This window comes from Tachyglossus aculeatus, chromosome X1, assembly GCF_015852505.1.
Source record: "Tachyglossus aculeatus isolate mTacAcu1 chromosome X1, mTacAcu1.pri, whole genome shotgun sequence".
NCBI lineage: Eukaryota > Metazoa > Chordata > Mammalia > Monotremata > Tachyglossidae > Tachyglossus > Tachyglossus aculeatus.
In genome coordinates, this window is record NC_052101.1 from 65711868 (window position 1) to 66288583 (window position 576716).

The following is a 576716-nucleotide window of genomic DNA, read 5'->3' on the forward strand; positions in this document are numbered from 1 at the left end:
ATGTGCTTTACCCATTTGTTTCTCAAGAGGCAATCTGCCACCTGCTATCAAAATCTAACTCTTCTACCTATGCTGTAACCCTTTCATTCATTCATTCAATTGTATTTACTGAGCACTTACTGTGTGCAGAGCACTGTACTAAGCACTTGGGAGAGTACAATACAACAATAAGCAGAAACATTCCCTGCCCATCTCAGAGTCCTGGAAGGGTAGGAAAGTAGTGGGTCAGCCCTTAGCTGGGCTGGGTTCTGACGGAGAACAGCAAGGAGCCCTTAAATCAGGCTGGGCCATGCAACAGGATACATGGAATGGGCAGACCCTGGGAATGGAAAGAGGAGGGGAACAGGTTCGGTTCTGCCTGGAATGTGGGGTAAGCAGACCAGACCCGAGAGGTGGGATGAATCTGCTTGGCTTGAGCTGCAGAGGCTGTTTGGTTCTGGCAGGCAGAGTGAAGTAGTATGGCACTGGTTTGGCATCTAGTTTGGCTCTGGTTTTATGGTGTGTAAGGGCCTAATTGTCTGTCTACCCCATTAGGGCAGGGACTTTGTATTTTGCTTCTGTATACTCCCCAAGATCCTAGCACAATACTCTATATTCAGGCACTCAATAAATACCATTGATTGATCATTTAATTTCTAAAATTGTGCCTCATTTTACTTTCACTGGATCCAGAGATTCTCTCTCAAGGACACTCACACTCACCGATACAACTCACTGTCAGCAATGTCATCTTTGAACCAAAGAACAACCCTTCCATCTCTGTATTCCACTCCTTCTCAACTACCAATGAATTTGTATATCAGTTCTGTGAGTCTCAGCCCCAAATAGTTCACCCATTTTTCATTCCTCTCACTCAAAATTAAAAGCTGGCCCTTGTGAAGGTTCTCCATCAAGTCTAATAAACTGCCTGGGTTATGATTTAGGATTTGATTCATGTCATTTGGCAGGCACAAAATCTACTGGATGTGAGTACTTGGTCTTCAGCCATAACTTTGTGGCCCAACTTTGACCTGACTTCAATTCTTAATGCTAATTTAATTGTATTACTTTTTATTTTAAGACATCTATATTTTCAATTACACTCTAGGCTATTCACATCTAATTTACCCTAAATTGCCATTTAATTTTCTGGGAGAGAGAACAGTACCTAGCACTGAGAGTTATGTTTGCATTATCTACCAAAGGGCCCTGTCAACTTAAATTGGTTTAGAACATGGGATCATTTTCCTTTTATTGGCACCATTGTACCATAGAGTTCAATATTTGTAAATCCAAATCTAGATTTAATACATGCTCCTAATATGCATTTCACAATGACAGTCTTTTTTTTTTTTTTGCATTTGATCCAAGACAAAGAAACAACAAAAAACAGAAAGGCCAGGAAGTACAGAGTGAAATAAAAAACAATTTCATTTCCGTTAGGTCAAAAGTATCCTTAGTTCAGGTTGATTGGAGTGTTTCCTTCTGTATTAGGCTTCTCTAGTTGGTCCCTAATGCTTTTTTCTCTTCCACTTACACAGTTTCATGTAAGAGAATGAGAATACAAGGATTCTGCTAAGAGTCTCCCAAAACCTTAATGTTCTGCATTTTATCTTTCCCTTCATATTCCTGTTCATGCTGACAGTCTTCACTAACATTGCCAAAATCACAGAAACAAAGAAAAAAAATGATAAAATCCCTTGTAGCATAAAAGATTTATCAGCGAATTCCTTTTGAAGCCACCCTGACTTCCCCTCAGATTGTAACAATTGCCTCCCTTTTAGTTGTTGCTAGGAAGGAAAAAAAAGACAACTTGAAAAATGCTTTTGGTATTCTGCAGATTGCTTTTCTAGAAAAAAGCCCATTTTTAAGAAAATGCTATAATGCAAGTTAACATGCACCTGTCTGACAATGTGGTGTGGGTGACTATGGGGTACCAGAGCATTGCCAAAGCACTGTGATTTAACTGTTCACTCTGGGAAAATAGTTTCCCCTGTAGCACACCAACGTACTGTGACGTGCACCAAATTATGGGGTCTCAGAGCAAATTCGTAAATTTGACCCTAACAAGCTTACTGAGCCTCATGTTTGCTAAAGTTCACCGTTTCTCTTTGGAAGAAGAATTGTATTGTTTCATGGGCTTGGGAAATCTTATTTTCTTTTTCATTTCAAATTCTCCGTTTCAGCAGAATTGACGCTAAACAGGTTACACCCATGCACTGGGAACAGTAAATCAATGCTATAAGGCAGTGTTTCTCAACTGCACCTCCAGAGGATTTCTGTGCAGTCCGGTAGAGAGAAATTGATAGAGCCCAGGGAGAGGAGGGTCACAGACTGAGAGAAACTTGGAAACACAAAGAAAGGGAAAGAGAGAGAGCGGGAGTGAGAAGGCATGTATGTTTTCAAATAAAGGTCTCAGTTATTACTAGTCTAATTGTCCAACTATGCAGCCACTGACATGTTGTGGTGACCATATATGTACGCAAGTGCCCCAAAATGTTGCTTAAGAACCAGTGCTATAGACGTATTAGGCAGCTGGGAAGTTTCCTTTTTCATTTTCCAACAGGTCTTTGGGAAATGGGACAACCTTAAGGAGTCTCTCCAACCCTCTTATTTTATAATGTAGAGAGTAACCTGAGACTATGTCTATATAGGGTAAATTTTCTCTAACTGCAGAGCTGGCTCACTGATGTGTGGGGCCTGGGATAAGAATTTGACGTTCATTTTCTGTGATGTCTCAAGGTCAGGTTTGCACAAATGTGCGACGTCCTGCATGCTCCAAAACATCACTGTTGCAACTGCTGTCTCCAGAGGCCCAGGTGCTGCTCTGGGGTAGGCTGAGAAATGGAAGAGACAGCAGTCATGCACATGATGGCATCTCCTGTCAGGAATGGGTAAGTCTCAGTCTTTAGACTACAGGACCGAGAACCTGAATGAAGGAATTGATTTTGGTGCTAGCTGCTTGTGTGGCATCATCATCATCATAATAATAATGATGATAGTACTTGTTAAGTACTTACTATGTGCCAAGCACTGTTCTAAGCGCTGGGGGGGATACAAGGTAATCAGGTTGTCCCACATGGGGCTCACAGTCTTAATCCCCATTTTACAGATGAGGTAACTGAGGCACAGAGAAGTTAAATGACTTGGCCAAAGTCACACAGCTGACAAGTGGCAGAGCCAGGATTAGAAACCATGACCTTCTGACTCCCAAGCCCGGGCTCTTTCCACTGAGCCACGCTGCTTCAACCAATCAGTTCCCACAAGGGCACAGGTTGCAGTGAGCCAGCAGGCAGGAAAGGGTACATCACATTATGAAGTATGTGCCTGGTCTTTGCCCACTTTTGCTAGCTTCGAGAAGAACCAGGGCCAGAACTCAGGTGTCCCAATTCCCAGAGCAGTGCTCTTTCCACTGGACCTACAGCAGGGCTTCGTGGTACAGAACCTATAAGCAACTCAGGCTACCAGTTTCACGTGACTCTCACTGCCCCACATGTGTTTCTGGTCTGGGATAAGTTTTCCACCACTGCTGGCTTGATTCTTGAACAGAGCAAGTTTCTAAATGCCTGTCCTTCCTCCTGCAGGGAAGCGTCATTCTACTAGGCATGGGAATCCTGGTGGGAAGGAGCAGGGCAGAACCCCAGTGCTGGGCTTTATCTGGTTATCTTGGGGGCACAGCTGTATTCGTTGGATGCAGGGGGACAGGAGATGGTCAAATGGCAAAGAGAAATATGGAAGAGAAGGAGGAGGGAGAAAAAAAGAAAAGAGAAAATGGACAGGAAGAAGTGGAAGAGAAAGTGGAGGAAAAAGGAGAAATGGAGAGATAGGTTTAGGTTCTTTCCAGTGGCTTCTTCCACACTGCTTTGAAACATGCTAATGTCTCCCCTATCCTGAAAAAAACCCCTCCTTTGACCCCACAGCTTCCTCTGGTTATTGCCCCATTTCTCTCCTACCATTCTTCTCTCCAAAGTCTGTGAGTGAGTTATCTAATATGGCTTCTGCCCCATTCACCCCATGGAAACTGCTCTCTGTTGGGTCACCAGTGACCTCCTTCTTGCCAAATCCAGTGGTCTGTACTCCATGCTAATCCTTTTTGATATCTCAGATGCCTTTAACCCCATCGACCACCCCCTTCTCCTGGAAACATTATCCAACCTTGGATTCACTAACACTCTCCTCTCCTGGTTCTCCTCCCATCTCTCTGGCCTCTCCTCAATCTCTTTTTCCAGGCCCCTCCTCTGCCTCCCACCCCCTATGGGAGTCCCTCAGGGCCTCATTCTGGGTCCCTTTCTAGTCTCCATCTACACCCATTCCCTTGGAGAACTCATACACTCCCAGGTCTTCAACTACCACCTCTATGCAGGTGATTCCCAGATCTATATCTACAGCCCTGATCTCTCTGCAGTTTTGCATATCCTCCTGCCTTCAGGACATCTCTACTTGGATGTCCCACCAGCATCTCAAACTCAACATGTCCAAAGCATAACTCCTCATCTTCCCACCCAAACCCTGTCCTCCCCTGTCTTTCTCATCTTTGTAGACAACAGCACTCTCCTCCCTGTCTCACAAGCCCATAACCTTGGCATTATCCTCGACCTATCTCTCTCATTCAACCCACATATTCGATTTGTCACCAAATCCTGTCAGTTTTATCTTCACAACATTGCTAAAATCCACCCTTTCTTCTCCACCCAAATTGCTACTATGATTATACAAGCACTTATATCCTACCTTGAATACTGCATTAGCCTCCTTGCTGACCTCCCTGACTTCTGTCTCTCCCCACTCCAGTCCTTACTGCCCTCTGTTGTCCAGATCATTTTTCTAAAAAACATTCAGACCATGTCTTCCCACTCCTCAAGAACATCCAATGGTTGCCTATCTACCTCCACATCAATCAGAAGCACCTTACCATTGACTTTAAAGCACTCAATCTGCTCTCCCCATCTTACCCCTCTGAATTCCTAATAATACTACAAATAATAATGATGGTATTTGTTAAGTGCTTACTATGTGCCAAGCACTGTTCTAAGCACTGGCGTAGATACAAGGTATTCAGGTTGTCCCACATGGGGCTCAAAGTCTTAATTCCCATTTTACAGATGAGGTAACTCAGGCACAGAGAAATTAAGTGGCTTGTCCAAAGTCACACAGCTGACAAGTAGTGGAGTGTGGCTTGGTGGAAAGATCAGGGGCTTTGGAGTCAGGGGTCATGGGTTTGAATCCCAGCTCTGCCAATTGTCAGCTGTGTGACTTTGGGCAAGTCACTTAACTTCTCTGTGCCTCAGTTCCCTCATCTGTAAAATGGGGATTAAGACTGTGAGCCCCCCGTGGGACAACCTGATCTCCTTGTAACCTCCCCAGTGCTTAGAACAGTGCTTTGCACATAGTAAGTGCTTAATAAATGCCATCATTATTATTATTATTCACTCCTCAAATGCCACCTTACAGTCCCTCTCTATCTCGCTGTTGACCCCTTGCCTATGTCAGAACACCCCCTCCCCACCTTCAAAGCCTTATTAAATCACATCTCCTCCAAGAGGCCTTCCCCAACCAAACCATCATTTCCTCTAGTCCCTCTCCCTTTTGTGTCGCCCTTGAAATTTGATTTTTTTATGGTATTTGTAAAGTGTTTACTGTGTGTCAAACATTGTTCTAAGCACTGGGGTAGATACAGGTTCATCAGGTAAGAAGCAGTCCTTATACTACATGGGGCTCACAGTCTGAATTAGAGGGAGAAGGATTTAATCTTCATTTTACAGATGAGGTAACTGAGGCACAGGGAAGTTAAGTGACTTGCCCAAGGTCACACAGCAAACAATTGGCAGAGCTGGGAGTAGAACTCATATCTTTTAATTCCTAGGCATATGCTCTTTTCCCTAGGCCATACTGCTTCTCTGTCCCCTTTAAGCACTTGATATTCATCCCACCCTCAGACCCAAACACTTATGTACATATCTGTAATTTATATTAATGTCTGTCTCAGTGTTGTGTATTGAGTGCTTACTAGGTGCAGAGCACTGTACTAAGCACTTGGGAGAGTACAACAGAGTTGGTAGATGTTTCCTGCTGACAACAAGCTTACAGTGTAGAGTCTTCCCCTCATCATTCAATCAATGGTATTTTTGAGCTCTTACTGTATGCAGAACACTGTATTAAGTGCTTGGGAGAGTACCATATGATACAGGGCTCTGCATATAGTAAGCACTCAAGAATTACTATTGATTGATTGAGCCAGTGGAAGAGACTGAGGAGGAGCAGACAGACAGATAGCAGGTGAACCAGAAAAGGACAGGACAGAAGAGGACACATATTTTCCTTCTCCTAAAAAGGGGTGCTGTGAATGCAATTTGATAGAGGCCTGAAAACTCAGGAGCTTCAGCAAACTATTTCATTCATTCATTCATTCATTCAATCAATTGTATTTATTGAGCACTTACTGTGTGCAGAGCACTGTACTAAGCACTTGGGAAGTACAAGTCGGCAACATATAGAGATGGTCCCTACCCAACAATGGGCTCACAGTCTAGAAGGGGGAGACAGACAACAAAACAAAACATGTAGACAGGTATTTGGTTTTACCCCTCCAGTGAGACCCAATCACTGCCCTTTGGACCTACCTTGCTTGAGCACCAGATTATAATCCAGCACTATGAAAGTTTGAAAATTGTTTAAAGTATCTCTTCTCAATTTCTGAACTTCAGTGTCTGGAGAAATGCAACAGGTTAAAGTTGGCACTGAAGTATGCCTAGTTCCTTTCCCCAAACCAACCACCCAACAAATTGCTCCAGCAGTTGCTGATACTCTGACAGCTGGCTGTTTTATGGCCATCTCTCTTTGTTGCTTTATTTTCACCCCCAACAAAAATAGTTAAAATTTATGGTGAGGAGAAATAACTGATTACTGTTGGCACGTTAACTGAAGGGATCAATTGTTCCATATGGCAAGAGTCAAAGAATTTGGGCTTTATTCACAAAAAAGACTGATGTGCTAAAGGGCAAGGAAATGCCACTTTCATTGTGTGGTAAAGAGATTTCACATTTGGTTCCAAATTCCTCAAGACAGCCTGGTATGCAAGAGACCTAGCTACGAGGACAGCATGTGAAGGCCAAAAGTATATGTGTCACACACCATCCAGGGAAATAATCCTAAGCACAAAAGTACTGTGTTCATGTTTGTTTGCCTGTTTTGGGAACCAGTCAAGGTCTTATGCAAACTCTGAATTATGAACAAAATTCCCAATGTTCTTAGCAGCACTGAATGAGATTTGAAGCCTTCTGCCTTGGGAATACCATCCATGTAGTGTAGTAATGCCCTGGCATTATCAGTGTTACTTCATTTCTTTGATATTAATACTCTCTCTTATCCACTCTTCCTTTTACCTTCTCATCTGCCATTTGGCATGGTCTCTGTGTTTGAGTCACTGGAGAGGGAAAAATGCATTTTGAAAAGGATAAAACCCCCTCAAACTGGAGAATTGAACTAAATTCAAATCCTTTGGGCTTCTGGTTGTTTACTCGTAACTAAATGGGACTTTCTGTTTCTAAGAAAAGAGGCTTAAAATTACTATAAAAAGAGCTCAAAAGGCTTCTTGAACATCAAAGAGCTTCTATGAAACAACGTTTTGATGAGTTAAGTGTAAATGAATCAGAAACATATGGATTAAATTTCACTTAAAATAAACAGGGGTTTAAAAATTAAAAGACAAAGTACTTAGGAAAATACATTTTGTTGGATCCACAGAGCCTGGAAAAAAAAGTCTGAGTTGTTTGACAAATCAGTGAAAGCCCAATATTGTATTCCCTGCCATAGTCCTTGCCATATTCCCTTTTAAATTCTCACAGGATATAAATACACAGTAGGGCCCTCACTACCTAAAAGGATTGAGATGACTCTGATGTAAGCAATCTTTTGTATTACAAAATTTGTTTACTGCATTAGTACAAAATGATTGGCTTCCTTAACCCGAGTTCCCAAAACATGTCCCTGGGGGACATGTAACTATTGGGCAGAAGGGGAACTGCTCCAGGGTTTCTGCCCTGGGGTTATGGGGAGGGTCATCAGAGCTGTCTATTCTTTCCTCTACAGGAACACCCAGGGACATTGGAGACCATTATACCTATAGAATTTGGACCATGGAGGTCAAGCCACTATGGTGCTGGCCCTCTGCTCCCTGTCAAATGGGGGTTGGAAGAAGCTACTGCTGAGAGTGGCTCCATGTCTTGGTTCTCTCTCACCTGCTGTGTGACCTTGGGCAAGTTACTTCACTTCTCTGTGCCTCAGTAACCTCATCTGTAAAGTGGGGATTGAAAATGGCAGCCCTACGTGGGACAGGGACTGTGTCTAATCAGATTTGCTTGTATTCACCCCAGTGCTTAGTACAGTGCCTGGTACAAAGTAAGCGCTTAACAAATACCACAGTTATTTATTATCCCCGGTTTCAGTGGGCCCCCTGCCAAGCTTGACGGCTTTACTTGAGTGTCTCTCAACCCTGTGTGTGTCTATATTTGCCCCTTCCAAGTCTGTGTGTAAGGATCTGGTGGCTATCTCCTGTAACCCAAGAGGGCATGTGTGTGTGAGTCTGTGCGCACGTGCACACGCACACCTGTCCACCTTCCTGGCCCTGGGTGCATGTGTTTGCATGTATGTTTTTGTGTGCCTACCTGCCTCCCTTTCTCCAAGGGTGTCCATGTGCCAGACTGAATGTCCATCTCCCTAGCCCTATGGGTATGTGTGTGTGTGTCTAAATGTCCATCACCCTGATTCCCCATGCCCACCTTCCGGTCCTGAATGTGTCTCTCCCTCTCATTTCCCTCCTAGAAGCTCTCTCCCCTCACCCCAACCTGATCAGGAGCCTCACTCCAAGTTTGCCTCAGCACTTGAAATGAAATTTTGGCATTAATACCTCTGTTGTGCTTTGGAAGCATGCGTAGCTTTTCACTTTATCAAAATTGCATTTCAAATAATGTGAAATTATCGGATTATTTTGTGTATTTTCAGCCAGATGGATAGTTGTTCTGTATAGCTAATCATTGGTACCAGATTACCCAGGAGAATAAAGGAATTCTTTTTTGCTCACCATAAACCTGGGTTTGAATTTAACTTTCACTTTCATGCAAGACACCTCTTGGACTACTCTGTAGTCCAATTATATTGCCCAATGCTGGGTCAGTTTGTCTCCAAGCCAGGTATTATTTTAAGGTCTTCAACGGTAGAACACTTCTTTTTCAGAATCCTAGTTCAAAATGTCAGAGAGCAGGTCTTCCTGCAAGCTATAGTGTTCAGCCAGTAACCCTAGTTGACAAAGTTTACAAATAGGGCTGGATCTTTTTTTTTTTCTGGGGGGGTGGGGAGGCAGAGGAAATCAGGTAGAATTTTCTCTTAATTGTATTTTGAACATCTCAACTTGTCACACTTCTCAAATGTCCCTCACACCCCAAAGTAAATACTCCTCACCCCCTCACCCCCCACCCCCCTTAGGACTGTGACTTAACTTTGGAGTCTTTTGTGTTTTTTCCCCCTTCACTAATGTGCTGTGGGTTCTGGAACAATGTGAAAATTAGCAAATCAGAAAACAAATTTCTAGCCATTGTTCCTAACACAGGACTGGAGGGTATCTAATAGTTATAATGTGTTGATAGTTTTAATCAGGAGCTGGGACCTGGGCATCAGAGGACCTGGGTTTTAATCCCAGCTCCTCCACTTGTCTGCTGTATGACCTTGGGCAAGTCACTCTACTTCTCTGTGCCTCAGTTACCTCATCTGTAAAATGGGGGTTTAGACTTTGAGTACTATGTGGGACAGGAACTCTGTCCAACCCAATTATTTTGTATCTGCCCCGGCACTTAGTACAGTGCCTGGCACATCATAGGTGCTTAACAAATACCATTGAAGAAAAAAAATATCATTTTGCTTTAGATGAGCCAAAGGTTAGGGTGTTTAATTGTGCTGCTTTATCAAGCTTTGTTTAAATATAAGTTTAACAGGATTTTATTTGAAAGGTTAATGTCTGAGTAGCAACTTTATATTTAAAATGTTGGGATACCAAGAAAAACCCAAACTGAGATGCATATTTACAGCTGGTGAAAGTTAAATTCAGATGCAGGTTTATGGAGCGCAAAAATGAATTCCTCTAATCTCATATGTAATCCGGTACCAATGATTAGCTCTACCAGAACAACTCTCCATCTGGGAAATGTACTGGCTGAGTTTACTTTCATGTGCAGTAGAGATAGTGCCTTGGAAAGCTGACAGCACAGATGTACTGCAGCTCTGTGTGACTAATTTTAACAAGCTGCTTGCAGAGGTTACAAAAGACAGATATGCTGGCATTTTACTTTCAACCACCTGGTTTGGACAAACATTCTGTGCAAATAGCACATGTGTCACAGGGTGGATTGAGGAGACGGGAGGGGAAGGAAGGGGAATGAAAATCTGAGTAGTTCAGTGCTACTGCCACGTTAGCCAGGAGGAAAGTTGGGGGCTGTGAGAAGAAGTTTGAAGCCATTGAAGATGGCCCAGAGCCTAGCAAGTAGCTCAGAAACCCTTGATATGCTGATAGCTGCTTTGTGGGCATCATAGTATATATAGTCTTTATTAACGGGGTCAGGGGGCACGGGAAAGGAAAGGAGAGGGAAGGGAGACAAACATTCTAATCTTTTAAAGGGTTGGGCAATCCTGCCGTAAAATCTCTGTCCCCAGGATCAGAAACAAAGTGTGAATAATGCACACGTTGGCACATCCAAATCCTCCTTCAATGGTAATGGAGTTTTCTTTATTTTATTTGACTTCACTGTAGTACAGTAAATGGAAACAATGTGTCAAGGGCGTTTTATTTTGATAGGGGTAAGGATATGGAGGTGACCAAGAAACAAAAAAACCCTGAATCATAAAATAGTAGGGCTAGAAGGGACTTAAAGCAGTCAAAGAAAAACAATATTTTCCTTTGGAGAACTTCACAATATCCAGTCCTTTATATTCAACCATTCTTTATCCATTTAAAGATTTTAAATTCATCATTTCATATATTCTATACTTAACACAAGTAACTACTAAACTCTTATAGAAGCTGCCTTGAACTATTCACCAGCAATTCCAACCAAAGAATAACTAACCTCAGCCTTTTTACTATTATTAAAAATAATAATAATGGTATTTGTTATGGGCTTCCTATGTGCTAAGCACTGTCCTAAGTGCTGGGGTAGCTACGAGGTAATCAGGTTGCCCCACATGGGGCTCACATTCTTAATCTCCATTTTATAGATGAGGGAACTGAGGCACAGAGAAGTTAAGTGGTTTGCCCCAGGTCACATAGCAGACACGTGGCGTAGCTAGGATTAGAACCCATGTCCTCTGACTCCCAAGTCCATGCTCTTTCCACTAAACCACACTGCTTTAAACTCCAGAGTGATAAAAATGTTTGCCAGACATGCCTACACTAAACCTGCCTACTATAAAAAGCTCTGGAAATCAAGTTACTCTTCAGGGGTGTTTCAGCAAGGCAGAGAGTCCTGGTGAATGGATCTAACCTCCCCACTACAACATCCCCAACTCAACCTCCTGGGGGTACTCCATTGTGACCCCAAATCCCAGCATTGGATCTTCCCAGGTTCAGAAGGCCCCCGAAAAGGGTGGTTCAGTTTCTGGTTAGCCCAAGGTTTCAGGTCCTGGGAATCAAGACACCTGGGTTGTAGGCCCAACTCTCCAAATAGGGGAATGTTTTCTGGAGCTATGACATTGTTGCTGAAGGTTTCTGACTGAAAAGCCATCTGGGCAGTCTGTGTGATGGTCAAGTCTGGCAGCAGTCCTGAAAGATATCTGGCTCATGTGAGCAGTGAAGTTTGCATGGATGATCAAGGCAAAAGCCTACTGGATCATGGCACTATGACAGAGCACTGTCAATCAGTCCATCAATCATATTTATTGAGCACTCACTGTTTGCAGAGCACTGTACTAAGTGCTTGGGAGAGAGCAATATTACAATATAACAGACACATTCCCTGCCCACAATGAGCTTACAGTCTAGAGACGAGCTTACAATCTAGAGCATCAGGACTGGGTTTCACAGATCACTTGGGCCGGAAATAGTTCCCACAGATAGAAAAACTTCACCAATGTGTGCCAGTCCTACCCACCTATTCCCTATTGCCCTTTGTGCCGGAAGCACATCTGGCAGGAATTAGAGTGTGAGTGGTGCTGAGCAAACTGCTCTGCCCATGATCAGTTACTCTGTGCACTTTCTCAGTTCCGAACTGAAGCTCATCCCTCATTCTCAACAGGAGAAGATTCCATCATCAATCAATCTATCAGAGGTATTTATTGAGCACTTACTATGTGCAGATCACTGTACTAACCACTTGGGAGAGTACAATATAACAATTGGTAGACACTTCCCTGGCCACAGCTTGCGATCTAGAGGCAGCTTACATCAGACAGCGTGACTACCAACTCTGTATACTGTACTTACCAAGCAGTACAGTGCTCTGCACACAGTCAGCACTCAATAAATACAATTGATTGACTGATTCATCGTCATAATGATCACACTGTAAACAGATTTGTCAGGGGATGGAAGTGGTGAAGCATTTTTCACTCAGGTATTCCTCCTGTTACTTTCGGTAAGCTTTTAGCTGACAACTATTCAGAAACTTCCAAAACTACAGTTTCTCTGCCTCCCTACTACACATGACCCATCTGAGACAGGTGGCCATCTAGCTAAATTCTTTCAGTCTACCGGGAAGGAGATCCTATAACCTTCCTTTAATTCTTTTTCTACATGGAATAGTCTTTTTCAAAATCAGCAGTAGTTGTCGATTGTCCATAAAGGTGTGTTTTCCCATATACACTGATTTCATGCCTGTGGCCTTACAAAACCTTGATGCTCAGAAAAACATTTAAAAATGCATTCAATTGAATAGGTTAATGTAAGTGAAATACTATTAGCTTCTCAAAATGTGCAATGTAAGTACAAAGTACTGCCTAATGTTTACCCTCAGACCATCCTTTTCCCAGCTGTGACTAGCAGGTATTATTTATCCTAAGAGCTAAGCAAATTACCAACTGAAATTGCCATCACTGTATGGTGAAAGACAAACAAATGAACACCCGCCATTAGTAGATTTTGTCACCTTTGAAAATTGATTGTTTTTTATGAACAAATAGTTAACACAATGGAAGTCCAAAGATATGACTTAAATCTGCAAATTAACAAACTCCATCATGAGTCCTCTCCCTTTAAGATTGTAGACCAAGGACTTTCTGAGTCAATGCCCATAAATTCCCAATGTAGTACTTTGCATACGGTAAGATCTTAATAAATGTGATGGGCCAACTATCCATTATAATGCCATTAAACAATTCAATTAAATGTTTACTGATACATGACAGTACTTTTGCCTTCATAATAATAATAATAATGCTGGCATTTGTTAAGCACTCACTATGTGCCAAGCACCGTTCTAAGGACTGGGGTAGATACAAGGTAATCAGGTTGTCCCACATGGGGCTCACAGTCTTAATATCCATTTTACAGTTGAGGTAACTCAGGCACAGAGAAGTTAAGTGATTTGCCCAAGGTCACACAGCAGACACATGGCAGAGCCAGGGATTAGAACCCACATCCTCTGACTCCCAACCCTGTGCTCTAAAGTATATGTAGAAAATTTCCAAAATGACAACATACAATTTCACAAAATTCATAGGGTCGGAAGGAAATTTAAGAAGTCATCTAGTCCATTCTTCAGCCTGCAGGAGCAACAAAACTTAACTATCCTATTAAGTGAGACTCTATCCTGTTTTTCATTCATTCATTCGTTCATTCAATCATATTTATTGAGCACTTAACTGTGTGCAGAGCACTGTATTAAGCACTTGGAAAGTATAATTCATCAATAGAGACAATCCCTGCCTACAACAGGCTTACAGTCTAGAAGGGGGGAGACAGACATCAAAACAAGTAAACAGGCATAAATAGCATCAATATAAATAAATAGAATTATAGTTATATACACATCAAAACAAGTAAACAGGCATTAATATAAATAAATAGAATTATAAATATGTACATATATACAAAAATGCTCTGGAACGGGAAAGGGGGCTAGAGCAAAGGGAGCGAGTTGGGGGGATGAGGAGGGCAGGGGGGCTTAGTCCGGGAAGGCCTCTTGGAGGAGGTGAGCCTTCAGTAGGTCTTTGAAAGGGGGATGTGTGATTGGCAGATTTGAGGAGGGAGGGCATTCCAGGCCAGAGGTAGGACTTGGTCCAGGGGTCGACAGTGGAACAGACAAGAATGAGGCACAGTGAGAAGGTTAGCACCAGAGGAGTGGAGTGTGTGGGCTGGAATGTAGAAGGAGAGAAGGGAGGTGAGGCAAGAAGGGGCAAGGTGGTGGAGAGCTTTGAAGGCAATAGTGAGGAGTTTTTGCTTGATACAGAGGTTGATAGGCAACCACTAGAGATTTTTGAGGAGGGGGGTGACATGCCCAGAATCTTTGTGTAGAAAGATAATCCAGGCAGCAGAGTGAAGTATAGACTGAAGCCGGGAGAGACAGGAGGATGGGAGATCAGAAAGGTTACTGATGCAGTAATCCAGTCGGGATAGAATGAGTGATTGCATTAATGTGGTAGTGGTTTGGATGAAGGCGATGTTGTGAAGGTGAGACTGGCAGATTTTGGTGATGGATTGGATATGGGGGGTGAATAATAAGGCTTCTAAGAAGCCTCCTCCAGACCTGCTCTTTCTCCAGTGGAAAGAGCACCGCTCTGGGACTCAGGAGACCTAGGTTCTATTTCCAGTTCTGCCTGTAACTGGCTGCTTTGCACACAGTAAGCATTCAGTAAATACAATTGAATGAATGACATGGTCGAAAACTGTACATGCCCTTTTCCAGGTGCTGTATACCTGCCTGCCCCCTCACTCATGCCTCAGACTGGCATGACTAATGGGAACAAGAAAGGGTGAGTTGTGCTGCATAAGCCATTAGCACTTTTTTTTTGTACTTGTTAAGCACGTATAGCACTATTTTTTTTTGTATTTGTTTAATGCTTACTACATGCCAGGCACTGTACTAAGCACTGGAGTAGATACAAGCTAATCAGGTTGTACAAAGTCCACATCCCATATGGGGCTCACAGTCTTAATCCCCATTTTACAGATGAGGGAACTGAGGCCCAGAGAAGTGAAGTGACTTGCTCAACATCACAAAGCAAACAAGAGGTGGGGCTTGGATTAGAACCCAGGTCCTCAGACTCCCAGGTCTGTACTTTATCCACTAGGCCATGCTGCTTCTTATTTGTCATTCCTGATGGGCGACTCCATCACCATAAGTAGCTTTAAAAAGTGACTCCCTTAATTTTCTTTAAAATTATATCATCTTTTATTGATTTTAGTCAATCTAAGTGGACCTCGAAGCACCCATTCTTTTCAGTGAAATTGAGATTCATTGATTTTATTATTTGTAATATTTTATCACTACAGGTTTCCCTCCATCACCATATAGTTCAATAGAAAAACATCTTTAATTCATTCATGTACTTATTGAGTGCTTACCATGCAAAGCACTGTACTTGGCACTTGAGAGCCTACAATAAGAATATGACACGGTTCCTATCTTAGAAGAATTTACAGTTTAATGGAGGAGACAAGCAGACATTGATAGTATATGCAGATAGAGAAAGAAGAAAAAGATACTCCATGTATTTGCATCGATGTCTCCATTATTGTCCCCTGCCAGTTTGTCAGGAGGAAATACATGACTATTTTTTTGTACCAGGTAAAGGTAAGTAGTGTTAGCCATATACTGAGGGAGGCGGAGGAGTGGAAGAGTGAGAACAGGACAGGAAAGCAGGTTGGGGCAGTTAATTCACTGAGTACCTATTGTGTGCAACATTTGTGAGAGTGCAATGGAAAAAGGCAATCCCAAATACCCTTTTAATTTCCTCTTCCTTTTTCTCTTAATTCTCCTTCTCCCTTTATTGTAGGACTTAATTCCTGTATCACCTGCATACGAACCCCACCCCTGTTTTAAAAGTTATCAAAATTATGCAAGAAAACACAGTTGATGACCAAAAAAAGCAAAATATGAACAAACACATGAACAAAAAGAATAAATAAAATGTTATGAGTGTAACTGCTAAGGAATGGCAGGACCAGGAGAGGTGGGGATTGATTAGTCAGAATATTCCTCCAAAAGGAGTTAGCATTTTAGGAAGGTTTTAAAAGTGGCTTCAATATCCAATGCTATTGAGTAAGAGAATGGACCCCTTGTCAACTACTTATTTGCGAAAGATAAGCAATGGATCAGAGATGGTAGAATAGAGAGTGAAGCATAACTACAAGATGTGCTTGGCAAGATATTATAAATTATGTATTTACATTTATGTCTGTCTCTCCCTTTGGACTCTAAGCTCATGGTGGGCAGGGAATGTGTCTACCAACACTGTTGTACTCTCCCAAGTGCTTAGCACAGTGCTCTGAACACAGGTAAATGCTCAATAAATACCATTGATGATGGAAGATCAAACAGTATGGGGTTAAGAGGACAGAAAGGTATGCAGGAGACTAAGCCATTATTTCCCCTATCTGTCCCCCTATTCTGCTTCACCTGTGCACTTGGCTATGAATCCCTTCAGCACTTTGACACTCACCTCAGTCCCATAGTGCTACCATTTCTCCTATCTGTAATTTTTCTTAATGCCTGTCCCTACTGTAGACTGTAATTTCCTCATAGACAGGGCTACTGTCTACCAGCTCTATTACATTGTACTTTCCCAAGTGCTTAGTAAAGTGCTCTGCACCCAGTAAGCACTCAATAAATACCATTGATTGATTGAGAAAACTGGTGGAAGGCTTTGAAACCAGTGATCAGGAGTTTCTTTTTAATATAAAGAGAGGAAGGAGGGTGATGCAGTAATCCAATCAGGAGAAGATGAGAGCTTGAATCAGTGTGGCATCTTTAAGGATAAAGGGGATGTGGCAGATCAGGGAAATATTGTGTAGGAAAAAACAGCAGGATTTAGAGAGAGGGTGAATGTGGGTCATGACAGACAGAGAAGAGTCAAAGATAACACCAAAGTTGTAAGTTCCTGGGATGGAGAGGATAGTGGTTTGTGGATCATGACAAGATGGTTCAAGGCAGGCGTACATTTAAGAGGCAGGTTTTAAGTTTAAAGAGTGGGCAGGTGATGTATGTGGAGATGTCCTATAGGCAGGAGGAAATGTTAAGAAATGTAAGTCAGGTGAGAGGGCAGAGCTGGTGAGATAGATTTGGGAATCATCCTTACGTAGTAGTTGAAGCCATTGTTAAAGGGTGATGGAAGAAAGAAGAACCAGCAAAGGATACTGAGAAGGGGCAGTCAGAGAAGTATAAAGAGAACCAGGAGACTATAGTGTTTGGAACACCAATGTTGGAGAGAATTTCTAGGAGAAAGGACTAGTTAATAGGGTCCAAGGCAGGCAAGGTATCAAGGAGGATTAGTAATATATTCCATAGACCTGGACAATAGGAGATCATTGGAGACTTTGGTGATCTCAGTATCAGTAATAATAATAATAGTAATGGCATTTGTTAAGTGCTTACTATGTGCAAAGCACTGTTCTAAGTGCTGGGGGGATACAAGGTGATCAGGTTGTCCCACGTGGGGCTCACAGTCTTAATGCCCATTTTACAGATGAGGTAACTGAGGCTCAGAGATGTTAAGTGACTTGCCCAAGGTTACACAGCAGACATGTGGAGGAGCTGGGATTCAAACCCATGACCTCTGACTCCAAAGCCCGTGCTCTTTGCACTGAGCCATGCTGCTTCTCTGTAGAGCCCCATGTGGGACATGGACTGTGTAATAATAGTAATAATGTTGGTATTTGTTAAGCACTTACTCTGTGCCAAACACTGTTCTAAGCTCTGGGGTAGATACAAGGTAATCAGCTTGTCCCTCGTGGGGCTCACAGACTTCATCCCCATTTTACAGATGGGGTAACTGAGGCACAGAGAAGTTAAGTGACTTACCCAAGGTCACACAGCTGACAAGTGGCAGAGCTGGGATTAGAACCCACAATCTGTGACTCCCAAGCCCGGGCTCTTTCCACTAAGCCACGCTGCTTCCAACCTGATTACCTTACCTACTTCGGCACTTAGAACAGTGCCTGGCACATAGTAAGTGCTTAACAAATACCATAAAAAAGTAGAGTGAAGGGGCAAAAACTATATTTCAAAGGGTCGAGGGGAGAGTCGGCACAGAGGAACTGAAAGCAGTGAGTATATGATGCCCATTTTAGGAGTTTGGGCAAGACCAGGAGGATGGAGTTGGAGCAGCAGCTATGATCTGTAATGGAATCAAGAGGGCTTTTTTTAGTGCAAGGGAGACTTTACAATGAGAGTGCTTGAAGGCAGAGTAGAAGGAGCCAGAGGACTGTAGAGGACAGTCATTGTGATACTTAAGGTGAAACAAGTCAAACTCAGACTACCATTTTTTCATATTCAGCAGCATCAACAGTATTTCTTGAGCACCTACTAGGTGTAGAATATTATAGTAGGCACTTGGAGGACAGACAGAAGCAGTCTAAAATGTGATCCCTGTCCTGGAGGAGCTTCCCCTAGTTTTCACAAGTTTAAATAATATTTTTCCATCACAATTTGAATTGTCACTGTACCTTTTCCCCTAGTTTTCACAAGTTTAGATAGTATTTTTCAATCAATTTGAATCATCAGGCTGCCTTTTGCCTGAAAGAACAAATCCTAGTTGGGATTAGTTTTAGAGCATTAAATACCTCAATGGAGATTGGAAGACTGAAGCCTTAGTAATTCTAGAGTTCTAGTTAGAATAGGCACCATTGAATTATGTCAGCCATGTGGCGGGTTATCCCCATGATAGCTTTTATTTGTGTCACTAGTCTGTCTCCATGATCCTGAAGGACTGGACTCTGTACCTGTTTACATGGGTTTCAAAGCCATTACCATTCCAACCATCTGGGAATATTTATATGCGAGAATTCTTTAATTGAGCCACTCTTACTATTGGGTTAGTTGTAAAACGTTCCTTGGCTGCTGCTGTTATTTATTACCCACAGAGACTGAAATAAACATCTTTTAAAACTGCCCGTAAGTTCTCAACTAATCATTTCACTAAACAAAACTCCATTTGGGGAGGTTCTCTCTCCCTCTCTCTCTCTTTCTCCCTCCCTCTCCCCCTTATCCCTCACCCCTTGCACATAAGAATGTGTGTGTGTGTGTATATATATATAAAGAGAGAGAGATTCTAACAAGGCCTCAGGTTCTTTTTTGAGGCTGCAGCTAAGTTCTGTGAGTCCAAATCTACATAATCAAAGGCAAGTTAGAGGTTTGGGCAGTTATCCAGTGAATTGGGTTGTGTAGACAGGTGTTCCAGATAATTCAAAAGATAACCACAAGGAATACTACAGAAATCAACACTAGCAGTTTGACTGCATGGATCTGCTCTTTTGTCCCAGAATGATCAGGATTGCCAATCAACACTACCTCTGCTGCACTTGGTCTGGGCTGGTCAAAATTAGCTTTTCAACCTCAAATTCCCTTATCACTGTCCCCAAATTTATGCACATTTTTCCTGTAGCATCAACCTTGTAGAATCAATTTAAGCATATAAATGCCTCTCCCTCCCCAGCTCTGTATCACCCAGACCACCCCAGTACAGTGCTCAGTACAGTGAACTGTCCAAAGTATGTGCTCAATAAATATTATTGATTGATGGAGACAATTGACTACCCTAATATTATGGATGGAAAAGGTAGATAAGATGTGCCATCAGTTATAGCAGAGTTGAATGTATCTGCATCTTCCATATTTTGGGGTGAGTAGAGTTTTCTGCACATAATAAACATTCAGTAAATGCTGCCACTGCTGAAAACTGAACTGTCAATCAATCAATCAGTTATATTTATTCATTCATTCATTCATTCAATCGTATTGAGCGCTTACTGTGTGCAGAGCACTGTACTAAGCGCTTGGGAAGCACAAGTTTGCAACATATAGAGACGGTCCCTACCCAACAGCGGGCTCACAGTCTGGAAGGGGGAGACAGACAACAAAACAAAACATATAAACCAAATAAAATAAATAGAATAAATATGTACAAGTAAAATAGAGTAATAAATATGTACAAACATATATACATATATACAGGTGCTGTGGGGAGGGGAAAGAGGTAAGGCGGGGGAGATGGGGAGGGGGAGTAGGGGGAGAGGAAGGAGGGGACTCAGTCTGGGAAGGCCTCCTGGAGGAGGTGAGCTCTCAGTAGGGCTTTGATTGGCAAAATGAACTGTTCACAATATTTGTTATCAAGGCTAATGACGCATTTGTAAGGTTAACCTACTTACAAAGGTGGTCTAATTCATGTGAATGAGCAATGGGCAAGCTTTACATGTCCTTATTGAGATCACTGCCCCCAGAAAAACATGCTGATAAGATTGTGTGCCAATGGTATGCTTACATGCACCTTGAAATGCAGACTACGATTCTCAACAATGGAATACCCAGAGGTGACAATCACTTACTGTGTGCAGAGCACTATACAAAGCACTTGGGGGAGTACAATATAACAGAGGTAGTAGACACGTCCCCTGCCCACAGTGAGCTTACAGTCTAAAGGGGAAAACAGATATTAATATAAAGAAATTACAGGTGTGTACATAAATGCTGTGAGGCTGAGGGAGGAGTGAATAAAAGGAGCAAATCCAAGTGCAAGGATGACACGAAGGAGTGGCTTAGTCAAGGAAGGCCTCTTGGAGGAGGTGTGCCTTCAATAAGGCTTTGAAGGTGGGGAGAGTAATTGTCTGTCGGATATGAAGAGGGAGGGTGTTCTAGGCCAGAGGCAAGGCACGGGAAAGAGTTTGGTGGCAAGATAGATGAGATCAAGGTACAGAGAGTAGGTTAACGTTAGAGGAGCGAAATGTGTGGACTGTGTTGTAATAGGAGAGTGGTGAGGTAAGAGGGGACAAGGTGATTGAGTACTTTAAAGCTGATAATAAGGAGTCTATGTTTGATGCAGAGGTAGGTGGGCCACCACTGGAGGTTCTTGAGGAGTGGGGAAATATGGACTGAATGTTTTTATAGAAAAATGATCCGGGCAGCAGAGTGAAGTATGAATTGGATTAGTGAGAGACAGGAGGCAAGGAGTTCAGCAAGCAGGCTGATACAGTAGTCAAGACCAAATAGGATAAATGCTTGGATTAATGTGGTAGCAGTTTGGATGGAGAGGAAAGGGTGGATTTTAGCACAGACTGTAATAGTACTTCAGGTTGGAGAGCCACATTCCACAATGGCCTAGGAAGCAGATGAGAAAGCATCTGCTACTGACAAGAACTCATGGAGATGTTCCATTCCATCACCACAGGCTGAGCCACTAACCCCAGCCAACAGTCATGCAACATGTGCTATTGTCCAGATGGGGGCTGAGCAATAAAGTATGGATGGCTCAGCACACCTATCTCCACTACTGCAGTACAACACAAACATGTGTCCCATTGATGTGAGAAAATCTGAGCCCAAATTCTATGCAAGTTGGTGGCACAGCAGCATTGGTCATTCAAATACCAAAGAGGCAGCAATGTTGTCTGATAGCATCTAGGTCATCTGAGAAGTCTTATTAAGAGATGCACTTTTAATCTCTTAAGGAGAGACTAGAGAATAGCCTAGGTAGCAGACATTGATGAAAGCAGTTAGCTCAATGTTGCTAGTAGAAATGTTTATTTGGGTTCAGGGGTTTTCCTGGTGAAGACTAGTACACACCTGGGTCCTTTTTCAGGCTAATTATCAGTGCTCAGTGCCGTGTAGGCTCTGTGAAACCATTCATGGTCATCACAGTCAGTGTCCACTTGCAAATGTGCCTCTGGAGAACAGTCATCACCATACAGCAACTCCTGGTTGACCTTAATGAGAGGGGGGGGAAAGAATGAAAAACCCTGAAACAAAACCACGAGATTACTGAGACTCTGTAGGATTGGATGATTAATGTAAAAACAAAAAAAAAGCACAAGAAGTGATGGAACCCAGACATGCAGAGAGTTGGGAGGGGCATGGTCAGGATTGATCTGGTCATGCTGTGTTACTACTGATGATGGGAGAATGAACTTCCAGAAGACAGAAATGTAATTGTGGGTAGTATGCTGATGATAAAAATCAGGATTGATGAGTTACACCCAATTGATTTAATCCAAAATGGGCTGGAAAGTTGCAGATACTGACCCCTTAAATAAGTTTTTAATGTTTATTCACAAATATGAGGTTGCCCACATACCCTTGTGGTACATGACCTCTTACAATGCCCATCTGACTTAGAGACAGAAACATTTGTTGCATCTCCCAGCTACATGTCCCTAAATTTTTTTTATCTACAGCATGTTTTGGCAGTTGTTTTTGTATTGCTGCCATATATTTTCAATCCATTATTCAAAGGGAGACATCTGAAAAGTATCAATTTATATCAAAATTTGTTTTCAAAATGCACTGCTGTTGAACTTTTGAATGGAGAAGCTGCATGGCCTAGTGGATAGAGCACAGGCCCAGAAGTTAGAAGGATCTGAGTTCTAATCCTGGCCCTACCATTTATCTGCTTTGTGACCTTGGGCAAGTCACTTCACTTCTCTGGGCCTCAGTTACCTCATCTGTAAAATGGGGATTAGGACTGTGATCCCCATTTGGGACAAGAAATGTGTCCAACCTGATAAGCTAGTATCTACCCCAGCGCTTAGTACAGTGCCTGGCACATAGTAGTTGCTTAACAAATGCCATAATACAAAAATAGAAAATAAAAAAACTTTACTCCAACACACAGACAGAAGAATAAGCCTGTCTCTAAATTGACAAATCATCTATATTAAAGGAATGTTTCTGTTTTTAGCACTTCAGTTTTAAAAACAAAAAAGACCACAGAGCCCTAGTGGTTTCCTCTTACCTTGGCTAATAGCACAATACTGCCTTGAGTCAAATCTCCACCACTTTTTTTATTTGTTTATGTAACTGTTGTCTTGATATTTTCTCAAAACAATGCTGGGCACTCTTAAAAAAACTAAGCAAATAAAGACAGTGTCTGCTCAGCTTTGAAAGGAAAGAGAAATACCATCCAGGTACATTCCACGGATACAGAGAAAGTGGAGATACAGAGGATATAATATGGTTCTCAGAAAAGCTTCCTTTTTATGGTATTGTTAAGTGCTTACTATGTGCCAGGCAATGTACTAAGTTCTGGTATAGATGAAAGTTAATCAGGTTGGACAACAGTCCCTGTGCCACATGGGACTCACAGTATACACCACCCAATTAACTGGATAACTGCCTGAACTGCTCACCAGCCTTTGATAATGTACACCTGTGTTCACAGAGCTTAGCTGCAGCCTCCTTAAGGAAGCTTTTCTCACATCAGCAAGACATCTGTTTGAGTTGTTTCAGTAGTTATGGTAATGATTGTACCAGGCCATAAATTATACATGTAAAAGACATGATCCCAGTCCTCAAGGAGATTACGATGTAGTGGGGGAAACTGGCACAAGGAAAGAAGAAGAGAATGGAAAGAGAGGTAGGTGAATAAGTGCTTAAACAGTAGTGTATGTAAATTGATATACTGTAAAGTACATTAAGTGGCTCTGAGCACATAAGTGCTAAGGTGATGCAAAGGTGCTGAGGTGAGAGTTGGAAGGATTTGACTTGGGGGAGAAGAAAAAGTAATCAGGAAAGTTTTCTGGAAGAGGTGGGCTGTTAGAAGGCTTGGAGTTTTGAGCAGTAGCACAGGGGCTATGACACCAGCCCATGAGACCCAGCTGAAATCAGAATTGGTTTCATATATGCCCATGAGGTAAGCTCACCTTTAGAGTGTAAGCTCACTGTGGGCAGGGAATGTGTCTGTTTATCGTTATAGTGTATTCTCCCAAGCACTTAGTACACTGCTCTGCACACAAGTGCTCAATAAATATGATTGAATGAATGAATGTGGTCTGGCATGGATCCCGATTGATCTCAGAAATTAAGGTCCAGGTCCCTGCTGAGGTCAGGACTGATGAGGACTAGAGTGAGAATGGACAAAACTGTTCAAAGTGGCATAAGGCTCTACCTCCAGGTCTGCACACTCTCTTAGCTCACACTAGAAACTCAAAAGAGACTCAAGGGCAATTTAGGCACCAAGAAGCCATAACTGGAGAAGTGCAGATGCCCTTCCTGTTTCACAAGCCAAATCATCCATAACAAATGAGGAAGTGAATTTCAGTGGTGCTGCTCAGGCAATTACCCTGGTTGCCATTTTTGAGTGTTGTATGTCTATAAAAGCTTACCAAGTTGGTTTAAAGAATAAGAAATAAATGACACTGTTCTATTTCAATTGATTGCTACTCTCCGCTACTCTCCCATCCTTCCCAGCAGTATCTTCAGATAAGATCTCCTCCCTCCTCTCAAGTGCTACTCTATCCACCTGTGCTTCAGACCCCATTCCCTCTCATCTCATGAAATCTCTCGCCCCTTCCCTCCTCCCCTCCTTAACTTCCATCTTCAACTGCTCACTCTCCACTGGTTCCTTCCCCTCTGCCTTCAAACATGCCCACGTCTCCCCCACCCAAAAAAAACCCTCTCTTGACCTCACCTCCCCTTCTAGTTATCACCCTATCTCCCTCCTACCATTCCTTTCCAAACTCCTAGAACGAGTCATCTACACCCGCTGCCTTGAATACCTCAACGCCAACTCTCTCCTCAACCCCCTCCAATCTGGCTTCCGTCCCCTACACTCCACCAAAACTGCCCTCTCAAAGGTCACCAATGACCTCCTTCTTGCCAAATCCAATGGCTCTTACTCTATCCTAATCCTCCTCGACCTCTCAGCTGCCTTCGACACTGTGGACCACCCCCTTCTCCTCAACACGCTATCCAACCTTGGCTTCACAGACTCCGTCCTCCCCTGGTTCTCCTTTTATCTCTCCGGCAGTTCATTCTCAGTCTCCTTTGCGGGCTCCTCCTCCCCCTCCCATCCCCTTACTGTAGGGGTTCCTCAAGGGTCAGTTCTTGGTCCCCTTCTGTTCTCTATCTACACTCACTCCCTTGGTGAACTCATTCGCTCCCATGGCTTCAACTATCATCTCTATGCTGATGGCATCCAAATCTACATCTCTGCCCCTGCTCTCTCTCCCTACCTTCAGGCTCGTGTCTCCTCCTGCCTTCAGGACATCTCCATCTGGATGTCTGCCCGCCATCTAAAACTCAATATGTCCAAGACTGAACTGCTTATCTTCCCTCCCAAACCCTGTCCTCTCCCTGACTTTCCCATCACTGTAGACAGCACTACCATCCTTCCCGTCTCACAAGCCCGCAACCTTGGTGTCATCCTCGACTCCACTCTCTCGTTCACCCCTCACATCCAATCCGTCACCAAAACCTGCCGGTCTCACCTCCATAACATCACCAAGATCCGCCCTTTCCTCTCCATCCAAACCGCGACCTTGAAGGTTCAATCTCTCATCTTACCCCGACTGGATGATTGCATCAGCCTCCTCTCTAATCTCCCATCCTCCTGTCTCTCCCCACTTCAGTCTATACTTCACGCTGCTGCCCAGATTATCTTTGTGCGGAAATGCTCTGGGCATGTTACTCCCCTCCTCAAAAATCTCCAGTGGCTGCCTGTCAACCTACACATCAAGCAAAAACTCCTGACTCTCGGCTTCAAGGCTCTCCATCACCTCACCCCCTCCTACCTCACCTCCCTTCTCTCCTTCTCCAGCCCAGCCCGCACCCTCCACTCCTCTGCCGCTAACCTCCTCACTGTACCTCATTCTCACCTGTCCCACCATCGACCCCTGGCCCACATCCTCCCCCTGGCCTGGAATGCCCTCCCTCCACACATCCGCCAAGCTAGCTCTCTTCCTCCCTTCAAAGCCCTACTGAGAGCTCATCTCCTCCAAGAGCCCTTCCCTGACTGAGCTCCCTTTTTCCTCTCCTCCTCCCCATCCCCCCCACCCTATCAATCAGTCATATTTATTGAGTGCTTACTGTGTGCAGAGCACTGTACTAAGCGCTTGGGAAGTACAAGTTGGCAACATAACCCTACCTCCTTCCCCTCCCCACAGCACCTGTACATATGTTGTACAGATTTATTACTCTATTTTACTTGTACGTATTTACTATTCTGCTTTGTTAATGATGTGCATTTAGCTTTAATTCTATTTGTTCTGATGACTTGACACCTGTCCACATGTTTTGTTGCCTGTCTCCCCCTTCTAGACTGTGAGCCCATTGTTGGGTAGGGACCATCCCTATATGTTGCCAACTTGTACTTCCCAAGCGCTTAGTACAGTGCTCTGCACACAGTAAGCACTCAATAAATATGACTGAATGAATTGTGAGGGTTTAAAGTATAACCAAAAAGCAATAAAAATGCCATTTTTTCTCAAACCACAAACTCCACTTCCTGTTAAAATTCAATCACTGTCTGAGTTTTACAGCTCCAAAACATTAAATCCTGTCTCCCACATATTATTCATTTTTCATAATTTCATGGTAGATGCTTACAGAATGTAAGAATAATCACGATTATTTGTCATTCCCAAGACTTCCTTGTTTAAATTCATATGTGTGAAAATGACCTACCCTGACAATGATGGGGCTTACCACCTCAGTTTCACAAATGTTGCCCTCCAGAGCCATTACTAGCTATGGGAGCTGGTACTTTCAGCTGCCAAAGAAGAGACAAACCTTTCCTTTGTTACTTTAATGCTTCACTGGTTAAAGGTGAATAATAATGCTGCTAAGGCAGAACATAAACATGCTCTTCCCCCACGAAAACCAAGTTGAGGGGTGGTGCGCTCTCTTCTAAGCTTTGTTGAAATAAGCGAACTGTTCACTTTCATAGATCGTGTCTTTGGGAAATCCTGGCTGGTATTATTGTTCAAATCATCTCTTCAGACCTTTCACATAATTGAATCAGTTAGATCATGAAAAGTTTTTAAATTCCAAAGAGTCAAATGTATTATTTATCACTTCATGGGTTAAAAAAATAGACATTAGAAGCCAATATAAGCTTGCTTTTAACTAGCAGGATGTCTTATCTTATTTAGCTTTCAGAGTCAGAAGTTGCCTTGTCATTGAGTGTTGTACCTCATTTCCTTCAAAGGCCTAAGCCAGCAGACGTGACTTATTTTTCCACTTTAGTAATGTAATTTTTCCACTTCTTGTACCACAATATTAACCTTTTCAACTAAACAATACCTCCTGAAATGAAAATGTACTATATTTAAATAAGTGGGCTGCTTTATGTTAACTGCATGGTTTAAACTTTAAACAAAATATTTGTGCTTACATAAATGATTGGAAAAGGTAAAATGTCATAACACTGGGTGTTTGTTATTAAAGTTGGAGCTTGACTTCAGCTTATGACAACTGAATTTTAAACAGAGTGGGTTATGCTGACTCCATTTATGCAAAATTTCAATATTTCAAAATGCCAAAACCTTTTGAGGAATAAACAAATGGTAGGTACTCTAGGGTATGAACTGAACTGTCAAGAGCTTAGATTTAGCTCTTCACTACTCACACCTGTTTGATGGGTTTAGATTCACCCCTTGTCCAAGAGCAGTGGTGAAGCATTCCTTGACATGGATAGGTTTGGGAAGGTGAATAGAATCAGGGGACCTGGGTTCTAATCCTGTCTCCATCACTTGTCTTCTGTGTGATCTTGGGCAAAGATTTAGCTTCTTGCTGCTTCAGTTTCCTCATCTATAAAATGGGGATACAATAAGTGTTCTCCTTTCTCCCTTAATTCTTTCAATTATATTTAATGAGAGCAGCAGTGTGGTTCAGTGGAAAGAGCACGGGCTTTGAAGTCAGAGGTCATGGGTTCAAATCCCAGTTCTGCCACTTATCAGCTGTGTGACTTTGGACAAGTCACTTCACTTCTCTGTGCCTCAGTTCCCTCATCTATACAAGACTGTGAGATGAAGACTGTGAGCCCCCTGTGGGACAACCTGATCACCTTGTAACCTCCCCAGCGCTTAGAACAGTGCTTTGCACATAGTAAGCACTTAATAAATGCCATTATTATTATTATTACTATGTGCAAAGACTGTGAGCCCTGTTTGATACAAGGACTGTGTCCAACCTGATTATCTTGAATCTGTGTCAGCACGTAATACACTGGTTGTCACATAATAAGCATTTAACAAATACCACAGTTTTCATTATTGCTATTATTGTTGTTACTATTATAGAGGGGAATAGGGAAAAATTAAAACATCAACTTTTATAACTGGAAACCCAGAATTGGCAGAGATATGATGGAACTGTCCAGAACTGGTAGAATTTTCAGAAAGGAAACCCTGTTTCAGATATTAAAGATCAAAGTGAAGGGAAAGACCATTTCTTAATTTTTACCATCTTGTTGGGTGTTTGTACTCTTTGTCTTGCCTTCTGCTGTTAAGTCATCTCCAACCCATGGACAATGTCTCTTATACTCTTTGATCAATGACAAAACCAAGGGGGGATAAGATACATCTGCTTGGGCTTCCTAGAACTGCTCACCTAGTTTCCAATTAATACCTAATTAAACTGCACACCTGGGGTGGGTTTAGCCTTAGTTCTCTCCGTGCAGTGTTTAACCCTCTCCTGAACTTGTTCTGCCTAGAGTCAATCAATTAATCAATAGAATTTCTTGCCAGTCAATCACATTTATTGAGCATTTACTGTATGCAGAGCACTATACTAAGTGCTTGGGAGAATACAGTGCAACAACAAACAGACACATTCCCTGCCCACAGTAAGCTAGCAGTCTAGAGGGGGAGACAGACATCAGTACAAAGAAATTACAGATATATACATAAGTGCTGTGGGAAGGGGGATGAATAATGGGAGCGAGTCTTGGTGATGCAGAAAGGAGTGGGAGAAGAGGAAAGGAGGATTTAGTCAGGGAAGTCCTCTTGGAGAAGATGTGCCTTCAATAAGGCATATGGGTGGGGAGAGTAATTGTCTGTCAGTTATGAGGAGAGAGGCTGTTCCAGGCCAGAGGCAGGAGATGGGCAGTGAGATAGACGAGATTGAGGTACAGTGAAAAAGTTAGCATTAGAGGAGTGAAGTGTACAGGCTGGGTTGTAGTAGGGGAGTAGTGAGGTGAAGTAGGAGGAGGAAAGGTGATTGAGTGTTTTAAAGCCAATGCTGAGGAGTTTATGTTGGATGCAGAAGTGGATGGGTAACCACTGGAGGTTCTTGAGGAGAGGGGAAACATGGCCTCATTATTATTGTAGAAAAATGATCCAGGCAGCAGAGTGAAGTATAGACTGGAGTGGGGAGAGACAGGAAGCAGGGATGTCAGCAAGGAGGCTGTAATCAAGGTGGGATAGGAAAAGTAGTAGCAGTTTGTCGACAAAATCAAAGCTATCATTCATTCAGTTGTATTTATTGAGTGCTTACTGTGTGCAGAGCACTGTACTAAGTGCTTGGGAAAGTACAGTACAAACATGAACAGTGACCTTCCCTATCCACTAGTCCATGCTGCTTCTCTAAGCTCACCTCAAGCTGCAGGAAATAGCTCACTGTAGGCCAAGAATGTGTTTTATGTTATATTGTGCTCTCCCAAGTGCTTGGTACAGTGCTTTGCACACAGTAAGCACTCAATAAATATGATTAATAATAATGATATGTATGGAGTGCTTACTGTATGCAGAACACTGTACTGAATGCTTGGGAGAGTACAATATGACAGAATTGGTAGATCCATTCCCTGTCTCCAAGGAACTTAGACTCTAATGGGGGGAATTGGAGGGAATTGGAGGAACTGGGGATTTCAGGAGGGAGCTAAAGAGCACTAAGCACTAAGTGAGAAGCAGCGTGGCTCCGTGGAAAGAGCACGGGCTTGGGAGTCAGAGGTCATGGGTTCTAATCCCGACTCCCCTACATGTTTGCTGTGTGACCTTGGGCAAGTCACTTAACTTCTCTGAGCTTCAGTTACCTCATCTGCAAAATGGGGATTAAGACTGTGCGCCCCATGTGGGACAATGTGATCACCTTGTATCCTCCCCAGCACTTAGAACAGTGCTTTGCACATAATAAGCATTTAACAAATGCCATCATCATTATTATTACAATGCTCTGCACATGGAATGTTCTCAGTAAATATCATTGATTGATATGGAGTGATTACTTGAGAGCCAACAGCTATCACTGATTGATAGGGAATAGTTACTTGAGAGTCAAAGAGTAGTGTTGCTGAGCAGAAGGGCAGAGTTTTAGAAGGAAAGGATGATTTGAAGTGCCCAAAGTTAGCCTGGTCCCTGGATTTCCACCAACAGCACTCGATGGCACCTGTACAGGAATGGAGCAAGCTCGTTGTGGGCAGGGAATGTGTCTGTTTATTGTTGTATTGAACTCTTCCAAGCACTAAGTACAGTGCTCCACACACAATAAGCACTCAGTAAGTATGACTGAATGAAGCACACTGCGGAGGTGAACCCGGGCTGGGAATTGCTGGGGTGAGATCCACAGGGGACCAGCCCACCCAGTGGAAGTCAGGAGATGATTTTTGAAGGATTATTTAGTGTGTGCTTTTCTTAGGCCAATCTAAGAAATGATCATTTACCCAAAAAATCATTGGGGCTGGGGAAAAAGCACCTGCCAATGGAAGGGATAGCTGCTAATCAAGCCATTTACAAAGTGGAAGGAAAGCCCTGCTCTACCCTAGTAATACAGGGAGACAGGTGACATGTCTGAGGGAGACAGCAAAAATGCAGGAAAGAGGGGTTCAGAGAAAGGGTAGGTAACTCTTAGTTTGAATTTGAGAGGTCTCTGGGTGGTCAGATGAGTGGTTCAGTTTATATAGGGACAATCTAAGCACTGACAAAGAGGAGATTTCTTTTGACTAGAAAATATGCTTTCCCTTTTCTATTTTTTTATGATATTTATTAAGCGCTTACTATGTGTCAGGCATTGTTCCAGGTGCTGGGGTAGGTACAAGTTAATCATATTGGACAGAGTCCCCATCCCACATAGGCCTCAGAAGTTTGCCTGGTCTAGGGACTAACGGGATTAGGCTCCAGTCTTCTGTCCTGGATACTCTTAGTCATCTTCAAGGATGCAGGTTTATGACTCATAACTTTTTTCACTGGGATTGCACCTTGCATTTTGCCTAATCCTGGTGCCTTTGAATTCCAAAACATCCTGCCTTTGCATAACAGTCTTTATAGATCCTGATTTCCAATTCATTCAGCCTCCCTGTTTTAGAAATGCAACATTACCTCAAACGTGCTAGCGTAACTTTAGACACCAGAAGAAATAAAGGTTGAGAATGATTATATTAGATCTGAAAACTAATTTTAGCATTTTCCAGATGGTTGTGATTCCCACTTTACTGGATACAACTGACTCACGGACAACAAGGAAAAAAACCCTTAAGGTTCTGGAAAAATACTGTTAGTGTTGCCAGTAGAAGAACCTTTGAATCAAATGGAGTGCCGCCTCATGGGCAAGACAGATATTGAGTCAATGATATGTCAAATATTAGCTCTATTGGTCTGATGTATGCTCAGAATGTCTGATTCTGGCCCCCCAGCAAAAAGAAAAGATAATAATAGTGATAATAATAATTATGGTATTTGTCAAGTGCTTTCTAGGTGCCAGGCACTGCACAAGCAAATCGCGTTGGATACAAGCAAATCAGGTTGCAAGTCCCTGTCCCATGTGGGGCTCACAGTCTCAATCCCCCTTTTACAGATGAGGTAACTGAGGCACAGAGAAGTGAAGTGACTTGCCCAAGGTCAAACAGCAGACACGTGGTGAAGCTAGGATTAGAACCCATGATCTTCAGACTCCCAGGCCCCTCTTCTGTCCACTACTCCATGCTGCTTCTGAAGTCCTGTACTCCTGGTTAAGTCATGGAAACACCATAATGGAAGTCGAATAAAACCTTTTAAGGTTGTCTTGAAATCTCATTTGTGAAATTACAAAATAAATGCCTCAGTTAAGGAAATTTTGACAAGGATGATGCAACACAAAGAATCCAGCTCTCTGAAGCCTCTTACTGATAAAGGGAGATGGGGAGTAAAGAAACCAGCAACAGCAAATTTGGAACCTTAAACTGCCTCCCTCTCCTCCCTCCCACAACAAATGAAAGGTTTGTCCATGCTGCATCAAACCTGGCTGGTCTCAAATCAGACTTTGGTGTGCATGTGCATATTTATAGCTGTCTTTCACGTTTGAAGATGGCACTGTTAGCAGTGTGATTTTGATTTTGTGATTTTAAGCTCCATGTGGGCAGGGATTGCCTCTACCAAATCTGTTGTACTTTCCCAGGCTCTTATTTCAGTGCTTTGCACACAGTAAGTGCTCAGTAAATACCATTGATTGATCAGTGGACTCACAGTGATAAAGATTAGTGTGGATGACAAGACCAATGCCAGAATGGCAAATGTGGGGCAAATGTGTTCTAATGTCTGTGCTTGAGGGCAGCTTTTGGTGCAGGGGGGTTGGATTCTGGAATGATTGGGAATTGTATATTATAAATTATTTATATTAATGCCTTTCTCCCCCTGTAGGCTATAAGCTCAGTGTGGGCAAGGAACATGTTTACCAACTCTGGTGTATTCTAGTCTCCCAAGTGCTTAATTCAGTGTTCAGCAAACAATGAATGCTCAGTAAATACCACTGATGGTGGAGATGATGATGAGCCCTTCCCCAGCCTTAGCCCAGGACTTCTCAACTTCAGCCCCCGCATTAGTCTGGCCTCAGGTTTCCTAGATACATTTTGGTCCATAATTGTGAGTCAGTAGCGGTGTGCTGATCCTTGGGTGTGTGCTTCCAGAGCACAGTCATCATCATAATAGTAGTAATGATTGTATTTGTTAAACTCTTACTATGTGCCAAGCTTACTATGGGTTGGACACAGTCCCTGTCCCACATGGGGCTCATGGTTTTAATCCCCATTTTACAGATGAGGTAACTGAGGCACAGAGAAGTGAAGTGACTTGCCCAAGGTCACACAGCAGACATGTGGCAGAGCTGGGATTAGAACACGTCCTCTGAGGCCCATGCTCTATCCAAAGAGCTCCTGTGTGAGTGAGACAAGAACTAGCAGAGATGTTCTCAAACTGTTGAGTTGGATTTCTCACAGTATCAGAATCATATTCTCACCCCCACTTCCAGATCCAATCAATCAATGGTATTTATTGAGCGCTTACTGTGTGTGGAACACTGTACTGAGTGCTTGGAAAAGTACAATGAGACAGAGATTGTAGATGTGATCCCTGCCCACAAGGAGCTTTCCGGCTATAGATTCCTTGGGTTTTTTTTCCTCCAGCTTGGCTGCGTAGAATAGGTTGACAAGCCTGGACCTAATTCACAGCCATGCTTGATTCTCTTGATGATTGGGAGTGGATCTGACCACACCCCTCCAATTATGATATCATTTTTGACTAAATTTAGGATCTTGATAAACTTCTCAGGGCAGTCCAACTTTTTTTGAGTGGCCAGAGCCCAGATTTACTGATGGTGACAAATCATTTTGTAAATTCTGGATACTCCCTGCCCTTCGTCTCTAGCCATAGAGTGGCCAAGATCATGTCGGCTGTACCCCTCTGTCATTTGAGAGCCTCATTGTGGTTCTGGGAGTGCAAAGTGCATATTTAACTAATTTCTTCAATAATCAATCCAGGAAGACTCTGGCTAGGATCTTGCCAGTCGTGAAATCCCATAATAGTTCCCAGTAGGTTTTTTTTCAACTCTTTTTTTGAAGATGGTGATGATGATAATAATAATAATATAGCAATAATAATGGTATTTGTTAAGTGCTTACTATGTGCCAAGCACTGCACTAAGCACTGAGGTAGGTACAAACTAGTAGGTTGGACACAAGTCCAGGTCCCACAACGGGCTCACAGTCTTAATCCCCATTTTACAGATGAGGGAACTGAGGCCCAGAGAAGTGAAGTGATTTCCCCAAGGTCACACAGCAGACTAGTGGCAGCTATACTGTAGACTGTAGTGGCTCTAGACTGTAAGCTCGTTGTGGGCAGGGAATGTCACTGTTTATTGTTGTATTGTACTTTCCCAAGTACAGTGCTCTGTATACGGTATACAGCATACAGAGAAGCAGCATGGTGTAGTGGCTAGAGTCCGGGCCTGGGAGTCAGAAGGTCATGGGTTCTAATCTCCACTCCACCACATGTCTGCTGTGTGACCTTGGTCAATCAATCAATCAATCGTATTTATTGAGCACTTACTGTGTGCAGAGCACTGTACTAAGCACTTGGGAAGTACAAGTTGGCAACATATAGAGACAGTCCCTACCCAACAGTGGACTCACAGTCTAAAAGGGGGAAACGGAGAACAAAACCAAACATACTAACAAAATAAAATAAATAGAATAGATATGTACAAGTAAGATAAATAAATAAATAAATAAATAGAGTAATAAATATGTACAAACATATACATATATACAGGTGCTGTGGGGAAGGGAAGGAGGTAAGATGGGGGGGATGGAGAGGGGGACGAGGGGGAGAGGAAGGAAGGGGCTCAGTCTGGGAAGGCCTCCTGGAAGAGGTGAGCTCTCAGTAGGGCCTTGAAGGGAGGAAGAGAGCTAGCTTGGCAGATGGGCAGAGGGAGGGCATTCCAGGCCCGGGGGATGATGTGGGCTGGGGATCGATGGCGGGACAGGTGAGAACGAGGTACGGTGAGGAGATTAGTGGCAGAGGAGCGGAGGGTGTGGGGTGGGCTGTAGAAGGAGAGAAGGGAGGTGAGGTAGGAGGGGGCGAGGTGATGGAGAGCCTTGAGCCCAGGGTGAGGAGTTTCTGCCTGATGTGCAGATTGATTGGTAGCCACTGGAGATTTTTGAGGAGGGGAGTAACATGCCCAGAGCGTTTCTGGACAAAGACAATCCGGGCAGCAGCATGAAGTATGGACTGAAGTGGGGAGAGACACGAGGATGGGAGATCAGAGAGAAGGCTGATGCAGTAGTCCAGATGGGATAGGATGAGAGCTTGAACAAGCGGGGTAGCGGTATGGATGAAGAGGAAAGGGCGGATCTTGGCAATGTTGCGGAGCTGAGACCAGCAGGATTTGGTGACGGCTTGGATGTGAGGGGTGAATGAGAGAGTGGAGTTGAGGATGACACCAAGGTTGTGGGCTTGTGAGACGGGAAGGATGGTAGTGCCATCAACAGAGATGGGAAAGTCAGGAGAGGGCAGGATTTGGGAGGGAAGACAAGGAGTTCAGTCTTGGACATGTTGAGTTTTAGGTGGCGGGCAGACATCCAGATGGAGATGTCCTGAAGGCAGGAGGAGATGCGAGCCTGGAGAGAGGGGGAGAGAGCAGGGGCAGAGATGTAGATGTGGGTGTCATCAGCGTAGAGATGATAGTTGAAGCCGTGGGAGCGAATGAGGTCCCCAAGGGAGTGCGTGTAGATCGAGAACAGAAGGGGACCAAGCACTGAACCTTGGGGAACCCCCGCAGTAAGGGGATGGGAGGGGGAGGAGGAGCCTCCTGCAAAAGAGACTGAGAATGAACGACTGGAGAGATAAGAGGAGCACCAGGAGAGGACAGAGTCTGTGAAGCCAAGGTCAGATAGCATGTTGAGGAGAAGGGGGTGGTCCACAGTGTCGAAGGCAGCTGAGAGGTCGAGGAGGATGGAGTATGAGCCGTTGGATTTGGCAAGCAGCAGGTCATTGGTGACCTTTGAGAGGGCAGTTTCCGTGGAATGTAGGGGACGGAAGCCAGACTGGAGGGGGTCGAGGAGAGAGTTGTTGAGGAATTCTAGGCAGCGTGTGTAGACAACTCGTTCAAGGAGTTTGGAAAGGAATGGTAGGAGGGAGATGGGGCGATAACTAGAAGGTGAGGTGGGGTCAAGAGAGGGTTTTTTTAGGATGGGAGAGACATGGGCATGTTTGAAGGCAGAGGGGAAGGAACCAGTGGAGAGTGAGCGATTGAAGATGGAAGTTAAGGAGGGGAGAAGGGATGGAGCGAGAGATTTCATGAGATGAGAGGGAATGGGGTCAGAAGCACAGGTGGCCAGAGTAGCACTTGAGAGGATGGAGGAGAGCTCCTCTGAGGATACTGCTGGGAAGGAAGGGAGAGTAGCAGAGAGTGTTGAGATCCGGGGGGTTGGAGAAGCGGAGGAAGTGACTTTGGGGAGGTCGGACCTGATGGATTTAATTTTGTTAATGAAGTAGGAGGCCAGATCGTTGGGGGTGAGGGAAGGAGGAGGGGGAGGAACCGGGGGCCTGAGAAGGGAGTTGAATGTACGGAAGAGCTGGCGGGGGTGATGGGCATGGGTGTCAATGAGGGAGGAGAAATAGTTTTGTCTGGCAGAGGAGAGGGCTGAGTTAAGGCAGGACAGGCAGGGCAGACATCCAGATGCAGATGTCCTGAAGGCAGGAGGAGATGCGAGCCTAGAGAGAGGGGGAGAGAGCAGGGGCAGAGATGTAGATCTGGGTGTCATCAGCGTAGAGATGATAGTTGAAGCCGTGGGAGCGAATGAGGTCACCAAGGGAGTGAGTGTAGATCGAGAACAGAAGGGGACCAAGCACTTCACTTCTCTGGGACTGTTACCTCATCTGTAAAATGGGGATTAAGAATGTGAGCCCTATGTTGGACAGGGACTGTGTCCAATCCTGACTGACTAACTTGTATCTACCCCAGCGCTTAGAACAGTGCTTGGCACATAGCAAGTGCTTAACAAGTACCATAATTATTATTATTATTACAGTAAGCACTCAATAAATGATTGATTGAATGAAAGTGGCAAAGCCAGAATTAGAACCCAGATCCTTCTGACTCCCAGGCCTCTGCTCTGTCTTGGTGATGATCATCAATCGTATTTATTGAGCGCTTACTGTGTGCAGAGCACTGTACTAGATGATGGCAACTTTGAAATCCTGTGACATTTCTTCAGTATCTCACATGTTGAGGAATAACCTGTGTTAGTAAATGAGCTCAATACCCCCTCCCTGCTTAAAGAGGATGGCAGTTATATTATCAGATCAGAAGTTTTGCCATTCTTCACGGCTTTAACTGCAATTGTGACTTCATTAGGTATTTGAGCATAAGTCGTGTTTTAACATGTTGGGCAAATTAACTACTATTCAGAGTGCTGTAGGGGTTTGTAAGGCTCTAGAAAAATTCTACAGAGATGTCTAGAAGTCCTGGTATGATTTCTCTTAGCAAGGCCACCGCCTCTCGTGCATATTTCTTAGTTTGTACTACATTCCATGATGAAAGTTTTGATAAGCTTCTTTATTTTCAGGGATGTAACCATCTGAAAGATATTCTTAATGCATTGCTTGCTTCTCTGCCAGCAACTCTTTAATTTAAAAGTCATCCTCATCAAACCAGTCAGAACATATAACTATATAAGTGCATATAAAAATATGTAATATATAAATATACCAAAGAGAAAAAATTATTCTTTATTATAGATTATGATGATGTTGACAAACATCTTTGTGAGCACTTAATTGTATTTAGATATGTAGGTTTTTCTTACACATATTAGGCTCATCTTTTTAATTTTCCTTGTGTGTTACTAGAAATAAATTTGAATGGATAAGAAAAGATATCATTGTTACTCAGACCATATCATTTATAGTACACCATACCAGGAGGTTGAGAGGGTTTAATAGAGTTAGTAAATTTGATCCCTGCCCTCAAGGAGCATACAATCTAGTGGGGGAGACAGACACTAAAATTAATTCCAAATAGGGAAAAGTAAGAAAGTGCTTCAAACTTTCCCACCCCCTTCAAAAAAACTGGGGTGGGCATCCAAGTGCTGAAATGGCAGTAGAGAGGGGAAAATAGGGTGGGGTGATGAGCGATTAATCAAGGAAGGCCTCCTGAAGGAGATGTTAGAGTGTTTCAAACAAAAATTAAATGGCCTTAAATATTGTAACTGAATATAATGTATGATTTAATTTTTCCAATTCTTACTATCAGCATGAATCATTTCACCACAAGGAATCAGTGCCTTCTATCTAGAAATTGAGGTTACAAAAACCCTGAATATTCATTAAAGCCTCATCCTTTGTCCTGAGTTCACACCCAAATTCTGTAGATGAATGTATGAGTTCATGATGAGTGAATCAGTATGTTGTGTTAATGCATTAAAATGCCGTCACTTATAACATGGCATAATCATGCAGTGACTTTGAAGTTATTTCGTTCATTCAATCAGTCGTATTTATTGAGTGCTTGCTGTGTGCAGAGCAATGTACTAAGTGCTTGGGAGAGTACAGTACAACAATAAACAGACACATTCCCTGCCCACACTGTTTAATCGTGATCTTAACAAACACAGGTTTGCTTTACCCAATCCTGCATTCCTGACTGTTTTTTAGGTTCAGAAACATACACTTTACAACCATGTTAACAGTTTTACCATTACTAGTGTTTGTTAAATGCTGACAATGGGCTTAGCAAAGCATTATACTAACTTCCATCGTGATGACATAAAACCCAGCTAAGAACCAGTCCCCAGAGCGCAAGAGGCTCAGAATCTAAATAGGGGTACTCAGTTTGAAGAATAGAAATAATAATAATAATACAATCGGAGAGAGAAAAGTACAAATGATCAGCAGTAGAGCTTTGTAAGAGTTAGTAAGGATTTACTGAAAACTGAGAAGGCCCACATGGGGCTCTCTGGCCTGATTAATGTGTATCTACCCCAGCACTCAGTAGAGTGCTTGGCATATAGTAAGTGGCTAACAAATACCACTGTTGTTAATAGTATTATTATTATTATTTTAGTATTATTATTACAGTCTTTCCACCTTGTGCTCTTCTGCGAGACGGGGCTTCTCCTTGAAGGTGGAAACAGGAAGGGGACCTTCTCAGTCTTCAGTAAATCCTCTTTGGGTTGAACAGTTTCAGGTATTGGGTACTTAATCAAGGGCAAAACTGGAGTTGTCATCATGCCCATTGATCTGAGCATCTTTCGGTGCTGATAACCCTTGATGATCTCACTTAAGACCGTTTCTCCCTCCCTCTCCTCCTTTTTTAGAATATGTGATCCAATTCTTGTTCCACAACCGGAGCAGAAAGTTAAGCATTTGGAGAAGGTTCTAAAGAGAGCTTTCATTAGAGTAAAGCCCTCCTAATAATAATAATAATAATAATAATAATAATAATAATAATAATGGCATTACTATATGCAAAGTACTGTTCTAAGCCCTGGGGAGGATACAAGGTGATCAGGTTGTCCCACGTGGGGCTCACAGTCTTAGTCCCCATTTTACAGATGAGATAACTCCGGCACAGAGAAGTTAAGTGACTTGGCCAAAGTCACACAGCTGACAAGTGGCAGAGCCGGGATTAGAACCCATGACCTCTGACTCCCAAGCCCGTGCTCTTTTCACTGAGCCATGCTGCTTCTCTTATAGTATAAGAGCCTATATAGTATAGGCTTCACTATAGTAAAGTTAGCAAAGCAGTGAAAGCTACCTTTGTGGCTTTATTATTATTATCATTATTATTATAATTATATTTGTTAAGCACTTACTATGTGTCAAGCACTGTTTTAAGCTCTGGAGTAGATGCAAATTAATCATATTGGACACAGCCCCTGTCCTACATGGGGCTCACAGTCTATGTAGGAGGGAGAACAGGTATTGAATCCCCATTTTACAGATGAGAAAACTGAGGCACAGAGAAGTGAAGTGACTTGCCCAAGGTCACAGAGAAGATAGATTGTAAGACCTAGACTGTAAACTGCTTGTGGGCAGGGAATGTGTCTGTTTGTGGTTTTATTGTACTCTCCCAAGAGCTTAGTACAGTGCTCTGCACACAGTAAGCATTCAATAAATATGATTGAATGAATGAAGGTAAGTGACAGAGCTGGGATTAGAACCCAAGTCCTCTGACTCCCAGGCCCATGCTTTTTCCACTAGACTACGCTGCTTTGTGTTTCTATGGTTCTTTTTTAAAATCCGAACCTGACTCGGAGTCTGCTTTTCCAGGCCAGTGTTTCTCAAAATGGGGCCCTCAAGAGACCTCTAGGTAATCTGCAGCCACTCTGCTGCCACTACTAGCCTGTTTCCCTCTCCGCCGGTCTCCTTCCTGGTGTGGGTTGCTCTACCATCCCTCTCTGGCCCCAGAGTCCTTCCTCTGCCACCCTGAAAACTAGAACCTTTTGTTCTAGGGCCTACAAGTTTTCTTCTTATCCTACCTGAAGAATCCACTTTTCCCTTCTCTTGAACTCTCTCTGAAAGTTAAGGACTTTCACTGAACACCCCAAGAAGTTGAATATTTTTAAAGGTCTCCAGCAGGAAAGGGATTATAAAAATAACCAAGCCAAAGCCCTATTCTGCCCCAACAGGTTTAGACAGTGTAAAATCCATGGCACAAGTGTGAATTGACTATCATGCCTCATTTTTCTTACAACACTGACTCTGTTGTCAGAATTAATAAAAAGGAGAGAGGCTCTAGGAGATTGGCCATATTTCAATTTATAATGGAAGTTTTTATGGTTTCCTGTTGACCATTTTATCTTGATTCAATCCAGAGATGTAAAGAGTTTTCAAAAGATGTAGAGATAGCTGCTACTGGGAAAAAGCAGGTAATAACTCTAACACTCTCAGAATTAAGAGTTGGTCCCCTTGTGCCCAATCCATTTGTACCATGGGAAGCAGCAATGCCTAGTGGATAGAGCACGGGCCTGGGAGTCAGAAGGACCTGGGTTCTAATCTCAGCTCCACCATTAACTGCTGTGTGACCTTAGGCAAACCACTTCACTTCTCTGGGTCTCAGGTACCTCATCTGTAAAGTGGGGATTAAGACTGTGAGCCCCATGTGTGACAGGGACTGTGTCCCACCTGACTACCTTGTATCTACTCCAGCCCTTAGAACAGTGCTTGACACATAGTAAGCACTTAAAAAATACCATTATGATTATTATTATTATTATTATTACTACCATGGATGTACACTGTTTTTCTCTCCCTGTGTGTTTTTTTTCAATCAATGGTATATATTGAGTATTTACTTTGTGCAGAGTACTGTACTAAGTGCTTGAGAGAGTGTAGTACAAGAGTTGGTAAGCATGTTCGCTGCCCACAAGGAGCTTACAGTCTACAGTTAAGGGTTTTTTTTTTAAGTTGAAGGGTACTAAACCTGCTGCAAAGTATGCCTGAAAAATAAATGTTAAACTATCAGGCCTCGGAAGCCTTGAATTATTTCGTCCCCCTGTTGAGTCCCACTATGGTAGTCTGGTAACCACAAACCACAGTTTCAGCTGTCCTCAAGATGATTTAGGGCAAAATATCTGTTCAGTGGCTCAATAGTTCCCTGTCTCCATCTTCTCAAAAGTCTTCTTCAAGATTACTGAACGTGTTTCTCTTTGCTTCACTGGTTTTTGGTTATTCATTCCACAGGGACGGCTAGTTAAATAGAAACAACCCACGCTCTCCCATTTCTTCCAAGAATCATTAATCAGTACTAGATACATTACTAGTAAGCACTCAATAAACACCATTGATTGAGTGGGAATCACTTTATCAAATACTTGGCAGAGTATAACAGCAGTAAAACTGACTTTCCCACCACTGCAGACAGCACTACCATCCTCCCTGTCTCACAAGCCTTGACATTATCTGCCACTCATCTCTCTCATTCAGTCCACATATTCAGTCTGTCACCTAATCCGGTCAGTTCTGCCTTTACAGAATCGCTAAAATCCACTCATTCCTCTCCATCCAAACTGCTACTATTCAGAACCAAGCACTTATCTTATCATTCATTCATTCATTCATTCAATCGTATTTATTGAGCACTTACTGTGTGCAGAGCACTGTACTAAGTGCTTGGAAAGTACAATTCGGCAACAGAGACAATCCCACCTTGACTACTCCATCAACCTCCTTGCTGCCCTCCCTGCCTCCTGTCTCTCCTTATTTCAGTCCATACTTCACCCTGCTGCCCAGACCATTTTTCTAAAAAGAGTTCAGTTGGTGTTTCCCCATTCCTCAAGAACCTCCAGTGATTTCATCCACCTCTGCATTAAACAGAAACTCCTTACTATTGGCTTTAAAGCACTCAGTCACCTTGCCCCCGCCTATCTTACCTCACCGATTTCCTACTACAATGCAGCACGCACACTTCGCTCCTCTAATGTCAACCTACTCTCTGTACCTTGATCTTGTCTATCTTGCTGCTGACCTCTTGCCCACATTCTGCCTTTGGCCTGAGAGTCTCTCCCCCTTCTTATCCTACAGGCCATCACTCTCCCCACCTTCAAAGCCTTATTAAAATCACATCTCCTCCAAGAGGCCTTCCCTGACGAAGCTCTCAATTCCCCTACTCTCTCTCCCCCTTCTGCATCACCCTTGCACTTGGATCTGCACTCTTTAAGCACCTCACCATCAGCCCCACAGGACTTACATACATGTCTGTAATTTATTTTAATTTCTGTCTCCCCTCTTCAGACTGAAAGCTCGTTGTGAACAGGGAACGTGTCTACCAACTCTGTTATTGTACTCTCCCAAGTGCTTGGTTTTGTGCTCTGCACACAGTGAACCCTCAATAAATATGATTGATTGATTGTTAAGACACATGATTACTGCTCTCCTGGAGGTTATAATTTGATGGGGTGAATAGGTGTAAAAATGATTTACAAAAGGGCAGGAGTGAGAACAAGGATGTAACAGGTAATAGTGCAAATGAGTCATGATGGAATATTTTATAAGTAATTGAATAGCCAAATAAAAATATACATAAGTACTGAGGATAGGAATAAATATACAAGTGTGAGCAGTAAGAATTGGGTGCAGTTTTGGATTTTTATGGCATTTATTAAGAGCTTACTGTGTAATCAGGTTGGAAAAAGTCCACGTTCCACGTGGGACCCATAATCTCAATTCCTATCTTTCTGATGAGGTAACTGAGGCACGGAGAAGTGTAGTGATTTGCCCAAGGTCTCTCAGCAGGCAAGTGGTGGAGTTAGGATTAGAACCCAGGTCCTTCGGACTCCCAGGCCCATACTCTATCCTTAGGCCATGCTGCTTCTCAACTACAGCAGTCCTGCAGTTGACAGAACTGAGGCATTTTGAACTAATCAGGAAAGGCTTCACAGAGGAGGTGGCACAAATTTTAGTTTTTTCACCCCCCACAATATTTCCCACCCCTTCACTCCATTTAAATGACCACCCCCCGTACCACGTGCTCCTAATCTCCCAACTAGTTAGTCTAGCACTCTTCTTCCTGCTTCCAGGTCTTCACTTGTCTGCCCAGATCATATTTCTAAAGCAACTTTCTGTTCCTTACTCTACTCAGAAATCTTCAATAGTTACCCATTTTTCTCCACACGAAACAGAAACTCTTGACTTAAAAGTTCTCCATTAGCTCTCTCCCTTTTACTACGATGTATTTCATTAAGAGCATTTAGTGTTGGTGGGATGGCTTGAACAAATGACAGTGTTTTCTGTCCAAACACTGTCATGTCTTTCTTAAACACATATCAAATTTGATCTACATATAAAACAAAAGCAAAGAAGGAAAGTCTGCTCTGACAGTTTGCTCCAGGAACTAAGGTACTAAATGCAAACACTTTCAAACACATTAGGTGTCTCCATTTTGTGTGAAAAACATAGATTGGATGTTTTATCGAGATTTATGGATATTTTGTATTGATTTTCCCAAAGCCTAAGTTAGAGGAAAAAACTCATTGCTGGCCACCCTGATTGAAACCCCGTTTTTGACTAGCGACAATTCTCACTACTCCCAAATTTCAACTGTGAGCAACTGGCTGGCAGTGTTATATCCCTGTTTCCCAGCAGGGATTATTTCATTATCATATTTACCCCTTCCTGGAGATTAGTCCAATCAGTAGTGCTCATTGAGCACTTACTCTGTGCAGAGCACTGTACTAAACGCTCGGGAGAATAGAAGCAGAGAAGCAGCGTGGCTCAGTGGAAAGAGCACGGGCTTTGGAGTCAAAGGTCATGGGTTGAAACCCCGGCTCCGCCAATTGTCAGCTGTTTGACTTTGGGCAAGTCACTTCACTTCTCTTGGCCTCAGTTACCTCATCTGTAAAATGGGGATTAAGACCGTGAGCCCCCCGAGGGACAACCTGATCACCTTGTAACCTCCCCAGTGCCCAGAACAGTGCTTTGCACGTAGTAAGCGCTTAATAAATGCCATTATTATTGTGCAATAGAGTTAGGAGACACATTCCCTGCCCACAACCAGCTAAGCAGTTTTCTCTCACTAACGCAGCTCTTTGAAAGGCTGCTCATCTTTTCCTCTGCCTTGCTTTCCATGTTTTTGTCATTTTTTGCCCCAATTATTGTTTTCTTTATTTTGATTGTATTTTCCCTTCAGAACACTGCTTCTTTGAACATTCTCATCTTTGGGAGTGCCAGGTACTTACTATTGAAACAGTTTTTAGTAATAAAAATGTACTTTGTCATCACATTTTGGCCCACCCTCTGCCTTTTTCCTCTCTAGATTCCCTTTCACTTACAGATCTAGGGCTATTTTAAGCCTTTAAAATATCTTTGGCAACTCTGTACTATTTGCTCAAGGCTTACTCTATAACGGTTGCACAATGCATTCTGACTAGATAAACTTCTATCCACTTCACATCATGCAGGGAAAGTAGGACTTGGAGCACCAAATGGGAGATAGGTATCCATCTCCTCTAGCCTAAGATACTACCAGTCCCACTAGGACTACCCCATGGGACATTGCAAAGGCCCATTTTGATGAATCGGACTAAATCAATCAATCAATCAATCAGTGGTATTTATTGATCTTACTGTGAGCAAAACAGTGTACTGTGCGCTTGAGAGAAAACATGGCCTACTGGAAAGAGTACAGGCCTGGGATTCAGAGGACCTGAGTTCATTCATTCATTCAATCATATTTATTGAGTGCTTACTGTGTTCAGCACACTGTTCTAAGCGCTTAGCACTGTACTAAGTACTTATGATCCCAGCTCTACCAGTTGCTTGCTATATGACCATAGGCAAGTCATTTAACTTCTGTGCCTCAGTTTCCTCATCTGTAAAATGGGGATTCAGTGCCTGTTCTTCCTCCTACTTGGACTATGAGCCCTTTGTGGGACAGGGAGGGTGTCTGACCTGATTAACTTGTATGGACCACAGTGCTTAACGAATAGTAAGCTCTTAACACTTAATAAGGCTCCCTCCAGTTATCACGCCATCTCCTTCTTACCATTACCTTCTGAACTCCTTGAGAGATTTGTCCACACTTGCTGCCTCCACTTCCTCTACTCCAATTCTCTCCTAGAACCTCTCCAATCTCTTTTGCCCTCTTCACTCAACAGAAACTTCCCCTTCAAATTTCACCATTGACCTCCTTCTTACCAAATTCAATGGCCTCTACTCCATCCTAATCTTCCTCGACCTCTCAGCTGCTTCTCAGGGAGGGCCTCTGACACTGTACAACATGTCCTTCTCCTGAAAACATTATCCAACCTTGGCTTCACTGACACTGTCTTCTTTTGGTTCTCCTCCTACCTCTCTGGCCACTCAGTCTCAATATCTTTCACAGACTCCTCCTCTGCCTCCCACCCCCTAACTGTGGGAATCCCTCGAAGCTCAGTTCTGGATCCCTTTCTATTCTCCATCTACACCCACTCCCTTAGAGAACTCATTCACTCTCATGGCTTCAACTACCAATTCTATAGGGATGATTCCCAAATCTACATCTCCAGCCCTGATCTTTCTCCTTCTCCACAGTCTCACATTTCCTGCTGCCTCTAGGATATCTCTAGTTGGCTGTCCCACTGACATCGCAAACTTAACATGTCCAAAACAGAACTCCTTATCATCCCACCTAAACCGTGTCCTCCCCCTGACTTTCCCATCACTGTAGAAAATATCACTATTTTCCCTGTCTCACAAGCCCATAACCTTGGCATTATCCTCAACACATCTCTCTCATCCAATCCACATATTTAATCTATCACCAAATCATGTTGGTTTAACCTTCACAACACCACTAAAATCCATCCTTTCCTCTCCATCCAAACTACTACCGTGTTTATCCAAGCACTTATCCTAACCTGCCTGGATTACTGCATCAGGCTCCTTGCTGTCCTCCCTGCCTCCTGTCTCTCCCCACTTCAGTCCATATTTCACTCTGCTGCCCGGAACATTTTTCTACAAAAATATTCAGTCCATGTCTCCCTTTTCCTCAAAAACCTCTAGTTGTTGCCCATCCACCACTGTATCAAACAGAAGCTCCTTACCATTGGCTTTAAAGCACTCATTCACCTTGCCCCCTCCTTCTTTACCTCCCCGATTTCCTACTACAACCCAGTCTGCACACTTAGCTCCTCTAATGCCAACCTACTCACTGTATTTCCATCTTGTCTATCTCACTACTGAATTCTCACTCTTGACCTGCCTCTTACCTGGAACACCATCCCCTTTTATAGAGAAGCAGTGTGGCTTAGTGGCAAGAGCACGGGCTTGGAAGTCAGAGGTTGTGGGTTCTAATCCCACTGTGTGACTTTAGGCTAGTCACTTCTCTTTAGTAACTTCATCAGTAAAATGGGGATTAAGATTGTGAGCCCTACCTGGGACAACCTGATTACCTTGTATCTGCCCCAGTACTTAGAACAGTGCTTGGCACATAGTAACCACTTAACAAAATTATTATATCCAACTAACCATCACACTCTCACCATCTTCAAAGCCTTATTAAAATAAGATCTCCAAAAGGCCTTCCCCGCCTAAGCCCTCATTTCCTCTTCTCTCGCCCTTCTGCATTACCCTTGCACTTGGATTTGCACCCTTTATTCACCCCACCCTCAGCTCCACAGCACTTATGCACGTATCAATAATGTCCATCTCCCCCTCTAGACTGTAAGCTCCTAGTGGTCAGGGAACATCTTTACCAACTCTGTTCAATTGTAGTCTCCCAAGCACTTACTATAATGCTCTGTACACAGTAAATATTCAAGAAATACAATTGATTTATTGATTAACAATACTATAAATAAATAAGTATAGCAGCATTGGTAGACATATTCCCTGTTCACAAGGACTTTACAGTTTATAACTGTAATAGTTTACTTGAGCCCATGTAAAACCATCACAGTTGCTGATTCCAGTGCATTCAAATGTGCCTTTGTAGTAGTTAATTGATGACCAAGGAACTTCTGTAGCCCATCCTTATTATTTAAGATGGCACTAGGGTCAAACAGCAACTCATTCCACTCGTGTGCTGTATAAAGGGGGAGCTAATCATTTAACCCTTTCTGCCCTTGGTTTCAAAACCCAACCACTGTAAATTAGAATGCTAAACCAGGTTGTTTTGAGGTAAGCACTAATGAGGGAGAAAGCAAATGTCCTTTGAAAAATATTCCTTCTGAGTGATTATTTGAGGGCTGTCTCTGATCAGTTCCAAAAGGATATATTCCATTCTAAATTTGGATCTCTTGGATATCAAGTTGTTAAAATGATTCCTCTGTTAGAGGTATATGCTCCCATGATTACTTAGCTCTTAGGAAATATCAGTTTACAAAGTTAAAATATCAATTATTTTTCCTTTCCAGACTAGTCTTACACCCAGAATCAAAATCCAGTTAAAATAAAATAGGGTTTTTGGCAACCTCTTTCATCTTAAAGGTTCCTCTAGCTTTTGGTCTATTTCATCTAGATCTCGGATAGAGAGAATTAAAACAAAATATATTTTAAGAGAAGGAAATACCAGAAAATCTTTTGTTTAGTCCTGTTCCAACAGCATAGCTGTGTGTGTGTGTGTGTGTGTGTGTGTGTGTGTGTGTTTAAATCAGATTTAAAAAATTGCAAAACGAATCACCAAAGACTCACTGGGCTTTTAAACAGTATGTCCATGTCAGTCATGCAAATGATTATGGGCCTCCCAGGGTCTAAAAGAAATTAAACAGTAGGCCAGAAACTACACTCTGCCTCATCATTCTATTAATTTTTTTTTACTGTATTTTCATATGATTCTGAGTTTGAGGGTCTCTGACTATATATGCTCCAGGCAAATATATTTTTCTTATCCTAGTGATAAGGGAGAAATAGGAGGCTGTGACTGAGCCTTGGCTAAGGGTAGAAATAACACTGGGCAATGTGGGTGGGGCCAATGCAAATTTGTGGGTTGATGAGCATTTTAGTGGCCCGTAAGAGCTTTTGAATTTAGTCATGTCTATGCTTATCCAGTGTTCTCTTACCTAGAGACTTCCATGTGGTTTCTCTACTTTTCCCTCAGTTCAAATGTTCCAAAAAAATCTTGTTCAGAACATCTGGAGTAGTAATATTAGTATGAAAATTACCTTGCTCCTCTGGCTTCCCACATTTGAAGTGTTTTAATTTGGTGGTTCACAGAGACTTGCTTGATTACAGGCTTATTCTTCGGCATGACTCTCCTGGGGAAAGAAGGGGAGGTATTTCAAATGGGAAATGAAGGTTATCCTTTCTAGAATGAAACTAAATCCTGAAACAATTTCCTGGCCAGATTTGGAAACAATATGTGTTAGCCAGGACCCCATGCCACTCCTCCTCCTTCTCCCCATCAGACAGCGAAACTGGTAGCAAGCAACACCTGTTAGGTGACCAGAGCTGTGTTTATTGCCTGGGTGTCCCTCAGGGCTTTGTTTCCCGGAAGAACTCCCCTCTCTGCCTGAAGGCCCAAAGACCAATAGATCTAAGACCCTGGCATACAAGGGTGAGAGCATGTGCATGAGCACCTGTCTTGCTCTGGGCCTCACATTTTCTCCCTCACAGTTCACATGAGTGCCATCCAGAGGGTGGAGCCTTGTTGGCCACTTCTTTCTTCTCCCACATTGTCCACTGCCCTGGACTTAGTATGCCGTGGCATGTTACATACACTTGGCATGACCATTCAAGTGAGTCGTTCACCACATAAAAATCATCATCTTTATTACAGCACGTCAGGTTCCTATGGCCAGGGGCACAGGTCAGCTCCCGAGTGGTCAATTCCACCTACATTCTGGTGGGTGTCTAGTCATTCATAATGATATTTGTTAGCACTGACTATGTGTCAAGCACAGTTCTAAGCACTGGGGTAGATATGAGCTAATCAGGTTGGACACAGCCCCTGTCCTATATGGGGCTCACAGACTTAATCCCCATTTACAGATGAGGTAACGGAGGCACACAGAAGTGAAGTGACTTGCCCAAAGTCACATAGCAGACAAGTGGTGGAGCAGGGATTAGAACCCAGGCCCGTGCTCTATACACTAAACCACTCTGCTCAATTTTCAAATGGCACCAGCTATTGTTGTTTGGGGGAGTTGGTTCCCCTAGAAATGGGGACCTCCCTCCCAGTAACATCTCAACATTAACCCTTTCCTCCCCCCAACAATATGAAATAAGGATCTTAACTCATCCATATGCACCAAGATAGGTAAGAGGGGTAATCAGATTCTTCAGTAGTGTTGGCCCTGGAAATAAGGAAGTCTGAATAACTTTTGAGGATGAGGTAGCTCTTTAAAAGCATTTTCCCTTCCATTTATTTTTTCCTAATAATGATAATAATAATAATAATAATAATGGCATTTATTAAGCACTTACTATGTGCAAATCACTGTTCTAAGCACTGAGGAGGTTACAAGGTGATCGGGTTGTCCCACATGGGGCTCACAGTCTTTATCCCCATTTTACAGATGAGGGAACTGAGGCACAGAGAAGTTAAGTGACTTGCACAAAGTCACACAGCTGACAATTGGCGGAGCCGGGATTTGAACCCATGAACTCTGACTTCAAAGCCCGTGCTCTTTCCACTGAGCCACACTGCTTCTCAATTAAGTACTTAACAAGTGCTATTATGGTACTTGTTAAGTGCTTACCATGTGCCAATCACTGTTCTAAGCACTGAGGTAGATACAAATTCATCAGGTTGGACACAGTCCCTGTCCCACATGGGGCTCACAGTCTAAGTAGAAGAGAGGAAGATTTAATCCCCATTGTACAGATGAGATAACTGAGGCACACTGAAGTGAGGTGACTTGCCCAAGGTCACAAAGCAGATATGTGGCAGAGCTGGGATTAGAACCCACATCTGCTGACTCCCAGGCCCAGGCTCTTTCTGGTTTGGTGAAACTAGCTCTAAAATGCCAAAAGGTCTCAATGCCTCCACTACTACCTGCTGGTTGCTCCCACTACTTCCACAGGCTTGAGAACCCCCACAGAGGCCCGGAGACTGGCACCACTAGAGCCTACCTATGGTCTGCCTAGATGCCCAACCCAATTATCTTGTATCTACCCCGGGGCTTAGTACAGTGCCTGGCATACAGTAAGCGCTTAGCAAATACCACAGGTGTTATATGAGACCTCCCAGCTCCTCCCTTTGCTGTTGACTAATGAACATCTATTATATGTGAATCATCTCCCCATATTGACAGGGCTTCCTAGGGGAAAATGACTGCAGTGTACTTTTAACATTAAGCTACAAAAAGTCTAATAAGGCTCTGTAATGATAATTACTGAGCCCAAGATGCAATAAAGACACAGGGCTCAAAATTAGCCACATCAACTAAATGAATATCTGTTTAGTGACTCCCTAAAACTGTAAATAAGGTAAAGGAGTCAGCCCAGGAAATCAAAGAGACACTTCTAATTATATTACTAAGGAAAGATCTGTAACATGAGCATGAGGTGCTGAAGAGAGCACAGACCTGCAAGTCAGGAGATGAAGGATCCTATCCATGCCTGAGCTCCAGCAAACCCACTGTGTAATTCCAAGGCTGGGACAATCATTTCCCACCTTTGGGCCTCAATCTCTTCCTTCGTTAAGGAGAATGTACTTTACGGGAATGGGAAGAGACAGTCCGATTCCCAGAAAACATCCCTACCCCTTGGGAAGGAAGTTGCAAGATGATTGGACTACGGACAATGAGAAGCAGTGTGGCCTACTGGAGAGAGCATGGACCTGGGAGTCATAACGACCTGGGTTTCAATTCCGGCTCCACCACATGTCTGCTGTGTTCATTCATTCATTCATTCAATCATATTTATTGAGCGCTTACTGTGTTCAGAGCACTGTACTAAGCGCTTGGGAAGTACAAGTTGGCAACATATAGAGACGGTCCCTATCCAACAGTGGGCTTACAGTCTGTGTGACTTGGGCTAGTCACTTCTCCTCTCTGGGCGTCAGTTCTCTCATCTGGAAAATGGGAATTAAGACTATGAACTCCATGTGGGACATGGCCTGTTTCCAACCTGATTAGCTTATATCTATCCCAGCGCTTATATCTATTCCAGTGCCTGGCACTTAGAAGCGCTTAACAAATACCAAAAAGCAAACAAACAATGATAATCAATGGCATATGCATTATTCATTCATTCATTCATTCAATTTCTTTCAGCCATGGCCTCTTGTCCTGCCCTATCCTACTGCCACCCTTGCCCCTGCTCCTCTCCCTTGCCCACCAACACCATCATTCAGGTGGCAGAAATATGATGGGAAGACACACAAGATCAGTGGAAAGTGTTCCTGAGGGTAATCGAGCAGCCCAAGCAGAGGCAGAAGCTCCACCCAGAAGCCACAGGGGAACCAGCTGCTCAGAGTTGCTATTCCAGAGGTTGCTGGTGGGTTGATTCTTATTTTTTTAATGGTATTTGTTAAGGGCTTACTATGTGCCTGGCACTGTGCTAAGCGCTGAGGTAGATACAAGGTTATCAGTTTGGACACCATCCCTGTCCCGCCTTGGGCTCACAGTCTTAATTCCAATTTTCCAGATGAGTGAAATGAGGCCCAGAGAAGTGAAGTGACTTGCCCCAGGTCACACAGCAGACAAGTGGCAGAGCCAGGATTAGAACCTAGGTCCTTCTGTCTCCCAGGCCTGTGCTCTATTCACTAGGCCACACTGCTTCCCCAGCTTCTTCCTTTCCCCACTGCCTCCGTAAAATGAGTATGGGCAGGAAAACTTGCTGCTGCCAGCTATATTACAGGATGGTAAATACAGAGACCCTATTCTGTTGTCCTTTGAATGGCCTTGATCAGGAGAGTTAGTAGGTCCTAGTCACAGAGAGCCCACATTTCCCTCTGACATGCCACACATCCTGATTTTAATTCACCAATCAGATGGCAAAATTTGATTTCTCACTAATTAAAGACTCTAGCCCCAGGTGACATTAGCAGTTCCCTGGCAATCCTCCAAATCCTTCAGATGCAGAGACCCATGGGGTAGCATCACTTTTCGCAATTTATATGAAACAGTGTGAGGAGATGTAAGTAGAATGCAAACTTTAAATAACAGAACCTAAAAGTCTTGGCTTGAACCTACAAAGCTAGTTGTGGACCCAATATTTCTGTACAGATACACTAGTAAATTGATACCTCGGCTTCATTAAACAGCCGGTACCCACAGGGGCAAAGCAGCAAATCCAGATGAACATTTTTCCTTTAACACATGTTTAAACTGCAGATGGCTCTGTTGCTTACTCTCAAAATGAGAACTGTGAACTTCTGAGCTAACTCAATTCCCAGATTTCATAAAAATGTTGCTTAACCTGACTTGGTTTGTTTGAGGGGCAGTGGCGGGGGGCAGGGGGTTAACGACAGCACACTGACTTCAGTGTTAAAAAGCAGATAACTGGGATAGTCATAACCCAGAGTGAATTCTAGCAAAGTACATGAAGATATTAAATTACATCAAGTGGATGTGGTTTTGTTGGTAAGTGGCAGGCTTCACATCTGCAGCTTTATTTTAAACTGGCCCTTTAACTCTCTTTCAATTAAACTGTAGGCCACTAGGCCTTTGTTCAGGCCCCCATCTTCACTGAGTTTCTGGATTTCATTAGATAAGCTTTTCCTCCACCCTCTTTTCACACCCATTATGCAGCCTATAGAAACCTGGTGATACCTTTTCCATACTTTCTCCCTTTCCTTTTTATTTCCCATTGATAAATGGCTAAAGCAGGTGTGAGGTTTTCTTTGAAGGCTGTGGTGGATGAGCATGATGAATTGATGATGGATTGGAGCAAATGAATCACAAACATGGAAGGGGCTGAGGGGATGGCTTTAAATGGCTTCACATCTTTACATTTTAGAATTGTGTTAAAGGCCAGTGTTTCTTTTAATCTAGTTCCAGTTTCTGTGGTGGCTTTGCATATGTTAAAAAAAAAGAATCTTTAGATATAAACAGGGGATTCCATTTCTCAGTCAGACTATAATGAAGCATTGTCAATTTGTGGAGCCCAAATAGCAGGAAAACCACTTCAAGGCCCTGTGAAATAACTGGGCAGCTTCAGAAAGAAGAACAGTTGGCACACCAAGTGTTAGAACTATAACTGTAAATCGTGCTCATGAGGATGAACTAGCAAAATACAGCTGTTTCTGCCTAGTAACTGGGAGTTTGTTGAGAATTAAAATGTATTTTTAAGCTGATTATCATAACTTGTTTTTTACAGTGAAATGTTAGACAATACCAGATTGGAATGCTGTTTTTATTTGTTTTGACTTAAAAATAGTTTATTTAAATGCATGTTATGCTTTGTGGTCATAAAAGGCAATTCTGGTGATACCATAAGAGAAGGAGTGAGAAATGTTAGGTTCTTTTTTGTGATAATTGATGTTTTAATAGAAAAGAAAGATGAGGCTCTTGTGCAGAATAGAATTAATGTAGTAGTAGAAGTAGTAGTAGAGAGAATGTAGTAGTAATATTAATAGCAGTATTTATTGCATTTGTTTCTTTTCTTCTTCTTGATGGTATTTGTTAAGCACTTACTATGTGCCAAGCACTATAATGAGTGCTGGGGAAAGGCACAAGGTCATTTCATCAATCAGTCAATCAATTGTATTTATTGAGCATTTGCTGTGTACAGAGCAATCAAGAGAGTACTTGGAGAGCATTTGAGAGAGTACAGTATGACAGAGTTGATAGACATGTTCCCTGCCCACAATGAGCTTACAGTCTAGAGGGGATCAGACACATCTCTGGTTTATAAGGGACTCACAGTCTGAAAGTCAAGTGGAAGGGAGGGACAAACTGATGACAGATTCACACGGGCGGTCAGTCCTCCAATTTTGCACTGGACAGTATGGTTTTCAGCTAGCCATTCACCTGTCTAATTCCAGGACAGTACCATAAGCCTTTATATCTGGTATCCTATTTTTGGCTTCCAGACCCTCTCCAACACAGCTCTCACCACCATGTTTTGCACATTAGACCCTGTGCCCAACTTCACACTGATCTGGGAAGGGAAGGCAAAGGCTATGGATCAAGTTGGGGGCTCAGGAGGCTTCTTGGAGGGACACTGGAAGGTCACACAAACATAGTGTAGTTCCACAAAATGATGGCCACGGTGTCAGTGCATTAAGCTGCATGCCCAGAGTGACATATGTGATGTCAAGTTAGTCTCCTCATCAGGTGTACTACACACAGGGAAAGAAATAATGGGGTACATTCAGCAAAAGACACTTCCACAACAACAACAACAGCAACAGCAACCCAAGTGCCAGACCATCACTGAGGGAGGGAATAGTCTTCAAGCTCCATCCCATTCATTCATTCATTCAATCGTACTTATTGAGTGCTTACTGTGTGCAAAGCACTGTACTAAGCACTTGGGAAGTACAAGTCGGCAACATATAGAGACGGTCCCTACCCAACAACAGGCTCAGAATCTAGAAGGGGGAGACGGACAACAAAACATTTAGACAGGTGTCAAAACCATCAGAATAAATAGAGTAGTAAATATATACAAATAAAATAGAGCAAAATATGTACAAATATATACAAGTGCTGTGGGGAGGGGAAGGAGGTAGGGCGGGAGGACAATGGGGAGGGGAGGAGGAGAGGAAGAAGGGGGCTCAGTCTGGGAAGGCCTCCTGGAGGAGATGAGCTCTCAGTAGGGCTTTGAAGGGAGGAAGAGAGCTAGTTTGGCGGATGTGTGGAGGGAGGGCATTCCAGACCAGGGGAAGGATGTGGGCCAGGGGTCGACGGTGGGACAGGCAAGAACGAGACAAAGTGAGGAGGTTAGCGACAGAGGAGCGGAGGGTGCGGGCTGGGCTGTAGAAGGAGAGAAGGGAGTTGAGGTAGGAGGGGGCGAGGTGATGGAGAGTCTTGAAGCCAAGAGTGAGGGGTTTTTGCTTGAAAAAACTCCTCCCATTCTGGGTAAGGCCATCTGGGGTCCAACACGTCCAACCTTCCCCAACGTTCCCTCGGCTTCTGCTGGGGACTCTTACAGGATGGATTTGTACCCTGTGGATGGCTGATGGGGGAGGAAGAGTCCCCAATGGAGGTCTTTGGCATTTTTGGTTTGTCCACCTCAGACTCAAAGATCCATTTCCAACAGTAAAAAATTTCCATAAATTCAGAAGCAGTGTGGAAAGAGCATGGGCCTAAGAGTCAGAGGACCTGTGTTGTAATCCCAGTTCTGTCACGTGCCTGTCTTGTGAAGTTGGACAATTCATTTAACTTCTTTGTGCCTCAGTTCCCTCATCTGCAAAATGGGGATTCGGTAATAATAATAATAATGATGGCATTTATTAAGCGCTTACTATGTGCAAAGCACTGTTCTAAGCGCTGGATACCTGTTCTCCTACTTAGACTTTGAGCCCCATGTGTGATCTGAATATCTTATATCTACCCCAGTGTTTAGTAAGGTGTTTGGCACGTAGTACGCACTTAAAAATACCGCAGTCATTTTTATTAGGATTTGGTTAAAGGATTTGCCCTGCTTGGCAGGGGTGGGGGGTCATCAAAGGAGCCGATCATAATGCCGTTTGCTCATCCCCTCACATGGTGGAAATTTAGTTCTCTATCACCTCTGACTCATTTCCTACCTTGTGAGAATCCCCTGAGGAACAAACGAGAGGAAACAGACTTGAATTGCAACAGGGGAAAGTTAGGTTAAGGCCAACCTAAGTTAAACAAATAAAAGAACATTACTGATGGTGAGATCTGTGGAACACTGGAATAGGATACTGAGGGAAGGGGTGGAATTTCCTTCTCTTGGAGGTCCTTATGGATAGGATAGACCAGCCATGAAAATAAGCACTGGACCACGTGCCCAGGACCTAATGAAAATCAAGCAATGGGCCCAAAATAAATTGAATATGTTCTGTCTCTACTTTCTATTTGCTTTAGATTTGATTTTCATTGGAAGCTGTGGTCATGTCTTCATGAAGACAACATATTTTGGGGAGATAGGTTTTCTGTTGAAAATGTATTTTGGTCACATTTTCTAATGGTAGCAGATCCAGAGTCATGTAGGCAATGCTAGCATTAGGAAGGGGCTATGGACAATTCCCACTTTATAGCCCATCCCAGGAACTTTGATGACACCAAATCATTCATACTAACAATGAGTATTGTGTGCTATTTTATACACATGGTGTCTCTTCCGTACCCCACTGTCAGCCTGAGAGCACTTCAAACAGCCAGTACTGTGCTCCTCCTGTGAGCACTGTACTAGATATTTGAGAGTGAACAATTACAGTATTAGGCAAGGTATTTAATGTTCTTCATTGGCACCTCATGAGGACAAAGCACTGTACTAAACACTTGTACAATAGAGGTAAAATACACATTTCCTACCTGCAAAGAGTTTTCATTATAAGGGGAGTGACAGGCAGACATAAATCTAGACCAAGCAGGTTGATAGCAAAGGAATTAGTGCAGTATTGCACTATAGACAGTACATAGAACACTAGACAGTCGTACAACTTCAGACCCAACTTCTACTTCAGGGGAAATAAAATTGTTGTGTGGTGTGTGTCCCCTTCCCCACCCCCCACCCATTGGCCCCCCAGGTGTCTGTGGCTGGCAACCAGGCAACTCTGCCCACCGGGATGCTCCTCCCCTCCCAAACTGCTTAAATATTCTTTCCGATCACCCCCACCCCTATTCCTCCCATGCCCCAGATCCACCTTCTTCAGCCTCATGGGTCACTTTCTTCCCACCCAACCCTTCACTTCAAACATGATTCATGGGCCTTTTCCCAGCTGCAGCCACCAGGACTGGGCCTACCACAGCTATGGAGACCAGGCTGAGCTAGTTCCAACTGGTGGAGGGGGAGGACAACAGTGACACACCCAATCAGATCCCCTACCCCTCCCTGGCCCATTTGGGGGCCTGAAGCTCATTATGGGCAGGGAATGTGTCTGTTATATTGTTATAGTATACTCTCCCAACTGCTTAGTACTGAGTGCTCTGCACACGGTAAACACTAAATAAATACAATTGACTGACTGACCGGCTGAAGCCATGAAATAGGTAAAAAAATAAGTGCCACTTATGTACATAGCTGTAATAAATTTATATTAATACCTGTCTCCCCTTGTAGACTGTAAGCTTGTTGTGGGCAGGGAACGTGTCTGCCAACTCTGTTACGTTGTACTCACCCAAACACTTACTTCAGTGTTCTACACACAGTAAGAGCTCAATGAATATGATTGACTGATCTGTTTCTTTTTTAATGATATTTGTTAAGCACTTACTGTGTGTCAAACACTGTTTGACACATGGGTTTAATTCTTCAATCAGTCAGCCACCAATTATATTTATTGATACCTGACTGTGTGCTGAGCACTGTACTAAGCACATGGGAAAGTACAATTCAACAGAGTCCCTGCCCAAAGGGAGTGTACAGTACAGGGGAAGACAGACATAAAAATAAATGACAGATAGCTTTACTGATATCAAGGTTCTCAGGATAGACCCAGTGGAGGAAAGAGGTAGATGGGCTTCAAATCTTTGATATTTGTGTACATACCACAGTGAGGCCCTCATTAGAGATAACCTTAGCATGAGAAGCAGCGTGGCTCAATGGAAAGAGCACGGGCTTGGGAGTCAGAGGTCAGAGGTCATGGGTTCTAATCCTGGCTCCACCACTTGTCAGCTGTGACATTGGGCAAGTCACTTCACTTCTCTGTGCCTCAGTTACTTCATCTGTAAAATGGGGATTAAGACTGTGAGCCCCACGTGGGACAACCCGATTACCTTGTATCCCCCCCGCACCCAGCGCTTAGAACAGTGGTTGGCACATAGTAAGCACTTAACAAATACCATCATCATTATTATTATCATTCAGCTTGCTTTTAGCAGATTTGAACAATAAGCACATTTATCTCTCCGAAAGTCTTTCCAAAAAAATACAGTTTCCCATTGCAGACACATCCAGTGATTCCCCTCAAGACTTGATAGCGAAGAAAATGTAATTTAATACAGTGGAGTGACTCACATGTCCATTCATTCCTCCTACTAGATTTACCAAATGATGCCACGGAGACTGTTGATTAGGTGCATGTGACTAGGCGTAGACATTATTTTCTTTATTTCATGCTACAAAAAGCTATTTCAAACCAGCTCATAATAAAATATTTACATTAATTATTTTTTAATTATATTATCCTCTTCTTCCTCCCTCCCTCCACAATACTGATGCTTTTTCCATGATCTCATGCCCACATTGGTGTTTTCACTTGGAAACCTTGCCGTTTTGCCTCCCCATAACAAATTAATCCTCTGTTGCTCTGTATTCTTTACAGAGCAGGGCTTTGTGGTGAAAAGATGATGCTACTGTTAGTTACAACATTTTATAGATGAGAAAACTGAGGCACAGAGAAGTCTAGTCTCTAAGCTCCTTGTGGGCAAAGATTATGTCTACCAACTTTATTGCATTGTATTCCCCCAAGTGCTCTACACACAGTAAGCTCTCATCAAGTTTCTGGCTGATGCGCAGATTGATTGGTAGCCACTGGAGATTTTTGAGGAGGGGAGTAACGTGCCCAGTGCGTTTCTGGACAAAGACAATCCAGGCAGCAGCATGAAGTATGGATTGATTGATTGATTAAGTGACTTACTCAAAACCACATAGCAAGCCAGTGGCAGAACTGGGACTAGGAGGGACACAGAGAAAGACTTCCAATTCCCAGGTTTGCTAGGTCTAATTGTTAGTTCATAGTTTGGTTTATGAACATTTAGAAATTTTAGTGTTGTTTCCTGCTGCTGGGTCTCACTCTGGTCTAAAATCACTGTGCGAAGCCAAGAGCTTGCAGATAATGATATTTTCACTGGGCAGTCCAGATGGACTCTGGAAACTTTTGTGGAATCTAGTATGAAAAATATTCGTCTGCTCAGATACAAAGAACCAAAGAAATGATCGCTTCCCCAGGGGTCAATCAATCAATCAATCAATCAATCATATTTATTGAGTGCTTACTGTGTGCAGAGCATTGTACTAAGCACTTGGGAAGTACAAGTTGGCAACACATAGAGACAGTCCCTACCCAACAGTGGGCTTACAGTCTAGAAGGGGGAGACAGAGAACAAAACCAAACATATTAACAAAATTGAATAAATACAATAGATAAGTACAAGTAAAATAAATAGAGTAATAAATATGTACAAACATATATACATATATGCAGGTGCTGTGGGGAACGGAAGGAGGCAAGACGGGGGGATGGAGAGAGGAACGAGGGGGAGAGGAAGGAGGGGGCTCAGTCTGGGAAGGCCTCCTGGAGGAGGTGAGCTCTCAGTAGGGCCTTGAAGGGAGGAAGAGAGCTAGCTTGGCGGATGGGCAGAGGGAGGGCATTCCAGGACTGGGGGATGACGTGGGCCGGGGGTCGACGGCAGGACAGGTGAGAACGAGGCACGGTGAGGAGATTAGCAGCAGAGGAGCGGAGAGTGCGGGCTGGGATGTAGAAGGAGAGAAGGGAGGTGAGGTGGGAGGGGGCGAGGTGATGGAGAGCCTTGAAGCCGACGGTGAGGAGTTTCTGCCTGACGCGCAGATTGATTGGTAGCCACTGGAGATTTTTGAGGAAGGGAGTAACGTGCCCAGTGCGTTTCTGGACAAAGACAATCCAGGCAGCAGCATGAAGTATGGATTGAAGTGGGGAGAGACACGAGGATGGGAGATCAGAGAGAAGGCTAATGCAGTAGTCCAGACGGGATAGGATGAGAGCTTGAACGAGCAGGGTAGCAGTTTGGATGGAGAGGAAAGGGCGGATCTTGGCAATGTTGTGGAGCTGAGACTGGCAGGTTTTGGTGACGGCTTGGATGTGAGGGGTGAATGAGAGAGCAGAGTCGAGGATGACACCAAGGTTGCGGGCTTGTGAGACGGGAAGGGTGGTAGTGCTATCAACAGTATTGGGAAAGTCAGGGAGCGGGCAGGGTTTGGGAGGGAAGACAAGGAGTTCAGTCTTGGACATGTTGAGTTTTAGGTGGCGGGCAGACATCCAGATGGAGATGTCCTGAAGGCAGGAGGAGATGCGAGCCTGGAGGGAGGGGGAGAGATCTGGGGCAGAGATGTAGATCTGGGTGTCATCAGCGTAGAGATGATAGTTGAAGCCATGGGAGCGAATGAGGTCACCAAGTGAGTGAGTGTAGATAGAGAACAGAAGGGGACCAAGACCTGAACCTTGGGGAACCCCCACAGTAAGGGGATGGGAGGGGGAGGAGGAGCCTGCAAAAGAGACTGCGAATGAATGACCGGAGAGATAAGAGGAGAACCAGGAGAGGACGGAGTCTGTGAAGCCAAGGTTGGATAGCGTGTTGAGGAGAAGGGGGTGGTCCACAGTGTCGAAGGCAGCTGAGAGGTCGAGGAGGATTAGGATAGAGTGTGAGCCATTGGATTTGGCAAGCAGGAGGTCATTGGTGACCTTTGAGAGGGCAGTTTCCGTGCAGTATAGCGGATGGAAGACAGACTGGAGGGGGTCGAGGAGAGAGTTGGTGTTGAGGAATTCGAGGCAGCGCGTGTAGACAACTCGTTCAAGGAGTTTGGAAAGGAATGGTAGGAGGGAGATGGGGCAATAACTAGAAGGTGAGGTGGGGTCAAGAGAGGGTTTTTTTAGGATGAGAGAGACATGGGCATGTTTGAAGGCAAAGGGGAAGGAACCAGTGGAGAGTGAGCGGTTGAAGATGGAAGTTAAGGTGGGGAGAAGGGATGGAGCGAGAGATTTCATGAGATGAGAGGGAATGGGGTCAGAAGCACAGGTGGCCGGAGTAGCACCTGAGAGGAGGGAGGAGAGCTCCTCTGAGGATACTGCTGAGAAGGATGGGAGAGTAGCAGAGAGTGTTGAGAGCCGGGGGGTTGGAGAAGGGGGGGGGGGAGTGACTTTGGGGAGGTCAGACCTGATGGATTTAATTTTATTAATGAAGTAGGAGGCCTGATCGTTGGGTCCTTTTTTGATCGCATTCCATCAGTTGAAAGGATTGTTTGAAGGGCCGCTTGCAGGATGCATCTGCTGATTGGTTCCCAAGGAGAGGATCTGATTGGTGGACACGGCTGCCAGGCTGCCCACTGAGACTTCTTCTGATTGGTTCCCCCAGACAGGATTTGGTTGGCAGCAGCCTCCCTGGGATTCCTGGTCCCTCACGAGGTCCTCAGAGGTGGCGGGACAGGGGCAGCGGTGTCTCCCGCTTGGGGCCGAGTGTCACCGATGAACTCACTTGGGGGTGGGGTGAAAGCTGAGGAACTTTGCAGATGTCGGTTCTCTGTGGGCCAAGTCAGAGTTTCGGAGGTCAGTCTGGGGCTCAGATTGGTCCTGCTGAAGGGCTTTAGGGTTTTCTTCACACTGCCAGAACCCCATGGCCTTTCTCATCTGGAACTCCAGCCCAAGTGTTGAGGGTCAGCCCCCCCTACTAGGTGAGTGCCCCCTAACGATCCTATCCCAGGAACAGCACCCTGCATTCTGTTGTGCACCTTGGCTCAAGCTCGCCCTGGACAAAGCCCTGTGAATTTATTTTCTGGCACGAAGGGCTGACCTCGAGTGATCAGGGCACCTGGTTTACTCCAACTCTTGCCAGGCCCTGGTAGGAGCGGATTCTGGCATCCCCCGATTGGGGCTGAGGATATCCAGCTGGCCCATCCACTGGGGAGGGCTGCCCTTTTCAGGGGCCTTATGCTGGGTCCCAGGTCTCAGGAAGAATAAAGCAGGATGTCATGAGGGAGAATTTTTTTTTGGTGGGGTGGGGTGGGGTGGGGTGGGGGGGCGATGTAGGGAGGGCAGTCCAGTTGGAGAAAGTGTGGCTTACCATTGTTCCAGCTGCCACCACTGTCCTCAGTGGATGTGTGAGTGTGGCAGGGGGTGGTGGTGATATTTTCAGTCGGTGCTTCACAGTTTACATTTGCTGAAGCTTTCTTAAAATCCCATTAAAAGAAGTTAAAAGAGCACAGCACACCTCTAAGTTCCCACCTGGCTCACCGTCCCCCAGCTAACTCCATAAACCACAAGCCCCTACCAAATCCTGCTCCTCACCCCACTACGTAACTCTATAAACCATAAGCTCTTGGTGCCCACATGGCTCATGGCCCATGTCTCCTCGGGAGGGGTGGGAGTAGGGAGGGTGGTTTGAAGCTTGGAGTTCCTTCACCATGGAGAAAGTGCTGCTTGGCTGGATGAGGTCAGCAGAAGCCCAACTCTGTCTTTTTTTAAAAAAAATAGGAATTTGTTTTGTTTTTTTTTAATGGCATTTGTTAAGCACTTATTATGTGCCAGGCAGTGTATTCATTCATTCATTCATTCAGTCGTATTTATTGAGCGCTTACTTTGTGCAGAGCACTGTACTAAGTGCTTGGGAAGTACAAGTTGGCAACATATAGAGACGGTCCCTACCCAACAGTGGGCTCACAGTCTAAAAGGGGGAGACAGACAACAAAACAAAACATATTAACAAAGTAAAATAAATAGAATAAATATGTACAAATAAAATAAATAAATAGAGTAATAAATACATACAAACATATATACAGGTGCTGTGGGGAGGGGAAGGAGGTAAGGTGGGGGGGATGGGGAGGGGGAGGAGGTGAGTGTACTAAATGCTTGGGTAGATACAAGTTTGGACGCAGTCTATGACCCACGTTGGGCTCACCATCTTAATCTCGATTTTACAGATGAGGTAACGATTCACAGAGAAGTTAGATGATTTGCCCAAGGTCACACAGCAGACAAGTGGCAGAACCGGCATTAGAACCTGGGTCCTCTGACTCCCAGGCCCATGCTCTTTCCATTAGGCCATGCTGTTTCCTGGCCACTTTTGCTGCCCCTTCCCTTCCTTCCCCCGACCCCATCCTGCAAAACACTTGTTGACATGATTATAAACATCACATGGAAGGGCCAGGCCATTAAAATCATGTGGCATGTAATCATATTATCTTGGAAGAGGTCACGAAATGCCAGAATCACTGTCCATAAAGATGGTTTTACTTCATGCAGTTGTAGAATCTCATTGCTTTCCATTGCTGGCAAGATCATAGGTGGGCAGTTCTTTCACTTTTCCATTGGAAGATGGTGATCAATCAATCAATTAATCAATCAGAACACTATACTAAGTGCTTAGGAGAGTACAGTGCAGCAGGGTTGGTATTGGTGGTAACATTTTAAAAATGCAGTGGCATTTCCTCAATGTTCCATAGGTTGAGGGAAGAATCTCATTCATTGAGGAAAGAAGTCCTTCCTTCCCTGCTTGAATATCTAGGCAGGAATACTATCAGATCCTGGAGCAAAATCATTCTTTATAGCTTTAACTGTAGTAGTGACTTGATTAACCTTTGGAACTAAGGCCACTTCATCACTTGTTGTCATGCAAACTATTCTTAAACAGGGCCTGAGCTTCAGTGGGGTTGTATTGAATGAGATCACTGTAGAACTGTGGCCATCTGTTCATAATAATAACTGTGGTATTTGTTAAGCACTTGCTATGTGCCAGGCATGGTACTAAGCACTGGGGTGGATATAGCAAAATGGGTTGGACACAGTCCCTGTCCCACATGGGGCTCACAGTCTCAATCTCCATTTTACAGATGAGGTAAATGAGGCACAGAGAAGTAAAGTGACTTGCCCAAGGTCACACAGCCAACAAGTGGTGGAGCCAGGATTAGAACCCTTGACCTTCTGACTCTCAGGCCCATGCTCTAATACCTTCCTTGTCTGGGATGTAGGCCTATCTATGCTCTTCAGTGGTCTTGTGATGACATGCATGGATTCCTTAAAAATTCTCCAAGGGTGAATAGAAGCCCCTGCTTATATTGTTTTCTACCTTGGGTCCCTTCAACCTTGGCATCACACCGCTCGTTGCATGTGATTCTTACTTTGTTCTGTAGGATTTGCTAAGCATTCATGATCTGCAAGTGTTTGAGTAACATCGCAGGAAGACATCCAAACAGGAGCCCAAATAATGGATTGAAGTTGGGGGAGGCTGGAGGCAGGGAAGCCAATGAGGAGGCTGATATAATAGTCTATCTGCAATATGACAAGGCTTGGCGGCAATGCAGATGGTGGAATAAAGTAAAAGACGAATGTAGGTATAATACTGGAATTGAAGAAATAATCAGGTTTATATAATCAGGTTTTAATCTTGTTTATTTAACAGCTTCAAACTGCAGACCATGAGTTTATGAAATGTATATAGCTTATTTATATTTTTTGGTCCTAGGTGGCAATTTATTCCTAGAACAAGATAAACAAGTTGTCTCTTGTAAGCCTTTACGAAATACCTTCCCCATAGAATGGATTGTTGTTTTTAGGTGATAATTTAAGCCAAGGGGAATGGCCTTGGAGTGATAACTAAGATCCCAAAAGCTTACTGATGTTTGGAAATGGTAAGGCACCCCAGACAAAAGACAAGTGATGGACAGATGGCTGCTATAAAACATTCTTACAACATACCAAGCTAGAAAATTGACTGCCCAGGTCGTGGACTGCTACTATTTAGCTTTCCAATTGAATCCAGTCCAATTACTTTTCTCCTCATCTTACCATCACTTCTTACATGCAGGAAGAATCCAGTGAGAATAAATTGTTAAGTCTCAACAGTGTTGTAATGACTGTGTAAAGTCCCTTAACGAATCTTTATTTCTACTGGAATGAGATGTGATGGAAGCATAAAATTATAGCATAATGCTGCCATTTTAGAGAAAGGTGTGAATAAGGGAAGCAGTGTAGCTTAGTGGAAAGAGCACAGGCTTGGGAATCAGAAGCCTGGGTTCTAACCCCTACTCTGCCACTTGTCTACTGTGTGACTTTGGGCAAGTTACTTAGCTTCTCTGTGCCTGTTTCCTCATCTGTAAAATGGGGATTAAATCCTATTCCCACTTAGAGTGTGAGCCTCATGGGGGACAAGGACTGCATCCAACCTGATTACCATGTATCTACCCCATGCTTATTACAGGGCTTAGCACATAATAAGTACCTAAGAAGTACCATAAGTATTGATTAGATACTCGATAATTCTTTGAGCAGGTTTGGAAGTCTTGAAACAAGTGACCCTTTTCATCTATAGCTGAGGCTGTCAGTCTTTGCTCAGAGGGAGAGATCTTTTCCTATGAGCTGTCCATAAATTAGTTATGTTTGGCTCAGGGTTTCAATGGCAGCTTCATTATGTAGCTCTATAACCTGCATTTAGGTGCATGCATTCTCCTCATTAGGTGATTAGTACTATATACTGTCATGAATGCTTCTGAGGCTCCCTGGTGCAGGAGAGTGCTTGTCAAGGAAGGACACCATCAGAATTCCCAGTAGGAGACAGAATACTAAATTGTATAGAGCCTCTGTTGACCCAGGCATAAATAGCATTGCTTATATTCTCAATTGTTCATATTGTTTGGAAAGTTCCTGCTGCTTTGATTTTCGCACTGCTAGGTTGAGACCCTCCAGTCATGGTCTTCTTGTGAGGAAACAGTTTATAAGAACCACTTTTCTAGTCAATCCATGGTATTTATTGAGTGCTTATTTTATGCAGAGCACAGAATACTTACCAATTAAATAATGATAGTAATAATAACTATTGTGGTATTTGTTAGTCACTTATTATGTACTAAATACTGGGATGGATACAGGCAAATTGGGTTGGACACAGTCTCTCACCACATGGGGCTCACAGTCTTAATCCCCATTTTACAGATGAGGTAACTGAGGCCCAGAGAAGTGAAGTGACTTGCCCAAAGTCTCACAACAGACAAGTGGCAGAACCAGGGTTAGAACCCAAGTCCTTCCGACTCCCAGGCCCATGTTCTACCCCCTAGTCCATACTGGTTCCTTTTCCCAGATGAGAGTGAGACTTGCATTCCTAAATAGGACTCTTGCACTGGTAGATTAGTGGATAGCTTAACTCCCTTCCAAACTAGTGACCTGGGTTTGAGTCATGGCTACCACAATGTTCAGTTAACAGAAATGAGCAGTATTCACTAGAAATAGACAAACCCTTCACCAAGTGTGCCACAGCCCATGCCAGAAGGTGTTGCTGTTAGCTCAATTGGCCCCAGGGAATAGGAGCATTCTTCTATCTCCAGGATCAGAAACTCTTGTTCAGAAGAGCCAAATAAAACTATGTTATGCTCAGCATGGCACAACATGATGACATCATTACATCCCACTGTGCCCTGAAGCCGCGGCCACTTTAGAGCAATAGTTATGGCTGCCAGCCTGGCTAGATCTGTCATATCACCCGGCTCCTCCCCACCTCCTGGCCCGAGCCGCAGCCAGAAAGGGGGAGGGGAAGGGCGGTGTGATGGGCGGATATTGACATCTGTGCCGACGTGAACAGCTGCCCCGACCCTACCCGACCTGTCCCTGGCTCCCCTGGTAGGAGCTGGGAAGGGGAGATGGGGCTACGAGTGGGATTGGGGGCAGGGAGGGGAGGTGTCTCACACAGGACGAGATTGCAGGGCCAGCCTGAGGTATTTAGTTCCTGGGAGAAATTTTCCAAGCAACCATCTCCCCCAGTTCTAGCCTGCAGAAACGTCTGAGGGGGTACACTGTCCCCTCCCCCAGTTCCTCTGTGGTGCTCAACGCTCCCAGAATTGCAGCAGAACACAACTTGTGAGGAGGGCTGGGAGCAGATGGGAAGGAAGGAAAAGCAGGGGAAGCAGGAAGAAGAAAGGAGGTGCCCCGCTCAGCGGCGGCCGCTTTTCTGGGAGCAATGTGGCTCTAGTGCCCTTTTCAGTCACAGCCTGAGGAGGCAGGAAGGGTGAGAGGGAAGAGGTCGTAACTTGCCATCGAGTCAGGTGGCAACTTTGTCTTCTGAACTGCAACAGAGTGTTCTTGGAAAAAAGGCAGGGAGAACACGTGCCACTGCTACCAGCTCCTCTGGGCAGCCAGAGGAGGTAAGAGCCAGAGACTTTCCCTGCTTGCTAGCCACTCTCTGGCCAGGCTTGGCCAGGCCACAGATCTGGATAGAGAGCTTGCCATAGGCCTGAGTATGGCCATGCCACATTTGAATTCAAGAAGAACCAGATAGGGATTGTAAAGCATAGTTTACGACCCCTGCTCTATCTCCTTGACTTAAAAAAAAAACACTACAGTACAATACTAATCTTAACACTTGTGTTCCCTCTCCTGTCACTGCAACTCTGAACTTTTACTCTGTCAGTCCTTACTGAATCATTAGCTCTGTCTGCCAGTTTAGTTAGAAAAGGCCTGTGGTTTGGAGGTCAGAGTTGATGATTCTGTAGCCAGTAACACCTGCTTATGGTGAACCAATAACAGGAGAACTGCCTTGATGAATGTATAGTTACAATACATGCTGGAAGTTACAGCAACACTTCATTTTACCCTGCAAAGACACTGTGATGAGAACAAAAATTACTTTCTTTAAGCTCCAAATGATACAGTCAAGGATTTGACAGAATTGATGTTTCCCGTTCTGCAGTGTGAATGAAGATTTCTTTCGAACATGGAAAATATATGCTATCAAACTATCCGTCTTGAATCAACATCAGTGTAAGATATCTACCCATCCTGGCAGTATCACCAAATCACTCTTTATTCATTCAGAAACTCAGAGAACTGTGAAAATCATTGCCAAGCTATTGCTTTTAAATTACTATTTTTAATTACCTGATTTTTCACTTTTGAGTGATAAATGTATTAAAAGCCAAATCCTAATTGGAGGCCAAAAAGACAACTCTGACAAATAAGAATAAACTAAAGTGCTAACCTCAGTGGAATGTGGATTCAAATTAGACCTCACATTGACAAAATGAATCCTTAAAAATCAAATCTTTTATTTTACATTAGAATCTACTTCGATTTAGAGTAGCTGAAGTAAAAACACCATGATTTTACAGCTGTAAATTATAAACCCATGATAGACTGCAGGCATGCATATTGCTCTCTTAATTGTCCACGTGCAAAGTAGTCTGAGAAACAACACTAACTTCTGCCCTCAGAAATGCCTTCTGTTTGGTCTTGAATTACAATGCTTTCGTGTTCAAGAAACAAAACTACAGTCAACTGTGATGTCAAGGTTTGGCATAGTGAGAGACAACTGTTAGTGGATTTTACCTCACATCTTTCAAAAGCCTATGGAGACCTAATGAAACTAAATATAACAATGAAATCTCTTCATCTCTCTAACCTATGAGCCATTGAAGTATTTCATTTTGCAAAATTCTGTAAATAATTTAGTAATGGAAGGGCAGGACTGTAATATTTCTTCAGCCTTTGGGCAGCAAAAAGATTTCATCAACCCTGGGGTTGGCAGAAAATGAAAACGCCACAGTTTAAAAATATGGAGAATTTCCCTATGCAGTTCAAACTCTTATAGCCATTCCAGCCTTGTTGAGTTGACGTTGGAAAAGCAGTCAGAATTTCCACTCTAGGGAAGGAGGAGTTGAATTAAAAATTGAAGTGTAACCAATTTATTCAGGAAAACCAGTCTGAAGATTAGTACTAGGGCAAGAAAAAGGAATAGCCCTTATTAAAGAGCACTCATTTAAAGTAATCTAACAGAGGCATTTCCAAGCACCTTTCAGAAATCACTTCTACATAGAACAGTGAGCTTTTCCTACAAAGATTTCTTTTCTTATTCAAAAGCGTGGTGCGATGGAAGAGCTGCGGTCCTGAAAGCCGGAGGTCCCTGGCTCAAGTCCTGGCTCTTGACACCCGTTCCCTCTGTAGCCTTGGGCAAGCCACTTAACCTCCCCATGCCTCAGTTTCCCCAGCTGTAAATTGGGGATAATAATACCTCAGTGCTTAGTACAGTGCCTGGCACATAGTAAGCACTTTACAAATACCACAATTATTAGTAGTAGTATTACAATCGGGAGCCCATTTCAGTTAACGTATTTACTTTTTCATCCCTTCCTGCAACTTTGCCCCAAAGAACATACTGCTTATGATGAACATTAGTTAAAATGGAACTAAATCCTTCAGTCACCCCTAACAACATGCTCATTGACACTACTTGGCAAACATACAATTAAGTCTCACTGCTTCCCTCTTGTATCCTTCTATCATTTTGCAAAACCAAAATGCTCCCTATTCCTTTCCCTCCATAAACCCTCTAACACATTTTCACTCAGGCCATATTGGGCCATATCTCCTTGTGTCCTTATAGAAACCTCCAGAGGTCTTTATAAACATTTATAACACATAACTGACTATATACTAGGTACTGTGCTAATGTAAGTCACAGCTTAAAAAGCTTTTGTATATAACTAGTATGCCCATAAATGAATGCAGTAGGATTCTAGACTGTGGAATGAATAATTACAGTTCTTCTGGCCAGGGCTTGCCTAAGCCAAAACCGGTCATAGAGTTTACATTTAGCATTCCTTGGTGTCATTCAGAGCACCCCTTCAGCCCTGTCTATCCCCAGACTCAGCATGCAGTTTCCCCAACAGTGAACATTTTGAATGCGCTTTGGCCCAGCTGGGCAGCAGCATGTTTAGATAGTGGCAGCCTCTAACCCCCTTGGCTTCCCTCCTGAGAACACTATTCCAAAAAAACACTAGGGTGGGAAAGCGTGTCCAGAGCTAGAGGTCAAGCGAGTGGGGGGAGAAGGGCCCACTGGGCACTGAATACACACTTCATGACCCCTGGTCAGAGTGGGTGCAGTCTTAATTATGATATTTGCTAATTGCTTATTAATAATTATAATAATAATGATAATGGAATTTGGTAAGCACTTACTATGTGCCAGGTACTGTACTAAGTGCTGGGATGGATACAAGCAAATCAGGTTGGACACAGTCCCTGTCCTGCATGGGGCTCACAGTCTTAATCCCCATTTTACAGATGAGGTAACTGAGGCCCAGAGAAGTGAAGTGACTTGCCCAAGGTCACACAGCAGACAAGTGGCAGAGGAAAGATTAAAACTCATGACCTTCTGACTCCCAAACCCATGCTCTATTCACTACACCATGCTGCTTACTTGAACTAACCTTGGTTCTGCAGACATGAACAAGAGAAGCAGTGTGACCTAGTGAATAGAACATAAGCCAGGGAGTCAAACAGTCCTGGCTCTGCCACATGTGTGCTGTGTGACCTTGAGTAAGTCACATCTCTATGCCTCAGTTACATCATCTGTAAAATGGGGATTAAGACTGAGAGGTCCATGTGGAGCATGGACTGTGTCTAACCTGATTTGCTTGTATCTACCCCAGTGTTTAGTATAATGCCTGGCACACAGTAAGTGCTGAAACAAATACCATAAAAAATAAAAAAAACCAAAAGCCAGGTATGAGCAAGAGCTAAAATTGTAGAGAAAGTGTTTTTTTCTAAACTGCCTTAACACTATCTTCACCCTCTGAAAGCCTAGTTCAGAACATATTAAAAACATAGTGGTAAGTGCATTTATAAAAAGAAAAAACAGCTGTTGGAGCCAGAGATAAACTAGATGGAAAAAAATCAGAAGGATAAAGCCGAAATGCATTCAGAAAAAAGACATCAGGGAAGCCATCTACTCACAAAGATAAAGTTCTTACAGTGTCCCTCAGTGGCAACTTGTATATCCTTCCTGTGGTGACATACTGTATAGCTCACAGATACAGTCCAGCAGCAGGAAAATGGAACGAAAGTTGATGCCGACCCTCAAAAGTATCCAGAGAGCTAGTCTGGGAAACCATTCAAATTATGAAGCAATTTGGGAAAATTCACAGTCTATAGTAATGTGTCATATAGAACCAGATGCACCTATGACACAAAAGCACCTAGGGCTTTGTCATTTCATTGGGGAACAGAAAATCGCCCTGCAGTATAAATACTTGTCCTTAGCCTTATACAGTCCCATCCTGCCAGAAATGAAATAGTAGTGAACTTGACCTTTTCAGTTTGCATTCAAAATATTTATCAACCTACCCCAACTTGCATTATGTTTTTAACAGTTTTTCTAAGGGTGTCTGCACTGCCACAATAAAGGATATTATCCTAAAAAAAAGACCACAATTAGAGCTGCCTTTTCCCGATACCAGACAGGGAAATTGTGGTGAATTTTTTCCCTAATTCTATGTTGTGGTTTTTCCTCACTGATGAAATGTATTATTTGTGTTGCCACAAACTCACCACAAGATATTTGTCTTTCTGTGCGGTGACCACATAGCAGAATAACTCTTTCAACTCTTCTGACCCTTTTGGAGACTTTACTAGTTATGAGGATCACAGTGTGGCTATCTCTATGGGATCAAAACCGATGTAGCTTTGCTTCTACTTTCAACAACATCTGAGAGCACTAATAGCTTGTGGTAGCCCACATCATTTCGAACTATTCAAAATGCTAGTTTAAAAATAACCAGATTCAAAATGTTTCTCCTGGCCACAGTAGAGATGAGCTATCTTTTGTAGACTATCTTAAAATTGTCACCCAAACACAGCCACAAAAATTTTCTCATTGTTTGTGGCCTCAGCATTATCACACAAAGTTGTTCTACAACTGAGTTTGGATCATCTTCTTCTGATGGTCATCAGCTACTGGGACAGAGTGAGATCTAGCACTGAAATGTACTGGAAAAATTAGGGCACTCATTTTGAAGCTCGCTAACTGGAACAGAATAAACCTTGAACTATTGCAGTTCCGTCTGTGGGATGCTTTTGTAGAACTCTCCCATTCATGCTGCCAAATCTTAGAATGCTCTTTGTTGTCCCTGCACTTTCATTCTTACACTTATACTTAAATAATAATAATAAAATTATTGTGGTACTCGTTAAGCACTTACTGTGTGCCAAGCACTGCTCTAAGTGCTGGGGTAGATAAGCGCTTAGTACAGAGCTCTGCACACAGTAAGCGCTCAATAAATACAATTGAATGAATGAATACAAGTTATTCAGGTGGGATCCAGTCCCTGTCCCACATAGGGTTCAGACTCTTAATCCCAATTTTACAAAAAGGAGGTAACTGAGGCCTAGAGGAGTGAAGTCACTTGCCCAAGGCCACACGGCAGACATGTGGCAGAGATGGGATTAGAATCCAGGTCCTTCTGACTCCCAGGCCCGTGTTCTATCCACTAAGCCATGCTGCTTTTTATTGATTGATTGATGGATTGATGCCAGAGTCAGTGGAGAAGGACTTCAATATTTTTATACCTGACTTTGCTCAGGAATTACTAGTGAAGAAGTTCTGTTAGATAATAAGCTCCCTAAAAGTTTACTTCTATTGTGTCCTCAGAGTGCCTGGAGCTAACCCATCAGAGGAGCAAATTTCATTCTTTGAATACCCTCAGAGGTTGTGTATTTGACCCCTTCCCTGTTGAGCTATGTAAAACTTGCCCACTGTTCCTCACTGTTAGGGTCTTTTAGAGTCCATTTGTTTTCAACTCATGGACTACAACACGCTGGTGTACCATGAGTACTGGTCAAGTGTGCCATGAGGTTGATGGAAGCATGAACGCAACCAGGTGCAATACAGCAAAGTAAAAAAATTACTTAATTCTTTTTCCAACCAAAGTCTGGTGTGTTCAATTTTGTTACTGGAAAACATTCAAAAGGGAACTTTTGTGAAAAGTGATTATAGGTACACACATAGACATCCCCCATGCCCCCCCCACCTCCCACCAACACCTCCATATACGCACATACATATATACATACATAAATGGTCAGCTGTTAGAAAAACATGACAGAAAATAATATCCTTGGCTTAAAATGAATAACAGTGTGGCAGATGTTGTTGGAGACTAAACCCCAGGTGGAAGGTGGGCAATTTGGAAGCAGAATTAGGCCTGGAGAGCCACTGATATTGCAGTACACCCAAGTGGTACTCTAGACTAAAGAGTTAATGCACTTTTTAAAAAATGGTATTTATTAAGCACTTACTATGTGCCAGACACTGTACTAAGTTCTGGGGTAGATACAAAGCTAATCAGGTTGGACATGGTCCCTGTCCCACATGGGGCTCACAGTCTTAATCTCCATTATACAGATCAGGAAACTTAGGCCCAGAGAAGTGAAGTAACTAGCCCAAGGTCACACAGCACGAGTGGTGAAGCTGACATTAGAACCCAGTTCAATCATATGTATTGAGTACTTACTATATGCAGAGCACTCTTAAGCACTTGAAGCAGCATGGTATAGTGGATAGAGCACAGACCTGAGAGAAGGTCGTGGGCTCTAATCCCACCTCTACCACTTGTCTGCTGGGTGGCCCTGGGCAAGTCACTTCTCTGGGTGTCAGTTACCTCATATGTCAAATGGGGATTGAGACTGTGAGCCCCACATGGGACAGGGACTGTGTCCAACCTGATTTGCTTATATTCACCCCAGTGCTTAGTAGAGTGCCTGGCACATAGTAAGTGCTTAACAAATACCAGAATTATTATTACTATTACAATATAATAAAATTAGAAGACACATTCCCTGCCCACAATAAGCTTACAGTCTAGAAGGGCCTCTGACTCCCAGGCCTGTGTTCTTTCCACTAGACCACACTGCTTCTCTGCACTTCTAATGGGCTCTTTGGCACCAACCACCACTTTCTGCCCCTACAAAATCTTGGCACTATAAGGCTTATCCAGAGGGCAGCCTCCTCACTTCCAGGTGGAACCCATCACATATGCCACCATAGAGTCGTTCCTTCTCATCTCAGATCCAGCTTCTCTTTTTACTACTCTGCATCTCTGATCAGCATCCAGAACCTAATGGCAACTGACAGATTCCTCGCTATGCAAACCTGCTCAGACATCCGTGAAAAGAAATCAACCAAAGCCTTTTAGCCCTTTAATTCAATACCCCAATATAGCTTTGAAAGGGGTGTACGAAGCATGCACTGTTCACTCATATCTTCCCTGAGGAAATATATAAACTGCCACAGGAATTATTTGTTTCTCTTCTGTGGAGCAAATGGAGATCAAATATGGCATTAGCTTCACCGAGTAGTCCCCATGGAAGTTCAGGATCACCTTCGTCTTTTATTCGGATATGCTGTGTCACACCCTCACGGAAACTAAATACCTTGCTTTATTATGGCCTAAAAACTATCTGAGGATGTAAGCCATCATCATCATCAATGTTATTTATTAAGCGCATAGAGAAGCAGTGTGGCTCAGTGGAAAGAGCCCGGGCTTTGGAGTCAGAGGTCATGGGTTCGAATCCTGGCTCTGCCACTTGTCAGCCATGTGACTTTGGGCAAGTCACTTCACTTCTCTGGACCTCAGTTCCCTCATCTGGAAAATGGGGATTAAGTCTGTGAGCCCCACATAGGACAACTTGATTACCTTGTATCTACCCCAGTGCTTAGAACAGTGCTTTGCACATAGTAAGCGCTTAATAAATGCCATCATTATTATTATTATTACTATGTGCAGAGCTCTGTACTAAGTGCTTGAGAGAGTACAACAGAGTTGGTGGGCACGTTCCCGTCCCTCAATGAGCTTACAGTCTAAAGGGGGTGACAGACATTAATATAAATAAAGAATCTATAATATATAATTTAAAAAGCAAACCCTGTGGTGAAAAAGTTGCCCTTAGAGCCATCTTGGGTGTCTGTTCAAGAAAAAAAAAGGAGGTTACATTTGAGGTACTGAGAACTGAACTGGATTCACTTCAAGAAAAACAGACCACTAGAAAATAGGATGAAAGGTCCCAACATTAAGTAGACTGAAATGGAAATAGAAACCGAGGCTGTCCCTTTTTAAAACCATTGTGCATTTTTTGTATTAGTGTGAGATGGGCCTCTCCTTCGGAGAACCACAAAAACAAATGGAAGAACAAACTTCTGGTGAAATCCTGGTTAACCTTGTTAAGAAGGGGGTCAGATTTGTGAGCATTTCAAAGGATATTTTTAGTTCCAAATCGCTTATTTATAAGGATGATTTAATGCTATTATCTTTATTAAAGGCAATTCAGTCTAAATAATTTGAGCCTCCACAATACCAGTGAAAGGAAGCTCAAAGGACCAGAAAACACTGGATTAAAATCCCATCTATTCTGACTACAAAATCACTACACTGGTACATGCACTCAGGCACTCCATTCAAATAGAGCCACTTCTTTTATTTTCCAATTTTAATCTGGTTTTAGACACCACAAAGAAGAAACACCCATCATCATAAAAGCCTTTAGAGATCTAAAAGTCGAGGTTGCTAAAGAATAGGTGTAATGAAATAAAGAGCTTTATCTTCTGGGATATTATAGTGGGCAACAGATTTTTGGGAAACCTTAGGCACCGCCTGATGAAGAAATTGGCTTTGTCTGGTTTAAATATGTGATCGCTCCTATTGCATTTAGAAACTAAGAAGATTTTTGTTAACTCTGTTAGGGGAAAGATTTCAATTAAAAAAAAACTCTGGCTCTAAGGAGATGTTTGTTCTAGTTATTAATTGCACTCCTGCTTCCAAGTAGACATAAATGATTTTGAATGTCTCATATGGAAAGTCATCCTCAATCTCTTATTATATGCATGACTGAAATGAAAAATGAAAAGCAAATTTAAAAATATAACTCTATTTAGAATTGTTTGTTGGTAACTGAGAGGATCATGTTGACAACATATGTTCTAACCCCACCAGCACAGACTGAAACGCGGCAATCAGTGATTCTTTTGACTTTGCAGTTTTTTCATATAAAGTTAAGCCACAGCAGATGACTATGCTGTGAAAAGATTTTACTTCCGTTCCACCATTCTTCTTAAAAAAATGCTCAAACAGTACAATTTATCAAACCTATCAGGATTGGTCCCGCGTGTTTCTTACCTGTGACATATTGAGCACAGTGGTCTAAGGCCATTGCGTATTCATTCACTCGTATTTATTGAGTGCTTACTATGTGCAGAGCACTGTACTAAGCACTTGGGAAGTACAAGTTGGCAACATATAGAGATGGTCCCTACCCAACAACAGCCTCACAGTCTAGAAGGGGGAGACAGACAACAAAACAAAACATGTGGACAGGAGTCAAGTCACCAGAACAAATAGAATTAAAGCTAGATGCACATCATTAACAAAATAAATAGAATAGTAAATATGTACAAGTAAAATAAATGGAGTAATAAATCTTTACAAACATATATATGGGTGCTGTGGGGAGGGGAAGGAGGTAGGGCAGGGGAGGTGGGGAGGAGGAGAGATAAAAGGGGGTTCAGTCTGGGAAGGCCTCTTGGAGGAGGTGAGCTTGCAGTAGGGTTTTGAAGGGAGGAAGAGAGCTAGCTTGGCGGATGTGTGGAGGGAGGGCATTCCAGGCCAGGGGAAGGACGTGGGCCGGGGTCGATTGCGGGGACAGGTGAGAACGAGGCCCAGTGAGGAGGTTAGCGGCAGAGGAGCAGAGGGTGTGGGCTGGGCTGTAGAAGGAGAGAATGGAGGTGAGGTAGGAGGGGGTGAGGTGATGGAGATCCTTGAAGCTGAGAGTCAGGAGTTTTTGCTTGTTGCATAGGTTGACTGGCAGCCACTGGAGATTTTTGAGGAGGGGAGTAACATGCCCAGGGCGTTTCTGCACAAAGATGATCCGGGCAGCAGAATGAAGTATAGCCTGAAGTGAGGAGAGACAGGAGGATGGGGGACCAGAGAGTAGGCTGATGCAGTAATCCAGTCGGGATAGGATGAGAGATTGAACCAGCAAGGTAGCGGTTTGGATGGAGAGGAAAGGGCGGATCTTGGCGATGTTATGGTGGTGAGACCGGCAGGTTTTGGTGACAGATTGGATGTGAGGGGTGAACGAGAGAGCGGAGTCGAGGATGACACCAAGGTTGCGGGCATGTGAAACAGGAAGGATGGTAGTGCCATCTACAGTGATGGGAAAGTCAGGGAGAGGGCAGGGTTTGGAAGGGAAGATAAAGAGTTCAATCTTGGACATATTGAGTTTTAGATGGCGAGCAGATATCCAGATGGAGATGTCCTGAAGGCAGGAGGAGGCATGAGCCTGAAGGAAGGGAGAGGGAGCAGGGGCAGAGATGTAGATTTGGGTTGGGCCCCACCTCAGTAAAAAATGTTGCTCTTCTTCCCTCAGTCCCCACCAATGTTGGATATCACAAGCATTTTTGTTTTTTTTTGGCTTTTTCATGGTATTTGTTAAGCCCTTACTATATGCCAAGCTCTGTTCTAAGTGCATGGGTAAATACAAGTTAATCAGGTCAAACACCATCCCTGTCCCACATGGAACTCACAATCTAAGTAGGAGGAAGAATAGCTACTGAACCCACATTTTACAGGAAACCCCGTTTTGAGGAAGCTGAGGGACAGAGATTTTAAGTTACTTGCCCAAGGTCATGCAACGGACAGGTGGCAGAGCAGGATTAGAAGCCAGGTCTTCTGCCTCTCAGGCCCATGCTCTCTCCACTAGTCCATGTTGCTTCCCATCTTTGCCATCTTTCTCCTATTTGAAATCTGGAGATGTGTTTCCAAGTGGGGTTGACCAAGAGAGCAGGGGAAAGAAAGGAGGGTAGTTTAACTTTGGGATTCCAAATCAATCAGTCAATAGTAATTACTGAGCATGTACCCTCAAGTAGTTTCCCATCTAATGGGGTAGACAGACAAGCATAAATAAAAAACAAATTCATTTATTCATTCATTCCATCGTATTTATTGAGCGCTTACTGTGTGGCAGAGCACTGTACTAAGCGCTTGTGAAGTACAAGTCGGCAACATATAGAAACAGTCTCTACCCAACAATGGGCTCACAGTCTGGAAGGGGGAGACAGACAACAAAACAAATAACACTGAGAAGCAGCATGGCCTAGTAGAAAGAGCATGGGCCTGGGAGTCAGAGGACCTGGGTTCTGATCCTGGCTCCACCACTTGTATATGCTATGTGACCCTGGGCAAGTAACTTCACTTCTCTGTGCTTCAGTTACCTCATCTGTAAAATGGGGATTAAGACTGTGAGCCCCATGTGGGATATGGACTGTGTCCAACCTGATTTGCTTGTTTCTACCCCAGGGCTTAGTAAAGTGCCTAGCACATTTTAAGCAAGTAGCATTAAAAAAATAACAGAAGCAAGAGAAAAAACAGATATAACTGGTAATAGTGCTTGGCACATAGTAAGTGCATAACAAATACCATAATAATTATAATAATAATTCTCTGGGCCTCAGTTCCCTCATCTGTCAATCGGGGATTGAGACTGTGAGCCCCCCCATGGGACAGGGATTGTATCAGCCTAATTTGCTGTATCCACCCCAATGCTTAGTACAGTGCCTGGCACATAGTAAGCACTTAAAAAATACCACAATTATTATTATTGAACACCTGCATCTCTTCCAATGTCCACTTGTGAATAAACTACTGACTGCAAGAAGAATCGATCTCTCAATCAATAATCAATCATATTGAGCACTTACTGTGTGCAGAGCACTGAACTAAGCACTTGGGAGATTGCAACATAAGAGTTTGTAGACATGTTCCCTGCCCACGAGGAGCTTACAGTTCAGCAGGGGACACAGAGAAGCAGCGTGGCCTAGTGGAAAAAGCCTGGCCTGTTCTACTGTGTGACATTGGACAAAACACTTAACTTCTAGACTGTAAACTCGTTATGGGCAGGGATCATGTCTGCTAATTCTGTTGTAGTGTACTTTCCCAAGCACTTAGTACAGTGCACTGCACATAGTAAGCACTCAATAAATATTATTGATTGATTCTCTGGGCCTCAGTTCCCTCATCTGTAAAATGAAGAGTACATTCTCCTCCCTCTGACTTAGACTGTGAGCCACATGTGGAACAGGGACTGTGTTCAACCTGATTATCTGGCATGTAGCAGAGTGCTTAGTGCCATGCGTGGCACACATAGTAAGCACTTAACAAATGCCATAAAAGTGGTGGGGGCGGGGGCATGGATCAGAGAAGGAAAGAAGACTGTTCTCTTCTCCTGTTCCCCATTTGAGGAGCAGAAGCTTCTAATCTGTCCTCTCCTGGTTCTCCTCTTATCTCTCCGGCCATTCATTCTCAGTCTCTTTTGCGGGCTCCTCCTCCCCCTCCCATCCCCTTACTGTAGGGGTTCCTCAAGGGTCAGTTCTTGGTCCCCTTCTGTTCTCAATCTACACTCACTCACTTGGTGAACTCATTCGTTCCCATGGCTTCAACTCTCATCTCTACGCTGATGACACCCAAATCTACATCTCTGCCCCTGCTCTCTCTCCCTCCCTCCAGGCTCGCATCTCCTCCTGCCTTCAGGACATCTCCATCTGGATGTCTGACCACCATCTAAAACTCAACATGTCCAAGACTGAACTCCTTCTCTTCCCCCCCAAACCCTGCCCTCTCCCTGACTTTCCCATTACTGTTGACGGCACTACCATCCTTCCCGTCTCACAAGCCCGCAAACTTGGTGTCATCCTCGACTCTGCTCTCTCATTCACCCCTCACATCCAATCCGTCACCAAAACCTGCTGGTCTCACCTCCACAACATTGCCAAGATCTGCCCTTTCCTCTCCATCCAAACTGCTACCCTGCTGGTTCAGTCTTTCATCCTATCCCAACCGGATAACTGCATCAGCCTCCTACCTGTTCTCCCATCCTCCTGTCTCTCCCCACTACAATCCATACTTCACGCCACTGCCCGGATCGTCTTTGTGCAGAAACACTCTGGGCATGTTACTACCCTCCTCAAAAATCGCCAGTGGCTACCAATCAGCCTACGCATCAGGCAAAAACTCCTCACCCTCGGCTTCAAGGCTCTCCATCACCTCGCCCCCTCCTGCCTCACCTCCCTTCTCTCCTTCTACAGCCCAGCCCACAACCCCCGCTCCGCTGCCACTAATCTACTCACTGTGCCTCGTTCTCACCTGTCCCGCTGTCAACCCCGGCCCACGTCCTCCCCCTGGCCTGGAATGCCCTCCCTCCACACATCTGCCAAGCTAGCTCTCTTCCTCCCTTCAAAGCCCTCCTGAGAGTTCACCTCCTCAAGGAGGCCTTCCCAGACTAAGCCTCCTCCTTCCTCTCCCCCTCCTCCCCCTCCCCATCCCCCCTGCCTTACCTCCTTCCCCTCCCCACAGCACCTGTACATATGTATATATGTTTGCACATATTTACTACTCTATCTTACTTGTATATATTTATTCTATTTATTTTATTTTGTTAATATGTTTTGTTTTGTTGTCTGTCTCCCCCTTCTAGACTGTGAGCCTGCTGTTGGGTAGGGACTGTCTCTGTATGTTGCCAACTTGTACTTCCCAAGTGCTTAGTACAGTGTTCTGCACACAGTAAGCACTCAATAAATACGATTGAATGAATGAATGAATGAATGAATTTAGAAGCAAGTGTTGCAGACCCAGGCCCTGCAATATTTCTTCTCAGATGGAATGAAGCTAATAAAGCCAGAAGAACTCATTTTAATGATTATGGAGAGGGTTTATTGGGGTTGCTTTGTTCCCTATTTATGTCAGTGTCACCTTAGAGGTCAGAGCTTATTCCAAAGGTCTGAGGATTAAATTCCTGGCACAAAGTAGGCATCGGGCGCCTCTTTTCTTTGACAGAAGGTGGGTCCAGGAACAAAGTTAATGAAGCTAATGGACACCTGTGCCTCTCTGCCTCCCTTCCCACCATTCCAAATATCCACCACAGCTCCAGCATCTCCTCCCTTGCCTACTTCTCTCCAGATTCCCAGGAACAAATGTGAATGGTTTGAATGAAAGAGTTAGATAACATGACAAGAAAATGCCCTCCAGGCTACAATTAAGGCACATCTCTATAATTTCTTTCTTTGGTTGTTTTAAACATCTGGATCCCACACAAAATCCAACAGGCAAGATTGAGCAATAGGTGTAGCATATGAAAAGAGGGATGGGGGACATTTCATTGTTGTTATGATGATAATGATGATGATATTTGTTAAGCGCTTAGTATGTGCCAAGCACTGTTCCAGGCACCGAGGTAGATTCAAGATAGGTCTGACACAGTCCCTGCCCCATGTGGAGCTCACAGTCTTAAGTTGAAGGGAGCATAGGTATTGAATCCCCATTTTACAGATGAGGAAACTGAGGCCCAGGGAATGGAAGTGTCTTGCCCAAGGTCACACAGCAGGCAAATGGTATATCCAGGATTAGAACCCAGTTCCTCTGGCTTCCAGGCCCAGGCTCTTTCATCCAGGCCCCATTGGATGGCAACTCTGAGTAGAGACATCATTAAGAACAGTGCTTTCAGGTGGTCATAAAGACAGGAAGATGTGTCAATCAATCAATCATATTTATTGAGCGCTTACTGTGTGCAGAGCACTGTACTAAGTGCTTGGGAAGTACAAGTTGGCAACATATAGAGACAGTCCCTACCTTACAGTGGGCTCACAGTCTAGAAGGGGGAGACAGAGAACAAAACCAAACATATTAACAAAATAAAATAAATAGAATTGATATGTACAAGTAAAATAAATGAATAAATAGAGTAATAAATATGTACAAACATATATACATATATACAGGTGCTGTGGGGAAGGGAAGGAGGTAAGATGGGGGGATGGAGAGGAGGACGAGGGGAAGAGGAAGGAGGGGGCTCAGTCTGGGAAGGCCTCCTGGAGGAGGTGACATCTCAGTAGGGCCTTGAAGGGAGGAAGAGAGCTAGCTAGGCGGATGTAGGGAGGAAGGGCATTCCAGGACAGGGGGATGATGTGGGCTGGGGGTCGACGGCGGGACAGGCGAGAACGAGGCACGGTGAGGAGATTAGCGGCAGAGGAGCGGAGGGTGCGGGCTAGGCTGTAGAAGGAGAGAAGGGAGGTGAGGTAGGAAGGGGCGATGTGATGGAGAGCCTTGAAGCCCAGGGTGAGGAGTTTCTGCCTGATGCGCAGATTGATTGGTAGCCACGGGAGATTTTTGAGGAGGGGAGTAACATGCCCAGAGCGTTTCTGGACAAAGACAATCCGGGCAGCGGCGTGAAGTTTGGATTGAAATGGGGAGAGACACGAGGATGGGAGATCAGAGAGAAGGCTGATGCAGTAGTCCAGACAGGATAGGATGAGAACTTGAACGAGCAGGGTAGCGGTTTGGATGGAGAGGAAAGGGCGGATCTTGGCAATGTTACGGAGCTGAGACCGGCAGGTTTTAGTGACGGCTTGGATGTGAGGGGTGAATGAGAGAGCGGAGTCGAGGATGACACCAAGGTTGCAGGCTTGTGAGACAGGAAGGATGGTAGTGCCGTCCACAGTGATGGGAAAGTCAGGGAGAGGGCAGGGTTTGGGAAGGAAGACAAGGAGTTCAGTCTTGGACATGTTGAGTTTTAGGTTTATTAAAACCTGTGGTTTATTATTCCTGTTCCTTCAGATTTCATCAGGCAGAAACTCCTCACCCTGGGCTTCAAGGCTCTCCATCACCTAGCCCCCTCCCACCTCACCTCCCTTCTCTCCTTCTACAGCCCAGCCCGCACCCTCCGTTCCTCTGCCGCTAATCTCCTCACCATGCCTCGTTCTCGCCTGCCCCGCCATCGACCCCCAGCCCACATTATCCCCCTGGCCTGGAATGCCCTCCCTCCCAACATCCGCCAAGCTAGCTCTCTTCCTCCCTTCAAGGCCCTAGTGAGAGCTCACCTCCTCCAGGAGGCCTTCCCAGACTGAGCCCCCTCCTTCCTCTCCCCCTCGTCCCCCTCTCCATCCCCCCATCTTACCTCCTTCCCTTCCCCACAGCACCTGTATATATGTATATATGTTTGTACATATTTATTACTCTATTTATTTATTCATTTATTTTACTTGTACATATCTATTCTATTTATTTTATTTTGTTAATATGTTTGGTTTTGTTCTCTGTCTCCCCCTTCTAGACTGTGAGCCCACTGTTGGGTAGGGACCGTCTCTATACATTGCCAACTTGTACTTCCCAAGCGCTTAGTACAGTGCTCTGCACACAGTAAGCGCTCAATAAATACGATTGATTGATTGATGATTTCAACCTGCCTAGGGCCCTAGGGCTGTTCCAAAGTACTGAGAACTTTGGCAGCCCTGTGATCAATCGATAGATCAATCAACTAATTGCTGGTGTTTCTTGAGCTCCTACTGAATGTGAGGCATCCATTGTCTTACATCTTAGAGAGAGTACAACCGAAGCCAAACACAACAGAAACAAGACAGCTCAGTGTCACCTGTGAGCTCTGAGTAGAAAACTCCTCTCCCCTCCCAACTCCACCATACCGTATTTATCGCTCTATATATTAGTATCCCAGGTAGTTTCCCCTCTTGCCCTCAGTTGTTCAACAGAGAGTTGTCCAACAGCTGCTCAGCTTGCTGTTTTTGGCTCTCAGGCAGGAGAGCTTCAGCCTTCTTCCCACACTCAGTGAGTCAGGCGACCCTGAGACATTACCAACCAGACCAGACTCCCGATTTCTAGTGCCAGTGTCCTAGTGTCAGTGGCTTCCTACAGTCAAGGTAGGGATTCTCTTGTGCACCCCGAGATTACCCTGGTAGTATGCTGCCACCAATGGATAGAGCACAGGCCTGGGAATCAGAAGGATCTGGGTTCTAATCCCGGCTTTGCCACTTGCTTGCTATGTGACCTTGGGCAAGTCACTTAACTTCTCTGTGCCTCAGTTCCTTCATCTGTAAAATGGGAATTAAGACTGGGAGCCCCATGTGGGACAGGGACTGTGTCCTATTTACCCCAGCACTTAGAACAGTGCTAGATGCATAGTAAGCACTTAATAAATACTGCAAATACCATCATTATTACCTCTTACATTTGGAAATCCAGAAGGCCCAGGAAGGATCCCCCTTCTAGACTGTGAGCCCATTGTTGGGTAGGGACTGTCTCTATATGTTGCCGACTTGTTCTTCCCAAGCATTTAGTACAGTGCTCTGCACACAGCAAACAATAAATACGATTGATGATGATGATTGAATGAATGAATGAATCCAGGGTTTGTACAGGCTGTCCAGCACCCTGAGACCTGGTGGCTGAGAAGTAGAGAGTCAATCAATGGTATTTATTGAGCACTTTACTATTTGCAGAGTACTATACTAGTAGCTTGGGAGAGTACAATACAACAGAATTAGCAGACATGTTCCCTGCCCATTACAAGCTTACAGTCTAGAGGGAGAATTGTTAAATGCTCAATTCCCCTTGTGATAACAAGTGTTTGATAATGCAGATTACACACACACACACACTCACACACTGCTCAGGTACACTCTTTGGTTATAAACAGATAACCGGTATTTCTTTAGTTAAAGTTTTCAACAGCATCAATAGTTGCACAACAGAATCTTAATAATTATTGTATTTGTTAATTGCTTACTACGTGCCAAGCGCTGTACTAAGTGCTAGGGTAGATACAAGATGATCAGGTCTTACATGGGGCTCACAGTCTAAGTAGGAAGGAGAACAGGTATTGAATCCCCATTTTGCAAATGAGGGAACTGAGGCACAGAGAAGTTAAGTGACTTGCCCAAGGTCACACAGCAGACAAGTGGTGGAGCAGGGATTAGAACCCAGGTCTTAAACAAGATGTAAGGATAACTGCCTATCCCTGATCTAGAACCTGTTCCTAATTGTAAACCAAGGGTTACCACCCTCGTGAATGCACTGCTATACTTATTATTATTATTGTTATTATCACTATTATTATGTTTGTTAAGTGCTTGCTATGTGTCAAGGACTGTTCTAAGCACTGGGATAGATACAAGTTAATCAGGTGAGATACAGTCCTTGTCCCACATGGGGCTCACAGTGTTAAGTTGGGAAGCAGCGTGGCACAGTGGGAAGAGCACAGGCTTTGGAGTCAGAGGTCATGGGTTCAAATCCCTGCTCCGCCACTTGACAGCTGTGTGACTTTGGGCAAGTCACTTAACTTCTCTGGGCCTCAGTTCCCTCATCTGTAAAATGGGGATTAAGACTGTGAGCGCTCCATGGTACAACCTGATCACCTTGTAACCTCCCCAGCACTTAGAACAGTGCTTTGCATGTAGTACGTGCTTAATAAATGCCATAATTATTATTATTATTATTAAGTAGGAGGGAGAATCAGTATTGAATTCCCATTTTACAGATGAGGAAACCGAGGCCCATAGAAGTGAGGTGACTTGCCCAAGGTCACACAGCAGTCATGTGGCATAGGCAGGATTAGAACTCAGGTCCTCTGACTCCCAGGCCCATGCTCTTTCTACTAGGCCACGCTGCTCCCTTAGCAGTTTTTCTGTGAGCATGCTATCTGCTGCTCCTCCCGTGGTAATTTGTCCAGTTGACCTATAGCCTTCCTGGCAAGTACCAGCTCCCATACCCATTCCTTTCAGATATCTAACATGGACTTCCTATGGGTCTCAAGTTTTTTTCCCCACATTCCTACCCTCCTCCTTGCCCAGATCCTCTCCCATAATTGGCATGCTCCTTAGCTGAGTGATAAACAGCTTGTGCAAATGAGTTTTTCCTCTGGAAGGGCCATCAATCAATCAATGGTATTGTTTTCTGTGTGCAAAGCACTGTACTAAGCACTTAGGAGAGTCAACATACTCACTGTGACTGTATCTCCTCTGTCTCACCACTGACCTCTCACCCACAACCTACCTCTGGCCTGGAACTCCCTCCCTCTTCATATCTGACAGAGATTACTCTCCCCACCTTCAAAGCCTTATTAAAAGCACCTCTCCTCCAAGAGGCCTTCATTTCCTCTTCTCCCACCCCTCTGTGTCGTCTTTGCATCTGCACCCTTTATTCACCCCTCCCTCAGCCCCACAGAATTTATGTACTTATCCATAATTTAGTCTGTCTCCCCCTGTAGACTGTAAATGTGTGGGCAAGGAACGTGTCTACCAGTTTTGTTATATTTTACTTTCCCAGGCACTTAGTACAGTGCTCTGCACTCTGTAAGGGCTCAATAAGTACAAGAGATTGATTGATTGATTCAGAAGAGTAAGTAGGCATAATCCCCACTCTCAAGAAGTTTATAATATAGTGGGAAAGACAGACACTAAAATAATTTACAGACAGGAAAATGACAAGAAAAGAGCTCTGTACATGAGTAAGTGCTGAAGTAATGGGGTATGTAAGGTATACACATAAATGCTGTGGGAAGTTGCTACAACTCAAGTGTTTAGGCAGTGTTGAAGTGGCAGTTGTGGCAATATAACTTGGAGAATTAGAGATTAATCTTGGAAGGCCTCTTGGAGGAGATGTGATTTCAGAAGGCCTTTGAAGATGGGGAGAACTGGACCAGATTTGAAGTGGGAGGGAGTTCTAAGTTGGGGAAAAGGTGTGAACAAGATATCCTTGGTGGGAGAGATGAGGAAGAGGCACAGTGCACAGGTCAGCTTGAGAGAAACATATTGTGAGAACTGGGGTGCAGTGGCAGAAGATAGATGGGTAAGAGGGAGAGAACTGATTGTGTTCCTTAGAGCCAATGAACAGGAGTTTCTGCTTAGTGTGGAGAGGAAGGGAATAAGCAGTTTCTCTGCCCTAGAAACTTTGGTGTCTTTCACTCTTATCTATGTTCAGAGCTACCTTGGTGGATCAGTCAATCATATTTATTGAGTGCTTGCTGTGTGTAGAGCACTATATTAAGCACTTGGGAGAGAACAATATAGCAGATACATTCCCTGTCCACAACAAGCTTACATCACAGGCTCACCCTCTACTGAGCACAAGTAGGGTGTTAAACCAAGGGGAGTGTTGGTAGAAATATTCCTTTACCTTAATCAATCAGTCAATCAATTCTATTTCTTGAGCACTTACTATGTGCAGAGCATTGTGCTAAGCTTTTGGTGGGATAGTACAATGTAACATAGTCGGTAGACAAGTTCCCTGCCCACAACGAGTTTCCCGTCTAGAGGGGGAGATGGACATTAATATAAATGAATAAATTATGGATATGTACATAAGTGCTGTGGGGCTGAGGGAGGGGTGAATAAAAGGTGCATATCCAAGTTCAGTGCAAATAACAAAGAGCAGATTTGGAACAACATCAAAAAAAGGGGATGAAAGTTTTGAAAGATCTGATCCATTTTGCTTCAGGTTAGAGGTTTGGAATCAGTAATTTGCAGAAAAAAAGTTGGTCAAAAATAGAGGCTGCAAGAAGGGCAGAGTGAACAGTGGAAGAGGAGGTGAAGGTACCTGGTAAATCCATTTTAACACAAATTGGCCTATCTAAATGATCCAATTTGGCTGTCTACATGGATCAAATTAACCAGATAATTGCCAAACCTCCATTTCACTTTGTGCTTGCATAGGCACATGTTCAGCTTTGGAAATCTTTCCACTGTACCATGTCCATACAAACATCCTTGTTGCCTGGGCAGAGACCCCTCTGCGCCTTCCCTCCCCTCCCCCCACCCCCAACCTGGCATCCCGAGTTGAGCATGCTGTTGTGAGTTTGTATAAATCTGCTCCTGATTTAGTGGTTACTCACAGCAGAAGTATTTATAACTCTGCCTTGCTGAATCATTTTAAAATCCAAGTAGAAGAAAATTAATCAATTCCTGAAGGTGTACTGCCTCCAGTTTTTTTATATACATATTAGTTAAATTAACAGATTTTTCTTTCATTGCTATTGGCCTTTCACTCTGCATTGGGATCTGAAGATCTGCTGTGAGGAACAGTGTCTTGTCTAGCATTGTGTTTTTTTTCTTTTCAAATGTGAAAAACGTGCAGTGGTTTGGGAAATCTTCATTCTCTTCCGTTTTCAGTGTTGAGGGAAAGCTAAGTATATTTGCATAAAGTAGAAAGAAATAGCTCCTTTCACTTGACCACTGACTAATTTTTAATTTGTGCTTTCATAAACAAGAGCCTAAACAAGAGCCTATTAAAAACACCATTTTTCAAATAGTTCTATATTTAGTACCATTTCTCATAGTGTTTTTACTGTTTAATTTTTGTCTTATTAAACACTGGTTACCAAACACGTAAAATGATTGGATGAAAACCATGATCCAAAATGATGGCTCTCAAGACCCAAGTTCATGTCCTTTCTTGCCACATGAAAATTATGCCAATCACGCCACACATATGCATTTTAAATGAAAACTGTACATGTATCTGGACCATTTTTGAAGGTGAATTGATTTTAATCTACAGGGAGTTAAAACTTGAGCCCTGCAATAGGCTAATTCCTCCCTATTGGGGTACAGCTGTTCAGTTATCCCTTAACCATTGGCAGAATCCTATTGTCCTCCCATAGCAGGAGAAGCAGCTTGGTCTAGTGGATAGAGTATGGGACTGGTAGTCAGAGGGACCTGGATTCTACCACATGCACCTCTGACACTTGTCTGCTGAATGACCTTAGGCAAGTCACTTAACTTCTCTGTGCCTCTGTTACCTCATCTGTAAAATGGGAATTAAGACTTTGAGCTCCGTGTGGGACCTGGTCTGTGTCCAATTGTCTCTGTTGCCAGATTGTACTTTCCAAACACTTAGTACAGTGCTCTGCACACAATGAGCACTCAATAAATATGATTGAATTAATGAATCAGCTTGTATTTACCCCATAGCTCAATAGTATTTATTGGGTGCTTGCTGTGTGCAGAGCACTGTACTTAATGCTTGTGAGAATACAATATAACAGAGTTGGTAGACACTTTCCCTGCCCATAAAGAGCTTACAGGCTAGAGAGTTTACTGTCTATCACCATCATGACCAGACACTTAGACATGAACACTCATTCGTGTGATACAGCATGACACAGTCAAGCCCTAATGATCAAACAGTGCTTTGATATCAGCAAGATGACTGACTGCTAATTGTGGTTTTCAGGAAGCAGCCTTCTAAGTGGCTTGGTTTTCTCATACCATTTTAGGTCCAGCATTTCGGCGAGCTGCCTTAGCGTTGCTTCTTGACCGAAATAAGCAAGTGTCAAAAAGGATCGATCCACATTTCTCATTCAAGTAACCTCCCTAACATCCAACAGTTAAAGGTATTTCCCTCTTTAACTTTGCCCTCTAGTCTGTCCTGGTGTCTGCCAATCTACCCTGCTGTTTAATAATCCAACAGCTTTGCTTGATTAGCTCTGGTCCATGACATCTGTATTACTAATGAAAGTTGCAAGTGCCAGTGACCACATTTAAATATTGAACTTTGTCCAACCTCCCCCTTCTCCCCCTCACCCTTTTTTTCCACAAACACATATTTGGGTTGTGATCCCTTCCCCAAGAGAGGGAAATGGGTGCATTAGATGGATCAAGCCAAAGTTTGTGTGCATTTTCTTTTTTTAAAAGGTATTTGATAAGTGCTATATGCCAGGCACTGTACTGAGCTCTGGGATAGGACACAGTCACTGTCCCACAACGGGCTTCATAGTCTTAATCCCCATTTTACAGATGAGGTAACTGAGGCCCAGACAAAAGAAGTAACTTGCCCAAGGTCACACAGCAGGCAAGTGGCGGAGCCAGAATTAAAACCTGGGTCCTTCTGACTCCCAGGCCCGAGCTCATTCTGCTACGCCACGCTGCTTCTCCTGCTTCTCTTTCTTAAAGAAGACAATCCAGCAGCCTCTGCAGCAGTATCTAGAGGGTGCCTGCATGGAAGGGACAGTCAATAAATCACAAACTCGATGAGTCTGTTCCTATCTGGTGTACTCCAGCAGCCATTACTTGTAACCGTGACAATCAATTTAATTGGTTTTGTCTCCCCAAGTGAGGAGAGACTCACAGTTTACTCCATTGTGTAAATGTGTCCAAGACCTGGCACCCATTTATTTACATTCACTCACTAGAGAATGCAAACACGGCCTTTTCTTAAGCCAGCGTTTTAATATTAAAGTGCCAAGTGCCCAAACAGACTGTGGGGGACAAACTTTGGAGGGTACAGTCACAAACGGTTGCAGTCAGCCTGCTTATCCGTTTGAAATACTGTTTACATTTTTAATCCCCTTATTGAAACATCGTAATTATTTGTTCTGCAGCATTATGGTAAACCAGAGAAACCTGGTTCACGTTTTCTGATCTCATCCCTTGGTCTTTAGATCCAAGGACATTAAAATGTTATGAATGTGACTTATGCAAACCTTAAAACCACACTGGGAAGACTGGAACCGCTGTCTGTACTAGTTCTTCACATGAGAAAAAACAAGGCATGACGTACCAGATAACACATTGAGTCAACAACAAAAGAGTCCTGACCTCCATAGTTGAACCTCAGACCGCATTCCCCAGTAAAAATTCCATAACCCTTCAGAGAAGAGGAGAACTGTACCTATATGACCTTGATCAATGTTCCCAGGATACAGCTGAAAACCTAGAGCAACTGAAGGCTTGACTTTTTCCCCTGGGGAAATGGTATATTAGTCACCCTATAAAAGTTTAATTTTATTTCGTTTATTTTATTAGCTGGCCTGCTATCAGATCTGTCTTTTTGTTGCCACAAGTACTACTGTTGAATGTGCCATTCATTCTTTTCATTTTTTTTTACTGTACTTTTACTTCTAATAATTTAGGAAACAAAAAAGAGTTTGAAAAAATAGGTACTGTACTAGCTAGCCAACAGTTCTCCTGAAAAGCAGCTGTGGTGCAGGTGCAAAAAAACATTTTTGAGCTAGATATTTCTGCTTTTTGAAAATGGCATCAGCATCGAGAAGTCATAAAATCTGTAAGCACTTACCGTGTCGGAACCACTGTACTAAACCCTGTGGGAGAGTAAATAGAGATTAGCACAGACCCCATGGCTGGCCCACAGGGGGCTCACAATCAAAGAGGGGTGGGTGGGGAGAGACACTTTGTGAGGGGGAGAGCAGTGTGGGGAGAGACATGTTGTGAGGGGGAGAGCCATGGCAGCCTTAGTTCAACAGTTCTCTAACAGCAGCAGCAAAAAAAAATATTTCATTGCTCAACTCCTCAAGTTCCTCACCTTTTAGATTGTGAGCTCCTGAAGGACAGGTGACCTTATCTAATTCCCACTTGTGTATTCTCTCTCAGTGCCTACTACAATGCTCTGCACACAGTAAACACTTAAAAATAAATACTATTACTACCAACTCCTCACAGGTCCAGTCTGGACCCCCCAGTCCAAACTGCCAAAACTTCTCCCACATCCAAAACGTAACCTTGGTGGTACTTGTCCTGAATGGACATGGGGGGAAGGATAGGATAAGATCCCTTTAAAGAGCATAAAAATATTGTTTACCTAATTGAATTCTTTAAATATAACTTTTACCTGGGTGAACCTGAAAAGGCCCCACAATTTTTTTTTGCCTCCCTTTAAAAATGATCAATTGAAATTGACAAGTTGTCTGGGGAATGTGGTAAATATTGACAGCCAAATCTGAATAATCCCGGCCAAAAGCAGCATGGCCTAGTGGACAGTGCATGGGCCTGGGAGTTAGGGGGCCTGGGTTCTAATCCCAGCTCTGCCACTTGCCTGATTTTTAATCTTGGGCAAATTACTTAACTTCTCTTTGCCTCATTTCCTCATCTGTAAAATGGAGATTAAATCCTCCTCCCTCCTACTTAAACTATGAGCCCCATATAATAATGATGGTATTTGTTAATCGCTTACTATGTGCAAAGCACTGTTCTAAGTGCTGAATATGAGACAGGGACTGTTTCCAACCTGATTATCTTGTATCTACCCCGGCACTTAGAATAGTACTTGGCACATAGTAAGCTCTTAACAAATACCATCATCATCATCATCCAATTCTCCACTGTATTGTATTAATAAAGATCCAGATTGAAACTGAGGTCTATTTTTTGGTGAAGAAATGTAATCAGTCAAGGGTTTTATTGAGCACTTACTATGTATAGAGCACTGTACCAAGTGCTTGGGAGAGTACAGTACAACAGAATTAGTAGACATGTTCCCTGCCAATAACAAGCTCTCTAAGGGGGTGGGAAGGTCCATCTGATCCAGCTTGAGTAACAGCTGTGAAGATCCTGAATGCAAATGTGGTCGATGTTATGGTTCACTTTGTTATTTTGAGAAATTTTGTTTCACTATAGTCAGCCTCCCATCTGTACCTCCACACAACACTCACAAAAGCCAGTGTGTTTGTGGGAGGGTTGGGACCACATTCCCTAAAAACAATCTCTTCTCACCTTACTCACCTTCTGCCTCCCTTCTCACATGCTGACGTTTCTCCCAACCACCATTTCCAGTGGGGGAGACTTGGAGTGAAAGTGCAGAGCAGGTGCAAAGGAAAGATTTGGGTGGGGTATTTTTCTATCTGAGGTTTATAGTTTGGGAATTTAGCTATTCAGTTTTGGATTTTTACTTACTAGAATCATTACCAAATGCTGGAAGGAGAGTGTGCCAAATATAACAGCTTAACCCAAGTCCTCTAATAAATATAATGTGTGGGGAAAATGTTGCAGGGCCAGTTGGAAGGGCTGGCCAATCTGCAGCTGTGTGGGACCTTAAATTAATGTGATCATCTGACCCACGTTGGGTGGGGCAGTCACAATCTCATTCCCTGGTCTTGCTATTTGACAACAGTCCAGAAAAACAGCCAAAGTTCTGCTTGCCTCTGGGGCGGAAATGAGAATTTCAAGGGGCCCAGGCCTGATTAGAGCAACAACAGCTGAGCACGGCTGCTGCCACCTTTGCCAACACAGAGAAGGACTGCCCTTTGGCTCAGCACTAGACAACCAGGGCAAAAGCTCCAAGAATCTCCTGGTGGTAGTGGTGGTGGTGGTGATGATGGTGATAGTAGCTCAGCTTGGCCGCTCCTTCTCATGGTATTTATTGACCACCTATTAAGTGGAAAGCACTATGTACTTGGAAGAGTACAGCAACAGCACAAGACACATTCCCTGCCAACAAGGAGCTCACAATCCAACAGGAGAGAAAGACATTAAAATATTTTCAGATAACTCATCTCTTACTGCTTCTGCCTGGATATGAAGCCATCCCCCGAGCATCTCCTTGAGTGCACTCTGGTTGCAAAAGGTCTTGCCATTTCAAAGTAGCTTGCTCCAACTCCAGAGTTTCTGAAGGGGGAATACTCCCAACTCCCAAAATGTTTGATAAGATCTTCCTACCCCGAATAGAGCTAAACTCCTGAAAGATGCAAGAGCTCAGGGGGCTTCTTCACAAATTAGTCTCACCAACTTGCCCTCCTAAAGCTTCAAATTAACGTTGTAGCATTTTCCTCCATTACTTCTCAATGTTCGTCAAACTTTTTCATGGAGCGTTCTCCTCCATTTTCTCTTCCTTCTCCTCCTCTTCCTCCATCATTTAGTGGGACCACCTAACTAGGATGATTTGAAACCAATGCTTTGGTTTGCAATTCAGAAATGAGAATCCATAGTATTAGATGGAGGTGATGCAAGCAGGGTATTTTTCCTATGAAATAAGAACCTCACATGTGGCTGTCTATTAGCCTGAGAGTCAGCCTACTGCTACTCATCTGCACACCTTGAGAGTAGATACTTGAGAGCAGGGATTGTGTCTTCTACCCTAGTGCCATATTACTGTACACTGCCCTAGTGCTGTTCTGATACTGATGATGATGATGTAAGCTCGTTGTGGGCAGGGAATGTGTTTGTTGTTATATTGTACTACTACTAGCTTAGTACAGTGCTTTGCTCATGGTAAGCACTCAATAAATACAATTGAATGAATGAATGATGATGATGATGATGCACCTCGTACCAGCCAGTACCCCACCATGAGCTTGCCTAGACTTTGCTGCCAGTCTGAGAAATGCAGTTTCCCAACAGAGTCCATCAAGTGGAAGATAATCCTGGAAGGTGAAAAAGCTCAAAAAGCAATGTTAGGTGCCTGTGCTAAAACTAATTATTAATAACTGTGGTATTTGGGAGGCACTTACTATGCACCAAAAACTGGACTGAGCGCTGGGGTAGATATAAAATAATCAGGTCAGACACAGTCCCTGTCCCATATGGGGCTCACAGTCTAAATAGGAGGGAGAACAGCATAGGGGAAAGAGCATGGGCCTGGGAATCAGAGGACCTGGGTTCTAATCCTGGCTCTGCCACTTGTCTGCTGTGTGACCTTGGGCAAGTCATTTCACTTTTCTGTGGCTCAGTTACCTCATCTAGAAATGGGGATTAATAATAATGACGGCATTTATTAAGCGCTTACTATTTGCAAAGCACTGTTCTAACCACCAGGGGGGATACAAAGTGATCAAGTTGTCCCACGTAGGGCTCACAATCTTAATCCCCATTTTACAGATGAGGTAACTGAGGCTCAGAGAAGTTAAGTGACTTGCCCAAAGTCACACAGCTGACAAGAGGCCGAGCCGGGATTAGAACCCATGACCTCTGACTCCCAAGCCCATGTCCTTTCCACCTAGCCATGCTGCTTCCTTAATCTCTTCCACAGATTAAGACTGTGAGCCCTATGTGGGACAGGGACTATGCCCAACCTGTTTATCTTGTATCTGCCCCAGTGCTTACTACAGTGCTTGACACATAGAAAACACTTAATAAATACCATAAATAAACAGGTATTGAATCCTCATTTTATGAATGAGGAAATTTAGGTACAGAGAAGCAAAGTGATTTGCCCAAGGTCACACAGTGGAGAAGCTGGGATTAGGACCCAGGTCTTCTGACACCCAGACCTGTGCTCTTTCCATTAGACAGTGCTGGTAGCAGGTTTCCCAGGACAGGTTGGTGAAGGGACTAATAGGATGTGACTAGAAAAATAGTGGTCCTGTCTGAAGGGCAAAATCCTGTAAACACTAGATTAATAGCTGTACTTGAGTTTGTAGGAGGTAGTTTCACGCAAAAGGGGAATTTCCTTCAAGAAAATTATTTTTTATAAGTGAGCCCATCCCTTTCAGACATGGCTGAGAACAGGAAAAAGGGTGAACAGGGATGACGGAGTGGGTTTAAGAAGTTGTGCCACTACCAGCTCCAAGCAGTATTTCAGTGCTCCCCAGCTGCAGCCTCCAGAACCCGCTTAATAGCTCTCAGGAAATGCCCCAGGCAGATTGGCTTTAGCATGAACATTCTTCATCTCCAACCCCCTTCCTTTTTCTGCAATTCCAGGAACTGAAGCAGCATGGTCTAATGGCTAGAGCCCAGGCCTGGGAGTCAGAGGACCTGGGTTCTAATACCAGCTCTGCCACTTACCTGCTGTGTGATCTTGGGCAGGTGACAACTTCTCTGGGCGTGTTTCCTTACCTGGAAAATGGGGATTCAATATCTGTTCTCCCTCCTACTTCGACTTTGAGCCCCATTCATTCATTCAATCGTATTTATTGAGAACTTACTGTGTGCAGAGCACTGTACTAAGTGCTTGGGAGAGTACAAAACAACAATGAACAGACACATTCCCTGCCCACAATGAGCCCCATGAGGGATAGGAACTGTGTCTGACCTGATTATCTTGTCTCTAATCCAGTACTTAGTTCAGTGCTTGACACAGAGCAAGAGCTTAATAAATATTACTATTATTGTAAGGATTAATCACTTGGTAATATTTATTGAGCACTTACTGTTTGTAGAACTATGTACTAAGCGCTTGGGAGAGTACAGTAGAGTAAGTGGACAGGATCTCTAGCCTGAAGTGACACTTGCAGCCCCTACCCAAAGTACATCAGAGGTGATGAACAACAGGCCTGTTATTCCTATCTAATGTATACACAAATGAAGGGAAACAGGCTCCGTGTAGAACTTTTAAGAAATACAGCCTGAGCATGAGCCTGAGCATGTATTTAGAAAACCATCACTGAGGGAACCTGCTGAAACTGAGTAGCCCAAAAGTGCATACACTTACATGGGAGAAATATGCAACTGTATGCCTCTTAGTAAAAATATAGATCAAACAGGCTGGTGCAAGGGCTTCCATTTAGGCTTTATGCATTCGTTGATCATCTATCAAAGCAGAATTGTTTTCTAAAATGCACATTCTCTGGAGGCATAAAAGACTGCTCAGTATATGCCCAGTAATGATGTCATGGGAACGATTATAAACTTCTGCCAGAGCAAGGAAGCAGTGTAGTTCAGTGGAAAGAGCCTGGGCCTGGGAGTCCAAAGGACCTGAGTTCTAATCCCGGCTCTGGCAGTTGCTTGCTATGTGACCTTGGGCAAGTCACTTAACTTCTCTGGGCCTCAGTTTCCTCAACCATAAAATGGAGATTAAATAATTGTTCTCCCTCCTACTCAGACTGTATCTGACCTAATTAACTCGTACCTACCCCAGCACTTAGGACAGTGTTTGACCCATAGTGAGCGGTTAACAAATATCATAAAAAAACCAAACTCCGCCTGCTTTTTCTCATGTCTTGATTGTTCAGGTGCAGTTTCAGCAACCTCCTCCAAAGCTTGGGATTAATAGAGTAGAAGGGTATTTTTCAAGATGTTCTCTAACAGTAATGTACTGTGCTACCTCCTCAAGGATAATTTGAAAGGTATTAGTTATGTGAACACGCTTGTGTGCCTTCAAAAGAACAATATGAGCTCAGTGGCTATTTGGAAGGGTTTCTGTGTGATCACTGAAGTAATTCTACCAACCTTCTCATTCATTGCCTCATTTACATGAAGCAGTTTTTCAGTCTCTATACTTCACGCTGCTGCCTGGATCATCTTTGTACAGAAACACTCTGGGCATATTACTCCCCTCCTCAAAAATCTCCAGTGGCTACCAATCAACCTATGCATCAGGCAAAAACTCCTCACTCTTGGCTTCAAGGCTCTCCATCATCTTGCCCCCTCCTATCTCACCTCCCTTCTTTCCTTCTACAGCCCAGCCTGCACCCTCCGCTCCTCTGCCGCTAACCTCCTCACTGGGCCTCGTTCTCGCCTGTCCCGCTGTCGACCCCCGGCCTACGTCCTCCCCCTGGCCTGGAATGCCCTCCCTCCGCACATCCGCCAAGCTAGCTCTCTTCCTCCCTTCAAAGCCCTACTGAGAGCTCACCTCCTCCAGGAGGCCTTCCCAGACTGAGCCCCCTTTTTCCTCTCCTCCTCCCCGTCTCCCCGCCCTACCTCCTTCCACTCCCCACAGCACCTGTATATATGTTTGTACATATTTATTACTCTATTTTACTTGTACATATTTACTATTCTATTTATTTTATTTTGTTAATATGTTTTGTTTTGTTGTCTGTCTCCCCCTTCTAGACTGTGAGCCCGCTGTTGGGTAGGGACCGTCTCTATATGTTGCCAACTTGTACTTCCCAAGTGCTTAGTACAGTGCTCTGCACACAGTAAGCGCTCAATAAATATGATTGAATGACTGCATGAATCTCTACAATTAGTAAAGACCCATTCTATCCATTAACTTGTTCCCTTCAGTCCTGAAGAATATGGCCTTAAATGGCCCAAGGTGCCACCCTATGCTATGTAAAATGTTCAAAATGTCCAAAACTGAACTTCTTATCTTCCCTCCCAAACTCTCTCCCCCCGTGATCTTTCCATTCCTGTAGACAACAGCACCACCATCCTTTCTATCTCACAGGCCCACAGCCTTGGCATTATCCTCGACTTATCTCTCTCTTTCAACCCACATACTAAGTTAGCCACTAAAATCTTGTCGATTCTAGCTCCACAACATCTTCAGAATTTACTCCTTCCTCCTCACCCAAACTGCTACCACACGGTTCAACTGCTTGTCATATCCCGTCTCGACTACTACATCAGCCTCCTCTCTGATCGCCGTACCCCAAGCCTCGCCCCTCTCCAGTCCATACTTTACTCTTATTGCCCAGATCATTTTTCTAAAAACTCATTCTGCACACATCTCCCCACTTCTCAAGTGCCTCCAGTGGTTGCCCATCCATCACTGCATCAAGCAGAAACTCCTCATCACTGGATTCAAGGCAACCAACTCTATCTTCCTTACTTATCCTCACTCCTCTCCCACTACAGGTCTGCACACATCGCTCCAGTACCAGCCTACTCATCGTCCCTTGATCTCACTTCACTCGCCATCAAAACCACGCTCAAACCCTCCCTCCTGCCTGGAACTCCTTCCACCTACAAATCTGACAGATCAATCAGTCATATTTATTGAGCACTTACTGGTGCAGAGCCCTGTACTAAACGCTTGGGAGAATACAGAATAACAGAGTTGGTAGACATGTTTCCTGCCCACAACAAATTAATAGTTTAGAGGACAAGTTTACAACGGCACTCTCTCCCAAGTAAGCTTCATTGTGGGCAGGGAATGTGTCTGTTCATTGTTTTATTGTATTCTCCCAAGAACTTAGTGCAGTGCTCTGTACAAAGTAACCTCTCAATAAATACGATTGACTGACTGACTCTCCATCTTCAAAACCTGCCCAAAATTGAGTTTACAGTGTACAGGACAAGCTGTGAGTTTACAGGACAAGCTTACATCAGCACTCTCCATCTGCCATCATCCAGCTTCCATCAGGACTCTCCATCTTCAAAACGCTGCCCCAAAATAGGTTTACAGTTTACAGCACAAGCTATGAGTTTACAGGACAAGTTTACCTAAGCACTCTCTCCATCTTCAAAGCCCTCCTAAAATCACATCTCCTCTGGGAAGCCTTCCCCACTGCTTTCAAATATGCCCATGAACACCCTATCCTAAAATAACCTTTTCTTGACCCCCCGGCACGCTCCAATTATCTCTCTTCCACTATTCCTTTCCAAAATCCTCGAGTAAGTTGCTTACATCTGCTGCCTTGACTCCCTCTCCTCCAGTTCTTTCCTTGACACCCCCACAATCTGGCTCAGCGCCCACCAATCTACAGAAATTGCTCTCTCTGAGGTAACCAATGACCTCCTTCTTGCCAAATCCAACAGCCGCTACTCAGTCCTAATCCTTCTGGAGCCCTAAACTACATTCAACACTACAGACCCTTCTCCCAGAAACACTGTCTAACCTTGGTTTCACTGACACTGTCCTCTCCTGGTTCTCCTCTTGTTTCTCTGTCCATGCCTTCTTGGTCACTTTTGCCAGTTTCTCCTCTGCCTCCCACCTCCTAAATGTGAAAGTCCCTTAAGGCTCAATCAATCAATCAATCAATCAATCAATCGTATTTATTGAGCACTTACTGTGTGCAGAGCACTGCACTAAGCACTTGGGAAGTACAAGTTGGCAACACATAGAGACAGTCCCTACCCAAGAGTGGGCTCACAGTCTAGAAGGGGGAGACAGAGAACAAAACCAAACATATTAACAAAATAAAATAAATAGAATAGATATGTACAAGTAAAATAAATAAATAAATAGAGTAATAAGTATGTACAAACATATATACATATACGCAGGTGCTGTGGGGAAGGGAAGGAGGTAAGATGGGGGAATGGAAAGGGGGACGAGGGGGAGAGGAAGGAGGGGGCTCAGTCTGGGAAGGCCTCCTGGAGGAGGTGAGCTCTCAGTAGGGCCTTGAAGGGAGGAAGAGAGCTAGCTTGGCGGATGTTGGGAGGGAGGGCATTCCAGGACAGGGGGATGACGTGGGCCGGGGGTCGACGGTGGGACAGGTGAGAACGAGGCACGGTGAGGAGATTAGTGGCAGAGGAGCGGAGAGTGCGGGCTGGGCTATAGAAGGAGAGAAGGGAGGTGAGGTAGGAGGGGGCAATGTGATGGAGAACCTTGAAGCCGAGGGTGAGGAGTTTCTGCCTGGTGCGCAGATTGATTGGTAGCCACTGGAGATTTTTGAGGAGGGGAGTAACATGCCCAGAGCATTTCTGGACAAAGACAATCCGGGCAGCAGCATGAAGTATGGATTGAAATGGGGAGAGACACGAGGATGGGAGATCGGAGAGGAGGCTGATGCAGTAGTCCAGACGGGATAGGATGAGAGCTTGAACGAGCAGGGTAGTGGTTTGGATGGAGAGGAAAGGGCAGATCTTGGCAATGTTGCGGAGCTGAGACCGGCTGGTTTTGGTGACGGCTTGGATGTGAGGGGTGAATGAGAGAGCGGAGTCGAGGATGACACCAAGGTTGTGGGCTTGTGAGACGGGAAGGATGGTAGTGCCGTCAACAGTGATGGGAAAGTCAGGGAGAGGGGCAGGGTTTGGGAGGGAAGACAAGGAGTTCAGTCTTGGACATGTTGAGTTTTAGGTTGCGGGCAGACATCCAGATGGAGATGTCCTGAAGGCAGGAGGAGATGCGAGCCTGGAGGGAGGGGGAGAGAGCAGGGGCAGAGATGTAGATTTGGGTGTCATCAGCGTAGAGGTGATAGTTGAAGCCGTGGGAGCGATTGAGGTCACCAAGGGAGTGAGTGCGGATCGAGAACAGAAGGGGACCAAGAACTGAACCTTGGGGAACCCCCACAGTAAGGGGATGGGAGGGGGAGAAGGAGCCTGCAAAAGAGACTGAGAAGGAACGATCGGAGAGATAAGAGGAGAACCAGGAGAGGACGGAGTCTGTGAAGCCAAGGTTGGATAGCGTGTTGAGGAGAAGGGGGTGGTCCACAGTGTCGAAGGCAGCTGAGAGGTCGAGGAGGATTTGGGGGCTCTTCTATTCTCCATCTACACCCACTCCCTTGGAGAACTCATTCACTCCCACAGCTTCAACTATCATCTCTATGCAGCTGATTACCAAATCTACCTCTCCAGGCCTGACCTCTTTACTTCTCCACAGTCTCACGTTTCCTTCTTCCTTCAGGACATCTCTTCTTGGATATGCCGCAGACACTTTAAACTTACATATCCAGAACAGAACTCCTCATCTTCCCACCCAAACTCTGTCCTTCCCCCAACTTTCCCAACACTACTGACAACACCACCATCCTCCCTGTTTCACAAGACTGTAACCTTGGCATTATTTTTAGCTCATCTCTCTTATTTAACCCAGATATTCAGTTTGTCACCAAATCCTGTCAGATTACCTTCACAACATCTCTAGAATCTGCATATTCCTCTCCATCCAAACTGCTCCCATGCTTGTCTAAGCCCTTATCATACATATCCCACCTCAATTACTGCATCAGCCTCCTCACTGACCTCCCTGCCTCCAATCTCTCCTCCATCCAGTCCATACTTTACTCTGCTGATTGGACCATTTTTCTAAAAACCCATTCTGTGCTTGTCTTTTCACTTCTCAAGAACCTCCAGTTATTGCCCATCCAACTCCACATCAAGCAGAAACTCCTTACCAACTGCTTTTAAACACTCATTGGGTAATCCTCTCCTACCTAACATCATGAATCTCCTGTTACAACCCAGCCTGCATATTTCAGTCCTCTAGCACTCACTGAACCTCAGTATTGTCTTTCTCCTCCTTTGAGCACTTGCCCACATCCTCCCTCTGTCCTGAAACCCCCTCCCCTTCATTTCCAACAGACCACCACTCTTCTCATCTTCAAAACCCTTCTAAAATCATATCTTCTCCAAGAGACCTTCCCTGACTAACCTTTCTTTTCTCCACCTAATCCATCCTCCCTTCTGCTTTGCCTATGCATGGGGGTCTGACCCCTTTAAGCACTTTGATACTCACACCCACCCTACAGCACTTATGTACATATCCCTATACTCTGCCACCTCTCCCATTTGTGATTTATTTTAATGTCTGTCTCCTCCACTAGATTGTAAGCTCCTTGAGGGCATGGATCATTTCTCCTTTCTATCATATTTTATACACCCAAGTGCTTAGAACAGTGTTCTGCATGCAGTAAGCACCCAGTAAATACCATTGATTGATTGATTTCCAGAATAATCTTTCATCCTCTTACCATCAGTCATGTTTATTGAATGCTTATTGTGAGCAGAGCACTGTACTAAGCACTTGGGAGAGTACAATATGATAGCGTTGATAGACATGTTCTCTGCCCACAAGGAGCTTACAGCTTGCACTTAGTCCCACTTAGGTATTTCCCCTTATTCATTCATTCATTCAATCATATTTATTAAGCACTTACTGTGTGCAGAACACTGTACTAAGCACTTTTGGGAAAGCACAAAACAACAAACAGTAACATTCCTGCTCACAATGAGCTCAGAGTCTTGACGGGGGGAGACAGACATCAATACAAATACATAAAAGTACAGATATATACATAGGTGGTGTGGGGCTTGGGAGGGAAGAGTAAAGGGAGCAAGTCAGGGCGATGCAGAAGGGAGTGGGAGATGAGAACAAGTGGGGCTTAGTCTGGGAATACCTCTTGGAGGAGATGTGCTTTCAATAAGGCTTTGAAAGTGGGGAGAGTAATTGTCTGTCAGATTTCAGGAGGGAGGGTTCCCAGACCAGAGGTAGGACATGGGCCGGGGGTCGGCGGTGAGACAAGCGAGATTGGGGCACAGTGAGAAGGTTAGCACTAGAAGAGCGAAGTATGCATGCTGGGTTGTAGAAGGAGAGAAGCAAGGTAAGGTAGGAGGGAGTAAGGTGATGGAATGCTTTAAAGCCAATGGTGAGGAGTTTTTGTTTGATACGGAGGTGGATAGGCAACCACTGGAGATTTTTGAGGAGGGGAATGACGTCCTGAATGTTTTTGTGGAAAGATGATCCGGGCAGCGTAGTGAAGTAAGGACTGGAGTGGGGCGAGACAGGAGGTTGGGAGGTTAGCAAGGAGGCTGATGCAGTAATCACTCATTACTCATCATATCCTGACTGGATTACTGCATCAGCATCCTTTCTGATCTCCCAACCTCCTGTCTCTCCCCACTATAGTCTATACTTCACTCTGCTGCCCAGATTATCTTTCTAAAGAAACGCTCTGGGCATATCACCCCCTTCCTCAAAAATCTCCAGCGGTTGCCTATCAACCTTTGAATCAAGCAAAAACTCCTCACTATTGGTTTCATCACCTTGCCCCCTCCTACCTCACCTCCCTTCTCTCCTTCTACAGCCTAGCCCGCACACTCTGCTCCTCTGATGCTAACCTCCTCACTGTGCCTCGTTCTCGCCTGTCCCGCCGTCGACCCCCAGCCCACGTCCTCTCCATGGCTTCGAATGCCCTCCCTCCTCACATCTGCCAAACTAGCACACTTCCCTGCTTCACAGCCCTACTGAAAGCTCATCTCCTCCAGGAGGCCTTCCCAGACTGAGCCCCCCTTTTTCATCTGCTCTTCCTCCCCTCCCCATCGCCCCTACTCCCTCCTTCTGCTTTACCCCCCTGCCCCACAGTGCTTGTGTAAATATGTACATATTTATTATGTCCCGCCGTCGACCCCCAGCCCACGTCCTCCCCATAGCTTGGAATGCCCTCCCTCCTCACATCTGCCAAACTAGCACACTTCCCTGCTTCACAGCCCTACTGAAAGCTCATCTTTCATTTTATTAATGATATGTATATTTCTATAATTCTATTTATTTATACTGATGCTATTGATGCCTGTCCACTTGGTTTGTTTTGTTTTGTTGTCTGTCTCCCCCCTTCTAGACTGTGAGCCCATTGGGTAGGGATTGTCTCTGTTGCTGAATTGTACTTTCCAAGTGCTTAGTACAGTACTCTGCACACAGTAAGTGCTCAATAAATATGATTGGGTGAATGAAGGAATAATCTAGGTGGCATAGGATGAGTGATTGTATTAACATGGTAGAAGTTTGGATGGAGACTAAAAGGCAGATTTTAGTGATGTTGTGAAGGTGGGACTGACAGGATTTAGTGACATATTGAATATGTGGGTTGAATAAGAGAGAAGAGTCAAGGATACCGCCAGGTTTACAAGCTTGGGAGGCAGAAATGATGGTGGTGCCATCTACAGTGATGGGTAAGCCAGGGAGAGGACAGGGTTTGGGTGAGAAGATAAGACTGTGAGCCCATTGTTGGGTAGGGACCGTCTGTATATGTTGCCAACTTGTACTTCCCAAGCCTTAGTACAGTGCTGTGCAGACAGTAAGCGCTCAATAAATACAATTGAATGAATGAATGAATAAGGAGCTCTGTTTTGGACATTTTAAGTTTGAGGTGACAGGAGGACATTCAAGTACAGATGTCTTGAAGGCAGGAGGAGATGCGAGCCTGGAGAGAGGGAGAGAGGTCAGGGAAGGAGATAAAGATTTGTGTATCATCTGCATAGAGATGGTAGCTGAAGCCATGAGAGTGAATGAGTTCTACAAGGAAGTAAGTGTAGATGGAGAATAGAAGGGGACCCAGAATTGCACCTCATTAGCTTCCCTGACCTGCTGTTTATTTTAAGGTCTGTCTCCCGCTTTAGACTGTAAGCTCCTTCAGGGCAGAGATCATGTCTACCAATGCTATTGTACTGAACTCTTCCAAGTGCTTAGTTCAGTGCTCTGCATAAAGTAAGAACTCAGATAATACCATTGATTGATAAAATGAAATGAAAAGTTGACTATTACCCAGTGAACTGGGGCTTTGCAAAATGGCAAAACAAATATTTCAGGTTAAAAAAAATGCCTACTTGACTATTAATATAACCCTTTACCAGTGACTCTGTATTCAGTTTCTCTTTTTGGCACTTGCATGCCAGAAGGCATTTGGGCAGAGAATGTGTCTGCTAATTCTGTTGTACTCTCCCAAATGCTTAGTACAGTGCTCTGCACATAGTAAACGTTCAGGAAATACCATCGATCCATTGACTGATAATTGTGGGATGAAAATGGGCCATATTCACATGAATTAATTTTTTTAATGTCTGTCAGTGCGCTTTGAATTAAACCTGAAGGGAATGCAGAAGGGAATGATTACTGAGACATTCTTTCAGTGTCCAACTATTGGGCCTGTATTTTTTTAATTATACCACCAAGCAGCAAAGTTATCTTAAATGCATCAACCCCCTTTAAGTATGGGAACAAGAGAGCTTTGGAAAAGGTAGTCCTCAGAATAAGAATAGTGCATCGTGACCTCATTCAGAACAGAGTGTTCTCACTGAGAACATGTGTGTGCATGAATATATGTATGCATATTCAAGGTTCTGAGAAAAAGAGTGAAAGGGCACTTCTAAAACATTTTTTTGGTTCTGACCACCACTGAAGTTAAGGGCAAGAAAAAGGACAATATGGGGAGAATTGTTCAAGCTTCTTAACTGTTACAGAATTTAGTTACGCTCATCCTGGACTATTTTTGAGAGCAACAATTGAGTTTTCATGTGCTTATCTCAAAATGTTTGTGTTTGTTGACAGGTGTAAGCAAACAGGTGGTTGTGCTTTGGATCCAATATATTTTTAATGAAAATAATGAACTTTCAAGATTTTCTTACTTTTTATTATACAGTAATTATGGTATTTGTTAAGCACTTACTATATGCCAGGCACTGTACTAAGCTCTGGGGTGGATACAAGCAAATCACGTTGGACACAGTCCCTGTCCCAAGTGGGGCTCACAGTCTCAATCCCCATTTTACAGATGAAGCAATTCATATGCTATTTAATTATTTGAACATTTGTGAAGTGCTTACTTTGTGCAGGGCCCTCTACTAAGTGCTAGGGAAAGGTAGGGAAGCAGCGTGGCTCAGTGGAAAGAGCCCGGGCTTTGGAGTCAGAGGTCATGGGTTCAAATCCCAGCTCCGCCACTTGTCAGCTGTGTGACTTTGGGCAAGTCACTTCACTTCTCTGGGCCTCAGTTACCTCATCTGCCAAATGGGGATAAAGACTGTGAGCCCTCCCGGGACAACCTGATCACCTTGTAACCTCCCCAGTGCCTAGAACAGTGCATTGCACATAGTAAGCGCTTAATAAATGCCATCATTATTATTACAATAATATTGAATCAGAACAGTCCCTAGTCCACTGGGGACTCACTAGGTCAAAGGTGAGGGGAGGACAGACACACTGGCAAAGAGATAATTGGGTCAATTCAGTGAAAAACAGCAACACTACAATCATTAAAAAAAAACAATAAGAGCAGTACATTCCTGATGAGCAGGACTTGTCATTGGGCTCTAATAATGATAAAGAAAATTGTATTTATGGAGTCCCCACTGAGTGCAGCACTCTGTACTAAGCACTTGGGAAAATATAATAGAAGCAAGAGACACATTCCCTGTCCACAAGGAGCTTACACTCTAGTGGAGTAGAGATACACGACAATATTTAACAATAGAGTGATCAAAATAAACTGAACTCATCTTCCCTCCCAAACTCTCTACTCCCCACAACTTTCTCATCACTGTTGACAACACTGTGATCCTCCCTATCTCACAAGCCCGTAACCTTAATATTATCCTCGATTCATCAGTGGTATTTATTGAGCGTTTACTGTGTGCAGAGTAATAATAATAATAATGCTGGCATTTATTAAGCGCTTACTATGTGCAAAGCACTGTTCTAAACGCTGGGGAGGTTACAAGGTGAACAGGTTGTCCCACAGGGGGCTCACAGTCTTAATCCCCATTTTACAGATGAGGAAACTGAGGTGCAGAGAAGTTAAGTGACTTGCCCAAAGTCACACAGCTGACAATTGGCAGAGCCGGGATTTGAACCCATGACCTCTGACTCCAAAGCCCAGGCTCTTTCCACTGAGCCACGCTGCTAATAGCAGAGCTGGTAGACACATTTCCTGCCCAAGAGGAGCTTACAGTCTAGAGGGTGAGACTGACATTTATGTAAATAAAATCAGTTAAGGATTTGTACCTACCTGCTATAATTTCCTACTACAAACCAGCCTGCACAATTTGCTCCTCTAATGCCAACCTACTCACTTTTACCTCGATCTCATCTATCTCACTGCCAACCTCTCACCCTGGTCCCCCCTCTCACCTGGAATACCCTCCCTCTCCATTTCTGAGGGATGGTTACTCTCCCCACCTTCAAAGCCTTATTAAAAGCACATCTCCATGAGGCCTTCCCTAAGCCCTCATTTCCTGTCTCCCACTACCATCTGTGTCATCCTTGCATCTAGATTCACACTCTTTATTCATCCCTCCCTCAATCGCACAGCATTTATGTACATAGCCATAATTTCCTTATTTATATTAGTGTCTGTCTCCGTCACTAGACTGTAAACTCCTTGTGGGCAGGGAACATGTCTACCAACTCCCAAGTACTTAGTAGAGTGCTGTGAGCACAATAAGTGCTCAAAAATAGAATTAATACCATTGATTGAATACATTAAATGATTGAGAGTAATTGATCAAAATACTTACCACTTCCAATGATTCTAAATGTAGAAAAGGTAGACTTCTGTCTGTTCTACTTTAGTGGAACATGTCTTCTCTGATAAAAGCTGGAGGGGAAGGTGAAGCGAAGTGCCACCGTCACAGACCCAGTGACCAACAAATTCATATCTCAATTTCGAAATCAGCCTTAATTTTGTCATCCTGGCCTTAGGTGCGGGGGGGGGGGGGGGAATCCAACTTTTCAAAAACATCAACCAAATTTGACGTCAGGAATTTTATTTTTATTTTGTTAACTTTGCCACCTCAAAATGGCCTTATTGTTCCTGCAGAAAGACAAAAGGTAGGTTAAGTAGCCAAGAGCATATACAACAGAAAGTCTTCACTGTAAAAAAAAGAAAAAGGTTTCTACCAGAGTCTTGCCTCAAAGAAAAATTGAGAGTTAAGTGTAGGATTATAATTTCATTCATTTTCTCTAGGGAGATAGTCTTGTTTCAGATGTCTACTGTTTAAGACTAGAAGCAAGAAACATTTTCTGTTGCTCAAATATTTGCTCATTATATAGCTTTTCCTTCAGCCACATTCATCCCATCAGGTCTTTGTTTTTTTAATTTAACAGGTGCTTGAGAAGAAAGATAATAGGCAGAACCTAGAGTCATTTGACCCCGAGTTTATCTTTTATCTAAATGTAAAAGCAGTTACAAATGAGTGTGCTTTTCTTGCTGGGAAGTGCTATTACAACTAATCAGTATTTCTTAGTGTTTGTATCAGTAGGGTATTAATTCTCACCCTGTTTTAGAGGAAGAAAAGATAACAAACAATTAAGTGGAAGAGCTGCGGAGAGATAAGTAAAAGTAGAGAGTTGGTTGTTTTTCAAGTCAATTAACCGAACACCACCCTATCAAAGCCCTCAGTTTATCTTTTGAGGATTCCACAGCTGCTGCAAATGTGACCATGAACATGAAAAGCAGCGTAGCCTTAGTGGAAAGAGCAAGGGCTTTGAGTCAGAATACCTGGGTTCTAATCCTGGCTCTGCCAATTACCTGCTGTGTGTCCTTGGGCAAATCATTTAACTTCTCTTTGCGTCTATTTCCTCCTCTGTAAAATGGGGATTCAATACCTGCTCTTCCTCCTACCTAGACTGTGAGCTCTGTGTCGTACAGGGACATTGTCCAGCCTAATTAACTTGTGTCTACCCCAGTGCTTAGAATAGTGTTTGACACATAGTAAGTGCTTAACAAATACTATAAGGATTATAATTAATAATAATAATAATGGTATTTGTTAAGTGCTTACTATGTGCCAGTCACTGTACTAAATGCTGGGGTGAATACAAGCAATACAAGTGCTGGGGTGGACACAGTCCTTGTCCCATGTGGGGCTCATAATCTCAATCCCCATTTTACAGATGAGGTGACTGAGGCACAGAGAAGTGAAATGATGTGCCCGAGGTCACACAGCAGACAAGTGGCGGAAGCAGGATTAGAACCCATGACTTTCTGACTCCCAGGCATGTGCTCTATCTGCTACGCCTGCTGCTTCACTTGGTAAGATTATATTATCGTACTACTACCTGAAATACTTATAGACATTTGCACTAATGTGGAAAACTCAAGAACGATTCCTGCTATCTTGTCTTATGCTGTCGAATCATCTCTGACCCATAGTAACTCCATGGACACATCTCTCCCAGAACACCCCACCTTCATGTGCAGTCATTCTGGTAGTGTAACCATACAGTTTTCTTGGTAAAAATATGAAAGTGGTTTACCACTGCCTCCTTCCTTGCAGTAAACTTGGGTCTCTGCCCTCAACTCTCTCCCATGCTGCTGCTGCCCAACACAGGTGAATTTTGACTTGTAGTAGATTGCCTTCCACTCACTAGCCACTGCCCAAGCTAGGAATGGAGTAAGTATGCCTCTGCTTGACTCCCCCTCCCATAGGTGAGGCTGGTAGAGTATTGGAAACTCTCCAGGTGCAATCCTGAGAGGGGTCTTGATATCTAGTTAATGTAAAATGATCATTTCATTGTGTGAAAAAAGGTTTGGTCAGTTTGTTTGCTTCTTTCTTCCAGAAAGTTTAAGTTAGAGAAGCAGCATGGCCTAGTAGATAGAGCCTGGGAGTCAGAAGCATCTGGGTTCTAGTACCAGCTCCACCACTTCTCTGCTGTGTGACCTTGGGCAAATCACTTAACTTCTCTGTGCCTCAGTTCCCTCATCTGTAAAATGGGGATTAAGACCACGAACCCCATGTGGAACAGGAACTGTGTCCAACTTGATTAGATTGTATCTACCCCAGCGTTCAGAACAGTGCTTGGCACATAGTAAGCCCTTAACAAATACCATCATTATTTTTCCATGGGAAAAGCTGGGGGGTTTTCAGAGAGCAGAAGAAATTGGCTTTCTTTCACTTCCCGCAGAGTCAGGAGGATAACAGTGAAATGCCAGAGGCCAGGGACAATCCTAGGTGAATGCTAGAAATTTCTTACTGAGGGAAGGAGGCTCTCTGCATTGGGTAAAGGGGCTGCTTTACCAATGGGACAGGAATGTAGTCATACAGCAACTCATAGCAGAGCCAAGGAAGACACCATACCTGCTACTACCAGATCATATGTAATGTAAAAGTAGGTCTGCAAGATATGTGACTGCAGGACCCTCCTAGACTATTTTGGTATCACTGGAATGAATATCCCTCTAGGGTCCCTCAGCCAGAGAATTTGACCCCGGAAGGAGAGGTGTTGACAGTTGTAACCCTCCGCCTCCCTGCCCCCCTGCCAAATCCTCACTGCCATAACATATCTAGAGTGATTTTTGGCAGCCGGAAGCGTGCTAATGGTAATGGAGACTTGTACTCAAACTATTTCCCTTCCCCCACAACACTGGCCCCCTCACCTGTAATGGGGGTGAGGCCGCTGGGATTTGGTCACCTCACACAAAGTCATCCCTAAGGTAAGTAAGCCCTTTTGGGGCAATTGCCCCAGGCATCCAGCTATGGCAGGGAATGTGGCTACCGCTTCTGTTATATTGTTATAGTGTACTCTTGCAAGTGCTTAGCATAGTAAGTAATCATTCATTAAATACCACTGATTGATTGATTGGTTTCTGGAAAACTCCTGCTGGGGAGGGCTAGCTGGGGGAAGTTGGGAGTGGTTTTGCACCCAAGCGCTCCACAGGGCAACAGCTCTCCAGAATCCCCTCAGGTTCAAGCCCTGTCCTATTGGGCACAAAACAAGGCAAGGGGGTGAGGAGAAGGCAACCCTAGGTACAAGCTCCACATCCAAGGGGTTTCCACCCCTCCCCAGTAGCTGCTGCCACACAAAGCAGCAGGCAGGGAAGGGAACCTGGCTATGTAGTCTGCAATGTGCTAGCTACAATGGCAAATCTCCTTAGGGTCCTGCGGCTGCCCCCTGTCAATGGGAAGGAGAGGGGAAAGAGAAAGTGAAAAGGGAAAACTCACTTCCTCTTCCTCTCCCCCTCTTCCAACTTAATGACCTGAGGGATGCAGATGGCTCAGTGTGAGGTGTGAGAGAGACTTGTAGCATTCTTTTGTTTTGCCACCTTTTTCTGTAGGTGCTTGGGTATATCCAGTTTTTTTTTCCTAATTCAACATTTCAGAAGATCACTACCATCAATCAAGCAAGCATATTTGGAGTCAGAGGTCATGGGTTCAAATCCCAGCTCCACCAATTGTCAGCTGTGTGACTGGGCAAGTCACTTAACTTCTCTGTGCCTCAGTTACCTCATCTGTAAAATGGGGATTAAGATTGTGAGCCTCATGTGGGACAACCTGATCACCTTGTATCCCCCCAGCGCTTAGAACAGTGCTTTGCACATAGTAAGTGCTTAACAAATACCATCATTATTATTATATTTATTGAGCATTTACTGTGTGCAGAACACTGTCCTGAGCACTTGGGGGAATACAATATAACAGAGCTGATAGCTACATTCACACAGTAAGTGCTCATTAAATATGATTGAATGGATGAATTGATTGAATTGATTGATGATAGGAGGCCTTCCCAGACTGAGCCCCCTTTTTCCTCTCCTCCTCCCCATCCCCCCGCCCTACCTCCTTCCCCTCCCCACAGCACCTGTATATATGTTTGTGCAGATTTATTACTCTATTTATTTTACTTGTACATATTTACTATTCTATTTATTTTGTTAATGATGTGCATCTAGCTTTATCTCTATTCTGATGACTTGACACCTGTCCACATGTTTTGTTTTGTTGTCTGTCTCCCCCTTCTAGACTTTGAGCTCATTGTTGGGTAGGGACCGTCTCTATATGTTGCCAACTTGCACTTCCCAAGCGCTTAGTACAGTGCTCTGCACACAGTAAGCGCTCAATAAATACAATTGAATGAATGAATGAATACATCCCCCGACCACAATGAGTTTATAGTCTGTGGGGTTTGGGGGGGGGGGGAAGGCATCAATATAAATAAACAAATTACAGATATGTACATAAGTGCTATGGGGCTGAGGGAGAGGTGAATAAAGGGTGCAAGTGCAAGGGTGATGCAGAAGGGCGTGGGAGAAGAGGAAATGAGGGCTTAGTCAAGGAAGGCCTCTTAGAGAAGAGGTGCCTTCAGTAGGTTTTGAAGATGGGAAGAGTAATTGTCTGTGGGTTGTGAAGAGGGAGGGCTTTCCAGGTCAGAGGCAGGAGGTGGGCAAGGGTTCAATGGTGAGATAGATGAGATCGAGGTACAGTGAGTAGGTTGGCATTAAGGAAGAAAGCAAACATAATGGAGTTCTCCCAGGTCTCCTGTTTCTACTGTGGGAGGCAGAATACTGGATTCAGCACTTAGAACAGTGCTTGGCACATAGTAAACGCTTAAAAAATACCATAATTATTATTTATTATTATTGAACGAACCATTGGTCTGACCAGGCAGTGCCACTGCTTATATTCTCTTCTTTGTCAAAAATAACTGCTGACCAAGAACTTCAAGTTTCTCAAAATGCTGGCATAATTATGCATCTTTATGTGACCCACTGATTGTAGATGAAAATAATTTGAACTGCTATTCTATTTAGGGGTACTTTTGTATGCTTTTCTAGGTGTACTCTGGTGAACTTTCTGGTTTTGTTGGGGAGGGTGGTTAAGGTATTTAAGTGCTTCCTATGTACCAGGCACTGTACTAAGCGCTGGGGTAGATACAAGCTAATCAGGTTGGACACAGTTGGTGTCCCACATGGGCCTTACAGTATTAATCCTCATTTTGCAGATGAGGGAACTGAAGCCCAGAGAAGTGAAGTGACTTGAGCAAGGTCACACAGCAAACAAGTGGCAGAGCTTGGATTAGAACCCAGGTCCTCTGACTCCCGGGTTTGTGCTTTATCCCCTAGGCCATACGGTTCTAAATAACTAATGAAAATTGCCTGGAAACAGGATCTTGGTTTCTTCCGTTTTCATCTGCTCTTGTTTATTCTCTATCCAAAGTCATAATATTTAGTGTCAATCCCACTGGAAAGTTTGGGAATGATTTAAATGACACAAATGGAAGACGAAGGCTTCAGGTTCAGAAAAGCAGCATGAGCCAGTTGGCTCATAAGAAAATAGCAATCCTAGTTTCATACAAGGGTCCAAAGTAACAGACTATAAAGAAGAAAATGACTTAAAAACAGAGCAGTTTCCAAAATCTTCAAGACATGTTGGCAGATCTATAAAGGCTTTCAGAAAATTCCTAGACAGATCAAGACTATGGATTCGGGGTTTGACATTTTATGTAAAATGTTATTGTATCCTGAATTCTTTGGAATGGAGGTGTAAAGGTACAGTCATCTATTAACATAAGACATTTGTCTGCATCAGTCCAATTTGATGGCAGAAGCAGAAAAAAGAAAGAAAAAAAAAGTAATGAATATTACCTGTCTAACAGGTAATTCCCATGTGGATGCCTGTCAACCTACGCATCAAGCAAAAACTCCTAACTCTCGACTTCAAGACTCTCCATCACTTCACCCCCTCCTACCTCACCTCCCTTCTCTCCTTCTACAGCCCAGACCGCACCCTCCGCTCCTCTGCCGCTAACCTCCTCACTGTACCTCATTCTCGCCTGTCCCGCTGTCGATCCCCGGCCCACGTCCTCCCCCTGGCTTGGAATGCCCTCCCTCCACACATCCGCCAAGCTAGCTCTCTTCCTCCCTTCGAAGCCCTACTGAGAGGTCACCTCCTCCAAGAGGCCTTCCCAGACTGAGCCCCCTTTTCCCTCTCCTTCTGCCCATCCCCCCGCCCTACCTCCTTCCCCTCCCCATAGCACTTGTATATATATATTTGTACAGATTTATTACTCTATTTTACTTGTACATATTTACTATTCTATTTATTTTGTTAATGATGTGCATATAGCTTTAATTCTATTTGTTCTGTCAAGTTTGACACCTGTCTACATGTTTCTACATGTTTTGTTGTCTGTCTCCCCCTTCTAGACTGTGAGCCCATTGTTGGGTAGGGACTGTCTCTATATGTTGCTGACTTGTACTTCCCAAGCGCTTAGTACAGTGCTCTGCACACAGTAAGCTCTCAATAAATACGATTGAATGAATGAATGAATGAATGAATGAATGAACGGTGCTGATGTGACCAACCTATGAAAGGGGGCAGCCCTAGTTCTTCTTATGGACAAAATGGGCACTGGTCCAGAGAAATGGTATTTATTATGGGACTACTGAGTGCAATAGACTGTATTGAACACTTGGGGAAATACAACAGAAGCCCAGGACACCTTCTCTATGCAGGAGAGAGGTTACACTCCAGAAGCTCCCTGCAACTAACCGGATGATTGTCCCTCTTGGAGGAGCTCTCTCCTTCCCCTGACTTAATAATAACTGTGGCATTTGTAAATGCTTACTGTGTGCCAGGCAGTGTACTAAGGGCTGGCGTAGATACAGGCAAATCAGGATGAACACAGTCCCTGTCCCTGTCCCAATGGGGCTCGCAGTCTGAATCCCCATTTTACAGATGAAGTAACTGAGGCCCAGGGAAGTGAAGTGATTTATCCAAGGCCACACAGCAGACAAGTCACAGAGCCAGTATTGGAACCCATTGCCTTCTGATCCCCATGCCCATACTCTATCCACTATGCAAGACTTCTTTTCAAATATGTACCCACTTATCTGACCTTGCCTTTGCTTTACTCCCCACCTATATAAAACTGGCTACAAGCAGCATGGCCCAGTGGAACGAGCATAGGCCTGGGAGTCCAAGGACGTGGGTTCTAATCCTGGCTCTGCCATTTGCCTGCTGTGTGACTTTGGGCAAGTCTTTTTGCTTCTTTAGGTCGCAGTTACCTCATCTGTCAAATGGAGATAAAATACCATTCTCCTTCCTTCTTAGACTGTGAGCACTACGTGGGACAGGGATCTTCTTACGTTGCATCAACCACATTGCTTAGTACAGTGCATGGCACATAGCAAGCGCTTAAAAAATACCATAATAATAATATTAACATATGAATATTATTGCGGTATTGTCCTCTACAGTGTAAGCTCCTTGTGGATAGGAAACGTGTCTAGCAACTCGACAAGCAGCAAGGCTTAGAGGAAAGAGCCCAGGTTTGGGAATCAGAGGTCATGGGTTCTGTTGTCCACCCTAGCCGCATACTCCACAGGAGTGGCTTTGACTCCATTTTCCCTATAAGCTTAGCATAACTGACTCCATTTTGTGCAGACTGAGAGCGACTCCACTGTGTGCAAGGCAAGCAACAGATGAAGTGTGCAACATTGTGATAACAGGAACCTTTGGAGACCAATGAAGAATTTGACAACCGCACCCTCACCCTGCCAGATAAGGGCAGGTCTCGGTTGTCGGATCCTCATTGGACCCTTGGGATTCCTCTTGCTGCCCATCGGCTCTCATTGGTTCACCGAAGTTCCCCATTGCTGGCTTCCGCATAGCTGTCCCTCAATGAAGGACACAGTGGAAGGGGAACTAGGGTCTGCTTGTCACTCGTACCTCTCTCGGGAGGTGAACGGCAAGTAGCCACCTTCCTCTTCTACTGCTCTATCTGAACTCATGTCTCCGAGTCATTTTCCTATCTGCATCACCACCTTGGGTTCTTGAACCCTCCGGCCAACATATGCCAGTTAACTTATTTGCACTCTGCTTTTGATAACAGTAACTTCTTTTGGTGACCATGAAGGGACCCGAGTGCTGTGATCTGGATAGGAATGGCCTCCGTAGGTGAGAACGGCTCTAATCCCAGCCCTGCCACTTGTCTGCTGTGTGACCTTGGGCAAGTCACTTAACTTCTCAGTGCCTCAGTTACCTCATTTGTAAAATGGGGATTAAGACTGTGAGCCCCATGTGGAACAACCTGATTACCTTGTATCTACCCCAGCACTTAGAACAGTGCTTGGCACATAGTAAGTGCTTAACAAATACCATCATCATCATCATCATCATCATTACTCTCCCAAGTGCTTAATACAATTCTCTGCATACAGTAATTTATTTTGTTTTGGTTTGTTTGGTATTTGTTAAGCACTTACTATGTGCCAGGTACTCTACTAAGCACTGGGGTAGGTACAAGCTAATCAGGTTGGACACAGTCTCTGTCCCACAGTGCACTCACATTCTTAATTCTCACTTTGCAGATGAAGGAATTGAGGCACTGAGAAATGAAGTGACTTGCCCAAGGTCACAGCAGACAAGTGGAAGATTTAGGATTAGAACCCAGCTCCTTCTGATTCCCAGGCCCATGCTCTAGCCACTAGGCCAGGCTGCCGCTCAATAAAGTAAGTGCTCATTAAGTGTGATTGACTGATTGACTGTCATTATGGGAAAGGAGGAAGGAAACCAGAAGGCAGGAGAATGCTCAGTGGAGAGCAGGGAAAGAGCAAACTTTGGCCTCAGGGGCTCTCTGGTTTCCACCACCTGGGACCCACATAAGGTTAAATGAATATTAGAAAGGGGGTAATATGGTTTAGTGGATAGAGCACGGGTCTGAGAGTCAGAAGGACCTGGGTTCTAATCCCAGCTCTGCCAGTTGTCTCCTGTGTGACCTTGAGAAAGTCACTTCACTTCTCTGTGCCTCAGTTCCCTCATCTGTAAAATGGGGATTAAGACTGTGAGCCCCATGTAGGATAGGGACTGTGTCCAACCTAATTACCTTGTATCCATCCCAGCGCTTAGTACAGAGTCTGGCACATAGCAAATACTTAACAAATACCGCAATTATTATTATTATTATTAGGTCTCCCAGATCTGCTCCCACGGCTTCAACTATCATCTCTACGCTGATGACACCCAGATCTACATCTCTGCCCCTGCTTTCTCCCCCTCCCTCCAGGCTCGCATCTCCTCCTGCCTTCAGGACATCTCCATCTGGATGTCTGCCCGCCACCTAAAACTCAACATGTCCAAGACTGAACTCCTTGTCTTCCCTCCCAAACCCTGCCCGCTCCCTGACTTTCCCATCTCTGTTGACGGCACTACCATCCTTCCCGTCTCACAAGCCCGCAAACTTGGTGTCATCCTAGACTCCGCTCTCTCATTCACCCCTCACATCCAAGCCGTCACCAAAACCTGCCGGTCTCAGCTTCGCAACGTTGCCAAGATCTGCCCTTTCCTCTCCATCCATACCGCTTCCCTGCTCATTCAAGCTCTCATCCTATCCCGTCTGGACTACTGCATCAGCCTTCTCTCTGAACTCCCATCCTCGTGTCTCTCCCCACTTCAATCCATACTTCATGCTGCTGCCCGGATTGTCTTTGTCCAGAAACGCTCTGGGCAAGTTACTCCCCTCCTCAAAAATCTCCAGTGGCTACCAATCAATCTGCACATCAGGCAGAAACTCCTCACCCTGGGCTTCAAGGCTCTCCATCACCTCGCCCCCTCCTACCTCACCTCCCTTCTCTCCTTCTACAGCCCACCCCGCACCCTCCGCTCCTCTGCCGCTAATCGCCTCACCGTACCTCGTTCTCGCCTGTCCCGCCATCGACCCCCGGCCCACGTCATCCCACGGGCCTGGAATGCCGTCCCTCTGCCCATCCGCCAAGCTAGCTCTCTTCCTCCCTTCAAGGCCCTACTGAGAGCTCACCTCCTCCAGGAGGCCTTCCCAGACTGAGCCCCTTCCTTCCTCTCCCCCTCATCCCCCTTTCCATCCCCCCCATCTTACCTCCTTCCCTTCCCCACAGCACCTGTATATATGTATATATGTTTGTACATATTTATTACTCTATTTATTTATTTATTTTACTTGTACATATCTATTCTATTTATTTTATTCTGTTGGTATGTTTGGTTTTGTTCTCTGTCTCCCCCTTTTAGACTGTGAGCCCACTGTTGGGTAGGGACTGTCTTTATGTGTTGCGAACTTGTACTTCCCAAGCACTTAGTACAGTGCTCTGCACAAAGTAAGCGCTCAATAAATACGATTGATTGATTGATTGATCTGCCCCTTCCTCTTTTCCCAAGCAGCTATTCTCCTGGTCCAAGCTCCAGTCATGTTAGGCCTAGACTATTGTATGTGCCTCCTTTCTGGTCTCCCAGTTTACAGCTTCTCCTCTCACTAATTTACACTGCTGTGTGTTTCATCTTATCGGACCACACCCCTCTCCACTCCTCCAAAGCCCCACCCTGCCCCGCCAACCCCCTGCACACACACACAGGCTTCCCACATCCCTCTGAGTCAGAAAGAACCTCGTCACCCTTGGCTTTCAGGCTCTCAACTCACTTGGCCCATCTCATCCATCTGCTCCGTTCACCAGCTACTCCCCAGCTTGTCAGTCAGTAAGTCAATCGTACTTATTGAGCACTTACTGTGTGCAGAGCACTGTACTAAGCCCTTGGGAGAGTACAATATAACAGACATATTCCCTGCCCACAATGAGCTTACAGTCAAGAGGGGGAGACAGACATTAATATAAATGAATAAATTACAGATATGTATTTAAGTGCTTTGGGGCTGGGAGAGGGAATGAATAAAGGGAGCAAGTCAGTGTGATAGGGAGTTGAACTGGAAAAGAGGGCTTAGGTAAGCCCTCTTGGAGGAGATGTACCTTCAATAAGGCTTTGAAGTGGGGGAGAGTGTCTCTCAGATGTAAGGAGAGAAGGCGTTCTGGGCCAGAGGCGGGATGTGGGTGAGAGGTCAGCAGCAAGATAGTTTGAGGTACAGTGAGAATGTTAGCATTAGAGGAGTAAGGTGTGGGGGCTGAGTTGTAGTGGGAGAGTAGCTAGGTGAGGTAGGAAGGGGCAAGGTGAGTGAGTGTTTAAAGCTAATGCTGAGGAGTTTCTTTTTGCTGCAGAAGTGGCTGGACAACCACTGGAGGTTCTTGAAAAGTGGGGAAACATGGCCTGAATATTTTTGTAGAAAAATGAGCTGGGCAGCAGAATGAGGTATGGACTGGAGTGGAGAGAGACAGGAGGCAGGGAGATCATTAAGGAGGCTGATAGAGTAATCAAGGCGGGATAGATTAAGTGATTAGATTAATGTGGTAGCAGTTTGTATGGAGAGGAAAGGGTGGATTTTAGTGGTGTTGTGAAGGTTGAGCTGACAGGATTTAGTGATGGATCGAATATGTGGGTGGAATGAGAGAGAAGTCAAGGATAATGCCAAGGTTATGGGCTTATGAAACAGGAAGGATGGTGGTGCCATCTACAGTGATGTGAAAGTCAGGGGGAGGACAGGGTTTGGATGGGAAGATAAGGAGCTCTGTTTTGAACATGTTACGTTTGAGGTGATTGGAGGACATCCAAGCGGAGGTGTCTTGAAAGCAGGAGGAAATGTGAGACTATAGAAAGGGAGAGAGATCAGGGCTGGAGATGTAGATATGAGTGTCATCCGCAAAGAGGTGGTAGTTGAAGCCATGTGAGTAAATGAATTCTCCGAGTAGGTTTAGATGGAGAATAGAAGGGGACCCAGAACTGAACCTTGAGGGACCCCCACAATTAAGGGGTGGGAAGCAGAGGAGGAGCCTACAAAATAGACTGCTTGCTTTCTCTGATCCTCTTTGAACCTTCTAAATGTACCTCGCTCTCGAGTGCCAACTCATTGTGGTTGATGAATGTCATGGGGTTTCAGTGGTGGGGACAAAGCCATTGTTTCTGCCTCCATAATTTTGATGTGGGCTATGCAATTTGCTCACCTCAGGTCTTCTCCAAGACCCAATAGCTTTGTGAGCTCCTTGTGGGCAGTGCTCAGTCTATCAACACTATTGTAATGTAGACTATCTAGACTGTAAGGTCATTATGGGCAGGAAACATTTCAGCTAATTCTGTTGTATTGTACTCTCCCAACTGCTTGGTACAGTGCTCTGCCCATAGTAAGCAGTCAATTCATTTATTCATTCAATTGTATTTATTCATTCATTCAATCATATTTATTGAGTGCTTACTGTGTGCAGAGCACTGTACTAAGCGCTTGGTAAGTACAAGTTGGCAACATATAGAGATGGTCCCTACTCAACAATGGACTCACAGTCTAGGAGGAACTCAATTAATACCATTGATTGACACTCTCCGAACGCTGAGCACTGTGCTCTGCACACAGTAAGTCCTCAATACATGCCATTGATTGGTTGATTGATTGGTTGATTGATTGATTTATTGAAGCAGGGCAGGAAAGAGCCAAGAGTTTCCAAAAAGAACCCAAAACACTCCACATTGGATCTTTCATACCTGTTAACTTGTTGAAATCTGCTTGATATTCCCAAACACTATTTCACCTGGGTCATCACAATAATCCCTCTCTTTGCCCCCACACTCAAAATGAAAAATTGGCACCTCTCATGAAAGATTCTGTCTAAGAAACACTCCTGCCTCATATGGGCATGTTCAAGGTATGATAGGAGAGCAGTATCGCCCCCCCACCAAAAAAAATACTGTTTTTATTCACAAATTCTTGGCTTTGTTCCTTGTTTCCTTTTCTATAACCTTTGCTTTGACAGCACATGCATTTTGTGTCAGTACACTCAGTTCTGCTATAGCATGTGTTTTCACTACACATTTTGGCTAGATAGATGCATGGGAATTAGGGAACATCCATCCTACAGCATGTTGATGTTTGCATATAGAACTGGTGAGTAGTATAGCATGAGTTTTCTTTAACATGGGTTTTTGCAAGAATTACAGGAGAACTAGGTGCAGATCTAATTGAAATGTTCAGATTCAGATCTATTACTGACACAGCTATTTAGCCTGAAACGAATCTATTGAAATAACTAAAATTTACAGCTATACTAATAGAACACATTATGTTGATCAGATTTCTTGTTATCATTTCAATTATCTTTTGCCTTTGGAAGCCCCTTGAGAATATTTAGGGTGCTGCTTCTCCTTCCCAAAAGTTGCTCTTGAATGGATTCTTTGTACTGCCCAATTAACGTTTGTCATGGTGGATTTTTTTTTCCTTTGGTTTCAAAGTTTACAAGTCTGTTGCCTTCTCCCCTGCTCCTTGGACTTCCTTCTCAACCACAAAAGTCTATATTCAGCTGAAGAGGAAGCTGGCCTGAATCCTCTCTTTCTCTCTCTCACTCTCTCTCACTCTATCTCACACACACACACACCCCACCCCCACACCCCCCACTAGCCAAACAATCAAGCAATTGTTCTTGATAATTCATTGAAATCCTTGGTTGAAATACAAGTGACACAATTTTGTCTCTATTATCCTGACTCTGGCTTTATCTGTGTGAGGTAAAGTAAGGTTGAAAAAAGTTTCATGGAAACAACTTACAACTTAACAGCACTAAGAATTTCTGACTCATTGCTCATTTTATATTAAGGGGGATTTGATATCATTTGTGAAAAACATTAGGTTGTGGTGGTGGGCTAGCCAGGTATTTTTTGTGAGGGGGAAGATTTTCTCCTCATTCATTTTCCTGATTGGGCCAAGACTTTTTGCCTAATGGACAGCTGCTGTTGGGGGGAGGGGGAGGAATCCTGATAGTTCTGTGCTCCCTCACCAACCACCTGGGCAGTGGAGATTTGATTCACTGGATACCCTTCTTGGCAACAGAGAGCAACAGTAATGGAGTCAAGTGCTTAGTACAGTGCTCTGCACACACTAAGTGCTCAATAAATATGATTGAATGAATGAATGAGGCTCAAATATATTAAAAACCCTTAGTAAGGACAATGAGCTTTCAGATGGGGAGTGGGCTCAAAAGTGGTAGTAGCCATTCGTACCTCCAAAACCACTGGTCCTGTGTTTTATAAATAATCCCATTACTGTTAAATTGGGGTGGCCCCATGTAAATGGAGCCCAAAATGAAATTTTCCCCTAATATGATTACCTTCCCAAAGTACAACAGACCAGTGTGGTTTACAGCCAAAAACCCTAGTTGCTGGACTTGTGCAGAGGCAGTGGAAAAGGAGAATGATAACCTGGTGGTTAGAGCATGGGTCTGGTAGTCAGAAGGACCTGGGTTCTAATCCTGCCTCCGCCACTTTTCTGTTGTATGAACTTGGGCGAGTCTCTGGGCCTCAGTTCCTTTCTCTTTAAAATGGAGATTAAGATTTTGAGCCCCAAGTTGGGCAGGGACTGTGTCCAACCTGATTAGCTTGTATCTATCCCAGCGCTTAGTACAGTGCCTGGCACATAGCACTTAACAAATGCCATTAAAAAAACCCACAATAGCAGCTGTTTTGTAACTTCCGCTGACTAATTCTTACTTCTTCCACAAGTGTTCCTTTTCCTTCTGGTTCCACATCCTCTTACCTTCCCTGCAAAGCTATTGTACTCCATGTTATATAAGAGAAGAGGCCCACAGCTCCAGAATAAATTCTAGAAGGTCACCTGCTCTATCTTCACTCCAGAACAGGTCTCATCAAATTAATGGTTTACTATACACGATAAGAATTGTTTTTTATGGCATTTATTGAATGCTTGCCATGCACAGAGCACTGTACTAAGTGCTTGGGAGAGTACAACTGAATTAGTAGATACGTTCCCTGCTCGTAATGAGCTTACAGTCTAGAAGAGGAGATCATTAATTTAATATAAATAAATGTGGGATTGGAGTGAGACCAAGACCACTTATGGGTCAGTTAATGACAGGTTTTATCGATGTGGATGTAGTGTAGATTTTATTTATATGTTTTAACTTAAGACCAGTTTTCAAGGGCCCAATTTTGTCAGAAATTCCGGACTTCTCATGCAACTGACCTGTGGCCACACCAACCTCAGGGAAGCACTCCTCCTTCCAAAAGATCTCTATGTCCTCTGTGTCCAGAAGCAGTGCAACCTAGTGGATAGAGCATAGGCCAAGGAATCAGGAGGACCTCCCAGCCCCACCACTTGTCTGCTTGAGCAAATCATTTCACTTCTCTGTGCCTCAGTTACCTCATCTGTAGAATGGGGATTAAGACTGTGAGCCCCATGTGAACCCCAGTGCTTAGTACAGTACCTGGCTCACAATAAGCACTTGAAAGGACATTTTTTTTTAAATGGTATTTGTTAAGGACTTCAGCAGTGTGTCCTCTCTGGCTGAAGAGACTTTGATTTCCCTGTTTCATCAGGAAGAAGCCAAAAAGGCTAGGGAAAGCAGCTCTTAGGTCCCCAAGCCCCTTCCCTGGACAGGAGTGCCTAATTTTATTCATCAAAGAATATGGTGTTAGGATTTTTTTTTAATTTTTGAGAGAAGGGGAGTGGCTAGTCACAGCATATTGGATAAAACATAGGACTTAAGGTACAGCACCTTGACCTCTCCTTTTACCAGAATAAGGAGAAAAAATCACCATGATTCTTAGAATTCCCCGTGGCCCCACCTGCATAGTGCATGCCTGGAGTGGCCCTGAGAGTTGTGATGGGAAGATGGCAGGGATTCCCAGTGTTCACCATCTTGCTATCTATTGCTTTGCTATTGAAGATCATTTTGTGGGTCAGAAAACAGACACGAAGAAGTGAAGGAGTTTGCCAAAAAAGTCTATGTGAAATCACTCTAGACTATAAGCTCATTATGGGCAGGGAACATGTCTGCTAATTCTGTTGGATTTTACTCTCCCAAGTGCTTAATTCATTGCTCTGCACATAGTAAGCACTCAGTAAATACCATTGACTGATCCATCTTCTGACTCCCGACTTCCATTTTATGAAAATATAAACCTGCTTCAGATATCACCACTCTGATCCTCGGAGACTTCAACATCCACATGGATATCCCTGATGACTCCTCTGCTGCCCGCCTTCTATCTCTCCTTGATGCTGCCAACCTCTTGCTCCACCCCACCTCACCCACTCACCAACTTGGTCATACCCTCGACTTCATCATCTCCTACCGCTGCACTGTGTCCACCCTCACCAACTCTGAAATCCCTCTCTCTGATCATAATCTTCTCACCTGTCTCCTCACTCACACTCCTTTCCCCGTAAATCCATATTACTCCCTCACAGAGATCTCCGCTCTCTTGACCCCATCCACCTTTCTGAGCGCCTCACACCCCACCTCGCCTCCCTCTCCTCTCTACCCAGTCTTGATGATCAGATTACTGCTCTCAACTCTACCCTTTCTACTCAGCTAGACTCACTCGCTCCCCTTTCCCTTCACCGCTCTCGTACCACTAACCCACAGCCCTGGATCACTGCCACTGTCCGCCTCCTTCGCTCTTATGCTCGAGCTGCTGAACGCTGCTGGCGAAAGTCTAAACACCATGCCAACCTCGTTCACTTCAAGTTTATCATTTCCTGCCTTAACTCAGCCCTCTCCTCTGCCAGACAAAACTATTTTTCCTCCCTTATTGACACTCATGCCCATCATCCCCGTCAGCTCTTCCGTACATTCAACTCCCTTCTCAGGTCCCCGGTTCCTCCCACTCCTCCTTCCCTCACCCCCAATGATCTGGCCTCCTACTTCATTAACAAAATTAAATCCATCAGGTCCAACCTCCCCAAAGTCACTCCCCCCCCCATTCTCCAACCCCCCGGCTCTCAACACCCTCTGCTACTCTCCCATCCTTCCCAGCAGTATCCTCAGAGGAGCTCTCCTCCCTCCTCTCAAGTGCTACTCCGGCCACCTGTGCTTCTGACCCCATTCCCTCTCATCTCATGAAATCTCTCGCTCCATCCCTTCTCCCCTCCTTAACTTCCATCTTCAACCGCTCACTCTCCACTGGTTCCTTCCCCTCTGCCTTCAAACATGCCCATGTCTCTCCCATCCTAAAAAAAACCCTCTCTTGACCCCACCTCACCTGCTAGTTATCGCCCCATATCCCTCCTACCATTTCTTTCCAAACTCCTTGAACGAGTTGTCTACACGCGCTGCCTCGAATTCCTCAACACCAACTCTCTCCTCGACCCCCTCCAATCTGGCTTCCGTCCCCTACATTCCACAGAAACTGCCCTCTCAAAGGTCTCCAATGACCTCCTGCTTGCCAAATGCAATGGTTCATACTCTATCCTAATCCTCCTCGACCTCTCAGCTGCCTTCAACACTGTGGACCACCCCCTTCTCCTCAACACGCTATCCAACCTTGGCTTCACAGACTCTGTCCTCTCCTGGTTCTCCTCTTATCTCTCCGGTCATTCATTCTCAGTCTCTTTTGCAGGCTCCTCCTCCCCCTCCCATCCCCTTACTGTGGGGGGGTTCCCCAAGGTTCAGTTCTTGGTCCCCTTCTGTTCTCGATCTACACTCACTCCCTTGGTGACCTCATTCGCTCCCACAGCTTCAACTATCATTCCTACGCTGATGACACCCAGATCTACATCTCTGCCCCTGCTCTCTCCCCCTCCCTCCAGGCTCGCATCTCCTCCTGCCTTCAGGACATCTCCATCTGGATGTCTGCCCGCAACCTAAAACTCAACATGTCCAAGACTGAACTCCTTGTCTTCCCTCCCAAACCCTGCCTTCTCCCTGACGTTCCCATCACTGTTGACGGCACTACCATCCTTCCCGTCTCACAAGACCGCAACCTTGGTGTCATCCTCGACTCTGCTCTCTTGTTCACACCTCACATCCAAGCCGTCACCAAAACCTGCCAGTCTCAGCTCCGCAACATTGCCAAGATCCGCCCTTTCCTCTCCATCCAAGCCGCTACCCTGCTCATTCAAGCTCTCATCCTATCCCATCTGGACTACTGCATCAGCCTTCTCTCTGATCTCCCATCCTCGTGTCTCTCCCCACTTCAATCCATACTTCATGCTGCTGCCTGGATTGTCTTTGTCCAGAAACGATCTGGGCATGTTACTCCCCTCCTCAAAAATCTCCAGTGGCTACCAATCAATCTGCGCATCAGGCAGAAACTCCTCACCCTTGGCTTCAAGGCTCTCCATCACCTCTCCCCCTCCTATCTCACATCCCTTCTCTCCTTCTACAGCCCACCCCGCACCCTCCACTCCTCTGCCACTAATCTCCTCACTGTGCCTCATTCTCGCCTGTCCTGCCGTCGACCCCCAGCCCACGTCATCCCCCTGGCCTGGAATGCCCTCCCTCTGCCCATCCGCCAAGCTAGCTCTCTTCCTCCCTTCAAGGCCCTACTGAGAGCTCACTTCCTCCAGGAGGCCTTCCCAAACTGAGCCCCTTCCTTCCTCTCCCCCTCGTCCTCCCTCCATCCCCCCGTCTTACCTCCTTCCCTTCCCCACAGCACCTGTATATATGTATATATTTTTGTACATATTTATTACTCTATTTTACTTGTACATATCTATTCTATTTTATTTTGTTAATATGTTTGGTTTTGTTGTCTGTCTCCCCCTTCTAGACTGTGAGCCCACTGTTGGGTAGGGACTGTCTCTATATGTTGCCAACTTGTACTTCCCAAGCGCTTAGTACAGTGCTCTGCACACAGTTAGCGCTCAATAAATGCAGTTGATTGATTGATATCAAGTTGGTCTCTGGTCCTTCAAAGCCAGGCATATTTGAGAGATATGTGAAGCAGTAGTATCTTGTTCAACTGTGAACAAGGGTAGTCTTTATAGAAGCAGCATGGCGTAGTGGATAGAGCATGGGGCTGGGAGTCAGAAGGCCATGGGTTCTAATCGCAGCTCTGCCAATTGTCAGCTGTGTGACTTTGGGCAAGTCACTTAACTTCTCTGTGCCTCAGTTACCTCATCTGTAAAATGGGGATTAAGACTGTGAGCCCCCCATGGGACAATCTGATCACCTTGTAACTTCCCCAGCGCTTAGAACAGTGCTTTGCACATAGTAAGCGCTTAATAAATGCCATAAAAATACCATTATTATTATTATTTATCAGGCCAGATTGAGTGAGCTGTCCTTTGTGAAACAAGAGAGGAAATACTATTCTCTAGACTGTAAGCCCATTGTGAGCAGGGAATTGTGTCTACCACTCTGTTATAGTGTACTCTCCCAAGCACTTAGTACAGTGCTCTGCATGCAGTAAGAGCTCAATAAATACCACTGATTGATTAGTTGATATTCTCTTTATAGCAGACACCATAGTAGTAGAACTTATTTTCTGTGTCTACTTACTGTTATATTGTACTCTTCCAATAATACATAATACTGCTTTGCACCCAGTAAGCACTCAATTGCTCATTCTATCCCTACTGGATTACTGCATCAGCCTCCTTTCTGACCAACGAGCTTCCTGTATCCCCCTGCTTCGGACTATACTTCACTCTGCTGCCCAGATTATCTTTCTACAGAAATGCTCTGGGCATGTCACCCCCCTCCTCAAAAATCTCCAGTGGTTACCTGTCAACCTCTGTATCAAACAAAAACTCCTCTCTATTGGCTTCAAACAAAGCTCTCCATCACCTTGCCCCTTCTTACCTCACCCTCCTTCTCTCCTACATCCTGCACACTCCGCTCCTCTTGTGCTAACCTCCTCACTGTGCCCTATTCTCACCTGTCCCACCGTCGACCTCTGACCCATGTCCTACCTCTGGCCTGGTGTACCCTCCCTCCTTAAATCTGCCAATCACACTTCCCCCCCTTCAAAGCCCTACTGAAGGCTCACCTCCTCCTCCAAGAGGCCTTCCCAGACTAAGCCCCCCTTTTCCTCAGCTCCCCCTCCCCTCCGCATCGCCCTGACTTGCTCTCTTTACTCCCCCTCCTTGCCCCACAGCACTTGTGTGTATATATGTACATATCTATAATTCAATTTATTTATATTGATGCCTGTTTACTTGTTTTGATGTCTATCTCCCCCCTTCTAGACTATAAGCCCAGTGTGGGCAAGGATTGTCTCTACTGCTGAATTGTACTTTCCAGGCACTTAGTATAGTGCTCTGCACACAGTAAGTGCTCAATAAAAATGATTGAATGAATGAATGAAAAAGAGACCTTTTTGAGACACTTGGCTGGTAGTTATGTTAGATTTATGTGAGGGATTACTAACAAATGCTGTGTTTTTTAGGAACCAATTTATTCAAGAGAACCATGTTGTAAGTGGAAGATTGGTTCTTGAACCAAGCCCAAATACTCAATTTTTTTAAATCAAAATTGCCCAGAATCATGTATTTAGTCAATTATAGAAGAAAACTGTGGCTCCATTAATGTATTTTGAAGATCCAATAAATTCAGCAAAACAATAGAAACACATTAAAATGATGAAAGCGCCATAAATTCAGTGACATGATCAAATAGTAGTGTAACTCTGTTCGGATAGTAAAAGATTCTAAATTTGATTTTTTTTTTATGCTTGCGGTCAATCGCCCATTAGTGCAGTGAAATTCACTGCCTTCTTGGCCCAGACCTCCTCAGCTCTGGGCCTCTTCCTGCTTCCCCTCTGCCTCCTGTCTTCCCATCCCCACTGTCTCTTCTGTTCTTTTGACCCCAGATCAGGCTGCAGGAAGGCACACAGGTCAGGGTGAGCCACCTCATTGTATTCTTCAACATTCACGCCCTTCCACTGACTTAGCCCAGGCCAAGCGGATGGTTCCCCTGCTTCAAACCTCCTGGTGGATATCTATTTTAATTTTACTTAATCTCTCCCTCACTCTATCTACAGTTGGCACTTTGTACATCAATAGCATCAGTTCCTCTTGGCAACAGTGTGCAAACTGGATGTGGGCAAAAGGAGAGCAAAAAGCAGGGTGAGGTAGTTCCTTTTTCTGTGTTCTGCCATTGGCCTGTTCCCGAAAAGGAGACTTTTGAGGTAGCAGGGTTTCCTGCTCCTGTCTTCTTGACTGTGGTGATGGAGCTTTTGGGCTTTGATCTGTTTTTTTAGCTTTTTATTGTTTTCTACCCCACTTCTTTCACTAGTCACAACTGCCACTTTTATAGCATTACCCTCTTGATCAGGACACTGAGTGACAATAAGAACAGTTTTCACCCAGAAAGATCGGTGTCACTGTAGCATGTGAGGTGGCCATATGTGGAGTCGATACCGCTGCACTGGGTGAGGTTACGAAGGCTTAATGAAATATGGTTCACAGAGGGCTGGATGCACCTTATTTTGGAGAGATTTTTTTGTGGAGCAGCAGTATGGCCTAGTGGAAAGAGCACGGTTCTGGGAATCGGGATCTGGGTTCTAATCCCAGCTCTGCCATGTGTCTGCTGTGTGACCTTGGGCAAGTCACTTCACTTCTCCGGGCCTCAGTTACCTCATCTGTAAAATGGGGATTCAATACCTGTCCTCCCTACTACTTAGAATGTGAGCCCCATATGAGAAGGGAACTATGTTATACCTAATTAACTTGTATCTACCCCAGTGCTTAGAACAGTGTTTCTGAAATACCCAGAATTCTTCTTCTTCTTCTCTATGCCTCACTTTCCTCATCTGTAAAACAGGGATTAAATACCTGCTCTCCCTCCTCCTTTTCATTCATTCATTCATTCATTCAATCATATTTATTAAGCACTTACTGTGTGCAGAGCACTGTACTAAGCGCTTGGGAAGTACAAGTTGGCAACATAATAGAGATGGTCTCTACCCAACAACGGGCTCACGGTCTAGAAGGGGGAGACAGACAACAAAACAAAACATGTGAACACGAGTCAAGTCGCCAGAACAAATAGAATTGAAGCTAGATGCACATCATTAACAAAATAAACAGAATAGTAAATATGTACAAGTAAAATAGAGTAATAAATCTGTACAAACTTATATACAGGTGTTGTGGGGAAGGGAAGAAGGTAGGGCAGGGGGGCTGGGGAGGAGGAGAGGAAAAAGGGGGCTCAGTCTAGGAAGGTCTCTTGGAGGAGGTGAGCTCTCAGTAGGGCTTTGAAGGGAGGAAGAGAGCTAGCTTGGCAGATGTGCGGAGGGAGGGCATTCCAGGCCAGGGGGAGGACGTGGGCCGGGGATCGACGGCGGGACAGGCGAAAATGAGGTACAGTGAGGAGGTTAGCAGCAGAGGAGTGGAGTGTGTAGGCTGGGCTGTAGGAGAGGAGGGAGGAGAGGGAGGAGGGGGCGAGGTGATGGGGAGCCTTGAAGTTGAGAGTGAGGAGTTTTTGCTTGATGCATAGGTTGACTGGCAGCCACTGGAGATTTTTGAGGAGGGGAGTAACATGCCCAGGGCGTTTCTGCACAAAGATGATCCGGGCAGCAGCGTGAAGTATGGACTGAAGTGGGGAGAGACAGGAGGATGGGAGATCAGAGAGGAGGCTGATGCAGTAATCCAGGCGGGATAGGATCAGAGATTGAACCAGCAAGGTAGCAGTTTGGATGGAGAGGAAAGGGCGGATCTTGGCGATGTTATGGTGGTGAGACTGGCAGGTTTTGGTGACAGATTGGATGTGAGGGGTGAACGAGAGAGTGGAGTCGAGGATGACACCAAGGTTGCGGGCTTGTGAAACAGGAAGGATGGTAGTGCCATCTACATTGATGGGAAAGTCAGGGAGAGGGCAGGGTTTGGGAGGGAAGATAAGGAGTTCAGTCTTGGACATATTGAGTTTTAGATGGCGGGCAGACAGCCAGATGGAGATGTCCTGAAGGCAGGAGGAGACATAAGCCTGAAGGGAGGGAGAGAGAGCAGGGGCAGAGATGTAGATTTGGGTGTCATCAGCGTAGAGATGATAGTTGAAGCCGTGGGAGTGAATGAGTTCACCAAGGGAGTGAGTGTAGATAGAGAACAGAAACTGTGAACCCCATATATACAGGGACTGTGTCTGATATGATTTTTATTCTTATGGTATTTGTTAAACATTTACTATTTGCCAAGCACTGCTCTAAGCACTGGGGTAGATAGGAGATAATCAGGTTAGACACCATTCCTGTCTCACATGGGGCCCACATTCTAAGTAAGAGGGAGCAGGATTTGGAAACTGAGGCACAGAGAAATGAAGTGACTTGCCCAAGGTCACACAGCAGACAAGTGGTGGAGCTGGGATTAGAGGCCAGGTCCTCTGACTCCCAAGCCTGTACTCTTTCTACTAAGCCATGCTGCTTCTGATTGTTTCATATCTACCACAGTGCTTGGCACAGCACAATTATTATTACTTGTAAGTTCTGTGTCTGTCAGGGGTGGTTTCACATTCAGATAATTGCAGTGACCAGGGCTTTCAAAATCTGGCCTGTGGTAAAACTGACTTTTTATTTTTTATGGTGGTCTCTAGACTGTAAGCTTGTTATGGACAGGGAATGTGTCTGTTAATTCTGTTGTACTCTCCCAAGTGTTAAGTATGGCATTCTGCACATAATAAGCACTCAATAAATATGACTGATTGATTTGTTAAGCGCTTATTACATTCCAGACACTGTACAAAGTGCTGGGATAGATGCAAGCTAATCAGGTTGGACACATTTCATGTCTCTCATGGGGCTCACAGTCTTATCCCCATTTTACAGGTGAGGTAACTGAGGCCCACAGAAGTGAAGTGACTTGCCCAAGGTCACATAGCAGATGAGTGGCAAAACTGGGATTTGAACCTAGGTCCTTTGACTCCCGGATCCATGCTCTTTCCACTAGGCCACGCTGCTTCTCTGTGTTTATGCTTAGGCTAGTTAGGCTTCATTGTCTTGCCCTACCTATCCTGAGACAACAACCCCTGCCTGAATATGCCCTGCTCTGACCCTCTTGCAACCTTCCAGCTCAGATCTGTCCTAGATGTGCAGGGATAACTCTGTGTTCTGTTGTTGTTGTTGCCACTGACATTGTTCTTTGTTTTGTTTCTCATTTCTTGTTTTTGTACTATGCCACTGTTTGGTCAAGAAAGTGGAAAAGACACACAAACCCACCTCCCATACTAAGCCACTCTGAGTATCCTACCTACTCAGAGAGGACTTACAAATTGGGAGAGGGCACAGTGGTGTCTGCTGCTATTGAGGTTCTGGAGTTGTACCCATTCTTCTTTGCCATGGGTTCTGCTGGGCAAGAGAGTGTGTATGGCTCAGTGCAGACCCTCACCACTATTGCCAAAACAACTCAAGCCCATATAATGCTGGTGATAGGACATACTTTTTCCTTCTTAATCACTGATGTCTAAGTGGTACTCAACCCGGATAGCAAAGGGTGAAAAAAAGTGCACTACTGCATTTTCATGGACACAGTGTGACAACCATGAATACAATCTCACTGTCAGCATCCAAAAGACTATTCTATATAGTTACAGATAGAGAAGCAATGTGTCCTGGTGGATAGAGTACGGGTCTGGGAGTCAGAGGATCTGGGTTCTAATCCTGGCTCCACCACTTGTCTTCTGGGTGATCTTGGGCAAGTCACTTCAGTTCTCTGTTACCTCATCTGTAAAATGGGGGTTAAGACTGTGAGCCCCATGTAGGACCAGGATTATGTAACCTGACAACCTTGTATCTACCCCAGCACTTAGTGCAGTGCCTGGGGCATAGTAAGTGCTTAACAAATACCATAAAAATAATTCATGGCAGATTTGGAGTCCTGATTTGGGTATACTTGTTATGCAGGAGGGAATGTTGTAGGTACTAAGTTACAACATTTATAATCAGTCAGTTATGGGGTATATTGAACCGAATCTATCTAATTGAATTCCAATGAAGCATCTGTGGTTTGTCAAGCTACAGTCCATAAATTAATTTGTTACACTGAAACCCATTTCATATTGATTTCCTTTTCTCTTTAATAGCTTGATTTGCTGAGTCAATCAGGATTAAAATCCATAATAACCAAATAGTTAACTTGCTGGCTATTAAATTGATTCCTGCAGCTTTCTGCTCTAAAGTTAAATATCAAGCTGTATAAATTAAAGTGCTGTATTTAGCTATTTAATTTTCATTTCTAAATGCATTTATCATAATCTTTTCTCATTTGGTTTTTTTCGGCATTATCAAAAAAGCCCCGTCTATGAACTTGTCTTCCTTCTTTCTCCAAAGGGTATTTTCACTTGAGAAGGCCGCATGTCTATTTCTTTCCACAGTAGATCGAAATTGTAAATGCTTCTATCGTGCTTCCATGTGTTTGAATAAGACGCAATTCCTAAATTGCTTTCAAATTTGAAATGGAACTTAAAAATAGAACCATCAAATAATACTTATTAAGTAGTAAAATGTTCCAGGTGCTTTGTAACATGTCATAAAGACGTGATTTATTTTTATGACATATAGTACTGTATAATTACTATAATATGTGAATTGGATGTATTATACTCTGTAAAAATGGGGTTCTTTGTTGGAGGTTTAAGCAGATATTATTTTTCAGTGAACAGCATTTCTACCATCCTGCCTGTGCACTGATTCTCGGGAATTTAATAGCTACATTTAGAGTTTGTCATAAGACCACCCAAAGAAAACTACTCCACACCCCTGTTTCTGGACAAGACTACACATAATCCATCCCAGAAAATAATTGTTCATTCTTTTCCTTTCCATTTTACAATCTCATCCTTTCATTTTGGAAGTTCTTCTTTGCATCTATCTTAAGCATTTTTTGATTCCATTTAAACCTATTTCCTCCTGTCCTATCCTCAGTCAATCAATCAATCAGTGGAATTTATTGAGTGCTTATTCTGTGCAGAGCACTGTACTAAGCACTTGAAGAGAACAATACAGAAGAGTAGGTATTTGGCAAAATTGCAATTGGTCAGACCAGAGGCTTATGGGAAGAAGAGGATTAAAGGATCTGTAGCTTTGGCCAGCAGTGAGTTTGTGTGAGTCAAAAATAAGTATTGTAAGCCTTCACTATATGATAAAAATGTACAGGAATACATTTTACTTGAAAAAAAATTTCACTTGCCTTTATTGTGATTAAGTTCAGTCATTTTGACTGCATTTCTTGAAAACCTCTGCATTATCAAAAATGAGTGTGTTAACCCTTGTTTCAATTGAGAATAATGGGGTTAGGGAGAAGCTGGTTTGAAAATTCCATTGTTCAAAAATCAACAATTTTCTAAACATATCTTGCTAATAATGTTGTGGGTATTATTTTTACAATACCTGTTACCATTTGTTAGAATAACATTAAGTAGGTAAATAATCAAGGAAATAACTGTAGCTAAACAAGTTAGTATTTGTTGACAAGAGGGAAGAGAATAGATGGAGAAGTGAGAGGCTGAGGGCATGGGTGAGTAAATGGTACAGATCCAAGAGCAAGGGTGATGCAGAAAGGGAGGTGGAGTAGGGGAAATAAGGACACATCTCCAAGAGGCCTTCCCTGACTAAGCTCTCATTTCCTCTTCTCCCATTCCCTTCTGTGTTGCCCTTGCACTTGGATTTGCACCCTTTATTTAGCCCTCCCTCAGTCAGCTGTGCGACTTTGGGCAAGTCACTTAACTTCTCTGTGCTTCAGTTACTTCATCTGTAAAATGGGGATTAAGACTGTGAGCCCCACACAGAACAACCTGATAACCTTGAATCTCCCCCAGCACATAGAACAATTCTTGGCACATAGTAAGTGCTTAACAAATACCATCAATATTATTATTATGTACATATCCATAATTTATTTATATTAATGTCTGTATCCCCCTCTTGACTGTAAGCTCATTATGGACAGGGAATGTGTCGACCAACTCTGTTTTATTGTGCTCTACCAAGCACTTAGTACAGTGCTCTGCAAATATGATTGACTTAGTTGGAAAAGGCCTCTTGGAGGAGATGTGATTTAATAAGTCTTGGAGGGGAGAGTGATCATCTGTTGGATATGAAGGGGAGGGAGTTCCAGGCCAAAGGCAGGATGCGGACAAGGGGTAGGGGGTGAGATAGATGAGATTGAGGTACAATGAGTAGGTTGGTGTTAGAGGAGTGAAGTAAATGTGCTGGGTTGTAGTAGGAAATCAGCGAGGTAAGGTAGGAGGCGGCAAGATGATTGAGTGTTTTAAAGCCTATGGGAAGGAGTTTCTGTTTGAGGCGGAGGTGCGTGGGTGATGAGAATCAGTATGATCTAGTGGATAGAGCATGGACCTGTAAGTCAGAAGGACCTGGCTTGTAATCCTGGCTCCACCACCTATTTGCTGGGTGACCTTGGGCAAGTCACTTCACTTCTCTGTGCTTCAGTTGCCTCACCTATAAAATGGGGATTAAAACTGTGAGCCCCACTTGGGTCATGGACTGTGTCCAACCTGATTAGCTTGTACCTACCCCAGAGCTTAGTACAGTGCCTGGCATAGTAAGTGTTTAACAAATGCCATTAAAAACAAAACAAAACACTGGCAGGTCTTGAGGGGTAGGGAAGCAAGGACTGAACTTTTTTTAGAAAAGTGATCTGGGCAGCAAAGTGAGGTAAAGACTGGAGTTGGGAGAGATAGGCGAAGGGGAGGTCGGCAAGGAGATTGATGCAGTAGTCAAAGAGGGATAGGATAAGTGCTTGGATCAACGTGGTAGCAGTTTGGATGGGGAGATAAGGGTGGAGTTTAACAATGTAGTGAAGGTTGAATTGACAGTACTTGGTGACAGATTGATATGTGGCTTGAATGAGAGAGATGTGTCGAGAATAATGCCAAGATTACAGGCTTGTGAGACTGGAAGGATGGTGGTGCTGTCCACTGGGATGGGAAAGTCAGGGGAAGGACATTAATATATGTTCTGTATTTTAATTTTTTAAAAGCAAACCAGGACTCTAAGGTAATTGCTCTTTGCTTCACAGGCACCACTAATACCATTAGCTCCATGCTTCACACTCTTACTACTCTTATTAATTTTATGATAAAGCACTAAAAAAGACTAAATTACCACAAGGCAGGACAAAGACTGAGAGAGTTGAAAATGCACACTTCGCTCTATACAGAGACTTGTGTTTTCCTACATTGTGTCACTTCATTTCCAGACATCATCATTGCACACTTTGTCTGAATTCTGCCAACTGCCTGCCTTCATTTTTCTATCACAGTCTATCCAAATTGTGCACTTAAAAGTCACAGTATGGCAGGATTCACAGAACTTACTGTTATAATGTCATACAAGTTACCCTGCAAAAATGGCAGTAATCTTACTGTTTGAAATTACAGTAACTGTTTAAAGTTTACTGCTGTAGTAGCATGGTCAGTAACTTTAACTTCCACTGTTGCAATAAGCTCACTTGGCTGCTCAGAGGCAATTTCTCCTATATCTGACCTTCAATTCAGATGCTGAGCATTATTGCCATATTTTCTAAGTTATGGTCATACAACATACTTGTCACTTTTGTACTTGTCACTTTTTGCCACTTTTCCACCCACTACATTAACCCTAATGGTGACCTTGCCTAGTGGAAAGTGCTTGGGCCTGGGAGTCAGAGAACCTGTGTTCTAATCCCGGCTCTGCCATTTACCTGCTGTGTGACCTTTGGTAAGTCACTTAACTTCTCTGGGACTGAGTTTCCTCATGTGTAAAATGGGGATTCAATACTTGTTGTCCCTCCTACTTGGACTGTGAGCCCCATGAGATACAGGGACCATGTCCACCCTGATTAAGTTGTAACTATCTTAGTGCTTATAACAGTGCTTGGCACATAAATGCTGAACAAATACAGTAATAATGATTTTGATAATAGTAATAATAATAACAATAGTGTCTTCAAAGTTTTCAGGTACCTCAGATATTCCCAACTACTTTCCAGGGGTAGCCAAAATGGCATCCCAAACATTAAATGTGAATTTTCAAAACCGTGGTTGGGAAAATTGTGCCTGGTTAAGAGAGAAAGAATCAATATACATAATTGGCACGAATGAATCATCAGTAAACAAGAAATGAATGAAAAGAGTATTGAGGTGGCAAGGTGGCTGATGGACTGATAAACACATGATGCACCCCACTGTCCTAGTATGGTCAAGAGCATATCCACACGCTTAGTACAGTGCTCCGCACATCCGCCTCCCTCCGCACATCCGCCTAGCTAACTCTCTTCCTCCCTTCAAGGCTCTACTAAGAGCTCACCTACTCCAGGAGGCCTTCCCAGACCGAGCCCCCTCCTTCCTCTCCCCCTCCTCCCCCTTTCCATCCCCCCCGCCTTACCTCCTTCCCCTCCCCACAACACCTGTATATATCTTTATATGTATTTATTACTCTATTTATTTTATTTGTACATATTTATTCTATTTATTTTATTTTGTTAATATGTTTTGTTTTGTTCTCTGTCTCCCCCTCCTAGACTCTGAGCCCACTTTTGGGTAGGGACTGTCTCTATATGTTGCCAGCTTGTACTTCCCAAACACTTAGTACAGTGCTCTGCACACAGTAAGCGCTCAATAAATACGATTGATTGATTCCCAAGTGCTTAGTACAGTGCTCTGCACACAGTAAGCGCTCAATAAATACAATTGAATGAATGAATGAATGCTCTGCACACAGTAAGTGCTCAATAAATGCCACTAATTGCTTAATTTTAGTTACACTGAGGTTGACCCAGAGCCTCAAAGAGCAAGAAACCTGTAAAGAGCATTTGCAGTTATAAATCAAAGTTATCACTTGAGAATCAGTGTGGAAAAGACTATTAATCAGGCATTATTAGCCTTGTGAACCACTCTCTATAGGGAGAGTGCCATAGTTATGTTTTCATTGCGAATTCAGAGCTGGCTTTCCTGAAGTGTGTATCCTTTAGGAGAAACAGCGTGGCCTAGTGTGAAAGAGCATGGGTCTGGGAGTCAGAGGACCTGGATTTAATCCTGGCTCCCATTTGGCCTGTGACAAATCTCTCTGAAAAACTAATGGTGCAAAGAATTAAGTGTGGCAGGCTGATTCTGGGTCACGGCTGATTCCGGGTCACAGCCAATCAAGGTAGCATGTTGTAATTAGCAGTATATGACGCTATTCTTCATTTTGGAAGGTAATGCTATGGATAGTGAGGTCCTATCCAAGCTGGAGAGTGTGGATGAAAAGACCAGTTAGAGAGTTGACACAGCCTCCTTGGGGCACCAGCTGGTTTGTCCCACATCAGGACCGCTGCTGTTTTCCACTTTGCCCTTTTATATCCTGATCCTTACGAAGCCTTTGCTCCAGGAGAGCAGCCCCCCCTCCCAATTTCTGCCCTTCAGGCTTGTCCATCTAATGCTATGGTCTCCTGATTAATAGTCATTTAAACAGCGAACGCAAAGAATGAATACCATCATTATTTGCCAACATGAAGCACCAGAGGGGTTGTTCTGTGGGCAGCTTTTATGTGTCAACTCTGGCATGACATGGCTTAATGGATCTGGTGCCAAAATTGGAGCCACTGATACTCATACGCTGGCAGTGGCCAGTGGTTCTGGGCTGGGAACTGGCATGGAAACTGGCCTCGAGGGGTTCACATTGCCACAGTGGTTCCCAACCCAACTTCTGCCTCCTCCCCAAAGGATCCCCTGAGCCGCCTGGGTAGACCGGGGATGAGGTGAGTCAGTGACTCACACTCATGGGGCTCTGGGCACAGGGCCAAGAGGAGCCGTTGGCCCAGCCCCCAAGTTCAGTGAAGGCAAGAGAAACTTTGGTAGCGATAGGAACCATAGACTGCCAGCTGGGTGTAGAAGGTGGAGCTGGCATCTTAGTTCCTGCTCTGGTCCCTTTCCAACTCAGAGGCAGAGTAAGCCAGCTACAGCTGCCCACCCTGTTCCAAAAGCCATCAGGTGAAACCGTTAGCTTCTCCTCCTTGTTATCAATCCCATGAGGGCAATGACAACTCCACACTCCCCAGGGAACTGAGACTTCTGCTATCTGGTAAATTCATAGAAAACTAAAACTATTCTGTGCAGCAAATAGTTAAGATAAGGTATTGAGTTTGGGTTCCTCATCAGCATTTCAACAAATGATGTACTGATAAAGAACTGTTATATCAACAAATATTTTTTCAAGCCAATTGGCCATTTCAGGAGCACACAGAAGCATAATTCAAATTGACAAAACTTCAAAATTGGAAGCCAAGGTGGACTCTCCTGCAGGAACAATGGTTGAAGTCTCAGTTCTGAGGGTTTGATTTTAGCGCTAGTGGTTAGTCCAGCACCACTCACATTCTCTCAACCCTGCTCTTGTTCAGTCCTCACATCCAATCCGTCACCAAAAACTGCCAGTCTCACCTCCGCAACATCGCCAAGATCCGCCCTACCTCTCCATCCAAACCACTACCCTGCTCGTTCAATCTCTCACCCTATCCCGACTGGATTACTGCATCAGCCTCCTCTCTGATCTCCCATCCTCCTGTCTCTCCCCACTTCAAACTATACTTCACACTGCTGCCTGGATCATCTTTGTGCAGAAACACTCTGGGCATGTAACTCACCTCCTCAAAAATCTCCAGTGGCTGCCTGTCAACCTACGCATCAGGCAAAAACTCCTCACTCTCGTCTTCAAGGCTCTCCATCACTTCGCCCCCTCCTACCTCTCCTCCCTTCTTTCCTAATACAGCCCAGCCCGCACCCTCCGCTCCTCTGCTGCTAACTTCCTCACTGTGCCTCGTTCTCGCCTGTCCCGCCGTCGACCCCTGGCCCACGTCCTCCCCCTGGCCTGGAATGCCCTCCCTCCACACATCCGCCAAGCTAGCTCTCTTCCTCCCTTCAAAGCCCTACTGAGAGCTCACCTCCTCCAGGAGGCCTTCCCAGACTGAGGCCCCTCCTTCCTCTCCCCCTCCCCATCACCCCTGCCCTACCTCCTTCCCCTCCCCACAGCACCTGTATATATGTTTGTACAGATTTATTACTCTATTTTACTTGTACATATTTACTATTCTATTTATTTTATTTTGTTAATATGTTTTATTTTGTTGTCTGTCTCCCCCTTCTAGACTGTGAGCCCGCTGTTGGGTAGGGACTGTCTCTACATGTTGCCAACTTGTACTTCCCAAGCGCTTAGTACAGTGCTCTGCACACAGTAAGCGCTCAATAAATACAATTGAATGAATGAATGAACAGGCAAACAGGCGGGCAGGGATGCATCCCATTGCAAACTACATATGCAGTATCCACCAGCATTATCAAGGTACAGGCTACAGTCTGTAGTGCTTTCTACAGGCCTTATGGCAGAGCTCAAAACTCTGACATGACAGCCCAAAAGGATGAAATTGGCCTGGTGAACTCAGAGTAATGCTGGTTCGGGTTCAGATCCAAATACCGTGCTTTTAATAGAAATGTTTTGGTCTGGTAGTACATTGCTAGCAAGCTCAGAGCACTTGCCCTGGGTTTCTGGAACTGCCAGGCCTATGGTCAGGACATAACTGCTCCAGCAACCTCTGGGGAAAAGCCCCTGGGAGCTGCCACAAATTACAGCAGCTCTGGAGCAGGACTTCCATCTGTGGAGGCAGAGCAGGGAAAGGGCAGAAGAAGCAGCTGTCTCCTCTTACCAGCTGCCAGTATGGCTGGCTATCTAGAATGGAAGATTGTCTTGTGACTACTCTCTGCATGCATGTGTGTGTGTGGGGGGGGGGGGGGGTGTCTGTTTCTCTGCTATCAGGCCTCTCCTGTATGTGCGTGTCTCTGTCTTCCACTCTATCGCTCTCCAATTCTGGGCGCCTCTATTTCTAATTCTCTGGGTCTCTTTCCGACTCTGCCTCTCTTCCTGACTCTGTCTTTCTGTGTCTGTCTTTCACTGTCTTGAGCTCTCTTCAGTCTCTCTTTCCAGTCTTTTTTATCTCTCTAATCTTGGACCACTTGCCCAGCCCTCCTGGAAGCAGCCCCATTACCCTTGTCCCACTCTGAGCACCTGAAAATACGATCACTTTATCAACTCTGCGTGGAAGTCAGAACTGTCCAAATTAGCAACCACTCCCACCTCTCATACATATCTTTAAGATGTATTTGGTCTATGGCACCTACTTTTGCCCATTGCCTCCTGCTAAGTCAGGGTCTTTGAAATATGGAGTAGCAGACCTTTTATTTTAGGTTATACTATCCCAACCGCTTAGTTCAGTGCTCTGCGCATAGAGTGTAAGCTCACTGTGGGCAGGGAACATGTCTACCGACTCAGTTACACCCTACTCTCTAGCATGGCCTAGAGGCAAGAGCACAGACCTGGGAGTCGGAGGGCATGGAATCTAATCCCAGCTCTGCCACGTGTCTCCTGTGTGACCTTGGGCAAGTCACTTCATTTCTCTCAGCCTCAGTTATCTCATCTGTAACATGGGGATTAAGACTGAGCATCATGAGGGACAGGGACTGTGTCCAACCTGATTAGCTTCTATTTACCCCATCGCTTAGAACAGTGTTTGACACATGGTAAGCACCTAGCAAATACCATCATCATCATTATTATTAAGTGCTTAGTAAAGTGTTCTGCACACAGTAAGTACTCAATAAATACAATTGATTGAATAAATACCATCGATTGATTGATTGAAAGCAGTGGCTGAATTTTATCACTCTATGATGATGACTTCCTTTCACTTTCTAACAATCTTAAGTGACCCACGGGCAGCATCACAGTCAGCAGTGAATACCCTACTTACATCAACAATGATGTGCTAAAATGACAGTTTCTGAAAGAATCACTAACAGTGCTTTCGTTCTCCAGGAGATTCAGAATTGTCTACTTGGTCACAAAACTGATTGGGAATGCTCCACTGCCAGTGACAGTTTAGAAAGAATCAGAACTCTGCTATTTGCAGAAGTAATGGTGGCTGGAGAAATGAACTTTAACATCTGAAATATTTTCACAATATAAGCAAGAATTGGTTCTTTAGGCATTTAATAGGGAAACTGAGATCAACCGAGCTCCTAAGTGTAACTTGATATAAAGCATCCAGATCATGCCTAGCTCAAATAACTCTCCTATCTTTTATTATTCCTTCATTTGAAGCCCCATCCTGCAGTCCTTCCACCGGTTTCGGGAGTAAAATCAGAGTTTGGAATGGAATAAGGAGGAGAGCTTCAGGTTTAGTGCAGGCCCTTGGATTTTCATCATTTTCTAGCACGTTCACATGTTGCCAGGGCGATGTCTCACAAAGACTTTAGTCACATATGTTAATTTGCCTTTAACAAGCAGGAAAACACTGGAAGTTTTATGGTGTTTTTGGAGGCTTTTTGAATTAGGAACTGGATTCCTAGTTCTCCCTTTGAAGTCAACTGGAGTGCAATGCAGCGAGCTCAGAGAGAACAGGGATCTGGTCTAACTGAATTGTTAAGAAAATATATTACAGACTAATGTAAGATTAAGTTACACAGAGAAAATACACCTTGGCCAGAAGGTATTGCAATCCAAAGATGCTGACTAGCTTTTAAGATCATAAGAAGGAAGGAGGCATTTTTTTCCAATTGGTGCACATAATTGCTACAAGAGAAATAAAGGAGCATTGTCCTCTATGCATAACGTATAAATTACCAATTAAATATGCCATTGGCAAATTGCTGTACAATTAAAAACATAGAAATTTTGTTTAAGGCAATTAGAATAATTGTAGTATGTTAATTATAGTTTGATGGATTTTGCATGCTGTCAGTAATTATCTTTAGAGCATGAGTTTTTCTGAACACAATCCAAATCCATAAAGACACTGATATAATAAGAAATGTCTTCCATGCTGGCATGCCTTCTGTCTTTTTAATGCATTTTAAGACATGTAATTAGATTTAATTAGGTTTCCAGAAAAAATGTTCTTCATAATTTTTTTTCACTAGCTCATCATTAAAGACCCTTGAAACCAATATTAAAAAATAAATACAATATTTGTTTCATTGTAAAAAAAACCTTTTTAAAATGGATTTTAGTGGAGTCCCTCCAACTTTCAGTGATAAATACTGTCAGGGTAGAGATTAACAATTCTGAACAACCATTTAAAATACAATCCCTGGGTTTCTTATAGGGGATGGCAGGCCAGTAAAAAATGTTCTGGGCTTACCAATGTAAAGCTGAATTAGAGAGCACGTTTTAATTTCTGTGATAAGCCTATTCGTGCTTGTTCTTGTTGCCTCTCACTTTTTATGTTTCATTCCACTTATTATACCTATACTTTACTCTGTCACAGACAGAAATCTCTACATGAGGAAAATGCTTCTTGGTGCTTTGCAAATGATATTTGGGGCATAAGACAGAGTGTCCACCGTGGAGGTCTGACAAAAAAAAAAAAATCCAAACCCTCCCACAGGGAACTGTGAATTTAGCCTTAGAAGAAGGGAAAGCTTGTGAAAATGAACACTCTCACTTCCTGCAGCCTACTGCTTCCAACTCTTTATATTGCCTATTCGATCACTTTCTAGGAGGTGGGAGGGGGCGAAAACTTGATGGTTAGAGAGAAACCAAAATAGGCCCCAAGGAAAGATGTAAGAAGTCTTCTAAGGACCCAGCTAAGAATCCATCTTTTCTCTCCTTTTCTGACTCATGTTCACTTATTCTTCCACTTCATCTGTTCATTCACTTGAATGTATTGAGTGCCTACTGCTCGGGTTACCTTCTTGAATCGTTTCTCAGAACACAGCTCTCCACTATTCCAAAGCCTCTGTTTCCCACTGCCACAAAAAACCCTTAAAATTGGCTTCAAGGCCATCTCCCTCACCATGTTACATGTGAGCTCTCTTTCCCCGCTACTCCCCAGCTCTCTGTCTTCATTCCTCTCAGGCTAACCTTCCAACTCTACTTCACTCTCACCCCTTCCACTTCTGTCCCCTCACCCAAACTGTTCCTCTAGCCTGGAACTCCTCCCCCACCCCCAAATCTGACAGAACACATTCATTCAGTTGTATTTATTGAGCGTTTACTCTGTGCAGAGCACTGTACTAAGCGCTTGGGAGAGTACAATACAATAAACAGACACATCCCCTGCCCACAATGAGCATACAGTCTAGGGACGAGTTTACAGTCTAGCATTCTCCCTTTGTGCAAATTCCTTTTCAAATTTCACCTCCTCCAACAATTCTTCCCTGATTAATTCCTCTCTCCCATGTCATATCAATCCATCAGCCTCTCTGGCCCTTGCCCTACCTTTGCACTGATATGTGAGTATCTATGTACAATCAATTGCATGGTTAATTGTTTACTCTGATTTCTCTACTTGCAAATATTTGTATTGTCTGCACAAAGTATAAGCTCCTTGTGGACAGGGACCATGACTAATACTTCCTTATGCTTCCTCAAGCACTTAGTTCAACACATTGAACCCAGTGGGCACTGTATAAATACTGCTATGGCTGCCCACTGTGTGCAGAGCATCGTACTAAGCATTTGAGTGTACATTAAGAGTAAAAGTAAAAGACACAGTTCCTGCCCTTGAGGAGCTTATCATTCAAATGAATAAAACAGCCTTCTAGCTAATTATTAAGGTCCCATCTCCTCCAAGAGGCCTTCCCCAATTAAGCCCTCTTTACTCCGGCTCACTCTCCCTTCTGCATCATCTAAGCACTTGGATCTGTGACCTTTGGACATTTGATATTCATCCCACCCACAACCCCACAGTAATTATATACATATCTTTCAATTATATATTATGACATTCATATTAACGTCTGTCTACCCTCCGGACTGTAAGCTTGTTATGGGCAAGGAAGGTCTCTACTAATTCTGCTGTATCGTACTCTCCCAAGTGCTTAGTTCAGTGCTCTGCACCTAGTAAGCACTCAATAAATACCACTGATTGATTGATTAATCATTGACCCAAGTTTTTGTCACTGGATTTGCCCAGGACATTCTCAGTCTTCCATACAGCCATTTTCTGTGTCTTACGGTCCAGAGGACACAGCTGCTGTCACCCTGCATGTTGTATGCCCTGCTCACCTTTGTTTTGATTCGTATCTAACTTGAGTCACTTCTTTGATGCCTGAATGCTTCCCATTATTTCCATGAGGAAGAATGAAAACTTTGCCCCTGTGGCTTTGCACCTGGGTCACTCCACTTCCATTTTCTTTTCCTCATCACATATTTTAGACAGTGGTGGGAGTAACCCCAAATGAATGAGAACAGGCCCCCAACAAGAAAAGGAGAGCTGCATCAGATGTCACTTAGTACAGTGCTCTACACACAGTAAGTGCTCAATAAGTACGATTGAATGAATGAATGAATGAATGAATGAAAGATCCCCAAGGGGAATGAAAAGCACAGGCCCAAGGTGATGGCTGTGAGGAGCCCTGGATAGATCCAGGAAGGGGCTGGGGGAACAGGTGGTGGCAGTAGACTGAGAACCTGAGACAGAGAAGCAGTGTGCCTAGTGGATAGGGCACGGGCCTGGAAGTCAGAAGGAACTGGGTTCTAATCCTGTCTCCACCATTTGTCTGCTGTAGGATCTAGGACGAGCAAATTCATTTCTCTGGCCTTCAGTTACCTCATCTGGAAAATGGGGATTAAGACTGTAAGGCTGTAAAACAATAACCTCATATTACACCATAGTGAAGTGGAGATATTAGTGGGACAATTACTCTCCCCTGCTTCAAAGCCGCATCTCCTTCAAGAGGTCTTCCCTGAATAAGCCCTCTTTTCCTTTTCTTCAACTCCCTTCTGCATTGCCCTGACTTGCTCCCTTTATTCATTCCCACTCCCTGCCCCACAGCACTTAAGTACATATCTGTAATTTATTTATGTTAATGTCCATCTCCCCCTCTAGACTGTAAGCTCGTTGTGGTCAGGGACTTTGTCTGTTGTATTGTCCTCTCCCAAGCATATGTGCTCTGCCCACAGTAAGTGCTCAATAAATACTATTGACTGACTGACTACTAAGCTCGTTATGGGCAGGGAACGTGTCTGCTGGTTCTGTTATGTTGTACTCTCCCAAGCACTTAATACAGTACCCTGCACAAAGTAAGAACTTAAAAAATACAATTAATTGATTGATTGAATGTTCAGAGCACTTTATTAGGAGCCCTGTGGAATTACAATGCACATGCAAACCCAGATTCTTGTCTTCAAGTTGCTTACAATCTAAGGGAGGCACAAAAAATGCAAATACACAAACATATCCAAAAGATATCCAAAAGCATAACTGGAAGCTCTTCCTCTAAACTGTATGCTGGTTATGGGCAAGGAACATGTCTACCAACTCTGTTGTATTGTGCTCTCCCAAACTCTTTGTACAGTGCTCTGCACAAAGTAAGTGATTACTAAGTGCCATGGCTTGATTGAATAAACATAGAAAAAACATGCATTCTTGAATGTCTAATATTAATATATGAACTAAAATATGTGTAAGTAAAAAACTTCCAGTGCCAGTTTGGAGATCATCTGGGAAGCTTTTACAGAGGAAATAGATTTTAGGCAGAGTTTTGAAACAGGAGAGAGCATTGTTCTGCTTTGTGTTTTCCTATCTCCTAATTGTATGTAACAGTTTCAGCTCACAGGGAAGTTTTAAGATCGATTAGGTAATATTTACAAGGGGTGAGGCATTATTTCCGGTTAATATTCCCAAACCTTAAGGCCAGATGTCCATTGACCCATTTGAGATAGGCATGTTACCATGGATATCTTTCTCCAGAATAGGAAGTGGGTGAAATCTGCCCTAATTCGTATCACACTGTTGCTCTCTTAGAGGCATTTGGTTTTTGGTGAGAATGTGATTGCAGTGAACTGTGGCTCAATGCCAACCCTCGATCTTTCCAGTGATCAAACTGCAGGGTGAAATGTCCTCCTTCTATCTTGATGCAAGATGGAATGTCTCTTTCCAGATCACATGACTTAACTGCTCAATCTGAAAAGCACCCATCTCCCCTGGCTGAGTTTGTGGAGAACTGAAGGTTGCTTGAGTACCCACTTACACAGATGCCCTCCTTCTTTTTCTAGAGAAGAAACGCAAATAGTGAGGCTATTTTCCTCTCTGAAATTTCAACAGTCTTACTAGTAATCCTTAGAAATCAATCTATCAATCGCTCAATGGCTTATTGAACCATTCCCTTCTCTCTTCTGCTCACCACTTCTCCAGTAAACTTGCCCTTTTTGACAATTTTTTAAATGATATTTGTTAAGGACTTAACTATATGCCAGGCACTGTACTAAGCACTGGGGTAGAAACAAGTTAATCAGGTTGGACACAGTCCGAATCCCTGTTTTACAGATGAGGTAATAGGCACAGAGATGGGAAGCAGCTTGCCCAAGGTCACACAGCAGACAAGTGGCAGAGCCAGAATTAGAACCCAGGCTGTGCCACTTGTCTGCTGTGTGACCTTAGGCAAGTCACTTCACTTCTCTGTGCCTCAGTTACCTCATCTGTAAGATGGAGATTGAGACTGTGAGCCCCATGTGGGACAGGGACTGTGTCCAACTCGATTTGTTTATATCCACCCCAATGCTGGATACATAGTAAGCACTTAACAAATGCCATCATTATAAGTATCATTATTAGGTCCTTCTGACTCCTAGGCATTTGCTCTATCCACTCGGGGCCTGTGCTCTATCCACTTGGCCAGGCTGCTTCTCACTTCATTCTGTGAATGAAATAAAATTTATAATCTCACCAATCCCAAAAGAAAAAAAAACAGACATTGCAGAATAAATGACCTACTGACATTTGTTAGTTTAGTAGGGTTTTGACCATGAAATGCTATCTAATTATAGGACCTGCTTTTCATTCTTTAATCCATTTTTGCTTCATGTCTGAACTTCTCCAGTTTCTCTACTTTCTTTTTAAAGCTAAGTGACCAAAATTAGACACAATGTTCTAATAAGGGTCTAGCCACTGGATTGTTTCACTTATTCATTCATTCAATTGTATTTATTGACCACTTACTGTGTGCAGAGCACTGTACTAAGCATTTGGAAAGTACAATACAGCGAGAGACAATCCCTGCCCACAACGGGTTTATTGTCTGGTGGGGGGGTGGGGGGGTGGGGGAACAGACATCAAAACAAGTAAACAGGCATCATTATAAATGAATAGAATTATAGATATATACATATATACATAGGTGCAGTGGGGCAGGGAGGGAAGGGAAGAGCAAAGGGAATGAGTTGAGGTGATGCAGAAGGGAGGGGGAGCTGAGGAAAAGGGGCCTAATCTGGGAAGGCCTCTTGGAGGAGGTGAGCCTTCAGTAGGGCTTTGAAGGGGGGAAGAGTGATTGGTGGATTGGAGGAGGGAGGGCGTTCCAGGCCAGAGGTAGGACGTGGACCAGGGGTCGGTGGCGAGACAGGCTAGATCGAGGCACAGTGAGAAGGTTAGCACCAGAGGAGCGGAGTGTGTGGGCTGGAGTTTAGAAGGAAAGAAGGGAGGTGAGGTAAGAAGGGGCAAGGTAATGAAGAGCTTTGAAGCCAATAGTGAGGGTTTTTTGTTTGATACGGAGGTTGACAGGCAACCACTGGAGATTTTTGAGGAGGGGGGTGACATGCCCTGAACATTTCTGTAGAAAGATAATCCAGACAGCGGAGTGAAGTATGGACTGAAGAGGAGAGAAGCAGGAGGTTGGGAGGTCAGAAAGAAGGCTAATGCAGTAATCCAGCTGGGATAGGATGAGTGATTGCCCTAACGTGGTAGTGGTTTGGATGGAGAGGAAAGGGTGGATCTTGGTGATGTTGTGAAGGTGAGACCAGCAGGATTTGGTAATGGATTGGATATGTGGGGTGAATGAGAGAGTGGAGTCAACGATCACACCAAGGTTGCGGGCTTGTGAGACGGGAAAGATGGTAGTGCTGTCCACAGTGACGGGAAATTTTGGGAGAGGACAGGGTTTGGGAAGGAAGATAAGGAGCTCTGTCTTGGTCATGTTGAGTTTGAGGTGGCAGGAGGACATCCAAGTATAGATGTCCTGAAGGCAGGAGGAGATGTGAGCCTGGAGGGAAGAAAGGAGAACAGGGAAGGAGATATAGATTGGGCATCATCCGAGTAGAGGTGATAGTTGAAGCCATAGGAGCAAATGAGTTCTCCAAGGGAGTGAGTGTAGATGGAGAATAGAAGGGGACTGAGAACTGAACCTTGAAGGACCCCTACAGTTAGGGGATGGGAGGGGGAGGAGGAGCCCACAAAAGAGACTGAGAATGAACAGCCAGAGAGATGAGGAGAACCAGGAGAGGATGGAGTCAATGAAGCCAAGGTTGGATAATGTATTGAGGAGAAGGGGATGGTCCACAGTGTCAAAGGCAGCTGAGAAGTTGAGGAGGATTAGGATGGAGTAGGTGTCATTGGATTTGGCAAGAAGGTGATCATTGGTTACCTTTGAGAGGGTGGTTTCAGTGGAGTGAAGGGGGAGGAAGCCAGATTGGAGGGGGTCCAGGAGAGACCTGGAGGAGAGGAATTCGAAGCATGCTTGCAAGTGTAGATGACTCATTCAAGGAGTTTGGAGAGGAAGGGTAAGAGGGAGATGGGGCAATAACTGGAGGGGGCAGTGGGGTCAAGGGAGGGTTTTTTTAGGATGGGGAGATATGGGCATGTTTGAAGGCAGTGGGGAAGAAGCCATTGGACCCTTTTTTAAGGTATTTGGTAAGCGCTTACTATGTGTCAAACAATGTTCTAAGCCCTGGGGTAGGTACAAGTTAATTGGATCAGTCACAGTCCCTGTCCCTCATGGGGCTCACAGTCTAGGTAGGTAGGGAGAACAGATAATGAATCCCCATTTTACAGTTAAGGGAACTGAGGAACAGAGAAACAAAGTGACTTGCCCAAAGTCACACAGCAAGCAATTGGCAAAGCCAGGAATTAGAACCCTTCTGACTCCCAGGCCCTTGCTCTCTGCACTAGGCCATCCTGCTTCTTAGGGTAGGATGAAGTGGAGCAATTGACCTGCACTTTAGAGGGCGTTTTCTCCCCTCAAGTGAGCAGCAGAGCCCCTTGGCTGGCACAAGACCAAATGTGCCCTCAGAATCGATGGTTCAGCAGTTAATCTGAGGGCCCAGTTTAAGAAACTAAATGAAACGACTGCACTGGTAAGTAGTTCTGCTGGGTTTTTTTCTCCCCTCCCCGTGCAAGTCTGATGGTACCAGCTGACTTGCCCCCTGTTCCTCACGACTTTGTTTTCTAGCCCTGCTTGTGGGCAGGGAACCTGTCTGCTAATTCGGTTGTATCATTCTCTCATGTTGTATCTGTTGTACTCTCCCAAGAGCTTAGTACAGTGCTCTGCCTATAGTAAGGGCTCAATAAATACAATTGATTGAATAATTGATTGCATATCATGTTCATGTTGATTCATTCCAGGACCATGCTTGCTTCTTAATGTGGACAGAGCACTGTACTAAGTGCTTCCAAGTTTTTTTCAGTTGTACTTGTACTCTCTCTTTCCATCCTCTAATGATGTTGTGTTTATTTTGCCCCTGAGGGTACTAATCTGCACTTATCCCTATTAAATTTCATTATGGTTTTATAAGACCATCAAAGTCATTTAAATTGTGTTCCTGTCTTCTAAAGCCTTAGCAGTTCTGCCTGATTTCATTATCATCAACATTTATTGAGCACCTACTGTGCCTAGATTCTTGGGAAACATAAAATAGAAGTAAAAGTCCCTGCCTTTGAGGAACTTACTATTAATGGTGGAGACAAGTGGTCAAAAATTCCAAGTATATAATAGTCTTAAGAGTAAGAATATAAGATAATATTTTGAATTTGTATAGATTTTCTTTTACATCGATGACCTCATTTGAGTCTCTCAACATGCCTGTATGGCAGGAAAAGAAGTGTTGTTATCCCTACTCTGCAGTTGAGAAAACTAAATCATAGAGATTAAATGAATACTGAAATAGAGAAGGGACTAGAATCCTGATCTCCTAAATCCGAGAAGCATAATCTTTCCATTAGATCATGTACAACTTTTTCAGGAAATTAGATAAGAAATAAATAAATAAATAAAAATAGTGGATAGTGCACGGACCTAGGAGCCAGAAGGAGCTGGGTTCTAATCCCAGCTCTGCCATATGTCTGCTGTGTGACCTAGAGCAAGTCGCTTCACTTCTCTGTGCTTCAGTTACCCCATCTGTAAAATGAGGATTAAGACTGCGAACTGCGAGCCCTATGCAGGATAGGGACTATGTCCAACCTGATTAACTTGTATCTACCCCAGTGCTTATTACAGTGCCTGGCACATAGTAAGCACTCAACAAATGCCATTCAAAACAACAACAACAACAACAAAAACCTAGGACCAACCCCTCAGGCCAACACAGAGCTATCAATACTGAACTCTAAAACACTGATACCCTAAAATGTGGTCAGAAATTTCCTAGGTAAATGAATGGAGTTGCCTAACATTTCTTCACAGAAGAAAAGTTTCATGGGTGTACTTCACCTAGGAAAATGGTAACAAAACATCAGAAGCAGCATTTATTGACTGTTTACTCTTTTCAGAGCTCTATAGAGTATTGGCACTTGGAAATTTGCAGGGGAACTGAATGGCCCAGTCTCTGATGTCATTGATGAGGGATGCAAACAGATGCAAATTGTGAATATACCTTAAGTAAAAGAGAAAGAGCATAGTTACAAATAAGGAAAACAAAAGTAGCCAATTTAAATAAATGAGAGATATTCATTTGAATGTTAAAGAGCCTAATGGGGGTAGCCAGGGATAACCGGTGCTAACCCGGGATGATAAGAAAGGGAAGTATTAATCAAAAAATGTCTTTTCATTCATTGTCGTATTTATTGAGCACTTACTGTGTGCAGAGCACTGTACTAAGCACTTGGAAAGGCAGGATTTCTGATTCTGACACCCTAAAGCGTTGTCCACACCAAAAGGCACTCCTTAAAGGTGGGGAAGGACACAGTTTAGAAGATTTGTTGGGGAGAGGAAATTCAGGAAGGAGGTAAGTCGTGCAGTGGTTCAGAGATGGAGAGTCATGAGCAAGAAACTGTTAAAAGGTCGACTTGGAGAGGGTGGTAAACTGAGTTGTAGCTCAAGAAGGGAGCATGTAGGTAAGGAGACAAACAGTTGGTGGAGAGCCTTAAATCCTATGGTTAGGAGCTTCTGTTTAATGTGAAGAAAAATGGGGAGGCATTCGAGGTTTCTGAGGAGGTGAGTGAATAAGTACTGCTGGTAGATAGGTTCATTGAGCCTGCAGGTGGAACTCGGAAGTCAGCTGTGTGACTTTGGGCAGGTCGCTTCGCTTCTCTGGGCCTCAGTTCCCTCATCTGGAAAATGGGGATGAAGACTGTGAGCCCCCCGTGGGACAACCTGATTACCCTGCGTCTGCCCCAGCGCTTAGAACAGTGCTTGGCATATAGTAAGCGCTTAATAAATGCTATTATTATTATTATTATTATTACTAAGCACTGGGGGGAGGACGATACAACAATAAACAGCCCCATTCCCTAAACTTCCGCGAGACCCCCTATGCCAAGATGGGGGGCTGGACTTCCCCGGCCCACCACAGCCGGGAGGAGGGCAAGAGCCCGGTGCGGGGGCGATGCCCACACCTCCGGGCCGTATATATGTTTGTACGTATTTATTACTCTATTTATTGATTTATTTTACTTGTACATATCCTATCCTATTTATTTTATTTTGTTAGTATGTTTGGTTTTGTTCTCTGTCTCCCCCTTTTAGACTGTGAGCCCACTGTTGGGTAGGGACTGTCTCTATATGTTGCCAATTTGTACTTCCCAAGCGCTTAGTACAGTGCTCTGCACATAGTAAGCGCTCAATAAATACGATTGATGATGATGATGATGATGATGATTGATTCACTGATGATTGGTATTTGAAGAAGATTATGCAGGCAGATGTATATAGGATAGACATAGAGGGAAGACATATAGACATAGAGATAAACATATTACTAAATACACTTAGGTGCAATGATACACTGAATGTAACTGTGAAAGGTACTGCAGTCTTAACCATTATTTTGGAAACAAATGTTGCATGCTACTGAATTCTCGAATACTTCCTGTTTGTATTTACTGCACCGCAAAGTAAAAGAGAGGGCAACAATTCAAGAGGCTTTTAGAAAACCACATTTCACATCCAGCATATGTTTTAAATGGTTAGGTTCAATAATGGTAGGTTCAATAATTCTCACCACATGCTTGACTTTATTTTTAGAAATTAGAGTTGAGTGAGAAGCAGTATGGCCTAGTGAATGGAGCATGGGCCTGGGAGTAAGAAAGACCTGGGTTCTAATCTCGGCTTTGCCACTTGCCATCTGAGTGACCTTGGGCAAGTTATTTAACTTCTCTGTGCCTCAGTTACCTCATTTATCTATAAAGTGGGGATTAAGTCTGTGAGCCCCATGTAAGACAAGGACTATTTCCAACCTGATTATCTTGTATCTTCCCCAGCGCTTAGTACAGTGCCCAGCACATAGTAAGTGCTTAACAAAACCACAAAAATTAGGAAAATTATAAATAAAAATGCCAATATATTAATTTAAATACTCAGAGTTCATGCAGGATATATCGATCCCATGGAATCAACAAGAATCATCTATGATGAATCCCTTCTAGACTGTGTAAGCTTGTTATTGGCAGGGAATGTGTCTGCTAATTCTGTTGTATTGTATTCTCCCAAGCATTTAGTACATTGCCCTGCACATAGTAAGCGTTCAATAAATACCATTCATTGATTGATGAACATGTGTGGTGCGCATAAGGCATATAAGGTTTGCGAAGAAGGAAAATTTGGTATCAGGGACCTGTCTACCTCCCCGTCATCTAGTACTCTCAAAAACAAAACAAAACAAAATTAAAGGTATTTATCCATCTGTTAAACAAGTAGATCAAAATGTTTTCATTCCTAGTTAGAGATTAGGTTACAGAGGGTCAGGCCCTATGAAAATATCCAGATCTTTACAAAGATTTCTCAGACTGCAGAATTCTGGTTCAGTGATTAAACTTGCTGTGACTTATTGGTTGGCATTCTGTACCCATTAGCCAATATCTACAGGTTTCAGAAATTAAATAGAATATGACTACAAACATGATTTCAAGGTTAAAATGGCTAAAGTACTGGGCCTGAAGATTTGGGAGTAGTTTTTTTGGATTCCCCCTCTGATCCCCTAAATAATTTTAGGGTGTTGAGTGGCTCTCTCTGTGCTCCGATTCCTCTATTTGCCAGCCTGTCTACCTGACAAGCTTGGAGGGATGAGTGAAATGACTATATTGCTTTTATGTTCTTTGGGAGAAAAGTACAGCACAAGCACAGAGTAGAACTGACATAATGTTTCAGGTCAAAAGGAGGGTTTTTTTTTATATAAGTAATTATTAACTAATTGGCAGGCATCCAGAAGTGAACTGTTACAAATTGGAGTATGTACTTTATTGGTGAGTCCAAAAGGGCCCTGAAAGTGTGGGACTACTGGCAGTTCAATCAGTGAAATTGCACAGGACCCTTTTAGAGAGACTGGCTGAAGTTCTTGGGCCTAATGCAACTCAATATTGGATTATAGAGCAGCATGGTCATCCTTCCCGGGTTTGGTTTTAGCTTCCCATTATCCAGGTGGGGGAAACAGTTAAAGTGTTGAAGAGCATATGCCTTCATTACATGCCTGGGATGTGGAGTGAAGGGGGAAAGTGAGATGCTATTCATTGAGTACTCTTCCCCACTTCTCCTTGACCCCCTGCTGAAAATTCAGGGCTTAGACCCTGCACTAATCAATCAATTAACAGTATTTATTTTGTGCCTATTGTGAACGGAGACCACTGTACTGGCATGTGGGAGAGTAGTCTGTAGTCCTCTAGGCTGTAAGCTCTTTGTGGGCAGGGAATGTGTCTATTGTTGTACTCTCCCAAGTGCTTAGTATGGTGCTGTGCACACAGTAAGTGCTCAATAAATACGATTGACTGACTGACTGACTCCAACAGGCTGAATACATCCTCTGCTTCCATTTCCTCTCCTCCAATTCCTTGTTTGCCCCATCTGGATTATGCCCTGTCTGGGATCACCAATTACCTACTCATTGCCAAAACTAATGGACTCGACTGTATCCTAACTCTCCTCGACCTCTCAGCTGCCTTTGACATGTGGACCACCCCCTTCTCCTGGAAACCAGCTATAACCTCGGTTTTACCAACATAGTTCTCTCGTGGCTCTCCTCATCTCTCTGGCTGCCCCTTCTCAGACTCTTTTGCGAGCTCTTTTTCCACCTCTCATTCCTTAAGGCTCCCTTCCAGGCCCCCTTCACCTCTCATTTTAGCTCCCTCAGGGAGCCCATCCACTCTCATGGCTCCAACTACCACCTCTATGCAGATTACACTCAAATTTTTCTTGCAACGTTAAGCTTCTCACCTCTACTACAACCTCACATTTACACTTGCCTCTCAGACATCTCTACTCTGCTGTCTTGTCGAAACCTCAAGCTCAGTATGTCTCAATATGTACTCGCAACCACCTCTAGCACTTTTGTGCATACCCTCTCCTTAAGCACCCACACACTTAAATAGTCACTCTTCTCCCCCTCCTCCTTATCTGCAAATTATTTTAGTGTCCATATTCCCCTATATAGATGATAAGATCCTCAAAGACAGGGATCGTGTCTACTAACCCTGTTGTACTCTCCCAGGTGCTAACTCTGCACACAGTAGATGCTCAATAAATACTATTGATTGAGCAGAGGTAAAAGACACAAGCCCTCAGTCAATCGTATTTATTGAGCACTTACTGTGTGCAGGCACTTTACTAAGCACTTGGGAGAGTACGATATAACAATATAACAGACACCTTCCATTCCCACAAATGAATTTATAGCCTAGTCCCTGAGTTCCTGAAAGTGGATACAATCTATCAGGGAGAGGCAGATGCAAAATAATTTCTAGCTAGAAAGAAGTGTTCAAATAATAATAATAATTGTATTTAAGCACTTACTACTTACTATGTACCAGGCACCATACTAAGCGCTGGGGTACATACAAGGTAATCGGGTTGGACACAGTCCCTGTCCCATGTAGGGCTCACAGTTTTAATCCCCATTTTACAAATGAGGAAACTGAGGCACAGAGAAGTTAGGCAACTTGCCCAAGGTCACACAGCAAACAAGTGGCAGATCAGGGATTAGGATCCAGGCCCTCTGGCTCCCAGGCCCATGCTCTTTCCACTAGGTCACGCTGTTTAAATAATGAAATATGTAATTTGATATATACAGAAATGCCATAGAAGGTTGTAGTGCTGAGGCACTAGTTGGAAGGAGATGGGGAAAAGAAAAATTAATCAGGGACAGCCTCCTGGAGGAGGTAGGATTTCAGAAGTCAATTCACAATGCAAAAGCAGAGTAACCAGGTGAACAGCCCTAAATGCAAGGACAAAGCTGTTAAATGCATGGCGTAGTGGATCGTGCACCAGCCTGGGAGTCAGAAGATTGTGGGTTCTAATCCCAGCTCTGCTACTTCTCTGCTGTGTGACCATGGGCAAGTCACTTCACTTCTCTGGGCCTCAGTTCCCTCATCTTTAAAATGGGGATTGAGACTGTGAGCCCTATATGGGACAGGAACTGTGTCCAACCTAATTTGCTTGTGTTCACCCCAGTACTTAGTATAGTGCCTTGCACACAGTAAGTGCTTAACAAATACCATTATTATTATTATGAATGGTGTTTGGTAAATAATATAGGCCCCAGAAAATATCAATATCAGTGGGTCAAAATAGATTCCTGAATGATGGATTCATGAGGTATAGTTAGAGAAAAAGTTAGGCATATAATGTATTCCTTATCATAAGGATAGATTCCGAAAGTGAGAATCTCAGACTGGGAAGCAGCGTGCCCTAATGAAATGAGCACTGGCCTGGGAGTCAGCTCTGGCACTTGCCTTCTGTGTAACTTTGGGCAAGTCACTTTACTTCTCTGTGCTTCATGTTCCTCAGCTGTAAAATGGCAATTCAATACCTGTTCGCTCCCCTACTTAGACTGTGAGCCTCATGTGGGAGAGGGTCTGTGTCCGACCTGATTAACTCTTACCTATCCCAGTGCTTAGAACAGTGCTTGACACATAATAAGAGCATAACAAATACAAAGGTTATTGTTATCATCATCATTATCATCATCATCATCATTAGTACTGTTTCTTCCAAGCATTCTGTTGAATGGCCTTTGATCTGACATGGTGTGGCATTTCTTATGCTCTATGCCCTCATATCATGCCTCTTTAGGGGACATTTATGAGTGCAATGTAGCAAGTCTCTATCGAAGCACAGATGTGCAAAAGCAAAAAGTGTGAGATTTTCAGGTACAGGTTATCCATTTTCAGGGAGTTGCTATTTGGATCCTATTGAGTTGTGAGTCACCTGAGTTCTAGCCTGTGAGTCACCTCAATTCACCAAGTACTAAACTGATTAAATGTGGGAAAATTCCATCAAAAATTATCTATGTAGGCCCCCGGAATTATTTTAAGGAAATCATCTCTCAAAGATTGCCAAAGTTGGTTTATAATGCAGTCCTGGCTGGAGGTAGAGCGATGGACACCAAGACTTTAGGAAGTCCCTGAAACCTTTATAAGTCTGTGCCATTTTCTTCTCTTTGTCCCTCTGTATTTCTTTGTCTCTTTCTGTACCACTGTACCCTGATGTATTGCTTTATCTTGCTGTATCACCACCTCTCTCATTCTCTCCATTTGGATCACCAGGTTATTCTCTTTGATGTCTTGATCAATCTCTATTGAATCTCTATTATTAGGGGTACTTCAGTCTTTGGACCCACTATCTTCAGAGGGCTCTTCGTAACCACCACTTGCCCCACTACAGCATCCCAAGAGCATCTTGAGAACTAAGGCAACTGCTGAAATAAAAACAGTCACAGGACCATTGAGATTGGAAGCAGGTCCCTGAAGAAAACAGTTATGTGTGGGAAGTTTCGTTTTTGTTTTTTTAATGGTATTTGTTGAGCACTTACTATGTGCCAGGCACTGTACTAAGCGCTGGGATAGATACAAGCCTATCAGGTTGGACACAGACCATGCCCCACATGGTCTTAATCCCCATTTTACAGATGAGGTGACTGAGGCACAGATAAGTTAAGTGATTTGCCCAAGGTCACCCAGCAGACAAGTGGCAGAGCTGGGATTAAAACTCAGGTCCTCAGACTCCCAGGCCCGTGGTCTATGCACTGGGCCACACTGCTTCCGAAGTTGCAAATTTTGGTTAAAGTTAGCAAAATTCCTCCATCGAGGGTCCATCAGAACGTTAATTTGGTCCTTCCTGTAGTGCTATTTTGTCTCTCCCCTCCCTCCTCCAATACCTTGCTGGCTTTAAAGCTTGCACCTTTGTACAGTTCAATCTTCTTGTCTATAATTCTGTTCTGTTAATCTCAACGGTTCCTTCATCTTCCGCCTCTCTACCACTCCCATTCCCTCTTAGTCTTGCTCCTGGGGTTTGCCTTGGGTAGTTATTACCTTTTACAAGATAGAGCCAAGGTTGCTTAGTTCGCTTTCTCTTTTGGTTGGTCTTAGGAGTCTATTATGCATTTCTAATACTCCTCCGGAAAGTCTGACCCCCACTAGGAGGAGCACCTTGGCAATAATGTGAACCCCCCCCCCCCCCCCCCCGCCATTATGCGAGTTGGAAACAGTTCCAAGAATATTCTACTGTGGCACAAAATTAAGAAAGCTTTAATAACAGAAGTATGAAGGATCGGTTCGTTCCCATAAAATGGCCCGTTCCTGATTGGCATCTCAAAGTGACTCGTTGAATCTGGGGTTCATTCCATTCGCTAGTCTGACCACAAGCCTTTATTAAGTGCCGATTTTTGCATGTGATGCCATATCGGATACTGTTGTAAAGGGTGAGTCTCGGCAAATACCTGGTCTTTGGGAACTTGAAATTTAAGGCAGAAAGCCCTGAAGGAGAGAAAATAAATTCGGACAAATCAGCCAACACTAGGCAACTGAAATAGGTCGGCGGCTGCAGAAAGACAATGTAGAAAAGAAAACTGGGAGTTCTAGGAGAGCAATATGCACAGCCCCAGGGAGTTAAACGTTTTTCAACTTTCTTTCGAGAGTGCGGTCTCGCTAACAATTCCTCCTACTCCTCTCTCATTTTCGCTCCCTCCCCTCGCTCCTAAACTCTGCATACAAACTGCAATTCTTCTTTCAGAAGCTTGGGCCGTGCTTCCCCTTTTTCCCTCCCCCTCTGCCTTTCACACCTTGGGTGGGAAAGGAGGGCGGGGGCGCGGAGCTCCCGGAGGCGGGAAGGGGGAGGGAGGAGGAGTGGGCGGGGAGAGAGGCGGGGGGCGGGATCTTCTGGCAGGGGCTCCAATGGGCTGGGGCCCTCGAATCCGGAGGCGTGCGGACTCCGTCCCGGGAACCAATGAGAAGTGAGAGGGGGTGTCGCTCGTGCATGTTGCAATGTATCCAACGTGGGCCCTCAGTCCCGCGGCGTGACGGGGTGGGGGCAAAGAAGAAGGTAAGAGAGAGTTCGGAAAGTGATTGTTCTAGGCGTGGGAGCGGGCAGGCGGTTCTCTAGCTGGACTCGCTGCGCCGGCCCCGGGGACGGCTCGGCGTGAAAGCCTGCGGTAGGACGGGGAGCTGGCCCAAGTGTAGCTGAGTAGTCGGCTGCTCAGCCCCCGCCGGAGGTGGGAGAGCGAAGGGAGGAATCCCCGAGGAAGCCGGCTTGCAGCTGCGGGGATGACTGCGAGGGTCGAGCGACTTCAAGGCTGAACAGTTCCCGAGGACGGAAGCCCGTTTCCATCCCCTCCCCGGCTGCGGGAGCCGAGGAGCCATTTGGCCGAGACGCGACCTCAGAGCCGGGGAGCAGCAGCAGGCGGTGGGGAGCCTCGGGGCTCTTGGTGTTTCCCCGGGCGCGGAGGTTGCAGCCTCAACTGCCAGGGTCGCGGACGGCCTCGGGGCGGCCCTAGCCCGAAGGGGCGCACGGGGGCCGGTGTTCGGTCTGCGCGTCTCCCTCGTGTCCGGACCCGGAGTCCCCGCCGGGCGATGCGATGCCCCCGTGGGACCGTGAGTTCGCCGAGCGCCAGACCTCCGCCCTCCGGCAGCTCTGAAAGGCAGCCCCAGCGGGCATAGTGAACAGCCGGTGGACCAGGAGGAGGAGGACACGGCAAAGACGACGCCCCGCTCGACTCGTCCGTAGAGCGGCGGAGGCCGGTCCTGAACTCGCCCCTTTCCTTCCCCCCCCCCCGGGGCCGGTGGGCCTGGGGCAACCTTGGGCACTCGCCTCCACCTCCCGGAGACCGAACTCACGCCGAGAACTGCGATGCTGCAGCTACGGCCGTTGGGCGCATAGTGTTCAGGGGCCCTCGTTTTTTGGCTTGGCTTCCCCACGCCAGTTTGATTTTTCCCTCGGAGGAGGGGGAAAATCTGAACTTTTCGAAACCGTACTCTTTTCCTTTTTCTTGCACCCCATTACCAGGAGACTTTGTTTATTAACCCAGGATACAAAATGGCGGGGCCGTTATGGGGAGCAATTGGGTCTCCGCTGACTTTTTTGCCTCTTCTCCTGCTGACCCAAGGGCTGCTGCTACTGCTCGGTTCGGCGGCCCCCGGCCCGGTCTGGCCCTGCCCTACCAACTGCAAGTGCACTGAGAAACTGCTGGACTGCAGCAGTCTGAGGCTGGCGGCGCTTCCCGTGGAGCACCCCCCCTGGGGGGCAGTCACTCTGTAAGTGTCCCTGGGTCTCTCCCCAACCCCCCCGCCCCGACCTCTTCTGCCTGTGGTCCTCCTCCTCGTCCTGTTCTTTTTAGAAGGGTTTGGGGATGATGATCGGTGGATGGGCAAAGCGGTTGGGAAAACGCTCCGAAACCCGATCCTGGTGTCTGAACCCTTGCGTTTCGAATGGGTATTGAGTCAAGGTGACCCTCTTCTCTGATCTGCCGTCTACAATCTGTATTATCTTTTGCTCGCCACCTCGCTTTGTCTACCCCCCCGCCAGAGTTCTGTACCTTTCGTCATATTAAGCCCCTGTTGGTGGCTGTTCAGGGGTCCGCTAGACTGTAAACTCGTGGGGCAGGGATCGTGTCCACTAGCCCTGTTCCATTGTGCTGTCCCAAGCTCTTAGTACAGTGCTCTGCACACAGTAAATACCATTGTTTGATTGGTAGCTTTCCTCCCCCAGTTTGAGTGTTGTTGAGGAACCTGCATTAAAATGCATATCCTTCTGAACAAATGGGGTTTTCCTCTAAATTTAGAACATCCCTAACCCTTGGGGCCGCTTCACCATCATGACGTCTGGGTATGTGACTGCGTGGGGCCTATGATGATGGTGATATAATAATAATGGTATTTGTTAAGCGCTTACTGTGTGCTGGGCACTGTTCTAAGCGCTGGGGTAGGTACAAGATAATTGGGTTGGACACAGTCCCTGTCCCTCATAGGGCTCACGGTCTTATCCCCGTTTTATAGATGAGGGAATGGAGGCACAGAGAAGTGAAGTGAATTGCCCAAGGTCACACAGCAGACAAGTGCTGGAATCGAAATTAGAAGCCATGACCTTCTGACTCCCAGACCAGTACTCTATCCACTAGGCCATGCTGCTTCTCAGATAGGTTCAAAATGGGTCTCACAATTAGTATAAATGGTGGTGGGGGCGGGGGGGGGGGGCGTCTGTGCCTCTAGTCAAGTACTTTTGCGGTTTTTCCCACAAAGATAAGTGGTTCTCTATCAAGGTAGTTTCCTGGACTCTTAAGTGGTAAAAAGTTGCTGCCTTAGCAGATACCATATATCAACTTTGACACTGCTGGTATTGGCAGTGTTAAATGTTTCTTTTAAGGGATTTGCCCGTAAATACACTGGTCTTTCTTTAAATGGTTTAGTGGGAATTACAGTTATTTTTAGGCAGGTTTATTTAGATTTTGCAACTCTTTCCATAGGCATCCTGGCTCGCACAGCACCATTTGTACTGAGATTGAATTTTCCAAGTGGTTTATCACCCCCAGAACATCCCTCAAGGATTGAGACGTCTTCATGTCTTGCTGTTATAGCATCTTGCTTAACAGGACTAACTTTGAATGATCTGCTCCCTTTTCTACAAAGTTATTTGGGTTTTACTATAAAAACAAGGACATTGAATCTGATAGTAGCAGAAGTTAAGGGTAAAAGTATAAACTTCGACTCTGAAGTTTGCTTTTAGAAAATAGCAATTAGATGATTTTAACATTAGCCCTCCCTCCCCTTCTTGCCCCCCCTCCGCAATTCCACCTAGATGTCTAGCTGGAGAAATGAAGTCACTACCTGATTGTCTTCGGAGAAAGTGGTCCAAAATAATGGTCTGTTGGACCACCTACTTAGCTCTATTCTTTATAGCTTTGCATTTTCTACCTCGAAATTTTATGGAGGCTCAAAGTTTCACAAGTCTTCATAACAGGTAGAAGGAATGAATGAATACGAGCTCATCAGGTTGGACACGGTCCGTATCCCACATGGGGCTCACGGGCTTATCCCCATTTTACAGATGAGATGACCAGGATGCTGTGAAGTGACAGGCCCATAGTCACAGTAGACGAGTGGCGAAATTGGAATTAGAACCCAGGTCCTTCTGACTCTCTGGCCCTGGGATCTATCTATTATTATTATCATCCTTTCTATCCCTAAGCTACACTGTTTTTCTGTTTTGTATCTACCCCAATCCTTAGAACAGTGTTTGACACTTAGTAAGGGCTTGCTCCAGACTGAGCCCCCTCCTTCCTCTCCCCCTCCTCCTCCTCGCTATCCCCCCCCCCCGCCTTACCTCCTTCCCCTCCCCACAGCACCTGTATATATGTATATGTGTTTGTACATATTTATTACTGTATTTTACTTGTACATATTCTATTTATTTTATTTTGTTAATATGTTTTGTTGTCTGTCTCCCCCTTCTAGACTGTGAGCCCGCTGTTGGGTAGGGACTGCCTCTATATGTTGCCAACTTGTACTTCCCAAGCGCTTAGTGCAGTGCTCCACACACAGTAAGTGCTCAATAAATACGATTGAATGAATGAACAGGAATTATAGGACTATAATTCCTGCTCCCATGACTTCCGATTGATCACAAATAGACATTGAGTAGAAAGCGCTTAGTACAGTGCTGTGCACACAGTAAACGCTCAATAAATAGGATTGAAGTGGTCTGCATATTCTGGCACAGATTTAGACACTGTCTTGACACAGTGTCTATAGAGGCAACTGGAACTTGTCATGAAGAAGAATGATTAGTGTGGTCAGACTGGCAGGATATTCTCTTATTTCTAGTTGAGGATTTTATGAAATCTGCAAAATCAAAATAAATACTAATGTTCCCTGTTGCTAAAGATTGAAGTAGTTTTTCATTTTAAAGAAACTACCCATTGATTCCTGTAGCATAACCTCAGAATATGAAGAGCCTGATTTCATAATCCCTCTATGTAGAAGGTGCCTGCTTTTCTTTGCCCTTCACATGGCCATAGAAGCTGGTACCCAAAGACTCTTTATCTTTAACAAAATTTGCCTGGTTTCATTAACTTTACATTTCCAAGGTCTCATATTTCTTATTAAAGTGAAAATAAAAGCAATGACAAGGTGCTATTTTAAAATAAAACATTTGGAGGAAAGTAGGGCCACAGTGATTTACTATTTGAGTGGTGGTAGATTGAACTGCAAAAAATGGGCATTTAAAAAAGTAATTAGTCACTTTTTCCATAATGCATGTTCTCGCTAGGCATTTTAGCTAGAATGCTGTTGTGGAGTTAGGGAATGTTCTTCCCATAGTGTGGGTGTGTCTGAATACAATGTGATGTGGTGCTGGAGGAAACTTTTGTGCTTGTGTGCAGGGTTGGTCAAAGCACGAGGGCTATAATGCAAATTTTCAGGTGCTACAAGAACTGTATCTGTCCATTTAGAGCATGTTGTCCTCTGGAGTCATAACTTTCTGAAAGTTATTTCTTTACTAATAGTGGAACAATGTTTTACTAAGAAATCTTGAATTTTAAGTATGAATACTTGCCATCTTGTAACTGACCACTATTATTCAGTAAGACACTAATGCAAAAGTAGATCATTTGTAGTTTCAATCAATCATATTTATTGACCGCTTACTGTGTGCAGAGCACTGTACTAAGTGCTTGGGAAGTACAACCAGTTACATTGTATTCTCCCAAATGCTTAGTCCAGTGGTTTGCACACAGTAAGCACTCAATTGATTATAGGCTTCAAAGCTCCTCTGAACTCCAGTTGTAGCAGCTAGTTAAAACAATTGGGTGTGGGGAGTTTGTGATAAGTAGACCTATGACTCTAATACAGCTTTTGACTTTTTTCAGCAACATACCATACTGGGTGGAGGGGGGCAGGGAGCGAGAGTATTGGGATTTTTTATATCAAATGTGAGGAATTAAATTTTTATTGCCAATACATTTGCTTCAAGATTGTTAAAGGAGGAATAAAAATGCTTTTGAAATGAAAACATATGAAAGTACAGCAGGGTTTCAGGGTTCTAATGGAAGGTGTTAAATTGTGTAAACATTTTGAACTTTAGTTTAAATGATGGAGGCTAATTCTATGAATCAACAGAATTTGACATATCTTGGCAATTTGATTCATTAATAGTAGCATAATAATATACCTCTCTCTGTGGCCAATTTTCCCAAAGCAATTTGAGATCCTAAATATTTTTTAATTCTTACTATCTTAAATTTGTTTTACTGAGTATTGTCCATGGCCTCAAATTCATACCAGCAGTTAGCAAAAAAAATGCTCCTTTTGTAAAAATGCAAGGTGCTGATAATGACTCTGAAAGTGCATGGTTTAGAGCAAGCTCCACATTCTATTTTCGATGTAAGGCAAAGATTAGGGACATTATTGCATGTAAGCCTAGTTTGGGAGGAGGTGGCCCTCAGGGTATACTTGATGATTTTATGACTGAACACTGTTATTTGAGGCAAAGTGCTTCAATCCAAGGAAGTTCAGGAAAGGACACTGATTCTGCTGTTGTAGCACTAGGCAGCTGTAGCATGGCATTATTATCAACTCAAATTTATTGATTATTAATCTTGAGGTTTAGTCTGTCATCTGTACATAAATTTGGGGTATAGTTCTCATCCTGTTGATGCAAATGTGTACTTTAATCTCAGGTTAATTATTCTTTATAATGATTCTATATTTAAGGCTTTGCTTAAAAAATATACTTTCTGGATTTATTTCAGTTCTCTGCCCCTCTGCCCACCACACAGTCTTAGCTAAATGAAAACAAGTTTATTAGATCTGCGGGATAGTCTTCATTATTTAGTATTGATGAGGTAGGACATAGTACCTGCCCTCGGGGTGTTTACTACCTAATGGCAGGATAATGAATGGTATTTATTGAGCACTTACTCTGTGCAGAGGACTGTACTAAACATTTGGGAGAGTATGATACAGTAGAGTTGGCAGTTCTCTGCCTGCAACAGATTATAGAGCTTGGTGTTTTCAATAATTTTGTTCCTCGAGGAAATTTCAGATTAAGATTGAGATAGTTCGAGATGAAAAGATGTTTAGCTCTTCTGCAGTAGTTGTCAGGAGCCAATGAAGTTCTCATTCTGGCTAGTAAACTCAGTTCTCCTATAATACAGAAACTGAGTTCTTACAGTATTCCTGCATGAAAGAAAACTTTCTGTAGTGCTTGACGCATTGTGACATTGAGTGTATGCATGCAGATGTCTCTTCCAACATGGTACTATATCCAGGATGGGCTTGCATTTTTTGAAGCAAGTTCATTAATTCTGTTGCCACATTCCAGCCAATAGCACATGATAAAAATGTGTATTCTGCCCGAACGAAGTGTACTAGGAGATATCTTCTGGTTAGCATAATCAGAAAGATCTACTTCAGTGACTGATGAAAAAAAAAACGTGCACACTGCTATCCAATTAACAAGTGCCAAGAATGCATTATAAAATGGCCAAGTAAGTTTTAGGTAAAGAAAAGTCAGCTCCTTTAGGTTAGCAGAAAAAATATTTTTTATCTTATCAGTATATATCGAGCACTTACAGGTTGCAGAGCTGTGCACTAAGTGCTTACTTCCTTATTATTTAAAGTGGGAATTATGACTTTTTTTCCAACAGAAACTTGCACTTGACCAGAGTAGGCAATTCCAAGTTCTGCCAAACATACATATAGCTCCTCCAATCAGAATGCAGTGGTATATCATGGAAGTAGGCCATATTCCCAGCTTTTTGGTCTAAATTCCTTTTCTGGGAATGTGTATGCCCTGTGGACTCTGACAGCAGTCATTATGCATCTGATTGTTAGAATGACTTTTTGTTTTGTTGTTACTCAGAGAATGGGTTCCCTCTGAGGAATGGAGGCTGTGGCTCCCAATTTAGCCCGTTGTTGGCTTGTCAGGTCCTTCCACCAAATGAACTTGGACATAGCAATTGGAATAGGCTGGAATGGGGATCATTTCCATGTCAATTCAACAAGACACTGTGTAGCACCAAATTATGGGTGGATACACTGCATAGCAAATGAAAAGTATCAATGTGTCCTCCCCTAAGGGTGGAGGAGACTGTTAAGAACCTCACAGGTGTACACAGGTTCCTGTTCATAATTTGAGAACACTTTAACTTTTAATCACCTGGGACCTTTCTTCTCCAGAGTGGCAGTTTGAAATGTTTTGTGTGGGTGGTTTGGGGGGAGGGGGAGGGGCGGGGAGGAAGCAGGATCTCTTTCAAAGGGAGAGGGAATTCAGTGAACTGAGTTAATGTTAAGCTCTGTTTACAATGGGTGCAGTTTGAAAGACAGAATGAATGATCTCAGACTTGAGAGGCAAGAGGTGAAGGAAAAATTCCCAGGCAGGGAAGGAGGAAAAAAGATCCAAGCATTTTAAGAAATGAAGATTTTACTTATTTATTTTTGGTTAAAAAAACCTTTAGGTCACCTTTTATTTATTTTTTAAATGGTATTTATGCACTTAGTATGTGCCAGGCACTGTACTAAGCACTGGGGTAGATACAGGCTAATCAGGTTGGACACACTGCATGTCCCACATGGAGCTCATAGTATTAATCCCCCTTTTACCGATGAGGTAACTGAAGCCTAGAGATATTAAGTGATTTGCCCAAGGTCACACAGCAGACAAGTGGCAGAGCTGAGATTAGGACCCAGGCCCCTGCTCTATCACTAGGCCACACTGCTTCTCTGTTATTTCTTAATGTCTTAAACACTTTTTTGGGGTTGTCTAAAATGCCCCATGCCTGTAATTTATTCATTCAATAGTATTTATTGAGCGCTTACTGTGTGTGCCTGTGAAGGTTTCTTTTTGGGTAGGTGTTGCTAGAGTTAAAGTGTGAGTTTCTAGCAGCATGGGGAGCAGCGTGGCTTAGTGGATAAAGCATGGGCCTGGGAGCCAGAGGACCTGAGTTCAAATCCCACCTCCACTGCTTGCCTGCTGTATGACCTTGGGCAAGTGGCTTAACTTCTCTATGCCTCAGTTTTCTCATGTGCAAAATGGGGATTGCATACCTGGTCTTCCCAGTTAGGCTGTGACCCTCTGTGGGACAGGGACTGTATCTGGCCTGATTAACTTGCCAGCCACATGAAAACTAGGTGATAAAATTTTCAAAGCAACCTATTGTGAGTCATGTGCTGTTTTAATTACTGATTTTTTTTTTGTGGGAATCCAGCAGAGGTCACAAATGGCTACCGAATGATTAGAATAGCAGTCAGATCATTGCAGCCACCAGGTGGATATTTACACCTACATTGGTGTCAGATCCTGCTGGCTATTTGAGTGATTCTGCATGTATCTGAAGGAAGAAATTGCCCCTTTAGTGGTCTTATGGGGAGGGAAAAAAATAATCCTGGGGGAAAAATTAAGCCATAATTCCTGGGTGCATACCGAGAAAATGTTCTTAGCACATACCAAGAAAATGCTCTTAGCAGGTGTGTAAAAAATGAGGGGGCAATTGAAGAAAATAATCTGATGAAATCCAAATGGAAACTGTAAATGTGCAGTTTGTTAGGGAAAACATGCTCTTTTCATCTTTTCCTCAGTGCTGTGAGTACATCCTTTTCACCCCCCTTTACCCTCCTTTCCACTTCAGTTGTTTCCTTCCCAGTCAATTTGTTACCCCATCCTTTTATTGCCAAAGTCCATTTCTCCTGTTCTCTTCCTATAATGGCTATTTGGTTTTGTACCGGGACAGTTTGGTTTACAGCTGGTCTGGCCCCCATCTGGTATGAGTATGGCATCGGATGATTTTATATTTGATATTTTTTAAGTGCACAGCCTCCCTCGACCTCAGTTTCTGCTCCTGAATTTCACCGCTCAGAAGGGGCTCCTGTTTTATGGGAACCTGGGAGGGGAACACAGCTACTCTAGAACAATTGGAGAAGGGGAAGGAGAAGACTGAGGAAAGGCCATAGAGGTAGGAGAAGAATTAGGAGAGATGGTGCTTCCAAGACAAGAACTGGCCAAAGACAACTGAAAGGAGAGCTGGTGGAGCGGCTTGAGGCCAGTGGACAGGAATTTTTGTTTGCTGTGGAGAGGAAATAACGAACCAGTAGAGGTTTTGAGGTATGAGAAGAGAGACACTTGGGAAGAAGCAGCGTGGCCTAATGGAAAGAGCATGGGCCTGGTAGAGGACCTGGGTTCTAATCCTGGATCTGCCAGTTGCTTTCTGTGTAACCTTTCTAGACTGTGAGCCCATTGTTGGGTAGAGGTTGTCTCTGTTGCTGAATTGTACTTTCCAAGTGCTTAGCTCTGCACACAGTAGGCGCTCAATAAATATGATTGAGTGAATGAATGAAGTCATTTAACTTCTCTGTGCCTCAGTTTCCTCAGCTGTAAATAGGGGATTAAATACCTGTTCTTCCTCCTACTTAGACTGTGAGCCCCATGCGGGACAGAGATTGTGTCCGCCTTAACTTGTACCTACCCCAGTGCTTAACAGCATTTAACACATAGTAAGTATTTAACAAATACCATTAAAAAAAATGGATTGGGCTTTGATGTGTAGTACAGCCTGAGATGGTTAGAGGGTGGGTGCCAATATGACAGCATACAGACATTAGTTAATACCTCACTAATTTTAGTTGGTTGTGAGAAGAGTAAGAGGATCACACCTACCTTTGGCATAGCCTTCCCCTCTTGGAAGGAAGGGAAATTTTATTTGGGAGGTATTTTCTTTAATGGTATCTGTTAGCATTTACTATGTGTCAAACACTGTTCTAAGTCCTGGGGTAGTTAAAAGTGAATTAGGTTGGACCCAGTCCGTGTCCCACGTGGGGCTCACAGTCTAAGTAGGAGGGAGACCAGAACAGGTTTTCATGTCATGTCTGATATTTAAGTGAGACCTCTTTGAGGCAAATGAGAATGCAAACATACGCAAGGTAGCTGGCTTCAAAAAATGTTCCAGTTGTCAATGTATCCCAGTCAAATTGGCTCTTAACAGAGAAATAGAAAAGAAATAAAATCTTGCTTCAGAGAGGCAAGCTGGTGGATATGACCATTTGGCCCCTCCACTCTTTGTATTGGAGTGAAACAAGCCCTGTCCGTGGTTTCTTGGCCAGGGCAGATGAGCTTGGCAAGAGGTTTGGCTGTCTGGAGTCCTCAGACAAGTGGAACTTCCTCTGTTTTCTACAACCTCTCTTTTAAATCAAGAGTTCAGTTTTCTCTCCAAAATCTGTAAATACAGAAAGTGCTCTCTTTTTCGAAAATATTGAAAGAAGTCAAGTGTACATCTTCAGAGGGGCTGTTTATTGAAAGGCCTTCATCCCCACTCCCCCCCCACCCCGATCATATTGTAATCCCAATTTTTAAAATAGTTGAAAAAGTTCAGGCTTCAGTTTTCACTAGCTCTAATTTTGTCAGCACAGTTCTCCTAAAGTGAGTTACCACAGGATCAGGCCATCAGAAGCAGTGTGGCCTAATGGAAAGAGCATGGGTCTGGGAGTCAGAGGACCTGGGTTCTAATTTTGGCTCTGCCAGTTGTGTGCTGTGTGACCTTGAGCAAGTCACTTCATTTCAGTGCCTGAAACATAGTAAGCACTTAACAAATACAGTAATTATTAATTATGATTCTCTGTGCCTCAGTTTCCTAATCTGTAAAATGGGGATTCAATACCTGTTCTCCCTTCTACTTAGCCTGTGAGCCCCATTAGACAGGGGCCGTGTCTGACCTATTTAACTTGTCTTCCCCAGCACTTTGAACAGTGCTTAACAAATACCATTTAAAAATAAGAAAAAGTGATATGGGTGTACCACCCCGACCCAGATCTACAGATCACTTCCTGACATTTTCCAAGAGTTTTAATTTGCCCTCAATAATTTGGGGAAAGAGGGAGGAGATGATTAAACTGCTTCCTTTGAAATTCTGATGAATAATAATGATGGTTATGTGTTAAGCACTTACTATGTGTCAAGCACTGTTCTAAGCGCTGGAGTACATACACGATAATCAGGTTGGACACAGTCCTTGTCCCACATGGGACTCACAGTCCAAGTAGGAAGGAGAACTGGTATTGAATCCCCATTTTACCGATGAGAAAACTGAGGCCCAGAGAAGTGATCTTGCCCAAGGTCACACAACAGACAAGTGGTGGAGCCAGGATGAGGACCCAGGTCCTGTGACTCCCAGGCTCTGGTTCTTCTCACTAGGTCATGCTGCTTCTCATCTACTGTGGCACTTTTTAGTAGCCATGGTAGGGTCTTCAAGGTAGGGTAGGGTCTACAGTTCATGCCCACTGAATTGTAACATGGCAAAGTCTGGAAATTGTGTTCTGCATTTGACTTTCAGCTACAGGTTAGTGGATTAGTTTGGCACATTTCCTTTCTTGTTTGGCCCATCTTCAATACCATCATGGTTTTGACAAACCAAGGTGAAAACGACATGCAAATGCAGGCTAGCATTGATTTAAGGTATTTTTGGAGTGGAAGAGGGAATAAAGAGACTTTAGGAAGACAAGGTTTATGGCTTGGGTTCTTATTGCTTTTTCCTTCAGAATTTCCATGCAGGCTTGAATCCCTGCCTCACTCTCCCTCCCCTCCTCCTTCCCCATCCAAAGTTTCAGTAAGGAGTTTTGCATTTCATTTGGATTACTGAAGCCAAAGGATAAATTCTGCAAGTGGCTTTTAAGGAGCAAAACAACATAGTTTTTAGTTGTGTTTTCCGAAGGCCACTAAGGCCATTGCTTTCAAAGAAGCTGAACCCAGCCGAAATGCTCATGTACCCTCAGGGCATGCTGTCTAAAGTCAAGGAGGCTATGAACTGTTGTGGTGAATTGTACTTGACTCGCAATTAGTAGAAGTTATTGACAGCGCTTGGAAATGTACTCCAGTTGTACAGTCTCTTTTCCTTGCAGTTCTAGGGGGAGAGGGAATGAGGAGCGGGGATTACTGTTGTTTTGCAAAGTTTCATTGAAACCAATCCATCAGTTGTATTCATTGAGTGCTTACCATGTGGAGAGTACAATACAGCAGAATTGGTAGCTACATCCCCTGTCCACAACGAGCTTACATCAACTTACAGTTTCAGTTGCTGGGTTTTTTTTTTTAATTTCAGGTCATCTTTCTCTTGCCGCAGTTATTAAGTTTATCACTGTAGGTAGCAGGGAAATTCTCCAGGGCGTCGGTATTACTGAGCATAAGGGCCATTCTCCATGTCCACTCTTAAGAAATAATTAGGGCTGGGGATGGGCGTGTTGGGTTCATTCATTCATTCAGTCATTTTATTGAGTGCTTACTGTGTGCAGAGCACTGTATTAAGCTCTTGGAAAGTACAATTCAGCAACAGAGACAATCCCTACCCAACAATGGGCTCACAGTCTAGAAGAGGGGAGACAGACATCTAAACAAGTAAACAGGCATCAATAGCATCAATATAAATAAATAGAATTGTAGATATATTCACATCATTAATAAATAGAATAATAAATATGTGCTTATACACAAGTGCTGTGGGGTGGGGAAGGGGGTAGAGCAGAGGAAAGGAGTTGGGAAGGAGGAGCAGAGGAAAAGGAAGGCTCAGTCTGGGAAGGGCTCCTGGAGGAGGTGGGCTTTCAGTAGGGCTTTGAAGGGGGAAAGTGTGCTGGTTTGGTGGATGTGAGGAGGGAGCAAATGCCCATGGACGATAATTGGAGTAAACACATTTGTAGTGGGTTTGGCAGAATCGGTTTGAAGGTGAGTAGGATGGTTTTGTGAGTGTCTGCCTGAAATATCTATTTGATAGTCACAGTGGGTAATCATGGCTCAGTGTGAATTTTGAACTCTCTTTGCATGTTTGGAAATTGTTCATCTCATCCTGCGAAAGTTCCTTTTAGAAACTGATACTCATCCCTCTTTTTATGTACTTGTAAAGTGCTTGCTATGTGCTGGGCACTGTAATAAGCACTGGGGTAGATACAAGATAATCAGGTTGGACACGGTCTGTCTCACTAAGGCTCACAATCTAAATCAGAGAGAGGAGGATTTACTCCCCATTGGATAGATGAGGTAACTGAGGAATAGAGAAGTTGTGACTTGCCCAAAGTCACACAGATCTACTGTCTACTTATCTAAAGTGGCAGAGCTGGGATTAGAACTCAGGTCCTCTGACTCCCAGACCTGGGCTGTTTCCACTCGGCCATGCTGCTTCCCTTTGTCACAACCCATCTGTCGAAACAAATTACCAGGATTCAAAGCCATTGCATTTGTTTTGGCAAAAGGGGGAGTTGGTTTTAAGAAAACATTTAATATGGTTTTCTATTGATTACTCTTTTAAAGTAGATCATTGTGGTCTTCCTATCTCTACTCCATTACTGTCTCTTTAGGATGTTTTTCTTGCTCATAATTTCAAAATACAGAGAGAAAATGGTTGCAGTAAGTAAATTCATAAAATGTAAACAGAATTAGTTGGACTTTATCATGAGCATTATATTCCCCCACTCTCGAGCCTTTTCCTCTTCCAAAAAAGATTCTCATTTGAATGCTTTTGAAGACAAATATTTTTTTCCTTTAGGGTTTCTTCTGCTCCACTTCTCATATTTATAAAACACTACTCATAAAATGTATCCATTATTCTTGGTTGCAGCATAATTTCCGCACTTTTAAAAATGCCTTGTTGGACCACCAAAGCTTGTTAAACATGGTAAGGAGAATTAGAGACTTTTTCTGAAGTGAGATTACACAACTGCTGTAATTCTAAAGCAGAGATCTATTTCCCCTTGTTTGAAAACAGTATGTTGCAAGCATTAGCCTTTTAGTTTATTCTGCTAACGAGTAATTGGAAAAGCAGTCCTTTTGAGCAGTGAGAAATGCCAAATTAACTTTTGGCTCCTGGATTTTGAATATGACTGTCTGCTTCTCCCTTTTGAGGAAGAGAGTGAAAACTGATTTCCTTCTTAACTGATAAATAACTATGTAGCTGTATAGCTTAAGCAAATTTACACAGACTCTCTGATTGGAAAAAGGTGTTTTTCTAATTACTTTTTACTAGTACCTCCCTGCTAATCAACTAATCATCTATCTCCCCAGTGGGTTAGTACTTGTGTGTTTCTCAGTTATTGAAAGAGCATGGGCCTGGGAGTCAGAGAACGTGGGTTCTAATCCAGACCCTGCCACGTGTCTGCTGTGTTACTTTGGGCAAGTCATTGAGGCACAGTGACCTCATCTGTAAAATGAGAATTAAGGTTGGGAGCCCCATGGGGGGCATGGACTGTGTCCAATCTGATGAGCTTGTGTCTACCCAAAGTTTAGTACAGTGCTTGTTGTATAGTAAGTGGTAACAAATACCACAAAAAAATAAACTTTGGCTCTCTGCTGTTTTCTGCTCTGCTAATTGATGAAAAAAGTTCATTAGTGCACAAATGCAATTATTTATGGATTTTTTTTAAAAAAGAAAACTCTCATGTTGGTGGTTAAAGCAGACACCCTAACTGATGGTTTGTAATAAGTTCTGAGTCTCAATTTAGTTACCATTGTTTACTTCTTTTGGCTCATCCTCCAGCTGTGAATACTTGAGAGTGCTTTAAATAGAGGCACTCTGTGAGAGAATCTGCAAAAGCTAGGGAATAGTTTGCAGGAAGGGACTGCTTTGTAGGAGGTGCAATTAAAATAAAAGACTTAAGTGCAAAGGACAGCACTGTTTTTGGGGGGTGAAAAATACGGAATGTTGCCTGTCCAACAAGTTTCAATTGCTTACTCTGAAATTTCTTGAATGCTCATCAATCACTGGCTTCATCAGATTCAGTCTGCTCTCTTTGTCAGACCTAGCACTTCAAGATAATCTTCAGGCCTTTGGAGGGCTTGTTAACAGTCAAAAGAGATGGTTCCTTTCAGGGAACTGGTTGTAGATTCAGGGGTGTGATTTGCGGAAGCAGCAATCCTAATAGAAAGAAGTCCCACTTTGTCTTTAAGGGAGTGGATTCAAAAAGGGCTCTGAAATATTTTGTAATTTTATGGTCTGCTGCGTTCCAAATTATCTTAAAACCAGTTGGTGGTATTTGCCTAGTGGTGCTTTTCCTTTTTTTTTTTTTAATGGTGTATAAGCACTTAGTATGTTCCAGGCACTGTACTAAGTGCTGGGGTAGGTACAAACTAATCAGATTAGACACAGTCCATGTCCCACATGGGGCTCACAGCCTTAATCCCCATTTTACAGATGAGGGAACTGAGGCACAGAGAAGTGAAGTTACTTGCCCAAGGTCACACCGCAGACAAGAGGTGGAGGCAGGATTAGAACGCAGGTCCTTCTGATTCCCTGGCCCGTGCTGTAGCCACTAGGCCATGCTGCTTCTTGAGACCTGCAAGAAATTCAGAAAAGCTTTTGTTTTGAAGGATGAACTAGGCAAGAAAATTAACGTTGCATACTTGTATCTGCTTTTACAAGGCAGTAGGAAGTAGACTGGTTGGAAAAGTTGTCTAGCTGAGTGCTCTTCTGGCTGCATCAGTGGGATGAATTTGGGAGATTGGAGTCCCTATTTGTCCCTGCCTAACCAGAGCTAATTTTTTTCACCCACTCCCTCCCGCTTACTGGGGTTCAGTTTGGACCTGAGAAAACCTAACTAAGGACTTGGAGAGGTGGGCATCTGGGAAGCAGGTATCTCTGAGGAGGAGTGTGGCCTGCTGGAAAGAGCAGGGTCCTGGGCATCAGAGGACCTAGGTTCTGATTCTAGCCTTGCCACTTGAGTGCTGTATGACCTTAGGCAAGTCACTTCAGTTTCCTCATTTGTTAAATGGAGTTTTGATACCTGTTCTCTTTCCTACTTAGACTCTGAGCCTCATGTGGAACAGGGATTGTGTTTTACCTATCTTTTCTCTCCCCCACCCCATAGTACAGTGCTTGGCACATATTAAGAACTTAATAAATCCTATTGGAGAAGCAGTGTGGCCTAGCAGAAACAGCCTGGGCCTGGGAGTCAGAGGACCTGGGTTTTAATGTGGGCTCTGCCCCATACCTGCTGTGTGACCTTGGGCAAGTCACTTAACTTCTCTGTGCCTCAGTTCCCTCATCTGCAGATTGGGGTTTCAGTACCCATGCTCCCTCCTACTTAGACCATGAGCCCCATGTGGGACCTGATTATCTTGTCTCTACCCTAGCACTTAGTAGAGTGCTTGGAACATAATAAGCACTTAACAAATACCATAATTATTAACTAAGGGAAGCCTAGCTCCACTTGAGCAATTGACTGCACACCCAGCCCATTTGGGCAGGTACAGTTTCCCAGCCGAGTAGCAGCAGCTCACTCACAGAAATTGCACAGGTGAATCGAGAGGAGGTTGGCACTATTGTTCAGGAACCTCAGCACCAATGCTACTACACCATGATCCTCTCCCCACCTGCTGCTCATAAAGCCCTGAAATGGGAGGGGCATGAGAGGGCCACCTCTTCTGAACCTGATTTATTACTTGCTTTTTCCTTCTGATCAATGGGTTGATCAAACAGGGACAGGGCTCTTAAGTAGGTCGTGTGATGGGAAATACAATTGCAAAATGTCTGAATAGGAAGCTTTTTTTTTATTTTTCTGAGTGGTGGGAGGGATAGAGACTGGGTGTCTCTGTCCATGACTCTTATCTAGTGAAGGCTCTAAACCTGCCTAAAATAGCCCTGTTCCAGATTAGTTGGGGAAATATGAATGGGAGAGAGATTGTATATGGAATCAATCATATTGTATGCCTACTGTATGCAAGCAAGCTCCTTGTGGTCAGGGAACACATCTACCAGTAGCGTGGCCTAGTAGAAAGAACACGGGCCTGGGAGTCAGAGGATCTGAGTTCTAAACCCAGCTCTGCCAAATGTTTACTGTGTGACCTTAGGCAAGGCATTTTAACTTCTCTGTGCCTCGGTTCTCTTGTTCTCCCTCCTACTTAGACTGAGTCACATGCGGGACAGGAACTGTGTCCGACCTAATTCACTTGAATCTACCCCAGTACTCAGAACAGTGTTTGACACGTAGTAAGGGCTTAACAAATACCATTAAAAAACCAAGTTCTGTTGTATTTTATTCACTCAAGTGCTTACTTCAGTGTTCTGCACACAGTGCTCAGTAAATACCATTGATTGCAAACAGTGAGTGGGAGAATACAACTAGAGGTAAAAGACCTGCCCTAGAAGAGCCTAGGTTGTAATGCAGGAGAGTTGTAGCCATTAATTATTTATGAATGCTTGGAACCAGAAGAACAAGAGCATATAGGGTATTAAGTGTCTAAAAGATGAATGAGTAGCATCAAAATGCACCATCAATATACACATAAGGGTATCAATATGCAAGTGTTACAGACTCTAGGCAGTGAAAAGGATCATATTGAGGATTTTCTGTGCTTTGTGTCCTAATCGGTAAGCTACCAAATAAGCTTTATTGCTATCAGTCAATCATATTTATTGCATGCTTACTACCTGCAGAGCACTGTACTAAATCTTTAGGAGAGTATAACAGAGTTGGTAGACACATTCCCTGCCCACACTGAGCTTACAACCTAGATGAAACATTATATAGCTATTACTAGGTGAGGGTAGAAGAAAAGTGCTCGAGATAAATAGAACTCAATAAATTCCAAATATAAAATAAAAACCCCCCAAAACTAATAACATGGGTAGTTATCAAAACTAGTCTATGTCCAGTGCATTTTGAGAAAGTGATAAAGGTAAGTTTTAGTTCTTCAGATGCTTATCTCAGTGGGAAATGTCCTCCTTTTTGATGGACATCTCATGGGGAAAACGTGAGGACCCTCTTTTTATGGTATTAAGTGCTTACTAATGTGTAAAGTGCTATTCCAAACACTGGAGTGGATGAAAGGCTGGATAAAGTCCCTGATTGACATGGGGCTCACAGTCTAAGTAGGAAGGAGAATAGGTATTGAATCCCCATTTTGCAGTTGAGGAAACTGAGTCACAGAGAAGTTTCTTGCCAAGGCCACACAGCAGGCAAGTGGCAGAACTGGGATTAGAACCCAGGTCCTCTGGCTCTTGGGTGCTTTATCCATTAGGCCACACTCTTCATTAGCCATTTGTAGATAGTAACATTTTAACGGTAGCCTAAGTCAAGGATGGGGAGGAAAAGTTAAATACACATGTTTATTTGTTTATCTTCCCTCCTCTTGCACTTGATAGTTTGCTCAGCTTTGAAGGGTGCCATGCCCAAAATACCGGGCTTAACACTCACGGTAGCTCTCTGGAAAAGCTACAGTAGCTGTCCAATATACTCATCACATACAATCTACGTATCATTCCTCCCCCTCCCACCCCCTTCCTATTCCATCTAGGTCTCAGTCTGATGTTTCTGCAGCATTAAGGGGAAATACTTGTTTTCTGTCATAAGCATTCCTTCAGAAGATGGGGTTGTTGGCTTATAAAACATTTTTGTAATTCTAATATCTTGAATCTAAAGTCAAATCTAGGCACATTCCCCCATGGCAGAGAGCTTTGGATGTTTGGCAGGTCTGTGACAAAGCATAGAAATAATTGTAGCTATTTGTGAAGATTTTAGGTTTAAAACGTAGCATTTATTTGACCTTTGCGGATGCGAGTGGAGGTGGAGTCTTTTGGAATAAGTTTTACAAACATGGGCCTCAAATTATACCTAGGTCACCGTTGTAGTGAGGAGAGTTTACTCTAGCGATCAATCAATGGTATTTGAGTGCTTACTGTGTGCAAAGCACTGAACAAAGCACTTGGGAGAGTACAGTACAATCAGGTACCAACTTCTTTAAGATAATTGAGTGAATGCAAAAAGATTACCCCAAAAGGATCAAAACTGCATTCCTGATCAAAGAGCAAGAAAAGGGAGGACCCAGCTCTCTTCTCTGTAAATATTTTTATGTCCATCTCCCTTTATGTGCAGGGAACTTATCTCTTGCATCTGTTGTGCCTTTGCCATGTTCTTAGTATGCATGGCACCCAGTGGGCAGTTGATAAATATCATTACTACTTCTACTCTTCTAACACCTCTTGTGCTCCCTCATTCATTCAGCTGTATTAAGTGCATTACTGAGTGCAATGCATTGTACTAAAGGCTGGGGGAGAAATGAATGCTCTCACCCACATCCTGCCTCTGGCCTGGGATGCCCTCCCTCTTCATATCCATCAGACGATCACTCTCCCCACCTTTAAAGTCTTTTTGAAGGCACATAAGCTCCAAGGGGCCTCCCCAACTAGGCCCTCATTTCCTCTTCTCCTACTCCCTTCTGTGTCTCTCTTGCACTTGGATTTGCACCCTTTATTCACCCCTCCCTCAACCCTACAGCACTTATGTCCATATCTGTAATTTCTTTATATTAATGTCTGTTTCCCCCTCTGGACTGTGAGCTTGTTGTCGACAGGGAAAGTGCCTGCCAACTCTGTTATATTGTATGCTCCCAAGAACTTAGTACAGTACTCAATAAATACGATTTACTGACACCATCCATGGCTCGCAAGGAGCTCACAGTCTATGAATAGGGGGCGAGAGGAGGTGGCTGGCAATGGATTCATAAGGGAATAATGAACAATCAGAATAATGAACAATCAGAAAAAAACCCATAAAAATAGAAGTACAACCATAAACCACAGGAAAAATAGGTGCTTTTGCACTTTTTTTTTGTTTTTTGCTTTAAGCTCCTTTGGAGCAAATCTTTCATAATTTCTAGATTGTAAACTCCTTGTAAGCAGGGATTGGTCTACTAACAGTAGTGTATTGGACTCTCCCAAGCACTTAGTACAGTATTCAGCGCACAGTAAGCACTCAAAAAACGACTGATGTATGTTTATAGCCCTTGGCGCTATTTTTGCGTTTGCCTCCTTGCGATTCTTATGAAGCCTCTGCCTGAAAAGAGCTGCTGGTTTTTTTGTTTGTTTTTTGTTTTGGGGTTTTTTTTTTTTTTTTTGGATTGCAGTGTGCCATGCTAGTCCCCGTGGCAGTGGATGCCCGGCTTTGTTAGAACGTAGCCTTGTCTGAGATTTTGTATCCTTCCAATGGTTTCTCTGTATTTTCAGCTTCCCAGTTTCAGCTCATCAGACAGCAGCTATTTGGAAAGCTTACTTTGTCCATGCTCCTCCTGTGTACCATGATGAAGCAGAGTGGCTTAGTGGCAAGAGCCTGGGCTTGGGAGTCAGAGGTTCTAATCTAATTTGTCAGCTGTGTGACTTTGGGCGAGTCACTTAACTTCTCTGTGCCCCAGTTACCTCATCTGTAAAATGGGGATTAAGACTGTGAGCCCCAATGTGGGACAACTTAGTTACCTTGTATCTACCCCAGTGCTTAGAACAGTGCTTGGCACATAGTAAGTGCTTAACAAATACAATCATTATTATTATTTTGAGAAGCAGCATGGCTCAGTGGAAGGAGCGCGGGCTTCGGAGTCAGAGGTCATGGGTTCAAATTCCGACTCCACCAATTGTCAGTTGTGTGACCTTGGGCAAGTCACTTGACTTCTCTGTGCCTCAGTTATCTCATCTGTAAAATGGGGAATTAAGACTGTGAGCCCCCCCCCCCCCCCCCCCCCGTGGGACAACTTGATCACCTTATATCCTCCACAGTGCTTTGCACATAGTAAGCACTTAAATGCCATCATTATTACCATCCAGAACAATTGGGTTGAAGTGAACATAATTTCAGGCTTCTCACTTCCTCTGAAACCTCACATGTCTTCTTGCCTCCAAGTCAACTCCACAAGACTGTCCCACCAGCATCATAAAGTCACCATGTCGGAAATTGAACGCTTTAGCTTCCCTCCCACATCCACTTCTCCACCTAACTTTCCTATCATTGTTGACAAATCCACCACCCTTCCACTAGGTCATGGGCTTCTTGTGGACAGGGAACGTGTCTACCAACTCTATTGCTTTGTACTCTTCCAAGTGCTTAGTACAGTGGTCTGCAGAGTAAACTCTCAGTAAATACCATTGATTGATGAATCAAAGGCCAGGGAGAAATTTTATGTCAGAGGAACCATTCCCATGCCTTGAGACCCTAGGTTACGAGGCTTTCCACAGCATTTAAACTGCAGCTTTAGCCTTGACTACTAGTGGAGGGGAGAGAAATACTGAAGACCTGTTCTAGTTAAGAGTTTTGAGGAGCGTGTCCCCAACTTTCAAATGAGTGTTTTTTTAAGCTGAATTCTGATGGAAGAAAACAAATCCAAAACTTAGTTTACAGGGGAAGTCAGAGTTTAAAACAGAAATTGCTGATGGATTTTTTTCTCTTCGCTTTCCACCCTTCTACTCCCCTACTGCCCCCCACCCCCACCCCTGCTTTTCTTTCTGTTTAGTTGAGAGCCACTTCAAAGTTTTGGGTGTGTTGGTGCCAGACGCCATGTAGTTATTGTTAGAGGAATTTGGAAATAGAATTGAAATCTCTTGCTCTAGTGGGAGAATGGGATTCCAAAATTGTCTTCCATTTGGAGCTGGTGTCTCCACACTTGTCCTGACAGTTGTATCATCTGTGAATTCTTTTACATCTGGTAACTGTTTGCATATCTGGAAATTGCATATTTTTAAATTCAAAAGATATGTGAATACTTGTTACAGGGGATTTAGATTTTTTTAGGAATAAAAAATAGATTGAATTGAAATTGGCAGGATAATTGGAAATGATGCAGAGACTTAAATGGTTTCCTTATTTGGCAGTTGAAGTAGTAATCCTAGTTGAGATTTCTTTTTTTCTTTGCCACAAGGCAAAATAGTTTTATTCCATAAATATCTAATGAGAAGCATCCATTAATGCAAGTATGCCGATTTAGAAGCCTGTATTCATTTAAGCTTTTGTTTTGTTTTCTAATGGCTGGGTCTAAATTCAGATCATAGTCGTGACAGGGAGAGTCATAATTCTTTTGTAATCCCAATTCTAATGGACTGGTTTTAGAGCCGTCTCTCCATTTTCCAGTCAGTAAGTGTAGTGGGTGAAATACAGCAATCAACTAAAGAATTATGCTTTATTTAGAAATGGGGGCAGTGGTAATGTTTAGTGTGCCTGGGATTAAGGGCGTGATAAGTGTTGATACTTCCTAATAACTTCCGATTTGTTATTCTGAATTGAAACACAAAAGTCATGGCCAAGTAAGATATTGTAACAATTGTGTGGGTCAGAATTCCTTTTTGGTTTGCCTGTTCCAGGGTTAGAGGGAATATTAGGCTGTCTTGCTGCCTGTTTTTATTATTTCTGTTACTGTGGTTTGTATTCCCATGATGTTTCTTGGGTTTCTGCAGCAACTGTGTATTATATGTTTCTGGACTTTAAAATATAAACTATTTATAATGCTTGTGTATTCTTGGGCTTTGAAAGTGTTGTTTTTCCCAAATGCATGTCCATTTGGCTGCTCTAATATAATCTCACTGATGTAACATTTAGATGATTTGCAGAATCTAGTACTGTTAGAGGATGGATGACTCCTTGGTGAAGGAGAGCATATAGCTTTGCTGCACACTGAAACATAGTTACTTTGCCTGTTACATGCTATCAATAAATACTGTGGTTATGGTAACAGTGGCCTACAGTGGAGTCCTGTGTGATTGTTTTGCTACTGTGAATTGTTTTCAGAGTTTACGTACATTTATGCAGCTTGTGAAGGGAAGTGTGCAGTACATGTTTGCGTATGTTTGGAAAATGACTGTACAGCAATTTGGCCAACATAATTATAGAAAAGGAAGGTGAGATTTAATAGTGGATTAATAAGTGAGCTGTGTGAATAATTTACGCACCCTGCTTTGGTTTCATGACACTTGCAGTGTGAGGTGTTTACTTCATGTTTGCTATGTGAGGATTAGTGAGTAGATTCCACAAAGAACTAGAATATCCTTGAGGAAAATTTATTTTTATATACATATGTGTATATAGACACGCACACACACATATGTATATGCACACACATATATTCACACATATGTTTTACATTTCATTTGAGACAAATTTTTACTATTTCCCTTATCTGTAATTTGTTTTAATGTCTGCCTCCCCCTGTAGACTGTAAGCACCTTGTGGGCAGGGATAATTTTTACCAACTCAATGTTGTACTTTCCCAAGCTCTTAGAGTGCTCTGCACACAGTAAGTGATCAGTAAATACCATTGCTTAATTGTCAACTTCGTATGGGCAGGATCCCTGTCTTTGGCCTCTGTTGTATGTCCCCAAGTGCCTAGTATAGTGCTCTGCACACTGCTCCTCTTGATAATGATTAGAACTCTGATGTTTTACTTCCAAGAGAGGGAAGCAGCTGTTTAAAAAAAAATGGCCATTTGATACTCTCCTGGGGGAATACATAGGCACTCAATTAATAACATTGATTTTAGAGCTGTCTAAAGTGTGGCTGTTCTGTGATAGTAAAGAATAAGCACAGTCTCTCCTGGGAAAGTACTATGCTTTTTTCCTATTTTTTAATGCGGTTTGATTCTACTAATGTTTCCAATACCTAGTTTTCTGGCATCAAATATTTACTGAACATCTAATAGGCTACCAATTGAGAAGCAGTGTGGCTAAGTGGAAAGAGCACAGGCTTTGGAGTCAGAGGTCACGGGTTCAAATCCTGCCTCCACCAATTGTCAGCTGTGTGACTTTGGGCAAGTCACTTAACTTCTGTGTGCCAGTTATCTCATCTGTAAAATGGGGGTGAAGACTGTGAGCCCCCCCCGTGGGACAACCTGATCACCTTGTAACCTCCCCAGCACTTAGAACAGTGCTTTGCACATAGTAAGTGCTTAATAAATACCATTATTATTATTATTAGTAGTAGGTGGAATATGGAATTTCAGTAAATGCTTTCTTTTTCCCTTCAATGTTAAAAGGACCTAATATTCAGTCTAAATGCCCATATGCATTAGGTATTTTGGGGAACACTATAGGATAGAGAGAAAGAAAAGGTGGTCCTTTTCCTTTGGAGGAGACAAGTAATATTTTATCTATGTATATCAATCTATCGATGGTATTTGAGTGCTTATCATGTGCAGAGCAGTGCACTAAGTGCTTGAAAGAGTGTAATGCAATAGAGTTGGTAGTCATGATCCCTGCCTTCAAGGATCTTACCATTTAGATGCACGCATACTTTTGAATAATGAGCAGGGACTCCACTTGGGTGTGAAGCTGTAGAAGTAGGAGTATAAGCTTGTTATGGGCAGGGGATGTGTCTGATAATCCTGTGTACTCTCCCAAGGCTTAGTACTCTGTCCATAGTAAACACTCAATAAGTACGATTAACTGTCTCAAATCCCTGGGTCTGAGCCAAAAACACTGTCTGACTCATGGATGTACCAAATTGGATTTAATAATAATACTAATTGTATTAAGCATTTAATACATGCCAAGGTCTGGGGTATATCCAAGATAACCAGGTCCCATATTGGGGCTCACAATCTAAGTAGGAGGGAGAACATGTTTGAATCCCCATTTTGCAGATGAAGGAACTGAAGCACAGAAGTGAAGTGACTTGCGCAAGGTCACACAACGGACAAGTGGCAGAGCCCGGATTAGAACCCCTTGCTCTTTCCTCTAGGCCACACTGCTTTCCGTTCTTCAGAAGACTTGTTCATCTTTTGACAATAACAGAAACACAGAAAACAGTTAACTAAAAAAAATGAATCCTCTCCTTGAGGCACCTTCCATACAATCCCTGAGTGAGGGTGTGGAGTACATTCTGATTTTTGTCTTTTTTGCCTTATTTAGTTAATTTCAGAGCCCTAGCCCAATGGTGTGGTATGGGTGTTCTCTTTTTGTCTGTCTGTCTGTCTGTCTGTCTGTCTCTCTCTCTCTCTCTCTCGTGAGCACGCACACACACACACACACACACACACTCCATCAAATGACACAAAAATTCAAATACTGTTCAGTCAGACTACCTACCTCTTACTTTATGGAGGCAGTTGAGTTGGTCCCGTGGCTGGAACTCCTTTTGAAGAACTTCTTTTTACATCCTGGCATCATAGACTAGAGGGAGGAGTTTGCTGCAGCATTGTATTTAGCCGTAACTTTTCTCTGCGTCGAGCAACTGAAGAGACATAAACTCATCTGTTTCTTGGTAAAGTTCTGTTTTGGGGCATTCCTGCTCATCCGAATTGACACTGGGGGAGAGATGAGCATCTTTTGTATTCTAATGCAAGTTGAAACATCCCTCCCTTTATAGTTACTCTTGTCAGAATTATTATGGACCTGTTCCTGACTGAGGTTTCTAGCTGTTTGGAATTACTATTTTTCTTCACTATCCTGGGAAGTCAATTGGCTTTAAAGGGAGATCTATTAGAACTACCCCAAGTTTAAATTTTCTCCTGTCTCCTCCTACTGGCAGGGTGATAGAGTATTTTGTCCTGGCTAATGTGCTGTAGGAAAACTATAGGGAAATTACCATGCCCTTAATTGACTCTGTCTAAGTGAAAACTTAGATTTACAGTGTGTCCCAACATGGAGAATTCTTGGCATCTGAAGGTCTCCAAATCTGTAGTTGCCAATTTGTCCTGCCAACTAAAGTCTTTTCTAATTTGTAATGGAAAGATGACTTTCCTTCCCTCTCCCTCTCCTCCTTCCCTCTCCTCCTTCCCTCTCCCTCTCCTCCTTCCCTCTCCCTCTCCTCCTTCCCTCTCCCTCTCCTCCTTCCCTCTCCTCCTTCCCTCTCCCTCTCCTCCTTCCCTCTCCTCCTTCCCTCTCCTCCCTTGCCTCCTCCCCTCTCCTCCCTCGCCTCCTTCCCTCTCCCCCCTCCTTCCCTCTCCCCCCTCCTTCCCTCTCCCCCCCTCGCCTCATTCCCTCTACCCCCTCGCCTCCTCCCGCCTCCTCCCCTCCCCCTCGCCTCCTTCCCTCGCCTCCTTCCCCCGCCTCCTTCCCACGCCTCCCCCCTCCTCCTTCCCTCGCCTCCCCCCTCCTCCTTCCCTCTCCCCCCTCTCCTTCCCTCTCCTCCTTCAATCAATCGTATTTATTGAGCGCTTACTGTGTGCAGAGCACTGTACTAAGCGCTTGGGAAGTACAAGTTGGCAACATATAGAGACAGTCCTTACCCAACAGTGGGCTCACAGTCTAGAGTCCTTCCCTCTCCTCCTTCCCTCCCCCTTGGCCCCCTGTATTTAGTCACTGAGTCCTATATTCATAGTTCCTTTTAGCAAGCTAAAAGAAATGAGCGGGAAGCAAAAACATTGTATAGTCCTTCCAGAGTGATCAGTTTGGGCTTTCACTTGAAAGTTCTCATTTAGAGACCAACTAAAATCGACCTGGCCAACTGAGTGTCTTTCCAAACAACTCGTGCTTTTTTTCCTGATGTATTTTCAGCAGTGTGCATAGCTGCTTCTATGGTTGCCCAGACGGGCCTCCAAACACAGCCTCTGTGGTACAAGTTCTTTAGGTAGGTCTGTTTTAAAATATTTCTATTTTTAAGCACTTAAATCATGTTTAAAATTAGATAATTAACATGGTTTGTTGTTTGCGAGCTGAGTCTATTTAGAAGGGTGACTTCCCATTTGGGAGTCCCGTGAACTTGGCCCCTGAGCCACTTATTTGTGGAAAAATCATATTCTCATAAAATTGCTTGGCTGAGCTTTGAGAACTTTTAGCTCTGACTTGAATTGCCATGTAACATAAAATTGTTTTTGCTTACATAGGAGCTTGTATTGTACCTCCATATTTGTAGCTCACAATTTTGAGCATTTTGACAGTACAGATTTACAATGACCCTTTAAAAAATGTTTATATGTGTTAAGCCAAAAGACCCCCCCCCCCCCCCCAAAACAAGCTCAGTGTAATTCAGCGAGGTTGAGATTGTGGTGTTTTTTCCCCAGTGCTGTTCTTAAAGAGCCAGAAATCACACCACACTTCACACCGTTTTTTTTTTTTAAACTTGCTTGCCAGTGCCCAGTGTATGTGTGGGTGCCTGATACAAGCAGCTGGTAGGAATCACAACAGATTAGCGTTGGGCAGAGTACTTGAGACACTGCTCCCAGCAAATGGAAATTATTTTAAAACAAATTGATGTGGTTTTCTGTCAAACCCACTTGGAGTATAAACAAGGCTGTACCAGGCTACTTCTCTTCTAAAATCTAGTTGTTTAGAAAATGGCTTCAGAAAATTAAACAAGACCTCTAAGTGATTTATAATTGTGTCTAATTAGAAAGCAAAACTCTTAATCCTGCAAAAGGGAAGGACTTGTTAACTTCTCCTTGCCATAAGTATGGAACTCTTGCCTTTAAAAAAAAATTAAAATAACCCTAAAATAAAATAAGTCCCCCCAGAACAGTTCTTTGAACTTAATTGATTAGCAAAATTAAGTGAATTTTGCCCAGAAGAAGTGAAAGGAAGACTATCAGGCTAAGACAAAATCTGTCATCAGAAAGATAAAAATATTCTTTTTACTGTTAGCTGGATACATAAAAAACTTTCTGGGAAGAACAAGTGTGTGTGTGTGTGTGTGTGTGTGTGTGTGCGCGCGCACGTGCGTGTACAAGTGCACCCACTTCTTAAATACTTATCCCATTTCAAGGTAATTCCCCCCCATACACACAAGCACCCACAAACCTATAGGAACAATTCAGACTTTATTAAAACACACCTTCATAGCTGGGTTATTTGCAAAGAAACACCATTTTTGGTATATTGATTGTACATTAATAAACAGCCAGTTCAAGGAGCAGTTGCCAAAATAGCAGCCAAGTGTGAACTTTGCACTCTGAAAGTGTGAAGTGATGTCTGTGGAAGATGTTCATTGCACAAGTGGGATAACCCAGCATCTCTTTGCTAGATTCCAGCTCTAGTAATGGAGTGAATAGTCAGTTGTGTGATTACAATTTTGTGCTTTCTAGTTGACCAATCAATCAATCATATTTATTTAGTGCTTACTGTGTGCAGAGCACTGTACTAAGCGCTTGGGAAGTACAAGTTGGCAACATATAGAGACAGTCCCTACCCAACAGTGGGCTCACAGTCTGACCACATTTCTGCCTGATAAGGCAAATCCATGGCACAGTCTGAGTGGTACCTAAAGGGGCGTATGAGTATTTTCACAAAGGAGGAAATCCTTAGTTTGCTGGCTGCCATGCAGAGCCATACATAATAACCTGTAAAGTATGAACACTCATCATGTACATCTGTTTTAGATCACCATAAGCAAATTTTATCACAACTATAATGTGCAACTTGGGGCCCCCTTTTTTCCCCTTAGGGGTCTTTCTAGAAATATCAGAGTATATTGAAATTTGCCTGGCAAATTTACAGAGATGGTTTAGCCTAATCCATTATTTAATCTAACTGCTTTTGTTCACTACCCAGTATGGTATCTACCCCCCACTCCCTCCTGGATGCACTTAATTTCTCAATGCTTGGCTAGCACTCCTTTTATATTGTCGTACAAGCATTTGCTTTAAAAGTCTTAATTTCAAAAATCTTAGGGACTAACTATAATTAATTTTGTGAGAGGTTATTCTCCAAGTGTAACTAAACCACACTTGATACAGTTGCAAGCAAAGCAGTAAAGCTTAGCCAAAATTTGGACAATTACTACATAAATTGGGAGTTGAGTAGGGGAATGATTTCCCCTATTTTTCTCTTCTAATGGATGAATTATTTTTAATCAACAATGAAGCACCTGGAAGCAGTTTGTTTTTACAGATTTCTCTTTTATGAAAATTTGGTAATCTACGCTTAGTGTTTAAGCAGTAAACATTTTAAACTTGAAGTTATGCCACCTGCTGAAAGAAAGTGTTCTGTCTTCAGGTATCAGATTATAAAAGTTGGTTTTGTAAGTCACACAACTCTGAATTACTTGTGGGCTTTCTGTGTAACAGGAACAGGCTTTAAGATGCTCTAGCTTTTTGAAAAATATAGCAAACCAGTTTTTGGCCTGTCAAATGAAAAATGCACATCAGGGTAGCAGATAGCATTCATGTTCATGTTACAGCATTAAGGGGTTTTCTAATGGAAAACAAAGTCCTTGGCTTGCTTTGATATATGTATTGTCTTTTTAACATGCATACTATGACCAGCCTTTCAGATAACTTTTTTAAATTTTCCATTGTAAAGTAAGCCAAAGGGGACAAGGAAAGTTTTTCCTTGCTAGTGCTCAATGCTTGTGTTTATGCACTCAGGTCTGGTGTTCTAAGAGCAATTCTTGGCTTTCTCTCTACATCAGGACCTAACTGCTTGTGTTCTAGCTATAAGGCCATAAATTAGACGGACATGCCTTCTTAGGCCTATTTAAACTGAGGCGGAGTAATTGATCTGGACAGGTTTATAGTAGGGAGGTGTGAAGTGCCTGCTGTCTGAGCCCTGTTGAGGCAGCCATTGGGGGAAGGGAACTAGATAGGTTAGACTTGGGGATCTGGAATCTAGGCTGAGAACTAATTGAAAACTGTTGCTTTCCCGTGTGACACAAGAAAGGCAGCAGAGTTGTGAATCAATAGCTTTGGGAATGGCTTTTCTTATTTAATGTAAAATGAGAAAATACAGATAACTTTTCCCCCAAATTTCAGAGAGTTCATGTTTTTGCCCTCATAAATGCATTTGCATGCAAAAGGATTTTTAAAGTCATATTATAAATTACTTGTATTAATGTCTCCCTCTAGACTGCAAGCTCCTTAAGGGCAGGAAATATGAATGCTAATTTTGTTGTATTCTCCTGAACACTTAATACAGCCCACTGTGCCTGGTAAGCATTCAATAAATACCATTGATTGTCAGGAATGAATGTTCCTTCAAGCTCATATCTCCTAAGAAGAAACTTAAAATAACTGTGTTTGTGATGTGGGCATTGGTGGATAGTTGGACATGTAAGCATAATACAGTCTTACAAATGGGTACTTAAAACTGAATGGAAAATGGTGTTCCCCTTGTATTAACTGTTGCATCCTCAGTTTTTTCCTTGGAAACTGAAGTTGGGGGAGGTGGGGGGAATTTCATTAGTTGCCTTTAAAAAGGCAAAAAAAAACCCCTTGGAGTTATGAATTAGCAAAAGTACCTTGGGCAGCAGTTTCTGCCAACTTGTGGGAGTTCTGTTGAACAATCCCTCTAGACCATAAGCTTGTTGCGGTGAAAGGAATATATCTACCAACTCTCCCAAGCGCTTAGTACAGTGCTCAGCACACAGTAAGCACTCAATAAATACCATTGATTGATTGAAAGCAACACCAGAGCTTTGGGGAAAGGCCTTGGTTCATTAGAAAGTAGGTACATGGTGAATGGGAGTTATGCAGTTAAGGAAAGGGTTTATAGGGTCTTTTTTTGTTTTTTCTTTTTTTTTGAGGCATATTGTTAAGAAGTGATAGTCATCCTTGAGGTGCATGGTAGTTAATGTATAACCATTTTAACAGGCACATGTGGGCATTTGCTGTTTTCTCACAGCTATTGAAGCTCATAAACCTATAAAGCTTATCTGTTTATAATCAATTGACAGCTTTTTAGCGGGGAGGTGCAATCCCAACGTTTTTCATTTACAGTTTGGAATAGGGAAAATTTTTCTCAACACCTCCTTTTGCAGGAAGTGGAGAATTTCAAACATGACTTGAGACACTGTTCAAGTTTATCTTCTCAACAGTCCCAAATCTCCTCTTCTTCTCCCTTCTTCCCTCCCCTCTTCCAAAAAAAAGAATGCACCACCACCAGTAGTATGGGAACATGGAGTTGTGCCCTGGTGGCTCAGAGCACCGTTTCCCAGGTTGATCCCTGCTTTGCTGGCAAGGCTGGCCGACTCTGTGGAAACTGCCGTCTTGCTGCGCAGGCAGCATGATGTGATATCACGGGCCAAACCAAAGTCCCTGAAGTGCCTCAGAAATACCAATCCTTAATTCCTTGTGGCAAGGAATTCCAGGGAACAGCTTTGACAGCCCAGTTCCTAAATAAGACCACCTGAAAGTGCATCTTTTTGTTTTATTTGTCCTCCAAAGGTATTGTCAATGGTATTAATTGAGCACTTACTATGTGTAGAACACTGCACTGATCACTTGGGAGAGTACAGTATAACAGAATTAGCAGACACGTTCCCTGCCCATATTGAGTTTACCACCTAGAAGACTTTTACTATTGAGTAAAAGTTCATCAGGATGTAGAGTTTCAGAAGTAAATTTAGAGACCATTGTCTCTTTCTGGTAAATTAGACGGTGATGAATTTCTCTCAAGTTTGAAGGTGCTTATTTTTTTAGTTGTGGTATATATACATAAATATATATTCTTGGTGAAACTCCTCCCCTTTAGACTGTGATCTAGAATTTGAATATCAAAAAACAGGAAATTGGGTTCCAATTTCTTGAAAATACTCTAATCAGTTGAGTTTTGTTGAATATGTGGGGATCACAGTGAAATAGCAGAAACATTCTGGATTCCCTGGTAAATACAGAATCATACATTATGGCTCAATTTTACATTTGATAAATTAAATTTAATGTATATTACTTTATTCTTTGCATTTACATGTCCCCACCCTCTAAACATTTTATGTATTATATATAAAATGTATATTGAAAACACTACTGAACATGCAGAATTTGAAATGGTGCTACAGAGAACTAAATGGAGCCAATATTATTTTTCTAATATTTTCATAAATGATTATGGTGTTTTAAGTGCTTAGTATGTGTCAAGCACTGTTTCAAGGTCTGGGGTAAATGCAAGTTAATCAGGTAGGACTCAGTCCCTGTTCCACATGGGGCTCACAGTCAATTAAAAAAAACCCAACCCAAAGCACACCTATTCTTTTCCCTTTCTCTTCCTAAAATAAAAGCCAAAAGCTTCATTGTTCTAGGTCAGGGAATAGAATTTTCACTCTTGACTTTATAACGTCTAGTTTTTAAAACTCTGTATAAGGAAAAGCTTCATGACCTGGTTTCAACTAAGCATTTCTTGAGCAATCATAGGTAAACTTTAAGATTGGGTAAAATTGACACAATCCAATCTAACACCGATAAAGTAAAACAAAGGAAGCTAGATAATGTGCAGGAGAGTGACCTTTTTAAAATTTGTGTTTTTGTTTTTACGGTCAATTTAGCAGTGGAGATATGTGGCAGGATAGGCTGCCTTTCCTTTCCCCTTCCCCGACTAAGCCCTTATTTCCTCTTCTCCTTTTGCATAGCCCTCGCACTTGGATTTGCACCTTTTATTCACAAATCCCTCAGCCCCACAGCACTTATGTACATATCTGTAATTAGTTATTTATAATGTCTGTCTCCCCCTCTAGACTGTAAGTTTGTTGTGGGCAGATAATCAACTCTTTTCTCTCCCAAGCACTTAGTACAGTGCTCTGGGCACAGGAAGTGCTCAATTAATGCCATTGATTGATTGATTTCACAATATCTTGGATTTCTCTCTGGACCAATTGTGACTTCACTGTGGAATGTGGATTTGCCTTTTTCACAAATCCAGATGTATCAGTCCCAGCTTGGCAACATTCTGTATTGTACTCTCTCAAGCGCTTAGTACAGTGCTCTGCACATCAATCAATCAATCGTATTTATTGAGCGCTTACTATGTGCAGAGCACTGTACTAAGCGCTTGGGAAGTACAAATTGGCATCACACAGAGACAGTCCCTACCCAACAGTGGGCTCACAGTCCAAAAGGGGGAGACAGAGAACAGAACCAAACATACCAACAAAATAAAATAAGTAGGATAGAAATGTACAAGTAAAATAAATAAATAAATAAATAGAGTAATAAATATGTACAACCATATATACATATATACAGGTGCTGTGGGGAAGGGAAGGAGGTAAGACGGGGGGATGGAGAGGGGGACGAGGGGGAGAGGAAAGAAGGGGCTCAGTCTGGGAAGGCCTCCTGGAGGAGGTGAGCTCTCAGCAGGGCCTTGAAGGGAGGGAGAGAGCTAGCTTGGCGGATGGGCAGAGGGAGGGCATTCCAGGCCCGGGGGATGACGTGGGCCGGGGGTCGATGGCGGGACAGGCGAGAGCGAGGTACAGTGAGGAGATTAGTGGTGGAGGAGCGGAGGGTGCGGGCTGGGCAGTAGAAGGAGAGAAGGGAGGTGAAGTAGGAGGGGGCGAGGTGATGGACAGCCTTGAAGCCCAGGGTGAGGAGTTTCTGCTTGATGCGCAGATTGATCGGTAGCCATTGAAGTTTTTTGAGGAGGGGAGTTAGCAAGCGCTCAATAAATTAGCAAGCGCTCAATAAATACCACTAATTCTGGAACTTAAATCACATCTCAGATCAAGTGAATGGGTGTCAGAGGTGGTTCAGCCATATCAGAAATCATATTTAAGACGAACTGGTGTGGTTTCTGTTTTGTATAATGTGACTCCAAGAGAATCCGTCGATGGTATTTATTAGGCACTCATTGTGTGCAGGGCACTGTCCTGAGCACTTGGGAGAGTACAATAGACTGGATAGATGGTATTCTTGCCCTCAAGGAGCTTACAGTGTAGTGGGGGAGAATATGGGTATCCAGGTTATGGGAGGATGACTTGGAAGCTTCCAAGTTGCCCCTTTAGGACGTAGGCTTTAAGAAGTGGGAGATTCTTGTGGGCAGGGATCATGTCTGCCTAGTCTATTATATTCTACCAAGCCTTCAGAACAGTGCTCTGCCCACAGTAAGTGCTCAACAAATACCCTGATTGATCATCAGTAAATGCAAAGAAGGATGCATGAAACTGATTATCCGGAGTGTAAAGAAGATTAAACTACTTTATGATATGGAGTATATGAGTAATGGAAGTTCTCCATATTTTATTCATTCCATCGCATTGAGTGCTTACTGTGTGCAAAGCACTGTAGTAAGCGCTTGGGAGAGTACACTATAACAGACACATTCGCTGCCCACAACAAGCACACGGTCTAGATGCCTCATAAATCTCAATTTATATAGCTCATCCCTGCTTCAGTCTATATTTCACTCTGCTGCCCAGATTATCTTTGTACAGAAACACTCTGGGCATGTCACTCCCCTCCCCCAAAACCTCCAGTGGCTGCCTATCAACCTTCGAATCAAGCAAAAACTCCTCACTCTTGGCTTCAAAGCTCTCCATCACCTCGCCCCTTCCTACTTCACCTCCCTTCTCTCCTTCTACAGCCAAGCCTGCACACTTCGCCCCTCTGCCACTAACCTCCTTACTGTGCCTCGTTCTCGCCTGTCCCGCTGTCGACCCCTGGCCCACGTCCTACCTCTGGCCTGGAATGCCCTCCCTCCACACATCCGCCAAACTAGCTCTCTTCCTCCCTTCAAAGCCCTACTGAGGGCTCACCTCCTCCAGGAGGCCTTCCCAGACTGACCCCCCCCCTTTTCCTCTCCTCCTCCTCCTCTCCTCCCCATTGCCTCCCCATCCTTCTGCCCTACCCCCTTCCCCTCCCCACAGCACTTGTGTATATTTGTACATGACACCCACATATTTATTACTCTATTTTATTAATGATGTGTATATAGCTATAATTCTATTTATTCTGATGGCATTGACACCTGTTTACTTGTTCTGTTGTCTGTCTCCCCCTTCTAGACTGTGAACCCGTTGTTTGGTAGGGACCGTCTCTATATGTTGCCAATTTGTACTTCCCAAATTGCTTAATACAGTACTCTGCGCACAGTAAGCACTCAATAAATACAACTGAATGAATGAATATTAGGGTGCTTTGCTCAGTTAAGTGAACATAGTTCTCTATTGCAGTAGATGTCTGGTAGTCTCTCTTTTATGAAATTATTATTTTGTGTTTAAAGCTGTTCGTTGGGGTTGAAGAAGACACTACTGATGGTAAAGTGATCTATGTGGGGGGGTGGTTGAAACTATTGATGTGTAAGTGACTCTCTCTTTGACCCTGCTCATGTTAAGATCATTTGTTCTGATAGTTGCTATCTCAAGTGCCTGTCCTCCCCTCTTGACCCAAACTTTATGGCTGACTGCTTCATAGCCACTCTAGTCAGGGCTAGTAGGAGAGTAAAGCCCAAGTGTGCTGTCAACTTCTCAGACCCCCAACTTGAAACAGGTCGAGACAAGGGAACAAGTATAGTTTCCTGTCCCAAATTCTATAGTCAGCTACTCACTAGTATCTGAGTGCCTACTGGTGCAGAGCACAACACTGGGAGCTTGGGAGAGTAAAATAGAATTGGCATACATGATCCCAGCCCTCAAGGATCTTGCAGTCTAGTGGGGAAAGCAGGAGGAAAATAAATTGCGGATAGAAAATAAAAATGTAAGTTCTAGGGGGATGTTCAGAGTACTTAAGTGCTTATACTGAAGTGTTGGGGGGAGGCACGGGGGTGGTTGTAGGGAGTTAGACATTAATTGGGGTAAACCTCCTTCTGGAGGAGATGCAATTTCAGTAGGGGTTGGAAGATGGGAGAGAATGGACTTGGCCAAGAAGCTGGTGTTTGCTCAGCTCTCTGAACCCTTATAAATGGTTCATCAAGAAGCATCCAATTTGGACACTATTCAGGAACGGGGAAATGCCAGTTGTTATTCACCTCACTTGTGAATCATATTCCTCATTCTACCCCTGGACCTTGTTCACTGGGATAAAAACACCAAATATACTCATGATAGAATGGAAGAGGAGGTTCACATGTGTCTTTCTGCCCTCATGGCTCCTTTCAAAGGCATTAGCTAAACTAACCCTCCTCCCCCTGCAAAAAAAAAACCCAAACAAAAAACAAAAACTTTCTGGCCTCCTCGACCAGAGACACACTTCTAGTGTCAGTTTCCATTTTTCATCTTTAGGACTAGGTCTGTCTAGAACAAGACCCACACCTGCTGACACACTGACAGGGGTGATACTGCACCCCATCCCTCGAACATCAAATTTGGTTTGAGGGAGGGCAGGCAGGCCTGACCAAGTAGGTAGCATCTTGCTGACTGCAAGAAAATGGAATGGTTCAGTTCCTTCCATTGGTACCTACCCAAGGTTATTGATCCCTTGGAAGTATCCCTTTACACATCTTCCCTAGGTGACTAGCCCACCAAATTGTAAGCTCCTTGAGGGCCAGAATCATATCTGCATACTCTGCTGTAGTCTCCCTAGTGCTTATACAGTGCTGTACACACTGTAAGTGCTGATTGATTGTGTTAAAATGTAGCCATGATCCAAGTCCATGTGTCAGATCTCTCCTCAGATCCTGCGAGAGGCTTCTCCCTAGGTTCAAGAAGGGCTTATTCAAATGCAACTGTCTTCCCACTCCAAACCTTGGGTCTTAGGTTTTACTATGGGAAGTTCCTCTTTCTGGATGGAGTTCACTTTCATTTTTGTCTGCCTGTCTTCCCATTAAATTGTAAGCTCCTTGAGGGCAGGGAGTATGCATCTTGCTTCTGTTGTACCCTCCCAAGTGCTTTGAACAGGGCTTCATACTGAGGTATGCTGTAGATAGCATTGATTGGATTTGGTGCATCCATGAATTTCAGGCTTTGGTAGTTCCTCCTTTCCCAGAATTTTCAAGGGCAAAATCATACATTGCACATGTCAAGGCTTCCTCCCCCTCCAAGGTAGCTTCAGATTTCCACTTACTGGGCTCATTCTTCTCTCCTTCCCCAGTACCCAGGAGAGGCCACTCTCTCCTCTTCAGATATTAGAGGAGCCATCCTATACTACTTAGATGGCTCTGAGGAGTCCAGGATAAAGATGGAGTTTTTGCTAAGTGCACCCCAGTTAACTGGTAGTCAAGTGCATCCCTTTTGATTCAAATGGGGCAGCACTAGCACAGAAGGGATAACTGCCTCAAGTCATTTTAAAAGGTAGGGCAGCCACTGCAGTTTTGTGGAAACTGTCCCTCTAGAAGAAATCTGTAGAGCAGTTACATAGCCTGCTATACTTCTGATCAGTGGTGTGCAGACTGGAGGCTCAATTCAGCAGGGTCTAACCTGCTCTTTGAGAAGCAGCATGGCCTAGTGGATAGAGCATGGGCCTGGGGGTCAGAAGGACGTGGGTTCTAATCCCAGCTCCGCCATGTGTCTGAGATGTGACTTGGGGCAAGTCACTTCACTTCTCTGTGCCTCAGTTCCCTCATCTGTAAGTTGGGGATTGAGACTGTGAGCCCCATGTGGGACGTGGGCAGTGTCCCATCTGATTAGCTTATATCTACCCCAGCGCTCAATACATTGCCTGACACATAGTAAAATGCTTAACAAATATTAGGGGGGGGGGGGGGGAACCTTCAACACCTATTAATAGCCTTTCTTCTGCAGCCAGCTGTGGATCGTACCAGAGTGAACATCTGACTTGTCCACTATACCCACCATTGGAGAAGCTTGGATTTTATGTACTGTAATTATAATTCTCCAAAAGTGTGTGAACACACCACTTGCTCCCTTCTGCCTCTCCTGCCAGGATGGTGCTCTCTTCTACAGTTAACTCTGTGCTTGACAGGAACTTGGCTCCCTGGAAAATTTGGGGTGGGGAAAGGTGGCCCTCCATTCCTGTAAAGGAAGGAGTGGAGCCTGGGACCTGATGCCAGCTTTCCTACTAGGTAGCATTTTCAAGCTTCATGGAGATGAAAATTTTGGAGGGTGAGAGCATACCAGAATGATTAACTGGTGTTTCCCCAAACATTTATGAGGTGCCTCAGGGTTGAAGCTCAGCAAATGGCCATTTCATTGTGAGCTTTGTTGGAATGAGTTTTAGGGTACATTTTATTATAATCAATCAATCAATCAATCGTATTTATTGAGCGCTTACTGTGTGCAGAGCACTGTACTAAGCGCTTGGGAAGTACAAGCTGGCAACATATAGAGACAGTCCCTACCCAACAGTGGGCTCACAGTCTAGAAGGGGGAGACAGAGAACAAAAGCAAACATACTAACAAAATAAAATAGAATAGATAGGTACAAGTAAAATAAATAAATTGAGTAATAAATATGTACAAACATATATACATATATACAGGTGCTATGGGGAAGGGAAGGAGGTAAGATGCGGGGGATGGAGAGGGGGACGAGGGGGAGAGGAAGGAAGGGGCTCAGCCTGGGAAGGCCTCCTGGAGGAGATGAGCTCTCAGTAGGGCCTTGAAGGGAGGAAGAGAGCTAGCTTGGCGGATGGGCAGAGGGAGGGCATTCCAGGCCCGGGGGAGGACGTGGGCCGGGGGTCAGTGGCGGGACAGGAAGGCTGAGTAGGTGCGAATGGGGTTGTCCTTAATGTAACTTGATGATAACAAGGGCCTTTTTCCCGGGGTTGGGGGTGGGGGGGGGGGTGGGGGGGGGGCGGGGGGTCTATGGCGGACCGGACCGGGAAGAGGGGTTGGGGGGCACTATAAGGAAGGTCGCTTAAGTGGGTGGGGGTGGAAGCAGGGGGCGTCTATGGCAGCGCTCGGAGGAGAGGAGCCTTCCGGGAGCAGCGGGGGCCACGTGGTGTGATGGCGGGCGGGACTCTCGGGAACGGAGTCCCGGGAGTCTATGGCGGGCCTCTCTGGCGCTCTGAGGAGACGATCCTTCCGGGAACAGCGGGGTCCATGTGGTGTGATGGCGGACGGGCGGGCCTCTCGGGAACGGAGTCCCGGGCATCTATGGGGGCGCTCTGAGGAGAGGATCATTCCTGGAGCAGCGGGGACCACGCGGTGTGATGGCGGGCGGGCGGGTGGGCCTCTCGGGAACGGAGTCCCGGGCGTCTATGGCGGCGCGCTCTGAGGAGAGGATCCGGGAGTAGCAAGGCCGCGCGGTGTGATGGAGGGCGGACGGGCCTCTCGGGAACGGAGTCTCGGGCGTCTGTAGCGGCGCTCTGAGGAGAGGACCCTTCTGGGAGCAGCGGGGGCCACGTGGTGTGATGGCGGGCGGGCCTCTCGGGAACGGAGTCCCGAACGGAGTCCAGGACGGGCCTCCCTCCTTCCCTTCCTGTGGCGCACTATTATAATAATAGTAATTTCGATATTAAGCATTTACTGTGTGCCACACACTGTACTCAGCACTGGGGTAGATACAAGCAAATTGGGTTGGACCCAGTCCCTATCCCACATGGGGCTCACAATCTTCATCCCCATTTTACAAATGAGGTAACTGATGTGTGCCACAGAGAAGTGGCTTGCCCAAGGTCACACAGCAGACAAGTGGCAGAGCCAGGATTAGAACCCTAATAACCCTAGGCTCTATGCCCTACACTATGCTGCTCCTCTAGCTTCCAGAATGGGATGTGCTGTTGTTTAACCCCCATTTATGGAGTCTCTTTAGCCTCTGCTGCGTGGAGCAAGCGAGATGGGATTTTTATGTTTGAGTAAGATGTCCCTCTCCTCCTATTAGAATGTAGATTCAATTTATTGATGTCTATGGAGAATGTGGCCTGAGAAAGCAGCATGGGATTAATGGTATTTGGCAGTGAGGTGGGGGAAGCAATGTGGTCTAGTGGCCTTGGGTTCTAATTCTGAGTCTTCCAATTGTCTGCTGTGTGGCCTTGGGTAAGTCACGTCACTCCTCAGTGCTTCAAATTTCCTCATCTTTAAAATGGAGATTCAATCCCTGTTCTCCCTTCTACTTAGACTCTGAGCCCCATGTGGGCCTGTGCCCAACCTGAATATCTTGTATCTACCCTGGCGCTTATTACAAGCCTTGGCACATAGTAAGTGCTTAGCAAATACCGTAATTATTATTATTACACATGTTGGGAGAGTGACTATTTAGATGAATAAACTGAATGGGTCCATGTGACTTTATTTCTAATATTTCTGTTTCTGGGATTCCATTAGAATGAACAAATTAAATTTGGTTGAGTGCCTAGTGGAGTTACAATTTTGGGTTACAAATCCATTAAATTGATGCTGCTTGATTCGGAGCAAGTTGGATATGAAAGGCATTTAGATTGCCCAAAAAGCACATGTATAAACCACATGCTTTTGAATTTGCCAAACCAGAAATTTTATTTTCTCCCAAGCTCCAGGATTGTTATTTTTTCTTTACGTTACTACTTGTAAATTCTTCCAAATTGTATGTGGAAATAACTGACGAGAAACTTTTTTTGGAATTCTTGAAATCTAGTTTTAATAATAATGGCACTTAATGGCTTGCTCTGTGCCAAGCACTGGGGTAATGAGGTTGGACACAGCCACTAGCCCACATGGGGCTCAAAGTCCAAGTAGGAGGGAGAACAGGGATTGAATCCCTATTTTACAGATGGGGATACCGAGGCACAGAGCCATTAAGGGACTTGCCCAAGGTCCCACAATCAGTCAGTCTCACAGCAGGCAAGTGGCAGAGCTGGGATTAAAGCCTCCTGACTCTGAGGCCTGCACCCTTTCCACTAGGCCACATTGCTTCTCATTTTATAACCAAATACCCAAATGAGCAAAATTGGGGAAAGTTCAAAAAAATCAGCTGAGCAAAAAGTTAATTCTTGCTTGAACTTATTATTTTGAAAATGAAGAAAATTGGTGGCATGAATATTGGTCTGGGGACCTTATGAGCCCCATGTCTTCTCTTTCTCCTTCTTCCTGTGATTTGAGGGGAGTCACAGTCCTGCCTGTGATTTAGTTGCTAGATGAGGATGGATGATCATCTGCCTACACCAAAGTTGAGAGGATTAAATTCTGAAAAGCATTTTAATAATACATGAATAGCAGTTATTAAAATGTATTAGGCAAATGTGTGTCCCAGCTTTCTGAAACTGAGTACTTGCTTGGGGGATGGTAGGGGTGGAGGGGATGGGGGTGAAGGAGGATACATGAGGCAACTAGAGGGGCATTGATTAAACCTTAACAGTTCTGGCCAACTGTGCTTTCTGGGTGAGTTTGGGATTGTAGAAACTGCTGCTATTTCTCTGTCAACTGCCTCACACCTTTCACCTGACTTGTTTTAATTGCACAAACATTTCTTTGTGCTGCTTCCAAGTCGGTGGGTGGTGGAGGGGGGTTGAGGTGGATTAACCCCTCCTGATTAACTATTAATAGAAAAAATAGAATGACAATCCAAAAAAGAGTAAACATGCTCTTTGGAGGCTTTCTTCCCTCTCAGAGAATTAATGATTGATTGGACCTCTCCTTTCATATGAGAAGATAGAGCACTGAAGGTACAAGGTAAATGGGAAAGAGTTGGATTAAACTAAGATTTAAGCTGGAAAATGTTTTTGTCCCTATGATACATAAAACTGTGAGACACCAACCTCCATTCAGTTACATTTAGTAAGTGGTATGGATGTAATTCCAGTTGGCACAGATTTCTTTTTACTACATATATCGGTATATCTATATATTTCAGATGGAAAAGATTTTTTTTACCATGTATATTTGCCATATATATCTTTGCCAACTTAAATTCCATCTGTGTGTGTGTGTGTGTGTGTGTGTGTGTAATATACTTTTCAAAGCAGTACTAAAATCTGTGGAAGCTCATAATTTGCTCTGAAGTATACTGTTTTGCCAGAACGCATGTTTTCACCATGTGGCCTGGCTTGAATGTGACAGCAGAATTAGGGACCATTTTGACAACATGCATCTGTAGGGATAGAGCATACGTGGTGTTGGAAGAGATGGTTGTGCTCGTGTGTGTGGGATTGGACACGGGGTTCCTACTGTGTGAGTTTTTGTAAACCTGGGGTTCTGGGAAAACTGGTGGTACTGTAGAGTTAACTGGTGCCCTGGATAACATGTTTACTTTCATTTTCTAAGTGGGGAAAAGGGAATTAGAGGTGAGAAGGTTAAAGATAACATAGGGGTCTAAACCTATAATGAAATCACTTCTGTAATGGTTACCATCTCATTTAAGTGCAATTGGACCAAGGTGAGCAAAAATCTGTTTGCCAGATAAGTGGCTTCCATTTTATATGCATTTTTTCCAAGAACATAAATTACATTACTGACTCAGACCAGTGGTCCATTCATCCCATTACTCTGTCTCTGCCCCTGATAACTGGATGCTTGGAGGAATTGTGTGATTAGAGAAGCAGCGTGGTTCAGTGGAAAGAGCGTGGGCTTTGGAGTCAGGTCATGGGTTCAAATCCTGGCTCCGCCAGTTGTCTGCTGTGTGACTTTGGGCTTAATTTAATTTAACTGAGCCTCAGTTACCTCATCTGTAAAATGGAGATTGACTGTGAGCCCCCCGTGGGACAACCTGATCACCTTGTAACCTCCCCAGTGCTTAGAACAGTGCTTTGCACATAGTAAGTGCTTAATAAATGCCATTATTATTATTATTGATCTCCAAGAGGGAAACTTTTATGGCAGTTGATGTACCTTCTAGCTTTTTCACCTAGTAACTTTACCATGGCTCTCTCTTACATTAGTGCATCCCAAACTTTCTTGTGCTTACTGATAGATTTGGCCAGCACTACTTCCTGTGGTTACAAATTCCATATTGCCACCCATTATCTACCATCTTCAGTTTTTGATGGGTGCCTCCTCCTCCTAGTGTGGGCATTGGTGAATTGACAATTCTGTGGTCCATTTTGTCAATTCTGTGTTCCATTTTGTCCATACCTCTCATGACTTCTGAACTTGAATCATGCCTCTCCCCCCTTGATTTTTGTCTTTCCAGACCAAATGGTCCTAATCTTATTAATAATAACTGTAGTATTTGTTAAGCACTTACTCTGTGCTGAGCGCTGGACTAAGTGCTGGGGTGAAGGCCAGTTTTTGAGCAGTTTATCTTGATTTGTTTTGTTTACCTCTCTTTACATCATTGGAATAGATACTGCCAAGTTAACATAGTTCATTGATAGCTTCTAGTTTGTTCTCACTAATAGACATCTTATTGTATATATGTGTGCCATAATTTGCCACAATTCTCATACACTGGTTAAAGTAGTTTTGTCCGACATCATTTTTGAATAATACATATTCTATTCAGTGCACTGTATTGGTCTCTGTAGGTGGCAGCGTGAGCACTAATCCTGGCTCCACCACTTGTCTGATGTGTGACTTTATGCAAGTCACTGAACCTCTCTGTACCTCAGTTACTTCATCTGTAAAATGGAGACTAAGACTGTGAGCCCCACATGGGGCATGGACTGTGTGTCCAACCTGATTAGTTTGAGAAGCAGCGTGGCTCAGTGGAAAGAGCATGGGCTTGGGAGTCAAAGGTCATGGGTTCTAATCCCGGCTCCAACACATGTCTGCTGTGTGACCTTGGGCAAGTCACAACTTCTCTGAGCCTCAGTTACCTCATCTGTAAAATGGGGATTAAGACTGTGAGCCCCACATGGGACAACCTGATCACCTTGTATCCCCCCAGCACTTAGAACAGTGCTTTGCACATAGTAAGTGCTTAACAAATGCCATTATTATTATTATTATTATTATTGTATCCACCCTAGCTTATGTGCTTAGTACAGTGCTTTGCACATAGGAATGAGTACTGCTAAAAACAAGATAAGGTGCATTTTTCTTAGAATTGGATTATTTACTACAATACAGAAGCACACAATGTTTTGCCTTTGTGTTGGTCTTGGTGTGATCTAAATTCCTCAAATGGTGACTGACTTAGAAACATCTCTTCCCACTCTTTCTGTCACCACAGTCTACTCAATCAACAGTACTAGACGTTTGGGAGAATATAAGAGAAGCATTTTTAAGGTTCTATGTTTTTCAAGAGTAATGATGATAGATTTTGCACTCTGCCAATATACCTGTACAACCCAACCCACCTCTTCTGTTTGTATGTGTATTTAAATCCTCCCTCAGCACTTGTACAGTCAGTTTATTCTGATTGCTCCATTTGTGGATATTTTTAAGTCTCTCCTGTGTAAGTTCCTTGTGGCCAGGGAATGTGTTTCATGGTTCTGTTGAACTTTTCCAACTTCTTAGTATGGTGTATTGCATCCAGTGGGTGCTTAATAAATACCTTTCCTCCTCCTCTTCCTCCTCCTCCTATTACTAATCTCAAACCAGAAAGACCTTGAAGAAAATACCTTAAAAGATACACACTATAATCACAGACCATACATAAGAAATGTCTAATATTTCCTGTTGAAAGGATTTAAATTTTGAGTTAAAATTTAAATCCATTGGAAAACTGATCCCCAATAAAAAGAGACAATATGATTGGCTGTAGAAGGCTATTTTTAGGAGGTTAAAGGAACTTGTTAAATAATTTTATAACTAATATTAATAAATGACTTAACTATGTGGAGAATAAAAAAATAGAAATGTTGTGGAAATCATATGCAGAAGAAATATAGCTATTTGTTCACTCACTTCTTAAAGTACTCAGTAATTTCTGCCATTCAATCACTATTTTTTACAGCATCTTCCTTTTCCTAATAAGTGAAGACAGAATATGAACCACTTCTTTCCAGTGTAAAAGTCTCCCCACACCCCCAAATTGAAGTCACACACTATGGTTCTTGGTCACACACTATGGTCACACACTCGTTCTCTCCTGTCCCGCTGTTGACCCCCGGCCCACGTCATCCCCCTGGCCTGGAATGCCCTCCCTCCCCACATCCGCCAAGCTAGCTTACTTCCTCCCTTCAAGCCCCTACTGAGAGCTTACCTCCTCCAGGAGGCCTTCCCAGACTGAGCCCCCTCCTTCCTCTCCCTCTCCTCCTCCTCTCCATCCCCCCCGCCTTACCTCCTTTCCTTCCCCACGGCACCTGTATATATGTATATAGACTGTGAGCCCACTGTTGGGTAGGGAACATCTCTATATGTTGTCAACTTGTACTTCTCAAGCGCTTAGTACAGTGCTCTGACACAGTAAGTGCTCAGTAAATATGATTGATGTATGTATGTTTGTACGTATTTATTACTCTATTTTACTTGTACATATTTATTCTACTTATTTTATTTTGTTAATATGTTTTGTTTTGTTCTCTGTCTCCCCCTTCTAGACTGTGAGCCCACTGTTGGGTAGGGACCGTCTCCATATGTTGCCAGCTTGTACTTCCCAAGCGCTTAGTACAGTGCTCTGCACACAGTAAGTGCTCAATAAATACGATTGAATGAATGAATGGTTAAGTAATCTTTTGGCTGCACCCTTACCTTCTGACAGATTGGTCAGGTGGATTCTATGAGGGGTTTAATTGTTCAGGGATTTACACTCCTTTTGTGCATGAAAATTTGTGTTATGACAGTGGCTGACAGAATGTTTAGTGAAAGCCTCAGTTGGCAGTAACTAAATTCCCAGACATTCTTTTGCCCTTTTTTACTTGTTACTGAAAAGTGCAGAAATGCTTTTGACAGAACCTGCGCTGCTGACAAATTGTTTTGACCGGAGAATCTGAAATGGAAATTAAAACTGAACAAACTTTGGTCTTCCAAAGGTAGAAAGGGGCGGGGGTGGGGGGATGGGGTGTGTGTGTGTGTGTGTGTGTGTGTGTGTGTGTGTGTGTGTGTGTGTGTGTGTGTGTGTGTGTAACTTCAGATGATAAACCTCAAAATATTTTGCATTCACTACACTTTACTGGCTACCTGAAGCAAGAGCCACAATGACTTTGGTGCCATAACCTTTTGATTTTGGGGATGATTAGGGGAGATTTTGATTGCCTTATGCAGATCTATAGTCTACCATGAAGAAATAGATTAACTGTCAGTAACAGAGTAATGGTATGGCCCATAAGGACCATTCACATTACTTATATCAGTCAGTCATTGCTATTTATTGAGCCCACAATGTGTGCAGAGCACTGTACTAAGCACTTGGAGACTTCAGTGAGCTCCCTCAAGGAGCTTAGAATTGAGTTGGGGAGACAAACATTTAAATACATTATAGTAGGGGAGGGAATAGAGTATAAGGTTATGTGCTGAAAGGAGTTAGTGCCAAAGTGTTTAGGGGTATGGAATTGAGTCTGAGGTGACACAGGAAGGAGGGAAAATAGGGTCGGTGTTTAGCGGGGAGGGAGATGAAAGAACAGTCAGGGAAGACTTCCTGAAGGAGATACTTCAGCAATAAGGCAAGATGATGGGGAGAGTGGTGGTCTATCAAGATATGAAGAGGGAGTTCCAGGCCAGAGGGCAGATGCAAGCAAGGGATTGACAGTGTGACAGAGGAGATCGAGGTACAGTGATTGGGTTGGCATTAGAGGAGTGCAGGGTGCAGGCTGGGTTGCAGTGGGAAAGAAGCGAGGATAAGTAGGAGGAGTGAGCTGATTGAGTGCATTAAAGCTTATGGTGAGGAGCTTCTGTGCGGTATGGAGATGGCTAGACAACCATGGGAGGTTTTTGAGCAGTGGGGAAACATGCTTATACACGGTGATATCCTACAGGATGTTGTGTGCATGCAGCACTGTCATGCTGTCAAATGACACTGTATGGGGGTGTGGTTGCCAGTTTTTCTCTCCCCCAGGTAACCAAATGTCTGAAGCTGGTCCTGGAAAAAAAAAAAAAACCTGTGTAAAGTGAGGAAGAAATAACCTCGTGAAAAATGGTTCCTCTATTAGTTACTATAGCTTCAGAATTCTGGATGGTTTTTCTGACATAAGGGACAATTTTACTATAAAACAACTATTTTTCTTCTGAAGTTCATGGATTCTTTTTCCACCTACAAATATCAATCAAGTCTTTTTTAATAGGATGTATTCAAACACAGACAAGCTCAAATTTGACATAACTCTGGTTTAAAAAAAAACACTACCACCTATCTTCATAGTAATATAATCTGTAGACAAATTGCACTTTTACTCTCGTTGTGCTATTAACATGGTTTTGGCTTTTATATGCACCATTGGTTTGAAGTACCATTTGACTTTAATTTAGATAAATGTCTATGAGTTCTTAGTGAAATGGATATCTACTGTAGGCTAGTATTGATTTAAATGTCTCCAGTGTGTGTTTTAAAAGACAGTAGGGACTTGAGAGCCCCACATTATTAATGAGGTAGATGCTTGTATAGTAGGTCCTAAATTCATCATAGAGCTACTGGAAAAGTGCTGTAGGAAGCTGAGAGCAAAGATGGGAAATTTGATGTGTCTCTTTTGAAGTTAAGCACAGTTCATAGAGGGTATAATAGTGGATTTTACCAGACTGTATGCCTCAGGGATTAGGTGCAATTTTCTGAACCTTTTTAGAAAAGGTTATATGGCAGGAGAAAGGTGGGAAAGAAGGGAAAAGAGGAATGTAAAATTGCATGAGGACTAGGAGTTATATATAAATAATAATAATGTATTTAAGTGCTTACTATGTGCCAAGCACTGTTCTAAGCGCTGGGGGGGAATACAAGGTAATCAGGTTGCCCCACGTGGGGCTCACAGTCTTAATCCCCATTTTACAGAGGAGGTAACTGAAGCGCAGAGAAATGAAGTGAGTTGCCCAGTCACTAAGCTGACAAGTGGTGGAGTCAGAATTAGAACCCACAACCTCTGACTCCCAAGCCCGGGCTTTTTCCATTGAGCCATGCTGCTTCTTGATATCACCTACAATAGGAAGGAGAGTCTCCCCCTCTGGATTGTAAGATCGCTGTGGGCAAAGATTGTCTGTTATATTGTTATATTGTGCTCTCCCAAGTGCTTAGTACAGTTCTCTGCACACAGTAAGTGCTCAATAAATAAAATTGATTGAGGTTCATTTGGGCCTTGTGGAATTGACTCATGCAATATGCTCCTCTGGGTCTTATTAGGTAGGTAGAGCTGAAACAGGAACTGTGAAGGAGGTGAATTGGTGGTAGGGGTATTTTATGTTTTGTTCTTAGGTATTTTCAAAGAAAGGTATGTGGTGCATTTGTGTTGGCCCATTTCCCTCCCCTCTTTCCACTCGTTAAACTTTTAAACTTCCTGTGAGATGGCAATATATTTCTTCATCGTCAGCTACAGCATGTGTTGAGGGCCTACTGTGTGCAGAGCACTGTACGAAGTGCTAAGGTGAGTACATTAGAAGTGGACACCATCCCTGCCCATAAGGATCTTCAGTCCCAAGTGGAGGAGACACACTAAAATAATAATAATAATGAGTATGGTATTTGTTAAATTATTGTTGGGGAAGCAATTCAGTATAAGACTCTGTACATAAATTCCGGGGGTTTGGTGAGTAGCTAAGTGGTTAGTGGGCTAATGAGCTCGTTGTGGGCAGGGATTGTCCCTTGCTGTATTGTACTTTCCCAAGCACTCAGTACAGTGCTGTGCACACAGTAAGCATTCAATAAATATGACTGACTGAATGAAAAGTCCATAGGTGATGCAGAAGGGAGGGAGAAGAGAGTGAGGATATGAGATTAGTCAGGCAAGGTTTCTGCAGAGATTTTAATAGGGCTTTGAAGATGGGGAGAGTGGTGGTCTGAGAGTAGTTGGCCTTATTTGAAGAGGGATGGTGGGGAGGTTCAGTGATACTTACTGAGCGCTTACTGTGTGCAGAGCACTGTATTCAACTCTTGGCAGTGTTAAAATGTTGAAGATGGAGAGAGTGGTGGTCTGAGAGTAGTTGGCCTGATTTGAAGAGGGATAGTGGGGACGTTATTCAGTGATACTTATCTAGTGCTTACTGTGTGCAGAGCACTGTATTCAGCTCTTGGCAGTGTTAAAATGTTGACCTGACACCTCACAACCAAGGAGAAACATGCTGATGCAAATGAAACAAAACACCGAGACACTTGGGATGTCTTGTAAAAAGACTCATGGAAGGAATTGGGCTAGGACCCCGTGTCCTGTTTCCTAAGTATTCTAGTCAAATACCACTTTATCCAGCAGTATGTTATGCCTGCAACCACCACAGCAGTTTGGAAATGGCAGCCAAATCTTCCTTGAGAATCACATGTAAATAAAACTATGCATGGTGGCTACACTGGGAATTGATCAACTAGATAATGCCAGCTAGAGGCCAAAATGAGACCATTGCTAAGGGGAATCTGCACTGTCCCAAAAATGGAGTAAAAAGAACTCCCTCCAGGCCCTGAGAAAGGGAGGGCCTCAGTTTATGGATGTGTCGGGGGGGGGGGGGGGGGGGGGGGGGGGGGTGTTGGGGGGGGCAGGGAGGTCAGACCTCTAAGCCCCAGAAATAGCCCCAAGGAAGCAGCGTGGCCCAGTGGAAAGAGCATGGGTTTGGGAGCCAGAGGATCTGGGTTCTGATGATGATGATAATAATAATAATGGTATTTGTTAAGCACTTACTATGTGCCAAGCACTGTTTTAAGCACTGGGGGAGATACAGGGTAATCAGGTTGTCCCCGTGGGGCTCACAGTCTTAACTCCCATTTTACAGATGAGGTCACTGAGGCACAGAGAAGTGAAGTGACTTGCCCAAGGTCACACAGCTGACAAGTGGCAGAGCTGGGATTAGAACCCGCGACCTCTGACATCCAAGCCCAGGCTCTTTCCACTGAGTCACGGTGCTGCTCTGATCCCGGCTCCACCATGTGCCTGCTTTGTGACTTTCAGCAAGTCACTTCACTTCTCTGTGACTCAGTTCCCTCAGCTGCCAAACAGAGATTCAGTACCCATCCTCCCTCTTACTTAAAACTTGAGCTCATTCATTCATTCATTCAATCAATTCAATCAATTCAGTTCATTCATTCAATCAATCGTATTTATTGAGCGCTTACTGTGTGCAGAGCACTGTACTAAGCGCTTGGGAAGTACAAGTTGGCAACATATAGAGTTGAACCCTACCCAACAGCGGGCTCACAGTCTAGAAGGGGGAGACAGACAACAAAACAAAACATATTAACAAAATAGAATAAATATGTACAAATAAAATAAATAGAGTAATAAATACCTACAAACATATATACAGGTGCTGTGGGGAGGGAAGGAGGTAAGGCGGGGGGAGATGGGAAGGAGGGGGAGAGGAAGGAGGGAGGGAGGGACTTGTCTTGTATCTACCCCATTGTTTAGTACAGTTCTTGGCACATAGTAAGCACTTAAATACCTTTATTATTATTCTTATTACCCCATTGCAATTAACATAGTGGTCTTCAGGGCACCTAAGAGCTGCCACCAGGTGGAGCTGCAGCAAGATCGTGGTGGTAAGTCCGTCATTTGGTTCCGTTACTTGGCACATTCATTCATTCAGTTGTATTTATTGGGTTCCGTTACTTGGCACATTCATTCATTCAGTTGTATTTATTGAGCGCTTACTGTGTGCTAAGCGCTTGGGAAGTACAAATCGGCAACATTTAGAGACGGTCTGTACCCAACAATGGGCTCACAGTCTAGAAACAGGGCACGCTGTTGCTACCACCCCCAATCCAGTGTTGATGGCCATGTCCAAGTACTATGCTTGTTACATGTGATCACATGCTTGTTACATGCTTCACTTGAGAAACACTGCTGTAATATAGTAATAATGATATTTTGTTAAGTGCCTACTATGTGCCAGGCTCTGTAGTAAGCACTGGTGTGAACACAAGCAAATCAAGTTGGACACAGTTCTTGTTCCATGTGGGCCTCACAGTCTCAATCACCATTTTACAGATGAAGTAACAGGCCCAGAAAAGTGAAGTGACATGCCCGAGGTCACACAGCAGACAAGTGGCAGGGCTGGGATTAGGACCCATGACCTTCTGGCTCCCAGGCCCATGCTCTAACCACTACACCATGCTGCTTCTGTATGCTGTAATCCTTGGTCTCTGAGGGAGTGAACATCTTTTTGGTTGTGAATGTTGGATGGTAATTACCTGTTTCTCATTTTAATAGAAACCTGAGCTATAATAGGCTGACAGAGATCAATCCTGCCATCTTTGACGACCTGCTAAACCTTGAGGAAATGTGAGTATCCTTCCAAAATCTTTGTGTGCTTTGGGGGGGAGACTTGGAGGAACTCACCAAACTGTAGGAAATCAAATGGCTTTAGGAGTTGCCAGCTTTGTCTAACCAACCTACACTAACAAATGAAACTTGAGAGGAGGGTGGGGTGTGTGTTCACAGAAAGGCTGTATCTTTTCTTTTTCTCCTCCTCCCTACCCACGGAAACCCGACAATTAACACAAATTGGCAGGGAGTTATCGGAAATCATTCCTGAGGCTTTTTCCCTCCCTTTTGCCCCATACAAAGCTTGGTGGGAATTATTCAGGTAGTACACCTGGTCATTTACATTTCCTGGTTGAAAAGACATTACACTCTGAGAAAGCAGAGTGATACTCAGCTGTGACATATGATGCCAGCCCCCAGAAAGCAAAGGTGAAGTGTAGTGCCCAACAGAGCTTAACTCCTGTCTCCTCCCACCTTCAAACAGCAGTTCCAGGGCTTCTGAAATCTGCATGCCTTCTGCAGCTTGTTCAAAGAGCCTTAAACTATAGTGTGAAGTCTTCCCTACCAATGTGGGTTTTACGATTCCTACAATCTTCTATTCTTTAATGTATTCATTTTGCTTTTGGCATACCTGATCAAGAAAGTTTTAGCAATCCATCGATGAACAAATTGTGAAGTTGGAACTCTTTGCTCCCATATTGATTTCTCACTGAGTTCTCAGCATGGGCTCTTTCTAGTTAAAAACAAAACTCTTAGTTGACCAGGCAAATATTTGCTGTTAGGACATTCCATTGTAGATTTTGAAGGCCCAGTGGATAGTTAAAAATATTGAAACATCAGACATGATTCTGGCTGTGGTTTCAAGCTTTTTTGATCATTTGTCTGCCACTGTTGATATCACAGGTTACAGGATGCCAACATGTTTTTTATTAATGCTAATGGGACTGCTATGACTTGCCTGGGGTCAAGACAAAAATAGATGGAGGCAGGCAGGGGCAGAGGGAGTACTCACCAAAGCTGAAGTTCTTGGCATGGAGCAGAGCAAGAGCAGCTCGAACAAGTTAGGAGGAGAAACTACAGTCACTGCTGCCGCCGCCTTGCCATCATAACTACCATAGCCGAAAGCTGGAGCTGGGGCTCTGGCTACTGCCGCAACCTAACCCCCTTACCGTCAGTTTTAATCTGCTCTGCTGTTGTTCTGTGTCTCCCCTCCACACCGCCCCGGGTTCCCCAGGATTCTAACTTCCACCAGGAACCCAACAGGAAGTGGAGCAGTAATGGTCGGAACAGGTAAGAATTGAAACTGTAGCTGTGGCCGATGCTACCACAACCAGGAGCCTTTATCCGTGTCAAGTCCACCACGACACATGCGATTAATCAGTCATATTTATCAAGTGCTTACTGTGTGCAGAGCATTGTACTAAGTGCTTGGGAGAGTACAGGTAGATTCAAGGAGATGCCTCTTTTATCTTGATACAGTCTTATAGTCGCATGAACATCTATTAGTATTTTCTACCTCAGAGGTTGGATGGCTTCCTGAAGATCACAACACTAAAAATGAAATACAGTAGTGTTAAGTGGTGGAATACAGCCTACCCAAGAGCAAATAGAGGATTTCAGCATTCTAGTAAATGAGAAAGGAGAAGAAAGTGGGGGGCAGGGGAGGAAGCTTGCACAGGCTGAATAGCTTGTAGGTAGAATGAGTTTTAATGTTTCCCAGGCTGCTCTCAGTTTTCTTAAACTTTGCAAAACCATCAAATGTTGGGAATGTGTTGGAGGAGAACCACAGGATGACGTATTTGTCGTAATAGTGGCGGTTTTATTTTCAAAAGTGCTGGAAGCCACATAATCTCAGGGACTGATTGGAAGTAGATGGCCTGATGCTTAAAATGGACTTGAAGCACTGACTTTCGGAAAACATTTGGGTGTATCGTGATGGCTCTTGGATCCTTTGCAACTTCATCTACACCACAGATGATTTAAACAGGCCCTAGCTCCTGGAAATGGTTACCTATAGTTTCCATTAGTAAATGATATATGGGTGAATCTTATTATGGTGCTAGGAGAGGAGGAACTCATCTATTAATATGAGATCTATTTATATACATTTTAATATATTAGGGTACTGTTACTGTCACATTCTCCTGTGCGTATTTGATGCGGCCAATGTGCTTTCTGGGGGCGGTGACCTAAGATATTCCCTTATAAAATGAGCAAGCTCTAAATATGCACCACAGTTTGGCATCTATAGCGCACACCCCAAACAACTTAAAAAATTTTTCAGACCAGAGGGATCGTATATCTGACATATAGCTGGTAGAATTTTGCTGAATCATGTGCTTAAAAGAACAGTAGAGAATCACACATAACATGTGTCCCATGAATGCGTTGCCCAAGATAGAGGTCGCACTTGGATTTTTTAGAAATGTACTTCATGAGCATACTGAAGCAAGATGTTGAACCTTGTGGGAACTTTGGTTTGTAGTGTGTCTAGCATTCATTTCTGTTGAGGGAAAATGATGAAAGAGGGTCAATTTAGCCTGGTGTGTTTAAAACAGGGCATATTCAACAACATTTTTGGAAATGGGTTGTATTTACATTTGTTTTAAAACAACCCAAGTTCACAGATCTTCTGTTGAAAGGATACGCCTGCCCCCAGTCCCGTGGTCTCCTGGCAGCCATTTTCTTTCTTTGTCAGAGAGAAGGTAGGGGCCTTCATGCTTGTGCAGGACACAACTCCCTTATTGTGACCATCATTATCTGTTGTACCTGTATTTCTAAAAGCACAATAAATGAAAATGTTAAATGGCCTTGCATATTATTGCAAATTGAAATCTCAATATGAGCACCTAAGACAAGACATAATAAATTCACATGGAAACCTTGGCATTACATTTTCATACACGTAGTTTTTTCTCATTTACAGCTGAACTGTGTATATCACGATGGTAATTTTCATGGTGGCAGTGTGTTTATTCAGCTAGGCCAATGGGTTGGGGAACCCCTGGAAAAAAAATCGATTTATAAGCAGGTTTTGTGGAAGCTAATCTCATCTAAAAATTGCTTCCCCTCCTGCCCAACTATTCTGAATGTTCTTGGAGTCTTACTGCCAGTAGGTAAGAATATGGTGCAGTTTTGAGTAGAAGTGAATCAAGAGGTTTTATATGTCATCTAATTCAGACAAGCATCATCTCTTGTATATGCTCTGAATAGAAAAAAAAAAAAGGTAATTGTTTTTGGACTACCAGTGAGGAATTGGGAAGGGGAGTTAATATCTTGCCACAATTCATTTTTGAGAGACTTTTCATTGCTTAGTGATTTGAACAAAAGTGTAGCGGTCTTGAAATTTCACCTCCAACATTTTACATGTGGCTTCCAAGTGCCTTCCCCTGAAGGCTTTAGAAAGCTGTGCTATTTTTTGATCAGTCTCCATTTCAGCCTGGCAACTGGGCTGTAAATATTTTCTATTGAGTGCCCTTTCCTTTGCCATTCGAGGGCAGCAGAGTTGTTCTTTCAAAGGAATGAAAAAGAAAGTGAAGAATCAAGATAGCTGTCTAGCCAAACCTGCCCTAATCAAACCAAAAATCTTGATGTATGTTCAATTACAGATGAGAACATACAGATCATCCATGCGGTGCAACTGTTCCCTTTTTAAATCAAATAACCCCATTGAGATTAAGGGTGCTATTTTTGACTAAACTAGTTGACTATCAGGCTGTTAATCAAGGCATAAAATGCACACTTAGAACACTTATCACTGCCTGATGTTGCTGGTTCATTGACCTGAACGCTCAGTTTTCAAAAGTTCCAAGTATCTTTGCAGTATTTTGATATTCCTTTTCCTGTGTATGGATTTCATTTGAAACTTGGTGGGGTGGACTCTGGTATAGTGTAACTCTGCTTAGAGTGAAGGGAAATTATTCAATTGTTAAAAGTTCTGCTGGACAGAATGGGGCATACTGTGGTTATTTCATTTGTTACAGTCCCATGTGGAAGAGAGACTGATGATCTTATATCTACCCTAGTGCTTCTTGTAGTGTTTGGGACTTAAGCAATCAATCAATGAAATTTATTGAGCACTTACTGTAGGCAGAGAACTATATTCAGTGCTTTTTTAAAAGGCATTTATTAAGTGCTTACTATGTGCCGGGTACTGTACTAAGCATTGGGGATATATATGAGCTAATCAGGTTGGACACAGTCCATGACCCATGTGCTCACACTCTTAATCCCCATTTTAAAGATGAGGTAACTGAGGCACAGAGAAGCCAAGAGACTTACCCAAGGTTACGCAGCATACAAGTGGTGGATCTGGGGTTAGAACCCATGTCCTCTAACACCCAAGTCCATGCTCTTTCCACTAAGCCATGCTGCTTATCCCCTGCCCACAATGAGCTTACAGTCTAGGGAGTGAGACAGAAATAGAAAATAGAATAGAATAGAAAAAAATAATTGATAGATATGTACATCATCATCATCATCATCAATCATATTTATTGAGCGCTTACTGTGTGCAGAGCACTGTACTGAGTGCTTGGGAAGTACAAGTTGGCAACATATAGAGACAGTCCCTACCCAACAGTGGGCTCACAGTCTAAAAGGGGGAGACAGAGAACAAAACCAACCATACTAGCAAGATAAAATAAATAGAATAGATATGCACAAGTAAAATACATGTACATAAGTGTTGTGGGGCGAATACCACATGACTGAAGGGTACAGATAGTAATAGCAGTTTTCATGATCTTGGTGCCTTCCTTCTGACATTCTTCTTGAACTAGTTTCTGTGTGCATCCACATCTTGCCCTATGCACATTGTTTGTCTCTGTGGTAAGTACTGAAAAGTATCAGTCCATAAAGCAGCTTGGCTCAGTGGAAAGAGCACGGGCTTTGGAGTCAGAGGTCATGGGTTCAAATCCCAGTTCCGCTGCTTGTCAGCTGTGTGACTTTGGGCAAGCCACTTAACTTCTCTGGGCCTCAGTTACCTCATCTGTAAAATGGGAATGAAGACTGTGAGCCTCCCGTGGGACAACCTGATCACCTTGTAACCTCCCCAGCGCTTAGAACAGTGCTTTGCACATAGTAAGTGCTTAACAAATGCCATTATTATTATTATTATTTAGAGTTAGTTGCCAGTTTCTCATTGTAGATGTTTTATATTCTTTTTAGTGGCTCAGGACAAAGTCTTTTACAGAACTTGCCTTTGAACCAGCCATTGTTATGGGAAAATGATTACTAACTGATCCAACTTTCTGACACCCACGTCTGTGTTCTCTGTTGTACAAGGTACCAAGCAAGTTCCCTTCATGTGAGTGCATTTGTTGCTTTGCTGCCTGGATTTAATAATTTACTTCTCTTTGTTACAGGCACCTGAATAACAATGACCTGACTACCATCCCGTTTCTGGGCAATGCCTCCTCCCACATTATCTCGCTCTATCTGTAAGTGACAGTTTCACTAATTTTAGAGTGTGAGATGGCGTGAGTGATTCTGAGCACTAAAAGATCTCAATTCTGTTGTACGTTAAGGGTAAAGTTTCCTGACTGGAGCAGAATACAGGTCAAAGACATTTGAGATTGTTTGGAAGCACCTACCCGTGAAGTGCAGTAGACTGAAAGAATAGGGTGAAAAAGTTCTAAAACTTTTTCTTATAAAATGAGTCCCTTTTTATGGACTTGTGCCCCTATGATTGTTTTGAAATGTGTGCCCCTCTGACACTGTACACAATGAGCTAGGTTTTTCCCAACACATAAATGACTATCTAGGGAAGTGAATTTAGATGCTTTGGAAGCAGTGTTGCATCAAGTACCATATATGCCTGAATTTGCTACCTCAATGTCCTGAAAGTGTTAATGAACTGGCAGTACCTTTGTAAACAGAACTTAACATCTGAAATCAGCTTGAAGATAAAAGATTGAATATCCACAAAAGTTGTTTGTAGTTGTTTTTTTTTAATATTTATGCAATTGGCATCAAACTGGCTAGGCAGTCCTTATGAAAGGAGCTGTGCTCTGAAAATAGAATAAGAATGGAATTATTCAAGATAAAATGAATGAATGTGTTTGTGTGTGTGTGTGTGTGTGTGTGTATAAAGCACAATGCCACAATAACAAGATTTTCATTTTAAAGAATATTCAGGTGAGTATGACTTGCCAAACAGCCAATTTCAGCACATATCAATTTCAGGTTAATAAAACCAAATCTTAAGGTTCATGAGGTTTGTTAAAATGGGTTTATTACATATGATAGACATTAACCTTTGCAGAAGATTGTTCCAAATCATAAGGGATCTTTATGAAAAGCTAAACAGCATGGATTGCCCTTGATTTAGTCATTAATTATTTGCTTACTGCCCAGGTAAATGACTAATGAGCCTGATATTCATAATTGACCTGCTTTGCAGCAAGACGTAGGGGAGTTGGAAGTATCTGATGAATATGAGTCCATCTTGTGTGAGTGTGGATGGGTGTAGGTGATGAGGGATTTATTTCTTTTTCTCCCACCCTCCCACTTCTGTCAAATTTGCTCACCTGTGTGGGCCTCTCATCTTTTCATGAAGCAGCTCAGCGGGCAGTGTAGAAGGCCTTGGCAAGAAAGAACTATTAATAAGAAGATTGGTGTAGCTTGCAGATCTGAGATTTATGCTGGCAGGACACTCTGCGTTCTGAAGGGGCTTATTGTCTTTGCCAAATAACCCCTCTTCCTTCATCCTCTCTTCAAGTTTCTGTTCTTGTTCTCCCTTTTACTTATCCCGTGAGCCCCATGTGGTAGCTGATTGTCTCGTAGCTACCCCAGCACTTTGTACAGTGCTTGGTACATAGTAAGTGCTTAACAAATACCACAATTATTATGATTAATAGTTTGCTGACTGTCATGTGTCACTGAGCCTTATGACAAGAAGATGCATTTGGTGCATGGTTTATAGTTCAGCCCATGGTGCAAAGGTACTGTGGGATACAGACAGGCAACTCCTTTTGGTTTGTGCTGATCCTCTTTGGTTGACATCAGGGGACCTAGAGGATGGGAATCTGATGAGGAAACCTTAAGTGAATTACAGCCAGTTCAGCTGCAACTGTTTCCTAACTGGGGAGGAGGGAGGAGGGTCATGATCTTATGAAATTTAGAAATGAAGAACCTACTTGACTGGTTCAGAACTCTGAAAAAGATATTTGGCTTCTCCTGTTATAACTTCCCTCCTTAAAACACTCCTACTCAAATTGGGCATTTTGCAGGTGATGAGCTTGTGGGCAGGGAATGTGTCTACAAAATCTGTTCTATTGTACTCCCCCAAGTGCTTAGTACAGTACTCTGCATGCAAGCACTCAATAAGTTTGATTAAAATGGAATTAGTAGAAGACCATGTATCCGGGTGAACTGATGTTAGAGCTTGTTTTCTCGTCTTTCCATCCTGACACATTTTGTTCTATTCAGTTGTGATCTTCATTCTGTAGCTTGAATGTTCTTCCCCTAGGAGGAGTAGATGAACCTGACCCACTTGGGCCACAGGCAGTATGAGCTAATCACTTTTCCCTGTAGGGCCTGTGACGCTGTGTAAGAATTAAAACAGCCATGCTTTGCTAACTAAAAATACATTTGTTACTTAAATGAAGGGCAGAGCAGAGTGGACTAGGTTGGCTTTGTTCCTGCTCTTCCGTTAGACGGTGTTAGAAATGTGTTAAACAGAGAAACTCCCTCACTATTTAATTCTTTTGGAAAATGCAGGTTAATGCTGGCAGCTGCCCCTCACCCCCCCTCCCACACACACACACACACACACACACACACACACACACACACACACACACACACTCTCTCTCTCTCACTCTCTCGCGCATGGTCCACTTTGCAGTTCCATTTTTAAATTTTATATGAAGTGGAGTTCATGTAATATTCTGTACTTTACTTTTTTTTGCTGATGCCCTCCTCAGAATTTGATCGTCACTACTGATTATCATTTTGGATTTAACATTTATGGTGTGCCAGGCCAGTTATAGAGCAAGGGGAGTTGAGTGGAGAGTTACTGTTTCTGAAGTTCTGTGGCAAGCCACAAGTTGTCGATCTGGAGGGACCTTGATTTCATTAGAAGTCAATTGAATAGTAAGGGTTTTTTTTTTTCTTCTTTTGCGATTACCAGATAGTCACTCCTTGCTTCATTGGGAGCAGGGTGATCATGTCCTGTTAACCCAGAATTTAAAATAATTTGCACAACCATGTCCTTTTATATTAGAGTTAATTGGGCCAGTTAGTCTGCAGACCAGCATATGCAGTTGACTCTCTTGTAACTCAAGGGTGGTAAGTTTGAACCTACCATTAAGGAGAAATCACATTGTAGTACTCCATGACTACCGCCACATGCATGCACACAACTGTTCCAGATTAATTTGTATCAATCAGTCAATGGCATTTATTGAGCACTTACTATTTGTAGAGTCTTTAGTAAGTGCTTGGGAGAGTATAGTATATCAGAGTTGGTAGAAATGGTCCCTGCCCACAGGTCTAGAGGGGGAGACTGATATTAAAATAAATTACAGATATGGACATAAGTGCTGCAGGGATGAGGGTGGTGTGAATAAAGGGTACAAATCCAAGTGTGAGGGTGATGCAGAAGGGAGTAGAAGAGCAAATGAGGCTCTTATTTTCCCTGTTTGCAACAGATGTTTCCAACAGCTCTCATTTGGTATGAGTGTTGTCTTTTTCATACATCTTATGATATATCAAAGTTGTGTTCTGGAACTCCAGCTATGATTCCATCTATGTTTTATTCATGGGCACCTATTTTTCCATATTTTTTCAGCAGGAATGGGTGATTCCTTTGGGCCTAGTTCGTGTTTGGAGTTGATTAGAGTATGTTGGCATTGGTTTGGGATGGTTTTCTCAAAAGAGAACTCAAGTGTAAATTGAAATATTAATTCAACCATTCTGTGGGTGGGGGAGTGGGTAAACATCCTTTGCCTTGAAAATTTGGCCTCTGATTCCAGGCCTGTTTCCTGCGCACAATGTGTACTCAGTAAATACTCATTGATTCAATTATTGTCCTAAAGCGTACTGACATTAGGATGCTTTGAATCCCTGATAATAATTTTGGTGCTTGTTAAGTGCATATTATGTGCCAAGCACTGTTCTAAGTGCTGGGATAGATACAAATTAATCAGGTTTGTCACAGTTCCTGTCCTACATGGGGCTCACACCCTTAATCCCCATTTCTACAAATGAGGGAACTGAGGCACAGAGATGTTAAATGATTTGCCCAAGGTCACACAGACAAGTGGTGGAGCTGGGAGTCCTTCTGACTCCCAGGCCCATGCTCCACTATTCTCTATTGTAAGCTCTTTGTGAGCAGGGAACATGTCTACCAACTCTGTTGTACTCTCCCAAGTGCTCAGTACAGTGCTCTGCACACAGTAAGCACTCAAGAGCTACCATTGATTTGGTTGATTTTTGTCATGCTTGTAGGTATTTATAGACAAGGGCTCTGTGTTTAGTTCATTGTTCTAAATAATATTCTGGAAAGGCAGTTATAAAGATTTGGTAATTGGAAACTGACCTAGCAATGATATGAACCTGTCCCTTGCTCAGTATGATTGATAAATAGCCCTGTTAAAGGTAAACACTACTTTTAAATTATGCAGTTGTAGAAGAGCTAAAGCCACCTTTTTTCCCCTCACCGTAAGTATTAGGAATTAATAAAGTGTTAGTTAATAGAATGAAGAGGGTGGGGAGATTCCAACACCCTTTTCCAGCTAGTATTAAATGGGAGGGAGGACTACTAGTAGCACACTTTTAAATATGATAGCCAGGGAATTCAAAATTACAGTTGCCACATCAACTGTAATTTTGACTTGTGCAAGTTTGACATTTTTCTCTTAAGATTTTTCCTAATTTCCTGAGCCGTGGCTCTTAAAAGCTCTGCTGTATTAATGACTGTGATGTTCTTTGTACTCAGTTTCCTCATGTTAAAGTAAAGGTATTGAATTTGTCTGTTTAGCTTGATACATTTTTATTTTTGTACAGTCCCAGTTCATTTTGAGGTATTCACTTCTTATTCACTTCATTTCATGTTATTCAGGGTAATTGTACCCAAGACACTTAAATCATGGAAGTATTTAGTTTGAACTAAGTGCATCTCTTTTAGAAAAATTTTGAGGTTGCTCCTAAATGGTGTGAAATCCCATTTGGAAGTACAATGACTGCATTTTACCAGGTCAACCCCTGGCTTCAGCAAACTGAAAAATTGAAAAATGTGTTTCTCGGCATGGGTTGGGGCTTTTTTTTCCTCCTTGGGTGAGCTGAACAACCGGTACAACATTGTGCCTAAGTCAATAAACCACCAAACTGAGGAGCGGTGTTGATGAGGGCTAGGCATTGCAAGCCCTGCAAAGTGCTATGATTCCCATGGAAATGGCCAGAAACCTCTCGGTTCAGGTTCATTCATTCATTGTCGTATTTATTGAGTGCTTACTGTGTGCAGAGCACTGTACTAAGCGCTTGGGAAGTACAAGTTGGCAACATATAGAGACGGTCCCTACCCAACAGTGGGCTTACAGTCTAGAAGGGGGAGACGGAACAAAACCAAACATATTAACAAACTAAATAAATAGAATAAATATGTACAGATAAAATAGAGTAATAAATATGTACAAACATATGTACATATATACAGGTAGTGTGGGGAGGGGAAGGAGGTAAGGCGAGGGGGGGGGGGGTTCAGGTGTGTAACTCTCCATCCCCTTCCTCCTCCACTCCTGCTCACTGTGACCACATTCTCTCCCTTCACACTTAGCCCTGCCGTGGTGAGAAGGCACAGATCATCTGCCCCCCAAATAGTCTGTTCCCTTCTAATTGAGAGGCTACTTTTATTTGGAGAATTTAACTAGAGGCCCTCCCTACTCCACTCTTAGTCTAAGAAGGATCCATCATTTTCAGAATTATTTTGCTAGGCCAAGTGAAAATATCTTAGCTTCCCATAACTCCGCTGTGCTGCTGTTACATTCTTCTGGGTCCTTTTCAGCTCATTAAAAGTTGAGGAGAAATCTCTTTATATTTACCCTTAAATGTAGAGAATAAAAGGGGGAATATGCACCATTCTCAACTATCAGTGGCTAACCTGCAAGTGGTGCTGTACTAGAGGCTTTACAAGGAGAGAACTAGGAATTTACAATCCAAGACAGATTTCACTGATACTCCAGACATGTACAAAGGCTAGTGTGATACCTCTTCTAAACCTGGTTTAGAAAGACACTTTTTCCTCCCTGTCTTCGTGATGGATGAATTGTATGGGCATAGCCCAGATTTCAGCCACCCCGGACTCCACCTGTATTGTTTGATGCATTTGCCCAACTGAGCTGGACCTTCTGGATGAGTGCTACAGTTAAGTAAATCCCTTTCGACCTTCAGCCTGGACTCAGATTAGGCAATCATCAACAAAAAGATCTTGGAGTAAACTCTGCCCTCAGTTCCCATCAGATTTCAAGGTGTGGAAGAGATACCTCCCTCTCTTCCCCCCACCCCAAGGTAGAGGGGGAGGCAACCTAAAAATCACATTTGCGGGACCATAATCCAGTTGTTTAGTGGATATGCCTGGAGTCAAGAGAGACTATAGCTATAGTGTCCCAAAAGAGCAAATATACATAAGGGTTGAAGTGGTCAATGGAATGGTGTGACTGAAGGTGGACGGATTCCCTCAGAAAAGACCCAGCAGGTCTATATAGGGTGCTTACTGTTGAAATCAATAAAACTACTGACAAATGGAGCAGAAAGTTCTTGTGAAAAAAATCAATCCTTTTTAAAGGTCCGTTAATGTAAAGAGCAGTTCCCATTAAACTATAAGTAAATAGTCCTCACAGGGGAAAGAGGAAATAATGTTTTGTCCCCCAGAGGTAACATTTGAGACCGATGGTGATTGAACTCCCGATGGAAAGCACTGACCGGGGGTCAGATGGGAAAATGAACTTGTGACAGTCACTGGCTACCGAGGACAGTTGCTCAAATTTATAATGAACATTCAAACTTGCATTGGAGTTGGAATTTTAGGGACTAAACATAGGTTTCAATTAGTGTTTTTGAAATCCAAGGGAGAGCTAGTTAACCAGTATCAAAAGTCAGCTCTTTGTTCTCCACAATTGGATTATGCGGTTAGCTGGATGTTTTCTCCATCCCTCACCTTCCACCCTGTTTGTAGAATTTTAACCCCAAAGCGATTGTTCATAGTATGCTCTAGCATCAGACTCTTGCAATAATTCTTTATTGACCTAACTTTCAAATAAGCCTAGTATTTTTATTTTTTAAATGGTATTTAAGCACTTACTATGTGCCAAGCACTGGGGTAGATACAAGCTAATCAGGTTGGACACAGTCCATATTCCCCATGGGTCTTGCAGTCTTAATCCCCATTTTACAAATGAGAGAACTGAGGCACAGAGAAGTGAAGTGATTTGCCCAAGGTCACACAGTAGGGGTAATTGGCAGAGCCAGGATTAGAACCCAGCTCCTTTGACTCTTGGACCCCTGCTTTTTACACTAGGCCACGCTGCTTCTTGCAGTACAGATTGTGAGCTTCCATAATTTTGTTAGTATCCCACTGACATGCAGGTGTAGTGACCGTACACAATAGAGGAGAAATGGTAAAATACGTAGCTAGCTGCAACTTCTGAGTGGGCAAAGAAGTTCACCTACATGAAACTAACAGTTTAAACTATGCACTGGGTTGTGCATACTGGTTTAATATGGCTCTAGTCCTGGCATTGGCAACTAGTAAAGTACACAATATGAGGAGGCCTGTCATTCCGTTTGGAGTAGGAGATAGAAATGTAGCCCACTTCTAAGCAATCTCTCCAGAAACAACATGGCAAGGAAAAACGCTAAACAAATCATCATCCAACCTTGACCTACTCATCAGTTCCATAGCCAAATTCTCAGTGTTTTGACAAAAGGCCAGCCTAAGAATATCCATGACCAGATGCTATTAAAGGAAGCAAATGCTAAATCGACTCCAAGTATAGTGAATAGTTAATTTGTCTGTTTGTGTTGTGTTTTAATGTTTTATCACTCCTCATGTTTCTGTTGTCAATCCCTTCTCTCCACTTGAACTTTTAAATAGTGAGTCCCACAAGGGACAGGGACTCACTCAGTCACCTTGCCCCTTCCTCCTCACCACTCTCGTACTACAGCCTATCCGCACACTTCCGTCCTCTAATGCCGACCTTCTCACTGTACCTCTGTCTCACCGATGACCTCTCATCCACTCCGGCCTCTGGCCTGGAATATCCTTCTCCTTCGTATCCGACAGACAGTTACTCTCCCCACCACCTTCAAAGCCTTATGGAAGGCACTTCTCCTCCAAGAGGCTTTCCCTGACTAAGCCGTGCATTCCTCTTCTCCCACTCCCTTCTGCACCTCCATGACTTTCTCCTTTTATTCGTCTCCCTCCCAGCCTTATGTAAATATCTGTAATTTTATATTAATGTCTGCCTCCCCCTCTAGACTGTAAGCTCATTGTGGATGGGGAATGTTCCTGTTATATTGTTAAATTAGACTCTCCCCAGCACTTAGTACAGTACTCTGTACTGTAAGAAGCAGCGTGGCTCAGTGGAAAGCCATACTTCATGCTGCTGCCTCCATACTTCATGCTGCTGCCCGGATTATCTTTGTCCAGAAACGCTCTGGACATATCACTCCCCTCCTCAAAAACCTCCAATGGCTACCGATCAATCTGCGCATCAGGCAGAAACTCCTCACCCTGGGCTTCAAGGCTCTCCATCACCTCGCCCCCTCCTACCTCACCTCCCTTCTCTCCTTCTACTGCCCAGCCCGCACCCTCCGCTCCTCCACCACTAATCTCCTCACTGTACCTCGCTCTCGCCTGTCCCGCCATCGACCCCCGGCCCACGTCATCCCCCGGGCCTGGAATGCCCTCCCTCTGCCCATCCGCCAAGCTAGCTCTCTTCCTCCCTTCAAGGCCCTCCTGAGAGCTCACCTCCTCCAGGAGGCCTTCCCAGATTGAGCCCCTTCTTTCCTCTCCCCCTCGTCCCCCTCTCCATCCCCCCGCCTTACCGCCTTCCCCTCCCCACAGCACCTGTATATATGTATATATGGTTGTACATATTTATTACTCTGTTTATTTATTTATTTATTTATTTTACTTGTACATTTCTATCCTACTTATTTTATTTTGTTGGTATGTTTGGTTCTGTTCTCTGTCTCCCCCTTTTAGACTGTGAGCCCACTATCGGGTAGGGACTGTCTCTATGTGATGCCAATTTGTACTTCCCAAGCGCTTAGTACAGTGCTCTGCACATAGTAAGCGCTCAATAAATACGATTGATTGATTGATTGATTGATTGATTGATTGGAAAGAGCCCGGGCTTTGGAGTCAGAGGACATGGGTTCAAATCCCGGCTCTGCCACTTGTCAGCTGTGTGAATTTGGGCAAGTCACTTCACTTCTCTACGCCTCAGTTCCCTCATCTGGAAAATGGGGATGAAGACTGTGAGCCCCATGAGGGACAACCTGATCACCTTGTAACCTCCCCAGCGCTTAGAACAGTGCTTTGCACATAGTAAGCGCTTAACAAGTGCCATCATCATCATCATCACTCTGCACATAGTAAGTGCTCAATAAATACGATTGACTATCTCATTCCCGCCTGTGTAATCTTTCCTAGCACATACTACAGAAGTCTGCACACAGTAAGTGCTTTAATATATTTCAGTACTACTGTCAACGTGGGCACAGAATGCGTTTACCAACTTTTTTATATCGTACTCTCCCAAGCACTTAGTACAATGCTCTGCCCACAGTAAGTGCTCAATAAATACAATTGATTGATTGCATTTTTCCCAAGCACTTAGTACAGTGCTCTATGCACAGTAAACTCTGAATAAATGCCATTGATTGATTGAAAGAAATTGAGACCTGCCAAATTGTCATGCAAGGTACTCAAACAGGTTTACTAGGCCTCTTTCCTGTGCTATTCCATTGATTATTAGAAGTATTGCACTTTTAGATAATAATGACACTCAGAGGAACTAAGAAACGTAATCACTTGCTCTTCCATTTTTTTTCCCTGGGTGCAAGAACAGTTGGTTTGAACAATGCTTCGAACCTAGTCTCTAAAGTTACGTGCACATACCACTGTAGGGATACCACATTTAACTTCAAGGTCGTGCTTAGGTTTCCCACTTCTGAAAAAAGGAACCAGGTACAGGGCTAAGGGAGTAAGCATTCCAAGCTGTTATCTTAAGGCAGCGTGTGTGAGGGAGCTCTGATTACGGCTGTGCTTCAAATAGAAAGTGCAACTTCCACATGGCAGAGTCATGTTTAGCACTTACTTAGGTTACAAGCTGATTATCAATGTTATCTGATAAATCTTTGCCCTTGGCTGAAGCTTGAATTCGTCCCTTTAAAGCAGCATGGAAATAACACGGGGACTGGAAGTCAGGATATGGTGGGCTTTAATCCCAGCTCTACCACCTTTTTAAAATGGTATTTTAAGTGCTTACTAGGTGAAAGGCACTGTACTCAGTGCTGGGGTAGATACAGCATGATCAGGTTGGATGCAGTTCCTATCCCACATAAGGCCCACAGTCTTAATCCCCATTTTACAGATGAGGTAACTGAGGCACCGAGAAATAAAATGACTTGCCCAAGGTCACACAGCAGACAGGTGGTAGAGCTAGGATTAGAACTCAGGTCTTCTCACTCCCAGGCCTGTGCTCTTTCCACTAGTCATGCCACATGTGTTTTGTGTGACCTTGAGCAAGTCACTTAATTTTTCTGTGCTTAAGTTTTTTTTTGTTTTCTCATCTAAGTGAGGATTAAATCCTACTCCCTGTGAGCCCCATGTAGGACAGGGACTGTGTCCATCCTGATTACCTTGAAATCACTCCAGTTGCTTAGAACAGTGCTGGGCACATTGTAAATGCTTTACAAAAACCACCATTGTCATTGTTATTATAGACAAAGTTTGAATCAAGAGGAACTTATGAAGAAAATAAATATTCATTCCTTCACCATGAACTAAATCTAAAGAGATCTCTATCTCTTTCCTCTCACCCCATAGAATATTTTATTTTTCTCAGTCAGCTCTGGTTTACTCAGGGGGCTGTTTGCTGAGTTGTCCTGTTGCTCCTTTTCCATTCCTCTTCCACTGTTTCTTTAGTATCGATATATGGGATTAAATAAGCAAAGCAAACATGGTAAAGTGCCAGCTTTGATTCTTTTTAGGAACTCTTGTAACAGATTTTGATGAGGAAGGAGATTTAAACTAAAGGATTAAAGTATTTGGATAATCTGGAGATCATAGATTTACTCCTTGTTTCTAATTACAACAGTGCCTAGTTATATGTAGGTATTCTGTTCATAGAGCAGTTGCTCACAAAACTTCAGGAAGAATGACATCAACAGTATTTATGGAGCACTTAATGTTCAGAGCACTGTATTACAGTTGATGTTTGGGCAGAATACAATAAAAATAAAAGAATCGACCCCTGCCCTCCAGAAGTTTACAATCTAGTGGGGTAGGATGTCCTAGGCTACTATTCTGAATGCAGTTGTGAACACAGAAGAGTAATGGAGATTTGAGATTTTTATCATTGCAGCCTCGTTAGTTGTCAAATACCACAATTAATTAAGTAGGCATCAAAAAATGCAAGATGAAGACAACTCATTTTGTCTAACTTTGTACATTTGTGCACTGCAAGCTGGAATTCTCCCTAGGGAAGGCACTTTAATGGCCTCTGTTTGAGCCTTCCAGATATACAGAGAAATAACTTGTACATTTTCTCGGCAGATGACTTGCAGATGTGCTTTGCTTCTCATTTCTGTACTCTTGAAAAAGAAAATGAAGAGAACACCAGCTGGAAAGATGATGAAGTTGAGGAGGAGGGAAACCCAGTGGAATAAAACTGCCCTTAAATCACTACATTTTTTTTTAAGACTAATAACTTAGTCACAGGATGACTCTTGTTCCAAAGCAGCTACTTCTGCTGGTGTTACTTTTCTTTTGTGGCAAACATTCAGACTTTAAATTTAGTAGCCAGACTTAATTGAGAAAATCATTCTGCCCAGACATTGGCACTGTGCTTGATGGGCACAGTCTCTTCATTAAAAACAGTGGATTGGCAATTACGTTTCCTGAAAACATTCCAGTGTAACAGGTAATAAAACAAGGAATTAACTGCTATATTGAACCACCTGTTGTGTAGATTAAAATTGTTGTTTCAGAATCTCATTCTAACATGAGCTGTTGCTTTCCTTTGGTTTTTGTAATTTTTTATAAATAAACAACTTGGGGGTTGGGAGGGCAGGGGAGAGCGGTAGAAAGAGGCAGTTTTTGCTAGGCAGGTTACAATTAAAACTACCCCAAGGTGTACACTCACCTCTTCTTGGCCCTAACATTTGGGTTTGGAATTGGGAATGTTTCTACCAACTCTGTTGTATTGTAGTAATAATAATAATCATAGTTATGGTATTTGTTAATCACTTATTGTGGGCCAAGCACTGTACTAAGCACTGGGGTGGATACAAGCAGTTGGGTTGGACAGAGTCCCTGTTCCACATGGGGCTTTGTCTCAATCCCCATTTTACAGATATGGTAACTGAGGTCCAGAGAAGTGAAGTTACTCACCCAAGATCACACAGCAGACCAGTGGCCAGGATTAGAACCCAGGTCCTTCTGACTCCCAGGTCTTTGCTCCATCCACTAGGCCATGCTCTATCTCATGATTCTGCCTCTCATTCTGCTGCTTCCCCGACTCCCCGACTTCTAGGTGCTTGGAAATGGAAGTGCACTGGTGTTATTGTAGTAAGCCTTTGGAGCCCTCTAGGAGTTTACAGTTTAGTAATGTACAGATAGGAGGAAGGGGAGGTGGATAAGCATATGAGTTTAGTGGCCCCATGAGGCACCTGCAAGCAGAACCTTGGTAACCAGGAAATTCAGGGTACTGAACTAGTTTCAGAGTCCAGGTGCAAGAATCAATTTAGTGTCAAAATCTTGAGCACAGCAAGTAGTGTGAGTGCTTGAGCACAGTAATCTGAGGTTGATTTCAGGAATAAATGATACTTGTTGGGGGGTGGGGGAGGAAGAGTGGCCGATCAAAAAAAAAAAGGTTGAATGTGCTTGGTGCAGGGTGAGGGTGGGTGGGGAAAGCAACCATATCCCCACTCAGGAATCTCCAATCAGTCATATTTTTTGAGGGCTTACTGTATGCAGAGCACTGTCCTTAGTGCTTGGGAGAGTACAATATAACAGAGTTGATAGACATGTTCCCTGCCCAAAACGAGCTTAGAGTCGGATATAGAAAACAGAAATAAATGAATTACGGGTGCATACATAAATTTTCCAGTGGTTGTCCGTCTGACTCCACATAGTAATAATGTGGTATTTGTTAAGCACTTACTATGTACAAATCAATCAATCGTATTGAGCGCTTACTGTGTGCAGAGCACTGTACTAAGTGCTTGGGAAGTACAAGTTGGCAACATATAGAGACAGTCCCTACCCAACAGTGGGCTCACAGTCTAAAAGGGGGAGGCACCAGTACCAGGCACTGTTCTAAGCACTGGGGTAGATCCAAGCTAATTGAATTGGACACAGTCCCTGTCCAACATAGGGTTCACAGTCTTAATCCCGATTTTACAGATGAGGGAACCGAGGCACAGAGTAGTCAAGTGACTTACCCAAGGTCACACAGCAGACAAGTGGTAGAGCCAAGATTATAACCCATGTCCTTTTGACTCCCAGGCTCACTAGGCCTTGCTGCTTCTCTGCATCAAACAAAAACTCCTTACCATTGGCTTTAAAGCATTTAATCGCCCCCCCCCCCCTTATCTCCCTGATGTACTAATAAATGCCAGTATTATTATTACAACCCACCCCACATTTTTGCTCCTCCAATGCCAACATACTCACTGTGCCCCCATTATCAGCTGTCTCACCACTGACCCCTTGCCCATGTCCTCCCTCTGGCCTGGATCTTCCCTCACCTTAATATAGAATAGTATACCACTCTCCCCACCTTCAAAGTTTTACTAAAATCACATCTCCAAGAGGCCTTCCCTGACAGACCTCATTTCCCCTACTCCCCCTCACTTCTGCATCACCTATACACTTGGATCTGTACCCTTTAAGCACTTGATATTCATGCCACCCTCAGCCCCATGGCACTTATTTACATGCCTGTCTCCTGCTCTAGACTCTGAGCTCCTTGTGGGCAGAGAATGTGCCTACAGACTCTATTGTATTCTCCCTAGTGCTTAGTACAGTGCTCTGCACACAGTAAGTGTTCAGTAAGTACCATTGATTGGGGAAAGGAAATAGTGTGTTCCTGTGATACCATATTGTAAATGAGACTGCACTCAGAAGATGGCCCCAACCTCAGGGTAAGAGTGTGTGTGTTTGTGTTCTCATAATGGACAATGTGAAAAGTAACTTTTAACAAATTTTGGTTCAATAAAGGACCAAGCATGCTGTGATATCCTCATTTCCTAGGTAACTTTGATCCCAACTGTTTAATGTGAAGTTATTTTGGAACATTTCATCAGTCCAGGCACTAATATGTGGTTTTCACCATCATTCTTAAAGATTTGTTCTGTGGGGAAAAGAAAATGAGCAAGGTGGCACAGATGCCAATCATGTATTGTACATTCAGTTTTCTTTGGCTGTCAAGAGTTTCAAAAAACATGCCATTCTTGAACTCATTCTCTTATAAAACAGTTATTTGGAATCTACGGAATGTGCTTTTTTCAAACATCGGGTTCCCCCTTGGAGCCCTCATTCGCTCTCATGGTTTCAACTACCATCTCTATGAGGATGAGTCCCAAATCTACATCTCCATCCTTGATCTTTCTCCTTCTGTGCAGTTTCACATTTTCTCCTGCCTTCAGGGACATCTCTGCTTGGATGTCCCGCCGATATCTCAAACTTAACATGTCCAAAACAGAACACCTTATCTTCCATCCAAACCCTGACCATCCCGTGACTTTCCCATCACTGTAAACAGAACCACCATCCTCCCAGTCTGACAAGTCCATAACTTTGACATTGTCCTTGACTTACCTCTCTCATTCAACCCACGTATTTAATCTGTCACCAACTCCTGTCAGCTCAACCTTCCCAACACTGCTAAATTCTGCCCTTTCCTTTCCAGCCAAACTGCTGCCACATTAATCCAAGCACTTATCCTACCCTGCCTTGATTACTGCATCCATGTCACCTGTCTCTCCCCACTCCAGTCTGTAGTTCACTCTGCTGCCTGGATGATTTTTCTGTAAAACTCTTCAGTCCCTATTTCTCCTCTCCTCAAGAACCTTCAGTGGTTGCCCATCTACCTCTGCATCAAACAGAAACTCCTTACCATAGGCTTTAAAACACTCAATCATCTTGGCCCCTCCTACCTTAACTCTCTGATTTCCTACTGCAACCCAACCCACACACTTTGCTTCTCTAATGCCAACCTACTCACTGTACCTCGATTTTGTCTGTCTCGCCACCGACCTCTCACCCACATCCTGCTTCTGGCCTGGAAAGCCCTCCCTCTTCATATCTGACAGACGATCACTCTCCCCACTTTCAAAGCCATATTAAAATCACATCTCCTCCTAGAGGTCTTTTCTAATTAGGCCTTCATTTCCTCTTCTCCCACTCCCTCCTGTGTCACCCTTGCACTTGGATATGCTCCCTTTATTCACTCCTCCATCAGCCCCACAGCACTTATGTACATATCCATAATTTTTTTAGTTCTATCAATTTCTGTCTACCCCTCTAGACTGTGAGCTTGTTATGGGCAAGCCCCCTTTTCCTCAGCTCCCCCTACCTTCCGCGTCACCTCGACTCGCTCCCTTTGCTCTTCTCCCTCCCCATAGCACTTATGTATATATCTGTAATTCTATTTATGTATATTAATGTCTGTTTACTTGTTTTGATGTCTGTCTCCCCCCGTCTAGACTGTAGGCCTACTGTGTCCAGGGATTGTCTGTCTTTATTGCTGTATTGTACTTTCCAAGTGCTTAGTACACTGCTGTGCACACAGTAAGTGCTCAATAAATACGATTGATTGAATGAATGAATGCCTACCAACTCAGTTATATCGTACTCTCCCAAGTTCTTAGTACAGTGCTCTGCACACAGTAAGTGCTCAATAAATATGATTGATTGATTGTGTTATCTACCTTGCAAAAAATATTAGAAGTTAACTTTGACGTTAGCTTTTGTGGAGGATGAAATACAGTCCATTCATTCTCTGCTTGTAGGTGATGCTTTTTGACAAACACCGAATTAAGGAAAACCCATGCAGGATTATGCATGCCTTGGTGGACCATATAATGACGTATCCAGGCTAATGCCTTTTTCAACAAAATGTTCATGAATTCCCCCAACAACATTCTACCCAAAGTGTGTAGTGAAAACATGTTATAGGAGAATTGACAGTACAGTTATCTGCCTTTCAGGCAGTGGCCAGAAGTTGGTGGAGAGAATTTGTATGTTCTCCTTCCCCCATTTTTCCTTAAAAACAGGAGTGTGGCTGTAAGAACCAAGTGGAAACACATGCCTCAGATCTAATTAGAGAGGTGGTAAAGCTTGACACCTTCAAACAGCTTATTGCTGGTGATTGTTTATCCATGGTAATAATGGAGGATAGAATGGAAACTTATGGTATTCCATTTGTAGTTGAAGATGACATTCTAGATATTGTAGTGACAAGGAATCGATATCTTAAACACAATCATAGCCATTAGTTTTAATTTCACAATTTTTTTTTTTTTTACCAGAAATCCTAAGTAACAAAATGAGTGATTTTCACTTCTCTCAACAATGACCAACATGGCAGGAGGGAAGACTTGGGGAACCGAAGGGATAGTCGGGAGTTGAAGGTTTTCATATTTACATATTTTCAACTCTCTCCTCGACCCCCTCCAATCTGGCTTCCTTCCCCTACGTTCCACCGAAACTGCCCTCACAAAGGTCACCAGTGATCTCCTGCTTGCCAAATCCAATGGCTCCTACTCTGTCCTAATCCTCCTCGACCTCTCAGCTGCCTTCGACACTGTGGACCCTCCCCTTCTCCTCAACACGCTATCCAACCTTGGCTTCACAAACTCTGTCCTCTCCTGGTTCTCCTTTTATCTCTCCGGCCATTCATTCTCAGTCTCTTTTGCGGGCTCCTCCTCCCCGTCTCATCCCCTTACTGTAGGGGTTCCTCAAGGGTCAGTTTTTGGTCCCCTTCTGTTCTCTATCTACACTCACTCCCTTGGTGAACTCATTCTCTCCCATGGCTTCAACTATCATCTCTACACAGATGACACCCAAATCTACATCTCTGCCCCTGCTCTCTCTCCCTCCCTTCAGGCTCATGTTCCTGCCATCAAGACATCTCCATCTGGATATCTGCCTGCCATCTAAAACTCAGTATGTCCAAGACTGAACTCCTTATCTTCCCTCCCAAACCCTGCCCTGTCCCTGACTTTCCTATCACCGTTGACGGCACTACCATCTTTCCTGTCTCACAAACCCGCAACCTTGGTGTCATCCTCGACTCTGCTCTCTCGTTCACCCCTCACATCCAATCCATCACCAAAAACTGCCGGTCTCACCTCCGCAACATAACCAAGATCCGTCCTTTCCTCTCCATCCAAACCACTACCCTGCTGGTTCAATCCTATCCTGACTGGATTACTGCATCAGCCTCCTCTCTGATCTCCCATCTTCCTGTCTCTCCCCGTTTCAGTCTATGCTTCACGCTGCTGCCCGGATCATCTTTGTGCAGAAACGCTCTGGGCATGTTACTCCCCTCCTCAAAAATCTCCAGTGGCTACCCGTCAACCTACACATCAGGCAAAAACTCCTCACTCTCGGCTTCAAGGCTCTCCATCACCTCTCCCCCTCCTACCTCACCTCCCTTCTTTCCTTCTACATCCCAGCCCGCATCCTCCGCTCCTCTGCCGCTAACCTCTTCACTGTGCCTCATTCTCGCCTGTCCCACCGTCGACCCCTGGCCCACGTCCTCCCCCTGGCCTGGAATGCCCTCCCTCCGCACATCCACCAAGCTAGCTCTCTTCCTCCCTTCAAAGCCCTACTGAGAGCTCACCTCCTCCAGGAGGCCTTCCCAGACTGAGCCCCCTCCTTCCTCTCCCCCTCCCCATCCCCCCTGCCCTACCTCCTTCCCCTCCCCACAGCACCTGTATATATGTTTGTCCAGATTTACTACTCTGTTTATTTTACTTGTACATATTTACTATTCTATTTATTTTATTTTGTTAATATATTTTGTCTTGTCTGTCTCCCCCTTCTAGACTGTGAGTCCATTGTTGGGTAGGGACCATCTCTATATGTTACCAACCTGTACTTCCCAAGCGCTTAGTACAGTGCTCTGCACGCAGTAAGCGCTCAATAAATACGATTGAATGAATATTTTTCAATTATGAAACAGTTGCCCGAGGAACAGATAGAGGAACGCTTCCTTTCTTTCCTCGCTAGTTAGGGTTAAATAAAATTGTTTGTGCCATGACTGATTACCCTGAGAGCAAATGATTCCAACTTGGTGCTGGACTATACCTCTTCTTATGGCAATCCTGCTGAAACATAAAGGACCATCTGTAAGTGTGTTTGCTCTTGGGACAAATTCAGCAAGCTGCACCGCTATTAAATGGATAGAATAATAATAATAATGGCATTTATTAAGCGCTTACTATGTGCGAAGCACTGTTCTAAGCACTGGGCAGGTTACAAGGTGATCAGGTTGTCCCACAGGGGGCTCACAGTCTTAATCCCCATTTTACAGATGAGGGAACTGAGGCCCAGAGAAGTGAAGTGACTTGCCCAAAGTCACACAGCTGACAATTGGTGGAACCGGGATTTGAACCCCTGACCTCTGACTCCAAAGCCCGTGCTCTTTCCACTGAGCCACGCTGCTTCTCTACCGAATCCTACTGTAGATTTGATACACATGCTGTCTCCGCCCCCCCCCACCCCAATCTTTTTGATGGTGTTTAAGTGCTTACTATGTGCCTAGCACTGTAGTAAGCACTGGGGTAGATACAAGATAATCAGGTTGGATACAGCCTCGGTCCCACATGGGGATCAAGATCACATGACAGGAATATCCACTAAGCACTATCCACTAAACACCCTGCCTCTCCTTGCTTGGGGGGGTGGGGGGGCGGGTGGTGGTGGTATGTGTGTGTGTGTGTGTGTGTTAACTACAACGTTTAGATTTTGTGCAATTGTCTTTAGCTGTTTAAAGGTGGCATTACTGTCTGAAAACAGTGATGTGGAACCAATATTCCCATCCACATTCTGTGCACATGAAGATATGTCCTTTGTTGTGCCTTAACTTTTTGCAGACTGGCTCCATTTTTGACTCTGCTTCTTGGTATCAGGGTCTTAAAACCTTCCTGTTATGGTGCTCTGAGACTGGTTTAAGGAAGGCTGATAATTTTGGGGTACTGTTTCTCACTCCTGTTCCTGCCATTTTAGCACAGCCAGGGCATTACCGAATGGGAATCTGAGCAACCCCAGTGTTTTACAATATTGTCAGCAACCCATTGTTCAAAATGTGAACCGTTTATTATTATGGTATTTGTTAAGCACTTTATGCCAAGCACTGTTCTAAGCACCGGAGTAGATACAAGGTAATCAGCTTGTCCCATGTGGGGCTCAAAGTCTTAATCCCAGTTGTACAGATGAGGTCACTGAGGCACAGAGAAGTGAAGTGACTTGCCCAAGGTCACACAGCAGACAAGTGGTGGAGCTGGGATTAGAACCCATGACCTTTTGACTCCCAGGCCCGGGCTCTATCCACTACGCTATCCTGCTTCTCAGTGTGAGCAGGCCTTTTCATTTGGGGTATCCATCAGTGGAATGTGAGCTTGATTGGTTTTTCCAAAACTGGTTGTCTGTGGGTGGCTCAGAACACTCTTCTCCTTATGCACACTGTAGTATATAGGGGGAATAGGGGAGCTAGTTGGCTGAAATTAGGGATGCAGTCTGTGACCGTGGACACATTACCTCACACTGACATTATGGTCTAGTCACTGTCCAAAAAAGTTGTGCTCCAGGGTACGTGGCTCAGCAGAGGTGATGTGGAAGTAGAAGGAAGCTAGTCACCACCTCTCTCAAATGCTCTTTTTATTACTGATGTTCAAACCACATCTAGCTGTTTCGTTGTGGCGCCTATGTTATCTGAAGGTTCTTTGAGAAGCCCATAGGTGCTGTATCCTTGGCTGATTATGGGTTTGCCTGTGAGTTAAGTACCTAGTCACAATAATGTCATTCCACAAAGTGGCACAAGAGGAGCGAACAACAGCATGGCAAAGTGGAAGGAGTCTGGGACTGGGAGTCAGGGGACCTGGGGTCCAATCCCAACTCTGCCATTTGTCAGCAGTGTGACCTTGGGCAAGTCACTTCAATGAGCTTCAGTTTCCTCATGTTTAAAATGGGGTTTCAATGCCTGTTCTCCCTCCTCCTTAGACTGTGAGCCCCATGTGGGCAGGGACTATGTCTGACCTAACTAATTCTACCCCAGGGCTTGGGACAGTGTTTGACATACAGTAAGCACTTAAGTTCCATAATAATAATAATAATAACAACAACATTAATAAAAGAGGGAAACAGGAAGTTGCTCTCATGATATTGAACTAAATGAGCTGTTAGGGAAAGATTAATGCAAATTACTTAAGCATGCTCATAATGTTGGAGCTGTTTAATTTCTATTTTTTTCTTCATGGAATATAGTTCTGCTCTGAAAGGGAAAACGGTCATAGTTAGGCATTAATAAGACCACCAGGACCATTTTTTCCCCAAGACTGGTTTCCTCCCCCACCTCTCACAATGGCCCTGCTGACAAAGATAAACCTTGTCAACACTGAGGTCAGTGCTTCCTGCGAGAATTGGCCAGGTGGCCTGCTTCTGTCTCCTTTCTGTAACTGTGTTTTTATTCATATTAATGTCTGTCTCCCCCTCTAGCCTTGTAAGCTTGCTTTGGGCAGGGAACGTGTCTGCTAATTCTGTTGTACTCTCCCAAGCGCTTAGTACAGTGCTCTGCACATAGCAAGCATTTGATCAATATGATTGATTAATTGTATTAACAGCCACCTAGATTTGGGGACTGTTTGGTGTGTATTCAGTAGCAGTTCAAAATATAATTCATTTCTTCTCCTTCTTGCTCTTTTTTAAGTAGCCCAGAATCTGGGAGAGTGGATGTGTGCCAGAAAGCAAACCTAAAGGCATAATGTAAACTTGGCAAAATAATACAAATATTGGGTCCCAAAAAGCTTAGAAAGTGAGTGTTGTTATTCTCCTCTGCCAAAATAGAAATGTGATGGAAGTGTGTATTTTATATTTGCTAATAAAAATCTCCTTCTGGGTAATATACCCAACATGGCCCAGAAAGTGAGGTGGGTAGAAGTTTCATCAACATATCATAGCAGATGATGTGAAAAAGCAGCATGGCATAATGGATAGAGCATGGGCCTGGGAGGTAGAAGTCATGGGTTCTAATCCTGGCTCTGCCACTTGTCTGCGGTGTGACCGTGGGCAAGTCATTTCACTTCCCTGGGCCTCAGTTAACTCATCTGTAAAATGGGGATTGAGACTGTGAGCCCCACGTGGGACAAGGACTCTGTCCAGCTGGATCTGCTTGTAGCCACCCCAGTGCTTAGTGCAGTGCCTGGCACATAGTTAAATGCTTAACAAATACCATTATTATTATTATTCTTAAGATGATGAATCAGCTACCAAAAAGACAAAAAAAAAAACACATGCAAAAAAGCCCTCCAGAGCTGAGCTGCCAGAAGCCTGGAACTGCTTAATTTGTGTCTTGAAAAAGGCCCAAGCCAATCAATCAATCAGTTATTGAGTGCCTACTATACTCAGGGCAGATAATGCCAAAGATGTAGGAGTTGGGATCCCTGCCCTCAAAGAGCATCCAGTCAAAAGGAGGGAAACAGCACAGATAAATTTACAGATAGGAGGAAGAAGTGTAGAATACACTGGGATGGGAGCCTTTGAGTGCTGAAATGGTAGATGAGAGGATAGAACCTGGGAGAACAATACATTGGGGAAAGCTTCCTTTCAGAAGAGTTTGAAACTGGGGAAAGCTGTTGCCTGGCAGATTTGAAGCGGGGAAGGGAATTCCACAAGGAGGTGGGAGAGTTGGGAATGAGGCACAGAGAGGTGGTGAGCTTAGGGGGAACAGAGTTTGAATTGGGGTGTGGTAGAAGAAAGAGGCTATGGGGAAATGAGCTGATGGAGCACCCTAGAGTCAACAGTAGGGAGTTTCTGTGTGATGCAGATGAACTGGTAGCCACCACTGAGGGTTTATGAAGGGTGGAGAGGTGTGTGGAACGAAGTTTTAGAACAATTATCAGAGCTGCAGAATGAAGATAGGCTGGAGGAAGGAGACCAGTGGGTTAATGCCCCCCAACCACGGTATTATCCTTGACTCTTCACTCTTTCAATTTCCACGCTGTTTATTGCTCAATCCTGTTGGCTGTTCCTCCACACCTGTCTACATGATTTGTCTTGTTGTCTGTCTCCCCCTTCTAGACTGTGAACCAGTTGTTGGGTAGGGACCATCTCTATATGTTGTCGACTTGTACTTCCCAAGCGCTTAGTACAGTGCTCTCCACACAGTAAGCGCTCAATAAATACGAATGAATGAATGAATGAATTTCCCAGGGTCACGCCTTCCTCTCCATCCAAACAGTCACTGCCACGATCGAGGTGCCTGTCGAACCCCTACTTGAATACCCAATTGACAGTATTTATTGAGTAGACACTCTGTGCAGAGCACTGCACTAAGCTCTTGGAAGAGCACAGCAGAGTTAGTAGACATGATCTTTGCCCTCAAGGAGCATACAGTCTAGTGACGGAGGCGGATGCAAAAGGAAATGACAGGTAGGGTGAAACATCAGAGCCTAAAGACATCTACATTAAGTGCTTTTGGGGGGCCGAGGGGTGTGAGGACCCAAGTGCTTAGTTAATGCAGAAGTGCTGATGTGGCAGTTGCTGGGGGGTGGATAGGATAGGGAGATGAATGGTTAATCAGGGAAGGCTTCCTGGAGGAGAGTGATTTCAGAAAGCCTTTAAAGATAGGGGAAGCGCAGTGGTTGCCAGATATGACAAGGGAGAACATTCCAGGCATAAGGGAGGATGTGAGTAAGAAGCTGGCAGTGAGAGATACAAGAACAGGGGCCAGTGAATAAGTTAGTTGGCTGGAGAGAAGCGAAGTATACAAGCTGGGGTGTAGTGGGAGAGGTGGGATCTGTTTGAGAAGCAACGTGGCTCAGTGGATAAGAGCCTGGGCTTTGGAGTCAGAGGTCATGGGTTCAAATTCCGGCTCCGCCACTTGTCTGCTGTGTGACTTTGGGCAAGTCACTTAACTTCTCTGTGCCTCAGTTCCCTCACCTGTAAAATGGGGATGAAGACTGTGAGCCCCCCCGTGGGACAACCTGATCACCTAGTAACCTCCCCAGTGCTTAGAACAGTGCTTTGCACATAGTAAGCACTTAATAAATGCCATCATCATTATTATTATTATTATTATCTGCTAAGCTAGAATAGCATCCTTCCCTGGTGGATCATACTTTCACCACTTGATGAATTCCCTTGCCTTCCTGGCCATCCAAGCTTCCTGGGGGAGAGGGGTGGAGCTGAGGGCAAGCAGCACTTAAACAATTGAACAGATCAATATTAATTATTCTAGTTATTCTGTATCAATGTCTGTCTATGCCCATTTGATTGCATGGACAGAATTGCATCTTTGATTTCTTGTAGGCATCTATTCTCTTCAGGAAGTCTGCTTGAAATTATACTTTAGGATATATATATTTTCAGGAAGCCACTGTGCTGACATATGGTGTCATTTCCAAGTTCTCTTTTTCAAAATGTGAAAGGCAGAGTGATCACTCTGTGGTGATTTTCTAAGGGACATCACATGAGGCTGAATGAAATTTCAAAGTGGTTTGGAAAAACTGGCCTCCAAACGTGGTACGGAACCAAAACCTGTAGAGTAATCACATGCTGTAAAGCCTGAAATGATCAGGTCTGTTCTTTTCATACTATTGCTTAAGAGAATAAGTAGATTTCAGTAAGGCAATAAGATACTTAGGAGCTATCATCTAGGTCTAAGATGTGTAAAAGGACAAAGTGGCTTTTATAATGGTATTTAAGTGCTTCATATGTGGTAAGCACTGTTCTAAGTGCTGGGGTAGATATGCGTTAATCAGGTCAGAGATGGTCCCTGTCCCAGGTGGGGCTCACACTCCAAGTAGGAAGGAGAAAGAGTTTTGAATCCCCATTTTGCATTTGAGGAAACCAAGGCCCAGAGAAGTTAAAAGTGACACGCCCAAGGTAACACCACAGGCAAGTGGCTGTAATTATTTCCCCAGCTGGAAGGCAGAGAGGGCAGCAGACTCTGCCTCTACTGTCTTTGGCCCTGTTCCCATAATATCTGATTTCTCCCTTGCTTAGAAATCATCAGACTTGAAGACTCCTATGAATTGATATCCTGTTTTGCAATACCTTTTCTCTTCCAGGGATCACCAAGTGTCCTGCTATTTATTATAAGGTGAAAGCCAAATTATTTAAAAGCTTACCCAGACTCACCTGGTTTTGGGCCAGTCACTTAGGCTACTAGCTTCCAATTCATAAATTGGAATCCTTTGTAACTTCAGGTTTCCACTTAGGGTGGAAGGAAAACTGATAGGACTCTTCAGATTGTCCTTGCAAGCAAATTTATGCCATAAATAAATGCTGTAAACCTTGACACATAACTTCAGCCCATAATTTTCCAGTTGTCAGTTGTTGTTTGTCGAGTGGCGACCCACTGCACTCACTGATTTGGAAGTGAGGGAGGGAAGAAAAGGGGGAAGGTCTAATTTGATTTAGCCCCCGAGCCAGGCAGCTTAATTTGCTTTGATAAAACTGGTTTTGTAATCTTCTGGGTAGATAAGACAGGCTCTGTTAAGGGACTAACTCCTTAATTCTGTCTATCCACGTGCTTAATTCTCTTTTAATAAGAACAATACTATATCCTCTGTGGGCTTAGGAAACTGCACATCCTACAAGGACATTAGATGTCATATGATGGCTTGATCAAAAAGGTGGGGGCAGGTAGTACCTACGGGTTTTATTTTTAAAGGTAAGTTAGTGCTAGGTTTGTTCCGAGGGCAAGATTTTGCCTTGAAAGATATGGCAAATGGTAAGACTCCGTGAATCTTCTGTGGTGAGGAGGTGGCCTCTGCCTCTTGAAAAGTAACAGTAAGAAAACCTGCCCAAGGACAGGTAGTGTAATTTGGCCATTAGCTCCCCTGGTTTTCCTAAATTGCACATCATATTCAGTAGTGTGGGAAACAACTTCAGTGTAAAAACCAAGCCTGTCGAGATCACTCCTGTGGAGGTCCCATGTCTCTGGGGAATTCAATTCAGCAGGCTAGAATCATCTTCAGAAGGTGATTGAGTGCTTTAAAGCTGATGGTATGGAGTTTCTGTGTGATACGGAAGTGGATGGGCAACCACTGGAGGTTCTGGAGGAATGGAGAAACATGGACTGAACTTTTTTTTAGAAAAATGATCTGGGCAGCAGAGTGAAGTATGGACTGAAATGGGGAGAGACAGGAGGGAGGGAGGTTAAGCGAGGAGGCTTATGAGGTAGTCAGGAGGAGTAAGATAAATACTTGGATCATTTACTCTCCTCTCTTTAGAACTCTTAAAAAAAATAATATTTTACCACTTTTCTGGTCCAGCCATTCCCTAGGCTCTATTGATTCAGTTCTCTGTTTAGATTGCCGTATGATTTAAATCAACTCTCCTACTGTATACTACCTATTGTCCATAGTCTGTCTGCCTTTCCCATTAGAGCAGAAATTCCTCAAGAATAGGGATGCCATTTCATACTACTAGTATTTTTTTTACGGTATTTAAGGGCTTACGGTGTGCCAGGCACTGTACTAAGCGGTGGGGTAGTTTCAAACTGATCAGGTTGGACAAAATCTCTGTCCCAAATGGGGCTCACAGTCTTAATCCCCATCTTCAGATGAGGTAATTGAGGCACAGAGAAGTGAAGTGACTTGCTCCAGGTCACAAACCAGGCAAGTGGCGGAACTGGTATTAGAACCCAGGTCCTTCTGACTCCCGGGCTCATGCCCTTTCCACTAGGCCATGCTCCTTCCCAAATGCCTAGTGCTGTGCTTTGTCCACAGTAGGCACTCAGTAAACACTGTTGCTGACAATATGTAATTTCCTCCTTTGGAAAAGTATGAAGTGAGTTCCCTGCTCTAAAATTGTTGGTGGGAGAGAAGAAAATCTTCTAGACTGCGAGCCCGCTGTTGGGTAGGGACCCTCTCTATATGTTGCCAACTTGTACTTCCCAAGCACTTAGTACAGTGCTCTGCACACAGTAAGCACTCAATATCAATCGTATTTATTGAGTGCTTATTTATTCAATCAATAAATACGATTGAATGAATGAATGAAAATCTAATACTCTCCTGCAGTTACATAGTATTTTTAAGCATCGTGTAGCAAACAACTCTAAAGAAGCATGTAGTCAACTCCCAGGGCTCTGCTTCAAAAATCTTTTGAAGCTGTTCACCATCTGAAGTAGAGGTTCCTCTGCAGCTGAAACCATGATTATGTGTTTTGAAGTAGAGATATTAGAATCATCATCATTTTATGCCAATGTTGGGATTAATTAGGGTTCTGTTTGTGATGAGTTATAAGGCTATAATGTGGTAGATTTTCTTTTTTTCTTGGTGCTGTGTGGGGATTTAGCATCTGACCTCCGATTAACATTCATAGGAGTTGTTTAGCTATTCCCTTCGTGTAGTGCTAATACCACAGGGCTCCTTGCTTCTGAAAAGCTGCTCTAAGGATGTCTTTTTTTGTTGTCGTTTTCTAGCTCCAAAATCTACCCTTTAAAGCTCAATGATTTCTTTAGTCATGTTGTCATCCATTCTGAGAACAGGGGATTACTGAGGTGGCCACTCTAGGAGGTGGGATTGGTAATTTGGAGCCTGTTAATTTTTTTTTTAATGTATTTGTTAAGTGCTTTCTATGTGTCAGGCACTGTACTAAGCACTGGGGTAGATACAAGCTAACCAGGTTGGACACAGTCTCTGTCAATCAATCAATCAATCTTATTTATTGAGCACTTACTGTGTGCAGAGCACTGTACTAAGCGCTTGGGAAGTACAAGTTGGCAACATATAGAGACAGTCCCTACCCAACAGTGGGCTCACAGTCTAAAAGGGGGAGACAGAGAACAAAACCAAACATACTAACAAAATAAAATAAATAGAATAGATAAGTACAAGTAAAATAAATAAATAAATAGAGTAATAAATATGTACAAACATATATACATATATACAGGTGCTGTGGGGAAGGGAAGGAGGTAAGATGGGGGGGTGGAGAGGGGGACGAGGGGGAGAGGAAGGAAGGGGCTCAGTCTGGGAAGGCCTCCTGGAGGAGGTGAGCTCTCAGTAGGGCCTTGAAGGGAGGAAGAGAGCTAGCTTGGCAGATGGGCAGAGGGAGGGCATTCCGGGGGATGACGAGGGCCGGGGGTCGATGGCGGGACAGGTGAGAACGAGGCACGGTGAGGAGATTAGCGGCAGAGGAGCGGAGGGTGCGGGGTGGGCTGTAGAAGGAGAGAAGGGAGTTGAGGTAGGAGGGGGCGAGGTGATGGAGAGCCTTGAAGCCGAGGGTGAGGAGTTTCTGCCTGATGCGCAGATTGATTGGTAGCCACTGGAGATTTTTGAGGAGGGGAGTAACATGCCCAGAGCGTTTCTGGACAGAGACAATCCGGGCAGCAGCATGAAGTATGGATTGAAGTGGGGAGAGACATGAGGATGGGAGATCAGAGAGAAGGCTGATGCAGTAGTCCAGACGGGATAGGATGAGAGCTTGAACGAGCAGGGTAGCGGTTTGGATGGAGAGGAAAGGGCGGATCTTGGCAATGTTGCGGAGCTGAGACCGGCAGGTTTTGGTGACGGCTTGGCTGTGGGGGTGAATGAGAGAGCGGAGTCGAGAATGACACCAAGGTTGCGGTCTTGTGAGACGGGAAGGATGGTGGTGCCGTCAACAGAGATAGGAAAGTCAGGGAGAGGGCAGGGTTTGGGAGGGAAGACAAGGAGTTCAGTCTTGGACATGTTGAGTCCCACATGGGGCTCACAGTCTTGGTGAATCCCCATTTTCCAGATGAGGTAACTGAGGCACAGGGAACTTAAGTGACTTTTCCAAGGTCACACAGCAGACATGTGGCAGTCAGAATTAGAACCCAGGTCTTTCTGACTCCTAGGCCTGTACTGTGTCCTCTAGAGTAAATTGTGTAGAGACTTCAGAAGTGGAAATTCTGAATAAAGATGACTTGTGTTTTCTCTCCAGTTTAGTTCACCTGGGTAACCACAAAATTATTTAAATCATGGGGTGTGCATTTACTTTTGATAGCTTGGAGTGACCTCCTTGATTTTTCAGGAGGAAACTTTTGATGTATTCAAGCCTATTTTCCAGCCACAAATGTCCTGATAGACTCTGCAAAGGGTTACCTTGAACCCACATCATCTTCTCTGCACCTGGTGCGTGTTTATCTCTGGGCCCCAGAGAGCAGTCTTGCCATGGCAGCATGGTGTGTTCATTTTCTAACTAGCTATTAAAATGTAGTATTTCCTTTCCTTGGCCTCTTGGGAAAGTACATACACACAAATCATTCGCTCGAAGAGGGATTTTAATTAAGATTAAATTTAGACTCCTGCACTGCAGTTTGCTATGTTTACTGGTGGAAATTGTGTAACCCCCTGCCTCTTCCATCCGAGACCCCTGAGAGTTCCATCAATAGCTGTGGTTGGGAGGTGATGCAACCTGAAAATACTCATTTTACTCACACCTGAACACACACACAATATTTGATGGAGTAGTAATAATATTTTTTTTAAATTGTGATATTTGTTAAGCACTTACTATGTGCCAAGCACTGTACTAAGCACTGGGATAGATACAAGATAATCAGATCCCACATGGGGCTCATAGTCTAAGTAGGAGGGAGAACAGGTATTGAATCCCCCTTTTGCCGATGAGGAACAGAGAAGTGAAGTGATTTGCTCAAAGTTCCACAGCAGGTAAATGGCAGAACTAGGGTTAGTGAAACGGTCACTTAGTCATCGGGAATGGGAATTGGTGGAAATGCTCTAGGTGAGGAAACACTTTTGGTACTCTTGGGCATCTAGGTGGCAGGCAGCTTTATCAATTTGGGAGGAAGAGGCTTTAACATTTCCACTTTTGAAACCAGAGCAATGCACCATGTGAATGTGCTCTAAAGCAGCCCACAGCCGTGAAGCCCGAAGCTGCTCTCCCCTCAGGGCATCTGATGGGACTGTCTCATCCCATCAGACTATCCCATGGAACTATCCCATCTGATAGTCCTGCCCTTATGGCACTGCAGAAGCTGAGAGCAGTATTGCTCTGCTCACAGGAGATCCTCAGTAAATATCATTGATTGATTGATCATTTTGAATACAGTCCATGCCCAACCAGGGGGCTCACAGTCTAAGAGGGAAAGAGAACAGATATTTAATTCTCATTTTACAAATAAGGAAACTGAGGCCCAGAGAAGTCAAGTGACTTGCCCAAGGTCACCAGCAGACAAGTGGCAGAACCAGGATTAAAACCAGGTCCTCTGATTCCAGTAGGCAATGCTGCTTCTCTTAGGACTAGCATAATAGTCATCTAAAGATCTTTAATTTAGCAATGATTTTAGACTTCAACAGTGGGTAAATTTGATAGTCAAAGTCTCCCCAGTTGTGGTTTTTTTCCCCTCCAGTAAATGCTTAAAAAGCAGTCTACCTTCTCATTTTACAATATTTTTGTGCCTATCCCTCCTCAAATGTTACCAGCTCTGATGATTACTCCATCAGTTGAACTGGGGCATTTACAAGCATTAAGGGCAGGTACAAATATTTTCCAGGCATAGTACAGCACTGTCTCCAACAGGGTGATGGAGCAGGGCATTGTTGGGGGGTAAATGTAATAGGCAGCCAGACCTGCTGTGCCACAAGAAGAAGAGATGGGGATGGCTGTCCTTGAACAGAGGACCAAGAGAGAGATTTGAAGAAAGGAACAGTTGGAGGTGTCAAGCACAGCAGGGCAGCAAAGGAGAAGCAGTGTGACCTAGTGGGAAGAGCACAGGCCTGGGAGCCAGAGAACCTGGGTTCTAATCCTGGCTCCACCACTTGCAAGTCACTTAATGTCTCTGTGCTTCAGTCCCCTCATCTGTAAAATGGGGATGAAAACTGTGAACCTCATGTCGGACGTGGACCGTGTCCAACCTGATTAGCTTGTATCAACCCCAGTGGGAGGGAGGAAGGGCATCGTCAAGTGTTTTGATAAGGGCCAAGTGAGGATTGGGCAAATCACCTAACTTCTCTATGCCTCAGTTTTGTCACGTGTGAAATGGGGGATTAACTACTTGCTCTCCCTCCCCTTTAGACTGAATCCCAACTCGGACAGGGACTGCCTAATCCAATTATATTGTATGTACCCCAGTGCTTAGCACCATACTTGGCACATAGCATTTAATAAATGCTGATATCATTAGTAGTTGTAATAAATAAATGATCAAAAAGCAATGTAAATGTGTAGCAGTAATGAAACAGTTTGAATTGGAATGCTTTGAGTACGTATATAAAAGCAGAATTTATTTGTACAGGATTCAGTGAAAATGTCCCTTCTGCAGAACAGGAGATACCAGCCATTCTCTAGGCTAAGTGGATGCCATTTATACTAAACTGAAATAGATTTTAGTAACTATCCTCCATCAAAGTGTACTTCAGAGAGAGGGGAAAGGAAGCACAGAAGCTAAAGTTTACCTTTGCAGGTGAGCCGTTGGCTGTGCTGTACTAGGTATTCAAGGAAGAAATAGTCCCTGCTTCTCCTCCTCTTACCCTCACCTCCAGCATCCTAAAATAATAAAAAATTGTGGTGTTTAAGTGCTTACTTTATTGCAGCCTTCATTCACTCCACCCCGAACCTCACAGCACTGATGTACATATCTATAATTTATTTATTTCTATTCATGTCTCTGGTGCTAACCTTCTCACTGTGCCTCGAACTCGCCTGTCTCACTGCCAACCCCTGGCCCACGTCCTACCTCGACTGGAATGCCCTCCCTCCTCAAATCTGCCAAACAATCACTCTTCCCCCCTTCAAAGCCTTACTGAAGGTGCACCTCCTCCAAGAGGCCTTCCCAGACTAAGCCCCCTTTCCTCAGCTCCCCCTCCCTTCTGGATCACCTTGACTTGCTCCTTTTGCTCTTCCCACCCTCTCTCCGCCAAACAGCATTTGTTCAGTCATATTTATTGAGTGCTTACTGTGTGCAGAGCACTGTACTAAGCACTTGGGAAGTACAAATCAACAACATACAGAGACAGTCCCTACCCAACAACGGGCTCACAGTCAAGAATTTATGTACAGATGTATATGTCTAATTCTTTTTATTTATATTGATGCCTGTTTACTTGTTTTGATGTCTGTCCCCCTTCCCCCCAGGACTGTAACCCTGTTGTGAGCAGGGATTGTCTCTGTTGCTGTATTGTACTCTCCAAGCGCTTAGTACAGTGCTCTGCACACAGTAAGTGCTCAATAAATACGATTGAATGAATGAATGCATGAATGTCTGTCTCCCTCTTTAGACTGTAAGCTTGTTGTAGGCAGGGAACATTTCTACCAACTCTGTTATATTGTATTCTCCCAAATGCTTAGTACAGGGCTCTGCACACAGTATGCGCTCAGTAAATATGATTGATTGATTAATTGTTTACTATATGCCAAGTGCTGTACTAAGTTCTGGGATAGATTCAAGATAATTAGGTCCCACATGGGGCTCACAGTCTAAGTAGGAAGGCGAACAGGTATCGAATTCCCATTTTTGCAGGTGCAGGAACTGAGGCACACAGAGAAGTGAAATGACTTGCCCCTAGTCACACAGCGGCTAAGTGGCAGAGCCGGGATTAGAACCTTGGGCTTCTGACTCCCAGGCCTGTGTGCTTTCCACTCGTCCACACTGCTTCCCCATCAAATGGGGAAATCAAGCACACATCAGTTGTTGAATTTATAGTATTTAAGGGAATACCAAAATAGTGAAAAAAATAATAGGCATCAGCAGGCAATTAACAGGTAAGTTGATAAGTATTGGGATAGGATGCCAGTGGTGGTTTTGAACCACACCCACCATCATGGCTAGGATTTAAGTTATCTCTCATCCCTCCCAATCCATATTTACCCTCTCCACTGTGTCACCTATGTATTCGAGTCCCTCTCCACTTTGGTACTTCCCCCAACTCTCCATCTCCACAACATTATGTACATATCCGTATATTACACTCTGTCTCTTCTCCCATCTGTAATCAATTTCCCAGCTGGACTGTAAGATCCTCGAGGGCAGCGATTGTTTTTGCTTACTCTGGTGTACTCTCCCAAGTCCTTTAGAATGGTGCTCCACACACAGTAACCGCCTAGTAATTGGTAGCTGTGTAGTCTTTTGATATGAAACGTTGTGGAATAGCTTTTTGGATAGTGAAATATTGGTATAGGGCTTTAAGAAGATAGAGCAGAACAAAATTGTCCATAAACCATGAGTTTGCAGAAATATAGAATGGTTAAGCTAGAAGGAATCTCTAGGTCAACTGCTCTGACCTCATGCCCCCAGGGTGCTTAATGATTTAATGAATAGGCAACCTTTGGGCCTAGATGGTTTAAAATTTCCAGTTTAGATGTATTAACTTCTCAGTCTAGATAGACAATCTATTCCCCTCAAAAGTGCCAGTGTCTAGATTAGACCTCTACTAATCAGGGCACTTATTTATGAACTTTTATTTACTGTTTATATTGACTATTGAAGGTCACCTGACTACTGTAGTTAGAGCTTTGGAAATTCTAACTGATAAATCAAACTGAAAGTCCTGAGCTTAGTTGTAGTTTATGAGTACCTAGGGTGTGTGCAGGGCATTGTATGAGGAATTTGGGAATATACAATAAAAATAGTAAAAAGATGTAGTTGCTGCCCTGGAGGAGCTGACAATTCAATGTGAGGGGCAGATAGGAGACTAAAAATGGATACATATTGAGTAGGGAAGAGTGAGAGAATCGATATAAACCCTATGCCCAATTAGATACAGATGAAATAGATGAAGCAGGATGGCTTAATGGAAAGAGCACGGGCTGGGAATCAGAGGACCTGGGTTCTAATCCTGGCTGTTCCATTTACTTGCTGTGTGACATTGGGCAAGTCACTTAACTTCTCTGTATCTCAGTTCCCTCATCTGCAAAATGGGGATTCAATACCTGTTCTCCATCCTGCTTAGCGAGCCCCAAGTGGGACCTGATTATCTTGTACCTATCCTGGCACTTAGTACAGTGCTTTGCATATTGTGAGCACTTAACAAAATACAACAGTTGTACAGACATTTAGGCCAAGGCAGTTGATGAGGTGATTAGGAAGATGAAGGGAAATCACTTCTCCTAAAATGAAGGGAGGGAATGGGCCACGTCTGTTGTGGATACAAAAGAAATGAACTAGTTGAGAAGGCTAGTTGACATAACTTAGTGCAGGCTTTAGGGTAGCTGATCCAGGCTTGCTGTGACTGTTTATTCTGCCACGGGTCCGCTCTTGTTTTGTATCAGATCCCCACCTGAATAAACAGAACTGGAACTTCATCTGCAGCCGTCCTGAGAATCAGCCCCAATTCCCCAGGGAACCAGGGATTCTGCAGCAAGAGGGAGAAAGATCTGTTTATACAGATAATCACTTCCTGCCCAACAAATAACTCGGGGAATTCCTTTCTTAGAGGAAAGAGGCACAGTTTCCTTCAGGCAAAGAGAACTCTGAGATGCTTGCTGTTTCCCGTACAAAGTGGAGATTGCAGAAATTTAGCATAAAATAATAATGAGAATGATGATGACGATGGTATTTGTTAAGCGGTTACTACGTGCCAAGCACTATATTAAGCTGTGAGGTAGATACAGGTTTGTCAGGTTGGACACAGTTCCTGTTCCACATGGGGTTCACAGTTGAAGGAGGAGGTAGAATGGGGATTGACCCCCCCATTTTACATAGGGAATAGTATTTGAAGCTGATTTTAGAGTGTTAGAATCCAAGGGTTGAGCTGGACCAACAGCTTACAGAATAATTCACGGGACAGCTTTATCAATAACCCTTTCAGCACAGATAAGAATAATAGAGATTTATGATATTTTCTGGCAAAAAAAAAAACCCAGAGATTTCATTTCAGCCTTGCTTGTCTGTCTTGGGCCCAAGTCTGAAAGGCAGGTCACAGTGTTATTGAAATAACACCGTGGTGTATCTAGCCCTTTTCTTCGAAAGAACTCAAATCCTATTCCTACCCCTAGGAGGTAGGAAGGTCAGATACTAATATCCTCATTTTGCCAATGGAGGATAAGGAGCTTGGTTACAGGGCAGATGGTAATTGGGCCAAGCAAGGAACTGGACCCTGGTTTCCTGAGTCTGGTGCATTTTCTTATTGGTAGAGGCTGTAGTCGCATAGTTTCAGTTCGGGTCATGGAGCCACTCTTACTCCGCCATTGTTACTTTTAAGATTGCCTTTGATCCAGCCATCAGCTGACATAGATCTTCGATGCCTCTGAAGGCCTCTTTCACTCTACTGGAAACTCACTGAGGAAGGAAGTTTGAACTGTTGGTTTCAAATCCCTCCATCTGTTTTACTCTCTAATATTGGTTCTGAAAATCCAGGAGAAGCTGGCCTCCTTGGCTACATCCTCTCAGTCTTTGAAGCATGATTTTATTTTTGATGCATACAACAGGTGATAATTTACTAGAGTTTTACTGTATTAAGGTTGTTTTTTTTTTCAAAGTGCCCAGCCAACATTGTAAATTGAAACTATGGATGAAATTTCATCATATGACATTGCACTTTACCCTTCTTCTTCCTCTTCCTCGTCCCCAGCTTCTATACTGCAGAGCAATAAAATCATAGAGATTTGATAGAAGAAGAAGGCAGAAATGTATACGTGATTAGAGTCAGTAAGAGAAATGCACTGGCCTTTCTTTCACTGATACTTATTTCTTTAGAGTTAATAATTCTTAAGTGCTTAATGAGCACTCTCAAGATTAAGAAAGTCTTTTCCCTCAAATATTGCTTTGGGTTTGTCTGAGTTCAAACTTCCTTGACCCCTTTTTTCCTAATCAAGACTACATCCAAATAACAAATTTTTTTTTGGGGGGGGGGGGGGAAGAGAGAGAGAGAGAGAGAGAGAGAGAAAGAAAGAACACACACAGCAGTAAGAGAATGTGGTCAAAATGTGTCACCAACAATTTGCTCCTGCTAAGCAGTCATGCCCAACAATGGTTGGGAGACTTAGCCTGTACTCATCTGAATAAACTGGCGCCAAGTGGGGGAACAAGTAAGGCAGCCAATGTCCAGGTCTAAGGGCAGTAGGAATGTCTTTGGGGTAAAGTTGGTACTTTTACAAAATTACTTTCAAGACTCAATTAGAACCCAGAAAGACGACATGTTGCTATAGAATGTAGGAGTTCTTTTCACCTCTTAAATGTGGTTTGACTAGCCACATACAAAATGGAAGCAACAGATTCCAGTTTCATTCTTTTCCAAAAGCAGGTGAGTCCCAAAAGCTTTACCAGAGTCTGTCCTTCCCAAAATGCATGCTAAATAGAGGGAAATCTAAGAGAAAAGGCCCTCAAAACAAGAGGAATTGTTTTGGGTTTTTTTTTATAGTATTTGTCAAGCACTTTCTATGTGTCAGGCACTGTACTGGGGTAGATGTTGGGGTAGATGCAAGCTAATTAGTTTGGACCCAGTCCCTGTCCCACATGGGGCTCACAGTCTTAATCCCCATTTTACAGATGAGGTCACTGAGGCCCAGAGAAGTAAATTGACTTGCTCAAGGTCACACAGCAGAGAAATAGCAGAGACAGAATTAGAACCCAGGTCCTTCTGACTCCCAGGCTTGTGCATAATCCGCTAGGTCACACGCAGGTTAAAGGTTGAAGCAGGTTTTTAATTGGGTCTCCACCCTTAACAAAAGCCCCTTGAAGAAGTTTGGAATAAATGCATTCACACATCACTCTATATAAAAGGCAGTCAGTCAAGTTTTGTTTGAAGCTTGATTTGGAGGTGGCAGAGTGAGCAGTGAATGGTTTTGATATTCCACACCTAGAACTGGCTGAGTTGGGATTGGCCCATATTGGAGAGAGTTGGGTACCTCGGTGCACTAATAGACCAGCCCAAAATGTCAGCAAGAGTAAGCTTGTGGTGGGCAAGGAACATGCCTACAAAGAAGCAGCATGGCTTAGTAGAAAAGCAGCATGGCTTAGTGGAAAGAGTCATGGCTTGGGAGTCAGGGGACGTGGGTTCTAATCCCGGCTTGGCCACTTGTCTGCTGTGTGACCTTGGGCAAGACACTTAACTTCTCTGGGCCTCAGTTACTCATCTGTAAAATGGGGATTAAGACTGTGAGCCCCAGGTGGGACAACATGATTACTTTGTATCTACCCCAGTGCTTAGAATAGTGCTAGGCACATAGTAAGCACTTAACAAATACCATAATAATAATGATAATGACAACTCCTTTCATTCATTCAATCATATTTATTGAGTGCTTACTGTGTGCAGAGCACTGTACTAAGTGCTTGGGAAGTACAAGTCGGCAACATATAGAGATGGTCCCTACCCAACAACGGGTTCACAGTCTAGAAGGGGGTGACAGACAACAAAACAAAACATGTAGACAGGTGTCAAAATCATCAGAACAAGTAGAATTAAAGCTATATGCACATCATTAACAAAATAAATAGAATAGTAAATATGTACAAGTAAAATAGAGTAATAAATCTGTACAAATATATACAAGTGCTGTGGGGAAGGGAAGGAGGTAGGGCGGGGGGATGGGGAGGAGGAGAGGAAAAAGGGGGCTCAGTCTGGGAAGGCCTCCTGGATTACTGGATTACTGCATCAGCCTTCTCTCTGATCTCCCATCCTCGTGTCTCTCCCCACTTCAATCCATACTTCATGGTGCTGCCCAGATTGTCTTTGTCCAGAAACGCTCTGGGCATGTTACTCCCCTCCTCAAAAATTTCCAGTGGCTACCAATCAATCTGCGCATCAGGCAGAAACTCCTCACCCTGGGCTTCAAGGCTCTCCATCATCTCGCCCCCTCCTGCCACACCTCCCTTCTCTCCTTCTACAGTCCAGTCCGCACCCTCTGCTTCTCTGCCGCTAATCTCCTCACCGTGCCTCGTTTTCACCTGTCCCGCCGTCGACCCCCGGCCCACGTCGTCCCCCGGGCCTGGAATGCCCTCCTTCCCCACATCCGCCAAGCTAGCTCTCTTCCTCCCTTCAAGGCCCTACTGAGAGCTCACCTCCTCCAGGAGGCCTTCGCAGACTGGGCCCTTCCTTCCTCTCCCCCTCGTCCCCCTCTCCATCCCCCATCTTACCTCCTTCCCTTCCCCACATCACCTATATATACGTATATATGTTTGTACATATTTATTACTGTATTTATTAATTTTACTTGTACATATCTATTCTATTTATTTTATTTTGTTAGTATGTTTGGTTTTGTTCTCTGTCTCCCCCTTTTGGACTGTGAGCCCACTGTTGGGTAGGGACTGTCTCTATATGTTGCCAACTTGTACTTCCCAAGCGCTTAGTACAGTGCTCTGCACACAGTAAGCACTCAATAAATATGATTGATTGATTGAGGGGTTTCCAGGCCAGGGGAAGGACTTGGGCCAGGGGTCAACGGCGGGACAGTCGAGAATGAGGTATAGTGAGAAGGTTAGCGGCAGAAGAACGGAGGGTGCGGGCTGGGCTGTAGAAGGAGAGAAGGGAGGAGAGGTAGGAGGGGGCAAGGTGATGGAGATCCTTGAAGCTGAGAGTGAGGAGTTTTTGCTTGATTTGTAGGTTGACAGGCAGCCACTGGAGATTTTTGAGGAGGGGAGTGACATGCCCAGAGCGTTTCTGTACAAAGATAATCTGGGCAGCAGAGTGAAGTATAGACTGAAGTGGGGAGAGACAGGAGGATGGGAGATCAGAGAGGAGGCTGATGCAGTAATCCAGTCAGAATAGGATGAGAGATTGAACCAGTAGGGTAGCGGATTGGATGGAGAGGAAAGGGCGGATCTTGGTGACGTTGTGGAGGTGAGACCGGCAGGTTTTGGTGACAGATTGGATGTGTGGGGTGAACGAGAGAGCGGAGTCGAGGATGACACCAAGGTTCTGGGCTTGTGAGATGGGAAGGATGGTAGTGCTGTCTGCAGTGATGGGAAAGTCAGGGAGAGGACAGGGTTTGGGAAGGAAGATAAGGAGTTCAGTCTTGGACATATTGAGTTTTAGATGGTGGGCAGACATCATCCAGATGGAGATGTCCTGAAGGCAGGAGGAGATACAAGCCTGGAGGGAGGGAGAGAGAGCAGGGGCAGAGATGTAGATTTGGGTGTCATCGGCGTAGAGATGATAGTTGAAGCCGTGGGAGCGAATGAGTTCACCAAGGGAGTGAGTGTAGCCCAAGCGCACATAGTTAAGTGCTAAATAAATACTATTGATTGATTGAGTGATTGAGCTACATTCAGAGAAATCAGCGGGTTGTAGAGACCAAAACACCCAAACCACCGGTACCCTGCTTGTCCCTGGTGAGGCAAAAGAAATGTAGAGCCCACGTTGAATCCCCAAAGCAGTTTTAAGAGCAACCAACAACAAACAGTACCGTCTGGCTGTGCTTCTTGTTTCTTTGAATGCCCCAAAACAATTTCAGAAAAGAAATAAGTATTGATTTACAATCTGGAAGGTATTGTTTACATACCCTTGCTATTTTTTTTTTTTTTTTTAGCACTCAGTACCCCACATAAGTCCTATTGTAAGCTCCTTGAGGGCAGGGACCGTATCTTTTATTTTGTACAGATTGGATATGAAGTAGTAATAACACTAGTAATAGTAATTGTGGAATTTAAGTGCCTGCTGTAGTGCAAAGCACTAAAGAGGGAGCGTGGCTCAGTGGAAAGAGCACGGGCTTTGGAGTCTGAGGTCGTGGGTTCAAATCCCGGCTCCGCACTTGCCAGCTGTGTGACTTTGGGCAAGTCACTTAACTTCTCTGTGCCTCAGTTACCTCATCTGTAAAACTGGGGATTAAGTCTGTGAGCCCCACGTGGGACAACTTGATTACCTTGTATCTACCCCAGCGCTTAGAACAGTGCTTTGCACATAGTAAGTGCTTAATAAATGCCATTATTATTATTATTATTATTACTAAGCACTGGGGTAGATACAAGATAATTAGGTTGGACACAGTCCCTGTCCCACACAGAGCTCACGGTCTAAGTAGGAGGGGGACCAGGAATTGAATCCTTATTTTATAGATGAGGAACCTGAGGCACATAGAAGTGAAGTGACTTGCCTGGCAAAGTGGCAGAGCCAGGATTTAGAACCCAGGTCCTCTAATTCCCAGGCCTCTTTCGAATAGGCTACACTGCCTCTCAATAAATACTGGACTCTGTGCCATCCACCTTCTCGTTTGGGTCGGGGGTGCCACCATTGGATCCACCATTGCCACCATTATTATACTCTAGTGCTAAAATGTCCCTTGGACTTGAGTATAGTTCTTTTCCCTCTTTATTTTACAATTTCCTAAGAACCCTTCATCATTTCAGAGGTTTATTAAAGAGTCTAAAAGAAAGTGGTGTTTTGGGTGATAAGGAAAACTGGTCCATCTCTTCCGGTCTGTTGATCGAGCTTGAATGTTTGCAAGGAGCTTGGTTTCAGTGACCTGGGAGAATGTGAAGAGATGGGAGAGGAAGAAACTCTAACTTTCTCAGGAGGAAAGCCTTGTGTATGAATTTGTTTAAAGGAGATGCCATGGACCCAGTGATTCTATTTTGTGGTCAAGAATGCTATGATCGGCTTCTGACTTTTTACTTTGTTGACTCATAGCCTATTCTCAAGGTTAGGAAACAGTCTTTTCCCTCAAATATAGCTTTGAGACGCCCTGTGGCCTAGTGGAAAGATCACGGGCCTGGAAGTCAGGGGACCTGGGTTGTAATCCCGGCTCTGCCACTTGCCTGCTGTGCTTGCTTGTCTTGAGCAAGTCACTTAACTGTTACCTCATCTGTAAAATGGATATTAAGACTGTGAGCCCCATGTGGGACAGGGACTGTATCCAACCTGATTATCTTGAATCTTCCCCAGCGCCTAGGGCAGTGCCTGACATATACTAAGCACTTAACAAATACCATTTTTTTAAAATAAAACTAGCTGAAGGGCTTACTTGAACTCCCCAATCTCCTGTTGTTCAGCTCATTCTCATGTTGGTTAATTTTGCTCAGAAATTTGCTGGTTCATGATTAGTCAGTTTATACCAGCAAAGGGACAATCTAGTCTTGTCTTTCTGAGAGCAGGAAGCAATATCGTGCTCTTTTGGAGTTGTTTCAATCAATTAATGGTATTTATTGAGCACCATACTGGGCACGTGAGAGAGTATAACGTAATTAGTAGGTAGGCTCCCAGCCCTCTTGGAGTTTACAATCTAGCGGGACAGACAGATCATAAGTGCCTCCATTAGGTTTTTTGAATTCCTTGTGGGCAGTGATTGTGCCTACCAGCTTTTGTAGTGTACTCTCCCGAGTGTTTAGTACAGTGCTGTGTACAGAGTAAGTGCTCAATAAAATGCCACCCATCGATTATTGGAGTAAGAAGGAAAAGGAGATATGTACATGAGCTAGTGGAGAATCAAACAAGCCAAGAGACATTTAGGGAAAAATGAATTTCCAGAGGGGTAAAACTTTAAATCCACTGTGTTATTTGAAAATTGAAAGGGTAGAAATTTTGGTGAGTGACGAGTGACTTTGCAGTGTCTGTATTTGGGAAAATAACTGATTGCCTTTCAAGTTTGTTGATGAATATAACCTAACCTCTGCTTTTTGTTGTTGTTGTTGTTGAAGAGTTCTTGAAATACGGAGTTTGATGGTCAAGTGCTTGAGACAAGTATTACAAAGCAATGGTGGCTTGTCTCAGGAGTACTGGGGTAGGCAGGAGAGGAACTCAGTGATATTGAGGAACAGCCAGCAGGAGAAAAGCAAGAGTTAATGAGCAATTCACAAGTGGTATGTTACTTCCAAACTGCAGGATGGGCTACCTTGACTATAGAGAAGAATAAAGTCACACTCCATCTTCCCTTAGATTTCAGTTGTGTGGCAACTGCTACAGTATTGTAGTTAATTACATTTCTAATACACCCAGTTTTTTTTTAATGGCATGTGTTAAGTACTTATTATGTGCCAGCCACTATACTAAGCACTGGGGTAGATACAAGCTAATCAGGTTGGGCACAGTCCAGGTCCCACATGGGAATCATAGTCTTAAACCCCATTTTACATATGAAGTACTTGAGGACCAAAGAAGTGAAATGACTTGCCCAAGGTCACATGGCAGATAAGTGGCAGAGCTGGGATTAGAACCCAGGTCCTTCTGACTCCCAGGCCTGTGCTCTTTCCACTAGGCCACGCTGCTTCTTGTTAGTGGCCTCTAATGCGAGGGTTGTGTTCAGGCAGATATCTGTGTTAAGGACAATGTATGCTATAGGATTAATGGTGTTGACGAGACCCATGCTCACAAGCTGTCCATATTTAGACTAACGTTATTGGACGAGCCAAAAATCGTAATGAAAACACGCGTTCTGGCACAACTGGGCATATCTTGAATTTTTTTTTTCTGGCTGTATTCTTCTCTGCTTTTGTATTCTAGACAGGGACAAACTGGAAATCTGGTTAGTTTGTAACTTCATATTGTGTTCCTTGAAAAATGGAGATTGTGTGTACATGTGTAATGAGTTTGAGAGAGCCAAGGAACTAGGAAACAGCTGCCTGAATATAGTCATCAGGGAAACAACAGCATCAAATTCTGTATGGTTTACTTCTCTCTTGTTATTTTAAAGCACATTTACTATTCACCTCTTGTCTTTGTTTTAGGCAACACAATAAGATCCGCAGTGTCGAGGGAAGTCTACTGAAGCTGTACATTTCCTTGGAAGTGTTGGACCTGAGTTCTAATAATATTATGGAAATAAGAAGCACTTGCTTTCCACATGGACTTGTCCTAAAGGAGCTGTAAGTTTTTTGTTTGAGTAGAGCTTCCAGAAGCGCTCCTTGGTAATAAAGTGGCAGTTTTCAATGAGCCCTATCCCTTTAGCCTTCATGATAGACCTGGATGTTAAGCCTGAACTCTGGGCCTAACCTAACCCTGCCCTGGCTTGTGCTTGGCCTGTTCCGAAAGAGCACTGTACCATGGAATCTGAGGCTAGCCAGACTGGAAATAACAATAATAATAATAATAATAATAATGATAGCATTTGTTAAGTGCTTACTATGTGCAAAGCACTGTTCTAGTGCTGGGGAGGATACAAGGTGATGAGGTTGTCCCATGTGGGGCTCACAGTCTTAATCCCCATTTTACAGATGAGGGAACTGAGGTGCAGAGAAGTGAAGTGACTTGCCCAAAGTCACACAGCTGACAATTGGTGGAGCTGGGATTAGAACCCATGACCTCTGACTCCCAAACCCGGGCTCTTTCCACTGAGCCACGAAGCAGCCCAGGGACTCGCTTTTGGTGGGGGGTGGGGGGAGGGTGTAATGCAATAGTGCTTAATTACCCTAAGGGATGTTCAGAGTTCTACTCCTAGCAGCCTGGGGCTGGATAGTAGATGAGCCACTGTGCCATGGATTCCCTGACCAGGAATTTGTAAAGTGGGAGGAGGAGAAGCTGGGTGGGAGTATCTGAACCCAGAACTTGGGACTCATGGGCTGAGCCCAGTCTTTGCAAGGCCATTTTGTGGTGAGTCTAGAAAATAAGCTGTTTCTTTCACTTCATTTTTGGGTATAAATTCTGTTTTTCCAAGTGCATTAGAAATCGGGCACTTCCATTCATTCATTCAATCTTATTTATTGAGCACTTACTGGGTGCGGAGCAGTGTACTAAGCGCTTGGGAGAGTACAATACAACAATAAACAGGCCATTCCCTGTCAACAATGAGCTTACAGAGAAGCAGCGTGGCTCAGTGGAAAGAGCATGGTCTTGGGAGTCAGAGGTCATGGGTTCTAATCCCAGCTCCGCCACTTGTCAGCCGTGTGACTTTGGGCAAGTCACTTAACTTCTCTGTGCCTCAGTTCCCTCATCTGTAAAATGGGGATTAAGACTGTGAGCCCCACGTGAGACAACCTGATTTATCTTGTATCCTTCCCAGTGCTTAGAACAGTGCTAGGCACATAGTAAGATCTTAACAAATACCATCATTACTATTATTATTATTATTATTATTATTATTATTATTACAGTCTAGAGGGGGAGACAGACATTAATCGAAATAAATTACAGATATGTACATAAGTGTCATGGGGTTGGGAGGGGGGATGAATAAAGGGAGCAAGTCGGGGCAACAGAGAAGGGAGTGGGAGAAGAGGAAAGGAGGGCTTAATCAGGGAGGGCTTCTTGGAGAAGCTATGCCTTCAGTAAGGCTTCAATAAGATCACTCTGGTCATAGTCACACAATCCTATCTGGGTGGTCATGGTATCCAGTGATAGGATGCGAGATAAGAATCTTCAACGACCAATCTGTGTTAGAGGCTGCCACCACACATGGTTAAAACAGATTGCCAAGAACTTCCTGCTGCCTGAACTTTTCCTCTCTGCCGGTCCCCAGCACATGGTTCCATCTCCTCTTCATCCTTGGGTTTCTAACCCAAGCCGAGAGTAGGAGGGGGCTAGCCCACCAGCAACATCTGGATGTCAAGAAGCAGATTGAGCCAAACTCCCTCAGGTCTCCTCGAAGCAGACTTTTTTCTCTTGCCTCTGCATGCCAGAGCCGGGTCACTGCAGGGGTAGTCCTCTGCACGGACAAATGGGAAGCTCCCCCGGCTTGGTCTCCTGGGTCCCTAGGAAATTTGGATTAAAAGCCTGGCTCAGCAGCGGACCTCACCGAAATCCTTCCAAGTTGGGTAATCCGGCCCAGGATGAGGAGCCCCACAGAAACCTCTCTACTCCCACAGTGACTGGCTTGTAGCAGTCCGGGAGATCTCCACCGTCTCCTGTGGTCATTTACTCCTTGCACTTACATCGCTAGTCTTTTATCCCTTTCCTAATCAGACAGACTCCTTCCATTATCCCCCATGTTTTCTTCGGCTCTGCTGCTTTTCTCTTCTGCCCTTCTGCTTCTCTTCTCCTCCGAAGTCCATCTTATCCTCTTTGAGCCTTTCTGGTTTGCTCTCCATATCCCAAGTCATTTCCTTCCACCTTTCAGATCAACTGGCTCTTTCTCCTCTCCCTTTACCGCCCCTCTTCTCTCAAAATTTCCCACCACATCCCACTCATTCTACACATCCCCTGGTTTTGGACAAGACGTGGGCATTGAGGTTTCATGGGGCATCTGGAGCCTGTAGCTGAGTCCAGGGATGGGCTGATTTTTTTTTTTTAAGGCAATCTCCCACCTTGGTAGCAAGACTGTGGATACTACGTTCCTTCACACTTTTACAGCCCCAGTCTCTGGGTGGGTGTAGGGAAGCTCCTCTCACTTCAGTTGTCACAGCAAAGACCCCAAGGATGAAAGAGGTTAGCTCCCCAATCCCTGATAGTGAGGGGTTAGTGGCTCTCTCTGGCCCAGATTATCCTCCTCCGTGCTGCCCAGATGCGTGCAGGAAAGGGGGCAATGGTTAGGTTAATGGTATCCTTGTAGAGAATTCAGTGGTGGTATAGGGCCTTGTTTTCACAAGTACTGCTGCTGATAACGGTAAGTGCCCGGCACTTGGGGGCCAAAAATTTATGCAGGTGAATTGAGTGTAGTGCTAGTGTGCAAGCCACACAGCACCCAGTAGCTCTGTCCTATAATCTGCCAAGCCATCCTCCCACTGGGGTACAGAGTGCAACGTGCAAGGAGACAGGCAGGGTTGTAGCACATTGCATGGGATGGGTGCAGTCTTGGCCCATTTTAGCCAGCTTCAGTCAGAACTGGGACTAGAATCCAGATCTCCTAATTCCCAGTGTAGTGCTCTTTCCATCAGTCCAACCACAGTGGAAACGGGAAGAGGGAGAAATTGTGCATATTTCTGAAGATCTCAGATTTTTCCCTGATGTTGATTTTTGCACAGAAGGAGACTAACAGAGATAAAATGCTTAACAACATAGAGTCGGTGACAAAACCAGGACTGCATAACTCAGACCTGTGATTTTTTTGTTTTATTTTTCCCCCTCGAGTACCTTAGAAAGGTGTACAAGTGGTCATATGAACCCTTCCCATTTGTGTTCAAATTATGTACAACTATGACAACACACTGTAAGCTCGGTAAATGTTTCATTTTTTTCTTGAAATGAGAAAGCAGGCAGTACTGGTATTAGAGAGATAATGATGGCATTTGTTAAGCGCTTACCATGTGCCTTTTATTCTGAAAAAATTGCAGAGAATATATTCCTTTTTAATATAAAGTGAGGAACCCTAATTGGGCAGTCCTTCGCAATTAGGAAAAAGATGTAAGTTGTTTTTTTCAGATGGTTCTTCCATAACAAGATGGGTTTTTACTATGCTTTTTAAATATAGAATTCAGTGTGGGAAATAGGGACTGCTCTTCCAACAATGGCAATTTGTCTGGATAGACCACGATGTGACATTGGGAAGAAATAATTGTCAAAACACTCATACTATAGTATCAGTCAAATTGGTGACATACATCTGTTGTCAGTCAAAATGCGCATATTACTGTATAATAATAATAATGGCATTTATTAAGTGCTTACTATGTGCAAAGCACTGTTCTATGAGAAGCAGAGTGGCTTAATGCAAAGGGCATGAGCCTGGGAGTCAGGAGGCTTGGGTTCGAATCCCCCTTCAGCCCCCTCCCCTCACTGGCATGCTGTGTGACCGTAAACAAGTCACTTAACCTTGCTAGGTCTCAGTTTCTTCATATATGAAAATAAGAATGAGATACCTGTCCTCTCTCCCTCAGACCCTGTGTTCCATATGGGTTTTTTGTTTGTTTGTTTTTTAATGAATGTCTGTCTCCCCTGCCCCAGCAAAAGTGTAAGTTCTTTGTGGGCAGGGAATGTCTGTTTATTGTTGTATTGTACTCTCCCAAGGGCTTAGCAGAGTGCTCTGCATGCAGTAAGTGTTCAATAAATACAATTGAATGAATGAATGTGGGACAGGGACTATGCCCTGTCTGCTCCAGTGCTTAGTACAATACTCGACACATAGTGAGCACTTAACAAATCCCGCAGTTATCTTAGTATGAGTTTTCCTTAACATGGGGTTTTTTGGGAAAATAACCACCATACTAGAGGAAGACTGAGAGTTTAGAAAATTCTCTCAGGCATTCTCTTCTCTCTCTTGCCAGAGAGGAGGTGCTTGCCTCTGAAAGAGATAAGAAAAGTAGCCATCATGACCACTACAGCTGTCTTTCAAACACACTACAAAGTCCCAAGAAACAACTAGATTCTAGGGAAAATAAGATGAAAATGAGCAGACTTGATCCCTCCCTGCAAGGAGTGCAAAATAAGAAAATGGGTGGAGAGGGTACTCAGTGGTGGTCAGAGACTCTTTTGGGCAAAAGTCTAACTCCAAAAACTGACAGAGTCCACAATGACAATGACATAGAAGATCCTTCAGACTGTTAGCAGTCTGTTTTTAACCTCCCCGCCATTCAGTCCCTATTGCAAGGCTGATTCTTCATTGAGAGACTCGCCCTCTAGACCTGGATCCATGACCTTTGGACACTTGATATTCGCCCCCACCCCCAACCCCACAACACTTAGGTACAGATCTTGCAATTATTCATAGGCAACTTTTCCTGAATGATTGAATCCTTTATATTACTTGTTTGCTCTCAATTCACATCTTCCAGTGCAGTGAGATGCTGTCTTGAGAGTTTGGTTTGCCATCAGTCTGTTAGTGTCTGTCTTCAGGTTTTGTGTGGAAAGGTATCCTACTGAAAAAGTACCAGGCAGAGGGTTTTATTACACAAAAGGCCATGCAAGCCATATTCTACAAATGCACCAGAAGCTCTAAACTTTAAATCACTCTTTCCACTCTGACCTTTTCTTAGGCAAAAAAATAAATTCTGCTGTTTTTCCCATGTGCTCACAAGTATAAAGCCTCTCTTTCTCTCTCTCTGTCTCAGGTGGGCATTGAGAAACCTCCCCTGAAACAGAGGCTTCCCCAAGTTTACCCTGTCTACCCATGTGTTCCAGAGGCCCATCTTGGGCTGGGTATGAGAGATGGCAAGACACAAACTGTGTAAACCAGTGTTCAAATTTAGCAGGGGCGGGAAGAAACTTCACCAAAATTCTGTCAGCAAGCTAGGTTTTGTATAGTCTAGGGATGATATGTATATTTATTGGAACTTGTGCATTTCGGGGTTACTTGCCATAATTTCCAAAGGCATCTTGGAGGCTAAGTAAATGTCTGTGATTGAACAACGAAGACTCTGATGGAGCCATTAAATCTTCTGTGATGAATTATTGCAGCTACCTGGGGAGCAACCGAATCAGCACCTTGGAGCCCGGTGCTTTTGATAGTCTGTCACGGTCCCTGCGAACGCTTCATCTGAGTAAAAACAGGATCACCCATCTTCCTGTGAAAGCATTCAAGCTACCCAGGCTAACACAACTGTGAGTAGAAAACCTGCACTTTAATTAAGGGTTGCCTAACTTTATAGAGACAAAATTTCCCCGAGGACATGTGCTCCAAAAGCAACCCTCCCTTACCCTGCATCTGTAAAACTTTGCATAAGCTATTATTAATGGTCCTGTCATGGCACCTCATAAAAACAAATTAGGAGTTTTGTCCTTGTACCTGTGAGTCGTCTTAAATGGCGAAAGGAATGATCAGCCCAATATGGGAACTAGGAGGCTCTTCTGAATTTGAGTAATTAAAGCCGCGTGTGTAAGTGGCTGATTGCCTGCTGGAGACAGGCGATGTTTTTGTCCATTTGGTTTCCTCTGCAAGGAGATAGATCTAGACATCTGATTTCTTTTGTTTATTTTCCTTCAATGCCTTCTGGGCCACACAGGTATCTTTTTATGCGTCAGTAAAGCACAGTCAGGGAGGGTTGCTTGGGAAAGAAATTCAGTGCTTGCACATGTTGGAACAGTTGGAATTAGGGGTAGGTATATTCACTTGAAGGTGTTTTTTGTTTGGTTCATTTTCGTTCACTGGAAGGGTGCATGCTTGTTGGCACGGAAGGGTGGAAGAATCTGCATGTCTTAAATCTTGTACATGATACTTGGTTTCAAAATCAGGTCTCAACCTTTGGGTCATGTTTTTCCCGAAGCTGGCATGGGCTCTCCTTACAGAGGAGAAACTGCTCTTTAGCAGAAGCTGTGGCTCCACACTGTCTCTGTTGTGTTAAAGTTTTTTCAAATCAGCTTTACAGAGATAACTAGAAGAGAAGTGGAGAAATGGCCACTGTACTGTGTTCCTAATTATTACTTTATCCCCACTGGAAAGCACACACCCTGTGTGGAGTTTTGTTTTCATTGCCACATTTACAGAGACTTGAAAATAAAGCCTTTCAGTAGAAGTCCTAACCATTTCTTCACTGCAGTGTCAGAAATTGTATACCTGCAATATAGTCAGTGGAACTTGAGATGATGTTTCATGGAAAAGTGTCTGCTGTATGATTTTGGGCAAGTCACTTTCCTCTGCCTCTGTTACCTCATCTGTAAAATGGGGCTTAAGACTGTGAGCCCCATGTGGGACATAGATTGTGTCCAACCTGATTATCTTGATATTGTACTTACCCCAGCACTTGGTACAGTCCCTGCCACATTGTAGTGCTTAACACATACCATTAAAAAACAAAAACAAAAAAAGAGAAGACAATTTCAATGCAGGGTTAGTGACTCATTGCAAGGGGGAAATCTCTGCATTCCTATTATTTAATTCAGGTTTAATGATCATCTCCAGTATTTCCCTCAGAGAAGAGGTGATGGTGTATGAGTGGAGGCTGTGTGTGTGTGTGTGTGTGTTATAGAAGGAGGGTTTGGGGGAAAGTCTGTGTGTGTGTGCGTGAGAGAGAGAGCGCGCAAGCGTATGCAAAAGCAGAGCTCCCCCAGCTTCTGCTAGGATTTGTTACCCAGAAGGGAAGACTCTTAACTTACTCCATTGGCCCTTGTAGGGAGCTGAACCGGAATCGAATTCGCCAAATTGAGGGCCTGACTTTTCAGGGACTGGACAGCTTGGATGTTTTGAAACTGCAGCGCAACCGTATCAGCAGGCTGACAGATGGAGCATTCTGGGGTCTGGCCAAGATGCAAGTCCTGTAAGTGGAGGGAAATGGACACTGCCCTTTCAATCAGGTTAGGAGAGTGAGCAGAGTCTCAAGCTGGATGAGCGCACCATAGGGGCAGCTGCTTTGGGCTGCAGCAATCTTGACTTCTGAGAGGTCTTTGCTGTACATTCCCCTATCTGAGTACTATCCGCAGAAGGTTTTGATGGACATTATGCCAAAAACCTCCCCGTTTCATCCTCCAGGTTGCTTGGTGCTCATATCTACTGAGAGATGAGCACTTCACTGAGTAGAAAAAGGGACATGCCACGATCCAACTTCTCCCAGACCTGGCTCAGGGAGATAGTAGCTTGAGAGATAGTAGCTACTAAGGTTGCCCAAATAGGTAACTTGCCCCAACTAGAGTTTCCTTGAATCCATCCCTGAGTGAGTAGGCCTGGGACCATATGACTGAGCAGGTTGCATCACAGAGCGATGAAACCTGCAGACCCCAAACTGTTGGCTTGCCAGTTCCTTCCCAGTGATTGGAGCTGATTTGATTCTGGCTATCCCTCTTGGGTTTGGAGCTCCCCCAGAGAGTCTGGGTTTTATAAACCCGGTCTTTGATGGTGGGCCAGAAGCCATCCCATCCTGCTTAGGAGATGGTTTGAATCCCTGGGCATAGCATGTAGGTTTATGCTTTGCTCTGGGGAACTCTTAGAAAGTGGTCTGCCAAAGGCAGTAAAAGGGACATGCCAGATGATCCCTTTGACATTAGCTCCCTATCTCAGAGAAGTTGTCCATTAACATGGCAGGCAGCTTGTTTCAGGGAATTTAAACTTCTCCCCCTTCCAGGGTTCTGGGTTGGGCATTTCCTTGCTCTTGTTGTTTTCTTCCCAGGACGCGGGGGTAGGTTACGGTAAGTCACACTTACTCCCAACATGAACTCCTTGTGTTCAAGAGGGACCAAAGGATGAAGAGATGCAAAATGTTAGCGCCTGTCCCCCCCGATTTCTGGCGTCATACACTACAAGTGCTTGCTTTTGAACCTGCCTCTTCTCCAACTTGAAGGTTGTCACCACATGTCACCCTCTACTTCCTCTATGCCACCAATATTAGGTCCTGTGCATCTCCATTGATGCTAGGATCAGGTTGAGCATTCTGTGGAAATTTCTAAGAATTTGTTGCATCTGTTTCTGAGCCTTGAAGCTTTTTTTCAAAATAATAAAGGATCTAGGAGGTCTTTAATAGGAGCAATTATGTGGATGAATGTGTCTGTTACCTCATCTGTAAAATGGGAATTGAGACTGTGAGCCTAATATGGGACAAGGACTGCCAACCCGATTATCTTGTACCTACCTCAGTGTTCAATATAGTGCTTGGCACATAGTATGTGCTTATCAAATACCATCCTAAAATAAAGTCATGCACAAATCTAGAAACTTGGTTTCCATGACGTGAATCCTATTTTTTTAAATCCATTTGTTCCCTAGAAATACCTATTATTTTCCTCCAAACCAACTCATTTGATTCTGGAAAATTGCACTTGGTGCATATTTGTGTGAATTGGGGGGTGAGAACTTCCTTGGGACATGGAATGTATAGTTTGTCTTTCAGGTTTATTTACCTTTTATGAGGGTGTGGGAAAGTCTTCAGCCTGTGCTTATATTTTGTTTTCATCAAGAGAGTCTTAACCTATACCAGATATGTGTTCTAGTACAGTGGTCAAAAAAAAATACCAGCAGGTTTCCACTTCAAGCTCCCAAGTCTGTAGATGATGAATATTAAAATTTAAATGAAGATACTTGGTGAGTGAAATACAGTTAGATGGCTCTGGAATCTCTGTAAAAAGGACGTTAACCATATCATTTGGAAAATGTGTTGTGCAAGTTTCAGCAGTGACTGGCTAAGATCATTTATTTTTCTTAGTAATTACTAAAACTGGAGAATTTGCTGTAGTTAGCGGAAGTAAACAAACCAGAAAAAAGAAGCAGCATGGCCTAGCGGATAGAGCATGGGCCTGGGAGTCAGAAGACATGGGTTCTAATTCTGACTCCTCCACTTGTCTGCTGTGTGACCTCGGGCAAGTCACCCAACATATCTGTGCCTCAGTTACCACACCTGTAAAATGGGGATTAAGACTGTGAGCCCCTTGTGGGACATGAACTGTGTCCAACTTGATTAGCTTATATCTACCCTAGCACTTAGTACAGTGCCTGGTACGTAGTAAGCGCTTAACAAATACAATTTTTAAAAAACAAACAAACCCTAAAAAACCCAGTCACATCCAAAGTGAGTGAACTTTAGCTCGAACCTTTGGGGGCTGGTAAGAATCATGCCACCACACACATCAGCTCATTCCACACCCTGCCCAAGGCCAGAGACTTGGTGTGCTACCCTCTAATATACATGCCAAGGATCAAGACCTGTATTTGATCATACTGTGGGTGCTTAATATCCTTGTGTTTATGTTCTCTGTTTCATCTCCTGTTCGGCCTTTTGTTGTAGGCATCTGGAATACAACAGTTTGACGGAGGTGAACAGCGGCTCACTCTATGGCCTCACCGCTCTCCACCAACTTAACCTCAGTAACAACTCAATTTCCCGCATTAGCCGAGATGGTTGGAGTTTCTGTCAGAAGCTGCATGAGCTGTAAGTGGCTTCCAAATTGGGTCATTGCGTTGTGAAATGATTAGTCTGTTCTTCAGCGGGTAGTGTATCTGGTCATTTCATTTAAACACTAAAAAAAAAATGCCATAGGAAATGTGATTTTCTTGAAGGGAGGAAGAAACACACTCTTCTAAAACAATTTAGTCCACTGTAGTCTCTTGGGCATAATAACCAGTGCACTTATCAAGATGCCCTTAAAAAACAAACTCAGTTCAGTAGAAGACAGGATTAGCTTCCCCCTTCATCAAACTGATTTTCAATTTTTATGGGATCACGTACATATTTGTTGACACATTATGAAGCATTTCTCCAACTGCCATGAAGAACACTTCAGTGGACTGGCTTTTACTTCCCCTAGCATTATGTGATTTGATGGCAGCGAACCTGTCATTTTCCGTGGTGTATACACCCCTAGAATTTCTCCATTTATTCCAGACACTTTAAGAATGAAGTTCACACATTTCAAGAGAGGGCTCACCTCAGTTTAACAGGTGTAGAATCTTACTCAGCTTTCTGGGTCAAAGTTTGAATAATTTAGAGTGAGAGGGTCAGTTTGCACCCACATCACATAAGGCAGGTTAAAGTGCCAAGGACCCTGAGACCCACTTTATTGTGAGGAAAAACTTTTTTTTACCCAGTAAAGCTCTTTACTCAGTAAAGCTCTGAGAGGTGTTGGGGTATTGGCTCAGACTCAACTCGAATGAGGGATTGAAATGGCTGATGTGATCCTTTGTCTTTCCCTTTCCTCCAAATGTTGAATGTGAGTATAATTGCAGTTCTTAATGCACACAGGCAATTCTGCATCTTCCTGGGGAAGGTCATCCTCTGTATTTTCCAGTTAACCCTTTAGATTTCTTTCTGTATCACTTCAAGCCTAAGTAGATGACATTTTTCTCATCTGCACTTGATCAGTGAGCGAAAGCAGGAGCTGTGTTGGACTCCATCAACCTGGCTAATATAAACTATGTTGGAGGGGAAATGTTGCTATTTTATAACCTGTCAGTTTTGCTTGCGGATCCTGAGTTGGAGAGCACCAAAGAAAGCAGTTCCATTGTATGAAACTTTCCAGCTGGTTGCAACTCTGATGATAGATAGTCTAAAGCCTGCTCAAGGCTAAAGGGAGCATGCCTTTACCAGTCATGGAGAGACTTCACGGCTTGATAGCAAAGTAAACTTCCAGCCAGGTTTAGGATTACTGTTTAGCATGATTTTTTTTAAGCAAAATTCTTTAATTGCAGGTGAGGACATTATTTTGATCACCTGCCAGATCTTCATAACTGATGCTACAACTTCTCTTTGGAATGAAAAAATGTTACTCCGTTCTTCCTATGAAACATTAATCTTGTCTGTATTTCTTTGTCCAATTTCCCATTTTTAAGAGACAGGTGACTGATATGCCAAGGAAATAACACTTGCAATGGCCTTACTGAATAAGGGTGCTGTTCTGATCTAGATTTTCTTTTAAGCTTGAGTGTATGTGTGGGAGCATGTGAGCCCACTGTTGGGTAGGGGCTGTCTCTATATGTTGCTAACTTGTACTTCCCAAGCGCTTAGTACAGTGCTCTGCACACAGTAAGTGCTCGATAAATACGACTGAAGGAAGGAGCATGTGTGTTTTCTTTTTTAAAAAAAAAATTTAAATCCTCCAAGATAAAATCAAGTGGTTCAGGCTAAGGGGTAGGGTTAATGCCACCGTGGGAGCGATTCAGAGGCTAAGGAGCAGGAAAGTTTATACCCCAAGTTGATCTGTTGACCAAGCGTGCTTCAGCGGTGGGTGTTCTATGAGAGTTGGTGATGATGACTTGGCACAGACACCTGTGTGTTGCTCTCTGTTAGTTGACTCAGAATACCTTGCTCCCAATAATGTTGTCACTTACCTGCACAGCCCAGAAACTAGTGTCTGGCCTCCTTAATGATCCCTGCTAAAACCAAAGGAGGACACAAAGAGAGTAAATCTGGAGCACAGGATCTGGAGTGCCATTTGTGAATGTGTGGTTTTCTGATGCATTAACGTAGGTCTGATTGTATGGTAGATGGATTCTCATCCTAAGAATGCCCAGGCATCAGTTATTTTGGTAAACCAGGATCTGAACCTTCAGAAGGGAGATTAAAAACCTGTTTTTGAACAAACTCTGGGTCCTTTAGTGAGATTCCAGTGGCTTGTTTGAGATTAGGTTGTGATTGGCTTGGTCATCTGTTTTCTGGCTGCCCTGCTTTTGTGTGGAGAGGTTATGAACTGACAGTATATCCTGTGCACAAGGTGCAGGTGTGTAGCTGTTGGGGAGAGTTAAAAAAAAAAAAAAGACAGCTGAGCCCTCTGATTACTTACTCAGTTTCCTTTCATTTTTTCCCCTCTCTATTCAGGATATTATCCTTCAACAATCTAACCAGACTTGATGAAGAAAGCTTGGCAGACTTGAGTAGCTTGCATATCCTGCGTCTCAGCCATAATTCTATTAGTCACATCGCAGAAGGCGCCTTCAAGGGACTCAGAAACCTGCGGGTCTTGTAAGTGTTTCTTATCTGCTTGGGGAGAAGGGGCCAACGGGCTCAGACTGGATTGGACTGTTTTGTTGCGGTCAGTTTTTTCTTGCTCACAAGAAAGGTACAATTAAAATTGGAACTGAATTTTTTTTATAAGGCTCCTATTTTGCAAGAGCCACTGTAAACTAATCTGTTGAGAGCAAACAGTAACTTTCCACCTACTTGAGGTTATGCCAGTGGAGTGCTGGTGGATGATGAAGATTGGGGGTCACCAAACAGTAATTCCCAAAACGTTCTTTTTGTTTATTTTAATGGTAGTTGTCAAGCACTTACTATGTGCTGGGCACTGTAGTAAGTGCTGGGGTAGATACAAGCTAATCAGGTTGGACACAGTCCCTGGCCCACATGGGGCTCACAGTCTTAATCCCCATTTTACAGAGGAGGGAACTGAGGCCCAGAGAATTGAAGTGATTTGCCCAAGGTCACACAGACAAGTGGTGGATTAGCCAAGATTAGAACCCAGGTCCTCTGAATCCCAGGCCAGTGATGGAGTAAACCCATCCTGCTCTTGCTTCCTGTGGTGCCAAAGACTTTCAAATACCTCAGGCTGAATGGATACAGGGGACCACATTGAAGGGTGCATTGGATTTTATTAATGAGAATTTACTATTGTCCCTCTCTTTCTAAGGCTCCAGACGTTCTCTTTCAGTGCCAGGGATATTTGGGTTCACTTGTCTTCCCCCCGCTTAATTGTGGTGGGGATCCTAGGAAAAGCCAGTATTGGGGGGTGGGGGGAAAGAAAGCATTTAGCCTTTGAGGGCTCCCCCACCCCCGGAGTTGATTAAGGGTGGGAATGACCTCTCCTGAAGCTGTGTGATTATTTGTTCCCTTAATTGAATTTCACTGAAGGAAGTTACTGAAAAATGCTTTTCTGGGCTTTTCCCAAAGCCTTTCAATTGTTGGCATAGAAAAAGGGCATCTCCAAGGCAGCTGTCAATAGGAGGACTAAAGGCTCCAAAGAAAAGTGGGCAGTAAAGTTTGCAGCTCCCTCTTCTTTGCCGATAGTGCTGTGCCCCCGTTGCGCACAATTCGGGGAGGGAACAAGTAACGAAGAAAGAGCAGGAGCAAGTGGATTCTAATTTAATAGAGAGGAAGGCTGATTGGGTCCTGCACCTGGTGAAAGGGACCCGAGCATTCTTTAATTATGGCCCATTGTTGGTGAGCCTGTGGTGAGTGTGGAACTGCTGAAATGTGGAGCTATTCAAATAGAGGTCAGGGTGGGGGACCTCCCAGCACCGTGATTAACAAAGCAGTAAGCATTCAAGCTCAGCCAGCCAGAAAGAATAGGAAATTGGCAGCAGGAGCTGGAAGCGGTTGAGAGAGAGGACAAAGAGAGGCAGCCATACCCATTTTTCGGGTGGAGGCTGGGGAGGATAGGAAGGGATCCAAGAAGGGAATCCATTGAAGGCATAATTTCCTTTCCAGTCTCAAACTTTCAGCTTCCTTTAGAAGAACAACAAACACAACAAAGTGCATTTTAGTTTTTAGACACTTTAGACCAAATGAAGAGGGACAGCCTGTTCTTTCCTACTGGAAGGAGACCAGAGGGCAGGGGGTTCTATGGGCAGAAGAAAAGATGGAGAGAAAAAAGAAAACAAAAGAAGAATGGACAAGAGCCTCATCAAAAGTTGGAAGATCTTGAGGAGTAGCAGAAGGATCAACTAGTTGGATGAATGCTTTCCCAGGCAGGAAGAAATGAAGTGTTACTGAATAAGCAAGGAAGACAGGCTAATCAGTCAATTCTGATTTGCATCAGAATGAATCTTTGGATGTTTGTACAGGCATGAACTGAGTAAGAGAGAAAGAGAGATACATACATTTATACCACTTCGTTTTACAGTGTTCCCCCTGTTTGTAAGTTTTTATTTGTTTAACTCTATCAGATGGTAGACTCCTAAGGGAAGTGATTGTGTGTTTTTACTTCTCTTATATTCTCCCAAGAGCTTAGTATGCAAATGTGAGCAAGTGGGTGCCCAAGCCAAACAGTGAGCAAAAAGGAGTCAGAGCAAAAGTGAGAGAAGACGATTTGAGTTCAGATTCTGCTTCCAATAGTTGTCTACTGTGTGACCTTGGACAAGTCACTTCCTTTCTCTCTGTCTCTGTTTCTTCATCTGTAAAATGGGTATTCAATGCCTGTTCTCCCTCCTACTTAGACTGTGAGCCCCATGTGGGACAAGAACCGAGTTAAACCTAATTGTCTTGTATCTGTCCCAGTGCTTAGTATTGTGCTTGGCATATAGCAGCATGGTGTAGTGGATAGAACACGGGCTTGGGAGTCAGAAGGTCATGGATTCTGCCACTTGTCTGCTGTGTGGCCTTGGGAAGGTCACTTAGCTTCTATTTGCCTCAGTTACCTCATCTGTAAAATGAGGATTGAGACTGTGAGCCCCACGTGGGACTGGGACTATGTCCAACCTGATTACCTTGTATCTACCCCAGTAATTAATGCAGTGCCTGGCACACAATAAGAGCTTAACAAATTCCATACTTTTTATTATTATTATTAGAAAATATCACAATTATTAGAAATAGAGAGCATAGCAACATGCAAAAGGGAGCAGTTGATAGAGCAAGTAGGAGAATGAGTGAGATCAAGAAAGCAAATAAATGAATGAGCAAGCGAGAGAGACATGGAGAGCTAGGTGTGCACGCGCACACACACACACGAACGAAGAATATGTTCTTGTTTTAGAATTCACTCATCACTCAAGTTTCCTCCCCTTGTTCAGAGCATATTGCTGCTTGCTTGACTTTGTCATCCAGGTTTTCTCTCTGGACTACTCCCAGCCTACTCTCGGCCATGAGAGCATTAATCATGCCTGTCACCTACTGAGTGTCTGCAATGCCTTTGCTGCGTACCATGCCCTGCTCATGCTGAAATATGGGACTGGCCCTGAATCCTGATCCCACCTCAAATCAGTGTTTCTCTAAAGTCACCTTATTTTCCGCACTTCACTTGTGCAGCCCTTCCCTTTTCCCCCTTCCCCATCATCTTGAGTGTGGGCCAGCATGTTGCCAAGAAGGTTGAAAAGCCAGGGACCAAAGGAAAAATTCCAGCACCTTTCCTGGCTGGATCAGGAGGGCCATGTGTTTAATCAGTCAGATGTTTATAAAGACTGAGACTGGTGGTAGAATGTTACTGCACCTTCTGTTTTTCCTCTTCATCTACATCCGGTGCTCCCTGACCACTAGGGATTTTTTTCTACAACATAAAGCAAAACAAGGCTAGAAGTTCCTTTCCTGGAAGGTGGCTTGCAGAAGGATGGTTTGGGTTTTGTTGTTGTTGTTTTATTGTGGAAGAAGTTCCTCTGCTCCTGAAACATCTTTGAAGCTTTCAATGGGTTGTGATTTGAAAAAGCATTGTGTGATAGCTTGTTGTGCGGAATTATGCAGTGTGGGTTGAAAATGTCAAACTGCGAGCCAGAGAGTGCTTCTTTTGCCCAGCGCTTAGAACAGTGCTTTGCACATAGTAAGCGCTTAATAAATGCTATCATTATTATTATTATTATTTTGCCTAAAATGTCTAACTGCTCTGTTTGGGAGGGGAAAAAAAGAAAAGCAAACCCTCAGTCACAAAGGGGAGGATTAATCAATCATATTTATTGGGCGCTTACTGTGTGCAGAGCACTGAACTAAGCACTTGGGAGAGTACAATAAACCTTTCCCAAACCTTTTCCCTTCATTCTGAAATGGTGAGTAGAGGACTGAGAAATTGATTGAGCATTCTTTTGTCTTCTCCCCAGGGATCTGGACCATAATGAGATCTCGGGCACAATAGAAGACACCAATGGGGCTTTTACAGGCCTAGACAGCCTGAACAAGCTGTGAGTATTGCTGTGTTTGAAGTCTTGTTTGGTCACTTAAGAGGAGAAGTTTCCCCCTCTCCCCTCTGGGTTGCCTTTGTTCTCATGCTCTGCCTGAAAATGTTCTGTTTCTACATATATCTTCTTTTGTAGGAGGGGGTGGTGGGTGGAGAGAAAGGTGGGGTGAATCTCAAAAAGAAAGTGTGAGACTGATCTCTTGTAACATGAACAATGGCCTTATTAGTAACCCCATCTTTATTTGAAAGGGCCCAAAATCCTATGCCATTATAGCTGCTCTTCTCTATGGCATAATTTCTGCATGCTTCAAGACAGTCTGTGAGTCTATTTTCTGTGGGGGCCGCTATACTTTTTCTGCTTTATAGGATTTCTTTAGGTTTTCTAATCAGTAGCTCTGAGGTTTAGAGGTGCCTGAGATGGAAACTTGGATAATGTGAGGTTTTGGGATTGTTCATGGATTTAAATGATGCACGCTAGCCAGATTCCTCATGAGCATAAGTAATGAGGAGTTGGTGACTGTGCATCTCCCAAATTCCATTCCTTCCCTCTTTCCCTCACTGCAGACCTGTTCAGCGGACCCATTATTTCCCTACCACAGCTCCTTCAGTCCCCGATGTTTGCCCCTTCCTTACAGATAGCGCCTTCTCATCCAGTGCACATTTGCATGAACTTGCAGATGTTGGTATTGAGAAGCAGCATGCCCTAATGGATAGAGCACAGACCTGGGTTTTAATCCCGCTCTGCCACCTTTGTTGTGTGACCTGGGGCAAGTCACTTCACTTTCTGTTCTTCAGTTACGTCATCTGTAAAAGTGGAGATTATGACTGTGTGCCCCTTGTGGGACATGTACTGTATCCAAACTGATTACTTTGTATCTACCCCAGCACTTAGAACAGTGCCTGGCTCATAGTAAACACTTAACAGGTACCATTAAAAAAAAATTTCCGCAGGCTTAATGCTGTTTACAGCTGCTCTTTTAGGTAAAATGTAGTACTTTGCTCCTACTTGGTTATGATCAAAGGTATTGAGTTGTTGAGCTGGAAAACCATGTAGAAAAGTGTTCTTTTAGCGATACTGAACAGGTGATAGTCCAGCAACTAAATCCAAACTGTGTTGTGGAATATTGCTTGACAGGGTACCATGTACTGACTTGGTTTGCTTCGTCTGAGGTCTCTTCAGTCCTCTGACTTTTTAATGACTGTTGGTTGCCCTGTGCCCAAGTGGGAGCAGGGTTCCAGGGTGTATGGGTTTCTAGGAGGATTTTTCTCTAAAGCAAGCAAAGAAGAATGTCTTTAAAAAAAAAATGGTATCTGTTAAGCGCTTACTATGTGCCAGGCACTGTACTAATAGCTGGAGTAGATTCAAGCTAGGCTGGATGCAGTCCATGACCCACATGGGTCTCACAGTTTTAATCTCCATTTTATGGATGAGGAACCTGAGGCCCAGAGAAGTGAAGTGACTTGCTCAAGGTCACCCTGCACACAGGTGGTGGAACCAGGATTAGAACCCAGGTCCTCTGACTCCCAGGGCCATGCTTTTTCCAGCAGGCTGCATTGCTTCTCAGTGGTGAAGTAAATCCCCTCCTGCGTATGAGCCTGGATTTGAGAAGCTTCCAGGCATTTGTGGTTCAGTGTAAATCTGGCTTTCATTATTAGATAGAAAAGAGGGACTGAGCAGTGAGCAGCTAGCTATCCCCTTTCTCAGAACTTTCTTTTTCCTCAGTTCTTTCAGCAAAGCCTTCTACTTCTTAGGGATTTTTGTCCACTTCTTTGGCTCTGATTGATTTTGTAAAAGTGGATCCCTACCGTGATTGGGAGAGAGAGCCCACCAGTGTCGCCACTTCCTTGCAGTTCCCGGAGATCTTTGGGCCCGTAGGCTTCAAGTGGGACCCTACTTTCAAGTTCATATTGAACTAACCAAGCACTTAGTACAGTCCTCTGCACACAGTAAGCGCTCAATAAATACGATTGAATGAATGAATGAACTAACGTTATGGTTGGGTTATTCTTTTTCTCAGCAAGACAAAATGCTAGAGGTGTTATTGCCACTTCGGACCTTTCAGTTGTTATTCTCTGTCGTGTACTGGACCTAAAATGTTTCCCGGGAATATAAACATCCCCCCATTCCATTTAGAAAGGCAATTTTACCAAAACGCCATTTGTCTAAGCTTCTGGGTTTTGTGGTGCCAACCCTACTGATAATGCATCAGGGCAGTTAAGCCCATCAACATTCAAAACAGAGGACAACTTTTGATGAAATAATAATCAGCACAGCCTTGTGGAGATTTGCTTGAAAGCCACTCTCCTTTGATCTGGCAATGATTTAGCAGTGAGTGGTGTTTAATGTAACGAAGGTGTGTTAAACTGCAAGAGGGAGCTCCATCTCTTTAGCCTTTGCTGAATTATAGATGCACTTCTAAACCTCAGTACTACAGAGAGGGCCAGGCCTCTAAATTAAAATGTTTACTCAAGGACAAGTATTAGACAAAGCCCTAATGAAGGCCTTGGGGACCCTGCCACCCCCCTACAGCCCATAATTAATCTAAACATCACCTTTTCTGGATTGATCATTTGGCTGAAATCCCAGCGCAGAGCCGAAAGAGGAGACTGTAACTTTCTGCCGTGTGGAATATTCATTTGTTTAGCCATCCCCGACATTTACCAACAAACAGAGTGACTACCAGATCACGCATTTAGAAACTAGGTAATGAGGGAACCACACCCCGCCCCCCGGTAAAAGATTGCAAGCCCATGCCACTGTGTTCCATTTCACCTACTCAGACTTTATTGAGGAAGGATATAGAGTTGTAAAGGGAGTTGTGCATGATAATGTACCATCTAATCACTGTGGTCTTGGTTAAGCTCTTACTGTGTGTGAAGCACTGTACTAAGCACTGGGGTAAATGCCAAACGCGCAGGTTGGCCACAGTCCTTAGCCCACATGGGGTTCATAGTCCAAGTGGGGAGGGGGCCGGGTATTTAATCCCCAGTTAGTCGATGGTATCTGTCGAACACTGTACTAAGCATTTGGGGAAGTAGCGTGGCTCAGTGGAAAGAGCCCGGGCTTTGGAGTCAAGAGGTCATGGGTTCAAATCCCGGCTCCACCACTTGTCTTCTGTGTGACTTTGGGCAAGTCACTTAACTTCTCTGGGCCTCAGTTACCTCATCTGTAAAATGGGGATGAAGACTGTGAGCCCCACGTGGGACAACCTGATTACCTTGTATCTACCCCAGCGCTTAGAACAGTGCTTTGCACATAGTAAGCACTTAACAAATACCAACATTATTATTGTTATTAAGTACAGTACAATTGAGTTGGTAGACACGATCCCACCCCCACCCCCCCAAGCATCTTACGGTCTTCAGGTGAGGAAACTGACTCAGAGAGGTTAAATGACTTGCCCAAGGTCACACAGCAGGCAAATGGAAGAGCTGGGGATTTGAACCTGGTCTACAGTCTACAGGATCTTTCCAGTAGGCTGTGCTGCTTCCTTCTGTATAGAATCTGACTTACAAAGAGGTTTGAATAGATTTTTTTAAACAGAACTGCAAATCACTTCACTTCTCTGTGCCTCACTTACCTCATCTGTAACATAGGGGATTAAGACTGCGAGCCCCACGTGGGACGTGGACTGCGTCCAACCGGATTAGCTTCAGTCTACCCCAGCGCCTAGTACAGTACCTGGCACATAGTGAGTGCTTAACAAAAACCATAAAAAAAAGACTCATCCACTTCTGACACCTTGTGCTCACAGGCCCAACAGTTCCTTCGTACTTGCTGTCAAGCTGTGTCCAGACAAGCTGGTATTGCCAGAAAAATGCTATCTAACCCCCTCACAATGTTGTAGCCAAAACATATAGTGAAAAGCTGAGTTCTGGCAGAACTGAGTGTTCCCTTTATACTCGCAAAGTTGGAAGTAGTCCTCCTGATTCAATTGAACTCGCTACACTATAAATGAATCCTGCATTCACCCGATGATTTGCACGGTTGCCCAGAGAACATGGCTGATGGAAATCCAGAAACCTTCATTGTAGACAGTAATTTCAGCCTCTTCCCCACCCTGAGTCTTTTCCAACAGCTGCTAAAAAGAAGCAGAGATGATTGGCTGAGGTTTACCACCTTTAAGTTCTGCTGCCCAAGCTCCAGGGGAGATGCTGGATGAAATGGCCAGGACCTAAGGAAAGAAGCAGTAAGGGGCAGGGGGCGGGGGCGGGGAGCCTGGATCATCCACAAACAGGATAAACTTCTTCTGAGTGACCACGGGCTGGCTGGTGGTAGTAGTCCTCTCACCTGGTGTGAAGAAGATAAATGTGACTAATACATTTTAATGAGTGAGTGAATATCCAGAATATTCCTGGCTCTGCTCATAAAACAGTTTCACTTATACTGTTCATCATGGCATTACCAAAACCAGGAAGAGTGACTTTGCTGACGGTGACTCGAGATGTAAAATGGTGTTTCAGCACCACATGTTAACCCAATTGGCCAGTTAGGTGGTGGGAGAAGAGTGTCAACAGTAGCTGAATGCTTCTCTGCAGAATTTCAGAACGAGGGGCGATAGACTTTATTAGTTGCAGAAATTCTCCACAGATGAACATGTGGTTTTATGCTGAGATAATTTGGAAACAGCTAGAGTCTTCCCTGCTAGAAAGTTGGGAATAACATTGCCTGAAACCTAAGGGTTTGTTGACACTCTATTAATCGTTTAGTTCATTCATTCATTCATTCAATTGTATTTATTGAGCGCTTACTGTGTGCAGAGCACTGAACTAAACGCTTGGGAAGTACAAGTTAGCAACATATAGAGAAGGTCCCTACCCAACAACGGGCTCACATTCAGGTTTTGAATGGACTGATTGCGTTCCAGATTGTTACTATTAATCAGTCAATAAGCAGTATTTGTTGAGTGCTTACTTTTGTTCATTCCGTCATATTTATTAAGCACTTACTATGTGCAGAGCACTGTACTAAGCGCTTACTGTGTGCACAGCATTATGCTAGGCATTTGAGAGTGCAATCCAGCAGAGTTGGTAGACACATTCCATGCCCACAAGGAGCTTACAGTCCAGAGGAAGAGCTATCACGCAGCTGACTCATCGTTAGTCAGCAAGTTGTGTTTATTGAGCGCTTACTGTATGCAGAGCACTATACTAAGCTCTTGGGAGAGTACAAGCACTCTAGACTATAAGCTCATTATGGGGAGGTAATGTGTCTGTTTATTATTGTATTGTACTCTCCCAAGCTCTTAGTACAGTGCTCTGCATATAGTAAGTGCTCAATAAATACTATTGAATGAATGAATGCACCATAATAATAAACAGACCCATTCCCTACCCTCAGCGAGCTTGCAGTCTAGAGGGGGAGATGGGTAGCTTTGGCCCTGCTCCCCAGGTTGAGATGGGATTCCTCTGTTGTGGTTGGTGGGCTTGATTGGAGCCTTTGGTGTACGGGGGAGTGATGGTAATTGGGAGGAGGATGGGCTTTAAGGGGCAAAAATCAATTGAAAATCACCATTTTGGGTCATTCTAGCCCCGACTGAAACTTTTCAATTCTTGTCTGAGATGTAAGATGAGCAAATTTGGAAGTCCAATTCAAAAAGCAGTTCGGGGGTGGGTGGGGTGGGGGCAGGAGGAGGCGTCAACATCACCCTTCTCACCCCACCTGTGGATTGGGCACCTATGTTGATTCTGATTGTGTTTGGTGGGGCAGAGTGTTTTAAGGAAACATCAAAAGGTGGTCTTTTCCAGGGGTTGTCTTAAAGACTCCTTTTGGTGTCATTCTAGATGCTTTGCCACAGTGAGAAGGCCTTCTCATTTCTATTCCTCAGGCATAGCTTGCCTACTTTCTTCGTCTCTTTGGGTCCCCTTCTTTTCCTTCCCACTTTCAAAAACCTGCCAGCCCTTGCTACTTCCCTTTTGAAAATTTCCTTCTACCCTTGGTGTCTCCTTGAACCCAGAAGCATCTTTTGGCATTAGTTTTCTACAAGAACCACTTTGGGAGTCTGGCTTGGATTGATTCTCTCCCCACCCTCGGTTTACTCTGAGCTTAAAAATCCATTACAATAACTTCTCAATAAATACCATTAATTAGTTGTGTCAGAAAAGAAGGAAGTGATAAATGAAATAACAGAATCTCCTAGGACATTACTCACCCAGCTCTCAGATATTGGGGCGTGCGTATGTGTGATTGTAAGGATTGTCCCTTCTGCTGAAACATTTATTTTTGATTAGTGCATCTTGTTGAGTTTGAGGGACAAGGCAGCGGTTGCGGAGGTACTTAGTGGGTGCTTTGCTCCATGAGGACAAGGAATGTGTCTACCAACTGTTTTATCATACTCTCCCCAGTGCTTAGTCCAGGGCTGTGCACACAGTAAGCCCTCAGTAAATATGATTGATTGATAACTCTGCAGGCTCTTAAAATGCCCTGTGTGTATCTTAATTACTGAGTCCTCTTAATTACTGAGTCCTGCTGCTTAGAGAAGCAGCGTGGCTCAGTGGAAAGAGCCCGGGCTTGGGAGTCAGAGGTGATGGGTTCAAATCCTGTCTCTGCTAATTGTCAGCTGTGTGACTTTGGTCAAGTCACTTAACTTCTCTGTGTCTCAGTTACCTCTTCTGTAAAATGGGGATTAAGACTGTGAGCCCTCTGTGGGACAACCTGATCACCTTGTATCCTCCCCAGCACTTAGAACAGTGCTTTGCAAATAGTAAGCGCTTAATAAATGCCGTCATTATTATTATTATTGAGGCGGAGTTCATGTCTGCATCAAGAGAGGCAGCGTGGCTTAGTGGAAAGAGTTTGGGCTTGGGAGTCAGAGGCCATGGGTTCTAATCCCAGCTCCACCACCTGTCTGCTTTGTGACCTTGGGAAAGCCACTTCACTTCTCTGTGCCTCAGTTACCTCATCTGGAAAATGGGGATGAAGACTGTGAGCCCCATGTGGGACAACCTGGTGACCTTGTATCTACCCCAGCACTTAGAACATTGTTTGGCACATAGTAAGCACTTACCAAATACCATTATTATTATTTAGAGAAGCAGCATGGCTCAGTGGAAAGAGCCTGGGCTTGGGAGTCAGAGGTCGTGGATTCTAATCCCGGCTCCGCCACTTTTCAGCTCTGTGACTTTGGGCAAGTCACTTAACTTCTCTGTGCCTCAGTTACCTCATCTGTCGAATGGGGATTAAGACTGTGAGCCCCATGTGGGACAACCTGATCACCTTGTATTCCCCCCCAGCGCTTAGAACAGTGCTTCGCACATAGTAAGTGCTTAACAAATACCATCATCATCATCATGTCAAATTCTTATACTAGAGCACTGCAAAAACTCCCAAATCAGAGGGCAGGTGTCCAGGTTTGGGGGTTCACACTACCCCATGATCCATCTCTCTCTGAGCCAGAGATATCCTGATTTCTTGGGGGAGGTGGAGGGAGGGCTTCTGTGTTTCATAAGCATGCAGTGATAACCTCACATACCCTCAGTAGTTCACATCACTGGGAACTTATAGTAGCCTGCATATTGGAAGAACATGAGACCTGTGCAAGATTACTGTTTGGCATGTGTAAGTCCCTGGAACAGTCTGAGTGCCTAAAACAGGAGGGGCCTGAGTCCACTACCTGGGTCAAATGGCAAAACTGTGCAGGAATGGCCATGTCCATATGTGCTCTGTGCGGAGAGAATGAGGTGGGGGCTGGGTTGTGTGGGGTGGTGATCAGATCTGGAAGTTTAGTGTGAATCACTCTTAAAAATGTCTTGTCGTGAATAAATACTAAAGCACTTACTACATGCTATTACTACTACTACAAAAGACAATGTTCATAAGTCTCGAATTAGCAATGGTTGGTTTAGTTGGACGTTTTCGGTTGTGAAAATTCCATTTTTTATGAGTCTCTCTAATGGCATTTCCATTACTTCTCTTTCTAGCTCAGTAGAGGAAGTTATTTTTCTTCCTCTCAATCTCTCGGCTTCAGAATGACCAGTTCCATCCTAAAACTTTGGCTGTAAAGCTACTCTAGGGCACATGACATCCTTTTGGTTTATATGCTTTTTTCCTAGCGGGAGGGAGGTCAGAAGTGAGAAGTGCTTCAGTGAGAGTCCCAATCTCTTCTTAATTTGTCAGTGCATTTGATTCCAGTCTATGACTGCTCCCCCAACGTATGTTAGGGGTTTTGCAAGACTCTTGGTGCTTACCACTGCACACTGGCCTTTGTAGATGATAGTGTATGCAATTCCAGCCTGTCATCACTACTAAATTCTAGTGAAGATAAAAGTATTTTATTTCAGAAGGGGAAGACCTGCATTCTTCAGTCCCTTAATCTCAGTGCAGGTCAGATTTCCACCTGTTTCGTGCTGGACACTGTTATTAGATAGCCACTCTAATTGGTATGTGTGTGTGTGTGTGTGTGTGTTTTTTCCCCTCCCCCCCAACTCTCCCCATTTATCTCTGCTCTCCCCCTCTTCTCCCCCTACCGCAATTCCCTCCTTTCTATTTATCTGGCATTGGATATGTGAAAACTGCAGAACTCTGTTTGGAAACAAGATCAAGTCCGTGGCCAAGAGAGCATTCTCAGGGCTAGAGGGCCTGGAACACCTGTGAGTATCCCATCATGCTTTGCCGGGTGAAAGGGAAGGCCAAGTGTGGCTGCTTGAGAAGTCTGCTAGCAATTTAATAGTGTCTTTGTAAACTGAGAAGCCAGTCCATTTAGGAAGGCCAGCTGCTTCCTTCTCATTAGAAGTCAGCTTCAACTTTGGCCTTTATTTTGTGTGCGCCAGAAACAGAGTTAGAGAACATATGGCAAATTTGCACACTCTCAATTAATTTGATATTTGATGGTAGTATCGCCCTTTCCCCCTTTTTTCCTTGTCCCCTTCCACTCCCATCTCCTCAAACGTGTGAGGCTCCTCCAGGGCCTCTGGCTTCATTTCCAGCTTTCCCAGGGCTCTCTATACCTTGCCCAAATCTGAGCTGCCCCATGCAGCACCTTGATGCTCTTCCCTCTAGACTGTAAGCTCTTTGTGGACAAGGAATGTGTCTACCAATGCTGTTCACGCTGTTCTATTTTATTCTCCCAAGTGCTTAGTACAGCACTCTGCAACCAGTAAGCACTCAATACAATTGATTCATTCATTGTCATATTTATTGAGCATTTACTGTGTGCAGAGCACTGTACTAAACACTTGGAAAGTACAATTGAAAGCGTAGAGTGCATAAAGTAGAAGTTCCGTTTTTCTCCTGGGCTGACTGCCTCCTGAGCTGCTAGGAGGAAATGGACTAGATCAAAGCACCTGGGACAGAGACCTTATAGTGCATTTGTTCCCATTTGGAACCAACCCTGGCCCCAGGGATATTGTGAAGGCTTTTGGCTACTGCCAAGATTAGTCTTTAGATTTGGAGGGTAACCAAGGATTCTGAGACCATAGGGCTCAATAGGTGGGCTGATCTAAAATGTGTGGCATGCCGATCCGTTTCTCTACATAAGGCAGCTTTGAAGTGCCAAAAGGCGTAATCGCTAGCAGGGCATGCGGCCTTGCAGGCTCTGTACAGCGCGGGCTTTATCGAATGGCTGTGATGTTTTCTGTCCTCTCCTTCAGGAACCTTGGAGAAAATGCAATACGGTCAGTTCAGTTTGACGCCTTTGCCAAAATGAAGAATCTGAAAGAACTGTAAGTAGTGGAATGCAGCCTCTATGCTCTCTTCAGGTCATGAAAAAGATATAATAATAATCAGCTAGAAGATCACTATTTTGAAGTAACTCAGTCGACCCCTTGGGGCTGCATTTTGGTATTTGTGGATAAAATAAATAAGACTTCTTCATGTTCCGTCAAATATTTGGGAAGTAAAGGTTATCAGTTGGGGTGGGGGTGCGGGGGGCGGGTTTAATCTAACTGAAGAGTAGTCAGAATTGAATCCAGGCTACTTGAGAAGTTGCCCAGTTGAGAATTTGGGGGGTGTTTTTATGGATTACTGTGGCATAGCATACTCAACCTTCAGTTGTATCTGTTTCCTGTGGTGTGGAATGCCAGAGCCTGCTTCTCCCCCAGCCTCATTTTTCCCTTCAGGCTACTTTTATGGCCAGGTGATATCTTTGGCTACAGCTAACTTCAAATTGGGAGTAAAATTACATCATCATAGCAGCTTGTTTCAGTGGGGTGTACTAGGGGCAGTATCAGCTTGAAATGTGTAAGTCCAGACCTAAGACAGCTTGGTTTTCCTTGCCTTTCTGGTATTTGTTCTTCTGATCCCAGCAGTTCTAATGTTTGTCTTCCTTAAGCCCGGTTGCTGCCTTCGTTTTGTGGGGATCATTTTTCAGTTGTTCCAATTCTGAAAACTGTGTTCAATTAGTTGCTTAATTTTTTTAAAGGTATTTGTTAAGTGCTTACTATGTGCCAGGCACTGTACTAAGCACTGGGGTAAAAACAGGCTAATCAGGTTGGACACAGAGTCCATGTCCCATGTGGGGCACACAGTCTTAATCCCCATTTTACAGATGAGGTAACTGAGGCACAGAGAAGTGACTTGCCCAAGGTGACAAAACAGACAAGTGACGGAGCTGGGATTAGAACCCAGGTCCTGCTGACTCCCAGGCCCGTGCTCTTTCCACTAGGCCAAACTGCTTCCATCTCTCCCTCTTTGCTTTCCCCCAACCTTCCCCCACCCCCTCAACTATTCCTCAGCCCAAACCAGGCAGGGCCGCCCTGAGAACCCCCTGTTGGAACTTCTCTTCTTGAATGGGAAATGGTTGGAGAGAGAGTCTGGTATGCTCTTCTCTGGCACATGTGCCAGAGGTTGCTGACTCTCAGCTAGGGCTGGCATACAATTGCTGTAATATGAAGCCTTTTCTTTATAAGAGACTTAAATGAACTGATTTGGCAAAGGAGGTATCTGGTTTTCGGTTAGTGACAGAATGGTTTTTCTCATATCAACTTTGGAGTGTTGACTTCAGTGGGAATGATTGGACTTCGCAAAGAGTAGTAAGAGCCCGTTGGTGGGTAGGGATTGTCTCTGTTGCCGAATTGTACTTTCCAAGCGCTTAGTACAGTGCTCTGCACACAATAAGCGCTCAAAAAATACAATTGAATGAATGAACCCCTTTAACCAGGTAGAGGAGGTCGGGCCTCGGCCCTTATCGGGTTCAAATGAGCCCCTGACTTTCAGCCATCCTTCTCCAATCCTAGTGCTGGGTTATTTGTCTTTTCTTTAACGGGATTTGTTAAGCGCTTACTTTGTGCCAGGTACTGTACTAAAAGCTGGGGTAGATAAAGTTAATCAGGTTGGACACAGTCCGTGCCCCACATAGGAGTCACAGTTTTAATCCCCATTTTACAGATGAAGTAACTGAGGCACAGAGAAGTGAAGTGACTTGCCCAAGGTCAAGCAACAGACAAATGGTGGAGTTGAGATTAGAATCGAGGTCCTTCTGACTCCCAGGCCCATGCTTTATCCAGTCGCTTCTCAATGGGAGGAGAAGCAACAGAAGATCTTGCTGGGAGGAACCCAAATCTCAGTTCAGTCCACTTGGTGATTTGTCTTGGGATCTAGGCAATCTCTGGGTAAATTTCCCTAAAGGATGAATGAAAGCACACTTTCATTTGCAATCAAGAAAATGTAGCAATGAGGCCAGTCCCATCATCAGATCAGCAGGAGGGAGATAATTCATGTCAGCCTCCATGGCCTAGTGGATAGAGCACGGGCATGGGAGCCAGAAGGATGTGGGTTCTAATCCTGGCTCCTCTACTTGTCTGCTGTGTGACCTTGGGCAAGTCACTTAACTTCTCTGTGCCTCAGTTACCTCATCTGGAAAATGGGGGTTTAGTGTATGAGCCCCATGTGGGACAGGAATTGTGTCCAACCTGATTAGCTTGTATCTACCCCAGTGCTTTGAACAATTGCTTTGACACAAAGTAAGCGCTTAGCAAATGCCATCATTCTTATTAGCTCGAAAAGTAGTGGGTAGGCAGGCAGTTTTTCCATTCAGGTGACAGAAGAAAAGGAGAGAAGCAGGGTATGGAATCCTATCTTGGGTGTGGAGGCCCACGAATGACAGCCATTCTGATGTGAACTTGGGGAGTCTTCCCTCTATTTTTGAGCTAGACCCCTCTTGGGTTTCAGTACTGATCTGACTTTCCTCCACATTGGTTCACACTATGGAACGCTTTGTCCTTGCTTTGTAGTTGTGTTGTCTGCCTGTCCCTTTATTTTTATCCCAAATGAATCCCTGGCATGCACAGAGCCATCTCACTAGTTCTGTTCCCAGAGGTTTCAGTCTTTTTCCTATAGTAGTGATTGCTCAGTGAAAATCCACTGCCGAGGTAATTCACAGAGGACCTGGGGCATTAAAGTCATTGAGCATTTAGCACTGTGGATGGTCAAAAAAAGAGTTTGCTTCACCTATTTTCAGATTGAGTGCCCATTTATGCTTGTTACTGACATTTCCCCAGTCGGTGAGAAGGTTCAAATGGTTTAGATCATGAAATAATGAAGTCTGGGTACAGACAAGTGCTGTTGAAATTTAGCAGTATTTAACTTTGGATTTTCATTTTTTGCTGCTTTCTTTTTGTTAAACCAAACTCTTTTGTAAAGGGTATCTTGAAGACATTCAGTTCTCCTCACGTCCATTGCTTCCTGAAGAGGAGGGTTTTTGGTTTAGATATCAGTCAAAATTATTGAGCACTTACTATGTGCAGAGCACTGTACTAAGCGCTTGGGAGAGTACAACACAACAGAATTAGCATACATATTCCCTGCCCATAATGAGCTTACTGCCTAGTGGGAGAGACAGGCATTAATGTGAATAACTAAGTAATTTATAATATATAATTTGAATTGTAAGATATGTACATATCTGAGTTGGGAGATACAGTCCCTGCCCATACCCATGATTATCTGTGGTATAGGAAACAGGAAGAGCAAGATCTGAACATAACATAAAGATTTGGCTCTTTTCAAATACAAAGTTCCTTTGCTTGTTCTACTACTGTTTCCTTATTCATTTATTAGAAATTAGCCTGGAGCTTTGAGGGACTTAGGCAGGCAACATGGTTTTTTTTCTTTTAAGCGCTTAGGAAGTGCAAGTAACTGTGCTAAACGCTGGGTTAGAAACAAGCTAATCAGGTTGGACATGGTCCATGTCCTATGTGGGGCTCTCAGTCTCACAGTCATCATTTTACAGATGAGGTCACCGAGGCCCAGAGAAGTGAAGTGATTCACCCAAGGTCACACAGCAGACAAGTGGTAGAGTGGGGATTAGAACTCAGGTCCTTTGTGGTCAGAGAACATGTCTACCAACTCTGTCATGTTGTACTCTCCCGAACGCTTAGTAGAGTGCTCGGCCCACAGTAAGAGCTCAATAAATATGACTGACTGATTTACCCAGGATTAGAACCCCGGTCCTTCTGACTCCCAGGCCCAAGCTCTATCAATTAGGCCATACTGCTTCATGCTGCTTACATGGTAATTCTGATTTCTTTTGTAAAATCGCCTAAGAAACAAAAGTGAAGAAGGAAATGCCCTTTGTTTTTATTGAATTCAGAAAAAACTGGTGGGTGTACGCTCTCTGGCTTACTATGCACCAGCAATGAACGAACAGCCACTTTTTTTACAGAGCTGAGTGGAATCCTGCTGACCTCCCGGATAGTGGTGGTAGACAGATATCCAAGCAAAAAGGAAGCAATTGGCTTGTGACATTTGGAAATGGGAAAGCATTCTTCTTTGCCAAATCAAAAAATAACAGCAGTAATCCAAAACACCACACCAGCTCATTGTCACACTTGGAGCCTCACTGATCCGTCCTGTGGTTTTGTTCCCATACTGGGATCCAGCTTCAGTTACATCTTGTCAAAGCAGCTATAGTTTCTGCCCATTTTACCACTGAGGCCCAGGGTTGGTTTGTTTTTTTAAAAAAAATTGGTATTTGCTAAGCACTTACTATGTGCCAGGCACTGTACCTAAGCACTCGGTTAGCTACAAGTTTGGTCACAGTCTATGTCCCACATGTGGCTCACAGTCTTAATCCCAATTTTACAATGAAATAACCGAGGCACAGGGAAGTTAAGTGACTTGCCTGAGGCCACCCAGGAGACCAGTGGTGGAGCTGGGATTAGGGTTAAATGACATGCCCGAGGGACTCCCTTGTGAGGAAAGTTCTCCATGCTGGGATGGGGAGGAAAGAGAAGGGTTTATAAAAGTGGTCTGAACTCATCGGGCTTCCCTTCCTCAGGGTCACTGCCTTCTAACTCTGGATTTTTCTCTAGCCACATCAACAGTGACAGCTTCCTGTGTGACTGCCAGCTGAAGTGGCTTCCCCAGTGGTTAACGGGGCGGACTCTGCAAGCTTTTGTGGTAGCGACCTGCGCTCATCCCGAGTCGTTAAAAAGCCAGAGCATTTTCTCGGTGCCGCCAGAGAGTTTTGTATGTGGTAAGGCCAGTTGTGTACTTTCTGTCGTAAAATTTCCCAGAGTACAGGAACGTCATGCCAAATGCCCTTCCGAGTTAGCGTCTCTTTATGGGCGTGATTTATGCAATCAAAGAAACCCAAGCCTACAGTTAAAAAATTTGTTGCTGGTTGCAATTTATTTCCCGCTAAGCCACATGTAATATGTACCGTATACAGAGAGCTCAGAGCAAATTTGGAGAGTACATGCATTTGATCTGAAGGGACTAGAAGCCGATTCAGTGCCACAGGGGAGTACTCTGTTATGGAATGATGAGTCCACAATTCTGAGAGGTCGGCAGTGCCAGGGTTTGGGCCGGGAGCACGTTGCCTGGGTAATTCTGCGGCAGGTTTTTGGTTATTGTGCACTTGCGCCCAGCCCCCAAAAGCCAAGATTAAATGTGGAAAGATGAAGCCTCAGGGCTGGGGTTGGAGAGGTGTTGGGGGGAGAGCCGGATGTCTAAATTAACGGGTTTTGCCAGCGGCCTGGGCTCTGCCCAGACAGTCTTGGCTTGCCAAATTTGCATTTGAAACTTGCCATTTTTTGGGTCCTTGTGACTCATGGAATGCAGCTTTTGCTCTCCTCTTGTCCAAGGGCTGCTGCATCTGCGGGTAGTGGCAAACGAGCATAGAGAATGCTGAACAGCTGAGCACACACAGGGCCCGTTTTCCAAGTGGAACAATTAAGCCCTTTGCTCAGAAAGATGTGGTCAGAGAGCAAGCTGAATGTTCAAATTGCTGGAGGTTTCTTTCTTGTTGAGCTAAATGGGGTGTGGCCTCCGGTCCTTTCTGGACTTGACAGTGTCAACCGAGGGGGGATTTCAGCAGCTCCACTGTTTAGGCTTTGGAGGGAGACCGTGGTTCCCTGATGCAGTCACTGGGGAGAAAGGAGAGGATTGCATTGGGCCGGAGAGATCCTGGCTCTCTGGGATTCCCAGAGTCCCCAGGGATTTCCTCAACACACAAGCAGAGCCTGTCTTTCAACCTCGTCCAGAAGGCGAGGCTCATAGGCTAGGCTTCATGCCCTCTGGTGTGGGAAAGGGAGGGGCACCTTGCATTTGTTTTCTTTGGTAAGGTCAAGGTGCTCAGAATCGCCAAGGCAGTCTTGGAGGGCGCCGTGTTGCCCGTTGGCCTCAAGGGGATGATTAAGCCTCTCCCGCCTAGCCAACCTTAAAGGCCTTTTGGGGTTCACATGAGTAAAGTTGCACCCTAAAGGCCACTGAGCTGCCAAGTTGTCCGCCTCCCAGCTCCTCGGGTTCCAGTCAAATAGCTGTTTTAATTAAAGGCTAATCAAATATTAAATTACTCTGTGTATATAGACAGTTTCTCAACAGAGCTGCCTGGAGCAGAGCTAAAGCCCACAGGCTCCCCAGGGCACAGAGGAGCTCTAAAGGCCTCCAAGCTGGATGGATGACAAGAAAATACAGCTGTTGGGCTCAGGAATCCTGTGCCCCTTTCTGTCTGTTTGTGTGCTCTCGACTTTTGGGATATTAATGAATTGCAGCAGTTTGTTTCACACATTCTCTCTGTCTCTCTCTCCTTCTCTCTCTGTCTCTCTGTCTCTCTGTCTCTCTCTCTCTCTCTCTCCCTCCCCCTCTCTCTCCTCCACCCCCCCCCCCCCCCCCCAAGTCCCCTGCCCTTCCCGGTCTCCTGAAGGAACAGCATTGGCTTGTGGTGGGAATTGTCTATAGGGGGACATCATAGCCCAAGCTCATGTTTCAAGGAGCCCATCGGGGGGGTGAGGGGGGATTTCAGGCTTATTTTTAGGTTATGAGCTATCACGCTAAAAACCTGCTGCCTGAAAAAAGAGAGAACCATGCGAAGGGGCCCGAGGAAGGGTAGAGCAGTGTCAAAGCATGCAGGTGAAGCTGAGCCTTACTATTCATTCATTCAGTAGTATTTATTGAGCACTTACTGTGTGCAGAGCACTGTTCTAAGTGTTTGGGAGAGTGCAACATGACACTAAACAGACAGATTCCCTGTCCACAATGAAGTTACATTCATCAGATAAGTGTGACGTTATAGTAAGAGGGCCCAACTCCTCTTCTGGGAGTCTTATTTTCACCTCTAGTCTGCTTTCTCTTAAGGTCGCGTTATACCTAACCTGTCTTTTGGTTTCCTCCCTTGTGACCGAGAGCAATGTCTCCCATTTGCTGAACAGTCCCTGGGGGGTGGCGGGGGCTCTTGTTTTGGCAGATGACTTCCCAAAGCCTCAGATCATCACCCAGCCAGAGACCACCATGGCCGTGGTGGGCAAAGACATCCGCTTCACCTGCTCAGCCGCCAGCAGCAGCAGTTCACCCATGACCTTCACCTGGAAAAAGGACAACGAAGTCCTCCCCAATGCCGACATTGAGAACTTTGCCCACGTGCGGGCCCAGGCGAGTGAAGTAATGGAGTACACCACCATCCTGCATCTCCGCCGGGTCACCTTTGGTCACGAAGGACGCTACCAGTGTGTCATCACCAACCACTTTGGCTCTACTTACTCGCACAAGGCCAGGCTCACGGTGAATGGTGAGGCGAAGCAGCCTTTATGTTGTTTTTTGTTTTTTTTTTTCCTCTGCCATGTCACTGTCCCTTAATCTAGCCTAGCCGAAAACTGCCAGCCCCCCCACAAATTTAAAAAAAAAATCTTGCAGAGCAGAGTAAAGAGTGCTGATTTCCTTCTCATCCAACTCCTATTATCTTTAGTGGTTGGGGCCAGGATACCTGGGGTGATTGAAATATTTTACTGCTAGCAAACACCATTGGCCGGTTTGGGTTCCCCCTCCTTTTCCTGGCCCTGGGGAGGAAGCTGTCAATTAGCCAGAAGGATTGCAACTCTGAGGAGTAGGAAGGGAGACAAAGAACCTGGGCAATTAGCCCTTGAATCATCATACTCATCTGCATGTTATTACCTGTGTCCCTGTGGGAAGGGTGGGCTGCAGAAGTTTTTAGCCTTATTTGCACTTTCTCTAAGGATCCCACTGAGGTAGGTAAGGGCAAGCATGTTACTATTTCCAGTTTCTAGGTGGGCGAGACAGGCACAGAGAAAGAGAGGAAAGTTTCCGTAAGTCAGAGAGCAAGTCTCTACCAGCTCCGGGAGAAAGGACCCGGGTCTTTTGATGCCCTGCTCTCAGGGCTTTTACTCTATAGTCCTTGACCCTAAGCGCCTATGGTCATTGGGACTCTTACCAAAAATGACCGGATTCTCTCCCGTCCAAAGCAGAACCTTTCCTTCCCCACTTCAGACCACGGGGCTTTCCCTGTTACTCGCTTTGCTTCTCCCTCCTTTCCTCTCCTGCCCCCCCCAAGGTGGCAGCATTGCTGCTCTGACCTTCTGCTGTTCTCCTCAATCCTACAACAGCCCAGGAAAAATCACTTCTATTTGAAGTGATTTTTACACTCGGCTTTCTGCATTTGTGGAGTGGACAGGTAAGTAAGCCCCTGCCGCCACCCCCACCCCCCCACTTGCAACCTGGGTCTCATCAAAGCCGTTGTAACAGGATTGGATTGGGGTGGCTGGGAGAGGGCTGGCAAAGTGGTCCTCTCCTAGGACTCCTCCCCCACTCCCTTCCCCAGCTTGCCCACGAGTTGGGTATTTACACCCATGTAGCCACAAAGGTAAAAATTGAAGAAAGTTGAAAAAAAGCCAGGCTGGTTATATGCTGACCAGGCCAGGAGGGTAGGAGATTGGGAGGGGAAGCTGGCAAGAAGGGCAGCGTGCTTACCATAATAGGAAAGCATGTTGTGGGGAGTGTGCTTTACCTGCCAGCTCTGTGAAAGGCAGGTGATGTTCTCCTTTCTTTCCAACCTAGGGTAGCACCACAGTTGAGCAGCAGCAAGTCAAAATAGTGTCCCTGCCCCTATAGAATGCTGTGGGCTGTATTTCCAGTGGTAGACTATAGCCCTCTATGGCCAGCACTTGCCTCCCCTTGCCTGCCCACTCTAGAAGATCAGTCAATCATATTTAATTGAGGACTTACTGTGTGCAGAGCACTGTACCAAGCACTTGGGAGAGTATAGTAATAATGTTTGTGGTACTTGTTAAACTCTTACTGTCTGCCAGGTGCTATACTAAGTGTTGGGATGGATGCAAGCAAGTCAGATTGGGCACTGCCCCTGACCCACATGGGGCTCACGGTGTTAATCCCCATTTTACAGATGAGGTAACTGAGGCACAGAGAAGTGAAGTGACTTGCCTAAGGTCACACAGCAGACAAGTGGCGGAACTGGGATTAGAACCCAGGTCCTTCTAATTCCCAGGCCAGGGCTCTATCCACTAGGCCATGCTGCTTCTCTAACATATATAACAGATTTCAGCGCTTCAGCGCTTAGAACAGTGCTCAGCGCTTAGAACAGTGCTTTGCACATAGTAAGCGCTTAACAAATGCCATCATTATTATTATTATTATTATTTGGTAGACATGTTCCTTGCCTACATCGAGCGTACAATCTAAGGGAGAGAAATTGGTCCTGGAGGACCCTGCTGGAACTGCCATGACTGTTGTGTCACCTGATCTGGTCATCCTCCCAACTTCTCTGTCTTTCCTGGGTGGGTCTATATGGGAGGAAAGTAGAGGGGCCCCTTACTTGGGCTTCAATCCCACCAGCAGCAGTTTTCACTCCCCACTTTGTGTGTTTTTGATGCTGCCAGACCAGAGCTCTGACCTGTCACATCTTGGTGGGAGGTGGGTCAATACTACAGGTGGAAACAGGATTGATGGAGCACCGCCCTCGTCCCCTTCTCCCCCAAGCAGATTACAGAGTCAGGAGCCTGCTATAGTGCACTCACCTGTAAACAAAACAGCCTTTTGAGAATCCTCCCTGTGGCCGAGCACAGGGGAGAGACTCTTCCTCACTGCGTGCTGTATGTGCTGGGATAGCCGTGGTCTACCAATCCTATTTCTACCAAGTGGAAGCGGCTTCCCCAATCAGGTGCCAAGGCTCTGGTCTGGGCAGGCCCACGTTTTGGGATAGCCATGGAGACATGGGGATCGGTGGGGCTGTCGGTCTGAAGATGGGACTCTCCCATCGGCTGCATGGTGTCTATTCACCTTACTCTCACCATCCTCCCCAGGTAGCAGTTGGGGCATGGAATTGACAATATTTTTTTAAGACAGAACGATACAGGCTATCCTGACTTCTTACCTCGGGGAGTACGTGACGGTCCCGGGAGGCGTGTTGACGGACAACTTCCAGAATGCTGAGAATAATTAGGTTTTAGGCTTTGTTCTTCTTACAGCTCCAGAGGAAAGCCATTTACTCCAGTGTCTTGAAGACTGGTAGGCTGACTGGTGGTCCAGAAGAGGAGTTTTGTGGCCTGACTGTTGAATAGTTAGTAACATTACTAAACATTAGTAATGAATGAATGAATGAATGGTCATTTTTTGTGGGTTATATTGTTGGGTTGTTGGAGCATTTTTGTGGAAAAGATGAGTCTCAATTTCATTTAATGTAAAATGTGGGCTTAGGTTTTTTGTTTTTCGTTTTTCTTTTCCAAATTCCGTGTCTCACATCCATCAGTGATATTTATTGAGCACTTACTGTGTGCGGAGCACTGTACCAAGCGTTTGGGACAGTGCACTATGCCAGAGTTGGTAGACACATTCCCTGCCCACAAGCTTACAGCCTAGAGTTTGTTTACCTGTGAGCGAGCTCCCACTTTGACGGGACTGAATTTGCAGACCAAACCTTAGGTGTACTCCACTGGCTTTCAAAATGGAGTGGAAATCCAGAAGCTCTGCCTTTAATTCCTAATCACTCTGTGTGGGTCTCCCTGTCTGGAATTGGAGCACCCAGAGCATCCAGACAGGGGTGTTTGGGACTCCTGTTTCCTTAGCAAAATCAAGGCAGTCCTTGGTGGGTGGCCCCAGGTTTGTGGATTCTCAGGTATGCGAACAAACACAATCGAGCCCTGGGTCTCGGTAGACGAAATGTCCGGGTGTGTTTGTTTTCATAAGGGTCATTTGCGAGACCGACTCCCAGGCCTTCCATTGGCTCGCTAGCTATGGAATTTGTACAAAGAGCTCCTTCTTTTCGTTGTTAACAGTGGGGGTGGGAGAGAGGCATTCTTTTGTAAAAAATCAAAACCCGAATCTTTTTGATTGGCTTTTTCAGCCCAAATGGTGAATTTTGGGCGGCTAGTTACTGGGAGTTGGGAGGGAGCCAGTTCTCCCATCCCTTTTATGACACTCCCTTCTCTGTCCCAAATCTGACAGATTTCCCAGCTCATTGAGGAGTATAGGAAGCCAGACCACTTGATGGATGGATTTGGGGTGGAGGCTCAGCACTGAGGAAAAAATTGTTCCTCAGAAATGAAATTTTCAGGCTGTCCACCTCTGTCAAAGGGTCATGTGAATGACTTGGGACTCCTCAAATTTTTCAGAGCACTAGGGACATGTCAGAATGCTTTGGGCTGTAGTTCAGGGTGTGCCATTTGAGCCTCCTCCCTCAGGGAACTTTCCTTTCTCTGGGTGACTTGAGAATGTGTGAAGAATTCAGCCGGTGTGCATGGGGCAGAAACCTCAGCAGAACCTAGGGTGGCAGTAGCATGTCTACCCCCCAACCTCCACCCCATCCCGTGGCTCAGATTTGGGTCAAGCCTCTGCCCTCTCCGTTTAGGTGGGGCAGGAGAGTACATCAATGTCCCAAGAAGGGTTAGAGTCATTTATGGCCCAGTGGACAGTTGAGGGCATTTAAAATGGGGGTTCTTGATCCCGTGAGTTGGTCGTCTACGGGCTATAGCATGAGAACACGCGAAATGCCATGCTGGGTCAGATCGCTAGTCCAGCCGCTGTCTCCAGCAATGGCAACACGATTCTCCAATGACCCATCTATAAAGGTTACCCTTCTTGACAACCTGATGATTAAGGATGGATCATGCAACATCCCTAACGTTTACTTCCAGTAACCCACTAAGGACCATTTGTCCATCCATTCATTCATTCATTCATATTGTCCAAAGCCACCTGGAACCCCGGGGATATTTTCTGTCTGCATCACTTCCGGTGGAAACAACTTTCTGTGTTGGCCACCCTTCTGTGAAGAAGAGTTGTCTTAGAATTGCGTCGGACCTACCACCTGCACGACGTGAGGAATGTCATTGCCTCATCGACCGATGGCCCATCCAGGCCCGTGTTCTGTCTTCAACAGTGGCAGTGGCTGCTCGGAGGAACTGTGTGAGCGGCGGTTGCCCGTCTTGGCATTGATCCTAATGTGCCCTCAGACTTTTCCCTCTACAGCCCTGAGTTTCCCTGTAGTCACCCAAAATGTACCTCTCTCCATGGATCACAACCCCTTCTTGAATCTGCTGCTATTTTCTGGCTGCACGACCTCTTGAGGTAACACATTTCATGTATTTCCTGCCCCAGTGGGTGAAGAAATGCCTCCTTTCATTCATTTGGACCTGTCACTTTCCATCTACATGGGGCCTCTGCCCTCTTGCTGACTGGTGTTGTGAGATTTGGGGGACAACAATTTCATATTGGTCCCGGGCACACCCTTCAGGATTCTGTAAACTACCATCGTGCATCACACCCTTTCTCCCCCAGCCTTCCATTTTGCCTCTGCCACCCCAGGCTGAAAAGTCCAAATCTTATCAATTTGTCCTCTTTCCTAAGATGCTCCGTGTCTCTTAGCATCTTTATTGCCCTTTCCTGTACCTTTTCCACCTCCGCTCTGTCCTTCCTAAGATGCAGATGCCAGACCTGCACAGAATGTTCTGGTGCAGGCACACCGTGGCATGATATAGTGGCCTGCCCTTTGGTTGTTGGCCTTTCTAGCTGCTCTCACCCCCTGGGCTGCTGAGCGGAAGGAACGGCCGATAGTTACGCGCTATTTTTTCCTGTGTGCATTACCTTTGCACTTGCTCATGTGGAAGCTCATCTCGACTTGACGGAGACTGACAGACTATGTCCCGCACACATGCATTCACCCCTATGAATTCCCCTTGAGGAGCCAAAGTAGGCGGGGAGAGAGAGATAACAGGGAGAGGGGGAGGAGGCTTTCTGCCACTAGTGCAGAGCACACTAGCTTCCAGCCCCAGGCTGACTGGCCCACAGAGGTAGGGGCCACTTTGGTGGCCGCCTGCTCCCACTTCACTCCTGTGGCCAGATGTCCCGTGGACTACCCTGAGTGCCACTGGGGTCCATGTGGGATCTGTGGATCATGTGTTTGACCTGCCTGCTGTTTAGAAGCTCAAGCCCACATATACCATATCCCACACCCCACTTTTCTTTTTTTATGGTACTTATTAAGCACTTGCTCTGTCTGTGCCAGGCACTGTACCAAGCTCTAGTGTAGATACAAGCCAATCAGGTTGGACATAGTCTTTGTCCCACATGGGGGGCTCACAGTCAATCCCCATTTTCCAGATGAGGTAACTGAGGCCAAGAGAAGTGAAGCAACTTGCCTAGTCACCCAGCAGACAAGTGGCAGAACTGGGATTAGAACCCAGATCCTTCCGACTCCCAGGCCTGTGGTCTGTACACTAGGCCATGCTGTTTCTCACACTAATATCTCTCCCCCTCCCCACCACCCCAGTTAAACTGCCCAGATGCCAAGCAACCCATTTTGTTTTTTCACTTATGCCCTGCACAGCTTGTGCGGGATTTGAGGGGTGAGCTTTCATTGTCCATTTTTGGGAGAGTTGTTCTCTGGTTTTTCTCTGCTTTGGGGCCAAGGTAGCTCCTCCCTGGGAGCCACCATTCAGCCTAGGCGGGAGCTGGCAGTGGGTAGATGTGGATCCGATTGCAGGGGTAGGCAGGTTGGGAGGCTGGAGTTGGCCATTTGTTGGTAGTGCCAACCCAAGGCTCTTGTGTGTGTTTTGCAGTGCTGCCCTCGTTCACCAAGATGCCTCATGACATCGCCATCCGGACCGGCACCACAGCACGTTTGGAATGCGCCGCCACCGGCCACCCGAACCCCCAGATTGCCTGGCAGAAGGATGGTGGCACCGACTTCCCCGCCGCCCGAGAGCGCCGGATGCACGTCATGCCCGATGACGACGTCTTTTTTATCATGAATGTGAAGGTAGACGACATGGGTGTGTACAGCTGCACGGCCCAGAACTCGGCAGGGTCCGTGTCAGCCAATGCCACCCTGACAGTCCTAGGTAAGGAACTCCTCACCCCAGTTTGGTCCCTGTTAGGGGGTGGATGTATATGAGGCAGGGACATGCTGGGAGAGGAAGAGATTATAAGGTAATGAAATGGCACAGTCCACTTCAACCCCGATTCGACTGGGTTACTCTATCAGTAGTATTTACTGAGCAAATACTGTGTGCAGAGCATTGTACCTAGGGCTTGGGCAAGTACAGTAGAACAGATAGCCAAGATCCCTGCCCTCAAGGATCGAACTTAGCGAGCCAGCCGTTCTTTTTTCCTTGCTCTGCTCTCCCGAGAGGCACTTCCAGGGGGTTTCGAGAGCAGAAGAAAACACAAAAAGCACCCTGTGGTTTCTGGGTCCTAGATTTCTTTCCTCCCTGAAAGTAAGAGGTGTTCTTGTCAGCAGGGAAAATGTAAAGCCTTTTTCAGCATTTCCTTAAGCTCCTTATGGGCAGGGATTGGGTCTGTGTATGCCTGTTGGGTGTTCCCAAACTTTTAGCACAGTGTTGTGCTCACTTAATGCTGGTGATAAGGGTTGGCACGGGCACCTTGCGGAGCTTACAGCCAAGAGGCAGGTGATTCTTCCCCCACAGAAGAGAGGTGTTAGAAGCCCACCTGAAATTCTGGTGTTTGATACTCTATTTCTCGTAATAATAATCAGGCTACTTGTTAAGTGCTTACTATGTACCACATACTGCTCTAAGCACTGGGATAGATACACGATAATCAGGTTGGACATAGTCCCTGTCCCATACAGGGCTCGCATTCTAAGGAGGGAGTTGGTTTGAATCCCCAATTTACAGAAGAGTTAACTGAGGCACGGCAAAGTGAAGTGACTTGGCCAAGGCCACCCAGCAGCTAAGGGGCAGAGCCAGGATTAGAGCCCAGGCCCTTTGACTCCCAGGCTCGTGCTTTTTCTACTAGGCCATGCTGTGAGAGAACAGTGTCTCATTTCCCTCAACCTGACATCAACCAGAGTGTCTCTTGGCCCAATTCAATTATGCCCAGATCCTTCTAGGGGGCAGAGATTAACCTGCACCTCTCGGTTATTTCAGAGACTCCATCCTTGGTCATTCCCCTTGAAGACCGTATGGTGGTGGTAGGGGACACTGTGGCCCTCCAGTGCAAAACCACCGGCAGCCCACCTCCCCGCATCACCTGGCTGAAGGGAGACCATCCCCTGAGGGTCACTGAACGGCATCATTTCACCCCCGGCAATCAGCTGCTCATCGTGCGGAATGTGGTGCTGGAGGACGCGGGCACGTACACCTGTGAGATGTCCAATGCCCTGGGTACAGAGCGGGCACATAGCCAGCTGAGCATCCTACCCAGCCCCAACTGCAGGAAGGACGGCACCACCATGGGCATTTTCATCATAGCCGTGGTGTGCAGCATCGTGCTGACCTCTCTGGTTTGGGTGTGCATCATCTATCAAACGAGGAAAAAGAGAGAGGAGTACAGTGTTACCCACACGGGTAAGTCGGCTGCTTACTCGGAGGGGAACGGTTGTTTTCCAAGACCGTGTTTTGGCAAGAAGTGCGGGACTTGTAGCCTCTGCTTGTAGTCCTAGTATTAATAGTCACGGTCCTCGGTTTAAGTGCTTACCCTGGGCCAAGCATGGTATGAAGCGCTGGGGGAGATGTGAGGTCATCGGTCCGGAATAGTGGGAGGTGCTGATATGAGTTTGGGTTAGCGGTTTTGGGGAGCAGTGCAATTGGGAATGCCTCTTCAATCTAACTTGTTTCCTTTATTCATTCCCCCCCCCCCAGCCCCACAACACTTATGTATCTGTAATTTATTTATATTAATGTCTGTCCCCCCCTGTAGACCGTAAGCTCACTGTGGGCTGGGAATGTGTCTGTTTAGTACTGTATTATCCTCTCCCAAGCTATTTGTACAGTGCTCTGCACATGGTAAGTGCTCAGTAAATAGGATTGAAAGACTGACTGTCCTGTTCCTCTTGACCCTGCAGATGAAACCATCATGCCACCCGATGTTCCTAGCTATCTCTCCTCCCAGGGTACCCTCTCTGACCGCCAAGAAGCGGGGGTCAGGGCTGAAGGTGGACCCCAGGCAACCAGGCAAATAGAGAGCAATGGTATGGATTTACGTCCTCCTTTGAGGAGGTTGGGCTGAGGGCTGCTAGCCAATTCCCTCTCTTCCCCTCACTTCTGAAGATGGGCATTACAATGAGGTGGATTTTGCTCTCCAGGCCAAAGTACAAGCTTTTTTATTGTTTTCTCAATAAGATCCCTTGGGCAGGTGTTCTTACAGAACAGAGGAAGGAGCCTGGTTTGCTTAATACAGTGTCAGGAAGGCACAGACCCCTCGATGTCTGACAGGCCTATGGGTCAGGGTAGAAAAAGTCACTGCCTGCTTCTGCAAGCTCCCATGCTCCTTCTAACAAGGGATACGGGCTTGTGTGCCTTTTTCAGGCTGGAAGGTTTTGTTTTTGTTTTATATCAAGACTCCCTTTCCTCACTTCTTTCTCTTGAGCCCAAAACCCGAGTCAGTGGCTCAAAAATGATTTTTCTCCAACTGAAGCCCTTCCTGCTGCCTATTGGAAAACTGTAAGATAACGGGGGCTTCTGATTGGGGTTTGGGGGGGTTTAAGTCTCATGGCACTTGACTCTTTTGTTGCAGGGGCCTGTCAGAGAGATGGTGGAGGCTGCCCAGATGTTCAAGCTTACGGCCGTACTTGTAAGCAGCCCAAACTCTGTGTAGGCTATAATAAAGAAACTTGGAAAATGGCTGAAAGAATACCTAGTCCAGACCAAACAGGTACTGATACTTTAAAAGAAAAAAAAAAACAAAAAATGACCAGTTCATAGTTGTCCGGATCAATGAGGGCTTGAGCTGCGGGAGGTGCAGAGAGCAGCCCGGAGCCCTAGGCCTCCTCACATTCTTTCATTTCCCCCCTCCCCACAGCATATGACATGCAAGTTGTAGTAAGCAGCGACGGCAGCGATGATACCACCACCGGCACCAGTTATGCCAGGAACAAAGACTGCTACCCTCAGCCCTTGAAGCCTCCGGAGAGTATGCACCCCCAACCACTCAGCAGCCCCGAACCAACTCCGAGTGACAGAGGACGGCCCAGTGCGGGGACGGTCAGGGTCCAGCACCCAAGTGGCTCTCTCTACCCCAGTAACCACGATAGAATGACGGTGTTGTACACAAAGACGCCACCCCTAGATGGCCAAGGTACCCGTTTCACTTTTGTCTAGATTGTAAGCTCATTGTAGGCAGGGAACGTGTCTGTTTACTGTTGTACTCTCCCAAGTGCCTAGTACAGTGCTCTGCACACAGTAAGCACTCCATAAATACAATTGAATAAATGAATTAGGCCCAGGCTGGCCTCTTCTCCCCCACCCCATCGTTTTGTTGTTCTCCTGGAACCCACTCTCATTCCTGGCCCACAGGTGGTCTGACACACTGTTTTATCACTTAGGTGGTTCTTCCCAGCCGTCGGCGAGGCCCTCCGAGTTCAACTGTGATCTGCAGCCCCTGGCAGGCTCCCGGGCGGAGTTCAGTGAGACTCCTGCCCCTTCACCTGGCTTTCAGGAACTTCCCGGCGAGGCTCAAGCGAAGCACTGTCTTCTTTCTAATGGACACTTACCCCACTCTGGTGCACCTGGCCATGAGCCCACACCACTGAGAGGAAACTGCCCCAGGCAAAGCAGCATGCTGTTGCTCTTTGCACCCAATGTCTAGGCTGTATCTACCTCAACTCTGGAATTGTCAGCCTCACCCCAGAGCCCAGTGAGGTATGAGTGAGGCAAGGAGCTGAAGTGGGGCGGAAGCTTGTGTTCAAGCATCACTGATTTTTGTATATAGTTTTAAACTTCCATGTGAAGTATCACTAGTTCAGAAGTGGACCTGCATTGGGGGCACACAAGGAAGCAAAAGTATTTGATACCATTGTATATAAGAGTTTTCATATATTATATCTATCTATATCTTTTACAGAGGCTATTTTAATCTTTAGTGCATGGTTAGTGGAGTGGACTCTTACACCTTGGGCCATATTATTTCTATATCAGGTTGCTGTTCTTTTTTTTTTTTTTGGAGGAAATTATTCTGGTGCCTTAACGCATGAATGGAACCTGCAAAAAGAAAACCACATTTATTTAATTGTGAGGTTGGTCCTGTTTTTCAGTGAAAAGCCTTCTAAGAGTTGAGTTGGTTGTTTAAGCACAAATCTCCCTTCACTTGTATTGCACTTAAAATAGGATCAGTCAGCCTAAACTTCCAAGGCCTGCTCAAGAGGGCAAGTGCTGAGTGAGAGAAGAGAGCAGTCCCACTGAGCCTGGAAGAATTTAAACTTCATCACTGCTCAGAGTGCTTTTGAGGGGTAGAGGCGATTTGGGGGTCTAGGTTTTGGAATAGCACTAGTGACAGTTCTTTGGAGTCTACTGTGTACACAAGCCAACAACTACTTCAAGAAAAATGGACATAGCATTGAAAGGGCAGACCACTGACCCACTCTCTGGTATTGTACTCTCCCAAGCGCTCAGTACAGTGCTCCACATGCACTAGGCACTCAATAGAGACCAGTGATTGACCTGCTGCAAAAGCAGAGGCAATGCCATCTGGATTTTACCAGTGACATGTTGAGCCTGGTCCTCTTTCTACAGCAGAACATTTTCAGAGGCCATCTGTGGTGGGTGGGGGGAGGAGAAACAATTTCAGATCCCACTGATTAAGCAAAACCAGCTTACAAGCCCGACTCTCTCAAGGGATTGGCCTGAATCAATAAGCTCCTCGTTTTTCCTGGTCTTTAAGCTCAGCTGTGGGTCAAAACAAAGATGGTTAGTGGCATTTGCAATTTCATGATAAAGCTTTTTATTTATATAAAGGCTGCTTCTGGTGGTATTTGGTACCTGTGGATTAATTAATATGTTAATTTTAGTTCTGCTACTTACACCACTGTTGAAAATGACCATCTACTATTGGCCTGGGAAAAGAGGGGTTTTTTTTTTTGGTTGTTATTGTTTATCTTTCTTACATAGTGCTAGAAGTCAGCCTGATTCTCATGGGGTAGTGCAGAGGAGAGACAGGCAGCTCACTTCCTGTGTGCCATGTGGCCGTATGGGCATACATACAATGCCTAATGTATTCCTTGTGGGCCAGATTTAATTTTGCCAGCTTACCTGTCTTTCTGACTCTAGGCATATTTGCACTTTGCGACAGGTGGCTACATAACTGAGTGCCAATATTGAATTTAACAAAACAATATGCGGAAAGCAAAATCCCCCTCCCCCCAGGAAGCCAAAAGAAAGTGTCCTATTGGAAACGAATGGTGCAACGATTTGTAGCAGGACATCTAGCCAAAAAGGTGTTAGCATTAAATTGAAAATGTAAGCACATTGGTCAACAAATGATATTCTCAATTTGTTAAACTGTTTCATGTTACTTCCACAAAATATGTGAATTTGCTGCTTCTGAGAGGCAATGTGAAAGAGGAAGTATTACTTGTGTACAAAGTTATTTATTTATAGAAATTTGGTACAATGTTGTACATTGAAAAACGTAAAATATTGACGTCTAACAAATGGCACTGAAGTGTCTTTATTAAAGGTTCATTTATAAATTATTTTCACCGTGTGGGCACATATCTGATTATTCTTGCCAATGAAGCCGTGTTGGGGGAAAACGTTTCCTAGAACTTACATTGCTACCCTTTCTCCTTAGCCTTAACTGCCCTCCCACCACACCTGAACCAGTCTTCTGTCCCTCTCTATTTGACCCAGGGTGGAGGGGTGGGGGTTTAGCCCTAAAAAACTTCCACATCATGCTCACTGTTCCAACTGAATAGGATATAGGGTTCTGTAGGGCACTCCTTCAACAAGCACCCAGACAGAAAAACCAAGAAACTTCATCCAAGAAATCCAACACCCTGCAGCTTAACTCGACCGCTCTTTTTGTTGTTCTTGCTGCAGCCAGGAAAAGTACATTGCAAGAACCAGAGCAGGCCCGGGGGGGGCAGACAACAGTTTGGGATGTTTCATTTCCCAGGAAGGGGTGATGATGCCCTTCTCAAGAAAGCAGCTGAAAGCCATCCTTCCCACTCCCAGCTGTGCCATGGCACAGGGCAATTCATGGCTGGGGGCTGCAAAAGGAAAAAGGCTGTGGTCCTTCATAGGCCAGCAGGGTTGGTTGGTCAGACACTAGACTGTTAAAAAAAAAAAATATATGTACACACACACACACACACACACACACACACACACACACACACAATGGTTTATTTTTATAGGAGAAAGCTGAGTACAATTAAGACACCAGCCTGGTTATGGAGGAAGGATGCCTGCTAGGCACTTGCTGGTTTAAAGTAAACTATAAACATTCTTACTTGGGGAAGATTCAAATGGGGATGCCTTTTCATACAGCTCCCTCCCCACCCCTGAACCAAACACTTCCATTTTAACAAAACACTACTGCCATCCTTCCCCCCTGACTAGGGCAGAAGGCAGGAAATGAAAGGTCTGTTCCAGCTGAGACTTCGGCAACCTTCCTCATTAAGGGGTCTGAGAAGACTGCTCAAACAAAGCACTATTACGACATAATTAGCTTTCCTCTTTCACTGTTCTTGGCCCAATGCTCAAAATGACATCACTCAACACGGCTTGCTCATTGAACTCCACGTAGGGGAACATTTTATTGCAACAAAACTGGATTTCCAAAGTGAAATAGATCTGGTCATGCAGATCAACCAGCTGCTCACCAAAGAAGAGGAGAAGAGTAGTGTCTTCCAACTGTAGTCTTTTTCGAAAAACAGGAGGTGTTTGGCTCTTGGATCTGATTCACGGGGTACTCTCAGTTATAACAGCAAGCTGCGTGTTTGGTCATAAGTGCCAAGAAAGATGAAACCTCCCAGGCTGATCGCTGCCATTCGAGGAAAAACACCTGCAAATAATCTAAAAAAGCAACAGGGAGAGAAAACACACAACCTGCATTTTTGGCCATAAATGAAGACAACATCCAAATGTCACAGCTTAAAAACATCGCACTCCGGACTCAGTGAGCCCACACCTCAGTTTTGGCATGGTAGGGCAAATATATACATGGTTTTTGAACTCACACATTATTTGCCCCCCCCCCCCCCGGCTTCCCCTCCCCCAACACCTAAGGCTGTACCCCACTATTTGACTCGCTGTGTGGTGCTGTTATAGTTCCCTAGTAGGGGCGATAATACCCTCATTTCTAGCAGCCAGATGGAAGGGATTTAAAATTTTTTTTTTTTGGATTCACGCAGCTCTGACAGCACTGGCCCAAACTACATTCTTCAACTCTATTAAAGTTGGGCCTAGGAGGTTTGAGCCCAGCTGCTTGCTGGCTGACATTAAATACCAAAATCCCCTTACTCTTGAAATAATCACAATTAGACCCAGTAATGACTCTATCCTTAAACTGCCTCTTTTTTCAAACCTTGAACACATTTTTCCAACTAGTCCTGTGATCCATTATCCTCACTTAAAGGACGATGAAGCAGACCCAAAAAGGAGTAAAGTGACTTACCCACAGGGACCTCTAGAGGCTCTCATCATCATCAGCCTCCTCAGTGGTACCTACCGATCGCTTGCGAGGGTACAACAGAGCAGGTCATCATCACAGATCAGGTCTCTATCTCAGTTTAAAAAGCCAGGCAGCCCTACTTCCTCCTAGTCCCTTCCTCAAACGTTGATCTTAGGGCACTGGGGTGCCACAGGGTTACGGTCATAAGGGCCGTACTTCCCTCCATTGATTAGAAAAGGCAACCAAAGAGCCTTCCAACTGTCCTTTTCACCTGGCCACCAGTGTAGCAGCTGCTGTCAGTCCCTGACCTGCCGCTCTAAAGAGGTAGAGAAAGAAGGTGAGCAGTCAAAAGGAGGGATGAGCAGCATTTGTGAGTGGGAGTAAGGCAGGGGAAGGAAAGAAAACTATGATGTTAGAAGTGGTAATCTGCATGAAACTCAGAAAATGTACATCACCATACGCACGCACACAAACACGGCTGGCATTCACACCACAGAGAGTGCTCGTCCAGACTGTCCTACACTGATCCATTTGCCAATTGGCAGCCCTTGGTATCCCACCCCTTCCCAAGCCTCTGCTCATGTAGAGAAAGCCCTGGCTGTGCCCCGTTCAACTTGCCAGCTGGCACCGCTAGCCATCATCCAATGGTGTTGCGCTGCCATTTCCGCCTTGATCACAACCTGCCTCAATCCAGTTGGCTGCAGAGTGGCTGTGGGGTGTCCCGTTGCAATCCATCATGCACTTGTGGCCAGCCCAGGGAGGCTGAGTTACCATGAGCATTGCTTCAATGCTGGTGAGTGAACCATTCGGGGACTCTGCTGTGGAGAATCCTGTTTTGCCTGAAGATGACGAGGTGGTAGATGATGCTTAAGAATCTCCTTGAGGAGCTAGAGAGTGGAGCCAGAGTGGACTCCTCCCCAACTATGTAATTTCGATGAAGATGCTTATTCCAACAGGCACATTGTCCCTCGAGTTGGCTTTCGGTTGGAGGGTTTTTCGGGTTTTTTTGGGTCTTGCATTGGCAACTAGTGTACCTTCCAGGTGGCAGATTTTTTTTTTTTAATGGCATTTGTAAAGTGCTTACTATGTGCCAGGCACTTTTCTAAGTACTGGGTTTGATACAAAGTAATCAGGTTGGACACAGTCCCCTCAATTCCCATTTTACAGATGAAGGAACTGAAGCACAGAGAAGTGAAGTGACTTTCCCAAGGTCACACAACAAATACATGGCAGAGCAGGAATTAGAACCCAGGTCTTTCTGACTTCCAGACCTGTGCTCTATTCACTAGGCGACACTGCTTCTAATTCGGTAATAACATTATTTCTGAACAGCCCATACAAATATTTTGTGGTGAATTGATTTTCCAAGGTGCAGGGTGAAAGAGAACTTGTCCATGTAGAGTGTTGTGCTGACTGCAAAGCAGTTCACAAGTGTTTGTATGCCTTCTTAGGAATGTGCATGCAGAGCCCTTCAGCCCGACTCTCATTCCAAGATGACTGCCTCTGACAAAAGATGATGCTCACATTCTGCTATGTTGGAAATTCTCCCCCTCTACACTGTCCGCTCCTTGTGGGCAGGGCACATGTCTACTGACTCTGTGGTACTGTACTCTCCCAAGTGAGTAGTGCAGTACCCTGCACACAGTAAATGCTTGATAAATACCATTGATTGGAAGAGTTTCCTGGTTGACTGGAAGCAAAATTCTGAAACTAGTTTCCAGGTCCCTTATTGTATTTTCATGCACAGTAGCTAGAATAAGTTAAAAATATCAAGACCAAACACACAGTCCTGCTATACCCTGATAACGATGAGAGAAAGTTGAAAGAAGGACATCTTCAGCTAAATCGACTGGCCCAACTGTTGTATGGTTTGGGGATCTTGGTGACTATTTGGGATCTGAGGTGGGGAAAAAACCAGAAGGAGTTGGTTAAAAAACCCAAGGCCTATGTAAAATAGGAGTCACACAATAAGAAAAACAAACATATGAAACACTGGCAGAGTAAAACAGGTCACTGGAGGGCAAAAGACATACTTCAATGAAGGGAAAATTTTCTTGAGAACAGAAAATCTCATAAAGAGAGGCAAGTCAAAGGAATTAGATGGGCCAAAAAGTAGTAAGAAGAGTGTCTTGCAAGGGATGCAAAGCTAATAAATATTGTTTAAATATATTAAAAGCTGGCAGCTTGCTGGGGAATCAGCATGGCCACTTGATGGCTAAGAGACTCAATGAGTTCAATCTTTACCAAGATAGATTTTTTCACACCCAAATGCTTTTTTCAACAGGACAAAAGAATTAGTTTAAATTGTGGTGACCACATGAGATGCAGTGCACCATTCAGTACAGCTGAATTATACATTAATCACCTGGGCCAATGACATTCACTCAAATATTTCAAAGAAATTGTTGGAGAAGTCTTAGCAAGAAGGTGCAACCTATTTTTACGAATGGCCACTGGGCCAGAAAACTGGTGGATAACTAAATGCAACTCCCACTTAGAAGAAGAAAGGTTCCAGAGATGATCTGGGAATTCCCATTTCTATACCTGGCAAATCGGTCAAATCTACAACCAGTTTGAAGATCAACACCAAAGTCTATAAAAGAAAAAAAATTACAGACAAATTGGGTGTGTGTGGGTGGGAGGGGGGCTGGGGGGCTGTGGGGAGAAGAGTGCTGTAATGGATTGAAAACTGCTCAAAGATAGGAAACACAAAGGAAGGGACAAATGCCTACTCAAGGATGGGAGAAACATAAACAGGATCAATGTTAAGATCAGGATTGTCCCATTCGTAAATAACCTGGAAAAGGGAATGTGTAGTAAGATGCGTAAATTGGCAGATGCCAATAAACTCTTCCACACAGTGAAATGCCTCCTAGAAGGAGAAGAATGACAGAAGGAGCATTCAAGAAGATCATTAGAGTGTGGTTGCCATCTACTCAGGATTGCCTGTGAAGAGGATGAAGCTGCCTGCATTCTTCAGCAGCTCTATGTATGAGGCCATCTTGCTCCCATAGTGATGAACAAAAGTCCTTGGCACCCCTTGCTTTGAACTGCATGCCACATGACAACTCTCTTTCAGTTTCCCACTTGCTCTCCGTGATGCACTGCAAAATATCAATGTGATTGCTTGCTTTGCTGCAAGGGTTTTTCAATCGAGGGCATTCACATCAAACCCATCTTGGCATTGTCACTTGGCCACCCCCACAAGGTTTGAGCAAGACCTGGCAGGTGGTGTCAGAGAAGTAGCCACTAGCTTCTCATGATCAATCAATGGTATTTATTGTGCGCTTACTGTGAGCACAGCACTGTTCTAAGTACTTGGGAGAGTACAATCCAACAGAATTAGCAGACGTGTTCCCTGCCCATAATGAGCTTACAGTCTAGAGGGAGTAACAAAGCCCTCTTTTCCTGTTCTTCCACTCTCTTCTGTGTCACCCTGACTCACTCCCTTTATTCGACCCCCCAACCCCAGCCTCACAGCACTTATGCACATATCCACAATTTATTTCTATTAATATCTGTCTCCCCCTCTAGACTGTAAGCTGAATGTAGTCAGGGAAAGTGTCTGATATATTGTGCTCTCCCAAGTGCTTAGTACAGTGCTCTGCACACAGTAAGTGCTCAATAAATACAATTGATTGACTGACTGAACATAGATGGGATTCCTTGTTCCGAGAGGGCTGTTTTAATGTGGTCACAGAGATTCTCCAAGTGCCTGATGGATGGGATGCAGGTTTTTGATCCATTTTTGAATGCTCATACAAGACTCAGCATATCATATATGCCTGCTAATGACCCAAGCAAAGGCACCCGTTATAATACTCTCCCAAGCACTCAGTACAGTGCTCTGGAGTACATAGTAAGTGCTCAAAAAATACCAATGATTGATTGGTTGTGCCAAGATGCCATAATTTGTTTCTTCTCTTTGTCCATTTTCTATTGGTTCCCACATTACAGGGTCACCAGATCCAGCTCTCTGGTCAGCCTGCTTGGAGTGAGTGAGGCAGAACAAATTTTAGAGCACTTCTGTAGTTCATTTGGGGCAAGAAGGGTATTCTGAAAAATGGAGGCTCAGACTCCCAACATGTCACATAATACTGCTCCTGTCTCTTTGGTGATCAAAGGACAACATCCTGAAACACCAACTTGCAGGATCCTTTGTTTAGGACAGGGCAGAGGTTCTCCCATCATCAGTAGCACACACACTTTTTTGTTGTTGTTGTTTTTGCAGTGGTGGTAGTGGGGTGCTTCTCTCATTCCGATCCCAGAGGCCAACAATATGCTCTGTGAGCAAGCTACCTGAGGTTCACAGTGTTCTTGATAGCAGCAGATCCTGGTATGCTCCTCACACACTTCCGCCACATTTCATGTGGAAAGGGCTAAAGCATGTCTACTGCTGGGTGAAGTAAAACATACATAGGGCAACAGACCTTCTAGCAGAGCTTCCCTCAGAGAAAAAGCCCAGATCTTGCCTGATATGCCAAGGGCTCAAGGTTTCCATCTGCCACTGCCAAAATAAGGAGATCCCATTAAGAAAAAATCCCATTCTCTACATCTTTTTCTTTTTGTATTTCATACATCTCGGTCAGCAATCCACAGCTGCCTTTATAGCAACTAAAAATGGACCAGGCAGCCTCCAGCTCACATTCTATTCTGCCTCCAAATTGGGCCATGATGCCTCAAAGCCAGGGAGATTCAGATACGGGCAGGAAGCAGAGCCCAATGCAATAGTGAGCCATCAGCGACTTTAACCACCATCGCTAACCAGATGCTACTTCGGGTAAACCTCGGATTGCCCTGGTTTGGGTCTTTGTGGTAATGATCCACTGCTCCAGGAGGGCAGACAGATGGAAGCATTTATGGCTTCAATAGACAACAATTGGGTCTATTACCATAATTAGAGCTTTAAAGTGCAGTAATTTGTACAAGGCAGGTCCTGACAAAACTCTCAGAGGCAAAGACTTAGAGTGGAACATTGTTGCCATATTCAGGGGCAGATTAAGAAAGTGTGATTAGTTGAGCATTACAATCACTCATTCACCAGCCCTGGAAGGCAGCATTTACTTGAGCTTATCAAGTGGTTCCAGAAGACTGAAAGTGTATCAACATAATAAAACAAAGCAAAGGTTAAAATAGGAGTTGGGTCCCTTGAACTGCCAATAATAAAGAAGTTTGATCTAGAGTTGCAAGAGTGCGCTCCCCTGCACCCCATCGGCATGATGTCGGAGAATAACCCTCGAATGACCCCATATAGGTGAAGCCCAAATAAGAGCAAACAGTACCGGTGACCTCCACTAATACAAGCAAGAAAGGGCCCAGATGCTCAAGAGCAGGCAACAGTGAAATTCTTGCTTCAGAGTGCCGAGTGTAGTTAACAGCTTAATCAGTGCCTTTGTGAAGAATGCTAATAATTGAGCTAACCTAAACTGTGAATTTGGGCTCTTTTTACCTACAGATGAACCAAGACCTCTGCCCACAGACCTGACTTTCAGAATTGGGTGCTCCCGTCTGCCTGATGCCAGAGAGATGGGCAGTAGAAGCCACTAAATACCTTAGTTATCACCCCCAAATCCCCTCACCATTTAATGGGTCAGATCAAACTATTTATAACTGGCCTTCCCCATCACCCTCCTTCACAGCTACCAGTTCACCAGTCTCATTTTCTCGAGTCATGACATTTTGCAGTAGCCAGATTCTTCCCATCTTTATTCATTTTAGATGAGGAAGAGTTTTGCAACCAAGATTTCTACGATTCAAAGGTAATTTGGATGGCATAATACAACAGGAAGACAGAGAACCCAGCTCAACTTGTGCACGGCAGTTCTATTTTGCACATGCTCCCTATGGAGATACTCAATGCCACCAGACATGTAACCAAAACCTTAGTGTCAGCTGCTGAAATATATTATATCACCTCTCAGATACGGAAACAGCAGAATCTCATGTTGACATTAACAGTATGCGCTCAATAAGTATGATTGATTGATTAAAGGTTGAAGATGGTATGAGTTGAATGAAACAAAAACAAAAGGAGCCAAATTTTCAAAGTGGAATGAAACTCAGTCAAAAACATTCTTGGGTGGGTTTTTGTAATATGTTATTCGTTAAATGCTTACTATGTGCCAGGCACTGTACTAAGTGCTGGGGTGGGTACATGATAATCAAGTTGGACACAGTCCCTGTACCACCCTGAGCTCAGTCTTAATCTCATTTTACAGATGAGGTAACTGAGGCATAGAGAAATGAAGTGACTTGCCTAAGGTCACACAGCAGACAAGTGGCAGAGCCAGTATTAGAACCCAGGCCCTTCAGACTACCAGGCCTGTGCTCTATCCACATCAATTGGGCACCACTTGACTCCATGAAGGAATATCATCTGGCAGAACGTTCATTCAGTTTTAGTTTTCAATTCAGCGAAGCCTAGGAACTACCCTTTCCATAGGTTATTCTGTGGCTCCAAATTTTAGTGTCTCTCGTAACACTTATTTCCCAGGTCTTGGCACAGGTTCACGGCTGATCCTCAACAATTTCTGAACGCAACATTTTTCTCCAAAAGCCAAAATCCAGACAATTTTCTATTCTTCCGATAACAATTAAATGAGAATTCCACATTCTTTGTGCCACCAATGGGTAACGGGATCGATAGTGGCAGCTTGTGGAAAACAATCCATTAGCAATCTCACTCCAGGGAACTGAACCTAGACACGCCCAGCCTGCTCCCTGTACCCCTTTCCTTGTATTATTTGGACACCTGAAAAACAAAGCAAAAAAGCAACATCCCCCAAACCAAGCTTTACCAAGCACAGTATACTTCTGCATGTTGGAAGCAGGAATACAATTCAGAGAGATTGTATTTTAAGTTTGATTACTATTTCAAAATTCATGCCTGACACTTTGTATGTGATGCTAGGTCCCTCCTTGATGAATAGTAGCCTATTTAGTACAAGAGGTTGCCATTCACCTACCTACCTCACAAGTATGCTAATATACTCTCATTGTGACAATATACTACTCAAGGGAACCCTCTTATTCAGAATCCCTCCCTGTGTTTGAACAGGGCTGAAATCAATTAAAGCCAAAAAACAGACTTAAGGCTCTAGCATTTGAACACAAGTTTTAGTGTAAAATATAGTGACAGTGCTGATTATACTCAAGATACGGATTTGGGGAGTTTAAAGAGATATAAGTTGGGGATAAATATCAAATTGTACTATACATTTTAAAATTCTGCTAAACTAGATCTAAGCTTCAAATGTTTTGGCTTTTATTTTTGTGATTCACATACAACAATCTCTGCCTGGCAAGTGTTTTTTGCTGCAATTACTCCTTTCTGATATTTGCAAATGACACAAGAGGCTGACAAATGCTTTCCCCAATGCATGAGAAGCACCGTGGCCTAAAGGAAAGAGCACGGGCCAGGGAGTCAGAGGACCTGGGTTCTAATCCTGGCTTTCCCACCTCCCACTTGCCTGCTGTGTGACCTAGGGCAAATTATTTAATGTCCCTAAGTCTCATTTCCTCATCTGTAAAGTGGGGATTTAAGCTTGTAAAATGGGTATTTAAACTTTGTTCTCCCTCCTACTTAGACTTTGAGCTCTGAATCTGACCTGATGATCTTGTCTCTACCCTAGTGTTCAGCACACTCCGGGGCCCACAGCAAGTAGTTAAATACCACAATTATTATTTTAAATTATTATTATTGTTACTATATATCAGTTATCAAGCGGAATACAAAGCAACGTTCAAGCAACCTTACATAATCTGGGGTTTTGGATTCCAGTGTCAATCCAAAGAGATCTATGTTGAGGGAGAAGAATGATGTCATTTATATAGGTGAAAAGCAAAAAACTGATCTCGGGTGACAGTTATACAAATATACTCCAGAATCTTTAGAATGAGAAGGGAAATCCTCCAAGAAAAAAAAAAATCATGACCTATTTAAAAATGACCAAATCAAATATCACATTCCAAAATGCATGTCAATTATATTGACAACAATGAAGATACTGACTATTCATTAAACAAATTCACTAAATTGACAACTTTAGGCAGGGTAGGATGGGATCATACATCAACATGGCAAGTCACAAAAAACATAGGAAAATTTAAAATAATTAAGTTTGCTATTTTTTTTGAGGGGGTAAACAGTCATTTATCAAAATGATTTGGAGGGGAGATATCAGTTAAAACCCTAAAGACCCATACCCTAAATGTGCTTAACCATATCATATACAAACTTGTTATTTCACAGGTACACAGCTCATCCACATGTCCCTAAATCTTGCACCACATGTCCCTAAATCTTGCACAAAACAGACTGACCCTGTTTGTACTGAAAGGGAGCACAATTTGAATTCATGTAGACATGTTGAACAAGAAGGGGTAGAGAAGAATATATTTGTGTAGTAATTATGAAGGTAGACATCCAAAACACATTTTATGATCACAGTTGAGAAATCCTCAGAATTTATTCTTACCCGGGAACTCCTTGCTTCCTCCAGATCTCATACAGGGCAGGTAACACTTTCCCAGTTGCAGTTTTCGATCCGGCCTCAATGAAAAAAATAAAAAGATACATCACCACAGGGTCAAATCCTTTTAAAAACCTTGCCCAATCAATTCTAATCCAACATATGAATGATCACGACAAAACACAAAATTACAGAAACATACCCTAAGCATTTTACCAAGAAACCATTCATACTCTGCCTGATTGAGCACTGATGCCTACGACTAAAGCATCCTCTCACTGCTCCAGTGCATGTAGGATTCATTCACTCATTCAATCATAGTTATTGAGTGCTGTGTGCAGAGCACTGTACTTAGTGCTTGGGAAGTGCAAATTGGCAACATATAGAGATGGTCCCTACCCAACAACGGGCTCACAGTCTAGAAGGGAGACACAGACAACAAAACAAGTAGACAGGTGTCAATACCATCAGAATAAATAGAATTATAGCTACATACACATCATGAATAAAATAAATAGAATAATAAATATGTACAAATAAAATAGAGTAATAAATATGTACAAATATATACAAATGCTGTGGGGCGGGGAAGGGGGTAGGGCAGAGGGAGGGAGTGGGGGCAATGGGGAATGGAGGAGGAGAGGAAAAAGGGGGGCTCATTCTGGGAAGGCCTCCTGGAGGAGGTAAGCTCTCAGTAGAATTTTGAAAGGAGGAAGAGAGCTAGTTTGGCGGATGTGTGGAGGGAGGGCAATACAGGCCAGAGGTAGGACATGGGCCAGGGGTCGACGGCGGGACAGGAGAGAACGAGGCACAGTGAGGAGGTTGGCAGCAGAGGAGCGGAGGGTGAGGGCTGGGCTGTAGAAGGAGAGAAGGGAGGTGAGGTAGGAGGGGGTAAGGTGATGGAGAGCGTTGAAGGCGAGTGTGAGTTTTTGTTTGATTCAAAGGTTGATAGGCAGCCACTAGAGATTTTTGAGGAGGAAAGTGACATGTCCAGAGCATTTCTGTACAAAGATAATCCGGGCAGCAGAGTGAAGTATAGACTGAAGCGGGGAGAGACAGGAGGATGGAAGATCAGAGAGGAGGCTGATGCAGTAATCCAGTAGGGACAGGATGAGAGATTGAGCCAGCAAGGTAGCAGTTTGGATGGAGTGGAAAGGGCGGATCTTGGTGATGTTGTGGAGGTGAGACCAGCAGGTTTTGGTGACGGATTGGATGTGTGGGTGTGAATGAGAGAGTGGAGTCAAGGATGACACCAAGGTCGCGGGCTTGTGAGATGGGAAGGATGGTAGTGCCGTCCACAGTGATGGGAAAATCAGGGAGAGAACAGGGTTTAGGAGAGAAGATAAGGAGCTCAGTTTTGGACATGTTGAGTTTTAGATGGCAGGCAGACATCCAGATGGAGATGTCCTGAAGGCAGGAGGAGATACGAGCCTGGAGGGAGGGACAGAGAACAGGGGTGGAGATGTAGATTTCGGTGTCATCAGCGTAGAGATGACAGTTGAAGCCGTGTGAGCGAATGAGTTCACCAAGGGAGTTAGTATAGATGGAGAACAGAAGGGGACCAAGAAATGACCCTTGAGGAACCCCTAGAGTAAGGGGATGGGAGGGGGAGGAGGAGCCCGTGAAGGAGACTGAGAATGAATGGCCAGAGAGATAAGAGGAGAACCAGGAGAGGACGGAGTCAGTGAAGCCAAGGTTGGATAGCGTGTTGAGGAGAAGGGTGTGGTCCACAGTGTCGAAGGCAGCTGAGAGGTCGAGGAGGATTAGGATACAGTAGGAGCCATTGGATTTGGCAATCAGGAGGTCACTGGTGACCTTTGAGAGGGCAGTTTCGGTGGAGTGCAGGGGACGGAAGCCAGATTGGAGGAGGTCTAGGAAAGAGTTGGAGTTGAGGCATGAGGATGGCATGACTCCTCACAGAAACCCATTCATGCCCAAATTAGGCACCTCTGGGTCTGGAAGATGCTTTGCCAAAAGGGTTTGTCCTGTTTTGAAAAGTAGGAGAGGGACAGAGGGAGGCAGACGGAGGGGCGGGGGAAGAAAACTGGGAGAGGGAAATCCCACTAGAGTGTAAGCTTCTTGAGGAGAGGGGAGAGATCATGTATAACTACTCTATGGTACTCTCCCAAGTGCTTAGTACAGCACTAAGTACACAGTAAATGGCTCAATAAATGCCACTGATTGACTGAAATTCCAAGAAATCTCATGAGGGAACGTTTAATGCGAACAACCTTTGACAGGAATGCATGTAACAAATAAATAAAAAGGTACGGGGGAAAAAATGCAAAGGGCATAAAACAGAACTCCTGGGTAAAATGCAGAAAATGATTACATTACTATTTTTAATATAAACATCATATCTCAAGACCCCTGTAAATTCTATCATGAAAATATAATTTGCAGATTTAATCCAAAATCACCAAAGTGGCAACAAGGAAGGTCCATTTTTGGAAAAACATTAGTTTATGGTCTTTTCAAAAAAATGTTTCCCTACTGAGGGAGGGAAAATTACGATAGAAAATGCTTTGCAGTGCCATGAGCTGACACTGATAACGGTCCCAAACATCCAAACACATTGCAGACGAAACAGGGATTGGGAGAAATCTGAGTAAGAAAGGGGGGAAAAAAAACCTACACCTAACCATGTATTTGGTTCTATCAGAGGCAACTATTAAGTGTTTACTGTGTGCTAAGCACTTGGGAAAATACAAAACAACAGAGTTGGCAGACAAGGTCCCTGCTCACAAGGAGCTTATGGTCTACAGGAGGAGTTACTCTATACAGTTAGCAGCCATGTCGCAGTGTCGTCATTGAGCTCCAGGCTGCTGCCAAGTGCATAGTACAGTGCTCTGCACACAGTAAGCGCTCAATAAATATGATTGAATGAATGAATGAATGCTACTCTTGTACTGGTGTTTTTCACTGGAGCTGAAGTCACGTCAGAGCAGTGGGAACAAGCCACTCCAAACAAGGGAAAACGATGCGACAGAGAGCTTGAATTTAAACAGTTAACGTTTCATGAGCCTGGACCTTAGAAGAAAAAGTCATTGGCAATTAGAACGGAGGCAGTTTCATTTGGGTCACAGTACAAAAGCATTCTGGCAGCAAGAGAATGTGCACCTGCCTTATCTACACCATTCTTCCAGCTCTTACCTTTGCCAACATAATTCTTGTTTTTGCTACATCCAGAGGTGTGGTAACAGCAGCTGCAAATCCTCCTGAGCATATACAAGTAGCAACATACAAGTGAGACATTGTTGATCAAAAATATATGGGCACTCAGAAGCATATGTCACTTGATTAATAACACCCATAAACTCCTGCCAAACTCACTTCATTAATGCTTCTATGCTACCTTGATTCAAAATTGGGGTGCATTTCTGAAAGTCCCAGGCTAATTATTTTGTGATTATATGGTACAATCTTCTTCAAATAAGGCCCACATACTCTCAGGTGAGAAAGAATTAAAAAATGGCCTGCGCTTTCACATAATAGCACAGTTACTTAATTGAGTGTGTGGTGTGCTAAAACTTTCCAAGACCCACATTCTTGACAGGATGCATGGGGAATTGAATACATGCTGTCCTTAATGATCACAAAATCCATATGTTCAAAGCCTCTCCCCCACACATTGCCATGACGTTGGCAGGTGGGGGTGGGAGGGACTAGCTAGAAGTAGAGGAACGTCTGCTGGGACTATGTCTAGGGCACAATGCATGGTGGGGTGGCTCAGCAGGCACTTTGAAAATAGCTAATGCATCTTACATACCCATTTCTCCTCACCCACAACTCTTCAGCTCACTCTCTTAGCTCCTTCCAAGCTAACCTTGTAACGGTCCCTTGCACTCAACTGTTCCTCTTCTGCCACCCCTTGCTCAAGCTGCTCCCCCACCTTCAATTATGATTCCCCCTTTTTACCTCCCCTCTCTCGATTCCCAGGCCAAATTGGACATATAATAATCGTAATGATAATTGTAGTGTTTAGGCACTTTCTATGTGCTAAGCACTGAACTAAGATACAAGATAGATACAAGATAATCAGGTCGGACATTATCCCCGTCCCTCGTAGGGCTCTGAATCTAAGTAGGAGGGAAACAGGTCTTGAATCCCCAATGTAAAGATAGGGAAACTGAGGCCCAGAGAAGTAGAGTTACTTACCCAACATCACACAGCAGGCAAATGTAAGCTCTAGACTGTAAGCTCATTGTGGGCATGGAATGTGTGTGTTACACTGCTATATTATATTCTCCCAAGTACTTAGTACAGTGCTCTGCACACAGTAAATGCTCAATAAATTCGATTGATTGCTTGAGTTGGGATTAGAATCCATGTCCTCTGACTCCCAAGACTATGTTCTTTCTACTAGGCCACACTGCTTCTGTCCACATTCAAAGCCCTCCTAAAACTCACCTCCTACAACAAGCCTTTCCTGATTTACTCAACATCACGAGTGACAAAAATTTACCAGCCACCTCTAGGACTTTCATATTCATTTACAGTCATCCTTGGCGTGTGTGCATGTGTGTGTATATAAAAATATCAACAGTACAGTCAATTATTCATTACACTTAATCTATCTGTAAATATTCATTCATTCAATCGTACTTATTGAGCGCTTCTTGTGTGCACAGTACTGTACTAAGTGCTTGGGAAGTACAAGTTGGCAACATATAGAGACGGTCCCAACCCAACAACAGGCTCACAGTCTAGAAATTTCTATGTCTATCACCCCTTAAATTCCCTGAAGGCAGGGAACATGTTTTTATGCTTCTGTTGTACTTTCCCAAACAATTAATAAAGTGCACTCAAGGGTGCCAGCCACCCATTATATTGCCCGCAACTGTGCAGCTGCCATCGAAACTGGGGAAATTCATGGACAATTTGTAAAAATGTACGAGTCTAGCACCTGCTAGACAGTGAGCTCCTTGATGGCAGAGGTCACGCCTACTAACTGCACTGTATTCTCCCAAGTGCTTAGCATAGTGCTCTGCACAGAGTAACTGCTGAATAAGTACTATTGACTGACTAAAATTGACCAAGCCCATAAAGCCTGTAAAAAAATGTTTTCCTACTCTTAAACACATTCGCAGAAGTGGGTTTCAATGTGCCACTGCTCTAATGCTTCAAGAGGTAGTGGTGGCAACTAGAGCTATGTGACTTTATGGGTGGATGGCCATCTGAGTGCACTGCACCGGTAGGTGTTCAATGAATATCATTACTACTGTTGAGGCCACCACTCAGAACCACTCTGGCAACCTTTTGCCATGTTATGGCCACGGTGCCAATGCTAAATTGGTTTTAAATGTTAAACTCCTGCACATGCTTTGCAATATGCCACACCACTGTCCACCTCCTAGCCTACTGTGGTCTGCGCCCCAGCAGGAACACCGCTGAGAGGGATGAGGGGGCAAGAGGCACTGCCTGAACCACTAGCATTCCATCATTCCCCTTCCCTGGATCTCACTCCTATAGTCTTCACGGCTAGACTGAGGATCATCTCTGATTTCCAACAGAAGAGACTCCTTCAGAGTCAGGGACTCCCAGATATCTCAATCACCTTTGCTCCTCTATCAACACATAAAATGAATAAAAAAACCCTAGAACTGTCAACTGCTATTTTTTTTGCAGATACACTTGGATTTCTAAGAGATCCTTTCAGACCAGAGCTGTTCAGTATTTGGTTGGCAGAAATATGGGCCTAGAATATGTTAGAGCCTGCGGGGCCAATCCAGCCTGTAAACTTGGCCAAGGAATGGTGAGGCAGGAGTGAGGGGGGAAGGAAAAGGGAGGGGAAAGAACAGAGAGAGGGTGGGGGGAGGGAAAGGAGGAATGGAAGAGTGCAGGAGAAAGGAAGACAAGAAGGGGGTGGGGGAGGAGGCTAGGGGAGATATTTTTTCACCAATCCCCACGGTCTTAAAGGCCAGCCTGGTGTGAGAGGGGCTATGTTCTGGGAGCCCTTACCTCTGTACTCCCCTCCGCCCATTGCTACTCGGTGGGAATCTGGAGACCCCAATCTGGGTGATGGATGCATCAATGGCACAGTACACGTAGGGCAGATATAACTGTTGTTGCAATGGGCTGTATGGCAGGGCCTGGACTTCAGATGCTGAGGGATTTTAAACTACATACGGAGAGACAGATTTGCAATGGAGGAATCTGGCCCTGTGAAAATAATCTCCATTTTTCTAAGTTTTCAGAAGACTACTTTAATTTCCAGAGGCAAAGGGGAATAACTTGACAAATGTAGCAACCCAGTATAAACGCAGACGTGTTCATATAGTAAAATAGTCCAAGAACTGAGGGGGAAACTGGGATACATTAAAGGTTAAAGCGAGTCCATTTGTATAAATCAGGCCTTCTGAAGGAGGATAAGTCATTCCCAAAAGATTGAAAGATGTATAAAAGATGGTCCAGAAATAATTCCAGTTGCTCCAGTTATTAAGGAATTTGGACTTTTTTGCCAAAATCCTTTGAAATAGGCTGCAAAAATAAGATTTTTCTACGAGTTATTCCCTCCCATTTGCTATATTCAATATGATACACAATTTACATGAAAAGCACTTACCCTTTCATATTTTATTTTCTGCCACCTATATAGCAACATAGATTTTAATGCAGTCAGGACATTTTATGGATGCCATTTTTGGATGCTTCCCAATGTGAACAAAACTCCTTGGTAAGTTAATAAAATGCTAAAGCTCTTCACAGACTGGACTGAGCTGACTCATTTGAGCACATAACCCATTTGAATAAATCCTTTTATTTTTCTCCTATAAAATGGGAGCGTTTTTGATTAGAGAAATTAAAATGACAGAATTCTTGAAATATTATTCTAGATTTCACAATGCTGTTAGAACCTATACTCCTTCCCTTCTGTATTGCCTAAGAACTTGGGTATATACGACCTAAGCACTTTGCTACTCACCTCACTCCACTCCACTTATGTACATCAATTAATCAATCATATTTATTGATCACTTACTGTGAGCAGAGCACTGTACTAAGTGCTTGGGAGAATACAATATAACAGAATTGGTAGACATATTCCCTGCCCACAAGGAGCTATCCTTATGCTCTGCTGCTTCCCCTATCTGTAATTTGCATTAATGTCTGTCTTTCCCACTAGATGGTAAGCTCCTAGATGGCAGGGCTCGTGTCTATTAACTTATACTATCCCGAGGTCATGGTACAGTGCTCGCCACACAATAAGTACTCAATCAATATTACTGATTGACTGACTGCCAAGACTTCAGCCTTTTTGATCTTGGGACTATTTTTAACCAAATGACCCCCCTTTGAATCTTAATAGACCTAATATAACAACTGCATAGAAAACCAGGGAAAAGGATTTACTTAGGAGACTACTGATATACCCATTTTTCCAGGCAGAATTATACCTGAAAGCATCACAGAAAAGTGAGTGTTTTATTCTATTATTAAAGCTTCCAAATATACACTATAAAAATTATACATTTTTAAAGGTTCTATAATGGCAGTACAATAACACAAATGAAAGCTCTTTGGGGGCAGGGATCGTGTCTACCAATTCCACTGAACTGTACTTTTCCAAGCACTTAGTACAGTGCTCTGCAGACAGTAAGCACTCAATAAATACCACCGACTAATTGATAGAATTTCCCAGCCACTGAGTACCTCAAACATAAATAGCATGCTTTAAAATCTTGACTAATTTTAAGAGTATACACAGCTCATACAACTTTCTTATTGGTAAACGTTCAAAAGCAGATTTGTGGCATTTGGAATTTTTACTGAAGTTTAACAAGAAGAGTAATTGATTCTCAGGCATAGTAGTTTTACATTCTTACCCTATGGTTAAACTACTGGTGAGGAATGCTTCAAATTTTGAAGCACTCCCTTGAATATTCTGGATTCTGTAAAGCATTATATTTTAATATCAGGGATTTATTTTCCATTACAGATGAGTATGCCCAAGAACGTTAGTGATTTACAAACTGACTAAGCAATCTGACGGCTTCAATCATCTGCTTCATAAAAAAAAAATACCAGAATGAGTGTACTTGACTGGAACTCTATTTTTACCAAAATGAAGGATTTGAATATCTGCATGTGATAGATATTTCTATAACACTGATCTCACTAAGAAACAGTTCAGTTAAAATATTAAGTGATGATGATAGGATTGGTGTCTGTGATATAGTTTATGTCTAATTTTTCTCCTTTTGACCCAATAAGCATGAGGCCAAAAGTGTGAATGAGTCCTTTAGTTATCTTCCCAAATGATGATTATGCCTGAACATTGGATGCTTTATAGCAGGTTTTAACCACAATACAGAATTAAAACCAAAAGCATGTATTTGAGGCCAGGCACATAAAAATAGGGGAACTAAATCAAAATTTACTATATTCTCATTTTTCAATTCAAGATCAACTTGATTTTTTTTTGGGGGGGGGGGGAATGAAGTGGGAAGTTAAGGATGTTACATTCCTTAAGCATTAGAATGTCTATCATGGACAGCAATGATTATATGGGTCTTCCAAGCATCCTGCATTTACTTTCAGGCAGAAAGAATCCTGGGCTGGACAAACCACTGGTCTGACACAGAAATGACATTTCTTATGCTCTTTGATTAAGAGGGCTGTTTGCAGGGTAAAAATCTAATTTCATACTGAATTTGTACATGATGCAGACATAGGTGGGTTAATATCCTTGCTATGCAATAAAATTTCATACAAGGTTGGATGAAATACCCCACAGTACGCTCTTCCACTCTGGGGCATGAGCTACGTAGCACTGCTTGCAGAAATTTGGGAGGGTGGTGGGAAACAGACATCAATACAAATAAGATTACAGATATATACATAACTGTTGTGGGGCTGGGAGGTGGGGGAAGAGCATGTCAGGGTGACGCAGAAGGGAGTGGGAGATGAGGAAAAGTGGGGTTTAGTCTGACTTTTCTGCCTTCCACCCTCTAACTGTGAGAATCCTCAAGGCTCAGTTCTGGGTCCCCTTCTATTCTCCATGTACACCCACTCACCTGAAGAACTCATTTGCTCCCATGGCTTCAACTACCATCTACACATACATGATTCCCAAATCTACATCTCCAGCACTGACCTCTCTCCTTCTCTGCATTCTCACATTTTCTTCTGCTTTCAGGACATTGCTACATGGATGATGCACCTACATCTCAAATTGAACACATTCAAAACTGAACTCCTCATCTTCCCACGCAAACTCTGACTCTGCACTGTCTTTCCCATCACCATAGACAGCACCACCCACCATCTTCCCTGTCACTTAAGCCCGTAATCCTGGCGTTATCCTCGACTCATAACGCTCATTCAACCCACATATTCAGTCTTTCTTCTCCATCCAAACTGCCACTATACTCATCTGAGCACTTATCCTATCCTGCCTTGATTCCTACATCAGGTTCCTCACTGACATCCCTGCCGCCTGTCCACTCCACTCCAGTCCATACTTCACTCTGCTGCCCTGAACATTTTCTACAAAAAAACCCCAACATTTGTTTAGTCCATGTTTCCCCACTCAATAGCCTTCAGGGGTTGTCCATCCACCTCCATAGCCAAAATAAACTCCTTATCATTGGCTTTAAAACACTCAGTCGCCTTGCCCTCTTATTTTACCTCACTGATTTTCAGCTATAACCCAGCTTGCTCACTTGGCTCCTCTAAAGCCAACCAATTTACTGCACCTTGATCTTGTCTGTCTCGCTGCCAACTCCTTGCCCATATCCTCCTTCTAATGATAATAATAACTGTGGCATTTGTCAAGCGCTTACTATGTGCCAAGCACTGTATTAAGCATTGACGTAGATACAAGATAATTCAGTTGGATACAGTCCCGGCCCCCCATAGGGCTCACAGTCTTAATCCCCATTTTACAGATGAAGGAACTGAGGCACAGAGAAGTGACTTGCCCAGGATCAAAAAGCAGACAAATGGCAGAGCCTGGATTAGAACCCAAGTCCCTCTGATTCTCAGGACTGTGCTCTATCCACTAGGCCACGCTGCTTCTCAAGCCTGGAACCCCTTTCTGCTTCATATCTGACAGACCACCATTCTCCCTACCTTCAAAGCCTTCTTAAAATGGCATCTCCTCCAAGAGGCCTTCCCTACTCATTTCCCCTACTCCCTCTCCCTTCTGTGCTGCCTATGCACTTGGATCTGTAAAGTTAAGACCTCTCCAAAGTATGAGCATGGAGGACAAGGAGAATATGTGTGATGGGAAAATATTAGGAGAAAAAGGTTTAGTAGGGTAGCCGAGTTTACACTGGGGCATTTTAATTGGTGGTAAGTCAACCAAATGGAGATGTTCCACAAACTGGAGGAAAATCAAGTCTGGAGAGATGGTAGGAGATCGGGAACATGAGATAAAGATTTGGGAGCAACTGCATAGAGGAGGTGGTTGAGATTGAACAGGTAAGCTTCCCAAGAAATTGATTACAAAGGAAAAGGAGCAAAGGACTCTGAGTTGAGTCTTGAGAGGCAAATAGCGTTTTTTGTTAGCTTCTTTTTAAAATGATATTTGTTGATTGCTATGTGCCAGGCACTATACTAAGCACTGGGTTAGATACAACCTAATCAGGTTGGACACAGTACTTATCCCATATGGGGCTCACAGTCTTAATCCCCATTTTGCTGATGAGGTAACTGAGGAACAGAGAAGTGAAGTGACTTGCCTAAAATCATACAGCAGCTAAGTGGTGGGGCCAAAATTAGAACCCAGGTCCTTCTGTCTCACAGGCCTGTGCTCTATCCACTGGACCACACTGTTTCTCAATAAATAGTTAACAAGTGAAGAGAAAAAGAAGAGCAATCAAAGGAAAAAGGAGCAGCTTGAGAAATAGGCAAGAACCCAAATAGTATTATCTTTGAACTCAAAGTCAGAAAGAGTCTCAAACAGAAGAGATTGTTTGACAGTCCTGAAGACAACAGAGAGATTATAACAGAGAAAAGACCAGAGAATGTGATTAGAAGGACTTAGAAAAGTTGCAGTAATAGAAGGTGAAAGTCGGATTGAAGCAGGTTGCAGAAAATAATGGGGTTGATAGGCTTTTTTCAAGTAAGGGAGACCCGGATGTGTTTAAAAGACAGAAAGGAGATAGAGAAAAAATACAAGTGGCTAATAGTGAGTCAGAAAGAGAAAGAGGGAGCAAGATGGAGAAAAAAGGGTGAGAGCAATGCATTTCATCAAGGAGAGGGGATGGAATCTAAGACACAGAAAAGGGGTTAACCTTTAGAGACGCAGTGTGGCTTAGTGGACAGAGCACAGGCCTGGGAGTCAGAAGGCCTGTCTCCTGTGTGACCTTAGGCAAATCACTTAACTTGTCTGTGCATCTGTTACCTTGTCCGTAAAAGGGGGGGATTAAGGATTCATCAGGGAATGCCATTTTTATACAATGGCAGTGTTCTCCCTCCCATTTATGACTGTGAGCCCAAAGCGGGACAAGGACTGTGCCTGACCCAATTGACTGGTACCTACCCCAGCACTGAGAACAGTTTTTGACACATAGTAAGTGCTTAACAAGTACCATAAAGCAAACAACAAAACAAAGATACAGTGGTTAAATTTTCACGACCTTCATTTTCACCCCCGAGTCTTACAAGTGGCTGTGGCCAAAAGTGTTCACTCTGTTTATGGCTGGGGGCTGTAGATGTCCCTGCCCCCTGGAAAAGGAACAAAGACCCACTACCCATTTAGTAGACCACTGAAAAACTGGCATAAATATTTTATTTCTATTAATGTCTGCCTCCCTCTCTAGACTATCAGCTCATTGTGGGGAAGGGATGTGCCTGCCAACTCGGTTATACTGTACTCTCCCAAGCACTTAGTACAGTATTCTGAACATAGTAAATGCCCAATAAATACCACTGACGATGATGGTATGGAAATAATTATGCATGGTAACTAACTGGGATAGAGAAGGGTTTGTATTAGGCCATCAATCCAAAGAGACAATTGTTTTTGTGTTTTTTTTTGGGGGGGGGGTTGACTATGAGGACTCCTCTCCTCAGACTCCTGGTGCTTAGTACAGTGCCCCACACCCAGTAAATGCTTAATAGAAATGGTATCACCTCCACCACCACTACTACTACCACTAGGCCGAGCAACACAAACTGCCAGGTCTCTTACAGATGCTGTCAATCAGGCAGGATTCAAGCATATAGCCCTAAATGCCAGTCTTTACAAGCTGAAACAAAGCAGCTTACTATCGGTCTTGGAAATACTGCGACAAAATCCAATTTTTTGCCAAATCCCCTATGGTTGGATTGAAAATAAAAAGTGAAACTAGTAGTGGCTGATAAGAAACACATGGGTGCGGAACTTTGGCAGGCAAAGAGAATTTATTTGGACTAATGCAAAGTTAGCTGTTTATATTATTGGTTGATTTCCCTTCTCAAACAGGCAAATTTATTATTTTACTAAACAGGATTTTAGTCCCCTTTCATTCCAATTAGAGTTTCTATTTATTAGTACAAATTCACCCTATTATTCACCAAATATATCCCTATCATCATCATCAATTGTATTTATTGAGCGCTTACTGTGTACAGAGCACTGTAATAAGCGCTTGGGAAGTACAAGTTGGCAACACATAGAGACAGTCCCTACCCAACAGTGGGCTCACAGTCCAAAAGGGGGAGACAGAGAACAAAAGCAAACACACTAACAAAATAAAATGAATAAAATAGATATGTACAAGCAAAATAAACAAATAGAGTAACAAATATGTACAAACATATGTACATATATACAGGTGCTGTGGGGAAGGGAAGGAGGTAAAATGGGGGGGATGGAGAGGTGGACGAGGGGGAGAGGAAGGAAGGGGCTCAGTCTGGGAGGGCCTCCTGGAGGAGGTGAGCTCTCAGTAGGGCCTTGAAGGGAGGAAGAGAGCTAGCTTGGCGGATGGGCAGAGGGAGGGCATTCCAGGCCCGGGGGATGACGTGGGCCGGGGGTCGATGGCGGGACAGGCAAGAACGAGGTACGGTGAGGAGATTTGCGGCAGAGGAGTGGAGGGTGCGGGGTGGGCTGTAGAAGAAGAGAAGGGAGGTGAGGTAGGAGGGGGCGAGGTGATGGAGAGCCTTGAAGCCCAGGGTGAGGAGTTTCTGCCTGATGCGCAGATTGATTGGTAGCCACTGGAGATTTTTGAGGAGGGGAGTAACATGCCCAGATCGTTTCTGGACAAAGACAATCCAGGCAGCAGCATGAAGTATGGATTGAAGTGGGGAGAGACACGAGGATGGGAGATCAGAGAGAAGGCTGATGCAGTAGTCCAGACGGGATAGGATGAGAGCTTGAATGAGAAGGGTAGCGGTGTGGATGGAGAGGAAAGGGCGGATCTTGGCAATGTTGCGGAGCTGAGACCGGCAGGTTTTGGTGACGGCTTGGATGTGAGGGGTGAACGAGAGAGCGGACATGTAATAATAATAAAAATAAAAATAAAAAATAAAAATAATAAAAATAATAATAACTATAATGACATTTGTTAAGCACTTACTATGTTCCAAACACTGTTCTAAGGGGTAGATAAAAAGTAATCTGGTTGGGCACAGTCCCTGTCCCACATGGGGCTCACAGTCTTACTCCCTATTTTACAGATGAGGTAACTGAGGCACAGAAGTCAAGTTACTTGCCCAAGGTCACACAGCAGACAAGTGGCGGAGCCACGATTAGAACCCCAGTCCTCTGACTCCCAAGCCCATGCTCTTGCCACTAGGCCATGCCACTAAGTCATGCAAGCACTTAGTAAAGTGCTCTGCACACAGTAAGCGCCCAATCAATTCCACTGATGATAAAGTGAAAGCCTCCTTTAAGCATACCCAATTTGGATTGTCCTGGGAGGAAGTGTGGTCTAGTGGAAAGAGCATGGGTTGGGAATGAAGATACCTGAGCTTTAGTGCCCACTCTGCTACTGGCTTACTGTGTGATAAAGGGCCAGCCACAACCTATCAGGCCTCTCCACGGAAAACCACCACCACTCCGCTGCTTATCATGGCCAGACTCTTCTATCGTCCTCGTTATTGGTCTGGCAGCCTCCAATCTCTTCCTCTGCAAAGCCCCCCCACCCCTCCACTACATACATACATACATACACACACACACACACACACACACACACACAATCTATTTCCAACAAGCTCCTGCTCCTCAAAAGCTTCTGACTTCCCACCCTCCCTCCATATCAATTGAAAACTCTCCTCCAACCCTCCCCCTTTCACCTATCAGCTCTCTTCACCAGCTATCCCCAAATTCGCTCTCCTCATCCCTCCCAAGTCAACCTTCTAACTATACCTGCTCTAGATTCTCCCATCTCTATCCCCTGGTTCATGCCTCTTCCCCAACCTGGAACCCTCTCCCCACAAAAAGCTAATAAACCACACATAATAATATGATGGCATTTATTACCCGCTTACTATGTGCAAAGCACTGTTCTAAGTGCCGGGGAGATTACAAGGTAATCAGGTTGTCCCACGGGGGGGCTCACAGTCTTCATCCCCATTTGACAGATGAGGGAACTGAGGCTCAGAGAAGTGAAGTGACATGCCCAAAGTCACATAGCTGGCAATTGGCGGAGCCGGGATTTGAACCCATGACCTCTGACTCCAAAGCCCATGTTCTTTCCACTGAACCACGCTGCTTCTCCTTCTCTCCCCATATTCAAAGCCCTCTTAAAATCCCACCTCTTCAGATAAGTCTTTCCTGGAAAAATTCCCCAAAACTCAAGTCATATCAACCTAATAGCCATCTCTAGCATACGCATTTTCATTTTTGCCTTTTCTCAGCATGTATGTGCATTGCTATACACATCATAAGTTTTAAAGTCAGTTATTTATAACTAATTCTAGCTCCTCCACTTGTCTTCTGTATGACTTTGAGCAAGTCACTTGACTTCTCTGTGCCTCAGTTACCTCATCTGTAAAATGGGGTTTGAGGCTGTGAGCCCCACATGGGATAGAGACTGTGTCCAACTCGATTTGCTTGTGTCCATCCCAGTGCTCAGTACAGTGCCTGGCCCATAGTAAGCGCTTCACAAATACCATCATTATTACTATTATTACTCCTCTGTTTGCATATACTTTTATGTCCACCTACCCCGTTGAAGAGTAAGCTCCATGTAGGCAGAGGACATGCTTCTGCTGAACTTTCCCAAGCACTCAGTACAGTGCATTGCATCCAGTAGCTGCTAAACACTACTATTACTACAACTACTACTGAGTTTCCTTATCTATAAATGGGAATAACAATACCTCCTCTCCCTACCTGACAGGAAGGCTGAAGGGATCAAATGAGACGTCTCTTGTGAAAACGTTTAAAAAAAGAAATAAACATTGCATACAAATTCAGGTTGTGATTGAAAAATCCCAATCACTGATTTGCCTTGGAGTTATCTTATGGCACATCACATAATAGCATACTCTGTCACTAGTCTTGGTAAAATGGCCAGAGACTGCCCAAATGTTTATTTCTCTCCTCCTACCTATAAGGCTTTAGCCTGCAGGCAGAGCTAGCCCCTGCTCTCCTGACACTAGTTCATCTACACTGCTGTCAAAGTTGTCACATGAAATGTGAATCATCACCTACTCCCGAAATCACTTAAACCCCCGAAGAACAGCTTGAGGCATTCAGCTGCATATTCCTGCACCCAAGTTAAGTCCTTCCTCCAGGAAGATTTTATAACTCATCTTCAAGTTAATCTAAGTGCCTGAGTGATGGGCCTTTAAAACCCCCCCACAAAACTGAGGAAATGTGTCTAAAACAAATTGCTTGTCTTTCAAAGAGAAACATTTTTTTTAGCAGTTTTTTTAAAGGGACATGTCTCCCTCAAACAACAACGGGAACTGTCTTCCTCTAAATAAACCAGAATTTCAAAAGAATGTTGTTTTTGCATAGTTAATATTTTAACATTTTTTTCATCCCCCTTTGGTCTAGCCCAGTATAATGTAATCCTTTGCACCTGCAAAAGCTCCACAGACTGCTGACTGCCAAGAATTAACCGCATGATCCTGCTTCCTTGCCCAGAGAGCCTGCATTTAAAGAGAAAGAAAAATACAAGTTATTAAATATGGAATCTATCTGAACCTCCTGTGGGTTAACTCTGAGGATGGGAACACAAGTGAGAAACTATTTTTGTGGCATTCTTCAGTGATGTAATATGTGATTTTCCCAAGGACTTAACTGGGTACTAAAACAAGCAGATGGGAGTGTGAGAGATGTCTGGAACTAAAAAGCTCTTGAAACAAGCTGTTTTCAGGGACTCGATATTTACGTACTTAACCTCAAGGCAACGCAGCTTTGCAGATATTTCATCCATTTGGGTAATTTCTGGCATGAAAACAATACATGGAAAAATACATTCCCCATCACCAAAGACCAAAGTATAAACCTAATAACTTGGGAACTGAATGGAGCAGTGTGAAAAACTTCCTTGGCACTCCGTTCACTGGATCCGCATGGAAATGTGCAAATAGGTCATAGCTAATGAGGGTGAAAATGACATCACTCCCCTCCTCATCCAACTCCAATCTTTTAGAATTTTGGGTTTGTTTCTTGTTAAATGGTATTTGTTAAGCGCTTGCTACGTGCCAGGCACTGAACAAAGCGCTGGGGTGGCTACAAGCTAATCAGATCGGACTCAGTCCACGTCCCATATGGGGCTCAAAGACTTGATCCCCATTTTCCAGATGAGGTAACTGAGGTCCAGAGAAGTGAAGTGACTTGCCCAAGGTCACGCAGCAGACACATGCTGGAGCCGGGATTAGAACCCAGGTCCTTCTGACTCTCTGGCCTGTGCTCTGTCCGCTAGGCCATGCTGTTCCTTGTTAGACTGCTCTAACAAAGCAAAGCCTAAAGTCTACTGTATGGGTGCAATTCATGAACTTAACCCTACCGTCATAAAGGTGTGCAGTTATTTTTAATGACTCTTGATTCCTGACCTGACTGTTAAGGCCATTCCACACCTTGGTTTGGAATTGAAACTTCAAAATGGCCTTATATACTATTATAAACTACACAGATAAAATGAAGTTGGTCACTAATGAAAAGTGACAACTGTGATTTGTTAGCATCTCTGCTACAATGAATCAAAAGCTCTGGCTTCCGATAATTTATATCTTATGTCTGGAGAAACTGAATGTGTATTTCATAGTGATTTCTGGGTACAGGTGAAAGCTATGCTCTGAAATTGCCATCACACAGAAAAGAGCACCGTTTTGTCCCTACTTCAAAATAGGGTAGCAGTCACTATGCAAAATTTTAAGTTATTTTTCATGAATAACTTGCCTAAATCTTGCAAGATGATTTCTGTTCAACCCATTTCATACCAGGGGGTACAACAAAATTTTATTCAATCCACTATTTACTTGTGGAAAGTAAGTCAACAATCACAAGAGTTAAAAACATAACTTTCAAATATAAAATGGGGACTTAAAACCTGTTCTCCCTTCTACTTAGCATGAGCCCCATGTGGGATGGGGACTTTGCACCCTTTATTTGCCCTGCCCTCAGCCCCACAGTACTTATGTAGTAATAATAATAATAACAATAATAATAATAATAATAATAATGGCATTTTTTAAGTGCTTACTATGTGCAAAGCAGTGTTCTAAGCGCTGGGGAGGATACAAGGTGATCAGATTTTCCCACGTGGGGCTCACAGTCTTCATCCCCATTTTACAGATGAGGTAACTGAGGCATAGAGAAGTTAAGTGACTTGCCCAAAGTCACACAGCTGACAATTGGTGGAGCCGGAATTTGAACCCATCTATAATTTATTTATTTATATTAATGTCTGTCTCCCCCTCGAATAATAATCATGGTATTTGTTAAGCTCTTACTACTATGTACCAAGTGCCGTTCTTAGCACTGGGGTAGATACAAGATCATCAGGTTTTCCCACGTGGGGCTCACAGAACCCCATTGTCCAGATGAGGTCACTGAAGCCCAGAGAAGTGAAGTGACTTGCCCAAAGTCACATAGCTGATAAGTGGCGGAGCCAAGATTACAACCCATGACCTCTGACTCCCAAGCTGGTGCTCTTGCCACTAAGCCACGCTGCTTCTGTAAGCTCCTCATGGGCAGGGAATGTGTTTATTGTTATTGTCTCTCCCAAGTGCTTAGTACAATGCTGTGCACAGGGTAAGTGCTTGTAAACCATTTATTGATGGTCTAATCTGATTATTTTATAATAATAATAATAATAATGGCATTTATTAAGCGCTATGTGCAAAGCACTGTTCTAAGCGCTGATTATTTTGTATCTACACCAGTGCTTAATACAGTGTTGGGCAACTAGTAAGCACTTAAATACCATTTTCTACAATAATGATCCAAATGGCTCACACAAATACAGTGGATTCTTTAATAATCCATCAGATGGTGAAACACTACAGCAGCATCTGTCTAGTTCTCTAGGGTTTTGCCAGAGAGGTAACTGTGTCTCAGAGCTATGCAGTGACAGAACTTCTAATTGGAAAAAAGAATACAAAAGGTACCCCTGCAGACAACCCTAGAATAATCTCAGTTGTAGAGACAAGATGATTCCCCCAAATCAATCACTAAACAAGTGCTTTATGTGCGTTCTAAATGGCAAAAATGCAGGGTGATGATTGAGCAGAAAAAATGGAGGCTGAGCACCAACTAAAAGAATAAGCAAGGAAAGAGACCATTTAATTAGTCTTTCCTTTACACTATGGTTTTATTTATTCTATGCAATGAGCCCAATTTTCTAACCCTTCACCTTATTTCCCAACACAGGAAGGAGAATGGACATTCCCAAGTGGACAAGGACATGACTGATGTAGGGCAGAGGGAAAGGGGCAGCAATGCATTTAGAACAGTTCCAAATTCAGAGTCCAAGAAGGTGCGGGCATTCATTAACAGATGGAAATGCTACAGTCCAGATTTTGCAAAACTAACTCCTGGCTCCCACCCACCCACAAATACATTTCCTAAGCATTTGATACAATGCACTGTACCCAGAATCAATCAATGGTATTTATTCAGCACTTCAGCACAGTACTAAATACTTGGCAGAGTACAGGTTCTCGATAAACACCATTACTATTACTACCTCCACTATTCTTCTTTTGAGACTTATTAAAGACACAACTCCTCCAAGAGGCCTTCCCCAAGCCCTCACTTTCCTAATCACCCACTCACTTCTGCGTCACCCTTGCACTTGGATTTACACCCTTTTATTCACCCCTCGCTCATCCCCACAGCACTTATGTACATATCCAACACTGATTTCTTCATATTAATGTCTGCTTCCCCCTCTAGACTGTAAACATGGTGTGGGCAGGGAACATGTCCCCTGCCTGTTACACTGTATACTCCCAAGCTCTTAGTACAGTGCTCTGTTCACAGTAAGTGCTCAATAAATATGATGGATTGATTTTGAAGCTAACAATGCGACTTCCAAGTTGCCCATTTTATTCTCCTCTTCTCAATGCAGATGTAGCACGGGGAATCTATGCTGATTGCTTTCTTCTCCCTCTCCCACTCCCTCAACCCAAAGAAATATGAACAATCATTTTTTCTGATGACATTTTTTAAAAAATAAATGGACAACTGAGTTTTGCATTATATTTTGGCTTCCACTGGATATTCAGATTTTGAAAACAGGTCTTATAGCACAAGGTTTTTTATTCTGCCACCAGAAAAAAAGATATCCATTGAGCTCTCCATAATACAACTGACAAATGTTTAACTACTGAAGAGAAGCAGCATGGCTTAGTGGAAAGAGCACGGGCTTGGGAGTCAGAGGTCATGGGTTCTAATTCTGGCTAAACCAATTAGCAGCTGTGTGACTTTGGGTAAGTCACTTAACTTCTCGGTGCCTCAGTTACCTCATCTGTAAAATGGGGATTAAGACTGAGCCCCATGTGAGACTATTTGATTACCTTGTAGCTACGCCAGGGCTTGGCACATGGTAAGCGCTTAATAAATACCACCATTATTGTTATTATCCAATTTTTCTTACACTGAAGGGGCTCCTAACTGGCCTTTCGCATACTCCACGTATCCTGATTATTTGAGAGTATCAATGTACCCAACATTCATTTGTTCATTTAATCTATCATATTTATTGAGCATTTACTGTGTATTAAGTGCTTGGAAAAGTACAATATAACAATAAACAGACACATTCCCTGCCCACAATGACCTTACAGTCCAGAAGGGGAAAACCAATCTGCTAATGCTACTTTCCCAAGTGACTCTTCTCTGACTGCTCAAGGTCTACCGTATGAAGGACAGCATGATAGAAGTAGATTTTTTTTTTTCCTGGATAACACCCATTCCCACCAATGTTCACTGGGTTGGAAAGTAACCAATGCCAAGCACAATACTATGAAACAGGCCCTGATGCCAAGCCTGTGTCATGTATATTCTATTAAAGTGAAGACTGAATAGAAGACTTTGTTTTCCGCTTCAAAGGACCCATCCCAATCGCTCTCCCTTCCCTTATGAATAACAAATTGGAAATAAGACTTCTGGTTCAAGTACTTGGAAACTCAAATAATCAGGGCCTTCTTCAACTGTCATTATCACAATTAATGTCTATTCTTTGAATTTTAGGAGATTATGAAACGATAGATATTTTGTGCAAGACAATCAATGAAAATTCTGCAACCTGTTGAGTAAGATTAAAATTTGAGGTGGTAGAAAATAGAGGGCTGGAAGCTTTCAACAGCATGCTTGATTTTGGAAAGCTCAAATTTGAGTTTACTCTCTTGCCTGTCTGTGCCTAATATTCAAAGACTCATAAGAGTGCTGGAAAATGCCTCTGCTTTGGAGTCCACCATATAACTGCAACACTGAAAAATAAGAGGCTTTTCTATTCTGTTTGAAGCACTTGCTTTGACTATTTTAGCTTTTATTCCTACTTTCAGTTAATTTGGTCCATCAGTGACAAACATACAATCACTGAAATGTGTACTGAGAGTTTCAAGTCAAAAGTTCAAATTCAAAGAGTAGAACACCCCTCCCTTTGTCCTGCAAACATGTTCCGCTCACAGAGGTGAGAGAAGAATGGCTAATAAGCTCATTGTGGACAGGGAATGTATCTGCTATATCGTTATAGTGTTCTCCCCCAAGCGCTTAGTACGGTGCTCTGAACTCAACAAGCGCTCAATAAATACCACTGACTGACTGACTGACTGAATTCTTCAGACTTTGGGGTAGACTACCCAGTCATTTTGAACAGATGCTCTGCCACTTGTCTGCTGTGTGACCTTAGGCAAGTCACTTCACTTCTCTGGGCCTCGGTTACCTCATCTGGAAAATGGGGATTGAGATTGCGATCCCCATGGACGACATGGACTGTGTCCAACCTTATTAGCATGTACCTACCCCAGGGCTTAGAACAGTGCCTGGCACATAGTAAGCGCTTAACAAATACCATTTAAAAAATGCTGGAGAGGGAAGAACATGTCTGGCTCAAGCATTTGCTGCAACTTCTGGAGTATGTAGCACTCTCCTCCTGCCCCGCTGAGCAGAAGATGAGGAGAGTGAGTTAGCCTGTGCCCCCTGAGACCCCCTGATTACTGACAGACTATAAGCTCCTTGTGGGCAGAGAAGCAGCATGGCCCAGAGGACAGAGCACGGGCCTGGGAGTTGGGGAACCTGGGTTCTAATCTCAGCTCTGCCACTTGCCCGCTGTGGGACGTGGGCAAGTAACTTCGCTTCTCTGGACCTCAGTTTATTCATCAGAAAAATGGGGGTTAAATCCTTCTCCCTCCTACTTAAGACTGTGAGCCCCACGTGGGACAGGGACTGAGTCTAACCTGATTATCATATATCTACCCTAGTGCTTAGTACAGTGATTGGCACCCAGTAAATGCTCAAATGCCACATTATTGTCATTATTAGGGACTGTGTCTGATGCTTCGATTATGTCTTCCCAAGTGCTCAGTGCAGTGTATCGCACCAGGTGGGTACTCAATAAATGTCATTACTACTGATAAAGAAATGGGTGAATACCAGTAGGGTAAGAATCAATGAAGACCAGACGGACACATTTCAGTATAGGAGACTTCAGAATTGAGTGTGATGACTGGTGTCAGTATGATTTGTTGCCATGAGTTGGTCATTTGAACCAATGAGATAGGCCTTTTTAAAGTACAGTTACCCCGAGCTCACAACTGACAGACGATCCCTCTCCCCACCTTCAAAGCCTTATTAAAAGTATATTTCTTCCAAGAGGCCTTCTTCTTCTTCTCCCACTCCTTTCTGCATCACTTTTGCACTTGGATTTGCACCCTCTATTCACCCCTCCCTCAGCCCCACAGCACTTACATACATATCTGTAATTTATATTAACATCTGTCTTCCCCTCTAGACTGTATGCTCGTTGTGGGCAGGGCAAGTATCTACCGACTCCGTTACATTTCACTCCCCCAAGTGCTTAGCAGAGATCTGCACACAGTAAGCGCTCAATAAATATAACTGACATTGAGAACAGGAAGCTAGACATGAGTACGTTTCCAGACATCCTCAGAATAGTTGTAGCAGAAATGTTCTACGCATTTAGAGATATACCTTGATACTCTCACTTTACAAAAACTTTGAGTATTTTTAAAAATTTCAACATCAAATTCTGGGGATACATAACACAGAGGAGAATTCTTTTTGGAAAAGCTACTGTGCAAAAACTTTTGCTCAACTCTGTTGGAGAGCTAAGTCAGGGAGGAGAACGAAGTTGTAGGTGATAAATATATTTTTACTTGCTTCTCCAATTTTATCATCTCTTATTAGGCTAAGATTGGGCTATGGGCAAGGTAGGGAAGACCTGTCAATCTTAAAAGATCAGAAAAATAGCCTCAAAAATGAATGTCTTTGGTTAATGAAACTTTTTGTCAGTCAGCTGAATTGATTGAGCACTTACTGTTTGCAGAGCACTGTAATATGCTGTTGGAAGAGTATGATACACAACAGACACATCTCCTGCCCACAACGAGGCTTAAATTTCTGTATAATGCCTTCTGCAAAAATAAATTACAGCTAAAAGTCAAAGTACATTAAATGCAGAATAGGACACAATTGGAAACTCAAAAAGCTTTTCTCCACCACTTTCTGTGACTGAAATGCAATTCTTACTGTTTAGGCAGTAGGCGTAAATGAAAATGAACACATTAAATTATGGTTGAGGTGACAAAAGTTTTAGGTCTCTAATCACACAAAAGCAATGAAGAAATCCTCCAACCTCATAAAATCTTTCTGCGGCTGAGTAAATTCAGTTAAAAAGGGCAAAACCATTGATCAAAACTTGTAACATAGCAAGGGTGGAGGTGCCAAAAGCTGTCTCCTTCATCAAAGCCTGAGTAAATAATTAATCTTTAAGAAATAGGGAAAAATCACTGAGGTCAGGGCCACTCAACCCATCTCAGGAGATGGGTGGTATGTCCACTCCTTTGAAACGGACCGCTCAGCTTTTCCTCATCTCCTACTCCCCTCAGCCTGCCTTCTGTGCTTGCTCAGGCAGCGCTGCTGGTCAAAGAGGAGTTCCTGAAAGATGGCAGGTAGACACGGCTATGAAGGAAAGAAGAGTAATAGCTGTGCAGCCACTTCCTCCTCCTCCTCTTCCTCCCCTCTGGTCTACCTGTCACAGCACAACAGTCAGTTCTATTGGCATTCCTTTCCCTGCTCCACCACTTGTCTGTTGTGTAACCCCGGGCAAGTCGGTTCACATCTCTGGGGCTTATTTACCTCATCTGTAAAATGGGGAGTAAGACTGTGAGTCCCATGTGGGACAGGGACTGTGTCCAACCCAATTTGCTTGTGTTCCCTCCTAGTGCTTAGTATGGGGCCTGGCACACAGTAAGCACTCAACAAATACCTCAATAATCAATCAATTGCATTTATTGAGCGCTTACTGTGTGCAGAGCACTGTACTAAGCGCTTGGGAAGTACAAGTTGGTAACATATAGAGACAGTTCCTACCCAACAATGGGCTCACAGTCTAGAAGGGGGAGACAGAGAACAAAACCAAACATATTAACAAAATAAAATAAATACAATAGATAAGTACAAGTAAAATAGAGTAATAAATATGTACAAACATATATACATATATACAGGTGCTGTGGGGAAGGGAAGGAGGTAAGACGGGGGATGGAGAGGGGGACGAGGGGGAGAGGAAGGAGGGGGCTCAGTCTGGGAAGGCCTCCTGGAGGAGGTGAGCTCTCAGTAGGGCCTTGAAGGAAGGAAGAGAGCTAGCCTGGCGGATGGGCAGAGGGAGGGCATTCCAGGCCCGGGGGATGACATGGGCCGGGGGTCGACGGTGGAACAGGCGAGAACGAGGCACGGTGAGGAGATTAGCGGCAGAGGAGCGGAGGGTGTGGGCTGGGCTGTAGAAGGAGAGAAGGAAGGTGAGGTAGGAGGGGGCGAGGTGATGGAGAGCCTTGAAGCCGAGGGTAAGGAGTTTCTGCCTGATGCGCAGATTGATTGGTAGCCACTGGAGATTTTTGAGGAGGGGAGTAACATGCCCAGAGTGTTTCTGGACAAAGACAATCTGGGCAGCACCATTGAAGTGGGGAGAGACACGAGGATGGGAGATCAGAGAGAAGGCTGATGCAGTAGTCCAGACGGGATAGGATGAGAGCTTGAACAAGCAGGGTAGCGGTTTGGATGGAGAGGAAAGGGCGGATCTTGGCAATGTTGCGGAGTAGAGACCGGCAGGTTTTGGTGACGGCTTGGATGTGAGGGGTGAATGAGAGAGCGGAGTCGAGGATGACACCAAGGTTGCGGTCTTGTGAGACGGGAAGGATGGTAGTGCCGTCAACAGTGATGGGGATGTCAGGGAGAGGGCAGGGTTTGGGAGGGAAGACAAGGAGTTCAGTCTTGGACATGTTGAGTTATAGGTGGCGGGCAGACATCCAGATGGAGATGTCCTGAAGGCAGGAGGAGATGTGAGCCTGGAGGGAGGGGGAGAGAGCAGGGGAAGAGATGTAGATCTGGGTGTCATCAGCGTAGAGATGATAGTTGAAGCTGTGGGAGCGAATGAGGTCACCAAGTGAGTGAGTGTAGACCAAGAACAGAAGAGGACCAAGAACTGAACCTTGGAGAACCCCCACAGTAAGGGGATGGGAGGGGGAAGAGGAGCCTGCAAAAGAGACTGAGAATGAACGACTGGAGAGATAAGAGGAGAACCAGGAGAGGACGGAGTCTGTGAAGCCAAGGTTGGATAGCGTGTTGAGGAGAAGGGGGTGGTCCACAGTGTCGAAGGCAGCTGAGAGGTCGAGGAGGATTAGGATAGAGTATGAGCCGTTGGATTTGGCAAGCAGGAGGTCATTGGTGCCCTTTGAGAGGGCAGTTTCCGTGGAATGTAGGGAATGGAAGCCAGACTGGAGGGGGTTGAGAAGAGAGTTGGTGTTGAGGAATTCGAGGCAGCGTGTGTAGACAACTCGTTCAAGGAGTTTGGAAAGGAATGGTAGGAGGGAGATGGGGAGATAACTAGAAGGTGAGGTGGGGTCAAGAGAGGGTTTTTTTAGGATGGGAGAGACATGGGCATGTTTGAAGGCAAAGGGGAAGGAACCAGTGGAGAGTGAGTGGTTGAAGATGGAAGTTAAGGAGGGCAGAAGGGACGGAGCGAGAGATTTCATGAGATGAGAGGGAATGGGGTCAGAAGCACAGGTGGCCAGAGTAGCACCTGAGAGGAGGGAGGAGAGCTCCTCTGAGGATACTGCTGGGAAGGATGGGAGAGTAGCAGAGAGTGTTGAGAGCTGGGGGGTTGGAGAAGGTGGGGGAGTGACTTTGGGGAGGTCGGACCTGATGGATTTAATTTTATTAATGAAGTAGGAGGCCAGATCGTTGGGGGTGAGGGAAGGAGGAGGGGGAGGAACCGGGGGCCTGAGAAGGGAATTGACTGTATGGAAGAGCTGACGGGGATGATGGGCATGGGTGTCAATAAGGGAGGAGAAATAGTTTTGTCTGGCAGAGGAGAGGGCTGAGTTAAGGCAGGAAAGGATAAACTTGAAGTGAACTAGGTTGGCATGGTGTTTAGACTTTCGCCAGCAGCATTCGGCAGCTCGAGCATAAGAGCAAAGGAGGCGGACAGTGGCAGTGATCCAGGGCTGGGGGTTAGTGGTACGAGAGCGGTGAAGGGAAAGGGGAGCGAGTGAGTCTAGCTGAGTAGAAAGGGTAGAGTTGAGAGCAGTAATCTGATCATCAAGACTGGGTAGAGAGGAGAGGGAGGTGAGGTGGGGTGTGAGGCGCTCAGAAAGAAGGATGGGGTGAAGAGAGCGGAGATCTCTGTGAGGGAGTAATACGGATTTACAGGGGAAAGGAGTGTGAGTGAGGAGGCAGGTGAGAAGATTATGATCAGAGACAGGGATTTCTGAGTTGGTGAGGGTGGACACAGTACAGTGGTAGGAGATGATGAGGTCGAGGGTATGACCAAGTTGGTGAGTGGGTGAGGTGGGGTGGAGCAAGAGGTTGGCAGCGTCAAGGAGAGATAGAAGGCGGGCGGCAGAAGAGTCATCAGGGATATCCATGTGGATGTTGAAGTTTCCGAGGATCAGGGTGGGCATGGAAAAGGAGAGAAGGAAGGTGAGGAAGGGGTCAAAATCGTTAAAGAAGTTGGAGGTGGGGCCGGGGGGGGGCGGTAGATGACGGCTACAAGAATCTGGAGGGGGTGGTAGAGGCGAATAATGTGGGCTTCAAAGGAAGGGAAGGAAAGGGAAGGGAGAGGAGGGATAGTGCGAAAGCAACATTGGGGGGCGAGAAGGAAACCGACACCTCCTCCTTTTCCGGTGAGTCTGGGGGAGTGGGAGAAGAAGAGGCCTCCATTGGAGAGAGCAGCAGAAGCGACCGTGTCATCCAGAGGCAACCGTGTTTCAGTTAGGGCGAGGAGGAGTAGAGAGCTGGAAAGGAATAGGTCCAGGATGAAAGGGATCTTACTTAAAACGGAGCGGGGGTTCCAGAGGCCACACTTGGCATCAGCTGTCGAGGGTGGGGAGGGAGGGGGAAGGGTGCGAGGGGTGGGGAGGGTTTGGATTGGGATGAGTTGGTGGGGGCCTGGGCGGGGAGAGTGGGAAGGGGGGTGGCGATGGGAAAGGAGAACTGGGATGGGGTGGGGGTGGGGAGGAGGAGAGGGAGGGGGCTGGGAGGGAGAAGTGGAGGATTGGTGCTGGTACAGAGGGATCCTTGTTAGGGGGTGAGGGGGAGTGGTTTTGGTGGGGGAGAGGGAGGGAAAAAGCTGGGTGGGAGAGGGGAAGGGGAAGGTGAGGAATGGGAATGGCAGTTGGGAGCAAGGGAATTGAAAGTTCATGGTGAGGTCAGCAGGGCAAGTGACAGTACAGCGGGAGTACAATTGAGATAATGATATATAATAATAATATAATAATAATAATTATTATAGTTATTTCCTAGCAGTCAACAACATCATCCCAAAGAGCCAAGGACAGTAGGCCAAGGGAAGAGAAGGTGAGCAGTTTCCAGGCCTGTCTCTGCTCTCCACCTCTCCTTTGCCCAGATCCCAGCGCATTTACCGTTGCCCGCTCTTCTAGTTCGAATACTTGCTCCTCTGTCCCGTGCACCCTTCTCCAAGGTGGATCCCTGCTCTAATGCCCACAGGTGGGGTGTCTAATCAATCAATGGCATTTGTTGAGCATTTGCTGCATGTGGAGCTCTGTACTAAGCACTTGAGTAAAGGTCAGTACAACAGAGTTAGCAGACATGATTCTAGCCCTCAAGGAGCTGACAATCTATTGGGGGAGATAGCCATGAAAATACATTACAGATTGGGGAAGCAGCAGAGGATAGGGATATATACATAAGTGCTGCAGGGCTGAGTATACCAAGTGCTTAAGGGGTACAGACCCAAGTGCATAGGCAACATAGAAAGGAGGGCACACTGGGTGGGGAAGTGAGAGGTTAGTCAGGAAAGGCTTCTTGGAGGAGATGTGATTCTTGTAGGGCTATGAAGATGGGGAAAGTGGCGGTCTGTCAGATATCAAGAGGGAGGGAGTTCCAGTCCGGAGAGAGGACACAGACAAGACTGAAGCACAGGGTGCAGGTTAGTGTTAGACGAATAAAGAGTGAGGGCTAGAATGTAGTAGAAGAGGAGCAAGGTAGGAAGGAGAGGGCTGACTGAGTGCCCTAAAGCCGATGGTAAGGCGTTTCTGTTAAATGCAGAGGCAGATGGGCACCAATAGGAGGATTTTAAGTAGGAGGGAGGGAGGGAGGGAGAGAGAGAGAGAAAAAGAGAGAGGGAGAGAGGAGGGGGGGAGGGAGAGGGAGTGTGTGTGTGTGTGTGTGCTTGTTTTAGAAAAATGATACAGGCATCAGAGTGAAGTATGGAGAACCTGGAGGCAGGGTGGGCAGCTAGGAGGCTGATTCAGTAGTAAGCAGTATGATTTGGGGGTGAGCTAGAGAAGATGATATGATAGTCAAGATCAGTATGTTTGAAATTAGTAAAAAGGTGCATATTCACCAGAACCCTTTTAACTTGGAACACAAGTGCTTGAAGACTAGTTTGGATGGAGAGACATGGCAGACTCTAGAGATGCTGTGAAGGTAGAATTAACAGGATTGGGGGACTGACTTTGTGAGTTGAAAGACAGATGAATCCAAGATAATGCCAAGGTCACAGGCTTGTGAGAGAGGGATTATAGTGGTGGATTTTTTTGGAGGGGTTTACGGTATATGTTAAGCACTTACTAGTGCCAGGCACTGTGCTAAGCACTGAGGTAGATACAAGCTAATCATGTTGGACACAGTCCCTATAATAATATCCGACATGGGGGCCACCATCTTAATCTCCATTTTACTGATGAGGTAACTGAGGCCCAGAGAAGTGAAGTGACTTGCCCAAGGTCACGCAGCAGACAAGTGGTGGAATTGGGACTAGAACTCAAGTCCTTCTGACTCCCAGAACTTTGCTCTATTCCCTAGGCCAGGACAGGGTTTGGGTGAAAAGATGAGAAATTCTGTTTTGGTCAGGTTAAATTTGATGCATTGGTGGGACATCCAAATAGAGATGCTCGAATACAGGAGGCAAGGCGAAACTGCAAAAAAGGATGGAGGTCTATTTGGGAATCATCTACAGAGAGGTGGTAGCTGAAGCCGTGGATACGAATGAGTTCTCCAAGGGAGTGGGTGTAGATGGAGAATAGAAAGGTACACAGAACTGAGCCCCAAAGAACACACACAAGGGGTGTGAGGCAGAGCAAGGGCCTGAGAAATACCCACCTCCTGCCAAACTCCAAGACCACTAGATCTCACTTCAGAACAAGGGAAGGCTTCAGAAAACCTTTTGCCGTCCTGAGTCGGAAAGGGAGGGGCCAAGAGTACTCTGCCTTTCATGGACTAGAAATAGATTCAGTCTCACTCACTTCTAAGTCTTACAAGTCTACTGTGTTTGCCACTTATTAATAAGTGGTATGATTTGGGGGTGAGCTAGAGAAGATGCTATGAAAGGCATGGTTGGTATGTTTGAAATTGATAAAAAGGTGCATTTTCACAACCCTTTTGACTTGGAACACTACTTCAAGTCAGAATGATATACAGGCCCTCCCTGGGACCTGAACAGCCACCAATATATAAAATCCAGAGATGCATCCTGTACTAATTGCTGACAAAACCCACCCCTGCTGTTAAATGAATACCCTCCCTGCTACCTTCTCCATTTGCACTGGCCCGTTTCTGCTCTCCCTCTATTCTGAGCAGTTTTCCTCCTCACAACTTAGTTTCTCCATCTCCTATATCGCCCCGGCCTTCCTCCCATTTTTTTTTTCCAAACCAGCTACACACGGTGCCCTGCTCACACCATCCACTGCCCCTGCCGGCATCAGAGGTGAAAAGAGAAACGCAAGAAGCGGGGAGGCAGTCGGGTCAAATTCCTTGAAGCAAGGGGAAGGGGCCGGGATCCGGTGCACACAGTTGGGAAACTGGCAGCATTTTCCTGATCCTCCACCTAACTCCTGCCACCCTCTCGCTGGCACAAGTGGAGGTGTTTGGCTTGAGCCGGGCCCCAAATCTGTTGCCGGTTTATAAATGGACAAAAAGTACCAGGGGATAAATGGGAGCTGGGGAAACGGTGTGGGGTGCCCAGGGACCGGGAAAGTCCTTAGGATTAGTGGAGACGAAAGGCTGAGGGGCGGGGGACAATGAGAAACAACTCCAGTGCAATTTTTACTAACCTGGAGGGCTTGCTCAATATGTCAGGGCAGGTGCTGGAATGGAAATTAACTCATTCAATCTAAGTCTCGGAAACAACGTGCCCCAGAATACAGCCATTCACAACAGTGTCACATTTTTGAAGAACTCATAATAGACATATCTGGAGGTACAGCTGTAATATATTCTTCAAGGGCAATGTGCTCAGGCTCTGGAAATATGGTTTCCACCTCTCAACTCCCCTCTCACCAACGGCAGATGGTACACTTTGCAGTTGGTCAAAAGGATGATGCTATATGGGTAGGGTCCAACCATCCCTGGTATAGGTCATCCAAACCATCACTATTAAAGGCAGGAGCCAGTCAATATCTGTAAAACACCTACAATTACCACTTTTTAAATGACAATTTGGGATCTTTTGATCTACTGAAAAGTCTTCAAAACACACCAATTATGGTAAATATCACCAGTGGTCTGGGGGTGGGGAGGTTGGGGGGAACGTGAGGTGGTCACTGGGTACAGCGCATGTTAGATGCAGAGTAATCTCAGCAAGATACGCCCACACTGAGCCTGCATTAGTCCAGGGCACACAATCTGGCTATTTGTGGAACTGCTCAAGGAGCAGGTTCCCACATACTAGCATCAAAACAAAAATCTCTCAAGGAAAGCGTTCCCACATACTAGCAACAAAAGGGGAGGCCTTACCCGACTAAGTCTTCATTTCATCTTCTCCCATTCCCTTCTAGGTCTCCCTTGCCCCCTTTACTCAGCCCTCCCTCAGCTCCAAAGCACTTGCACTCAGGTCCATAATTTATCTACACCAACGTCCATCTCCCCATCTAGAGTGTAAGCTCATTGTGGGCAGAGAACGTGTCTATGAATTCTGTTATAATGTACTCTCACAAGTGCTTAGTACAGTGTTCTGCACACAGTTAGCCCTCAAATATATCACTGACTGATTGATTGAGGAATCATTACTGTTTAACATCATCAGGAGAGGATTTTCCTTGGAGATTCCTGGAGGGATTTCCTTTTAGAAGAGATTACCTGAGAAGAGTTGTTTCCACATACGAGCAGGAAAAGAACAGAGGAACCTGATCACCCTAAAGGAATCTGTTGGACTAGGAACTAAGGGGAGGAGTCTGGGAAGCATTTGGGGGTTTGGATTTCTCAGGTGATGACAAGCATAAGCCTCTGCTATAAAGTTGTGGGTTGACCAGCTGCTAAAAAGTTGTGGGTCGACCAGATGATGCTGGGTGGTGGACCTTGGCATATGGGGGACAGTGGGTCCTATTAATAAAGAGGATCTGTCGCAAGCCACGATCCTGGTTTGTGGTCCCCTTTTGTCAGAGTTACGTGGCCGGACAATCCTGGTACCCGACCGGGTCAGTGGTAACATTAAACACAATCAGTCTCTTTTTTCTTCTCTTCGATGTTTTGCATATACCCACGTAAAGATCGTGAACAACAATACCTCCGAGTGTGTACAGGCTATATGAATAATGTCAGTTATTGTGACTTTAATAAAGTGCATTTGTTTGCTGAACAGCTGTTGGCTTCACTGTTCTTTAATCAGAAAAATCTAGCCAGAAAAATGTAGCTGTTATGCTAATGGAATGTGACCTTCAGATTGGACAGCGATTACATCATGCCTTCAACTGGTGCATTAGAAATCTGTTTTCATAATACACCACCTAGGCAAATGGTCAAAATGTTAACTTTCCCAAACGAGTCATATTTAACCTTGAAATTAAGATGATCCTCATTCAAAGTGTTTCAAAATACTTTCCCATACTGTTTAATAAAATGAAAGGCGAGTGCTTAGTGCTCTAATGGCAGTACAATCCCAACCCTCACCAATTCTGAAATTTCTCTATCTGATCACAATCTCCTCACCTGCCTTCTCTCCCACACACCCACTCCTTACAAGTTTGTTCTTCAATTTTCTAAAGCCATCATGGCCCACTTGGTCTCCAGATCGGGTTGGACACAGTCCCTGTCCCACATGGGGCTCACAGTCTCAATTCCCATTTTACAGATGAGGTAACTGAAGCACAGAGAAGTTAAGTGACTTACCCAAGGTCACACAGCAGGCAAGTGGCAGAGCCGGGATTAGAACCCATGACCTTCTGACACCCAGGCCCGTCCTCTATCTACTAGGCCATGCTGCCCCTTCTGTTTTCTACCTGCAACCACTCCCTTGGATAACTCATTTGCTCCCACAGCTTCAATTACTACCTTTACGTAGTTGATTCCCAAATCAATCTCTCCAGTTCTGACGGCTCTCCGTTTCTGCAGTCTCATTTCCTCCTGCCTTTAGGACACCTCCAGTTGGATATCCCAGCGACACCTCAACCTTAACATTCGGCTTCAAGGCTCTCCATCACCTCGCCCCCTCCTACCTCTCCTCCCTTCTCTCCTCCTACAGCCCAGCCTGCACCCTCCGCTCCTCTGCCGCTAATCTCCTCACCGTGCCTCGTTCTCGCCTGTCCCGCCGTCAGCCCCCGGCCCACGTCATCCCCCTGGCCTGGAATGCCCTCCCTCCCCACATCCGCCAAGCTAGCTCTCTTCCTCCCTTCAAGGCCCTACTGAGAGCTCACCTCCTCCAGGAGGCCTCCCCAGACTGAGCCCCCTCCTTCCTCTCCCCCTCCCCCCACTCTCCATCCCCCCACCTTACCTCCTTCCCTTCCCCACAGCACCTGTATATATGTTTGCACATATTTATTACTCTGTTTATTTATTTTACTTGTACATATTTATTCTATTTATTTTATTTTAATATGTTTTATTTTGTTCTCTGTCTCCCCCTTCTAGACTGTGAGCCCACTGTTGGGTAGGGACCGTCTTTATATGTTGCCAACTTGTACTTCCCAAGCGCTTAGTACAGTGCTCTGCACACAGTAAGCACTCAATAAATACGATTGATTGATTGATTGATCTTTCCACCCAAACCTGGTCTTCCCCTTTTCTTTCTCATCCCTAAACACGACTATTCTCCCTGTCTCACAAGCCTATACATAACTTTGGCTTTATTCAACTCATCTCTCTCATTCAATCCACATAATCATTCTGCCACTAAATGCTATCAGTTCTACCTTCCTAACATTACTAAAAAAAAAAAAAACCCTTTCCTCTCCATCCAAACTGCTACTATGCTGATCCAAGCACTTATCCCCCCGGACTACTGCATCAGCTCCTCGCTGACCTCCCTGCCTCCTGTCTCTCCCCACTCCCGTCCTCACTTTACTCTGCTGTCCAAGTCATTTTTCTAAAAAAAACATTTAGGCCACATCTCCCCACTCCTCAAAAACCTCCAGCAGTTGCCCATCTATCTCCACATCAAATAGAAACTCCTTACCATTGCCTTTAAAGCACTCAATCAGCTCGGCCTTCTCCTACCTCACCTTGCTAATTTCCTTCTGTAAATCAGCCTCCTCACTTCACTCCTCTAACACCAACCTACTTACTGCACCTCATTCTCGTCCGTCTTGCCACCAACCCCTTGCCCACATCCTCCTTCCCACTTCATATCCGACAAACCAGCACACTCCCCTCCTTCAGAGTCTTATTAAAATCCTATCTCCCCTAGAGGTCTTCCCCAACTAAGCCCTCATTTCACCTACTCTTCTCCCTTCTGCGTCATTTATGTACTTGAGGCTGTACCCTTTTAGCACTTTGATATTCACTCCACCCTCTCTGCCCAGCACTTATTTATAGATCCATAATTCATTTTCATGTCTGTCTCCTCCTCTAAAATGTCAGCTTCTTAGGAGTATGGAACATGTCTCTCAACTCTATTGTACTGTACTCTCCCAAGTGCTTAGTACAGTACTCTGCACACATTAAGTGCTCAGTAAATCCCATTGGTAAGTCGACTGATTAATTTTAGCTTTTTAGGAGCTCTAGACTGCAAGCTTGTTGTGGGCAGGGAACATGTCTACCAACTCTGTTCTATAGTACTCTGTACACATTACACACTCAATAGATACTACTGATGATGACTCCTATCACTGCTCCCCTCTTTGTAAATTCCTTATCAAATCACTTGACAACACATTTAACAGTTCGTGATACAAGTGAACCTCAAAACAAAGAATGGCAAGGAATAAATCCCACTTGAGAACTCTAGTGGGGCAAAGTCTGGGTCCTCCCACTGCTGCAAGAGGGTCCATACAGTCCACATTGAGGGGCACAGATTCCAGCGGTGGTAGGGGCAAAGAGCCCGCTGGCTATGCAGAGTTAAGAAACAAAGGTCTAAACATGGCAGCAGACTGGAGGGCTGGCAAGAATCCAGGCCAACTTTTACAAGTCATCAATTCTTGCCCTTCAGTTTGTGGTTTGGGAATAAATCTCTACTAAATGACAAGGTATTACCATAACACCCTAATTACACCTTCCAACCCCATATTCAGTCTGTCACCAAATCCTGTGGGTTCTTTCACAAAATCTCCAGAATCTGCCTCATCCTCTCCATCTACCCGGCCAGCATCTGATTGAAGCACCTGTCAACATTTTGACTGGTGGACCATTCCTCTCCACATCAAGCAGAAACTTCTGATTATTGCCTTCAAGGTACTCCGTCGGCTCTCTCTCCCCTACTTATCCTTCCTCCCTCTCCTCCACTAAACCTCAGCACATATGGTTTCTTCTTCTGAAGCCTACCTAACTACTGCGCCTTGTTCTCATTACTCTTGGGACCAACCCCTTGCTCATACCCTCCCTCCTGTCTAGAACTCCCTCCCCCATCACAGCCAGCAGACCACTGCTTTCCCCATCTTCAAAGCCTTTCTAATATTATTACTACTGCTACCTCTACTAATAATAATGGTGGGGTTTTTAAGGGCTTACTACGCATCAAGCATTGTACTAAGCACTGTGGTAGATACAATACAATCAGATTAGACACAATATCTGTCCCACATGGGCTCACAGTCTAACCGGGGAGGGAAACAGGCATTTAATCACCATTTTACAGATGAGAAAACCGAGACAATGAGCAGTTGCCTTAGGCAGTTGACTTGCCTAAGATCACCCAACAGGCAAGTGGCAGAGTCAGGATTCAAATCCAGATCCTCTACAGTGTAAGCTCCTTGTGGGCAGGGATCATGTCTACTACCTCTACTGTCTTGAGTGCTCAATAAATACCACTGGCCGAATGACAGGTGTCCTTTCTCAGGCCCTTGCTCCTTTCACTAAGCTATGCTGCTTCTTAAAAATCACATCGTCTCCAGGTAGCCTTCCCTGATTAGTCTCTCACCTCCCCAACCTCTATCCTCCTCTACTGCCATTTCAGCACTACCATATCACCAAAAAACTTGAGTACTCACCCCTCCATACCCTAGTGCACTTACATATATGACTTGTTTGTTTTGTTTTGTTTTACAGTACCTGTTAAGTGCTTCCTGGGGAAGCAGCATGGCCTAGTGGATAGAGTATGGGCCTGGGAGTCAGAAGGTCATGGGTTCCAATCCCGGCTCTGCCGCTTGTCTGTTGTGTGGTCTTAGGCAAGTTGCTTCACTTCTCTGTTACCTCATCTGTAAAATGGGGACTAAGACTATGAGTCCTATGTGGGACAGGGACTGTGTCCAACCTGATTTGCTTGTATCCACCCCAGCGCTTAGTACAGTGCCTGGCACATAGTAAGTGCTTAACAAATACCATTATTATTACTATGTGTCAAACTGTTCTAAGCACTGGGGTAGGTACAAGTTCATTAGGTTGGACACAGTCCCTGTTCCACATGGAGACCTCATAGTCTTAAGTAGGAGGGAGAACAGGTATTAAATCCCCATTTTACAGTTGAGGAAACTGAGGCACAGATAAGTGACTTGCCCAAGGTCACACAGCAAGCAACTGGCAGAGCCGGGATTAGAATGCAGGTCCTCTGACTCCCGGGCCCGTGCTCCTTCCACTAGGCCAAGATGCTTAAACTCTTTTGCTTCCCCTTCCCTGTAACTTCCTTTAGTATCATTCTCATTCTTTCTTACTCTCTTGTTCTCTCCCAAGCATTTAGGACAGTGTGCCACAATCAACCGTATTCTTCAGGTGATTACAGTGTGCAGAGGATTGGACTAAGTGCTTAGGAAAGAATACAAGAAAGTTGGAAGACAGCCCCTGTCCACAAGGAGATTACCGTCTGCACACCATAACCACTCAGTAAACAGCAGTAATTGATTGAATGACAAGCCAGGTGAATGCTTGGCATGTTTTCAGCTAGCCAGCTAACGTTGACTATGTCAGGCAAATTTGAAAGCCTTCGCCAAATGTTCTGAATGCTTTCTGCACTGGCTTCTACATTGGACACTGTTAAGCAACAGTCTAAGGGGGGAGAGAAATAGGCATTAAATCCCCATTTTACAGATGAGAAAACTGTCCCCTAACAGAGACCACCAATCTTTATATCCCTTCATTTCTCCCAAGCCATTTTGCCTCACTTGGTCTTCCTCCCAAACTCTTTTTTCTTTAAAGACAAATCCACGCTAACCACCCAGTTCTCTCCACTAATCTCAACTCCCTCACTCAATCTCACACCATCGACCCACAACCCAGGATCACCTCCATAATACACAGTCTCCACTCCTGTACTCAATCAGTGGTATTTATTGAGCGTTTACTGTGTGCAGCGCACTGTACTAAGTGCTTGAAGCTGCAGAGCGCTGCTGGTGGAAATCCAGGCATGAGGCTGACTTCTACTACTTCAAATTCACCCTCACCACAACTCTGCCCTCTCTTCCCCTGAGCAATATTGCTTCTCCTCCCTCATCCATTCCCATGCCTATTACACCACATCAACTATTCAAGACCTTGACCTCCCTCCTGAAGTCCTCCAGTACCTCCACCTTCCCTCTCTTCTTGCCCCTGAGGTCCCGGACACCTATTTTTATTTTATTTTTTTACAAAATTGAAACCATCAAGGATTAGCTTCCTGGAGTTTCCTCCTCAACTCCCTCCCACTCCTACACTCTCTCATCCTTCCCAGACAGTTCTCACTTTCAGAATTTACTCCCTACCTGTGCCTATACATCCCCTCTCACTTTCTAAGAACATTTGTTCCCACTTCTGACTAACTTCAACCACACACTCTCTAATGGTTCCTTCCCCTCTGCCTTCAAACATGTTCATGTCTCCCCTATATGAAAAAAGCCTTCTCTAGATGCCATTGCAGCCTCAAGCTATTGCCCCACCACCCAGGAATCAATTCTGTTAAAACCGCTCAAGTGGGTTGTAAACACATGCTGTCTCTACTCTTTCCTCCAACTTCCTTCTTGACCAACCACAATCTGATTGCTGCCCCAATCAATCAGTGAGTACTTACTCTGTGCAAAGCACTGTACTAAGTTCCACTGAGACTGCCTTCCCCCTTTATATCCAACAATTACTCTCCCCACCTTCAAAGCTTCACTGAAGGCACATCTCCTTCAAGAGGCCTTCTCCAACTAAGCCTTCATTTCCTCTTCTCCCATTCCCTTCTGCACTGCGCTTGTACTTGGATTTGCACCCTTTATTCACCCCTCCCTCAGCCCCACAGAACCAACATACATATCCAAAATTTATTTATTTCTGTTAATGTCTGTCTCCTCCTCTAGACTGTAGGCTCCTGGTGGGCAGGGAATGTCTCTGTTACATTGTTATATTGTACTCTTCCAAGTGCATAGTACGGTTCTCTGCACAGAGTAAGTGCTCCATAAATATGACTGATTGCACTCTCCAAGGTCACCAATGACTTTTTATTTGTCAAATGTAATGTACTCTACTATACCCTAATCCTCCTTGGGTGAGAAGGGATGGGGTAAGAGGCACAGGTAAGAGAAGTTGATTTTTAAAGTAGGTGGCACATCTCCTCTTGAAAGACATGTCTCCCCACTCTTCCATAATGGGGCAGTGGTGACCAAGTCCTCTTCACATTAAGCAAAAACTCCTGAGCACTGGCTTTAAGGCACTCCATCAGCTCTCTCTTCCTCTTTCTTAGCTTCTCCCACTACACCTCAGCTCACACTGCTTTTTTAATGATACTTATTTAGCGCTTACTATGTGCCTGTATTCACTCAATCGTATTTATTGAGTGCTTACTGTGTGCAGTGCTATTAGCTAAGAGCTGGTGAAGGTACAAACTAATAAGGTTGGACACTAATAAGGTTGGACACAATCTCTGTCCTACATGGGGCTCACAGTCTAAGTAGGAGAGAGTAGGATTTAATCCTCATTTTACAAATGAGATAATTGAGGCGCAGAGAAGGGAAGCGACTTGCCCAAGGACACACAGCAGACAAGTGGCAGAGCCAGAATTAGAATGCAGATCCTCTGACTCCCAGGCTCTTGCTTTTCCACTAGGTGCCTCATTCTTGCATCTGTCACTGCTCACCTCTTGCTCAAAGCTATCTCCCTGCCCTGCCTGGAACTCCCTCCTGCTTCAACTCTGCCAGAACACAGCTCTCTCCATCTTCAAACCCCTTCTGAAATCTCACTTCTGCCAGATTAATTTTCTCCTCCTCCCAATTACCATCTCAACACTTGAGCACTCCCTCTACCACCCACATCACTTCTGGACATATTACTGACAGGAAGACTCATTTCCCTGATAGGGCTTGTCTTTCTAGTATTTTTAATGTTTCTGATCAATCAATCGTATTTATTGAGTGCTTACTGTGTGCACAGCACTGTATTAAGCGCTTGGGAAGTACAAGTTGGCAACATACAGAGACAGTCCCTACCCAACAGTCAGCTCACAGTCTAGAAATATAACTGCATTTTTTGCTTTCTATTAATTTCTCATACTTTTCCATCAAAATTCATGGGTGGGGGTGGAGAAGAGACATGAGATAGACTACACTGTGAAACTATTACTGGATTTGTATCAACTACAAAAAACCAAACCAATCAATGGCATTTATGGGGCACCTACTGTGACTGACACTGCCAACATCACCCATACTCCCCTGATTCCCCTTAGGTGGTTCTCCATTTCATGAGATCAATCAACAGTATTTATAAACCACACAGCACAGAACTAAGAGCTTAGGTAAATACAATATAACAGAGTAGAGATACCACACAACTGTAATTTAGGTCCAGCCAAATTTCGTTTGTGGATGGGGCACTATCAACACCTTTTTCTTTCCTACTTCTATCTGTAAGCTCTTACTATGTGCCAAGCATCATACTAAGCGTGGGGGTAGATACAAGCTAATCAGGTTGGACAGTCCCTGTCCCACATGGAGTTCACGGTCAATCCCCATTTTGCAGATGAGGTAACGGATGTACAGATAAATTAAGAGACCTGCCCAAGGTCACACAGAAGACAAGCAGCAGTACCGGCATTAGAACCCAGGTCCTTCCAACTCCCAGGCCCATGCTCTACCCAGTTGGCCATGCTGTTTCTCTATGAGCAAGTGGGCAGAGAAAGGAAAGGAAATACAACTTAAATCAGTCATTTTAGCTACAGCTAACAACCCTGGAGGAAGAAAGGTGGAAAGTAGTGTTTAAAATTAGTTCTTTGGAAAATTCATGTAATTTATTTACCCACAACCTGATTTATTCCTTTCCTAAAATATTTGCTTACTGTACAATAGACAAATGCATTTTCAACACTGACATTAAATTGCTAATTTGTAGGGCTATCTTAAAATAATATGGAGAATTTTTCACTTCACTGAAATGTGAACCCATTATGCCCAATAAAAATACAGTATTCAATGAAAGACTTTAGAATAGATGAAAAGCTTACCTTTAAAGACTCCCAAACAGGAAACTGCACCAAGGAAAATGGAATCTGAAGAGAGAAAATAAAATCTGTCAAAAAACCAAAAGTAAGCTATGTCAAACAGTGCTTTGCACACAGTAAGCACTCAATAAATACGACTGATTGATTGTCATATGGATAGTAAATTGCAGTAAATGTCATAAGTCTTAGTACTTCACAATGGTAGAAATTTTTACTTAATTCCATTCAGGATATATATGGATATACTGTGTACATATACATATATATATATAATACTAGTAACTGCAGAATAAATTTGTACAGAGAATTTCTCAATTTCACTGGTAGCCAACAAACCTGTCCTAAAAATCACTTAAGCAGTAAACTTCCAGCATCATAACAGTAGCAAGTGCAGACGTTTTAAACTTTACAAGGTACGACTCGCCAGAATCATCCTTTTCTCAGAACCTCATAATGATCCTGACAAATATGGACTGAAATAAAGTGGCCTGGACTAGACAGGAAAATAGAAAACGATTCAATTATCTGATGGCAAAATCACTTCTTTCAGAAATTCTTCACAGACAACTTTAGTTGGCTCTCGATCATTATCAATGAGGGAACCTTGGATTGGGGGGGAAGACAGCAGAGTCCTCCTAGAGAGGTCCCCTTCCCTCTAAAATCCTTACAATTCCCCAGGGAGCTGGCCTACCAAGACATGTGAAAGGGAGCCTCGACCTGTCACCCTAGCAATTACGTACAACCATCTAAAATGTGGGGGTGAACTTCCTGCTAAATACATTAAAGGAACCTCAGGGTGTCCAATGCCAGACACATGCACACACAAGCCATTTCTTTGGCCATCACAGTGTTCTCTAACCAAAGTGGCTCACACTGTATGACAAACATCCCCTCACCTCCTAACAGCATTCTACCTGAGACATGCTGTGAAAGTATGTGCTTCAGCTGAACAGGGTATGTATGCCTAATTACTTCACCTATCCCCTTCCCCAGAATTGAGGAGTTGGAAAGACCCACTACTGCCATCAATCAATCAATTCAATCATATTTTATTATTATTATTATTATTATTATTATTATTATGGAATTTATTAAGCAGCGTGGCTCAGTGGAAAGAGCACGGGCTTTAGAGTCGGAGGTCATGGGTTTGAATCCCGGCTCCTTCACATGTCTGCTGTGTGACCTTGGTCAAGTCACTTAGCTTCTCTGAGCCTCAGTTACCTCATCTGTAAAATGGGGATTAAGACTGTGAGCCCCACGTGGGACAACCTGATCACTTTGTACCCCCCAGCGCTTAGAACAGTGCTTTGCACATAGTAAGCACTTAACAAATGCCAACAACATTATTATTATTATTATTATTATTATTATGCACTTACTATGTGCCAGGCACTGTACTAAGCACTGGGGTGGATACAAGCAAATCGGGTTGGACACGGTCCCTGTCCCGCATGGGGCTCACAGTTTCAATCCCTGTGGCACAGAGAAGTTAAGTGGCTTGCCCAAGGTTACACAGCAAACAAGATGCATATTTATTGAGGGCTTATTGTGTGCAGAGCACTGTACTAAGCACTTAGGAGAGTACAATATAACAAAGTTAGTAGACACATTCCCTACCCACAGTGAGCTTACAGTCTAGATGGCCATCATGCATGCTGGCATAGCTTCAGCAGAATTACAAGCAAAACAGGAAACAGTACACCCAGGCAAACAGAATAGATAAAATGTACATTATTCAATTGTATTTATTGAGCACTTACTGTGTGCAGAGCACTGTACTAAGCGATTGGGAAGCACAAGTTGGCAACATAACATTATTACATTATTACACTGTACATTATTACATGTGGTTGCTATGTGCTGACTTTATGCCTTGCCCTGTACTAAGTGCTGTACCAAGTAGCGACAAGTTAGACACAGTTCCTGTCCTACATGGGACTCCCAGTTGTGGGGGGTAGGAGAGGACATGCATTGAATCCCCATTTAACAAATGGGGAAAATGAGGCACAGAAGTGACTGTGCCTAATGTTACACATCAGGTAAGTAGCGGAGCTGGGATTAGAACCCAGACCCTCTGACTCCCAGGCCTGTGCTCTTTCCACTAGATGACACTGCTTCGTGCCAGAAATATTTTTAGTGGCTTAAATCCACTTTACATTAAAAATCTACTGAAGTTATTAAAATGTTCCCTGAACATCTCTTGCTCCTAAAGCAAAGAGCTAAGTATCATCTGGCTTATTTTGCTGCAACTAATGACTAATAAATGAGTCTCTCAGTTACACTGACAGACAAAACTAAGCTCGATGGACACCTGCCATGGAAAATTTGTTATCTATTCAGGCAGGAAACGGTAGTGAGAAGAAATCAATGTCACTGCCCTACACTGAGCTGACAAACTGCAATCTCCAAGGAAGTTTGTCATTTTGAACAATAAGCATAATCCCACTAGGGTGCTCGAAGCTCCGTGATAAAGGTCAAATGCAGTTTTAAGTTCTCGAGATCCTGAAATTCAAGAGCTGTGCTTGTATTTCTCTTTCGATTTTGGGTGACAAAAATGAAAGTACTTCACAGCAATAGACAATTAAATTTTATTTATGTTCCTCTGCTGTAACACCCAAAATCCACTCAGATGAACAAATTACATTAGTGGCACAAGAACTGCTCCCCAATTTCACAAGAGTGCTTGATCACAAATTGACTTTGTTCTAGCCTTATATGGAGGCTAGAAAAAAAAAAAGCCAAGCTCTAAAATTTGGGTCCTTTGTAAAACTGCAATTGCAATATAATCCTTCCCATTTATTCCAAATGGAAGCACTACTCAATGTAAATGAATAGGACATTGCAAAAAAAATTCAATGACCCCAAATATAAACAAAATCAATTGAGTGCTTACTGTGTGCAGAACACTGTACTAAGTGCAGAGCACTGTACTAAGCGCTTGAGTAGGGACAACATAATCAGGTCCCGCATGAGGCTCAGAGGTAAAGGAGGGACACAGGTATTGAATCCCCATTTTGCAGATGAGGGAACTGAGGCACATAGAAGTGAAGCAACTTACCCAAGGTCACACAGCAGACAAGTGGTAGAGCTGGGATTAGAACCCAGGTCCTTCTGTCTTCCAGACCTTGGCTCAATCCACTAGGCCATGCTGCTTCTTAGTGAGCTAAAGTTCTGAACATGCCACTGAAGAATCTCATTGACTAAATGCTCTCAGACTCATATGTGGCCACAGTCCACAGCAGACAACGGATATGGGAGAAATGCTAGGCACAGCCCGAATTCCTGGGGTCTTTTCTGATCCTGAGCACACCAATTTCATCCCCCTCCACCTCTGTCTCCCAAGCTTCTCTCACCCCCGCAAGTATTTTGAATCTTTTTTATTCAATGAGGTGTGCAGTGCCCCTCCTCCCCCCCCGCCCCCCACCGGCCCCAATCCTTGCATCACAAGCGTGGCCAGCAGGAGAGGCGAAGGAAGAGGCAACTGGGCTTCCCTCCTGGTAGTCAGACATCTGGCTCCAAGGCCTGCCTCCTTTCCTCAAGGGGGCAGGGAGGCAGATCCATTAGGGCGAGCTGCCTCACTACTCTCCATTTGACTCCAATCTCTATTCCATGGTGCTTGGGCTCTACCATCTCTGCAGTCACCAAGCTGGTTCCCTCTAATTGTAAGCTCATCTCTAGACTGTAAGCTTGTTGTGGGCAGGAAATGTGTCCGTTTATTGTTATATTGTAGGCAGTCAGTCAATTGTACTTATTGAGCATTTACTGTGTGCAAAGCAGTGTACAAAGTGCCTGGGAGAGTACAGAACAACAAACAATTTCTCTGCCCACAATGCGCTAACAGTCTAGAGCTAGTCTGTGCAGTCTACAGTCTTGTACTCTTCCAAGCGCTTAGTACCGTGCTCTGCACATTGTAAGCGCTCAATATATACAATTACCCGACTGCTTGGCCCCTGGACATCAACATACCACCCCCTCCCCCGGAGCTCCAGTTCCCTAATGCAGCCTCCAAATCTCTGCTCCCTTCCCTTCACCCTTCCTCCTGTGCAGAAATGAGGGGTTAATCATGCCCCATCTCTAGGGTGATCATGCTGGCTGCTGCTAGACCACAAAAGGAGGGGAGATCCTATCACTGTGTCTTCAGTATGACAAGGTGCTGCTGGTTTTTTTTTTTTAAATGAAGGGAGTCGCAGGACAGGTGAGGGAAGGTGCAAGTCAGTCTAGAGGGAATGGGTGGAATATTGCTCATATCAATACTGCTCTACCACTTGTCTGCTGTGACACCATGGGCAAGTCACTTAACTTCTCTGTGCCTCAGTTCCCTCACCTGAAAAATGGAGATTAAGACTGTGAGCCCCTCGTAGGACATGAACTGTGTCCAACCTGATTATCTTGTGCCTACCCCAGTGAAAGTGGTTCTACGAGATAGATAACTTTTCCTTCATTGGAAGTAAAGTGGACATATCAACCCTCTGCGGTGACTGGGTAAATACCCCGCCCACCTTTTTCCCCTTTGTCCTCCCTCCTCCTTTTTAAATCTTCCTATCTCTTCTCAGTCCCCACGGATGTTTATGAACTTGTTCCCCATTGACCCGTGGCCCTGGGGAGGCTGACCACTGGTTCCCTGAAGCTACCTCTCCCTTCCCCTGGGCCTTGGAATCTGCCTCCTCCATCCCCATGGTTCCTCCTCCAACCCCAAGAGTTGCCGCTCTTCTCCCCAGCCTGATCCTGCTATTTGAATTTTCCTCAAGGGGTTTCACAGGTGGGACAGCCCTTTCTCCAACAGCAGCCCCCCTCAGGACCCCAGAACTATGAGAATGGACACAGAGTGGCCAGGATAAACTACGGGGAAATGCTCTGGGATAATGATGGGTGGGAATTCAAAGAAAGGTGGGAGGAACAGGGGAAGACTCAGGAGGAGAGTGGAGCAGGAGACACCAGGTGGCCGAGAGGGATAGCATACCAGGCAGAGTCACCAAAGAGGGCCAGCATCCATCTTACCTCGGATGAAATACAGCCTTGTACGCAATAAAAGGACATATAAAAGAGGCTAGTACAAAATCGAAACCAAAGTCTTGTAAAGCCAAAACAGTGAAGTGGCGTTCATAACTCTTAATGTTTTAAATTTTCTCTATACAGGCAGTCCTTGTGCATAAAAGATAGATCCTAGAGAAAATACTTATTCCTACCAGAGTTTTTGAAGGCAGAACCTTGGTCTATCCAACATAAGGCTATAAAAGGTATAAAAATAAAACCATAACAATGGGAACTGTACATAAAACTGAAGAATCTTTTATTATTAACTGCCTCTGATTTCTTTCATTTGCCTTGGCAAATTACTTCCGGCCCCTCCAACCCATGTTTTGGAAACATTTTAATCCTCCTGAAAAATAAAACTCTCATTCTGTTCACTTTGCCATTAATGCAATCCATGAAATGAACCAGCGGGCTGAACCTCAAAATTTTCTCCAAAACAAGAAAAAATGAGCAAATGACTTACATTCATTGTTATTCCCTTTACAAAACAGGATAAATTACAAGTGTGGTGAATTAAGTCATAAAATGACAGGACCCAGATAAATTAGCTGCAGCCAAGAAATGGGGCCTGTGTCCTACATTAGAGACAAAAAGACTTTGAATTTTCAAAATGAAAATTCCTGTCAAGATGCTAGAATTCTTGCATACAGAAAGGAAACAGATGTTAATGTCTGAAATTTTCATGTGGTTTGATTCACTTCTAGGATACAAAAAGCGACTCTCTTGCCGGTCTTCTAGCAAGATGGCATTATCATGCATTATTCAGCTATTTTCCACCCCAAACTCCCTCTCCACCCTAGCTCAATCTTTTAACAATTTCGTGGCTTAGCAGTAAGAGCCCGGGCTTGGGAGTCAGGGGTCATGGGTTCTAATCCCGGCTCTGCCACTTGTCTGCTTTGTGACCCTGCGCAGGTCACTTTACTTCTCTGTGCCTCAGTTCCCTCATCTGTAAAACAGGGATTAAGACTGTGAGCCCCACATGGGACAACCTGATTACCTTGTATCTATCCCAGCACTTACAACAGTGCTTGGCACACAGTAAGCGCTTAACAAATACCATCATTATTATTACTATTATTAAAAGAAAAGAGAGCAGCAATAAAAAATTAGACTAATCAAAAAGGAACCCAAATTCCAACAAAACTCTGGAGAGCTAAACTTCTGGTGAAGAGGACAGGCTAGCAAAATAGTTCTATGGACTGGTAGCCTTTACACTTGTTTTGCAAGGCTGATTTATAGTTATCTTTGGGCCAGACATAGATTAGTAACAGCATTGGAGGAGAAACTAATGCAACGCCAGATGAAGAAAGACGGATTTCCTAAGAATAAATTAACAGGGAAACCCCCCAAATTCTGCCTGGCTCAAGAACTGCGCTCCTCTGGCCTAAATCCCTTGGTTGAAAAAAGAGCTAAGAAAAGCTGCTTTTGATGGAAAGCAGGGAAAGGGCCAGGAACAACACAAAGCCAGTGCTTTGAAAAAGTGTGACTTTTGATTGAAATTAAAAATTCAAAAAAACTTAAAACAACAAAGACAATAATAAAACCAGTAAGGACAACAGTACACAATGGCTAAAGGTATTCAGGCTTCTCCTCACTCCCAGCAGACCAATCTGTCCAACAGGGGAATCGGTGTAGTGAATTAGCAGAGCACCAGTCTAGAAGCCGGAGGACCCAGGTTCGAGTCCAAACTGTGCCTCTAACTGAGGGCGAGTCACTTAACTTCTTTGTACCTCAGTTACCCCACCTGTAAAATGAGGATAATACCTCCCTACCTCACAGGATTGTTGTGAGGGCTGAAATAAATTAATAAATGTGACAGCACTTTGGCAATAAAAGTGCTCTAGAAAAGGGAAGCAGTGTGGCCTAGTGGAAGGAGAATAGGCCCGGGAGCCACAGGACCTGGGTTCTAATCCTGGCTCCACTATATACCCTGCCATGTGACCTTGGGCAAGTCACTTAACTTCTCTATGCCTCAGTTCCCTCAGCTATAAAATGGGGATTGAATACCTGCTCTCCCTCCTACTTAGACGTGAGCCCCACACAGCACCTGATGATCTTGTATCTATCCCAGCGCTTAGTACAGTGATTGACACAATGCAAGCGCTTAAAAATACCAGAATTATTATTATTATCATTAACAGTCACAACTTACTGTATGTTCTAAAGGTTTGGTGTTTGGAAGGTATGCTGCAGCTGCTTCTCCTGCCAGTTCCCTCCAACTCCCCTTCTCCCCACCCCTGTGAGGACCTCAGAAGAGTTTGTGTGGTTGAGGGACTCTCCTCTGTATCTCTTCTGGAGGGGGAATTCAGTGCTCCCATGACACTGCCACTTCTCCATCTGCCTGGCAGGGTCTTCCAGGTGGCTATATTTTGGTTAAAAGTGTGTCCTAAGGGACCAGGGTCCAATAAGATTATCTTGTTCCAAGCCCTAGGGCTAGCACAGTGCTTGGCACAGGGTAAATGGTCAATAAATGCCACTTTCAAAAGCAACTAGACTCAATCATTTGTCATAGCAGAGCTCTAATCTGTAAGATGACTGATTCTATCTGGGTACTACCATAGGGATAAATTTATTTTGTGAAGAATGATTCACTCAATCAGAATTTCTTCAATCTCACCCTTGGTTGAAAGGTACTATACAAAACACAACACACAGCATTCCATGATTGCAAATCTTAGTGGGATCTTCTTCCACTTAAAAACATATTTTCTGAAAATCAGGAGAAAAGTATAGTATAAACCTCAAGATTTTTTCCCAAGGAATAAGCTACTAAACCTACTCATGACAGAACAGAAAATGTCTAGAAAGCAGAAATTTCTTAAAGGAGGTTCACAAAATTAAAAAATACTAGGGTGTTCATTAGGTTGGAAATATATACAATGATGAATAGATTCACTCAAATAACATAAGATTCTTCTCCTCAATCAATCAATCGTATTTATTGAGTGCTTACTGTGTGCAGAGCACTGTACTAAGCACTTGGGAAGTACAAGTTGGCAACATATAGAGACAGCCCCTACCCAACAGTGGGCTCACAGTCTAGAAGGGGGAGACAGAGAACAAAACCAAACATATTAACAAAATAAAATAAATAGAATAGATATGTACAAGTAAAATAAATAGTGTAATAAATATGTACAAACATATATACATATATACAGGTGCTGTGGGGAAGGGAAGGAGGTAAGACGGGGGGCATGGAGAGGGGGACAAGGGGGAGAGGAAGGAGGGGGCTCAGTCTGGAAAGGCCTCCTGGAGGAGATGAGAGCTCTCAGTAGGGCCTTGAAGGGAGGAAGACAGCTAGCTTGGCGGATGTTGGTAGGGAGGGCATTCCAGGCCAGGGGGATGACGTGGGCCGGGGGTCGACGGCGGGACAGGCGAGAACGAGGCACGGTGAGGAGATTAGCGGCAGAGGAGCGGAGGGTGCGGGCTGGGCTGTAGAAGGAGAGAAGGGAGGTGAGGTAGGAGGGGGCAAGGTGATGGAGAGCCTTGAAGCTGAGGGTGAGGAGTTTCTGCCTGATGCGCAGATTGATTGGTAGCCACCGAAGATTTTTGAGGAGGGGAGTAACATGCCCAGAGCGTTTCTGGACAAAGTATTTAGAGTCTCAGTATTTAGAGTCTAAAATGAAGCATATTTGAATATAAAAACATTTCAAGCAATTAACATAATGAGAACAGCTATACTACTATTTATACTCAAATAGAATTATAAAGAAAATTAAAATATTTAAAGAGAAAAGATGAATTTAGGCGCTGTAAATGAAGTATTGTTTAACAGGAAGCCTATATGGGTCAGATGGCAAACTTATTACAGCACCCCATCGTTTAAGGAAACAAGCTAACAATGAGCCATCTGAAAACATGCAAGCTGATCAGGAAATATACAAACCACAGCTAATCTCCTATTTATTGGTAGGCAGTGCTTTTGAGAAACACACAAGCACTAAGGTGAAGGCCTAAGAAGAAGTAAGGATGGAACAAGATTTCTGAGGAAAGTGGGCTGAAGCCCAATTAAAATGAAAGCCCTTATAAGGGAAATATTCACTCTTGAAATCTGCATGTAAAAAAAGACCTGTAATTATTATTTGTTTATTCAGAGGTATTTTAAGCACCAATCTTGCACATTATGCAATGACCAAAAGGCCTAGAAATGTAAGCCAATCACCATCAGAGCTTTTATCTTATATTTCACTTACAACCATGTAAGAACATGCCTGAGACGTGAACTTTATATGACAGACAAGTCCTCTGTTGAGTAGCGTATCTTAAACTTATTTTTTTAAATGGACATCTCACCAAAATTTTTCTAATGCAGAACTTTATAAAAACCTAGTACATACTCCATACCTATGAAACACTCTCTCTTCCTGTAGCCAAAAAAAAAAAAAAAAAAAAAAAAAAGAACCATGCCAAACTAACTCTCCACAAAGGGGAAACACTGCAGTTTTACAGCACCTGTATATATGTATATATGGTTGTACATATTTATTACTCTGTTTATTTATTTATTTATTTTACTTGTACATTTCTATCCTACTTATTTTATTTTGTTGGTATGTTTGGTTCTGTTCTCTGTCTCCCCCTTTTAGACTGTGAGCCCACTATCGGGTAGGGACTGTCTCTATGTGATGCCAATTTGTACTTTCCAAGCACTTAGTACAGTGCTCTGCACATAGTAAGCGCTCAATAAATACGATTGATTGATTGATTGATTGATTGATTGCAGTAGCATATATGGCTTAAGCACACTTCTTTAGAGTAATAATAACAACTACAATAATCATCATCATCATAATAATAATTATGGCTTTTCTTAGGTGCTTACTATGTGTCAGGCACTGTACTAAGCATTGGGGTGTATACAAGCAAATTGGGTGGGACAGAGTCCTCATCCCACATGGGGGTCACAGTCTCAAACCCCATTTTATAGATGAGGTAACTGAGGCACCGAGAAGTTAAGTGACTTGCCTAAGGTCACACAGCAGACAAGTGGTGGAACGGGCATCAGAACCCATAACCTTCTGACTCCCAGACCCATGCTCCATTCACTATGCCATGCTGCTTCTCCATTGTACATACGCTTCAACTGCTAATGTGTATCACATCTGCAACTTACAACTGTCTAGCTATTAAAATACTCTTTTCATTTCACATCTCTTTTTCTGAAGTGAGAAGGTGATACATTTTTTTCCATTCCCAAGTGGAAACTGGGATGAGATTTGGAGGGGGACTGGGCAAATGTTCCAGGCATGTAAACTGGGGTGGGCGGGTGGGGAAGGGTGGGAAGAAAGATAAGGAAAGAGGTAAAAACAGAAAAGGTCCCACAAGAGACCCAGGAGGACCTAAGAATTGGTCAAAAGATGAAGGAAACAGACAAGTAATTCAATTAGCTGAGATGCATGCACCGCACAGTTAAAAAATAAATAAATAAAAAATCTTCCCTAATCTGATCATATGATAACTTTTTTCCCCCAATAGCAGCATGGTGTAGTGGATACAGCTCGGGCCTGGGAGTCAGAACATCATGGGCTCTAATCCCAGCTCTGCCACTTGTCTGCTGTGTGACCTTGGGCAAGTCACTTCACTGTTACCTCATCTATAATATGGGGATTAAGACTGTGAGCCCTATGCGGGACAGGGACTGAGTCCGACCCAATCTGCTTTTTTCCACCTCAGTGCTAACAGTAAGTGCTAAACAAATATCATAATTATATTTATTATTATTTGTCTCCCAAACATCCATTCTCTCCCTCCCCTCTTATTTTAACCTACACCTGCTCTCTGTCTCCATTCACCTTCCTGGGTTTTGCCAATTGAGGTGGGTCTGTCAGTAAGTATTTTAAGTGTCTAGATGTGTATTTACTGCAGTGTTTACCTCTCAGTACGTGTGTATGCTTCCTTATGAATCTATATACTTTCATATTTGTTTGCATCCATGGACAGTCAGGTGGATTTCCATGTGTGTGTGTGTGTGCACAGGGACCCACCCAAACCCCCTGAACAGAGCTGGGGCCAGTGTCTAACTTCCTCCTGAATTTTCCTTCTCCTGCTCTAAGAGCAGCTGTGCTTCAAAACCCCCAGAATTCCCAGGACTTGCTATGGCCCACCCTCCCAGGCTTTCTCTCTGCCACATTTTCTGGTCGAGGACTCAGTTTGGGATTACTGCCACCTCTTGCCTATACAACAGAAGGTGACAACCTTCTTGAACGTGGCTGTGGCATGCCTGCATTTCAGGACACAGCTACTGTCAGCTAGGCTGGTCTTCCGCTTGAGGGAGATGTCCCCATCAAACTTCAAGATGGCTGGCAACCTCATCAACCTACTGGTGAGTAGGAAGAGAGGATATCTGGATGAGAAGAAATGATCGTTTTTGGGTGGCTTCCCACAGGGCTTTAAAAAAAAACATGCCCTTTGATTTCAACAGAGTCACTTAACTTAGCCAGAGTTCATCTCTGAAACCGTCACACACAAAATTGAGAGGAGGCAGTCGCGGACAGCCCGTGTTACCTCATGGAAGCTCACAAGAAAAGTCTGAAATCAATGCTCACTTGAAAAATGGATTTACTGTGGAAAAAGTGGGGGTTCACAGTTGGTTTCAAAACAAACTACACAAAAAGCCAAAAGACACAAATGCACAATCTGGGGCTTTTGCCTTCATGAAGGCTGCCTAGTTTTGCAATCCGGTTCAAGGAAAAGCAGCTGATGTGGCTGCTGGAAAGCGAGTGGACCTCCCTGACTCCACAGCTGCAGAAGAAACTACCTATTCCAAGAAATTTACTTTCCCCTGGAGAGGAGCCCTGTGTGGCCACCCAAGACGGTCCCTGATGAGGGCGGAGGCAGAACCAGACTCACAGGGCAGCCAATCCACCCCTAACCTTCTCACAGTACGAGGAGAGATATTTTCTCGGCTGACTTCATGTCTCTGGCTACCCAGATGGTAGCAAAAGTGGTTGGTAAGCACACAGAATGGTGATGTGCCTACTACAGCTTGCTTCTGGCGTTTAAGATTATTCCCAAGTTTTGTCATCGGATTTGAAAAAAAAATGAAAAATTGTATTTATATTGGAATCAGGACCAAAGGAAGGTGGAAGAACGGGGAGAGGGGTATCTCCTCTATCTCACCGTCGACCCCTCGCCTGTATCCTGCCTCTGACCTGGAACACCCTCCCTCCTCCTATCTGACGGACGATGATCACTGTCCCCACCTTCAAAGCCTTACTGGAGGCACAGCTCCTCTAAGAGGCCTTCCCCGACTAAGCCCTTATTTCTTCTCCCACTCCCTTTTGCTCAGCTTCAGCAGCTGGATTTGCACCATTTATTCACCCCTCCCTCAGCCCCACAGCACTTACATACATATCTGTAACTTATTTCTATGAATGTGTCTGTCTCCCCCTCTAGACTGTGAGCTCACGGTGGGCAGGGGAAGTGTCTACCAACTCTGTTGTACTGTACTCTGCACACAGTAAACGCTCAATAAATATGACTGATGGGTGGATTGATTGAATGGGATACGGTGAGCAAGTAGGACTGTTGCTTCAGGCTCAGAACAAAGCGGGATTGGCTTTTTGGTGCCAGGCCAGCCCCGGGCAGGTCCCCTAGTCACTGTCCATCAGTGCTTGAGCTGCAGCTGAATCAATCCACTGCCTGGGGTGGGGAAGCCACCACGCAGCCAAAGCACAAAGGCAACTACCGTTGCACCTCAATGGGACAAGCGACAACCACAATACAAACAGCAAAGAGGGTTGGCCAACTCTGGCTAAGTGACTCTGTTGAAATCAAAGGGCATATATACATAACTCTTGAAAAAGCCTTGTTGGGAAGCCATCTCCCAATGGTTACCTCTTCTCATCAAGATGTCCTCTCTTCAAGTTGATGAAGTTGCCAGCCAGCTTGAAATCTGGTGGCACATTCCCCCATGCAGAATACCTGCCTGGCTCCCCGTGTCCTGAAATATAGGCATGCCACAACCGCATTCAAGAAGGTCATCACCTCCCACTGTATAGGCAAGAGGTGGAGGCAAACTCAAGAGAGCAAGCCGGGAGGGGGGGAGGGGGAAGTGGGTGGGGGCAAATTCTGGAGGCTTTGAAGCACAGCTGCCACTACAACAATCTGGCTACTAGAGCAGGAGGAGAAAAAGAGACAGGGAGAGAACCCAAAAAAAAGACTGGCCTTGCTATCTCTTTTCCTCTTCTCTCCCTGTGGGACTCTCTCTATGCCTGTGAGCGCCTCTCTTGCCAGTCTCCACCTTCCAGAAGCCCTGACAAATTATCTTTTTTTTTTAAAAAATGGAATTTGTTAAGTACTTACTATGTGCTAGGCTCTGTACCAAGTGCTGGGTAGATTTCAGCTAATCAGGTTGGACACAGCTCATGTCCCATGTGGGGCTCACAGTTCTAATCTCCATTCTACAGATGAGGTAACAGACACAGAAAAGTTAAGTGACTTGCCCAAGGTCACAGAGCAGACCATTGGTGGATCTGGGATTAGAACCCAGGTTCTCTGACTCCCAGGCCCACGCTTCATCCACTAGGCCACAGCCCTGCATTCAAAACAAAAACTTTAAGCACAGGACCAGCCTAAAATCTTGTCTCAGAATGGCACCATAAAGAATTTGGAGGAACCGTGTGATAGCTGCCTTCTGTACTTCTACCCACATGGTTTGGGATCAATCAATGGTACGTACGGAGTGCTCGCTGTGTGCAAAGCACTGAACTAAGCACTGGAGAGTGCAGTAGAGGGCAAAAATACAATCCCTGTCCATAAGGAGTTTACAATACAATGCGGGGAGCGGAAGAGACAGACACAAGATTGTTTAACAAATAAGGGGAAGAAGCTCTCAGAAAAGTTTGTACATTGATATGTACAAAAGTGTGATGAGAGGTTGTGAGCACAAAAATACTGAGATGAGAGTAGAGAGTACGTAACCTGGAGAGAAGAGAAATAATCAGGAAAAGCCTCCTAGTGAAGCTGGGGTTCCAGAGGGCTTAAAAGGACACTGTAAGTGCTCAATAAATCCCACTGATTGATTGAAGATGGGAGAGCTGTAGTCTGACAGATGTGAAGGGAGACAGTTCCATCATCATCATCATCAATCGTATTTATTGAGCGCTTACTATGTGCAGAGCACTGTACTAAGTGCTTGGGAAGTACAAATTGGCAACATATAGAGACAGTCCCTACCCAACAGTGAGCTCACAGTCTAAAAGGGGGAGACAGAGAACAAAACCAAACATACTAACAAAATAAAATAAATAGAATAGATATGTACAAGTAAAATAAATAGAGTAATAAATATGTACAAACATATATACATATATACAGGTGCTGTGGGGAAGGGAAGGAGGTAAGAAGGTTCCAGGCAAGTGGAAGGGCAATCAGTCAATCAATCGTATTTATTGAGCACTTACTGTGTGGAGAGCACTGTACTAAGGGTTTGGGAGAGTACAACAGAACAGAGTCGGTACATATGTTCCCTGTCCCCAGTGAGCTTATAGTCTAGAGGGGGAGACAGACATTAATATAAATGAAATTACAGATATGTACATAAGACTGTGTACAATCTAGACTGTGAGCCCACTGTTAGGTAGGGACTGTCTCTATATGTTGCCAACTTGTACTTCCCAAGCATTAGTACAGTGCTCTGCACACAGTAAGCGCTCAATAAATACGATTGATTGATTGATAAGTGCTGTAGGGCTGAGGGAAGGGTGAATAAAGGGTGTAAATCCAAGTGCTAGGGCAATGCAGTAAAGGAAATGAGGGCTCAGTTCTTCCCCCTTGAGACTGTGAGCTCGATGGAGGCAGGGAATGGGTCTACCAACTCTGCTGTATTATACTCTTCCAACCACTTAGTACAGTGCTCTGCACACAGTAAGCTCTCAATAAATACCAATGATTGATTAGTCAGGGAAAGCCTCTTGGAGGGGACGTGTTTTCAGTAAGGCTGTGATCGTCTGTCAGATATAAAGAGGGAGGGTTTTCCAGGCCAGAGGCAGGACGTGGGCGAGAGGTCGGTACCGAGATAGACAAAATCAAGGTACAGTGAGTAGGCTGGCTGGGTTGTAATAGGAGGGCATGAACCAGGGGGCAGAGACACGAGAGCTGAGAAGGAGGCACAGTGAGAAGATGGTTTGGCAAAATGGAGAGTGGGATCAGAGGGTATAACAGGAGGCCAGAAAATGGGTAGGTCAGAGGGGCGACAATGGGTAGGGTGCCTTAAGCCAGCAGTCAGGAGTTGGTCACAAAAATGGATGGGCATAGACCTAAACATTTTCTAATAACTCATCTAAAATTTCTCTCTAACTTCTCTGATTTACCCCCCTCTAAAGATCCCTTATGAACTCCTCTCCAGTAAAAGATGTTAGACTGGTGTGCAGTTACCAGACCTCAAAAACAGAAGGTAGGAACTTCACCAGCTGGTACTGAACAAGTGACCCAATTAAGAAAAGCAACATCTGTCGAGAGGTAGGTATAGAAATAAAACATTGTACAATACAGCTACTGGTCTTGAGATGTCACTAAAAATGGGTTTAGTTTTGATTTGTTCTAGAGGTGGTTTAAGTTGCTAGATTCAGTTATTAAAATGTATCCTCCTGGTTTCCTTTGCTATCTCATGGCAAATTTAATGCCTAATTCTCTCATCTTTTTAGCAGGTTTTCTCCGAGCTACAAGTAAAGCAAATAAAGAGGACCATACTTACATAATCTAGTGTATTCAAGAGATTGTCGGCACATTCCCATTTGTACTGGTAGTACCGGAAACCTACCCTCCACTTTTCGCAAGACAGCAGCAGTGTGATTCTCCTGCATTAGTTTTTTTAATAGTATTTGTTAAGTGTTTACTATGTGCCAAGCACTGTACTAAGCATAAGCACTGGGGTAGATAGATATAAACTAATCAGGTTGGACACAGTCCATGACCCTCGTAGGGCTCATGGTCTTAATCCTTATTTAACAGGCAACTGAGGCCCAGAGAAGTGAAGTGACTTGCCCAAGGTCACACAGCAGACAAGTGGCAGAACCAGGATCAGAACCCATGTCCTTCTGATTCCCGGGCCTGTGCTCTACCTACTGGGCCACAATCAGGAAAAATTACCTCTGGATTTAAAATTCCTATAAAGGCTGGACCTGGGTTGCTGCTACTTTCTAATGCATGCAATCTGCTGACACAAACGGCATTACTTGCTGCCTTTCCCCAGCATACGCAAACCCCCACTCACTTTACATCCAATCGCTGAAAGGAATTCACTTTCTTCCCAGTCTCCTCCTCGCTCTCCCCTCTTCCCAGCAGTTTTCCTGCATCCCTCCTACAACCCAAACCAGGCCACTGCCCTTCCTTCATCTCTCCCAGCTTTGTTTGAAGGTTTTTTCCCCCTTTTTCTAACTAACCTTCACTGTTATAAGTTACTACCTCAAGCCACATGCACGGAACCACTGCTGGGACCTTCTAGACTGTGAGCCCACTGTTGGGTAGGGAATGTCTCTACTTGTTGCCAAATTGTACTTTCCAAGCACTTAGTACAGTGCTCTACACACAGTAAGCGCTCAGTAAATACGACAACGAATGAATGGTGGGTGTCATCCCCCGACCATCCCCTTTGGCTGCTGGCAGGCCAGACTTGGCCATTGTTATATTGTATTCTTCCAATAATAATAATAATAATGATAGCATTTGTTAAACGCTTACTATGTGCCAAGCACTGTCCTAAGTGCTGGGGTAGGTACAAGGAAATCAGGTTGTCCCACGTGGGGCTCACAGTCTTAATCCTAATTTTACAGATGAGGGAACTGAGGCACAGAGAAGTTAAGTGACTTGCCCAAGGTCACACAGCAGACGAGTGGAGGAGGCGGTATCAGAACCCACGACCTCTGACTCCCAAGCCCGTGCTCTTTCCACAATGCCATGCTGCACTTAGTACAGTGCTTTCCAAACAGCAAGCACTCAATAAATATGACCAAACAAATGGAACAGAACCTGATTACATGCAAAGCTATGGGAAAACAAGATAAAGCCACATTTTCAAGACATATACCTGGGTATATCAAGGGGTATGTACCATCTCTATATCCATCTACACAGTGATTACCCAACCGGCCAAATCTAAATGCCACCAATGTCCATCGAACTACTTTTGGTGGCAGAAAAAAGATTCTCGTATGGCCTTCTGTGTAGGGTAGGAGAATATTTTGAATAGAAAAATTTCCAAAACCCATATAAGAACAAACCCGTGCCAAACTGAATTAGACAAAGCTCTATGCAGTTCTCTATTTTTTACTTAAAGGCCATGATAACCCAGACTTTGATCTTTTGCCTGGCAATGTTTAAAAATCTAAAACAAATACTTTAACTAGATCAGAATATTTCAAGAAAACTAAGATAGAAGTCAACATGTCAGCTCCTAAGGCAGTCTGCATGTAGAAGTTACACAAGCTAAGCAGGCGTTTTTAGGGCTTGTCAAAACAGTTAGTTCTTTAGGTCTAGTGCATGGTAAGACTGGCTTCAAGATGAAATAAGTGTTTGTAAAGGGCAACAATATTTCAAGCAAACTGGGACATGCTTAGGGTACCTGGTTATCCCTCCAGCTACATTCCACAGGGGGCTCCAATTTTAAACTCAATTTTGTGAAAAGTCTTCAGAAAGTCCCTGGGTGCCCTATTGCCATAAAAGGCGAGCTGAACCAAGTTCCTCTTTGAGGGTTGCACTCTTAAAAAGCAAACTTTCTGAATGAAACTCAAACTTACGTGGACAATATTTGAAATATATATTCTTCAGCTAAATCATTTCTCAGGAGCTGAAGAACTGGGCAGAATTTCTGGTCTGATGGCAAATGGAGTATTTCAATGGTGAACTTGTTTGTTTGGGTCCGCTGTGCTCTTCTGACTTTATTACTGAAGAATAATCCTATTAAAATTTCACTGCAAATCACTGCATCGTCTGCAGACATTTCCAAATGTTTTACGATGTACGGGAAATTCTCCTTTTTAAAGATTGCTCTGTTTAATTCAGTCACTTTTGCTATCAGTCATTGGTATTTATTAAGCATTTATTATGTGCAGAGTACTGTTCTAAGCGCTTGGGAGAGTACAATACAATGGAATTAGTGGACACGCTCTAGCACAATAGTTGTGTTCTTGACAAACCTCAGCTTACTGCAAAATAGCATACAGTATCCATATGTGGAAATTAATAGATTAGTAGGTAGGTGTTTGAAAGTAGCAATAACAGCAGTAATAGACTCGTTATGGGCAGGGAATGGGTCTGCTAATTCTGCTGAACTATACTCTCCCAAGCACTTAGTACAGTGCTCTGCACTTAGTAAGTGCTCAATAAATACCATTGATTGATTAATAGTATTTGTTAAGTGCTTACTGTGTGCAGAGCACACAGATGCAAGTTAATACTTGTATTGGGAGAGAATGCACAAGTAGAAATTCAACACGGTCCGTAGACCTCAGCGGACTCACAATTTAAAAATAAAAAGGGGAAGAGATAAAAACAGGTAAGAGATACATGAGACATGAAACCAAACACAGAAAACATAAGGACAAAACCAACCAAAGCTCTTTAGATGACTGTGGCTAGGAACAGAAGAATGTCAGGCTTCTCATCATGACTGATTTTTTTTTCTATTATTGCTCTTTTTCTCTCTTTTATAATATTCATGTAAGGAAGCGATAGTGTTGATTTTAGGGTAAACACAAATGGCCAACTGAAACAAGTGATACTTTTCTTGAGAAGATTGAGATATCTTAGCAAAAGCAAAACTAGAACAATACTTTAGAAGTAGCGGCTGAAAAATGATACTTGTGGAACTTACCCACAGTAATCTAGCAGCATCTGTGATCTGTCCTAAATCTATTGAAAATATCAGTTTAATTCCATGACAATTTGGAACACCGCTCTTGCAACAGCTGGAATAAATGTACTTTATAGGTCAGAGAATAACAAACCTCAAAAGATTGGACCACAGTAGATATTTCAAGTTGAATTTCAAGAAGACTCATAATGATTAATAGAAGCTTTTTACATGCTACCAATTTTTCTTTTAGTAGAGGGGTCTGCAACTTTTTTTTTAAGAGACATAAAAATGAAATCTTTGAGCAGTTGATGTTCAGCCATAAAATTTATGTGTCCCCCCTGCCCACTCGACAACACGTGATGTCAGTACACACCACTCACACTGCATTACGATAACACTGACACCCCACACGGCTGTTATAATAACAACAGCTGTTCCTACCAACAGGCATGGGAGAGAGGAGGAGATGGAAAAAGAAGAGAAGGGGAGAAATGAAACTGAAAAAGGGAAGAGAAAAGGGTGAGGGGAGGGAGTCAGAAACAGGAAGTGCTCTAGACCGTAGGCAGGCTGCATGCCCAGGATTGGGGAGGGAGGGCAACGAAAGCAGCTTCAGCTCACCCTTACTCTTCGGGTGCAAGGAGCCGTCATCTCGGCTTCCCTTCAACCTTGTTGGCTCAAAGAAAAGGGGTGGCCCCACTACTTCCTTCCCAGTTCCCTGCATAGCTTTCTGTGGTGGGGGCAAATAGCAATGCCTTTCCTCTAGGACACCCTGCACTTTGCAAGGCAGAAGTTCCTAACCCCTGTTTTATTATTAAAATGGAAAATCTGTTCCACCAAGACTGGATAAAAATTTGAATGGTTGATGTTGTCTTCCTCTTCAAACTGGGCCTACTAGAGTGCTAAGCACCAGGAAGATGCTTAATAAATACAATTGATGTTGATGCCAGTCAATTGCTGAATTAACTGCTTTGTTCGTAAGGGCTCTGTTCAGCACTCCACCAACAAGGGAGTTACACTCCTGCTAATAATAATAATTATTATGGTATTTGTTAAGCGCTTACTATGTGTCAGGCACTGTACTAAGCGCTGGGGTGGATACAAGCAAATTGGGTTGGACACAGTTCCTTGTCCCACATGGGGCTCACAGTCCCTATCCCAATTTTACAGATGAGGTAACTGAGGCACAGAGAAGTGAAGTGACTTGCTCAAGGTCACACAACAGACAAGTGGCAGAGCTGGGATTAGAACCTATGACCTTCTGACTCCCAGGCCTGTGCTCTATCCAATATGCCATCTCTTTGATACCACACAACTTGTGCCATGTCAAACATTATCCTCAATGGGAAATAAGGTGTTGGCGGGGGAGATAGTTCAGAAAACACTGAAATAGTGCATGGCTTCTTTCACATCAAGGGAAATTCAAGAGTTGTGGAAGACCAAAAAAAAGCCTTCATAAAGCATGTTTTTCTAACACTTCAACTATTTTCAGTGGTCTTTAAAATTTCATGAGAAATCAATTTGCAACTACTTAAATAAGTTCCTGGTAAGCAATGAATGGTAAATAGCTGTAATTGATTCTCTCTACAATACTGCTGAATTAATGATAACAGATTGCCATGTGACTCCCTCGCATTGCCTGAAACATTCAAGATACCAATTTGCAGATAACCAAATCTTCAGCTTCTTTTTATGCAAATCATGCTCCAAAAAAAGTTATATTCTGTGGAAACACTTGAATTTTGAAAAAATAATTTTAGGTGTCATTTTCAAGAAAGGGTTTTGGATTAATAATTCCATTTGCATAAAATGACAATCACCGCAAAATCCATTTGGTAGCGTGACGTGAATATCCATTTCATTTCGTTATCCTACTGGACATCATTCACAGGTTTTGTTCAGTTTCTAAACTTTTTTCGTATGGTATTTGTTTAGCGTTTACTATCTGCCAGCCACTATACTAAGCCCAGGATGTTAGCCCGTTGTTGGGTAGGGACTGTCTCTATATGCTGCCGATTTATACTTCCCAAGCTCTCAGTACAGTGCTCTGCACACAGTAAGCACTCAATAAATACAACTGAATGAATGAATACAAGGTAATCTGGTTGGGACATAGTCCATGTCCCTTATGGGGCTTACAGCCTTAACTACCATTTTAAAGATGTGGTAACTGAGGCACAGAGAAGTGAAGTGACTTGCCCAAGGTCACACTGGACCCAAGTGCCAGAGCCAGCATTAGAACCCAGGTTCTCTGACTCCCAGGCCCATGCTCTTTCTGCTACACAACACTGCTTATGTCTGGGTGGTAGGTGAGCCAATATCGCACTAGAAAAAGGATCTCTTTCCAGTCATCAAAAGTAAGTGCTTAGTACAGTGCTCTGCACACAGTAAGTGCTCAATAAATTCGATTGAATGAATGAACCATACAGCATTCAAAATATTTGTTAACTTCTGCAGAGACTATTTCATAATAATGACAATTATACTAATTACAATACTTAAGCATTTATTACATGCCAAGCACTGTTCTAAGCACTGGGATAGATACAAGTTAATCAGGTTGGACACAGTCCCTGTACCACATGGGGCTGGCAGCTTAAGTATACAGTCTAAGTAGTATAAGGTACATTTCCTATCTCAGAGTCTTCAGTAAAGATACAGAAAATTCAAAGGCCATCATTTTGGTGATAATTTATGTCTCAAAATATGTGGATGCTTGACAACGTTCATCTATTTGACACCAGCTGTACTTTTGTAAGCTGCAAAAGTTGCAGATGAACAAATTCTACCTACTGTCAAAATATTTAGGTTATTGGCTAATTAATCAAGAGTCCTTCGGGATATGCCTCTGAGTTAACAGGTTGACTGTGACAGCTTCTGTATCATATAGTTCTGAGCTCAATCAATGTGGAGATAAAAATCACTGAACACAGGTGTTAGCCAATATCTTTACAGTTTAAATTCAGAGTAATTAATTTTCGTCAGAAACTATGAGGCCTATTATAAAGACTATCACTATAAACACCTGACACGCTTTCTTGCCACTCAATGGTAATTACTGAGCACTTAACAAGAGCACAGCACCATACTATGCCCTTGGGAGAGTACAATCGTTTTTAGTCATGATCCCTGCTCTCAAGGTGCATACAGACTAGAGGGGGCGAGAGACACTAAAATGAATTACAAATAGGGAAAGCAGCAAAGTATGAAGATATGTACATAAACACTGTGGCAGTGGGGTGAATACCAAAGTGCTTAGAGGGTATGGATCCAATTGCATAGGTGATGCAGAAAGGTGGGAGACTAGTATGGGGACATGATTCATTAGTGAGGGAAAGCTTCCTGGAGGATATACGATTTTAACAGGGCTCTGAAGTTGGGGAGAGTGGTGGTCTGTCAGATACAAATGGGGAAAGAGCTCTGGAAGGAGGGAGGATGTGAGCAAGGGATTGATGGGAAATTTCCTAATGTCTAAAGTGAAAATGCATCTGATCTACACACTCCTTCAATTTCTGGAGCAATTTCTCTGGGGTGACACCAAATAAGTGTAATGTATACAACCTATCAAAAACCACATAACCAAGTATATTTTGCTGTAATACCTGTTCTAAGTACATATCGTAATTATTCTCGTGAGGGAGGGGGCAGTGAGAGTACAACCACAGACATCAACTCTGGGATGGAGAGTGATGGAGAGTATCACCAAATTAAGGCTGAAAATACCCAAATCTGGATATAATGTTCAACCTCACCTTTTGGTATTTGATTCATTTGCCCCCCACAGCTTTTATGGGTCTGGTGCTAGCCCCCATGAAATAAGAACTTCCAAGTGAAACTCATGAGCTGTGCCATCAAATTCCTCCTGCCTCTCCCAACTTCAGTCTATACTTCACTCTGCTGCCCAGATTATCTTTGTGCAGAAACACTGTGGACATTCATTCATTCAATCGTATTTATTGCACGCTTACTGTGTGCAGAGCACTGTACTAAGCGTTTGGGAAGTACAAGTTGGCAACATATAGAGACGGTCCCTACCCAACAGCAGACATGTTACTCCCCTCCTCAAAAATCTACAGTGGCTGCCTGTCATCCTACGAATCAAGCAAAAACTCCTCACTCTCGGCCTCAAGGTTCTCCATCACCACACCCCCTCCTAATCAATCAATCATATTTATTGAGCGCTTACTGTGTGCAGAGCATTGTACTAAGCGCTTGGGAAGTCAAAGTCGGCAACACATAGAGACAGTCCCTACCCAACAGCGGGCTCACAGTCTAGAAGGGGGAGACAGAGAACAAAACCAAACATACTAACAAAATAAAATAAATAGAATAGATATGTACAAGATAAATAAATAGAGTAATAAATATGTACAAACATATATACATATATACAGGTGCTGTGGGGAAGGGAAGGAGGTAAGATGGGGGGATGGAGAGGGGGACGAGGGGGAGAGGAAGGAAGGGGCTCAGTCTGGGAAGGCCTCCTGGAGGAGGTGAGCTCTCAGTAGGGCCTTGAAGGGAGGAAGACAGCGCTCTCCTTCTACAGCCCAGCCTGCACCCTACGCTCCTCCACTGCAAACCTCCTCACCGTACCTCGTTCTCGCCTGTCCCGCCGTCGACACCCAGCCCACATCCTTCCCCTGGCCTGAAATGCCCTCCTTCCATACATCCGCCAAGCTAGCTCTCTTCCTCCCTTCAAAGCCCTACTGAGAGCTCACTTCCTCCAGAAGGCCTTCCCAGACTGAGCCCCCTTTTTCCTCTCCTCCTCCCCATCCCCCCCCGCCCTACCTCCTTCCCCTCCCCTCAGCACCTGTATATATATTTGTACAGATTTATTACTCTATTTTACTTGTACATATTTACTATTTATTTTGTTAATGATGTGCATATAGCTTTAATTCTATTTGTTCTGACGATTTTGACACCTGTCTACATGTTTTGTTTTGTTGTCTGTCTCCCCCTTTTAGACTGTGAGCCCGCTGTTGGGTAGGGACCATCTCCATATGTTGCCGACTTGTACTTCCCAAGCACTTAGTACAGTGCTCTGCACACAGTAAGCACTCAATAAATACAACTGAATGAATGAATCAAATTAAGGCCAGATACCCAAATCTGGGTATAAAACATTGTCTTGTACAAAAAAAGTAAATGAAGCCTCAAAAGGTGAGGTGGACCAAAATACAAATTATGCACAGTAGGAGGGTTTAGATAGCAAAAAAAAATTATGCCATCTGCTGCTGGATGTGTTGCAGAATAAACCTTGACCAGTTCGCTTAGTATAGCGCTCTGCACATAAGCGCTCAATAAATACCATTGATCGACTGAACATTCTAGATACGGTGTTAAAAAAACAATGGTGAGGTAACAGTTTCAGGGTCTAAAACTGGATCACATTTAGTTCCAGCCCACAAATGGTCTAAGCATGACCAAGGAGTAGTATCAGCAATCCAGTGTTGAATGCTTTCAATGAATTCTGCTACTGAGATAGCCTACTGTCAAATGATGACAGGATAGACAGAGGTAGAAAGCCAAATCAAACAAGTCTCATGTCCTTTGGGAGTGTAGCATCAACATAATCTTTAATTCCATTTGTTCTTATGATACTGACACCTGTCTACATGTTTTGTTTTGTTGTCTGTCTCCCCCTTCTAGACTGTAAGCCCATTGTTGGGTAGGGACTGTCTCTATATGCTGCCGACTTGTACTTCCCAAGCACTTAGTACAGTGCTCTGCACACAGTAAGTGTTCAATAAATATGACTGAATGAATGATCTCAAGCTCTAAACTGCAAGTATATAGAGCAACTGTACTGCCCAACTTTTTTTGATCACTGAGACCTAGATCAACCACAGATGCTACAACTTACTTTCAGAGCAGTCCACCCAACCCCACTTAGGTGCCAACCAGAGTCTATGAGAGACATGATTCTGGAACACAATGAAGCAAATCTTAAAATGAGGCAGAAGAGCAGCAGATAATTAATTAGGAAATAGCAGAAAACGACACCTAGATAAAGGATGACTGTTTTAGACCAGAGGATTTAGGAAGATAATGAAAGAGAGAGAGAAAGAGAAATATTGCCAGACACTATGTGCACAAATGCAGCAGGTGGCAATCTATACATGCACACAATGCCCTGAGGTAGAGACAGAACTAATCAGGATGGACACAGTCCATGTCCCACACAGGGCTCACAGTCTTAATCCCCATTTTCCATATGAGGTAACTGAGGCACATAGAAGTGTGAACTGACTTGCCCAAGGTCACACAGCCAATAAGTGGCAGAGCTGGGATTAGAACCCAGGATCTTCTGACTCTCAGGCCTGTGCTCTACCCATTCAACCACATTACTTCTCTGCATCTCCTTAGTCACCAATTAAACAGTATGGACAAGAATTGGGTAATTAAAATTACATTACATAATCTGAGTAATCATGACCCATGAGCTCTAGTCACAGGTAGAAGGGAAAAACAATGAATCGTAGCCTAGCACATGGTATGCAACCACATTTTGCTGGGGTTATTCATTTGCATCTGGTGATTCGGAGCATAGATTCACCAAGTCCAGTCAACTTTTCTTCAGTGAACCTTGAATACTGAAGCATTTCAAAGGAGAAGGAACAAGCTGCGTAGTCAACAGTGCAGAATTGCACATGAAAGAGAAAAGCCCCTTCCTCGTGTTACTATGGTATGTATTTGTACAGATGCACATTTTCTGTCAAAATATTTTCTTCAATTTACATACAAAATGTGTACTATGACCTGCTAAAGAGTCACTCCGGATCAACTGATAATATAAGCACACATTTCCTTCACCTTGTTCCTTATTTATATTACCGTTTGAAAACATGTCCATTCTACTATCTTCATCAATGATGCTTTGTTCTCACAATAGGCTTCTGTCCTTTTGCTTTTTTATGTCAGGCCAGAACTTCCTTATTTGCTCATTAAAGTTGGGTAGGGATTAAAATAATCTATCTACCATCTCCCAAAGCCCAATGTATCTTGGCCAAATAAGGTACTTTATTTAGAATTCAAACTGCCTACCCCCATTTGATTTGCAGGGGTGGTGGTGGTGGAGGGGAGAGAAAATGGCAGCTTTACAAGAAGTGCCAGATTGTGGCATGATCCCCAATTTGCAAAGCACAGTAAAAATTTTAATTTTCCAAAACATGACAGCAGTTTAACATATGTATACCCTCGTCAAATGCCCAGCCACGTTGATGGTAACTAACTGACATTTTACAAGGGAAAAATGTTCCTCACAAACCGAAAAGGCTTATAAATCAATACCTTGCTTGAAAAATACTGAAATTTGGACCTATTATATCAAAAGCACCCACATACCCCTGAATCCTCAGATCAGTAAAACAGAAACAGCTGTTTTTTTAAATGACTGATAAAATAGAAAAAAAAATGGGTTTAAACAATGATTAAAAAATAAAATCACTATTTTGAATTTTTCCCCTACTCTTCATTTCTAATGTTAGATATGAAGGTGTATATGCATATACACACACACACACACACACACACATATAACACACACACACAAAATGTTAAGGGCTTACTATGTGCCAGGCAGCTGTGGTAGATACAAGCAAATCTGGTTGGACAAAGTCCCTGTCCCACATGGAGCTCACAGTCTTAATCCCCATTTTACAGATGAGGGAACTGAGGCCCAGAGAAGTGAAGTCCAAAGGACTTCTCCAAAGGACAGACAGCAGACCAGTGGCAGAGCCAGGATCAGAATCCAGATCCTTCTGACTCCCAGGCCCAGTGCTACTTGATATAGCTGCTATATAGGATTTCAGTTCTAGCTTTTTTACCTCAGGAGCAACACCTGCAATCCAAAATTTGTTTTTTAATGGGTCCAGTCCACTCTCTCAAACAATCAAGAGTATTTATGGAGCACCTGCTGTGTACTAAGGTGCTTGGGAGGGCGCAATAAAATTAGTAGACATGATTCCTGCCCTCAAGGAGCTCACGATCTAGCAGCGGAGACAGACACTAAAATGACAAATAGGAGGACGAAAGCAAAGGGTTTAACGTACACCATGTTCCTAAGTGCTACAAGAGGTTGAGAGCACTTTAAGTGCTTAGGTGGCAGGGAACTGTTGAGGTGGTAGTTGGGAAGATATATAGTGCGGAAATTAGATACTCATCAGGATAGGCCTCCAGGAGATTTGATTTCAGAAGGGCTTTGAAGATGAGGAGAACCTTAGTCTAAGATGAAGGGGGACAGAATTCCAGACAGCAAGTAGGGGGTGAACAAGAGGTTGGCAGTGGAAGAGAAATAAAAGGGGCTGAATGAGTAAGTCTGTTCATATTGTTGGGGAGTAGGGGACAATCACACTTTCCCAAGAACGACCTTACCTGGGAAGTCTAAAATCTAATCCTGGCTCTGCCATTTGGTGGTATCAGATTTGTACGCAGCATCTCATTTAAACAACCTCAAAGAATATTTAGGGAAGACAAGGGCTCTCACAATGTAGCCGGTGAGAGAGACAAATAATTTACAAATAAGAGGGGGGGAAAAAGGGATACGTAGATATGGAAATATGGTTTAATAATAGGACGTGCAAGTCACGCCTGCCACACATCTTCCAAAACACTGACCTAATCACCCCCTTTCCCTTCCCCCCTACACCCCAGCCCCAGGTTTGCCTGGGTGGACTGGAGGGTGATGAGGAGAGTAGATGGCTACTCCTCAGGGAGTTTTGGGTCCAGGGGGAGAGCAACTTCTGGTGCCCAGCCCAAGTGCACGGCCAAAAACTCCTTGTGCCAATGGGGGGCAAAAAAGCATACCAACCACCTTGACTCTACCTCTGGTCCTTTTCTGATTCCATTGGGTGTGTCGGGCTAGCTACAGCTGTCCCCCTAAATGCTAAATGCTCCCATCCTTGTGTCTCTCCTCACTTCAATCCATACTTCACACCGCTGCCCGGATTGTCTTTGCCCAGAAATGCTCTGGGCATGTTACTCCCCTCCTCAAAAATCTCCAGTGGCTACCAATCAATCTGCGCATCAGGCAGAAACTCCACACCCTCAGCTTCAAGGCTCTCCATCACCTCGGCCCCTCCTACCTCACCTCCCTTCTCTCCTTCTACAGCCCACCCCGCACCCTCCGCTCCTCTGCCGCTAATCTCCTCACCGTGCCTCGTTCTCGCCTGTCCCGCCGTCGACCCCCGGCCCACGTCATCCCTCTGGTCTGGAATGCCCTCCCTACCAATATCCGCCAAGCTAGCTGTCTTCCTCCCTTCAAGGCCCTACTGAGAGCTCACCTCCTCCAGGAGGCCTTCCCAGACTGAGCCCCCTCCTTCCTCTCCCCCTTGCCCCCTCTCCATCCCCCCGTCTTACCTCCTTCCCTTCCCCACAGCACCCGTATATATCTATATATGTTTGTACATATTTATTACTCTATTTATTTTACTTGTACATATCTATTCTATTTATTTTATTTTGTTAATATGTTTGGTTTTGTTCTCTGTCTCCCCCCCTTCTAGACTGTGAGCCCACTGTTGGGTAGGGACTGTCTCTATATGTTGCCAACTTGTACTTCCCAAGAGCTTAGTACAGTGCTCTGCACACAGTAAGCACTCAATAGATACGATTGATTGATTGATATGGAACCAAAGAACAGTGCTTGACACAAAGTGCTTAAGAAATACCAAATTATTATTTACCTACTTGGTGCCAACCTCACAGGGGCAATGGGCTCCGCTCACCAATACAGTCGACACCTATGTTGCTGACAATCAGGGCCGGGGGGAGAATGTGAGATATCATGATAACTTCTCATTGTTTTGCTTGAAAATAATGATTACATGGGGGCACACTGAAGTCCTTTGGAATTTCTTCAGTGCCCAAAATTATGAATAAACTTTTCAGGCCTCTAAGTATTAAATTATTTCTTTTCTTGAAGCTCTCTGTTCCAATACCAACCGCTTCAAGGGTCCAACCATTCTTCGTGGCTTTGACGGTGGTAGCGTATTTGGGCTAATTGTCTAAGTTGCACAGGGCCACCAGCTCAATGGTGAAAGGTGTGTTCCGCTCACCAAAGTGTTGTCTACGATGAGGGTGGAGCCAGCTGTACTTTTCACCTAAGCCATCCTTCACAACCACAACACTTGCCCTAAAAAGGGACCTGAATCAATCAACCAACGGTATTTATTGAGCACTTACTGTGTGCAGAGCACTGAACTAAGCACTTCGTAGAGTACACTACAACAGAGTTGGTAGAGACACTCCCTTGGCCACAATGCGCATACAGTCTAGAGGAGGGTTTTCCCAACACCTGTGCACCACAAGATCAGGATAAATTCTAGTCTGGGGACATGGCAAATAAGGCAGGCCCCACAGCATTTTCTACTTTTTACTTAATTTTCAGGGATTTGTGCCAAAGAATCACCAGGGGAAAAAAAAGCTGACCTTGTGGGGTAAGTACCATAGAATGAATATAAATTTAGGAGAAATAAGAAAAAAAAAACCGTGGTTCCTCTCTTCTCTCCTATTTGTCATTACTGGAGACAACACAGCACTGGTACTCACTCCCTAAGCCATGACTTATCCCTACCATTGAACTGCTTGGCCTTCCGATTCATCACAGTCACTGAAGAGGAGTCAACAAAGCCTTGTCTGAAATGTTTTGGAATTTACCAACACTAAATAAAATTCTAACCTATGTTGTATATACAAAACTTCAAACTCTAATATTCAGCATTCATTTGCCCACACTCATTTGTTAGTAAAACCACATGTTGGCACTGAATCATTTTATGGTTCATTTGAGACAAATATGCAGAAAATTATGGGGAAACAAACACAGCCCTGAGAGTTAGTAAAAGGCAAGACACACAATACAAATGCAATACTGGTCATGTGGTTTAGGAAACCTACATTAGAACACTGGATTTTGAGGTTAAACAGAAGGGTGGTTTAATAAGAAGAAAGGGGTAAATAACGAGTTTGAAAATTGACAAACTGCCGTCAGGGTTTTCTGCTTAATCCCAGAGATGGGAAAATTGGCATTCTACTACTTAACGAGAAAACAAGTGACCATAACTTTCATTTGAAAGTTTGTTCATCCAAATGCCTTCCCTTTAAATTGAAAAAAAGAGATGTATTAGAAAGAAAACTAACTTGGAAATCAAACAGGCTAAATATAAAAGAATCCTATCTACTTTAGTATTTGATTATTATTTAAAGATACTGGAATGAACAACATAAGTTTATTCAACTGGTGAATTTGCCTTTAAAACTCAATTAGTGTCTACAATGATACTGCTGACGAACTGTGGGGGTTACTTGAAAAATCAAACATCAAATATTAGGGAAATAATTTAAGGCAATGGGGTGAAAACGGGGAGAAAAAAAGAGAAAAGGCAAAGGGTATACATATTATCTGTATTCACAGAAGACGAATAACATAGATATTCAATCGATGTTTGCAGGTAAGGTCATAAAGACTGATGTGTGGCCTACAGCCCCCTTCTATTGTAAACACAGCAAAAGATCCGTGCAATGTCCTTTGCTATTTTGGGTGATGGAATAACAAATAGCCTTCACCATTTGCTGCCTAGAAAAAAGGCAGCAATGCTATTCCTCTTTCCTCTCTTGAGCCTGAAGTAGAATGCCTCAAAGGAAGCAAGTGAAGATACTCAGTTTTAGAATGCCTACCTGGCCCAGGCCAGTTCCTTGCAGGACTCTAGGTAAGACACAGGCAGTGCTTGACTAGAGAGCAGTGTGGCACAATGGAGCGAGAGAATGGGCCTGAGAGTCAGAGGACTTAGGTTCTAATGCTGGCTCTGCGACCTCGGGCAAGTCACAACTTCCCCGGGCCTCGGTTTCCTCATCTGTAAAATAAGGATCTGTATCTGATCTGACTGCATCTACCTCAGTGCTAAATGCACTGCTTGGCACACAGTAGCACAGGCCTGGGAGTCAGAAGGTTATGGGTTCTAATCCCAGCTCCACTATTTATCAATCAATCAATCAATCAATCGTATTTATTGAGCGCTTACTATGTGCAGAGCACTGTACTAAGCGTTTGGGAAGTACAAATTGGCAACACATAGAGACAGTCCCTACCCAACAGTGGGCTCACAGTCTAAAAGGGGGAGACAGAGAACAGAACCAAACATACCAACAAAATAAAATAAATAGGATAGAAATGTACAAGTAAAATAAATAAATAAATAAATAGAGTAATAAATATGTACAACCATATATACATATATACAGGTGCTGTGGGGAAGGGAAGGAGGTAAGATGGGGGGGATGGAGAGGGGGACGAGGGGGAGAGGAAGGAAGGGGCTCAGTCTGGGAAGGCCTCCTGGAGGAGGTGAGCTCTCAGCAGGGCCTTGAAGGGAGGAAGAGAGCTAGCTTGGCGGAGGGGCCGAGGGAGGGCATTCCAGGCCCGGGGGATGACGTGGGCCGGGGGTTGACGGCGGGACAGGCGAGAACGAGGTACAGTGAGGAGATTAGCGGTGGAGGAGCGGAGGTTGCGGGCTGGGCAGTAGAAGGAGAGAAGGGAGGTGAGGTAGGAGGGGGCGAGGTGATGGAGAGCCTTGAAGCCCAGGGTGAGGAGTTTCTGCCTGATGCGCAGATTGATTGGTAGCCACTGGAGATTTTTGAGGAGGGGAGTAATATGCCCATTTGTCTGCTGTGTGGCTTTGGGCAAGTCACTTCACTTCTCTCTGCCTTGGTTACCTCATCTGCAAAATGGGGATTGGGACTGTGAGCCCAACCTGGGACAGGGACTGTGTCCAACCTGATTTGCTTATATCCAGCCCAGCGCTTAGTCTAGTGTTGGGCACATATAGTAAGCACTTAAATAACACAAGTATTATTATAATTATCAAATGCCAGAATTAATTAAGAATATGTACCCTTCAACTGAAAAACTAAGTAACGAGCTGGTTTATCCACAGGCACAGACTTAAACCTTCCTTATCCACATGGCCAAAGGTTCCACTAGATTGTAAACTATCTGACGGCAGAGATTACACCTACTACCTCTCAAGTGCTTAAAACACTAGACTGTAAGCTCATCATGGGCAAGGCACATGTTCACTAATTATGTTGCATTGTACTCTCCCAAGTGCTCATTACAGTGCTCTGTACATATTAAGTGCTTGATAAATATCACTAGCACAAAGTTCTGCATATAGTAAGCACTCAAATACCACTGATCAATTGATCGGTTGGTTGGTTCCTTCAAGCCTAGCCTACCTAGGATGAAATATGTTCTGCTTATTGCTTCAAATTTAGACAACCTTGAAAAGTTTAAATCAGTTGGTCAATTTAGGATACAGCTCATGCAACAACAGTATTAATAACAGTGAAATCACTGTCATTTAAAAACGTTTTCTAATCATTTATGTGCAATAATGTACTGAAAGCTGCATCTGTATAATGTCTTTATGATACAAATTTTGATCATTTGAATTAGAACACCATCGATTGACTAAATTCGCCCCCCTGTGGCATTTTGAATTTTGCTGCCACCTAGTGACTGACCTGAATTCTTATAAGAAGAGCAGTTTTCAACTTGGCTCTGTGTCCCACTCATCGGTTTCTGAACTACCAACCTTGGGGACACAAAACTTCGAGCCAAAGAACTGCACGAGAGGGTCAAAAAGAGAAGAAAAAATGAAGTCTTGTCCAGAAGGTATCTAGTGGCCCGAGTGGAAGGAACAGGTACGAGGCCAAAGCCCAGGAGAGGATCTCCTGGCTGGAAATGCTATAACACTGGCAGGTGGGATCCCTATGTTTTGCCTGGAGGGGAAAGAAGAGAGCACTCAGCCTGAAGAGCTTGTTGAGGTATTTAGAGGTGTGGATCCAGCACCATTCATTCATTCAGTCGTATTTATTGAGTGCTTACTGTGTGCAGAGCACTGTACCAAGCACTTGGGAGGTACAAGTTAGCAACATATAAAGACAGTCCCTACCCAAAAACGGGCTCACAGTCTAGAAGGGGGAAGACAGACAACAAAACAAAACATGTAGACAGGTGTCAAAGTCATCAGAACAAATAGAATTAAAGCTATATGCACATCATTAACAAAATAAATAGAATAGTAAATATGTACAAGTAAAATGGAGTAATAAATCTGTACAAATATACAAGTGCTGTGGGGATGGGAAGGCGGTAGGGTGGGGGGAATGGGGAGCAGGAGAGGAAAAAGGGGGCTCAGTCTGGGAAGGCCTCTTGGAGGAAGTTAGCCCTCAGTAGGGCTTTGAAGGGAAGAAGAGAGCTAGCTTGGTGGATGTGTGGAGGGAGGGCATTCCAGGCCAGAGAAAGGACGTGGGCCAGGGGTCAACAGCGGGACAGGCGAGAACAAGGTACAGTGCAGAGGTTAGCGGCAGAGGAGCAGAGGGTGTGGGCTGGGCTGGAGAAGGAGAGAAGAGAGGTGAAATAGGAGGGAGTGAGATGATGGAGAGCCTTGAAGCCAAGAGTGAGGAATTTTTGCTTGATGTGTAGGTTGACAGGCAGCCACTGGAGATTTCTGAGGAGGGGAGTAACACGCCCAGAGCGTTTCTGCAGAAAGATGATCCGGGCAGCAGTGTGAAGTATAGACTGAAGTGGGGAGAGACAGGAGGATGGGAGATCAGAGAGGAGCCTGATGCAGTCATCCAGTCGGGATAGGATGGGAGATTGAACCAGCAAGGTAGCCGTTTTGTATGGAAAGGGTGGATCTTGACGATGTTGTGGAGGTGAGACCAGCAGGTTTTGGTGACGGATTGGATGTGTGGGGTGAACGAGAGAGCGGAGTCAAGGATGACACCAAGGTTGCGGGCTTGTGAGACGGGAAGGATGGTAGTGCCATCTACAGTGACAGGAAAGTCAGGGAGAGGACAGGGTTTGGCGGGGGAAGATAAGGAGTTCAGTCTTGGACATACTGAGTTTTAGATGGCAGGCAGACATGGAGATGTCCTGAAGGCAGGAGGAGACATGAGCCTGAAGGGAGGAAGAGAGAGCAGGGGCAGAGAGGTAGATTTGGGTGTCATTAGCGTAGAGATGATAGTTGAAGCCGTGGGAGCGAATGAGTTCACCAAGGGAGTGAGTGTAGACAGAGAACAGAAGGGGATCAAGAACTGACCCTTGAGGAACCCCTACACTAAGGGGATAGGAGGAGGAGGAAGAGCCCGCAAAGGAGACTGAGAATGAACGGCCGGACAGATAAGAGGAGAACCAGGAGAGGATGGAGTCAGTGAAGCCAAGGTTGGATAGCATGTTGAGAAGGGGGTGGTCCACAGTGTCGAAGGCAGCTGAGAGGTCGAGGAGGATTAGGACAGAGTAGGAGCCGTTGGATTTGGCAAGAAGAAGGTCACTGGTGACCTTTGAGAGGGCAGTTTTGATGGAGTGCAGGGGACGGAAGCCAGATTGGAGGGGGTCAAGGAGAGAGTTGGCGTTGAGGAATTGGAGGCAGCCGGTGTAGACGACTCGTTCTAGGAGTTTGGAAAGGAAGGGTAGGAGGGAGATGGGCGATAACTAGAAGGGGAGGTGGGGTCAAGAGAGGGTTTTTTTTAGGATGGGGGAGACGTGGGCATGTTTGAACACCACCTAGGGGAGAGTGCCTACCTGACTACTTAACCAGAGGCACCAGAAGGTAACTGGGATTGTGTTATATTGTTGGGACACTGCTTGGATGATCAGGATGGTTATCTAAATAATCCTACTAAGACTCCATAAATCATCCTTATATTACATTTGTGTGTGGGTGTATCAATGGAGGCCTTCCAGCACCTACCAGTATCCCAGGGTTCTGGGTCGGGGTTTGAACTGGGGTTGGGAATGTGGGCCAGCCCTTCCTCCTGAAGTCCCTCAGAATCACATTAAAATTTAATTTCCTGATACCAGGGAAATCTCCCCCAGTTCCCAAGGTGGGCAAGTACTTATGTCTTCGTATTCTCGGAAAGAGTGACATATGTTACCAAACTATAAATGAAAACAATTATGAGATTTGGACAGAGCTGGTGAAACCAGAATTGAACGATACATGTTTTACTTCAAAAGGATGAAATGATTATTTTTTTTTATCCCACAAATGCATCCAGTACTTCATTATAAAAGGAATCATTTCAATTGGCATTTTACTCTGAAGTTCAAAAGAATTATCAACATCCACAGATGAAAAGAACTTCTGTATAGTGCTGATGCAGCAAGCATCAAAGATTTTCAAATTGACTCATCCCATAGTAAAGAAATGGTCACAGCTGAAACCCAAATGCTACATGCAACAAAAATAAAGCCCCAGATGGCTAGCAAAAAGCCTTGCAATTTTAAAAACATTTAAAATTCTAATTTTAAAACTGGCACTAACCCAGAGATAGCAAAAGAACATACCATTTGTAAAACTTGCGCAATACTAGCATTTTTCATTTTGAAAGAAACTCCAATAAACATTCCTATAAAGTAGTTAATCTGAAGAGATTTAAAAATAGATACCAACAAAATTTAAATTTGACAGAAAATAATCTCAGAACCTGTTTCTATGGTGGGGAGGTGGGGGCTATGACTCTTCTTCCATAGAACTTGCATTGTTCTTATGAGAAATACAATTTAATATATGTCACATAATGAAAACCACATGTGGTTCAGCAGCTTTCTAACCTCAAGCTAAAATTATTGCAGTTTCTACTCTGAATTTTTTTTGGACGAGAGTTTCAAGTGACGATAAAAGTCTTTCCTTTATACGTGATAGGTTCACATACCTGGGGATGTTTTATATGAAGGTGATTTTTTCATTATATAACCATCTTTGCCAACTGAAACAGGTGTGACTTCAAAGATAGAATTCCTCCAAATACACTGCTATCAAAACTCTTTATACGGTTTTACTATTTTTCCTCATTATTACATTTTATATGAAATATTTTTCAAGCTACTTTGCAATGAAGTGTAGATACATAATTATTTGGGCAAATTTCCTAAGGGAGGTAATTAGATGAACTACCATTTAAAAAAATGCCCTACCTCATTATGAACATTAAAATAGGCCGTATGATTATGTTCTTTTATTCTCCAGTGTTAGCTTTAAGGCTATTTCTTCTTAGATATTTACTTATTTGCAAACAGGAAAAAATTTCAATTACTCTTCATTTTCTATTAAATATTTCAGTACTTGTTTGGGTTTATTTAAAATCACCAACTATAAATGAGTTGTAGTTACTTCTGGCTCACAAAAACTTAAACCTTACATTTGTTAGGTTTTAACCTAAGGTACAATTTTTGCCATTCTTTATAGACATTAATAATAATTCAATGGTGCTGCCATGCTAAATCACCCAGTGATTTCTCAATTTTTTTTTTTAACTCATGACAAGAAGTTTGGTAAAAAGGAAAAAAAAACCCATGAATTTTAATTTCTTCCTTCCATCATAATTGAACATTTGCTCTGTATGGTTTTGGGGGTTTATTAAAAGGCTACAAAGTTTAATTTGTAGGTTTCATTTATTCCACCAAACTGTAATGGCTACTTTTCTTAACTTAATATCACTGTTTCAGTAAATTGTTTGTCATAACAAATCCTCATCCAGATTAGACAATGTCGTTCACTTCTCATTTGTTCAAAGTTGAAAAGGCGATACTGTAAGGCTGAAACACTCATTATTGAATATATCTAGGCCTCAAATTTAGTTTAAAGTGTACGAATTAGGTTTTTTTAATTGAGCAGGGATTTCCTTTGCCTTCAATTCAAATACCCTAATTCTTACTCCTTGGAATAATTTGACTGTGACTATACACCAAGGACAAGTCTGTGGGAGACCTGGCATCATTATAACTGGTACGGAAGCTCCACTGCCGGCAGCTTGACTGCTGTCAATGTGGAGGCCAGGAATCTGCACCTGTACAAGCATTAGTGGCTGCAGGATGGCTCCACTTCCTAGAAAGAGACTTGGAAGATAACTCGGGAGGAAATATTACTGCTTTTTAACAGTACTTGTTAAGTGCCTCTAAGTGCCATGCACTGCACTAAGCACTGCGGTAGATACAAGCTAATCAGGTTGGACTCAGACCATGTCCCACATGGGGCTCACAATTAACCCCCATTTTACAGATGAAGTAACTGAGGCCCAGAGAAGTGAAGTCACTTGTCCAAGGTCACACAGCAGACAAGTGGCAGAGCTGGGATTAGAACAAGTCCTTCTGACTCCCAGGCCCGTGCTCTATCCATTAGACCACACCGCTTTTTCTGGAATGTTGCTGGGGGAAGTAGGGTTTGGGCTTCAGTAAAGCTGGTAATATTGAATAAACTAGTCTTATCACACATACGCAAATGGGATTATCTGTTGAGTGCTCAGCACACCCATCAGTGTCCCAACTTTCTGAGTGTTGAAATGCCCTGGCCTTTTCTTCCATAGAGGATGTCATCACATGAGATTTACAGTCTGAAAATAATAATGATAGTTATGGAACTTATTCATGGTTTACACTGCCCCAAGCACTGTGATAAATGCCAGAGTAGATACAATATAATCTGGTTGTACACAGCCCCTGTCCCACAGGGTTCACGGTCTAAACAGGAAGGAGTAGGATTTCATCTCCTCCTCCTACTACTAGATTTCTTCTAGACTGTGAGCCCCTTGGTGGGTAGGGACTGTCTCTATATGTTGCAAATTTGTACTTCCCAGGCACTTAGTACAGTGCTCTGCACACAGTAAGTGCTCAATAAATACATTTGAATGAATGAATGAATCTCCATTTTACAGATGAGGAAACTCAGGCACATAGAAGTGAAGTGACTTGTCCAAGGTCACACAGCAGATAAGTGATGGAGCTGAGATTAAAACCCAGGTCCTCTGTCGCCCAGGCCCATGCTCTTTTCCCTGGGCCACACTTTCCTATTTCAATAGCTTTCCTGTTTCAAGAAAGTAAATGAGAAGACAGTGTTTTAAATCAACGTTAGTTGATGGTGATAATTTTAACAAAGACGTAAGCACTTAAATGCCATTATTATTATAACTAGCAGGATTGCCAGGAGGATTGTGTACTGCTCATTACGAAGGAGGTAGGAGAGAAGGCCTGGCATAGTCTTGATTGGCAGATTACTCCTGGGATAAGGGGAAGGAGGTGGAAAGAGGATAAAACCAGAGTGGGTGAAAGAGACAAAGGGAACATTGAAGACGGTAATTTGGATAGAGCAGAGGGTGTGGGAGGAAGCGGGGGTGGAATCAGTAGTGGGGGATATATGATATTTGCATTAAGAAATGTAATTTATGTCATTAAAACATTGATTTTTGTGTGTGCGTATATGTACTGTGCTACTAAAATAGAGCCAAGCAACACAGAGTGACACTTGGCAGCAGGATACCCTGAAACACTGGTGGTGAGAAAAGATGAGGAGAAGAGGTCAAAGAGCAAGAGGCTAAAGTATTTTACAAGAGAAGCAAGAACATGTAGAGACAAGACAGAAAACCTATACATTTCACAACTTTTAGAGAAGGAGGGAGGGTGAGTTAGAGTGAAAGACAGGGGAAAACAGCAGCAGCCTAGATATAAATACAAGAGAGAAGAGTCAAAAATAGCCTCAGGGAAACAGCAGAGGTGATGAGAGAGACTGTAGTGGTGTCAAAGTGAAGAAAAATAGGATTGAAAGCATAGATATATCATTCAATAGAGCTTTGACTAAGGAGTCTATGGTGAAAAGAGAAAGCACTTCTGAAGATAGAAGAAATTAAAGTTGGAAAACATTAGGTTTTTACATAGAGTCTACACTCTACAGTCAATTTGGAAGTCTTTTTGTGACTAGAAATCTAATTTCCCTAGGTATGGGCTTTCACTCTAATACTTTTAGGTTATGAATAGTACACTACATAATTTCACAAACGAGTTTTATAAAAATGGCAGAGTGTTGAACTCTGGAAAGCATATAATGCTTTCTAACACCCCAACTCTCCCCACAAAATGGTCAATAATTACTGGGAAGAAGGATTAGGTCTGATTTTAAACCTATCAACATATGCAATCTACTGCTCCAAGTTACTTTATTTCAAAACTCATGCTTACAAAGTTGTAGATGTTGTGGCAAAAATACTTATTTTTGTGTTAGGTAAGAACAAAGAAAATAAGCAGTAAATTATAAAAATCTTACTTTAACCTCATTCAGTTATGTCTGGTCTAACCACTTTAGTTAATATTTTGACCACCACATGACCTCACACAAAAATATATTTCTACAGCTTGAGATCATTGATCTTACATTTGAATGATAAAAAAAAAATCTAAGGATGATATTATAAGGCTTTTTAAACTATTGCAAACCACAGAAGTGCAGACTTTCCTCTACTTAAGCATCAGCTAGTGATCCCTTCAAAGGAGCTTTAAATCGCTCCAGGGCTGGAGAGTTTTCCTTGCAAATAATTCCATGAACCAACAAATATGTTAGCAGAGTTTATGCCTTTCACAAGGCCACTATTACTCAATGTAGCTTTCGCAAAATTTGTCAGAGAAAGGCACCGTAGACTGACTTTTGCCACACAACTGCCAAGAATATTATTATTTTCTAGAAGACTGAAGGTTTCAGAAAAATAACTTTGTGCTAGACTCAACCATATTTTCACCATAATGATCATAATAAGGTAGGCTCGCATTACCCTTTTCAGCCTCTATTCTGGAAATGCCTAGAACCAGAATTATAGCATCAAGGCAGGAATAGTAATATTTAAGTCACAGAGGAAAATTTGAAAATTGCCTGACTAAATAAGCCTAGATTCCTACCAGCATTATTATTATTATTATTATAAGAAACAGTGTGGCTTAGTGGAAACAGCATGGACTTGGGAGTCAGAGGTCGTAGCTAACCCCAGCTCCGTTACTTATCAGCTATGTGACTTTGAGCAAGACACATAACTTCTCTGTGCCTCAGTTATCTCATCTGTAAAATAGGGATGAAGACTGAGAGCCCCACATAGGACAACCTGATTACCTTGTATCTACCCTAGTGCTTAGAACAATGCTCAGCACAGAGTAAGCACTTAACAAATACCATCATTATTATTACTAGACTCATGTCCCAAAATATAAAGGAATACACTATACTGAGAAACTGAAACTAAATTGTGGATTTTTAAAGTACCTGAGGCAATAGCCAAACAGGTCAGCAAAACCCCAATGACCCTCGAATGCCCCACAGAACTTATGTACATATCCATAATTCATTTATATTAATGTATGTCACCCCCACCGAGACTATAAGCTTGTTGTGGGCAGGGAACATGTCTACCATCTCTGTTGTATTCTACTCTCCCAAGAGCTAAGTACACTGCTCTACATTCATTCACTCAATCATATTTACTGAGCACTTACTGCGTGCAAAGCACTGTACTAAGCGCTTGGGAGAGTACAATATAACAATAGACATATTCCTGCCCACAATAAGCTCACAGTCTAGAGGGGGAGGTAGACATTAATATAGATTAAATAAATGAATATATGAATTGCAGATATATACAGATATACACATATACACATATATAGTGCTATATATTACTGCACATAGCAAGCCCTCAATACATAAGATTGATTGACTGCTGAGGATAAGTCTTTCTGTTTGCACAAGTCAGAGTGATCCACTGACTGGAGTAAGTGTTGACCTCTTCTGAGGTCAAGCCACTGGGTACCTTCTATTCAGTTCCAGTTCACTTTAGGTAACTTCCTCTTTTTTTTTTTAAGGTATTCGTTAAGCCCTTACTCTGTGCCAGTCACTGTACTGAGTGATGAGGTAGACACCAGCTAATCAGCTAATCACATCCCACAAGTGCGCTCACAGTATTTAATCCCCATTTGACAGATGAAGTAACTGAAGCATAGAAAAGTGAAGTGATTTGCCGAGGGTCACACAACAGACAAGTGGCGGAGCTGGCGTTAGAACCCAGGTCCTCTGACTCCCCGGCCAGTGCTCTTTCCATCGGGCCACACTGCTTTCCTGCTCAGTACAAATTTCTCTGGGTCTGTCTTTTCTCAAGGCCATCATCCTCTGTATCAAGGTCCCCCTCTGGACATGGTTTCACTTTTTATGCCTCCCCCCCCCCCCCCCCCCAATCCAGTTTGATGGCCCCAAAATTGTTATTCCAAGGCTGGAACACAGATCACTATACTTGAGAGCTAGGTCAAAATGTGGTCTAAGTGAGGATGCAGTTCAATCACTAGGGGGCAACAAAATCCCCCACCTTATAACTGCATCTGTTACACCATGCCAAACAATCAAAAAAAATCCACAGTTCTTTTTTTGTTTTAATGGTATTCATTAAGTACTTACTCTGTGTCTAACATTGTTTTAAGCACTGGAGTAGATACAAATTAATGAGGTTGGACTCTGTCCCTGTCCCACATGGGGCTCACGGCCTAAAATATTCACAATATTCACACTGAACATTTCTCCAGCCTCAAAATTCAGACAACAGACAACAGTTCCCTTAATTTTGACAATGCCATATGGACATGACTTGCCAGTTCCCTTTTGTTTTCAGGAGTAACCCAAATAACACTACTTAGGTTTGGGAGGAATTGCAGATTCTAAGAATGTGCATATGGCATTACAACTCAATATAATTCAACTAATATAGCCAATATTCAGTTTATAAAAGCAGCTCAATTTACCCCACACTTTGAGTAATACTGCATACTTCACATACACTCAGTTCTGCTATGGTGCATTTCTTTTAATAACCATCTCCATCTCTGGACTATAAGCGCCTTGTAGACAGGGAACGTGTCTGCCAACTCTGTTGTATTATACTCTCCCAAGTGCTGAGTACAGTGCTCTGCACACAGTAAGTGCTCAACATACTATCGGTTGATTTAGAATTAGGGAACAGTCATCTGACAACCTGAGCTTTCTTGGTTATGTGGGCTGCAGGACTGGGTAATCAGCTTGTCTACATGTGCACAGTTTCAGTCCAGGTGAATATTACGGTGTGAATAATTGTGGCATTTGTTAAGCGCTTACTATATGCCAGGTACTGTACTTAGCGCTGGGGTAGTTACAATCCTTGTCCCACATGGGGCTCACAGTCTATATCCCCATTTTACAGATGAGGTAATTGAGGCACGGAGAAGTGAAGTAACTTGCCCAGGGTCACACAGGAGAGAAGTGGCAGAGCTGGGATTAGAACCCGAGTCTGCCTGACTCCCAAGCCCATGCTCTATCCATTTGGCCATGCTGATCTATGTTAGGGCATTAGGGAACACTTGCCCAAAAACACAAGTCCGTTTGGATACAGCATCTCACAGTGTCATGAGAAAAGACTGGGGATCGTGGATACAGCATTTGAACAGGTAATAGTGCATGAGTTTTCCATAATAAAGGCGGGGGAAGCTTTGCAATAACTTAACTCCTGCATTCTAGGACAATAGGGTTTGTATGAATCAATCAATCCATGATACTTACTGAGTGCTTACTGCATGCAAAGCACTGTACTAAGCATTTGGTAGAGTACAATATAACAGAGTTGGTAAACACATTACCTGCTCACAAGCAGCTTACAGTCTAGAGGATTATTCATTCAATTGTATTTATTGAGCACTTATTTTGTTCAGAGCACTGTACTAAGTGTTTGGGAAGTACAATTCAGCAACAAAGAGAGACAATCCCTGCCCACGACAGACTCACAGTCTAGAATATATAAAAGGCATCTCCTTGTGAGAAGGCATTGTGTCTACCAACTCTGTTGTACTCTCCTGAGTTCTTAGAACAGTGCTCTACACACAGTAAGCACTCAAAAATACCATTGACTGATTTATAAATAATTATACTAAATGAGTTTGCTCACTCTTCGAACTTCATGTTTCTACATCACTGTATGACAAAGCTTAATTCTTAAAAAATCTCCACTGATGCTTCCTCGATTATCTTTTGTAACACAGTTGCAAATTTTTTTTCCAGTTGTCTCAAGATTACCCGGAGAGCATTTCTGCTCAAGCATTTTACATTTTCTCTTCCCTCAAATACTAAAAAAAAAGTGCTGGCCTAGTGTGCCCTCTAGTGTACTACTTTAAGAAGAGCACAGTCTGTAAGGATTTGTTAGGAAATGACTCAATTGTGAAATGACATCCTAGTCGAGAAAAGGAATGTTTGAAAAGGAACGGTTTTTGCTTCTTCTTAGAGCTAGCTGTCCTGAAAGGAGAACAGAATTTCTTTGAAATTTAAGGACCAGATATAGAATTGATATCACGGCTTTGAGCAAACCGGATTTTCTGATAAGTGAAAGCTTATGGAGACCAAGACTTGGCTCACCTTGTGGTAGAATTTCAAGCTAGCAGCAGTCCTCTCCCAACTCCTTCTCCTACCCCCTCCCCCCCCCCCCCGCCCAAATCACTCATTTATCCCTGGTTGTCCTTCTCAATGGCTATGAACAATAGGTGTCAGTCAATTACTCAGAGTAAAATGTGGAATAAAGCCAAACAGAGGATTAAGGGAAAAAGGGGTTGGCTAGCTAAAAGGTAAAAAAGGCCAAGCATTTTACATTAGTTGGGGCCTGAGGAATCTTTGGGAGAGCATGCTGGAGAAAACTTTCCCCATTTTTTTTTGGGGGGGGGGGGGGGAAGAAACACAATCAATAATATTTATTGAGCACTTACAGTCTTAAGTGTTCAGGAGAGTACAGCAGAGTTGGTTGACATGCTCCCTGCCCACAAGGAGCTTACAGTCTAGAGGGGGAAACAGACATTAGAATGAATTACAGACATGTATATAAGAGTCGTGGGGCTCTCTGAGGGTGGGGTGAATAAACAGTACAAATTCAAGTGCAAGAGCAATGCAGAAGGGAGAGAGAATGAGGACAGAGAGGAAATGAAGGCTTAGTCAGGGTACGTCACTTGGAGAAGATGTGACTTTAATAAAGCTTTGAAGGTGGGAAGAGTGATGGTCTGCCAGATATGAAGGGGGAAGGAGTTCCAGGCCAGAGGCAGGATGTGGGCAAGGGACTGGTGGCGAGATAGATGAGGTTGAGATACAGTCAGTAGGTTGGCATTAGAGGAGTGAAGAGAGTGTGTGGGGTTGTAGTAGGAAATCAATGGGGTAAGATAGGAGGGAACAAGGTGGATGAGTACTTTAAAGCCACTAGGAAGGAGTTCAAGTCAATGAGAAGATCCAATTGGGGAGTGAGACTGAGGAGCTCTCCCCCAAGGGCTTTGTGTGCCGCAGGCTGGATTTAAACCGTAGTGCCTGAAAATGAAAATAAAATTTTGAGACTCTTTTTGGGAAATATGCTTGTCAGGGGGTGGCAGAGATAACTATTTCTGGGGAAAATTATATCTTAGGTCTGGGGGTTTGGTAAAGGAGTGCTTCTAAGGGCTGTAACAGTGCTTGACACATAGTAAGCACTTAACAAATACCATCATTATTAAATACCTAAGCTGATTCTGGTAAACTGCTGAAACCAAAGGGCTCTTGAGTTCCCTTTACATATAGTTTATTGAACCTAACCCGCCTCACTTGGCAGCCTATTGTTTAACAGAAACAAATTATAAACTGTTTAAGATCACTAATCATGGAGTCTGGGTTGAACACAGGGAATGAGAGGTGCACCTACCAGAGACACGTTGCAAGCAAGCAGAAAGTGGAAGAAAACCCTTTCCAAAATCCTAGCAATCAGTTCTCTAGAAGCAGAACTGGCTATCCATCAATCAATAGTATTTATTGAGCACTTGTTTACTCTGTGCAGAGCACTGCACTAAGAGCTTGGGAAATATACTATAGCAAAGTTGGTAGCCACGTTCCCTGGCTAACTGGACCCTGGGTGATTCCCTTGTTCGAGGTGCTATTCTAGAGAGCTGACAGCGGCAAATCAAGGGGTGAATTGTGTGGGGGGGAGGATGTTACCTTGTGGAGAGCCCTAAAGTCCACTTGGTTCCCATGAAGGAAAAAAGAAAGGATTTGGGGATCCTGAGGACACCCCACAAGTGTCAGGCCCTCTTAAAAATGCCTTTTGGAGTAATCATAACCAAAGAAGGGGCTTGGGGAATCCTACACTTCCACACCCCTTCTCCAGACAAACTTCCAGAACTGAATTTATAATCAGTTCATTTTCATGTTTCTCAAATTTTGCCCAGATAAAAGTGACTGACCAATAATCCTATCCCTAACCACAAAAATAAATGTGCTTTGCCACCATGATTAGCACACGTCTTTCAATGAGGATCAATGAAAACCAAGGAAAACATCAAAAGGGTCTAGATACGTTTATCAGTGTGGTGGTAACATTTAATGGATTTAACATTTTGGGGGATTTCAAAAGCCGAGTCTGTAGTGATGTTCAAAAATGGGGAAAATTTATCACACTACGTGGAGATTCAAAAGTTAAGCCGCAATTGTCTGTTCTTACTCAGCGAGGGCACCAAAAAACAACTTGAAATGTGAATATCATTGTCTACCACATAAAAAGGTTTCATGGTTGCACCGTATCTTGTTGATAATTTCAGTGCACGGCAGTGGCATGATACATATGCATATATATATGCATATATATATGCATATATATATATGCATATACACATATATACACACACATATGCATGCATATATATACACAGACATACATATATATACACAGACATACATATATATATATATACACACACATATATGTATTGAGCTCCTATCCATGCATCCTATCTTCCCCCCTATTTAAACTGTGAGCCTCATATGGGACAGGGACTGTGTCCAACCTGATTAACTTTGCTTCTACCCCAGCACTTAGAACAGTGCTTAACATATAGCAATCACTTAACAAATTCTATAATCATAATCATTATCTCCTCCAAATTTACTTTGGCCAAAGAATATCTCCACTTGGGTGGCCCACCATGTGTTTTGCTTCTGTTTTACTCTCCCAAATGCTGAGTTCAGCATGTTCCGCTCAGTAGAGTGCTCAGTAAATCTCACTGCTATTGCTATGACCATTGACTATATGACTGAATGAAAACTGTAAAAATTAAATCACTCAATTATGGTCCTTCTTGGCAGGCTTAGAAAAACCTGGGTGGAAAAAAAGCTGAAATTGATAGCTAAAGTCAGGTTTAGGATATTTGGGATTTCATCACTTCATTTGCTTTGTTCTCCAAATAAATGCTCTGTCTTCTGTTAGAACTTTTGATATGCTCTCCTCTCCAGATCAGCAATTGTATTTCTTTCTCATGCCCATGGATTTTTTCTTACAGCAAGAAAGTCTGACATTGTTTTTTCCCTCAATTTACAGAGCCAATACTTAATAGGATTTTTGAATTTACATTTACTTTGTGATAAAGGACAACTGTGGCTATGGGGCTGAATCAATCTAAAAGTAACATTTCAAGTGCCTGGGAAAATTGTATTCTCATTTTGCCAGGAAGTGAGATCATCAATTTCAATGGGTCAATCAATAATTGCCTTCTCTTCTGATCACTGGATACAAGAGAAGAGACAAAATTTCAAGCAGTCCTATTGGTATCTGAAAAAAAATCTTTACTCTGCTGGTTCCCAAAGGTAACTTAAAACTTAGTTCCTAACACTGAGCAGAATGTGTTATTTGTTTTTTGTTCGGGCTAAGAAAATAAGAATTGATGTCTACAGACCTCAAAAGGATTTGTTGTTTCGAAGAGGCTAATGATTGAAGGCCTTACTGAACTGAACTTACTGAAAGCCGTTTTTTACCCAGAGGAAAACTTTTTTCCCCTGACAAATCTTTCAGGCCACCATTTTTCTGTCCTGGTTTAACACAGATTTCACCACATGCACAAATCACTTAACTGAAAGTCACCAAAACGGAACACAGGAGCCACTTTGGCAGGACCCATCAACACTAACAATTTAGCAAAAGAAACACATGTATATTTTGGTGGCAGTTCATACGAAAGTTTGCTTGGCGAATGCAACTTAGCACAATGAATAGAGGGTTGAACCCTATAGTTCTTAACAGAAATAACAACTGAAAGACACAATATCCATTCTGAATACTCCAAATACAACTAAGAAAACAAGACAAAATGAACCATCTGAAGGTCACTGGTAAGAGACCAGTACACTTGGCTAATTTTTGCTATGACTCTGCATGCATATGAAATTGCTAGGCAGAGTTCCTATCATAGTTACTGCCATCCTAAATCCACAGTTCCATGTCCTGCCACAGGCTCATTTGCAAGTGACACATGGACAAAGTAGGGGGTTTAAACAAACAGTTCTATGACTAGCCAACGAAGTGGCTGCCTCACAAAGAGCATTTAGCCAGTGTCTTTTATGGCACGAAGTGGTGTGGGCCACGACGACACCTAGGCTCTGGAAAGAATGAGGGAACAAGAGCTCCAGATGGTGACCTTGAAGAGGGATGAAGTTATACCATATGCTACTCCTGTACCCTGAGGAGCAAGGAGAGGGCCTTAAGCGTGCTGGGAGGAGGGAAAGGAACAGGAGTAGCAAGCTGAACCCCTACATTTCCCACCAACAGGCAGTACTCTCCCCTCCATATCACTGTTCAGGACACATTTTTAGGATGTCCCCTCTAGAATGTAAGCAGTAAGCGCTCAATAAATACGGCTGAATGAATGTAAGCTCATTGTGGGCAGGGAATGTGTCCACCAATCCTGTTGGATTGTACTCTTCCAAGAGCCCAGTACAGTACTCTGCACACAGTAAGCGATCAATAAATGCCATTGATTGACTGATGAATTTGAGCCCAAACCCCGCCATCTGCTTTTCCATCATAAGATATTACGTACATATCGTTAAATTGTACATTATAAATAATGTGTCTGCTAATTCTGGTGTGTTATACTCTCCTAGGCGCTTAGTACAGTGCTCTGCACATAGTATCCTTCCTTCCCACCTTCCTTCCTACCATCCTTCCCATCTCACAAGCCTGAAACCCTGGTGTCATCCTCGACTCCGCTCTCTCATTCACCCCACATATCCAATCTGTCACCAAAACTTGCCGGTCTCACCTCCACAACATTGCCAAGATCCGCTCTTTCCTCTCCATCCAAACTGCTACCTTGCTGATTCAATGTTTCATCCTATCCCGACTGGATGACTGCATCAGGCTCCTCTCTGATCTCCCATCCTCCTGTCTCTCCCCACTTCAGTCTATACTTCACTCTGCTGCCTGGATTATCTTTGTGCAGAAACACTCTGGGCATGTTACTCTTCTCCTCAAAAATCTCCAGTGGCTGCCTGTCAACCTACGAATCAAGCACAAACTCCTCACTCTTGGCTTCAAGGCTCTCCATCACCTCACCCACTCCTACCTCACCTCCCTTCTCTCCTTCTACAGCCCAGCCCACACCTCCACTCCTCTGTCGCTAACCTCCTCACTGGGCCTCGTTCTCGCCTGTCCCGCCGTCGACCCCTGGCCCACGTCCTTCCCCTGGCCTGGAATGCCATCCCTCCATACATCTGCCAAACTAGCTTTCTTCTTCCCTTCAAAACCCTACTGAGAGCTCAGCTTCTCCAGGAGGCCTTCCCAGACTGAACCCCCCGTTTTCCTCTCCTCCTCCCCATCGCCCCCCGCCCTACCTCCTCCCCTCCCCACAGAACTTGTATATATTTGTACATATTTATTACTCTATTTTACTTGTACATATTTTCTACTCTATTTTATTAATGATGTGCATATAGCTATAATTCTATTTATTCAGACAGTTTTGACACCTGTCTACATGGTTTTTTTTGTTGTCTGTCTCCCCTTTCTGGACTGTGAGACAGTTGTTGGGTAGGGACCGTCTCCATATGTTGCCGACTTGTACTTCCCAAGCGCTTAGTACACTGCTCTGCACACAGTAAGCGCTCAATAAATACAACAGTGAATGAATAAATGAATAGTAAGTCTTGCATTTTTAGTTTCCTAATCACTCATTATACAGTGCAAACTCTCTCACCTATGCCAACTACTGATACTCTAAACCATGCAGGAAAGTACAAGAAATCATCTGTTACAAATACTTAATAAATACTATTTAATACAAAGACATTCAAATCACTATGACTACTTGAGCTCAACAACTTGTTCTTGGCATCTAATATTCCTAAAGCATATTCAATCAATGGTATTTATTGAGTGCTCACTCTGTGCAGAGCACTGCACTAAGTGCTTGGGAGAGTAACAATAATGATGGCATTTATTAAGCGCTATGTGCAAAGCACTGTTCTAAGCGCTGGGGAGGTTACAAGATGATCAGGTTGTCCCACGGGGGGCTCACAGTCTATTTACAACTACCGTTTGTGTTCTGTATAGAAAATCTCTACCTGAGGAATCGTGTGTATCCTAAAACAGGCTTCATCCCTAGCCAAAATGAGAATGGAAAAAAAATTTTACCATCATTTTTTCTATAGCATTTGTTATGGACTTACTACGTGCCAGGCATTGTACTAAGTGCTGGGGTGACTACAAGGAAAGCGGGTTGGATACAGTCCCTTGTCCTGCATAAGGTTCACAGTCTTAATCCCCATTTTGCAGATGAGGGAACTGAGGCCCTGAGAAATGAAGTGACTTGCTCAAGGTCACACAGCAGACAAGTGGTAGAGCCGGGATTAGAACCCAAGTCTTTCTGACTCCCCAGCCTGTGCTCAATCCACTAGGCCACGCTACTTCCAAATATAAATCCATCCTTATGGATTTATATCAACATCCTATTCAACAGTTTAAGCATTTTCATCTTATAAAATTATAACTGCAATGCAGTTTTTAATCCAGTAGGCAACAGTTGGATGTGCATTAAAAATAAACTATAAGTGTTCGACAGACATCCAAACTTACTTTTTTCCCTCCCTCAAAATTGTATTTTCTTCATCAAAACTATACACCTGCATTCAAAAACATAGATACTGATCTAATGTGCCTAAAGCTGTTTAAAAACCTGTTTTTTATGGAATTTTTCAAGTGCAAGTTGCATTTATACAGGAATCGGCAACACAGGTATTCTACCTAAGGCCCTGCCTTCCCTATTACCTACAAACATTCTAAAACATCATTAGGTTAATTTGTAAGAGAGGCATTTTCTTTTCCCACCACACATCGACCTCTTAGTTGTAGCATGGAATTGTCAAGTCAACCCCAGTTGGTGTGGAAACACAGATCATCGAGGCAGTGTGTCTGAAGAGGAGGTTGCGAGAGGCTGATCATACCCTCTTGCTTCTACAGGGAGCGGGAAGAGGAAGATGGTCGGGATCGATGAAGCGGAGAGGGTTCACTCCCTATTTTTTCCTCCTAATTCTCACTATTCCTGAGGGCAAAAAGCTCAGGGCAGGGTAAAGGGAGAGGAGGGACTCATCAGTCCACTAAATTATTTTTTGCAGCATGTAGGTAAAGAAATGGAGAATTAAGGTAGTGCTCTTATCTGCTCAGCTGCCCCAACTCCCTGGTTTCCAAGATGGTGGCAAATCTAAAAAGTAAGAGCAACCTTGGAAAGAGCACAAGGGATTCTTGATTTCTTAGAATGATGTAGTAGATACGGGAAAGTGTGGTAAAATGGGAAGCCAGTAATTTAAGCTTCAATTATTCTAACCCACCAGTTATCCCACAACAAAGATAGGTCAGAAAATAGAAAAGAAAGCTTGGAAACCCTAGCAAAATTCAACCCATGACAGCCAAATCTACATCCTGCTAAAGTCCAGATAATAAAACCAGCATTGCTTCCACTTAAATCAGATAATCTGCTCCATTGAAGAGTACGGTTAGAGGGCGAGCTCCCCGCTCCTCCTCCCCATGAGTCCTTTGGGAGGTTATGGGAGGGGACTGGCATTTCGGCCAATGGTGAGAAGCTCTCCGGACGGCAGAGTGAAAGGGAACGAAGTAGTATTTTCAGGGCATCTCTAGAATCAGCCCCTTCCTCTCCAAACAGCTACCACACTGGTCCAAGTACTTGCATATCCAGCCCTGACTAATGCATCAGCCTCCTTACTGATCTAACCTGCTTCCAGCTTCTCCCATCTCCAGTCCATACTTCACTCTGCTGCCCTGACCATTTTTCTACGAACCCATCCTGGGCTCGTCTTTCCATTTTTCAAAAACCTCCAATGGTAGCTCATCCATCTTCACATCAAGCAGAAGCTCCTTGCCATCAGCTTTAAGACACTCCATCACTTCCACTCAATCCTACTTATTTAGCATTTATTGTGTGCAGAATATTGTACCAAGTGCTTGGGAGAGTACAATATAACAACAGACACAATCCCTGCCCACAAACAAGCTTATAGTCTAGAGCTTACAATCACCTCTCCTGCCTATCCCACTGCAACCCGGCCCACACACTTGGCTCTTCTAACACCAACCTACTTACTGTGGCATGGTCTCACCTCACCTTCGAACCCTTTTTCATGCTCTCCCTTCTGCCTGGAATTTCCTCCTCCTCCATATCTGAGAAACCACCACTCTTCCCATCTTCAAAAATCTACCACAATCAAATTACCAGGCAATTTTCCTTGACTAACCTCTCGCCTCCCTACTCCACTCTCTCTCCTGCGTCACCTATCCATTTAAGATTGTACCCCGCTAAGCACATTGGTATTTGCCCCACCCCCACAGCATTTATGTAAATATTCTTATATTCTATTGCTTCCCCTACATGTCATTTATTTTAATATCTGTCTCCTCCACTAGATTGTACATTCCTCAAGGGCAGAGATCAGGTCTACCAACTCTTGTAGTCACCCAAGTGCTTAGTACAGTGCTCTCTGCCCACTGCACTCATAAAAATACAATTGATGGACTGATTGATTCATTCAATTGTATTTATTGAGCACTTACTGTGTGCAGAGCACTGTATCAAGTGCTTGGGAGAGTACAATATAACAAAACAGCCATATTCCCTACCCTCAACGAGCTTACAGTCTAGAGGAAATTATTGGAACTGGCTGTTTACTGTGAGGTCCTGCCTGCCTTTTCTCCCTGCGATCTTCATGTAGTAATGTATTTCTCTTTATCCAAGTTAAATCAGAGAAGGGAAGGTAGAGCAGACTAATTTGGTCATTTCCTTAATTTGGGGGTTATTTTAGACTAACCCCTTTTCACAAAGCAAAGTGCTCAGATAGCACATGGTCAATCCACATGACTTGTTGATCAAGCAATAGCATTTATTGAGCACTTATTCTATGCCGAGCACCATACTAAGCACTCAAGAGAGTACAATCCAATTGTTAGACAAGATCTCTGTCCTCAAAGTGCTTATGACCGAGGGGGCGGGGAGGGGACAGAAACTAAAATAATTACTCCTAGGAGGAAGCAAGAGAGTTGAAAGATGTATATATACTTGTTACTGGATGGTGCCACCTCATTTCTCCCTTTCCATCCTCAGTTGTCCCCGAGAGTTGTGATCTTCAGGGTCTGTAAAAATTAACTTGCAAACCTTGTCTTTGGCATTTTCTGTTGTGATCCTTACCCACTGGCATTACTAAACCCCAAACTTTGACCTTGTCTGATTTAAGGAGTTAGGTTCGGTTATGGCTACTGGGGCTTACATGGAGCTATGCACTAGGGCCTAGGGGGCAGTTTATAATTCCATATCTCCTCTGGATAATGTTCAACAGATGGTGGTTATTACATCTGGCCCTAATATGATGCTTTACAACAAAGCAGCCCCAGTGTCAAAACGAGTCAAGAAACATGTGGAGTCAAACAGCTTTCATACAGCAGATTGTCTGCACCAAAATGATGTTTAATAATACCTGCTGCTTTCTGTTGTATGAATTCACTTAAAATGTAAAATACATTTTTTAATTAAGAAAACAAATTCCCATTTTCATGTGATTTTAAGAAACTGCACTTTTCAAAGAAGTTTTGGTGATATTTAAGACAAGAATCTGACATTCATTCATTCAATCGTATTTATTGAACGTTGTGTGCAGAGCATTGTACTAAGCGCTTGGGAAGTATAAGTTGGCAACATATAGAGATGGTCCCTACCCAACAGTGGGCTCACAGTCTAGAAGGGAACATTAAAATAGTTCATCTTGCTAAGCATCATTACAGTAACGTTTCAGTACGTGTTACTGGACCTGATAATGAAATTTTTAATGATAAGCTCCTGTGATTAGACGAGCAGTTCCATTTTCATTTGGGAAACATACCCAATAACCACCTTCCCTTAAGACATCTGCTAAAAGGCTGAAATTCAAAAACAGTGGAAAAATTCCAAAATCATACTCATTTTTTCCTCAATTAGGAACTTCTACAGATGTTTTGCTTAGCCATAACTCATACAATGAATTACATGGGAATGAAAATGAATAAGTTCAACATGTTTGGGCTAAAATTAAAAGAAAAGCTAGCTAATTTCAAGTTTAAAAGTATCTTTTTTTGGTTCACCATAGATTCAGATAAGCAGCGTGGCTTAGTGGAAAGAGCACAGGCTTGGGAGTCAGAGGTTGTGGGTTCTAATCCCAGCTCCACCATTTGTCTGCTGTGTGACCTTGGGCAAGTCATTTAACTTCTCTGGGCCTCAGTTACCTCATCTGTAAAATGGGGATTAAGACTGTGAGCCCCATGTGGGACAACCTACTTATCTTGTATCTATCCCAGTGCTTAGAACAGTGTTTGGCACATAGTATGCACTTAAATACTATAATCATTATTATAATTTAATGTATGGAAAATAATCAATTTTAGTTGCAGCCCCTAAAGTTTATCTGATATTATGTTTCCAACAAACAGTACTGCATTTATGTCCCTCTCAGGTTTAAACGAGATTTGAGGTAAAGAGATTACCAGGTTACAAACTCACTTTGTCCCCTTCTCCAACTTCCTGTACCCCCCGGTTTCTCCCCTTCCATCCTCACTCTATAGGTTCATCTCCTTACCCCTACATTCTCCCATTCCTGCCGTTGTGTGTGGCTGTGTGTATGTGTGTGTAGCATTTGTTAAGCACTTACTGTGTGATTAGTACTGTCTTAACTGCTGGAGTAAATACAAGTTAATCAGATTGGAAGCAGTACCTTCTCCACATGTGGCTCACAGTCAAAGTAGGAGAGAGAATAGGTTTTGAACCCCCATTTTACAGCTGAGGAAATTGAGGCACAGAGAAGTTAAGGGACTTATCCAAGGTCACAAAGAGCTGTGATTAGAACCCAGGTCCCAGGCCCAGCTCTTTCCACTGGGCCTCGCTGCCTCCCTGTCCTCCACCTTGTCCACCCTTTTTTCATTTCCCTGCTTTATTGTCTCTTCTCAACTTCTTTTCAGTCTCTGACCTTCCTTCTCCCTCCCTCTCCTTTCCCTCCCTCTCCCTTTCTCTTTGTCAAGTTTGTTGGCAAACTAGAGTTCCAGCTATAACTTGCTTCTAGGCAATTACTGCTAATGTGCTAATTAGATAAAGTTTGCCATGAAACAAGACAGAAAAAGCAGGTCATTAGCCTAGCATAACTCCTGAATATGGTCTCCAGCCCTCCGCAACCTAATTAAGAGGGGGAAGAGTGAACGATGCATGAATGTTGGACTTAGTTACTCCAGGAAACGTAGCCTACATCAGATCACTGGAGGCTTTTATCTAAATAAGCACAGAAGCCAGAACAGAACAGCCAAAACATTACGGCCTGTAAGGAAGCCCAAGAAACACCATCATTAGACTGTTTTCCTGGCACCTTGTTCCATGTTTCTCGGTTAATTAATCAATCAATCGTATTTATAGAGCGCTGTGTGAAGAGCACTATACTAAACACTTGGGAGAGTACAACTTAACAGAGCTCCCTGCCCACAATGTACAAGACTCCACAGCAGGGTTCATGCCATTTCACCATCCAGAATCACTTTGAGTTTGCTGCCCAGCTGGCAGTTGGCAAGTTTGAATAACAACCAATAGGTGCCCAGATATCTACCAGTCCCCCTAAAAGGTGTGGAGCCCAGTGCGAACTAAGCCACAGAAATAAACTTAGTTATGGATTTTTACTCAAAATGCTTCCAACTTCCATTTTCTTGGATCTTGTAAATATTTTGTGAATATTCTCATGTCTGTCTCCTCCATTAAAATGCAAGCATCTTGTAAGGAGGGAACATGCTTTGTGCTTCTGTTGCAGTCCCCAAGTGCTTAGTAAAGGGCATTGCACCCGGTGGCCCATGAATAAATATCAGTACTACTATCCCTGCTTCAATGTAAATAATGAAGAGTGAGACAGGAAGTGTGGGGTAAATAACATGACAGAACTGCCTCATGTAGACACAAGATAAAATTCCTTTTATGCAGTACCCAAAATAAACAGTTTTACTGAACATAAAAAATTGGGCAATTTCTACAAGGATCAAATGGACTGAAAAATATCAGTACCCACGGAGTCCAGAGAACAAATATACCTATCTAGTTCAATTTCATGCTAGACTCCTAAAGGATGAAACACATTTTGAATAAAAAATATATACCTTGAATAAGGGTGGCGGTTTGTCAGCAAGTTCAACATGCTTCCTTATTCACACCATCAAATGGGCACTTTGTAATACAGGGTAGTATTGGTGTCAGAAAAGGTAAGAATTGAAGCTGATTAAAATGCAAACAGGTGGGTTATTGTAAACTCAGATAACAATTTTTTCAACCTGAAAAGAAACCACATTTCATTCAGCAATAACATCTCTCTTGTTCTCTCCGAGAGACTCCAAGATAGCAACATTTCCACAAAAATCAGTTCTGAAGGATCTTTTATGGCTAGACATAATGGAGATGACCACAATTAAATTCACAACAAAACCCTGCCATTTTGAGAACACAAAGTTATCTCAGTGGGGTTACATAATATGCTAAGGATAGCAGCCTAGACATTAATTACTGCCTTGACATGTAGAGACAAATTTTTAAAAGACTGCCATCCTGATAACTATGAGCTTTACCCATTTATTTTCAGGCAAAAATCAGTATTCTGTGGCATATAAATGCATTCAGGTAATTAGAACCTCTCAGAGAAATAAAAAAAGGCTTGCTCCCTTTCTCCGTACACTGTGAGCAAATAGCACATGTTTAGTGAGCCAGAAAATGAGTACAAGATGAAACTCTGGTGGGGGTAATATTTCTGAAAGACAAGTGTCATTTTCACACAAATGACTAACTCAAACATTTGGAATTGCTCAAGTCTTCATTCAGTTTTGCCAGAATTGGTTAATCCAAAACTACCAACTTCTTTCAAAAAGTGAGTGTTAAATTATATATAGAACATTTTACACCACCTCAAGATAAAAATGCCTTACCATTTTTTGATTAAAAAGACTTAAAAGAGAGTCACTGAAAAGAATCACTTGCAAGTTAAATTACCTCAATAAATGAATGAAAATATTTTTAAAATGTAAGAGTTGTTCATATCAAAAGTTCATTTTCATCGTTGAAACTTCCATAGTCTTAAAGGAAGCCCTAAATAAAATGACTCCAGTGACAAAGCAATAAAATGCAGGATGCAGCATTATACTCTTTGTGTTTTCCAAAAACAGATAAAAGTCAATTATGTTCCCACCCAAAGTCACTGACAGGAGACAGAAAAAGCATTGTTTCTACACAGAAAAGAACAATGCACATTTTAGAAACCAAATAGTGTACAAAACGGTAAACCTGGCAGGTAGTGTTTGATGACAATTTTGCATAATGAAACTTTTAGCCATTAAGATATGAATTAACATGTGTCAAATTGATTTTGCTACTGATCTGCTGTAAAATAAGAGCTCTCCCTTTCTACTGGGGGTGGAGTGGGGGTGGGGGGTTGGGAAGGAGAAATGTTTTTTAAAGATACATCTTCAGAGAGTCATCCTTTTCACATGAACGATTGTAATATAGTTAAGCTGCCAGAATGGAATTTCTTTTAAAATCTAATAAATGCCATGCTGAGTCAGACCAACAGCCCAGCCACAACCTATTGCTCAGTTTCCAACAGTCGCATAGCAAAAGGTTGCCAAAAGTCCAAAACATGACCTAAAGTTGCCCCTGTCAGAGACTGTAAAAATATTTGGATGTCTGTAAATACAGGTAACTGCCACACTAGAGTAGACGCCAGAGGGATCCTGGGATTGGTATGGCCACTGCCGCCTCATTTAAAGCAGCGGGTGTCTGGATATCAGAGTTGCTAACTCCTAAGAATGATTTTTTTTACAAACATTATTTTAAGTCCAGCCAGCTGCTCCCAGCTAGAGAGCCACCACTGTTCCTCCCCCTACCCCCGACTCTCGCATCTTCTGTTCACCACTGTTTTGGATCTGTTACCGAAAACTGGGTGCAAAATCATTCTTAGCAGTCTGGCAACCATGGCTTGGAGGAAGAGGCAGTGTGGCAATGGATAGAACACGGGCCTGGGAGTCAGAAGGACCTGGGTCCCGGCTCCACCACTTGTCTGCTGGGAGACCTTGGGCAAGGCATTTCACTTCTCTAGGTCTCAGTTTCCTCATCTGGAAAATGGGGATTAAGACTGTGAGCCTCATGTGAGATATGGACTGTATCCAACCTGATTAGCTGGATCTATCCCAGCGCTTACTACAATGCCTACTGGCACATATAAACGGTTAACAAATACCATAAAAAAATTAAAAAAGGTGAGAGCCTTACACCTTGACATCCAACTGAACGGTTAGATGAATGTATCATGTAAATTAGGAACGTTTCCTTCTAGGACCCTACAGTAGACCCTACAGCTATATGACCAAATACTTCTTGAAATGACTGATATTTTCTACCTGCACAACTTCCTGTGGCAAAGACTTCCACTCAACATCAATGAGTATCATGGTCTCATGACAACAAAAAAGCTTATAACTGTCAACAAAAGCAAAAGATACTGGCACAGAGATGGTGTTACCCAAGTGGCCTATTTACAGAGCATAGCATAATGTCAACATTTCACCCTTAGAAAATGATCTTTGCCATTTTTAAAGCACTTAAGAAGAGAAAGTAGCTTACCTCTCTCAACACTGTGCTTTTATAACCTCGGTACAGTCCTTGTATACCCTGTAATAAATAAATAACAGCAAGAGGAAATTACATTAGAGATAATGTCAACTTCAAGCTTTACTGTGTCAAAGGGTTTCTCCTCCTCCCAAAGTTTATGTTAACTCCCCCTGAAATATAGGTTACCCTGATACACAACTGACTGTATTATTTAGCTTTTGTTACTATTTAATATAGCTTCTTCTATGCATGCAATTACTGGAAAGAACACGATATAATGTCAAGCTGAAACATTTACAAAAGTAAACACACAGTAGCAATTTTTCAGTCACATCAAAATAAAATTATATTGAACTATATTTGAAATAATAATAATAATGATAATGATGGCATTTGTTAAGCGCTTACTATGCACGAAGCACTGTTCTAAGTGGGGGGGGAATAAAAGGTGATCAGGTTGTCCAACCTGGGACTCACAGTCTTCATCCCCATTTTACAGATCAGGGAACTGAGGCACAGAGAAGTGAAGTGACTTGCCAAAGTCACACAGCTGACAAGTGGCGGAGTCAGAATTAGAACACATGATCTCTGACTTCCAAGCCCGGGCTCTTTCCACTGAGCCACGCTGCTTCTCCAACTGAAGACATAATAGAAGTGCATTATTTCAAAAGTTCTTGACTAGGTGACAATCAGCCATAGTAGTTCCTCACGAACGCTTTGGTTTCACACCTGAACAATGTAATTACTACCCAAACACCAAAAATAATCAGTCCCCAAATGATTTTGTAAAGCAAAGCAGAAGGAAAACATAAAACACAAATGCAAAGATGACCACTAGATTGTAAACTATCAGAAGGCAGGGATCATGTCTACCCACTCTATTGTACTCTCCCAAGCCTTTAGTACAGTGCTCTCCCCACAGTAAACACTCAAATACCATTGATTGATTGGCATTATGGCCATGTGCATTGAGTACATCAGCTACATTATAACTGTACATGGCTTCTGATACTGCTTCTACTGCCTAGATATGCCAATGTAATGTATATCACGGAAGTAGAAACTTTACCAATAAGCATGTGTTGGTCTCTTTGTATGTATTTTCTAGGACGTTCATTCTTGTGTTTCAGTACTGTATTTTGGTATACAGTACCAGAAAAGGCATCATTATAGCATCAAAAAAGTGAACAATTCCATGAAAGTGAGTATGTGTACATATATACATATACATACACACACAGTATATACATTCATACATAGAGGGGGTGGGCATAGAAAGTTTGGTGGAAAGCGAGGAAATGCAACTCATTTCCCACAGAAACGGAATCCATCAAAGGTATTTATCTGCAATGAATACAAATAATTACCCAAGTGGCATTTACTGAGTGCTTATTGTGCGTACAGCACTGTACTAAGCACATGGTAGACACGATCCCCACCCATAACGAGCTTACAGTTTATAATGATTTTGGCACTGACACTAGACTTACTCCATTCTCATTATCCCCTGACTTTAACACTGAATTTGGAGTTTTGCAGTTTGATTTTTATCTTACATAGTGCTGAAAAATAAACCAACAGGGCTACTGGCAAAGTTGACTTCAAATAAAATGTTCTTGCAAAGTGTAGCACTGAACTTTATGAACTCATGAATTTCAGAGCAGATCTTACCTCCTCACATAAGATGCTGGAAAAAATTTGAAATGTTCGAACAGATGGAGCTACCTGTGCTCTCTGCTTGACAACTTCAGAAGGAACTCGAATTAAGCAAGCAACCTAGAAAATAAATAAGTTAAAATCTTTAGCCTACATTCATCATAAAAGAAACTCAAAACAACCAAATCTGAGAACGTGACATTAAAATTTAAAAAATTATGCTATAATCTTAATTTAACTGTAGCAGGCGATTTAACAGATGTTGGAAAAAGACTTTCAGATTGAGAGTTTTTGTAGTTTTCAATTTGATAATGTAAGACATTATTCAAGCACTTCAAGCTTTCAAGGACACTCACTGGACCTCATATTAACTCTGTGTTCTTCATCTTATATTCAGGTCCCATAGTTATTGCTCCTTTACTGTCACAAAACTCTGGAAAGCTCATCTCCCTACCCAGTCTCACGTAAGTCTTGTTATTATGGTATTTGGTAAGCACTTACTACATGTCAAACACTAAGTGCTTGGGAAGATACAAGTTAATCAGGTTGGACACAGTCCCTGTCCCTCATGGGGCTCATAGGGTACATAGGAGGGGGAACAGTTCCCCAGAACCAGCTGGGGTCCAGGTGGGCAGCAGGGTCAGGGTCACTTGAACAGGTCTCGGTGCTCAGCTGCTTTCACATGCAGTGATGTCCTGGACACAGAATTTGGCATCGTCGGGACCTGGGTCTTTGGGGGGCTGTGACCGATCACCTCTTGCTGACCCATAGTCCCTGGCCTCCCCTGACAGGGATATCGTGCCTTCTCTGGGGTTTCCAGGGCAGCCGCATCCCTCAGCACAAAGTTGGAAATGCCAGTGTTATCATAGCCGCCGGCTGGATCCTCAGACCAAAATAATTCCCAGCTATTTGTCTCAGGGGATTGGGTGCTGACTAAGTCTCTGCACCAGGGCAACTCAACAATTGCCCTTACGCTGTTCTTTTGTATGTCCCTTGATGCTGAAGCACTACACTAAGCGGGAAAATTATAAAAATTAACACTAGGCTACAGTTTACAATATCTGTGGATTAATTTACCAAAAAAGTGGGAGTTGGTGCCATCTACCTAGACTAATGATGGTAATTATTATGATCTTACTATGGGCTAAGCAGTGTACTACGTGCACCAGTCGGTAAAATATAAGTAGATCAGACACAGTGCTTGTCCCATGGTGGGAGTGGTAGTCTAAAGACCAAGAACAGGTATTTTACTCCCATTTTAGACAAGTGAAAACAGAGATAAAGAGAAATTAAATGACTCATCCAAGGTCACAGGGGAGCCATGTGGCAAGGCAAGTGGCAGAGCCAGGACTAGAACCCTGGTCTCCTGACTCCTGATCCTGTGCTCTAAGCATTAGACAGCACTGCCTTTCTTTTGGGCCAAATGGAAAAATAGATAAATAAATTAGTTAATTAAATTAATAGCATGAGAAAAAAATAAATAAAGCTCTCCAAGGCTAAGCGTTTAAGTCCAAAGATAAATTTTAAATAATTCCTTGCTCCCTGAAACACAGATCTTAAGCATGAGGGGAAAAAGAATTGTCTAGTAAATGTTCAATGTATAAGAAAGCCATTTAAAATGGCCACAGTAATATGGAGGCACATTCCCTACATAGTACAAAGCTAAGAAACAACACAGTGTTTAGTCGGCCAAAGATCTAAGAAACCTCAGGAGTCATACGTTGAGAGAGAACAGTATGTAGCCCTAGATGGTAAACCCAAGGGCAGGAACAGTATCTCTTGGGTCTACTGCATATTTCTAAGATCTTAGTACAGTGCTCTTTCCACAGTAGGCGCTCGGTAAGTACTGATGAGCCTAGTGTCCAGAAGTGCCGTGTATTAGGGGATATATGGCAGAGGATCAAAAAAGATCATAAAATATGAAGTGCATGTTGCTGAACACGTGGGGAACAAGCAAATATCCCCTCACCTTGGGAGAGTAAAAATAGAATTAAGAGACACAATCCTTAAGGAATTTACCATCCAACAGTGTAGATGGACACTGAAAAAAGAAATCACAGATAGGAGGAAGGTTTAAGGTTTATATGGTCCAAGACGGATGAAATGGCAGTTGGGAGATTAGAAATCTTTAGGGGAAGATCTCCTGGAGGAGATGTAATAGCCAAAAGGCATTGAAGATGGGAGAGAAGTGATCTATAACACATGAAGGGGGAAGGAATCCAGGGAGGAGTGGGAGCATATATGTTGGTAGCAAGAAAACGAGGACCAGTGTGCGTTCCTGTCTCTGGCCTGGAAACCCCTCTCCCCACTCCCGATATCCGACAGACAAGTACTCTCCCCAACTTCAACGCCTTATTGAATGAAAACACATCTCTTCCAAGAGGCCTTCCCTAAGCTCTCATTTCTTCCCTCCCAAACCTTGCCCTCTCCCTGACTTTCCTATCTCTGTTGACGGCACTACCATCCTTCCCGTCTCACAAGCCCGCAACCTTGGTGTCATCCTCGACTCCGCTCTCTCATTCACCCCTCACATCCAAGCCGTGACCAAAACCTGCCGGTCTCAGCTCCACAACATTGCCAAGATCCGCCCTTTTCTCTCCATCCCAACCACTACCCTGCTCATTCAAGCTCTCATCCTATCCCGTCTGGACTACTGCATCAGCCTTCTCTCTGATCTCCCATCCTCGTGTCTCTCTCCACTCCAATCCATACTTCATGCTGCTGCCCGGATTATCTTTGTCCAGAAATGCTCTGGGCATATCACTCCCCTCCTCAAAAATCTCCAGTGGCTACCAATCAATCTGCGCATCAGGCAGAAACTCCTCACCCTCGGCTTCAAGGCTCTCCATCACCTCGCCCCCTCCTACCTCACCTCCCTTCTCTCCTTCTACAGCCCAGCCCGCACCCTCCGCTACTCCACCGCTGATCTCCTCACCGTACCTCACTCTTGCCTGTCCCGCCATCGACCCCTGGCCCACGTCATCCCCCGGGCCTGGAATGCCCTCCCTCTGCCCATCCGCCAAGCTAGCTCTCTTCCTCCCTTCAAGGCCCTGCTGAGAGCTCACCTCCTCCAGGAGGCCTTCCCAGACTGAGCCCCTTCCTTCCTCTCCCCCTCGTCCCCCTCTCCATCCCCCCCATCTTACCTCCTTCCCTTCCCCACAGCACCTGTATATATGTATATGTTTGTACATACTTTTTTTTACTCTATTTATTTATTTATTTATTTTATTTGTACATATCTATTCTATTTATTTTAGTTTGTTAGTATGTTTGGTTTTGTTCTCTGTCTCCCCCTTTTAGACTGTGAGCCCACTGTTGGGTAGGGACTGTCTCTATATGTTGACAATTTGTACTTCCCAAGCGCTTAGTACAGTGCTCTGCACATAGTAAGCGCTCAATAAATACGATTGATGATGATGATGATGATGATTTCCTCTTCTCCCACTCCCTTCTGCATCACCCTTGGATTTGCACCTTATGTGCACCCCTCCCTCAGCCCCACAGCACTTATGTTACATATTCATAATTTATTTATGTTAATCTCTGTCTCCCCCTTCTAGACTGTAAGCTCACTGTGGGCAGCAAATGTGTCTACCAACTCTGTTATGTTGTCATATTGTACTCTCAAGCATTTAGTAAAGGTTCTGCACACACTACGTACTCAATAAATATGACTGATTAACTTATTAGCATGTAGTGCTCCTGCTCCATTACCTGGCTCCCTCCACCTCCCAGAAATAAAGGCACCATCTGGAAGACTACAGAGAAACCTGGAGAACAGACACTGGATGAGGGAGTGGTAGAACCACAGAACTAAGGAGGAAAAAGAAAACCCCCCACCTGAGGCCGTCTGGGTCAGGGGCTGCTGAGAAGCTGGCTTCAAAGCAAAGGTATGGCACTAAAGCCAAACATAAATCACTTCAGGCAGACCACCCTCCTGCAGTGTGGCCTAATGAATAGAGCACAGGCCAGGGAATCAGAAGGACCAGGGTTCTAATCCCAGCTCCACCACTTGTCAACTGTGTGACCTCGGGGCAAGTCACTTCATTTCTCTGGGCCTCAGTTCCCTCCTCTGTTACATAGGGATTAGGACTGGAACCCCATGTGGGACAGGGACTGTGTCCAACACAATTTGCTTGTATCCACCCCAGCACTTAGTACAGTGCCTGGCACACAGTAAGTGCTTAACAGATACCAGAATCATCATCTCTCTCTGGGGAAACTTAGAAATGGAGAGTCAGCCCTTACATTTACTTTCAGATGTTCATAGGGCCCATGGGGGTGTCCCAGCCAGGATCGTCCTAAACTGACAAATTAAGCCACCACGAGGCTTAAATTGAATAAAGGGAGCCAAGTCACATCACCCTACTTCTGATAATAGGGTATAAAATATAAGCACATATTGATAACCAGGATATGAAATAAAGTCCACTGAAACTTTCATGAACCAAAGAGGACTGCTTCCTATATCTAAAAGTCATTTGAAGAAAGGAACAACTTCATGCGCTTTTTCATTCTAAGGGTCGAAATTGAAAAATGATCCCAATATGTCAAGAAAATAAGAATCGGCAGCTCTTGTACTTGGACATAAATATTTATAGAACTTCATGCTTCATAACCCTCCATGTCCTTACATTAGCTTTTTAGCACTTAAAAATATAGAAGCACAGGGATAACTTTAAAAAGGCTCTCAGATGAAAAACAATCTAACCAACCAAGGTGATACAAAGCACGTGGCTTCCTGACTTCTGTGGGGCTGCAATGTTGCCAGGAGAGAGGCTACAAAGTACTGCCTCTATGTTCTCTGGATACCTTCTGTGCCTTCCATTTTGTTTTCCATTAACTCTGATCTTTCTGAGATTTGAATTTGAGCTACAAGGGAATATTTCACTTCAAAGGAACAAAAACGTGTCTTAGTATGGTAACTTTATGAAAGGAAATAAGGGAGGGTCATCTGGGGGGGGTCGACTGTCCAATCTATTCAGCAGGGCACTCTTTGCTCGTTCTTGGGGTCCGATACTGGGGCACCTCAATAAGACAGTGGCATTTTCACTGAAAGGAACTTGCTCCTGTTAAATTCCACTGAGAGAGAGAAACGCGTAATTTCCTGGAAAAATATCAGCATCTTTCTTTAGTTACCATCTAGGTGATTGCTCTAAAAAAAACCCAGCATACACCACAGTGATTTCTACCTAGGTTTAAATAAAACACATCATTATAAAAAGATAAGGAGCAGAAATAGCAAAATACCACAAATTAAGTCATCTATAACTTTCGATGTTAGTTCTAGCTACAGTAGTTTTTAGGTCACTTGCTAGAATGTTCAATGACTCTTTTTCCTGCTAAAATGTAGTAACTTTTTGCAATACCTAGCAGATGCTTTCTGCTTGGCATTTCACAGGCCTTAGTGAAAATTTTGCAATTCATAAATACGAGAATTTTCAAAACTAGGATGATACTTTTTCAGGAGATTAAGTTGTCCTTAAAATTTCCCCATATTTCATAGTTCCAAACCACCAACTCAGTTGACAAACTGCGACTTCAAAGGGCAGAGGTGTTGTGGGGATGGGGGAAAGGTAAGCGAAGGGAATGAATAAAAGAGGAGTAGCAGAGGGTTGAAAAGCAGAAGGTGTGAAGTGAGGGGCAGTTAGGAATGAAGTAGGGTGGTTAACAAGCGGTTCTCCCATTGGATTGGCAATGAAAATAACAAATCTGTAACCAGACTTTGTGAGGAACAATTTAGAAAAATATCTTATACCAGTGCCAGGCACTGAACTAAGCACTGAGGTAGATACGAGCTAACAAGGTTGGTGCACACAGTCCATGTCCCACATGGGGCTCTCAGTCATAATACCCATTTTACACAAGGTAATTGAGGCACAGAAGTTAAGTGACTTGCCCAAGGTACCACAGCAGACAAGTTGCAGATCCAAAATTAGAACCCAGGTCCTTTTGACTCCCAGGCCCGGGCTCTATCCATTAGGCCACATTGCTTCCCACACTGCAAGTAAAAAACAAAAACCCTCTGTGGGCAGAATATCATACTAAGTGTAAAATGTTACAAAAGTAGAATTTGCTGAGCCTCCCTACAAAGAGTTTATAATCCATCGCTGCTATTTATAGAGCACTATGTGCAGAGCACTGTACTAAGCACTTGGGAAAGAAAATATACCAGAATTAGCAGGCATGTTCTCTGTTTACTCTCCCCAGTCCACAGGAGCCAATACCATGCACAGGTCCAGAACAATTCCCCCCACAGGTTTGGCATGGAGGGGGCTAACCCTGAATTTTTTGGACTGGGCAAGTAGGTGTAGCTAGTGCTCTAGGCCCCTTTGGAGCTGGAGAAGACGAGAGGTGAAGCCAAGGTGATGGTGCTTCCTTTTGCCCCTGCCAGCAAGAGGAAGAGAATGCTATCATCATCACCACCACCACTGCTGCTGCTTCTTGAGTCCCTGGGTGCCCCCGGGGCTGGGTTGTTCCTCACACACACAGGGCCCACAGGCCTCATCTTTCCCTGGGCATCTCAGGAGTCCATGGTGTCTGGAGCAGGGGCCGACACCCAGAGCCATAACAGAGCAAGTGACCTCTGAGGTTGCTCAAACCCTGCAATCCATTGGTAAGGATGTGTGGCCATGGTGACAGAGCCAGACAGTCCCCAAAGAATCCAGTCAGAAGACCTCATGGACAAACAGCACTTCTATAGTCCCAAAGGGCACCTGAATCGGAGCAGTTCAGGAGCACCCTTCTGACAAAAGGATAGGCAGACATTCCTGCCTTACACACTATGATGTACTTAATGCTCAGGAGCAGCCTCAATGCCTCATAGAGCCACCACTTTGCAACACTGGCTCAGAACATTTTTCTTGTTTGTTCATTTGCAGTGTCACTGAAGAAAGCCTAGAGCCCCATTGGCAATTATTTCTATGAGAAATAGCCACTGTTTTCTCCACCAAGATTCGGAGAGCTACCGAAAAAATTAGATCACTCCGTTCAACCCAATAAAGAGATTTGGACACTGTAACACAGGAGCTTAGCTCCAAGCAGATTCATTCCGGATTTGGCAAGACCGAAGAAAGAGAGAGGAGCCTTTGCAATGGGGTTCATAACACCTTTAATCTCGCGGTGGCTGGCCGAGGTCCTGGTGCAAGGACAGCCCCCTTCCACGGGACATCTGTGGAGCATCCGCACCGCAACAGGTGTGGGGCGGGCTTTTATACAGAACCGGACAAATGTGGCCACTTGGCAAAGGCTTATCTAAGGCCTACATAAGTGTGGCACAGTTAGAAATATACGGCACATGAGCAGAAAGCAGAGCAAGGAATTCTAGGTATCATAACAAAGTGAGGGATCCTGGATATCATAACAAGCGAGGGATCCTGGGTATTGCAGTATTCCATGGACATACAGACACCAAATGTTATTATATAGGCAGTACCCATTGCCTTCAAACTACAAAAGCTTTTCTACCTAGCCTAAAGTCCAAGTGAAAATAACTACCTTGCATCAAGAGCAACCAGACCATCAATGCCTGAACTTTCCATAGCATCAGATTAGATGTGTATCAATCAGTGGTATTTACCAGATATATATCTACAGAGCACTGTACAAAGCCTATTTCTTCATATTTGGTTCCATGTCCAGAACATATTTTTTCCCTGACACAGTACCACGGGGATCTGAATGAATTACTGTGTTTTCTCAGATGGTCAAATGATTTGCAAAACCTCACCATGCTCTTTTTACAGTAACTGTACTATTTCAGGGGTGACCCAACTGCACTCGTAAGCCACTTGAGGCTCTTTTTCATCTTATGTGCAGCTCGTGTAAATATGCCTTACTGATTTTACCGCTGCTCTGACTGGGAACTGCCATGGCAATGGGCCCCAATCTCTGGCTTCTGCTCACCCCCCCCCTCAGCCCTCCCCTCCGCCCCCCACCAAAAGGGGACCACCTATTCCCCATTCCTCATCACCTGCTTGCTCCCAAACCCAAATCACCTGATAGTCATCTTGTTCCTGTTAGAGAAAATACTTTTAACCTGTGGGCTTCGGCCATGCTATTCTTTTTATTTGGAGCTACCCCGTCCTGTTTCGTTTCTGTTGTTGGGTAAGGATCGTCTCTGTTGCCGAATTGTACTTTCCAAGTGCTTAGTACACTGCTCTGCACACAGTAAGCACTCAGCAAATACAACTGAATGAATTTACCTCTATCACGTTCCTAAAGAGACAAGGGCAGGTAAAAGAAGTGTTCGCCTGTACAAAGGAAATAGCTCTATGAGCCTCAAGGGGCTCACAGATAAATGGTGAGCTCCTTAAAACAGAAGGTCCGTGACTAATTCTCACCCTGTAGATTCTTTCCCAGAACTTGGTACAGTGTTCTGCACACAGCAGGCACTTAAATACTATTACCACTAAATGAAAGCAATAAGCCCCCAAAAGGTTAAATGATGGTTACCAGGTGACCCAAATACTCAGGAAACCCACTCCCAAACTCTTTCCACTAAATACATACTTTACTTGTGGAAGATTCAGGTTCCAGTTCTGGGCCTTATTCAGTCTAGGAGTTCTACTGGTGGTCACTTTACTATAGTTTCACCATTATGCAACTCAGGAATTCTTGGGCTCCCGGTCTTTCTGTCTTCCTTAGTTTTCAGAGGCTGAGAAAGTCCTCTCTCCCCGGGACCAGACTGCGACAATGCTGGCTCCTCCTCCTCCCAAGGGTACTATACTATCTGGCTCTCACTAAGGCCTTGCTACCCACAGCTGGCCCAATTTAAACCTCAGCAGCTGGGGCTCGTGTTCTTTTCCTCCAGCTCCGTATTCGAGAGACTAGAACTTCTTCATCAGGACTCTGCCCTTCAACAAAGGGCAAGCAGTGTGGTCTAGTGGATAGAGCACAGGCTTGGGAGTCAGAAGGACTTGGGTTCTAATCCCAGCTCTGCAACTTGTCTGCTGGATGAACCTGGGCAAGTCACTTCACTTTGCTGGGCCTCAGTTACTTCATCTGGAAAATATGATCCCTATGTGGGACAGGGACTGTGTCCAACCTGATTAACTTGTATCTTCCCCAGCACATAGTACAGTTCCTGGCACATACTAAGTACTTCATAAATACCACACTTATTAACAATATTCCATTCACAGGTCATGTAAAGGAATGTCCTTTAAATTTACTGACATTCCCTTATTCAGGTCTGTTCACCTATTGCAATAGACACATTTGCTACACTGCACTAAAAATGAGGGTTTCCTGAGCATTTAATCAAAATTTAACCCTCTGAGAACTACAATGAAACTCAAAACAGCAATCAGACTTCCTAGTTCTGCGGCCTCTGGAAAGAGATCCAACTTCGTAAAAAAAAAAAAAAGAAAAGGCTGCAGTACCACATGGGCTTCACTTACTTCAGCAGTGCCTTTTTTTTCCAAGACGTTTGTGAAAAGATAGTATTTTATAATCAACACTCTACACTCATTCTGGGTGCGCTGCCTTTATTTTCATTTGTTCTCCCTTCTATTTAAGATGGTGAGCCCCATGCGGGCCAGGTACTGTGTCTGACCTGACTTGTACCTACCCCAGTGCTTAGTTTGACACATAGTAAACGCTTAACAAGTACCATGAAACAAAACAAAAAACGAGACTGAAACCTACCACTTTTATAGATGAAGGCTAACACACCACCAAAACGGGCTTACAAGATTTCATCTCTGTGTCAAGGCTGCCCTCTCCTGGTTAGGCCTAGATTTCACAGTGTTTGTATTACAGCCATTTATTTACCTAAACGGGAGAAGCTGTCTTTAAGGACAAAATTGGACCTCACTCTTGGAATCCACATGCCTGACAGAAACAGGGCTGGGCATTGTAAACAACGTGCCAGCCATACAGAGGATAGCCTCTGAGGGTACCCCGTTTGGTCAGGCTCCGCGGCTTGCACCTTGGCTTTTTCAGCTAGACCTGCATTCCTCGGAGGATACTTCAGCTTCAATGCGGTCTATTTTGAATTCAGAGGACAAATATACAGGCCTACCCCAGAGATACAATCCGGCTGTGTTCCCTGAAAATGCAGCTAGATCACCAAGGGTGTGTGTATGTGTGTACTGCGTGGTGGGTTTAACATTTATAAATTGAGACCCGTCCAGAATAGCTGGAAGAGTAATAGGGAATGTCTCTACATGCCCTATACGGTAACTATGTCACTAAACTATTCACTAGTTTAGTTCAAAGCACGACGTCTCAATTTTAAGTCAATGATGATTTGTCTTTGCAGGAGGCTGCAGTAGTAGGGGCTTGTTCAGCTAACTGCGCTAGTGGTTTTTCTTTTTCCACTTTACTAAACTCTTTGCCCAACTTAGGTTAAATATATCACAGCCTTTTCTCTTTAATCAGTCAATAGTATTTATTTGAGCACTTCCTATGGGCAGAGCATTTGGGAGAGTACAACAGAATTAGCAGGCATGTTCCCTGAAGCACCTTGGGGCAGGCCAGCTCCTTCTGTGCAACTTTAAAACCTTCTCTCAATCAATCGTATTTATTGAGCACTTACTGTGTGCAGAGCACTGTACTAAGCGCTTGGAAAGTACAAGTTGGCAACATATAGAGACAATCCCTACCCAACAGTGGGCTCACAGTCTAGAACGGGGAGACAGAGAACAAAACAAAACATATTAACAAAATAAAATAAATAGAATAGATATGTACAAGTAAAATAGAGTAATAAATACATACAAACATATATACATATATACAGGTGCTGTGGGGAAGGGAAGGAGGTAAGGCGGGGGGGGACAGAGAGGGGGAGGAGGAGGAGAGGAAGGAGGAGGCTCAGTCTGGGAAGGCCTCCAGGAGGAGGTGAGCTCTCAGTAGGGCCTTGAACGGAGGAAGAGAGCTAGCTTGACGGATGTGGGGAGGGAGGGCATTCCAGGCCAGGGGGATGACGTGAGCCGGGGGTCGACAGCGGGACAGGCGAGAACGAGGCACGGTGAGGAGATTAGCGGCAGAGGAGCGGAGGGTGCGGGCTGGGCTACAGAAGGAGAGAAGGGAGGTGAGGTAGGAGGGGGGCGAGGTGATGGAGAGCCTTGAAGCCGAGGGTGAGGAGTTTCTGCCTGATGCGCAGATTGATTGGTAGCCACTGGAGATATTTGAGGAGGGGAGTAACATGCACAGAGCGTTTCTGGACAAAGATAATCCGGGCAGCAGCATGAAGTATGGATTGAAGTGGGGAGAGACACGAGGATGGGAGATCAGAGAGATGGCTGATGCAGTAGTCCAGACGGGATAGGATGAGAGCTTGAACGAGCAGGGTAGCGGTTTGGATGGAGAGGAAAGGGCGGATCTTGGCAATGTTGCGGAGCCGAGACCGGCAGGTTTTGGTGACGGCTTGGATGTGAGGAGTGAATGAGAGAGCGGAGTCGAGGATGACACCAAGGTTGCAGGCTTGTGAGACGGGAAGGATGGTAGTGCCGTCAACAGTGATGGGAAAGTCAGGGAGAGGGCAGGGTTTGGGAGGGAAGACAAGGAGTTCAGTCTTGGACATGTTGAGTTTTAGGTGGCGGGCAGACATCCAGATGGAGATGTCCTGAAGGCAGGAGGAGGTTGTATTAATAATAATAATGGCATTTGTTAAGCGCTTACTATGTGCAAAGCACTGTTCTAAGCACTGGGGGGATACAAGGTGATCAGGTTGTCCCACATGGGGCTCACAGTCTTAATCCCCATTTTACAGATGAGGTAACTGAGGCTCAGATAAGTTAAGTGACTTGCCCAAGGTCACACAGCAGTCATGTGATGGAGCCGGGATTACAACCCATGACCTCTGACTCCCAAGCCCCTGCTCTTTCCACTGAGCCATGCTGCTTCTCAAATAATCTTCAGTTATATTTGTAAGTACATCTTTCTTAAAAACTGATGCAGTCCTTTTTAATCCCAAAACTCTAACTGGTGGTGAAAATATCATATCTCCTACTTCTTTGCTTGTTCTTTTGGTTTTTTTTTTTCCAATGGCATTTGTTCAGCACTTACTATGTGCCAGGCACTGTAGTAAGTGCTGGGGTAGATACAAGCTAATTGGGTTGGACACAGTCCATGTCCCACATGGGGTGCTCAGTCTTAATCCCCATTTTACAGTTGAGGTAAATGGGATGCAGAGAAGTGAAGTGATTTGCCCAAGGTCACACAGGAGACAAGTGGTGGAGCGGGGATTAAAACTCAGGGCCTCCTGACTCCCAGGCCCGTGCTCTAACCATTCGGCCAAGCTGCTTCTTGCAGTGCTGAATTCGATTGTGAAAATTGCATGAGGTCCTCACTGAACAAATATTTCTCTGAACAAGACTTAGTGAACTCATCATTACGCGCATCATCTGTCTCTAAATTAAGTGCCCTCCCCAGTTCAACAACTTTGATTTTCTGCTAAAAGAGCTTTTCCATGCCTTGAAAATCTGATATGGTCTGTGGGCAGAACTTCCTATTAAATCTATTCAATGTTGATTGCTTCACCACAGCTCAGAGATTAAGCCAGCAGCGAGAATACTCTTTAACCAGTTGAATCTTCTCAAAACATCACATGAAGTACATCTTTCACTTCTGCCACATCATTTCAGTTCTGTTTATTCTTTCCATAATAAAGTTACCAACAAGCCAATGAAGACAACATTCGAGTGCAATGAGACAAATGCTCTCAATATATCTTACCCTTAACCTTTATCTTTAGTCTTAAAGAGGATAAGACTACTGATTCATCTAACTAGCCAGATTGGATTTAGCACAAACAAGAGCAAACTAAGAAAAAAACTGCATCACGAGGAAATACTCAAAATATTTTATATATGGCCTTATTAAATGGCTAAGTTGGCACCAAATTCCATTCTGAAGTACGCTTTCCTGAACAAAAGGGCTCAATACAACAATTTAGACAATAAACTCACTGTGGTCAAAGAACGTGTCTACTGACTCTATTGTTCTGTACTCTCCCATGTACTTAGTACAGTGCTCTGCACACAGTGAGCACTCAAATACCACTAAGTGTGTGCCAGTGTACCTCAACAGCTACTTCAATGAGCAGTGAGAAATCTAAGTCAATTAACCAAGCATGGCTCAGTGGAAAGAGAATGGGCTCTGGAGTCAGAGGTCATGGGTTCAAATTCTGACTCCACCTATTGTCAGCTGTGTGACTTTGGGCAAGTTACTTAACTTCTCTGTGCCTCAGTTACCTCATCTGTAAAATGGGGATTAAGACTTTGAGTCCCCCGTGGGACAACCTGATCACCTTGTAACCTCCCCAGCACTTAGATCAGTGCTTTGCACATAGTAAGTGCTTAATAAATGCCATTATTATTATTGTTACTGAGCACTTACTGTGTGCTGAGCATTGCAAGGCATGCTTGGGAGAGTAGAATACAACAGACTTGGTAGACATGTTCCCTCTCTACAGGGAGCTTACATTCTAGAGGAGACACACATTAAAATAAATGATGGACATGTGCGTAAGTGCTGTGAGGCTGAAAGTGGGGTGAATATCAAGTGCTTAAAAGGTACGAGATACAACTACAAGGGCGGCACAGAAGGGAGAATGAGTAGGGGAGATGAGGACTTATTTGGGGAAGGTCTCTTGGAGATGTGCTACTAATAAGGCTTTGAAGGTGGGAAGAATGACGTGGGACAGGGACTGTATCCAAGCCGATTTGCTTGTATCCACCCCAGCATTTACTACAGTGCTTGGCACATAGTAATCGCTTAATACCACAATTATTATTATTATTATCCTCTGTCATGTATGAAAGGGGAGAGAGTCCCAGGCCAGAGGGAGGTCGTGGGCAAGGGGTTGGTGGCGAGATGGACGAGACTGAGGTACAGCGAGTAGGTTGGCATTTGAGAACCAAGTGGACAGGCTGGGTTACGTTGGAAATCAGTGAGGGAGGGTAGGAAGGGATCAATCATATTTATTGAGCACTTACTGTGTGCAGATCACTGTAGTAGGTGCTTGGGAAGTACAAGTTGGCACCATATAGAGATGGCCCCTACCCAACAGTGGGCTCACAGTCTAGAAGGGGGAGACAGAGAACAAAACATATTAACAAAATAAAATAAATAGAATAGATATGTACAAGTAAAATAAATAGAGTAATAAATAGGTACAAACATATATACAGGTGCTGTGGGGAAGGGAAGGAGGTAAGGCGGGGGGGATAGAGAGGGGGAGGAGGAGGAGAGGAAGGAGGGGGCTCAGTCCGGGAAGGTCTCCTGGAGGAGGTGAGCTCTCAGTAGGGCCTTGAAGGGAGGAAGAGAGCTAGCTTGGCGGATGTGGGGAGGGAGGGCATTCCAGGCCAGGGGGAGGACGTGGGCCAGGGGTCGACGGCGGGACAGGCGAGAACGAGGCACGGTGAGGAGATTAGCGGCAGAGGAGCGGAGGGTGCGGGCTGGGCTGTAGAAGAAAAATATGGAACGCTTCACGAATTTGCGTGTCATCCTTGCGCAGGGGCCATGCTAATCTTCCCTGTATCGTTCCGATTTTAGTATATGTGCTGCCGAAGCGATGAGCTGATTGAGTGTTTGAAAGCCAATGGTAAGGCATTTCTGTTTGAGTCAGTGGTGAATGGGCAACCACTTGAGGGTCTTGAGGAGTGGGGAGATATGAACTGAATGTTTTTTGTTTTTTTTTAAAAAAAAAGATCCAGACACCAGAGTCAAATAAGGACTGGAGTGGGAGAGGCAGGGAGGTCTGCTAGGAGGCGCTTAACATCTAAAATGGAAAGCAACTTAGCACATACTCAGCCAGTTCATGCCAGTTAAGCTACCTCCTGGGAGTCTGGTACTTTGAGAAAAACTGGCACTTTTTCAATTTAGTTCTCTGTGGTTTTACTTTACTAGATGGTACTCTTGTAGCTGTATATTCAGCCTCAACAGTTAAATGTATTTAATAATGGATATAGAACTTAAATACAGAGCAATATGATTGTTTTTTCTTTTATGCACTTCCAAATAAAATCGATAAAGCTTACTACTCCCAAATCATGAACTAGTATCACCCAAACAGGTGCTGGGTTAAGAAAACAATACCAAGTGTGGGGAAATGGAAACCTAATACAGGAATAATTGGAAAGGAATTTCCTATCCCTTTTCTTCAAGAGTTTGAGTTCCAAAAGCAAAGAATTTCAGGAGTGGGGTAAATATGATTCACTTAAAATTCAAATTGGAAAGAGCACAGCAATGTAAATGGATCAGAAATCCTGAGTGTCAAGTAAATATGCATATTAGATGTTTCTGAATCAATCTTAGCAAAAGACAGCAATCACCTGGCAGTCTGTTATGTAGGAACGTTCTACAAGATGAATTAAAGGAACAGAGCGAAGAGACAGAATAGAATCTATATCATTTTTCATGATAGTAAGATGGTTTTATTTTTGAAAGTTTAAAGCCAGCAAAAAGATGGCCTCCTAAGGTGTCACCCGCTCTGTGTCCTGAATTGAAAAATAACTGGAGATGAAGGTATGGCACAATTTAGCACACTTGTATGTATGATCGCAAGCATAAAAAAGTGTTAGCATATGGAGAGTCAAGTACCTGACGGTTTCTAATTTACTGTTTCAGCTTCTAATTATATGATGAATTTCTTGGCAGAAATTCTGTAGATTTCTGCCTCCATTCATCTTCATTTACACCCAATTTCCAATTGCATTCTTAATTTGAATTTCCTTCTGATCTAACACTTCCCTGCATTTTCTAGAAGGTGCTAATGGCAGCAATCTAATTTTTCCACAACCTTTTGTCCATAGCTCAATTACACTCCCTTAGGAGAGCTTGGCAAAATTCTACTGCATCTGTAGAACAGCACTAGCACAGATTAATTTATGAATATTTCAAAACCCACCTCGATTAATTCAAAACAGAGTGCACATTTCTAGTCACCAGCCTCTTTTGCATTCTTCCAAAAGCAAGCAGCACTCTGAAATCCATCTATCAATGATTTTAACAAATACTACGCTGACTCAAATTCATCTTCCATCTCAGGCGTGGTAAAGATACTGAACGATACTGAATAAAATTAGTATTGTAAGTCGATGTGACAATAGCAAAATTCACTAATTTCACAAGACTATGGCTAGAGTTCATTTTTCTTCTACCTCCATTAATGGCACTTGTAATTCCTAGTTTCAATGATCAAACAAGTTCAGGAAAATAACTGATTGGGTAACTGAACAAATTGAGTTTGGTCACTTTTGTACAGCTATTTAACTGCTTTTGAATTATTATTCTCCAAGCCAGACTCAGTTAAGATGACCTGGATAACATTGGGATTTCTACTGCAAATCAAATGGGGCTTTTTCAGTTCATCAATAGTAAAGAAATTCAAAATACATATTAGCACAAAACCGATTCATTTCTTTTTTTGTTTGTTTGTTTGTGATTACTTCTCCAACTTCCAAATCACCAAATACATGGAAATACTGGACCAGATCAGCTACTCAATCAATCAATCAATCGTAATTGATACTCCTAAGGTCTGAGTTAGGAACTTTCACGGTAAGTAACCTTTTAAAAAGACCGCTTGGGTAGTATTTAGAGTGCTGCATTTGCTATAATAATAATATTTCTTAAGTGTTTGCCATGTGCCAGGCACTGTACTAAGCACTGGTGTGGACACAGGCAAATTGGGTTGGACACCGTCCCTGTTCCATGTGGAGTTTACAGGCTTAATCCCCATTTTAACAGATGAGGTAACTGAGTCCCATAGAAGTAAAGTGACTTGCCCAAGGTCACATGGCAGACAAGTGGATTAGAACCCATGTCCTTTTGACTCCCAGGCCCATGCTCTATCAACTAGACCACACTGCTATAATTTATTATATGTATCATATCAGAGGAACAAGCTTGTTCAACCAAAAGACTTCATCTAAGGCTTCCCCCTCATGACACATTGCCATTCAAACTAGAGGGACTATCTTGGGTCAAACAAATAATGCAATCAATGTACTTAACTACCCTTCAAAAAAAATTAAAGGCAATGATTTTCGATGAACTGTCCTTACATTCTTTTTATGTCTCACACAAAGACTCTGCTAATATTCTCAGCATCAAGGAAAACTCATCTAACAAGTTTCACAACTCAGCTAATTTTGTTCTACATAAACACCAAGAGGTGCTTTTCTTTTTGTTTGCTAAAAATGGCTGAAGGGTTTCACAATCAAGGAGTACACTGAAAATCCTCACTTTTTAAAAAAAAGTTCACCATTCTGCAACATCTGTAGAGTAGGCATGCCTTCAAATACTTCTGATCTAATCACAGGTTCTACCTTCCACAGGGCTTTTTCTTTGTATGATGAAAACTGAGTTCTAAAATAATTGAGAGAGGGATTTAAGAGATTTGATACTGCAAACCCCCAAATCAAAATGGTACAAACAGGGCTTTTCTTGCTGTTGTCGCGTATTAAATCTTATTTGATTGATTTTACTGTATTCCAAATTACAAACATAAGGTAGATGGTTGCATTTATAGCTGTATTGATTAGTCATTAAGTTTTAATCAAGCTACAGGGAGTGGTTATTTTGTCAGCATTCTTTTTCGTCTCTGGCATTTCCCTTTCATAAAAGATAAATGCTCACAAAAATTAAAAACGCTATATAGACTAACCTCTAACTCCCTAGTTTCAAAATAATTTTGAATACGTTAAACATATCTGTAAGCTAGCTTTTACTTCCTTTTGCTTCTTTCATTCATTCAATCGTATTTATTGAGCACTTACTGTGTGAATTCTTCATAAGTCTTCATGACCTCCTCCATGCTTTACAGTTTTAACTGTGAAAATCCTTCCTCTTCCCCAGCAGTGAGAGCTGTTTTTCCCCACCTTAGGCTTTTTTTCCAAAGGCAACTGTGCTTTTCTACATCAGGAATACACACTGTGTTCTACGAATTTAATGGAAAATGCAGCAATAAAACAAAACACTAAGGCTTGCTAGTTCTACAGCAACACACTACTGTTGTCCTATCGACCAATCAGTGATATTTACTGAGTGCTTACAATGTGCAGAGCACTGTTCTAAGCACCTGGGACAGTACGATAAAACAGGATTGGCAGACACCTTCCCTACCCATAACGAGGTTATAGTCTAAAGGGGAGTTCTAACGAGGATTGCTGACCTCATTTTAGACATTACAGTACTCTACACTGGAAACCCGTTGTGGGCAGGGAAAGTGTCTATCTACTGTTATACCATTTTCTTCCAAGTGCTTAGTATCGTGCTCTGCACATGGTAAGTGTTCGATAAATAGAATTGATTGATTTTAGTCAAGTACAAAGAGAGTTTGGAAAATCCAAGTGGACACTGCCACCAAACATCAAGAGCAGGCCAAACTCAGTCATCCACGAAATATCTGAATTTAATTTTAAAAAGGGTCCAATGCAGGATTTAAAACTCACTACTTGTGCAAAAAAGTAGTCAAAGGAGTAAAGCTGACGGTATCACCGGCATCTCCAATTTACCATTTACCAGCTCCATGTGAGGAACCTCCACAAATGTATACTAACAGTACCAGGTCTGCTGCTAGTGGAAGCAGGAGCAAAGAATATCGCTCCAGTAGGCTTTGTCGGGTAAAGACACACCTTGTCAGTTTAGAAGATAATTCCTTATGTCTTTATGCTCTCCCAAGTGCTTAGGACAGTGTTCTATACATAGTAAGTGCTCAATAAATACCATTGCTTGACTGATTAACCTTGGTATAGGCAACTATTTCCAGTCACTATGCCAGGCCAAGGAAGAAAGCAGGAGGCTGGACAGGATGTATTGTTTCCTTTTCCAGAAACAATAGCAGAACGCTTCAAACATCCACAGTGGGAGGTCTCTGCTGCCCACACAAAAGATCATGGACGTATGGGGAAAAGTTGCCAGCGGGCTGAAATGGCAGCGGAGACCAAAGGACAAAAGGAAGAAAGCAGCAGCAGGACCCTGGCCTGCTATTTGGGCCTTTCATAAAAGCCAAAAACTCTCAATGGCATTCGAATAATCTCAAATTAGACGACCAGCAATAAAACTGCCAATGGCATCAGTGTTAAATGGAGTCCAAGTGGTCAGTGTCCTAGAAAATTATTTCCTTAAGGCATTCCCCTTTAAGGAAATTTCAAATGCCTAGACCTAGGCTAGACTCTGTAAAAAGACCAACAGTGCTTGATGGAGGTCAATTCCATCATCATCATCATCATCAATCGTATTTATTGAGCGCTTACTATGTGCAGAGCACTGTACTAAGTGCTTGGGAAGTACAAATTGGCAACATACAGAGACAGTCCCTACCCAACAGTGGGCTCACAGTCTAAAAGGGGGAGACTGAGAACAAAACCAAACATACCAACAAAGTAAAATAAATAGAATAGATATGTACAAATAAAATAAATAAATAGAGTAAAAAATATGTACAAACATATATACATATATACAGGTGCTGTGGGGAAGGGAAGGAGGTAAGATGGGGGGATGGAGAAGGGGATGAGGGGGAGAGGAAGGAAGGGTCTCAGTCTGGGAAGGCCTCCTGGAGGAGGTGAGCTCTCAGCAGGGCCTTGAAGGGAGGAAGAGAGCTAGCTTGGCGGATGGGCAGAGGGAGGGCATTCCAGGCCCGGGGGATGACGTGGGCCGGGGGTCGATGGCGGGACAGGCGAGAGCGAGGTACGGTGAGGAGATCAGCGGTGGAGGAGCGGAGGGTGCGGGCTGGGCTGTAGAAGGAGAGAAGGGAGGTGAGGTAGGAGGGGGCGAGGTGATGGACAGCCTTGAAGCCCAGGGTGAGGAGTTTCTGCCTGATGCGCAGATTGATTGGTAGCCACTGGAGATTTTTGAGGAGGGGAGTGATATGCCCAGAGCGTTTCTGGACAAAGATAATCCGGGCAGCAGCATGAAGTATGGATTGGAGTGGAGAGAGACACGAGGATGGGAGATCAGAGAGAAGGCTGATGCAGTAGTCCAGACGGGATAGGATGAGAGCTTGAATGAGCAGGGTAGCGGTTGGGATGGAGAGGAAAGGGTGGATCTTGGCAATGTTGTGGAGCTGAGACCGGCAGGTTTTGGTCACGGCTTGGATGTGAGGGGTGAATGAGAGAGCGGAGTCGAGGATAACACCAAGGTTGCGGGCTTGTGAGACGGGAAGGATGGTAGTGCCATCAACAGAGATGGGAAAGTCAGGGACAGGGCAAGGTTTGGGAGGGAAGACAAGGAGTTCAGTCTTCGACATGTTGAGCTTTAGGTGGTGGGCAGACATCCAAATGGAGATGTCCTGAAGGCAGGAGGAGATGCGAGCCTGGACAGAGGGGGAGAGAGCAGGGGCAGAGATGTAGATCTGGGTGTCATCAGCGTAGAGATGATAGTTGAAGCCGTGGGAACGAATGAGGTCACCAAGGGAGTGCGTGTAGATCGAGAACAGAAGGGGACCAAGCACTGAACCTTGGGGAACCCCCACAGTGAGAGAATGGGAGGGGGAGGAGGAGCCTGCAAAAGAGACTGAGAAAGAACGACCGGAGAGGTAAGAGGAGAACCAGGAGAGGATGGAGTCTGTGAAGCCAAGGTCAGATAGCGTGTTGCGAAGAAGGGGGTGGTCCACAGTGTCAAAGGCAGCTGAGAGGTCGAGGAGGATTAGGACAGAGTAGGAGCCATTGGATTTGGCAAGCAGGAGGTCATTGGTGACCTTTGAGAGGGCAGTTTCCGTGGAATGTAGGGGACGGAAGCCAGACTGGAGGGGGTCGAGGAGAGAGTTGTTGTTGAGGAATTCTAGGCAGCGAGTGTAGACAACTCGTTCAAGGAGTTTGGAAAGGAATGGTAGGAGGGATATGGGACGATAACTAGAAGGTGAGGTGGGGTCAAGAGAGTGGGGTCAACCTCAATTCCAATGAGGTTGCCTAACAGCAAAGATTCACGAGTTGAAAAGGGAGCATACTGACTCCCCTCCACCCCCTATTTGCAGCAATTGAATGCTTATCATTTACCCAAGAAAATCTAGGATCACTATAAGAATGGACCCAGGCCATCAAACACAGTTCGTTCAATAATCTGCTGGATGGATGAAATCGGCTTCAAGACCCACTGGAAAAAATGGACCATGGAAGAGGCCTAGCCCTTCCGCTCTGATGTGGGTGTCTCACTCAATAAGATACAGCTCAAGAGAAATTCTAGCTCAGTATGGTTTCATTTCTGGCCCAGGGCTCAGGTGGATTTCAAGCTCGGGATGGCTCAACCACAGGCTCACAACCGACAGGCAGCCCTTGAGCTGTTTTCCACTGCCCTCTCAAATCTGAACTCCATGGGGGAGGCTGGCTTTGACCACCCATCCAGCTGGGACTGCTATGGTGCCTTGACTCAATAAGGGAGACAGAAAACATGGGAATGGGGGTGAGCTGACTGTGGTATCTTTTATATTGTACTCTCCCAAGTGCTTAGTACAGTGCTCTGCACACAGTAAGCACTCAATAAATACAACTGACTGTTGGCAGCAGCCCCACCCCAGGGAACAAAGTAGTACTGGTGCAGCCATATAATTATTGTCACTCACTTTCTTCTAACTTCCCTTTGGCCCACTTCTCTTCATTTCAGTCTCCGTGAGCTCTTGACTTTGTAAAGGGAGAGAGGTTAGGTTGGCAAGAATAAAGGAGAAACAGCAAGTTTCCACAGAGAACCTTTGGAGAAGATACCCTGATAACACACTGCTGTAAAGAAGATGTGGAGAAGTGCCAGGGGTGTCAAGCACAAAACACCAAATGCAGAAGTTAGACAGAAACAGGCATTGGAGAAGACAAGAGGCAAAAAGGAGGTGATGCAAGGAATGTGTGTGGTCTAGTGAATTCAGCACGAGCCTGGTGGTCACAAGGATCTGGGTTCTAATCCCAGCTCCATCATTTGTCAGCTGTGTGACCTTGGACAAATCATTTCACTCCTCTGGGCCTCAGTTACCTCATCTGTAAAATGGGGGATTGATACTGTGAGCCTTCTGTGGGACAGGGACTGTGTCCAATCTGATTAGCTTGTATCTGCCCCAGTGCTTAGTATGGTGTCTTGCACATAGTGAGAGCTTAAATACCATATAGAAATATTTTTAGATTTAAAAAAAAGGTGGAGTTGCCACAGCAGAGCAAACTGGAACCAGAGCACAAGCTTGACAGAACACCAAGAGCACATGTGGCAGTTGGAGAGTTCTGAATGGCCAATACTATGGTAGGACAGACCTGAAAATGCCACAATTAAAGCAGGGGACCAGGATGGCTAGAACAAGCCTGAAAAAAAGAGTGGGATGAAGAAAGAAAAGCAAATAAGTGTATGAATTGTGGGAGAGGGGAGGAAGAGACTCACAGTGGCAGGCGTGTGGAGAACTGTGACCAGAAGAGTGGATAAAGAACAAATGTGGAGTTGCAAAGGCTGGAGTTAGAGGAGAGGAGAAGGCCTGCTAGTGGACTGGGACCTAGGTGACGGCATATCTGACAGGAGAGAAATAAGCACTGCAATATGATCTTGCAAGCAAGGGGGAGGAAGAGAAAACATATTTGTCAGGTGTGGGGGGCAGAGAGAAGACCTGAACTCTCAGTGGAGTCAGAAGGAAGTATTTGTCATGGGGCAAATAAACATAATACAGTTTTGAATCCTGTTGGCATGAGATGGTAGGAGTGGGGAAGATGTTGGCTGGGAGCAAAGAGTCTCCCCTCCACTCCTCAAGAGAAGGGAGTGCCAAAGTAAGACTTGGCCAGGAAGAGTCCTCTTCCTTCTCCCGTCCACCGCCGGAGCAAGAGTCAATAGTAACTGTGGTATTTGTTCAGCGTCTACTATGTGCCAAGCATTGGACTAAGTACTGAGATAGATCCAAGACAATCAGGTTGGACACAGTCTCTCTCCCACATAGGGCTCACAGTTTTAATCCCCATTTTCCAGAGGCGGTAACTGAGGCCCAAAAAAGTGATGTCACTTGCCCAAGGTCACATGGCAGACAAGTAGTGGAGCTGGGATCCTTCTGACTCCCAGGCCCATGCTCTTCCCTCTAGGCTACGCTGCTTCTATAGAGTTAAGGTGAGGACAAAGAGCCCAGTATCTCCAGCTTCACTTCCATTTGGAGAGGAACCGTTTAAACATTTGCATTGGAGTAGGTTACTTGAGCTAGTAAAGAGTGCCAAGTACCTAGATGACAGGTCAGACCTCTGCAATGATTTAGAAGAGACAGTGATAAAATACAATTTTACTTAATGTCTAGGCAAGACAAAGGCTATCAACTTCATTGGTAACAGTCACAGTGGTCAAATGAACAACTGGTAGAGACTTTGAGGAGGAGGTTGGTTTGCGATGTTTTATAAAAATATGAGGGAATCCCCAAAAGTATCTTTTTCAGAAAGAGCTTACCAGTTAAAGATGTAAGACACATTAGTCTGGGCAACATTTTGTACAGCTGAAATTCATGCATCATTCCATATGAGAAGTTAGTTGCCAACTGCCCTCACCTATCATGTTGCCCTATATTTTCTCATATGTCCGCAGGGAAAGAAAGTTTATAAAAGCAAGGAAGATTTTCCTTCAGTGTGACAAACTAGCTTATAGGGAAGGGGTTGACAATGTGAATGGAAAGAATGGACATGAAAAAAAAAAAATAAACATGCTCCCAACAGCAAAGTGGGATGAATTTTATACAAATACTGAAAATCCAGAATTTATTAGCATTCATTTCAAAATAAGCAGTGCACCGTAAAAACCTAAAGGGCATTTTAAAAAGCCTTCAAACGTAGACTTTGCACTAAAAAAAACTGTGAAAAATATACAAAGGAATGCACAAGGGATCGATCTGCTGCATTTTAATGCATCTTTAGAGAAAATGGAGTAATATCCTGGTATAACTGAAAAGCTCCAATTTCAAATTCAGTTTCTTTCACACACAAAAAAAATAAGCTTCAGACCAAGAGTTTATCAGAGAAGATAAAAAGCAAAATATCTTAAGAGAACAATTAATCTCTCAAATTGTAACAGGAATTAAAATGTGCAAATACAGGATACTGTAACATTATTAACTAAACAGTAATCAAACACATATTTTAACATTAAATTGGTTTAGACTTACAGAAAGCCCTCTACAAAGCATGCTCTTGGTTATTTCCACTGAAAAATCATTAAAGAAATAACTAGAATTTTGCTACTTCCTTAAAAAAAATCACTAAATATCACCTCTCTAGTTTATGACTTCAGCCAAATGTGAAGGCTGTATTTAATTGGGTAAACTCAGGCTCTACAAAATCATATCATAGCTGACTTTAAAAAGAGCAGTGAAAGGTGAAAATAATGTACCTCAAGCTTCATCTCTTTTAACACTTCTCAAATGGCTGAAAGGCTAAATTCTTAGAATACAGAATTCTATTTTCCTGTAAGGAATTATACTCTCTAAATACGTAAAAAAGAAATGAAATGCTAAAGTGCATATGCTTACCACAGATCTAATTTTTGCCACGTCAAAAAGCATCATCGCAATAATATGGGTCACTATCCCACCAGGTAACAAGGCTAATAACTGAGAATTTTTCCTCCCTCTGTTTTTGTGTATTTATAAAATGTTCAATGCACAAAATGAATGTACCAAGGCTTCTATTTGACTGTATTCAATATTAAATATTAATTACAGAGAAATAGTTCTATAAATCCATTTTTTTAAAAAAGGTATCTCCTTAAAATAGATTTGATGCTTTTTCGTGAGTCGGGTCAGGAAAAAAATTAATCTGAGTGCAAATCAAAAGCCTAAATCCATAACCTCTGGAACATGACACGATTTCTGTTTTCTGCATGAAATTTAAATCCTGGCTTTAATTACCAAAACAGCAGCAAACATTCATCATAAATGACTTTAAGACCACCCATTCTACAAAAGTAACTCATTAAAATGATTCATTTATAACTTAATACTACCTCATACACCTGTCCCATTTTTTTTTTGCAATTACTGTCTGACAAATTTTTCTTACCTAGATGGCATCTGATTTGTTTTTATAACACACACGGATTATTTTGTCAAATTAGAAAACGAGGCTGCTCATTGAAAGTAACGGAAGGTAAATTAGGTAAGAGCAATATCCTTTTTACAGGTTTAACATGCTGAAAAGTTCATGGGAGACAAAACAAATATTTTCCTTAATACATTCTCTACACTGTAAGCTCCTTGTGGGCATACAAATGCATCTACCAATTCTGCTATACTGTACTCTCTGCACACAGTAAGCACTCAAAAATACTGACTGATTGATCAACTGAATAATAGTGGTATCCGTTAAGCACTATGTGACAAGCACCAAGATCAGGGGTAGATACAAGATAATCAGGACAGAAATGGTCTCTGCCCCACATGGGTCTCACAGTGATAATGGGGAGGGAGAACAGATATTGAAGCCCCATTTTACAGGTGAGGAAACAGGGACAGAGAAATTAAGTGACTTGCCCATGGTCACACAGCAGACAAGTGGCGGAGCCAGGATTAGAACCCAGGTCCTCTGACTCCCAGGCCCATGCTCTTTCCCATAAGTCAAGCTGTTTGAAACTCATATCGAATCACAAGTTTTCTCCATTAGTAGTCATATTCTGATCTGAATACGATGTAGCATTTCATGATTCAAACCTTGAGGGTCTCTCTCCCAGATGTCTTCCCTTTTACACAAGTTTTGGATCCATTTTCCAAGCAAATCTTTATTATTAAAGTCCATTCTTGCTAGAAACAGTTGATGTATGGAGCTATTACTTACTACTTCTCCAGCAGAGGAAGCCATCATATGAGTTACTGGAGTCAAGTAGGAAGGTGAATAGGGGTGCAAGAAATATTTCACATATTCATAGGTGATAAAAAAAGCTGCAGCTGAAATATAAAACAGGCCAGTCATGAAACCATTCTTCAAATCAAGTGTTATATTTGCAAATTAAGTTTCCATCTATAAAATTCAAAACACCACAAATAATCCACAATGAATCATTCAGATGATTTAACAAGAGCAATTGGGAGAAATATGTGCAGATGACAGGTTAATTGGCAAGAGCAGATTTGGTTAGAAAAATAATGTAATGGCATAAAGCTTCAAATACAATCTTAATTTTGAATCTATAATGAAGTACAGAGAAAGAAACACCTATAATGTGGAGACAGACACTGGAAATATATGGCTGATTTTTTTTTTTTACATAAGTCTAATTTACTCTAAAACAACACTGGAGCATTTTACTAAACTTGAAAACAAAACCTCAGAAAAACTAATTAGCTTTTACAGTGCACATATTTTAATGGCACAGAGGAGTTACTTGAAGGGCCCTGTACTTTTAATCAAAAGATGCTTATCACCTCAGAAGATAAAGCACCAAAGATAAAGAAATGTACCATTCTTTGAAAGATAAAGATTTGTCAGTCTTTTAAAGATAAAGCACGGCAAGTTTCATATATTTTGAAGGACAGTAATGGGGTTAAAAGCGACAGAGTGAGAGTGATTAAGTTTTCACATTAACAAGTTTTCACATTAACAGATGTAAATTCTATTGGAAGCAAAAGCTACAAAGAAGGTCCATTATTTTTTGCAGAATCAAGAATGCTCCAACGAATCATCAAATGAAAAAAAGGTTGTAAATGCTAAAGTGTTGAGTACCAAATTCACAGATGTGGCAGCAGTTTCTCCCTGTCCCTGGAGACAGCTGAGGAGCTGCTCCTGCGGCTGCGGAGATGAATGAGCATTTCCACAAATATGACTTTGAGAAACACCTCAGACAACACATATGCAGCACACTGGGATCCCTGGTTGAAGAAGAAATGGAAAAATGCACATCCGCTCAGAATCAGGGTGAAGGACTAGGACTTGGCTACGACACCCTCGTCCAGCATGGTACCCAAACAAGAACCCAAGAACCTAAAGGGTACACAGAAATGAGGCCATTCCTAAAGAATGGCATGGTGGACAGGTTTGAAGAAGGTCAGCTAGGAAACAAAGATGCAGAAGAAAATTCAGAAGGAGAAATGCAGTAGCAGTTGTGCTCTAACAGTGACTCTTCATTCAATCAGTTATAAATTCAATCAAGGAAAACTACAATTAATTGGAGGAAGGCTAGAACCTGGACAACCTAAGGAGGTGTGACATGAAGCACCTCCATCCGATTTCCTGAAATGCGAGAAATCGGCCATTCATTCCTTGGTAAAAATTTACGACAGCTCTTGCTGATCTGGATTTGCCATTTTAGCGTACCTCTCTACAACTACAGAAAAGACTGTGGGGGTTTCCCATAATTCCAGAGATCAGCAGAATCGCTTTTATAATATGACTGTGTGTGATCACTTACCCATGCAATAACTGATGTGTGGTAGTAGTAATTAGGATAATCAGCATTAGATGTGTGCAAAGGACTGTAATAAAATGCTGGGCAACAACACAAGCTTGAGAATTAGGCAAGTTTTCTGGCCCTCAAGAGACTCCCAATCTGAGAATAAAGGTGGGAAAGAAGACAGATGGCAGACACACAGAGAAGCAGCAGGACCTAATGGAAAGACCAAAGGGCATAAAGTCCAGAACAATACAAAAAACAAATATAGAAAGTTAGACTGCAAGCTTCTGGTGGGCAGGAAGCGGATCTTCCAACTCATATTGTACTTTCCCAAGTGCTTAGTACAGTGCTCTGCACACAGTAAGCACTCAATAAATACCATTTACTATTGGTATTTATAAATACCAATAAATACTATTGGTACTATAAAGACTATAAATACCATAAATACTATTGATTTCTTTAGAGATGTTACAGATTCTTCACTCTCAGTCCTAGATTCTAATTAGCTTATTAAACCCACAAACTTCCAAATGCAGTAATGGCCAAGTTTGCTGGTGCTCCGCTCCTATTATAGGAAGTGGCCCAAATTAGAACTCTCTGCACAACTTCTTAATTGGAGGAAGAAGAGAGTTCCGAAACCAAGAAAATGACTCTAGTCTTTCCATTTCCAAGGTCAAACGTTTCAAATGGGTGTACACCCCACCTCAAAGTGCTAAGGCATCCCAGGAACAGTTTTCTTGTGTTAGTCTGCCCTTGCTTGCTGGGTGTCTATTCCATCAGGGAAGTTCAATGTGCATTTCTGAGTGAAGGGCTGTGTAGAGACCTAAGGGAGCTGAGGGAGTGGGTAAGAGCAGGGAAGAGGGGTGAGTGCTGTTGGGAATAAAACTGCAATCTACAATTAAAAAAAATAAACCCAAAACTACCAGAGCTGAAAACCTCCTGGTCTAGGTATCTGCTACGGCATTCGGCAAAGGAGAAGAGCAAAAAGCCCAAGCAAAAATAAAGGGAGATCAACTAAAGTAGCTCTGGCTCTAAGCCGAGTACAACAAAAAGTTCAATCAACCAGTGGTATTCACTGAGCGCTTACTGTATGCAGAACACTGCAATAGACTCCTGGGAGAGTACAATACAACAGAGTGAGCAGTCACATTCCCTTCCCACCATCAGAAGCTTACAGTCTAAAGGGGAGACAGACATTAAAATAAATTATGGACATGCACAATAAGCGCTGTGGGGCAGAGGGAGGGGTGAATAGCAACTGCTTAAAGGATACACATCCAAGTGCATGAGAGACGCAGACGGAAGAGGGAGTAGGGGAAATAAGCACTTGGTCAAGGACCACCTGGAGGGGATGTGATTTTAATAAGGCTTTGAAGCCAGGGAAAGTGGTGGTCTGTCATTCATGAAGGGGGAGGGAGTTCCAGGCAAGGGGTTGGTGGTGAAACAGATACGAGGTACAGTGAGTAGGTTGGTGCTGGAGGAGTGAAACATGTGGGATGGATTGTAGAGGAAACAGTGAGGTAAGATAGGAGGGGATGAGCAGATTGGGTGCTTTAAAGCCCATGATAAGGGGTTTCTAGTGGAGATGGAGGTGAGTAGGCAATCACTGGAGGTTCTTGAGGAATGGGAAAATACAGACTAAAAAAAATGATCTGGGCAGCAGAGTGAAGTATAGACTGGAGTGGGGAGAGACAGGAGGCTGGGAGGTCAGTGAGGAGCCTGATGTAGTAATCAAGACAGGATAGGATAAGTGCTTGGCTCAACATGGTAGCACCTCGGTTGGACAGGAAAGGGTGGATTTTGGCAATGTTGTGAAGGTAGAACCAACAGGATTTGCTGACAGATTGAATATGCTGGTTGCATGAGAGAGATGAATCGATGATAATTCCAAGATAATGGGGGGGGAGGGAGAGAGGGAGGGGGGGGGAGAGGGAGAGGGAGAGAGAGAGAGAGAGAGAGAGAGAGAGAGAGAGAGAGAGAGAGGAGATAGTGGTGTTATCTACATGAGGGGAAAGTCAAGGGAGGACAGTGTTTGTGGCAGAAGATGAGTTCTATTTTGGACATGTTAAGTCTGAGGTGTTGCAGGGGGGCATCAAAGTAGAGGTGTCTTGAAGGCAGGAGGAAATGCGAGACTGTAGAGAAGGAAAGAGAACATGGTTGGAGAAGCGTCCACACAGAGGTGGCAGTCGAAGCCATGGGAGAAAATGAGTTCTCCAAGGGAGTAGGTGTAGATGGAGAATAGAAGGGGACCCAGAACTGAGCCTTGAAAGACCCTCACAGTTAGGGGGCGAGAGACAGAGGAGGAGCCTGAGAAAGAGCCTGAGAATGAGCAGTGGCCAGAGAGATAGGAGGAGAACTAGGAGAGGATGGTGTCAGTGAGCCAAGGTTAGATAATGTTTACAGGAGAGGGGGATGGCCCACAGCATCAAATGCAGCCAAGAGTTAGAGAAGGATTAGGATGGAGTAGAGGCTGTTAGATTTGGCAAGAAGGAGATCATTGGTGATCTTCGAGAGGACTGTTTCTGTGGTGTGGAGGGGACAGAAGCCAGATTCGAGGGGGTCAAGGAGAAAATTGGAGGAGAGGAATTAGAGGCAGCAGGAATAGACAACACATTCCAGGAGTTTGGAAAGGAATGGTACGAGGGAGATATAGTCTCCAAAAGGAATCTTGGCAGCCCCAAAATGGCAACCAGGTAAATCTGATAAGAAAATCAAAATTCAAATCAAAATCAAAATTCTACAATCCCAAACAGAATGCTACTCCATATTTCTGAAGCAATTCTGGTGATCGTTTTTTTAAAACTGTAATTTCATTCAGTGCTCAGCCATGTGATAAATAAAGATCTTAAATGACACTGTTCTAGGCAGGGCTGGACATCAAAATCATGAGACCAACCCAATATTCAAGAACTTTTTTTAAAATGGTACTTGTTATATGCTTGCTATGTGTCAAGCACTGTTCTAAGTGCTGCAGTAGTTGAAAGTTAATCACGCTGGATACAGCCCCTGTAGCCCCTTTTCCTACATGGAAGTAGGAAAAGATCGACACCAAATGATTTGAAATGGTGTTTTCAAGAAATCAGTACAAAATGGCAGTCGCTGGGCCACTCGAATTCAATTTACTTAGCTGACCGACAATGCCCTTTAGGTTCATCTGCTACATGGTAGGCATTTAAGTGTTCGCTATTCCACAGGTTCACTACAAATCACGATTTATGTTCTGGTGGAAATCAATGCACAGCTTTTTATTCCACATTTCCTTAAAGATTTATGGTGCTGATTGATCGTGAAGCAAATTATAAAGCTGTCCTCTGTGCACTCCACGGTGCCTAGGAGGCTGAAGAGATCAGCGTGGAACCGGCAGTCTGACCGTGCTCTGCGCATACACAAAGACTGCCCCCTGTAGTGCAGTTGTGTTTGTTCTATGCAATGCTTTGGTGCTGTCTTCACTGTTGATAAGTAAATCAAAGCAGAGAGGAAGAAAGAGTGGGACAGTAAAAAATAAATAGATAAATCAATAAATAAAACGTTAAAATAAATGCATAATTAAATACATACAGAGTAAACAAACAATTAAAGTAAATGACTACACAAATAAATAATGCATAAATAAAGAGTAAATACCCCAAATTGACTACAGGCAGTCCTCAAACTTACATCAAATCAGTTCCTAAAAATTGCATCTTAAGCCAAAGCGTTGCAAGTCAGAACCAAAATTCTATTAGGAACATTATAAATGGGGGATTGGTTCCTGAACTAGGGTCGAAAACTCTTATTTGTTAGCAAAATTACCTAAGTATTCCATCAATTATAGATGAGTAATACATTTATTTATTCAGTCACCAAGGTTCCACAACAGGGGAGCCAACTCTGACTCCTTTGGAAGTGAAATTTCAGAGTGGATAGAGCACGGGTCTGAGAGTCAGAAGGACCTGGGTTATAGTACGAGCTCTGCCACCTGTCTGCTTTGTGACCTTGGGCAAGTCATTTCACTTCCCTGTGCCTCAGTTACCTCATCTGTAAAATGGTGATTGACACTGTGAGCCCCATGGAGACAGGGACTGTGTTCAACCTGATTTGCTTGCATCTACCCCAGTGCTTACTTAGTACAGTGCCTGGCACATAGCAAGCACTTACCAAATACCGTAATAATAAGTTTGTGCTGACCCTCCTGGGGGAATCTGCCTGGTAACACTTCCTCCCCCACCCGCCTCCGGTCTCTCCCAATCTGTCCCTCCCCCTTATCCCGTCCCCCCCTTAAACTCAACCCATTTGCCCTGTGACTTCTATGCTCCCTCTTTCCCCCTTTCCCCCCTCTGTGTTTGCTATATGTGTTATAAAGTTGAAACGTGTAAATTTAAAAAGGACAGTGCCATTTGCTGTAACTCAGCGTGTCAACTCAGCGTGTCTCAAGTCGAGGACTGCCTGTAGAACGGTACTATGGAATTGTACCTAGAATAAAAACACAATGGATTCATTTTACAGGATGTTATCAGGGGTTTTAAAGCAACAAAATCGTCATCATTATTTTTACCATTAGGAAAGGATCCAATCGCAGTAGAAGGAACACCAGAATAGATGGCACGGAAACCTCCAGCCTTAGTAAATCCTTGAGGACTCTGTAACCTTGTTTTTATTGTATCCAGTGGGAATAATATCATATCAACAGAGACACCTGCTATTCCACCAGCCTTAAAGACAAAAAGAAAACAAGGACAAAATAAAAGTGTAAAATAGGAGACTCAGAAAAGAATCATTATATGCCTAAAAGATAATGTCACCTTTTGCAAATACTGAGAGCAGAGCAGACTTTTTAATACATAAAATGTATTTAAATCATTAAATAACTCTTCCTCACCCAGTAATCATTTTGAAGCAGCCCTAAAGGATTTTCAAATTGCTGTCACAGTTGAATGGATGTACAATTTTTAAAAATCACATTTCGAGTGCCAAGGTAAGAACCTATTTCAAATGCACATTTAAAAATTCTTTAAAGTAATTACAATGATTTCTCAGGTAGTTCCCTTTCAGCATCGGAATAGGGAAGAGCAGAAAAGCAGATCACTAACATGATCGATAGCCCTGCATCGTGCCAATACATTAATCCAGGGCTGCCAATCGGAAGAAATGTGACCAAAATATAAATTGCTCTGGAAACATAAGAGTCTTACAACAAATGGTCGAAACCCAAACACCTCAAAGAAGGTGTCAAAGGGTCTTAAACACCAAACAGCAACAGTTACTTCAGATGGTAAAGCCTAACCCAGCCCCAACCCTTACACCAAACCCAGCGCAGCTCTAAACCCAGAGGATGATCTCAGCCCTAACCCCGAAGCCAATCCTGAACCTACAGCCAACTCTGGCCTGGGCCCTAGTCTAAACACTCATGAAGTTGTCTGATGATTCGGTTTGTCAATGGGTTGACTTTCATTTTGGAAAACACTGACGACTAGACTTCAGAAATCTGGCTTTCAGCGATTAGTCACAAGTCACAAAAAAACCCTCTGTTGACCCCACCTCACCTTCTAGTTATCACCCCATCTCCCTCCTACCATTCCTTTCCAAACTCCTTGAACGAGTTGTCTACACGTGCTGCCTCTAATTCCTCAACACCAACTCTCTCCTAGACCCACTCCAGTCTGGCTTCCGTCCCCTACATTCCACGGAAACTGCCCTCTCAAAGGTCACCAATGACCTCCTGCTTGCCAAATCCAACGGCTCATACTCTATCCTAATCCTCCTCGACCACTCAGCTGCCTTCGATACTGTGGACCACCCACTTCTCCTCAACATGCTACCCAACCTTGGCTTCACAGACTCTGTCCTCTCCTGGTTCTCCTCTTATCTCTCCGGTCATTCATTCTCAGTCTCTTTTGCAGGCTCCTCCTCCCCCTCCCATCCCCTTACTGTGGGGGTTCCCCAAGGTTCAGTTCTCGGTCCCCTTCTGTTCTCGATCTACACTCACTCCCTTGGTGACCTCATTCGCTCCCACGAACTATCATCTCTACGCTGATGACACCCAAATCTACATCTCTGCCCCTGCTCTCTCTCCCTCCCTCCAGGCTCGCATCTCCTCCTACCTTCAGGACATCTCCATCTGGATGTCTGCCTGCCACCTAAAACTCAACATGTCCAAGACTGAACTCCTTGTCTTCCCTCCCAAACCCTGCCCCCTCCCTGACTTTCCCATCACTGTTGATGGCACTACCATCCTTCCCGTCTCACAAGCCCGCAACCTTGGTGTCATCCTCGACTCTGCTCTCTCCTTCACCCCTCACATCCAAGCCATCACCAAAACCAGCCGGTCTCAGCTCCGCAACATTGCCAAGATCCGCCCTTTCCTCTCCATCCAAACCGCTACCCTGCTTGTTCAAGCTCTCATCCTATCCCGTCTGGACTACTGCATCAGCCTCCTCTCTGATCTCCCATTCTCGTGTTTCTCCCCACTTCAATCCATACTTCATGCCGCTGCCTAGATTGTCTTTGTCCAGAAACGCTCTGGGCATGTTACTCCCCTCCTCAAAAATCTCCAGTGGCTACCAATCAATCTGCGCATCAGGCAGAAACTCCGCACCCTTGGCTTCAAGGCTCTCCATCACCTCGTCTCCTCCTACCTCACCTCCCTTCTCTCCTTCTATAGCCCACCCTGCACCCTCCGCTCCTCTGCCACTAATCTCCTCACCGTGCCTCGTTCTCGCCTGTCACGCCGTCGAGCTCTGGCCCACATCATCCCCCTGGCTTGGAATGCCCTCCCTCCGCACATCCACCAAGCTAGCTCTCTTCCTCCCTTCAAGGCTCTATTGAGAGCTCACCTCCTCCAGGAGGCCTTCCCAGACTGAACCCCCCCCTTCCTGTCCCCCTCGTCCCCCTCTCCATCCCTGCCATCTTACCTCCTTCCTTTCCCCTCAGCACCTGTATATATGTATATATGTTTGTACATATTTATTACTCTATTTATTTATTTATTTTACTTGTACATATCTATTCTATTTATTTTATTTTGTTAATATGTTTGGTTTTGTTCTCTGTCTCCCCCTTCTAGACTGTGAACCCACTGTTGGGTAGGGACTGTCTCTATATGTTGCCAACTTGTACTTCCCAAGCGCTTAGTACAGTGCTCTGCACACAGTAAGCACTCAATAAATACGATTGATGATGTTGATGATGATTTAAGCATGAAAATGGGGTTAGTGCCTTTTAACACGGAAAAGCATCAAAAAATAATTTTTAAATGGGGATTTTAAAATGCCCAGTAATGACTCTTCTGCCTTGACTACTACCCATTTTTATAGAAGTCAGGCAAATCTAACACTCCAAATAAAAATAATTCAATCTGCCTTGTCATCATCTATTTGCTAAAGGGCTAACTGTAGAGGGGCAAAAGAACTGCAAGGATTTTTTGATATGGATGGTTCCTTACAAAAAAAGTCACGTTTAATTCAAATTTTCTTTTTAATCTTAGAAGAGGTTCCAGGGAGGTGTCCACTATCTACAACGAAAGTTCTAATCAGTAAGTTAATTACTCTTTTAATCTATTTGGCTACTTTGCATCTACTGATTTTACTAATGCTTCCTCCACCAGAATTCTTATCAGCTCCATATAAAATTGATCAGATTTAATCTAACCAAGTAAGACATAAATCAAAAGTTACTAATTACTTCTCTGGATTTCAAATTGCTGTAACTTAAATGTCATTTGAACTCATGAGGCTGAAAAGTCCATTAACAGAGTATCCAGAAGAGAGCAAGGATTCCTGTAAATTTATGCCACAAGGCAGTGATAAATTTCCGCTCCTTCTAGACTGCAAGTTCCTTGAGAGCAGGGAATACGTCTACCAGTTTTGTTGTACTGTATTCTCCCAAGTGCTTAGTACAGTGCTCTGCACACAGTAAACACCCAATAAATACCACTGCTTGATATGAAATCCTCAAGGAATATCTCCAACTCCAGCATTATTGTAAATTGGACTGCTATAGCACCTTCAGTGGAGTTGAAGCCCAGTTTGACTCAAGTTAAGCATGTGTTTTACTGAGCTTTTAAAATGTAACTGGAAAAAATACCTAAGAACCCAGTTTCTCAGGCAATCTAGTAAGCAAAAATTCTCCTTGCTATTTATGTTCAATTGAAATGTGACAGCTAGACAGCCTAAGAACTTCCTCACGAGGCTGGGGATAAATTCATTCTGCTCTCCAAAAAGTTTGAAAATGAGAGTTTACTTACGTTCATTAAATATTTCAAATTAAATTTCCAAATTTAAAGTTTCTCATCATAAGAGCAGCCTTTAAGAGACTAACAGACTATTCAGATGCATGGATACAAGAAACGGCATTAAGCCACCCTGAGATGCAAAAACTCAATGCCAAACGTGGAAAATAAAAAAAATTCAAACCTCACCCATAGGTTTCTACATTAGGAAGTGATAGGGATGCTGTAGAGCAAGGACGGTCTAAATAGGTCTCCAAAATGATTTCTCTACATGGCCAGAGCAGCATGACATGAAGATGAAACTTTTCTCCAGGAACCCAAGGCTACTCACCAGTAAATGTTCTTCCCAAATGGGTAGCCACCACATCAGACCATGGGATAAGTTCCGCCTCAGCCCTGATCTCCGGATCATTTCCCAGCCTCTCTGCAGTTGGGGCCACCAAGACAGAAAGTTTCCTGACTAGGGAAGAGGTCCCTTCTTACTGACCAGGCCTTCTCCTGAGCTACAGGCAACAATCAATCAATCAATCATATTTATTGAGTGCTTACTGTGTGCAGAGCACTGTACTAAGCGCTTGGGAAGTACAAGTTGGCAACATATAGAGACAGTCCCTACCCAACAGTGGGCTCACAGTCTAGAAGGGGAAGACAGAGAACAAAACCAAACATATTAACAAAATAAAATAAATAGAATAGATACGTACAAGTAAAATAAATAGAGTAATAAATATGTACAAACATATATACATATATACAGGTGCTGTGGGGAAGGGAAGGAGGTAAGACGGGGGAATGGAGTGGGGGGGAGGGGGAGAGGAAGGAGGGTGCTTAGTCTGGGAAGGCCTCCTGGAGGAGGTGAGCTCTCAGTAGGGCCTTGAAGGGAGGAAGAGAGCTAGCTTGGCGGATGTGCGGAGGGAGGGCATTCCAGGCCAGGGGGATGACATGGGCTGGAGGTCGACGGCGGGACAGGCGAGAACGAGGCACGGTGAGGAGATTAGCGGCAGAGGAGCAGAGGGTGCGGACTGGGCTGTAGAAGGAGAGAAGGGAGGTGAGGTAGGAGGGGGCGAGGTGATGGAGAGCCTTGAAGCCAAGGGTGCGGAGTTTCTGCCTGATGCGCAGATTGATTGGTAGCCACTGGAGATTTTTGAGGAGGGGAGTAACAATGCCCAGAGCGTTTCTGGACAAAGACAATCTGGGCAGCGGCGTGAAGTATGGATTGAACTGGGGAGAGACATGAGGATGGGTGATCAGAGAGGAAGCTGATGCAGTAGTCCAGACAGGATAGGATGAGAGCTTGAACGAGCAGGGTAGCAGTTTGGATGGAGAGGAAAGGGCGGATCTTGGCAATGTTGCGGAGCTGAGACCGGCTGGTTTTGGTGATGGCTTGGAATGTGAGGGGTGAATGAGAGAGCGGAGTCGAGGATGACACCAAGGTTGCGGGCTTGTGAGACGGGAAGGATGGTAATGCCGTCAACAGTGATGGGAAAGTCAGGGAGGGGGCAGGGTTTGGGAGGGAAGACAAGGAGTTCAGTCTTGGACATGTTGAGTTTTAGGTGGTGGGCAGACATCCAGATGGAGATGTCCTGAAGGCAGGAGGAGATGCAAGCCTGGAGGGAGGGGGAGAGAGCAGGGGCAGAGATGTAGATTTGGGTGTCATCAGCATAGCAATGATAGTTGAAGCCGTGGGAGCGAATGAGGTCACCAAGGGAGTGAGTGTAGATCAAGAACAGAAGGGGACCGAGAACTGAACCTTGCGGAACCCCCACAGTAAGGGGATGGGAGGGGGAAGAGGAGCCTGCAAAAGAGACTGAGGAATGAACAACCGGAGAGATAAGAGGAGAACCAGGAGAGGACAGAGTCTGTGAAGCCAAGGTTGGATTGCGTGTTGAGGAGAAGGGGGTGGTCCACAGTGTCGAAGGCAGCTGAGAGGTCGAGGAGGATTAGGATAGAGTATGAGCCGTTGGATTTGGCAAGCAGGAGGTCATTGGTGCCCTTTGAGAGGGCAGTTTCCGTGGAATGTAGGGGACGGAAGCCAGACTGGAGGGGGTCGAGGAGAGAGTTGGTGTTGAGGAATTCGAGGCAGCGCGTGTAGACGACTCGTTCAAGGAGTTTGGAAAGAAATGGTAGGAGGGAGATGGGGCGATAACTAGAAGGTGAGGTGGGGTCAAGAGAGGGTTTTTTTAGGATGGGAGAGACATGGGCATGTTTGAAGGCAGAGGGGAAGGAACCAGTCGAAATTTAGCGGTTGAAGATGGAAGTTAAGGAGGGCAGAAGGGACGGAGCGAGAGATTTCATGAGATGAGAGGGAATGGGGTCAGAAGCACAGGTGGCCGGAGTAGCACTTGAGAGGAGGGAGGAGAGCTCCTCTGAGGATACTGCTGGGAAGGATGGGAGAGTAGCAGAGAGTGTTGAGAGCTGGGGGCTTGGGGAAGTTGGGGGAGTGACTTTGGGGAGGTCGGACCTGATGGATTTAATTTTATTAATGAAGTAGGAGGCCAGATCATTGGGGGTGAGGGAAGGAGGAGGGGGAGGAACCGGGGGCCTGAGAAGGGAGTTGAATGTACAGAAGAGCTGATGGGGATGATGGGCATGGGTGTCAATAAGGGAGGAGAAATAGTTTTGTCTGGCAGAGGAGAGGGCTGAGTTAAGGCAGGAAAGGATAAACTTGAAGTGAACGAGGTTGGCATGGTGTTTAGACTTTCGGCAGCTCGAGCATAAGAGCGAAGGAGGCAGATAGTGGCCGTGATCTAGGGCTGGGGGTTAGTGATACGAGAGCGGCAAAGGGAAAGAGGAGTGAGTGAGTCTAGCTGAGTAGAAAGGGTAGAGTTGAGCGCAGTAATCTGATCATCAAGATTGGGTAGAGAGGAGAGGGAGGCGAGGTGGGGTGTGAGGTGCTCAGAAAGATGGATGGGGTCAAGACAGCGGAGATCTCTGTGAGGGAGTAATATGGATTTATAGGGGAGAGGGGTGTGAGTGAGGAGGCAGGTGAGAAGATTATGATCAGAGAGAGGGATTTCTGAGTTGGTGAGGGTGGACACAGTGCAGCGGTAGGAGATGATGAGGTCGAGGGTATGACCAAGTTGGTGAGTGGGTGAGGTGGGGTGGAGCAAGAGGTTGGCAGCGTCAAGGAGAGATAGAAGGCGGGTGGCAGAGGAGTCACCAGGGATATCCATGTGGATGTTGAAGTCTCCGATTATCAGAGTGGGCATGGAAAAGGAGAGAAGGAAGGTGAGGAAGGGGTCAGACCTCAGGGCAAGATGTTACAAGAAAATAAGAGGAGAACTTGAAGTGGGACTTGTGGCGGAAGAAACATCACTGTGGAGATTCAAAAAGAGGAAAAGAAAAATTTTGCAGTTGGCTCCAAGGTTTGATGGGGGGAGGAAAGGCACTTTATCTGATCCTGGAGTCCAACAGGAGCAGGAGGAAGAAGAGGACAAACATTATCATCAGTGACAATGTTCACTGAATGCATGAGAGCAACACAGTGTATGAGGTATTTGCAAACATACAATTGAAAAGATGAGGTCCCTGCCATCATAGAGTTTACAATCTACCTGACATCAACTGCTGACCATTCAAGAGCTCTGAACATAACGGTATAGATAGTAATGATAAAAACAGTCAGCAAACCGATTTGCATGGAAGAAAGCTGAGGGGATGAGAGGGACGTAATGGCATGAATGAGGGAAAAGAAGGGGGACGAAAAAAGGAAGGAAAGGAGGACAGAGAGAAGGAATGGTAGATTGGGGGGGGGTGGGGCGGGAGAAGAGGGCACACCCCCTCCTCTGCTCCACCATCTCCAAGGGGTTGGGAGGCTCGCTCTTCAATGGAGCAGGCACCCTTGGTGGGAAGAATTTTTATCTGCTGGGCAACATACTTTCACCCAGTGACTGTGACAGAGAAGCAATTTAGGATTCTGCATGAGTGGGTAGCCAAGATATGAGACCATGAAGGTGCGAGACCCATGGATTGAAGAGAATCAGCCCAAAGAGGCTCTCGCATCTGAAGATGGTGTCTGGGCTGTAAGTCTACAACCTCAAGGAGTCAGAGGGAGAATCAAGTGATGTACCAAAAAGGACGTGGGACACTCATTGGGAGATTTTCAGCTTTAAAGTCGCTTCATGGCTAGTTTAAAGAGACCTTCCCATGTCCCGTCCTTTCGGTGTGCCGTGATGGAAGAGGTTTGGAGGCCAGATTGCCTTATTGGAAAGAGCACAGGCTTTGGAGTCAGAGGTCATGGGGTTCAAATCCTGGCTCTGCCACTTGTCAGCTGTGTGATTTTGGGCAAGTCATTTAACTTCTCTGTGCCTCAGTTACCTCATCGGTAAAATGGGGATTAAGACTGTGAGCCCCCTGTGGGACAACCTGATCACCCTGTAACCTCCCCAGCGCTTAGAACAGTGCTTTGCACATAGTAAGCACTTAATAAATGCCATCATTATTATTACAATTAAAGGTAGGTGGGTAGACAGGTAGGACAGGCATACTAGAACAGCTGCCAATGTTACTGTTAATCAATCAATCATATTTATTGAGCGCTTACTGTGTGCAGAGCACTGTACTAAGCACTTGGGAAGTACAAGTTGGCAACATATAGAGACAGTCCCTACCCAACAGTGGGCTCACAGTCTAGAATTGTTACTGTTAGCAATCCACAGATCCTCCAAAGCAAAATCTATCCCTTGCAAAGTAAGACACTTGAAATCTGATGTTCACCCAGGTTCCTAGATCTTTTCACTGGTTGTGCTGAAGGGGAGAGTTGGATTTGAGGGGCAGCAGAGCTCTGCTTCTCAGTAAGAGCAACTTCAAGTCACCGCTGAGTAGTCTGGATCTCAGAGAAGTGTGACCTAGTGGAAAGGGCACAGGCCCGGGAGTCAGAGGACCTGGGTTCTGCTCCCGCCTCTGCTAGTTGCCCGCTGTGTAATTCACAACATCTCTGAGACCCAGTTTCTCCATCTGTAAAATGAAAATTCAATGCCTGTTTTCCTTCACCCTTAAATTGTGAGGCCCATGTGGGATAGAGACTGTCTCACTAGATTACCCTGTATCTACCCCAGTGCTTGACACATCGTAAACAACTGAATAATAATAGTCCCAGTGCATTCATTCAATAGTATTTACTAAAGTCTTAGGTCACTGTTATGCACTTCCATAGATGTTTACCTTGAATCTGTCACCTTCCAAGATCCACTTGGTAGGCATCTCACATGGAGACTGATGTATGGGATGACTTACAATGTCGTGGGCTTTGGTCCCCAGAGGGACCAAAGCCCAGGTGCTTTCCACACACTAACTCTTCTCTAACAATATGATCACTATAACTTGCACAGAGAGGGGCCTTGCTATTTAGGGCAGTCTACGTAGCACTGAATTTCTTTAACAAAACTGTCTAGTCGCTTTTTGTTTCCACTATGAGCAAATCAGTCTTGGACCAGGTTTTGTAGAGCATGACTGTCAGGAGATGTGGTGGAAAGGGATCTCTTGTGAGCTGTATTGTCACTGTAGGCTGGCCCGATTAAGTATTTAAGGGAAGGACTTTGATTCTTTACCCCTTGCCTTGCCTCCTCATCCTCACTCCTCCACACCAGGTGAGTTGCCCTGCCTGAGATGCACACACCCCCACTAGGAAAGGCTGGGCTTGTGCCCCTCGCAGTCACTGCATATCTGCCTGATCTTATTCTATCGGCCCGGGAGGTGGTGTCATTGTAGCAGGAAGTACATGTGAGAACTGAGCATCCTCAGTGCCTCTAAAAGGTTAATCCTCCCCCCACTTCAATCCATACTTCACGCTGCTGCCTGGACTGTCTTTGTCCAGAAACGCTCTGGGCATGTTACTCCCCTCCTCAAAAATCTCCAGTGGCTACCAATCAACCAGGCAGAAACTTCTCACCCTCGGCTTCAAGGCTCTCCATCACCTTGCCCCCTCCTACCTCACCTCCCTTCTCTCCTTCTACAGCCCAGCCCGCACCCTCCGCTCTTCTGCCGCTAGTCTCCTCACTGTACCTCATTCTCGCCTGTACCGCTGTCGACTCCTGGCCCACGTCATCCCCATGGCCTGGAATGCCCTCCCTACCCACATCTGCCAAGCTAGCTCTCTTCCTCCCTTCAAGGCCCTACTGAGAGCTCACCTCCTCCAGGAGGCCTTCCCAGACTGAGCCCCCTCCTTCCTCTCCCCCTTGTCCCCCTCTCCATCCCCAGTTTTAGCTCCTTCCCTTCCCCACAGCACCTGTATATATGTATATATGTTTGTACGTATTTATTACTCTATTTATTTATTTATTTTACTTGTACATATCTATTCTATTTATTTTATTTTGTTAATATGTTTTGTTTTGTTCTCTGTCTCCCCCTTCTAGACTGTGAGCCCACTGTTGGGTAGGGGCCGTCTCTATATGTTGCCAACTTGCACTTCCCAAGTGCTTAGTACAGTGCTCTGCACACAGTGAGCGCTCAATAAATACGATTGATTGATTGATTAACCTGCTCATTTCCCATACCCAGTCCTCCAACAGATACACAGTACAACCCCTCAGAGGTCACGGCCTAGTCTGGGTCTACGTGAAGTTGTCTGAGATTCATTCCTGCATCTTCCTTTTAACCAGGTCATCTCTTCTGTATCCTCACTTCCTTAACCTCGGGGTCCAGCCCCACAACTGTGCCCTTCAGGGTTTCATGGTGGACATCCAATAATGGAAGTTCCCTTTCAGACTAACTGAACCATGAGAGAAAGAAATTTCATTTTATCTCTCCCTATAGCTAGCCATCCCTCCCTTTTTTTCTGGTGGGGTAAAGCATAGAGATGAAGAGATCAAATTTTGATAAATACACAGACCATAAAATATTTTTTCTGGTAAAAGAATGAATTAATCTGTGAAACTTTGAACTGTGACTACGTCAACTGACTTTTGCATATTTATTCTGTAAAACGTACAGATAAATTAGGCAAATAATTCTTGCTTGCTAGCCCTTACTTTATAGGACATACATCACATTGTGAAGTTGATGTCTTCACCTCCTGTAGTGTACACAGAGGAGGAAGGGAAGGGAATATCTCCCAGATCAGCCCCTCTGTGCTTATTCCTCGCTGGCCACTCCAACCCAAATCAATGAGCTGGTAGTTTGTAGGACTAGAAAAGTGGGGCCACTGATTCAAGCAAGGGGGAAACATCCTGTTCCTGAGGCTGCAAGACATGGAATGGAAAATTTCTACTCAGGCAATTTCTCCCCTAGCAGTTCCACAGAAGGTGAAGGGGAGGAAGAAGAGGAGAGAGGTGGGGAAGGAAAGCAGGAGAGGGGGTTTGGGTTCATTTGAGATGGTTGAGAAGTTTGTGACAAAAAGTCGACACCTCCCCACTCGCTTTGTCACATGTCGAGTACGGAAGTGGCTGGGAAATAGTCTGCCCTTCCCTTCCAGGCAGCGAGAGCTCTCAGGTGGAAGGGGAGGGGGTGGGGGGGAAGAAAACTTACCTTGGTTCAGACAGGAGGAGAGAGATGGCAAGCCATCAGCAGCGGAGGGCAGAGAGAAGTGTTTCTGGCTGGAGCCCAGGTGAAGCAGGGCTGGGGGAAGGAGCCACTTACCTGAACAGGAAAAATCCTGTCTTGTCGGCTCCAGCTGCAAATGATCCGGAGAGAAGGGCTGTGGTAGAGCTCAGACAGTGGAGTTGCAGCAGATTAATTGGAACCAACTGCAACGTTAGTGTGGCCTGGTACATGGCCATCAGCGGAAGGGTGGCTTTCCATATGTAGAGGTTTGAGTTCAGGATACCAAGAGATGGATTTGAAAACAACTGTTGCTGTAATAAGCAGCAAATGCATCCGCGGGACATGGGATCATCTTTAGGAGCACACAACTTGGAAGAGATTGCTGTTGTGTACAGGTCCCTTCTATCAAATCCAAAGATAGGATCTCACGGGAAATAGTGTCATCTTCAATATACATTACCTACACAGGATGACACACAAGAGATCATGGGAACTTTGCAGGGTCAAATCCAGGATCAACAGCAAATGCCCTTCAAACGCTTGACTATATGCAAACCTACACCAAGGAAACCCAAACTTTTCTTCACCCATCACCCAATTCTGATATCCAGACAGCATACTAACAAAGCATTCATTTCCACCAAATGAGGGCCAGCCAGAGTCCTGCATTAATATGGGCCTGCCTAGCCAACAGATCTCAGCCTAGGATATGGAAACGTGGAGTGAGACGGGATGTTCTATGTCTCTACTCCTTAATTTGGCCCTCTTTGGGCCTTCTGGTGGGGACTCTTGTCTGTATGGAAAGGGATGGGGGGAAACAGGGAAGCTAGCAAGCATAGAAATTGCAGTGCCACTAATCAGCCACATATAAGATGTCTCATGCCTAAGCAGAAGCAGGAATTCAGAGTGCGGGCAACATGCGGGAGCCACCACATATGCCCTACTCAGACTCCTCCAGAAGACAGTTTGGGGCTCAGCCAAATGTCAGACCAAGATATGGGCCCAACATTTCTGATTTGGAACAATGCAAAATCTCAGCATTTCAGCTTGTGCAGGTATCTAAGCTAAATCAGGATGACCATAAGCATTCATTACTCACCCATTTCAACACCATGTACAAACACGTAAAGATGGCATTTCTTTAAATGCTTACAATTTGTCAAGCACTGCTCTAAGAGTTGTGACAGATACAACTTTAGACACAAGTCCCTATCCCGCATGGGGGTCACAATCTTAGCAGAAGAGAGAACTGGTATTGAATTCCCATTTTACATGGGAGGAAACAGGCACAGAGAAAAGTTAAGAAACTTGCTCAAGGTCACACAGCAGGTAAGTGGCAGAGCTGGGAGTAAAACCCAGGTCCTGACTCCCAGGCCATGCTTTTTCCATTAAGCCATGCTGCTTTTCCCACACATGTACACACAAGCCAGTTCTTCGGATTCCATAGATGCCGAGACTCAACAAACTCACACTGTCAGATGACGCTCCCTAATTCTCTTACAATAGTCTAGCCAAAAACACAGAAGGACATGCAATGTGGCAATGTGGCAGAACGGAGTGTGCTCTTAAACAACCCTATTGTTTCTCGGTAGTTTGAAATTATTAATTTCATTTTTAAAAGGTTAGGCTACAAGATGAAGAGTTCAGTTTTTGCCATGGAGAGCTTAAGGGGCTGGCAAGTTACCCATGACAGATGTCCTGGACGCCGGAGGAAATGTGAGATTGTCAAGTAGGTGAGGGTTTGGGGCTGGTGAGGGAAATTTGAAAGTCATCCGCATAGCAGTCATGGCTGAGCTCCCCAAGGGAAGAGAAAAGCAAGCTAGAGGTTGTAGAACAGAGTCTTGTGAGACACTAACAGTTAAAGGGTGAAGGAAGGATGAAAGAAAGAGCCAGCAAAGAAGACTTTTAAGGAGCAGGGAAAAAAAAAGTTTGAGCGAAACACTGGGGACTTACCATATTGATGAAAGCGAGGCCAGATGGAATTTCAAAGAGGAAGAAGGGGTCAATCATGTCAGAATGCAGGAGAGACTAGAGTCCAGTAGACTTAGCCAAAACTAGGTGATTGAAGACTTTGGGGGTGCCCTTAATCTCAGTAGGAGCGAAGGGACAAAAATCAGACCACAGGGAAGGAGGAGTGGGTCAACAAGAAAGTTGATGGAGGGGAAGTGAAAGTAGTAAGTTTAGCTCATTCAAAGAGTTTGGACAAAAAGGAGTAGAATGGTGGAGCAGTAACTGGAGAAAGCATTAGTGTCAAAAAAAAGGCTCCTTTAGTACTCTGAGAAGACTTGTGAAATAACCTGAATCAGGAGATGGCAGTGATAATGGCTCCCTCATTCCAACTCTTGCACTTGTCTTCCTCTTATTCAATCTCAGGCTTTCTCTCCCTGTTTTCTTGGGGGGTTTTTGTAAGAACTGAAGCACTGGAACTACTGCTCATGCTCCAGCAACTTGAAATGGAGAAGAGATGGGTGAAATGGGGAGAATAACAAAGTACAACAAGAGACAGATGGAAAGAAAAGAGGGAGGATAAACAGGATTAAATTGTGAGGGAGGAAAAGGGGAATGAAAATGGAAGATGGGGGGAAAAAAGAGACCAGGAGCCACAGGAGGCGGGCATTTTTTTTTTCCAGAGATGGAGGATGGGAAAAAGTAAGTAGCCTGGAGAACAGAAGTCAATCGACAGTATTAGTTACTGAGTGCCTACTGTGTGCAGAGCACAGAGTTAAAACCAAAGTGTAATGGTACAGGAGAAGAAGTAGCGTGGCCTAATGGATAGAGCATGGACCTGGTAGTCAGAAGGATCTGGGTTCTAATCCCAGCTCTACCACTTGTCTGCTACATGAGCGTATACAAGTCACTTCACTTCAATCAATCAATCAATCGTATTTATTGAGCGCTTACTATGTGCAGAGCACTGTACTAAGCGCTTGGGAAGTACAAATTGGCAACACATAGAGACAGTCCCTACCCAACAGTGGGCTCACAGTCTACAAGGGGGAGACAGAGAACAGAACCAAACATACCAACAAAATTAAATAGGATAGAAATGTACAAGTAAAATAAATAAACAAATAAATAAATAAATAGAGTAATAAATATGTACAACCATATATACATATATACAGGTGCTGTGGGGAAGGGAAGGAGGTAAGACGGGGGGATGGAGAGGGGGACGAGGGGGAGAGGAAAGAAGGGGCTCAGTCTGGGAAGGCCTCCTGGAGGAGGTGAGCTCTCAGTAGGGCCTTGAAGGGAGGAAGAGAGCTAGCTTGGCGGATGGGCAGAGGGAGGGCATTCCAGGCCCGGGGGATGACGTGGGCCGGGGGTCGATGGCGGGACAGGCAAGAACGAGGTACAGTGAGGAGATTAGCGGTGGAGGAGAGGAGGGTGCGGGCTGGGCAGTAGAAGGAGAGAAGGGAGGTGAGGTAGGAGGGGGCGAGGTGATGGAGAGCCTTGAAGCCCAGGGTGAGGAGTTTCTGCCTGATGCGCAGATTGATCAGTAGCCATTGGAGGTTTTTGAGGAGGGGAGTAATATGCCCAGAGCGTTTCTGGACAAAGATAATCCGGGCAGCAGCATGAAGTATGGATTGAAGTGGAGAGAGACACGAGGATGGGAGATCAGAGAGAAGGCTAGTGCAGTAGTCCAGACGGGATAGGATGAGAGCTTGAATGAGCAGGGTAGCAGTTTGGATGGAGAGGAAAGGGCGGATCTTGGCAATGTTGCGGAGCTGAGACCGGCAGGTTTTGGTGACGGCTTGGATGTGAGGGGTGAATGAGAGAGCTGAGTCGAGGATGACACCAAGGTTGCGGGCTTGTGAGACGGGAAGGATGGTAGTGCCGTCAACAGAGATGGGAAAGTCAGGGAGAGGACAAGGTTTGGGAGGGAAGACAAGGAGCTCAGTCTTCGACATGTTGAGCTTTAGGTGGCGGGCGGACATCCAGATGGAGATGTCCTGAAGGCAGGAGGAGATGCGAGCCTGGAGGGAGGGGGAGAGAGCAGGGGCAGAGATGTAGATCTGGGTGTCATCAGCGTAGAGATGATAGTTGAAGCCGTGGGAGCGAATGAGGTCACCAAGGGAGTGAGTGTAGATTGAGAACAGAAGGGGACCAAGCACTGAACCTTGGGGAACCCCCACAGTAAGAGGATGGGAGGGGGAGGAGGAGCCTGCAAAAGAGACTGAGAAAGAACGACCGGAGAGATAAGAGGAGAACCAGGAGAGGACGGAGTCTGTGAAGCCAAGGTCAGATAACGTGTTGAGGAGAAGGGGGTGGTCCACAGTGTCAAAGGCAGCTGAGAGGTCGAGGAGGATTAGGACAGAGTATGAGCCGTTGGATTTGGCAAGCAGGAGGTCATTGGTGACCTTTGAGAGCGCAGTTTCCGTGGAATGAAGGGGACGGAAGCCAGACTGGAGGGGGTCGAGGAGAGAGTTGTTGTTGAGGAATTCTAGGCAGCGCGTGTAGACAACTCGTTCAAGGAGTTTGGAAAGGAATGGTAGGAGGGATATGGGACGATAACTAGAAGGTGAGGTGGGGTCAAGAGAGGGTTTTTTTAGGATGGGAGAGACATGGGCATGTTTGAAGGCAGAGGGGAAGGAACCGGTGGAGAGTGAGTGGTTGAAGATGGAAGTTAAGGAGGGGAGAAGGATGGAGCGAGAGATTTCATAAGATGAGAGGGAATGGGGTCAGAAGCACAGGTGGCCGGAGTAGCACTTGAGAGGAGGGAGGAGAGTTCCTCTGAGGATACCGCTGGGAAGGATGGGAGAGTAGCAGAGAGTGTTGAGAGCCGGGGGGTTGGAGAAAGGGGGGAAGAGACTTTGGGGAGGTCGGACCTGATGGATTTAATTTTGTTAATGAAGTAGGAGGCCAGGTCGTTGGGGGTGAGGGAAGGAGGAGGGGGAGGAACCGGCGGCCTGAGAAGGGAGTTGAATGTACGGAAGAGCTGACGGGGGTGATGGGCATGGGTGTCAATAAGGGAGGAGAAATAGTTTTGTCTGGCAGAAGAGAGGGCTGAGTTAAGGCAGAAAAGGATAAACTTGAAGTGAACGAGGTTGGCATGGTGTTTAGACTTTCGCCAGCAGCGTTCGGCAGCTCAAGCATAAGAGCGAAGGAGGCGGACAGTGGCAGTGATCCAGGGCTGTGGGTTAGTGGTGCGAGAGCGGCGAAGGGAGAGGAGAGCGAGCGAGTCTAGCTGAGTAGAAAGGGTAGAGTTGAGAGCAGTAATCTGATCATCAAGACTTCTCTATGCCTCATCTGTAAAATGAGTATTAAGACTGGGAGCCCCATGTTGGACATAGACTGTGTCCAATCTGTTTCGCTTGTATCTACCCCAGTGCTTAGTACAATTCCTGGCACACGGTAGGCTTTTAATAAGTACCCCACCCCCTCACTACCCTAAAAAAAAAGTGAACAAAAGTGAACACACAACCAGAAAACCATGTTTTTATGGGCTTTTTTTTTCTTCCCCCACAAAAGTATAACACTGACTTTCTCAATTAAAATTGCTCTGTGCTCCACATTCCCCCATTTTAATCGTATATATGTGTGTGCATATATATGTATAAATATGTGTATTTATATGCTATATGCATACATGTGCACACATATACGCACATATGTGGGTGCACACATGCATGTGCATGTATATGCATACATGCACATGCATGTGTGCACCCACATATGTGTGTGTGTGCTTTCGTGCATGCATGGGTATGTACATGCACATATGTATCCTCCTTTCTCTCCCCATTTCAGTCTATACTTCACTCTGCTGCCCGGATTATCTTTGTACAGAAACACTCTGGACATGTTACTCCCCGCCTCAAAAACCTCCAGTGGCTGCCTGTCAACCTACATATCAAGCAAAAACTCCTCACTCTCGGCTTCAAGGCTCTCCATCACCTCGCCCCCTCCTACCTCACCTCCCTTTTCTCCTTCTACAGCCCAGCCCGCACCCTCTGCTCCTCTGCCACTAACCTCCTCATTGGGACCCGTTCTCGCCTGTCCCGCCGTCGACCCCCGGCCCACGTCCTCCCCCGGCCTGGAATGCCCTCCCTCCACACATCCGCCAAGCTAGCTCTCTTCCTCCCTTCAAAACCCTACTGAGAGCTCACCTCCTCCAAGAGGCCTTCCCAGACTAAGCCCCCTTTTTCCTCACTTCCTCCCCATCCCCCCCGCCCTACCTCCTTCCACCCCCCATTGCACTTGCATATATTTGTACAAATTTATTACTCTATTTTACTTGTACATATTTACTATTCTATTTATTTTGTTAATGATGTGCTTATATCTAAAACTACATTTGTTCTGACGATTTTGACCCTGTCTACATGTTTTGTTTTCTGTCTTCCCCTTCTAGACTGTTAGCCCGTTAATGGGTAGGGACTGTCTCTATAGGTTGTCGACTCGTACTTCCCAAGCGCTTAGTGCAGTGCTCTGCACACAGTAGGCGCTCAATAAATACGACTAAATGAATGAATATGTGTATACATATGTGTATATATTATACATCTATAAAGTGTTTCTAAGTAGCCAATTCGGGGCTTTCCTGTAACGCGATGATGGTGCTAAAAAAAGAGGGGCATTTTACCCAAATCTAAGAGAAGGGGGCCAGAACGGGAGAGAAACAGGTGGTTTTGCGTGTGGGTACTTTTATTTTACCGAAGTCCTTATCGGTCTGCAAAGGGGCAGCGAGTTCTTTCTTTTTTCCACGCAGCACTCAAAGGAAACAGAACAGAAAGAAACCTGTCCAAGGTCACCCGGCGAGAACGTTGTTGAACCCGGACTCGGTTCCCCTGGCCGGTGACAAGAAACTAAAGCGGGTCGCTGAGAAAAAAAAAAAAAATCATCCAGGGGCAAGTGGCCGGTTGAAATCGCTGCGCTTTCGCCGCCCCTTCCCACCTCCCCACGGACGCTCTCACTCACCACCAGAGAAATCTTCAGCTCCGGCCGGTCCATGGCCCGGGGATTCTAGGGATTCGGTTGGAAATTAACGGTTTTCGCGCCCGCCAGCGGGCGCGGCCATCTGCCTGCCCCCGGCAGTAAGAGCAGTTCCGGGGCGCACTTCCGCCGGTATCACAACAACTCCACGTGCAGAGCGAAACGGGAGCGGGGGGGGGGGGGGGGGGGGGAGGGGGCCGGAGGAAAAAAAACAGTTCTCGCGAGCTTTCTCCCTGACGGAGAAGGGGAGGGAGACCAAGTCCCGCGAGACTTTAAGCTTTCGCCCTTCATCCATTCAACGATACTGCCTATTAGTAATGATAATGATGGTATTTGTTAAGCGCTTACTATGTGCCAGCAGTGTTCTAAGCGCTGAGGGAGATACAGGGTCATCAGATTGTCCCACGTGGGGCTCACACTCCCCCCCCCCCATTTTCCAGATGAGGGAACTGAGGCCCAGAGAAGTTAAGCGGCTTGCCCAAGGTCACACAGCAGACAGGTGGCGGAGCAGGGATTAGAACCCACCTCCCTTGACTTCCAGGCCCGGGCTCTTTCTCTGAGCTACGCTGCTTCTCTTATTCATTCATTCAATTGTATTTATGGAACGTTTACTGTGTTCCGAGCACTGTACTAAGCGCTTGGAAAGTACAATTCGGTAACAAAGAGAAACGGTCCCTACCCAACAACAGGCTCACAGTCTAGAAGCGGGGAGACAGACAACAAAGCAAAACAAGTAGACCGGCATCAGCGTGCCTTAGTGGAAAGAGCCCGGGCTTGGGAGTCAGAGGACCTGGGTTCTAATCCCAACTCCTCCACCTGTCTGCTGTGTGACCTTGGGCAAGTCACTTTGCTTTTCTGTACCACAGTGACCTCATCTGTAAATTGGAGAATAAGACTGTGAGTCCCACGTGGGACCACCTGATTACCCTGTATCTACCCCAGAGTTTAGAGCAGTGCTCGGCACATAGTACGTACTTAACAAATACCATAATTATTATTATTATTATTATTATTATTATAAATAGAATTATAGATATATGCACATCATTAATAAAATAAATAGAAAATTGATCCTTAACTTGTATAAAAGGAAAAGCATCGAGAGACCCACAAATTTTGAAACATAAAAAGTTACATCATTTTTTCTGATCAAAATACAAGTATTCAGGTTTTAATCCCAGCTCTGCCACTTGCTTGTTGTGGGCAGGGAACATGTCTACCAACTCGGTTATATTGTACTCTACCAAGTGATAAGTGTAGTGCTCTGCACACAGCACTCAATAAATACGATTGATTGACATCTGTATGACTTCAGGCAAGTCACTTTCATTTCTAGTCTGTGAGCCCGCTGTTGGGTAGGGACCGTCTCTATATGTTGCCAACTTGTACTTCCCAAGTGCTTAGTACAGTGCTCTGCACACAGTAAGCGCCCAATAAATACGATTGAATGAATGAATGAATTTAATAGTATTTATTGAGCACTTACTGTGTGCAAATCACTGTACTAAGCTACTTCTTCCCATCATCCATCTTTGGAAAAAAAGTGCCTGCATCCCGTGGCTCCTGTTCTCTCCCCCCACCCCCTTCCATTTTCATTCTCCTTTTCCTCCCTCACAACTTAATCCTGTTTATCCCTCCCTGGTCTCTTTCCATCTATCTCTTGTCATACTTTGTCATTCTCCCCATTTCACCCGTCTCTTCTCTATTTCAAGTTGTTGGAACATGAGCAGTAGTTCCAATGCTTCAGTTCTTGAAAAAAAAAAACGGGAGTCAGAGGTCGTGGGTTCTAATCCCAGGTCCGCCACTTATCAGCTCTGTGACTTTGGTCAAGTCACCTCACTTCTCTTTGCCTCAGTTCCTCCTCTGTAAAATGGGGATTAAGTCTGTGTAAAAAAACAAAATAGATCTCAGAAGTATCCCAACTAAATTGTATGTGCATGCCATTTCAGGGCTTCTTGTCATGTACTCCACGATTTTTAAAAACTGAACCTCTTCTCAATTCAAAACTCCACAGAAAGCATGAATTCATCATTCGTCATCATTCTCGCCTGTCCCGCCATCGACCCCCGGCCCACGTCATCCCCTGGGCCTGGAATGCCCTCCCTCTGCCCATCCGCCAAGCTAGCTCTCTTCCTCACTTCAAGGCCCTGCTGAGAGCTCACCTCCTCAAGGAGGCCTTCCCAGACTGAGCCCCTTCCTTCCTCTCCCCCTCGTCCCCCTCTCCATCCCCCCATCTTACCTCCTTCCCTTCCCCACAGCACCTGTATATATGTATATATGTTTGTACATATTTATTACTCTATTTATTTATCTTACTTGTACATATCTATTCTATTTATTTTATTTTGTTAGTATGTTTGGTTTTGTTCCCCGTCTCCCCCTTTTAGACTGTGAGCCCACTGTTGGGTAGGGACTGTCTCTATATGTTGCCAATTTGTACTTCCCAAGCGCTTAGTACAGTGCTGTGCACATAGTAAGCGCTCAATAAATACGATTGATGATGATGATGATAATTAGCAAAAGATGTGGCAGCAAAAGATGAGATGTTTGTTCCTAATTCTGTCAGCTTGTTATAGCTTCAAGTAAATTATTTAGCTTGTCTATACTTCCACTTCCCATTTAGTAAACGGGCTTGCTTTCCTCAAAGGGATATGGAGAATCCTTACAGTAGAGTTTCCAAGCTTTATGAATTCTTTTTAGATAATTATCCTCAACCATTTTTAACTATGGGTAAAAGACACCAGGTGAATCTTGTCTTGTCTTATGCCATCAAGTCATCTCCGACCCATAGAGACACCATGGACACATTTCTCCCAGAACTCCCTATCTCCATCTGCAATCGTTCTGGTAGTGTATCCATAGAGTTTTCTTGGTCAAAATATGGAAGTGGTTTACCGTTGCCTCCTTCTGTAAAGTCAACTTGAGTCTCCACCCTCAACTCTCTCCCATGTCGCTGCTGCCCAGCACAGGTGAGTTTTGACTTGTAGCAGATTGTCTACCACTAGCTAGCCACTGCCCGAGCTAGGAATGGAATGGGTATGCCTCTGCCTGACTCTCCCTCCCCATAGTTGAGACTGGTAGAGTAATGGAAACTCTCCAGGTTTGACCCTGAGAGGGGACTAGGTGAATACAAAATAATATTCTCATCAATTTGTACATTTTTCTTTGTTGGTACAGTTCTTTGATTTTATTATCAGTCAAATAAATGAACCAAAGTAAATAAGAAGGAGGATCATATATTTTTGACTGGCCATTCAATTGAATAAGTTGGCCAAATAAAACAAAATAGTCACAGTCACTGTCCCAAGATGAACAAGCACACAAAAGAGGAACAATTCCCAGTGATTGCTAAATAAAATCCATTGTCAGATTCCCAGAAAAATCCCTTGCCTGAGGAATAAATAATAATAATAATAATTATGGTATTTGTTAAGTGCCTACTATATGCCAAGCACTGTTCTAAGCACTGGGGTAGATACAGGGTAATCAGGTTGTCCCATATGGGGCTCACACTTTTAATCCCCATTTTACAGTTGAGGTAACTGAGCCCAAGGTCACACAGCAGACAAGTGGCAGAGCCAGGATTAGAACCCACATTCTGTGACCCTCAAGCCCACGCTCTTTCCACTAAGCCATGCTGCTTCTCTTGGAAGCTCTTCTGTGAGTTGAAAACTAGTGGGTAAATGAAAACTGGAACAATGGTTGGGGGAATCCCTGTGGGCAAGGCAGAAGCATGCCTTTCCACGTTCAAACATGGGCAACGTTGTCACTGTTCAGATCAACCGATGATGGCCCTGATTTGAGCAAGAACACGAATCCTAATTCTGTTGTGTTGTACTCTCCTAAGCACTCAGTACAGTGCTCTACACACAGTAAGCATTCATGGCCTAGTGGACAGAGCATGGGCCTAGGAGTCAGGAGGACCTGGGTACTAATTCCAGTTCTGCCACTTGTCTGCTGTGTGACCTTGGGCAAGTCACTTCACTTGTCTGTGCCTTAGTTACCTCATCTGTAAAATGGGGATTATGACTGTGAGCCCTACGTGGGATAGAGACTCTGTCTAACTCTATTTGCTTGTATCCCTTCTCCCCCAGTGCTTCATACTGTGCCTGGCACATAGTAAGCACTTAAATGCCACAATTATTATTATTATTATTATTTATAAATACCACTGATTGATTGAAGAGCCCAGGGATTCTTCCCTTCCAACAGTGAAGAACTGCTGCTTTTTTGATGTTACTGTCATTGTGTTTGTCCAAGTAGGCTCTTATAGTAGTATTGATTTTTTACTCAGTTTAGGTATTTCTTTCTCATCGTGAAGCAGTGTGGGCAGCAGCATGGCCCAGTGGAAAGAGCATGGGCCTAGGAGTCAGAAGAGGTGGGTTCTAATCTCAGCTCTGCCACATGTCTGCTGTGTGACCTTGGGCAAATCACTTCACTTCCTCTGTGCCTCAGTCACCTCATCTGTAAAATGGGGATGCAGGACCTGTTCTCTCTCCTACTTAGACTGTGAGTCTCATGTGGGACAGGGACGATGTTCAACCTGATTATCTTGTATCTACCCTAGAGCATAGTACACAGTAAGTCTGGAGCACAGTAAAAGCTTAATAAGCACCATGAAATAGTAATAATGTGACCTTGGACAAATCACTTCACTTCTCTGTGCTTCAGTTACCTCATCTATAAAATAGGGATTAAGACTGTGAGTCCCATGTGGGACAGGGGCTATGTCCAACCTGATTACCTTATATCTACCCCAGCCCTTAGAACAGTGCTTGGGACATAGTAAGTGCTTAACAAATACCATAATTATTATTTTTTTATTAATCATGCCTGTCTCCCCCTCCCCTTTTAGACTGTGACCTTCCCTTTACCCCTGTGAACCAGGAATGCTGTCTAAATCTTGTTATATTTTTCTATTGTATTCTGTCAAGCACTTAGAACAGTGCTCTGCACACAGTAAACACTCGATAAATATGATTGAATGAATAAATAAGTGTCCTTTTTTTTTTTTTACCTTTCCCCTGCATGCAGTATAGTGCTGGTCACAAAGTGCTTAACCACTGCCATAAATAATAATGATAATACCATCTAATACATAAATTTCATTTACATCCAGGATAATGTGCGAAAATCACTTTGAGTAGGCAAGAAAGCTACATACTATAAAACCTACATATTGTGACATAAATCAAATATAAAAGCACTTTTAAAAAATTGTACTGTTCATTTTATATCGATATTGAAGGTCCACAGTTGCCTTGAAAGGGGAAAAAAATCAAGTTATCAATTATTTTGTAATTTAGCACTAGAATATAACTAACATGGTTGGCTTCAGAAGTAGCCAACTTCTGAAGTACAGTTCACTTAGAACAGTGCTTCAGCACTTAGAACAGTGCTTTGCACATAGTAAGTGCTTAATAAATGCCATTAAAAAAATTCCATTGTCCAAATGAACCTGCTCCTGAGATTTTTTTAAGTTTTCTTTGACCTAAAATTACCCAAACTAGGTAATGGGTGCATGTTGTTTCCAGTTCAATTTAATGATTAATTTTCTTTTGTAATGTGAAATTGCATTTCATTTTTGCAGGGTAACTTTGAAGATATCTTTAATTTATCAGGTGCAAGATGCAGCACACAGATGCCTATCATATTTCAGAAGAAATGTTAAGTCCTCATTTTTTCAAGCATCAGTACTTATTCCTTGTCTCACTGAAGCCCCTTGGGAAATATAGCTGAAACAGTTAGTTTTTACTTGAGTACAGGGGACTTGTTATTGTTGTACAGGCCTTGGTACAATGAACAATCGTATTGCATATAGAAGTTGCAGCACTCCCTCATAGTAATAATATAATGGTATTTGGTTAGCACTTAACTATGTGCCAGGCACTGTACTAAATGCTGGAGTGGATACAAGCAAATTGGGTTGGACACAGTCCCTGTCCCATGTGGGGCTCACAGTCTAGATCCCCATTTTACAGATGAGGTAACTGAGGAACTAAGAAGTGAAGTGACTTACCCAAGGTCACACAGCAGACAAGTGGCAGAGCCAGGATCAGAACTCTTGACCTTCTGACTCCCAGGTCCGTGCTCTATCCACTAGGCCAAGCCACTTCCCAAGTAAGTTTACCTAGGTTCTATTGCCTGAGTGTTTATTATATAGAGAATTCTGTAGTAAGTGCTTAGGAAAGTACCATACACCAGACACAAAACTTGCTAATAAGGTTCTTAACAGTCTAGAGAGGGAGACAGACATTGAAATAAATTAAGATTGGGGACGGAATGTTGTAGCAAGAGGCTGAAGAGTACTTTATCTAAAACTAGAGAAAATACCTGGGTTTTCAACATGTCAGATATACTTTTTCGCCTCCTCAATCCTTCCTTAATGCTTTTTTTAAAAAAAAAATGGTATTTGTTACGCGCTTACTATGTGCCAAGTATTGTACTAAGAACTGGGGTAGATACAAGCTACTCGGGTTGGACAAAGCCCACGTCCCACAAGGGGCTCACAATCTTAATCTCCATTTTACAGATGAGGTAACTGAGGCAGAGAGAAGTGAAGTGATTTGCCCGAGATCACACAGCAGACAAGTGACCAAGGCAGAATTAGATCCCCGGTCCTCCTGACTCCCAGGCTCATGTTTGGTTTTCTTTAATGGCACTTGTTAAGGGATTACTATTTATTTATTTATATTAATGTCTGTCTCCCTCTTCTAGACTATAAGTGCATTGTGGGCAAGGAACATGTCTACCAACTCTGTAGTAGTGTACTTTCCCAAGTGCTTAGTACAGTGCTCTTAACACAGAAAGTGCTCAACAAATATCACTGAAGAAGGTGATGTTCCCGGCACGGTACTAAGCTCTGGGGTAGATACAAGATAATCAGGTTGAATCCAGTCTCTGTCCCTCATGGGGCTCACAGTCTAGGTAGGAGGAAAATAGGCTTTAATCCCCATTTTACACATGAGGTAACTGAGGCACAAGTAAGTTAAGTGACTTGTCCAAGGTCACACAACAGACAAGTGGCAGAGCCGGAATTAGAACCCAGGTCCTCTGACTCCCAGGCCTGTCCCCTTTCCACTAGGCCACGCTGGTTCCCATCCATGTCAATTTTCCTTTATTCCCCTCTTTCTCCCTACCACTGTCCTTCGCTGATCTCCTCCTATGTCCCTATACTCTTCTTTCCCCACAGCTTTGATAGCCCTGCTGTTTGCCATTTTGGGAATCAGGAGATTAGAGTTCTAAGGCTCAAAGTGCCCATTCATACACTTTTTCATGTGCTGCCCCTACCTACCTACTTGATCACTGTGTTCCATGCCTCAGCAGGAACATGATGGGCAGGGGTGACAGTGAATGTGAGTGAATGAGTAGCAGCCTTCTACTCCTGTCTTGGGTACGAAGGATATGACAACGGGGAAGAAGTGTGGCCCAGTGGAAAGAGCACGGGCCTGAAAGTCAAAAAACCTGCGGTCTAATGCCAGCTCTGCCATTTGCCTGCTGTGTGACCTTGGACAAATCACTTCACTTCCCCTGTGCCTCAGTCACCTCATCTGAAAAATGGGGATTCAACACCTGTTCTCCCTCCTACTTAGACTGTGAACTTCATGTGGGACAGGGACCATGTCCAATCTGATTCTCTTGTATCTATCCCAGAGCTTAGTATCTAGTAAGCCTGGAACATAGTAAGGGCTTAATAAGCGCCATGAAATAATAATAAGAAAAAACACTTACAAAAAAGAACTTCCTTCCACACAGGCTGGTATTACTGAGGTGAGAATTGCTCCCTGGAGGCTGGCAGTGTTCACAGTCATTTTACAGTACAGCTTACCACAGAGGAACTGCCATTATGATCCTAGGCTAACTTGGCTTGAGCTAAGCCTACATCCTTTCATTCAATCGTATTTATTGAGTGCTTACTGTGTGCAGAGCACTGTACTAAGCGCTTGGAAATTACGATTTGGCAACAGAGACAATCCTTACCCAACAATGTGCTCACAGTCTAGAAGGGGAGGGTGTACATCCTTGTTTCCATTTCCCACTTTCTCACCCTCTACCACCTGGAAATGGCTCCTTCAAGAGGAAAGTGCTCTCAATCGATTAATCAATCAACAGTACTGTAGTAAGCACTTGGGAGAGTGCAATGTAACAGAATTACTAGACATGTTCCCTGCCTTTTTTTAAAACAATGGTATTTGTTAATTGCTTACTATGTGCAGGCACTATACTAACCACTGGGGTAGATACAAGCTAATCCCACTTGTGACTCATAGTCTTAATCCCCATTTTACAGATGAGGTAACTGAGGCACAGTGAAGTTAACCCACAACAAGTTTACAGTCTGGAATGGTGAGAGGCTTTAACATAAATAAATTGCAGGTATCTCCACAGGTGCTGTGGAACTGAAGGAGGGGAGAATAAAGGTTGCAAATCCAAGTACAAGAGCAACCCAGAAGAGGGTGGGAGAAGAGAAAATGAGGGCTTATTCAGGGAAGTCGTTTTGGAGGAGATGTGATTTTAATAAGGCTTTGAAGATTGGGGAGAGTCATCATCTATCAGATATGAAGAGGGAGGATGTTGCAGACCAGGGTCAGGACTAGGGCGAGAGGTCGGTGGAGAGCTAGACGAGATCAAGGTACAGTGAGTAGGTTGGCATTAGAGGAACGAAGTGTGCAGGCTGGGTTGTAGTAGGAAATCAGGTAGGTAAGGTAGGAGGGGACAAGGTGATTGAGGGCTTTAGAGCTGGTGGTGGTATGGAGTGTCTGATGCGGAAGTGGATGGGCAACCACTGGAGGTTGTTGAGGAGTGGGGAAACATGGACTAAACGGTTTTGTAGAAAAGTGATCCAGTCAACAGAATAGACTGGAGTGGGGAGAAACAGGAGGTAGCGAGGTCAGCAAGGAGGCTGATGCAGTAATCCAGGCAAGATAGGATAAGTGCTTGGATTAATGTGGTAGCAGTTTGGATGGAGCGGAAAGAACAGATTTACACCATGTTGGGCAGGTCGAACTGACAGGATTTGGTGACAGACTGAATATGTGAGTTGAATGAGAGAGATGAGTCTAGGATAACACTAATGCTCTCATGTGAGTACCTAGAGGCACTGAGGTTCAGTGGAATGAACACGAGTCTGGGGTACCAGAGTCCTGCATTCTAGTCCTTGCTTTGCCACTGGCCTGCTCACTGTGTGATATTGGGCAAATTGCTTAACCTTTCTGTTCTTCATTTTTTGAAATGCAAACAATAAGCACCTGCCTTTCACTGCCTCAGATTGTTTTACTTTACAACATCCATGTCACTGAGGTAAAAATACTTTACAAATTCAAGGTATTATTTATGCACTGGCGTTAAGCAGTGCCCATGCACAGAATTCAAGGTTAGGGAAAACATTCTGCCCACGTACACCTGTGGAAAAATACAATCGCTTTCAGACTGACATTTGGTTTTCTCTTGAATCATCAGAGGTGAAAACACTATATACCCACAATTTGAAATAAATTAGCTGAAATTAGAGTTTTGTTGTTAGGTGGGTAGACAACACATCAGAAAAATGGTATGAGAATTCCAAAAAATAACTTTGCAGAATGACAAAAAGAAGGAAATGGAGACAAATAAATGAAAAACTAAACAACTCAAGCCTAGCCTGACTGCTACCCAAAGGGTTATTTCTCCTTGAGATCAGATAATAAGCACTAGAAGATTGTTTTTATCCTGCTAAACCTGATTCTTGGCATTCTATGAATATATTTCATAGCTACATGATTTAAAATGGCTTAATAGTGTACTCCAGGAAAAGAAGGGAGTTATTGTGTCAATATGTGTCTTGCAATTGAAATGAAAGTTATCTCGACTGCACAGTGAAAAGAGAAAAATAAGTTACATTTGAAATTCTTTACTGTTCCAAATGAGGCTGAACAGAATCTGAGCTTATTTCATTACCAGCCTAAGCACAAAGTGGGCTTGTCAACAGGGCCACTCGATTGTGGAAACACATCTGACACTAAAGATAATTACCAAAAACTAAAAAATTAGCCAAACAACAATACCTTGATTTTTAGAAATCAATTACTGGGGGAAGATGAGAAAGAGAGGTAGGAATGGATGAAAGACATAATGCAGGTTGAATAAGGCTTTGGGACTGGAAAGATTTCCCCATTTCTGTCAGGTCACAAAACATTTCACCATTGGTATATAGTTAGCTCATCTGTAAAATGGGGATTGAGACTGGGAGACCCACGTGGGACAGGGACTGTGTCCAACCCGATTTTCTTGTGTCCACCCCAGTGCTTAGTACAGTGTCTAGCACATAGTAAGCACTTAACAGATACCATTAAAAAACCCCTCCCCATTCTCTTACCTACCAGCATTCATTCAGTCGTATTAATCGAGAGCTTACTGTGTGCAGAGCACTGTACTAAGCGCTTGGGAAGTACAATTTGGCAACATACACAGATGGTCCCTACCCAACAGCGGGCTCACAGTCTAGAAGACTGAATGAGAGAGATGAGTCTAGGATCATCATCATCATCAATGGTATTTATTGAGCGTTTACTGTGTGCAGAGCACTGTACTAAGCGCTTGGGAAGTACAAATTGGCAACATATAGAGACAGTCCCTACCCAACAGTGGGCTCGCAGTCCACTAATGCTCTCATGTAAGTACCTAGAGGCACTGAGGTTCAGTGGAATGAACATGAGTCTGGGGTACCAGAGTCCTGCATTCTAGTCCTTGCTTTGCCACTGGCCTGTAACCATCTGTAACTCATAATTCAGTCAAGAAATTGTGTTTTCTTAGTGCCTACAGTGGGCACAGCACCATACTAAGCGCTTGGAAGGGTATAATAGAGTTAATCAGCACAATCCCTGTCCTCAAGGACCTTACGGCCTAGTGGGGGAATTTACACTATTGTAATTACTATGGGCAATTATTTTATGTTGATTACATGCTTGTCTATCATGTTCTATTATCCTGTAGGTTCTTTGAGGATAGGGTTATGCCCATTTTCAGTGTGTTATTGTCTGTCTCCCCCTTCTAGACTGTGAGCCCACTGTTGGGTAGGGACCATCTCTATGTGTTGCCAACTTGTACTTCCCAAGCGCTTAGTACAGTGCACTGCACACAGTAAGTGCTCAATAAATATGATTGAATGAATGAATGAATGTTAAAAATATCATTTTTGATGATGATGATGGCACTCTAAGAAGGAAAGCGAAAGACCCATGACTAATAATAATAATAGTAATGCCATATGCCAAGTGCATACAATACGAGTAGATTGGACACATTTCCCCTTTCACATGGGACTCCAGTCTAAGGGGAGAAAGAAAAGGGATGTTATCCCTATTTTTTCAGATGAGGAAACTGAGGCACAGAGACGTGAAGGGACTGGCCTCGGGCCACGATCAGGCAAGTTGCAGAGCTGAGATGAGAACCTATGTCTCCTGACCCCCAGGCCTGTGCTCTTTCTGTCGGTCATGCTGCTTCTCACTGCCCTGCTCTTTCTTAAATAATTAATTGCCATCAGTTTAAAAGTTACCAACTCCCTTTTACCATGTGAGGAACTCTCTCAAGAACTCTTTGCAACAGAAGAGAATTCCAAGTTCTGGGATTTCTATTTTGAAGCTTCCATGCTCACAGCAAGTCAAAAACATTTTCTCAGTTGACTGAATTTGAGATCTAAATTATGTGTTTCCTGCAACTCTGCTGATTAACAGAACTGCAGGGCATGTATGCATGGAAACAGTGTGAGACTAGGAGTCAGAGAACCTGGGTTCTAATCCCAGCTCCACCACTTACCTGCTGTGTGACCTTGGACAAATCACTCCTCTGTGCTTCAGTTTCCACACCTACCTCCTACTTAGACTGTGGGCCCCATATGGTACAGGGACTATGTACAACCTGTTTAATTTATATCTACCCCAGCACTTAGAACACTGCTTGGCACATAAATAAGCACTTCATAAATACTATTATTATTGATTATTATCTCTAAAAATTGGGCTATTACCTAAATCACCCTTTTTTAGCCCTGGCAAGAATGGTACACCACCAGACATTATCGTAATGGAGGAGGAAGAGAAGGAAGGAGGAAGAGGAAGTAGCATGGCTTAGTGGATAGAGCCTCAAATAGAAATCCCAGAACTTGGGATTCTCTTCTGTTGCAAAGAGTTCTTGAGAGAGAGTTCCTCAAATGGTGAAAGGGGGTTGGTAAGTTTTAAACTGATGGCAATGAATTATTTAAGAAAGAGCAAGGCAGTGAAACGGGCCTGGAAATTAGAAGGACCTGGGTTCTAATCCAGGTCACTTGTCTGCTGTGCAACATTTGGCAAGTCACTTAACTTCTCTGTGCCTCAGTTACCTCATCTGTAAAATGGAGATTAAGACTGTGAGCCTCATGTGGGACATGGACCGTGTTCAACTTGATTAGCTTATGTCTACCCCAGCGCTTAGTTCACTGCCTGGCACATAGTAAGTGCTTAACAAATACCAATGAAAAAAAGCTAAGAAACAAAGAGAACAGCATATGTTTTAAAATGGAGCCATTTCTCTTCCTTATATTCTCTTCATCACAATTCGACCCCAAAAAACTTTTATTAAAGTTCATCTACTTTAATGAGCAGGTTGAAGGTAACAGGACAGAGTGACCATAATCTAGAGGTTCCTGAAAGGTCTGACAAATATAAGTGCACCATAAGAACTTCTCTCATTCAATCAATGGTATTTATTGAGCACTTACTATGTGCAGAGCACTGTACTGAGCACTCCCATATGATTCTAATGCAATTTTACCCCGGTTCATTCAGAATCCACGTGGAGGCTTAGGTTGGAATCTTTGTGCTGCTCTCTATTAATGCTGCTCAGGTGAAAGATTCTTTTCTTAATAGCACTTTCAGTGGCTAGAGAATTATTTAGTGAGAGTCAGTCAACTGTATTTATCGAGCACTTAATGTGTGCACAGCACTCTACTTAGTACTTGGGAGAGTACTATGTAACAGACACATTCCCTGTCCACAATGAGCTTACAGTCTAGAGGGTTAGGTGGCAGACATTAATTTAAATACATAAATTACAGATATGTACATAAGTTCTGTGGTGCTGGGAGGGGGCAGGAATAAAGGGAGCAAGTCAGGGCAATGTTGAAGGGAGTGGAAGAAAAGGAAAAAAAGGGCTTAGACAGGGAAGGCCTCTTGGAGGAGATATGCTTTCAATAAAGATTGTCTGTGGGATGGGAAGAGGGAGGGCATTCCAGGCCAGAGGCAGGACATGGCTGAGAGGTTGGTGGTGAGATAGATGAGACTCACATATAGTTTAGAGGAGCAAAGTGTGTGGGCTGGGTTGTTGTAGGAGAGTAGCTAGGTGAGGTAGGAGGGGGCATGGTGATTGAGCACTTTAAAGCCAATGATAAGCATTTTCTGTTTGATGTGGAGGTGGATGGGCAACCACTGGTGGTTCTTGAGGAGTGGGGAAACATGGATTGAATGGTTTTCTAGAAAAATGATCTGGTCAGCAGAGTGAACTATGGACTGGAGTGGGGAGAGACAGGAGGTGGGAAGGTCAGCAATAAAGGTGGGAAAGGATGATTGGATTAACATGGTAGCAGGGGTAGACACAAGTATACAAGTTAATCAGGTGGGATGCAATCCCTGTCCCGCAAGGGGCTCACTGTCTTAAGTAGGAGGGAGAACAGGTATTGAACCGATCTATCAGTTGTATTTATTGAGCACATACTGTGTGCAGAGTACTGCACTAAGCTCTTGGGAGAGTACAATACAACAGAGTTGGTAGACACATTCTCTGCCTACCACGAGTTTACAGGCAAGAGAGGGAGACAAACATTAATAGAAATACATTAAAAAAATTACAGATATACAAACATTAATATAAATACATGAATTACGGATAGGATCAATATGGCATTTGTATAAGTAAATTATAGATGTGTACCAAAGTGCTGTGAGGCTGAGGGAGGAGTGACTAAAGTTTGCAAATAGTGTATTTTACAGTTGAGGAAACTGAGGCACAGCGGGCAGTTGGCAGAACTGGGATTAAAACAGCTCCTCTAACTCTCAGGCCGGTGTTCTTCCCACCAGCCATGCTGGTTTTGAGTAGCATGACATCATACAAAATGCTGCATGTGCAACCATCAGAACAAGGATTCATTCAATCAATCAATCAATCATATTTATTGAGCGCTTACTGTGTGCAGAGCACTGTACTAAGCGCTTGGGAAGTACAAGTTGGCAACATATAGAGACGGTCCCTACCCAACAGTGGGCTCACAGTCTAGAAGTATTCCAACCTAAGCCTCCACATGAGTGAGAGGAGTCAAGGACAAGGCAAAGGTTACGTGCTTCTGAGACAAGGAGGATGGTGGTGCTGTCTACAGTGACGGGAAAGTCAGAGGAAGGACAGGGTTTGGGTGGGAAGATAGGAGTTCTGTTCTGGACAAGTTAAATTTGAGGTGATGGCAGGACATCCAAGTAGAGATGTCTTGAAGGTAGGAGGAAAGTGAAACTACAGAGAGAGATCAGGTCTGGAGAAGTAGAATTGGGAATCATTAGTACAGTGCTCTGCACACAGTAAGCGTTCAATAAATACGATTGAATGAATGAATCATCCGCCCAGCCCTCCTACTTAAGACTCTTAGCGCCATGTGGGACAGGGACTGTGTACAACATGCTTAATTGTAAGAGCTTAATCAATCAATCAATCATATTTATTAAGTGCTTACTGTGTGCAGAGCACTGTACTAAGCGCTTGGGAAGTACAAATTGGCAACATATAGAGACAGTCCCTACCCAACAGTGGGCTCACAGTCTAAAAGGGGGAGACAGAACAAAACCAAACATATTAACAAAATAAAATAGAATAGATATGTACAAGTAAAATAAATAAATAAATAGAGTAACAAATATGTACAAACATATATACATATATACAGGTGCTGTGGGGAAGGGAAGGAGGTAAGATGGGGGGGATGGAGAGGGGGACGAGGGGGAGAGGAAGGAGGGGGCTCAGTCTGGGAAGGCCTCCTGGAGGAGGTGAGCTCTCAGTAGGGCCTTGAAGGGAGGAAGAGAGCTAGCTTGGAGGATGGGCAGAGGGAGGGCATTCCAGGCCAGGGGGATGGCGTGGGCCGGGGGTCGATGGCATGACAGGCGAGAACGAGGCATGGTGAGGAGATTAGTGGCAGAGGAGCGGAGGGTGCGGGCTGGGCTGTAGAAGGAGAGAAGGGAGGTGAGGTAGGAGGGGGCGAGGTGATGGAGAGCCTTGAAGCCCAGGGTGAGGAGTTTCTGCCTGATGCGCAGATTGATTGGTAGCCACTGGAGATATTTGAGGAGGGGAGTAACATGCCCAGAGCGTTTCTAGACAAAGACAATCTGGGCAGCAGCATGAAGTATGGATTGAAGTGGGGAGAGACACGAGGATGGGAGATTAGAGAGAAGGCTGATGCAGTAGTCCAGACGGGATAGGATGAGAGCTTGAATGAGCAGAGTAGCGGTTTGGATGGAGAGGAAAGGGCGGATCTTGGCAATGTTGCGGAGCTGAGACCAGCAGGTTTTGGTGACGGCTTGGATGTGAGGGGTGAATGAGAGAGCGGAGTCGAGGATGACACCAAGGTTGCGGGCTTGTGAGACGGGAGGATGGTAGTGCCGTCAACAGTGATGGGAAAGTCAGGGAGAGGGCAGGGTTTGGGAGGGAAGACAAGGAGTTCAGTCTTGGACATGTTGAGTTTTAGGTGGCGGGCAGACATCCAGATGGAGATGTCCTGAAGGCAGATTGTTATTAGATTAACAAATCTAATAATAATACATACATACATACATACTCTATAATGTAATGTAATATATAATGTGGTGTATTACATGCTATATACTATATAATAATAATATAATAATAATAATAGAGAAGCATCATGGCCATGTGAATAAAGCACAGATCTGGGAGTCAGAGGATCCGGGTTCTAATCCTCACTCTGACGCTTGTCTGTTGTGTGACCTTGGGCAAGTCACTTCACTTCTCTGCACCTCAGTTACCTCATCCATAAAATGGTCATTAAGACTGAGAGGCCTATTCATTCATTCATTCAATCGTATTTATTGAGCACTTACTGTGTGCAGAGCACTGTACTAAGCGCTTGGAAAGTACAAGTCGGCAACATATGGAGATGGTCCCTACCCAACAACGGGCTCACAGTCTATAAGGGGGAGATAGACAACCAAACAAAACAAGTAGACAGGTGTCAAAACCGTCAGAATAAATAGAATTATAGCTATATACACATCATTAATAAAATAGAATAGTAAATATCTACAAGTAAAATAAATAGAGTCATGAACATGTACAAATATATACAAGTGCTGTGGGCAGGGGGGAGGAGGTAGGGCAGGGGGGCGATGGGGAGGAGGAGAGGAAAAAGGGTGTTCAGTCTGGGAAGGCCTCCTGGAGGAGGTGAGCTCTCAGTAGGGCTTTGAAGGGAGGAAGAGACCTAGCTTGGCAGATTTGTGGAGGGAGGGCATTCCAGGCCAGGGTAAGGATGTGGGCCAGGGGTCGATGGCAGGGCAGGTGAGAACGAGGCCCAGTGAGGAGGTTAGCGGCAGAGGAGTGGAGGGTGTGGGCTGGGCTGTAGAAAGAGAGAAGGGAGGTGAGGTAGGAGGGATCAAGGTGATGGAGAGCCTTGAAGCCGAGAGTGAGGAGTTTTTGCTTGATTCGTAGGTTGACAGGCAACCACTGGAGATTTTGGTGGTGGGGGGAGTGAAATGCCCAGAGAGTTTCTGTTCAAAGATAATCTGGGCAGCAGAGTGAAGTATAGACTGAAGCGGGGAGAGACAGGAGGATGGGAGATCAGAGAGGAGGCTGATGCAGTCATCCAGTCAGTATAGGATGACAGATTGAACCAGCAAGGTAGCGGTTTGGATGGAGAGGAAAGGGCAGATCTTGGTGATGTTGTGGAGGTGAGACCGGCAGCTTTTAGTGATGGATTGGATGTGTGGGGTGAATGAGAGAGCGGAGTCGAGGATGACACCAAGGTTGCGGGCTTGTGAGACGGGAAGGATGGTAGTGCCATCTACAGTGATGGGAAAGTCAGGGAGAGGACAGGGTTTGGGAGGGAAGATAAGGAGCTCAGTCGTGGACATATTGAGTTTTAGATGGCGGGCAGACATCCAGATGGAGAAGTACTGAAGGCAGGAGGAGATACGAGCCTGGAGGGAGGGAGAGAAAGCAGGGGCGGAAATGTAGATTTGGGTGTCATCAGCATAGAGATAATAGTTGAAGCCATGGGAGCGAATGAGTTCACCAAGGGAGTATGTGGAACAGGGGCTGTGTCCAACCTGATTTGCTTGCCACCCCAGCACTCATCATCATCATCATCAATCGCATTTATTGAGTGCTTACTATGTGCAGAGCACTGTACTAAGCGCTTGGGAAGTACAAATTGGCAACAAGACTGGCAGCAGCTCAGTCTTGGAGCTCAATATGTCCAATATGTCCAAGACAGTCCCTACCCAACAGTGGGCTCACAGTCTAAAAGGGGGAGACAGAGAACAAAACCAAACATACTAACAAAATAAAATAAATAGAATAGATATGTACAAGAAAAATAAATAAATAAATAGAGTAATAAATATGTACAAACATATATACATATATACAGGTGCTGTGGGGAAGGGAAGGAGGTAAGATGGGGGGATGGAGAGGGGGACGAGGGGGAGAGGAAGGAAGGGGCTCAGTCTGGGAAGGCCTCCTGGAGGAGGTGAGCTCTCAGTAGGGCCTTGAAGGGAGGAAGAGAGCTAGCTTGGCGGATGGGCGGAGGGAGGGCATTCCAGGCCCGGGGGATGACGTGGGACGGGAGTTGATGGCGGGACAGGTGAGAACGAGGTACGGTGAGGAGATTAGCAGTGGAGGAGTGGAGGGTGCGGGCTGGGCTGTAGAAGGAGAGAAGGGAGGTGAGGTAGGAGGGGGCGAGGTGATGGACAGCCTTGAAGCCCAGGGTGAGGAGTTTCTGCCTGATGCGCAGATGGATTGGTAGCCACTGGAGAGTTTTGAGGAGGGGAGTAATATGCCCAGAGCGTTTCTGGACAAAGATAATCCGGGCAGCAGCATGAAGTATGGATTGAAGTGGAGAGAGACACGAGGATGGGAGATCAGAGAGAAGGCTGATACAGTAGTCCAGACGGGATAGGAGGAGAGCTTGAGTGAGCAGGGTAGCGGTTTGGATGGAGAGGAAAGGGCGGATCTTGGCAATGTTGTGGAGCTGAGACCGGCAGGTTTTGGTGACGGCTTGGATGTGAGGGGTGAATGACAGAGTGGAGTCGAGGATGACACCAAGGTTGCGGGCTTGTGAGACGGGAAGGATGGTAGTGCCGTCAACAGAGATGGGAAAGTCAGGGAGAGGGCAAAGTTTGGGAGGGAAGACAAGGAGTTCAGTCTTCGACATGTTGAGCTTTAGGTGGTGGGCAGACATCCAAATGAAGATGTCCTGAAGGCAGGAGGAGATGCGAGCCTGGAGAGAGGGGGAGAGAGCAGGGGCAGAGATGTAGATATGGGTGTCATCAGTGTAGAGATGATAGTTGAAGCCGTGGGAGCGAATGAGGTCACCAAGGGAGTGCGTGTAGATCGAGAACAGAAGGGGACCAAGCACTGAACCTTGGGGAACCCCCACAGTAAGAGGGTGGGAGGGGGAAGAGGAGCCTGCAAAAGAGACTGAAAATGACAGTACAGTGCCTGGCACATAGCAAGTACATAAATACTATAAATACTACTACTACTACTACTGGTCTTAGTTTATGCTGTCGAGTAGTCTCTGACCCGTAGCGACTCCTTGGACACTCCCAGAAACTCTCCAAGAATGTCCCACCTCCATCTGCAATCGTTGTGGTAGTGTATCCATAGAGTTTTCTTGGTGAAAATATGAAAGTGGTTTACCATTGCCTTCTTCTGAGCAGTAAACCTGAGTCTCCACCATCGACTCTCTCCCATGCCACTGCTGCCCAGCACAGGTGAGTTTTGACTTGTAGCAGTTTGCCTTCCAGTCTCTAGCCACAGCCCAAGCTAGGAATGGAAATGCCTCGGCTTAACTCTCCCTCCAGTAGTTGAGACTAGTAGAGTACTGGAAACTCTCCTGATGCTATCCTGAGAGTGGACTACCACTACTACTAGTAATGATAATATAGAAGTCTGTTCCTACCCCCAAACCTAGAGTGTTTTTCTGGGGAGAACCATCAGGGTTTTTTTTTTACAGTATTTGTTAAGTGCTTACACTGTACTAAGCAGTGTCAGTACTCTCCTAGGTCCCTGTTAACCCATGCTGCTTCCTACTGGGGATGGTGTTTTTCCATTTTTAATCCCTACTGAGAGCTCACCTCCTCCAGGAGGCCTTCCCAGACTGAGCCCCCCCTTTCCTCTCCTCCTCCTCCCTATCTCCCCCCTCCTCTGCCCTACTCCCTTCCCCTCCCCACAGCACTTGTGTATATTTGTACATATTTATTACTCTATTTTATTAATGATATGTATGTAGGTATAATTCTATTTATTCTGATGGTATTGACACACATCTACTTGTTTTGTTGTCTGTCTCCCGCTTCTAGACTGTGAGCCTGTTGTTGGGTAGGGACCGTCTCTATATGTTGCCAACTTGTACTTCTCAAGCTCTTGGAGAAGCAGCATGGCTCAGTGTAAACAGCACAGGCTTTGGAGTCAGAGGTCATGGGTTCAAATCCTGGCTCTGCCAACTGTCAGCTGTGTGACTTTGGGCAAGTCACTTAACTTCTCCATGCCTCAGTTACCTCATCTGTAAAATGGGGATTAAAACTGTGAGCCCCCCGTGGGACAACCTGATCACCTTGTAACCTCCCTGGCACTTAGAACAGTGCTCTGCACATAGTACGTGCTTAACAAATACCATCATTATTATTATTATTTACAGTGCTCTGCACACAGTAAGCGCTGAATAAATACGACTGAATTAATTAATTAATTAATCACCCCCATTTTTTTAAAGTTAACTTTTCTTTGAGGAAGAACAACATAGTTCATTTGGTTCATTTTGGAGAATCAACATTCTGTGTACTCTCTGCCTATAGTCAGGCAAGCATTTCAAACTGGCTGTTTAGAAAATGCCATTCCTTTCTGAGGGAACCTGTAATTTAAAATGTTCCCTAGTCTGTCAGGCCCTTAATTTCAGTGAGGTACTGAACAAATAACTGAGCCTTCTTCCCTTTCAGGGGCAAAACTGCCATTTCATTATAGGTTTCAGAAGTCAGAGTTGCTTTACAAGAAGGAGAGGAATTGTAGTAAAAAAGCATTCTATTAAATGTTTACTATCTCTAGGTGATCCACTGATACTGAGAGCTACAGAGCAGAGCAAGCAGTATTTGAAATTTCCATTCTCAAGGCTACTTATTTTGTGTGGGCTCTCCAAATCTAAGGAGCCATTTTTCATACTGTGTACTGTGACCCTCTCAAATAAGCTCTGTGGCACTGTGGTTCTTTTAGTTATCACTTTCTGTCAAATGAACAGCAGTTCTCCATTAAAAAGGCCACAACCTTTTATTCTTGTGAGGTTCTACCCCCAACTTAAATGACCAAGCTCTATTTAATGTTACAGGCCCAACATTAATCTTTTTGAAAAGTCCCTCAGCGAGCTACTTCAGACCCTTAAGAAACAACTGTACAAGGAAACGGATTACATTCACATTGTCCTTTTCCCTGTGAGGGACTATTGCTGATTCTGCAAAATGTCTGCTTCAAGTGACCTGTAAGAGCATCCTATAGTATAGAAAGGCTGATGTCTCACCCCACTTTACCTCTTACTCCTTTGTCAGTTTCCAGTTTTTCTTCCCTTTGTATGTTTGATTTCTCAGCAAGGACATTTCTGTGCTTTTATCTCTGCTTACAGATGGAAATGATGGGATGGGTCATACCTGCTGCAATGCAGCAATCTTCAAACTCAACAAATCTTCATATACATTCTAAGTATTAGAGGGAAAGTAAGTACCCTTTCCCCATTTTTTTATGGGCTTTTTTAAGCACTTGCTACATGCCAGGCACCGTACTAAAAACTATGGTAGATTCAATTTTCGGTTTGTAATGCTATTGAAAGCTTATGATTTTCTTTATTCAGCCACACTCTCTAGGAGTCACAGCACAATTGGTTCTTGAAATTCGGATAATACAACAGGACGCCCGCCTCATTCTTCTCAAGCTAACCTACTTGTGCCTCTTTCTCATCTCTCTCACATCTGGCCTCTTACTCACACACACTGCCCTTGCTGCCTGGAGCCCCCCAGTAAGCTCCTGGAGGATAGGATCTTGTTTACCAACTCTACTGTACTCATGCTTGTGACAGTGTTATGCACCCTGTAGGTCCTCAGTAAATACAATTGATTGATTGGTTGGTCGGAACCAATTTTCTTCTCCCCTACACTGACCCTTGGAGATTTCAATATTGATAGGAGCATTCAATCAATTGATCGATTGTATTTAGCGTGCTTACCATGTGCAGAGCACTGTACTAAGTGCTTGGGAGAGCACAACTTAACAGAGTTCGGAGACATGTTCCCTGCTCACCATGAACTTACAGTCTAGAGGACTTTATAATCTAGAGGACTAGACATCGCTGAAGAATGCCGCCTTTCCCTCAACACACACCACGTGCCCGCTTCCTTTCATTCCTCCCTCAACTTCACCCCACCCACTCCCCAATTTGGACACACACTCAATCACATCATCTGTAATCACTCAACATTCTCTAACTTCACCACTGTGAAATTCCACTCCCCAACCACAAACTCCTAACCTGCATTTTCTCCCACACATTCTACCCCTTCGAAACTGTCCTGACCCCTTTGAACCTTTTCACTTACCCTAGGCCATCATGCCCCACTGGGACTCCCTACCCAACCTCTCCTCTGTCAATGCACAAATCCATCAACCAGCTGATGGTATTTATTGAGCGCTTACTGTGTGCAGAGCATTGTACTAAACATTTGGGAGAGTACAATGCAATACAGTTGGTAAATATGTTCCTTGCCCACAAGCAGTTTACAACACTGTAGGGGAGACAGACAAAATAAATAACAGAACCAACAGAATATAAGGAGATGTAAATAAGTGATATGGCGGTAGGGGTGGGGTGAGTATTAAAGTGCTTGAGGGGTATGAACACAAGTGCATAATAATTTTTGATCACTAGAATTACCTGCCATTATCCCCAAAGGCTTAATTCTAATAGTCCCTGGATTCTATTTCGTTTGCACTGATATTTCCAAGTAAAAAGCCTTTATTCGGTTAATCCAAATATCTTCAATCTTGTATGACTTCCAAGCTATAAATGACATCCCACTATAACAATCCCCTTCTCCTGAAAGGAAATCCTTAGTTCCACTGTTGGTTCCTCAAGATTACCAAAAATTCAACGGTAGAGGGAAAAAATAGTACTACATCATTTGGTTCTCTGCATTGCATTCTAATTTTCTTTTTCAGTGACCTTCTCCATCACCTGCTAATACAGATTATTGAGGACTCACTGTGGGCAGGGAATGCATCTGTTTATTGTGATGTTGTACTCTCCCAAGTACTTGCATACAGTAAGCGCCCAATAAATATGGATTGAATAAATGAATGAACGAACATTTTTAAATGGACTCTCTGGGCTTTCAAGCCTCATCTGGTTCCATCATAAAAGATTCCAGTCGAAGGGCAGAAATTTCTTTTTTTTTTCTAATGCCTTCTTCCTTCTCCTTCTTCCTTCTCCTTCTTCCTTCTCCTTCTTCCTTCTCCTTCTTCCTTCTTTTTTTTCTTCTAAAGAGCAGCATGGCACCCAACCCACATTCAAAGCACACTGAATGAAATATTACAAGCTGGAAGCATACTGATTTTCCCTTATGCTATACTAAATATAGATTTATCAGATGGGACAAAATAGAGTTCCAGATGCGCTCTTCATATTCATTCAATCAATTGTATTTATTGAACGCTTACTGTGTGAAGAGCACTGTACTAAGCACTTAGCACTGTAGTAAGTGCTTGATATGCGGGCTAAGCGCAAACCAGCTTTTATCTGATTGCCAATTATCTGATTATCTGTGTTGCCAATTTGTACTTCCCAAGCGCTTAGTACAGTGCTCTGCACATAGTAAGCGCTCAATAAATACAATTGATTGATTGATTGATTGTAACAAAGACTTCTTTTGCAGATAAGCATTTGTTCCAATGCCAATCATGAAGGAAGCCTGCCATTGGCAAAAGATGTATGGATTCATCACTTGGGTTTAAGGTTACTAAGAACCAAGTGTTGTAGAGAGATTATCTCCTGAAGGAGAAATCCCTTCTAGACTGTGAGCTTGTTATGGGCAGGGAATGTATCTGCTAATTCTGTTGCATTATACTTTCCTAAGTGCTTACAGTGCGCTGCACATAGTTTTCAATAAATACAGTTGACTGAAGGCATAGTCTCATGGCTCAGTGGAAAGAGCACGGGTTTTGGAGTCGGAGGTCAGGGGTTCAAATCCCAGCTCTGCCAATTGTCAGCTGTGTGACTTTGGGCAAGTCACTAAACTTCTCTGGGCCTCAGTTACCTCATCTGTAAAATGGGGATTAAGACTGTGAGCCTCCTGTGGGACAACCTGATCACCTTGTAACCTCCCCAACACTTAGAACAGTGCTTTGCACATAGTAAGTGCTTAATAAATGCCATTATTATTATTATTATTATTATCCATCTTTCTTTACCCTTATTTTATCTTTGTGCCAGTCATACTTGATTTTTAGTATCAACTCCTTTGGTTGTAGGTTTTTACCATTCAGGACCTGGGTTCTAATCCCTGCTCTGATATTTATCTGCTGTGTGACCTTGGGGAAATCACTTCACTTCTCTGTGCCTCAGTTACCTCATCTGTAAAATGGGGATTGAGAATGTGAGCCCCACGTGGGACAGGAACTAAGTCCAATCTGATTTGCTCATATCCACCTCCATGCTTAGTATAGTGTCTGGCACATAGTAAGCACTTAACAAATACCACAAAATTATTATTTGTAGATTTGGGTCATAAAAGGCTATTAGATTTGGGTCATAAAAAGCTATTACTAATAAAAATATCCTTTCCAAAAATATGTCTGTCTCATACTGACAAGGCCATTATGTCACAATGTCAGGACACGTTAGCTATTTTTGCTTCCGTACAGCATCGACTTTGGTTATCCTGGACTAAGTCATTCATCAAATTCTCTATGAGTGGAATGATTTTTACTATATGCAGTTAAAGATAGGATTTCCCCTTTTAGTACCTTCATGGAGCATTTGAATGTGGTATGACAGTCAAGCACCATAAGTTTCACCATACAGTTTAAAATAACTCGCCTCCTTACAAAGGGATTTGGCAATCTCTGAAAAATTTGGCTGAAATGCTAATCACACTAAATTTCATTGGAACAGATGGGGAAAGAGGGAGCCAAATATTTAATAACTCCTTAGGGTACTGCATAGCAGGAACACCTGCCTCAAAATTTATTAAGAAAAAATGATTAATGAAGATGTGATTTTTTGAATATTATGGAAAGAGCTGCATTTTGGGATGTTTCTCTTCCTCATTTGTTTTTCCAGAGTAATCCTGTTTAGACAGAAGGCGGCCAGGTGCTGGACAAATGAACCATGTGAGCCAGGTTTTCCAAAATGATTCTCCTTAATGGGGGAGAGGGGGCAGAGGGAGCAGGAAGGAGGGTTAGAGGACTAGAGGCAGGAGTTTGTGTTTATTTTTTACGGTATTTGTAAAGCCCTTACTAGGTGCCAGGCACCGTACTAAGTGCTGAGGTAGATACAAGGTTGAACATAGCCCCTGTCCCACACAGGGCTCAGAGTCTTAATCTTTATTTTACAGATGAGGTAACTGAGGTAAGTGAGGGGACATGCCCAAAGTCACACAGCAGACAAGTGGCAGAGCGGGGATTAGAACTCAGTTCCTCTGACTTCCAGGCCAGTGCTCTTTCCGCTAGGACACACTGCTACTTTCACAATTGTACCTCACAATAGCTCAGGTGAACCTGAAAATGGGGGCGGGAGGAGAAGGGAAGACATGGAGGCCATCAACTTGATGCTATAAACTAGTAGGCCTGCAAATCTTGTTTATTTTCTTTGCAATATCATAACAGTGTCACGAGTAGAACCAGCGTTAGTAAACATTTTTAAAACAAAGGTTTTCTCAGTAGACAGAAACATGAGATGACTTATTACATTTCTATTTAAAAGGCTTATGTACTCATATTTCCCAAGCATGTACCGGATGGGTGTGCTTGTGATAGGTCAAACATGTCAATTCCTCTTTTTCAAAATAACAATTTTTCCCCCCTCAAAATTGCAGTACCAAAGATGCAGATCTTCATTTTGGCTTCAAATAGAGAAAAGTACACATAGTGACTTTGAAAGTCCTTAAATTCTTTTCAGCAGATCAAATCATTTCCCCAAAGGGTAAAGTGGAGCATATAGAATCAATCAAACAATGGTATTCATTCATTCATTCAATCGTATTTATTAAGGGTTTACTGTGTTGAGTACTTACTGTGTACAGACCACTGTACTAAGTGCTTGGGAGAGCACAAAATAAAAGAATTGGTAGACATGTATGATCCCTGCCCTCAAGGAGCTGATTCCTGGAGAGGTTCTGAATTCCAATCTTCTTGTTATCCCCTTTCTTCCTCTTTCCCCAATAATCCTCTTGCATCTAGAATCCCCAGCACAGTTTTCATGCTCCTTTGCCCTGTCTCACTGCCTATACCATCTCCTGTGCTTCCAGGATTCTCACTAATATGTCACTGTCTCATATCAGTTAAGGGGATGGGGGGAGTCTGTGACCCCAGGTTGGAGTTCTGGTGAGCTAGGGTTCTTAATGAATCACTCACTGAATCACTATAAACACTCTTTGGGTTGCCTCTTTGAAACACTCATCTGGAGACCAGTACAAAATGTATTCCTCACCCCAATGGGTCATGATACAAAATTCTTTCCCTTGCCTCTCCAGTGAATTCTGAAATATCCCTGCCAGAGCTTTTTTAAAATTCATTCAATCGTATTCATTCATCCATTCATTCATTCAATCGTATTTATTGAGCACTTACTATGTGCAGAGCACTGTACTAAGTGCTTGGGAAGTACAAGTAGGCAACAATGAGTAGATACATTAGATGCTACTCTGAAAAGACCTTGTACCAGAGTCTGACATTCCTCTGGGATGATCTCTTGATGATGTCGGAGGTTTGGGCTTGAATAGTCAGTCCCAGGCCATCCGTCTTGGTCAGCAGCAGCAGCATGGCCTAGTGGAAAGAGCTCAGGCCTGGGAGTCAGAAGGACCTGGGTTCTAATCCCGGCTCTGCCACATGCCTGCTGGGTGACCTTGGGCAAGTCGCTTCACTTCTCTGGGCCTCAGTCTCCTCATCTGTAAAATTCAATTGTATTTACTGAGCACTTACTGTGTGCAGAGCACAGTACTAAGCGCTTGGGAAGTACAAATTGGCAATGTAAAATGGAGGTTCAATACCTGCTCTTCTTGCTTAGCCTTGAGCCCCATTTGGGACAGAGACTGTGTCCGACTAATTAACTTGTACCTACCCCAGCACTTAGAATGGTGTTTGACACATCGTAAGCGCTTAACAAATACCATTAAAAAAGAAGCTCTTGGAGAACCAGTCACAAGTCTATCCTGTAAAAGCATGGAGAAGGAGAGAAGGGAGGTGAGGTAGATAGATTGATTCCAGGGCTTCTCTAGGAGTTGAGTTTGTCCATTAATGCTATTTATTGAGTTCTTACTCTGGGCAGAGTATTGCACTAAGCTCAAGAGTACAAAAGAGTTAGTAGGCATGACTCCTGTCCTCAAGAAGCTTACGAACTCAGACTGTTGTCAAGGGAGATCTACTCTGATCAGGCCCCTTGGAAGCAGAAACAGCATGGCCTAGTTAGTGGACAGACCATGGACCTGGGAGTCAGAAGGACCTGGGTTCTAATCCCAGCTCTGGCACTTTTCTGCTGGGTGACCTTAGGCAAATCACTTAACTTCTCTGTGCCTCAATTACCTCATCTGTAAAATGGGCATTGATAATGTGAGCCTTCTGTGGGACAGGAACTGTGTCCAACCCAATTATCTTGTACTTATCCCAGCTTTTAGTACAGTGCCTGGGACATAGTAAGCTCTCACTACTGCCTTCAAAGCTGTCCATCACCTTGCCCCTTCTTACCTCACCTCCCTTCTCTCCTTCTACATCTCAGCCCGCACACTCCACCCCCCTAGTGCTTACCTTCTCACTGTGCCTTGTTCTCGCCGTCGATCCCTGGCCCACATCCTACCTCTGACCTGTAATGTCCTCCCTCCTGAAATCCGCCAATCACACTTCCCCCCTTCAAAATACTACTGAAGGCTCACCTTCTCCAAGAGGCCTTCCCAGCTTCACCCTTTTCCTCAGCTCCCCCTCCTCTCCACATCACCTTGACTCGCTCCCTTTGCTCTATCCCCCAACCCAAAGCACTTATGTATATATGTATATATCTAGAATTCTATTTATATTGATGCCCTCCCCTCCTTCCATGCCCTCCATCCTTCCCCTCCCCACAGCACCTATATATGTATATATGTTTGTACATATTTATTACTCTATTTATTTACTTGTACATATTTATTCTATTTATTTTATTTTGTTAATATCTTTTGTTTTGTTGTCTGTCTCCCCCTTCTAGACTGTGAACCCACTGTTGGGTAGGGACCGTCTCTACATGTTGCCAACTTGTACTTCCCAAGCGCTTAGTACAGTGTTCTGCACACAGTAAGCGCTCAACAAATATGATTGAATGAATGAATGAAATGCCTGTTTACTCATTTTGAAGCATATATGCCTATAATTCTATTTATTTATATTGATGCCTGTTTACTTGTTTTGATGTCTGTCTCTGCCCTTCTTGACTGTAAGCCCAGTGTGGGCAGGGATTGTCTCTATTGCTGCATTGTACTTTCCAAGTGCTTAGTACAGTGCTCTGCATATGATTGAATGAATAGTAAGCGCTTAAAAAATACCAGAATTATTACTATCATTGTTTGGCCTCCAGATGTCCAGCGTTAGGTAGGACAGTCTTGATTTTCAATATTCACTCCTTGCTCCTTGAAAAGCCTTGAGGTGGGGCACAATGGGGGCCCATTTTGGACTGGGAGAACATGAACCACCAAGGTGCTGCCTCCACCTCAGCAGCTGTCACTGATATTCTTGCCATCATCGCCCCAACTGAAGTGATTCACCTGGGAGCGGGTGGTAATGGGAGTTCCCAAGAAGCTGAATGATGGGAGCCCCCACTGATGCTAGGCCTTACCTGAGCCGATTCAGTTGGAGCAGCTGATGGGGGCAACAAAGCAACAGGCAGTGAGTTTCCCCCCTTCTCCTCTTGCCCCTTGTTTTCAATCAATCAATCAAATTTGTTGAGCACTTATAGTGTGCAGAGCACTGTACTAAGTGCTTGGGAGAGTACAATATAATGGAGTTGGTAGACACAGTCCCTGCCCACGAGTTTCAGTCCTTCCCTCCTCCTCTCTCCCTCTTTTTCCTTTACACAATCTCTGTTTCCTCTCCCTCCCCTTCCTTCTCCCTCATTTCCCTTCATCTTTTTCTAGTCCCAGCCCCTCGAGGCCTTGTGACTAACGTGTCCATTCTTTATGGTATTTAATAATAATGATGGCATTTATTAAGTGCTTACTATGTGAAAAGCACTGTTCTAAGCGCTGAGCATATTTGTTAAGCATTTACTATGTGTCAAACACTGTTCTAAGCTCTGGAGTAGGCACAAGTGAATTAGGTCGGACACAGTCCCTGTCCAGCATGGGGCTCACAGTCTGAGTAGGAAGGAGAACGGGTATCTGTTTAACAGTTAAGGAAACTGAGGCCCAGAGAAGTGAAGTGACTTGTCCAAGGCCACACAGCCAACACGCAGAAGAGCCAGAATTAGAACCTGGGTCCTTCTGAATCCCAGGCCCAGGCTCTCTCCACTAGGCCACGCTGCTTCTGTGGTCTGTTCAGCAAAGGCCTGGCTGGCTAAAATCCCGGGGTCTCACTCTGCTTGAAATCCAATCAAGCAGTGGTATTTGTTGAGGTCTTATTTGTGTCCAAAAATCAACTAGAGTCACAGCTTACCTCATTTCCAGCAGGGGTGGGGAGGAGTGGAGGCACACATTTATCATTATTATTATTATTATTATTAATGATAATACTAATAATAATAGTGGAATTTGTTAAGCACTTTGTGCCAGACACAGTTGTAAGTGCTGTGGTGGTTACAAGGAAATAGGGTTGGACGCAGTCCCTGTCCCACATGGACTCACAGTCTCAATCCCCATTTTACAGATGAGGTAACTGAGGCCCAGAGAAGTGAAGTGACTTGCCAAGGGTCACACAGCAGACAAGTGGTGGAGCCAGGTTTAAAACCCATGACCTTCTGACTCCCAGGCCCGGGCTTCATGAACCCAGTTGCCCCGCAAGGGCTGGCTTTTGAGATTTGGAATCCTAAATATTGCACCAGGACTTCCTAGCTCTTCTCCCTTGGTCCGAAGATTGCACTGTCAGGGTGGCACCAGCCTCACCTGTCCTGGAATTCAGCTAGGTCTCTGAGGAAGTGTTATAGGGGATCCCAAGGCCTGCCGTGGGACTGGCTGATGTGCGGATCCAGCCCTTGTACTACCCCGGTATGAGACAAGCAGAGAAAAAAATAATGCTACACTTCCTACCAATTTACATAAGATTCTGTCCACTGGGTGGTTGGAAATTTGACTGTGAAAAATCATAGAGACAGCCCTGCATCTGTACACAGACTCGCTCAATGTGCAAATGAGTCCTGTTTTAAACAATACTTTAGCTCATTTACATGGTCTTTCAAAGGGCAGAGGAATCTCTTTGCAGCTAGTGAAATTTCTTTTCCCTCACCTTTTGTACAGAAGTCTTTTCAAGGTTGTTTTTTTTTGGGGGGGGGGCGTTGGGGGGACTTACATTTATCCAAGTTCCAATCTCTGCAATAAAGGTCAGAGACAATAGTTATATCCACTAATGGTTCTATTTCCTAGCCAGAGAGACATCCCCAAATGCATTTCTTTGTTATTTAGAATCATTTCTTTATCGCTGAACTTCAGACATTTTATTTTCTTGTCCTTTGAACTGCAAGGAGGTATGCAATGACTGATGAGTGTGAAATGAACACAGTGGATGCATGACTTTAACAAATAAATATGAACACCCTTCTGATGCACATCAGTGACTCCCCTCAGTAGATGACAATTTAAAGCATGGCAGATGGTGATGCTTAGCCTCTGGGTTCTTTTTACCAAGCGGAGGGGAAAAAAGATCTACATAAAAATGCTTATATTCTCGACATACTTTTATCTTGCTTAACATACATCACAAATCAAAATATGTTTCTTTTCTGCCTACTTGATATGTTCAGTGTCAAAAGCAATTTTGGGGAGAAAAAGCTACATCTTCACTCTAAGGGGAAAACTTTTTTCATTTATGAAGACAGATGATAATAATGAGTTCATGCCATTTTGCATTGTCTTATAACTGGCTGCCAATTTGACTGTCACTAGTATAGCATGGTTCTGGTTACTTGACTCATATACAGTGTATATTATAGAAAATGTTTGCCTAGAAACTTTCCCCCCTCTAAGATAGCAGCTTGTCAAATTACCAGTGGTGCATGTAAACCCACTTTGTAATCCAACTTGGAGCTGTTTCAATCAAGGGGAATAATAATAATATTTGCTAAACACTTATTATTGTGCCAAGCATTGATCTAACCCCTAGGGTATCTACAAGGTGATTGGTTTGGACACAGTCCCCATCTGACATGGGGCTCACATTCTAGGTAGGAAGAAGTAGGATTTAACCCCCCTTTTTACAGATGAGGAAACTGAGGCACAGAGATGTTAACTAACATGCCCAAGGTCCCATAGCAGTCAAGTGACAGAGCTAGGATTAGAACCTAGGACTTCTAAGTCTCAGGCCCGTGCTCTTTCCACTAGGCCACATTGCTTCACTAGTGAAAATACTATTGACCCAAGAGGGAGGAAAGAATTTTTCCTTTCCTGTGGGGAATCTGCTGAAAGAAGATTCCCTTCTGGAAAAAATGAGGTCACATTTTGGCATCCACTGGGGAATTATTAATTTGCCATCATTGCCCAACCATGCTTTAAAAATAAATAATTGAAAATTGACCTCATCAAGTTACTCATTACAAGTTTGGAAAAGGGAGAGTCCAAGGTTCTCTAAATTTCTATTTTTGAGAATAATAAAAGTAATATCTTGTATTTTGCATAGAACTAATTTTTTCTAAAATATTCTCACATCAGTTAACTACATTTCTCCTCACAGCATCCCCTTAATAGGTATAGAGAGGCAATTACTACTATCTTCACTACACAGCTTAGGAGGTGAAGTGACTTGCCCTAGGCCACACAGGAGGCTAGTAGCAGAACTGGGAACCAGACCCTCTGGCTCCTAGACATGTGTTCTTTCCACTAGGCCATGGTACCTCTATTTAAACTAGTGAAACAAGGAAAAACTTGTTTAAACTTAGAAAAAAGGAGAAAGAAAAAGCAGTACCCACTTCTACCATTTCCTAGGTCATTAGGAATCAGTCAATCAATCAATAGTATTTAATGAGCACTTAATATGCACCAAGCACTGTACTAAGTGCTTGGGAGAGTACAGTACAAGAGAGCTGGGAGGTGATCCCTTCCCACAAAGGAACTTACAGTCTAATTCATTCATTCAATCATATTTATTGAGCGCTTACTGTGTGCAGAGCACTGTACTAAGCACTTGGGAAGTACAAGTGGGCAACATATAGAGATGGTCCCTACCCAGCAATGGGCTCGCAGTCTAATGGGCAAGACAGATATTAAAATAAATTAAAGATATGGGAAAAGGCAGAGTATAAAGATATATAATAATAATAATAATGATGGTATTTGTTAAGTGCTTACTATGTGCAAAGCACTGTTCTAAGCACTGGGGAGGTTACAAGGTGATCAGGTTGTCCCACATGGGGCTCATAGTTTTAATCCCCATTTTACAGATGAGGTAACTGAGGCACAGAGAATTTAAGTGACTTGCCCAAAGTCACACAGCTGACAGCTGGTGGAGCAGGGATTTGAACCCATGACTTCTGACTCCAAAGCCCGGGCTCTTTCCACTGAGCCACGCTGCTTCTCCTATATATATATATATATATATATATATATATATATATAAAGATATATATATAAAGATATATATATATATATATAAAGATATATATATATAAAGATATATATATATATATGGGCTGGGGTGGGATAAGGCATATTTGCAGAATCCATATGTTTCTTAACAGAACAAAACTTTACAGCCTTGTTTTCATCCTAATGCTAAGGGGATTTGCAACTAGGATGCTTTGTCACAAAGCAGTAAAGAGCTGCTGAAATTCGTTTGGTTGAAGGCTGATAAATGGGTTGTTGTTTTTCTGGTTTTGGTTTATGCAGGGTGGCTCCTGATTGCCCCAGGAACCTCCTGAGGGATAGCACCTACATATGAATGCCAATTCCTTCATTTTTCTCTCATTTTCTCTTTCTGTGAATGATAAGTGTCTTGAAAGTCACTTTAGCTGGGAAAATCCATACTAAGAAATCGTGATTCTCCACCAAAAAAAAAAAAATGAATCCCCTCAAGAAGCACAAGGCAGACTTAGTCTAGGCCTTTCTATTTGAAAGCATTTACTGCAAAGTCAATAATGAACAAATCTGTCCATATCTTAGATTAGAATATTGGAGATGATATAACATTATACAGCATGGCAAACAATGAAGTTCATTTTAAGAAGTTTTGATACTGAAATAATTTTAACCTTCTATTGTTCACTTCTATATTGTCCTTGTTTCTTATAGTCTAACCAATTGAGGCAACAGTTAAGATGGACGTGATTTCTTTCTGTACACAGAATATCCAAATGGAAATTACATATACTTCTTGAAATTCATTTGTATCTAATCCACCCCCCACCCCCATGCTCAGTCTAATTAACTCCTCTAATAGAATTAATCAGCACCCTGAATACATGAGTCACTAGCGGTTTCAAAAAAAGTGCTATCCATTCCAAAATACAATTACACTGACAAACTCAATTACATGCCTCAGTTATTTCTTAAATTACTAGCTAATATTAAAAACTTCCCAGTTTAAGTTTTATCGTTAAGAGAAATGATAAACACTTTTCAAGTCATATAGTGTTTACAAAAATTCACTGAACTGCTGTTTTTATTAGCCGGCAGCAGTATTCATTTGACACAGTAAAAGCAAAGGAGCAAAGCTGTAGGTTTCTATTCAAGCTGTCTGTCCCAACAGCCCATAATTTACATCCGAGAAACAGTAACCTATTAAAATGGATAAAGGTAAATAGCATTTCAAAGTAAAAGAACAGTTATTAAATCAGTATTTATTTGCTTTAGAAGGACAAACATCACTCCAGCAGGGCAATTCTTCTATCAAGCCTTTTCACTTAGTCAAGCAGGGGCCATGGGTAATGAAACCAGGATTCTACAGCTATGTGAGGTGCCTGCTTAGTGAAGTGAAGAATTTAAGACAACCACTTAGAACCTACTGAGAAGCAGCATGTCCTAGTAGATGATCACAGGCCTGGGAGTCAGGGCACCTGGGTTATTATCCCGGCTCTGCCACTTGTCTGCTGTGTGACATTGGGCAAGCCACTCAATTTCTCTGTGCCTCAGTTATCTCATCTGTGAAACGGGGATTGAGACTGTGAGCCCCACATGGGACAGGGACTGTGTCCAACCTGATTTGCTTGTACACACCCCAGTGTTTAGTACAGTTCCCGGCACATAGTAATAGCTTAAGAAATACCCTAATCATTTGTTATGATTATTATTATCATTTCTAATCCCCGTCCTGCCAAATGCTTGCTGTGTGACCTTGAGCAAGTCACTTAATTTTCTGGGCCTCAGTTCTCCTGTTCTCCCTCCTACTTGTGGGACAGGGACTGTGTTCATCCTAATTCACTTGTATCTACTCCAGCACTTAGAATAGTGTTTGAAACATAGTAAGTGCTTAACAAATATCATGAAAAAACCTACAAAATGTAACACTCTCCCAATCTCTTTTTTTTTTTTTAAGGAAAAAGGTATTTTCCAGGTATTATCCACATGGACACCTGAATTGGTCAAATGCACCATTTAATAGCTTAGCCCTCTATTTCACTTTGTCTGAGAAGGCACAGTTTGAGATTCATAATGAACCATCAGCTTGAAGAGAACTAACCTGATCTTCATCATCCCCAGGAGGCAGTAACAAGAATACCCTGGCTCTGTTCAGCCCCTATTTTTCCAAAGGTCTTTCACTTCAATTATCTGGTTTTCATCTCATAACATCTACTGTTATCCCCCTTTTGTAGATGAGGAAACAGGTCCAGAGAGATTATGACTTGTCCCAGGTCACATAATAATCACAATCATGATATCTGTTAAGTGCTTACTATGTGCCAAGTACTGTGGTAAGTGCTGGGGTAAATTTTCCAACAGGCAACTGTCTTTCTTGGGGTAGTGGAGGGATCTGTGACTTTCTGTGGTTCCTCTAGACTGTAAGTTTGGGATTTTTGGGGTTTTTTTTCCTTTTTATGGTATTTGTTAAGCACTTACTATGTGTCAGGCACTGTTCTAAGCACTGGGGTAGATACAAGCTAATCAGGTTTTACACAGTCCCTGTCCCACATGGGGCTCACAGTCATAACCCCCATTTTCCAAGTGAGGTAATTGAGGCACATAATAGTTAAATTGACTTGCCCAGGGTAACACAGAAGACAAGTGGTGGAGCTGGGATTAGAACCCAGGTCCTTCTAACACCCAAGCCCATTTTCTTTCCTCTAGGCCATGCTGCTCAGGAGGCCTTCCCAGACCAAGCCCCCTCCTTCCTCTCCTCCTCCTCCCCCTCTCCATCCCCCTCACCTTACCTCCTTCCCTTCCCCACAGCACCTGTATATATGTATATATGTTTGTTCATATTTATTACTCTATTTATTTATTTATTTTACTTGTACATATCTATTCTATTTCTTTTATTTTGTTAATACGTTTTGTTTTGTTCTCTGTCTCCCCCTTCTAGACTGTGAGCCCACTGTTGGGTAGGGACCGTCTCTATATGTTGCCAACTTGTACTTCTCAAGCGCTTAGTACAGTGCTCTGCACACAGTAAGTGCTCAATAAATACAATTGATTGATTGATTGCTTTCTGTTGTGGATAGGGAATATGTTCATCAACTCTGTTACGTTGTACTCTCCTAGTACTCTGCACACAGTAAGTGCTCAATAAATATGACAATGAATGAATTGATTGATTGACTGTCCTAAGTTTAGGCTTAATTCTATAGGACTGTCCCCATGGAAACATTACTACATGGGGGAAATCCCTACAAATTAAATTATATTTAGAAACAAATCATGGACAGCTTCTCCCACAAAAGAGCGTAATCCACTGCTCCCTGGGTATAATCTATCATGGTCTGGACCCCATCTGATTTGTTATTTTCCATGTCAAGATGCTGAAGAATCTATTCAGACTTCGGGGGGCAGGGGGAGGGGTAGAAGCAATTTCAAGAAGACCTGATCACAAATTGAGTATGACAGGAAGCAATTACTTTATAAATGAGTCCCAGCCAGCCAGTCAGAGGGAAGGCATAGGTAAAACATATTTCTAGATAGGATTGGCTCAGGAAGGGGATGCTTTTTGAGAATGTGGACTTGGGAATTTCACAGGCATGAACCCCAGCTTATCTTCCCTTTTTATATTTTTCTCCTTTGCCTTTTCTACTTAGTGTTATTATATTGCCCATAACTTTTCTTCCTACATTGCCTCCCTACTAATTCCCAATTCCTGGATTTTTCAGCCAGAGACTCTAATAGTGTATCCATCTGATGTGAATGCTTGACACTAAAATGGTGTAGAAATTGGATGAAGACATAACAGTGCCTGCTGAAGAGGGTGCAACCTTTTTTTTAAAGTATTTGTTAAGTGCTTGTTATGTACCAGCCACTGTTCTAAGTACCGGGGTAGATACAAGCTAATCGGGTTGGACACAATCCTAATCGGGTTGGACACAGTCTTAATCCTAATGTTATAGATGAGGAAACTGAGGCATAGAGAAGTTAACCTGGCTCCACTGCTTCAGTAACTATATATCCTGGCACATTTACAGCCCAGTAGGGTACCTGTGCCACAGAAGCTAAGGTACTTCAGTCCCCCATCCTGTGCCCACATGATCCCCCAGAATATTTTGACTCACTGGGCGGGGGCAGGGCAGACGGTTAGGTCCTCCTCATGAGGCTTTGGGATGAGGGTGGGATATCTGCTGTGTGACCTTGGGTAAGTCACTTCACTTCTCTGTGCCTCAGTTGCCTCACCTGTAAGAATGTGGGACAGGGATTGGGTCCAACTTGATCAACTTGTATGTACCCCAGTGCTTAGAACAGTGCTTGGCACATAGTAAGCACTTAACAAGTACCATAATAATTATAATCGTTATTATTAAGCTACTCTAGCCTGGCCACAATGCTCATTTGGGGCCCAAAAAGTGGTGGTGAAGGAGGCAGAGGAATAGCACAGGTGAGAGATACCTTTTCCTTCCTCTTTCTTCCCTTGCCTTTTTACTTCTTTCATCTTTTTCTCTCTTCCCCCCACACCCTGGCTCTTTTTTTCTTCTGTCCCTCATTCTTCCTTTCCTATCTCCTTAAAGCTCTGCATTTAATGGTTTGCCCCCATACTCAAAATGAAAAGTCAGCACCTCAAAATCCATAGCAGCTGCAGCCACATTTTTCAATGTAATGCAAGAGAGAATAGATAAATGACCTTTGATGACCTTTCTCCTCCCCTCTAGACTGTAAGCCTGTTGTGGGCAGGGATTGTCTCTCTTTATTGCTGTATTGTACTTTCCAAGGGCTTAGTAAGGTGCTCTGCACACAGTAAGCCCTCAATAAATACGATTGAATGAATGAACGAATGAATGAAGGATACTAAGTAGGACTCATGTACACAAGGCAGCAGATCCAATAGTCTGGCACGAGCTCTAGTCAGCCTCTAGTTCCCACAGGTCATAATAATAATTATAATGGCATTTGTTAAGTACTTACTATGTTCCAAGCAGTAAGTGCTGGGGGAGGGGGGATACACGGTAATCAGGTTGTCCCACTTGGGACTCAAAGTCTTCATCCCCATTTTACAGATGCGGTAACTGAGGTACGGAGAAGTCAAGTGACTTGCCCAAAGTCACACAGCTGACAAGTGGCGGAGCTGGGATTAGAACCCATGACCTCTGCCTCCCAAGCCCGTGCTCTTTCCACTGAGCCACGCTGCTTCTCTACCAAGACAATGTGTCAAAAGTCAACCAAGCCAGCAGAAAAATTTGTTTAGCAAAACCATTCTTCCTGGCATGGCCAGATATTAAACTCTCACACCAACTTTGCTAATGTTGAGGCTAGCTTCCACTTAGGTACCTCAGGAAGTTGTCAGCAGCTTGCTCCTTGGCCATTCTGCCAAACCTGGGAGCAGACATTTATTTGAAAATAGAGTCACTCTCTATCAGTTCTACATTCACAAAATCATTAAAAGGCTCCCCTTCCTCCCGATACAAACGGTTACTCTGCTGATCCAAGGGCTTACCCCACCTTGACTACTGCATCAGCCTCTTTGCTGAACTCCCTCCCTCCTGTCTCTCCCCACTCCAGTCCATACTTTCCTCTGCTGCCCAGAACATTTTTCTTAAAAAAAAATTCAGTCCACATCTCCCCACTCCTCAAGAAACTCCAGTGGTTACCTGTCCACCACCACATCAAACAGGAACTCCTGACCATTACCTTTAAAGTACTCAATCACCATGCCCTCGTATCTTACTGATTTCCTACTACAACCCAGCACATTCATTTCACCCCTTAAAAACTGCTGGGAGTCAGAGGACCTGGGTTATAATACTGGATCTACCACTTGACTGTTGTTTGACCTTGGACAAGTCATTTAACTTCTCTGTACCTCCGTTACCTCATCTGTAAAATGATGATTAAGACTATGAGCTCTGTGTGGGACAAGGACTGTGTCCAGCCAGATTATCTTGGCTGTACCCCAGTGCTTAGTTCAGTGCCTGGCACATAGTACGTGCTTAACAAATACCTTTAAAAAAAACCCTACTCACAGTATCTTGATCCCATCTATCTCACTGCCGACCCCTTGCCCATATCCTTCCTCTGTCCTGGAACTCCCTCTCCCTTCATGTCAAACAGATGATCACTCTCCCCACCTTCAAAGCCTTTTTTAAAGCATATCTCCTCCAAGAGGCTTTCCCCAATAAGCCCTCATTTCCACTACTCCCACTCCCTTCTGTATCACTCTTGCACTTGGATTTTCACATTTTATCCACTCCTCTGTCAGCTCACAGTGCTTACATACATATCTATAATTTATTTATATTAATGTCTGTCTCCCCCTTTAGACTGTGCATTCCTTTTTTCGTATGGTACTTGTTAAGCACTCACTATATGTCAGGAACTGTTCTAAGTGCTAGGGTAGAAACAAGTTAATCAGACCAGATACAGGCCTGTTCCACATGGGGCTCACAGTCACGTAGGAGGGAGAAGGGGGTGGTCCACAGTGTTGAAGGCAGCTGAGAGGTCAAGGAAGATTAGGACAGAGTATGAGCCGTTGGATTTGGCAAGCAGGAGGTCATTGGTGACCTTTGAGAGGGCAGTTTCCGTGGAATGTAGGGGACGGAAGCCAGACTGGAGGGGGCTCTACTCCATCCTAATCCTCCTCGATCTCTCAGCTGCCTTCAACACTGTTGACCACCCTCTTCTCCTGGAAACATATCTACTTGAATGTTGCCCTGACACCTCAAATTAAACATGTCCAAAACTGACCTCCTTATTTTCCCACCCAAACCCTGTCCTCCCTTTGACTTTCCTATAACTGTAGCAGCATCCTGCCTCTGGCCTGGAACTCCCTCCCTCCTCATATCCTAAGGACGATCACTCTCCCCCGCTTCAAAGCCTTATTAAAAGCACATCTCCTTCAGGAGGTCTTCCCCGACTAAGCCTTCATTTCCTCTTCACCACTCCCTTCTTTGTCACCCTTGCACTTGGATTTGCACCCTTATTCACCTCTTCCTCAGCCCCACAGCACACTTATGTACATAGCCATAATTTATTTCTATTAATGTCTGTCTCCCCCTCTAGACTGTAAGCTCATTGTGGGCAGGGAACATGCCTACCAACTCTATTCTATTGTACTCTCCTGAGCACTTAGGACAGTGCTCTGCACACAGTTAGTGCTTAATAAATGCAATTGATTGGTGTTTTTTTTTCCCTTGGTATCTCAATGGGGCGGGGGGGGGGGGGGATATTTAAATGGATTAAGTGGACAATGGGAGTTAATGAAGGCTATACTCCAAAGCAGTCCTTTAAAAATCAAGACAGCAAAATAAGGTTTCAATTTACTTCAGCTAAGCCTGGACAGAACACAACAGAGATTGCCCATCTTGTCCAGTCCTTCAATCACTGCTCATCAATGATCCACCAGGACCACTCCCTTCTGATGTCGAAGGAGAAAAGCCAGCTGGGCAAATAACAACCTGGTCATTTGGTGTTTCAGGACACCCGCTGGAACCACGGTTGAGAAAACTCTAGATTTTTGTCTGAACCTTTACTAATCTGAAAGGTAAAAGGCATTTAGAGAATTAAAGCCTCTTTTCTTAATGGCCAACTTCTGGGGTATCAACAGTAGGCAGGTACCTCTGATTTATAACTTGCGATTATCTCAGAGTACATATTCTAGATGAATAGTACTATGATGAATTGTACAACTCCTTTCCTTCAAGAAAATGCAGTAAAGACAGCTTTCCTAGCTCCTCCAGGATAAGGATTTTTCTCAATCATACCAGATTGATATCCGTGGCCACTTTTGCACCCTTCAAGATGCCCTTTAATTTTTCAACCATCGCGAGTCTCCCTGGTACAGAAGATACAATTTCTGCTTCTGACAGAGACAGATCCCAGAACCAGATTCAAGTTGGACATATTAGCCAAGTAGCTCAGCTGCAGTTGGAGGGACACGGAAGCCAGGATGAAAATCACTCCCTCAAATTTCTGAGTGCTTTCTGCTCAAGGCATCGCTTCTACCCAGACGGAAAATGAAACTGTCACTTTGGCTTTGGTGATGGGTAAATGGAAAGTAAGTGTATAGGAGGGAGAATGGGAAGTCCACTCAACATCAACATGTTGGTGTTCACGAAAAAGGAATATGTAGATACATGGGGAATCCAAGGCAGCAGAACTAGAGTTGCACAGTGGAATTTGTCTGAAAAAAACTTCAAGAATAAGACTTCTTGAAACAACTATTGCTTCTAAGACTTTCATCAGAGATTAGTTGAATGAAATCATACATCAAACTAATAGCTTTCTGTGGAGCTTCAGTTGCTCAGGTGTCCTATCCACAGGCCCCATCCCCTATTAATTCTGGGCATGGTTTTTCCGAGCAGCAATGATGACACTCGTGAAGGGTTACAGAGCTGATACAATATTATATAAAAATTACAAGTGAGAAGCTATTTACTGCTATTTATTTTCATCAGCTAAGCATCACTCTCCTAAATGTCATTCCAGTTTGGTCGATATCGGCTTTTCAGTCTTCTGAAAAGTTTGGTAATTCTTCTTTCTCAGCTTATGTATAGAAATCAATACTAATTTGCAATTTGTTAAAACTGTGAAATGGACAGGTTACTGCTAATATATTCCCAATTTCTCTTTGCATTATATTCCCATTCACTCTGCCGAAGGCAAATGAAAATTCAGTTTGTGCTATCAGAGCATGTAGGACATTAAAAACCCTAAAGCTGTCATATATTTCTAATTCTAAGCCTGTAATTAAGTATCTAATTAAGGATTCTTTTCTCCATTACATGAGTATTACATTTTTGGGTTGCTTTCAATCTCAGTATTTCAGCAAGCTGCATACAGTTATGCTTTAGATTCAGAGTTGAATACACATGAATTATTATCATTAGAAATAATAACAATTGTGGTATTTGTTAAGTGCTTACTATGTGCCAGGCACTGTGCTAAGTGCTAGGGTAAGATACCAGCAAATGAAGTTGGACACGGTCCCTGTCCCAAGTGGGGCTCACAGCCTTAATCCCCATTTTCCAGATGAGGTAACTGAGGTGTAGAGAAGGTAATAGACTTGCCCAAGGTCACACAGCAGATGAGCGAAGGAGCTGGGATTAGAACCCAGGTCCTCCAACTCCCAGTTCAGTGGTCTTTCCTCAAGCCCACACTGCTTTCTGTGCATTACCATCTCTCCCTACTCCAGCTTGCATAGATTGTGGGTACTGCCTCGAGGCTCTCCAGGGTGGCAGCCAGTTAGAGGGACAGGAGGACTGGATGACTGTTTATTGTTACATTGTACTCTCCCAAGCACTTAGTATGGTCTTTTGCACACAGTAAGTGCTCAATAAATACTACTGAATGAACTAATGAATGACTGGAAAGGCCCCAAACATTACCTGTCAACGGGGATGACTTTAGACATTTGACTGCCCTGAGGCGGGGAAAAATTTGTTGCCCTCTCCTGTTTGTATGACATCATTAAGTTAGACTGTAACGCAAAATGCAGCATTAAGTAGTGATGCCATTTTAAGCAGCGATGCCAGTAGTGTTAACATTTTGCTCAAGTAGGTCCAAAGAACCTTTTTCTGGGAACAATTCCCCAACTTGAGTCCCTGCTTCAAAGTCATTGTACTATGCCATGCCTCTCCCTAATACTGTTATATTGTACTCTCCCAAACACTACTGAATGAAAACACTTAGTACAGTGCTCTGCACACAGCAAGCACTCAATAAATATGATTGACTGAGTGACTCTCCCCTCCGAGGGACCACTTTGGAAGCAAAGGGTGGCTACATGTTTTTAGAAGCAGCTTGGCCTAAGTGGAAAAAGCACAGGCCTGGGAATTAAGAGGATCTAGGTTCCAATCCCCATTCTGCCTCTTGCCTGCTCTGTGACCTTGGGTAAGTAACTTAACTTTTCAGTGCCTCAGTTACCTCAAGTGTAAAATGGGGATTCAATATCTGCTCTCCCTCTTCCTTAGACTATGAGCCCTATGTGGGACGGGGATGATGTCCAACCTGATTATGTTGGATCTACCCCAGTACCTCCCCTCTCAAGGTCACACCTGTAGAGTTCCCAGTACTCTACCAATCTCAACTACTGGAGTGAGAGTCAAGACAAGGCCTACCCATTCCATTCCTAGCTTGGGCAGTGGCTAGTGACTGGAAGGCAATCTGCCATGAGTCAAAACTCACCTGTGCTGGGCAGCAGCGGCATGGGAGAGAGTCGCAGACGGAGACTCAAGTTTACTGCTTGGAAGAAAGCAATGGTAAACCGCTTCCATATTTTGATCAAGAAAACTCTAGGGATCCACTACCAGAACGACTGCAGATGGAGAGTGGGGTGTTCTGGGAGAGATGTGCCCATGGAGTTGCTATGGGTCACAGTCAACTTGACGGCGTAAAACAAGACAAGACACCCCAGCACATAGCACAGTGCTGGGCCCATAGGAAGTGCTTAAAACATAGCACAATTTAATTTAATCCCTGTTGCCCTCACAAGCCCCCACCACTGGTCTGCAGCTACCCTCTCTCATGATGTTTTCCTGAGGCAGCTTCCTCATTCGCTTGCCATCTGAAGCAGCCAATGAAGTGGATGCACTGAGAAGGTTCCCAAGGAGGGCTTAGACTAGGAACTAGGGGAAGCAGTGTTGTCTAATGGATAGAACATGGGCCTGGAAATCAGAAGGACCTGGGATAATAATGATGGTATTTGTTAAGTGCTTACTATGTGCAAAGCACTGTTCTAAGCGCTGGGGAGGTTACAAGGTGATCAGGTTGTCCCACAGGGGGCTCACAGTTTTAATCCCCATTTTACAGATGAGGTAACTGAGGCACAGAGAAGTTAAGTGACTTGCCCAAAGTCACACAGTTGACAGTTGGCGGAGCCGGGATCATCTCTACGCTGATGACACCCAGATCTACATCTCTGCCCCTGCTCTCTCCCCCTCCCTCCAGGCTCGCATCTCCTCCTGCCTTCAGGACATCTCCATCTGGATGTCCGCCCGCCACCTAAAGCTCAACATGTCGAAGACTGAGCTCCTTGTCTTCCCTCCCAAACCTTGTCCTCTCCCTGACTTTCCCATCTCTGTTGACGGCACTACCATCCTTCCCGTCTCACAAGCCCGCAACCTTGGTGTCATCCTCGACTCCGCTCTCTCATTCACCCCTCACATCCAAGCCGTCACCAAAACCTGCCAGTCTCAGCTCCGCAACATTGCCAAGATCCGCCCTTTCCTCTCCATCCAAACCGCTACCCTGCTCATTCAAGCTCTCATCCTATCCCGTCTGGACTACTGCACTAGCCTTCTCTCTGATCTCCCATCCTCGTATCTCTCTCAACTTCAATCCATACTTCATGCTGCTGCCCGGATTATCTTTGTCCAGAAACGCTCTGGACATATTACTCCCCTCCTCAAAAACCTCCAATGGCTACCGATCAATCTGCGCATCAGGCAGAAACTCCTCACCCTGGGCTTCAAGGCTGTCCATCACCTCGCCCCCTCCTACCTCACCTCCCTTCTCTCCTTCTACTGCCCAGCCCGCACCCTCCGCTCCTCCACCGCTAATCTCCTCACTGTACCTCGCTCTCGCCTGTCCCGCCGTCGACCCCCGGCCCACGTCATCCCCCGGGCCTGGAATGCCCTCCCTCTGCCCATCCGCCAAGCTAGCTCTCTTCCTCCCTTCAAGGCCCTGCTGAGAGCTCACCTCCTCCAGGAGGCCTTCCCAGACTGAGCCCCTTCTTTCCTCTCCCCCTCGTCCCCCTCTCCATCCCCCCGTCTTACCTCCCTCCCTTCCCCACAGCACCTGTATATATGTATATATGGTTGTACATATTTATTACTCTATTTATTTATTTATTTATTTTACCTGTACATTTCTATCCTACTTATTTTATTTTGTTGGTATGTTTGGTTCTGTTCTCTGTCTCCCCCTTTTAGACTGTGAGCCCACTGTTGGGTAGGGACTGTCTCTATGTGATGCCAATTTGTACTTCCCAAGCGCTTAGTACAGTGCTCTGCACATAGTAAGCGCTCAATAAATACGATTGATTGATTGATTGATTGATTTGAACTCATGACCCCTGACTCCAAAACCCATGCTCCTTCCACTGAGCCACACTGCTTCTCCGATGCTTCTGGGATCTAATCCCAGCTCCACCACCTGTCTGATGTATGAACTTGGGCAAGTCACTTCACTTCCCTGGGCCTCAGTTCCTTCATCTGTAAAATGGAGATTAAGACTGTTAGCCCCATATGGGAGAGGGACTGCCATCCCAGCTCTTAGTGCAGTGCCTGGAACGTAATAAGCGCTTAAGAAATACCATAAAAAATACACTAGTGGCTCCATTTCCTCCATCTGTGCCACACCATCCCCATGAATGTTTATTTGGAGCTGGAAATTCGGTGTATTTAGATCCCAAATCAAAGTCACACATATTCCCTGGAAAAATCCTCAAAAACAAACAGAAAGCTGCTCCACAGATCTATTTGGCCACTGTAACTGGATCAGCCCTAAAATTTGCTCTCTTAAATTTGAAAGGTGGGGCATTTTCCTTCGTGGTGTCAAAAGAAACAGTAAAGGTGATTTTCAGTATCTTTTACATATACACAAAAATCCATCTGAAATACCCACAGGGTTTTCATAAAGTTGGATTAAACCTTGAAAAAGATTACTCTGCCATCAGGAGAGTGGCAGCACTAGACAATCCTGCTTTTGCACATCTACACTCAATATGTATGTGAGAGTAGGGTGGGAGAAGGGACGGGGCAGGGGAAGCATATATGCCTTGAATATTTCTGGAATTCACAGTCCCGGAAAATGCTCAGGGACCGGATGGCAACTACATACACCACGGGTTAGCAGCTAAGGCAGAGTTGCCAGAGTTACTCAATACAATGGCCAAATCATCGTCATTGGTTTTTATTGAGCGCTTACTAAGACAAATCAATTTATGGAGAAGCAGTGTTGCCTAGTGAAAAGAGCACAGGCCTAAAAATCAGAGGACCTGAGGTCTAATCCCAGCTCTGTTACTCATTTGCTGTGTCAGTTCACTTCTCTGGGCCTCAATTACCTCATCTGTAAAATGGGGATTAATACTCCTCCCTCCATTTTAGACTGTGAACACCACCGTATTTACCCCAGTGCCTAGAACAGTGCCTGGCACATAGTGAGCACTTAACAAACACCATATAAAAAAGTGGCAGGGTTTATACTGTGGAGATGTCATCTCTGGGTACCCATACCTCAATCACCTTGCTCCCTCCTACCTTACCTGGCTGCTCTCCTACTACAACCCAGCCCGGACACTTGGCACCTCTTACCTACTCACTGTACCTCAATATCATCTATCTCGCTGCTGACTGCTCACTCATGTCCTGCCTCTGGCCTGGAACCCCCTCCCTCTTCATATCCAACAGACAATTATTCTCCCCACCTTCACAACCTTACTGAAGGCACATCTCCTCCAAAAGGCCTTCCCTTATTACGCCATAATTTTCTCTTCTCCCACTCCCTTGCACTTGGATCACCTTTGCACTTGCATTTACTCCCTTTATTCACCTTCCCCTCAGCCCCGCAGCACTCATGCACCTAACAGTAATTTATTTTTATTTATATTAATCTCTGTCTCCCCCTCTAGATTGTAAGCTCTCTGTGGAGAGGAACGTGTCTACAAATTCTGTTATATGGTACTCTCTCAAGTGCTCAGTACAGTGCTCTGCACACAGTAAGCACTCAATAAATACGATTGATTGACTGACCGATTGATACCTTCAACACTCTGGAGAGCCACCCATTTCATGTATGGGCAACTCCAGGTAGAGTCCACAACTTCACTAGTTAATCAAAGGGACTACATGGCTAGTGGATAGAGCATGGGCCTGGGAAGGACTTGGGTCCTAATCCCGGCTCTGCCACATGTCTGCTGTGTGACCTTGGGCAAGTCACTTCAGTTCTCTGGTCCTCAGTTTCCTCATCTGTAAAATGGGGATTAAGAGTGTGAGCCCCATGTGGGACAGAGACTGTGACCAACTTGATTAACTTGTATCTACCCCAGCACTTAGTACAGTGCTTGGCACATAGTGAGCACTTAACAAGTACCAAAATTGTTATTACTAACCAAACTGGGGGTTTAGTCAATTCTCCAGTGGTCCTCCAGCCTGAACAACGTTGCTTAATTTCATTCACTCTCAATGCCAGCAAATGCAGCGGTTTAAAGAGGAACGAACTTTGCACTTATTCAGGCTGTGACATCCAAATTAAAATAATAATAATAATATTTTTTTTTAAAAAAAAGCCTCTGAAATTTTTCTCTAAGGGGAGACTGCCATCTAGTGGTCTGATGAAAGATCGCAGTTCCATTTAAAGGCATTCTCTATCGCGTAGTCCGCAGGCAGATCTTTCATGAGAGAGTGTAAATCTCCATTCTTGATATAAATTTCATGTGGAAAAATAGACCTCCAGTGCCATATAAACATTAACAGAAATAGAGAAGGGTGATCAGCTGTCCCGATGACAGCAGGGCAGTACCATTTTGAACATGCTTCTCCTTTGTTCCTGCTAACCCGAAAACATCTCATTTGGGGGACTTTCTGGGCACAGATTTTTGTTTTTATGGTATTTGTTAAGCGCTCACTATGTGCCAGGCACTGTATTAACTGCTTGGGGTAGATACAAGGTTATCAGTTTGGACATAATCCCCATTTTACAGATGAGGTGACTGAGGCACAGAGAAGTTAAGTGGTTTGATGAAGGTCACACAGCAGACAAGTCAGATCCTTCTGACTCCCAGGCCCGTGGTCTATCCACTAGGCCAAGCTTCTTGCTACACTGACAGAAAGCATCACTTCAGTGTCTGCAGATGATGAGGGTATTTGTTCAGCACTTACTATGTGCCAAGCACTGTACTAAGCACTGGGGTGGATACAAGAAAATTGTGTTGGACACAGTCCCTGCCCGACATGGGGCTCACAGTCTCAATCCCCATTGATTAACTGAGGTCCAAAGAAGTGAAATGACTTGCCCAAGGTCACACAGCAGACATATGGCGGAACCTGGATTAGAGCCCCCATGACCTTCTGACTCCCAGGTCCATGCTATATCCACTACGCCATGCTACGTCTGGAATACATATCTGGAATGAGCAACAACTAAAATGAGGAGGCTTCCCGAGACTCTAGAGTGGATCCAGAATGGCCAATGGGATATGATTCTGGGCAGGGACAGCCCCAGGGCAAATTCATCAGCTGAATTGTTGGAGGGCATTTATTATCACTGTACACTTATTTGCCAAGGGTCCCTTGGTATGTCTCAAAAGAATGCCAGTGTCAGTTGAGTGTTTGCAAGTGGGGAGGGTGAATGAGTACTGAGAAATGGGAGGATGACTTGCTCAAGGCCACCCAACAGAGAAGTGGAGGAGCTGGGATTATAATCATAATAATAATAATGACAATTAAGGTACTTGTTAAGCGCTTACTATGTGCCCAGCACAGTTCTAAGGACTGGGGTAGATACAAGATAATTGGGTTGGACACAACCTCTGTCCCACATGGTGCTCACAGTCGTAATCACCATTTTACAGATGAGGGAACTGAGGCACAGAGAAGTGAAGTGACTTACCCAAGATCACAGCAGACACGTGGCAGAGTTGGGATTAGAACCCAGGTCCTTCTGACTCCTAGGCTTGTGCTCTATCCACTAGGCCATACTGCTTCTTTGGGCTCAATAAATGAGTGCTTAATAAATAGCATTGATTAGGAAGAGTGTAAAGGGTGTAAAAACACCACAGGAAAAGTTACCAAAATAGCAAATTAGACAGTAGTCCATTTCTCTCATTCAAAAGAACTCTGCCTGCCTACCAGGAATGCTTACCTCAAAATGGGATAAGTTAACTTTGGAGTAGTCTCATTTTAATTGATCTTGATAGTTAGCTTTAATGTAATGAAATACCTATATCCTAAATGTGGAAATGGTGTCAGTATCAGTGTATTTATTGAAGGCCTACTGAGTGCAGAGCAACACTGTTCTGGGCACTTGGAAGCAGACAAAAGCAGGAATAGACCCAATACTTGCCCTCAAAGACCATAGAATTTGATATGTGTAGGGGGAATGGTGGTAGGGAGCAGGAAACATAAATCGACAGACATAACATAGTCAAAAGTGAGAAAATGAATAATAATAATAATAATAATTGTGGTATTTATTAAGCACATACTATGTGTAAGGCACTGTTCTAAGCACTGTATAGATACGAGCTCATCAGTTTGGACACAGTCTCTATCTCACATGGGGCTCAGTCTCAATCCCCATTTTTCAGATGAGGTAACTGAGGCACAGAGAAGTGAAGTGACTTGTCCAAGGTCACACCGCAGACAAGTGGTAGAACTGGGATTAGAACCTAGGTCCTCTGACTCCCAGGTCTGTGCTCTAGCCACTAGACAATGCTGCATAACAGGCAGAAGGGAACACTCTATTCACTCACATAACTGCCTCCATCACCTACATAATTTCTCTCTTGACTGCCCCCAATTTTTGAAGAGAAAATCAAAGATAATTCATGTAAGTAGTGATAGTAATGTACCCTGGAGTAGGAAGAGAAGTAGGGTTCGAACACCTGGGGATCTGGATTTGGGCCATGGGACTTTCTTCGAAATGTGCAAGTGTACATCAGGATAGGTAGTGGAGTAGGGTCTTTAAGGTTTGCCGAGATATGTGAACTCTGGGGTAATGCTGCAGATATTAGATTTGTGGAAATGTGCGAACACTGGGGTAGGAAGAGAAGTATCCAGCAAACTCTGAGGTAGGAAGACAAGTATCCAGGTACAGACTAGGGGAGACAGCAAACTCTGGGGTAGGAAGAGAAGTATCCAGAAACAGACTCAGGGTGACCAGCGACCTCTGGGGTAGAAAGAGAAGGGACGGGGTGGTTACTGTAATCCGCTGAGTGCCTATTGTAAGCAGCTCTTGGGGAAGTGCAACAGAAGGGACACAGTTTCCAGTGTCCTCTTACCTTCCTCTTTCTCCATCACTTCCTTAATTGCCCACAAAATAGCATCTCCCCTGTTTGGGGGTTGCAAGAATTATGCAAAAAGGTGGGACAATTATATAAGCAAACATGGCAAACAAATAGCAAGTAAACTAAGCAACCTGGCCTAACGGAAAGAGCCTGGGTGTCAGAGGATCTGGGTTCTAAGCCTAGTTCTGCCACTTGCCGGCTGCGTGATCTTGGGCAAGTCACTTAACCTTTCGGGGACTCAGTTTCTCAGTCCTTCTTGCTACTTAAGACTGCAAGCCCCATGTGGGAGAGGGACTGTAACTTGATTAACTTGTATCTACCCAGCACTTAGAACAGCGCTTGACATAGTAATCGCTTTACAAATATAGTAACAATAATAATAGTGACAATAAGTAATGATCGATGGGATGGCATGACTGGAAAGATGGGGGTGAACTGGAGAACTGTTATGTAAGAATGTGACTGTAGCAAAGAAAAGAGGCATAGGTCACATTTTGCAAGATTTCTTTCTTTCTCTAAAGATAAGGGGGAGAGTGGAAGAGGGGGAGGATGACATGACGTGTTGAGCAGGCAGATTTCCAGGATGGGTTGGGAGCTAAGCCTGGACACATCAAACAGAAAAGAAAATCTGTCTTTACCTGGCTTCAAAACTTGTACAACAAAACTTTAAAAGTATGATGAAAATCAAAAGTTAGTTACAAATCTCTCTTTCTTGTAGTTAAAACCAAGCTGCTTCCTCTGGTGCTATTAAGATGTAGATTCCAGATTCTTTAAAGAATGAATATGATTTTGCCCCATGCACAGTCTGCCCCTGATAGCTTTTCCCAGGAATATGGGGAGTTTTGAGGTTTCAATGAAAAGCATTCACACCCAACCCTCTACTGGAAAAAAATACCAGTTTTTATTGTGTAAACAATGATAGATGACTCACAGTCCAAAGAGTAAAATTAGAAGAGTTAAATAGAAACCCTGGACATTTACTTGATTTTTTTCAGGGTGGGGATTAGAAAAGTTTTAAGCTCCTTTGATTAACCTTTATCCTTTGAGTCTAGGAACAGAATCCTGTCGATCAGCAGAGAGTCAGTTTGGTTTAAAGACTGAATGCCTACTTGGTATTTGTGTAAACCAGTGACTCCCAGATGAAGGAAAGAGCAAGGATCTTTGATACGATAAAAAGATTGATTCCAGTATCCTTAGATCAACTTGGGCAAAAGAGGATCTAGCAGACAGTCTACCTCCAGAAGAGAAAGGCCCTAAACTCAGAAAGGACCTCATTAATTAGAGATTTTCCCCTGCTGTCTATAGCTATTTCCTCTGTCCTCACTGTGTGGCTAAACTTTCCCTTGAGTAAAAGGTTAAAAGTGGTGGTTTGGTTAGCAGTATTGAGGAATGTTGAATAATCTCAATGCGGTCTAGGTTTCCAATCAAATGAAAACTGTGCTATTGGTTTAGTCATCCAATTGGCCAGATAGAGATGTCCAAACTGAACCCCAAGATTAACTTCAGGGGCGGGGCTGGATGCCCCCCTGAAAAATCAGTCCACAAACAATGCAGGGAATTATACTAAATGCTAGGATATTTAAGCCTTCCACCTCTGTCCAGTGGTACAATGGAAGAGCTGTTACTTAATTTTCCAGATGAAGTAACGGAGGCACTGAGAAGTTAAGTGACTTGCCCAGGGTCACACAGCAGACAAGTGGCAGAGCCAGATTTAGAATCCAGGTCCTTCTGACTCCCAAGGGCTGTGCTTGTCCACTACGCCTTGCTGCTTCTCTAAAGTGAAGATACGGGAGACCGAACCCTGGGGCTCACACATGCAAATACATGAATTTATCCAAACCCTTCTTGATGCGTTAATACTTACAGCCTGTACAACAACTTCCTGTGGTTACAAATGCCAAATGCTTACCCTCCCCGGATGAAAAGGTTTATTTTGCCAAACAAACAAATGGGTTGACAAAAAGCAATTTAGGAGATATGAGGCAGGGATATGATAGAAAAACAGTGTGGCCTAATGGAGAGTAGACCTGGAAGTCAAAGGACCTGGGCTCTAATCCCTGCTTCAACATTTTTCTGCTGTGTGACATTGGGAAAGTTGCTTCACTTCTCTGGGCCTCAGTTACCTCATCTGTAAAATGAGATTAAGGCTGTGAGCCCCATGTGGGACATGGACAGTGTCCAACCTGATTACCTCACATCTTCCCCAAAACGTAGTACAGTGCCTGGCACATAGTAAACACTTAACAAATGCCATTAAAAAAATAGCTTCCTGCACATCTTGCAGTTCTGAGGCAGACCAGAAGCACTGAGCACCTGCAGACCTATTATTACATGCACAGAATGTTTTTCAAAAAGCAGGAGGACCATCGTGCTTGTGTTAAGTGCTTTGAGAAAACTTGCTAAAAGAAGTTGGAAGCAATAGGAAGCCATCCAAATTGAAAAGAGGTCTCTGTATACATTGGAATAAAGAAGAGATGGCTAGAAACTCTTCCTGAACTGGAACACTGTCCTGGGCTATCAGGACCTTAACAAAACACCAAAAACCATCCAAAATATTTTCTGTGGATTCAGGCAAGGCTGAGCCTCATGGTCAATACCACATCCCAAGTGTGAACAACATAACTAAGTCCTATCAGACACCACTGTGTTATAGGGTTCTCACTACAACCATCAAGAGGGTGGTCTTTCATCTCAAAGATGACATGGATGATGATGAGACTACAGCCATAGATATGAGAATTTCTTGCACACTTTGTCCATGAAAACACAGCAGTTCACCTGTTTATGCCCCTTGCCATTAGGAAGAGCACTGCTCAGACATCAGTGGCTAAGAGGGGAAAGGTCTGTCCTAAAATGAGCAGGTCAGATGTTTGAGTTGTTGAGTTGCAGCAGTGGTGATGGTTAGCACTGAGCCATTCCCACTCTCTAGCCCGGGCCTCCCATGACCAGCCACATGAAATGTACAATGGCTGGTAAGGAGAAGGGATGTACTCTGCAATCACAGAAGAGAATGGCTATGAGAATTCAATAGAAGCAGACACCATTGTGCCTTCATCTATTTGAAAAGTCATCGTTGGCCATGATCACTCAATCAATCAATCAATCAATAATATTTATTGAGGGCTTAACATGCGCAGTACTAAGCACTTGGGATTGTACAACACAACCATATAACAGACACATTCCTGACCCATAAGGAGCTTACAGTCTAGAGGGATACTCAGGACTGGCGTAGTAGGGGTTTGGCTGGTCTTTAATTTCTTGCAAAAACTGTGTGTAGAGCAAATAATTAAAAAAACCCACAAAAAAAACTGAAGAACAGCAGCAGCAATGAAAAAATGCACCATTGTCAGAAGCAACGTGGCTTAGTGGAAAGAGCACGGGCTTGGGAGTCAGAGAACATGGGCTCTAATCCCAGCTCTGCCACTTGTCTGCTGTGTGACCTTGGGCAAGTCACTTAACTTCTCTGTGCTTCAGTTACCTCATCTGTAAAATGGGGATTAAAAGTGTGAGCCCCACGTGGGACAGCCTGATTACCTGTATCTCCCCCAGTTCTTAGAACAGTGCTTGGCACATAGTAAGCACTTAACAAATACCATTATTCTTATTCTTATTATTATTATTATTATTATTATTATTATTAAACAGACATGGGTCAAAAGTAGCAGGTGCTTCAGAGCAGGGAAAATCAAGACAGGACTAGCTGTTTTAGGCAGCAGCACAGCTGTTGCTCCTTGTGGGCAGGTAATGTGTCTGTTATGTTTTACTCTCCCAAGTGCTTAGTACAGTGCTCCGTACACAGTAAGAGCTCAATAAATATGACTGACTGTCAACCAGATGTGTACCTCTGGACAGATTTAGAAGGCCTGTACCCAGTATTCATTCATTCATTCAATCGTATTTATTGAGCGCTTACTGTGTGCAGAGCACTGTACTAAGCGCTTGGGAAGTACAAATTGGCAACATATAGAGATGGTCTCTACGCAACAACGGGCTCACAGTCTAGAAGGCAGCAATCAGACAGCAATTGTCTAACTGGGAAACCACACCATGTCAGCTACCACTTCGCTGAGGGAAGACCTTTCTAAAACAAGGTGCGTCGAGATTTGTTTTCCATGATCCATCCTTAGAATTTGGAGTTGAGGCAATAAGGGAGTAGCAGCAACAAGTTGATTTCTCGACAGAAGTCATCAGATGTAATTTTTCCAATAACATTTCACTGTTGCTCATTAATGTATAGAAAGCTGTCCTTGTTTAAGTTGATGCAACTGAAATTGAGATCTTATAATAATAATTACGGTATTTGTTAAGTGCTTACTATATGCCAAGCACTCCTCTAATTGCTGGGGTAGATCCAAGGTAATCAGGTTGCCCCGCATGGGGCTCGCAGTCTTCATTCCCATTTTCCAGATGAGGTAACTGAGGCACAGAGAAGTTAAGTGTCTTGCCCAAGGTCACACAGCAGACAAGTGGTGGAGGCGGGATTAGAACCCATGACCTCTGACTCCCAAGCCCATGCTCTTGCCACTACGCCACGCTGCCATGAGTTTGAATACAACCTTCCCTTGACCCCACAGCTCCCTGTAGTTATCACCTATCTCCTGCCTTCTATTCCTCTCCAAATTCCTTGAGCAAGTTGTTTACACCCACCACCTCCAATTCTCTCCTTAACACTTTCCAATCTGGCTCCTACCCCCTTTACTCCATAGAAACTGTCCTCTCCAAGTCACTAATGACCTCTTTCTTGCCAAACCTAACAGTTTGTATTCCTATTCCTCCTGGAATTCTCAGTTGCTTTTTTAAATGGTATTTGTTAAGTGCTTACTATGTGTACAAGCGCTTAGTACAGTGCTCTACACACAACAGTTAAGCTGGGATTTGAAACCAAGTCCCCTGACTTCCGGGCCCATTCTCTTTCCCCTATGCCAAGTTGCTTCTCCACACTGCGGACCACCCCTGTCTCCTGGAAACAGTATCTAACATTGGCTTCACCGGCACCACCTCTCCTGGTTCTCTTCCTATGTCTCTGGCCACTCCTATTCAGCTTTCTTTCATGGGCTCCTCTTCTGCCTCCCACCCCTTAACTGTGAGAGTCCCTCACCACTCAGTTCTGAGTTCTCTTCTATTCTCCAACTATCCCCACTCCCTTGGAGAACTCCTTCACTTTCATAGATTCAACTACTATATGCAGTTCATCCCCAAATCTACCTCTCCAGCCCTGACCTTTCTCCTCTGCCATCTTGCATTTCTTCCTGCCTGCAGGACATCTCTACTTGGATGGCCCACTGAGACCTCAAACTTAATATGCCCAAAAGAGAACTCCTCTTCTTTGCACCCAAACCTTGCCCTCTCCCTGACCTTCCCCACAACTGTAGACACCACCACCATCCTCCATGTCTCACAAGGCCAGAATCTGGGCATTATCCCTTGATTCATGTCTCCCATTCAACCCTCATATTTAGTCTATCACCAAAGCCTGTCTGTTCTAGCTTCACAACATCTCTAGAATCCACCCCCTTTCTCTCTATCCAAATTGCTACCATGCTTGTACAAGCACTTCCCATATCCCTCCTTGGCTACTATATCACTTTACAGGCCCAGGTCATTTAAAAAAAAAATCTGTAGATCTCCCCACTCCTTAAAAACCTCCAGTGGTTGCCCATCCATCTCCACAACAAACATAAATTCCTCACCATCAGCTTTAAGGCAACACTCAGCTCTTCCCCTCCTATCTTGCCTCGCTAATCTACTAAAACCCAGCCTGCATACCTGGCTCCTCTAATGCCAACCTACCCAACGTACCTCAATCTCAACTATCTTGCTGCCGACCCCTTGCTCAGATCCTTCCTCTGACCTGGAACTCCCTCCCCGCCTTCATATATCTACAGACAACCACTCTCCCTGTCTTCAAAGCCCTAATAAAATCCTAACTCCTCCAAGATTCCTTCCTTGACTAATCTTTCATTTCCCCCTTCTTTGTCTCCCTTTTGTGTTACCTCTGTATTTACGCACTTTGACACTCTCCCCCTACCCCAACAGCACTTATGCACATATCCTTATATTCTGCCATTTTCCCTATCTGTAATGTATTTAAATGTCTGTCTCCCCAACTAAATTGTAAGTTCATTTAGGGTAGGGATCATGTCTACTAACTCTATTATACTGTACTCTCTCAAATGCTTAGTACAGTGCTCTGCACACAGTAAACACTCCACAAATTCCATTGTCTACTTGATTGATAGAGCAGAAAAGACTGACAACAGCTACACCCCCTCCTTCATGGTCCACATATGAAGATCCTGGCTGCGTTAATGGGTCAGCCTCATATGAAGCCTGACCCCATTTTTCAAACTGTTTCTACTGATCTTTGAGAAGCCTCAGGGAGAGGAAGAGACTTCTTTTCCAGACCACTACTCTCCAGGTTAGTCTGTTGTTGTGGTCTCTCAGCAGTTCTTATTGTTTGAAACCATGCTTCATTATGTCTTGAAATAATCTATTCGGTCCTCTCTGCTTCCATGTGCCGCCTTTTAGTTCATTTTACAACAGCTACATAGGTTCTCTGCTGTCTGTCTCCACATGTTCAGCTCAACAAAGCTGTGTTACCTCAATCCTGATGAGGACTCCATTCCTGAACTCCATTCCTGGACCTTTTGTTGGTAATCTTGCCATGCCGTTTGATGGCAAATATGGTTTGTTGGGGGACGGTGGTGAAACTGCTCAAGAATCTGGATATTTTTTCTATAGCGGGTCCAACTTTTCTATAGGAAAGATTGGACACCTCTATAATTTCATTGACCTGAAACTTGGCATTAAGCTTGATGCCCTACTGTTGCCAAACTTCTCTAAAATCACCCTGTTACTTTGAATTCTGTTTTCTACTCCATTGACTATCCATGCCTAGGTAGTAGAGTTTGATGATAGCATTAAGTTGCTTATTTCTCATAGGAATCATTGTGTGTAGGCTTCACAAGGGTACATAACTTTGGCTTTCTTCAGGGTTGTCATAGTGCTGTGCCAAATCTGGGAAATAATTCATCACCATTTTGGTAGAAACACCATACCTAATCAACTGAGTGATCCCAATTCAATTGACAAAGCAGTAATTAGCAGCAAAGAAGGCAGGAGGCCTTCCCAGACTGAGCCCCTTCCTTTCTCTCCCCCTCGTGCCCCTCTCCATCCCCCCATCTTACCTCCTTCCCTTCCCCACAGCACCTGTATATATGTATATATGTTTGTACATATTCATTACTCTATTTATTTATTTATTTTACTTGTACATATCCATTCTATTTATTTTATTTTGTTAGTATGTTTGGTTTTGTTCTCTGTGTCCCCCTTTTAGACTGTGAGCCCACTGTTGGGTAGGAACTGTCTCTATATGTTGCCAATTTGTACTTCCCAAGTGCTTAGTACAGTGCTGTGCACACAGTAAGCGCTCAATAAATACAATTGATTGATTGATTGATTAATTACACTTTTTATTCACCTCAAAAGCCAGAAGACATTGTTATTCAGAGAGAAGATATTCTCCACGGACTGAAAAAGTAAAAGGTTTGAGATAAAGGATTATATATGTATATACATATATATAGCATATTTATATATGTATATTGGCAAATTTGCCTGATTTACATTAGGATTATATGATTAGTTGATTTCTCATTCCTATCTTGAAAGTTCTCTATTTGAACTGCCAGATGCATCCTGGCTGTTTGACATTCTATTAAATTGAGAAATTGTTTTGTAAAATTGCAAAGCATTATTAGATGCATAACTTTTTAAAAGGCTTGGTCTTTTCACCAGTGTTAAGAAAAATATTATATATTTTTATGATCCTCATTATTCATTTTTCTTCTTTTTTGGGACAGAGTTGTCTTTTGGAAATTTCAACCTTAAAATATAAGTGACTTTAAATGAATGTATGTCTTTTCCTATCTCCCAACTTCTCCTCAGTTTTGATTTCAATCTGTTACTCTTTATGGTGTCTTGTTTTTATTTTTTTAAATCTGTCCAACTTGCTACATTTCAGCCTTTTGGGGGGCAGACACCAAACCCAGAGATTTGAACCAACTCTGTGCTTGATGATCAATTCAAGATGACTTCAGGGCTTTATACTCACTGTGTGCTTAGTAGAGGCTGTCAGATGGCTAATCCAAAGGGATTCTCCTTCTCGAATGATTGGTCTGCAGTGCAATAAATCTTCCATTAAATTGTACTTCATGCTAACAACAGCCTTTTTCCTTTGCTACGTCTGTGGGCTGAAGAGGCGGGGAAGATTCTTCCCTATACCATTCTCAACATCATTGATTCCAAGTGAAATGAGAGGCTACTCATAGCTCCCAGAGATGAGGGTGTTGCCAGAGGAGTTGTAAGATGGAGTTCCAAGAGTCAGCTGAACAACTTCAGGGTTTCCCATAGCAACAGGTTTTTTCTTTGTGACTGGATCATTTTAGATAGATTTTGGGAGTAATTTCACATAGGTGTCTTTGTACTTTGAGCACCATTGATGGGGAATTTCATCTGTAGAGGCATTTGATAGTCCTCACCCCACAGGGCCCATACAGAGGCTGTTCCTTGTTGAACTGTTGTGCTTGCTGTTTTCTGTACTTTATGCTGATGTTGCTTTGACCTCCTTTCCATGACCCTCTAGAAGCTTCTGCTCATAAAGGACCAGTACTTTTTGACTGCAGTGTGCCATGCTGGTCTGTCTGCTGCAGCTGTCTCCCAGGTGTCAGTGGGTTGCAATATTGGCTGAGACTGTGTTTTACTCTGTTTCATCCCCTTTGTTTTCAGTTTTCAGCCTGGACCAGGGTGAAAAACTTTACTGTTCTGGCTCTAAACTTAATTTTGTTTCACTTCTAAAGAGCTAGATCATGATTAAAAACAAAACCACTTTGATATTCTGATGCTTTTTTTGTTTCACCTCATTTAGAATAACTTAAATAACAAGTTACTTGGCAATTTATTTCATTGTTATTAGCTTTTCCATCTGCCCAACAGGCTCCACTTAATCACCCATGAATGATTTTTCCCCCCTTGCCATATTTTCTGAAACTTGAATAATAAATCAACCATTGTGTTGGCAGATTTTGCTTCTTGCTTATAAAAAAGTAGTATAAAGAGCACCCCAGATCTAGAAATGGGATGTCAGGAAAAAGATCAAGATTTAGTAGGGAAATTAAATAGCATAATGAGGAGCCATAAAACCTTAGTCATGAGCAGAATGTTTAAGAGGCCTAAAAAGCCTGTGCTGGAACACTGAGGAGGTTGCCTGAGGTCTATACACCACATAAGAAAGTGTTAGTATGTTAGACCACCAGATCCCTCAACAAAAGAAAACCTCATTCCCTGTCCAGTGTATAGCTTCCTCACTAGGTTACTTAAATGAATACCAGCTACTGACCTCACACAGGCCCAATCTGGGACAGGAATTTCTTCTTACTCCCTTCTTCCTTCCCACTCCCACTCTACCTTCTGCCTTTGGCTTTTTAACAGTTCCCTTAAAATCACTTCAGATGCTGTCCATGATTACCCTGGGAGAGTAGGGAGAAGTAATTTAGACTTCTAATCAGTCTAAAGTAGGGGGGTTGGTTCAACTTGTTTAGATTAGGGGCTATACAGCAGCGCCTCCCCCCGTTTCTGCTACTGTCACGTCTTTGGGAATGGGGCCAAGAGGGTAGTGTCATTCCCAATCAATCAATTGTATTTGAGAACTTACTGTGTGGAGGGCAATATACTAAGCACTTGGGAGACTACAACACAACAATATGACAGATACATTCCCTGCTCACAACGATCTTACAATTTAGAAGGGGAGACAGACAGACATTAATATTAATAAATGAAATACAGATATGTGCATAAGTGCTGGGGGGTGGCGTGGGGTAGTGGTGAATAAAGGGAGGAAGTCAGGGTGACACAGAAGGAAGTGGGGTAGAGGAAATGAGGGCTCAGTCAGGGAATGCCTCTTGCAGGAGATGTGCCTTCAATACAACAGAGATGGCAGATGCAATCCCTGTTCATAAGAACCTTAAGTCTGATAAGTTTAGAGAGGGAGGTCGACACTAACATAAATTACAGAAAGAGGAAATGGCAGGGTGAAAGGATATGTACATAAGTGCTGTGGGGTGAATTTCAAGTGCTTAGGGGGTATGAGATCCAAGTGCATAGGTGATGTAGAAGGGAGAGGGGATAGGGGAAATGAGGGCTTAGCTGGGGAAGGCCTCTTGAAGGAGATGTGATTTTAGGAGGGCTTTGAAAATGAGGAACGTGATCATCTGTCGAATATGAAGGGGGAGGGAGTTCCAGACCAAAGGGAAGACGTTGGCAAGGGGTTGGGGGAGAGAGCAAAGAAATCAAGGTGCAGTAGGTAGGTTGGCATTAGGGGATTGAAGTGCATAGGTTGGGTTGCAGTAGTTCATCAAGATAAGGTTAATAGGGGGAGAACTATTGCTACTCCTCCTCCTTCCCCACTTGCTCTCGTCCCTCCCATGCCCCACCAGTTGCCATTCGTGAACCATGTCTGAGACAGACACAACTTTTACCTTATCTCGAACAGATCTATTTATACAGAGGTAATCATCACCTAAGCAAAAACTGCTCATTATTTTCTGTTGCCACTAGATGGCGGTCTTGCTGCAGCCTTCATTTTCCTTAGCCACATCTTCACTTCGAACCAGCCAAAGCTATTATGGTGACATCAAATTCTCCCAAGAACTCATACTGAAATGATCAATTTAGTTTTGCTGTCTTCTCTATTCTGGTTTAGAACGTCTGCCTACCATAATGAATGATATGGAAAGAAAATGTATTTCACCAGAACCCTGAATACAATTGATTTAGTCTTTTTATTTTCCTCTGTCAATCTTCAAATACGTTGAAACAATAGGAGTGCATTGCTTGCAGGAAAAGTTCATAGGTTTGGAATAAAAATGCAGGGCAGATAGAAAAAACCTACTGTTTGAAAGATTCCAAACTCAATTAAATTGGATTACTTTTGTTCTCTCCCTAATAGGACCTTGTTTCAACACCCACAAAATACCCATAATGCCCTCAGAAATCACGAAAACTACAAAGCTTTGGCAAGACATTACAAATGAAAAACAAGGGGCTATATATAGTTTCTTGTGGGATTTATACCTGCCTCACAAAGAAATACCTCAAAATGTACCAGTCCTTACATGTGCCCACTTACTACCCTAAAGGTCTAAGGGGAGGAAAATCAGCATTCTTCTCTTTTCTCCTTAAACTAAATTGCTTCTTGCCTGGTGAATGGCCATATGCAAGGCTGGATTCCATTTTGCACCAGAGTAACACAAAGCTATTGCAATCGGCCAGTCTAAATCCCCTCGGGGCAGGTGTACTGGCTTCGGAAATCTTTTTGCTTCAAATATTCAAATCAAAGCTGGTTTTACAGTCTGAATTAGGTGGATCATCCTCTCAGTGCCTCATTTTATTCTGTCTGCTTTCATAGACATCACGGATAAAAGTCTCATCTCCATCTCCTAGATGCCACTCTCTACAAGGATGGACTTGCAGTGGGTGGCAAATCCATGGTGATTCCACACATGGCAAGAGGAAAGAAATGGATCTGGATTTGAGAACTGAAACTTCTTCCCAGCATTTATCAACTTAATCACCTTGCTTCACAGCAGGGGGAGACAGCAGGCATCTGTGACAAAACTTGCTTTTAGTAAGGTTTTGATTTTTTTTTAGTAACCTAATCTTCTAAAGCACAATAACGTGGAGGGTGATAAATGGAAACTGCTCTATTTGAGAATATTATTTTTAAAAGTGCTAGCTAAAGATAAAAAAATAGTTTTCACAGGCTAATCTGACTATGAAAACTTTTTAAAAGTTTGAACTTCATTGAAATGTCTTCAACAAAGTTTTTTCAGCCTTTTTGGCGTTTCTGTAAGGCACAGAGTGAACTAGATTTGTGCATGCCTGATAAATTCTATCCAATTGGGCTACCTGCAATGGATCAAATTAAACAGAAAATTGCCAAATCTCCAATTTATTTTCTCTATCAAACAATCAAGCAAAATCTTTTTAATGAGCCCCTTCTGTGCTCAGAGCACTGTACTAAACACTTGGGAAAGGAATACAGAATTAGCAGGCCTGATTCCTGCTCTTAAGGAACCTAGATTCTGGCTATCGGTATAGCTACTGAGCACAAGAGTGAAGTAGAAATTTGGCAATTAGTGGATGCAGCATGGGCCCGGGAGTCAGAAGGTCATGGGTTCTAATCCCAGCTGTGCCACATGTCTGCTGTGTGACCTTGGGCAAGTCACATCACTGGGCCTCAGTTACCTTATCTGTAAAATGGGGATTGAGACTGTGAGCCCCATGTGGGAGAGGGAAAATCCAACCCGATTTGCTTGTATCCACTCCAGGTCTTAGTACAGTGCTTGGCACGTATTAAGCATTTAAATGTCCCAATTATTATTATTATTAACTACTGTAATTTAATCAGTGCAGACACACATATTCAATTCCAAATAACCATTTTTAAGTCTGAGTCCTCTGGTGTTGTTTCACCAAATTGATCAGATTCACTGAAAATTTAACAAATTGCACCAAGGACACGCCTATCCCTAGAACGACTATCATAGGCAAATGGATTTTTCAGGAAAAAATTTCTGTTCCAGCTATGGGTAAACCTGTCATCTAGGCCAAACTTAGACTTTCAGGATCACAGACTCAAACTAGCCATTCTTCCACCAAGCCTACCCTAGGCTAACACCACTCCAATTTAATTGAGTGCTGGCAACCAGAATGCAAGGTGGAGAGTGAGGCAATCAGCATCTTCCAACATCAGTTATGCATTCAAGAGGCCCACCCTAGGACACTTCATCCACATCCGTGGACGCTTTCCACAAGTCAGTAGACTCTGTGGAGGTTTTTTCTCCTTGGGAGATGGAAGTCGGAGCCATTCAGCTGAACTACACTTAAAATTACCTACCACCCTAATATAGGATTGAAAACTCCTACCAGGATGCAGCTGTGACAGATCCAGAGATGATGGCTGTACCAGATGCCCAGATGAGACGATAAATGTTGGGAATTTTTTTTTGAATGGTACTTGCAGTGTGCTTACTCTGTGCCAGGCTCTATACTAAGCATTGGGGTAGAGACAAGCTAATCAAGTAGGACACAGTCCATGTCCCACATGGGGCTCAAGGTCTTAATCCCCATTTTACAGATGAGGTAACTAAGGCACAGAGAAGTGACGTTACTTGCCCAAGGTCACATAGCAGACAAGTGGTGGAGCCAGGATTAGAACCCAAGTACTTCTGACTCTCGGGCTTGTGCTCTATCCATTAGACAAAATTGCTTCCACACATCAGAGAAGATCACAACAGAAACACTTTTCCCGCCAATAATTTCCCAATTAAATTTCTTGCTTATTATCAAATTCTCTGGAACTTTCACCACCAGAATGATAAACAAAGCATTCACTCTGGAAAGGCATTACGATCTCATTGCAGTAATTTTAATCTATCTAAACTGTTCAAACTAAATGCCTTAAATCCAATTGTTTACATATTCCAATTGTCAATAAGTGCATTAATTCAACATTTATTAGCCTAATGGGAAGAGCACAGGCCTGGGAGTCAGAGAACCCGTTTCTAATCCCAGCTCTGCTATGTTCCTGCTGTGTGATCTTGGGCAAGTCAATTAACTTTTCAGTGCCTTGGTTTCCTCATCTGTGAAATGGAGATTAAATCCTACTCCATTCTACTTAGATTGTGAGGCCCATATGGGACAGGGACTATGTCCAACCTCATTATCTTCTATCTACCCCAGGGCTTAGTACAGTTCTTGGCCAATAGTAAGTACTTTTTATGGCATTTGTTAAGCACTTACTATGCATCAGACACTGTTCTAAACTCTGGGGTAGATAGAAGATAATTAGGTCAGACACAGCCCCTGTCCCACATGGGGCTCACAGTCTAACTAGAAGGGAGCGTAGGTATTTAATCCCCATTTTACAGTTGAGGAAACTGCACAGAAAAGTGAAATGACTTGTCCAAGGTCACACAGCAAGCAATTGGCAGAGCCGGGATTAGAACCCAGGTCCTCTGACTCCCAGGCCCGTGTTCTTTCCACTAGGCCACGTTGCTTAACAAATATTATTATTATTGTTATTATTAATAACCATCATCATTTTATCAGGGCTAGAGTTGAGGCTAAGGCCTTGGCTAGAAATAGGGGTAAATAATTGTTTTTGTCAAAGGCTGGACTGTTGCAGCTAACCATTAGCTAAACAATTTGTGAATTATTGTCCCTTAGGCAATTAAATCTGTCAGCTTTTCTACTTCTACATATAGTCTATCAGCTATCACCACAGTGCTATCTAAGACAGTTATAAAAATAAGAACTGGCCTAGGTTTTCAGAGTCTGAAAGGAATCAGTTAATTCTGCTTTAACGAGGTGTTCAGTGTATGTCTATATCTACATATATTTATATCCTGTCTCCATTCTTTCTTTTATCTCAGCCCTTTCTCTGTCTTTTGTGTTCCTACATCAAAAAAAAAAAAAGAATGCAGGGTAGATAACTTGCTTATTTCTTCTCTAAAAAATGGATAGTTCTAAGTTGAAACACGAGCCCCTTTAAACTCTTTTTTGATCAACTTTGATCTTTTTAAAGTTCAGTTTCACACTTTAGTTCTTTCAATGAATTTCATTGGAAATGTTTCTGTTTGCAACATACAACACTATCAGGTAGCATCAGTGCATCTGTGGGTCAATTGCTTACTATGTCTTAACAGCATTTATAACTGTTATGTGCAAGTCCCCCTCTCCCTTTTAAATAGCTGTTGCCTAAAAGAGCCACAAAGTTGCTGAAACAATTAAGCCTGAGAGAGGTAGTCATTTCCATAACTTTACCTCCTTAATTGAGCCAGACCTGCCGTTTTATTATTTTATTCTTATTTGATGGCAGCATTGTGCTCACATTGAACAATTATCTCTCAGGAGTCCAGCAGGTTAGCTAGTTTATTAGGTTAAAAAAACACCATGAAAACGATCTCTTTGTCATGCAGCAGATGATACAGAATTGCACAGGCCTGCTGAGAAGGAGACATTAAGCAATACTTGTGGTCTATAATGCTGCATGGAACCTCTCAGGTCTTGCTTTTAAAGCGTTTGTACCAATAAATGGCATTTTCTGAATGTCACGTAGCTGGAGAAGCCAAACACCTCCTTAAAGCAGAGTTGACTGAAGTTGGTTGCTATGACAACCATTGCATGTCCAACCTATTCACTTGCTTCCTCAAGAAACCATCCACTAACAGGAATAGAAATAAACAGATCTGATGCTATCCTCTCAATTTCCAGAACACACCCCTACTTTCTTCCAAGAATGACCCGAGGGTCCCTCGGCTGTCCCTTCTGCTAGAGTTAGGGGCAGGCCAAAATTCTTCAAATATTGAAAGTAGTTTCTAGATCAAACCTAAATGACAGAAAATATGAGCAGATGTGAGTCTGGGGTGACCCAAACATGCCAAATCCAGGTAATGGCATAAACAACTTCATCCCAGTTCCTTCCCTGGGGGATTTTTGTTGTAGGCACGGAATGTGTCTGTTTATGAATGTGTTTATTGTTATATTATATTCTCCCAAGGGCTTAGAGAAGTGTTCTGCATGTAGTAAGTGCTCAATAAAGATGATTAAATGAATGCCTTCAGTCCCCTCTTCAGTCCAAATATCTAGATCCAGGGACTGGCAGCTGTGGTCACTCAGGAATGGATACTTCATCATGTCGTCCCTCTGCTCACCACATCCCTATGCTCTCTGGCTGCCACTCAGTGCTGAATGTAAAAAACGACCAGTACTGGAATGGTGGGAGTGGGGGGTGGGGGCAGGCTGACACTAAGCTATTTCAAAGGTGCCGGTCATTCTAACAAGAGTAGAAGCAGCATTGCTTAGTATTTAGAGCATGGGCCTGGAAATCAGAAGGACCTGGGTTCTAATTCCAGCTCTGCCACTTGTCTGCTGAGTGACCTTGAGAAAGTCACTTCACTTCTCTGTGCCTCTGTTACCTCTTATGTAAAATGGGGATTAATGGAACACCTTTGATTTGGGGCCCACACTGAAGCCTCAAGTTGGCACAGATTCATTCATTCATTCAATTAATCATATTTATTGAGCACTTACTGTGTGCAGAGCACTGTATTAAGCGCTTGGGAAGTACAAGTTGGCAACATATAGAGACGGTCCCTACCCAACAGTGGGCTCACAGTCTAGAAGGGGGAGACAGACAACAAAACATATTAACAAAATAAAATAAATAGAATAGTAAATATGTACAAGTACAATGAATAGAACAATAAATATGTACAAACATATATACATATATACAGGTGCTGTGGGGAGGGGAAGTAAGGTGGGAGGGATGGGGGGGAGAGGAAGGAGGGGGCTCAGACTGGGAAGGCCTCCTGGAGGAGGTGAGCTCTCAGTAGGGCTTTGAAGGGAGGAAGAGAGCTAGCTTGGCAGATGTGCGGAGGGAGGGCATTCCAGGCCAGGGGGAGGATGTGGGCTGGGGGTGGATGGCGGGACAGGCACGGATGAGGCACAGTGAGGAGATTAGCGGCAGAGGAGCAGAGGGTGTGGACTGGGCTGTAGAAGCAAAGAAGGGAGGTGAGGTAGGAGGGGGCGAGGTGATGGAGAGCCTTGAAGCCGAGAGTGAGGAGTTTTTGCCTGATGCATAGGTTGATGGGTAGCCACTGGAGATTTTTGAGGAGGGGAGTAACATGCCCAGAGTGTTTCTGCACAAAGATGATCCAGGCAGCAGTGTGAAGTATAGATTGAAGTGGGGAGAGACAAGAGGATGGGAGATCAGAGAGGAGGCTGATGCAGTAATCCAGTCGGGATAGGATGAGAGATTGAACCAGCAGGGTAGCAGTTTGGATGGAGAGGAAAGGGTGGATCTTGGCGATGTTGCGGAGGTGAGACCGGCAGATTTTGGTGACGGATTGGATGTGAGGGGTGAATGAGAGAGCAGAGTCGAGGATGACACCAAGGTTGCAAGCTTGTGAGACGGGAAGGATGGTAGTGCCATCAACAGTGATGGGAAGGTCAGGGAGAGGGCAGGGTTTGGGAGGGAAGATAAGGAGTTCAGTCTTAGACATACTGAGTTTTAGATGGCAGGCAGACATCCAGATGGAGATGTCTTGAAGGCAGGAGGAGACAAGAGCCTGAAGGTAGGGGGAGAGAGCAGGGGCAAAGATGTAGATTTGGGTGTCATCAGTGTAGAGATAATAGTTGAAGCTGTGGGAGCGAATGAGTTCACCAAGGGAGTGAGTGTAGATAGAGAACAGAAGGAGACCAAGAATTGACCCTTGAGGAACCCCTACAGTAAGGGGATGGGAGGGGGAGGAGGAGCCTGCAAAAGAGACTGAGAATGAATGGCCAGAGAGATAAGAGGAGAACCAGGAGAGGACAGAGTCTGTGAAGCCAAGGTTGGATGGCGTGTTGAGGAGAAGGGGGTGGTCCACAGTGTTAAAGGCAGCTGAGAGGTGGAGTAGGATTAGGATAGAGTAAGAGCCGTTGGATTTGGCAAGCAGGAGGCCATTGGTGACCTTTGAGAGGGCAGTTTCCGTGGAATGTAGGGGACGGAAGCCAGATTGGAGAGGGTCCAGGAGAGAGTTGGCACTGAGGAATTCAAGGCAGCACATGTAGATGACTCGTTCAAGGAGTTTGGAAAGGAATGGTAGGAGAGAGATAGGGTGATAACTAGAAGGTGAGGTGGGGTCAAAAGAGGGTTTTTTTAGGATGGGAGAGATGTGGGCATGTTTGAAGGCAGAGGGTAAGGAACCAGTGGAGAGTGAGCGGTTGAAGATGGAAGTTAAGGAGGGGAGAAGGGATGGAGCAAGAGATTTCATAAGATGAGAGGGAATGGGGTCAGAAGCACAGGTGGCCGGAGTAGCACTTGAGAGGAGGGAGGAGATCTCATCTGAGGATACTGCTGGGAAGGATGGGAGAGTAGTGGAGAGGGTTGAGAGCTGGGGGGTTGGAGAAGGGGGAGAAGTGACTTTGGGGAGTTCAGATCTGATGGATATAATTTTATTAATGAAGTAGGAGGCCAGATCGTTGTGGGTGAGGGAAGGAGGAGGGGGAGGAACAGGGGGCCTGAGAAGGGAGTTAAATGTATGGAAGAGCTGACGGGGATGATGGGCATGGGTGTCAATAAGGGAGGAGATGCCCATGAAGGTCAACTCTGACCCCTCTCCAACTCTCTTACCAGCCCTTTCACTACTGGCACTTATTCTTTTACTGGTGCCCCGGTCCAGACTGTTCTATTTTACTTCCACCCCTGCCTCCACCCCAAACAGCCCATCACCTTCTAGACTGTGAGCCCGCTGTTGGGTAGGGACCGTCTCTACAGGTTGCTGATTTGTACTTCCCAAGTGCTTAGTACAGTGCTCTGCACACAGTTAGCACTCAATAAATACGATTGAATGAATGAATTGTACCCTGTCAATTCATTACAGTCTATCCTATCCCCATTCACCACACCATTCTCTCCCCAGACCCCCACTCTAGAAAAGTGCTTGGCACACATCTTCTATGCTATGAGCCCATTGTTGGGTAGGGACCATCTCTATACGTTGCCAACTTGTACTTCCCAAGAGCTTAGTACAGTGCTCTGTACATAGTAAGCGCTCAATAAATACAATTGAATGAAATGAATGAATGAATGAAGTGCTTAACAAATACCACAATTACTATTACAACCCCATCTAAATGTGGCCCGTGGAATCCAGGCTCCATGATGGACCAACTTCCTTTCATCATAGACTTGTTCCTAACCCAGTCACTGCTGCTTCTCACCATCACAAAGACCTGGCTTTTGCCTGATGACATTGTCTCACCTGCTTTTCTCTCTCCAGATGGGACCTCACTTTCCCACTCCCCTCAACTTTGGTGGGGGGAGGAGTCGGCCTACTCCCTGAACCCAAATCACGGTTCTGCATCCCCCTCCGAAGTCCTCACCATCGGCCTTTACTAATCACTACATTTACAAGTTGCAACCATCTACCATTCTCCCCTGGTCTCACCTCATCTTTTCTGAGTGACCTACACCTTTCCTTCTTTCTCTCCTTTCTTCCCACACTGATTCTCCAGTTAATATCCACGTGGATTTTCCTAATGACCACCCCAGCCACCTGCCTCCTTTCACTCCTTAATCCTGCAGACCTCCTCTACCACACCACCTCAGCACGCAGCAACTTGGAAACATACTCGATCTCATCATCAATCAATGCTATTTATTGAGGGCTTACTAGATGAAAACCCCTTGCTTGGGAGAGCATAATACAGTAAGGAGACCCATCCCTACCTTGAAAGAGCTTACGATCTAGTTGTTGAGACTGATGTTCAAATAAATTATAGGTAGGAGAAGCAACAAAGTATAAAGATGTGAACAGGCATTTAAAGATATATATCTAAGTACAAGTCATTGTACCACTTTACCATCTCTTACCTCATCCATTCTGAAATCTCATTCTCTGACCATAACCTCTTAAGCTGCCATTTCACATATGTCCCCTCTCCTCAACAAACTGTATTCTCTTCTAACAGATTTTCATCAATCAATGGCATTTATTGAGGAGCGCTTACCATGTGCAAAGCACTGTACTAAGCATTCAGGAGCGTACAATAAGTCTCCAATCTTAACACTCCATTCCCTTATTCCAAGCCATCCTAACCTGCTGGAATTCTCTAAGTGCACTCCCCTCCCTTAATGCAAAATTCATGCCTTCAACTTTGCCTTCTCAAATGAGCTCCATAGCTTTACCTCCAATTCATTCATTCAATCATATTTATTGAGCACTTACTGTGTGCAGAGCACTGTACTAAGCACTTGGAGGGTACAATTCAGCAAAAGAGACAATCCCTACCCAACAACAGGCTCACAGTCTAGAAGGGGGGAGACAGACAACAAAACAAGTAGACAGGCATCAATAGCATACCAATCCAATCCCATCACTCCATCAATTTTTATACTAACAACCCCCAACCCAGGAACACCTCCATAGTAACCTTCCTCTGTCCTGTGCTCATGCTTCAGTGTGCTGTAGCAGGAAGACTGTAAGCTCATTGTGGGCAGGGAATGTATCTCCCAACTCTGTTTCATTGTACTCTCCCAAGCATTAAGTATAGTGCTTTGCCAATAAGTGCTCAAATATCACTGATGCTGATGATCTGATTTCAGCTACTTCAAATTCATCTTTCAGCTACACACAGTAACAGCTCAATAAATACTATTGATAGATTTATTGATTAGATCCAGGAGGGACCGAGAGAGGGAATGCCAATGGGGATAGAAAAAAAATCCAGTTCCCCTTGAAACTTATAAGAATGTATTTCCCTCTTATCATGTCTGTCCTTTGAGAAACAGCTGGCCCGGTGGATACAGCATGGGCCTGGGAATCAGAAGGACCTGGGATCTAATCCCAGCTCTGCCACTTGTCTGCTGTTGTGTGACCTTGGGCAAGTCACTTCCCTTCCTCTGTGCCTCAGTTACCCCATTTGTAAAATGAGAGTTAAGACTGCAAGCCCATGTGGGACATGTACTGTGACCAACCTGATTAGCTTTTAGTATAGTGCCTGGCACAGAGTAAGTGCTTAACAAATAGCATTAAAAAAAATGGAGCCCTCCTGATTTTTACTTGACTGGCCCCTGCAATAAGTCACTTCCTGTTAGCCCTTGACCAAAAAACCTGCTCTCTATATATGATACTTCCAGACATCGTTTCTGGGATTTGCTAATGGCTATAGTTCCAAAGCTGCCCTTCACACTCAGAGAGCTGAAAAGGCAAATGGAAGACATACAGTCTGGCCGGCACCGTGCACACACAAAGACGACCCCTTGCGCTCTCATGTTTGTTGTTTGCAATGCTTGGCACTGTGTCTGCTTTCATATCTTTCCCTCACAATTCTCCTGAAACTTCTGCTCAGAAAGAACCGTTCCTGTCTTTATTGCAGTGTACCACGTGGATCCGTCTGCCACCACTGTCTCCCAGTTGTTAGCCGAGGTATAGTATTGTCTGAGGCTCTAGTTTACTCAACCTTTAAAACATTTTCTCCGCCCCCAGTGGTTTTAGATGCTCAAATAAAACTCATGATACAGCAGCTACTTGGATACCCTATCACCTCCTCACATGGATCCTGGCCTGAAAGGGGGCCAAATTCACTCTGCCACTGCCGCTCCAGCACACTGATGGATCTTCCATTCCTGGTGGATCCCTAGGCTGACTAAACAGATTGGGATGGGGCTATGGATGTGGACAGCTCCTCTTCAGGAAGTTTTTAGAGCAAAGGGAGAAGGAAATTGCTGGCACCCAGCCCCAGTGAGTGGTAACAGAGGCAGTACCCTTCTCCTCTGAATGTAAGCTTATTGTGGGCAGGAAACGTGTCTGTTGATTGTTAAATTGTGCTCTCCCAAGAATAGTACAGTGCTTTGCACACAGTAAGTGCTCAGTAAATCTGACCTACTCTTACCACTAGAATGGGGCAATAAATGGGAACCTCCTCTTGGCTCCACCTCTGGCCCCTTTCTAACTTTCCCATCTCCAAGGGACCGAGTGGGTTGCCTTATCTAAGTCAGAAGGACCTGGGTTCTAATCCCAACTCCACCACTTGTCTGCTGTGTGACCTCAGGCAAGTCACTTCACTTCTCTGGGCCTCAGTTACCTCATCTGTAAAATGGTGATTAAGACTGTGAGCCCCATGTGGGATGGGGACTGTGTCCAACCTGATTAACTTGTATCTACCCCAGCGCTTAGGACAGTGCTTGACATATAGTAAGCGCTTAACAAATCTCATCATTATCATTGGACTTCTTGGAATGGGCAAATTTATTAAACAATTTCCAGAGATCAGGTCTATTGCTGGTGTCAGATGATTTCATAGGGTCTATGGAAACTGGGTGGAGATCTTGGTGTTGCTTTTTCTACTTCTTGTGTCTAATGTGCTGCCAAGACAATATCCACTGTGCCTCTCTACAATCACTGAAATCTCTCAAATCTCTTGGATCTCTGAAATCACTTTGAGATTCCAGGAGTGTGCACTCAGTACTATTCTTCAATAGCAGGTTCAAAAGGACTCTAGCTAGGATCCTGAAAATTACCAATTAATTGGTATTTATTGAGTGCTTACTGTGCAGAGAACTGTACTAAGCGCTTGGGAGAGTACAATACAACAGAGTTGGTAGACACGCTCCCTACTCACAATAAGCTTATGGTCTCGAGGGGGAGACAAACATTAATAGAAATACATAAATAAGTTATGGAGATACAGACATTAATACAGTATGATTCAAAAAGAATTGAGTACTTTTTAAAATTTATTACTCAGTAGCTAGCTTATATATGAACTTGTAGTCCAAACCAGTTCGTAAAGGAATTATCATGGTTATTTATATAGTATTACAAATGTTCAATATGTGCCCTTTGTGTCACACGGCACGGACACACGTGGTCTCCCAGTGGTCTATTCTTTTTAATCACCCTGTATAAACTACGGCTATAACATATCAATTACAGATATAATAAATTATGGATATGGAAAGTAGATGCCTTGACAATTATCACCTTTATCATGGATGCTCATTTTGTGGGGGCAATGGCCCCCAGAGCTTTTTGAGATGGACTCCCTGATTTTTTCACTTTCTCTGACAAGACCTGAGAGTTTCAATCAGGGCAGAAAAGACCCCAGAATGGTGGATTTCTGGCCCATTAGCTCTTTGAAACTTGTCCCCCCTCTCCCAATCCCCACCCACCTAAACTCCCTGGTCCCCCTTTGTGTCCCCTTGATCAAAGTGAAAGCTGGCACCTATGGTCAATTTTCTTCTTGTAGATGCTTAGGACGGTGGCAGTGATGAGAACCTGTAACATCTTCTCAATGTGCCACATGTTGAGGAGCACGTTAGCTTATGTAAACATCTAATCCAGGTGTCGCCTCCTTGTCTGTGATCAGACTGGAACCATCTTCACTCTTCAGAATTCCCTGAATAATGCATATGGGGACGTACAAATCCTGTAATGATGCATAGAATTCCTTGGTTTGGTGAGGTTCTGCATTTGGTGAGGTTCTCTTTCACTATGGCCTCCCAGCATCTGTGAGGCATATCTCACCTCAATTTGCAGCTCATGGCATAGCTTTCTGTCAGTCTCACCTTTCAGTCATGAGGGAGCTGCAAGGTCTTGTTGCTTGTGCAGTACTTGGTTTGCTACAAAAGACTTTTTTTAATCGCTAGGCATTTTATCCCTCTAGACCGTAAACTCATCATGGGCAAGGAATGTGCCTGCCAAAAGGTTGTGGGTTCTAATCCTGGCTCCGCCACTTGTCGGCTGTGTGACTTTGGGCAAGTCACTTAACTTCTCTGTGCCTCAGTTACCTCATCTGCAAAATGGGGATTAAGATTGTGAGCCCCACATGGGACAACCTGATTGCCTTGTATGCTTAGAACAGTGCTTGACACGTAGTAAGTGCTTAACAAATACCATCATCATGAACTCTGTTGTATTCTCCCAAGCACTTAATACAGTGCTCTGCACATGGTAAGTGTTCAATAAATACTTCTGATTGATTGCTATGTTATCTGCATTGGATAATGGGAAAGGAGAGGTGGACTGAGGTTTCACCTCCACTTTTCTGAGTCACTTCTCTCCTACACTATGTCTTGGGGACTTGACTAGCCACAAGGATGTTCCCGATGACCTGACATCCCCTCCACCCCCCAGCTGCCCATTTCCTCTCAAACTCTGGGACACTTGCTCCACTCCAGCTCATCCAACCCCTCCCCACAGCACCTGTATATATGTTTGTACAGATTTATTACTCTATTTTACTTGTACATATTTACTATTCTATTTATTTTGTTAATGATGTGTACCTAGCTTTATTTCTACTTATTCTGATGACTTGACACCTGTCTACATGTTTTGTTTTGTTGTCTATCTCCCCCTTCTAGACTGTGAGCCCGTTGTTGTGTAGGGACCATCTCTATATGTTGCCAACTTGTACTTCCCAAGCGCTTAGTACAGTGCTCTGCACACAGTAAGAGCTCAATAAATACGATTGAATGAATGAATCTGCATTAAAACGATTTTGAGGTCTTTGGTTGGCTATTCCCAATAACCTGACAGCTGTCTGAAAGACAGCATCTTAGAGAAATAACTAAACATTATGTTGGAGTTTGTGATTGGGATCTTTGTTCCAACTGGGCTGCTACAGTATGGCCTCAAGCTTCTTGTTAGCTACTTATGGAAGAAGGGCATTGGCATTTAGCCATATTGGTCATTTGGACACCACTTTTCAATGCAACGGTTGTATAGATAATATGCTTCAGGATCATTCTCATTCAATCATATTTATTGAGAGCTTACTGTGTGCAGAGCACTGTACTAAGAGCATATTAAATGCTGGCTTATCTGGCATTCTGCTCCAAGCTTGGCTGCCATGTTCTGTACACCCTTAAGGTCCCTCTCTGACACTATTGAGATTGTGAGTGTATCCAGGATATTTTCTCTTCATTTGGCAGGAAGAAAATGGTGTTGGCAATTATGAGATGGTGTTTGGCCCAACTGCTGAGTAAAAGCAGACCATTGCTGTTTTGTTTGACAATTCAACTACTTTCTTCAGCAGCCCCAAATAGGTTCCAACTGAAAACGATTCCATCCATTCATGTCAACACTTACAACTTGTCAATTTTGCCTTTATTCTGGTGCTAAATACCCATGTCCTAAAGGACCGACTTAGCACTCATTCTTCCTCATAGAACTCTTTGGACTTCTGTGCCCACGGGTTAAGGTCCAATGGCTCCTGCATCCAAGTGAAAATATTCCTTTTGTGTATTTTAGTGCCTGTGGAATGGCAAACCTACCATACACTAAGGCTAGCTGGCACACTGGATGAACATTGTAACATACCGTAACACAACGACCTTATGACAGAAGATGGGACCTTCTGAAGAGGGTGTTTCCATGGAGTCGCTTTGGATCAGAAATGACTGGAGGGCATTTGAAGATGAAGAAAGTTGAAGAGTCAGAAAGGAATCTGGCACCACTCCTCCCAGTCACCCCCACTGCAGTCTTGTTGATAAAGTCCTTGGGGCATATCTTGCTACACTAGCCAGCAACTGAAATGTGGAAGGGAAAATTGCCAAAAGCATTTTCAGGGAAATTAGGTGCCTAATATGTATTTGGATTCTTGGACAGAGGCTACACTGAACTCAAAAATCTCTTGATTGACTCGTAAATTGGTGGGGTGAGATCTGTAATCAGAGAGCCAGTCCCTCAGCTTCAGTGAGCTCAATGTTTCTAGAATACCTTGCAATTATTCAGTCCCTTATGGTAAACATCTCAGATGAAACTTTCTATAGGCCTAAAAAATTTCTTTCTGCATAGTATCTCCAGGCACTAAGAGACTGGGACTAAAAAACAGACTTGGATTTCATTTGAAAGACTGCAAGTTGGAGAGAGTGAGAGAAAGAATGAGAGAGAGAGAGCACACACACTCCTTGCTCACTGGGGGAAGTGGTTGCCCTGGCAACAGCTACACTTATAAGGATATTGGTGCCAGAGAGCATGCATCAGGCATTGACACAGTAGAAAGGGAGGGGAGAGAAGTGGGAGAGAAAGGAAAATAGGAATGGCTGAGAAGAGAAGCAGCAGGAGGGAAGGATGAATGTATCTGCTGAGGCTTGATCCTCTCCTTGGGGTAAGGATAAAACTTTAACCTATAGGCTAAGGTTGTATAGATATTTGTCTACTTCCTGAAGACCTTCTATCGAGACCTTGAGTGCATCAGACTCTCTGACATTTGCCAAAACATCCAGACATAGTCTTGCCCTACCTGCAGGTGGCCGGGCACTCCATTAAGAAGGCCAAATGCACTTAAGTCAGTGCTTTTTGTGAAGCCGAGGTTCCTCCCTGCTCAACTATATATCATCTAGGTGGCAAGAGCCGCCTCCACCTGTGTTGAGTGAATAAGGGGGAACCATTTTGGGAGGAGGACCCATGTGCTGACAGACAGAGAAGGGAGGGTGTGGGGTTTGGAAAAGGGAATCTTCTAAATAAGTACTGCATGGATTTAAGTTCTATGTGAGAATCTCCTAAGCAAGCTTCAGGACTTTCTGATCAATTAATATGCATCATGCTATGCCCCCTGAGGAGCTGCAAGGGAAGAAGGGAAAAATTTAACTGTGGCGAGCTGGGCAGAGGCTGGCAGGCTGCTATCTAATGGTTGTGTCTCATCTGCTTGGGCTCAAATCCCTGCTTCACCACTTGTCAGCTGACTTTGGGCAAATCAACTTCTCTGTGCCTCAGTTCCCTCATCTGTAAAATGGGTATTAAGACTGTGAGCCCCAGGTGGGACAACCTTGATTACCTTGTATCCCCCCAATTCTTAGAACAGTGCTTGGCACATAGTAAGTGCTTAATACCAACATTATTATTATTATTATTATCTCCTCTTCTGCCTTTTCTTCTCCAAACTGGGACCAATGCTCTCTGCCAGCCTCTTCTGCCATCCCTCCATAGCACCCCCTCTCCTCCAGGCCCACACTACCCCTCATCATTTTGCAAGGCTCTTGACTAAGCTGACAATATGGGGGAGCTCAAAATAGGCTAGGGTGTTCAGGGCCTCAGAAGGGTGAAGCCTCAAGAGGGCATAGCCAAAAAAGCAGGAAAGGAAGACAGAGAGAAAGAGAGAGAGAGAAAAGAGAGCAAGTGAGATTGAGCAGGAGAGACAGAGAGAGCATGAGAGAAAGCAAGAGAGAGTGAGAGAGCAAGAGCGAGAGAGAGAGTGAGATAGGGAGAGCAAAAAAAGGAGAGAAAGAGACAGAAAACAAGTGAGCATGAGAGAATGCACAAGAAAGTGTGAGAGCATGAAAGAGTGCAAGAGAGCATGAGAGAGAGTGCAAGAGAGAGAGAGGGTGAGAGATTGCGAGAGCTAGTGAGGGAGACAGCAAGAGAGAGAAGAGATGAATAGGGAAATACAGAAAGGTCAAAACACATGTAGGCACACACCACACACGTGTCCATTCCCACAGAAGGTAATCTACTAACCAGGATGTAGTCAGCTGATGGCAGCCAGCAGTTTTGGGGAGGAGTAGCAACAGGTAAGGGGAAGTCATGGCCAAAGTCATGGCTGTGGCCTTGGATGGAACTGCCTCATTTATAATTATATGATAAGTATAATTATAGTATTTTTTAAGTGCTGTGCATCAAGCACTGTTCGAAGCACTAGAGTAGAGTCAGGTTTATCAAGGTTGGGCTCCATCCCTGTCCCACAGTGTGGGATCACAGTCTAAGTTGGAAGGAGAACAGGTATTGGATCCTCATTTTCAATGAGGAAACTGAGGCCCAGAGAAGTGAAATGACTTGTCCAAGGTCACAGGATGGACAAGTAGCAGAGCCAGGATTAGAGCCCAGGTCCTCTAACTACCAGGCCCAGGCTCTTTCCCCTAGGCCATGCTTACTGTCATTTCCACTGTCATTCTGTTGGGATTCATTCATTCAATCATATTTATTGAGTGCTTACTGTGTGCAGAGAACTGTACTAAGTGCAAGCCCCCAGTCACCCCCAGTCACAGTCATAAATTTCCACAGAGACAAAGCAGAAATTATGCTAAACTGGATCATTTTTGACTTTATAAATTCCAATAAAGATTGATTTCCTCTAACCCCCTTTGCTCTCTCCATTTTTTCCCTGGGGTGATTCTAACTGTAAGCATTTCTCAAGAAGATAATGTAACAGATTAAACCTCTCAATTCCAGATCACATGAGATAAGGTCAAGCTCCTAACCTGACTTGGAGATATTTTGCTTGGCAGTATAAGCTCTCTAAAAGATGTGTAAGGAAAAAGAAAGGAAGAGAAGCTTTTAAAATCATACTAGTCTGGCTTTTATTGGAGAAGCAGATAGGATCTTCTCTGAAAGGTGAAAAGATGCTGAGAAAATAGATAAATACCAACAGTCATTCATTTCACATTTTTATCAGGCCACCAGCCTATCAACAAATTTAGGAATAATTCATGGGAAGCAACGGTTGAAAGTGATTGGTTCTCATGAAATGTACTTACTATTCAGTTGATTTCAGAGTTTAAAAGTTCAGTTCCTGACTTCCTTATCTATTCCAGATGCATTTCACCATTCTTCTTACTTAGGTGGCTCCAAACCAACAGAGACATTAAGGTTTTAAGTGTGTTTCTAAAGTTATAATGTTTCTTGGACAGAGAGAGATAATTCTAGATGTTGTTCACTGAATGGTTCCACACATTGGGCTCAATCAGATAGCAAGGTTTATCTTCAATCCTTCCAGTTCTTGTTTTAAAATCTCTCATTTTATTGTAATGCCCTGAAGAAAACCAAAAGGGAGGCAGTGTAGCCTATTAGAAAGAGCACAGGTCTGGGTGTGAGAGCACCTGAATTCTAATTCCAACTCTGCCACTTGCCTTCTGTGTGACCTTGAGCAAGTCACTTCACTTTGCTGGGCCTCAGTTATCTCATCTGTAAAATGGGGATTAAGACTGTGAGCTACATGGAGGGCAGAGGCTGTGTCCAACCTGATTAGCTTGTATCTATCCCAATGCTTACTACAGTGCCTGGCACATAAAAAAGCCTTGGATTTTATAAAGTAAATCATATTTGTGCTTTTTTCTTGTCATGCTTAATAATGAGTTAATAGCTTTCTCATTTTCCTTCAAAAATAAATGCAGAATATATGCATTCAGTAAATCAGGGGAAATTTCTGAGTTTTTCTGCCTTCTGAGTTTTCAGAACTATGTACTTATTGCTTGTATCTGCATAGGTGAACTTGATCACAAAAAGGAGGAATTCAACACTAACATAATCTGCTTCATTGGCCAGCTGACAAAAAGAAGTATTCATGTAATTCAACATTGAGGGGATTGGAAATGATAAATCATGGTTGGGTGGACACGGAAAGTTTGGTTTGTCTCCTCAGTGACGTGGCAATGTAATCAATTGTCAGTTGCTGCTTGGCAGTGCTGGAGAGCCTGCTTTCACTCCCACAGGTCTGCCCACAGGCCTCAAGGGAGCCTGCCTTACTACTTTGCTTTGTCTGCATGACTCACTAATGTTAGGTAGGTGTTTAGTGTGAGACACATTTGGGGCTAAAATGGAAATGTGTTCTGAAAAACTATTTCCAAAATATTTACTTGCCCCCAGGAAATCTTTTCCTTTGAGTTATGAAGCAAAGTCTCAAAATACCTTCACCCATATTTCTTCTCATCTTCAAACTATCACTCACTGGTGGCTCCTTTTCCTTTGCCTTCAAACATACTCACATCCTCTTTGTACTCAAAAAACAAACAAAACACACCATTTTCTGGATTCCTCTGCATGCTCCAGCAATTGTTCCATCTCTTTACTTCCATTCCTGTCCAAGATCCTTGGAATGAGTTGTACACAACTACTGCCTCCACTTCATTTCCTTGAACTCACTTCTTGACCTTCAATCTACGTTCTCCCCCTTCATAATAATGATGGCATGTGTTAAGTGCTTACTATGTGTCGAGCACTGTTCTAAGTGCTGGGCAATGTTCTAAGTGCTGGAATGATGGGATTTGTTAAGCACTTACTATGTGCCAAGCACTGTTCTAAACGCTTGGGTAGATACAAGGTAATCAGGTTGTCCCACGTGGGACTCACAGTCTTATTCCCTATTTTACAGAGGAGGTAACTGAGGCACAGAGAAGTTAAATAACATGCCCAAGGTCACACAGTAGACAAGTGGCGGAGCTGGGATTAGAACTCATGACTTCTGACTTCCAAGCCCGTGCTCTTTCCACTAAGCCATGCTGCTTCTCTATCTACTGAGACCACATTTTCCTAGATCACCAATGACCTCTTCCTCACCAAATCTAAATTACTCTATCCTAATCCTCCTCAATACTTTGGTAGGCTTTGACAGGGGGAACCATTCCCTTTTCCTGGAAATGCCACCTAACCCTGGTTTTCCCAACATGGGTCTCTCCTGGATTATCCTTTTACTTTTGGGCAGCTCTCTCTCTCTGTCTTTCTGTGGCTCATCTAGCTCCAACCCCTAATTTCAGGTGTTCCTTACGGCTCTGTTCTGGACCCCATACTTTTGTCAGTTTATACTTACTTCTTGGGGAACTCATCCGCTCCCATGATTTCAGTTACCTACTTTCTGTGAATGATTTCCAAATCTACCTTGCTAAACCTGACCTCTCTCCCCATCTGTAAGCTTGCGTTGCATCTTCTCTGCAAAATGCATCCATATGGATTTCCTACTGGAACCTCAAGTTCAATATTTCTAAATGTGGACTCATCTCCCCTCCTTAATCCTCTCCTCCATCTAACTTGTCGATCACAGTTGACAAAATACTACCATTCTTGCTGTTTCCAAAGCCCACAACCTTGATGTTATCATCGGTTCCTCACCCTCTTATAACTCTCAAATTCAGTCTGGTGCTAACTCCCATCACTTTGGTTCGGGTCCTCAGCCTTTTTTTTTTCTTTAATGCTATTTGTTAAGCACTTACTATGCACCAGACACTGTACTAAGTGCTGGGGTAGATGCAAGCTAATCAGGTGGACAGAGTCCATTTCTGACACGGGGCTAACAGTCTTAATCCCCAAGATGAGGCAACTGAGGTACAGAGAAGTTAAGTGACTTGCCCAAGGTCACTCACTGGATCACTAGTGGAGCTGGGATTAGAACCCTAGTCCTGCTGACTCCCAGGTCCATGCTCTATCCATTAGGTCACATTGCTTCTCTTGCCACATTCCCATTTCAAGTACTGAATCAGTCTTCTCACTTGCCTCCCTGCCTCTAGTTTCTTCCATCTCCAGTTTGTACTTCACTCTGCCGTCAGATAATTTTTCTAAAACATCAATCTGCACACATCTTCTTACTCCTCAAAAAACCTAAATGGTTACCCATTCCTCTTTGCATCCCGAACATGGGCTTTAAGGCACTCGATCAGTTCCCTCCCTCCTATTTAACCACTCCCTTCTCCTACTCCATCTCCCATTTCAATATACCTTCCTCTCAAGCTAACAGTCATTGGGTCTCATTCTCTTCTTTCCTATTTCCAACACCTTGCTCACATTGTTCCTTCTGCCTCTAACTCCCTGCTCCTTCAAATCTACCAGGCAGTAGCTCTTCCCATCTTTCAAAGCCCTTCTGAAATCACATTTCTTCCAGGTGGTCTTCTCCAGTGAATTTTTCTTCACTCAAATGAGTCCTCTTCAATTTCCACTTCAGAACTTTTCCCCAACTATGCATTTCCAGTAGCACTCCTATACATACTGACCTTCATAACCCACTATTTAAGCATTTATCTACATATAATAATAATAATAATAATAATGGTATTTGTTAAGCACTAACTATGTGCCAGGCACTGTACTAAGCTCTGGGGTATATACAAGATAATAGGGTTGGACATAATTCCCTGTCCCACGTGGGGCTCACAGTCTCAATCCCCATTTTACAGATGAGGTAACTGAAGCCCAGAGAAGAAGTGACTTGCCCAAGGTCACCCAGCAGACAAGTGGCAGATCAGGGATTAGAACCCATGACCTTGTGATTCCCAGGCCCATGCTCTGGCCACTACACCATGCTCCTTCCCTTTTTCTTTTCTGCTCTCCAATTTATTTTGTGTTTGTCTTCCCTACTACACTACAAGCTCCTCAGAGCCAAGGATGATGCCTTCTATCTGTATTGTACTCTCTCCAATTCTTAGTACAGGGCTCTGCACAAAGCTAGGCTTTAATAAGTACTATTTGTTGATTGGGTCTCCCAGTGAAATAATTACTCTCTAGGATTAGCAGTCCTCTAAATTTCTGTGGCCTTAATCCATATTTTGAAGAATAACTTCACAACCTCCAGTGCTCCGGAGAAAAAAAAAAGTGTCCGGCAGCTAATGGCTGCATTGCTCTTGGAGGCAGGGGTGATGTGACTAGTCGACATTATCACCCAGAAACCCCCTGGCAGCCCTCAGTCAGAGAAATAATGTCCTTACTGAAGTATTTCGAGAAACTGGACAAATTCTTTAGGATAATAGAGGATAGTGAATAATCATTTTCTAAAGATACACTTTTGACAAACACATTGCCTATTCATACAGCCACCGTTTTTGGTTTCATGAGGATGAAAGAAGAGAAACGGAATGAGCAGACCAAAATGAGGACTTTTTAGGATGTACAAGTAGTGCAAAGGTAAGGAGGCTAATTGGAATGAAGAGTCTGAGAAGCTACGTCCCATAGCATAAAAATAAGACAGTGAGCAGCCGGGTTGCTATAAGATTTAAACTTCAAAGCCAGAGGTTTTCTCATCACCAAATGTTGGGCAACCTGTTAAAAAGAAACTGACCAATAAAGATGAGGGAGGCATGCCCATGACATGAGAACAAGAAAGAGGTGCATAGTAAAGCAACATGACCAAGTGGAAAGAGTGTGGGCCTGCGAGTCAGAGGACTTGAGTCCTAATCCTGGCTCTGCCAAACGCTAGCTATGTGACCTTGAGCAAGTCACTTAACTCCTCTGTGTTTCCGTTCTCCTGTTCTCCCTCCTACTTTGTGAGCCCCACGCAGGACAGCAACTGTGTCCAACCTAATTCAGTTGTATCTACCCCAGCACTTAGAGCAGTGTTTGATGCATAATAAGCATTTAACAAATGCAGTAAAAGCATTTTAGGTTGAAGGAATGCCGAGATAAAGTGTTGGGGCTCTCTCCAAAATCACATTTAAGTTATTTTCAGTAACTGTTCCTTATGAATGGGATTGGGTTAGAAATGACAAGAGACATCACAGCAAGAAGTCAGTCTCCTCATAAATCATGCCAGAACTGTCATAAATCAACCTTGCAACTGAAGGCAACAATCAAAACTTACCTTGACATGTCTGTCAGTATGTCTAAGGGTTCTGCTCTCTGACTATATATTAAACATGAAGATAAAAGCATAAAATAGTCACTTCATTCCCCTCATGAACGAGGTGTGTTAGGGCAAAAGGGGCATACAAGTCATCAAAAATAAAACATCTAATACCAAATCATGTAAGAAAAGATCATCAAAATTCCAATCAAGATTGTCAAAATTTCAGTTACCTCAAATCAATCACTAAAGTTCCCACACCTTGCCACCCTACCAACTTAGTAATCAGAATCCACTCACTGGTTGCTTGACAGGACTTCTGAAGAAGCACTTATTTGATCCCAGAAATGCTCCTTCTGCATGCCTCAGTAGGGGTCCTACAAGGGGGATACAGTTGGATATAGGGGAGCTCAGTGTGGGCAGGGAATGTGTCTGTTTATTGCTACATTGTACTCTCCCAAGAACTTAGTACAGTGCTCTGCACACAGTAAGCGCTCAGTAAATATGACTGAATGAATGCACCTGCTCACTTCTTCTACAACAAAAACACAAAAAAATTGTGAAGTACAGTCCAGAGGCCCTCTCTCAGGGTCACACCTAGAGAGTTTCCAGTACTCTACCAGTCTCGGCTATGGGAGGGAGAGTCAAGAAGAGGCCTACCCATTCTATTCCCAGCTTGGCCAGTGGCTAGCGAGTGGAAGGCAATCTGCTACAAGTCAAAACTCACCCATGCTGGGCAGCAGTGGCATGGGAGAGAGTCGAGAGTGGAGACTCAAGTTTACAAGGCAGAAGGAGGCAATGGTAAACCACTTCCATATTTTTACCAAGAAAATTCTCTGGATCCACTACCAGAACAAGTGAAGGTGGAGAGCAGGGCATTCTGGGAGAGATGCGTCTGTGGTGTCCCTATGAGTCGGAAATGACTTGACGGCATAAGCCAAGGCAAGATAGGCCAGAGGAGTGATCACTGCTGATCTCCCTAAAGGACTCTGACCAACACTTCACCCCTAGGGCAGTGTGCAGCACTGTTCTCCTCCCTATGTTTTTTTTTTTCATGGTATTTGTTAAGAATTTACTGTGTGCCAGGCACTTTACTAAACACTGGGGTAGATACAAGCTAATCAGATTGGACACATTCCATGTCCCACATGGGGCTCACAGTCAAACTCCATTTTACAGATGAGATAACTGAGGCACTGAGAAGTGAATTGACTTGCCCAAGGTCACACAGCAGACAAGTGGCGGAGTCGACATTAAAACCCAAGTCCTTCAGACTCTCAGGCCCGTACTCTAGCTACTAGGCCACGCTGTTTTTCAATAGCCTGTTGTTGGATAGGGATTGTATTTCTGTTGCCAAATTGTACTTTCCAAGTGCTTAGTACAGCACTCTGCACACAGTAAGCACTCAATAAATACAATTGAATGAATGAATGAATAGTATTTATTGAGCACTTACCATGTGCAGAGCATTGTCCTGCCTCTCCCCATCATCATCATCATCATCAATCGTATTTATTGAGCGCTTACTATGTGCAGAGCACTGTACTAAGCGCTTGGGAAGTACAAATTGGCAACATATAGAGACAGTCCCTACCCAACAGTGGGCTCACAGTCTAAAAGGGGGAGACAGAAAACAAAACCAAACATACTAACAAAATAAAATAAATAGAATAGATATGTACAAGTAAAATAAATAAATAAATAGAGTAGTAAATATGTACAAACATATATACATATATACAGGTGCTGTGGGGAAGGGAAGGAGGTAAGAAGGGGGGATGGAGAGGGGGACGAGGGGGGGAGGAAGGAAGGGGCTCAGTCTGGGAAGGCCTCCTGGAGGAGGTGAGCTCTCAATAGGGCCTTGAAGGGAGGAAGAGAGCTAGCTTGGTGGATGGGCAGAGGGAGGGCATTCCAGGCCTGGGGGATGACATGGGCCGGGGGTCGATGGCGGGACAGGCAAGAACGAGGTACGGTGAGGAGATTAGCGGCGGAGGAGCGGAGGGTGCGGGGTGGGCTGTAGAAAGAGAGAAGGGAGGTGAGGTAGGAGGGGGCGAGGTGATGGAGAGCCTTGAAGCCCAGGGTGAGGAGTTTCTGCCTGATCCCCACTCCAGTCCATACTTCACTCCACGGCCTGGATCGTCTTTCTACAGAAATGTTCAGGACATCGCCCCCCACCCCCACCTCAAAAACCTCCAGTGGTTGCCTACCCACCTCCATATCAAACAAAAACTCCTCATCATTGGCTTTAAAGCACTTCATCACCTTGCCCACTGCTACCTCACCTTGCTTCTCTCCTACAACACAGCCTGCACATTTCACTCCTCTGGTGCTAACCTTCTCACTGTGCCTCGGTCTCTCCTGTCTCGCTTCCATCCCCTGGCCCACGTCCTACCTCTGGGCTGGAATGCCCTGCCCTCCTCAAATCCACCAGACAATTACTCTCCCCTCACTGCCCTGCTTCAAGGCCTTACTGAAGGCACATCTACTCCAAGAGGCCTTCCCAGACTAAGTCCCATTTTTTCTCATCTCCCACTCCCTCCTGCTTTCCTTTGACTTGCTCCCTTTGCTCTTCCCCCCTTCCCACCCCACAGCACTTATATATATATATATATATATATATATATATATATATATATATATATATATATATATAATTGTATTTATTTATACCGATGCCTGTTTATTTGTATTGCTGTCTCTCTCCCCCTTCTCTAGACTGTGAGCTCATTGTGGGGAGTGATTGTCACTTTATTGCTGTGTTGTACTTTCCCAAGCACTTAGAACAATGATTTGCACACAGTAAGTGCTTACTAAATATAACTGAATAAATGAAAGTGCAGGGGCACTCTCGTTGGGGTCATTAGAAATCAATCAATCAATCGTATTTATTGAGTGCTTACTCTGTGCAGAGCATTGTACTAAGCGCTTGGGAAGTACAAGCTGGCAACATACAGAGACAGGCCCTACCCAACAGTGGGCTCACAGTCTAGAAGGGGGAGACTGAGAACAAAACCAAATATATTAACAAAATAAAATAAATAGAATAGATAGGTATACGTAAAATAAATAAATAGAGCAATAAATATGTACAAACATATATACATATATACAGGTGCTGTGGGGAAGGGAAGGAGGTAAGATGGGGGGGATGGAGAGGGGAACAAGGGGGAGAGGAAGGAAGGGGCTCAGTCTGGGAAGGCCTCCTGGAGGAGGTGAGCTCTCAGTAGGGCCTTGAAGGGAGGAAGAAAGCTAGCTTGGCGGATGGACAGAGGGAAGGCATTCCAGGCCCGGGGGAGGACGTGGGCTGGGGGTCGATGGCAAGACAGGCGAGAATGAGGCACGGTGAGGAGATTAGTGGCAGAGGAGCGGAGGGTGCGGGGTGGGCTGTAGAAGGAGAGAAGGGAGGTGAGGTAGGAGAGGGCGAGGTGATGGAGAGCCTTGAAGCCCAGGGTGAGGAGTTTCTGCCTGATGCCAAGATTGATTGGTAGCCACTGGAGATTTTTGAGGAGGGGAGTAACATGCCCAGAGCGTTTTTGGACAAAGACAATCCGGGCAGCAGCGTGAAGTATGGATTGAAGTGGGGAGAGACACGAGGATGGGAGATCAGAGAGAAGGCTGATGCAGTAGTCCAGACAGTATAGGATGAGAGCTTGAACGAGCAGGGTAGCGGTTTGGATGGAGAGGAAAGGGCGTATTTTGGCAATGTTGTGGAGTTGAGACCAGCAGGTTTTGGTGACGGCTTGGATGTGAGGGGTGAATGAGAGAGCGGAGTCGAGGATGACACCAAGGTTGCGGGCTTGTGAGACGGGAAGGATGGTAGTGTCGTCAACAGAGATGGGAAAGTCAGGTAGAGGGCAGGGTTTGGGAGGGAAGACGAGGATTTCAGTCTTGGACGGGCAGACATCCAGATGGAGATATCCTGAAGGCAGGAGGAGATGCGAGCCTGGAGAGAGGGGGAGAGAGCAGGGGCAGAAGCCGTGGGAGCGAATGAGGTCACCAAGGGAGTGAGTGTAGATAGAGAACAGAAGGGGACCAAGCACTGAACCTTGGGGAACCCCCACAGTAAGAGGATGGGAGGGGGAGGTGGAGCCTGCAAAAGAGACTGAGAATGAAAGACAGGAGAGATAAGAGGAGAACCAGGAGAGGACAGAGTCTGCAAAGCCAAGGTTGGATAGCATGTTGAGGAGAAGGGGGTGGTCCACAGTGTCAAAGGCAGCTGAGAGGTCGAGGAGGATTAGGATAGAGTATGAGCTGTTGGATTTGGCAAGCAGGAGGTCATTGGTGACTTTTGAGAGGGCAGTTTCCGTGGAATGTAGGGGACGGAAGCCAGACTGGAGGAGGTGGAGGAGAGAGTTGGTGCTGAGGAATTCAAGGCAGCGCATGTCATTCAAGGAGTTTGGAAAGGAATCGTAGGAGGGATATGGGGCGATAACTAGAATGTGAGGTGGGGTCAAGAGAAGATTTTTTTAGGATGGGAGAGACATGGGCATGTTTGAAGGCAGAGGGGAAAGAACCACTGAAGAGTGAGCGGTTGAAGATGGAAGTTAAGGAGGGGAGAAGGAATGGAGCAAGAGATTTCATGAGATGAGAGGGAATGGGGTCAGAAGCACAGGTGGCCGGAGTAGCACTTGAGAGGAGGGAGGAGAGCTCCTCTGAGGAGACTGCTGGGAAGGATGGGAGAGTAGCAGAGAGTGTTGAGAGCCGGGGGGTTGGAGAAGGTGGGGGAGTGACTTTGGGGAGGTAGGACCTGATGGATTTAATTTTGTTAATGAAGTAGGAGGCCAGATCGTTGGGGGTGAGGGAAGGAGGAGGGGGAGGAACTGGGGGCCTGAGAAGGGAGTTGAATATACGGAAGAGCTGACGGGGATGATGGGCATGGGTGTCAATAAAGGAGGAGAAATAGTTTTGTCTGTCAGAGGAGAGGGCGGTGTTAAGGCAGGAAAGGATAAACTTGAAGTGAACGAGGTTGGCATGGTGTTTAGACTTTCGCCAGCAGCCTTTGGCAGCTCGAGCATAAGAGCGAAGGAGGCGGACAGTGGCAGTGATCCAGGGCTGTGGGTTAGTGGTACGAGAGCGGCGAAGCGAAAGGGGAGCGAGTGAGTCTAGCTTGGTAGAAAGGGTAGAGTTGAGAGCAGTAATCTGATCATCAAGACTGGGTAGAGAGGAGAGGGAGGCGAGGTGGGGTGTGAGGCACTCAGAAAGATGGATGGGGTCAAGAGAGCAGAGATCTCTGTGAGGGAGTAATAGGATTTACATGGGAAAGGAGTGTGAGTGAGGAGGCAGGTGAGAAGATTATGATCAGAGAGAGGGATTTCAGAGTTGGTGAGGGTGGACACAGTGCAGCGATAGGAGATGATGAGTTCGAGGGTATGACCAAGTTGGTGAGTGGGTGAGGTGGGGTGGAGCAAGTGGTTGGCAGCATCGAGGAGAGATAGAAGGCGGGCGGCAGAGGAGTCATCCGGGATATCCATGTGGATGTTGAAGTCTCCGAGGATCAGAGAAATCACAGAAATCAACAACTAAAACTGGATGCTGAAAAATGGCAATGACAATTGTAATTTATGACAGTTGAATGACAATTCATGACTAATGACAATTACATATGCCATCAATCCTAATCAGCACATATAAAACTGTCCAGATTCATCAAAAGACCTTTTGTGCAATGTTAAAATGTCTTTTAGACTACCCACACTCATTTTTTTTTTAATCTCATAGCCTGGCTACCTGCCGCAAGCCAGGAGATTGTAATTGGTGAAAACTAGGAGGGGAGAGGGAAACTTTCAGATTTGCATTGCAGGGTTCCCCCCTCTTCCTGACCACTTAGACCAGCTGACTAGTTTCAGCACATTTGCTTCTAAAATGGGACATGATAAGCAGCATGGCCTAGTGGCTAAAGTACAGGCCTGGGGGTCAGAAGGACTTGGGTCTAATGTCAACTCCACCACTTGTCTGCTGTGTGACTTTGGGCGTCACAACTCAGTGCCTCAGTTATCTCATCTGTAAAATGGAGATTAAGACTGTGAGCTTCACGTGGAACATGGAATGTGTCCAATCTGATTAACTGTATCTACCTCAGTGCCTGGCACATAGTAAGTTCTTAACAAATGCCATGAAAAAAAAAACATAAAGAAAGTCCGTGCTCTTTTCACTGAGCCATGTTGCTTCTCTAAGCATTTGGATAACTGCTGATGAAATATTCAACTTCTCATCTAGGAACAGGAATATCATTTTGGGAAATTACACTCTATTCCTTAGTGAAGCAATAAATCAATGGTATTTATCGTGCAGAGCACTGTACTAAGCACTTTGAGTGTGTACAATATAACAGAGTTGGTAGATCCACTCCCTGCTTTCAGTGGTTCTGGAAGACTTTCTGGACTTGAAAATATTTACTTTGGGGATCTAGATGTGCATATCTAGCACAGACTGGTACTTATTTGCAAGCCCTAATAGGAATTGATTATTATTAATTATTCATCAGCCTTAGTAATTTAGCATATTCCCTGCTGTGTTTTCAATCCTCCAGAGATTCCAAAGAGGTCCAGAGACAACAACAGGGCATTAGAGTCACTGCCTAGTAGAAGTACCTGCTACCCATTTTTTATGTTAATTTATGTGGACCATACCCCCACGTCTCTCTGGGCCAGTTCCACTGTCAATCACCCATTACTTTGATAATGCAATACTGTTAAGGCTCAGGTCCCCTTCTCCTCATCATTTAAGACTGCTGGCTTTCTTACATGACTATGTCTTTCAAAAACAATCCCACTTATTTTCTGAAGGGGATCAGCGTTGGCCCCTTTTGTCTTCTGAGTACCATGTACCATGACATTTTCCTATGGGTTGAAAAAGCATAAACTTCAATAAAAACAGGCAATCAGATTGGAACTCCCCAGAGAAAACTTGAAATGATCAAGGCAGCTTGAGACAATATTTATTACTGCAAGAAATTGTATGAAGTTTTGAGGGAAACAAACTCATACTACCCTAGTTAGAATGTGGAACAACTGTAAATCCTCATTTACTGTGGAGATGCTGATAACTGATTTCATTAGATACCACCAGGGAGTGCACTGATAGAAAATAGTAAGTCGTTAGCAGTGACCATGATCTATAGTTATGCTTTTGTACCTGATCTGATTGCTGGTCACCTCGTCAAGAAAAGTGACAACTTTAAGCAGTGCAAAAGACTCCTTTTTTTCTTGGCAAACAGGAAATCCATTGTAAATCAATATAATCAGAACAAGCTAGCAGGAAGTCATTTTCACACTTCACCCCCGAGCTTCTAAAATAACTTTCCAAGAATACTGCTTTTATTTTCTCTCTGTTCCTGATATAGATGACCTCTTTCTGACAAAGAAGCAGTATTAGGGCAAGATGTTTTGGCAGACCCAAAAAGGGAAACCACTGAAATTGTAGAGACAGACTTGGGCACATTTTCACTGGAAGCCCAGTTAAGGAAAAAACAATACGGATTGGAGACAGCTAGCTTGAAGGGCTGCTAAAGGCCATTGGTTCACATGAATAGTTGCTGAAAGGTATGAGTTAATGGCTTCTCAGGGTCATTGCTAGATTTTGGCCTGATGGTAAAATGGAATGTTCAGTGCACTGCTGAAGCTTGGATAAGTACCCAAACACACTTCAGGAAACCATGCCAAACACATTTCCTGAACTGTGTGGGGTAGCTTGTATTGGTGCTGTCACTGCTTTCTAGAAAAAGGGTCCTTAATAATAATGATGGTGTTTGTTAAGCGCAATGTGCGAAGCACTGTTCTAAGCCCTGGGGGGATACAAGGTGCTCAGGTTGTCCCACGTGGGGCTCACAGTCTTAACCCCCATTTTACAGATGAGGTAACTGAGGCACAGAGAAGTTAAGTGGCTTGCCCAAGGTCACACAGCTGACAAGTTGTGTATCCGGGATTCAAACCCATAACCTCTGACTCCCAAGCCCACGCTCTTTCCACTGAGCCATGCTGCTTCTCAGAGTTTGTGTAGATCCCTGTACCTGATCCTCTATGTTACTCACATCTGGACCCTTGTTCCAGCGATCACTAATCCATATGATAACCTCTCAGCACTTATTCTCAGAGGCTAACCCTTCCTTCCTTTAAATCTCAGCTCAACTGCCAGCTCTTCCAAGAAGATTTCCCTAATTTACTCCACTCATTTCCCCACTTCAAGTTAGTTCCATCCAGGACCTACTCCATACCCTCCACTCATTTCTGTATATATTTTAATTACATGGGCATGTCTTTATATTGATTATGCGTTTGTCTTTTGCCTCGCCTATCTTTCATTCATTCAATCATATTTACTGAGCGCTTAATGTGTGCAGAGCACTGTACTAAGCGCTTGGGAAGTACAAGTTGGCAACATATAGAGACGGTCTCTACCCAACAATGGGCTCACAGTCTAGAAGGGAGAGACAGACAACAAAACAAAACATATTAACAAAATAAAATAGAATAGTAAACATGTACAAGTAAAATAGAGTAATAAATCTGTACAAACATATATACAGGTGCTGTGGGGAGGGGAAGGAAGTAGGGCAGGGGGGATGGGGAGGGCGAGAGGAGTAAGTTGTTTTGCTATCAGCTATCTGCTTGCTATCAGACAGCAAGTTGTTTTGACAGGTGGGCAGGACCACCTCTACTCTTCAGTCTGTGCTCCTGGATATCCATACAGTATTTTGAAAACAGTGTTCAAAAAATATTTCTTGATGATGATGTCGTAACGGTCCTGAAGCCTCACATACATTCTGTGAAAACAAAAAATAACTCTCCTGCCTCCCTCAAAAAGCAACTGAGGTTGGTGGCAGAACTGGTGTTCTTCTGTAGGACGCTGTTCCCTCTTGGAAACTCTTGGAAAACTCTTCTGGAAGCCAAGAGTTAAGGACAAACATCGAGCTACACATGAGCCTGGACTATCAGGAAGCAAACATGTGAGGCTCTATTTTTGCAGCCAGAAATCACTTTGGGATAATGAACCTTTAATGGCCGAAAAAGTATCAACTGGAAAATGGACTGATTCAGTCAGATACCATTTCCTCAACTATGTAACCAGCTATAATCACACAATATATGTTGAGCCAAACTCTCTCAGTAAACTACCATTTCTGAATACTGAAGTTCACTTTCCAGGCCCGTGCTCTTTCCACTAGGCCATGCTGCTCCTAAGTGCTTAAATGGCACTGAAGCGGCATTTTGTGGGGATATAAACTGGGGTGATTAGAGACTACTTGGGGAAGGCCTCCTGGAAGAGATGTGATCTCAGAAGGATTTTTAAGAGCTATCCGATGAAGGTGGGGGTGTTTCAGTCAGGGAGAAGGGTGGGGTTAAGAAAGCAGCAGGAGTAACTTACAGTAGTCTATACAAGTAAAGCCTGGATCATTCTTTTTGTGGACCAGCATCTTTCTCCCCTTCTTGCCCTCTCTCTATTACCTGCAGCAGATTTTTTATTTGGCTCCCATGACTGGGAGATTACTCAATCCTCTGGACAAACTCCTAATGGAGAAGGCCAAGTTGGAAGCCACTTTCATTATCTCTTCTCTAGGTAAAGCTTCATGTTGATCAGAAAACCTCATGGATTTCCTACTTGATTCATTTCCCTTGATGGGATCATTTTCCTGCAGTGGAGAAAGGTTTCATGTGAATGAGTGGGAGAGGCACACCTCATCCTTGCCCTTTCACAGTAGAACAACCCAGTCCCATCCTACCCTAAAAGAACATGAACAGCCACCAGCATCTTGGAAACTGGTCCTCTATAAAGCCCCCAAAAGGAAGCTCTGTTTGTATTTAGATCGATAAATACAATAAAGGAGAGGAGCACAGGAGAAAACCAGAATGATAAAGGCAGGAGAATTTTCCTGTTGGGAACTCAAATAAGAAGCACACCAATCAACTACTAGTATGCACTGAGCCCTTACTATGTGCAGAGCACTGTATTGAATGCTTGGGAGAATACAACAGACTTGGTAGACGCGTTCCCTGCCCACAGTGAGTTTACAGTCTAGAGAGGGAGACAAACATTAATTTGAGCAATTTATAGTATCACCAACACTATCTGACCTTTGGACTAGAAATTGGAGAAGGGGCTAATAGGATAAAGAAATGGGCTCAAGATTGCTGAAAAGACCTTTCGGTGGGAGAGTTTAAGCCTGCCTGGAAAAGAACAATGAACAATTAAAACCTATACCAGCCTGTGATGATTTGGAATTGGGAAAATTGAAGAAACAGGCAGATCAAAATAAGACCCTTCAAAGCCCTACTGAGAGCTCACCTCCTTCAAGAGGCCTTCCCAGACTGAGCCCCCTTTTTCCTCTTCTCCTCCCCATCCCCCCCCACCCTACCTCCTTCGCCTCCACACAGCACCTGTATATATGTTTGTACAGATTTATTACTCTATTTATTTTATTTGTACATATTTACTATTCTATTTATTTTGCTAATGATGTGCATTTAGCTTTAATTCTATTTGTTCTGACAACTTGACACCTGTCCACATGTTTTGTTTTGTTGTCTGTCTCCCCCTTCTAGACTGTGAGCCCGTTGTTGGGTAGGGATCGTCTCTATATGTTGCCAACTTGTACTTCCCAATCGCTTAGTACAGTGCTCTGCACACAGTAAGCACTCAATAAATGCGATTGAATGAATGAATGAAGACCAAGATCTAAGCTAGAAAAAGAAAGGGAGAGGGCAACATGGAGGGATCTGGTAGGATTTGGAATTATAAGAAAAAATATGGAATTTTTCACAACAAGATGATTATAGTTAGACATTGCCTAGTGGATAGAGCACAGGACTGGGAGTTAGAAGGACCTGGGTTCTAATTCAGACTCCATCACTTTTCTGCTGTGACACCTTGGGCAAATCATCTAACGTCTCTGTGCCTTGGTTACTTCATAGGTAAAATGGGGATTAAGATTGTGAGCCCCATGTGGGACATGGACTTTTTCCAACTCAATTATACTGTATCTTGCCCAGCGCTTAGTATAGTGCCTGGCACATAGTACGTGCCTAACAAATACTGTTTTTTTTTTTAAAAAAGGCTGGTTTCAAGCATATAGTGCATTACAAAGAAGAACATAAATACTCCTAGCTGCCCTCTCAGTGGAATACATTTCAAGACCCAATCCTTATCACAGCATGCTAGTTCACAGAGACCATCAGATAAACCATAACTAGAAATGCCAACTAAGTTATTTGAAAAAGGACAAAGAGGTTAAATGAAGATAGCAGTATGACCTACTGGATAGAGCACGGGCCAGAGAGACAGAAGGACCTGGGTTCTAATTCCAGTTCTGCCACTTGTCTACTGTGTGACCTTGGGCAAGTCACTTCACTTCTCTGTGCCTCAGTTCCCCCATCTGTAAAGTGAGGATTAAGACTACTGAGTCTCATGTAGTACATGGACTATGTCCAACCTGATTTGTTCATATCTACCCCAGTGTTTAGTACAGTACCTGGCAGAAAGTAAGCACTTAACAGATACCATAAAAAAGATAAAGAGAATCTATCATTAATAAGTATAAAACCTCATCCTATTCATGGTAATTCCACTGAGCTCTGCTTTCCAAAAAAAGCCCATACTACCATCACACTGTGACAGTTTCTGACAGAATGTTCTGGCTTTTTAAATTCAATTTTCTACTTCCTCAACTATTATTGTGTTGTTGTTCAGTGTGCTGCCCAGCTAACAGAGTCCTATGACTGAGTTTAGTTCTTTATTGCCAATACAGATTTTTGGTTGTATGGGTCCAGTTTTCTAGATACAGTCTGATTCATTACCTCGCCAATCCTTCACACCTGGCAGATTCAGTGAAGCATTTTACAATTATTCACATGTTTTCTTGGGTTTGCACTTCTAAGAGAAGTAGCATTGCCTAATGGATAGAGCACGGGCCTGGGAGTCAGAAAGACCTGAGGTTGAATCCCAGCTTTGCCCACTTGTCTGCTGTGTGAGCTTGGGCAAGTTACCACTTCTCTGTACCTCAGTTACCCCATCTGTAAAATGGAGATTAAGACTAACGGGGAAGACTGACATTAAAATAAACTACAAGTAAGGGAAGTAATCAATTATAAGGTTTTGTACATAAATGTTTTGGGTGTAAGGATGTGGGGGAGGGGAAGAGTTCCTAAGGGCTTAGCAGGTGGGAGGATGAGAGAGTAGTCAGAGAAGGCTTCCTGGATCAGACATGACTTCAGAGGGTTTTGAAGATGAGGAAAATGCTGGTCTATTGGCTATGTAGGGGGAGGAAGTTCCAGGCAAAAAGGGAGGAAATGAGCAAGATGTCGAAGGTAGTGAGGCAAGAGTGAGGGACAGTGAGTAGGCTGGTATTAGAGTGAAGTGTGTGGGTTGGGTTATGGGAGACGAGTCAGGGGATAAGTAAGGAGGAGAGCTGATTGTGTGTCTTGAATTTGTTGGTGAGGAATTTTGGGGTTTCCTCTGGGCAGAATTCAGGGCTGCTTTGCTGTATACAATCAAACTAGGGCTAGAAGGATTGACCACCCTAGGCTGACACAACCCAAGGCAGGTAGCTCTCCACCAGCTACTCCTAATTAATAATGATGGTATTTGTTAAGCGCTTGCTATGTGCAAAGCACTGTTCTAAGCGCTGGGGAGGTTACAAGGTGATCAGGTTGTCCCACGGCGGGGCTCACAGTTTTAATCCCCATTTTACAGATGAGGTAACTGAGACCCAGAGAAGTTAAGTGACTTGCCCAAAGTCACACAGCTGACAGTTACTGGAGGCGGGATTTGAACCCATGACCTCTGACTCCAAAGCCCGGGCTTTTTCCACTGAGCCATGCTGCTTCAGTGGCCATAACTGAGCTACACCCACAAACAGGACAGAGAAATAAACAAGATTTAGGTCACAGTATAACTAGAGCAAAATAAACACGGAATATTAAAAGAGAAACTGGCAAGGTAGCTGTCTATAGCTCCTGAAGATCCTCCTCTTGGAAATCTGTCCTAATCAACTGGTCATGTGGACTCAGGTCTTGAGAGAGCTCTGAAAACCTGGGTGTAAACTGAAATTATCTGTTGACTCCCGTAACCAAGTTAACCCACACTAACCATTCTTTTCATCCCCAGTGTTGCTTGCTAAGAAATAACTTAATACATGCCTTGTCACTCAGAACTTACTTCTTCTCCTCAGCTCCTAGTGAAAGATAACTTTTATTTCTCTTTCCCCTGTCCCCACCACCAATGAAGGGTGGGGACTTTTCATCATATTGGCTAACCACCAATCCCAACAAATTATTCCAAAACACCTTGGAATTGTGTGGGGGATGCAGAAGGAAAGACTGTACTATCATTCCAAAACACCTTAGTGGCCATCTGTGGGTCTAGATAATAGAGAATAACTAGCCCAGAGTCCCGGGAAGAAGACTTTGTGAAGCCATTAGAAGCAGTGTCAAGGAAGAACTGGGTTCCCACGAAAGCGGATGGCTGTCCATCTCCAAGCATGTTGTAGAGCCTGAAGTATCTCCAATTATTCAATTCATTCAATCAAGTGTATTTGCTGAGTGCTTATTGTGTGCAGAGTGCTGTACTAAGTGCTTCGGAGACACATATCCTGCCCACAAATGGCTTACAGCCTAAAAGGGGAGACAGACGCCAATATAAATAAATTACAGATATGTACAATAGTGCTGTGGGGCTGGGAAGGGGGGGTAAATAGAGTAAGCAAGTCAGGGTGATGCAGAAAGGAGGGGAGAAGAGGAAAGGAGGGCTTAGTCAGGAAAGGCCTCTTAAAGGAGATGAGCCTTCAATAAGTCTTTGAAGTGAGGGAGAGGAATTGTCTGTTGGACATGAGGAGGGAATCAGGATACAGCCCAGAATGAATATATGGCAGAGGGAGAGAGCTATTAACTCTGATGTTGTCACCCACCCAAGAAATGCCCAGGACCATTTACACTGGGTAAAGGTAATAGTAACTGAATGTCAGCATGCTTATGTAGTCCTCAAAGACTTGTCCTTGATTGGGTCCAAAACATGACCAAAATCCCATGACCTGGGATTACAAGCCTTGGTGGTGGGGGGAGGAGGGGTTGGTTTTGTGTGTGTGTGTGTGTGTGTGTGTGTGTGTCTGTCTGTCTGTCTGTCTGTCTGTCCGTGATTGGGTAGGGACCGTCTCTATATGTTGCCAACTTGTACTTCCCAAGTGCTTAGTACAGTGCTCTGCACACAGTAAGCACTCAATAAATGCGATTGAATGAATGAATTGTGTGTGTGTGTGTGTGTGTGTGTGTGTGTGTTAGAGAGAGAGAGAATACGCGAGAGAGTTCACGTGTTGGGCTAGCCTCATTTGGAGTTTTACATGACTGTATGTTGTGAAATCTGCAGCCTCCCTCTAATATGAGCTTCTGTTAGATCACAATTAAATTTCACTGAATCTCGGGCATGCTAAATTTAAGGGTAGGGATGACTGTTGGCTGGGAAGTCAATTCAGTAGTCTAAGAAAAATTTTGTTCCACAATTGTACGGGTGCTTTATTGGGGTTTCCATCAGCCAATATCACCCCTAGACAGATGGCAATTGTTTAAGGAACAATACTTGGAAAAAATGAATATGGAATAAACGATAGAATTTCAAACGACATATAAAATGAGATGAAGTGAAAGGCCAAGGCGTAAAAGACAAAACAGTTTAAGAACTGGTCAGCCCTTTGAAATGTTTTACTAGTCTGCCCATCCCCCAGGAGGTATATGGGGAGCAACTTGTCTGTTCATCATTTTTCATCCTTGGCAAGTGGCTGACAGGTGGCAGACATCAAAGTCATCATTCACAGGATTGCAAAAATGAGAAAGAGGAGCTGAGAGTCAATGACAACAGCAATTAAATAAGTAGTGTATAGCAAATTCAGAGTGGAGAAGAACAGTTGTAGAAATTGGCAAGAACTCCTCCCATTCCAGTGAATACACAAATATAACTATGCAAATTACCCCAGTTCCAGAAGTCTAGGGCCTGAAACAAATTAAACCACATTCAAAGATGTTAGGTTGTACACAGATTAATAATACAACAATAATGGAAAAAGACCACCCACTTTACTTTTACCATTATTCACATTGGCCATATCATAATTATGAGGGAAAAGTGGGGACTCCCCAAAAATTTTTTACCAGTCTCCATGAAAGTTTTAGTCTCTCAAGAATTACTTACAAGAGAAAAATTATTTAATAGTAATACTGGGGGGTAATGTGGTTTAGTGCAAAATGCATCAGTCTGGGAGTCAGGAGACCTAGATTTTAATTCCATCTCTCCCACTGGCCTTCTGGTGACCTTGAGCAAATCTCTTATCCTCTCTTGGCCTCACTTTCCTCATCTTCAAATATAATAACTGCCTCACCTTACCTCTCAGTAATACTGTGAGGATAAAATGAGAAAGCTGTTATGAAAGAGCACTGAAAAAAGTGCTACAGGCTTTCAAGATTTTATTATTATGAATGATTGAGTTTTCAGTGAATGTCTTTTCCATTCACCTTAGTAGAGAGGAACAAAATAACAAAGAAGAAAATTCCTTGCCATCAATCAACATGGTTCAACCATGGGCCTGCAAACCAAATGCCACCTATAAATGTTTCCATACTCCACTCTTTCCCAGCAAGCTCCTGGTGTCCAGGAGCTGAATAAAAGAGCTAAAGCTGGAGTGTGGCCATGGAGGACAAAAATCTTTGGTGGCATTTTCCATCTCTGCTTCCCAGTCTTCCTGCCTCTTTCCTCCAACCCCAAGAAAGTTTGGCCTCACCTTCACTTTCAGGCCAGTTTCACTAGGCCTCTGGACTTTTGTGCCTTATGTTCAAGAAACATTTGAAACTAAGCCCTCTAGTCGATTTGATTTTTTTAAGATGGAGTCTTTAAGACAGAGATGTGGTTCTTCCTATAGTCAGCTCCAAATTGCTCAGCAGGTAAAAATCTCATTTAAGATATTGAACTCCTATTTCCCTAGATCTCTTTACTATATCAGGAAGCAAAACGATTGGTTGCCATGGAGCTCCTTTCATTTCTCCTGCCCAACTTCTAATGGAATATAATGGTTAAAAGACAAGTAAAAGGATGGGTTAGGATAAGAAACAGTGAAACATGCTTGGATCTTCCACCCTTAATAAAGAATTGACTGTAGGAAAAGTGGGTAGTGTGCTAGCTGAAGTCTTGAGAACTAGGACTTAGACGACTGAGAGATCAGATTTCTAATAGCTCATACAGAAAAAAAATAATGCCATTAATGAGGTTTTCAGCCTAGGAGTTGATCCCTCAGTGGTTGTGAATTTGTTAGATAGCATTTCCTGTCTGATCACCAATGGCTGTTATGTATTTCAATTCTGCTGCCTTCAGAATGATTTACACTGATTACTGAAAGTTGTTTTTTTGCTGTTCTTTTTTTTTTTTGGAGCAAAGATCGGAGACTCCAGGATGAGGCTGAGCAATGACAACTTCAACAGGAAAAAAATTACCCAAAGAATAGTGGAGATGAGATTCTAAGATATATCTAGGAAAGCATGAGATAACTTCTGGGTGGGGGATTTTAAGTTCTATCAGTTTTTCTTTTCCTCGAAGCACCAAGTATAAAATCTCTGGCTTTACTCTGAGGAAGGAGATAGATTAATCTGCCATAGCAGAAATAGGCTGAAAGGGAAGGGTGTTCACTGTTGACTGTGTGAGTGATGAATGTCTGAAGCGAGAATCTGAACAGCGGTCCAAACTTAACTCTTTGCTCAAATGAGATTATTAAGCTTGCCTCTCAGAGGTCATGCTTGTTTGTGCAGTGGCTGATCACTGAGGCTTTCATATACAGGTCTGATTATTAGCTAGATTGGGCTTATAAATAATATATTCATTGCCTCTGCTGTAAGAAGAAAACAGCTCCTTTGCAAAGACGAGATTTGTCATCACACAAGAAAAAAACCTCAGATTCACCTTGTTCTTACTTAAATGCCCAGCATGAACAAATGAGCCTGATTAGACTCTATATACACAGTTCCTTTAGGAGTCCGGTGAGAGGAAGCACCGTCAAGACAAGAAATTTCTTCAGAAATAATTTATGCAGCCTTGCTCTACTTTATTTCTTCCCTCAGAGAATGTGAAATACTTTTGTAACAGATCACTTCAGTCAAATTAACTAAACGAGGTTGTTTGGAGGTGTCCAATGGCAAGCTGGAAAATTGGTTCCCCAAAATCTGCATAAAATAGATCAGGTCAAAGTCAATCACTCTTGCTCCATCCAGTAACCCAAACCAGATTCAGATGAAATGAAACTGATTGGTGGTCCTGATTACAACCAATGAATGGAACGACAGATGGTTTTCTCTAATGGAAGTTTCCTTCTTGACTGTCAATAAAAATGTACAGCCATGTCTGAAGTCAACCTGAGTTTATTTAGGCTCTCAGGGTGATGTGCCTACTGCCATCTTTCTGATTTCTAGATTCTTGACAAGTACACATTCATATGCTCTCTATCACATTAGACTTAATGAGTGCAACACTCATTTCAACATGTACCATAATGAAAGCCATCAGATGATGGGGTCAGAGTCTCTCCATAACTGGCAGTTTTCCATTTAGGCTTACTATCCCACACAGTTGTTTATCTATGTCTGATCAGTTTTACTGCTTTTCAAAAATTTACATCTTAATCTTTAAAACACAAATAACATAGTGGCAGTAATCATCTTTAATATTAGAGTGGGCTGCCATGTCATTTATTTTAAGCCAGGAAAGCATCTACAGAGCTCAAAAAAATAAAATATATAATGGAATAGTCTCCATTTACAGGTGGAAGAAGGAAGGTGGGGCAGTATGGGTAATTTGGCATTTTCAGAAGATCTGGGCTCTGGAAATACTCAGCAAATTTGGTTGTACTGAAAAGTTCAAAGTTCTGAGACTACTTCATGATGGTGTGGCTGGGTTAGAGTCTGTCATCCATTTCCTATTGCCAGTGGAGTAGAGCAGGGCCATGTAGCTAGCCCAGTCCTGTTCAATTTCTTCTACCAAGCTATGCTGGAAGACACTTTGTGCATCTCTGGGAAACTCCTCCAACCCAACTGACCTCAAGCATCATACAAAGTCCTAATAATAATAATAATAATAATAATAATAATGGCATTTGTTAAGCTCTTACTATGTGCAAAGCACTGTTCCAAGTGCTGGGGAGGGTACAAGGTGATCAAGTTGCCCCACGTGGGGCTCACAGTCTTAATCCCCATTTTACAGAAGAAGGAACTGAGGCACAGAGAAGTGAAGTGACTTGTCCAAAGTCACACAGCTGACAAGTGGCAGTGCCGGGATTTGAACCCATGATCTCTGACTCCCAAGCTCATGCTCTTTCCACTGACACATGCTGCTTCTCAGAACTGTTCCATGCAGATGACCGCACCCTAGACACACACAACCACGAAGACAAATAAATGATTGCAAACCGATTCACCTAATTAGCCAAATGTTCTGGGCTGACGATAAGCCTGAAGAAGCCGTGCAGCCTACTGGATAGAGCATGGGTGTGGGAGTCAAAAGGACCTGGTTTCTAATCTCAGCTTCGCTACTCGTCTGCTGTGTGACCTTGGGCAAGTCACTTCACTTGTCTGTGCCTCAGTTCCCTCATCTCTAAAATGGGGATTAAGACTGGGAGCCCCATATAGGATACTGACTGTGTCCAGGCTGATTAGTTTGTACCTACCTCGGTGCTTAGTACAGTGCCTGGTACATAGTAAGCATTTAACAAATACCATTTGAAAAAAAAGAAAACCGAGGTAATGTATCAGCTTGCATGAGACAACCCATGTACCTAGCCAAACTTTTATGTTGGTAACACAGAACTAAATAATTACACAATTCTGTTACCTAGAAAGCACACTAACCCATTGATGCAGTGATAGACAAGGAAATAGAAAAGAGAATCAAGAAGGTCAGCACTTCTCTTGTGAGATTGCCAGAGTGGGGCAACACTGTGGAATCATGTTCCAGACTAAAGGCTTACAGGACTGTAGTGCTAGCCAACGTTCTCTAAGGCAGGGAGACCTGGACCCTTATAGGCATTTTGAGCTGTTCCATTAGTGACAATTACAGGCCATATTCAATACCAAATGGCAAAACAGAAAAATCAGCAATGAAACTCTGGAAAGTAACCAGTGTCCTAGCACATATCTAAGCTCACCTCATCATTGCTGGTGTTAAGAAATGTTGGAGGAGAATGAACCACAGCAGGATACTCAAACAAATTTACCGAGAGATGAAATTGGGAAACCAAAATCAAGGCAGACAGAGGAAATGCTTTAAGAACATGTAAAACACCCAGACACCTCTCAGAGTTGCACCGGGAGAGTTTCCAGTACTCTACCAGTCTCGACAACGGGAGGGAGAGTCAAGCAGAGGCATATACATTCCATTCCTAGCTTGGGCAGTGGCTAGCAAGTGGAAGGCAATCTGCTACAAATCAGAACTCACCTTTGCTGGACAGTTTACTGTACTCTTCATTTGCTTCTTCAGAAGACTTCTTGTAGACACCTCCTGGTAATGTAAACCAGAGAACAGTGGTAGTTTCCACAATCATCTCTCTCCCCTTCCAAATCAATCAGCAGTAGCACTTACAGAATGCTAAGCAAGATGCACACTCCCTGACTTCAAGAGTGTACAATCTAATGAGAAAGTCAGACATAAAAGAATTTACAAATGCTGGGAGTCAATCATATTTATTGAGTGCTTGTTGTGTGCAGAGCACTGTACTAAACACTTGGGAGAGTACAATTTAACAATAAACAGACACGTTCCCTACCCATGATGAGCTTACAGTCTGGAGGAGCAGGGGGAAGAAACAATTAAGCAGGTGTAGATTAAGTTGAAATAGTTGAATAAAGAATTGAGTGTACAAATAATTATACTACATATGAACGTAAGTGCTGAGGATAAGTATAAAAACACCTAAGAGCTGGAGGTGCATGTTGGCTTGACAACTGGGGAGATGTTATAATTGGAAATTTTTGAGGAGGCTTCTGAAAATGGAGAGAGTTGTGGTCTGGTGGATTTGGGCAGAGGAAAGTCTGTGTGACTGACTCAAAGTGGAAGAGTCAAGAGTCAAGTACGGTTAGAAGATGAGCTTGGGAGAAATGCAAGAGAAGTGTGAACTGAGGAGCAGTGAGTAAAGAGAGTAGCTTTGAAAGATGGAGAAAATTGGTGGAGAGGCTTGCAGCTAACGGTTAGGAGTTTGATGCGAAGGCAGATGGATAGCCATTGAAAGCTTCTGAAGAGTGGAGAGATGTATAGCAAGCAATGTCACAAGAGGGTGGTCTGTGCAGCAGGGTTGAATATGAGCTGAAATGAGAAGGGTATGGTAATCTAAACAGGGTATGACAAAATCTTGAACTACAGTGTAGAAGAAGGGGCAGCTCTATGAAAAGTTATGGAGGAAGAATGGGCAAGACTTAGCATGTGATTGAATATGAAGACTAAAAACCAGTGAGGAGTCAAGGATGATACCAAGTTTGTGAGCTTTTGGGACAGGGAGGCTGGTGGAGCTATCAGCAGAAATGAGAAAATTATGAAGGGGTTTGAAAGGGTACCGGGAAAGTTCAGTTTTTGACATAGAGTTTGAGGTGTGAGGCAGCTAAGTGGAGATGGTCCTAGAGGCAAGAGGAGATGTGGGATTATAGATTAGAAGAGAAGTAGAAGCTGGAGCAGTTAATTGGGAAGCCATCATGTAGTATTGGTAGCTAAAGTCATGGAATTGGATGTGCTCTCTGACATAGTGAGTATAGAGCAAGAAAAGAAGGGTACCTTACAGGACACCCACAATTACAGGATAAGAGGTGGAAGAGGAATAAGTGAACAAGACTGAGAAGAAATTCCCTTTCCTCCTGAAGATGGTGATCATGATGGCATCTTGGAAGCCTTGTGGCATCTTATCTGTGTTTATACACTAAGGAAAAAGCAAGTATAGTTATCTGAGGAGTAGGTCCACCCCTTTACTTGTAGATTTTTGTAGGCATACCCCCAGATCTGGGTGGGTTTTTTTTTTTCCTCTTTACAGGGCTTTGCCTCTAAAACCTATTCCCTCAAACATCAGAGCTATAGTTAGGCCTTCACAGAGGAGGGTTTTCTATGCCTCAAAAGGCTTTCTCTTCAACGGTGGAGTTCATTATCGGGTTCTCACCATCTGCGTAAAATTTCCTCTTTGTAATTAGGGTGGTTCCATCTGTACTCTTCGGCTGTTCCATGGCAGTGGGTATGGGGCCATATGGCTTCTTTAGTAATGAGTAAGAATCTTTAGTTGAAGTCCCGCGTTTGCTGGCAGTCAGCATATCCTTTGGCATTCCCACTGCCGATCACACATGTTTCTTAGCTTGATCTTGTTGCAGGTTTTTGTTTTAGGTTGTTAAGGAGCACTTTGTAGGTTTCTTTATGCCCGGGAGCTTGATAGTTAGTCTTCTAAATACTGGGTTTGAATGCTGCTTTTAGATTCAGCAGTTGGAATGTGGGGAAAGAGGCAGATGGGCCTGGCAGGGAGAGGGGTTGCTCTCCTCTAGCAAAGGCTTGACGAAGATTGGGAGACCTAGACATAGGCTCAAAAACAGAGACAGAGCCTGAGTGGGATAAACCCATCAAAACAGCAAGGAACTACCTTGACATGCACAGAATGTAGAAAGGAGTGTCATTCATTATTCAATTGTATTTATTCAGTGTTTATTATGTGTAGATCACTGTACTAAGCACTTGAGAGAGTACATTACAGCAATAAGCAGACATATTGCCACCCTGCTACAAGATTACAATCCAACGGCTCCTACTCTATCCTAATCCTCCTCGACCTCTCAGCTGCCTTCGACACTGTGGACCACTCCCTTCTCTTCAACACACTACCCAACCTTGGCTTCACAGACTCCGTCCTCTCCTGGTTCTCCTCTTATCTCTCCAGCCATTCATGCACAGTCTCCTTCTGAGGAGCTCCTCCTCCGCCTCCCATCCCTTTACTGTAAGGGTTCCTCAAGGGTCAGTTCTTGGTCCCCTTCTGTTCTCTATCTACACTCACTCCCTTGGTGAACTCATTCACTCCCACAGCTTCAGCTATCACCTCTACGCTGATGACACCCAAATCTACATCTCCGCCCCTGCTCTCTCTCCCTCCCTTCAGGCTTGTATCTCCTCCTGCTTTCAGGACTTCTCCATCTGGATGTCTGCCCACCATCTAAAACTCAATATGTCCAAGACTGAGCTCCTTATCTTCCCTCCCAAACCCTGTCCTCTCCCTGACTGTCCTATCACTGTAGACAGCACTACCATCCTTCCCATCTCACAAGCCCACAACCTTGGTGTCATCCTCGACTCCACTCTCTCATTCAACCCAAACATCCAATCTGTCACCAAAACCTGCCGGTCTCACCTCCACAACACCGCCAAGATCCGCCCTTTCCTCTCCATCGAAACCACTACCTTGCTGGTTCAATCTCTCATCCTATACTGACTGGATGACTGCATCAGCCTCCTCTCTGATCTCCCATCCTCCTGTCTCTCCCCACTTCAGTCTATACTTCACTCTACTGCCCGGATTATCTTTGTACAGAAACTCTCTGGGCATGTCACTCCCCCCCTCAAAAATCTCCAACCTGTCAACCTATGCATCAAGCAAAAACTCCTCACTCGGCTTGAAGGCCCTCCATCACCTCGTCCCCTCCTACCTCACCTCCCTTCTCTCCTTCTACAGCCCAGCCTGCACCCTCCACTCCTCTGCCGCTAACCTCCTCACTGTGCCTCATTCTTGCCTGTCCTGCCATCAAGCCCCGGCCCACGTCCTCCCCCTGGCCTGGAATGCCCTCCCTCTGCCCATCCGCCAAGCTAGCTCTCTTCCTCCCGTCAAAGCCCTACTGAGAGCTCACCTCCTCCAGGAGGCCTTCCCAGACTGAGGCCCCTTTTTCCTCTCCTCCTCCCCATCCCCCCCGCTCTACCTCCTTCCCCTCCCCACAGCACCTGTATATATGTTTGTACAGATTTATTACTCTATTTTACTTGTACATAGTTACTATTCTATTTATTTTGTTAATGATGTGCATCTAGCTTTAATTCTATTTGTTCTGGTGACTTGACTCCTGTCCACATGTTTTGTTTTGTTGTCTGTCTCCCCATCCTAGACTGTGAGCTCGTTCTTTGGTAGGGACCGTCTCTATATGTTGCCAACTTGTACTTCCCAAGTGCTTAGTACAGTGCTCTGCACACAGTAAGTGCTCAATAAATACGATTGAATGAATGAATGAATTACAGTTGCATATTTGTCTATTCAGTCACTCTTGTACTCGTGGATAGGATCTCACTGTCAGTAACATCATCTTCAAAAAATGTATATAATAATTAAAATGGTATTTGTTAAGTGCTTACTGTGTGCCAAACACTGTTCTAAGAGCTGGGATAGATACAAGGTAATTTGGTTGTCCCACGTGGGGCTCACAGTCTTAATCCCCATTTTACAGATGAGGTAACTGAGGCACAGAGAAGTGAAGTGACTTGCCCAAAGTCACATAGCTGACAAGTGGCAAAGCAGGGATTAGAATCCACCACCTCTGACTCCCAAGTCCATGCTCTTTCCACTAAACCATGCTGCTTCTACTGCAATTTACTGCAATACACTGCAATTTTCAATCAATCATCAATCAATCATATTTATTGAGCCCTTACTGTGTGCAGAGCACTGTACTAAGCGCTTGGGAAGTACAAGTTGGCAACATATAGAGACAGTCCCTACCCAACAGTGGGCTCACAGTCCAGAAGGGGGAGACAGAGAACAAAACCAAACATATTAACAAAATGAAATAAATAGAATAGATATGTACAAGTAAAATAAATCAATAGAGTAATAAATATGTACAAACATATATACAAATATACAGGTGCTGTGGGGAAGGGAAGGAGGTAAGGCAGGGGTAATGGAGAGGGGGAGGAGGGGGAGAGGAAGGAGGGGGCTCAGTCTGGGAAGGCCTCCTGGAGGAGGTGAGCTCTCAGTAGGGCCTTGAAGGGAGGAAGAGAGCTAGCTTGGCGGATGTTGGGAGAGGGGGCATTCCAGGCCAGGGGGATGACGTGGGCTGGGGGTCAACGGTGGGACAGGCGAGAATGAGGCATGGTGAGGAGATTAGCAGCAGAGGAGTGGAGGGTGCGGCCTGGGCCGTAGAAGGAGAGAAGGGAGGTGAGGTAGGAGGGGGCGAGGTGATGGAGAGCCTTGAAGGCGAGGGTGAGAAGTTTCTGCCTGATGCATAGGTTGATTGGTAGCCACTGGAGACTTTTGACTAGGGGAGTAACATGCCCAGAGTGTTTCTGGACAAAGATGATCTGGGAAGTGGCGTGAATTATGGATTGAAGTGGGGACAGACAAGAGGAAAGGAGATCGGAGAGGAGGCTGATACAGTAGTCCAGACGGGATAGGATGAGAGCTTGAACGAGCAAGGTAGCGGTTTGGAGGGAAAGGAAAGGGCGGATCTTGGCAATGTTGCGGAGCTGAGACCGGCAGGTTTTGGTGACGGCTTGGATGTGAGGGGTGAACGAGAGAGCGGAGTCGAGGATGACACCAAGGTTGCGGGCTTGTGAGACGGGAAGGATGGTAGTGCCGTCAACAGTGATGGGAAAGTCAGGGAGAGGGCAGGGTTTGGGAGGGAAGACAAGGAGTTCAATCTTGGACATGTTGAGTTTTAGATGGCAGGCAGACATCCAGATGGAGATGTCCTGAAGGCAGGAGGAGATGCGAGCCTGGAGGGAGGGGGAGAAAGCAGGGGCAGAGATGTAGATTTGGGTGTCATCAGTGTAGAGATGATAGTTGAAGCCATGCGAGCGAATGAGGTCACCAAGGGAGTGAGTGTAGATAGAGAACAGAAGGGGACCAAGAACTGAAACTTGAGGAACCCCCACAGTAAGGGGATGGGACAGGGAGGAGAAGCCTGCAAAGGAGACTGAGAATGAACGACCGGAGAGATAAGAGGAGAACCAGGAGAGGACAGAGTCTGTGAAGCCAAGGTTGGATAGCGTGTTGAGGAGAAGGGGGTGGTCCACAGTGTCAAAGGCAGCTGAGAGGTCGAGGAGGATTAGGATAGAGTATGAGCCGTTGGATTTGGCAAGCAGGAGGTCATTGGTGACCTTTGAGAGGGCAGTTTCCGTGGAATGTAGGGGACAGAAGCCAGACTGGAGGGGGTCCAGGAGAGAGTTGGTGTTGAGGAATTCGAGGCAGCACGTGCAGACGACTCGTTCAAGGAGTTTGGAAAGGAATGGTAGGAGGGATATGGGGCGATAACTAGAAGGTGAGGTGGGGTCAAGAGAGGGTTTTTTTAGGATGGGAGAGACATGGGCATGTTTGGAGGCAGAGGGTAAGGAACCAGTGGAGAGTGAGCAGTTGAAGATGGAAATTAAGGAGGGGAGAAGGGACGGAGCGAGAGATTTCATGAGATGAGAGGGAATGGGGTCAGAAGCACAGGTGGCTGGAGTAACACTTGAGAGGAGGGAGGAGAGCTCCTCTGAGGATACTGCTGGGAAGGATGGGAGAGTAGCAGAGAGTGTTGAGGGCCGGGGGTTTGGAGAAGGGGGGGGAGTGACTTTGGGGAGGTAGGACCTGATGGATTTAATTTTATTAATGAAGTAGGAGGCCTGAATGTTGGGGGTGAGGGAAGGAGGAGGGGGAGGAACCGGGGGCCTGAGAAGGGAGTTGAATGTACGGAAGAGCTGACGGGGATGATGGGAATGGGTGTCAATAAGGAAGGAAAAATAGTTTTGTCTGGCAGAGGAGAGGGCTGAGTTAAGGCAGGAAAGGATAAACTTGAAGTGAACGAGGTTGGCATGGTGTTTAGACTTTCGCCAGCAGCGTTCGGCAGCTCGAGCATAACAGCAAAGGAGGCAGACAGTGGCAGTGATCCAGGGCTGTGGGTTAGTGGTACGAGAGTGGCGAAGGGAAAGGGGAGCGAGTGAGTCTAGCTGAGTAGAAAGGTAGAGTTGAGAGCAGTAATATGATCATCAAGATTGGGTAGAGAGGAGAGGGAGGTGAGGTGGGGTGTGAGGCGCTCAGAAAGATGGATGGGGTCAAGAGAGCGGAGATCTCTGTGAGGGATTAATATGGATTTACAGGGGAGAGGAGTGTGAGTGAGGAGGTAGGTGAGAAGATTATGATCAGAGAGAGGGATTTCAGAGTTGGTGAGGGTGGACACAGTGCAGCGGTAGGAGATGATGAGGTCGAGGGTATGACCAAGTTGGTGAGTGGGCGAGGTGGGGTGGAGCAAGAGGTTGGCAGCGTCAAGGAGAGATAGAAGGCGGGCGGCAGAGGAGTCACCAGGGATATCCATGTGGATGTTGAAGTCTCCGAGGATTTGTTTAGATTGTAATGCTCATCAACTTGTATCTCCTTGAAGTCAGGGACCATGACTTTTACTTTTATTGTACTTGGTTCAATGCCCTACATGAACTTGATATAATGTCCTGCACACAGTAGGGGCTTAATAACTAATTTTGATTGATAGCATTACATACTATCAAACTACATTCCCAGTGCTAAATTTGGGGGTCTTTTCCTCCGTTCCATTGCTGCCCATAAAACTTTACCTGGCTAGTTGATTTAAGATGAGAAGGGTGGTCTGTGAAGTGTCGTAGAGGTCCTTTTACATTCTGTTTCATTTTAAGGTATTTGTTATGTGCTTACTATGTGCCAGGCACTGTACTAAGCACTGGGGTAGATGCAAGATAGTCCTTCCACTTGCAGAAGTGATTGTTATCAGCAGTGCTAAGCTTGTTTCTGTGGGTGTCTTTGCATCTTACACATGTTTTCTCTCAAGAAGAGACATCAATTTCTGATTGCTACAGCTGAGATGTCTCTGGGTAGGGTAGGGGGAATTGAGGCAATTGGTGCTGACCTTGTTTTTTCAGGGTTCTTGCCCTTCCTTGTAAAATAAATTACAGAGGAAGCAATAAGAGTATAAAGATATGTGCATAAGTGCTATGGAGTGTGATGGGGTAAGTACCAAGTGCAAGGGTGACACAGATGTCCTAAAGTGGCAGTGGGGCAGGAGTGGAGGGTGGGGAAAGGGGGAGGTGATGGGAGATTAATCAGGGAAAGGCTCTTGGAAGAGATGTGATTTCAGAAGAAACTGGAACATGAGGCGAGCATTTGTCTGGCAGAGCAAGCACTGCCACAGCTCAGGAGGAATGGAAAAGCTGCAGAGCAACATTAACCTCTTCCAACCAGGAAGTAGGTCCACTGCTTTACTGCCCATGCCCACCCTCAGGCCAATCCATGCCAGATTTGCATCCACTGCTGTTGCTTCCCAGGCAATAAGGAGCTATTCCAGGTGGAAATCAGAGCTCATTAAGAGGCACTGTTTGGGAAACGCCCATATTGGATAAGTGTACTGCAGGACTGCCAGTTGCCTATTCCACCACCCACTCTCTCATTGCCTACTGATCCTCTTGGAGCCTCTACTTATTTCTAAACTGCTTTAATGCTTTTTTTCATGTTCTTCTGCTCCACCCTGCCTCCTCTACTGATGCTCCTGCAGATGCCCAAAGGAATCCATAAGTGGATTCCTACGAAGTAGAAACTGTTTATGCGTGGAAACTAGCCGCTTCACCATGTGTGTGTAACACATAAGTGGATTCCTCCTTAGTGGGAAGTGCTCTTGGGTGGGAGCTAGCCGCCTCACCATGGGAGAACAAACCATAAGCTCCTGGGTGGGACCTGGGGTTTTTTGCCACGCCTGAGTAACACATAAGTATATTCCTCCGGATAGGGAAGCTCTAATAACATTAAATAATCATATTCCTCCCAAAAGGGAGCTTCAATTTGCCATGTCTAAAATAACCAAATAATTCAATCCACTGCATCTAAAATAATCAGATAATTCAATTCACCTCGCAGAATACATTTTGTAGAAACTCAGCCTTTTTGTCCCCGGTCTCTCTCTTTCTGTACTGATTTCTGAACGAACCCGTCCCCGAGCGACAGGTGACAAGGACCCAAAGCCTAACCTTGAGAGGTACCTACAGTTAAAGTGGGAGGGGAGGACAAAGAGTCAGAAATGGAAATGAAGAAGAGGTCATAGAAGAAGAAAGAGAAGCAGGAGAACACTGTTACGAAGCTGAGGCATGAGAGGGTTTCTAAGAGGAGGGAGTGGTCAAAGGCAGCCAAGAGGTCAAGCAAGATTAGTACAATATACATCCCATTAGATTTTGTCAAAAAGGAGGTCATTGTACACCTAGATGAGTATGGTCTCAGAGGGATGAAAGGGGCAAAACCAGATTGGCAGAAACCAAGAAGAGAGTTGAAGGAGAGGAACCGAAGTCAGTGCCTGTGAACTGCCCATTCAAAACTGCGGGAGGGTGAGATGGGATTGACAGGAGTGATTTTGAGTATGGGGTATGCTTGATCTCGTTTGAAGGCATAGAGGAAGAAGCCAGTGGAGAGTGAGAGTTTGAAGAATAATAAGGGACGAGAAAGGAGGAGGATCAGGTATTCTTTAATAATAATTGTGGTATTTGATAAGCATTTACTGTGTGCCAGGCACTGTACTAAGTGCTGGAGTAGATACAGGGTAATCGGGTTGGACACAGTCCCTGTCAATCAATCATATTTATTGAGCGCTTACTGTGTGCAGAGCACTGTACTAAGTGCTTGGGAAGTACAAGTTGGCAACAAATAGAGACAGTCCCTACCCAACAGTGGGCTCACAGTCTAGAAGGGGGAGACAGAGAACAAAACCAAACATATTAACAAAATAAGTAGAATAGATATGTACAAGTAAAATAAATAGAGTAATAAATACGAACAAACATATACATATATACAAGTGCTGTGGGGAAGGGAAGGAGGTAAAGCGGGGGTAATGGAGAGGGGGAGGAGGGGGGGAGGAAGGAGGGGGCTCAGTCTGGGAAGGCCTCCTGGAGGAGGTGAGCTCTCAGTAGGGCCTTGAAGGGAGGAAGAGAGCTAGCTTGGCGGATGTGGGGAGGGAGGCCATTCCAGGGGGATGATGTGGGCTGGGGGTCGACAGCGGGACAGGCGAGAATGAGGCATGGTGAGGAGATTAGCAGCAGAGGAGCGGAGGGTGCAGGCTGGGCTGTAGAAGGAGAGAAGGGAGGTGAGGTAGGAGGGGTCGAGGTGATGGAGAGCCTTGAAGCCGAGGGTGAGGAGTTTCTGCCTGATGCGTAGGTTGATTGGTAGCCACTGGAGATTTTTGAGGAGGGGAGTAACATGCCCAGAGCGTTTCTGGACAAAGACGATCTGGGCAGTGGCGTGAATTATGGATTGAAATGTGGAGAGACAAGAGGATGGGAGACCGGAGAGAAGGCTGATACAGTAGTCCAGACGGGTAGGATGAGAGCTTGAATGAGCAGGGTAGCGGTTCGGATGGAAAGGAAAGGGCGGATCTTGGCAATGTTGCGGAGCTGAGACCGGCTGGTTTTGGTGACGGCTTGGATGTGAGGGGTGAACGAGAGAGCGAAGTCGAGGATGACACCAAGGTTACGGGCTTGTGAGATGGGAAGGATGGTAGTGCCGTCAACAGTGATGGGAAAGTCAGGGAGAGGGCAGGGTTTGGGAGGGAAGACAAGGAGTTCAGTCTTGGACATGTTGAGTTTTAGTTGGTGGGCAGACATCCAGATGGAGATGTCCTGAAGGCAGGAGGAGATGCGAGCCTGGAGGGAGGGGGAGAGAGCAGGGGCAGAGATGTAGATTTGGGTGTCATCAGCGTAGTGATGATAGTTGAAGCCGTGGGAGCGAATGAGGTCACCAAGGGAGTGAGTGTAGATCGAGAACAGAAGGGGACCAAGAACTGAAACTTGAGGAACCCCCACAGTAAGGGGATGGGACGGGGAGGAGGAGCCTGCAAAAGAGACTGAGAATGAACGACCGGAGAGATAAGAGGAGAACCAGGAGAGGACAGAGTCTGTGAAGCCAAGGTTGGATAGCGTGTTGAGGAGAAGGGGGTGGTCCACAGTGTCAAAGGCAGCTGAGAGGTCGAGGAGGATTAGGATAGAGTATGAGCCGTTGGATTTGGCAAGCAGGAGGTCATTGGTGACCTCTGAGAGGGCAGTTTCCGTGGAATGTAGGGGACGGAAGCCAGACTGGAGAGGGTCGAGGAGAGAGTTGGTGCTGAGGAATTCGAGGCAGCGTGTGTAGACGACTCGTTCAAGGAGTTTGGAAAGGAATGGTAGGAGGGAGATGGGGCGATAACCTGAAGGTGAGGTGGGGTCAAGAGAGGGTTTTTTTAGGATGGGAGAGACACGGGCATGTTTGAAGGCAGAGGGGAAGGAACCAGTGGAGAGTGAGCGGTTGAAGATGGAAGTTAAACAGGGCTCACAGTCTTAATTCCCATTTTACAGCTGAGGTAACAGACACAGAGAAGTTAAGTGACTTGCCAAAGGTCACACAGCAGACAAGTGGCAGAGCCGGAATTAGAACCAAGGTCCTTCTGATTCCCAGGCCCATGTTCTATCCACAAGACCACACTGCCTAGTGGAGGGTATGGGTTCCAGGGAGATGTAAAAGAATTAGGATTTGAAAGCAAGAGGGAGACATTCTTTGTAGAGAAAGCCAGGATTGAGGAAATTATGGAGAAGAAAATGAAAAAGCACCTTGGACAGTGAAGGTGGTCCTCTGGGAGCTTACGATCTGATGGCTTCTATCTTACCAACAAAGTAGTTAATGAGGTCATTGGTGGTTAAAGATTATGATATGCTGCAACCTTGGTGTCATCCTTGGCCCTTCTTTTTCACTAGTAATAGGGACTGTCTCTATATCTTGCCAATTTGTACTTCCCAATTGCTTAGTACAGTGCTCTGCACATAGTAAGCGCTCAATAAATATGATTGATGATGATTGATGATAATAATAATAATAATAATAAATGTGGTATTTATTTGGCTTATTATGTGCCAAGCACTCTACTAAGCATGGGGGTAGATGTAATGCAATCAGTGGCAGGGGACAAGGTAGAGAGAGACTTGCCACTGAAAGTATTGGACATCAAGGCATCTGGTCCCATATCTGTACTGGAAAGGGGACAGGTCAACTGGAAACCAGACTGTCCTGTATAAAACTGGGAAAACAGCCACTACCCACATTCCATCTGCCTACTAGATCACTCCTCAGTAGAAAGAGCAGTGATCTGGAGCAAGCTATCCTCCCACTCCTCCTACTTTCCTACTGACTTTCTGGCCTCCACCAATTCCCACACTTCTTAGACACTTCATTCCCATTAAAGAGCAAACTGCCCATTTTTGTCTGCTGAGGTCATACATGATTGCAGAGACAAAGGAACAGCAAGCTAAGTTCTGACCAGAAAGGAACCGACTCTAAGCAGAGATATAGTATTAGAGAGAGTTTTTATGGCATATATTAAGCACTTACTATGTGCAAAGCACTATTCTAGGTGCTGGGGAGGTTACAAGGTGATCAGGTTGTCCCACGGGGGGCTCACAGTCTTAACCCCCATTTTACAGATGAGGTAACTGAGGCACAGAGAAGTTAAGTGACTTGCCCAAAGTCACACAGCTGACAGTTGGCAAAGCTGGGATTTGAACCCATGATCTCTGACTCCCAAGCCTGTGCTCTTTCCACTGAGCCATGCTGCTTCTCTATAGCTAATAGAGTTGGAGAGGCTTGCTGTTTCTTTGTCTCTGCAATCATGGGTGACCTCAGCAGAGTACATACTCTTGGAGACCCAGTGGGCCAGAGCAAATCTCTTTAATATTATACCGCTGTCTCTTTCACTGGCTTCCTCTCCAGAGTTGGAGGGGCTTATCCTGGGCTGCCATTTCTCAGACCCAGGGTTTTACCATTCAGGCATGAAGGAAGGTTCTCTGCAGTGCTCTATTGAGGACTTCGTTCATTTCATTCATTCATTGATAGTTAATTGAGCACCTACTGTGTGCAGAGCACTGTACTAAGCTCCTGGGAGAGTACAATATAACAATAGAAACAGGACCTGAGGAATCTCTGACCATGTTACCTCCACTTCAATCCCGATCCAAGGCTAAATCCACTCAGTTCCACCTGAGGTTTCTTAGGCTACTTTACCATTCCTCCTCCTGAAAAGAGGCACAGGACTTTCCACCTGTCTCAGCCACTGAGTTCCCCACTTTGAAAGAAGTGTCATGGTTACAGGGACCTGGTAGGGGAACACAAACGCTCTGGAGCAAGTTTCAAGGGTCAGGGGTCTCCCTCAGAGAAATACTCTAGATTTGTGTGACATCATATGAACTTCCATAAAATAATGTATGAGACATCATTACATTATGCTGCTTGTCTAGCTTAACAAATGACATCACAAGTGTATATCTGTGGCGGTTCATTCATTCATTCATTCAATTGTATTTATTAAGCACTTATTGTGTGCAGAGCACTGTACTGTCAGTGGTCACTTTACCAAATGGGTGGTTTATATAGGTGGGAAGGTCAATAAGAGTTTTGGTGGGCTAACAGGTTTTTTGGCAACTCTATAAGGCCTATTTTTGTTTATGGTATTAAGCGCTTACTATATGCAAGGCACTGCTCTAAGCATTGGGGTAGATACAAGGTAATTAAGATGGATATAGTCTCTGTCCCACATGGGGCCCATTTTACAGATGAGGTAACTGAGGCCTAGAGAAGTGAAGTGACTTGCCCATGGTCACACAGCAGACAAATGGCAGAGCTGGAATTATAACCCGGGTCTTTCCGACTCCCGGGCTTGGGCTTTAGCCACCAAGCCACACCACCAAGCCACCAAGTCTTGTTTTGAATTCCTGCCCAGTGACCTGGAATTCTGAAATTTTGCCTGGCCTAGTCTGAGCTCACAGTCTGGCCCAGGTTACATGGAAAAAGAAACCTGAGCAATTTAGCATAATCAGTATGGCTACAAAAGTTTCTTAAAAACAATTCAATTCAAACAATTAAATAGGTGGGCCAAGCCTTTTGATCAAAATAAAATCAAAAGAATCTAAGATTCTCAACAATGTGCTGAAGGGTTCTGGAGTGGAAGACTAAACCCAATTAAGGCCCCAGTCTTTATGACTTCGAATGCAGGGAAAACACACCTGGAAAATGAAGCTTGCATTGCACATAGCCATCAACAAGATTCAAGAGAATGACTAGAAATAGAAATAGCAGTACAAAAATTCTAAGTTTTATAAACAGCTTGCAGGGCCTTGGTAAGGCCATTTGTCAAATAGGAATAACTCTTAACAATAATAAAAGTAATAATAACAATCTAACTTCCAGGCATGTGCTCTTTCCTCTATGCCATGCTGCTTCTCACCATCAATGCACACTTCCTAGTGGGGATTCATGACATATAAAGAGCTAGTTGATCTGATTATCTTGTATGTACTCTAGCGCTTAGTATAGAGCTTGGCACGTAGTAAGTATTTAAATACCATTATTATCATTAGTTAGAAAATCCAAAGTCCATTATTATTTTTGGCTTTGGAGGACTCAACTATTTACTGCAAGTAGGGCAGAGGTTTGGGTACAAAATATCCATTTGTATTCATATCCATTCAATCATATTGATTAAGTGCTTACTGGGTGCAAAACACTGTACTAAGCACTTGGGAGAGTCCAATATAACAGACACATTTCCTGCCCACAACAAGCTCACAGTCTAGAGGTGGAGACAGACATTAATTTACATAAATTAATGAATAAATTACAGATATATACACATGTGCTGTGGCAATGGGAGGGAGGATAAATGAAGAGAGCAAGTCAGGGTGACACAGAAAGGCGGGGGGCTTACTCTAGGAAGCCTTCTTGGAGGCGATGTGCCTTCAGTAAGGCTTTGAGAAGTGTGGGAGAGCAATTATCTGTCTGATATGGGGAGGGAGAATGTTCCAGGCCAGAGGTAGGATGTGGGTGATAGGTCAGCAAGGTAGTTGAAACTGAGGAACAGTCAGAGGGTCAGTATTAAAGGAACGAAGAGTGCAGGCTGGGTTGTAGTAGGAGAGTAGGGAGGTGAACTAGGAGAAGGCAAGGTGATTAAGTGCTTTAAAGCCATTGGGTGTGGTTCTCAGGATCACCATGGTTCAGGGTTACCTGATTTTCACCCACACCAGGAAATCACGGGTCAATGTACAATACTCCACTCATTTAGTACATAGAACTGGACAGTTTGTACAGAGCTTTCAATATCAAGGCAATCCAAAGCATCCTAAAACACAAGGCTGCAGGAAATGGGCATACAGGATTACCCTAAAAATCCCTCCTACAAAGATGTAAATTGTCAGATGTTAGACATCATTAGAATGGAAAGAGGTAGCTGTCCTAAGATAAATGTCAAATGAACTTCTGCTATACTATAATGTCATGCTTAGACATGGGATAAATGTGAATTAGTTCCATTTTAACTTCAGTATTAGACTTCCCTTTACAAAAGTGATTCAAAAGTATATGTTATTTCATGGTGTATCATATAGGAATAAAAAAAGTCCCACTGGCCATTAGGAAACTCCAGTGAATCC

General features: G+C 44.0%; 2 protein-coding genes and 4 non-coding genes across 8 annotated transcripts; 3 read left to right on the forward strand and 3 right to left on the reverse strand.

The window, feature by feature from the left end:
• Nucleotides 1-108577: 108577 nt before the first annotated feature.
• Nucleotides 108578-108715, reverse strand: LOC119920552. The gene has a single exon (XR_005448289.1). It is a non-coding gene; the product is annotated as a small nucleolar RNA SNORA7 (small nucleolar RNA).
• Nucleotides 108716-158026: 49311 nt separating this feature from the next.
• On the forward strand, nt 158027-300747 carry LRIG1 (leucine rich repeats and immunoglobulin like domains 1). 3 transcript variants are annotated; one of them, XM_038772030.1, is made up of 19 exons: nt 158027-159217; nt 208276-208347; nt 213696-213770; nt 255327-255464; nt 260863-261006; nt 262515-262658; nt 265113-265256; nt 267639-267782; nt 271562-271642; nt 280156-280227; nt 281227-281298; nt 285886-286049; nt 288261-288581; nt 294880-295161; nt 296209-296628; nt 297126-297251; nt 297797-297934; nt 298082-298357; nt 298605-300747. In XM_038772030.1, exons 1-19 carry the CDS (start codon nt 159000-159002, stop codon nt 298865-298867), a joined length of 3294 nt encoding a protein of 1097 aa, XP_038627958.1. In that variant the 5' UTR covers nt 158027-158999; the 3' UTR covers nt 298868-300747. The 3 variants fall into 3 exon arrangements, with proteins under 3 accessions (XP_038627958.1, XP_038627959.1, XP_038627960.1); XM_038772031.1 differs by lacking the exon at nt 208276-208347; XM_038772032.1 differs by lacking the exons at nt 208276-208347; nt 213696-213770.
• A 1035-nt stretch (nt 300748-301782) lies between these two features.
• On the reverse strand, nt 301783-460238 carry SLC25A26 (solute carrier family 25 member 26). The gene is made up of 11 exons (XM_038740172.1): nt 460164-460238; nt 459900-460064; nt 442092-442248; nt 436003-436112; nt 410300-410404; nt 408641-408688; nt 350991-351035; nt 327105-327174; nt 314296-314360; nt 311149-311222; nt 301783-302073 (listed from the first exon to the last, which is right to left on the reverse strand). The coding sequence occupies exons 1-11, from the start codon at nt 460194-460196 to the stop codon at nt 301977-301979; spliced, it is 969 nt and encodes a 322-aa protein (XP_038596100.1). The 5' UTR covers nt 460197-460238; the 3' UTR covers nt 301783-301976.
• On the reverse strand, nt 424707-424809 carry LOC119920463. The gene has a single exon (XR_005448206.1). It is a non-coding gene; the product is annotated as a U6 spliceosomal RNA (small nuclear RNA).
• An 82614-nt stretch (nt 460239-542852) lies between the features above and the next one.
• Nucleotides 542853-542990, forward strand: LOC119920132. The gene has a single exon (XR_005447897.1). It is a non-coding gene; the product is annotated as a small nucleolar RNA SNORA7 (small nucleolar RNA).
• An 18584-nt stretch (nt 542991-561574) lies between these two features.
• LOC119920396 lies at nt 561575-561712 on the forward strand. Its single transcript, XR_005448145.1, has one exon. It is a non-coding gene; the product is annotated as a small nucleolar RNA SNORA7 (small nucleolar RNA).
• Nucleotides 561713-576716: the final 15004 nt, after the last annotated feature.

Bases quoted from the DNA above. Each gene is read 5' to 3' on its own strand.
- LRIG1 (XM_038772030.1), top strand. From the start codon at position 159,000: ATGGCGGGGCCGTTATGGGGAGCAATTGGGTCTCCGCTGACTTTTTTG. The intron at 208,348-213,695 runs GTGAGTATCCTT...TCTTTGTTACAG, and splicing joins CTGCTAAACCTTGAGGAAAT to GCACCTGAATAACAATGACC. The intron at 297,252-297,796 runs GTATGGATTTAC...CTTTTGTTGCAG, and splicing joins CAGGCAAATAGAGAGCAATG to GGGCCTGTCAGAGAGATGGT.
- SLC25A26 (XM_038740172.1), bottom strand. From the start codon at position 460,196: ATGGACCGGCCGGAGCTGAAGATTTCTCTGGTG. The intron at 410,405-436,002 runs GTAAGTAATAGC...TTTATTTTCTAG, and splicing joins CTTCCTCTGCTGGAGAAGTA to GTTGCTTGCTTAATTCGAGT. The intron at 408,689-410,299 runs GTAAGATCTGCT...TATTTATTACAG, and splicing joins CCAGCATCTTATGTGAGGAG to GGTATACAAGGACTGTACCG.